The sequence below is a fragment of the Eptesicus fuscus genome, chromosome 13 (assembly GCF_027574615.1).
Source record: "Eptesicus fuscus isolate TK198812 chromosome 13, DD_ASM_mEF_20220401, whole genome shotgun sequence".
Classification (NCBI taxonomy): domain Eukaryota; kingdom Metazoa; phylum Chordata; class Mammalia; order Chiroptera; family Vespertilionidae; genus Eptesicus; species Eptesicus fuscus.
Window position 1 is genome coordinate 12,890,479 of NC_072485.1, and position 495,654 is coordinate 13,386,132.

Below are 495,654 nucleotides of genomic sequence, written 5' to 3' on the forward strand. Positions count from 1 at the left end.
AAAGATTTGCTGTCTCCAGCTGAGGATCCAACGTTAACTGATGGGTTTCCAAAGCGTGAGAACGAGCATAGTTAACATGCATGTCGTTCTCTGGGAAAAGGTACAGGAAAGCAGTGCGATGTAATTGCTGCAGGCCCAAGGTTTGCATGCCCGATGCTTCAATCCATCTTAAGGACAGTCTGGAATCCAGGCATCTTTTTTTTTTTTTTTTTTAATCCTCACCCGAGGATATTTTTCCATTGATTTTTAGAGAGAGTGGACGAGAGAGGGAAAGACAGAGAGAAATATCTATGTCAGAGAAACGCATCGATTAGTTGCCTTGTGCAAGAGCCCAACCAGGGCCCGGCTGGGGAGGAGCCTGCAACCGAGGTATGTGCCCTTGATCAGAATTGAACCTGGGACCCTTTGGTCTGCAGGCCGACGCTCTATCCACTGAGCCAAACCGGCTAGGGCAGGCTTGTTTTATTGTTAAGGAAAGGGAGTAAGGATGAGGTAAGGGATGGTTGCCGGCTTTAGATAGGTAGGCTTCCAGAGGGATCCTAGGAAGAGTGGGTAATGTCTCAATCCTTCCCTCCCCCCAACCCCCAGCCCCCATTGGTTCTTGGTCCATTGACTCCCGCTGATCTGAGTCTGTTAATGTCTCCCCCCAACCCACCCCACCCCCCATTGGGCTCAGGCTGCCTGTCGCTGTGTCCAATAATGAAGGCAGGGGAGAATCATATAAGGTGTTTATTGAGAAGGCTAGCCAACCAAGAAGACAGGGCGCTGACAAGCATTCAAACCCTGTCTTCCAGCAAGGTGCAGGGGACAGGATTATAAAGGGGAAGGGGCTGGGGTGAGGCTGGGAATGGACATAAGCTATTGTCTTTAGTCATCAGTGATGATGTGATGTTGATGAGATGATGTGTTGACTCCTGGTGGGTCGGTCTGACCCTGCTTATCGGTTCTGGATTCACAGCTGAGTCACCTCCTTAATCGCTTCTCATAGGCCTTGAAAAGGAAACTTTAAGAAAAACTTAGTCCCCTATCTTACCTAATAATAGACAAACATGTAAATTGACCGTACCTCCGCTACACCACCAGCCAATCAGGAGTGATATGCAAATTAACCAAACAAAGATGGCGGTTAATTTGCATACTAAGCCGCTGAGTGATGGTGGCAGGATGCTTGCGTCATCGCCATTGCGATGACGCAGGCGTTCCGCCCCACCCCCGGTTCTCAGGGCCTCTGGCAGCGTGGGAAGGAGGGCCCAGAGTGGAAAGAGGCGGCTCCCAGAGCGAAAATAGGCGGCTCCAGGGCCTGAGTGGAAAGGGGCTGGGCTGGATTGGAAAGGCGGTGCCAGCAGCCAGGGAAAGGAAAGCCCATTCCAGCACGAATCTTCGTGCATCGGGCTTCTAGTTTATGTATAAGAAACTTAGCCCCCTACTCACTTAAGTATATGTGTTCTAAGATTTAAAATAGTATGATTACTTTTCAGATTAATTCAGGTGCTCTAGCTATCAGGTTATAGGTCCCCCCTATCAAGTCCAGTTATGGGATTCCTGTGAATCTTTGAAAAAGGGTCGTTACTTTGTGCAGGCCATCAGAGAGAGCAAGCATTTCATTCTGTTACATATGATATTAGACCACTCCAGCTGCCCCACCCACTTTCTGTGCAATCATGGACAAAAAGTTCATTACTTTGTACTTTATTGTGGGGGTTCAGAGATAGTCACCCCAAGATGTGCCTCTGTGGTATGGGGATTGTTTTGAGCTAATGGAAACTTTAGCTGAGGGCTCAGGAGAAACTCCTGCCCTCCCTTGACTATCTGGGAGAACTTGAATGAGGGCCTCTGGGAGATCATCTGTAGGGCAGAACGAACTCTTATTTCCTAAACACCTGCTCTTCTTATTATGTTGTAATGCCTCTTTGAAGCCCCCAAAGCACCTTACCTCATCAGTCGCTCAGGATGTCTTAAATACATACCCATGTTCCCTTTCTGTCTTGAACTTCTCTTGCATGTGGGGGCTCTCTTTCATGTATTCGGGGTTCCCATATGTATGTCTTAAATTTCGTTATTTTCTCTTGTTAAATGGTTTCATGTCTGTTTGATTATTGGAACAGCCAGAGGAACTTCCAGGACAGAGGAAAATTTCTTCCTCCCCCACATTACCTCATCAGTGAAGGGGTAGATGATAGCATCTAATTCATGGAGTTTTTGTGAATATTAATCATTAATTGTTCAGTAAAGTTAGCTGCTAATATGTATTCTATTCCTCGTTTTCCTCCTTCTGCTGAAAACCAATTGCAAAATTACCTCATCACAAACTAAAAGCTAATTGGATTGCCTAAGAATATTTTTCACGACTTTCCCTTGTACTTTGTGGGTACAAGTGAGAGAACGGGCTCAGTGAAAGGAGAAGGCCCAGTTACACTTACACCAGTGACTCTGGAAGGTCAGAAGTGGTAGAGCCGGTCCCTGGCCGGTTAGTTCAGTTGGTTAGAGTGTGGCCAGGATAGATAGGCCAAGGTTGCAGGTCCCATTCTGGGTCAGGGCACCTATCAGAAACCAGTGCATGCATCAATAAGTTGAACAACAAAGCGATGTTTCTCTCTCTCTCTCCTTCCACTCTCTCTACAACAAATGAAAATTTTAAAAAGTTGTGTATCAGAAACTAACAGCGTGGTAAGTGTCTGCCTGGGCTCCCAGCTGGCTCTTCCAGCTCCTTGGAGCTTGCAGGTTCTGGCCAGCCCGGCGGCAGGCGGGGCTAGAGGGCTCGGGGACCGGCTGGCCCCGCCCTCCTCTGGCTGCCGGCCAATCGCCGCGGGCCCCGCGGGCCGAGGCTGCTATTGGTGGAGGGCTGGTCCGCGGGCGGCGGCGGGCGCCGGGCCAGCGGCGGGAGGCGGAGGGGCGCGGCGGGGCGCCTGCCGCACTCACCGGCCTGTGCCCTTGACGTCTCCGCTCCGCTCCGCTCGGCGACCATGGCTGTGCTGGCGGCCCTTCTGCGCGGCGGCGCCCGCGGGCGCAGCCCCCTGCTTCGGAGGCAGATGCAGGTGAGAGGGGCCGGGGCCCGGACCGGCGCGCCGTCTCCCGCCCCCGCCCCCGGCTGGGTGCTGCCCGCGGCCCGGGCGGGACGGAGCGGGGCCCGGAGGCCTGGGGACCCGCCTCGCCCGGAAGCCCCCGGTGCCGACGGCGCGCACGGCCCGGTACTGGCCCAAAGCGCGTTTCCGCTCCAGGGTTTCTTCCGTAATCGTAAGAATTGCTCAATGGTGTGTAGAAGGGGCCACAGAGTTTGGCAGGCGGACAGACGGGGCTGGCCCGGCCTTGCCTGACAGTATCCAAGGCCCATAAAACTATTTCCGAGCTTAAAAACAAAACAAACAAAAAAACAAACAAAAAAGACATGTCTGTATTATTATCAAGAGATTTTATTTTCATGCAGCAGGTGATCATTGGGCTCACAAGGTGCGAGGAACTAGGTGATAATGCAAAGATGCACCTACCCCGGGAACTGCAAAGGTTTCACCTTATCGGGGAAAGTAACGGGTGCTCAGAACTCGCGGACTGAATCGCACAGTTGCCCCTCGATAGCCGCAGGGGTTTGGTTCCAGGACCCCCGGCTCAGCCCCTTACAGAAAATGGCATACGTAGCATTTCCATATAACTGCAGTCCTCCCCATAGGCTTTGTCATCTCCAGTTACTTACCACCCCTAATACATGTAAATAGCTGTTACACTGTATTGCTTAGGGGGACGAGGTCTGTCCCTGTTTCGTATAGACGCAGCCGGCAGCCACTGCAGGTTAACTAAGCAGTGCCCCTCGGCCACAATGTAACAAGTTTGCCACATGTCTTCCATGGGCGGTTGGTTGAATCCCTCGATGCAGAGCCCCTGGATATGGAGGGCGGATGGTGCTTGACAATCAAGCTTACGTACGGACGGTGTCCGGACACACGTCTCTCCTCGGGCTGTTCAGGGAAGAGAGCATCCCTTTCCCCGTGTGTCCCAGCGAGGGAGTGCACCCTGCGGGGTCAGGGGCCGGCCGAGCCTCGGGAGTAGGTGGAGAGCGGCAGGGTGTGGTGGGGGAAGCGGGAGTTTTCCCAGTTTGGTTGGGGTGATAATACTTTGAAATCCAGTTGTGTTGGGAGAGTTTGCATTTGACCCAAGTCAGTGGGGACCGTTGATATTTATGTTTTTTTTGGTCATAACCAGAGGTCAGGGAAGACTGAAGTGGGGAGAAAACGACTATTTCAGGTGTCAAGTAACTGGAACTAGCGCGCTGGCAATGGGTGAGCCTTGTGCAAGGGATTGTGAAAAAATACGTGTAGAACTTGACACATACGGAGTGAGGGCGTGGAGCCAGGGGAAGAGGAAGAATCTGAAATTAATCCCAGGTGACTGAGCTAACTGAAAAGTCAGGAGGAGTAGGTTTCCAGGAAAAATGAGTTTTTCTGTTTCCTTCTTTTGTTTCTTTTTGGAAAGATTAGTGGTTTTCTTTAAAAAATGTATTTTATTGACTTTCCACAGAGAGGAAGGGATAGGGATAGAGAGTCAGAAACATCGATAGGAGAGAAACATTGATCAGCTGCCTCCTGCACACCTCCCACTGGGGATGTGCCCACAACCCAGGTACGTGCCCTTGACCAGAATCGAACCCGGGATCCTTCAGTCCGCAGGCCAACAGTCCATCCACTGAGCCAAACCAGCTAGGGCTGGAAAGATGAGTTTTTAATCAGCGTATTTGCTAGTTTCATGGAATGACTTGGGAAATCACAAAAATGTAATTAGGTTAACCTAGGTTTCAACCAGTGTTGAGCAGGTGAATTAGGTAGGTACTCTATGAAGAAAAAAAAAAAAAGCAAGAGTAGAACCTTCTTATAGTTTAAGAGTTTACAGCTAAACACAAATGTTGCTGATGAGGAAAATGAAGCCGTAGGTTGTATAGCATGTGACCTACTGTGTTCATTTTATTGAACTCGAGGAATTAGTTGTAGAGACAAACCTCGGAGATATTGCAGGCTTGGTTCCAGACCACCACAGTGAGTTGTAATCTTTTTGTTGATGGAGGGTCTTGCCTACAATTTGTATAAAAAAACACACAACATGAGGCACAATAGAGGAGGCATGGCCTTTTTGGTTACTTGAATTAAGTGGCCATTTACTAACCATGGCAATATGTTTGCTTTAACAGGAATTTCAATATTCGGTCTCATTCTGTGGGATGAACCCTGGCCTGCCTATACTTTTAGTGTCCTTACCTGTAAAATAAGAATAATAGTACCTACTGGCTGGTTCTAGTTCTAAAACAGCAATTTTCAACCTATGTGCTTCAAGAATTTTAAAACATGCAATACATGACTATTTAGTCAGGGGTACTGACCTCTTTTCCCTTAGATTGTCAAAAAAATGATAACAGCCAACACAACAATAGCTGTCTGGTGTGAATGTATCAAAATTATATCAATTGTTTTGTCATATCGGCAAAAACTGTATTTTTTGGTGTGTGGCAGAATTTTAGTAATTAGTTTATGTATGCCATGAGATGAGAAGGGTTGACAATCACTGCTCTTTTATATATTGATTTCACAGAGGAAGGGAAAGGGAGAAAGAGAGAAACATCAACGATGAGAATCATTGATCAGTTGCCTCCTGCACACCCCACACTGGGGATTAAGCCTGCAATCCCGGCATGTGCCCTGACCAGGAATCGAACTGTGACCTCCTGATTCATAGGTCGACACACTGAGCCACGCCAGCCGGGCAGAAAGTCACAGCTCTTAAGACATATTTCAGATCTCTCTGTTTGTATGCAACCCTTGTGTGACTAGCCACATAAACTCTTGCTGGGCACCTCCTTTTTCTACTGTCTGTCCCTCTACAGTCAGTTCTCTACACTGTGGTCAGAGTGACCTTTTTATAACAGGAAAGCCTGCAGTGGCTTCTCGTTGCACAGACCAGAAAACAGACTCCTCCTCATGGCCTGCTGGGTCCCTGCTTACTGATCCAGCCTGCGCTCGGCTCTGGCTGCGCGTTCCTGAGGATGTGGCTCTTGCCACACTACCCCGCCGCCTACACTGGGCACGTGCCAAGCTTGCTCCTAACCCAAGGCCTTTGTCCTAGTTCTCCCCTGTGCCTCCAACACTCTGTCCTAGATCTTCCCAAGGCTGACGCTTTCGTAGTCATTTCTCAGCTCCATGACATCTCCAGAGAGCTCTTCTTTCACCCTCCCGTGTAAAATAGGCCCTCATTACCCCATTTTGTGGCTTCATAATGTATTGACCCTGCCTGAAATGATTTTGAGTGGCTAGTAAGCATCAGACTTTGTTCAAATATTTGTATAGCATCTCCTGCCATCACTGGGATAGAAAATGAAATCAATCTCTTCTTGGAACTCACAGTCCTGTGGGGGCCTCAGGGTTACAAAATTATGTATTCCTGGAAAAATTAGGGTGTGCACAGGGCGCTGTGGCAGCTGGGATGGGAGTTCCTACCTCTGCCTGGCATGATCAGGTGAGGCCTGCAGAGTGGGTGGTACAGCTGAGCTGCCCTTGGAAGATGATTGTGCTATGATTTTGTCATTCATTCCTGAGGTATTGAATGCGTTAAGTGGGCCCAGTGCCCAGTGCCAGCGCTCTAGCAGTGAAGGAGAGACGGCCTTGCTCCCAGGAAGCTTGCATTAGGTTGAGAGAGAGAGACTAAAGATGTAAACCCCGTGTTTACACAGTGTGAGAGGTGCTTTGAAGAAAGTAAACATGTGGAAATAAGGGAGGCCAACTTTAAACAGGGTAGCTAGGGAGAACCGCTCTGGGGATGTGTCTTTTGAGCTGAGACCTAAAGAATGAAAATGAACCAGCCGTGAAGCTCGGGGGGAAAGGCTCTTACCGGCAGAGGCACATAGCAGAGATCTGGAGGTGGGAATGGGTTCAGAACCAGGCAGAGGCTGGTGCGCCTGGCATACAGCAAGAATGATGTGAGTTTGGAAAGAAAATCAGGAACCAGATCATACTGGGTCTTGTAAGATAAGGGGAAGAGTTTGGGTACTATTCCAAGGGCTATGGAAAGCCATCAGAGGATTTTAATTAGGGGAGTAATGTGACCCAATTTACATTTTAAAAACTGGATGAACTGGAAGGGAAGTTGGAAAGTAGGAAGCTAGGTAGAAGGTTATTATAGTAGCAAGAGGAGGTGGTTGGAACTAGATGGTGGTAGTGGGATGAAGCAAAGTGGAAGAATTGAGGTATATTTTGGACACAGTATCGACAGTACCTGTGATAGAGTATCTGGGTTTTAAGGAAAGATGAAAGGCGAGTCCTAAGATTTTGGCTTGAGCACCTAGATTAATTGTGATGCAATGTTGTGAGGTGGGAAATACTGGGGGAAAAACTAATTTCCTAGGCATGGAGATTGAGAGCCATGACTTGGTCATTAAATTGAAGCTATCAGGCCCAGCTGGTGGATTGAGCCACAAGCACCAAGAGGTCTCTGGTTCAATTCAGGGTCAGGGCACATGCCTGGGTTGCGGGCGCTATCCCTAGTAGGGAGTGTGCAGGAGGCAGCTGATCAATGTTTCTCTCTCTCTCTTCCTCTTTCCAAGGAAAAAACAACAACATCCAAAAAAAAAAAAACATTAAAAAAATTGAAGCTGTCAGATCAGCACTTGGATCCATGAGTCTGGAGGTCACTTGAGCGGGAAGGCTGGAAATAGAAGTTTGGAAATCATCAGGACGTTAGTGCCGTTTAAAGCCACGGGACTAGCTATGGTTAAGGAGACAGTGAAGCTGTAAAATTAAAAGGCCTAGAACAGAGCCCTGGGACGTTCCAGCACTGAGAGTTTGGGGGAGGGAGGAGGAGACAGCAAGGAGACAGGAAGTTAGGGAGGTCTGAGGGAAACGCTAGACTGAGTTAAGATAGAAGCTGAGGAAAGGGAGGGTTTGCATAGTGGATTACATATATCATCACCTCATTTCATTCTCAAAACAACCCATTTGAAAAAAGCAAGGAAAGCCCTGGCTCTTAACTACGGTGTGTTAGGGTTCTGGCCTGTGACTCGGGCTATGAAGGAATTCACAACTGAGAGAAGAGAGAGATTCACAGAGTTTCTTTTACTTTCCCAAAGGGAAAGGGCCATGTGCATACTAATCAATATAAAGGCAAAGAAATAAACCCTGGCCTGCTCTTTTAATGGCTGCTGTTGCCAGGTGACAAGGAAGGGAGGAGGATTTGGGGGCTGGAGTTGAGCAGATATCTGGGGGTTGTCTTTGAAAAGTTTGTTTTTAGTCCAGGCAGATGTCCTAGAGAGGTGTCTAGCAGGATCTTCACAAGCCTGTAAAACATTCTTAGAGCGAAAGTTACAAAGAGTTCAAAAAGGGACCAGCTTGGGTTTGAAAGGGAGGGAGTCGCGTCCTTCTACTAACTAGAAACTCTCTGGCCCCCGTTTCTGTGGAGGAGGGGTACGTAAGATGTAGCCTTGAAAGTAGCTTACCTTGTCTTGCCGTTTGAACAGAGGGGCTGTTTGAATCAGAGGAGTGAGCAACCTTGTAGTTTAATTACCAGGTGCTTTTTCATATATTGTGGAAGGCTACAGTGAAGAAAAGGAAAAGCCCACTTTTCCCCGCCTAGCACTGTGCATGATTCCCAAAGAAGAAAAGTGAACCCAGTGTTGCCGAGAGGTGATTATAGTGTTTATTGGATTTTGCTCAGAACCTTAATAGTAGAGCTAACAGCCAGATTGGAGGAGGTTGAACAGAACACAGGAGGTGAGGACAAGGAAACCGAACTTGTAAGTAACTTGTTGGAGAACTTACATTGTACAAGGGAGCTAAGAAATGAGGTGAGAGTTCAGTGGGAATGTGGCCTCAGGGAAATTTGTTTTTAGGTGGGAGGACCCAGAGCCTGTTGTATGCTTATGGTATGAACCAGTTGGACATCCTTAACGCTGCTGAGGAGGCGGGAGACGCTCCCGCCACCACTGCTGCACTGGCAGCCGTCAGCCTGGCTTGTGGCTGAGCGGAGCTCCCCCTGTGGGAGGGCATTGACCACCAGGGGGCAACTCCTGCGTTGAGCATTTGCCCCCTGGTGGTCAGTGCACGTCATAGCGACTGGTCGTTCCTGGGTGGTCCACGGTTAGGATCAATTTGCATAATACCCTTTTATTATATAGGATTGCGTTTTCTGGTGAAGTCAGATCCCATAGAGCTCTTTCCTTTTTTCCTTTTTTTTTTAATGCTCAGGTCTCTCTCTCCTTCCCTCTGTGTCATTTCTAGATTCCTGTCTTCAATGTCACTAATTCTTTCCTCCATCTGGTCAGCTGTTTCCTATGCTTACTACTTCACTCTTAATCTCCTGTGGTTGTCTCTTCTTATAACCACTATTTGTCAAATATACTTGTTTTTTGTCTATGCTTTTGTTTATCTGCAGTGAGGACAAAGCCTGTTTAATCTGAAAAGCTAAGTTCTTGGGTCAGTTTAAAGTTTTTAGATGTCTGTAGACTTATTACCTGGCGAGATATGTTTGGACATAACTATCAACAAGATTATGTTCTAAATATAAGTTGTCATGTTTGAATAGTTATTATGCTTTCTGACCTCAGAGGACAGAAAAATCTTTGTTCTTTGTCCTGTAAATTGTCCAATTTCAGATGAATTAGGTCTCTGAACTGTGACCTGCATTTTTAGAATTTGTTCTTATTGGCATTTGCTCCTAAGAACAGTGTGGGAAAAACTGAGATGTAGGGACAAGATAGTTATTCTTTTCTTTCTTAAAAAAGAATTTATCTGGTAATATAGATCATGTTTATGTAAGGTGTGTTTGCCTCACATAAATCAGAAACATTTGTTAGTAGTGGGTGGGGAGAAATAGCAAGTTTTACTTAAATATATTTTTAAGCAATGAGGATGTATTTAAATTTTTTTTATTGATTTGAGAGAGGAAGGGAGAGGGGGAGAGAGATAGAAACATCAATGAGAGAAACCTTGATCAGCTGCCTCCTGCATGCCCCTTCTGGGGATCGAGCCTGCATCCCATGCATGTGCCCTTGACCAGAATCGAAACCAGGACACTTCAGTCTGCAGGCTGACGCTCTATCCACTGAGTCAAACCGGCTATGGAAGGATAGTTTCTTGTAGTGTTTTAAAATTACTTAATTTAAAACTTAAAGACTTAACTTACACTATATCAGCAATTTTAAGATAGCATACATTTCCAGTGAACAGTTAATCAGAAGAGTATATTACAAAGTAGTAATTTTTTCTCAATGTAAAACTGATATGTTAACTAGAAAATTTGGAAATAAAAGTATAAAGAAGCAGAGAAATCACCATAATGTATATGAAATGATATAAATAAATATTTTATATCATAACATTATAAATATTTATATTACAGGAAATAAGATATGTGGAGCGAAGTTATGCATCAAAACCTACTTTGAATGTAAGTATAAATTTAAATTGTGCTTTAAAATGAAAGAATTTAAAGGAAATGTAGTTAGTAAAAAATGCATATTTTTATGATTTGTGTATATGGGAGGGTCAGCTTGGAATGATGCAATGGTTAGAAATAGCTAATTATTGAAATACTAACTTCCAACTTACCATAAAAGTTTTAATCTAGTGCCCTGCATAATTTCTGCTTCTTCCTTTTTGTCTACTGTAAAACCACCTTCTCTCAAAAGCCAGGCAGTATTCTTCCCTTCCTCTCGGGGACCCTCAATGTTGAATGTGACACATTGCAGAGGCCACTTGGAAGACAGTAGGAGAAGGGGCTGGACCAGGCTGGGTGTTAGGCAGGAAGGAGCATCACCTGATCACCGAGTGCTTTGTGAGGGAGTCCTCTCTCTGTTTCATGAGGGTCCCTAAAACGAATAGCCTTCCACCAAAATCTGGGGAACAATTCTTATTTATTAACTTGAATGGGAATGTGGAAGGCAAGCGTAAGGATAGAATTGGTACAATAGTGTTTTATAATTATTTAAGAGCTCTTGTCTACTTTTCCTTAAATTTCATATTAATATTATCTTAGTAATCATCTAAGAAACTGCGGCTCTGGCTCTGTCCCAGTTGTGGTGTGGCCCTGTCTAGTCTAGCATACAGATTCCTAGCCCAGAGTTCCCGTCAGCAAGGAAGCCCTTTGGTTAAGGTTATCATACAGTTAACAAGGATAAAGTTATCATTTCTTCAAGTTTGACTGAGGAGTAGAATTGAAATTTAAGCTTCTGGTTTTAAACCTCCTGTGGAGAACTGAGAAGGATCAATGCCTATTTTAAAGTAGGTTTGTTTTAAATTTTCAATTATGTCTTAAATCATTAAGTACCAGCATTAAACGGATTCGTTTTACTTCTGTTCACATATTGAGATTATTGCTCAGCAGTTGAGTGTCAACCCAGGAACCGAGAGGTTGCTGATTCAATTCCTGGTCAGGGCACGTGCCAGGATTGTGGGCTCGATCCCCAGTTTGGGGTGTGCAGGAGGCAGCCAATCAATGATGTTCCTCTCTCATCGATGATTCCTTCTCTCTAAAAATCAATAAAAACATATTATTTAAAAATTTTGATACTATTTTAATCTTTGATGATTAACTCAGAAAACTGTTTCTTGGATAATAATGTCTATGAATTATGTTTATTTAATAAAAGATGATTTGGGTAAGGTATTTAAATATAATAATTATTATCATCTCCTGTCTTACCAGGAAGTGGTCATAGCAAGTGCTACGAGAACACCCATTGGATCCTTTCTCAGCAGCCTTTCCTCCCTGCCAGCCACTAAGCTGGGCTCCATTGCCATTCAGGGAGCCATTGAAAAGGCAGGTCAGTGGTTGCTTTGCTCTTTGTGTCAAAGGGCAGTGATTCACTGGAACAAATATTTATTTTGGACATATGTAACACTTAGAAATGACTTAATGCCTGTATTTCTGAATTCCCTCGTAAAGAAGTTTTTGTACTATAGAGTTAGGAATGAAACTCAAAAACTGACAAGAAAAAGAAGCCATTCCTGCTATACAATGTCATGTACCTTACTAGGTAACCACTAATTATTCCATTGAATAAAATATGGAAATGCATTTTTGTTTTTTGTTTTGTGAAAAAGGAATACCAAAAGAAGAAGTGAAAGAAGCATACATGGGGAACGTTATACAAGGAGGTGAAGGACAAGCCCCTACACGGCAAGCAGTGCTGGGTGCAGGTACTAGGGATACATTCTGGCTTTCATACTTCAAGTGTTTCACATGGCAAATGGAGGTCATTTCAGCTTAAATAAAAAGTTAAATGCATAATATAATTTAACACTTACAGACTTGTATTGGAAGAAGTCATGTTGCATACTCTATTAATTTTAGTTCTACAATTGTGTTTGAAGAGTATCTTTGTTTTTCAAAATTATGACTTGTCTTTATTGGTTTTAGGCTTGCCTATTTCTACTCCGTGCACCACCATAAACAAAGTTTGTGCCTCAGGAATGAAAGCCATCATGATGGCCTCTCAGAATCTTATGTGTGGACATCAGGTAAGAAGGACCTTCTTTCCTATGTTATAATTAAAATAATACACAGCGCTAAAAGACACCAAAAATCTAAGCACATTCATGCTTTACAAGTGCTCCTAAGTATAGTTGCTGTGTTGTTTCAGACACTCAGGAATGTCTAATGTGCTAATTCCTTTAAAATAGAGGTTAAAATGATACCAAAGTGTCTTGTATTAAAAAGAAGTTTTCAGCCAAGATATTTTAGTCTTCAGATGACCCTTAGAGTCTTTCTCTGAGATTCTTGGTAACTTCAAACATCATAAATGTTATATTTACCAGAGTAAGGGATTTCGTCATACATGAGAAGAAGGTGCTGACCCTGGGAATCAAGTAGTTGATTGACCCAAGAATTGATGACTGATTTGTAGTTCCTGTGTACCCAGGTTCAGTTGTTAAATTGTACAGGTTTTCTATTGGCCTCTGGTGTAGATCTTCTCTTTACTTGGGATTAAGCAAGAGATAGCAGTATATGCTGTGGTGTGAGGCGACTAGACCTAAACCCATAGAAATAAGACTTCATTGGATCTAGCCCTTCTTTTTTCAGTTGAGGGAAGTGAGGTTGAGAGGACCATAGACACAAAGTTAGAGGGTTGGAGATAGAAAATGGGTGTCTCTATCCCTGCTTGGAGCATTCCAGCTGATCAGGGCATAACACACCAGGATAAAAATCAATTGAGATATTTGCAAATTGTTTCTTACATATACAAGAACCACAGTTCTGTGTGCCCTTGATGATATTCCTTCTTTGCTTTGTTTCCAATTGTAAGGCAAGCCAGAGAGAAAAAAATATAGTGATATCTGAGCTAATGTATCAGAGACTTCATAAGTTTTGTTTTTTTTATTATATTTTATTGATTTTTTTACAGAGAGGAAGAGAGAGGGATAGAGAGTTAGAAACATTGATGACAGAGAAACATCGATCAGCTGCCTCCTGCACACCCCCTACTGGGGATGTGCCCGCAACCAAGGTACATGCCCTTGACCGGAATCGAACCTGGGACCCTTGAGTCCGCAGGCCGACGCTCTATCCACTGAGCCAAACCGGTTTCGGCAGACTTCATAAGTTTTATGTGCACATGCTAAAACCTGACGGTATAGAAAAGTATAAAATGAAAAGTAAGCCTTTTTGTTCTCGCCCCTCTGAGTGTCTGACTTGTTTACCACTTGTGTATTCTGACACTTAAGAGCAAGTTGTTTAAACTCTGGGCCCCACTTAATGTCTTGGAGATCTTTCTGTATCAGCACATAAGGTAGTATTCTATTGAACTGAACAACTATATTTTATGGATCCTTATTGAATGAACACTTAGGCAGTCTCAAGCTCTTCACTATTTTACTTTATTTATTTAATGTTTTTATTGATTTGAGAGAGAGAGGAAAGGGGAGGGAGAGAGAGAAACATCGATGTGAGAGAAACATTGATTGGTTGCCTCCTGTATGCACCCGACTGGGGATCAAACTGGCAACGTGGGTATGTGCTCTGACCGGAAATCGAACCCATGACCTTTCGGTGTATGGGACTAAGCGCCAACCAACTGAGCCACACCGACCAGGGTAGTTCTTCACTATTTTAAATAAAGCAGTGAGTATCCCTATACATATATGTTTGTGATGTATACATACTTGAATCACCTCCACGGAGGCAGTTTAGTGTAGTGGTTAAAAACAAAATCTAGAGCCGGATTAATTCCAAATTCTACATCTGTCTCACATTAGCTGTGCAATTACTATGTGACATTCACTGGAAATTGGTCAATAAAACATTAAAAAATCGTCATGTGCAAGTCTGTTGGAAAAATTCCTAAGAGGAAAATTTTTGAATCAGAAGATGTTCAAATTTTGATATTTTCAAATGTTTTCCATAAAAGTTGAACCAGTTACAGTTTCTAAAGGTTGTGAGAGTTTGTTTGCCTTCATATAAGTTAACACTAACATTGCGTGTTACCGAACCCTTGTGAAAACAGTGGGTGAAAAATGGTCATGGGATTGTTTAGATGTTACAAAACTTAAAATGAAAAAGAGTTTTGTCTCAGTTGAGTTTTTATGGTTCTGTACCAAATGCTATTTGTACTACATTAAAATGCTTTCAGTTAGTTTGTTTAACTCATTTATGCATGTATAAAATGATCTGATTTATAGGAATATTAGAAATTGCCTTATTTTGAATAATTATGATTTTGGAAAATGATCAAGTTTATTTTATTTCCTTTTATTTCCTTTTCAATTATAGTTGATATTCAGTATTATTTTATAGTTATTTCAGGTACATGTATAATGGTTAGACATTTATATAATTTACAAAGTTATCCCCCCCAATAAGTCTAGTACCCATCTGGCACCATACATAGTTATTACAATATTATTGATTATATTCCTTATGCTGTACTTTATATCCCTGTCACTGTTCTGTAACTACCTGCTCGTACTCCTTAATCCTGTCACCTTTTTCACCTAGCTAACCCCCAAATTCCTTCCCATCTGGCAATCATCAGTTTGTTCTCTGCATCTGTGTCTATTTCTGTTTTGTTTGTTCATTTATTTTGTTCTTTAGATTCCACATATAAATGAAATCATATGGTATTTGTCTTTGTCTGACCTCCTTCACTTAGCATAATACCCTCTAGGTCTATCCATGTTGCAAATGGTAAGATTTCTTTCTTTTTTATGGCCTAGTAATATTCCATTGTATATATGCACTACATCTTTATGATGAATTTTATTTTATATTGAAGAATGATTGATGTTTTATTTTCTGTCTCTTACTGCCATCATCCCTAGAAAATACTCAGTATTTCAGGATAACTGAACTAATTGAAAAATTTCCTATTTCAAAATAGGTGAAGTATTTAGTTCTTTGATGTATAACTTGTTTCTCCTTATTTCTGTTTAAAGGCTATGAGAAAATAATGTTTGCTTTAATTAGCCCTTTAATGTAAATTGTTGATTTGTAGTAACAGGTTAATTGATTAATATTTATTAAACTTCTACTATATATGACAGGCATGAAGATAGATATGACAGGTTTTTTGGACTCAGAGGAGCTTAGTTAGTGAGAAGATTTGACGTATAACTATAGCTATAATACATTGTAATAGTACTAATAAAAGCTATACACAATGAATGGAAAACACGAAACAAAGAAGGGAAACTGTTCTAAGAAAGGCTAGAAATACGTGGTCAAGCAAAGCATGAAGTGGCCATTTTGATTAGTTTTAAAGGAAATGTACGTGTTTTTACATGCTTGTGGATGGTTCAGAGTGCAGAGGTGTTTGAATGCTCCTGGTGTCTTTGAAGACCTTTCAACAGTTCTGTGTGACCTGAAGTGCAGGTCCAGGCATGAGACTGGAGAGGGAGAGGCAGATTGCACATGGCCTTGGTAATGTGCCATGCTGGAGTCCCTTAAAGGAGTAGGATGATCAGACATACATTCTAGCCAAAACACTCAGGTGTGTGTGGAGGACACCTGGTGAGAGGAAAGGCTGCATGCCACATTATCAAGCAGATCCTCTGTTGATGAGGAACATCTCAATTGAGGAAATAATAGGATTAGTTCTGCAAACTGAGATTATTTCTAGTCTTTTAGAAGACATTAAATTTTAGCAGTTTAAAAAGAAAGAAGGATGGGAAGGTAGGAATTTCAGAAGATGGTCTTATATGAAAGATTCCTGGCATTTAAAAAAAAAGATTTTTAATTGATTTTTAGCGAGGAAGTGAGAGAAAGAGGGTGGGGGGAGAGAGAAACATTGATGTGAGAGATAAACATCGATCAGCTGCCTCCTGCATGCCCCCTGTCCCGGATAGAACCTGCAACCCTGGGCATGTACTCTAAGTCGGAACTGAACCAGCAACTTCCTGGTGCACGGGATAACACCCAACCAACTGAGCCACATTGGCCAGGGCGCTGGCATTCTTAACAATATCTGACTCCTTTTTAAAAAAATTGTTTCTTTTTTCACTTGCAGTTTACATTCAGTATGACTTTGCGTTATTTTTAGGTGTACAACACAATGGTTAGATAATCACATCCTTCACAGAGTGTTTCCCCGGTATTTCCAGTACCCACCAGGCACCATACATAGTTATCACAGTATTAGTGACTGTATTTCCTGTGCTGTACTTCACATCCCCATGAGTATTTGTAACTTCCAATCTGTACTTCTCAGTCGCTTCACCCTTTTTACCCAGTCACCCAAGCCCCCTCCCCTCTGGTAATCATCAGTCTGTTTTCTGTATCTGTGAATCTATTTATCTTTTGTTTGTTTCATATTGTTCTTTAGATTCTACATATAAGTGAAATCATATGGTATTTGACTTTGACTGACTTATTTTACTTAGCGTAATACTCTCTAGGTCCACCCATGCCATCACAAATGGTAAGGTTTCTTTCTTTTTAATGGCCAAGTAATATTCCATTGTACATACACACCACAGCCTTTCATCCACTTGCTTATTGATGTGCACTTGGGTTGCTTCCATATCTTGACTATTGTAAAATAGTGCTGCAATGAACATGGCAGGGGGTGGTGGTGGTCCATACATTCTTTCAAATTAGTGTGTTGGGTTTCTTCAGATATGTTCCCAGAAGTGGAATCACTGGGTCAGAAGGTAGTTCCATTTTTAAATTTTTTTGAGGATCCTCCATGTTTTCCACAGTATGGAGGGCCCTCAGTGGCTGTGCAAATCTGCATTCCCACCAACAGTGAATGAGGGTTTGCCAGCTATGGTCATTGTGGATTTATTGATGATAGCCATTCTGACTGTCATCAGAATTACTACATGTAAAGTGATAACTCATGTCTGAGGAGATATATCAGAAAAAACATTGCTGTGAGAAATGCCTGAGGTTTTACTGCCTATGTTTCCTTCTAGGAGTTTTATGGTTTTGAATCTTATATTTAAATCTTTTTACTTATTTTGAGTTTATTCTTGTGTATAGTGTCTGAAGGTGGTCTACTTTCATTTTTTTTGCATCTGTCCAATTTTCCCAATACCATTTATTGAATGGACTGTCCTTACCCCATTGTATGCCCTTGGCTCATTTTTCAATACAAAATGACCATTTAGGCATGAGTTTATTTCTAGGGTCTCTATTCTGTTCCATTCAGTTTTTGGCCTGTTTTTATGCTAGTGCTATGCTGTTTTGATTACTTTGGCCTTGTAGTATAGTTTAATGTCAGGTAGCATGATGCCCCCAACTTTGTTCTTTCCTAAGATTGCTGTGGCTGTTTGGGTCTTTTGTGGGTCCCTATACATTTTTGGATTATTTCTTTTATTTGTGTGAAATAGGCCATTGATATTTTTATAGGAATTGCATTCAATCGATAGACTGTTTTGGGTAGTATGGAAATTTTTTTGTTTTGCTGTTGTCCAAATGTTTTTTCTTAAAATACATTTTTATTGATTTCAGAGAGGAAAGGAGAGGGAAAGATAGGAACATAAATGATGAGAGAGAATCATTGATGGGCTGCCTCCTACACGCCTCACACTGGGGATTGAGCCTGCAACCCGGGCATGTGCCCTGACTGGGCATCAAACCATGCCTCCTGGTTCATGGGTTGATGCTCAACCACTGAGCCACGCCGGCCGGGCCAAACGTGTTCATTTTGATTTGAGGCGCTTTTCGTGCTGCTTCCTTCTGAAGGAACATCCTCTATGAGCCTTGCTTTTCCTCCTGGAGGCTCACAGAGGACTGTTTGTGCGTGGCTCAAGATGGTGGCGATTTTATAGCATTCTGGGCATTTCACATCCATGAAGTAGGAATTGGGGCTCTGCACTGGGCATGTGTTCTTGTGTTTCCTCTTATCTTCTGGAGAGGGATGAAGGAGATCCATTGTGAGAGGCATGTTGTTGTGGGGAAGTTGAAGCCGTCAGAAATTAGTATGGACATTTTAATGATGTTAATTTTTCCTATTCATAAACATGGTATAATGCTTCCATTTACTTGTATCTTCTTCAGTTTCTTTCTTCAGTGCCTTATTATTTCCAAATTCAGGTCTTTTACCTCCTTGAATAACTTAATTCCAGGGTATTTTACTTAAAATTTTTCTTTTTTTTCTTTTTCTTTTGTTATTTTATTTTTATGCAATTGTAAATGGGATTGTTTTTCTAAGTTTCCCTTTCTGATAGTTCATTATTGGTGTATAAAAGTGCCTCTGATTCCTGGACATTTATTTTGTATCCTGCTACTTTACTGAATTCATTTATCAGTTCTAGTAGTTTTTTTATGTAATCTTTAGGATTCTCTATACACACTATCATGTCATCTGCAAATAATGACAGTTTTTCTTCTTCCTTTCCAATTTGGATGCTTTATATTTCTTCTTCTTGTCTGATTGCTGTGACTAGAACTTACAGTATTATCTCTCTATATAAAACCCTAATATGCAAATAGACTGAACAGCGGAACAGCCAAACAACTGGTTGCTATGACATGCACTGACCACCAGGGGGAGTGCGCGGACTATGGTGGGCATTGGTAGCAGAGCACAGAACATGGCAGGTGTTGGCCACAGCGGGTTGGTGGAACAGGTGGGCAGAGGGTGTCAGACCAAGCCGGGGCGCCAGTTGCTGTCATTGGGGCGAGCCTGTGGTGGTTACTGAAAATTCTTTGCTCCTGCGCGTCGTGGTCCTGCACGGCGCTTGCACCTGCTGCTGGTGCTGGCCCCGCTCACACCCATTGCCAGCACTTGGTGCCAGCGCCGATCGCCGTCAGTGGGTGAAAGTGGCGGCTGCTGGCCCTGATCGCCACTGAGGGCTTCTCCACCTCCCCCCTGCTCCTGAGGGGCGATTGAGGCAGCAGCCACCGCTCACACCCACTGATGGCGCCGGCCCCAATCACTCCGCACTGTCAGTGGGTGCGAGTGGGGCCTGTGCCGTCAGCGCATGGGAGCAGCGGCAGCGGGAGCAGGGCTGCCTGCAGGCAAGGTACTGGGGGCCGCGGTGGGAGGGGCCAGGCAGGGGTGCGGAGGATGGGCCGAGACCCGCCCCTGTGCCCACCGCAGCCTCACGGCCCACAGTTCCTTTCAAGTTGCACAAATTCGTGCACTGGGCCCCTAGTGTTGAATAAGAATGGTGAAGCTAGAACATCTGTCTTGTTCTTTTTTAAAAAGTATATTTTTATTGATTTCAGAGAGGAATGGAGGGAGAGATAGAAACATCAATGATGAGAGAGAACATAGATCAGCTGCCTCCTGCACACCCCACACTGGGGATCGAGCCCACAACCCGGTCATGTGCCCTGACTGGGAATCAAACCCTGACCTCCTGGTTCATAGGTTGATGCTCAACCATTGAACCATGCTGGCCAGGCTCTGTCTTGTTCTTAATCTTAAGGTAAAAACTTTTAGATTTTGCCCATTCAGTATGATGTTGGCAGTGAGTGTCATATATGGCCTTTATTATGTTGAGCTATGTTCCTTTTATTCCCACTTTGCTGAGAGTGTTTATTATCACAAATGGGTGTTGGATTATATTGTTTTTGTCTGCATCTATTGAAATGATCATGATTTTTATCCTTCATTTTGTTTCTGTAGTGTGTCACATTAATTGCTTTGTGGCTGTTGTACCAACCTGCATCCCAGGAATAAATCCCACTTAGTTATGGTGTATGATCTTTTTAATGTATTGCTGGATTCAGTTGGCTGATATTTTGTCAAGGATTTTTGCAACTGTGTTCATCAGGGTTATTGGCCTATAATTTTCTTTGTAGCAACTTTATCATTTCAGATATTGTATTCATTTCTGATGGGGTCTTTTTATTGTTTTTTATGTCCTTTTTTTATGCTGTAGAAGTTCTCACTAAGTTCTCTCAGCATCCTTATAGCCATTCTTTTTGAACTCTAGATCTGGCAGATTGCTTGCTTCCATTTCATGTACTTCTTTTTATGAAGATTTATCCTGTTCTTTTTGGGGGCATGCTGCCTCTCAGTCTCAGCAGGGTGGCCTCATGAGTAGGTGTTCTGTGGCACCCCGTGGCACAATCTCCTTGATCACTAAGCTAGGAGCTCTCCCTTGTGTGGGTCTTCAGGGTGAGGCCAGCGGAGTTTAGATTTAGCCATGTGAAGAGAGAGCTCTGTGCCAGTTAGGCTTGTGAGGGCAAACTGGCCCCTGCCCTAGAGCCACACAATTCAGTCTCTGGCATCTGGAGTCCTCCTGGACCTCTGTACCACGTTCACAGGCAGCTGAATTCTCTACAGAGCGTGAGCTCGGCAGGGCAGGACCACTGGGAATTGAGAGGATGGGGCTATTGCATTGATACTATGTGGAGGGGAGTGCTTTACCCAAGAAAGATGGTGTCTGTGGGCGAGGGACTCAATACAGGGATCCTGGTCATTGTCCCCTTATCTCTGTCCTCGAAGCCACACTACTCATTTTCTCCAAACATGAGTCTAGTTCACGCCGAGCTGCCCTTCCTCCACTGGAGCCCAGGGGGTGTGGCTGAGAAAAAGATTTTGTGCCCTGGCCCTTTAATAGGGCACTTGGGTTTCTAGCTGACTCCTGTCTCTCCCTGTTGACAGAATCCCTGTTGATTTTCACAGCCAGATATTATGTGGGCTCTGCTTCTTGACTCTTGATTCTGGGTGGTGGAGCATGGCATGCTCCTCCGGGGAGACTTTTACAACTGAGATCTATCCCTGAGGATTCTCAGCTGCCTCCCGTGAGAATGGGGTCAGACCTTTTTGTGTCTCCATCCTTCCTCCCAGTATCGGTGTGGCTTCACTAGTTACCAGTTATAGGACTTCACTAGTCTTCAGTTGGTTATTCAGGCAGACTGCTCTATATTTTAGTTGCAATTGCAGTTTAGTTCTGGAAGATGAGTGTAACGTTCACCTACTCTTTGCCATCAGATCCCGACTCTAACCTTAATTATCATTACACATTGTAGACCATTTCCTTTCTTCAGGGTTAAGAGGGTACTTCTTGTATTCACTGTGTAAAAAGTGTTTAATAAAATCCATGTAAATTACTTGTTTATTGTAGTTGTGTAAAGGGTATAATGGATTTGCACTTACGTATATTGACATTGGTTTTTTTTGTGTGTGTGTGCTGCTGATCAGGATGTCATGGTCGCAGGTGGGATGGAGAGCATGTCCAATGTTCCCTACGTGATGAACAGAGGAGCAACTCCATATGGTGGGGTAAAGCTTGAAGATTTGATTGTAAAAGATGGGCTAACTGATGTCTACAACAAAATTCATATGGTAATTATTGCTTTAAAAAAATATATATGTATATTTTGATTTCAGAGGAAGGGAGAGATAGAAACATCAGTGATGAGAGAGAATCATTGATTGGCTGCCTCCTGTATGCCTCTTACTGGGAATTGAACCATGACCTCCTGGTTCATGGGTCGACACTCAACCACTGAGCCACGACGGCTGGGCTTAAATTATATGTATTTTAGAAATTGAATTGAAGGATGGGCTCTATAAATGTCTATTTTAGCCATTCATTTGAAGAAAATATTTTTCTATGCTCATCGCATCAGCTTGGCTCAACTATTGAGTAAATTGCTGCACACTGGAGTAGGGCATTTTCTGATTTCTAATAATGGGTTCTATAACTATTTAATTATTTGCCTTCAAAATAGCAACAGCTGAGCTAATTCAAGTAGTTGGAGATGAGACATGAGTGAAAAGTTACCTAGTACAGAAGAGTATATTTTAAAAAAACTGCCTTTTTATGTTATGCAAAGATAATGTATATTTTATAAGGTATACAAAGTTAATTAGTTTTTTTAAAAAATTCCAACTTTTATCAGGGTAACTGTGCTGAGAATACTGCAAAAAAGATGAATATTTCACGAGATGAACAGGATACTTACGCTATTAACTCCTACACCAGAAGTAAAGCAGCATGGGAAGCTGGGAAGTTTGGAAATGAAGTTATTCCTGTCACAATTACAGTAAAAGGTAGAGCGATAATGTTCCAAATACATGTTAATTTTTAGTAGACTTTACATATTGCAAATTTTTTATGTTTAAGTTTTAGTACTTTGGTTTTGTTAATTTTCACCTGGGGATATTTTTTCCATTGATTTTTAGAGAGATTGTAAGGGAGGGGGAGAAACAGAGAGAGAAACAATGATATGAGAGACACACATTGACTGGTTGCCTCCCACACGAGCCCAACCAGATTGAGCCTGCAACCAAAGTATGTGCCTTACCCAGAATGGAATCGCCATCCTTCAGTCCGTGGCTGACGCTCTATTTCTGAGCCAAAGTGGCTAGGACTAAATTGAGTACATTTTAATCTTTTTCATTTCAACTGAGGATTTTAACCTTTCTGCTTAATTAAGGGAAATGTTGCCATTTCAGATAGTTAAACCCAATTTAATATAGGTTTCATTAAAATTTGCTCAGGCTTCCTAAGTTTCTGCCTTTATTCATAGCTCAAAGAGAGCTCCTGACCAACTCCAGAATAAATCCACAGTAAAGGTTCATTTACCTGGTTTGGGTTACATTTCCATCCCAGGAATGATTACTGTGCCCAGCACGATGGACTATTAGGGCTTATCCAGCCTAGGGCAGGCATCTACCCCTGGGGCCAGGAGAATGGGATCCGTGATTACAGGAGGTGGGGAGACAGGAGAACAGGATGTGTCTGAACAGAAGATTTAAAGTGCGTTAAGCTGCGTAATAACTTGTAAGACACTAACAGATTACAGATGGTAGATTGTACAATAGAATTTACTCAGACGGTTTAAGGTATGCTGGCATACAAAGGGAGGCACAGACTACCAGGCACCTAATTGTTGTCTTGATTGGTGATAACTTAAAAGATGTTTGTTTTAGGCAAACCAGATGTAGTGGTAAAAGAAGATGAAGAATATAAACGTGTTGATTTTAGCAAAGTTCCAAAGCTGAAGACAGTTTTCCAGAAAGAAAACGGTTAGTATTAAGAAATGAAGCATAGAAAAAATGGGAGTATTAATACTATATCTAGTCTTGGAATTGCCTAAGGATTTTTAAAAAGTAATTCTAGGAACTATTTAACATTTTCAATACATCAGGCTCAAGTGAAATTAAGAAAACATATATTTATCCAAAGTATATTTAAAATTGCATAACAGTTAATGCCTTTAATAGATAAATCCTAGGAAAGAGATTAGTAAACCGGCATTTGCCCAGTGCCATCATGCATGTGTTTCAGAGCTAGCTCTGAATAAAATGTTATAAAAAAATAACATAAAAAAAGCATTCTTACATTATAATTGTCATAGTTATGTATATGTTTCCAAAGGGCAGGAGCTATCTCTCTGTATTTGTAATTTTCCATGCATCTAGCAACATAGGCAGTACTAGGTAGGAATTTATTTAATTGAACCAAGTGAACTCAGTGTGAAGGAATGTTTTGACTTCGTGCGCATTGATGCCTTCAGGCACAGTCACCGCTGCCAACGCCAGCACGCTGAATGATGGAGCAGCCGCTGTGGTTCTGATGACTGCAGATGCAGCCAAGAGACTCAATGTCAAACCACTGGCAAGAATAGCAGGTAGAGAATGTTCTGAACTTGTTTATTCCTAAACCTCTGCAGGCCATTCCTGAAACTGAGTTTCCTTGTCAGTAATACATAATATTGAAGCCATTTGTAGCTACATAGGTTGTGCTTTGTGACGGATATAACTAGTACCTATTTTAACAGGGATAGAAGCTCCCTTAATATTTTTATTATAATTTTCTTTATATAATAGTAAGCTTTAACAATCTTTTCCTATCCTAGAAAATGAGTGGAAAAATACAGGGTGCATGTTTTATTTTTTTTAAATGTATTTTATTGATTTTTTACAGAGAGGAAAGGAGAGGGATAGTTAGAAACATCGATGAGAGAGAACCATTGATCAGCTGCCTCCTGCACACTCCCTACTGGGGATGTGCCCGCAACCAAGGTACATGCCCTTCACCGTAATCGAACCTGGGACCTTTCAGTCCGCAGGCTGACGCTCTATCCACTGAGCCAAACCGGTTTCGGCAAGGGTGCATGTTTTATTTTACCCGGGCACGATAGGGAACGGTAGCCAGGTAAAATCCCATATACATAAAAAGAACATGGGATGAAGAGTCTAGAAATATGAAGTCTAGATGTTCTTCCATTTATTATTATTTCTGGGCTTGGCATACCCTAGGTTTCCTTACGCCTGTCTTCAGCTGTAAAATCTGCCTTGCCTTCCTCATAAGGAGTTAAACAGAAATTTTGTTACTTTATAAAAACCTTGTGACTAAATTTATTCTTAGTTTAGATCATAGTTTCTTAACCTCAGCACTATTGATATTTTACAATAAATAATTCTTTGTTTTTTGGGTTTGTTCTGTGAATTGCAGGATGTTTGATTTTTGGCCTCTACTACTAGTTACTATAATAAGTGGCATTGTACCCGTTAGGACAACTAAAAATATCTCTAGTTAACACCAATGTCCCTGGAGGCAAACTTCCCCTAATCCTCCCACTTGTGAAAATCAATGGCTTATAAAGTGTAGAATGGAACAAATACATTTACATTTATTTCAAGGGATAGGACATTTGCATTTTTGCATATTATACAGGGTGTCCCAAAAAATGTATGCACACTTTAAAAGCTGATAGATCAATTTTGAAAATGAAATGTATTTTAATAAGCACTACCTTTATAATTATTCTAAGTATGTGTATACATTTTTGGGGGGACACCCTATATATAACAGTTGTTAGACCTTTGGGTGCATATAAAAAAGATTTTAAAAGCTTTTTATTTTTTTTATAAAGCATTTGCTGACGCTGCTGTAGAACCTATTGATTTTCCAATTGCACCTGCATATGCTGTACCTAAGGTAAGAACATACTCCATTCTGCCAAAGGGAACGAAATAAACTGATGAATAAAATAGAACCAGAGCCATTCAGAGGGAAGGAGGGAGCGGGGGTGGGAAGAGAGTAACCAAAGAACATATATGCACACATGCATTACCCACGGACACAGACCACAGGGTCGTGAAGGCCTGGGGTGGGGAGGGATGCCGGTGAAGGGAGGCAAAAAGGAGGTCATCTGTAACACTCTCAACAATAAAGATTTAAAAACCCATGGAGCTACCAAATGACCCAAGAATTCCAGTCCTATGTATACCAGTATACCCAGAGAATTAAAAAAAAAAAAAAAAAAAAGGCAAGGGTGCCTGAGGCAGGCTAGAAGCTGAGAGCTAGAGAAGTGGTTCACACCTGGGTGCCATGTTTTGTCTCCTGCTGCTGGAATAGAGGAAGCTGCTTGAACTCCACAGCTCAGAAAGTTATCTGAGCCCAAATGGAGGAAGAGAGAATAGTTTCTTGTTAATTTTACTGTTGCTCACAACATAAAAACGTCTAAAGAAAAAGGGCACTAGCAATATTTTACAAAGATAATCATTACCATCACAACACTTTCCTGCCTATGAGGAACTACCAAACAAGAGATATTTACATTTAAAAAGAGTTCAAACAGGTAAAATAATTTAAATAAATAATTCACAGTAAAGTAACAATAGCTCTGAATATCTGTGCTCCAGATAACTCCACAGCAACTTTTATAAAGCTGAAAAATAATAACAGTAGACATTAATATACCTTTCATTTGATAGACCAAGCTTCTCTCTCCAAAATAGAAATTGAGATAGTGCAAATAAAATCTTTTGATTGCAATGCAATAAGTTGAGACATTAAAACCAGAAAATAAAAGGTCTATTCTTCCTGGAAACTAACAAACTACATATTTAAGTATCTCTTGCATCAAGGGAAATACAAACTGAATTTCTGGTTAAGATGGCGGACTAGGTAAATACTGTGCACACCTTATCCCATGACCACATCAAAATTACAACTAAATTACAGAACCACCATCACTGAGAACCACCTGCAGCCTAAGCAAACATATAACTCCTGTAACCGGAAGAAGCCACGTCAAGACTGTTGGAGGAGTGGAGACAACGAGTGGGCAGGTCCTATACCCATGGTGTAGCAATTAAGAGTTGGGAGGGATATCTCAGCTGTGGCGGTCCCCTCTGAGGAATAAAGGGTCCCAGCCCACAAGCTCCAGTGCCAGGAAGAAGAGGTCCTCATAACACCTGGCTGTGACCATCAGTGGGGATTGGGGCTAAGTGAGAAAGAGGCTGCTGCGGTCCCATGTGTTCCTCTTAACAGGGCCCGTGTGTGGACTCGCTTGCCGACACTCTCTCTGGGCTCCAGTAAAGGGAGACAGATGGGGAAGAACGAAACTGACTAGCTTCAGGGGCAGGGCTCTGCATGGAAGTATTGGCAGGCAGGCCCTAAATTGAACTCTCCATTAACCTGGTTAACACTGTTGGCCCTTTCCCCTCCTCCCCTCAACTCATGCAGCTAGTCTGAATCTCTTCCAGCAGGTTTTCCATCTAAGTGCCTTACCTTGGCTTGTGCTGTGGACTTTCCTAAAAAATGACAAAGGTTCACAATACTGAAACAAGCATCATGTGGCTTCAATGTTCCCTGTAACTCTTGTTAAATAGCCCCAAGCCTGGCACAAGCAATGATTGGTGTCAACTTGACATTGTAACGTCCGTCAGGTGGCCACAAATCTGGCATGAAGTGGCAGAGTTGGCTATAATTAAGCAGCTACAGCACAAGGGGCAGTTGGCCTCAGCTCAGTGTTGTGTCCACCAAAAGTCCCATGCCTGGCACTGGAGGCAGCCAGCCCTAGTTTGCAGGATAGCCTCTCCCAAGTACCTTCAAGCCCAGCAGAAGTGGCGTTCAACCAGAGGTCACCTTGTAGCTCCTACCAGGCAGCACCAAGCCAGGAACAAAGGATGGCTGACCCTGACATCACCAAAGCCCCTCCAAGGGCCTCTAGAACCAACATACCTGGTGGCCAGCTTCAGACTATGCAAGAGCATCACCCAACCAGCTCCACAAATGACACACCGAAGGGCAGACTTCGCTGGCACCAAAGCCCGATTAAAGTGACTCCTGTGATCATGGCAAGCCCTCAATGAGGATCATCTCCACCTACTGACAAGCCAATAGCAAATAAGGCTCAACTGCAATAGGAGGGCACATACAGCTCCCACAAAGGACATCCATAGAGCTACCAGCTTAGGAGACTGGGCCCCACATGGAGCTACTCTGTGAAGACCAGGAGATGTACTAGTTCTACCTAATACATAGAAATATATAGCCCAAATGAGGAGACAAAAGGAACATCCCAAATGAAAGAACAGGTTAATCCTCCAGAGAAAGAACTAAATGAAATGGTGACAAGCAATGTACCAGGTACAGAATTCAAAACACTGGTTATAAGGATGCTCAATTAGCTTAGGGGAAAATTAGATGAAGTCAGTGAGAACTTCAAAGATACAGAAAGCATAAAAGTGAACCAGTCAGAAGTGAAGAACCCCAATGACAATGCACAGAACATCCAGACAGAAGACTGATAGGGAAATAGTTGCCTTAAATGACACATTAGAACAGAAGGATGTAATTAATATTTTAAAGATAAGTCACCCCAAAGCAGTAGAATATAAATTCTTCTGGAGTGCACATGGAACATTTTATAGAATAGACCACAAGTTAGGCTACAAAACAAGTGTCAATACATTTAAGATTGAAATGTCAAGCATACTTTCTTTTCACAATGGTATGAAACTAGAAATCAGTTATAATAAAACGGAAAACACAGACATGTGGAGGCTAAATAACATGCTACTGAACAATGAATGAGTGAACAATAGATCAATCTATGGGACACAACCAAAGCAGTTCTGAGAGGGAAATTAACAGCAGTAGAGGCTTGCCTCAAGAATCAGGAAAATAAAAGCCCTGGCTCGTGTGGTTCAGTTGGTTTAGAGCATCTTCCCGTCCACTGAAAGGTGGTGGGTTTGATTCTCAGGGCACATACCCAGGTTGCAGGTTCAATCCCCAGTTGGGGCATGTACAGAAGGCAACCAAACAACGTTTCTCCCGCTTTCTCTCTGAAATCAATAAAAAGCATATCCTCGTGTGAGGATTTAAAAAAATCAAACAATCTAACGTTATAACTAAAGGAACTAGGAAAAGTACAACAAAGCCCAAAGTGAGTAGAAGACATTAATAAATATCACAGTGGAAATAAATGAAATAGTCTAGAAAAACGATACAAAAGATCAATAAAACCAAGGGCCAGTTCTTTGAAAAGATAATTGAAAAATAAAATGAAATATATGGGAAATAAAACCAGAATTGCAGAATTTCAAGAAAACAAGTTTTTTTTTTTAAATTTCTGTATTGATTAAGGTGTTACATATGTGTCCTTATTCCCTCATTACCTCCCCCCAAACCCCCCACTCACGCCCTCAACCCCCTGTAGTCTGTGTCCATTGGTTAGGCCAGTGGTCGGCAAACTGCAGCTCGCGAGCCACATGCGGCTCTTTGGCCCCTTGAGTGTGGCTCTTCCACAAAAGTGTGGCTCTTCTACCACGTGCGGGCGCGCATGTACAGCGGGAATGAAACTTCGTGGTCCATGCGCAGAAGTCGGTTTTCAACTCTCAAAAGAAATTTCAATTGTTGTACTGTTGATATTTGGCTCTGTTGACTAATGAGTTTGCCGACCACTGGGTTAGACTTATATGCATGCACACAAGTCCTTTGGTTGATCTCTTCCCCTTACCCCCATCCTCCCCTACCTTCCCTCTGAGGTTTGACAGTCTGATTGATGTAAGAAAATAAGTTTTGGCCCCGGCTGGTTTGGCTCAGTGGATATATCCTACCTAATAATAGACAAATATGGAAATTGACCGTACCTTCGCTATGCCCCTGATTGGCCAGGAGGCACAGGGGGGCGGGACTCGGGGTGGCCGATTGGGCCGGCGGGACACTGAGCTCGCATCGCCAGCGGCGGCACAGAAAGGACCTCTGGGGCAGCGAGCTCACGTCCCGCTGTGGACCATCAAAAGCGGGGGAGCTGGGTGCCTGTTTGCTCAGGCACCAGGCCTTTCAGACGCCTCCGCCGTGCCGGAGGCTTCTGAAAGGCCTGGTGCACCAGTGGACAGATACCCAGCTCCCCCGCGATCGAAAGCAAAAGCGTGGGAGCTGGGTGCCTGGTGCACCAGTGGACAGGCACCCAGCTCCCCCCCTACACGTGCATGATTCAATCATGCACTGGGCCTCTAGTATATATATAAAAAGAAAACAAGTTTTGATTGTTAATTACTTGAACATAATATGTAAAAAATTTTTAGGTTCTTAAAGCTGCAGGATTGAAAAAAGATGATATTGCAATGTGGGAAGTAAATGAAGCCTTTAGTCTGGTTGTACTAGCAAACATTAAGATGCTGGAGATTGACCCTCAAAAAGTGAATATCAATGGAGGAGCTGTTTCTCTGGGACATCCAATTGGGTAGGTAAAATCATAAAGAAAAATCTCTAAGTAGGTTAATGGATGCCTTTGTGTTTCTATCTAAACGTGTTTCATGATAACTCCTATCACTCTGTGTTAAACAGATTTCTTTCCTACCCTTCATAAGGCAAACCCATTTGTGATAGACTGAACATTGAGCACAGATCTGTACCATTTGTTGCTTGAAAATGAGTATTTTATTTAGAAGACTTAAGATTAAAGTCTATGCTTGGGCCTTTAGAAAAACCGTAACCATTATTAAAACAAGTCTCCCAAGTTTAAGAAAAGTAACAAAATTCAGCTATGATGAATGGTAATAAACTTTTAAAGAATTCAGAACAGAACTTTTGGATACTTATACATTGTACTGCTTCATTAAAGAATAAAAATGCTTTCTTACTCCTAGGATGTCTGGAGCCAGGATTGTCACTCACTTGGTTCATGCCTTGAAGCAGGGAGAATACGGTCTTGCCAGTATCTGCAATGGAGGCGGCGGGGCTTCTGCCATACTGATCCAGAAGCTGTAAGACGACCCGTCACCAGGGTGGCTGACTTCCGTGGATCGGCGTATACTCCAAAGAATGTTTCCTTTTTTATTATTTTCTATTTTAACTTTTTCTAAATAAGATGAAAAGATCAAATCCCAAAACATTTTGAAATTATAAATAAATTTTTTCTTCTGCTTTAAATTTTTGTTAATCTTCAGAAGTTTCCTATTTTTGTTATAAAGCTCTATTTGAAATGCTAGTGTGCAAACTTAGTGGCTTACAAGTAGACAGGGGCTTCTATTTTAGAGAATCATTTGTTTTTGAGGATGTTAAAGCGTGTCATCGTAGCTAATTTAGATTTAGCAGACTCTAATGTGAAAGTGGCTATATTGGGCAAACTAGCAGGGCCTCATAGCATTAGTTAAGAAGCCACAAACAGTGGGTGCAATATTGTTAGAAAAGGAAAACTCATGTGCTCAGGTCTAGAATAGGTATAATTTCTCATAAGCTCAGCATTCAGGATTTGGGGTAGGGTCACACTGAGAAAATACTGAGGTTTGAGCTCTTAATAACTACAGAAGCACAGAGAATGGGAAAGTAGAAACCGTTTAATTGAATTGATTTATGAAAGGAGATTGACACTTTCAATATGCCACAATCCTTGTTCCTTATTTTAGAGGGAGGGAGGGAGGGAGAGGGAGAGGGGGGAGAGAGAGAGAGAGAGAGAGAGAGAGAGAGAGAGAGAGAGAGAGAGAGAGAGAGAGAAACACTGGGGTGAGAGAAACATCAATCGGTTGCCTCCTGTACAAGTCCTGACCGAGGCTCAAACCTGCAACCGGGGCATGTGCCCTGACCAGGAGTCAAACCTGCCACCTTCTGGTGTGAGACGACACTCTAAGAAACTGAGCCACACTGGGCAGGGCACAATGCTTGTTAATAAGCAGGATAAAATGCAAGTATCTCAAGTTGCATTTCATTTGGGGGAAAAAACCCACACTGTAGGCAGGAGCTATACACACCCTCAGCTGCAGCTGAGAAGGGACACCTCCAACTCAAGTTGAGATCAACAGTATTGGGAGAGGGGAGGGACAGAAAAGGTCATGTATACACATATCTCTTGGTAAATAATTCACTGTAGATCCTTACCTTTGAAGAATAAGAATTATCTGAGAAAAATGAAATATTGTTTTATTGACAAAGAACTTTCAAAAAAGATCTGTATAATAATTGCTAACTTTTATGGCTTTGTGCTAAGTACTGTCCTAGAAGCTTTATTTGTATGAACTTCTTTGATAATAGATAATAACGGGACCTACCCTCACAAAAACTAAAGAGGGTAGGTCCCATTATTATCTATGATCATACCAGACAGGTAAGGAAACTGAAGCATGGGATGGTAAGTAAATTCCAAATACCTGGTAAGTAGCTGAGGTGGGTTCACATTCAAGCACTCCTGCTCCAGGGCCTATGGAACGCACTGTGCTTAGCTTCTCAGTACTCTCAGTCAGTATCTGCCCTAACTGTAATTGGAGCTAGGAAAATACATGAAAAAAAGGAAACCCATAATATATTAGAACACTTCATTGAAGACAAGCAGAATTAACACTGCATCCAAAAGCCAGTGATCTTAAAATATCTGAAAAACTCTTGACAATTTTGGGGAAAAATAAAGAGAGGAAATGGAAAAAGATACAGAATCAACAAGTAAATGGTATTTCTTAAAGATAAATAAGCCCTAACCGGTTTGGCTCAGTGGATAGAGCGTCGGCCTCTGGACTCAAGGGTCCCAGGTTCGATTCCGGTCAAGGGCATGTACCTTGAATGCAGGCACATCCCCAGTAGGAGGTGTGCAGGAGTCAGCTGATCAATGTTTCTAACTCTCTATTCCTCTCCCTTACTCTCTGTAAAAAAATCAATAAAATATATTTTAAAAATATAAAAATAAAAAAAATAAGAATGGTATTCTGAAGCAATAATCTAATCTAATAATAGACAAATATGCAAATTGACCGCACCTTCGCTACACCTAAACCACGCCCACCAGCCAAGCCACACACACCAAACAATCAGGATGAGTATGCAAATTACCCCAACAAAGATGGCGGCTAATTTGTATATCAAGACAGCGTCCAAAGAAGCCAAGAGCTGCAGAAGGGAGTAAAGCTTCGAAGAAGCAAGCAAGTGGGGGGGGCGGGGGGGAGGAGAAGGGAGGGGCGGAGGCGGGGCCGGGGGCAAAGGGAAACGCGGGCGGGCCGGAGGAGAAGGCGGGGTGGAGACAAGGGCGGGGCGGAGGCGGGGCCGGGGGCGAACGGAAAAGCGGGCGGGCTGGAGGAGAAGGCGGGGCGGGTGACAAGGGCGGGGCGGAGGCGGGGCCGGGGGCGAACGGAAAAGCGGGCGGGCTGGAGGAGAAGGCGGGGCGGGTGACAAGGGCGGGGCGGAGGCGGGGCCGGGGGCGAACGGAAAAGCGGGCGGCCTGGAGGAGAAGGCGGGGCGGGTGACAAGGGCGGGGCGGAGGCGGGGCCGGGGGCGAACGGAAAAGCGGGCGGCCTGGAGGAGAAGGCGGGGCGGGTGACAAGGGCGGAGCAGAGGTGGGGTAGAGTGCAGCAGGAAATCCTATTGCAGGATTTTTCCTGCAACGGGAAAGCTAGTCTCTATATAAAACCCTAATATGCAAAAAGACGAAATGGCAGAACCGATCAAACGGTTGCTATGATGTGCGTTGACCACCAGGGGGCGCACGCGGAACATGGTGGGCATTGGCTGCAGTGGGATGGTTGAGCAGGTGAGCAGGGGCACCAGACCAATGCGGGGCGCCGGTCGCTGTCATCAGGGCGAGCCTCTGGTGGTTACTGAAAATTCTTAGCTCCCACGCGCCGCAGTCCCTCTGGGCGCTCGCACCTGCTGCTGGCGTTGGCCCCACTTGCACATGCTGCTGGCGCTGGAGCTGCCACTCGCACCCACAGCCAGTGCCTGGTGCTGAGCCTGATCACCCCTCAGGGCTTCTTTACCTGCCCCTGCTCCTGAGGGGTAATCGGGGTCGGCAGGTGCCTCTCGCACCCGCTGTCAGCAACAGCCCCGCACGCACCCGCTGCAGGCGCCCAGCACACGCAGCACTGGTCCCGATCACATGGCGTCGTCCAAGGATGCAAATGTGGCTGCCGGCCCTGATTGCTCCTGAGGGCTTCTCCACCTCACCCTACTCCTGAGGGGTGATCGAGACAGCAGCCGCCACTCTCACCTGCTTACAGTGCCAATCGCTCCGTGCCATCAGCAGGTGTGAGCAGGGCCAGCACCATCAGCATGTGGGAGCAGTGGCAGCAGGAGCAGGGCTGCCTGCAGACAGGGGACCGTGGACCGTGGCGGGAGGGGCCAGGCTGGGGCGCAGAGGATGGGCTGAGACCTGCCCCTGTGCCTACCACAGCCTCGTGGCCCACAGTTCCTTTCAAGGTGCACGAATTTGTGCACTGGGCCCCTAGTTATAATATAGTTTTTTAAAAAATGTTTTTATTGATTTTAGAGAGAGAGGGAGAGGGATAGAGAAACATCAATATGAGAGACAAGAACTGATTGGCTGCCTCCCACACGCACCCCAACTGGGGATTGAACCTGCAACCTCAGTATATACCCAAACTGGTGATCTTTTGGTTTATGGGATAATGGTCAACTAACTGAGCCACCTGGCTAGGACAATTGCAATATACTTTCTTTTTTTTTTTTTTTCTTTTTTTTTTTTTTAATGAATCTTTATTGTTCAGATTACAATTGTTTCTCCTTTTTCCCCACATATCTCCCCACCACCCAGTTCCCACCCCCCTCTGCCCTTATCTCTCCCCCTCCCCCCCACTGTCCTTATCCATAGGTGTATGATTTTTGTCCAGTCTCTTCCCATACTCCCCACACAGACACCCCTTTCCGCCTGAGAATTATCAATCCACTCCCATTCTAGGCTTCTGATTCTATTAAGTTCACCAGTTTATTCTGTTCCTCAGATTTTTAATTCACTTGACTTTTAGATTCACTTGTTGATAGATATGTATTTGTTGTTCATAATTTTTATCTTTCTTCTTCTTTTTCCTCTTTTTAAAGAATACCTTTCAGCATTTCATATAATGCTGGTTTGGTGGTGATGAACTCCTTTAGCTTTTTCTTATCTGTGAAGCTCTTTATCTGCCCTTCTATTCTGAATGATAACTTTGCTGGGTAGAGTAGTCTTGGTTGTAGGTTCCTGCTATTCATCACTTTGAATATTTCTTGCCACTCCCGTCTGGCCTGCATGGTTTCTGTTGAGAAATTAGCTGATAATCGTATGGGAGCTCCCTTGTAGGTAACTAACTGTTTTTCTCTTGCTGCTTGTAAGATTCTCTCTTTGTCTTTTGCTCTTGGCATTTTAATTATGATGTGTCTTGGTGTGGTCCTCTTTGGATTCCTTTTGTTTGGGGTTCTGTGCGCTTCCTGGACTTGTAAGTCTATTTCTTTCATCAGGTGGGGGAAGTTTTCGTTCATTATTTCTTCAAATAGGTTTTCAGCATCTTGCTCTCTCTCTTCTTCTGGTACCCCCATAATTCTGATGTTGGTTCGCTTGAAGTTGTCCCAGAGGCTTCTTACACTATCTTCAACTTTCTGAATTCTCTTCTCTTCATGCTTCTCTGGAGGAGTGTCCTTGGCCTCTTTGTATTCCAAATCTTTGAGTTGATTCTTGCAATCCTCTAGTCTGCTTTTGGGTCTCTGTATAATATTTTTTATCTCAGTCAGTGTATGTTTAATTTCTAGTTGGTCCTCATGGAATTTATCGGCCTTTTCCATGAAATTCTTGAAAAACCTTATAACCGTGGTTTTGAACTCTATGTCCAGTCGCTTGTTCTCCTCCATTTCTTTGGTTTGGGATCTGTTTCCTAGCCTTCTCATTTTCGCTGCTTCCCTGAGTTGGTAGGGTAGCTTTGTGTACTAGGTGTCCTATTGGTTCAACGGGTCAGCCTCCCAGTTACTTGAGGTGGACACTCTTGGTGTACCCTTGTGTACTGTGTGTCCCCCAGCAGGAGCTACAGCAAGGGCTAGTTTTCTCCTCCTTTGCTTGGGCGGATTTGGAGCAGTCTGACTAGAGCTACAGTTAATTTGGTTGAGCTGTTACAGAACAGGCCATTTATATGCAAAAGCCGCTGTGTGGAGCCTGGGCGGGTTTGTAGAATGTGCGGGGCGGGGCCTCAGGGCTGGGCGGGGTCTCAGGGCGTCACTAGGCTGGGGCGTGGCCAACGGCGATGGCTGCCTTCAGCCCTCTCTGCCTTTCCACGTTTCCAAGTCCCTGCGCCCCGCGCTCCAGCGCAGTAAACAATGATTGCTGGGCGCACCTCTGCAAAAAAGTCACTCTCACTTTCCGACCCGATGGCAGAGAGTCCAGCTTCTCCCCGTAGGTGTCTGGGTCCCCCGAATGTCCCCAGAAACTGGATTTCAGAGTGATCGGGAGCTTGTCTCCCTGCGGGTTGAAGAAAAGCCGCGCACCCAGCAGCCCGCCGCCGGCCCGATTCGCGTGCCTCCGTACCTCAGCTTTTCAGCGTTTGTGCTCCTTTCTCTTCTTAGCTGTAAATCTTCCACTCAGCCAGCTTTCCCGTGGTTCTGGGTGGTAGATGTTTTGTCTTTTAGTTGTATTTTTGAAATTGTTGTGTGAGGCAGCAGATTAGTTGTTTAACTATGCCGCCATCTTGGTTCCTCCCCCGCAATATACTTTAAAAAAGTTATTTGTTTTAGTACTAAGGAGGCAGGTGTTGAAGGTCTTATTTCATTAGCAAAATTAACAGAATCATACTAAGACAATCTGGAGGAAACAGTGAAAAAAAATAATTCTTCAAACGTCTAGGTAGAAAAATGTGTAGCCTGTTCTTAATTCCATTATGGTAAATGCCGGAAGACAAGGAACAAACATCTGCATAATATTTTTAACGGACACCTAGCTGGTTTGGCTCAGTGGATAGAGGGTCTGTCCCAGGTTTGATTCCAGTCAAGGATGCATACCTCGGTTGCAGGCTTGATCCCTAGCTCTGGTTGGAGCTGGTGTGGGAGGCAACCAATCGATGTGTCTCTCTCACACCCATGTTTCTCTCTCTGTTTCTCCTCCTCCCTTCCACTCTCTAAAAATCAATGGAAAATATCCTTGGGTGAGGATTAACAACAACATATACATATTAATGGAATCTATAATAATAAAAGCATAATGTGCTAATTAGACTGGACATCCTTCTGGACAACTTTCCAGATGAAGCTGGGGCTGTGAGGGAAGCCCGGGTCCCGGGTGCCTGCTGGTGGCTGGAGGTAAGCCCGGGTCCCGGATGCCAGAGGGAAGCCAGTGCCGGCAGCCGGGGGAAGGAAGGCCTACTCTTGCACAAATTTCGTGCATCGGGCCACTAGTAAAGTAATAAAAGCCACTAGAAGGTGTGTGGGCACACAATAGTTTAGAAATATAGCACTGTGATGTTTCCTCAAATAACGATGAAAAAAATAATCCAAATTAAGAAATTAGGAATGTGAAACTTTAAAAGTTTTTAAATGGTTAAGGACTGGTTGGAGATGAAGGTTAGTGGTAAAATAGGAATAAACATTTTACAGTTGGCTGAACAATTGGGGTTTAGGGGGCCGATTTCCTGTGCAGTCAAAAATCTGCATATAGCCTGACTGGTGTGGCTCAGTGGTTGAGTGTCAACCTATGAACCATGAGGTCATGGTTCAATTCCCAGTCAGGGTACATCTCTAGGTTGTGGGCTTGGTCTCCAGTAAGGGTGTTGGTGCAGGAGGCAGCTGATCAATGATTCCTTCTCATTATTGATGTTTCTATCTCTCCCTCTTCCTTCCTCTCTGAAATCAACAAAAATATATTTTAAGAAAATCTGCATATAACTCGATTCCCCAAGAAATAAGTTGTCCTTCAGTATCTGCGGGGGATTGGTTCCAGGACCCCCTGTGGCTACAAAAAACCAGAGACGTTCAAGTGCCTTATATAAAACTAGAGGCCCGGTGCACGAAATTCGTGCACGGAAGGGGGGGTCCCCTCAGTCCAGCCTGCACCCTCTCCAATCTGGGATCCCTCTCACAATCCTAGACTGCTGGTTCCTAATTGCTCACCTGCCTGCCTGCCTGGTCACCCCTAACTGCCCCCCCTCCCGCTGGCCTGATTGTCCCTCACTGCCTCTGTGTGCTGGCCTGGTTGCCCCCAACTTTCCCCCGCTGCCAGCCAGGTCACCCCCAACTGTCCCCTCCCAGCCGACCTGGTCGCTCCTAACTGCCCCCCCTACCCCCCGCCGGCCTGGTCACCCCCAACTGCACCACCCCCACCAGCCTGGTTGCCCCTAACTGCCCCCACCCCGCCGGCCTGGTCGCCCCTAACTGCCCACATGCTGACCTGGTCACCCCTCACTGCCCCACCCCTGCTGGCCTAATCACCCCAAATGCCCTCCATGCCAGTCTGGTTGCTCCCAACAGCACCGCCCTGCCACCTGGTTGCCCCCAACTGCCCCCCTGCCCGCTGGCCTGGTCGCCCCCAACTGCCACCCCCTGCTGGCCTGGTTGCCCCCATGCAGCCTGCTTGTTCAGTCGTTTGGTGTCCCTCACTAACTCACCTGCTGGCCTGGTTGTAGGCAGCCATCTTGTGAGGGCATGAGGGTCAATTTGCATATTACCTCTTTATTATAAAAGATGGCATAGACCAATGCATACAGGTGGCCTTTCATATCCACAGACTCCCAGTACAGGTATTTACTGAAAAATATCTGTGTATAAGTGAGCCAACACAACTCAAACTCATGTTGTTCAAGGTCAACTGTATATGCTAAATAAGGGCAAATGACCATATAAATAAAAAAGAGTTCTACATTTTAAATTACTATAGAAGGTAAGAGTTGAAAAGGCCAGTTATCTATACTAATAAAAGTCTATGTGGTTGTCACGCCCTCACGCCGGGATGCCCTTACTCCATGATGCCTTCATGCCATAACAATCCATCACCAGAAGGCTGCGTGTGCAGCAGGCGCGCACAGGTGGGTAGGGACATGACGCAGCGTGCGTGGTGTGGAGGTGGGTCCCGTGGCTCTGCGTGGAGCCGGTTCCCAGCGACCTCTTTGGGACAATCCATTGAGGAGCCCCAGATGGGTGGGCGGGGCCTGCAATGATCGTGGGGCTCCTGCACTGTGAGAGGGCACAGGCCAGGCTGGGGAACCCCCACCCCCAGTGCACGATTTTCAGGCACTGGGCCTCAAGTAAAGTAAAAAGAGAAGTAACTTCTAAATTTATTAAAAGGAAGAAAGTGTTAAAATAGGACAAGCACTATTCTGTATAAAGAAAAGATTATTCAAAGTAAAATTATACAGAATCCAATAACAAGTAGAAGGGCACAGAAATAATTTTTTATGGAGGATGACAGGAAAATTTAGCACACAATTAGGAATTGACTGTGATCCGCCCTTAAGAACAGGGACGTCAGCAGATGCCACCTCTGCCTTCTGACTTATGCCCACTACAAATCAATATTTTCTAGAAGGATCTTGTACACGTCTGGCACCTCAACTTTTGTAGGTGCTACTCAAAGATCAGGCCCTTGGATCACCCGGCTTTGATAGCCAACAAGGCTTGCACTCTTGGGTCCAACAAAAACTAAAGCAAAGCAGGTATTAATGGGCACATAACCCCCCATGGCCCACTGCCATCTGCCCGGAAGGGCCCTAAGTATATTCTTTCCCAGCTCCGGCCTCATGTTAGTTTCTAATCAGCCTGCATCTAGGTATTCACTGCAATCCTCCCTTTTAGGACACTGGTTTTTGGCACATCTTCAACTATTGGGAGCAACTAAAAACAAAGAAGGCAGCAAGGACAGTTGCAACAGTTTAAGAGGCAGTAAGGAGCTCTGGCAGGCTGTGTCCTACACAAGATCATTCTGTTAGGACTGGGAGAGGTGGCTCTTTCATCTAGTGCAGAGAAACCAACCCAGAGAGTATAGGAAAATGAAGAAACAGAGGAATATGTTCCAAACAAAATAACAAAAAACATTCCAGAAACAGACCTTAATTAAAAAGAGACAAGTGATTTACCTAATAAAAAAATCAAATTGATGGTCATAAAGATGCTCAACAAGGTTAAGAGAATAAATGCATAAAGTGAGAATTTTAAAAGAGAAAGAAAATATAAGTATCCCATAGAATTGAAGAAGACAGTAATTACACTAGAAAAGTCAACAGAGGGGTTCAACATCACAAGTTAAGATGGCTAGAGGCTTTATGTGACACAATCAAGTGGGCAAATATATGCATTACTGGGGTCCCAGAAGGAGAAGAGAGAAAGGGGCGAAAAGTTTATTCAAAGAAATCATGGCAAGAAAACTTTTATAATCTGGGAAATTAAACAAAAAACCACACAAGGAAGCCCAAAGAGTTAAAAAAAAAAGGGGGGGGGGAAGAGCAGGGGATGCAGAGAGCCCCACACTGAGACACATTGTAATTAATTGTCAAAATAAAAGATAAGGAGAGAATCTTCAAAGCAGCAAGAGACACTTTGTTATGTACAAGGGAACCACAGTTAAGACAATAAGCAGATTTTTCAGCAGAAACTTTACAGATCAGATGGAGTGGCATGATATATTCTAAGAGTTGAAAGAAAAAACTTCCAACTAAAAAATTTTTACCAGCAAAGCTGTCCTTCAGAATTGAAGGAATGACAATTTACAGACAAGCAAGAGCTGAAGTTCATCATTAGTATACTGGCCTTGTAAGAAATGCTAAAGAGACTTCTTCAACCTGAAACAAATGGACACTAGTTAGTAACAAGAAAACATTTAAAAGTGTTCTCACTGCTACAGATAAATTCAGAATGTTCTAATGCAATGGTAGTGTACAGGAAATCACTTATAACTCTAATATATAGGTTAAAATACAAAATATTAAAAAGATGTAACTTCAAAAGTTAATAGGTATACAAGGTGGAAAATATGTAAATTGTGACATCAAAAACAAAATGTTGGGGGAGAAGAGTAAAAGTGTAGACCTGTAGTATGCATTAAATTACAGAGCTGAAAATACTTGTAAACACGAGGTATTTTATGTCAGCATGGTAGACACAAAGCAAAAACCTACAGTAGATACACATGAGATAAAGAGAATCTAAGCACAGCGTTACAAGAAAACATCAAATTACCATGGAAGACAGTAAGAGATAAAGAAATAAATGATAAAACAGCTAGAGGACAACTATGTACTGGTAAGTCCATATCTATCAATAACTATAAGTATAAATGAACGAAATTCTCTAATCAAAAGACAAAGAGTTGCCTGCCTAGCATTGCACAATGGTTGAACATCAACCTATGAACCAGGACATCACAGTTCAATTCTTGGTTGGGGCACATGCCCAGTTGCGGGCTCGATCAGTTTACCACTGTTAACATGTTCTATCCATTGTTGAAATGAGATATTTGTTTCTTATTAAAGTCTTATCCTTAAAGTCTATTTTGTACAAGTGCTTTCTGTTGCTTTCCATGCATGAAATATCTTTTTCTGTTCCTTTACTTTCAGTTTGCATGTGTCCTTAAAGCTTAAGTCTCTTGTAGGCAGCATCAATTTGGTTCTTTTCTTATACATTTGGTAACTCTTTGTGTTTTATATATAGTATTTTATATATGTTTATTGTCATATATATATATATATACTGATTTTAGAGATGGAGGGAGAGATAGAAACATCAGTGATGAGAGAGAATCATTGATTGGCTGCCTCCTGCACACCCCCTATTGGGAATGGAGTCTGTAACCCAGGCATGTGCCCTGACCAGGAATCTAACTGTGACCTCCTGGTTCACAGATCAACGCTCAACCACTAAGCCTTGCCAGTTCAGCTAAATTTTCACTTTTCACTATACATTTCATTTCCTTTTTGTTAAATTTTCATTTACATTTTATGTCCTTTTTGTTTTTAAACAAATAAATTTATTATAAAACGCTTTGTTTTTCAAACAGCCTTCTGGAATGAATTAAGTTCGAGAACTGAGGTTCCACTATATATCTTGACAGAAATGAAAATATATCAAAAGTTATGGGGAAGCTCATAGTGATAAAATCCTACATTAAGAATGATGCCCTAGCACAGTGGTTCTCAACCTTTTTAATGCCACAACCCTTTAATACAGTTCCTCATGTTGTGGTGACCCCAAACCATAAAATTATTTTCGTTGCTACTTCATAACTGTAATTTTGCTACTGTTAATGAATCGTAATGTAAATATCTGTGTTTTCTGATGGTCTTAGGCTTTACAGCAGCGGTTCTCAGCCTGTGGATAGCAACCCACAGGTTGAGAACCACTATCAGGGTCGCCTAAGACCATCGGAAAACACAGATATTTACATTACGATTCATTAACAGTAGCAAAATTACAGTTATGAAGTAGCAACGAAAATAATTTTATGGTTGGGGGTCACCACAACATGAGGAACTGTATTAAAGGGTCGCGGCATTAAAAGGTTGAGAAACACTGTTTTAAAAGGGGAAAAAAAAAAGAAGTTAAATGTGAAAAAATAGGAAATAGAAATTAGCCAATCAAAAAAGCATATAGTCGTTACCTTGGTTGTGTAGCTCAGTTGCTTGGGTGTAGTCCAGTGCACCAAAAAAGGTGGTCAGTTCGATTCCTGGTCAGGCATATGTGGGCTCGATTCCTATTAAGGGTGTGTAGGAGGCAGCCAACTGATGTTGCTCTCTCACATCTATGTCTCCCCCAACCGCCCACTTCTTTTCTCTTTGAAATCAATAAAAACCTTTTTTTAAAAAAGGAAGAAAAACATGCCCTGCCAGGTGTCACTCAGTGGTTAGAGCATTGTGGTTTGATTCCCAGTCAAGGACATGCATCTGGGTTGTAGGTCTGATCCCTGCCCAGATTGGGGCATATGTGGGAGGCAACCAATTGACGCATCTCTCTCCCGCTCCCTCCTTCTCCCTGCCCTTCCACTCTCTCTAAAAATCAATGGGAAAAATATCCTCAGGTGAGGATTAACAACAAAAAAATCCCAAAAAACAACAACAAAAAAGAAAAGTATGCAATTGTCAAATATGAGGTGATTTTGTCAGAAAAAAAATTAATCACATCTAATTTAAAGAGAATAAAAGTAAATATTAGAGGGAAAAATATTTAATTCAGAAAAAGCTAAAAGCCTGACTAGACCAATCAGCCGGGAGGAAATTAGGGGTAAAAAACGGAGTTTCTTCTGCAAAAGCCTCCAGGCCTAGATGACTTATTGGTGTTTTAGTTCCAAGGAACAGTTATTTCCCATTCTAAATAAACTGCTGCAGAAAACAGAAATAAGAAACGGTGTAAGCTAGAATAGCAGCTAGATGTTAGAGTGCTTATTATGTTCCAGACGTTGACCTAAATGCTTTACATATATTCTTACTTAAATATTGCATTGATATTAAAGCAGATACTATTTATCATTCCAAAATTAAGATAAACTAGAAAGAGATGGAAAGCATAAGCTTAAAACCAATCTCATTGGAAGGAAACATTTAAATAAAATGTTGACAATCCAAATTTAGTTATATTTGAAAAATCATTAAGATTACAAAGTATACATTAGGATTATTAATATAAAAACAAATTCATAGGTTTAATAAAAAACATTTTAACTGTTAGAAAAGAACCTAATTAAGTTGAACAGATACTCCTAATGTAAATTCTTAAAACACTATAAATAAAAGCCATCACACTTAACATTCTCCCTAAAATGAGAAAACCTACTTTATTATTAGTTGTATTAGGAATGTTAATCAGTGTAGTAAGAAGAAATAAATTTGGAAAATAATTATTTAAAGGTATTCTAGCCTTAGTAAGCAAAAACTAACCATGAAGAAAACCATTTTCTCTAAGAATTTCTCACTAAGGGGCACAAATATAAAATATGAAGTAAACAGATTTCCTATAGTAATGACCATGGCATGTTACTGGCACATCTTTAAAACATAGACTAATGCAGTGATGGCGAACCTATGACATGCGTAGCCATTTCTGATGACACGCGGCCGCTGAGGCGGCCGCATGCTGAGGATGAAACATTTGCTGCTCCTGAGGATGAAACATTTGCGAAATAATGTTTTTTCCTCAAAGTGACACAGTACCCGAGTTATGCTCAGTTTTTTGGCGAAGTTTGACACACCAAGCTCAAAAGGTTGCCCATCACTGGACTAATGGAACAGACTAGAGTCCAGAAGCACACACACACTTATCAGCTGATGACCATGGTAACAGTGCAATGTAATTGGAAAAGAATAGTTGTTTTTTCAGTAAATGTTGCTGGTTTAATTGGATATCTATATGGAGAATCAATTCCAGATAGATAATCAATGAAAATATAAAAGGTTAAACAATAAAACTTTAAGAAAGTATTTAGACATCTACTATCCATCTGAAAAGGGACTTGTGTGTAGAATACAGAAAGAAAGCCTACATATCAGTGATTAAAGGCATACAATCCAATGCAAAATGAGCAAAAACACCAACAGATACTTCACAAAGGGAGATAATACAAATGGCCAATAAGCATTTGAAATGCTGTTCAAGTTTATCAGGAACAACCAAAGCAAAACCACAATGTGAATGAAACTAGACCATCTCCTTACACCCTACACCAGAATAAACTCAAAATGGATTAAAGACTTAAATGTAAGTTGTGAAATCATAAAAATTCCAGAAAACATAGGCAGTAAAATCTCAGACATTTCTCATGGCAATATTTTTTCCCCTGATAAAACGGGACTATATCAAACTAAAAAGCTTCTGCACATCAAAGAAACCATCAACAAAATGAAAAGACAACCCACTAAATGGGAGAATATATTCACCAATGATACATCTGATAAGGGGTTAATTTCTAAAATTTATACAGAACTTATACAACTCAACACTGAGAAAACAAACTAACTGAAAAATGGGCAAAGGACCTGAATAGACAGTTCTCCAAAGAGGACAAAAAGATGGCCGATAGATATATGAAAAGATGCTCAATGTCACTTATCATTAGAGAAATATAAATTAAAACCACTATGAGATATCACCTCATGCCTGTCAGAATGGCTACCATCAATAAATCAACAAATGCTAGTGAGAATGTGGAGAAGAGGGAACCCTGGTGCACTGTTGGTGGCAATGCAGATTGGGGCAGCTACTGTGGAAAATAGTATGGAGTATCCTCAAAAAATAAAAAATGGAACCGCCTTATTATCCAACAATTCCACTCTGGGAATATATCTGAAGGAACCCAAAACACTGGTTTGAAAGAATATAAGAACCCATATGTTCATTGCAGCATTATTTACAACCAGAGGCCCGATGCATAAAATTCGTGCAAGGGGCTTGGTCCTAAAAGACCCAGCTGCCTCAGCCCTGGCAGCCCCGGCTTCATCCAGAATATTATCCGGAAGGCCTGGCCTGCACCCTCTCAAATCAGACATCCCTCTCACAATGTGGGACCGCTGGATCCTAACAGCTCACCTGCCTGCCTGACTGCCCCTAACCCCTCTGCCTGCTTGCCTGATCGCCCCTAACTGCTCTCCCCTGCCGGCCTGATCTCACCCCCAACTGCCCTCTCCTGCCAGCCCGATCTTACCCTCAACTGCCATTCCCTGCCAGCCTGATCTCACCCGCAACTGCCCTCCCCTGCTGGGCTGATCTTGCCCCAACAGCCCTCCCCTTACGGCCTGATCACCCCTAACTGCCTCTGCCTCAGCACCCACCACCATGGCTTTGTCCAGAAGGAAGTCGGACGTCCAGAAGATGGCCGGTTGACCCGGCCTAATTAGCACATTACTTTTTAAAAAATAATATATTTTATTGATTTTTTTACAGAGAGGAGGGAGAGGGATAGGGAGCTAGAAACATTGATGAGAGAGAAACATCGATCAGCCGCTTCCTGCACACCCCCTACAGGGGATGTTCCCGCAACCAAGGTACATGCGCTTGGCCGGAATCGAACCCGGGACTCTTCAGTCCGCAGGCCGATGCTCCATCCACCGAGCCAAACCGATTTTGGCGCACATTACTCTTTTATTAGTATAGATTATATAGGATAGGATTGCTTAAGTGGGGGGAGGGCGAGCCTTTTTCAGCAGGAGGAGATGCTCTTGGCAGACAAAAATACATAATCCCATATGCACTATACTGCCAAACAAGTCTTTAAAAAATTGAACTGCTTTCTTACACCTTACACCAAGCAGCTGTTGCCCTTAAAACCCCTCCTCAGCCCCCACCTTAGGTTCTGCCTATGCAGTTCACCCAGATTAGGTTTTGATTGGTCAGTTTCTTTGCCAGTCAGCATCAAAAACACTGCCTCCTAGGCAGCCATTGGCTCCTCACATTTCACTCAGATTTGGTTCTGACTGGTCGGTTTCTATGCTAGTCAGCGTCTCCAGGCCTGATCAGAAAGGCAGGGCTGACCAGCAGCCCCCACAGAGGCCCAGAGAGAAAGAGAGACGCGGTTGCTGGCGAAGCCGAGAGAAAGAAAGAGGCAATGGCTCATCAACAGCTGCCACGGAGGCTGCGGATCAGACCCTGCCTCTCTCTGGGCCTGATCTGCAGCCCCCTTGGCAGTTAGTGCTGGATTGCCGCGCCCGCAGCGGTGGCAGTCAGTGCTGGGTCGCCATGGCAACCCAGCACTGACTGCAGGACTGACTTTCGGTGTTCAGTCGAGCATTTGGTTGTTACAGACCCTGGGTTTTTACATATATCAGGATAGCCAAGATTTGGAAGCAGCCCGATAAGTGGATACAAAAGCTGTGGTACATTTACACAATGGAATACTACCTGGCCATAAAAAAGGGAAAACTTACCTTTTGCAACAGCATGGATGGATTCTGGTGAGTACTATGCTATGTGAAATAAGCCACTCAGAATCTAATGAACAAAATAAACTAACAAATAAAACAGAAATAGACTAATAGAAACAGAGAACAGACTGACAACTGTCAGAAGGGAGGGGTATTTGGGGGCTTGGGTGAAAATGGGGAAGGGATTATTAAGTTTAAAAAATTAAATAAATACACATACAGGACAACAGTATGGGGACTGCTAGAGGGAAAGGGGATGGAGAGGTGGAAGATGGTAAGGGAGCATAACTGGTGGTGGAGTCTTGACTTTGGGTGGTGAGTGCACAACGCAATATGCAGGTGATGTGTTATAGAATTATATACTTGAAACCTGTATGGATTTATTAACCTATGTCACCACAATAAATTCAATTAAAATAAAAGCATAAAAAAGCCTTTTACAATGGGATACCAATACTTCAAAATGGGTTGAAGATAATATCAAGTATTAACAATGATATAGAACAACTGGAGCTCTCCTTATAGTTTGATAGTATGATTTGGCACAGCCACTGTTGAAAAATGAAAAAGCTAAATAAGGTTGAATATATCAACCCTAGGACCCAGCAACTCCTCTCCTAATTATATATCCAACTGAAAAGTGTAATACATTCACTAAAAGTATGTACAAAAATATTCAGAGAGGTTCTATTCATAATAGCCCCAAACTGGAAATAACCTAAATGTTCAACTATAAAATGGATTATGCATGGTATAATACAAAGTAAACACAATGAAAAGTACACACCATTGAGGATAAGATAGAATTATACACATGACATCTCATTATGTTCAGCAAAAGAAGTTATGAAAGATTGACTATATACTACAGAAATCCATGGTTAAAGAAGAAAACAAAGGTGAAACTATGGTGCTAGAAGTCAGGAAAAGTTATCCCCGAGGCTAGCAGTTACGCAAAGGAAGTGTGAGGGGATTCCAGGGTACTGGAAATGTTCCATACCTGATCTGGGTGGTCAAGTGGATGTGTATACTTTTAGAAAATTCATTGAACTGTTTGAACTTAATAGTTGGTGCACTTGTTCTATGTTATGCTTCCATAAAAATTTTACATTAACAAAAAAAGCAATAACCAGTTAAAACAATGTAATAAAGAGGTCCCGAAAAATAGCAACAAACAAAATACCCAGTTAAGCAAGACATTTATGAGAAGATAAATAACTTTAAAACTATTAGATAGTAGAGGCCCGGTGCATGAAATTCGTGCCCTCCGTAGTCCGGGAAGTCCTCGGGGGAAGTCCAATGGATGGCTTAGGCCCGCTCCCCATAAGCCGGCAGTTGGACATCCTTAGCACTGCCGCCACCACTGCTGTGCTTGCCAGCCATGAGCCCAGCTTCTGGCTGAGGCGCATCACAGCAACTGGTCATCGTGCTGTTTGGCTGATTTGCATATTAGCCTTTTATTATATCGGATACCATATTGTCATTACCATTTTCTTTCAGTACCAGGTATTATAGGGTTAATGTACTTCAAATGAATATTCCAATAGAATTTTAATTGAAATAATACAGGTGATTTTAAAGTTAATCAGGAGGCATAAAAGGGGTGAGCACTTAAAAAATAAGAAGCCACAATGAATACAAAACCATAATGATTTAATCAGTATCACAGAAAACTTGTATGACATAGTATATAGTGTATGTATATAAACTTAATACAGCCCCAAATTTGATTTTATACCTTTATGGTTAGCTGGGTTTCATAAATCAGATATTTAGGATTTAGAAACCGGTGATAATACAGCTGAATATACTTCATAAGCATCCTATGGAGGAAATGACAATTTGCTAGTAGGAATATAAATTAATTTTCTGGAAGAGTTTGGCAAAATGATTGAGATCATTTTGATTTGGTAATTCCACTGCACTCATTTTGATTTGGTAATTCCACTGTCTAAAATGTCTCCTATGGAAGTAACTGATAACCAAAACAAAATTTATTTACTGGTAAAAGTACGTTCACTACTTTTTAATAAATAATGTAATTTCAAGAAGCTGGACCTGAGGCTGAAAGATAGTAGCTTGAGAAATGGATCACTGCAGAATATATAGTAACTAGAGGCCCAGTGCATGAAAATTCATGCACTGGAGGGGGGGGGCTCAGTTCAACCTGCCCCCTCTCACAGTCTGAGAGCCCTCAGGGGCAGGAGGCAACCTGGCAATCAGGGGAAGGTGACGCTCCCATCACACGTCTGCTGCTGCCACTGCCGGCAGCGCAAGCCTTGGGCCAGCCCTGGGCAGCTGAGGGCGGGTCCGGTTGCACCATGCGCCTGCTACCCCCCTCCCCCCGTGGGGTTGAAAGGACTGGGGGACTCCGGCAGGGCTGAGGGGACTGGGTGCCGCCAACTTTGTGATGGTCAATTTGCCCATTCCCTCTTTATTAGATAGGATGTGCCTTTGAAATTACTCCCATCAAAGTTAAATACAGGTCTCCCTAATAGTCCTAACATCTAGCCTGTGGATAAATGCTAATGGATGCTTTTCTCATGTACAGTTTCAACATCGGGGTTCCAACAATATCCAGGGCTAAAATAATCACAAATTTTAAATACAAGATTTTTCAGATTTAGCACACACTGACATCAACCACTAAGTAATGTCCTAAATTAGGAGTTTATCTTTACATGTAGTTGTGAAAGTAGCTACAAGTTTTTGTGGTATACTTTAATCCTAAAATGTCATCACTGGGATTTGACTGTTAAAAACAGGTTACCAGATAATAATACTACAATTTAGTCCAGCATGCTTGGACTTTGAAGGAAAAATGGGGATTATGTTTTTGATCTTGAACATAAATGAAAGCTCTAAATACAAGCTGTCTCTGGACATTTCTAGTGGCTGCTGGCCAGTGAACTAAGAATCTTGAACAAAGTGAACTTATTTTATTTGTACATGAATTTTTAGTGCTTAGCACATATACATACATATTAACTGAATGAAAAAAAAATCTGTAATTCTCAGCATTATGTAAACTTCTGAAAAAACATGCAAGAATTGACTTGCAAAGGAACGTAACCAAATACCTAAATAAGAATGACTGCCAATATGAAAGAATTCAAACTTTAAGTTAATGAAAATATTTATTCAAACCTAACTGTATTACAGTACCAAGTCGAGTTAAACAAACATCAACTGTATGATGTTCCTTAGGAATAGACTACTGCCACATCAGAAAATTTTTTACAACATAAATTTCTGCAGTGAGATTCAGCAATTAAGATGTGATTTCCACATGGAGAAATGTTGTACGGAGTAGAATAGATTTCACTTTTTAAAGGCCCAGTATAAAAAAAAAAAAAGTTGAGGAAAATGACCCTCTAACAGTACATACATCTGTAGAAAAAAAGCTTAATATACTGATATTTAACCAAACAGAAAGCACTTAAGAGAACATACTTTAATGTCTAGGCACAATTGGTCAGATACTAATTATAATTTCTATTCTCATTTAAATGTTTAAATCAAGCCATCAACTTAACTGATGTGTGTAAGTCTAATACAGAGAAGGCACCTCTCATTCTCCTTTTTGAAAGTAACTCTTTATAACATTTTAAGGAGCACAGAGACAATGCACTATATCTGAGTATAGATATAGTTATTTAACAGCCCATTTTAGGAGAATCTACATTAAAATATAAAACTATGATTTCTCTTCTTACACCTTATGATGGGCATGGCTTTCTAAGAGGATATCAGAAGATAATCCTTCACATAAGCTTTAAAATAGGATACAAGATTTAAATTAAGTGTGCATTGGTCACTACTACATAAGGAGTTCTAAGAATTAGTGCAATTCTTTAAATCCCCAGTATTTAGGGGAAAAGTATATACATCCCAAGAAATCTCAACCAGTACATAACCAAACCTTTTATGGCTCAATAGTCCACTTAAAGTTCTGTAAAACATTTTGAAAGTTATAAACAAAAGATCAGAACACTCATGTGGTTTAAAAAAATTCTCTCTTTAAAACAAAGAGACCAGAATGACCAGAAGAAGTATAAATTTCAGGAATATAATCTTTACTGCAATTATAAGAAGGGGTGATAAAATATTCACTGTAGAAAACCCCCCAAACTGTTATTTTCTGATTGCTTTACTACCATTGGAGGTGGTTATCACTTTTGTACTATTTAGTGGCTATGTCTTTATATGTCTCGTTGGACAATTACTGAAGGCAATTTATAAGGAAAAACATTATCTTCCCTCCCCCAACAGTGAGAAATTATTCCAGATAAATAAAAGCCTCAGAATTAGGTATCATAAGTAAAAAAACACAGTGTTAAGAACATTGGGTTGATTTAACCTCTATTTCAACAATGTTTACACAATATTTACAATATGCAATTGTCAAAGCTATACAGATTTGCAGAATGGCTTTACTTACATATCTGCAATTTTTCCCCCCCAAACAAAAATATAACAGGTAAATCTATTTACAAACTAGGAAGCTGCTTCAGAAACAGCATGATTTAGATATAAAGTGAAATTTCAGTATAATGAAAGTGCAGGTCAAGCTTTTAGTTTTTGTCAATATCTCATTCCCTACACTCACAGTTTAAGGGATACGAGTTTTAAACAGCTATTGTTCTTATATGTTCAGCATGTTTACTCATCATAATGCAAGGATAACAAAAATTTGTCCACATCCATTCCAGCTGGAAATGAACTGGGCAGCTTCTTTTTCTGTCAAAAAATAAATAAATAAATAAATAAATAAACAAATAAATGAAACAAATAAATAAAAAAGTAAAAAGAAAAAATAAACCTAAGTTAACATATTGAACTCAAACAAAGCCCCAAAACTTTCTTAAATTACTTAGAACATTTTATCGAGTTCTTCCATATACTAAAATTTTTGACAAATTTTTTTCAATTTAGAATTTTAGTTTTACAGAGAAGTAGAGCCAAATATAATAAAATCTGTCCTTTCCTCTCTCTTCCACTCACTCTAAAAATCAATGAAAAAATATACTGGGATTAGAATAATAAAATATTCCGATGGTTCTCCAACATTAGTTTAGGGCAAAAGACATTATACAAATCCAGAGTGTATAATTGCTGAATGAAATATGATACAACATAATTTTTATAAAGTGATCATTATTGCCAAACAATAAACCTTAGAAAGGTTTACTAAGATTTTAACACTATCAGGTACTTCTCAAGTTCCAAACATTTAATATATACCAGGCACTTTACAAACACTACATTTAGGTAAGGTAATGTGGTAACCTTTGGTTAATGATGAACCTGAGACTCAGGGAGCTATGGCCTTAATCATAATCACAGAAGCAATGAAAAGGAGATGCAGGATTCAAACCCAGGCTGGCATGGCAGCAAACCCTAGACTCTTTCCCTGATACATTTTAAACACCTTTCTTTCTATTCAATCCACTTACTAGATGGGTAAACAGATTAGAAACCAAAGAACTTATAATACTTACTAGGGGCCCGGTGCACAAAATTCATGCACGGGGTATGTGTGTGTGTCCCTCAGCCCAGCCTGCACCCTCTCCAACCTGGGACCCCACGAATGTTCAGTAAGGTAGCTATGGTAAAAAATGATGAGCTCTCTAATCTGAGCACTGAACAAAGGGCAAAGGTATAATTTTGAAATTAAGACTTTCAAACTTGCCTTGATTCTCTTCTTTTTCATTGGTACTGACGAATTTGAAAGATTTTTATTAGAAGTACGGGAGTTTCGCTCACGCTCATCTAATTCTTCAATTTTCCGCTTTTTTGTGGTGTTCCTTGCAGATGTTCTAAATTGTTGTGTATTGTCCTTTAGAGGAGTTGCTGAAGTAGTCCTAGAGATGGCTGCTCTGGAGAGAATCATTAATGTGTGCGCAGCCATGTTCACACTGTTTTCACTCCCTGCTTCACTGGCAGGGCTGCAGGCCGGCAGGTCAGGGGTGACAGGAGGGACCATTATCTTGGGTGTGCTACCGTCTTCAATGAGCCGCCTGCTAGAGGGGATCTTGATGCCATCGGTAGGTTCTTCTTTATGTTTTTCCCCTGCCCCTGCGCCAGGTGTCCGGGGCACGGACAGATGAGCACTGTCCACGAGCCTGTTTACTGGGCTATGACGCTGAGCATCCTGTAACATTTCTGTGGTATGTTTGCTTAGTGGGTTAATCAAAGAACTGGCAGATTTGGTTTGTTCCTGTTTTACATCCTTCACAGCTGCACCTACGGAAATGACATTTTTACTGTTTGAGGATGTGCCTTGTTTTTTGGTTAGTTCTTGCAGTGACGCTATAGTCTTCTCATTTCGTAAACCTCCATTTTGCTGCCCATTAGACAGTTTTAAAATTTCTGGATTTTTCTGTCTTTCCACATCATTGCATAATTCATTCTCCTTATTAGCTGTTGCTTTATGGAAAGATTCAAGTCCAGTTTCTGTTGATGAAACTTTCTTTTCTGACTGAGCTTCTTTTATGGTATGTCGGCCAATGGCAGTTTCTGATTTAGATAAAATCTTAGGCACAGGAGGTTTCTCTCTCTCTCTTTTGAGAGCATTATTAGAAGAGAGTTTTAAGGTAGAGGACAGCATGGGTGAGCCAAGATTAGGAAATGAAATGTCATTCCTTTCTTTGCTCTGGGACACCATCTTATGGTTTGTCCCTTGTGTATCTGCCACGGGAGCAGTGCTATCAAAACAGAGCACACGCCTGTGGCTTTCCAGAGGTTTGCTAGTTGGAACTACATTCTCTACTGAGAAGGGAATTGTGATTTCTTCGAGTTTTTTTCCATGATCTGTTGTCATATTCTTGTCAGAAACTTCAACTCTTAAAAAAAAGAAAAAAGTTACCTTTAGCAACTTATAAAGAAATCTTTTACATGTTAAATCTGTGCATTCAAATTATCTGATAGAAACTACTTTTATGCTCACCTTTGTGCATGACATCCAACTAAATGACTTGATGAATCCACCAAATTATTTACCTGCTTTCCTGGAATTATAAATGAGTTAATTAGAAAAGAAAAACATTCCTGAGAGAAAAAGTATATTCCTCTGAAAGAAAATGAAACAGATCACACTGTATCACACATCATGAGACAAAAATTTAAATGAAAGCTAATGTACAAATGAAAACTTTCCCACATTAAGTTTATAACATTACATTTTAATATATTTTATTGATTTTTTACAGAGAGGAAGAGAGAGGGATAGAGAGCCAGAAACATCGATGAGAGAGAAACATCGATCAGCTGCCTCCTGCACATCCCCCACTGGGGATGTGCCCGCAACCAATGTACATGCCCTTGACCGGAATCGAACCTGGGACCCTTCAGTCCCCAGGCCGACGCTCTATCCACTGAGCCAAACCGGTTTCGGCCCCACATTAAGTTTAAAAGCCAGCTTTGTAATATATATAATATGGTCACTCATCCATTTTAGAGCAAACAGAAATGCCTCGCTTCAACTTCAGGCAAATATTATGAATCCGTTTTTGGATTTATGAATTACAATGTTCACTTAACAGTACTACTAAACCCTAGCTTTTGGCTCAGTGGATAGAACATTGTCCTGCTGACCGAAGAGTCCCGGGTTTGATTCCGGTCAAGGGCACATACCTTGGTTACAGGCTCCTCTCCGGCCTGGGCCCTGGTTGGGGCTCGTGCAGAAGGCAACCAATCGATGTTTCTCTCACATCGATATTTCTCTCTGTCTTTTCCTCTCTCTTCCACTCTCTTTAAAAATCAATGAAAAAATATCCTGGGATGAGAATTAAAAAAGAAAAAAAAAAAAAAGAGTACTACGTAGATCTAGAAAGATACTTAAAGAAAGCAGTATGTTTTGCTTATTTTAAAAATGTGCCCATATAATTGTCATGTTTGTAAGCCTGTCACCTACAGTACATGTAGGTGTTAATAACCATATTTTGATTTCCATAAAGTTTATGTGAGAGAGCAGCAAGGCATGAAGCTAGAAGGAAAAGCAGAGATGAGACCATGAAGGGCTTTATGTATTAAAAAATTTTTTAAAAAATGTTTTTATTGATTTGAGAGAGAGAGATGGGAATAGAAAGGGAGAGAGATAGATCTCAATGAGAAAAAAATATCAATCGGTTGTCTCCTGCATGCACCCTGATCAGGGGTGGAACACACGTTATGTGCCCTGACTGTAAATCGAACCAGGAACCTTTAGGGGTACAGGAGGGCACCCAACCAACTGAGCCAACACTGGCCAGCCAAGGACCTTATGTATTATGCAAAAGGTTTCATAGAGAAACATTATGAGTTTTAAATAGGAAACATTCATGAAAAGATTTATGTTTTAGAGTCACTCTGGCAGTAGTATAGAAAATGAACTAAAGAAGAAAGAAAACTAGAAATAGGAATTGTACATATAATTAGACTAGAGGCCCGATGTATGATATTCATGCATGATTAGGCCTTCGCAGCCCCAGTTGACTTGGCTCTTGCAGCCCCGGCTTCATCCAGACGGTCTTTCCACTGTTCAGTCATTCGGTTGATTTGGATATTACACTTTCATTATTATAGATGGCTCTAAATATTCCAGGTAAGAGACAATGAGGATCTTAAGAGTCAGTAAAGGGAATTACATAGATATGAAGAATAAAGGAGCAATCAATGGTGATATTAACCAAGGGAGGAAAAGTAGGCAGAGGAGGTCTTTGAGGAAAAAGTGAGACCTGGATAGGCAGAGTGTGCAAGTCTCCAGTTATAGAAAGTTAGAGAGGGAGGAGCATCGTATAGTGGTGGTTCCAGAAGATATCAATAGTTGGAAGTAAAGAATTGAAAATGTCCAATGTATATACCAATATTAGGTCACTGGTGACCTCATTTTGAACAGTTTTAGTGGCAACATGAGAAAAGACAATAACATGGATAAAAAACCAAACAAACTGAGAGATAAGAGGGATTGAGAATAAAGGGTTGGCAGGTTGGACAAACCTAAGGAACTTTAAAGCCAGAGAGGGAAGGAGCCCAAAAAGAAAAGTTGAAGATATACAGAAGACTAGAGGCCCAGTGCACGAAATTCGTGGATGGGCAGGGTCCCTAGGGGCTGCCGTCTGGGACCCTGCTTCCCTGGCTGCTGGCTGGGGCCTTCCTTTGTTCTGTGCCACCCCCTGGTGATCAGCACATGTCATAGTGGTCGGTCGAACTCCCGAGGGGACACTTTGCATATTAGGCTTTTATATATAGAGATAATCTAGAGCATAAGTAGATTGTATTAACCTTATAAAGGAGATAATTATTCCTCTAAGAAAGAAAGGAAAAATGATTTTGGAAGTAGAACAGGTACATATTAAAATGGAGTTTACTACTGATAAGTGAGGAAAATAAGTGGCATTAAAGGGCCCAGTGCCACTTCTAAAGCAAAGCACAGAAGCCCCGGTGTGAGGGCAGAGATTACTAGTTGGTTAGATCCAGGGCTGGGGGTACCAAGTAGGTATGGTAGAAGAATGTAGATATGAAGGTTTTTAATTGTACTGAGAAAAATGATTGATGTGGTAGGGTCTAATCTGAATAGTGAAGAAGAAAAACTAGAATGGAACTGAGTGTTCAGGTAAAAGGTGAGGATTCAAACACCAGGAGCTATCATTGGTGGAAGACAGAGTCAGTGGATATATGGAAATGAGAGAAGTTATTGGTCTTTAAAAATTAGTGAAAAATTAAAGATGAAGCTATGGGAGAGGATGATTGAAGACTTAGAAATGGAAAAAGTCAGAATTCTGAGGGTTAGGTTGTTTGGCAGGTTATCTACATGGGCATATCATTACCATAAAGATGGAAAAGTTTTAGGTACAGAAGTCTGAGAACTAGGTGCAATATTCATCATGGCCCTGGATGCAAGTCTGGTTGTTATTTTGTAAATGGTATTTTTTGTTGAAAAAGTTGTAATTTTGTAATCAGCACCATCACACTTTTCCATTTATAAATTATATATTTTTCCATTTTTTAAAATTCATTTATCCCAGCATCATTAAGATATTCTCTTACATTTTCTTTTATGCTTAATTGTTTTGCTTTTCACTTTTAGGTCATTAATCATCTTGGGTTTCACCTTTGTATAAGATATAAGGGAGGGTTCCAATTTTTTCCCGTAATATACATAATATCCAATAAATTTCATTTATTAAACAATCCATCCTGTTCTGACTTCTGACTTCACCACATACAAGTTCCTATAAATACGTAGTCTCTTTTAAATTCTAGTTTGTTCCATTTATCTTTTTGTTTAAGTTGTTGTAAAAACTTTAAGCAAAGAATGGATGATCACCTGTTAGGAATGGTTTAAGTACTCAAAAAGAAAATACTGTAGTGTTGTTGCAAACAAATGAATATATAAACATAAAGCTGACATTAATGAATTTAAAAATGTACCTGTACAAGGCTTATTTCTTAGTCCCTGAGTTTTCTGAGACTTTGGAGGCACAGGGAATTGAGGGATACTTCTATTGCATACAGGTGCTGCCAAAGGCATGTGAAGGACCTATAAAAGAAGCCATTAGTTATAAACTATGTTTGAAAAAACATCAACGCACCACTTTTTGTTCATAGATCTTACCTGCTGAGGAGGAGCAGAAAATGTATTTGCATTCTGACCAACCACAGATACAGGTATCATTCCTACCATTCCTTGGAGTACAGGCTGGACTGGAGAAGCAATTATGATGGCAGATCCTAAAAAAACCAACAAAATTTAATAAAATAAGATTCTGTCTCATGACACCAAAATGATTACTAATTTGAAACAAACTCTCTAAAATTATAATCCCCCTTTCTTACAATTTTCTTTTCTTTTTATGAAATTAACTTAGGAACTAATAAATTAAGGAAAAGTGAATTTGAATATTAAAGTAGTGATGGCATTTAGTCAAGGTGAATATCATAAGCAAGCATAAGACTCTACAGCCAAGATATCATATTATATTTATAACTTTTTTCTTTTCTGCAGAAAAAAAGAAAACACAGCAAAAGCTTTGTTACAACCCAAAGCCAGAGCAGACCACATAATGTCCTCCCTCAGCCGTTTCCTCGTTGTTCCCATGCTTTCGGCACAGAGTCATCCACATGAAGAATAACCCTGTTTCCTAAGCTGGGGTTTAGTTTTAGCTCACCACTGGAATGCACCAGCCAACAGGGAAGTGGTCAGGTGCAGTGGCGGGTGGCTATATATTTATATCTAGATTCCTCTAGAAATAATAGTAAAACTTATTAGAAAATGGGTGGTGAAGGTTTCAAGTCTGAATCTTATACCAGATTACTAGGGTTCCAACTGAATATTAATAGCCCAATACTTGCTCACAACCCCAACCTATTATCTCAATGGTATTGGTCAAAAAAGTTCCAGTGTCTGTAATTGGGACGGTGAAGGACAATGCTTACATGGTCCTTAGACGTCAACAATAGAGCCTGTGGCTATCATAATTTAGCCCTGCCCTGTAAATGAATCTTTTCCTTATACACTTTCACTAACTGCTTCTCAGGATGATCTCACTTTCATGAATACCTACTTCAGCAACTCAAATATCTACCTACACTTGTGCTACTTAAGATTCCTTCCTTCCTTTTACTCCAAATACTACCTTACTTCTCTAAGTTTCATCTCAAGTTCCACATTCTCTACCTTTATCTTATTTTAAATAGCACTTGATACCAAGCCATTAGGCTTGGTACTTAATTGTTGGTGTTTAATCAAATGTTACTGTATGCCTATAAATGTAAAAGAGGGGGGAAAAGTAGGAACCAATAATTAAGGAAATGTAGATGAATGTATCATAAGCTCTACCTTCAAGAAACATAAAAAAATAATATGACAGGCATGTCAATCACCAACTACAGATAAAAAAGCATGTACTAATTGTCACAAGTCCTCTATAAACAAAGAAGTCTAAAGATAGGGATCAATTCTAAAAGGTGAAAGACAGTGAGAAATTACAAAGGGAGAAATTCAGGTTGTGTCTTAAAGTCTTTCCAAATAGATAATAAATTCCTTGAAAATTAAGACTATAATAGATCTATTTTTAAAAATTCACAGAACAATGGGTTTTAGTAGATATATAGCTATTTGATAAATTAATCTTTCTTTTCTCTTTTGTAGTTTAGCACATGGATTGGGAAATAGTTGTAAAAAAAAAGGAAAAACTGTAAACCATCAAATTCCATCGCTTAGCAGATAAAAAAAAGTTTAAATTAATTAGCTAAAGAGGAGGTATAATCACATACTTCAGAATCTTTTCTCATACTACCTATGACTTATTATCGCTTAGTCAATAACAATATACACAAGAGAAATTAGATCCTACTCCACAGAAGTAAACTTCAGTATGTTCTTAAAGTTAGTTAGTTACCTTGTGAAAAGTTGGGTGACACAGCTTGGTTGACAGCAAATACACTGTTTGACCTTGGTGGTGTCTGTAACTGGGACGGTGAAGGTTGGGCAGTCAAAGGTGCAGAATTTCCAGGCAACACCACAACACTCGACTGAGTTACAGTTGTTCCCAAGGCTGTTGGATCAGTCACGCAGGTAGCTATCAGAATGTTATTCGAACTGCCAAAAGTTGTGCTTGTAGCTGGCATCAATTGTATATATCCCCCATCCTTGGAAGCACATGGTGTAACATTGGCTGAAAAAGCAATGCTGTCTTCACTCTGAGTGTTGTTTACTGCAGAGTCTCCAGGTTTAAGCACTAAAAGGCTCTGTTCCATTGAGGCTGAATTCCCTGTTCCTTCAGCAGATGTGATAGCACCTACAGTTTCTTCTGAAGACAGACATTTAACTAATTCTGCATTTTTGGCAGGTGATTTAGCAGAGGACAAAATTATAGTTGGCACATTTTCTCCACTGATACTAGAAACAGCAGTGTTAAGTTCAGTCTCTGAGGACACAAAGGAATCATCACTAATGATAATTTTGAGAGAGACAATATTTGATGCATCTATCTCTGTTGAGTTGTTGCTAGCAGGTTTATCACTAGTATTTTGGGACTCAGGGCGAGACTCTACCACTGAAGAGCACACAGGTTCTGAAGGAAGAGAATGTCTTTCTTCTACAAGATTACCTTCTGGAGGCATCAATGCAACTTCCCCACAGTTTTCATTTTCATCTAATGAGAGAAAAACACTATTTCCATCTTCTTTTGCAGAAGATGAAGGTTCTTGTGAATCCAAAGCAACTTTATCAGACTTGGAGGGCTGATTTTCATGTCCTGTATGATCTAACTCAATACATGATGAATCATTAGATGGTTGTTTAATTGAAGATATTGAATCTCCAAGACCAATTTCTCCTTGTTCAGATACATTTAAAACTGAATTTTCAACAGACACAGATATACTTTGAAGTGAAGAATTATCTTGGCACTCTGAAAGTTGTGATGTCACTGGTAATACATCATCAATGTCAATTTTACTCTGATGAATTTCTCTAGACTCCAGTGCTTTGGAACCAGGGAAATTAGTTTTCAGTCTTCCTATATCATTAGAATTTTCACAAAATTGGCTTTTTTTAGATGGCTTTCCAGTTAATGGTATATTTTGGGATAAAAGTTGAGAATTTTTCCCAGAGAGAGTTAAGTTTTCATTTTTAGTTTCACCACCAAGGGAAACAAATGAAGTTACTGGTGTATCAGACTGATCTACTTGTAATCGAGATTCATTCGGCACATTTGGAGACAAAGAGTTCTTTTCAACTTCCATAGCCACGTCAGTTTCAGTGAACATTTGATTGGTGTGTAATTCACCACAATGCTGATTACATTTGGCATCAGAATTTACTCTTTGGTTAAAGTCATTTAAATTAGGCACAGACTCAAAGGTAATATCAAGGTTACACTTCTGTTCAGTAGGTACACCTGTTTTGAAGGTTTTTTTCTGGATGCTAGAACCTATCTGGGAAAAATGTCCCTGGGCTTCCTGTCTAAGCTCATCATGGTTGCTGCCATTCTTTAAAGCATTTGATGTGTCTTCATTTTGATAAGATGTACAAAGTGGGGGTTGACCAGATTGATCATCTGCAAAATATTAGCATAGTAGAAAGATATGGTGAGTATGTACAGCTTTTGAGGTAGTCATCTTTATATAAAACCTATTTAGCCAAATAAGTCACCAATCATTGACATACCAGTAAGCAGAAGTCTGATGTATCAAAAGTACTAAAAGGTACTTTTCTTATTATAGACTAGAGGCCTGGTGCTCAAAATTCATGCACTGGTGTGTGTGTGTGTGTGTGTGTGTGTGTGTCCCTCAGTCCAGCCTGCACCCTCTCCAATCTGGGACCCCTTGGACATCACTCTCACAATCGGGGACTGCTGACTCCCAACCACTCGATTGTCTTCCTGCCTGATCACCTCCTAACCACTCCCCTGCCAGCCTGATCGACGCCTAACTGCTCCCCTGCCGACCTGATTGCTCCCAACTGCCCTTCCCTGCCGGCCCAGACACCCACAACGACCCTCCCCTGCCGGCCCAATCGCCCCCAACTGCCCTCCTCTGCAGGCCTGGTCCCACCCCCCCCCAAATTCCCTCCCCTGCAGGCCTGGTCCCCCCAACTGCCCTCCCCTTCGGCCTGGTCACCCCAACTGCCCTCCCCTGCTGGCCTGATTGCCCACAACTGCCCTCCCAGGGCGGCCATCTTGTGCAAGGACATGACGGTTAATTTGCATATTAGTGTTATATTATATAGGAGGATGCCTTTTAAACAAGTGTCAAATTGTTTTCAACCTTCTCGGAAAATAGATGACAGACACAATGAAGGATAAAGTATACAGGTTTAAGAACATCAAATATTTACCAGCATATATAAAAAAAAAGAGGTCCAAACACACAGTTTTTTTCAAGACAGCTAACTTTTTAACTTCTACTATTTCTATTGACCTTATCTGATATATTCTTAAAGGTGAAATGGCGCCAAGCACATTTTGCACGATCAACATACAATGTTATTGTATATTGTTTGATATTCAACACACATTTATTGAAGATCAACCATATGATTGGTACTGGGAAACGAAGATGAATGACCTTGGAGAAATCAGTCTAGTAAGGAAAGCAAATACAGAACAGAAAGCTGTAATAAAACATGATAAAAACTGTGAAAGTATAGGAACAAAAGGCACCTCTTTTTGCTAGGGATGTGAACAAGTGTTATAAAGGAGGTATTATATCTTGAAAAATGTAGTGTGACAGCTGGAATAAGAGGAAAAGATACTTTAGAAAATAGCACAGTACTGAAAAACTGCATACAGTATTCACAGGTTAGGATAGAAAACAGTAACAATTAACAATATAAAAAATACAGGAAATGTTTATCAACAATCATGTAATTCTGTTAATGTGACACTGGTAAAATAATATTTGGTACAGAAAACACTTGTATCCTTATTGTGGGGAAACTAGTGGAGATTGCAGTCAGGCCAAATAAATTCACTAGTCAAGTTTCAATGAAGCAGGAAGACCATCTGAGAAAATAAATTTCAAACCTCATTTTGTGCATGGTAGAGCTTAATTGAAGCACGTTGTTTCACACATACTATATAGTGAGAAAGATATACCCCAACATAATTCAGGCGAAGAAGAAATGGAGGATTGGACTTGGGTGTAGGCAGAGGACTCAAAGAAGAAATGTAGTTTTGAGATTCTCCAAAATTAATTTTTGTAAGACATGATGCAAAACTAGGAAACCATCAGGGTTTTTAGGGGTAATAACATTTAAGAACACATGATCAGAAAGAAATGATTACTTTGGCGTAGCTTGTTGCAGACAGAAATGAATACAGGTGGTACTAAAGAGGTTAGCAAGAAGTGTGAGATGCCAGGATAATGTGAGAGAAACCAGGATAATGGTTATCTTTGAGGAACAGGGATGGAAAATATATTGATTGGGAAGCGACATGAAGAGAGGTTTTGGTGCTGCTGTGGTGTTTCATTTTTAATTTGAGAGATGGTTATATGGTATTTGCTGGACTGTAATTCAATAAGCTATATACATTTTTTACTGTGTAGTTCTGTACATGTGTTGTATTTCACCAAAGTACAATTTGAAGAAAACTGGCAAAAGATTTAAAATGAACATATTCACTATCTTCCCTCATTTAATAAGTAGTTACTGTGGGGCAATTATGTGTCATATTGGTACTCCATGGGAGGCAGATATACATACAAAGAATTGAGTTATAGACAAAGAGAAGTATTACCTCAAACCTCATAAAATCCTTAATTCAAGAAATAACATATACTTTCTGCTAAATAAGTGAGGTATACTGTAGATACTGAGCAGTCAGCTAAATTTGTTTACTAGCCTGAATGATTAATACCACACACCAACCTTGTATATTAGAGATGTGAATTTATGGCTCAAAAAATTGTATCAAATGTTATAGATTTTTGTTGAATTCGTCAACACCACTAATACCAATTTGTGCATGTCAAGAATCTATTGTATCATGGAAGAGTAAGTACTAAAAATTCATCTTTTAATCAAAGTACTAAAGTCTGGGGAGTAATTTTCTTTTTATATTTTTTTCTAACAAAGAGAGAATACTAGAAATACAAAAATGACCTACGTGGTAATTTGAACTTCCAAATTAGACAAGGGTTTTTGCTTTTGAAATTTTGAGACTGACATTTAGGGTTTGGATTGATGATATTAACAAAGTCAAATTCTTACCAGATTCTTCTGTTTTAAAAGAACCTTTAACTGTTAGATTAGTTTCATCTGCTAAGACTACATTGGGATTGGTTTCCATATGCTGACTGGAAATGCCTTGTGATAAATTTTTATTATTCTTTGTTTTACCTGTTAAAAAGGGAACAGGGAAACAATCGGTTACATGACTAAAATAAAAATAAGCATCAATTAATGAAGCTTGACAGTGGTCAAGCAAATGTTAGACATTGGTTTTGATTATGGTATTTTGGATGTTTTTAATATAGTGCCTTATATATAACTGACAAGTATAAAGATTTTTCCACCAGACAGGTAGTTCTTAAAACTTTAGCCTAGAATCACATGGGGGAGGGGGCCACAAATTTTGCATTTTTAACATATTCTCATATAATGCTGATATTGCTGGTTGAGAGACTACACTGAGAATTACTGCACTAGGCCATAAGGTTGAGGGAAATAGCCAACTTTTTGTATTCCTTCTGTATTATCCAACTGTGTTTGGTATAATGTATGTATAGTAGCAGACTTCAACACATTTGTGCTGCCTGGCAAAAATGCCCACAAAAAACCCAAAACTTTTAAAAAACTGTTCTGCATTTTTACAACTTAGCTCAAGTTTTTTAAAGAAAAACAAAACAAAAACTCCTTTCGTATCTGTATAATGTTTAATGAAAATAGGAACTTTTTTCAGATGCTCTGGGGAATGTTGCTTCACTTTGGTTAAGTTTCCAAAGAAACGGAGAAACTTTTTTCTTCTAACTGCCTTGAAAGAAACGGTCTTCTTACCATAGTCAAAGAGATCAAAGAGTGCCTGAAATGCTGGATCTGATTCTGTCTGTTCCAGTATATCTTGAATAGCTTCTTCAGACATATGGATTTCACTCTACCAAAAACAAAAAACAAATCCTCATTGAATTAATATAGTTTAATACTAGCAAAATAAGATATTCTCAAACATTAAATAAACATAGGAACTATACACATATATAAATACAAAATAAAATCAAGCTATAATTTGACATGTAATCCTATATAATAAAGAGCTAATATGCAAATGGTCATCACGCCCTTGCGCCGGGGGACCTGAGGCCGCATCTCCTGCCCCAGGGGACCTGAGGCTGTGCTCCCTCCCCACCCTGGCACCGGGCCAGGGGACCTGAGGCTGTGCCCCCTCCCCACCCTGGCACCGGGCCAGGGGACCTGAGGCTGTGCCCCCTCCCCACCCTGGCACCGGGCCGGGGGACCTGAGGCTGTGCCCCTTGCCCTGCGGGGCTTGACGAGGGTGGGGCCATCCGGGTCTGGGTCTCACGCGATTTTGAGGCGCACGTGGGTGGCCGGGGGCTTAACTCTGGGTTTGGCGGCGCGCCCCAGACTCTGATAGGAGGGAGGTTTTCATATACATTTTACTAATTTTCTTTCATCTCTGACACTTCTATTATAGAGAAAGGGCAAATAACAATATTAACATATTTCCTCTAGCCATAACCGGTTTGGCTCAATGGATAGAGCGTCGGCCTGCAGACTGAAAGGTCCTAGGTTCGATTCCGGTCAAGGGCATGTACCTTGGTTGTAGGCACATCCCCAGTAGGAGGTGTGCAGAGGCAGCTGATCGATGTTTCTAACTCTCTATCCCTCTCCCTTCCTCTCTGTAAAAAATCAATATAAAAAACAAAATAAAATATTTCCTCTAATTAATTCCCTTTTAATGTGCATGAATTTCGTGCACTGTGTCACTTATACTGTGTAAGTTTAAAGTGTACAGCATAATTACTTGACCTACTACATACAATGTAAAATGATTCCACAATAATTTAACATCCACCATCTTATATAGATTAAAATAAGTAAAAAATTATTATTACAGTAATTTGTATAGCCTAAGATATCTCCCTACCTCCAGGTCTTGTAAATATTTTTTAAATGCCTACTTCACCTATTTGTATAACTAGCTATTCATGCCTTAGTGAATTTGATGTATATACTATTCAGTTGGATATTATGTCTTGCTGTTCTTTTATTTATTATTATTTTTTATTGATTTCAGAGAGGAAAAGAGAGGGAGAGAGATAGAAACATCAATGACGACAGAGAATCATTGATAGGCTGCGTCCTGCACAACCCCTGCCCGTAACCTGGGCATGTGTCCTTGACCGAAGGCTGACACTCTATTCATTGAGTCAAATCAGTGAGGGCGTCTTGCAGTTTTTTAAAAAAGCTATCTAAACCTGGATATTTAACTTCTGACAGATACTGCACAGCATTACAAACAAACAATAGCAGAAGGTTGCATCATCACTTTAATATAACCTCTCACATATCTAACAGAGTGCCTTGATTACAGTACAGTAACCACCTGATTTTAAATGTTTGTGGAGAAAATATAAGGAAGGACTTTGAGATTATAAAAATTTAGAATAGACATGCATTTGTTAAACATTAAGATAGAAGCAGCGTTAAAAAGCAGTAATGATAAATAATGTAAAGGTTGCTTTATAAAAGCTTATCCTATTTTGTTAAATTTACTGAATTTCACCACGGGAGAATATAGGAAATGTATTTTTATGTATGTTTAAAAAAATTATTCAAAAGAAAAATAAAATTATTCTGAACAAAAAGAAAAAAAATTCAATGGTTTTTACCAGAATTCATCATCTGAAAGAAAACCCACTATAATGAATTTACTGAATTCATTTTGTGGGCATGGCAACAAACATGATTACATTGCCCAGCAGTCCAAGTAAAAGGATGTGCTATAGTCACAATCTCAGCTGCTCTTCAAAAAGGCTATTTTCTCATGGACGAAATCTTAAAATATATACTGTTAAATTGTTCCTTTACCAGCTTACTCACTTTCACCTCCACTGAATAGCAAGTGACTATTATCCCCATCTTCCTTTTCTTAGCAGTCTCACAAAATTACTCAGTAAATGTTCATTATACTTTGTTAAATATTACTTGAATCCATTTTATCTTTTTTTTACATTTTTATAGTTTACAGCGGTGCAGAGAAAATTAACTTATTACACACTGCTCAGCACTGCTGCTTATTGCACACAAACATACCCACTAATGAACCTTTGAGTATTAAATACTTAGAAATACATGACTGATTGTTGCATGGACATAGGAAGGGCTTTACTGATATCTGGAAGAGTTGATTAAAGTTATTCAATGGGTTTTATTACTTTTACCATTTAAATAAGGCAATTTTAATATATGTAAATCAAATCATCATACTATCTGCCTTAAACTTATACAGTAATGTATGTCAATTATTTTTTCAAAAAAACTGAAAATGAATCACTTAACAATGGGATATTTTCTGAGAAATGCACCATTAGTGGATTTTGTCATTGTGTGAACATCATATACTGGCACTTGCTGCCTCCCACAATCAAAATTACAACTAAAATAGACAACAGCCATCATTCAGAACTGCCTGAAATCAAACTGAGAAGATGTAGCCTACTACAGGGTATATGTTATAGCTTATTGCTCCTAGGCTACAAACCTGTATAGCATGCTATTATACTGAATGCTGTAGGCAATTTTAACACAAACATATTAAGTACTTGTGTATCTAAATGTATCTAAACTTAGAAAAGGTCCTGTAAGAATATGGTCTAAAAGGTTAAAAATGGTATACCTATACATAGCACTCAGTATGAATAGAGCTTGCAACACTGGAAATTGCTCTGGATAATCAGTGAGTGAATGTGAAGGCCTAATACATTCTTTACACTAATACAGACTTTATACATATTGTCCCACAAACCCTTCTCATGCCTCCTCCCAACAGGGTAAGCAACAGAACATCGAGCTGCCAATGCTGCTCTATGAACAGGGATGTGGGCTAGACTAATAGGAAATATAGCTGGGTAAAGCATAAATCACTCTAAGAGTGACTGTCAGGAGGAAGTGAGGTGGCCTGAGAATCAGCAGGAATAGACAGATATCAAGATGGCAAAATACAGGAACATAGGGGATAGTCAGGATGATGTGGTTTGGGCTATTGCATACTGGACCAGTGTTAAGATTAAGCAACTTTGTGGTAGCCATAAAAAAGTGAGGGTGTCCCCCAGCTGGCATGGCTTAGTGGTTGTGGGTCAACCTATGAACCGGGAGGTCACATTTCGATTCCTGGTTGGGGCACATGCCTGGGCTGTGGGCTTGATCACCAGTGTGGGTCGTGCAGGAGGCAGCTAATCAATGATTCTCTCTCATCATTGATGTTTCTATCTTTCTCTTCTTTCCTCTTTGAAATCAATAAAAAAATATTTTTGAAAAATGAGGGTATTTAACATGGACATGGTGTAGTACTAAGAACTCAGTATTTTGACTTTGGAAATTTGTTTTTCATTCCACTGGCACAAAGGTCACTCTCAGGCATTGAACTGATGAAAGAAATAAAACTTTTCTATGCTTTACAGCATTACAGCCTGAAAATATTCCCAAAGTACAGGGTCAGGCTGGTTCCATACTATCACAGAAAGCTTTTATTAAAGTGGCAGTGGCACGCAATAGCTGCTAAGGTAGCTCCTGTGGACCTGTGTCCTCGTACAAAGAACTTACAACAATGTCCTCTGGATAGATCTGGGAGGGCTGTAGTGCCCTCCGCATGCGTAGCACTGAGGACAGGCTCCTCTGTACTGAAACAGGCCAGTAGCTAACTGACTGGGATGTAACCTGTGCACTAAAAATTGAGGTGCCATGAGTGAGAAGGAATCTACAGATTGCCAAGTTCCACAGATGTTGCTGCTGTAAGAAAAAAAATTTCTTCTGAATCACATATCTTCCCATTTCTTACAGAAAATTCAGTTCCACTAGTAATCTTATTATGGAACCACCTTGGTATATGCGGTCCTCACTGACCAAAATACTATGTGGTAAATGACTATAATGCAATTTTGAATGATTATCAGAAAATTCACTAACAAATTTTTTTAAAATATATATTTTATTGATTTTTTACAGAGAGGGAGAAAGTTAGAAACATGGATGAGAGAGAAACATTATTCAGCTGCCTCCTGCATACCCCCTAGCGGGATGTGCCCGCAACCAAGGTACATGACCTTGACCAGAATTGAACCTGGGACCCTTGAGTCTGCAGGCTGTAGCTCTATCCACTGAGCCAAACTGGCTAGGGTCACTAACAAATTTTTAGGAACAGATTACATTCAGATAATAAAGAAAATCTATATCTTAATTATTTTAAATAATTATATATCTAATCTGTTGGCAATGGTTTTGAAATAAAACAAAAATATCATCTTTTTATATATATACTAGGGGCCCGGTGCACGAAATTCGTGCACAGGGGGTGGGGGGATGGGTGTGTCCCTCAGCCCAGCCTGCACCCTCTCCAAGCTGGGACCCCTCGGGGGATGTCCCTCTCACAATCCAGGACTGCTGGCTCCCAACGGCTTGCCTGCCTGCCTTCCTGATAGCCCCTAACCCAGTGATGGCGAACCTATGACACGTGTCAGCACTGACACGCGTAGCTGTGTCCATTTCTGATGACACGCAGCCGCATGCCGAGGATGAAACATTTGGTGCTCCTGAGGATGAAACATTTGTGACTAGAGTCTTGGAGTTAGTTTTTTCCTCAAAGTGACACACTACCCGAGTTATGCTCAGTTTTTTGGCGAAGTTTGACACACCAAGCTCAAAAGGTTGCCCATCACTGCCCTAACCGCTTTTGCCTGCCAGCCTGATCACACCGTAACCACTCTGCTGCCAGCCTGATTGATGCCCAACTGCTCCCCTGCCAGCCTGTTTGCCCCTAACTGCCCTCCTCTGCAGGCCTGGGTCCCCCCCCAACTGCCTTTCCCTGCAGGCCCGGTCACCCCCAACTTCCCTCCTCTGCCGACTTGGTCACCCCTAACTGCCCTCCCTTGCAGGCCTGGTCCCTCCCAACTGCCCTCCCCTGCTGGTCTGATCGCTCAAAACTGCCCTCCCTTGCAGGCCTGGTCCCTCTCAACTTCCCTCCCCTGCTGGCCATCTTGTGTCCACATGGGGGCAGCCATCTTGTGTGTTGGAGTGACAGAGGTCTGGTGCATGAGTGGGGGTTCCCTTGGGGCATGGGGCGGCCTGGGAGAGGGGCCTGTGGTGGTTTTCAGGCTGGCCATGCCCCCCCTGCGACCCAAGTGGGGACCCTGGTATTTGTGATTGATTTATCTTCTACAACTGAAACTTTGTAGCCTGAAGTAGAGCCATGCCTCCTGCTCGCTCCATGGCTGCCGCCATTTCTGTTGGAGTTTATTTACCTTCTATAATTGAAACTTTGTAGTCTTAAGTGGAGGCCTGGGCCGGCCAGGGCTGTAGAAACTTGGCTTCCTCCATTGCCGGGGGCAACCCTAGACTCCTGCTCTCTGCAGCTCCGTGGCTGCCGCCATTTCTGTTGGATTTTATTTATCTTCTATAATTGAAACTTTGTAGCCTTGAGTAGAGGCCTGGGCCCGCCAGGGTGTGTGGAAAGCTTAGCTTCCTCCATCATCAGGGAAAGCTAAGCCTCCCTCCTGCTCGCTCAGTGGCCGCCATCTTGGTTGGGGTTAATTTACATACTCTCTCTGATTGGCTGGTGGGCGTGGCTTGAGTGTAACAGAGTGATGGTTAATTTGCATATTACTCTTTTATTAGATAGGATAATTTTTTACTGATTTCAGAGAGAAGGGAGAGGGAGTTAGAAACATCATTGATGAGAATCATTGACTGGCTGCCTCCTGCATGGCCCCTATGGGGATTGAGGCCACAACCAGGCATGTGCCTTTGACCAGAATCAAACCTGGGATCCGTCACTCTGCAGGCTGACGCTCTAGCCACTGTGCCAAACTGGCTAGGGCCAAAATACCATTGTTTTTAACTATGAGTAAATGTATTTCATATACAGCCACCCTTACCCATACCTGAAGTCCCAGGAGTTCATCAATTGAAGTTTCAGGTTCAGCAGGGTTGCTATCTGTTTGCTTAGGTGCTTGAGCAATATTGTTGTCACTGTAATGCAGAAAGGAAAATTTTTTAGTATAGTTCCTAATTAGGCAAAAACAATTAGGCATTTTAAACATACAAAGCTTACCTAGTCAAAAACTTATTAATGTTCTCTGCAAGCTTTTCTTGAAGAGATTTGTTGCTTAATATTTTTTCTCGTGCATTTTCAATAACCAGTTGCTGGAAAAGGAAGTTAATCAGTATTAGCAAAAGGACAGATAGAATATTATGTTATTTATGAAAAATCAAACACACACACCAAAAATACAAAACAAAACAAAACAAAACCAATTAATGAAAGATGGATAGCTTTAATAAATCTAGGTGGAAAATCAGAAGTTACGGTGGCTCCCTCCATATTAATACCCAATACTACATTTTATACTTTATAAGTGTTTCCAGGTCCTTCACTAACTCCTTCTGCAGTGATTACAAAATAGTTAAAAACTCTAGTTTTTCATAAAGATTTTTAATAATCTGACTCCAATAAAATGCTCATTTTTGATATGTAATTCAACAACATTGTATTTATTGTTTCTTAAACATATAGCTGTTTCTTACTTGGTGCATTCGCGTAAGTCTATCTATTCTGAAGGAGTTGTCTCTTACTGTTAAACTTCACCACTCTCTATCCCAAGCAATTCAACTACACAGTCTTTGTAACTATATCAATATTTTAAAACTCAGGAATATCTTAAATTGCAAAGTTTGGGAAAGTCACTTACTTTTTCTACTGCAAATGCATTTGGATCCTGGAAATTCCATATTGTTGACTGAGGTCCAGACAAAGTGGTATTTTTCCTTTGTGATTCACTGAAACACATTTTAAAAGCTAGTCTTTCAAGCAGTATGATTTAACAGATTCAATGATAATTATACATACATACATAGTATGTACATCATGATAAAACATATTTTCTCGATTTGTGGTAGGAACAAAGAGCAGTAGAATGGAAAAGCATTATAGTCTTAAATTAAAAATAGACACATGAACTTGAAGTCTAGCATTACCACTTATTAGCTATATGGTCTATAGAAAGGTAGGTTATTACCATCTGATTCACTTTATAATGGGATAAGACCACCCTCTGGGTGGCCTGTGGGGATCAGGTTTTGGGGATCAGCCTGAAACCCACAATCCAACGCCGCCTACAGCTCCTACTTGCTGCTCCTGCTTATCCCAGCCCCACTGCGCCTGCTGCGGACTCGCGCCCAATCAGACCCGATTGGGAGAGGCTCATGCTGCTGTAGCAATGCTCACCAGCCGTTAGCCCTGTGTCTGGCACCCTCCTGAGGGGAGTGGCCTGCGGGATCGGGCTGAAACTGGCTCTCTGACATGCCCCAAGGGGTCCTGAATGTGAGGGGGCACAGGCCAGGCTGAGGGACCCCACTGGTGCACCATCGGGCTGGAGGAGGGACCATGGGAGGGAGACAGGGTGTGTCTGGCCCTGTCTTGACCAGTCCTGATCAGGGCCAATTGGGGCCGGGGAGGGACGTGGAAGGTTGGCTAGCTGGGGAGGGACCACGGGAGGGCTCCAGGGCACGTATGGCCCATCTCGCTCAGTCCTGATTGGCCGGACCCCAGTAGCAAGCTAACCTACTGGTAGGAGCGTCTGTCCCCTGGTGGTCAGTGCACGTCACAGTGAGTGGTTGAGCAGCCTTAGCATATCATTAGCATATTACGCTTTGATTGGTTGAACAGGTGACCGATCACCAGATGACCGGACACTTAGCATATTAGGTTTTTATTATATAGGATGCCACATGATTTCAGGGAGGTGACAATGTGAACTAAATGTTTTGAAATAGATATAACAGTAAATAGTTCCAAGAACTTAATCCAATCTTGTTATTTTATTTCTAATGTAAACTTGTCCTTTTAAAAAGCATTTTACCTTTTGCGTCTACCAGGAGACATCAAACTGGCATGAGTTTTCTTCTCCTGAGGACCAGGAATGATATTTAAAGCCTCTCCAGCTGTATTTCAAGAAAACATAAAGGAAATAAATTAGTTTTGTAAACTTGAATCAATGGAATAAGTACCATTACAAAAAATATATATATGCTAATTAACCTGGACACTGTAATCGGTTGACCGGAAAAAAGGAGGTTGAGTGCGCAGCGTCGGGGGCGGGGCAGCAGGGGCCTCCGCACGACTGCGCTGGGGGAAGGCCTGATCAGCAGTGGCTGCTTCAAGGGCTGGAAAGGGAGGCAGGGCCAGACTGGCAGCGGCCGTGGCTGCTGCGGGGCCCGGGGAGTGAGGCAGGGCCGGACTGGCGACTTGAGGGTGGGCGGTGCTGCGCGATTTCGAATCGTGTACTAGACTCCTAGTTTTATATATAATTCATTTAGTATACCGAGTATCTATTATGCACAAGGCACTGTAGAAAATATTAGGATGAATAAAATATAGTACCTATGGTTTAAGATTTTGCAATAAAACACAAAGTACAGTATAATTTCAAGAAAAGAAGAGCATGGCAGAATGAAAGAACTATAAAAGGTATAAACTAAGTGTATAATACAGTGTATACATGCTAAATGTTTTTACCCAGAGGTATAAAAGAGGTTGGAGAAAAGATGGAAACGAGGGAGAATGTAATGGATGGCAATGAATTTTAGCTGCACAGAAGAGAAAGAAGACTGATCTAGAAACAGAAAGCTGGCACCTCAATTCTAATCCCAACTCTGTTATTAACTAGCTTTTGCCCCTTAATATCATGTGTTTCAAAGTTTCAGATATACAACAAGCAAGTTGAACCCAGTAATTTTCAAGTTTATCACTAGCTTTAGGATTCAGCCAGGAGTATACAGCATTTCCAATATGTAGAGATGGAGGTGAACTGGAAAACACTCCTCATTCCAGAAGGGCAGGCCAGGATAAACAAAAATATAATGCAGTGGAAAAATATAATGTGTATTCCTTTTAGAACAGACATAAGAATCCTAGATTAAAATATCTCAGATTTAACAACATGCTATTTCATGGCAAATTTATCAAAAATCTTCCTTGCCTTTTTTGAGGCTATTAATTTTACACTATGAGTATAGAGATAATAATACATCATTTCATTTACACAATTTGATTAACCACAAAATTTATAAGCATAAAATTTAAACTTACTGGTCACAATGTCTTGAGATTGTGAATGGTTAACCACTACAAAATTTGACCTCAAAGGAACTGAAGTTTGGCCAATTGGCCGAATAACTTGTGTAGCTGTCAAAGGAGCAGTAGTAAACTGTCCTGAGAGGTATGGTAAAGTCAGCAGCTCTGAACTAACGGGAGCTGCTTGAGATGCAAGCCTCCTCTGCCGTTTGATTTCTGCAATTCCACTTCTCGTTCGGGCTGAAATACAGGAGAATTTAAAAAATTGACTCGATGTCAGATTAGTGTGGACATTTTAAGAAATCTACATGACACATACACTACTATTCAACATATTAGATCTATTGAAAAATAGCCTGTAAAAATATCAATTAAGTTTATGAGATGTCATAAGAAACTGAAATGAGTAAATTACAACTATAATCTAAGAGTATATTTCTTCTATAATTCATATTTATAACACTTCCAAAAATTAGAAAACAATCTTATGAAATGAGAACGAAAAGATGTAAATATATGTAAGAGCCAATGAGAAAAACAGGGAGTACAGTGTTTAAAATGCATATTTTTACAATAAAGGAAGATATTATTTCCTATTATGAGAAAAACTATACTTAGAAAAGCAGTAGTTTAAACAAAATATATACTTAGCACACGTGTAGTATTAATTAAAATGTTCTTCTGACAGAGTTTAAAATAATTCTGAACATTATTTTGATTTAAATTTGAATACCAACCTCTCTGATTGGCAGCAAACCCTGGGGAACCTTGCATGTTCCTAACAAATAAAACAAAGCAGTTAGACATTATTTTCTCTTGATTTAGCTGCAGTCAGAACTGAAGGAAATTATGAGTTAAAAGGCAATAGATCAAAAAATAAAATAAAAGGCAACATATCTTTTTCAGACAAAGAAGAAAAGCACATTTTTGTTTTTGGAGGGGGGGAAAGTCAAATCTTACTTGTTTTAGCAAAAAAAATAGTGGCATGTAAACACTCAAACACAATTTTAATCAAGTTTCTATCTAATGCAATATGCATTAGAAAGCCTTAACATTCCATTAAGAGTCCAATTTGACTTTAGGAACTCAATATATATGTAAAATTTTACAATTTCCAATTATCTATAATAATAATAAAAGCATAATATGCAAATCGACCGAACGACCAAATAGCAGAACGGCCATCCGGATGACCACGCTATGGCATGCACTGGCACCAGGGCAGCCAAGGCGAGTGTGATGCGATTGGTCAGAGGGCCCCGCCATTGCACCACGATAACACCACAGAGGGAGGCCCAGGCCACCCGGCTGGCAGCGTGTGGGTGGGGCCTCCCTTTGCAGGGCAATTGATCTGGGGGGCCCCACAATCGATCACCCCACAGGGGGAGGCCCAGGCCAGCCACGCAATTGCACCCCTCGCCTGTTGCCTGCAGAGGGAGGCGACCAGTGGCAGGGGAGGAGGGGCAGCACTGCACAAATGGCAAGCAGTGGCAGGGGCAGGGGCAGGAAATTCCCGATAGGCCCTGATCACCGGCCAGGCCTAGGGACCCTACCTGAGGGGTCCCAGATTGCGAGAGGGCGCAGCCTGGGCTGAGGGACAACCTGTCTCACCCCCCATGCATGAATTTTGTGCACCAGTCCTCTAGTTTCTTAGAACTATAGAGGTGCCTTCCTAGAGAAATTCTGACTTCACATATAACTACAGACATAAATACTTCAGAATCTCAAAGCTGATTTCAAAGGACACCCTGTTTATATCAAATTTATGACTATGAAATTATTTCATCTGTCGTCTAAAAAAAAAATCAAAGCAGACACATTAGAAAATTCAGAATACAAGCTGATTCTCCTTTTACCCTGATTTGGAGTTAAACAATCAGAGACACTGTACCATTGTCCTAGAATTCTGTCAGTAAGTTGCTACCAACAAAAGCCACTTATTGAATCAAATACAAATTTTTATTTATACAAACCAATCTTGGGAATGCCTGGCAAAGAGCCTTTCTTTCATATGTAACACTCAGTCAATAAAATATCTCAATAATTTATAAGTATTTATAGGTACTAATTAAATTGTGAATATCTTGGAAGATTACTGGCAAAGGAAGAAAATATAAGAATCAAGAAAGGGGATAAAGGTAAGACTAGCAAATAAGATGTGTTACAGTTAGATATAAAGCATTGGGAGTAATCCAGCAGTTTAAACTGAGGAAGGAAAATGAGGCCCTGCTGAATTTAAGCGGGCTATTCACTTGTAGCTCTGGGAGAATGGATAAGAAACTAAAGTTTTCATACTAGAGTCAATAGTTAAATAAGAGATTTTATAAAATTAAAACCAATGGGGTTGGCATTCCAAGGCCTTGATCTAGGTAGAAGGTAATTAGTACTATGTGAAATTCTCAAAACAGAAGATTTCAGAAGTACTATTACTCAAGTTGTTGCTTTACAAGGGGACATGGATGGGCATGGATTCCACTGAAGCATGGTGGTCCCTCCTTTGGAAAACTGCTGTTTGAAACTGCTGTTTGAACTACTCTGTTATTCTTAGACAGTCTCTTATTCTGTAGGTCAACTCTGTTATTTTTAGATAGTCTCTTATTCTGTAAAAGATAACTTAGTTTTTGAGCTTGAATAACAGAAAAGATAAACTTAATTGTCTGACCTTGCAAGCTAGCCCTCTAACATAAGGGGCTGATACGCTGATACTGATGCCAGATATCTGTATAGATATACCTACTCAAGGTTACAAGTTGTCTGTGTAGATATGACAGGTGTTTGTTAGATATGATATGTACTCAAGGTTATAAGCTGTCTGCAAAAATAACTTACACAAAGACCTAGAAGGGTATAAAAAGGGAATGCTCCTTCCTTTGGTTGTTCAGAATTTGACAGAGGTATTCTGCTCTGAACCTGTGCACAATAAATGACTCTTAATTGGCTTATTAAGGCGTCCTGTATCTAGCTTGCTGACTGACAAAACACCACCACAAATCAATTCTCTGAAAATGTAATGGAAATGCAACTGTATAGGAATTCACAGGGGACTGGGATTAGAAGATTTGTATTGACACCAGAGTGGGATCAGATCTGTATTCTGACCAGAGATCTGCCTATAAATTGCCATGGGAACTTGGAAGTGTTCATTAAACTTCTCTAAGTCTCAATTTCCTCTTTCTGAAGCATTTTATTGAAGTATGCAATTTATTTCAAATTATTCCAATCAAAGACACAGAAATAGCAATAACCTCTAGAGTAATTTCAAAATTAGATCAATGTTATATAAATGCCCCAGGTGGGTTATAAGAAGATTTTAAAAACTCAGTGATTCTTATATATGTTTGCATCCCAAAATCATTATGAAACAGGAATTTTTGGGGGTGAAAAAGACAGGTTTTAGGAAATTTTGGAAATTAAGGGGATCATGGCGGAAGCACAGGGCTTCAGAGCAGCAGAAGGTGTATTTCCATAGAATAGGAAAGCTGAAAAGCTGCAACAGGTACATTTCCATAGAATGAGGGAGCTGAGAACAGCAAATGGTCATATTTACAAAATAAAGGGAAGGAAGCCCTTCATCCAGAAGGAGAAAGCCAAAGGGAATAGGAAAACAATAAGGAAGGAGGGGGGGAGAACCTCATATGTCCCTTGTGAGGTTCAACCTTTGAGCCCAGGAATTACTATAGTAACCAGTCCAAGGGAATAGTGACCAATCAGAGAGGATATCAAGGCACCAGGATCTGTAGCCTTTATAAGCCACAGGGAAAAAGAACTCAGTGGGGACATCCCCCCCACCCCACCCCGGGAGTCCATTCTGTGGGACTCTTTCCCTCTCTCCATGTGGGAGTTTGTACTTGTTCTTCAATAAATCTCCACCTTTGCTATACTACTCTCTGTCCATGGATTCATTCTTTGACTCTGGCAGACAAAGAATCCGCGTTCCAGTCCAAAAATTCCGTTTCAATTATATACATTCTGATAAGCTTTACACAGAAGATTTTCATTACCTGATCTGAGAAAGTGTATGGTCTAACTTCTTCCACAGAGATGACATAATTGCTGGGACGTGATTTGATGTTTCTAAATCATAAGAGGAAAAGTTTCTTTAAAAAACCCAGTTGGAAAAAATATATCATTTAATTTGACTATACAGAGAAAATGAATAAAGAAAACTTAAACTTTTATTTCAGCTGTTGACATACTGGGAACTGAAGCTATAACGAGATGGCTTTCTTTTTCCTTAAGCCATCATATAAGATGCAATGAGTGAAAATGGACATTTGTGAAATCTTTGAAGCTTAATTTAGATTATTAATTTTATATCTCCTTTGAATTAAAGACAACTATTTTTTTTTAATCTTTATTGTTGAGAGAATTACAGATGTCCTCCTTTCACCCCCATGCCTTTACCTCCTTATTGTCTGTGTCCCTGGGCAATGCATATATGCATATAAGTTAATCTCTTTCTGGCCCACCTCCCCCCTTCCCTCTGAAAGGTGTCAGTCTGTTCCATGTTTCTATGCCTCTGGTTCTATTTTATTCGTCAGTTTATTTTGTTGACTTGATTCCACATTATAAGTGAGATCATATGATAAGGACAAACTATTTTTAAATCTCTGTTCTACCTGACATCATGTGACATTTGGAAGTGAATGAAAATAATTTGATTTATAATAAATAATTGTAAAGGTTATGCAAATTCCTATGAGTATGGAAATTAGTTTTCAACATCTAATATTTTCATGCCCAAATCACTGTGATTGCTCAGCAAGCCTTAAAAAAAGTCTTAACCAGTTACTATACTTGGAATCACAGGCAAATTCCTGAGAATTCATCTTTTATAGGATGTGCTCTAAAGCCACAATGATGGGAAACTCATAAGATGTTTAAAAATTTTCCCATATATTTATAAAAACACAAACCAGAGGAAGCTACTCAACATAAAAGTGGGATACAAACTCTTGTATTACAATCGCATATTGTTTCTGATGTCATTTACATTCTAAATATTCCTATACGGTAGTTAAGAAATTTGGGAAAAGAAAACTTTGGCAGAAAGATCAAGAAACCTTCTTGAAGAATTAGAAATGAAAGTCAGACCCTGAACTTCCAGAACTGTTATTACTTTCTGCAATTTCATTTTGTGATCCTGGAAAAGTTATCTGGCTTCCCTAACCTTCAGTTTTCTGATACTTGAAAACAGATTGACACAAATAATATCTCTTACTGAATTATTTATTTTCTTTTTAAATATATATATATTTTTGTTGATTTCAGAGAGAGAGACAGAAACATCATGATGAGAGAGTATCATTGATCAACTGACTCCTGACCACCCCCACTGGGGGGTTGAGCTCGCAACTCGGGCATGTGCCCTGATCAGTAATCGAACCATGACCTCCTAGTTCAGTGGTCGGCAAACTCATTAGTCAACACAGCCAAATATCAATAGTACAACGAATGAAATTTCTTTTGAGAGCCAAATTTTTTAAACTTAAACTTCTTCTAACGCCACTTCTTCAGAATAGACTCGCCCAGGCCGTGGTATTTTGTGGAAGAGCCACAACACTCAAGGAGCCAAAGAGCCGCATGTGGCTCGCGAGCCACAGTTTGCGGACCACTGTCGTAGTTCATAGGTCAATGCTCAACCACTGAGCCATGCAGGCTGGGCTTTCACTGAGTTATTTTAAGGACTAAAATAAAACTTTAGAAAGCACCTAGGCACAATGCTGCATACAGACAATACTCAATAAATGTTAACTTTATTTTCTTTTGATATGTTATTTTATGCTAATGAACTTTTTATTGCCAATTATTTTGTTAATGTTGTAAGCTACAGAAATAATAAATATTAGAGAATAAAATAAATAATTTTAACTTTCTGCCTAAAACATTAATTTAGGAAAGATTCTTTTATATTCTGATTAATAAAAGCCAGAATTTTATGACTGGTTCCTGTGTCCAGATTTACACTACAAACTTAAAATCAAAATATTAGTTTGAAATTTTATAACACGTAGCATATTCACCAGGGCAGATACCCAGAGTAGAGTCTTATTCTATAGCTTTTTAAAAAATTATTTTTTATTACATATGCTAACAGATTTGTAATTTATTTACCACTCAATATAAACACAAACTATTAATTATGCATTAACCAGTAAAATTTATCTCATTGTGACTGAGACAAGTTTTCTTATAGTTTTTATAAGGTGTTACTATCCTTCAAAAAGTATTTTTTGATAAGTACTGTGTAAAACAAATAAAAAAAATCCTTGAATGAGAATACTTACCTTTTGTTTTCATAGCTACATATTCATTCAAAATTGTTGTCAAGTTTTTTCCAAATAAGGACTGAAAAGGAAAAGATCAAGCATTACCAAAACCGTGTAATATGACCAATATTTCCCACCATTAAACATTTTGCTATATAAAAGTTAATAAAATATCTGGATTGCAGAGTAGCTGATGAGGAAGGTATAAAGAGCAGGTCATCTAAAATGAAAATAGTCACTCAAATTAGGGGTTGCAAAAAATCTAAGTGTAAAGAACCTTGTCTGTTTGAATAAGACAAAGTGATTGTTTCTTTAGGTAATATAGCCCCAAGGCATAAAAACAGTTTCAGCTGGGAGTTAGGGATCCAGCCTTAACTTTAGAAACAAGGACCCACTACTTTCTACCTTGCAAGCCATGTGGTCCTGCCAAAGAACAAAGCCAAAAATTGAGCATAAGAGATACCCTTCATCCTTTGCAATGATCAGTACCTTGTTATTTTCACTTGGATTATTTTATAAACTCAGCGTGCCCCCCTACCCCCATTTTCTACTACCACTAAAAAACAGAGGTTATGTAATAAAATAGGAATCAGAATTTTTGGAGCAGACAGTTCCAGTTTCAAGTTAAACACTTATTAGAAGTGTGACAAATCACCTTAATTCTCTAAGGCTTACTTTTATATATAAAAATTAACACATTAATTCTTAATTCATAGAATTTTTTGTTGTGAAGCTTGAGCATACATGTAACATAACTAGGACAATGGTCAATACATAATAGGTAACTCCTTTTTCCCCTCCTGACTGTTCACAGATTTTAAATTTCTTCTTCTGTCTTAAAGCCTGAGAAATTAGGGGAATTACTTAATACTACTAGTAAATTTTCATTATACCTTGCTTTATTTCTAGTAGCTAATCCTACCTTATAATAGAGAAACATGCAAATTGACCGCACCTCCGCTATGCCCTTGATTGGGCCTGCGAGAGGCTGGGGGCGGGACTCCGGGTGGCCTATCCGGCCGTTGAGAAGACCAAGATGGCGGCGCCCAATCCCCTTAGTTCCGGGGGTCCTGGGGGCGATGGCCACCCTGGGGGGCGTGGCTGGGCCGAGCCAGGCGCTCCCGGGGGTTCCGGGGCGATGGCCATCCTGGGGGGGGGGGGGGGGGGGGGGGCGTGGCAGCACTCGCCCAGCCCCTCCCAGGGTCCCTGGGAACATTGCAGGCATGTGGTTGCTGAGACATAGACCAGGCCTCTGGTCACAGATTCATAGCTTTTCGGAGACCTAGGGCAGGGATCTGCCTCATCTGCAGAGAGACAGAGGTTCTGCAGTGCCCCCAAGACGTGGGTGGGCCCAGCCAGGGATCAAGGGGCATGGAAGGACTCCTGGCAGAGGGGCAAGGACCCTCACCCCTGAGGCGGGGGTTGAGGGGTGGAGCCACCTCAGTGAAGGGGTGCTGCACTGCAGGGTACTGGACTGACTGACGTGATTCAGAGAAGCTCCCAGTGCTAATGGGCCTCGCTCAGGTGGCCTTCACACTTCAGAGGCAGTGACTACTGCTCCTGCCTTGACCCAAAAGCAAGCTCGCTACACCCTGCCCCATAGCAGAGCATGCCTAGGCAGTGAGTGGGAAGCCTTCCACCTGCTTCGGAGAAGGGGGGGGCAGTAAAGAATGGGGGGAGAGGAAAGAATGTGGAGCATCCGCAATGAAGAGGTGCTTGAGAAAGAGGCTGAGAAGCCTGACTGGAAGGTTTGTTCTGTTTGCTGGGCCGCTGCCCCTTAGAAAGCGCAAAGAGCATGGCTCTGAGGGCTTCCTGTGTGCTCTGAGGGCTTCCTGTGTGCTCTGAGGGCTTCCTGAGTCAAATTCCACAGCCAACTGGAATTGGCCTCAGTTTCCTGGTCTGTAAAATGGATGAAGCGTGTCCCAGTGCCTTCACTGAGCTTTGATGGCCAATTGAGATACTATATAAAGAAAATGAGGGAAGAAGTGAGAAAGAAAAGGAAGGACAAGAAACACAAAAGAAAGACTGAAAGGAACCTGTAAACCCATTGTTACTTAAATAGGGAATATAGTCAGTAGTGTTGTAATGATGGTATGATGCCAGGTGGGTACTAGAAATATCGGGGAACACTTTGTAAAGTATATGATTGTCTAACCACTATTCTGTAACTAATATAAAACCTGAAACCAATACAAAATAATGTTGAATGTAAAGAAATGAAAATTGGAGTGAAATTTTTATAAATTTCAAAGTTTAAATAAAAGCTGTAAAGGAAGGAAGGGGAGAATAAAAAGTGTTTTTCATTTTGCCACTTCATTAAAAAGACAGTTGTCTTTATATGGTGCTTTTATACTTTTCTAAGACATTATCTCATTTTAATTTCCGGGCAACTTAAAGACAAGATAAGTATTCCCTCCACTATTCAAAGAAAGGAAATCTTGGTGTCTGGTCCTAATGATTCAATCGTCAAGCCCTTATTATAAAGCAGGGTTAGTAAAATTTTCTGTGCAGGGTCATATCTATACTAATAAAAGCCTTGGGGGTGATCAGGCCAGCAGGGGAGGGTATTTGGGGGCAATCAGGCCCGCAGAGGAGCAGTTAGGGGTCAATCAGGCCAGCAAGGAAGCAGTTAGGGGGCAATCAGGCAGGTAGGTGAGCAGTTAGGAGCCAGCGGTCCCGGATTGTGAGAGGGATCCCATATTAGAGAGGGTGCAAGCTGGGCTGAGGGACACCCTCCCCAGTGCACGAATTTCGTGCACCGGGCCTCTAGTAATTAATAATTAATGGAGGAATGGCTGCTATAGACTTGAAGATTCCCAAGATGCATGTGCAGACACATCAAGAAGGTGGCCTTCCTATACGCCAGGAAGGCGGTCTTCACCAGAAAGGAAATCAGGGGCACCTTGATGTTAGACTTCTCAGTCTCCAGAAATTCGAGAAGTAAGGATCTGGGTGCTAGCTGTGCCTGTAATTAACTACTAGGGTATTATGGCAACTAGGCCCTCATAGCAGATAAAACTACACAAATACAGACACACCAAACCATATATACAAATACTATATATTTCTGCATATATTAAAGCAAACACTGATATCTGACTAAAATTCAACACCACAGGTTGTATTCTTCATTAAAAAAGTTTTAATACTGACATTATTGTAGATGTCTCCCATTTTCCCAGCCTTTGTGCACATCCTCCCACCCCACCTTTCCCTCCCATGGCCTTCACCACACTATTATCCATATCCATGGGGTATTGATACATGCCCTTTAGCAAATCCTTTCACCTCCTTTTTCCAGTTAGCCCACTCCCCTTCCCTCAGGCACCAGCCAGTCTGTTCCATGTACCCATGGTTCTGGTTTTATTTTATTCATACGTTTATGTTTTCATTAGATTCCACATATTAGTGAAATTATATGGTATTTATCTTTCTCTGACTGGCTTATTTCACATCACATAATACTCTCCAAGTTCATCGATGCTGTCGCAAAGGGTAAGCGTTCCTTCTTTTATATAGCTGCATAGTATTCCATTTTGTAAATGTCCCATAGTTTCTTTTTGTTTGTTTTTTTTAAAAATATATTTAATTGATTTTTTTACAGAGAGGAAGGGAGAAGTATAGAGAGTTAGAAACATCGATGAGAGAGAAACATAGATCAGCTGCCTCCTGCACACTCCCCACTGGGGATGTGCCCACAACCAAGGTACATGGCCTTGACCGGAATCGAACCTGGGACCCTTCAGTCTGCAGGCCGATGCTCTATCCACTGAGCCAAAACCGTTAGGGCTGTCCCATAGTTTTTTATGCGCTCATCTACTGATGGACACTTGGGCTGTTTCCAGATCTTGGCTATCTATAATAATCTAATCTAATAATAGACAAATATGCAAATTGACCATACCTCCGACACACCCAGAAGCCACGCCCACCATCCAATCAGAGCGAGTATGCAAATTAACCCAAACCAAGATGGCTACAGCCACAGAGAGCAAGGTTCCCTAGGTAACAGAGGAAGCCAAGCTTTCTGCCAGCCGTTGCAGGCTTAAGCCTCCACTCAAGCTACAAAGTTTCAATTATAGAAGGTAAACAAATTCAAACAAATGGCAGCAGAATGGAGCTTGAGAGAGCAGGCCAGGGTTGCCGCCAGCAACAGGGGTAGCAAAGCTTTCGGCACACCCTGGCCGGGCCCACCCGCTTAAGGCAACAAAGTTTCAATTATAACCCCAACACAAATGGATTCGGGCCTCGGAGGGAGCCCCAGGCTTGGCTCTGCTCCAGGCTACAAAGTTTCAGTTGTAGAAGGAAAATAAATTCCAGATACCAGGGACTCCACTTGCATCCCAGAGGGCGTGGCCCACCTGCAAACCACCACAGGCCCCTCGCTCAGGCCGCCCCATGCCCCAAGGGAACCCCACCCTGATCAGGGACACCCTTCAGGGCAAACCAGCTGGCCCCCACCCCTGTACCAGGCCTCTATCCTATCTAATAAAAGAGAACTATGCAGATTGATCATCACTGCAACACACAATACAGCTGCCCCCATGTGGTCAAAGATCCTGCCCCCATGTGGACACAAGATGGCCACCACAAGATGGCCAGCAGGAGAGGGCAGTTGGGAGGCACCCGGCCTGCAAGGGAGGGCAGTTGGGAGGCACCCTGCCTGCAAGGGAGGGCAGTTGAGAGGGACCAGGCTTTCAAGGGAGGGCAGTTGAGAGGGATCAGGCCTGCAAGGAAGGGCAGTTGGAGGTGATCAACCCTGCCGGAGAGGGCAGTTAGGGGTGACCAGGCCAGCAGAGGAGGGAAGTTGGGGGCAAACAGGCTGGCATGGGAGTGATTAGGGGGTGATCAGGCTGGCAGGCAGAAGCAGTTAGGGGCAATCAGGAAGGCAGGCAGGCAAGCAGTTGGGAGCCAGCAGTCCTGGATTATGAGAGGGATGTCCGACTGCCCGTTTAGGCCCGATCCCAGGGATCAGGGCCTAAACGGGCAGTCGGACATCCTTTGAGGGGTCCGAGATTGGAGAGGGTACAGGCTGGGCTGAGGGACAACCCCCCTCCGTGCACGAATTTCGTGCACCGGGCCTCTAGTAAAAGCATAATGTGCTAATTAGACCATACAGCCGAACAACCTGCCGGATGTCATTCCAGACATCCCTCTGGACGAAGCCGCAGCAGCAGGAGCTGAAGCAGAGGGGGTCTGAGGCGAGCAGTTGGGAGTGATCAGGCAGGGAGCCAAGTAGTTAGTGGTGATCAGGTAGGCAGGTGAGTGGTTAGGGGTGATCAGGCAGTCAGGCGAGCAGTTAGGGGCAATGAGGCAGGCAGGCAGGCGAGTGGTTAGGGGCGATGAGGCAGGCACAGTGGTTAGAGGGGATCAGGCAGGCAGGCAGGTGAGTGGTCAGGAGCCAGTGGTCCTGGATTGTGAGAGGGATGTTTGACTGCCGGTTTACGGGATCAGGCTTAAACCAGGAGTCGGACATTCCCCCGGATTGTAAGAGGGTGCAGGCCAGGATGAGAGATGACCCCCCCATGCACGAATTTTGTGCACCGGGCCTCTAGTCTACATTAATAAAAGAGAAAGATGCAAATTGACAGTATGCTGCGATGCCCACCAGCCAATCAGGAATATGCAAATTAACCTGACAAAGATGGCAGGTTAATTTGCATACATGGGCGCTGAGCTGCCTGGGTCCCGGGAACACCCTTGGGACCCAGGCCGCTCAGAGTCTATAGGTCCGCACGTAGGCCCTGAGCGGCCGGAGTCCCAGAATGCCCCCGGCCAGGAGTGGCCTACAGGTGCTGGCACCAAGCAGCCTGGCTCCCAGGACAAGCGGCTGGGGACGCCAAGTGGGCTGGGTCCCGGGACAAGCGGCCGGGGGCGCCACATGGCCGGTTGTGCGTTCGCCTGCGCCAAGTGGTTCGGATCTAGGTCCCCTAGCCCGGTGGACACAACACAGGAAATCCTCTGCACAAGGGCTGTAGAGGAAACACCTTTTCTTTTTTTAAAAAAAATGTATTTTATTGATTTTTTTAGAGTAGAGGGGAGAGGGATAGACTGTCAGAAACATTGATGAGAGGGAAACATCGATCAGCTGCCTGCTGCACACTCACCACTGGGGATGTGCCCCCAACCAAGGTACATGCCCTTAACAGGAATCAAACCTGGGACCCTTCAGTCTGAAGGCTGACACTCTATCCACTGAGCCAAACCAGTTCGAGCATAAACACCTTTTCTGATCACTCATTGGCTAAGCTCCCTGTACGCCGCCACTTGCAGTGTTCTTGATAACTTGGGTAATAAGAATCGAAGAAGCGGAAACCGGTTTGGCTCAGTGGATAGAGCGTAAAGCAGGAGCTGCCCCCTGGTAGTCAATGTGCTCCCACTGGGGGAGTGCTGCTCAGCCAGAAGCCCGGCTCACAGCTGGCAAGTGCAGCCACAGTGGCAGGAGCCTCTCCCACCTCTGGAGCAGCGCTAAGAATGTCCAACTGCCAAAACCGGTTTGGCTCAGTGGATAGAGCGTCGGCCTTCGGACTCAGAGGTCCCGGGTTCGATTCCGGTCAAGGGCATGTACCTTGGTTGCGGGCGCATCCCCAGTAGAGGGTGTGCAGGAGGCAGCTGATCAATGTTTCTCTCTCATCGATGTTTCTGGCTTTCTATCCCTCTCTCTTTCTCTCTGTAAAAAATCAATAAAAATAAAAGAATGTCCAACTGCTGGACATCTCCAGAGGGCTCCCAAATTTTGAGAGGATGCAGGCCAGGCTGAGGGGACGTCCCCCCCTGAAGTGCATTAATTTCGTGCACTGGGCCTCTAGTCCTATGTAATAAAAGCCTAATATGCTAAGTGTCCGGTCGACCATTCAACCAATCAAAGTGTAATATGCTAATGATATGCTAAGGCCACTCAACCACTCGCTATCACGTGCACTGACCACCAGGGGGCAGACATGCCGACCGGTAGTTAGCTTGCTGCTGGGGTTCGGCCAATTGGGTCTGAGTGAGGTGGGCCGGACATGACCTGGAGCCCTGCCAACCTCCCACGTCTGTCCCTGGCCCTGATCGTGCACCGGTGGGGTCCTTCGGCCTGGCCTGCGCCCTCTCGCAATCTGGGACTCCTCGAGGGATGTCGGAGAGCTGGTTTTGGCCCGATCCCGCAGGCCAGGCTGAGGGACACCACTGGTGCACGAATTCATGCACCAGGCGTCTAGTTGTGAATAACACTGCTATGAACAAATGGGTGCATATATTCTTTCTGATTGGTGTTTCATGATTCTTAGGATATATTCCCAGAAGTGAGATCACTGGGTCAAAATGCTGTTCCATTTTTAATTTCTGAGGAAATGCCATATCGTTTTCCACAGTGGCAGCACCAGTCTGCATCCCACCACAGGTTGTATTCTTTTTTTTTTTTTTAAATATATTTTATTGATTTTTTACAGAGAGGAAGGGAGAGGGATAGAGAGTTAGAAACATCATCGATCAGCTGCCTCCTGCACACCCCCCACTGGGGATGTGCCTGCAACCAAGGTACATGCCCTTGACTGGAATCGAACCTGAGACCTTTCAGTCCACAGGCCGATGCTCTATCCACTGAGCCAAACCGGTTTCGGCCACAGGTTGTATTCTTATCCTCACAGAACAAGAAACCGGGCTACAAAATATTTACTTGTTCAGAAGTGATAATTTAGAAAAACTCAGAAGTTATTTAATATTCATTTATGTTTGAATCAATAGTTGTTTTTAAAAAATACATTTTTATTGATTTCAGAGAAGAAGAGATGGAGAGATAGAAATATCAATGATTAGAATCATTGATCGGCTGCCTCCTGCACAATGGGAACCCAGCCCACAACCCAGGCAAGTGCCCTGACTGGGAATTGAACTGTGACCTCCAAGTTCATGGGTCAACACTCAACCACTGAGCCACACTGGCCAGGCAGTGTTACTTTTTTTTGTTCAGTAGTATTCCACTGCATGAATATACCTCTGTTTGTTTATTCATTTGTCACAAAGAACCTGACAGTTAAAAAAAAATTTTTTTTTAAATACTAACCATTCTAATAGGTAAGTATTGGTATCTCATTGGGATATGAATTTGTAGTTTCCTAATAACTAAAGATGTGAAGAATTTTTTCACTGATCATGAGGGGGCAGACGCTCAATGCAGGAGCTGCCCCCCTGGTGGTCAGTGCGCTCCCACAGGAGTTGCCTATTAGCATAGAAAGATTAACAAAGATTTGCTACAGAAACCAGAACTGCCAGCCCTTTGAAGATTCCCCAGCCCTTTTTGCATACCTGCAGGCCACTGCAAATCTCCAGCCTGCTTATATATTAATTTTGGCACTCCCTTTGGCTATTTCCCCATGTAACCCCAGCCCTTGCATATCACTAAGCCCTTTGAAGATCCCCAGTTCTTTTGCATATCTGTAACCTACTTTTGCCTACTTTTCCTTTATACTTATGCCTATATAAGCAGCTGACTTATGGTAGCCTGGGGAGCCGATTTTTGTGGATAACCTGTTGTTCTCCCATACTGCTGGCAGTATTGGAATAAACGCTCATATATGATTCAACCCTGTCTCTGTTTAATTGGCTCGAGTAGTGACAAGCAGTATGGACCCATTGTTTGTCCAGTTACAGTCAGAGAACTGATTTTCCACTGTAAGCCTCAGACAAGCCATAGTCAATCTAATTAGAAATGAAGTTATCAATTTGAAACTGATTTTCAAAGGCAAACTTTGTCATAAATGTGTGAAAAGAAGAGCTGGTATGCTTTGGGTCTTTCCAACTATGCATGAATACAAACTATCAAGTTTCTGCTAATTTTGATTTTGATGATGAGCTGAGTTTGATTGTGTGTATAGTCTCTTGTGTTGGTCAATGATGAAATAATTAAAAAAGAAATCACTTACCAATAAACAGGCTGGGATAAAACCTTCATCTGTACAGTGTTCTGCATATTCTTTTAAATGTGAACTTTCCAAAATAAAAGTCTGACAGGTAGAAGTGAGGTTTTCCTGTTGTAAGTAACCTAAATGAAAAATAAAAGTTTAGGTAATTTTAGTCAATTCTGCACTTAAGCTACAGGAACTGTCAACAAGGAAGACCACCCCCTACTGGATTTACGACTTAAAACCTGCAGAAGACCTGCTAGATCCAACATGGGGGGCTAATTTTACCTAAGGGTAACCCTTAGCCTCATTATACACTCACTAGAGGCCCGGGTGCATGAAAATTTGTGCACTGGGGGAGGGGGAAGGGGGGGGGCAGAGGGTTGGTCTCTCAGACCAGCTTGCGCACTCTCGCAGCCCGGGAGCCCTCGGGGGATGTCCACCTACCAGCTTAGGCCCGCTGCCCAAGGGCCCCAGGGGATTGGGACTAAGCTGGCAGTCAGGCATCCCTCTGGCAGCTCGGGATCCCTTGGGGGAGGTCCGACTGCGGCTTAGGCCCGCTCCCCTAAGCCGCAGTCAGACATCCTTAGCACTGCTTCGGAGGTGGGAGAGGCTACTGCCACCGCGGCTGCATTTGCCAGCTGTGAGCTGGGCTTCTGGTTGAGCGGCACTCCCGCTGTGGGAGTGCACTGACTACCAGGGGGCAGCTCCTGCATTGAGCATCTTCCCCCTGGTGGTCAGTGCGCATCATAGTGACCAGTGGTTCCCCTGTTAGGGTCAATTTGCATATTACCCTTTTATTATATAGGACTGTAATAAATCAGCATGCTAAACCACACATCATGCCTCCATTATTTGAAACTGAAAGCCCATATAAGGACACAATATGTCCACTGGAGCTCCTCTGAAAAGTCTCCATCCCTTTCCTGGGAAGATCCTGAATATTTCTCCCCCTTAGTGAATACCCTAAACCCCGATTAAATGAACCTCAATAAAGAAAGCAAATTTCTCTAAAGGGGACTGCTCTATCAATGGAGCAGCCCATTCTTTATCTCACTGCTTTACCAATAAACTTACTTTCACTTTAAACTCTATGCTGGCTCATTTTTAATTCTGTCTTGTCCAAAGTCAAGAACCCTCAGTGTGTCACAGACCCTATGTCCCCAAACCCCGGAATGCCTATATCATCTTGACTAGGTCAGTAGATGGTATAAAGTAACATACTAAATTATAAAAAATCTACATTCTCCCAATGTTGCTGTTTACTTGTATACTTTACCTATTTGTCTAATGGTTTAAGAAAAAAATGGAACAAAATAACTAACTTGCCATGAAAGGTAAGAAAGGCACTCTTTTTTGTTTTTGCCCCTTGGAAATCAAAGCATTAATTATTTCAACAAATGGCACAGATTACTGACATTCAAAGAACAGTATTATGAACCACTGCTTGGTAGTTTTGCACATATGAATAGTTTATTAGTCCCGACTAGCAGCCTATCCTTGTTCTTTTGTTTCTTAGAATTACTAAAGTTTAACTACACTAAGCACTAAAAATAATATAGTACAAAAAGAACACTGAAGACCAGGAAACTTGCTTCTTATTCTAGTCTGTTATAATAAACATTGCTATTTCAGGGGGAAAAATCACCTAAATCCTTGAGGACTCAAGATGCTTCATCTATAAGGCACCAATCAAGTTGACTTGTGGATCAAATCTGGTTAAATTACTCTTTTGTGTAAAGCTCTTCAATCACTTCCCATGACTTTCATTTTAAACTTCTACATTCTGAGTGGCTTCATTAGGAATCATGGCTTGAGAACCTTCAAAAACTCCTCTCAACCATAAAAGCATATGAGAACACTGGCACAAATTATCAAAATCAACTTTCACAGAACTCTCAAAAATAATCAGTGTTGTAAAAATCTGGGAGCATTTATTTTTTTAAAATGGCTAAATGTTACTAAGTATAGTGAACACAGTGGCATTTTAACTTGCTCTATTTCTATGCTCATTTCCCCAGCTTAGTAGTACACTTGAAAATAAACAAGCTGCCATCATTGTGAAAACCATCAGCCTCGCAGTCAGTGAAGGAAGTTTTCCAAAGTCTCATTCCCAGAAACTGCCATTATTTGACCTGTGTGACAACTCCCTGTAAAACCAACTTGCACAGCTTGTCTTTGAATTGAATCAGTGCTCATCCAGTGCAAACAATCTTCCCCTTGGGGGTGTTCGCTTAAAATTGCCAGAAGGAATTGTTTAACCCCACAGCTGCCTGTGACATAGAAGAAGGCTGGGACAAACAATAAGCTAAACAGAAGAGATGGGGAGTGAGAAGTCCTTAGAGGGTTCTGACAGCCTCTGACAAGGTCCTGGGTTAATAGGTCATGTGCAAGTGTAGGGCAGTGCATATATTCAGAAAAGACCTGACAAGGCTGTAAACTCTCAACTCTGACTGATCAAGTGAATATAAGGCAGATTTGTTAATTGTGTAGATGAATGTTGAAGTATGTTTCAAGTATACAAAGTCCTTGGCAAACAACAGGAAAGGTACTGACTCCAATCATTTAAGGAAATTAATGCCAAATCATACAAAATAAACTAAAAAAAATAAAGACTTTACAACAGAATTCGCTCAGGGAACTAAGCAAACAGCAAGCGCTAAAACAACAATAAAAAGTAATAAACATAAGGGAGGGAGAAAATTTTGATTGCAATAGTCACATTATTTAAAGTGGCCAATTGTTAACAAAAAATTATCAGACATCAGGGAAAACAAGAAAATATGGCTCATCTATGGCAGGCGGGTGCAGTTAATACACACTATCGTTAAGCCAGCCAGACCACTGGACTTAATCCCTCCCTCCCTCCCTCCCTCCCTCCCTCCCTCTCCTCATTCGAAGGTAAGGTATTTTTTTCCACAGAAATTTTAGAGTGGGGGGTGGGAGGGAGAGAGACAGATCAATGTGAGAGACACATTGATTGGCTGCCTTCCTGCATGTGGTGGGGCCCGGGATGGAACATGCTACCGAGGTATGTGCCTCCGACCAGGAATTGAACCCACAACCCTTCAGTCTGCAGGCCTGATGCTCTAATCACTGAGCAAAACCAGTCAGGGCTAGACTTAAGATTTTAATCAGTTATGTAAACTAACTTTGGAGAACGAAAGAAAACCAGGATTAAATATCTAATGGAAATTATAACAATGTCTCATCAAAAAGAAATAAAAGGTAGAAATTTTAAGAAAAAACAAGTAGCAATTCTAGAAGTGAAAAGTATAACTGAAATGAAATATTCACTAGAAGGGGCTCAACAGCAGATTTGAGAAGGCAGGTGAAAGAATCAATAAACTTTAACATAGACAAATGAGATCATCCAGTATGAGGAACAGAAACAAACAAGAAAAGACTAATGAAAAGGGAACAGTCACTGAGAGACCTGTGGGAGATAGTAAATGTACTACTATAAACATAATTGAAGTCCCAGAAGGAAAGCACAGCAAGAATATCTGAAGCAGCAGTATCCAAGAACATCCAAATTTTATGAAACACATTAATCTACTTATACAGGAAGCTCAACAAACTGCAAGTAGGATAACTCAAGAGAGGTCCAAACCAAGACACAGTCATAATTAAACTGTCAAAAAAACAAAGAGAATTTTGAAAGTAGAACGAGAAGCAGTTCATCACATATAAGGGATCCTCAATAAGATTAACAGCTGATTTTTTTTCATTAGATATCACAAAGGCCAGATGTAGTGAGATGACATATTCAAAGTGCTGATAGAAAAATAGTCAACCAAGAATTCTGTATCTAGCAAAACTCCTTCAAAATAAAGAAATTAAGATACCCCTAGACTAAAAAACAACAATAGAGAATTTCTTGCTATCAGACTTGCCCTATAAGTAATATTAAAGGGCCCTGGCTAGGTAGGGTTGATTAGAGTATTGCCCTGATATGCCAACGTTGTTAGTTCAATCCCCTTTTGGGGAACATACAAGAGTCAACCAATGAATGCATAAGTAAGTAACACAAAAAGTTGATGTTTCTCTCTCACTAAAATCAATTCTTTTTTTAAAAAAAGGAGTGTAAGAAATATTAAAGGAACTTAGTCCTTCAGGTTAAAATGACACTAGACAGTAAATCAAATTCACATTAAAAAATAATAAATACTGGTCAAGATAACTACATAGGTAAATATAAAACGGTAAAAATGATTTTTTTGTTTGTAACTTTTTTCTCCACTGATTTAAAAGACAACTGCAAACAGCAATAATTATAAATCTGGTTTGATGGGCATACAATATATAAAGAGGCAATTTATATGACCCTAACAGCAAAAAGGCGTGAGAAGAAAATGGCATCCTATAGGAGAAAAGTTTGTTTCTTGGTTATTTATTTATTGAGGGTGACACTGGTTAAAAAAATTATATAGGTTTTAGGTATACAATTCTATAATACAACATTTGCATATTGTATTGTGTTCACCACTCAAGTCAAGTCTCCGTTCATCAGCAAAGTTTTTATAATAGTATTGAAATTAAGCTGGTTCTAATCAAGAAAAGATCGATTTTGGGTTAAATTAATTTTAATCTCTAAGTAACTACTATAAAAATAACTCAAGAGATTTAAGATGGCAGCCAGCAGGACAGCAGTGTGGGAGAGAGTGTAAGAGACTGAGAGGGGAGTGTGTGGACATGTGGTGTGTGTGTGTGTGTGAATGAGGGACAATTAGATCCTGCAGGAGTCTCGGGGGCTGGCAGACCAGGTTCTCCTGGATGGGGAGCCCCTGCTACCGCTGCAAGCAATGCTGGGAAGTCATAGCTCTGGCACAGAAACCACTCAATCTTCAAGGGAGAACTGCCATGACTAGGAGCCCAGCCTCACTACCACCCAGACTGGCCTTGGACACTGTCCCAGACCCTGGAGCCAATCCGGCCAAAGACTTGCTACCTTATCTGCAGACATGCAAACCCCAGCCTCCCCGGCTGACGACTCCTGTGAGGCACAGAGTGCTCAACACTCCTGCCAAGCCCGCTGCTTCAGCTGCAGACCCTGAGCTATAGCACCTCGGCTCCTGGACCTCTCGGTAAGTCTCGGAGTGCACATTTCTCCTGCCAAACCCATGTTGCTTCAGCAACATCTCCAGGATGCCTGCCTTCCCGGACACAGGTTCCAGGATCTCTGCAGGGATTCATAGAGTGACGCCACCTGGGTAACAGTTAGACCACATCAGCCAGAGTCACACTACCTCAGTAGCCGGCCCTGGGATCCCCGCAACCCTGCCGTGGGCTCTGGGACCCCACAGTAAGATGCATGCCAATGAGACCTCAGGTAACCCCTTTCACAAGAGCCGGAACCACAAGCACATCCACAATAGCTGTCATGACCAGGCTGGGGGGGCGGGGGGGGGGGGGGTGTCACATTGTCGGACAACCTGTAAGGAGACTACATCCATAAATGAGAAACTAACATTTAAGACCCAACTACATCAGGAGAATCCAAATAACTCAAGTAGGGGGTTCCTCTAGAACACACAGCACAGGAGATCTGAAAGACCAGATACCTAGGACTACGGACCCCACCCCCCAAACAACAACAATAAAAACAAAACAAACGTGGGTGGCATAGCAGCTGGATCTAAGTTATAAAAACATATATAATGGCACAGCAAAAATGGGGAGACAAAGAAACAACCCCCAAAGGAAAGGAGGATATTACCATAAAGAAACTAAATGAAATGTAGGCAATTAATTTTTCAGAGAAGGAATTCAGAGTAACGGCTATAATGATGCTCAAACGTCTGTATGATAAATTCACACAACTCAATGAGAATTTTAAAGAGATGAATGAGAATTTCACCAACATGAATAAACATCAAGAGGAAATGAAGAATGACTTCCTACATAATAATAGCCTGATATGCTAAATGTCTGGTTGTCCGTTCAACTAATAAAAGCATAATATGCGAATGATATGCTAAGTCCACTCAACTGTTCGCCATGACGTGCACTGACCTCCAGGGGGCAGACGCTCTGACCGGTAGGTTAGCTTGCTGCTGGGGTTCGGCTGATTGGGAGTGAGCAAGATGGGCCGGACATGCCCTGGAGCCCTCCTGCGGTCCCTCCCAGGCCCTGATCGTGCATCGGTGAGGTCCCTTGGCCTGGCCTGCGCCCTCTCGCAATCCAGGATCCCTCAGGGTATGTCAGAGAGCCGGTTTCAGCCTGGTGGAAGAACGACTGGTTGCTATGATGTACACTGACAACCAGGGGGCAGACACTCAATGCAGGAGCTGCCCCCTGGAGGTCAGCGCACTCCCATGGGTGAAGCACCACTCAGCCAGAAGCTGTGCTCACGGCTGGCGAGCGCAGTGGTGGTGGCAGGAGCCTCTTCCGCCTCTGCAGCAGTGCTCAGCCGTCAGTTGGACATCCCCCAAGGACTCCTGGACTGTGAGAGGGCGCAGGCTGGGCTGAGGAATCCTCTCCCCTGAGTGCACAAGTTTCAATGAAAGCACAACCGGGCCTCTAGTAGCTGCAATAAAAAAAAAATAAAGGAAGGTTTCAACAGTAGACTAGAAGAAGCTGAGGACTAAATCAGTGAGGCAAACAGAAATGAAAAAATAAATAAATAAAAAGCTGGGGCAGAAATGCTTATATCTGACAAAATAGACCTCAAAGTGAAAGCCATAACAAGAGAGAAGGAAGGCCACTTCATAATACCAAAGGGATTGATACAGCAAGAGGATAAACAATGGTAAACGTATACGCACCCAATAAAGGAGTATCCAAATACATAAAAAAAGTTCTGGAAGAAATTAAGGGAGAGATCAACAGCAACACAATAATAATAGGTGACTTTAATACCCTATTGATGTCACTGGATAAATCCTCAAGACAAAAAAACAGCAAAGAAACAGTAATCCTAAATGACTCACTAGATGAGACAGAACTAATTGATATCTTCAGAACATTTCACCTCAAAACTACAGAATGTATATTCTTCCCAAGTGCACATGGAATATTTTCAAAGATAGACCACATGCTAGGACATAGACTAAGTCTCTACAAATTCTAGGAGACTGAAATCATATCAAGCATCTTCTTCAATCACAATGGCATGAAATTAGAAATCAACTATAATAAATACAATCATAAACAATCAAACATATGGAAACTAAGTAGCACGCTTTTAAACAACGAATGGGTTACCAAAGAGATCGAAGAAGAAATAAAAAGCCTCCTGGAAACAAATGACAATGAAAGCACAACTCAAAATCCATGGGACAGGGTTGCTTACTTTCACCACTCCTGTTCAACATAGTACCAGAGGTGCTAGCTGTAGCGATTAGACAAGAATAAAAGGTATCCAACTTAAAAAGGAGGAAGTAAAACTTTCACTATTCGCAGATGACATGATACTGTACACAGAAAACCGTAAAGACTCCATAAAAAAACTACTAGATTTAATAAGTGAATTTGGCAAAGTAGCAGGACACAAAATTAACACCCAAAAATCTATGGCATTTTTAGCTTATCTAATAAAAGAGTAATATGCAAATTGACCATCACACCAACACACAAGATGTCCACCCCCATGTGGACACAAGATGAATGCCTCAAAATGGCCAACAGGGGAGGGCAGTTGGGGACGACCAGGCTTGCAGGGGAGGGCAGTTGGGGGGGGGGGATCAGGTCTGAAGTGGAGGGCAGTTAGGGAGGGACCAGGTCTGAAGGAGAGGGTAGTTGGGGGGGGGGGGACCAGGCCAGCAGGGGAGGGCATTTGGGGGGGGGGACCAGGCCTGCAGGGGAGGGCAGTTAGGGTTGACCAGGCCAGGAGGGCAGGCCAGTTGGGGGCGACCAGGCTGGCAGGGGAGGACAATTGGGGGGGGGGGGCATGCCTACAGGGGAGGGCATTGGGGGCGGCCAGGCCAGCAGGGGAGAGCAGTTAGGGGTGACCAGGCCAGCAGGGGAGGGCAGCTGGGGCAGACCAGGTCTGAAGGGGAGGCAGTTGGGGGGGGGGGGGCCTGCAGGGGAGGGCAGTTGGGGGAGACCAGGCCTGCAGGGGAGGGCAGTTGGGGGCGACTAGGCCTGCAGGGGAGGGCAATTAGGGTTGACCGGGCCAGCAGGGAAAGCCAGTTAGGGGCGACCAGGCTGGCAGGGGAGGACAGTTGGGGGAGTACCATGCCTGCAGGGGAGGGCATTAGGGGCAGCCAGGCCAGCAGGGGAGGGCAGTTGGGGGTACCAGGCCTGCAGGGGAGGGCAGTTGGAGATGACTGGGACAGCAGGGGAGTGCAGTTAGGGGCAATTGGGCTGGCAGGGGACTGGTTAGGGGGTGATCAGGGTGGCAGGTGGAAGCCGTTAGGGGCAGACAGGCAGACAGGCAGACGAGTGGTTGGGAGTGAGCAGTCCTGGATTGTGAGAGGAATGTCCGACTGCCCGTTTAGGCCCGATCACACCAGGATTGGGCCTAAACTGGCAGTCGAACATCCCTTGAGGGGTCCAAGATTGGAGAGGGTGCAGGCTGGGCTGAGGGACACTCCCCCCCCCCCCACATGAATTTCGTGCACCAATAATGAATGCTCAGAAAGGGAACCCATACAACCTCATTTTCCAATGCAACAAAAAAATTTAGATACTTAGGAATAAACCCAACCAAGGAGATTAAAACACCAGTACTCGGAAAGCTACAGGATAGTGAAAGAAGAGATAGAGGAAGACGTATGTTAAGTGGAAGAATATACTGTGTTCATGGATTGGTAGAATCAACATCAGTAAAATGGCCACACTATCTAAAGCAATCTACAGTTTCAACGCAATCTTTATCAAAATACCAATGGCTTATTTCACAGACCTAAGAACAAATATTCCAAAAATTTTTATGGAATCAAAAAAGACCCTGAATAGCCACAGCAATCTTGAGAAAGAACAAAGTTGAAGGGATCACAATGCCAGATATCAAGCTATATTTCCAAGCCACTGTACTCAAAACAGCATGGTTCTGGCACAAGAACAGGCATATAGACAAATGGAACAGAACAGAGAACCCAGAAATCCACCCAAGCCATTATGCAGGATTAATATTTGACAAAGGCGGCAAGAGCATACAATGAAGTCAAGACACACTCTTCAATAAATGGTGTTGGGAAAATTGGACAGATACATGCAAAAAATGAAATTAGACCAGGGGTCCTCAAACTTTTTAAACAGGGGGCCAGTTCACTGTCCCTCAGACCGTTGGAGGGCTGGACCATAGTTTTAAAAAAACTATGAACAAATTCCTATGCACACTGCACATATCTTATTTTGAAGTAAAAAAACAAAATGGCAAAAACATGCGCATGTGGCCCATGGGCCGTAGTTTGAGGACGCCTGAATTAGACCCTCAACTTACACCATACACAAAAAATAAACTCAAAATGGATAAAAGACTTAAAATGTAAGATGTGAAACCATAAAAACCCGAAAAGAATCCATAGGCAGCAAAATAGTAGACATTTCTTGTAGCAGTATCTTTAAGGATACATCTCCTAGGACAATGGAAACTAAGGAGAAAATAAACAAATGGGACTACATCAAAATAAAAAACTTCTGCACAGCAAAAGAAACCATCAACAAAATAACAAGAGAGCCCACTGCATATATAGTTAGTGGCATGATAAAAATGGTACCACCACTTTGGAAAATCACTTGGTAAGTTCTTAAAAATATTAAACATAGAATCCTATATAGTAAAAGTCTAATATGCTAAGTGTCCAGTCATCGGTTCAACCAATCAAAGCATAATATGCTAATGATATGCTAAGGCCGCTCAACTGCTTGCTATGATTAGCACTGACCATCAGGGGGCAGACAGTCGAGACCAGTCTACCAGTCGCTATGACATGCACTGACCACCAGGGGGCAGACCCTCCAACCAGTAGGTTAGCTTGCTGCTGGGGTCCAGCCAATTGGGACTGAGCAAGACCTGCTGGACATGCCCTGGAGCCCTCCTGCAGTCCCTCCCCAGCTGGCCAACCTCCCACGTCCCTCTCTGGCTCCGATCATGCACCGGTGGGGTCCCTTGGCCAGCCGGTTTTGGCTCGATCCCACTCAATGCAGGAGCTTCCCCATGGTTGTCAGTGCGCTCCTACAGGGGTAGCGCCGTTCAGCCAGAAGCCAGGCTCATGACTGGCAAGCGCAGAGGCAGTGGTGGGAGCCTCTCCCGCCTCCATGGCAGTGGAACATCCCCTGAGGGCTCCTAGACTGCAAGAGGGCACAGGCCAGGTTGAGGGTCTCCCACCCCCCGAATTCACGAATTTTGTGCATTGGACCTCTAGTTATCTTATAAGCAAGCAAGTTCACTCTTTAGATATATATCCAAAAGCATTAAAATCATATGTCCAAACAAAACTTGTACATGAATGTTCATAATAGCATTTTTCATAATAGCCAAAAAAGTAGAAATGTCCATCAGTGAATGGAAAAACAAAATATGATATATCCAAACAATGAAACATTATTCAGGCATAAAAAGAAATTAAGTACATATACATGTTATAACATGGGTAAATCTTGAAAACACTAAGTTTAAGAAGTCAGACACAAAAGTTCACATATTGTATAATCCCATTTACATGAAATGTCCAGAAAAGGCAAAATCCCATAGAGACAGAGAGTAGATAAGTGGTTGCCAGAGGATAGCGGAAGGGGACAATTGGGTGTGACTATTAACAGGCACGGGATTTCTTTAGGGGTGATAGAAATGTTCTGGAATTAAGATAGTGTTGATGGCTGCAAAAAAATGTGAATATACTAAAAACAACTAAATTTTGCTCTTTGTGATATGTGAATTGTATCTTAATAAAAAAAAATAATCCTAACTTTTTAACATGTCATATGAGATTCTATTTGTTTTGCATCATAATTTCCTTTTTAGCTCTATATCTTGTTATTCCATCTTTTCCAGCAAAACTAGTCTTGCAATTCTGCAAATAACAAATGATGTTATTTCAAGGCCGCTACATACTTTATTCACTTTGGTTGAACAGCTTTATTTTTTTCCTAGTAGCTAATTTCCATTCATCCTTCAGGTGTAGTGTCACTATCACTTCCTCCAAAATTTTTTTTTTCTACCCTGTCATTATGTACCACACTCGTATGACCAGATACTAGATTCTCTTACACTTGCCTTTGTAGTATACTTATCTCAGTACTGGTAATAATAGTTAAGTATTTAACTACCTAAGTCCTCACTTAACGTTGACAAAAGGTTCTCTGTGATTTTAAGTAAAACAATGTATAATAAAACTAATTTTACTATAGGCTAATTGATATAAACAAGAATTAAGTTAATGATTTGGCATCCCATCAATGTTATAATGGAAAAACATTGAACAAATGAGTTATTCAAAGACCTGTTGTGCTAAAGCAATTATTCCTAAGGTTCATTCTAACTTTAAAATTGTAAGGTCCTATTCTTTTCACCCGAAACTATATATTGAACCAGGCCCTACAATTAAAAAAACAATCAGTGGGCCTACAAAATCATTATATATGAACATTATAAAAATACAAATAAAAAGGAAATTGTCACCTCATTTTAGGAAATTCCCTAGCTGGGATGTGGGAACCAACTCACCACTTCCTACTTATAGTTGATTAGTCAGTTTTCCAATCTCTTGCTAACTAATGCTATAGGGAGAAACAAACATACAACTAAAACACCAAAGACTTTGTCCTCTGGAATATAGGAAAGCACTTAGAAACCAGATAGCATTTAGAAACCTTTTTTTAAAATCTCAGATACTACTACTCTAATATCCCCCCATTGAAGATGTGAAATCATCTGACTTGTGAAATTAGATGGATCAATGATAAATTGCTATTTTCCTTGTGTGTTTATTTTTCACAAATAACTCAATATAAAATTTTATAAAACTATAGCCAGTTGAAAATAAATCGTTTTTAAAATGGTTCGCTTTCTGACAGTTATATTATTTGGAATAATTAAGTCAAATGCTACTAGGATTTCATGAATATAGAAATTTAAAATGTATAACCCTTTAGAGTCACCCTGAAATCAGGGCAGTTGGAGTTTTTCTTTATGTGCTTCAAGATTCAAATTGAAAACCCCAAACAAATAGTTTCTTTTCATGGTGGCGAGTTTCCAATGTACTAATCACCTCTGATGTTTTCATAACCACTTGGGAGTTGTAACAGGTGGTGGTATGAAATCTAATTCCTTAAAGTAGATACGATTTTCTCTAGACCAAGTATTCTCAAAAAGAATGACATAGCCCCAAGCCATTGAAAATAGGTACCAGGAAGAGAGTGGAACAAAGAAAATATTCTTTAATGCTTATTTACAGAAATACACGCAATACATAAGCAGTATATTTGAGACATTAAAATTTCACGAGGGCAGGCAATTAGGAAAAAAAAGTCTAAAAATATTCCTTAAGGCTGTAATCATGAAACAAAGGTTGAGAACACTTTGGAATGGATAGAATGTAGAAATATACAGTTAACCCTTCTCAGAAAATATGGTTATTTGTGCTAGCATACGCTGGGAAAGGAATCATGACCGATCATATAGTTTATGGTTTATCATAAGACATTACACTTTTGTATAGTATACACTTGAGAAAAGGCTGTTAAAAGGCTAGATTACTTCTATAACAACTGTTCATACGCCACTTTGGGCAAGCCAGAGTTTCCATTTTAGATTAGACTTGGTGTATTTAGCTTTACTTTTGCCCTAGAAGTTCTAAAATAATGTGGTAAGTAGTTGACCACATTCATGTTCATTTATCATTACACTAGAGGCCCAGTGCATGATTGAATCATGCACGTGTAGGGTCCCCTACACGCTTTCGCTTTCGATCACGGGGGAGCTGGGTGCCTGTCTGCTGGTGCACCAGGCCTTTCGGAAGCCTCCGCAGCACTGGAGGCTTCTGAAAGGCCTGGTGCCGGAGCAGACAGGCACCCAGCTCCCCCGCTTTTGATGGTCCGCGGCAGGACGTGAGCTCGCTGCCCCAGAGGCCCCTTCTGTTCCGCAGCACAGCCATGGCTCAGCGTCCTGCTGGCCCAATTGGCTACCCCGGCCACCCCAAGTCCCGCCCCCTGCGCCTCCCGCTGGCCCATTCGTGGGCGTAGCGGAGTGATGGTAATTTACATATTACCATTTTATTAGGTAGGATATATACTAGGAGCCCAGTGCGCGATTCGAAATCACGCGGTGCCACCCACCCTAGAGTCACCAGTCCAGGTTATGGTGTCCCGGTTAATTAGCATATTTTCTATTTTTATATGTGTGTGTGTGTGTATAGATACCTATATACACACATATATAACACACACACGTTAACTAGTTATTTGCCTACAAAAATGCTTAACTGAGAATTGTAAGCAATTCTCAATCATAATAATAGGGAAAATTTTAGGTACGAACTATTCTAAATCTCATATGTCACAGTAAAAATACAAACTGGATCAATTATCTCTTATTACAATAATATAAATAATTACTCTTCTACTAAAATTAGCTATTAATTATTGTTCCTCCTTATTTCTAAAGGTAACTTTAGAATAAAACAAGTGTATCTTTTGTATAAACTTAGTGGCAAAGATGTTCAAAATAAGTAAGAAAGTATGCCTGAACGTCCTTTCTTCTTAACACAATATTGTTTTCTGCCTGCTTTTCAGTGGAGGTAGTAATAAGCAACAAAATACACCGAAGGAGAATCATAACTGAGAAAGGAAAAGGAAAGGTAAAATTCTAACTATATATTAAGGGTATTCAAATTTTAGGAATTAGGATGCTGAGTCTGGTCTCTTCCTGTTTTAGAGAGGGAAACATAAAAAAGAGAGGTGCCTGCCCTGGCCCATGTGATTTGGTTGGTTGGGCATTACCCTGTGCACCAAAGGGTTGCTGGTTCGATTCTCAGTCAGGGCACATACCCAGGTTGTGAGCTTGATCCCTGGTAGGGGGCATGGAGGCAGCCAATCAATGTTTTGCTCACATCAATGTTTCTCTCTTTCCCTCTCCCTTCCTCTCTCTAAAAATCAATTTAAAAAAGAGGTGCCTGATGAAAGCAAATCTCTCTACCTGAAAATATCTCCTTCACAGTGGTTCAATGATCCTAAAAATATGTAAATAATTCATGGGAAGTCTTAACTTATGACACATTATATTGCTAGTTTCACCAATAACAAAATCTCGGTTAATAAACAAGTTATGATGAACTAGGACTCAGGTATACACAAATACAAAGCAAAGGTGGTTAAGACATTAGGACTTACTTCATGGGAGGATAGGGGTTAGAGGAAGTATTACCATTACCAGACTTGTGGAAAATTCTGCAACATTTCAAGAAAGAGGTGAATCTTGAAGGATGGCCGGCATATCCCAAAGAAACTGATAGAAAATATATATGAAGAGCATGTTTGGGGAACATGCCCAGTTTGGATGAAGCACAATGTATGTGACAGAACAGTTGGAGATACAACAGAAAAGACAGAATGAATAAGGATCATAAAAAGTTGTAAATGTCAGCAATGACAGTATTAGTATCTATACTAATAAAAGGGTAATATGCAAATTGGTCACGACGCCCTCATATTAACAACCGACGCCCTCACATTAACAACCGAACAGTAGGCTGCATGGGGTGACCAGGCTGGCAGGGGGGTTAGCGAGGGACAACCAAGCTACTGACCAGCAGGCTTTGTGGGGGAACCAGGCCGGCAAAGGGGTTAGCGAGGTAGGACCAAACGACTGACCAGCAGGCTGTGTGGGGCGACCAGTCCGGTGGGGGGGACAGTTGAGGGTGACCAGGTCGGCAGGGGGCCAGTTGGGGGTGACCAGGCTGGCAGAGGGGGGCAGTTGGGGGTGACCAGGCCAGGGGGGGGGGGGAGGGCAGTTAGGGGCAATCAGGCAGGTGAGCAGTTAGGAGCCAGCAGTCCCAGATTGTGAGAAGGAAACCGGCAGTCGGACATCCCCCGAGGGGTCCCAGATTGGAGAGGGTCTAGGCTGGGCTGAGGGGACACCCGCCCCGTGCACGAATTTCATGCACTGGGCCTCTAGTGATAAATAACAGTATGAATAAACATAATCTGAATAAATGACCAGTATTATTCAGTAGATGAAGGGGAATGTCCTGATCACAGTTATACTTTGTAAATATCTTTTAAATATCTGTGTCTTGGTGATATAAAGTTGAATAGGAACAGTGGCTCTTGACCTTTTGGGGAGGTGTGCCAGTCCCATTTCTGTCTGCCTTCGAATCTATTATTCCCCCTTTTTCTGTACTGCATAACAGGAAACCTGACCCCACACAGAATGTTTCCTAGGCTCCATGTCAGCTGGCTTCTGACTGGGTTCAATAAATGGAAAGCACTGGTACAACACTGAAGGGCTGTTGGAAGAAGCTACACTTTCTTCTCCCATTCCTTCTCTGCCTTGGCAGAATCTCCTCTTTGCGATTACTCCATCACCAGACAAGAATACCTTCCATCTTCCACATAGTGAACCCAGCTTCGGGGTTGCCTCATCTTTTCTTGTCCTGATAATCTTAGTGGTTTTCAGCTGTTGCTACCCTCTGAGCTGACTCACTTAACACATTGAGGACCAGTAGTTTTATTGCTAGCTTTACCCAGTGGCCAGATAAGTTTATTGAACGAGTACAAAAAACGTTTTACATAAATGTTAAAGGCACGCTTTAAAATTAAATACCCATTGCATTTTGAAGTTATTTATTACATGTTCTTAAAAACTAGTATCTTTTTAAAGTATGGTACTTTGTAAAACACTGTGTAATATGAAGCGAGAATTCTCATGAATTGTCCGCAATGTGTTAAGCTGCTCTTAGCTTTTCTACCACCCGTGTAACCAATTCCCTCATTAAATCCCCCCATCCTATCCTATACAATAAAGGCTGATATGCAAATCGACTGAACGGCAGAATGACCTGTCATTATGACGCACACTGACTACCAGGGTGCAGATGCTCAATGCAGGAGCTGCCCCCTGGTGGTCAGTGCGCTCCCACAGGGGAAGCGCTGCTCAGCCAGAAGCCGGGCTCATGGCTGCAAGTGCAGCAGTGGTGGCGGGAGCCTCTCCTGCCTCCTCAGCAGCGCTAAAGATGTCCGACTCCCAGGGGGAGTGGGACTAAGCTCCAGGACTGTGAGAGGGCACAGGCCGGGCTGAGGGATCCCCCACCCCAAGTGCACAATTTTGTGTACCAGGCCTCTATTGTCAAACTAGAGGCCCGGTGCACGAAATTCGTGCACTGGGGAGGGTGTCCCTCAGCCCAGCTTGCACCCTCTCTAATATGGGATCCCTCTCACAATCCGGGACCGCTGGCTCCTAACCGCTCACCTACCTGCCTGATTGCCCCCTAACTGCTTCCTTGCTGGCCTGATTGACCCCTAACTGCTCCTCTGCAGGCCTGATTGCCCCCAAATACCCTCCCCTGCTGGCCTGATCACCCCCAAGGCTTTTATTAGTATAGATATGACCCTGCACAGAAAATTTTACTAAACCTGCTTTACAATAAGGGCTTGACGATTGAATCATTAGGACCAGACACCAAGATTTCCTTTCTTTGAATAGTGGAGGGAATACTTATCTTGTCTGTAAGTTGCCCGGAAATTAAAATGAGATAATGACTTAGAAAAGTATAAAAGCACCATATAAAGACAACTGTCTTTTTAATGAAGTGGCAAAATGAAAAACACTTTTTATTCTCCCCTTCCTTCCTTTACAGCTTTTATTTAAACTTTGAAATTTATAAAAATTTCACTCCAATTTTCATTTCTTTACATTCAACATTATTTTGTATTGGTTTCAGGTTTTATATTAGTTACAGAATAGTGGTTAGACAATCATATACTTTACAAAGTGTTCCCCGATATTTCTAGTACCCACCTGGCATCATACCATCATTACAACACTACTGACTATATTCCCTATTTAAGTAACAATGGGTTTACAGGTTCCTTTCAGTCTTTCTTTTGTGTTTCTTGTCCTTCCTTTTCTTTCTCACTTCTTCCCTCATTTTCTTTATATAGTATCTCAATTGGCCATCAAAGCTCAGTGAAGGCACTGGGACACGCTTCATCCATTTTACAGACCAGGAAACTGAGGCCAATTCCAGTTGGCTGTGGAATTTGACTCAGGAAGCCCTCAGAGCACACAGGAAGCCCTCAGAGCACACAGGAAGCCCTCAGAGCCATGCTCTTTGCGCTTTCTAAGGGGCAGCGGCCCAGCAAACAGAACAAACCTTCCAGTCAGGCTTCTCAGCCTCTTTCTCAAGCACCTCTTCATTGCGGATGCTCCACATTCTTTTCTCTCCCCCCATTCTTTACTGCCTCCCCCTTCTCCGAAGCAGGTGGAAGGCTTCCCACTCACTGCCTAGGCATGCTCTGCTATGGGGCAGGGTGTAGCGAGCTTGCTTTTGGGTCAAGGCAGGAGCAGTAGTCACTGCCTCTGAAGTGTGAAGGCCACCTGAGCGAGGCCCATTAGCACTGGGAGCTTCTCTGAATCACGTCAGTCAGTCCAGTACCCTGCAGTGCAGCACCCCTTCACTGAGGTGGCTCCACCCCTCAACCCCCGCCTCAGGGGTGAGGGTCCTTGCCCCTCTGCCAGGAGTCCTTCCATGCCCCTTGATCCCTGGCTGGGCCCACCCACGTCTTGGGGGCACTGCAGAACCTCTGTCTCTCTGCAGATGAGGCAGATCCCTGCCCTAGGTCTCCGCAAAGCTATGAATCTGTGACCAGAGGCCTGGTCTATGTCTCAGCAACCACATGCCTGCAATGTTCCCAGGGACCCTGGGAGGGGCTGGGCGAGTGCTGCCACCCCCCCCCCCCCCCAGGATGGCCATCGCCCCGGAACCCCCGGGAGCGCCTGGCTCGGCCTGGCCACGCCCCCCAGGGTGGCCATCGCCCCCGGGACCCCCGGAACTAAGGGGATTGGGCGCCGCCATCTTGGTCTTCTCAACGGCCGGATAGGCCACCCGGAGTCCCGCCCCCAGCCTCTCGCAGGCCCAATCAAGGGCATAGCGGAGGTGCGGTCAATTTGCATGTTTCTCTATTATAAGGTAGGATACTCAGGCTGGTTTCAATTTTCCTGAATGGATGCTGACTCACACAGAAATGAACAAACATATTTAGGAATCTAAAGAAAGTTTTGGCCCAATGGTTGAGGTTTAACCTATGAACCAGGAGGTCATGATTGAATTCCTGGTCAGGGCACATGCCCAGGTTCCAGGCTCAATCCCCAGTAGGGAGTGTGCAGGAGGCAGCAAATCGATGATTCTCTCCTCATTGATGTTTCTCTCTCTCTCTCTCCCTCCCTGTCTGAAATAAGTAAAAGTATATTTGTTTTAAAAAAATAAAGTTTTGGACACTTCACCCATAAAACACGCTATCTGCACATAAACCTTTACAGATAGTTTGTGGGATCCCAGAACTTTTTAAGCCTGCCCATTAATCCCAGATTAAAAATACTGAATATGACATAAAGGTAACTTTCTAGAAAAAAAATTCTAGAGGGTATCCTGGCTTGTTTGGCTCAGTGGATAGAGTATCTGCCTGTGGACTGAAGGGTCTCAGGTTCAATTCCAGTCAAGGACACATACCTGGGTTGCAGGCTCGACCCCTAGCCTGGTCGATGCATGTGGGAGGCAACCAATTGATGTGTTTCTCTCACATCAATGTTTTTCTCTCAGCTTCTTCCCCTCCCTTCCACTTTCTCTGAGAATCAATGGAGGAATATACTAGGGGTGAGGATTAACAACCACAACAAATTCTAGAGGGGGATAATGGTAATAGTTACAGAACAACGTGAATGTAAATAAAGCCACAGAACTGTACACTTAAAAATCACTAAAATGGTTAAATTTTGCATGTTTTTTAAGGAAGAAAAAAAAAAAAAGGAAAGCAAACATACAGCTACCATAAAACAAGGTAAGGGTGTAACAGAAGTAACGTATAATGCTGTGGAAACATTTAAGAAGTACTAACTATACCTGCTGGACGAGGTTTCAGAGATTGCGTTTGACCAGAACAATGAATGTAAATACTTAGGAAGACAGGGGGAAGAGAATAAATACTGCAGGCAGAGGGAACAGAACGCACAGGAAAACGTGGAGAAACTGCAAGTAGTCTGTGTCCCTGAACCATAGGTCAGACGTTGAGAAGTTGAGATGCAGCAGAATCAGTTCCACAGAGCGCTTTGTATGACATGCTGATAAAAACAAACTGGTGATCCAGAGGCAATAAACAACATTTTGATGCATTTGGCTTGTGCAATAATTAAAGAATTTCCAGCAAGGCAACAGCTGGCTGTAACTGAGTAGCAAGAGCTGTTTAAATTTAGTAGTGAGGTACAAAAGTCACTGCTGTATGTTGAAAAATGAAAGTTAGCCCTAGCTGGTTTGGCTCAGTGGATAGAGCGTTGGCTCGTAGACTCAAGGTTCCCAGGTTTGATTCTGGTCAAGGGCACATGCCCGGGTGGCTGGCTCAATCCCCAGTAGGAAGTGTGCAAGAGGCAGCCGATCAATGATTCTCTCTCATTATTGATGTTTCTCTCTCTCTCTCTCTCCCTCTCCCTTCCTCTCTGAAATCAATAAAAATATATTAAAAAAAAGAAAAAGAAAAACAAAAGTTAGGTGAGCAAGTAGAGCAACTTAATAGAATTTATTGTTCTTTGAATAAATGTGACTTGTGAAAGGATGATGGAGCATTAGATAGAATGTGAGGTGGGGTGTAGTAAAGTGTTTAGTGTGTGTCTCTGTGTGTGTGTGTCTAAGGGTAAAAATCCTAATTATATGAACTCTAAAGGGAGACCTTCCTTCTCTCTATTCTTAGCATTTGGCAGTGTCAAAACATAGCAGACATCCAAAGATTTGCTGAAAGAACATTATAAAGGAAAAAGTCCAACATCAAGAGAGGGGCTGAAGATGGGGAGGGAGTACTGACAAGAGAAGAATCATGAGTGAATAATAAACCTGTTAATATTTTAAGTCACTAAGTTTTGTAACTGTAGGTCTTTACATGCTGATATGAGCTTCAAGATACATGGAAAAAAAGCAAGAGCAGTTAATGCGGGAAGATTTATTATATATTCTTTTGCACAACTTGAAATTTTTGGTAAGTGCACAGTTGTTTCAACTTTAATAGGAGGTGTAGTGCGAATGCTTTAGGCAGATTTTGTTTTGTAACAGTAAAGATGAATAGCAAGACTATCTGAGAAGCAATGACAAAAATCCAAGAGAAGTAGTAGGAGGCATATTGCTAGGATAGGTAGCAATCAAAATGGAATGTGAATGACAAAGAACTAGTTTAGGATAAGAAACAATGAAGACAGAAGGAGTCCATTGAAAAAAGTAGGAAGTCAAGCAGATCAGCTGGTTTGTGGAGAATAGAATCACAAGTTGGTGTGAATTATTCCAGTTAGAAAATCAAATTGCTTTTGTAAAACCAGTGGTTCTTAACTGAGAGTGATTTTTGCCCTACAGGGAAGGTACTGCCAATATCTGGTGACACTTTTTGTTGTCACAACTGGACAGAGGGTGAGTGGAGCCCTACAGGCATCTAAAGGATAGAGGCCTTGGATGCTGCTGAACATCCCACAATGCACAGGACAGTTCTCCATAAAGAATTATCTGGCCCAAAATGTCAACAATGCCAGGTCAAGAGATCCTGTTGAAGACTGTGGTTACTGGATTACCAAACTGCCCAAACTCAAAAATTCTTAAGTAAACACTGCATGGAGGGGAAAAAAATTATGTCAATGTGATCATAAACACTGTGAAAGTCTACTTTGGACTGGATTACAAGCAAGTCTAATATAACAATTACAAGACGGCTTTTTCTCAAACATACACGATATAGATGTGGGTTAACTATGGATACTCAATTCTGGTTAAGTGGGCAAAAGACTGGCCAAACATTTAACAAAGTATCAGTTTAAACTTGTCATTAAGTTAATTATAAAAAAAAAAAAAAGATGATGGAACCACTACTTTCTAATATTTCCTGCAAAATGCGTCTATCAAAAGCCCATGCATTTCTCTGGACAGAGATGGGTATTTTAAGAAGAAACAAGACAAATGGGTTTTCCTAATAAAACAACGGCAGTAACGACTGCAGGAAGCTTCATCACAGATGTTTACCCTTTACTTTCAGGGACGTCGAACAGGATTGCCTGTAAATCCCTGGCTCGTGTTTTGAGTTTAACGTGGCTCTCGTTCCCAGCAGTGCAATCCTCTTTAGTCTTTCGGGGTGCAAACAACAACAAGACCTGTTTCCCACATCACAGAACACCTTGACCACTGGCCCGAGGAACTGAAGCCTCCGCAAATGGAGGAAAAACGAACCAAGACTTAGAAAAGTCAACTGAAAGTCATTTCCCATGTGAAGTTTCTGGCTAGTTCCGTCCCCCCCCACCCCCCCCCCCAAAAAAAAAATGGATTGCTTCTGGTTTAAAATATGCAACTGGCATTTCAAACCTCTAGACGGGACGACTTACTGCGGTGGGTGGGTGGGGGGAGAGCACACACCATTCGGCCCAAACTCGCCGTGATAAAAGCGAGTTCCGAGAAGGGCGTCAGGAAGGAGGTCTTTCCACCAGGCTGGGTGGCTGGGGAAGTCATTTTTTTTTTTTTTTCCTATTTTGGTCCCAGCCCTGACCAGGGAAAGCGCACCCAAGGCTGAAAAACACGCAGCCTTCCGTCACGTCGACAACTCGCCCTCGGGGCCCCGGGGAGGTGCGCAGGCCCGCCCGGCCCGCGGACCCGGCCTCAGGTGTTCCACCCGCGCCCCCCCTGCGGCGCCCCTCGCCCCGCAGCCCCCGCGGAGAGGCGCCTCCGCACACAAAGAGGCGAGAACGGCCGAGCCTCCGTCTGGGCTGAAGAGGCGCCGCCGCCGGGCTGCAGGAGTCGGCGGGGAGGCGAAGCCCCGGAGCTTCCCCACCCTGGGACGAACCTTTGGCCCCAAAGGTCTTTCCGCCCGGCGGAGCGGGTCCCCTGGCCCTCCCTCCCGCGGCCGAGCTTACCCAATACCAGCCGGGCCACGTCCGAAGGTAACAACATACTCGAAGCCGCAGAAGGAACCGCAACGGGACACAAGGCTCGGGGAAAAGCCCACACAGCGACGGCCGCTGCGCCGCATCTCCCGGTTCCAGTGGCGGCACTGAACCCGCGGCAATGTGTCCCGCCTCTTTCGCTCCACGCCAGCCAATCGCTTTCGCGGGAGCAAGAAAGGCGCCGAAAAGAAACCCGCCTCCGTGCTCCTTGGAAATGTCGTCACTTCCTCCCTCTTAGTGGGAGGGGTTAGGGTGGAAGGGGGCGAGGAGGCGTGGCGCAGGCCCCGGAGCCCCAGCCCCCGGGCGGGCCCCCGAGGCCGGGGCGCACGCCATTGGCGGGCACGGCGCAGGCGCCTCCGCGGACGTGCCCGATGTTTTGGGGGAGCCAGGCCCGGCCGCGGAGGGCGAGGGATGCTGACGCGCATGGGCAGACGGGCTCGGGCGCCGCCGGACAGCCTCACTTCCTCGCAGGGCGAACGCTGCTGCGCTGTCACGCCGGGTTTGAACCGGAAGCGGGAATGGTGCGTGGATAGCGGACCGCAGCATCTGCGGCCGCGGGCTGAGGCGACTGCAGCGGCGATTTGGGCTGCAGCCGTCGTCCCCTCCAGAGATTGCCCTTTGGCCGTCGGAGTCCCGCGGGAGGGGCGCGGGAGCCGTGCTGTCGGGGAATTGAGTCGTCCGAGCCGCCGGCCCTGGGCCCGGGACGCGCAAGCTCGCGCCCTCCGGACGGCCCTCTCTGCAACCTCTTTCCCGGGCTCTCCGAGCCCCCAGCTGATTTAGCCTCCAACCTTCCTCTGAACGCCCCGAGGACCCCTCCTCCGCGTCCAGGTTTAACGAGATGACTTGCCTAATCAGCTTTCTCCCCCTCTCGTAATTAGTTGCGATCAGCGGGCCTCTGTTGAAGTGCAAACCGCAGTCGCGTGGCGAGGAGCCTGGGCTCTGGGATCACCCTGCTGGAGTCCACCCCCTGGCCGTCAGCTGTGGGACCACGCGCTCCTGGCTTCCTCCTGACCATCCTTTCCTGTGGTGAGCATTCAAGAGCGTTCGCTGCCGTTTTGACCCGGTGCAGATTAAGGAAAAAGGCTTAACAGTTCAGGATGAAAATGTGGCAGAAGAGTGCGGACGGTGGTAGAGGGGTGAATGAGGTTCTCTCTGGAAACAGCCCCGGACAATCCAGTTTGTGCCGAGACCGCCCCGGTGTTGAATTGCACTGGAGGGTGGTAGGAGCTTTCTGCACAGAAGGCAAAATGCGTGTAAAGGCACGAAGTGGAGGCGGTGCCTGAAGCTCAAAAGTAAGGTCTGGTATTAAATGGAATAAATGTGGGCATTTTCAACCTGTCGAGGTCATAGGAATGGATGAGATCACACTGGGTTAAAATCAGAGTGAGAAATCAGGAAATAAGCATGTTCTTTCGGGTGTGGGTGGAAGAAGAACCATCAAAATGGACTTATGAAACAGAAAGGATAATTGCTAACGGTAATTTATTGAGCATTTGCTTTGTTCCACACACTGTTGAACAGATACATGAATCCTTACAGTACCTCTTTGAAGTAGGGTCTAGTATGCATTGTTTTTTCATTTTATCATTGAGAAAACTGAGGTGAAGAGAGAGTAGCTAACTTGCCCAAGGTTCTACCACTTATAAATAGTAGCACCAGTACAGTCTGAGTACAAAGCCCACACTCTTGCCACTCGAAAAGAATGGCATCCCAAGGGCTGGATCATATTCAAGAGATGGGATTTGTCATCATTGTCCAATTCTGCAAAGAGATCAGCATTGGATTTGCCAATTCAGAGTCTGTTACTTAGGAAATAGAGATCATTTAGTTGCATGTTGGGAATGGAACCTAGGTTGTTCTGAATTAATGACTTGGTTGAATTCAGCTTTAAGTGATGACACTCTTATTGTAGCTCCTTACTCTCTGGTTCTTTTGGTTGCTTTTTCCATCTTGGGACCCTAAAATTTCTGTCCTCCAGCTCTTTCTGTGATTAGCACAAGTTCATTCAGATCTTGGCTTTATTGTAACATCCTCTGAGACATGTTCCCTAACAGTTTATAAAAAACTAGAGGCAAGAAAAAAAACCTAGAGGCCCGGTGCACAGATTCATGCGCTGGTGGGGTCCCTCTGTCTGGCCATCGGGATTGGGCCGAAACCGGCTCCCCGACATCCCCTGAGAGGTCCTGGATTGCGAGAGGGCACAAGCCAGGCTGAGGGACCCCACCGGTGCACGAATTTCGTGCACCTGGCCTCTAGTATGCATATAAGGTCTTTGGTTAATCTCTTCCCGCCTTCCCCCTCCCCCTTCCCTCTGAGATTCATCAGTCTGTTCCATGTTTCCATGCCTGTGGTTTCCGCTCCTGCACTGAGCGTCTGCCCCCTGGTGGTCAGTGTGCACCATAGCTACTGGTTGGATGGTCGAACGGTCAGCTGGTACTTAGGTTTTAATATCCTATATAATATGCAAATTAACCCTCACGCCCCCATATGGTCAAAGATGGCCACCACAAGATGGCCGTCAGGGGAGTGTAGCTGTGGGTGATCAGGCCAGCAGGGGAGGGCAGTTAGGGGCAACCAAGTTGGCAGGGGAGGGCAGTTAGGGGTGACCGGACTGGCAGGGAAGTGCAGTTGGGGGTGACCAGGTCGCGGCAGGTGAAGGTAGTTGGGGGGACCAGGCCTGCAGGGGAGGGCAGTTAGGGGTGACCGGGATGGCAGGGGAGGGGAGTTGGGGGTGACCAGGCCTGCAGGGGAGGGCAGTGGGGGGACCAGGCCTGGAGGGCAGTTGGGGGGGACCAGGCCTGCAGGGGAGGGCAGTTAGGGGTGCCCAGGCTGGCAGGGGAGGGCAGTTGGGGGGAGACTGGGCCTGCAGGGGAGGGCAGTTGGGGGTGACTGGGCCTGCAGGGGAGGGCAATTAGAGGTGACCAGGCCTGCAGGGGAGGGCAGTTAGGGTGGACCAGGCCTGCAGGGGAAGGCAGTTGGGGGTGACCAGGCCTGCAGGGAGGGCAGTTGGGGGCGACCAGGCCTCCAGGGAGAGCAGTTAGGGGCAACCAGGCTGGCAGGGTAGGGCAGTTAAGGGCGACCAGGCCGGCAGGGGAGGGCAGTTGGGGGTAATCGGGCTGGTAAGGGAGCAATTAGGCATTGATCAGACTGGCAGAGGAGTGGTTAGGGGGTGATCAGGCTGGCAGGCAGGTGAGCGGTTGGGAACCAGCAGTCCTGAATTGTGAGAGGGATGTCCCACATTGGAGAGGGTGCAGGCTGGGCTGAGGGACACTCCCTCCCATGCACGAATTTCGTGCTCCTGGCCTCTAGTATATAGATAATCCTCTATTATTGTATGTTTGTTTCCTTTGAGTCATATAACAATTTGGAATTTTGCATTGATTTATTAGTGTACTTGTTTATTGTCACTCTCTGCCACTAGTTATGACTCAGTGAGGGTAGGATTTGTGTCTATTTGGTTCATTATAAATCTAGATTCTCCTAATATAGTACCTTGGACACAGCAGTTGCCCAATAAATGTAGTTTCATGTATCAGTGAGTAACATTTCCTGTTTATGTAGATAATACTGAACTGTTTCTTTTTCTTAAAAGTAATCTTGAGAAAATGAAGAAGAGAAAAAACAAGTTCAGAAAAGCCACAGTTTAAAAAAGAAGTTTAGAGTTGCCTCTTCCTGGATGTGTCACATGTTTAGTAAACACATTTTTCTCCCCATTATAAATAACATCTTTAGTATATTTAGGAATAAAGGTGCCTACTTTTATGGTTCTTTGAATATTGCTAGTTTTATTTTTCTTACTGGCCAATCAAGAGCACTTTAAGATTGAGCAAGAAGGAGTAAGAGTCCTAGATACAACCATAGAGAATGGAAAAACAAAAATTACAGTCCTGTTCTGAACAAGTATATTATCAAATGAAAAATACTGTAAGTAAGTAACATCCTGTAACCCACAGCAGAGTAAAGGAGGTTGTAATGGTGTTGAAGGGGTCAGCATAACCCAGTGGTCGGCAAACCGTGGCTTGCGAGCCACATGCAGCTCTTTGGCCCCTTGAGTGTTCTAACGCCACTTCTTCAAAATAGACTCACCCAGGCTGAAAACCGACTTCTGCGCATGGGCCACGAAGTTTCAATCGCACTGTACGTGCGCGCCCGCACGTGGTATTTTGTGGAAGAGCCACACTCAAGGGGCCAAAGAGCTGCATGTGGCTCGCGAGCTGCGGTTTGCCGACCACTGGAATAACCAATGAATACTAACGGAGAAGGGGATTAGAGCTATCTGCCAGTGAACTAGGAAGTCATATTAGGTGGTTTACCTTCACTGCAAGTGTTTGAAGAAAGGACAATAACGTGTTAGGAGGGATTTCTTCCTTTGAAAGAAGATGGGACATGATGGCTCATTTCCTCCCACTTTTAAGATTCTGTGAGATTAAACATGGGCCGATAAACATACTTGATCCTGGAAGATTGAGTAGAACATACGTGGATGGATAGGAAAAGGATTTCCCCCATTTTTTTCTCTTGTGATATATATGTACGTGTAGATGTCATAGACATAATGTGTATGTTTTTCTTTGTTTATTAACTGTGTAACAGAAATGAGCCTTTTTTATAAAAAGACTCAAATACTGAAATATTTTTCTTACAAGGTATTTTGGAAGGTTGCCAAAGGAAAGTTTGATTACCGAAGGAGGGCGACTGCAGTGGTATTAAGGCACAGTAAAATATAGTTAACCTTTGACATTCGCAAAGGATATCGTTATGGCTTATAATTTCCATCATTTCCTTTTAAAACAAGAGTATTATTTTTCTCCTGTTTTTATGTATTAAATGAGAATCAGTTAAGATAGAAATGCTATGCAGGGCTTCCTAGCTCTGATAACCTTCTGCATATCAATCTCAAAGCATAAGCAATTTAAGTTTTTGGCTCAGCTATATGAGGTCATTACACATAAGAGAGGGTGCTTTTAAATAGTTCAGATGGTCAGTATTAAATCCTTAAATGCTCTTTTTCTTATTTTTTGCCTGGCTGTCTTCCATTCATTTTTGTGTTTCAGTTTAAATGTCGTGTTTCTTAGAAGAGGTCTCAGAAAAATAGAGTAAATTATACCTTTCATATTTTTATCTTGCGACTGCACACAAAGTGCACATTGCATGTTGAAGCTTTGTTGTGAAATATACTAAGAAAACCTCATTTAAGTATGGAAATGTTAAGAAAAACTATTTGCCCTTGATCACAATATGCCTCTAGTTGTAGAGTTAGCTCTAACTGTATGTTAATGCTACAGTCTGAAATAATTTTATGTATGTATTGTTTTTACAGACATTGATGTGTCTTCTGAAATCCTGAACCATGAGTCTAGCACTTAATGATCTGCTTATTTGCTGCCGTCAACTAGAACATGATAGAGCTACGGAACGAAGGGTAGGTAGTAAATTACTTAAATTTCGTCTTTGCTTGAAATAAGTGTGTGATTGGTAACTCATTATTGTGCTTTATTTTTCATTTTCAGAAAGAAGTTGAGAAATTTAAGCAACTGATTCGGGATCCTGAAACTGTTCAACATTTAGATCGGCATTCAGATTCCAAACAAGGGAAATACTTGAATTGGGATGCTGTTTTTAGGTATTTTATTCTAATTTTTGAAAATATATTTTTATTGATTTCAGAGAGGAAGGGAGAGAGAGAGAGAAACATTAATGATGAGAAAGAATCATCAGTCGGCTGCCTCCTGCATGGCCCCTACTGGGGATCGAGCCTGCAACCTGGGCATGTGCTCCGACCTGGAATTGAACTGTGACCTCCTGGTTCATAGGTCGATGCTCAACCACTGAGCCACACCAGCAAGGCTCTAATTTTTTTTACTGTATATGTTTTTTATTTTTATTTCTGTTGTGGTTTTTTTGGGGTCCATATTTATATTTTATTTATCTTTGTCTCCTGTAAAACATTTTGCCTTGCATATGAAGTTGGCGCTTAATATTTATCTAAAACACAATTTTAAAAAATATACATTATTATTGATTTCAGAGAGGAAGGGACAGGGAGAAAAAGAATCATTGATTGCTGCCTCCTGCCTCCCCCCTACTGGGGATGGAGCCCACAACCCGGACATGTGCCCTTGTCCGGAATAAAACCTGGGACCTTTCTGTCCGCAAGCTGACACTCTGTCCACTGAGCCAAACCAGCCAGGGCTGAAACATAATTTTTAATAGAAGTTTATATAGAGACAGAGTTAATTTTAAATCCTTTTTTCAGTAAAATGTCTTATGCATATCTCACTCAAGATTAGAGAGAATTCCTTTCATATCAGTTAGTTCATAAGACTATTTTAAATTAGAGAATAAGGTCAAGTTATGACAAGTGTGTTATTATTACTTTGACATCTTTAAATATTACGTTAAGTAACTGCTAGATGTTAAGTTATAATAGAAAAGAGAAAGGAATTTTAGAATAATTATATATGAATGCAGTTACACAAATAAAATTCAGGCATGTAATTGGAAAGCTATAATTGGTTGCTGGACTGGTGTGTCAGAGAATTTATGCATTAAGAATATTTTCAACTATTAAGTTCATTTATAACTAGAAATAGATTGTAAGACTTAGGAAAGATGAATAAAACGTTAAAGTATAATACTGAGAAACCTGAAATATTTATAGACAAGAGAAAGTATGATTATTTACTTGCTCTCTAGTGTTTAGAACAGATCATTTATTTTATTTTTTGCCTCTTATTTGGTATTAGATTGACTATCATAGATTTCAGTGTGGGTAACATGAAAAATGCATGCTCTTTTTGTTGTTACTTAGTTTATTTCAGATACCACAAATACAGTTACTATCTAAAGATGAATACTCTTTTGCATAAGCTGATCAGGCAGACCAAATACGCACCTGGCATGCCCAGTTAATCATGAATATCTTACAGAAAGGCTTTATTTAAATGCTAGAAACATATCCAACTGCTTAGGAACGACATAGATCATGCACAGAATAACAGAAATAGGTAAGAGAACTGAGAGCCCATAATATCACTGCAAGCTTTTCTTTTTTTTTTTTTTGTTCATACTTTCCCGAGGATATTTTTCCATTGATTTTTAGAGAGAATGGAAGGGAGTGGGAGAGACAGAGAGCGAGAAACATCAATGTGAGAGAGACACATCGGTTGGTTGCCTCCTGTACCCACCTATCAAGGGCTGGGGATTGAGCCTGCAACCTGAGGTATGTGTCTTTGTCCAGAATCGAACCCAGGATCCTTCAGTCTGAGGGCCAATGCTCTAACCACTGTGCAAAACCAGCAGTGTTTGACTATATTCTGTGCAGTGAGAAAACCTGAGGTCAGCACTGCAAGCTTTTAATCTGTATACACTGAATGGCCAGATTATTATGATCTCTGAACGCATAATAATCTGGCCACTCAGTGTATATTTTATATAATAAAAGGCTAATATGCAAATTGTCCCCTTGACCAAGAGTTGGACCAGCAGGCAGGCCGGCCAACCGCCCATGTCCCCTCCCCCTGGCCAGGCTGCTGGACCCCACCCATGCACGAATTCATGCACCGGGCCTCTAATATATAGATAGATAGATAGATAGATAGATAGATAGATAGATAGATAGATAGATAGATATAGATAGATAGATATAGATAGATAGATATATAGATAGATAGATAGATAGATAGATAGATAGATAGATAGATAGATCGGCCTCTAAAATATATATATAGATAGATAGATAGATAGATAGATATAGATATATATAGATCTATATATCTATATATACATATATGTATACATCTCTATATATAGATAGATAGATATAGATACAGATACAGATACAGATATAGATATAGATATAGATATACTGAGTGGCCAGATTATTATGCATTCAGAGATCATAATAATCTGGCCACTCAGTGTATATAAAAGGCTAATATGCTAAGTGTCCAACCGTCTGACCAGTAGTTATGACATGCACTAAACACCAGGGGCAGACGCTCAATGCAGGAGCTGCTGTGATGCATACAGAGAAACGGCACCGTGGATCTGGCGCCCACAAAGCAACAGTTGGCTTCCCCCAAGTGGGACACAGGCCTTGCCACCACCCCGGAGTGACAGCCCACCAAATCGCAGCCAATGCTGCCGAGACCTCATGGCACAAAATGCAGCTCACAGCCCAGCCCAGAAACAGTCATTGTGGGCGCCGAGTAATGACGTCACAGCAACGCCCGGCTTCCTCTCCCTAGCAGCGACTAGCCTTCTTGCAGTTTCTTCAGCCCAGGAACACGACTTGCTTTATAGCCAGGTGCAAACATTTCACACTTTAACCAAATGCCTGTGAAGCGTTTTCCCATGCCTCATCTCATTTGATCCTCACAGAAGTCCTGGAGTAGGTAGATAGGAGACTCAGTGGGGTCCTATTTTCTTTTCATTAGCTGTAAAACAGATTTATAAAGTTTAGAAACTTGACCTGAAAAGAAGTAAGAAATGGTGGACCTTGAAAATGACCTCAGGTTTTCTCACTGCACAGAATATAGTCAAACACTGCTACAGTTAAATATTTTACCCTTTGTCCTCCCTGTGTGATCTACAATAATAATCTGCTTCGTGTTGATATTTACTGCTGTGTTGCTGACAATTACCTGAAAGAGAAGTTGAGGTGCTTTACTGAGCTGGAAAAAGTTTAGCTACATCAGAAAGCGGGTCTAATTAAGCAAGTTCATTCTCTATATATAAAAGGCTAAGTTGACTTGTGCATGTGCGATACATATAAAGCTCTCGCTAGCGCCAATCGCATGCATGTGTTTCGATCTGTTATTGTTGATCATGAATTTCATTGACTTTTATAGAGAAAGGGCGAATAGCGATATTAAAATATTTCTTCTAATTAATTTCCTTTCAATGTGTATGAATCCATGCACTGGGCCTCTAGTGATAAAATAAGAAAGCAGGCATTAAATAAAACAATAGAAAATCATGGAGGTTAGAGATTAAGAAGAGACCAGATTCTAAATTGGTATTCTGGGGCTAAGGCATTGAAGAAGAAATTTATGTCATTTAGTTGGCACATTGATTGAAACTATGATTTATAAGATGTTCTTTATGATGGTATGAAGAACTTTTTGAAGCAATTATAATAATTTAAGTATTTAATTTAGAGTTTCTGAAATTCCTTTTTTTTTCCCCTGAAGATTTTTACAGAAATATATTCAGAAAGAAACAGAATGTCTGAAAACAACAAGACCAAATGTTTCTGCCTCAACACAAGCCACAAGGCAGAAAAAAATGCAAGAAATCAGTAGCTTGGTTAAATATTTCATCAAATGTGCAAATAAAAGTAAGTGCGATGATATTTATTATAAATAATTGGCTTCATAGGTGATTGTTGCATGAGTTTGGTCTGAATATGGTGAGATAAAAGTTGAGTGCTAACTCTTAATTTCTAGTACATATCATGATTTTTAATATTATAGGTTCAAATATTTGTAGGACTTTATGTAAGAATGAAATGATATCATCATCTCAGGGTTAAGAGGATTAAAAATTATTATTTCAACAGCTATTCTTCTTGGATTGCTTCTTTAAGATATTTGAAGTTAGCCTATATATTTCCCTTAAGTCTTCATTTCTGTGCTAAACAGACCTACTTCCTTCATTGCATGAGTATGACTTCCTTCTGAATATTCTTCAGTTTAATTCTACCTCTTTTAAAGTGTGGGACTCAATCTTATAGGTATGCTCTAATTGGTACAGAGTAGAGAAGGACTTGACATCTTTTGTTATATACCTTTACTAATGCTAAGATCACGGTAGATTTCTTAGTAATAAAAACTCACTCTTTTTAAAAATATACATGTCTTTATTGATTTCAAAGAGGGAAAGAGAGATAGAAATATTAATAATGAGAGAGAATCATTGATCAGCTGTCTCCTGCATGCCCCCCACTGGGGATCGAGCCCACAACCCGAGCATGTGTCCTGACCGTGAATTGAACTGTGACCTAGTTCATAGGTCAATGCTCTACAATTGAGCCACGCCAGCAGGGCAAAACGCACACTCTTAACTAACAGTGTACTTACTATTGATTAAAAAAAAAAAAAGCCCAAAATATTTTTTTGCTTATGAGCCACATCTCTCCCATTGAGCTTGTATAGTTGATATTCTGAATAGTTGATATTTTTGAACCAAAATGCAGGGTCCTAGTAGGCTTATGTAAGGAAAGGAGCTTTACACAATGATGAAAAACTAGAATCAGTATTTGTTTAGGGATTCTTGGGGTCAGACTTTGTTTACTTTTCATAGATAAGGACATGGCTTTATGATACCAAGTTTAGTTTAAGAATCGGAAAAGCCCAGCCTGGCCAGTGTGGCTCAGTTGGTTGGAAAGTGGTGTTTTTATTTAAGGTTTTCTTTTCCTTCAGGTTTGACTTTGTAACTTGAACATCTTTAATCTTGAAGCAAGAACCAAGGCATTATTATCACGTCATCTTACTTCTTTGTTTTTGCAAATGTTGGGAGGGTTGATGGGAATTTAAACACAGATCCAGTCTTTGCCAGACCTGCTTGGCATTGGTATACAAGGTACAGTGAAAGAATCAGAGATTAGGACAAAAGAGGCAGCTGGGAAGGAACCAGTAAGCAAATATTGTTCATTCCCTATGTAGGCATTTGTCAACTTCTGTACAAAGTATAGACATTCTAGAGAATAGAAAATCCCACTGTGAAAAATGTTAAGTTCCATGAGGTTCCTTAAAAAGCCTTTGCAGCCGAAACCGGTTTGGCTCAGTGGATAGAGCGTCGGCCTGTGGACTGAAAGGTCCCAGGTTCGATTCTGGTCAAGGGCATGTACCTTGGTTGTGGGCACATCCCCAGTAGGGGTTGTGCAGGAGGCAGCTGATCGATGATTCTCTATCATCGATGTTTCTAACTCTCTATCCCTCTCTCTTCCTCTCTGTAAAAAAGTCAATAAAATATATTAAAAAAAAAAAAAAAAGCCTTTGCAGCCAGCTTATTTGTCCTTTTGAGGTAGGTTCATTCAAAAAGAAAGTCAGCTTAATACATGTATATATGTACATATCCTATATAATAAAGAGGTAATATGCAAATTGAACCTCACGCCCTCACAAGATGGCTGAATACGACCAGGGCAGCAGGGGGGTTAGTGAGGGACGACTGAACAAGCAGGCTGCGTGGGGCGACCAGGCCGGCAGGAGGGTTAGTGAGGGATGACCAAACGACTGAACAAGCAGGTTGCGTGGGGCGATCAGGCAGGCGGGGGGGAGGCAGGGGCAACCAGGCTGGCTGAGGGGGGCTGTTGGGGGTGACCAGGCCAGCAGATGGGGGCAGTTGGGGGTGACCAGGTTGGCGGGGGGGGCAGTAAGGGGTGACCAGGCTGGTGGGGGGGGGCAGTTAGGAGCAACCAGGCCGGCAGGCAGGGGGCAGTAAGGGGTGACCAGGCCGGTGGGGGGCAGTTAGGGGAGACCAGTCAGGCAGGTGAGCAATTAGGAGCCAGTGGTCCAAGATTGTGAGAGGGATGTCCGATTGCTGGTTTAGGCCGCATCCCTGGGATCGGGCCTAAACTGGCAGTCGGACATCCCCCAAGGGGTTCCGGATTGGAGAGGGTGCCAGCTGGGCTGAGGGGATCCCCCCCCCCGCACCAATTTCGTGCACCGGGCCTCTAGTATACATATATATGTTTATTGATTTCTGAGAGGAAGGCAGAGGGAGAGTTAGAAACATCAATAATGAGAAAGAATCATTGATTGGCTGCCTCCTGCATGCCCCCTACTGGAGATCAATCCCGCAACCCAGGCATGTGCCCTTGACTGGAATCAAACCCAGGACCCTTCAGTCTACAGGCAAATGCTCTATCCACTGCTCTATCCCCTGAGCCAAACCAGGTAGGGCTGTCAGCTTAATTTTTGCAACACTTGTCAAATGTTGTAGAGGAAGGAAATACATTGGGATTAAGGCCATAGGGAATTATGATTTTACTAGTGGCCTGGTGCATGAAATTCGTGCACATTAAAAGGGGATTAGAGGAAATAATTTAATATTGCTATTTGCTCTTTATAATAGAAGTATCAGAGATGAAAGAAAATTAGTAAAATGTATATGAAAACCTTCCTCCTGTCAGAGTCTGGGCCGCACCACAGGACCCAGAGTCAAGTCCCCGCCTACCCACATGCGCCTCAAAATCACGTGAGACCCAGACCCGGCCGGACCCCGCCTTCATTGGGCTAGATTCAGACCTGGCCAGTCCCACCTTTGTCAAGCCCCACTGTGCAGGGGATGTAGCCTCAGGTCCCCTGGCCCGGTGCCAGGATGAGGGGCATGGCCTGAGGTCCCCCAGCCCAGACCGGGACGGGGGTCGTGCCTTGAGGTCCCCCGTCAAGCCCCGCCAGGTGGGGGACATGGCCTGAGTACCCCTGTCAAGCCCCGCTGGGTGGGAGGCATGGCCTGAGGTCCCCCGTCAAGCCCCACCGGGGGGGCGGGGGCGGGCGCAGCCTCAGGTCCCCCGGCCCGGCACTGGGAGGGGGGCACAGCCTCAGGTCCCCCATCAAGCCCCACCGGCAAGGGGGGTGCAGCCTCAGGTCCCCCGTCAAGCCCCGCTGGGCAGGGGGTGCGGCCTGAGTTCCCCTGACCCAGCACTGGGGGTGAACCTTGAGGTCTCCCGTCAAGCCCCGCTGAGTGGGGAGCACGGCCTGAGGTCCCCTGTCAAGCCCCGCCAGGCAGGGGGGTGCAGCCTCAGGTCCCATGTCAAGCCCCACCTGGTGGTGGGTGCTGCCTGAGGTCCCCCGGCCTGGCGCTGGGACAGGGGAGCAGCATGAGGTCCCCTAGCCCAGCACCAGGACAGAAAGTGCACCTTGAGGTCCCCCATCAAGTCCCACTAGGCAGGGGCCATGGCCTCAAGTCCCCTGGCCTGGCACTGGGGCGGGGGGGTGCAGTCTGAGGTCCTCCAGCCTGACGCTAGGGTGGGGGCGTGGCCTGAGGTCCCCTGTCAAGCCCCATGGGGGTTGGGGAGGGTGTAGCCTCAGGTCCCTGCTGATTGCTTGTTAAGACTCCTTTTGGGAACTTGGCCTCAGCTGTGGGTGCAGCCTTCTTTGTGACGGAGTGATGGTCAATTATTATATTCCCTCTTTATTAGATAGGATTCTGATACTAACTTATATAGTTACTAGAGGCCCAGTGCATGACATTTGTGCACTCGGGTCGGGGGAGGGTCTCTCAGCCCAGCCTGCTCCCTTTAGCAGTCGGGGGCCCTCGGGGGGATGTCTGACTGATGGCTTAGGCCCACTCCTCATGGGCCTAAGCTGCAGTCAGACATCCTTAGCGCTGCTGTGGAGGCGGGAGAGGCTCCTGCCACTGCTGCTGCACTCACCAGCGTTCAGCCCAGCTTGTGGCTGAGTGGTGCTCCCCCTGTGGGAGCACACTGACCACCAGGGGGCAGCTCCTGCGTTGATATCTGCCCCCTGGTGGTCAGTGCGCATCATAACGACCGGTTGTTCCACCGTTTGGTTGCTTTGCATATTGCCCTTTTATTATATAGGATTTAACATGTTTATTAACTGCTATTGGACAGTCACTGGGCTATATGTTGGGATATAGATATCAATTACTTTCCATAAAGATTAATCATATAACATGTTACAGATAAGAAACTGTTATCAGGACTCTAAGAGAGAGATTCACAGGGTATTACAACAAAGGAACATATGATTGTGCATTTGATTATTGTCCACGTGCCTAAAATAATGATGCAAACCTTACATAAAAATTATTTTCTAGTTATATCACTGTATATTAATTTAGCTTAGTCTAATACTTATGAATATGATAATTAATCTTATAAGCAAATTCAAAACTAGAATATATTCAGATATACATGTCTTGTGGAGCACACTCATAGCTTAGAAAATATTGTATGTAAATTTAAGATTGTTAACATTGAAATATGAAAAAATTTCAGTTGTGGCATCAATATGATTTGCTCAAAATAATTTTTTTTAATTAAAAAGCAAAATTATCATTAAAGGCTTTATTTTAGGAAGTACTCATCTATGGCAAACAGTGGAGATCTCTTAACCTACACATCTATTACAAATTAGTTTTATAAAAGGAAATAGTTTAGTATGCCTGCTGTAAATATGATTGATAAACCCAAGGCAGCAGACACATAAACTGCAGGTTTAATCCTGGTTGGGGCATGTAGGGGAGGCAACCTATTGCGCTTTCTTTCTCACATCGTTGTTTTTCTCTCTCTTGCTCTCTCGCTCTGGCTCTCCCCTTTCCTCTCTATTTAAAAAAAAATCAATAAAAAAAATATCCTGGCGCCAAAACCGGTTTGGCTTAGTGGATAGAGCGTCAGCCTCCGGACTGAAAGGTCCCGGGTTCGATTCCGGTCAAGGGCACGTACTTTGGTTGCGGGCACATCCCCCGTAGGGGGCGTGCAGGAGGCAGCTGATCGATGTTTCTCTATCATCGATGTTTCTAACTCTCTATCTCTCTCCCTTCCTCTCTGTAAAAAAATCAATAAAATATATTAAAAAAATATCCTGGGGTCATGATTAAAAACAACAACATTGTTCTGCACTGGTCTATTTGTCCTGATAAAATCTTCAGTCCTTCCAATACTATTAACCGAGCAATCACTGCATCAGTAGTGATAGTGGAGCACTGCTCCCTGCCATTGATTTTATATCACATCTGCTCTTCATATTCATACTGAAAATATGCATCCTGAAGTTTGCAGCAGAGGTGACAAAATCCATTACAGATGGGTCATCCTTGTCCCATATGAATCAGCTCCATCACCTTTTTCTGCTAAATGAACTCTCAAAGTCTCATTGCTCTTTGAAAAAGATGTGTATTGCTCTTTACATCTAGAACCTGCTGGTTTTTCAGACCTAATAGATTAATTTTGTTGATCTGATACATTGGTTTCTTCTTTGACTCTGTACTTCAGCCCAGTCCAGCAGAACTGGAGATTTCCTCTTTCCCCCATAGTTTGCCCATTGTCAAAAAATATCTGATACCAGCTTTAGAAAGCTTGGTAAAGCCCGGCCGGTGTGGCTCAGGGGTTGAGCATCGACCTAGGAACCAGGAGGTCACGGGTTCGATTCCCAGTCAGGGCACATGCCGGGTTGTGGGCTGGATCCCCATAAAAATAAATAAATAAATAAACAAACAAAAAATAAATAAATAAATAAAAAGCTTGGTAAAAAGTTTAACTGGCCTGGCCAGCATGGCTCAGTGGATGAACGTTGACCTATGAACCAGGAGATCACGGTTCAATTCCGGGTTAGGGCACATGCCCAGGTTGTCGGCTCGATCCCCAGTTCAGTGGCTGGGGAGGTGGGGGTGGTGCTGGAGGCAGCCAATAAATGATTCTCATCATTCATGTTTCTATCTCACCCTCTCCCTTCCTCTCTGAAATCATTAAAAAGATTGGAGGAAAAAAAAGTTTAACTGGATTATATTCAGTTGATTTAGCTCCTTCCTTTGTGGAAATAGGTTTAATGTCACCATCTTCATTCAATGCCCTGCTCTGGCTTCAGCTTCCATTGGTTCCCAGGAAGCTTCAGCGTCAGTATATAATATTTAATTGTTTTTCAAACAACTGGTTGAAAAACTACTTTGCCCAAATGATGCAAATAATAGGTTCTGAAGGTGTGTTATGAATTGTACAGCCAGGAAAAGTTTTCTGGGTTGGTTTGGGATGACATTCATAATACTCAGTTACACCCTTTTTGAGAGTGGTTACTTGCCCAAGATAACCAGCAGTTCCACTCTCAATAAGAGGGACATCAGGTGCCAGGCACATCCTATTAATATGGTCTCAGGCAGCTCTAAAGCATTCATAACCAATAGAAATTGTCAAAAATATTCCACATCATAGTTGGGCTTCATGTTGCTGTCATGATGGGCTGTGATATTAGCTTTCAGGTAATACTGCAGTACACTTTCTTTGGTAACTTGGACCTTTGATCTTCTAAACTAGAAGATCTTTTGAAATAAAAACTGCCAATTGAGATTGCTGACATCAGTAGTATCCATATCAATTATGTTGTTGTGGTAGAACTCGGTGAGCACAAGGTTTCAAGGAGTTCGCAGCTGATACTACCCAGGCAGCCCCTGTGACAGAGCCATGGCAGGACAACCAGGAGCATGATGGAAGCCTTAATTTTTAAATGTACTCTTCTTACCTTCAAGGGTACCCGCCCTGGCTGGTGTGGCTCAGTTGGTTAGAGTGTGGACCCTTCGGTGCACTGGTTGTGGTTTGAGTCCTGGTACGGGCACATACCTAGGTTGCGGTTTGATCTGTCCAGGCACATGCAACTGTATGTGGGAGGCAACAGATTGCTGTTTCACTCTCTCTCTTCTCTCTCCCCCTCTCTCTCTTTCCCTCTCCTTCTCTCTCCTTCTCTCTCTCTGACTCATCAATGAAAAACTTATCTTTTGAGTGAGGATTTAAAAAATATATATATATCCATTAATGCTGAATATTCAGGACCTCATAAATGAAACTATAAAAATTATAATCTTATATATTTATATGCCATAAATACTGTTACAGGTCTTGGAAGTAATTTTGCTTTTCAAAATAAATATTATCTTTATAATCTTGTTATTCTAATAAATTCACTTTTTTAAAGTACCAAGAAACTTTGGATCATTTTAGGTCTAATGCCAGAAATAGTCAATTATTAAAGATGGAATGAATGATTGTTAGGCTACATACTCTGTCTCTACTACTCAACTCTGCTCTTTTATTTCCAAAAACAGGTGGCTTGTAGAATTTTGCTCATGGACTATTGTTTGCTAATTTCTGCTCTATGAGAAGGAGATTAATTAATAGTAATTTCCCAAAAGGAATTATTTATATTTATATAGTTGCCATTCCAAGTATCCCTAATTAATTTTTCTGAAGATTTATATGTGTTTATTTATTTATTTTATTTTCAAATAGGAGCACCCAGGCTAAAATGTCAAGAACTCTTGAATTATATCATGGATACAGTGAAAGATTCATCTAATGGTGCCATTTATGGAGCCGATTGTAGCAATATATTGCTCAAGGACATTCTTTCAGTGAGAAAATACTGGTGTGAAATATCTCAGCAACAGTGGCTAGGTATGTTTTGAAGTTTGTTCTTAATGAATTTTTCCTTGTGAAATGATATTTCACCAAAAGAGTAGTCAGAGTCTTTCTGTATCTCTAAATGACCTCACAGTTTAACATTACTTTAATAAAATTAAATGATTACAGAATTTGACTCTAAGTTTGCATTTATTATGTGCTTCCTAAATTATTTTCACTGACAACATATTAGGTGTCTGCTATCAGAACTGGAATTATAGAATTGAAAGATGCCATTTCCTAGCCTCAAGGACTTGATAGACCAGTGGCAGAAAAAAACAAGTAAACCAAAATTACAATGCAATATGATAATATTTGGGTGCAGTGAGTTCACATATCAATGACACTTAAACTCAACCATGATTAAGGTAGAAAGAAGGAAACAAAAACAGAGGTATGTCATAAAAGTGAAAGCAAAAGAGTTTCAAGTTGAAAGGAGTGTGACATTTCAGATCTAGCACAAAATATCCCCCACCTAGTAAAATATCCACAAAAATCTACAGGGATCCTCTCCTTAGATTATCATTATGGATCCTCTCCTTAGATTATCATTATGGATCCTCAGCAGGAATACTGAAGTACAAGGGTATTAAAAGATTTGTGGAACCTCAAAAAAAAAATAACATATATATATATTGCTGAATCTCTCCATAAACTGCGCTTTGCATGAGACGTCCTCTAGATTTTTAAATTAGTTCAATCAATGCATCCTATAAATTGAATTATTTTTACAGAATATTTATACATTTATAATCCATGGCATAAGCAAAGGTTGCCACTGCCCCTCTAGGCATAGCCCCAATAATATGAACCAGATTGTTTATCTTACTTACGTCGAGGTAGGAAAATCTTATTTAATAGTCCTTAGGGGTCTGAGAAATAAAGGCAATTTAGTAGCAGAAATTCTGGATGTGCTGTAGTTCAGGCTGTAAAATAGATTCCTGTATACAATCTACATGAACTGCAGCTGCTCTGTGGCTTTTTGCATGCATACTGATCCATCTGCAATTTTATAATGTCTGTATTTGGAAAAATGTGACTACAAAATCCTCAAGTATTTACCAGGATGGGAGTTGTGGATGTAGGGGAAGTTCATGTACAATGTCTCTGAATTGTAAAATTAAAACAAATCAACAAAAAAAAAAAAGAAAGGAGTGTGACATTTCAGTGTTGTAGAAATGGTAAGACATAAAAGGATCCATTGGGTTGGCAATTAGCAGGACACTGAAAATGTAATGGAAATCAAAAGTGTTAGCATAGATTATGTAGGACACAGTGTGACTTATAAGATTAGTAGAGTGGGTGCCAGGGAGGAATCTAGTGCTGTTGACAATTTTTAGGTGAGAGGTACTGAGAGATCACAAAGGAAGGAAGTTATGGTCAGAGACGGAAAGATTTGAGTTTATTAATTTCAAATGTGGAACATTTCTGGGTCTAAATGGGTCATGGGTACCAGGAAGGAACCTCGTATGTTGACAGTTTGTTAAGTGAAAGGTAATAAATGACCACAAAGGAAGGAAGCTGTGGTCAGAGAACGAAACATTTGAGTTTATTGATTTCAAAGGTGGAAGCATTTCTGGGTCTGAATGGTTTAATGAAAAAGGAATTTAGCTCTATCAAGGTTACTTTAAGCTAGATGTCAAAGTTTTCCAGTACAATCACCACTGAAAATTTAAAAACTCAGTATTTTCATTGAAAAGTATTCAAGATAAATTGTGCTAACTAAATTAAAAAAAGACACTTATCTTTATTCTTTACTGTCAGTTTATCATTTCAAAATGAGATATGTGAACCATAAAATCATGACGTGGTCAGTGCCCTGTATTACACTCTTCTGTTCCCATATGAATAAAAGCCTGCTCAGCTGTTGCATTAATTTCTAAGGCATCATCTGATCCTTTGCTGTAGCTCTGAACACAAGGTTAGTTTTATCCCAAACATAGCCTTTAACAAAGCTTGTGGCAGTCTTTGGAGAAAATAGGCCAGTAATATCTAGCATGCTCCAACAAGTCTCTCACCAAAGTGGTCCACCCTAAGTATTTAGGATATTTGCAGATTTGAATTTTAGATTGTTACTTGTAACCATAGTTCTCACTAGGGAAAAAAAAAAAAAAAGGCAGCCCTTTTACTATGATTCCATCACTTAGAATATTCTCTGAAATCCTTTTTTATTTTTAAGCAAACTACTACCACTTGTAATAATCAGCCCTTTTGTTGAATTATTTTCCTAGTTAGCTCCCTTCTCTGAAACTTGCTTCTCTAAGGACAGTGGTCGGCAAACTCATTAGTCAACAGAGCCAAATATCAACAGTACAACGATTGAAATTTCTTTTGAGAGCCAAATTTTTTAAACTTAAACTTCTTCTAACGCCACTTCTTCAAAATAGACTTGCCCAGGCCATGGTATTTTGTGGAAGAGCCACACTCAAGGGGCCAAAGAGCCGCATGTGGCTCGCGAGCCGCAGTTTGCCGACCACTTTCTAAGGAGGATTCTGCTCAAGAAGTGATGTTTACATTCAAAATACATATTTGGTAGTAGTGGTAGTTGAAGCTATGGTTATGATGAGATTGTCAAGGGAGAGAGTTTAGAGTGAGATGAGAAGATGGCCTAGGACTGAGCCAACATTTCCATATAAATTTTGGAATCACCTTTTTTATTTCTACAAAAAAATACTGCTGGGGTTTTGATAGGGATTGCATGGAATGTATTGAACAATTTAGGAAGAAGAGACATCTTAATATCGAAGAGTCTTCCAGTCCATAAACATGATATATTTCTCCACTTATGTAGGTCTATTTTGATTTATGGATATCAATGTTATCATTACCAGTATATAGAATTTGTATATTTTTATTAGATTTATATTGCAGTAGTTTGTAAATTTTATTGTTTCTAAGAAAGTAGATCTTAAAAGTTCTCATCACAAGGAAAACATGTTGTAACTATGAGTGGTGATGGATATTAACTAGATTTACTGTGGTGATCATTTTGCAGAATACACCAATCATATTGTACACCTGAAATTAATATAATATGCCAATTATATCTCAAAAATATTAATCCTTTAAAAAAAAAGGAAAGATCTCAAGTCAATGATCTGAGCTTCTATCTCAAGAAACTAGAAAAACAAACAAACCCTGCCCGATTGGTGTGTTTCAGTGGTTGAGCATTGACCTGTGAACTAGGACATCATGGCTCAATTCCCTGGTTGCAGGCTTGATCCCCTCATAAGATGTGCAGAAATGTGAGATGCATTGAGACCTATCTCCCAACACAATGAAAAGCGAAGTTGCTAATGTAGGTTCTTCCCATAAAGAGATAATTAGAGCCCTGGCAGAGATGCTTTTTTTCCAGACTGTTGTTTTTTAGATATGTTTGTATAGTGAGCCTTGGGAGAAAGAGATGTTGATAGAGATGATTAATGGCTTTCTCCAGAGCGAAGGACAAGTTTGCTTAATATTATTATTATTATTTAAAGAGTTACACTTTATTTTTTTAAAATATATTTTTATTGCTTTCAGAGAGGAAGGGAAAGGGAGAGAGAGACAGAAACATCAATGATGAGAGAGAATCACTGATTGGCTGCCTTCTGCACCGCCAACCTCCCCCCCCCCCCCCCTCCCCCACCTCTCCTCTGGGATCGAGCCTGCAACCCAGGCCTGTGCCCTTGACCGGAATTGAACCTGGGACCCTTCAGTCTGCAGGCCGACACTCTAACCACTGAGCCAAACCAGATAGGGCAAGTTTGCTTAGTTATTATAAGCTTGGGGTTTCTCTCCATAGCTCAGTGTTTGTACCTGTTTCACCTGTCCCTCTTCACTTTGCTTTTGACATTGAGGAATTCATACAAAAATGAAGGTACCTACTATTATTTCTGTGAGAAATAAATTGTCTACTATTACTCCAATGGCATTAAAACAAAACAAAACAAAACTGGAATGTGCACTGTGTCAAGTGCTTTGTTAGGCCTAGATGAAGGAACATAGGGTTAGAGAAGTAGCTTATCTGAAGTCTGGCTCTCAAACGTGTTTCTGTTCTCTGCTGCTTAAGTTGTTCCTGTCTTGAATGCAACTTATATAAAATACAATTAAATATTGATGGAATGCTTTCACTGTATTTAAATAGTATAATTTAAATCTTTATTTTATGTGGAAATATTGAAACTTAAATTGTGACATTTAACTTAAATGATTTGATACTTTTCTTTTTACAAAGCATAACTAACACATTTTTGTTTTTTGGGTGTGTTTTTTTTTTTTTAAGAATTGTTTTTTGTGTACTTCAAGCTATATCTCAATCCTTCACAAGATGTTAACAGAGTGTTAGTAGCGAGAATCATTCATGCTGTGACTAAAGGATGCTGTTCACAAACTGATGGATTAAATTCCAAATTTTTGGATTGTTTTTCTAAGGCTATTCAGAATGCAAGGTAATTTAATCTCCTTTTGTATTTTATTGAAAATCCATTTGATCTTGAAAACTATGTTTTTGATTCAGTGACTAAAAATTCTACCAACTTTTAAAACTTGGCTCATTATAGTAGAACTGAATTCCCAAAGGAAGTACTAGTTAGGGCCAACACTTCCTGAATATCCAGTATACAGAACACGAAATGATGTTCCTAACTGAGACATCTTTCTAGCTTTTCTAATGGCAGGAAAGCTAAATGCCCTCTAAGTAGTTTTATTTTCCCATTTTTGAGAATAAGAATAAAATAAAATAGTATATTTTGGAAATATCAATATCTTATATTTGTGTGGTATTACCCACTTGAAACATTTTATAAGTGGTAGGTATTACAGATCAGTTTCGTGTAATTTTAGACAATGTTCCAGAACCAGGGAGATCTAACAGGAGTGATGCTTAGCACCAAGGAAGAACTTTTTTTGTTGCTATGTAGTGCTGCTGTGATGTGTGTGTGTGTGTGTGTGTGTGTGTGTGTGTGTGTGTGTGTGTGTGAATAGTTCTGAAACTAAGACTGTTATTATTTGAAAATTAGATACTGTTTTATTTCAGCATGCAACTTCATAACTGTCTTCAGTTTGTGTATTTTCCCCCCTGTTATACCAAGTTGAGTCTGTTTATTTTCTTTCACAGACAAGAACAGACCTCTGCAGGTTTAAATCATATCTTGGCAGCATTTGTTATCTTCCTCAAGGCTTCGGCTGTTAACTTTCGAATTAAAGTGTGTGAGTTAGGAGATGAAATTCTTCCTACCTTTCTTTATATTTGGACTCAACATAGACTTAATGATTCCTTAAAAGAAGTAATTATTGAATTATTTCAACTGCAAATTTATATTCATCATCCGAAGGGAGCCAAGACCCAAGAAAAAGGTATAAAGGAAGTTTTTGCTGTTTTGAATTTCCTTCTTCATTGAAACATAGAGGCTTAAGCATGAAATGGGTATTTGGTAGGAGGTAATGACCTACTTTTGGATTGCTGTGCTTACTGATGATATTAGTCATGATGATACTTTTTGCACACGTTTTTAGAATTTGGAGCTGTGGTAGAAAATCATATTTTGCCTTAACTATTTGTTTAGTATAATGCTAGATATTATGAGGAATACAAACAAATATGAGCTACTATTCCCTCTAGGAGTTAATTATGGAGCAATAATTAGTTGCTGAGAGGTATGACATAGACCAGTGGTTGGCAAACTGCAGCTCGCGAGCCACATGCGGCTCTTTGGCCCCTTGTGTGTGGCTCTTCCACAAAATACCACATGCGGGCGCACACATACAGTGCGATTGAAACTTTGTGGCCCAAGCGCAGAAGTCGGTTTTCGGCTCTCAAAAGCAATTTCAATCATTGTACTGTTGATATTTGGCTCTGTTGACTAATGAGTTTGCCGACCACTGACATAGACTAAGTGTAAAAGAATTTAGAGAAAGCATGGTCTTATTTACCCACACATTGCTTTTATTAGAAGATAAAATAGATAAATATGGACTGAAAATAGCCAATCAGGTTAGTCAGTTCCCAAGGAAGATTTATACTTATAGTCTTGAACCTCATAGTTATTCCAGGCCCCTGTTTACTTGGAAACCAGAAATGAATGACCCATGCACTCTTAATCCTTCACATTTGTCTTTTATCGAGAGAGTATTGCTTGGATGGTGTAGCTCCATTCAGTAGACAGGAACTTCATTGGGTGGACCTGGAACAGAATGAATTTTCTCATGCTCAGCCTTAGTTTGCCTTTGGGCTTGTACTAGCCCTTGGACCAATTCATCATGACTAGTTTAATGACCTTATTAAGATATCATGCTGCATTGAGTAATAGTCCCTAAAGTGAGGGAGAACTGCTGTAGCCACTTTTTAAAATCAAAAGTAGCTGTGTGTATTACATGAGTTCTAGTATGTATGGTTAGATATATTTTTAACCCATGAAACCACTGTGAGTCAAAGAATGGTAATTTTTCTTAGTTTATCATCTTTCACGTAGCTCTCACCAAGATGAAAGTCAGGTTTATTAGGAGATGGTGTGACATATTGAGGGTTTTAGTTAACTGCATATTAGGATGAATTAAAAATTGTCAGGATGATGAAGCTGCCAGAAATGCTACTGTAGTGTAAGGCTAAGTAAGTAGATTTCGTGTTTTCTGTTTTGTTTGTGGGAAGTAATAGCCCATTGTCCCCCATACTGGTCAGATCACAGTGGAAGTATTATGTTCATCAGATTTTGTAAAGTCAGCATTTTAAGGGTTAGCATTTTAAATTGGTGAGTAATAAGTTGACTGGAGTATATCTAAGGAAAGAGGACTGGGATGATGAGAATTGTGGATAACATGTTATTTGTACACTAGTTGAAGAGACTGGTAAGTTTCTCTTTTAGACATAGAGATAACTTGGTCCTCATACAAAAGAGAGAAATATCAACTGTATTTGTTTCAGGGGAGAGAAGAAATTAGAGAAAGTTTGCTTGAGATTTTGATTGAGTTGATTAGAGAAAGTTTAGATCAGAATATGGAAGAATTTTATAACAAATATAGTTAACTATGAAATGGACACAGCAATATGAAATAGATCTTGTCAAAGATATTGTCAGAGGAGGTATTAGTACTGAATAGAATGTTGGACCAGATGTCTTCCAATGTTGTTCTCACCTTAACAGATGAATAATTTTGTGGGAATTGGTGGTACAAATGGAATATATATATATAATTTTTTGAATTACAGGTGCTTATGAATCAAGAAAATGGAAAAGTATCTTATACAACTTATATGATCTGCTAGTTAATGAGATAAGTCATATAGGAAGCAGAGGGAAATATTCCTCAGGATCTCGTAACATTGCTGTCAAAGAAAACTTGATTGACTTGATGGCAGATGTTTGTCACCAGGTACAGTAGGTCTTGTCACATTTTAAAATTTCTTGTTAATTTTTTTTACTGGGCTTTTAAAATCTGTGTTCTGATAAAAAGCCTGTAAAATTGCTTTGTACACGTAACTACTCTTTCCAAATCACTATAAATATTTAGAATTGCCTTCTGACTTAAAAGGTAACTGTCCTGCATATTACAAATTTAGTGAAAAGTGATTATGAACTTTTTCATTCTTAATATATTATCTATAGGAAATAAGATTACCCTAACCCTAATATTTCTTTTTTGTTGTTGTTTTGTTTTTTTGTTCTACTGAGTTAGAAATCACAGGATAAAATTTTTTATTTTAAAGTGTACAATTTAGTGGCTTTAAGTATTTTTACTGTGCTTTATACCCATCACCTCTATTTAATTACAGAACATTTCCCCAAACAAACTTTTCACCTATTAGTGTCAGTCCTAATTCTCCACTTCTTCCAGTCCCTAGCAACATAACACTAATCTACTTTGTCTATCGATTTTTCCTAATTTGAACATTTCATGTAAGTACAATCATACATAAGTGGTTTTTTGTGACTGGCTTCTTTCACTTAGCATAATGTTTTCAAGTTTTAATCATATTTTACCTTGAATCAGTATTTCATTTTTAAAAATTGCTGAGCACTAACCGGTTTGGCTCAGTGGATATAGCGTCGGCCTGCGGACTCAAGGGTCCCAGGTTTGATTCCCATCAAGGGCATGTACCTTGGTTGTGGGCACATCCCCAGTGGGGGGTGTGCAGGAGGCAGCTGATTGATGTTTCTCTCTCATCGTTGTTTCTAACTCTCTGTCCCTCTCCCTTCCTCTCTGTAAAAAACCAATAAAATTATTTTAAAAATTAAAAAAAATTGCTGAGTAATATTCAATTGTGTGGCTGTTTTACATTTTGTTATCCATTCATTTGATAGCTTAATGTTTCTGAAGTAAAACTTTTTCCCTCAAGATTTGGTTAACATCCTGGATAATTTTACTTGTCATTATTTTCTTAATGCTAAATTTATGATTTAATTCCTTTGAAAAAAGAGGTTTTTGCTTTGCTTTTAAATATCTTGTTTTTTTTTTTTTTAGTAAATGTTACCAGGAAATAAAGCTAATACTCTTTTTGGTAATATTTGCTCTCTCGAGAGCCATGGCAGTCATGCAAAATTGTTTGTTACTTTATGACTTCCTTGTATCTTCATTTGAGGAGTGACATTGTTTTCTAATAGTTCATTAGAAATAGTTTAATAACAATATAAAAAAATAGATCTTTATTTTTTTATTTTACAGATTTTTAATGAAGATACCAGAACTTTGGAGATTTCTCAGTCTTATACTACCACACAAAGAGAATATAGTGTACCTTGCAAAAAGAGGAAAATAGAATTAGGCTGGGATGTAATAAAAGATCATCTTCAGAAGTCACAGAGTGATTTTGAACTTGTGCCTTGGTAAAATATAACTTTTTTTTCCCTCTTTCAGTGTCATTTTAGTCTCATTTAGTTTTTCTCACAAAGACCCCCTTTAATCTCATTAGCCAGTAGAATAATTTCCCTGGCCAGAACGAGGTCATTTGCTCCCAAACCATTCACTGACAAAGGGAGGATGATTGCCAGGACTTGTTGAGATCCACCACCATGGCTCATCTGCTGTTGCAGGGACAGGGCCACTTTTCTTAAGCATATTGCCATAGCAAGGAATAAGCGAGAATGGGTGCCTACTAGGCAATCACTGGTGTGTCTCATGGAATTCATTCAGTTGTATACCTCAGTACCAAAAGACTTAACATGCATAGCACCTTTTTGTAGAATTATATTAGGAAGAAGTTAAGGATGCCTTAGCCGGTTGGGCTCAGTGGATGGAATGTCAGTCTGGGGACTAAAGGGCCACAGGTTCGATTCCAGTCAAAGGCACGTATGTTGGTTGCAGGCTCCTCCCTGGCCTGGGCCCTAGTCGGGGCTTCTGCAGGAGGTCACCAATGGATGTGATGTGTTTCTCTCACATCGATGTTTCTCTCTGTCTTTCCCTCTCTCTTCCACTCTCCCTAAAAATCAATGGAAAAATATCCTCAGGTGAGGATTAACAACAACAACAAAAAAAGAAGAAGAAAGAAATTGAAGATAACATTCAGAAATGACATATTTGGACCTTATGCTGTGACAAAAGGCTATTTTTTTCTTATTTGCTATGTCCTTTAGTCTCATATAAATAATTAAATAATCAGTGGAATTCTGTGGGGAAAAAAGTTGGTCTGGTAGAAATCTTCAGAATTCATCCAGTTTAGCCTGTTTTGCTGTACTAAAGAGATAAGTGAAACTGAGAAAAGTTAAGCAGCCTGCCTAGGGACTGTTAGAAATTTGAAGATTATAGTCAAACTTTGATTAGTGTTCTTTTGATATTTACTATGTTGATGTAATGTTTAAACATAATTGACTTGTGCAGGGGAAAGCGTATTTATTTAGATATCTCTTGCTTAAGCTCATGTTTGTTTTATATAGTTGAGGGTGCCTCGTTCAGATTTGTTAATTTGTCCATTCAGTAAAGAGTTATTATTTGAACACCTGCTATGTGCAAAACATTAGAGATACAGAAGTGAATAAGATAAAGTTTCTATTCCTGAGTAGCACCCATTTTGGAGAACTCACAGCAAATATTTATTGAATTAACTGAATTAATGTCAAGGGAAAACAGTTTTTTGAGGTTTTGTTTGTTTTCCTGTTTTGAAGGAATATTATCGGTGGCTGAAGAACAGGGATGGGTGCAATAACGCAGGAGTATAATATTGCTAATTTAGTTTTTCTTTAAAGTTTTTGTGTAAGGGAAATATAGCTTACCCAGCTAGACAAAAAGCTGTCACTTCTTGACACTTTAGGAAGTAGGGCCTAATAAAAATTAAGAGCCAGGTTATTGTGAGAACAGTATGGAAAATACTGATGGTGATATTTTAATTAGGGTATTATAAATGGTACTATATATGTTTTTTAGCTTGTTAGTGGAATTGAGTAATTTTCAAGTAAATTATATATTTTTTTCAGGTTACAGATTGTAATTCAATTAATATCAAAATATCCTGCTTGTTTACCTAACTGTGAGCTGTCACCATTATTGATGATACTATACCAGCTTCTACCTCAACAGCGACGTGGGGAACGCACACCATATGTGTTACGATGCCTTATGGAAGTTGCATTGTGTCAAGGCAAGAAATCAAACCTAGAAAGCTCACAAAAGTCAGAGTTATTGAAACTCTGGATTAAAATTTGGTCTATTACGTTTCGCAATATAAGTTTTGAACAAATACAAGCTGAAAATTTTGGCTTACTTGGAGCCATAATTCAAGGGAGCTTAATTGAGATTGACAGAGAATTCTGGAAGTTATTTACTGGGTCAGCCTGCAGACCTTCATGGTAAGTTAACTATGCATTTTATCAGATTTTGTAATTTTCATATTTACATATTTTATTTATATATACACACACACAGGGGTGGGCAAACGTAGCAGTAGATTCACCTTTGTGAGTACGCAAACATAAGAGTTTATTTTTGTACTAGAGGCCCAGTGCACGGATTCGTGCGCTGGTGGGGTCCCTCAGCCTGGCCTGTGGGGATCAGGCCGAAACCAGCTCACCGACATCCTCCGAGGGGTCCCAGATTGCGAGAGGGTGGTTCTTGGATGACACACCCCGGAATCGGGCTTATCACCCGAGAATTGTAGCTGCCAAGTCACCGCAGCTTGGCAGCTCCTGTGTTGAGCATCTGCCCCCTGGTGGTCAGTGTGCATCATAGCTACCAGTCCGGACAGTTGCTTAGGCTTTTATATATACACTGAGTGGCCAGATTATTATGATCTCTGAAAGCGTAATAATCTCTGAACGCATAATAACCTGGCCACTCAGTGTGTGTTTGTGTTTGTGTGTGTGTGTGTGTATTAGAGGCCCAGTGCATGAATTCATGCATGGGTGGGGTCCGGCCAGCCTGGCCACGGGCAGGGGACATGGGCGGTTGGCCAGCCTGCCTGCTGGTCGAACTCCTGGTCGAGGGGACAATTTGCATATTAGCCTTTTATTATATAGGATATACACTGAGTGGCCAGATTATTATGCGTTCAGAGATCATAATAATCTGGCCACTCAGTGTATAGATAAATAGTATTATTTGTATTATTTCCATACGGACAACTGTAAACCTACTTTTGCCAACCTCTGTATACAGGGTGTCCCAAGAAAATGTATCTACACTTTAACAGCTGATAGCCCAGTTAGGGTTTCTTTCTTTTCAGATTTAACCCATTGGAATTAATAATTATTCAAAGTGTGTATACATTTTTTGGAATGTGCTGTATATTCATCTACCCCCTGATTTTTGAAATTTGTAATTGCAGTTAAAGATAGTTAAATTCTATTTCAGATGCTTTTATTGTTTGTCCAGGAAGTCTTAATAAATAAATAAATGTAAATTTAGTTTTAAATGTGGAGAGATTACTAAGGTCAGTTTTAAAGAATTAAATGCTTTAAATTTTTTTATGGGTAATTTGACAATTTACCACTTATTTGCTCAATATTCATAAACCTTATTGTTTTAGTAGTACTACATCATTAAAGAGGTTACTTATAACACTAATCATTCTTTGTTTTGTTACAGTCCTGTGATATCCTGTTTGACTTTGGCACTGACCACCTGTGTAGTTCCAGAAACAGTAAAAATGGGAATGGAGCAGAATATATGCGAAGGAAACAGAAGTTTTTCTTTAAAGGAATTGATAATGAAATGGCTCTTATTCTATCAGTTAGAAGATGACTTTGAAAACAGTACAGAGCTGCCCCCAATTCTTCACAGGTAGTTTGAGTTCATTGGTGTGCTGCTGTTCTTTGGTTTTGTTTAGTCAGGCTCCACCCATTACTGTTTGATGCTAGATGGCTTTATTTTACAGTGAGAGTGCAGGATTTCCCAGAGCTAGCCCAAATATTAAATACTCCCTTTGTTGTTACAGTTTTCTTTCTTTTTGCCTGGATCTTAGTCCATGTACTTTTACTTTATTTTTGTCACTCTACACAGTGAGAATAAGAGGGATGTGCCCAAAGAATATGCATATAACTCTCTGAGCACTTAGGTCTTCTTTTGTGATCTTCTGTAAATAGATCCACCTGAACATATATCCAACTCAGGTGTATCCTGGAATCATAATGAGAGTGTCTTCTGGGTGAAATATGTTAAATTAGTGGATGGATGAAATGAGAAAAAGGCAAAATGGGGCGTAAGCACTAGAATGGGGAGCAGCTTGCCCACGTAACCGTACCATAGTCAATAATTGGAACTGAATGATTGGAGGACAGACCTCTGGGTCCTAGTGCTTTAATTTCATAATTGTTTTATTTCAGAAATGAGCTTTACAGCTTTGCACATGATTTTGCTTCTAGAAAGTGTTAAAAATATTAGTAACATAAAATGTATGCTCCTTAAATTCTTTCAGATGTTAAGACATTCATTATAGATGAAATCAATTTTAATTTTGGATCCAAATTTTAGAGGTATATACTAAAGTCAGACATTGATGTTTAAGTTTAAAGAATACTTTAAATGGCTTTGGTGTTCTAAGTGAAGATTTTTATTTTCCTTTATAGTAATTTTCCTTATCTCGCACTGGGGAAAATTCTTGTGAGTCTCACTATGAAAAACTGTAAAGCTGCAATGAATTTTTTCCAGAGTGTGCCAGAATGGTATGTTATCTAATAGAGTTCTGTGTTTTTTTAAGTTATATCTTTAATTACATCTTAGAAATGTTGAACTAAATTGGTCAACTAAAAAATTGCAACTGTTAGCTAGGGAAATGTTTCTTATAATTTAGTGATGGCAATTTATGGTCCCTAATTTTAAATCTAGTTTACTATTTTTAGTATAACGTGACATTTGTCAATGGGAGAAATAGAATGTTATGATGGCCCTGGCTGGATGGCTCAGTTAATTGGAGTGTCGTCTATACACCAAAAAGTTGTGGGTTCAATTCCCAGTCAGGACACATTATATAGGTTGCATGTTTGGTACTCCATTGGGGAGCATGCAGGAGGCAACTGATATTTCTCTCTTTCTCCTTCCTTTCTAAAATTGGTGGAAATATCCTCAGGTGAGGATTTAAAAAAAAAAAAAAAAGAATGTTATGATGGGAAATTAAGACAAAATTTATGTGAAATGAGTTTTTTAAAGATATGACCCATTTTTATATGTTAAATAAAATCTGACTATGTTAGCCCTGGCCAGTGTCGCTCAGTTGGTTGGGCATTGTCCAATGCACCAAGAGGTTGCTGGTTTGATTTCGGTTGGGGCACATACCTAGGTTGTGAGTTCAATCCCTGGCGGGAGGTGGCTGATTAATGTTTTGTTCTCACATCAATGTTTCTCTCTGTCCCTCTCCCTAAAAATCAATTAAAAGAAAAATCTGACTATGTGACCTTCAAAAACAAATGATAAAAAAGGCAATGGTATTTGAAGAAAGAAAAAATAAATTTTAAAGCCTCATTTTAGTTGATGGACTCAAGGTTTTGTTTTGTGGTGTTTTTTTTTCACTATGACTGGCATGAAGATTTTTAATTTCCCTCAAGAGGGCTTAAGATGAAAAAAATTCTACATTTTGGAGCAATCAAAGCTTAAAAACGGGGAATGCTTTATAATGTTATTCATGTTTATATCTGGTGTTATTAATGTTTTCTTCTTAATCCTTTCTGAATTTTTCTTTGAGATTGAAATTTGTATTTGTTCTGTGAATGTTAGTAAAATTTGCTGTTGTTGAATAATGAAATTTGGTTCAAGTAGGTATCAAAGTCCAAAGAGGAGAATTTAAAAGAATAATCCAATACTTGCATAAATAGTCGTTGAATAAGTTAATGTTTTCATTTGTATGATATTGCTGTTATATGAAGACGAAATATTAGGTAGTTTAATTATAAATTAAGATCTTACTTTCTTGAAGTGAACAGCACCAAAAAGGGAAAGAAGAGCCTTCATTCTCAGCAGTTGAAGAACTATTTCTTCAGACAACTTTTGACAAGATGGATTTTTTAACTGTTGTGGAAAAATGTGCAATAAAAAAGCACCCATCTAGTAGAGGCTTTTCTGTCCACCCAAATCTCAAGGAATCACTGGATCGCTATCTTCTGGGATTGTCAGAACAGCTTCTAAATAACTATTCATCTGAGGTGAGATTTTTAAAAATAACTAAGGCCCATATTTCATTCCACTTTGCAGACTGTTTAGGAAGGAGAAATAGATAGGAAAGGCACTAAGAATGGTGAGAAGCTTCCTTTTAAAAGGAAAGTGACAATGCATGTCAGCTAATAGTGAAAACAGCATGAAAAAAGGAAAATCAAAGAATAATAATTTGATACTCTTTGTACCAGCAACTCTGGTAAACACCATACAAGTAGAATTGAGTGGGTTTATGGTTAATAATAATAATGGTTTTGAGTAGAGCAATTTGATGAAAAAGTGACTCAGTTTTGTGCAGGGAGGTGTTATAACAGAAAAGTATATAATTGAAACTGAATGTCACAATCCTTGCTAAAGCCTTTCTTAGATAATCTCAGCCATAATAATTCATCTTTTGATTTTCATAATACTTAACATTTCTATTTTGAAAGGATACTTAGCATCTTCCTTGTACCATAATTTGTGTATATACACAAATACCTCTTAAACCATGCTATAAGTTCCTTAAAGGGCATATATATGTTTTTATTAATTTTTGTACCTGCCACAAGCCTTGTTACATGGTAGATGATAAAGTATTTGTTGAATAAAATAAAAACTATAAGCTTCTCAAAGGAGTGAATTCATTAGCCAAGAATAGTGAGCTAAAGACCAGAGAAGGGACGCTGTTCCTGTTTCGTCTGCCTTACGTCAGTAACTTAGTTACTGACATTCTTCAGGATCACAGTTGTAACCACTTTCACTACAAAGTAATATGGTGTTCTGTGTTTTCCTCTAAAATGCCATTTCCCACAATATTGGAACAACAACAACAAAAACCCCTACTTTTTCTGTGTAACCTTTGCAAAATCATTACTGTATTTTCTGGCGTATAAGACAGCTTTTTAACCCAGGAAAATCTTCTATACGTCCAGTCGTCTTATAAGCCGGAAAATACGGTAATAATTTTATAAAATTGGCTAAACAGTACCTACTTTAAAAAAATATTTGTGTTAGTGTATGGAATCTATAAAGCTGAATAAGTCAAGGTTCTTGTCCTTCAGAAGCTCACAAGGTCATTTTAATATTTCTTTATGTGAATCTAATTTCTGTGTATGTTCTAAGAGTTACAGACACTTATTTGCCTATCAGTTTATTTTTTCCTTCCTCCCTCAAATACTTAAGGGCCTTTGTGTGCAGAGCTCTGTGCTACTTTAAGAGGAGATGTCTTACTTGGCATGATTACATACTTCCTCTGTTTTCTTGAGAATCCTGGTTATCACAACTCTGCAGGGATCTCTTAGATGTTTTTTAGAGATAACCAGAATTATGCCACTATTAACTCAATTTACTGTACTTAATGTTTTTTATTATGTACATAAATTTGTTCTTAAAAGAGACTAGAGGCCCAGTGCACAAATTTGTGCAGAGGGCTGATCGGGGCCAGGCCAGCGGGCGGGGGGGCGGGGGCACGCGGGGACGCAGGAGGTTGGCCGGCCAGGGGAAGGGGCCGTGGGTGGGGCCAGCCCAGGGGGAGGGGCCACAACCACGATCGGAGTGGGGGGTGATCAGGGGCCAGGCCAGCGGGGGGAGGGGCCACGGCAATTGTGGGGAGCCTATCGGGGTCCCAATCAGGGCTGTTGGCCGCCGCAGTGCACATCATAGCGACTGGTTGTTCCCGTCGTTCCGTCATTCTGGTCACTTGGCTTTTATATATATAGATAATCATAGTGTATTCAAATTACTTACGAACTATATGTTTTTATTTGTGTTTTACTTTTAAGACTTCAAATACAGAAACGCTTGTCCGGTGTTCAAGTCTTTTGGTGGGTGTTCTAGGTTGCTATTGTTATATGGGTGTAATAACTGAAGAAGAAGCATATAAATCAGAATTATTCCAGAAAGCCAAGGTAGGAGAATTTATGTAAGTTCTGGATTAATTGAATGAAATATATCCCTGGGAAAATTAGTATATATGTTTAGAAAACACAAATATTTACATAGGTTAACCATTTCCCTTGTATTTATACAGCCTGAGAAGAAATGATACTATGTGTCCTTCCTTGAGATGTGAAATTATTTTAAGCCCAAAATAAATACACTAATTGAAATATTACATTAAAATTTAATCTTAACAAAAATTCTTATTTTTACCTTACTTTAAAAAGTTTTTCCTGTGATCAGTTATTCTAAAGAATCCTTGACTAAGAGTATTAATCAAGTAGGCACTCAGCATGAAACTTATTTTCATCTCTGGGTACTACTGTCAGTTGTGTGATTTGTAAGAACGGGATAAAATATATCCTTTAAAAATTGTTAATATTTTTAAATTATGCTATAAATCAAGTATAACTTCTTAAATACTTAATTTTACCTTTAAGTAAAACTTTTAAAAGCAGTCACTAAACTCTAATTTTAACTGGAATTTGAATTTTTCTTTCTTTTATTTTTAATAGTCTCTAATGCAGTGTGCTGGAGAAAGTGTTACTCTGTTTAAAAATAAGACAAATGAGGAATCTAGGATTGTTTCATTGAGAAATATGATGCATCTATGTACAAGTTGCTTATGTAACTGTAAGAAGGTAAGATGTTCTTCCCGCTTGACAGGATAGCCTTCTTAGGGGATTGATAACTGGTTGGTGGTGTTATTATTTTTTGTTTTTTGGTCCACTTATAAATTTACACACTGATTTAAAATTAAATTGAATGGAAAATAAAAGGTAGTATCCAGAGGAATAAAGCAACAGATAATCAGAATTTCATCATTTCAGGAAGGTTTCAGAGATTATTTTACCACTGTTATATACTACATACATGACTTTTGATGCCAGTATATTTTCATCCTATATAATCCTATATAATAATCCTATATAATAAAAGGGGAATATGTAAATTGACCCTAACAGCAGAACAACTGTTCGCTGTGACGCACACTGACCACCAGGGGGCAGATGCTCAATGCAGGAGCTGCTCCTTGGTGGTCAGTGCGCTCCCACAGGGGAGCTCCACTCAGCCACAAGCCAGGCTGACAGCTGCGAGCACAGGGGCGGTAGCGGGAGCCTCTCTTGCCTCCTCAGCAGCACTAAGGATGTCCGACTGCGGCTTAGGCTGTCCATCAGTCAGACATCCCCTGAGGGCTCCCAGGGCTGCCAGAGGGATGTCTGACTGCCAGCTTAGGCCCAATCCCTGGGGAGCAGGCCTAAGCTGGCAGGTGGACATCCCCCAAGGGGTCCTGGACTGCGAGAGGGCGCAGGCCCGGCTGAGGGACCCCCCCACCCCGAGTGCGTGAATTTTCATTTAATTTAATAATAATGTGTTGACTGCTAGCTGTGTGATGTGCATACTACTATACGAGGGATAGTGGAGCACAGCAAAGATAAACAAGTCCAGCACATGTGTTACTCTCTTTTTGCCCATATAGTCCTATATAACGTTTGGTAGGAAGTGTGCTACTGTGTATAGTACTTGTTTTGTTTTGGAGCAGGTCTGGGGTAACTGAGCCAGTTCAGATTGTTGATAATAATTGGAAACATTTTGAAAGCTGATGTTAAGTACATGGCCATTTATCAATTATCAGCATGTATTTTTGGTTTTGTAATGTGCTATTTTATGTTTTGCTGTAAGTGGAGAAGGAGAGAAGTGGAAGAATAAAATGTAAGCTACAGTTATTGCTTGCTTATGTTTAGGGTCATTGGCTGGTATTTTACTTTAATGTTGTTTATGCACAGTGAAAGATATGTAGTTATTATTGTCTAAGAAAAGAGATTAGTATTTTTTGGAGTAATTTATAACTTCTTCCCAATAGTAAACTCTTTGTCTGTGCTTTTTATGTTAGAGAATTTTCAGTGTAAAGGAAAATTTACATTTCAGTCAAGATAGAGAAAATATTTGCCAAGAATAATTGTTTTTATTTCTTTGTTGCTTGGTTTTCTTGTTCGACTTCATTACAGCACAGTCCAAATAAGATTGCATCTAGCTTTTTCCTACGATTGTTAACATCAAAACTAATGAATGATATTGCTGATATTTGTACAAGTTTAGTAAGTATGCTTCTTGTTTTACTACCATATTTCATTGATTCTAAGATGCTTTTCCCCCCATTGAATTATCTCTTAAATGATGCATTTCACAGTATATGGCATCTTATGCTTTCTAAATGTGGAAATTAAAGTTATTTGTTTTGGGGTGGGTATATTTCATTGCTTCTTAATATCAGTACCTAGCACAGTGCTTGGCTTTTAGTTTCTTAATAAATTATAATAGACTGAACAATTGGGAACTAAGCATCGAGGCTCATATCTATTTCTGTGTAACATTGTACCAAAATTATAATAGTTCTCTATTCATAAATAAAAGCAAAAACCTTGCCAGAGCAGCACATAGTCTCATCATGGTATTTGTTTTTCTTCTTCTATACAAATGGACTCTGCGATGCATACTTTTTTAAAAATATATTTTTATTGATTTCAGAGAGGAAGGGAGAGGGAGAGAGAGATAGAAACATCAATGATGAGAGAGAATCATTGATTGGCTGCCTCCTGCCCGCCCCACACTGGGTATCGAGCCTGCAACCCGGGTATGTGCCCTTGGCCGGAATCGAACCTGGGATCCTTCAGTCCACAAGCCGATGCTCTATCCACTGAGCCAGATCCGTTAGGGCATACTTTTTTAACTGGAATAATACCTGGCACACAGAGTGGATATTCAAATATCTAATGAGTGAAAAAAGTACTCTATAACTGAATTAATTTCATTTAATAATAAATCTTGGTCACTTTTTCATGTCACTACTTAGTGTTACACCTTCCATTTTTTTAGCAGTAGCCTGATATTTTATTATATGGGTATGGTATATAGGTAGTTTTAACCCATCAGATCTTTTTTTAAAAATAATTTAAAATTTTTCAATTATATTTTATGCTACAATATTATGTTAGTTTCAGGTGTACAACCCAGTGATTAGATAGTTATATAACTTACAAATGATCACCCTGATAAATCTAATACCATCTGACACTGTACATAGTTATTATAATATTATTAACTATATTTTCTATGCTGTACTTTACATTTTCATGACTGTTGTATCACTACCAATTTGTATTTAATCCCTTCACCTTTGTCACCCATTTCCCCAATTCCCTCCCATCTGGCAACCGTCAAAATGTTCTCTGTATCTATGAGTCTGTTTCTGTTCAGGTTCATTTATTTTGTTCTTTAGATTCCACATGTAAGTGAAATCATACGGCATTTGTCCTTCTCTGTCTGGTTTATTTCACTAAGCACAATATTCTGCAGGTCCATCCATGCTGTTGCAGATGGCAAGATTTCATTCTTTTATTCAGTTTGAGTCATACTCCATCGTATACATGCACCACTTCTACTTCATTTATTCATCTTTTGATGGACACTTAGTTGACTTCCATATCTTAGTTATTGTAGATAATGCTGCAAGGAACATATGAATGCATATATCTTTTCATTTTAGTTTCTTTGGATAAGTACCAATAAGTGGAATTGCTGGGTATAGCCTTTGTTTATAGCCTTTGTTTTGAACTCTGTTTTGTCTGTTATAAGGATTGCAATCCTAGCTCTTTTGTTTGTTTTTATTTTTATAACATATTTTTTCCATCCCTATACTTTTAGTCTATATGTGTCTTTTGATGGAAGTTAGTCCTTTTTGTCTTTTGATTGGAGCATTTAATCCATTTGCATTCTAAAAATTAATTGTTAATAGATATGGAATCTTGGTTCTTGAACTTAATTCATTCCAGAAGGTGGTTCAAGAAGTGATTTATTCAAAAATCAAATCATTGTTCCCATCCTATATAATAAAAGCCTAGGTGACGTCACAAGATAGCTGCTGCAACGTCATCACAAGTGGCCACCACAAGATGGCCAACAGGGAAGGGCAGTTGTGGGCGATCAATCTGGCAGGGGAGGGCAGTTGGGGGTGACCAGGCCTGCAGGGGAGGGCAGTTGGGGGGGGGGCGGGGAACCAGGCCTGCAGGGGAGGGCAGTTGGGGGCAAGATCAGGCTGGCAGGGGAGGGAAATTGGGGGCGACCAGGCCGGCAGGGAAGGCAGTTGGGGGCAACCAGGCCTGAAGGGGAGGGCAGTTAGGGGTGACCAGGCCGGTAGGGGAGGGCAGTTGGGGGGGACTGGGCCTGCAGAGGAGGGCTATTGGGGGGAGGGGGACCAGGCCTTTAGGGGAGGGCAGTTGAGGGAGACCAGGCTGGCAGGGGAGGGCAGTTGGGGACCATCGGGCTGGCAGGGAAGGGCAGTTGGTGGCGATCGGGCCGTCAGGGGAGGGCAGTTGGGGGTGATCGGGCCAGCAGGGGAAGGCAGTTGGGGGCAATCAGGCCAGTAGGGGAGGGCAGTTAGGGGCGATAGGGCCGACAGGGGAGCAGTTAGGCGTCCATCAGGCTGGCAGGGGAGCGGTTAGGGGGCAACCAGGCAGGCAGGCAGGCAAGTGGTTAGGAGCTAGCAGTCACGGATTTTGAGAGGGATGTCCGACTGCCGGTTTAGATTGGGCCTAAACTGGCAGTTGGACATCCCCCAAGGGGTCGCAGATTGGAAAGGGTGCAGGCCGGGCTGAGGCATAAACACCCCTGCCCGTGCACGAATTTCATGCACCAGGCCTCTAGTTAGAAATAGCGTAAATTGAATTAATCCGTTTCAGACCCCTCAAATGATTCTCTTTTTTAGCCTTTCTTAGATACAGTATATGTCTAATGTACTGTTTAATCTACAAATAAACACTTCTTTCCTTAAATTTATCAAACCACTCCCTCTTAGCCTTAAACAAATCACTTTTAGCATTCGGTCCAGGGGTGTCTTTCAGGTCTGCATACAGCATCTTGGCTTGTCTGTATGTCACTGCCTCCAAGAAACGGCAGTCACTGGCTACCTGCTTTTCCTCTATCCAAATCAGCAACAGTTTTTCTGCCTCTTTAATTGTCTGTGATCATTGTTTCTTTCACACTTAGCAACATTAGCACTCTAGATGGCCTCTTTCTGTTTTAAAATTGTGCTAATCCTTGTTTTCTCCAGCAACAAAAGCATTCTCTTCTTTGTTTGCTGCCTGAAAGATTCCTTTTTGTCATGCTGAGGTATCAGCATGAAAGGGTTGTCAGGTAGAAAATCGAAACTTAACAATCGGGACATTTTTTCTGTGAATAACTTGGTCGAAAACCGAATTGTTTGAGATGGGAGATGTTCAAGAAATTAGGTTTGAGTGTACTTATTGCCACTTTATTACTCATATTTTTTATCTCTTTTTATTCTGGTTTGATGGTGATGAACTAACTTTTTTTAGTTCTGGAATCTCTTTATCTATCCTTCAATTCTAAATGGTAGCTTTCCTAGGTAGAGTAATCTTGGTAATAGGTCCTTGCTTTATCCCTTTGAATATTTTGAGCAAGTACTTCCGGCCTACAAAGTTTCTATTGAGAAATCAGATGACAGTCCTATGGGAGCTCTCTTGTAGCTAACTGCTTTCTTCTTTCTGTTTTTAAGATTCTCTCTTTTTCTTTAACCTTTGGCATTTTAATTATGATGTGTCTTGGTGTAGGCCTCTGAGCTCATCTTGTTTGGGGCTCTATATTTCCTTGACTTGTATGTCTATTTTCTTCATCAGGTTAGGAAAGTTTTTTGTTGTTATTTTTTCAAATAGGATTTCAATTCTTTGCTCTCTCTCTTCTTACGGGAGGCATCCCCATAATGTGAATGTTGGTACTCTTGATGTTGTCCCAGAGGCTCCTTAAACTGTCTACAATTTTTTGGATTCTTTTTCTTTTTCCATTTTGATTGGGTGTTTTTTGCTACTTTATCTTCCAGTTGCTGGTTTGCTACTCTGCTTCATCTACTCCATTGTTGATTCCCAGTAACCATTTCAGTTTGTGTGTCTTTCATCGGGTTCTTCTTTTTGTTTGCTATTTCCATTTTTATATTTCCTCTCTTTATTAAGTTCTCACTGAATTCATCTGCTCTTCCCCTAAGTTCATTGCGTATCCTTTAACCAGTGTTTTGAACTCTGCATCTGGTATTGCTTGTCTCCATTTGTTTAGTTCTTTTTCTGGAATGTTGTTCTATTGTTTCATTTGGGACATATTTATCTCCTCATTTTGGCTGCCTCCCTATGCTGGCTTCTATGTAGTAGGTAGAGCTGCTACATGTCCCAGTCTTGGTAGAGTGGTCTAATGTAGTAGGTGTCCTATGGGGCCTAGTGACACAGCCTCCCTGGTCATTTTAGCTGGGTACTTCAGGTGTGCCATGTCTTGGCTGTGTGAACCCTCCTGTTGTAGTTTAGCCTTGATTGTTGTTGGCACATCAATGGGAGGGATTTACCCCGAGGCCGATTGGCTGCAACTGGCCACGACTATAATGGAAAAGCTGTTACTAGGTGTACTGGTTAATAATGCGGATTTTGTAATCAAAGAAAACAATAATTTCAAGAGAAACATCAAAAGTGCTTTATTAAAAGTAATGTCCATCGCTAGCTACACATTTCCCCAACTTTTAGGTGATTTGTGGATACCATCCCAATAGAACTTTTCTTGTTTTGAGGCAAACCATTCAGAGACCCAATTTTCCACTTTGTGTGTTTATAAGTGTTGCTCAGAAAGTGCATGTGCCATCCATCGGAACAAGTGGTAATCTGAAGGAGCAAGGTCTGGTGAATGTAGAGGGTGGCTAATACTTCCCAGGCAAGATCTTTAAACGTGTCTTTAACTGGTTTTGAAGTGTCTGATGGTGCGCCGTCATGAAGCAAAATTACTTTGCCGTGTCTTCTGGCTCATTCTGGTTGTTTCACGATCAAAGCATGGTTCAAATTGATTATTTGTTGTCAGTAGCGATCAGTATTAACGGTTTCACCTGGTTTTAGAAGCTCATAATACACCACACCTTCCTGATCCCACCAAACATAGAGCATTGTCTTCTTTCCAAAGCGATTTGGCCTTGCAGTCGGATGTTGATGGTTGACCTGGATCAATCCATGATTTTGTGATTTGGGATTCTCAAAATAAATCCACTTTTCATCACCAGTCACAATTCGATGCAAAAAGATTTTCTTTCGTGCCTGCAATTGAAGCAACATTTTACTGATGACTTGATGGTTTTCCATTTGTCTCTCATTCAGTTGATGTGGCACCCATTTCCTTCCTTTAAAATCTTTCCCATTGCTTGTAAACAATTGGAAATTGTTTGCTGAGCAATGTTTAATCATTCTGCAAGTTGTTTTTGAGTTTGACCTGCAAATTCATCCAAAATTACAAATTGTTGGTCTTCAAACTTTTTCAGTTGACCTGGATGTTCTTTGTCTTTCACATCAAAATCATCACTTTTAAAACATTTAAACCAGCGTTCACAAGTATCTTGAGATGGAGCATGTTCACCATAATCTTCCCGAAGTATTCAGCAGCACTTTTCTTCAAAATAATGAATTATAACTTCCCGCAAATGCTCATTTTTAAGTGTAAAAATATCTATGATGTTAATACCTTCAGCAAATTTGACATAAGAAGTTTTGAAGTTTGTTGTCAATACAACAAAATAGCATACATATTAAATCGCATATATATCAACATATGTGTAACTCCATCTATTGAAAAAATCCACATTATTAATCAGTACACCTAGTATGTAGGGGCCAACCCCAGGGAGCAGGACTCTGGTGTTCGATGAGTTCTCACCTTGAGTGTGGCGCTGGTGGAAATGGTTGGATAGTGTTCTGGCATTATCTGACACTGTCCACCTGGTGTGCAGGCTCTGGAGTCCTCTGTGACAGTGGTCGGCAAACTCATTATTCAGTAGAGCGGCAAACCGCATTGGCTCGCGAGCTGCAGTTTGCCGACCACTGCTCTGGGAGGTGCAGACCAAAGTCAGTTTCCACCCATGCCCTGCTCAGAGCCACCCAGCATGAACTACAGAGTGATCTGCAGATGACTGCTACTTGTGGTGGGCTTGGATGTGAGGGGGAGAGCCCATGCTGTGAACAGGGGCCAGCTGTTACTCCTGCCAGGCCTGGGTCCATTAGCAGGAGGTATGAGGCATGCTGAGGCCAGATCCTGCTTGTTCAGGTAGGGTTTGTGAACTCTTGAGAGATTTTAGGAAAGTTCTCAGCAGAAGCCAAGACAGGCTGCATGTATGGAAAAGCTACTGGAAGTTGCTTAGAGGGGTTCACAAGTTGGGTAGAGCACTGTCTCAGGGACTCACCAGGATGGGGTAAACAGTCAGACTCAGATATGGTGCTTGCCTGTGGGCCTTGTTCCAAGTGGCGGGGTGGGGGTAGGGGGCTCAGAAAAGGAACAATGGTTTCTGCCAGCACTTCTGTCTGGGTACAAGCCACTCTTCCAGTCTTTGCCCCATATCCAGACAGTTAAGTTCCTTCCTGTATGTCCCTGATACCTTTTGAGCTGCTGCCCCAGTGCTGGAGCTCAGAGCAAGTGAATCTGAGTAACTTTCTGCAGTGGGGCCCTTTAAGAGGAACACCTGGGACTCCAGCAGCCCTCTGTCTCAACCATAATCCCTGGTGGTTTTCACAGCCAGAAATTATGGGGACTTCTCTTCTGGCACTGGAACCCTGGGCATGGGGGCCTGGTTTGGGGCTGGGAACCCTCACTCCTCAGGGGGATCTCCATAGCCAAAATATCCTCCTGGTTTTTAAAACATGGGTGTGAGACTAGCTCCCTCTATATTTCTACCTCTTCTATCAATGTGGTTTCTGTATATTTTTGTACACACTTTTGTTCAGCTAGATTTCAGGCAATTCTGAGTGATGGTTGTTCTGGAGTTTAGTTGTAATTTTGATGTGCTCCTTGGAGGATGTGAGTATTGCATTTATCTATACCTCTGCCTTGACTGGACTCCCAGTGGGTCAGGTCTTAATTAACATTTTAAGTAGTTTCTGTTTTTTTCTGTTACAAAGAATTCTGTGGTACAGGTTGTTTTGTCTACTTATATCTGTACCTATAAAGGATGAAGGAGATATTCTAGAAATGAAATTACTTGTTCAGAAGGAATGTGAATTTACATATTTTTGATGGGTATAATAATTGTCCTCAAAATAATCATATCAATTTATACTTTTTTCCATACTGTTATCAGTTTTGGGTAGTGTTAAAATTTCTTAGTTTAACAAATTTTTTGTAAAGATTGCATATTAGTCTGTTAGGTAGACATTACTATTTATATCCATTTTTCTGTTGTTGGACATTTAATAGAAATAATACTGCAGTGTTCATGCACATGAATCTTGAGCCGTATGATTAGGGGAAATTTAATTAATACATGCTTCGGAAAGAAGAACTTGAAAAAACGTATTTCTTTCTCTTTTGAAGGTCTCCTTTATAAAAAAGCCACTTGACTATGGACAAGTGGAAGATGACATTGATGAAAATGTAAAGGAGATGGAGAATCAGTCATCCATGAGTCTGTTTAATGATTACCCTGCTAGTAGTGTTAGTGATGCAAATGAATCTGGAGAGAGCCAGCTCACTATTGGTAAATATATATTTACTTTGCGGGATTTCTTTTATTTCTTCATATTGGTTTGACATTACAAAAATCCTCATAGATACCAATTGTATGCTCATTTTATTCCCTTTTGGTATAGTGATAGTCTATTAGGATTGTATTTTCTGTACCCTTTAGATTCTCCAATTTTAATGGAATTCATTAGTTTTCTATTCTTCATAAGGAAAATTAAAATAATCACTACAGAAAATCATATCATAGATTTTTTTGGAAAATCGAAAGCAGGAGAGCAATAAAATACCCATAATGCCATCCTTTTAAGCTTTTTCTGTTATTTCTGTATAGACCAGTGGTCTGCAAACTCATTAGTCAACAGAGTGGCAAACCGCTGGTATAGACCTTTGGAAAATTGTAATTGCATTGACATTCTTATGTCGTTTTTACACCTTGGTTTTTTTAACATTAATTATAAACATATTTTTCATTTAGCTGCTTGAATTGATGAGCATACTTTTTAGTGGCTTAATAGTATCCCAGTTAACATATATACCACAATTTACTTGACCATTATTTACTGTTAGAAGTTTAGATTTCTTTTCTATTTTCTTATAATTAATAGTACTGCACTGACTGTTTGTCCATAGAGATTTTTCCATAGATCATTTCTTGATGATAGAATCCTGGGTAACCTTTAATGAAGAATTTTGAAGCTTTTGGTTTTTAACTGATCTCACCATAATTTTGTTTATCATATACTTTTATCTTTTTTTTCTTGATAGAGGGGAAGCTATTTGAGCTAATAATGTTCTGTGTATGTGGCTGTTGTGCCCTGCTCTTAGTTTTAATAAGTGCTTTTTATTTTTAGGTGCCATGAATCCTTTAGCTGAGGAACATCTGTCAAAGCAAGATCTACTTTTTTTAGACATGCTCAAGTTCTTGTGCATAGGCGTAACCACTGCTCAGAACAGTCCTGTGTCATTTAGAGCAGTTGACATTCGGAGGAAATTGTTAATGTTAATTGATCCTAGTATACTAGACCTTACTAAATCTCTCCACCTACACATGGTGAGTAAAGTAAAATGAAGATTCTTTTCAGTTCTGTCTGGCATTGCTGCTGAATATAATAGACTGACATCAAAATCACATAGTACCTTTAAAGTGTTGAAATTGCTTTCTTGAGAAATGAATCTGAGACTAGTTATAAAATACACTTTTTCCTTTAAAGTGCTTTCCTTTACGTAGTTATAGAAACATTAAAACTTGGATTGACTTTAGGTAGATTTATTATCTTTAGGTATACTTAATTATAAGTTATTTTAAAATAGGCCAAGAAACACAGATTCTGAATGTAAAAGTAATCTACATATATAAGAGGCTAATATGCTAAGTGTCTGACCGTCTGACCGGTCACTATGATGTGCACTGACCACCAGTGGGCAGATACTCAACACAGGAGCTGCCGTGATGCGCACTGGCCATTTACAGAGAAACGGCAATGTGGACCTGGCGCCGACAAAGCAACACTCGGCTTCCCCAAAGTGGGACACAGGCCCCGCCACCACCCCAGAGCGACACCCCACCAAATTGCAGCCGACGCTGCCGAGACCCCATGGCACAAAATGTGGCCCTCAGCCCAGCCCAGAAACGGTGGCTGTGGGCGCCGGGTAATGATGTCATGTAGCAACTGCCTGGCTTCCTCTCCCTAGCGACTAGTCTCCTTGGATTTTCCTCAGCTGAAGAACTCAACTTGCTTTACAGCCAGGTGGAAACACTTTACACTTTAACCAAATGTCTGTGAAGCGTGGTTCCCATGCTTCATCTCATTTGATCCTCACAGAAGTACTGGAATAGGTAGATAGGAGACTCGGTGGAATCCTGTTTTCTTTTCATTAGTTGGAAAATGTAGATTTAGAAAGTTTAGAAACTTGACCTGACTGAGAAGAAGAAAGAAATGGTGGACCTTGAAAATGACTTCAGGTTTTCTCATTGCACAGAATATAGTCAAACACTGCTGCAGTTAAATATTTTACCCTTTGTTCTCCCTGTGTGATCTACAATAATAATCTGCTTAGTGTTGATATTTACTGCTGTGTTGCTGACAGTTACCTGAAAGAGAAGTTGGGGTGCTTCACTGGGCTGGAAAAAGTTTAGCTACATCAGAAAGCAGGTCTAATTAAGCAAGTTTATCTATATATAAAACTCTCGCTGGTGCCAATCGCACGCATGTGTTTCGATCTGTCATTGTCAATCGTGAATTTGGTTGACATTTTTATTATAAAGAAAGGGTGAGTAGCGATATTAAAATATTTCTAATTAATTTCCTTTCAGTGTGCACGAATTTGTGCACCGGGCCAATGGTACTTACATATCATTGCAATTGAAGTCTGACCTTAGTTTACATGTATTAAATTTTTTATTTAATTTCAAAGTGACCGTAAAGTTACAGATCTACAAGAACTTCATATTTCCTTCATAAGCTTCTACAGTCAACATTTTATCATATTTGCCTTGTCATTCTCTCTCTACTCACATATACCTTTTTTTCTGTATCCTTTTGAGATTAAGTTATAGAAGTGATGACCCTTATATTTTAGTGTGTATATCCTAAAAACAGTGATTCTCCTATAACTATGGTATAGCCATCCTATATAATAAAGAGGTAATATGCAAATTGACCATCACTGCAACACACAAGGTGGCTGCCCCCATGTGGTCAAAGATGGCCGCCCCCATGTGGACACAAGATGGCCAACACAAGATGGCCAGCAGGGGAGGGCAATTGTGGGCGATCAGGCCAGCAGGGGAGGGCAGTTGGGAGGGACCAGGCCTGCAAGGGAGGGTAGTTGGGGGCAATCAGGCCTGCAGAGGAGGGCAGTTGGGGGCAACCAGGCCTGCAGGGGAGGGCAGTTGGGGGTGACCAGGCCAGCAGGGGAGGGCAGTTGGGGGCGACCAGGCCTGCAGGGGAGGACAGTTAGGGGCAACCAGGTCTGCAGGGGAGCAGTTAGGCGTCGATCAGGCTGGCAGGGGAGTGGTTAGGGGGTTATCAGGCTGGCAGGCAGAAGTGGTTAGGGGCATTCAGGCAGGCAGGCAGGCAAGCGCTTGGGAGCCAGCAATCCTGGATTGTGAGAGGGATCCCAGATTGGAGAGGGTGTAGGCTGGGCTGCAGGACACACACACACACACACACACACACACCCTCTCCTTTCCCCTCCCCCTGTGCACAAATTTTGTGCACCAGGCCTCTAGTCAGGAATATAACATTGTATTAATGCATTTAATATTCAAGTCTGTTCAGTCTCTTTTAACCTGGAACAATTCCTTCGTCTTTCCTTATCTTTCATGACCTTTCTGTTTTTTAATAGTATAGCCACTTGTTCTGTAGAATTTTTCTCTTTGGGTTTATCTCATGTTTTCTCATGATTAGATTTAGACTTGAATGAGCACATTACAGAAGTAATCCCTCTCCTTCTCTACCCCCATCGGTCTATCCAACTACTGATCAGTATCTCCGATTTCAATGCAACATCATAGGATTTTTTTCCCCCCTTTGTATTTGTAGCTCCCTCTTCCAACAGTAAGAAACCTGGCTTCCCACTTAACCTCAATACATTTACTTGTTTACTCAATATTCTTACATGTAACCAATCTCCTGACCATGTGGGCTATCCCCTAGCCCTAGGCCTGGTGTCCATGTGGGGAGAGTCGCTAGCCCAGCAAATTGGCAAACATGTCAGATGATTTTCCCAGTTATAGCTGTGGGGAACATGCCAGATGATCCACTAGTTAGAACTTCTTGGAAATATGCAGTTTGAGTCCCTGTTAGAATTCCTGGTCAAATCTCCAGCCCTGACCAGTGGGGAAGGGCTGTGTTCTTTTCTTGAGGCTCTGATGTTTAAGGCACTTCAAGACAGTAACATTACATACGTGACTTTCATGTCAAATATTTAAAATGGTCCAATGTAATGTTCTTTTATAATATCTGAGAAGGAGTAAGAAACATTTTTCTACATATAGATGATAAAAAAAGTTCTGATTTTTTACTAGAGCCAGAAAATTATTTGGCAGCTCTCAGAAATAGTCATAGTACCATAGAGAGCTTTACCAGGTTGCTTTATGGGGAGATAAGTCAGAGTATTTGACTTCTTCCCTGCCCAAGATTATCTCTGATTTCCAATATTTATTAATAGGATAGTTTTTATCTTTCTTTTCTTTTTAATCCTCACTGAGGATATTTTTCCATTGATTTTTAGAGAGAGTGGAAGAGAGAAGGAAAGAGAGAGAAATATTGATGTGAGAGAAACACATCAATTGGTTGCCTCCTGCAGGTCCCTGACCAGGGCCCGGGACAGAAAGTAGCCTGCAACTGAGGTACGTGCCCTTGACTAGAATCTAACTTGGGACGCTTTGGTCTGCAGGATGCTCTATGCACTGAGCAAAACCGGCTAGGGCAATAGAATAGTTTTTAAACATTGATGTCTTATACCCAAGCATTATTTTGGGAAAGTAGAAACATAATATAGTTTTAGGTTCTTGTTCAGGCACTTAATCCAACAATTAATAACTGTCATTAATTGAATTCCTACAATAAACGTTAGATCTTTACATTCATTTCCTTTAATCCTGACAGTAATCTGGCTAGATAAGTGCTATATCCCCATTTTACAGGTGAGAGTACAAAGGCTCAGATGACAATGCAAGTTTTTTTTTAATGTTTTTATTGATTTTTAGAAAGAGAGGAAGGGAGAGGGATATAGAGATAGAAATATCGTTTATTGAGAATCATAGATTGGCTGCCTCCTGTAAGCCCCCTACTGGGAATCGAGCATGCAACCGGGGCATGTGCCCTGACTGGGAATCGAATCAGTGGCCTCTTGGTCAACTACTAAGCAACACTGGCTGGGTGACATTGCAAGTGTTTTAACCACACAAGTAATAAGTTGTGCTGGGATTTGAATCCTGCTCTGTTTGACCTCAAATGCTTTTTTTTTTTTTTTTACTATACTACCTTTTTAAAAAATTCACTAGTCTTGTGTGTGTGTGCATGTGTGTATGTATATATGAATTTATGGTTAAATATATACTTATTTAAGTAAGTGACATGTTTAAAAACAATTGATTTCTCACTCCCAACCCCCCACCCCCAACTATCTTAGTATCTAGTGCTTTTAAAGGAGCTTCCTGGAGAAGAATATCCTTTACCAATGGAAGATGTTGTTGAACTTCTGAAACCACTATCGTAAGCAATTAAAACCATGTTATACTCACTTAAAATTTATAAGCTAACTGATGTGTTCTGTTATGCTTATAAAGTTAAACTTTTTCCACCATAGCAAATTCTGTTCTTTATATCGCCGTGACCAAGATGTTTGTAAAACAGTTTTAAACCACATCATTTATATAGTGGGGAACCTGTGTCAAGGCAATATGGATTCTCAGAACACAAGGGATGCTCAAGGACAGCTTCTAACAGTTATTGAAGCATTCTGGTAGGTACAGATTATTCTGTGGAGTTCTTATTTATCTTTTGCTTCTTCTGATACAGATGTAACTTTTACATTTCTGCATTAGTGATTTCTTCTAATCCTTAATTGTAATTATATATTCTTTTAACAATGGTAAATGTAATTTGTGTTTTTTCCCCCCTTAATTTCTTGAAGAACCACATTGTATTTTTCTTAAGACTAGGCTTTCTAAAGTGTGTTTAGTATTTCCCTGCAAATTTGGAATCACTTAATAGTTTGACATGTATGGTGAATAAAGCAGAGTACAGCATGTCTAAATCAAGTGAATTGTTTTGTTCCTAAAATGAACAAATTGGCCTTATCAGTATCTGGTTATTTCATGTATATAATCTTAGTGTGAGACAACACCATGATACTTACAGAATAGCACATATATCTAATTTAGAGCTCTCCTATCATTTGACTGTAAAGGACTTCTGAATCAATATAGAAATGGTTTTTAAATTTTTGGTTTAACAACAAAGACTTAAAAATATTTCCCTTTAAATTAAGATTACTGTAACATGGTTAGCTGAAGTAAGATAGCCCCCAAATCAGACATAATCATATAAGTCTAATAATATACATTAAAATGAGTTATGTAAGCATTTCTTTTATATGGAATTCTTTTTGGAAGATGATAATATTGGCATGGCCACATAATGATTAAAGTTAGCATAGAAAGAAATTTTGGAAGTGATTTTTTTTTTTACTGTGCTTTTATTGGAATAATTATTTGACATTGAAACATTTTATTTCAGGCAATTAATCAAGGATGGGAAATGCACATCCTCTGTAAGAATGGCACTAGTAAAATGCCTGAAAACTTTGCTTGAGGTGAGTTACTCCACATTAAGTGTTAGAAACTTTTCCATAAAATTTAAAAACAGACTTTGTTTCTGTTCGTAATGGGTGATTTCTCTCTTAGTATTTCATATTTAACCTAAGTTGTTCTTTTCCCATAGGCTGATCCTTATTCAGAATGGGCTATTCTTAATTTAATGGGAAAAAGTTTTTCTGTAAATGAAGTATTTCCACAATTTCTTGCTGATAATGATCACCAAGTTCGCATGTTGGCTGCAGAATCAATCAATAGGTAACGAATCAAATATTTATGAAATGTCTAGAATGTTGCAGATATCAATGCAATGCTAGCATAGTCATGGGTTACTTCAGGCGTCCTCAAACTACGGCCCGCGGGCCACATGCGGGTGTTTTTTGCCGTGTTGTTTTTTTACTTCAAAATAAGATATGTGCAGTGTGCATAGGAATTTGTTCATAGTTTTTTTTAAACTATAGTCCGGCCCTCCAGCGGTCTGAGGGACAGTGAATTGGCCCCCTGTTGAAAAAATTTGAGGACCCTTGGGTTACTTGTTGCGATATTAAAATATAATTAAAATAGCTACCCACTTATGTCAATTATAATTGTTAAAAAAAAGCTAATAGTTATTGAGCATATACTGTATGCCTGGCTTTTATACACACACACACACACACACACACACACACACACACACACACACACACTAGAGGCCCAGTGCATGAAATTCATGCACTCAGAGCCGGGGCGGGGGCGGGGGTGTCCTTCAGACCAGCCTGTGCCCTCTTGCAGTCTGGGAGCCCTTGGGGGATTTCTGACTGATGGCTTAGGTGCAGTTGGCCATCCTTAGTGCTGCCGCGGAGTCAGGAGAGGCTCCCACCACCGCCGCTGTGCTAGCCAGCTGTGATTCTGGCTTCTGGCTGAGCGGCGTTCCCCCTGTGAGAGTGCACTGACCACCAGGGGACAGCTCCTGCGTTGAGTATCTGCCCCCTGGTGGTCAGTGCATGTCATAGTGACCGGTTGTTCCGCTGTTCGGTTGATTTGCATATTAGCCTTTTATTATATAGGATATTTTCATTGATTTCAGAGAGGAAGGGAGAGGAAGAGCAAGAGAGAGAGAGAGAAAGAGAGAGAGAGGGGGGGAGAAACATCAATGATGAGAGAGAATCATTGTTGCTTGCCTCCTGGGGATGGCGCCCGCAACCCAGGCATGCACCCTGACCAGGAATTGAACCATGATCTCCTGGTTCATAGGTTGATACTCAACTACTGAGCCACACCAGCCGGTCCTGGCTTTTATGTTTTCTCTTAATTCTAACAACTCTATCACTTAGATACCATTATTTTCTCCAATTTATAAATGAAAACTCTCTGGCTTAAAGAGGTAAAATAGCTTGATCAGTGTGACAGAGCTAGTAAGTGGTTGAGTTGAATGAGGTGTGTCTACTACCCAGGATATAAGATCCTGGATGGCATTGTTTTGTCTGTTGGTTTAGCACCTAAAACAATACTTGCTATGTGGTAGGTGTTTAATAATTTCTAAAAATCAATGGATATTTGAAAAAAATTACATTATACTTTAAAAACAGTTAAGCAGAAAATCATTTTGAGTAACTTTGCTGTTCACATGTAAGTGACCAATAATTAAAAATCACTGTAAAGAAATTGCTCCAGCAGTCACCTCAATATATGTGTTAGATAACCTAATGTGTCCATAGTTTGAATATGATGACAACAATGTTTGTATAAATAGAATTGTGTCTAACTCCTCAGGTTTGGGAGTCTTCAGTAAACCATAGTGCATTGTAAGGGTTGCTAATGAATGTGTGCTTTACTTCAAGTCTTAGAGGATAGAAAATATATACTGAATTAAAGCCCTGAAGTTATACTCAAAGAAACAAAAAAATTATAGTTGCCAGAAGGGAGGGGGGATGGATGAAAAAGGTGAAGGGGACTGAGAGGCAGTCTTCCGGCTATAAAATAAATAAGCCACGAAGGTATAGTTTACAGCTCAGGGAATATAGTCAATAATAATGTAATAAGTTTGCATGGTGACAGATCGTTACTAGCCTTAGTGTGATGATCACATTGTAAAGTATATAAATGTTGAGTCACTATGAAACTATTGTAATATTGTATGCAAACTATACTTTAATTAAAGCATTTTTTAAAAGAACTTAAAAAAAGATGAAGTTATAGAGGATCATAAGTTGAATGTAATAAAACAGTGTAGTAGTAGCATTGCATAATCTCTTAAGATTAAAAAATGTATAAATTCAAGAATGGCATGAACATAGCACTTGCTGATTTCTTATTTAGGTGTTTACTTGTTAGATATCTAATATTGGACATTCTAAAAGAAATTGGAGGAATCAGAGGAACACCAAAAAGTGTAAAAGTCTTGATACTAAAAGAGCATAAAGGACAAAATTGATTGAAGAGTTGTCCTTAAATATACTAGGATTTTTTGCAAATGGCACTGATCAACTGTTTTCCATAACATAAGAAAATATTTAAGTGGAACATCAAGACATTAAGCTATTCACTTTCAGGATGATTGAATATTAGAACAGGTTAACATACTAATAAGAGTTTGTGGCTCCTTCTAATTGGCATTAGACCAAAGGACAATTTTCCTTTTCTGGGTAGTTTGAGTTCAGGCCAATTCAGGTTTGGACAGTAAGCTAAAAGGTCTTTGAGACCCTCTTTGGTTCTAGGGGAAAATGGAAACTATGGTAAAGACTACTATTATTCAGCAATGGATCTTAACCTCTTTTAAGTGCACTCATATTTTCTTGTCTTTTGAAAGAAGACGTATTAGTATGTCTCACAGAGTGACTTATTTTTGTCCTGTAATATATACTATGTAATGGGAAGTAAGGTTTAAGGTAAAAAATTATTTCACTTTTTTTTTAAGGTTATTTCAGGATATGAAACAAGCAGGTTCTTCCACGTTATTGAAAGCACTTCCTTTGAAGCTTCAGCAAACAGCTTTTGAAAATGCGTACCTGAAAGCTCAGGAAGGAATGAGAGCAGTGGTAATTTCAGTAATGTGTATTTGCTATTATCGTATACTTTCTATAAACATACCATATATTACTTTACCAGCTTTGGCACAAGACAGTTTCTATCTAATAGTTTACAATATAAAGTTAGACTATAACAGCAAGGGTGGGAAAGGAGTGGGGGTTGTGGGAAACATCTGTAATGTCAACAATAAAAAAAAGTTAGACTAAAACAACTGTATGAACTAATTGAAATATTTGTATTTATTGGTCAGAATTAGTAGAATAATGTCAGTTTCCTTTGGTTCAACTTGTATGTAGCATTTTTGTTGAAAAACAATTTCCTGAATTTTCTAGGCGTATAAATGGTTTTCTTTTTTATTAAAAGAATTTTTTTGAAAGGGCTGGACAAAATCTAGTTCAGAGAACAGGTAACAATGGGAAGAAATGGATTGAGAAAAATGTTCTAAGAGGGAATATCAAATTACCATGGTGTCCTTTAGTGAACCTCTTGATTTTCATATTTCTCTGTAGAATAACGATTTTTTTTCTTAAAATGAAAATTGTCCTAGGCTTAGAATTTATTTATTTATGCCTTATTTTGTTTGTAAAAGCTATATGAGGCAGTTAATTAAATGACTATCTAATCTGTGATAGCACAAGACTGAAAAGGACAGTTGTGTAAAGAATGTGAATTTAGTAAAAGATTTCAATAGATTTGAAAAATGAGTGTAAATATAATAAAATTAATAGATATAATGTATATCATACATTTTAAAATCAGCCTGTCATGTGCCAAAAGGGAAAATATTGTCCTGACAACAATTCATTTAGAAAAAGACCCAAGAAGTTTTACATTTGAGAGCATACTATGAATCAACATTGTAACAGTCTTTCAAAAAAGTAAAGTCTGTCTTTGACATCATTAATAGACGCATACTGTAATGAACAGGTTGATAGAAAGAATTTGAACATTTTACTTTATTTTTTAAATATATTTTTATTGATTTCAGAGAGGAAGGGAGAGGGAGAGAGAGATAGAAACATCAATGATGAGAGATAATCATTGATTTGGCTGCTTCCTGCACGCCCCCTACTGGGGAGTGAGCCCACAACCTGAGCATGTGCCCTTGACTGGAATCCAACCTGGGACCCTTCGTCCACAGGTCGGTGCTCTATCCACTGAGCCAAACCGGCTAGGGCTCTTCTATACATTTGAGAGGGCAGCTAGCATGTTGAGTTTGGTTCTCAGTAAAAGTAAAGTAGACTTTTAATTAGGATGTCAGAAAGTCTGTCGATCCATTTCTTATAAGGAATAGGTGAAGTTGACTCATTGACCTCATAGCTGTTTTTGAGCATGTTGATTGCCATTTAGTAAAGGAATTAGGTCCTTACTTTTTCTTGTACCAAAACCCAGAGCTAGCATCAGAGAGTAATTTTTTTCTAAATGTGAAGAGAAACTTCTATCAAGTATAGCTAATCAAAAAATGTACATATTTGTAGGGATATTATAATTATTGAAGCGTATGTCATCTCTATCTAGTTGCATGTTTTGATTGTTCCTTTTGATAAAGATATAATATTTTAAAGAATATGAAGAGGTATATATTGTTGTAATGGTGATATACATCTTAGGAAGTATACTTGGTAGTTGAAGAGGAACTTTTAATCTCTCTCACCTACTTGCAATTTCTTTTTTTTTCTTTGATGTGCTTTATACATCACTGAAATGTTCAGCAGTTTTTTCCATAATATGTTATCAAAAGCAGTCTTTGCCACTAGAAATTCTGATATTTTCTCAAAATCTCTACTCTGACCTTCATCACTGTAGGATTTAAAACTGTTCATTGGCTGCTTAAATGTTGTCATAGTGTACTTTGATTTTATCCTCTTTGGTTTATTTGTAATGTTTAAATATTTATATTATTATTCTGAAAATTCTTTTAAAGTCCCACAGAGCTGAGAACCCTGAACTTTTGGATGAGATTTATAATAGAAAAGCTGTTTTACTGATGACGATAGCTGTGGTTTTATACTGTAGTCCTGTCTGTGAAAAGCAGGCTTTGTTTGCCCTATGCAAGTCTGTAAAAGATAATGGATTAGAACCTCACCTCATTAAAAAGGTACATGTGGATGAATATTTATTATTATAATCTTCCTTGGGTAATTTTTAAACAATTAAAAAAGTTAAACTAGAATTTTAAAGTGGCACTTACAAAAGACTTAGAGACAGTTTTATTTTTTAATAATGTGTTTTAAAATAGTGTATTTATTTGTATACTGTGTTATTTCTTGCATTCAGTTCAAGAACATTTCACAGGTATTCATTAAACTAACAAGGGTGAATGACCTGTTGTCATGCAGACCCTCTGGAATAGCATTTATTGACTTAAACACAGAGAAAACGGCAGTAGTGAGTGTTCTGCCTGGTTGATTCTGGGGCAGGACATTGGGATCTAGCAGAGTCAGGCATGAAATTTTAGAGCTTTTAAGTTGCATGATTAGGAAAGGAAGACCGGGGTCTAGCCTTGCAATTTTATCAGCACAGTGTTGTAGAATGTTCATTCCTGGCTTGTTCCACTACCTCAGCATTCATGGTTTGGGAAGTTCCAAGCCCTTCCAGAGTAGATTTTTATGTGATGAACCAGTGACAGCTCAGTAGCCTGCTGACAACCTGGTTTCTATGGGGCTTTGCAATAGGCCAACCCATGGGTAATCAGTCTTTGGTAAGTTAACCTTTTAACTTCTCAGGATTAAGATAGTTGCTTTTTTAAAAACAAACAAACAGACAATTGCATCACCTAGTTATTATTGTAAGTGGAATATAGTGTTTAGTATTTTCTCATGTGGGTTTAGGACTGAGAAGAAGAATTATTTTACTTTAGACCAGGGGTGGGGAACATCTGCCCCGTGGGCCATATAAGGCCCATGAAATCATTTGGTCTGGCCCTACCAAGACATTAGGAGTGAGTGAATTGATTGTTTGACCAAATATAGCAGGCTAATTTTTAAGTTGATAATTTTGTATGGATCGTGAATGATGTTATAAATATCCAAATGGCCCTTAGCAGTAAAAGGTTCCCCATTCCTGCTTTAGACTTTCCTTTGGAATATAATTAAATGTTTAAAATTTCAACATTTTCTGTTTTTATTAACATTTATTAAGAATTTGCTATGTGCCAGGCATGGTGCTAATTATATTAAGTATATTTTTCTTATTTAGTCTTGCTGAAGTGGATACTTTTATTATCCCCATCTTATAGATGAATAAATCAAGATAAAGAAAAGTTAAATGAATGCTTAAAGTTATACTGTTAGTAAATATTAACAAGGATTTAAATAACATTGCTTTGCTATTTTCTTAAAGCATTGACTTCTTTTTTATTTGTATAGGTTTTAGAAAAAATTTCTGAAACTTTTGGATATAGACGTTTAGAAGACTTCATGGCTTCTCACTTGGATTATCTGGTTTTGGAATGGCTAAATCTTCAAGATACAGAACACAGCTTATCTTCTTTTCCTTTTATTTTGTTAAACTACACAAACATTGGGGATTTCTATAGGTAGGTTTACATGTGAACTATGTTTAACTTAAAATTAGATGGTAATGTTTGGCAATCCCAGCCACACACCCCCCCTCCCACTTTCTAGCCCCCCATGCACAGATGTGAGAGGTTTATAGTATGAGAAGCAGGACAGCTTATTTTAATGAAAGTGTATTGAAGGGAATCCCTGGACTTTGGATCTGGTCCTAGCCATGCCAGTTACCAGCTATGTGACTAGACAAGCCATGTAACCATCTGTTGGGACTTGATTTTTTTAATCTGTAAAGTAAGGGATTTACACAAGAAGATCTTAATGTTCCTTTTAGCTTTAACATTTGGTAATCTTTTCTATGAAAAGGAAAGATAAACCAATAGTGACTGGTTATTTCTGCCTTGTTTTTGTTTTCTGTTGTTTGACTGTAGGACATTTAGTCATTATTTCTATTTTAATGTAAAAGTACTTATTTAGCTACTCTAACTGTAGAGAAGAAAATTTGAAGATGCAAAGGTTTGAAACAACTAAAGAGCAATGTGTACACAGGATGATGGGAAGGCTGTTCATTATTGTTTAGTGGTCCTCATTCATTCAGTTTGGCAATAATATTTACGTTTATTCTTTGAATTTATAAATTGCTTTCACATTTCATTTTACAATCATCTATATATATAAAAGCCTAATATGCAAAATGTCCCCTTGGGAGTTCAACCAACCGTGAGTTTGATCATTTGCTATGATGTGCGCTGACCACCAGAGGGCGGTGCAGAATGCAGGAAGGCCCTGGCCAGCAACATGCAGTCAGGAGAAGGGAGGCCCCAGCTGGCAGCCGGAAGGCCCCAATCGGCTCTGATCGCGAAACAGGCCTAGGGACCCTACCCATGCACAAATTTCGTGCATCAGGCCTCTAGTTTTATATAAATTGCTTATGCCAAAGAAGTAAACATAAATTCTAGTTTTTTTGATCATAGAATTAGGGTAGTATATTCTATTATCTCTGTTCTTTTTAATGTGACTAAAATGGACTTAACTTCATTTTTCCATTTATAAAATTATAGTAAGAATGCTTCAGCTAGATAAAATAATATTCTAATATTTATTTAAAGAATTTTATTATTTTAAGAACTATAATAAAAATTTTACTTTGAAAAGTTATATACAATATATATATTTTTAATTTTTTATGTTTTAGATCTTGTTATAAGGTTTTGATTCCACACCTGGTGATCAGAAGTGATTTTGATGAGGTGAAATCCATTGCTAATCACATTCAGGAAGATTGGAAGCATCTTCTAATAGACTGCTTTCCAAAGATTCTTGTCAATATTCTTCCTTACTTTGCCTATGAGAGTATAGGAGACAGTGGGATGGCACAGCAAAGAGAGACTGCTACCAAAGTTTATGATATGCTTAAAGATGAAAACTTACTAGGAAAACAGGTATGACTTCAACTTTTACTTCCATTTTATCCCCTAATTGATCTGAGATGTAACTTTAAAATTTTAAGGCTCTTTATGAAGTTAAATTTAATGTGGAAATCACTATCTAGCATAGACAGTCCATGAATTGTTGTAGTGTTCTCTCCTTTTGATTGGCTTTAAAAAATATGCTTTTATTGATATTTTTAGAGAAAGAGGTAGGGAGAGGGATATAAAGATAGAAACTTCTATTATAGATGAAACATTATCAATCAGCTGCCTCCTGCATGCCCCTACTGGGGATCGAACCCGAAACCTGGGCATGTGCCCTGACAGGGACTCAAACCAGTGACCTTTTGGTTCATGGTCAACGCTCAACAACTGAGCTACACCAGCTGGGTTTGATCGGCTTTTAAATGAAATGTTTTTAGTCAGAAATTTTAAAAAATAACTTTTAAATAATTTTATTTTTTTTTCTTTTTAAAATGTATTATAATTGGCAGTAATTATAAATGCAAGTTAAATTCAACCAGTACTGAACAATGTATAGGAAAATCTTCCTCATTTCTACTTTAATCTCATTAAACCCTTCACTTTTCAAAGAAAAATACAACCCCAAATTTCCATACCCTGCTCTTGCTTTTTTCCACAACTACCTTCTGATATATGGTATCATTGACTTAGGGATTATGTTCATTGTTTTCTATCAATCATCTCTACTATAAGTACTATGAAGGCATAATTTTCCTTTTTCTTTCTTGCTGATGAATCCTAACCACTTAGTATATATATAAAGTATTCATTGTTTGCTAAAGATGGACTCAAGTAAAAAAGGATCTAACTATTTTTGATTTATAGTATTTTACATAAATTCAAAATTATTTGAGGCAACTTATATTAAAACACATATACAGGGTGTGGCAAAAGTAGGGTTACCATTGTTCTTATGGAAAATAGTACAATAATTAAATAATAATACAAGAATAAACTGTTTTATGTACTCATAGCTATAAACCTACTTTTGCCCCACCCTGTATAATCTTTTTTTAAGGTAAAAGATGATTGGTCAGTTCAAAATTTTTTTCAATGTAAGTAAGGGTGACTAACCAAATTTGGTTAACATCTACACTAATAAAAGAAAAGCATGCAAATTGACTGTACCTTCATGACACCCACCAGCCAATCAGGAGTGAGTATGCAAATTAACCAACAAAGATGGCGGGTTAATTTGCATACGCAGGCACAGAGCGAAGACTGAAGGCTCTGGCCCGAGCAAAGACTGAAGACTGAAGACGACTGAAGACTGAAGAGGTTTGGCTTCTCCACTGCGGCCAGAGCAGAGAAGCTAAGCCTTGCTGCAGCCGGAGTGGAGAAGCCTAGCCTCGAGGCTTGGCTTCTCCGCTGTGGCCACAGCGAAGGCCTGGGTCCCGGGTACTGGAGGAAAACTGGTGCTGGCAGCCAGGGGAAGGAAGGCCTATTGCATGAATCTTTGTGCAATGGGCCTCTAATAAGAATTATAATAGGATGAACTTCAAGAGATTCTTTTTTTTTGGTTGCCCAGTTATCTATGTTGAACCAAGAAATGGAACAGCAAGATTCAAAGTTACTTAGGTAGACCATTGCCAGTCAGGTGGTTGTAAGTCTAGTCTGGTGACAAATGTGACAGTTGGAACAGAATGTTGAAACACCAGAGGTAATGGAATTTATGAGAAACACTCTGTCTCTACCCACTCTCACCCAATCTCCTAGCTTAGACTTCTGAGCAGGTCTGATCTTACTATTCTTTTTTTATGTATTCAGGCCAAATGATAGCAATTTTCAATCAGAATTAGTCTAGGAGGGAAAGTTATTACATTAAACCTTGATATCTTAGCTTCTTGGTAAAAGAAATATACTAAACTAGGGGCCCAGTGCACGATATTTGTGCACGGGGGGGGGGGGGCGTCCCTCAGCCCAACCTGCACCCTCTCCAATCTGGGAGCCCTCAGGGGATGTCCTACTGACGGCTTAGGCCTACTCCCCGTGGTTCTCTGCTCTCTACGGACCTGCTTGCCCTTAGCCGCCAGGGCCAGGGGCAAGCAGGGCCCTGCTGTCTGCTCACTCACTGCGGGGGACATTCCCGCCCCGCCCCCGGCCGCTTGCGTGTGTGCCGGCTCTTAGTGCCTCGGTCCTGGGGATGTTCCTGCCCCCGGCTGCTCTGTGCCTGCGTGCGTAGGCCTGGAGTGGCCAGAGGGTCGTTCTGGTTCCCCAGCCGCTCCGGGCCTATGCGCGGGCCTACAGGCTCAGAGCGGCCTGGCTCCCGAGGACACCTGTCCCTGGAACGCAGGCTTCTTGGCGTCAGCGTGTGTGTTCCCGCCCCGCCCCTGGCTGCTCCGTGCCTGTGCGTGTAGGCCCAGAGTGGCCGGGGGTTGTTCCAGGACCCAGGCTGCTCCGTGCTACGTGCGGGCCTACAGGCTCAGAGTGGCCTGGGGTCCCAAGGATGCCTGTCCCCGGGATGCAGGCCGCTTGGCGCCAGCGCGCATGCAAGCAGCCACCCCGCCCCCAGCCGCTCCATGCCTGCATATGCAAATTAACCCGCCATCTTTATTGGGTTAATTTGCATACTCCTGATTGGCTAGTGGGCGTTGTGGAGGTACAGTCAATTTGCATATTTCTCTTGTATTAGTGTAGATTCCTTTTAGTTTCAATTTAGCATGACGTCATCAGTTAATTTTTCTTAGTTTCTCTAATTTGTGCTTTATCTGAATCAGTCTTCTAGATTCTTTTTTTTTTTTTTGTCAGTAAGTGTTGGTACAACTATTATCAGTCTTTGCATCTTTTAAAACTATTAATTGTTGAATGGCTAAAATCTTTACCATGAGATTGTTTAGCTCCACTTAGACATCTGAACAATTTATATATAGTAAAGCTAAGATTACATATCTGGTTTATTAGAGAATCATGTGAAATTAGTGAAGTTAGTTGGGATCTTATGTGCAAGGAAATGTTCATTAATTTTTCCTCATTTTTTTGTAATTTTTTAAAATTGATTTTTAGACAGAGAAGAAGCGAAAGAGATAGAAACATTGATGAGAGAGAAACATCATTTGACTGCCTCCTGCACGCCCCCTACTTGGAATTGAGTCCCCAAACTACATGTGCCCTGACTGGAATTGAACCGGTACCTCTTGGTTCATGGGTTGATGCTCAGCCATTGAACCACACTGGCCAGGCTTCATCTGGTATTAATTAGATTGACCAATTTGTCTTTACTTATCATAAATACACTTTGAAATGAAGCTGTATTTTTAAAAGGGCTGAAACCTTGGAAATGATGACGTGGACAATTGATATGTAAGCCGGAGGGAAAGGCTAGGATTTTTACATTAGGTTTCTTGTCACATTAAAACATATTTCTGTTATATTAGGAAATACTTTCAAACCTCCCTGTGTATCAAATAAATCAACCATTTGCCCTGTTGTTTAAAGCACTATTATCTTTTATTTGGAGAGCTAATAAATTCATCTTCAAGACTTTCACAGTTTTCATACATTTGGCTGAGGTGGAAGGTAGCAGACCCATTTTTTATATGTAGAGAATTCATGCTCTTTGTAAGGCTACCTATAGTAGGAAGTGATTGACAGAGGGTTTGCTCCTGTTGGGTTTTAGTCTGTTGTTGATGATGAAGTGTAGGTAGCAACTAGCTTCAGCATTTGGGATATCAACCAAGGGAGAAGTCATGCAGGGAACAAAGAGTTGATTATTGCTGGACACTGAGACTTTTTACTAGTAAAGTTTTCTAAGTGAAATAGCATTCCCAAAAAAGAGTAAAATGCAGATTGAGGAGCAGTACATATTGGTGCGGAATTTAGTTGTCAAGGAAATGATTAGATTGAGCAATTTAATGTAGACCTGAAGCCTTCATCAATTACAATGGTTCTTTTAAAAAATATAATTTTTTATTGATTTGAGAGAGAGAAAGGGAGAGGGAGAGAGATAGAAACATCAATGATGAGAGAGAATCATCAATCGGCTGCCACCTGCACACCTCACCCTGAGGACTGAACCTGCCCAATCGGGACCTCCTGGTTCATAGGTCAACGCTCAACCACTGAGCCATGCCAGCTGGGCTAAAATGATTCTTTAAAATTAAAGGGTCATATTAAGGGAGTCTTGTTTGGTGTGGTTTCTTTACTTTCCTCTCAGTTTATAAATTGGCTGCATAGCAGAAAAAAATGGAGTTGGGTGTACGTCTTGCAGATAGACCTTTGGTCATCTATTTTCTTCTATGGTCACTCAATAATATTGGAAATGAGGCAATAACATGAGCCCCTGGAGCTGTCTTAAAGGTCATAGACATAAAAACTTATTTAATTTTATGTCCTTGCAGATCGACCACTTATTCATTACTAATTTGCCAGAGATTGTGGTAGAATTACTGATGACGTTACATGAACCTGGGACTACTGGTGCCAACCAAAGCACTGACCTCTGTGACTCTTCAGGGTATGGTCATATATTTTATTTTTAAATTTAATTTAATTTTTTCCATCATATATTTATCAGGGTATGGGTATTTTAGACTTAGAGAATTAGCTGCAACTTCAGAAGTTTATTGGCAAGTGTATTGGTTGACACCTTCAATTGTCTATTTCCGTTTTTAGGCACACACTCTGCTTTTAAATTATTTTTTTTAAATGACTTCCTTTGAATTGAATTAATTACCTATCTGCTTCTACTGTAGCCTTGCTGCAATAACTGTTTTTTCTAATTGACCTGTTTGCAAATTCAATGAGCTTTTTTCTTCAGTGTTTCTGTAGTATTTGAGCATTGTGCCATTGTTGTCTCTTCAAATTTTCTTCCTTATGACACTTTATGTTCTCCTCTCCTTATCTATGACTTGCGTTTTTAGATCACCTTTCCTTTATCACCCTTATTAGCTATCAGATTATTACTATGCTACAATTTAATTTGGATGTGTAAACCACTTGGTTGTACATGAATGTTAATTATTTTCCCGGTTTGATCTTGTAAATGGCTGGAAAGCATCCTTTATTTTTTTGGTATGCCCTATAGTGCTAGGCATGTGAAATAATAATACCACCTACCAAAGTACTTTAATATGTGTATATATATATATATATATATATATATATATATATATATATGCATATTTATATATATATGTATATATATAATAAAATTTCATGTGATACAGTGTTTGATTGCTGTCTCTTAAATAGTATTCCGTTTACAGTACTAGCATAGAGCTTTATTTCAGACCTGAAGTAGAATGAGTGACATTAAGCCTCCTTTGTGGGATCACCATTAACTTCATAAAAGATTTTTTTAAGCAAATCATTTAAAAACTGATTAAATCCTAGAAGGTAAAGGTATGTAGATACTCTGGTTGATGAATATAGACTGTGATATGTCATTTTATTAAAAGTAGTTTTTCAGTAGAGAAATAATTTTTTAATTTGAGGTTATTGTAATTAAATTTTTATTTTGGAATTTCACTGGTCTGTCAAGCAAGTCTATTTTTTCTTGATTATTTTGTTCTGAAAATGATTACTTTTTCCCTATAACTCTTAGGGATTTGGATCCTGCTCCTAATCCACCTCATTTTCCATCGCATGTGATTAAAGCAACATTTGCCTATATCAGCAGTTGCCATAAAACCAAGTTTAAAAGCATTTTAGAAATTCTTTCCAAAAGCCCTGTAAGTATACATTAGTAGTATAGTAACTGAGACAAGAATTCCTTCTTTTTCAGCCAGAAAATCTATATACGTACATCCTAAGGAGAAAAAAAGTAAACAAATGGAAAATTCAACTGAATAAATTAAGAAGAAAAACACTTATTTACAAGTTTATATCTTGATATTTTACTTGTCAGTATTAATTGAAATGTGTCACATATGAGGGCTGAATTTTTTTGTTACATTTTAGTCATATATTGGCTCAGAATTTTAAAAAAATATGCTATAATTTTAAAAAAATAATGCTTTTATGGATTTTAGAGAGAGGAAGGGATAGGAACATTAAAAATGAGAATCATTGATCAGCTGCCTTCTGCATGCCCCCTACTGGGGATCGAACCCTCATCCTGGGCATGTGCCCGGACTGGGAATCTAACCATGACCTTCTGGTCAATGTTCAACCACTGAGCCACACCAGCCGGGCAAATATGCTATTTAATTATAGTGTATGAAAATTAAATAAACTGACAATAGTTTTTATGTTTAAGACAGTAATTTTCTTTTTTTTTTTTTTTTTTTTTTTTTTTTTTAATATTTTTATTGAGGTATTATATGTGTACATATCTTACTATTACCCCCCCCCACCCCACACCCACACATGCCCTCCCCCCCCAGAGTTTTGCGTCCATTGTTTATGCTTATATGCATGCATACAAGTCCTTCGTTTGATTTCATAACTCCCCCACCTTTCCCAAACTTTCCCCCTGTACTTTGAAAGTCTGTTTGATGCTTTACTGTCTCTGTATCTATCTTTTTGTTCACCATTTTATAATGTTCTTTACTATCCCTAAATGAGTGAGATCATGTGGTATTTTTCTTTCATTGACTGGCTTATTTCACTTAGCATAATGTTCTCCAATTCCATCCAGGTTGCTGCAAATGATGAGAATTCCTTCTTTTTTATGGCAGCATAGTATTCCATTGTGTAGATGTACCACAGTTTTCCGATCCAGTCATCTGCTGATGGGCACCTAGGCTGTTTCCAAATCTTAGCTATTGTAAATTGTGCTGCTATGAACATAGTGGTGCATATATCCTTTCTGATTGGTGTTTCTAGTTTCTTCGGATATATTCCTAGGAGTGGGATTACTGGGTCAAATGGGAGATCCATTTTCAGTTTTTTGAGGAAACTCCATACTGTTCTCCACAGTGGCTGCACCAGTCTGCATTCCCACCAGCAGTGCACGAGGGTTCCTTTTTCTCCGCATCCTCGCCAACACTTGTTGTTTGTTGCTTTGTTGATGATAGCCATTCTGACAGGTGTGAGATGGTACCTCATTGTTGTTTTGATTTGCATCTCTCGGATAATAAGTGACTTTGAACATGTTTTCATGTGTCTCTTGGCCTTCCTTCTGTCTTCTTTTGAAAATATTCTGTTTAGGTCTGTTGCCCATTTTTTTATTGGATCATTTATCTTCCTCTTATTGAGTTGCATAAGCTGCCTGTAGATGTTGGAGATTAAACCTTTATCAGTGATAGCATTTGCAAATATGTTTTCCCATGCAGTGGGCTTTCTTGTTGTTTTGTTGATGGTTTCTTTTGCTGTAAAAAAGCTTTTTATTTTGATGTAGTCCCATTTGTTAATTTTCTCTTTAGCTTCCATTGCCCTAGGGGCAGTATCAGTGAAGAAGTTCTTGTGGCATATGTCTGAGATTTTGTTGCCTGTGGATTCCTCTAGTATTTTTATGGTTTCCCGTCTTATGTTTAAGTCCTGTATCCATTTTGAATTTATTTTTGTGTATGGTGTAAGTTGGTGATCTAGTTTCATTTTTTTGCATGTATCTGTCCAGTTTTCCCAACACCATTTATTGAAGAGACTGTCTTGACTCCATTGTATGTTCATGCCTCCTTTGTCAAATATTAATTGAGCATAGTGGTTTGGGTCGATATCTGGGTTCTCTATTCTGTTCCATTGATCAATATGTCTGTTCTTGTGCCAGTACCAGGCTGTTTTGAGAACAGTGGCTTTGTAATACAGCTTGAAATCAGGTATTGAGATCCCACCTACTTTATTCTTCTTTCTGAGGATTGCTGAGGCTATTCGGGGTCTTTTTTTATTCCAGATGAATTTTTGGAGAGTTCTTTCTAGGTCTTTGAAATATGCTGTTGGTATTTTGATGGGGAGTGCATTGAATCTGTAGATTGCTTTGGGTAGTATGGACATTTTAATGATGTTGATTCTACCAATCCAGGAACATGGTATGTTCTTCCATCTGTTTACTTCTTCCTCTATCTCTTTTTTCAGTGTCCTGTAGTTTTCTGCGTATAGGTCTTTTACCTCCTTAGTTAAGTTTATTCCTAGGTATCTTAATTTTTTTGGTGCGATGGTAAATGGGATTGCTTTTTTAGTCTCTCTTTCTGTAAGTTCATTATTGGTGTATAGAAAAGCCATAGATTTCTTGGCGTTAATTTTGTATCCCGCTACATTGCCGAATTCATTTATTAAGTCTATTAGTTTTTTGATGGAATCTTTTGGGTTTTTTATGTACAATATCATGTCATCTGCAAATAAGGACAGCTTCACTTCTTCTTTTCCAATTTGGATGCCTCTTATTTCTTCTTCTTGCCTAATTGCGATAGCTAATACTTCCAGTACTATGTCAAACAGGAGTGGTGAGAGTGGGCATCCCTGTCTTGTTCCTGTTCTTAGGGGAAATGGTTTTAGTTTTTGCCCATTGAGTATGATGTTTGCTGTGGGTTTATCATAAATAGCTTTTATTATGTTGAGGTATGAGCCTTCTATTCCCACCTTGTTGAGAGTTTTTATCAAGAAAGGGTGTTGGATTTTGTCAAATGCTTTTTCTGCATCTATTGATATGACTATGTGATTTTTATCTCTCAATTTGTTTATGTGATGTATCACGTTTATTGATTTGCGGATATTGTACCATCCTTGCATTCCTGGAATAAATCCTACTTGGTCATGGTGTATGATCTTTCTGATGTACTGCTGGAGCCGATTTGCTAGAATTTTGTTGAGGATTTTGGCATCAATGTTCATGAGGGATATTGGCCTGTAATTCTCTTTCATTGAGTTGTCTTTATCTGGTTTTGGTATTAGGGTGATGCTGGCTTCATAGAAGGAGCCTGGAAGTGTTCCTTCCTCTTGAATTTGTTGGAATAGTCTGAGGAGGATAGGTTTTAGTTCTTCCTTGAAAGTTTGATAAAACTCTCCTGTGAAGCCATCTGGCCCCGGGCTTTTGTTTGCTGGAAGCTTTTTGATGACTGCTTCAATTTCTTCCATAGTTACTGGCATGTTGAGCTGTTTAGAATCTTCCTGATTGAGTTTTGGAAGGTTGTATTTTTCTAGGAATATGTCGATTTCCTCTAGGTTGTCCAGTTTGTTGGAATAGAGTTGTTTGTAGTATTTTGTAACAATCCTTTGTATTTCGTCGGGGTCTGTTGTTATTTCACCTCTTTCATTTCTGATTTTGTTTATTTGGGTCCTCTCTCTTTGCTTCTTGGTGAGCCTGGCTAGAGGTCCATCAATCTTGTTTATCCTTTCAAAGAACCAGCTCTTGGTTTTGTTGATCTTTTGTATTGTTTCTTTGGTCTCTATGTCGTTTATCTCCGCTCTGATCTTTATTATTTCTTTCCTTCTGCTTACACTGGGCTTATCTTGTTGCTCTCTCTCTAACTCTTTGAGTTGTTGGGTTAGGTAATTTATTACCATTGTTTCTTGTTTTTTGAAGTAGGCTTGTAGAGCTATGAACTTCCCTCTCAGGACTGCTTTCATTGTGTCCCATAGATTTTGGATTGTTGTGTTTTCATTGTCGTTTGTTGCCATGATGTTTTTTATTTCTTCCTTGATGTCTTTGGTAACCCAGTCATGGTTTAATAACATGCTGTTTAGTCTCCAAGTGTTTGATTTCTTTGGGTTGTTTTTATTGTAGTTGATTTCCAGTTTTATGCCACTGTGATCTGAGAAGATACTTGATATGATTTCTATCTTCTTGAATTTGGAGAGACTTTGCCTATGTCCTAACATATGGTCTATCTTTGAAAATGACCCATGTGCACTTGAGAAGAATGTATATTCTGTGGCTTTGGGGTGAAATGTTCTGAAGATGTCGATTAATTCCATCTGTTCTAGTGAGTCATTTAGGATTGATGTTTCTTTGCTGATTTTTTGTTTAGAGGATTTGTCCAATGGTGATAGTGGGGTATTGAAGTCTCCTACTATGATTGTATTACTGTCAATCTCTCCTTTGATATCTTCCAGGAGTTTTTTAATGTATCTTGGTGCTCCTGTATTGGGTGCATATATGTTTACCAGAGTTATTTCTTCTTGTTGGATTTCTCCCTTAAGTATTATGAAGTGGCCTTCATTATCTCTTGTTATGTCCTTCACTTTGAGATCTAATTTGTCAGATATAAGTATTGCAACCCCAGCTTTTTTTTCATTTCCATTTGCCTGGAAAACCTTTTTCCATCCCTTTACTCTCAGTCTGTATGCATCCTTTTTTTTGAGGTGGGTTTCCTGTAGACAGCAGATATCTGGGTTTTGTTTTCTTATCCAGTCTGTTACCCTGTGTCTTTTGATTGGGGCATTCAATCCATTTACATTTAAAGTTATTATTGATAGGTACTTATTTGACGCCATTTTTATTCTATACCCCTGTGTACCTTCTTTGCTTCCTATTTCTTTCTTTCTTTTTTTTTTTTTACAGCAGACCCTTTAGCATTTCTTTCATTGCTGGTTTGGTGGTGATAAACTCCCTTAGTCCTTTTTTGTCTCTGAAGCTCCTGATTTCACCTTCAATTTTGATTGATAGCCTTGCTGGGTACAGTATTCTTGGATTTAGACCCTTCCTTTGCATGACTTGGTATATTTCATTCCATTCCCTTCTGGCCTGATGAGTTTCTGTTGAGAAATCAGTTGCTAGTCTGATGGGGGTTCCTTTGTATGTAACTGTCTGTCTCTCTCTTGCCGCTTGTAAGATTCTTACTTTGTCGTTGGTGTTTGCCAACTTAACTATAATGTGCCTTGGCGTCGGTCTTTTGGGGTTCATTTTGCTTGGAACTCTGTGAGCTTCTTGGATTTGTGTGGGTTTTTTCTTCCCTATATCAGGGAAGTTTTCTGTTATTATTTCTTCAAACAGGTTTTCTATTCCTTGCTCAGTTTCCTTTCCTTCTGGCACCCCTATTATCCTGATGTTGTTTTGTTTTGTATTGTCCCGAAGTTCCCTTACGCTCTCCTCAATCTTTCTAATTTTTGTTTCTAGAAGCTGTTGTAATTGGGTATTTTTTTCCATCTTGTCTTCTAGCTCACTTATGCGGTCCTCTGCTTCATCTAGTCTACTCTTGATGCTTTCTATTGAGTTCTTTACAGTAGCGATGTCATTTTTCATTTCTTCTTGGTTCTTCTTCATTTCTTCTTGGTTCTTACTCATATTGTCGAATTTGTCTTCCATCCTTTTCAGCCACTTTATGACCATTTCTCTGAATTCTTTCTCTGATAGGTTGTTTGCCTCTAAATCGTTTACTTCCTTTTCTGGTGATGCCTGCTTCTCTTTCCTGTTTGGGCTGTTTCTTTGTCTCCCCATGGTCTCTCTTCTCCGGATGTCTGGTTATATAGATTTCTCTCTCTGGCGTTGATTTAAAGGTATAAAATACAACACAACCAGGCACAACAGACAAGGCACTGAACAGAATTGTATTCACGATATTAATAACCTCCAATAAAGGTAACCACCAGAGAAAGACAAATTAGGGAATAGGAGTGGAAGAGGGAGAGTAAAAAGAAAGAACAACAACGAAGAAAAAAAAAAAAAAAACAACAAAGAGTGTGAATCTGAACTTGGGAAAAGAGCAGAAAGAAAGAAAAGAAAAAACAGAAAAGAAAAAGAAAAGAAAAAAAAAGTAAGAGAGACAAGAATGATACTAAGAGAGAAAAGGGGAACAAACTATATATATGGGGAGTAAACTCCACTAGAACAACCACTATTCCCAGCAAATTCCAGCAACACGAGCCTGGAGATTAATACAAACTGCAACAGCAGCTAATATCAAGTGAGGCAAGGGAAAACAAAAGTAAAAAACAAACAAAAACAAAGCAAACAAAAGAACCAACCAAACCAACAAAAAGAATAATCAAAACAATCTCATAAAAAAGCATAAAAATTCAATCTAATCAACATTCAAGCAAACAACAACAAAAGGCCCGAGAGAAAAATAATTTTTTAAAGGTAGCGTAGAGAGAGGTTTGTATGGATTTGGAGCAGGGGGTTGGGAATTAGATATATAAGTAGGGTGAAGTTTTAGCAGGGAGTAAACTGAAAAAGTAGGGAAAATCTAAAGCCAGAAAGGGTTAAGATAAACTGGGGACCAAAAGGGGAAAGGTTAGGAGGAGAGTGATGGCATAATTTTAGCTTTGAGATAGGGTAAAGCGATTGTAAGGGAAAGATGCAAATCGAATGTAGGACACTAATCCAAAAATAAAAGAAAGGGAAAATCTAATGACAGTAAAAAGAAAAAAAAGTAAAATAATAGTAATAATAGTGCTGATTGAAAATAAACATGTAATAATTAAAAAGGTGAAAATCAAGTGAGGAAAAAGAAAAAAAAATATTAGTTTCTTAAGTAAAAGATGCAAAAAATGAAAATAAAAAAATATGAGAATAAAAAAATTAAAAAATTGAAAAAAGAATTGAAAATTAAAAAATAGGAAGACTAAAATGTGCAGTAGCGGCTGTCATTCACTTCCTCTATTATTCTGTTTGGTACGCCTTTTTCCCAGTCTGGGCGGTATTTCAGTTCAGCTTCATTCCAGGGCTCCTCAGTGTTGGAAGCCAGTCCTGCTTTTTAAGCCAGCCCTGTCTTAATTTCTCGTATTTATTTTTGATTACACCAGAGACAATTAGCGTTTCAGCCCCTGGGTGGCAGTGTTTCTGAATTGACTTCCGGGCCTCTCTAGCTCTTTTTTCTTTTTCTTTTTTCCCCCTTCTATGGCACTCACTACCGGTTTGTGGAGGTCTGTGCCTCAGAGCTGCCTCTCTGATGGTCACACGCAGCTCTGGCCCCAGGTTCCGAAAAAACACCTTCCCCCTGCAGTCTTTCAGGGTTTCCACCTGGGTTTACCTCTGTATTGGGGTTAGCAATCAGAGTCGGAAAGAGCCCAGGTGTGCGGACCGTGGGTCTGTGCCCCAGACTAAGGAGCCTGCACTCCTTTGAAAATTCTTAGTCTGACCCTCCTCGTCAGATTAAAATGAGTTGCTTTCAAGAGGTCACTTCTGTTAGCAGCTCAGAAGACCCCCCTCCTCATTCACGGATCACGGCAGTTCCAACTGCCGCTGATTTTTCTAGGCACGGACCTCCCGGCTCCTGCTGGTCCTGCGGCTGCCGCACTTCCCTCACCCAGCGCTTCCCTCACCCACCGCGGGGATTAGAAACCGCAGCTTATTTCAGACAAAATCTGACCTTTCCGTGGTGCAGTGAAGAGTTTCTTTGAATCCGAGTGTTTGCGCTGATAGGGGACCGGTGGTCTGGTGCTCCCAGCAGTTCAGTGATTGCAGTTGTCGCAGAAAGTCAGGTTTCCACTAAAATCCTCCTTTCCTTGCAAGATGGCGAGGCGCCCGGCGAGCCCGCAGCTCCAGGAGGGGACCCAGCCCCTGTGGGTGCTGCGCGGTCAGAGGAACACTGCCCAGCACTCCCCCGCCTTCTCCTGGAGTTTAGCTGTCCCTTGGCTTGCCCACATACACTCCCTCTGCGAGCCTCTGCTGCTCCAACTCTCCGCCCCAGGAACAGACTCCAAACCCGACTCTATTCCGTCGCCATTTTTTTTCGCCCCAAGACAGTAATTTTCTTAATGTAATATTTTTCATTTGATATCAGAACCAAAACTAAATTCTGTAATTTATTTTGAGTACAAAATGTATTTATTATACCTGAGTATATGTGATTTGACAAGTTTTTACTAAAATGTATCTTTATTTTCTAGGATTCCTATCAGAAAATTCTTTTAGCCATATGTGAACAAGCCACAGAGACAAATAATGTTTATAAAAAGCATAGAATTCTTAAAATATATCACCTGTTTGTTGGTTTATTATTGAAAGATATAAAAACTGGCTTAGGAGGAGCTTGGGCCTTTGTTCTTCGAGATGTTATTTATACTTTGATTCACTATATCAACAAAAGGTAAATAATATATATAGACCAAGATTGAAATATTTTTCTACCCTGTTATCTTAATTGAAAATTTATATGCTGGTAAGAAGTAGACACCAGAGTATTGTTTCCTGAATTTAGATCTATCTGTTTGTTTTCTTTATAAATTTCACTACTACTTCTCCAAGTCTAGAAATCTTAAGTACTAATGGTCTTCAACCTTTTAAAATAAAAATTCTAATTTTAGATGGCTTGAAATATATATGTTACCATAGCAGTTCTGGTCACTAATTCCAATGTATGTGTGGGGGGTGAGGCTTGGAGGGGAGGTTTTTTTCACACATATCCAAGGAATTCTCCAGACCCAGCTGGGTGTCCTACAGTTCAACTCAATGTTGATGAGACAGTGTCAGATCCCAGAGGTTAAAGGCTCTCAGTTCTATAAGATTTCCTCCCCTTACCCCCCACCCCAATCACATGCCAGTGGCAAGTCCAGGTTATCATCTGTGCCTCTGACCACCTGGCTGTAGATTATAGGTTCTAATGACCCCACCTGCCTTGTGTCTGAGTAGTTTGCTCGATTGGCTCATAGAACTTGAGAAACCCATTTACTCACTAGATTACCTGTTTTTTATGAAAGAAGATATAACTCAGGATTAGCCAGTCAGATTTGATGCATAGCACTCCCATTAGTGCTGGGCCTGGGGCCAATTAGCAAGGGGCATGGGGCATGCTGAGCCAGATGTGTTTGTTTAGGGTTTGTGAACCTTTGAGAGATTTTAGGAAAGACTACAGGATGATGCAAGACAGGCCATTTGTATTGAAAAGCCACTGGAAGTGGCTTGGGTGGGCTGCAAGTTGGGTGGGTTAGGACCTCAGGCAATCACCCTGGGGGTGGGGGTTGGGGAGAGGACATTGATGGAGACTCAGCAAAGGAACAATGACCTCTGCCAGCACTTCTGTATGGGAGAAAACTGCCCCTTCAATCCTATCCCTTAAACCAGATAATTCAGTTCTTCCCAGTATGTCCCTGGCACCTTTAAGCGGGACTCCTGGGATTCCATCAGCCCTTTGTCTTACAGTCTCCACTGGTTTTCACAGTCACCAGTTTCGGGGACTTCTCTTGGCCAGGGGGACCTGGTGTGGGTCTGGAACTCTTTGCTCTTCTGCAGCGGAAATGTCCTTCCCGATTTTTAACCCCGATATGAGTGTGGGACCAGCTGGTTCCGGTCTCCATCCTTCCTACCTGTCTGAATGTGGTTTCATTTATAACCTTATTTGTAGGACTTCTGTTGAGTTAGAGTTCAGGCAGTTCTGAATAATGGTTGTTCTATAGTTTAGTTTTAATTTTTTAAAAATATGGTTTTATTGATTTTAGAGAGAGAGAAACATCAATTGGCTGCCTTTTGAATGTTACCAATGTAACGTTGGTATGTGCCCCAACCAGGAATCAAACCGTCGACTTCTCAATGCATGGAATGATGCTCAACCAACCAACTGAGGCACAGTGGCCAGGGCTAGTTTAGTTTTAATTTTGATGTGGTTGTGGGAGGATGCCAGTATCACTTTTTTGTATGCTGTCATCTTGACCCCATTTTAAAAAATTGTGTTATCTTTTTGTCATTGAGCTATAGCAGCTCTTTGTATAGTCAGTATATTGAACTCTTAATATGTGCTTTGCAAATATATTCTAGGTATGTAATCTTATGTGATTTGCAAGTAGTTTTTTTTCTTCCATCCTATATAAATTGTTTTGATATTACTAATGTTCTTAATTTTGATGAAGTTTACCAATTTTTTACTTTGTTCCATGTGCTTTTGGTATCTTACCTAATAATAGACAAACATGTAAATTGACCGTACCTCTGCTATGCCACCAGCCAATCAGGAGTGATATGCAAATTAACCCAACAAGGATGGAGATTAATTTGCATACACAGGCGCTGAGTGACGGGGATGGGTGGGATGCAGGCGTTCTGCCCCACCCCAGGTCTCTCAGGGCCTCTGGGCAGCGTGGGAAGGCAGGGCTGGAGCGGAAAGAGGCGGCTCCGGGGCCTGAGCGGAAAGGGGCTGGGCCGGAGTGGAAAGGCGGTGCTGGCAGCCAGGGAAAGGAAAGCCTATTCTAGCACGAATCTTCGTGCATCGAGCTTCTAGTTATATATAAGAATCCATTGCCAAATCCAAGGTCATGAAGACTTTCTCCTCTGTATTCTAAGGGTTTTATTGTTTGAGCTCTTATATTTAGTGCATTTTAATTTTTATATATGGTGTGAGCTAGGGGGTTCAACTTCATTCTTTCCATGTAGAAATCTAGTTGTTTCAGCACTCTTTGTTGAAGACAATATTCGTTTTAAACAAATGTTTTTATTGATTTCAGAGCAAGGAAGAGAGAGATAGAAACATCAATTGTGAGAGAGAAGCATTGATTGGCTGCCTCTTGCATGTCTCCTACTGGGGATCAAACCCAAAACCTGGGCATGTGCCCTGACCAGGAATAGAACCATGACCTCCTAGTTCATGGGTCAATGCTCAACCACTGAGCCACACTGGCCGGGCAAGAGACTATTCTTTCATCATTGAATGGAATTGGCACTTCGTTAAAAATCAGTTGGCCATTGATGTGTATGGGCTTATTTCTGGTTTCTCAGTTCTATTTCATTGGTCTGTCCTTTTGCCAATATCATGCTGTCTTGATTACTGTAGCTTTATAGTAAGTTTTGAAATCAGGAAGTGAGTCCTCCAATTTATTCTTTTTCAATATTGTTTCGGCTACTTTGGGTTCCTTTTAATTCCATGTGAATTTGATGGTCAGCTTTTTTATTTGTGTGAAAAAAAGTGATAAAATTTTTATTGAGATCACATTGAATATGTCCTTATTTAGATAGTATTAATATCTCAATAGTTTGTCTTCCAGTTAATGAACACAGAAAGTCATTCCATTTATTTGTGGACATTTTAAATTTCTTTCATATATTCTTTATAGTTTTTAGTGTACAAGTCTTTCATATCCTTGGTAAGTTTATTTCCAGTTATTTAGTTCTTTTAGATGCTATTGTAAATGGAATTGCCTTTTAATTTTCTTTATGGATTGTTGTTGCTGGTGTATAGAAACACAGCTGAGTTTTGTATGTTGATCTTATGACCTGCAACTTTGCTCAATTTGTTTGTTACCCTAGTAGATTTCTTGTGGAATTGTATGTGTGTGTGTGTGTGTGTGTGTGTGTGTGTGTATGTGTATACACACACACTCATACATGGAATCATGCCATCTGTGATATGGTTTTACTTCTTTCAGATTTTGATGCCTTTTACTAGTATTTCTTATTCTTGTCTAATTGCTCTGACTAGGAGTTTAGTGTATATTGAATAGCATTGGTGAAAATTGGCATCCTTGTTTTGTTCCTGATCTTAGTGGGAAAGCTTTCAATCCTTCAACATTGATTATGTTGTTATCTGTGTTTTTCATAGGTTACCTTCATTATGCTGAGGAAGTTCTTACCTATTTATGTTTTTCTCGGGGTTTTTATCATGAAAGGGAGTTAGATTTTTGTTAAATGCTTTTTCTGTGTTTATTGAGGTGATCAATAATTAATTTCATTTCATTAATGTATATTACATGGATTGCTTTTCTCATATTCACCTGCTCTTGCATTCCTGGAATAAATCCTACTTGCTCATCTTATATAATCCTTTTTATATGCTTCAGATTTAGTTTGCTAGTATTTTATTGAGAAGTTTTGCACCTATATTCATAAATATAGATATTGGATAAATATAGTTATTGGATATTATAATTTTCCTGTGGTGTCTTTATCCAGCTTGGTATCAGAGAAATGCTGGTCTCATCAAATGAATTGGGAAGAATTCTATTCTATTCTGTTTTGGAAGAGTTTGGGAAATATTGGCGTTAACTCTTCTTAAATGCTTGATAGTGTTCTTCTAGTCTTTTTTTTTTTTTTTTAATCTGTTTACTGGTAAATATTTTTTCTCAGCACTTGTGTTTTTCTTTGTGTATTTCATAAGTGTTGGTATGCTGTCTCTTCATTTTCCTTGGTCTCTAATCCCTTTCAGCATATTTAGGACCGTTGACTATTCTATTATCTCAATTTCCTCAGGAACTGTTTCAGTCACTATATACATTCCTATGAATGGGCCATACTTACCTAATTTCTTTCATAATTTCCTAATGCCTTGTGATTTTCTTCTTGAAAATGGGACATATTACTGTTATAATGTAACTGTGGAAATCAGATTTCCCCTTGTCCTGGGTTTGACTTTTTTTTGTTATTGTTGAAGGCTATAGTAGTCCATTTGCTTCCTGAGTTTATTCAACTATTTTTACAGAGAATGTATTCCTTGCTATGTGTGGTCACTGAAGACTGTTCTTAACTTGTGTTCAGGTAGTGTTTTGACGGAGATTTCCTTGAATACCTGGAACCAGAAAAAGAGAGAGAGAAACCTTTTGTCGTCTTTGTAGATCAGCAGATAGGACTCTCCCTCAGCCCTTAGCCAGGTTTCCACTGAGCCTAGGGATCAGCCCAATGTGAAAGCTTATGGTCTTCAAAGGTAGTTTTTGAGCAAGCATCTTACCCTGGGCATGTGTGTGGCTTCCTAAATTCCCAAAATATATGGGTGAATCTTAGTGCTCTAATTTCCCAAGGAAGCTCTCTCCCCAATTCTCCCTCCTAGGCAATCAGGCAGTCAGTTGTATGTGTCAACAATAACCTTTGGTCCTAGGCAGCTATGGGTGTGTTGGCTAGCTTAATGTTTTCAAGCAATGCCCACAGCTTTTCCAGCCTTCAAATATCTCTCAGACAGGTTTAGAACAGACATACACAGTAATATGTGAATGAGGTATGCTCTGCTTTCTCGAGAACTAAGGATCAGTGGAGAATGCAGTTTTCAAGACTGTGGCCAACCTGGGGAGGGGGTGGGACAGGGCAACTAAAATCACCACACAGCTTTGCTGCAGTTCTAAGGTTGCCTTTTTCTTGGTTAAGAGTTTGCTTGATTGCTATAAACCTTTGACTATTTACAAGAGTTCTAACAAAGTACTGATAATTCTTTTTTTGTAAATTTGCTGTTTGATACAAATGGCTTTTATTTTATACTACTAGAAGGCCGATGCACAAAGATTCGTGCTAGAATGGGCTTTCCTTTCCCTGGCTGCCGGCACCACCTTTCCACTCCAGCCCAGCCCCTTTCCGCTCAGGCCCCGGAACTGCCTCTTTCTGCTCAGGCCCCGCCTTCCCACACTGCCCAGAGGCCCTGAGAGACCGGGGGTGGGGCAGAACCCCTGGGTCGTCACCATGCGTCCCGCCCTGTCACTCTGCGCCCGTCATCTTTGTTGGGTTAATTTGCATATCACTCCTGATTGGCTGGTGGCGTAGCGGAGGTACAGTCAATTTACATGTTTGTCTATTATTAGGTAAGATTCTTGGATATCTTTTCATGACAAGCTTTAGAGCTTCTGTATTTTTTTTTAAACATATTTTATTGATTTTAGAGAGGACGGGAGAAAGAGAGAGAAACATCAATGATGGGAGAGAGTAATTGATGGGCTGCCTCCTGAATGCCTCCTACTGGGGATTGAGCCCACAACCCAGACATGTGCCCTTGACCAGAATCTAAACCCGGACCCTTCAGTCCTCAGTCTGATGCTCTATCCGCTGAGTCAAACCAGCTAGGGCACTGCTGCATTCCTTATTAAACTTTTTTTAAAATTTATTTTTAAATTACAGTTTATAGACAATATTACGTTAGTTTCACATAGTACAACGTAGTGATTAGACATTTATATATCTTATGATGTGATCATCCTGATAAATCTGGTACCTATCTGACACCATATAAAGGTAACGCAGTATTATTGACTGTATTTCCTATGCTGTACCTTACATCATCATGACTATTTTTATAATTGGAAATCTGTATTTCCTAATCTCTTTCACCTTTTTCATCCATTCCTCTATTACCCATTCCATCTGACCACCATCAATTTGTTCTCTGTATTTATGAGTTTGTTTCTGTTGGTGGGATTGTAAATTGGTGCAGCTACAATGGAAAACAGTATGGAGGTTCCTCAAAAAATTCAAAATAGAAATACCTTATGACCCAGCAATTCCATTTCTGAATATCTGAAAAAAATCCAAAACAGTAATTCGAAAAGATATATCCATCCCTATATTCATTACAGCATTATTTCCAATAGCCAAGATATAGAAGCAACCTAAGTGCCCATTAATAGATGACTAGACAAAGTCAGTGCGGTACACACACACACACACACACACACACACTGGAACCTTACTCAGCTGTAAAAAAGAATGAAATCTTGTCATTTGTGACAACATAGATGAACCTAGAGGGTATTATGCTAAGTGAAATAAGTCAGACAGAAGAAGTCAGCTATATGATTTCACTTATATGTGAAAGCTAACAAAATAAATGAACAAACAAAACAGAAACAAACTGATAGTTCTTGTTTTTCAGTGTCTCAGGAGAGATTGGAGCTGCCTATTCCACCATTTTGCTGATGCCACTTCTCTTTTTTGGTTTAAGGATTTGGATATGAAAGTGACTTTTATGTTCAAGCCATATCATAATTTGAGCTGCTGAATAAAAATGACAATAGAATGAGTTTATATCAAAGTTGCCTAGAACTTAACTGTTTTCCCCCCCATAATAGGCCTTCTCGTTTTATGGATGTGTCACTGCGTAGCTTCTCCCTTTGTTGTGACCTGTTGAGCCACGTTTGCCGCACCGCAGTGACTTGCTGTAAGGATGCTTTAGAAAATCATCTTCATGTTATTGTTGGTACACTGATACCCCTTGTGGATAGTCAGATGGAAATTCAGGAGCAGGTAATTTCATAAACCATTTTCAAAATGATATTTGAATTATATGTATAAATTATTCTTGAAAGGAGCTGAATGTTTCATGTTTACTTGGTATAATTCGTAATTTTAGTGAAAATATATATTTTTTAAATGATTGGAAAAACATTCTCAATTTATTTTTAAAACCATTTAATTACCGAACACCTTGTAATTTTTATTTAATAGTTTCTGTCTCTTGTGCTGAAGTGAAACTAAGGTCAGAAGTTTGCACCACTATGATGGTGTGTAAGGTATCCTGTATAATAAAGAGGTAATATGCAAATTGACCATCAGCCCAACACACAAGATGGCCACCCCCATGTGGACACAAGATGGCTGCCACAAAATGGCCAGCAGGGGAGGGCAGATGGGGGGGACCAGGCCTGCAGGGGAGAGCAGTTAGGGGCAACCAGGCCAACAGGGGAGGGCAGTTAGTGGCATCCAGGCCTGCAGGGGAGGGCAGTTGGGAGCGACCAGGCCTGCAGGGGAGGGCAGTTGGGGGTGACCAGGCTGGCAGGGAGGGCAGTTAGTGGCAATTGGGCCAGCAGGGGAGGGCTGTTAAGGGCTACCAGGCTGGCAAGGGAGGGAGGTTAGGGGTGACCAGGCCAGCAGGGGAGGGTAGTTAGGGGTGACCGGGCCATCAGGGGAAGGCAGTTGGGAGTGACCAGGTCTGCAGGGGAGGACAGTTAGCGGCGACCAGGCCAGCAGAGGAGGGCAGTTAGGGGTGACCAGGCCGGCAGGGAAGGGCAGTTAGGGGCACTTGGGCTGGCAGGGGAGCAGTTGGGCATTGATTAGGCTGGCAGGGGAGTGGTTAGAGGGTGATCAGGCAGGCAGGCAGGTGAGCAGTTGGGAGCCAGCAGTCCTGGATTGTGAGAGGGATGTCCGACTGCCCATTTAGGCCTGATCCCAGCAGGCCTAAACGGGCAGTTGGACATCCCTTGAGGGGTCCCAGATTAGAGAGGGTGTAGGCTGGACTGAGGGACACCCCCCTGCCCCCCAGTGCACAAATTTAGTGCACCGGGCCTCTAGTCCTATATAATAAAAGGCTAATATGCAAATCAACTGAATGGCGGAATGACCGGTCGCTATGACGTGCACTGACCACCAGGGAGCAAATGCTCAACACAGGAGCTGCCCCCTGGAGGTCAGTGCGCTCCCACAGGTCAGCGCCGCTCAGCCAGGAGCTGGGCTTACGACAGTTGGACATCACCTGAGGGCTTCCAGACTGCGAGATGGCGCAGGCCAGGCGGAGGGACCCCCCACAGGTGCATGAGTTTTGTGCACCGGGCCTCTAGTTACTTATATAAAACTAGGGGCCCGGTGCACGAAATTCATGCACTGGGGGGGGGGGGCGTTGGTCCCTCAGCCCAACCTGCACCCTCTCCAATCTGGGAGCCTTCAGGGGATGTCCTACTAATGGCTTAGGCCTGCTCTCCATAGTTCTCTGTTTTCTATGGACCTGCCTGCTTGATGCCACCACAGGCCCTGGTGTCTGCTCTCTGTGGGGTCCTGCTTGCCCTTCGCCGCTGGGGCCAGGGGCAAGCAGGGCCCTGGTATCTGCTCTCTGTGGGGGACTGCTTGCCCTTTGCTGCCATGGTTGGGGGCAAGCAGGGCCCTGCTGTCTGCTTGCTCACTGCAGGGGATGTTCCCGCCCCGCCCCTGGCCGCTTGCCCGCACACTGGGTCAGAGCATCTGGGTCCCGGTGATGTTCCTGCCCTGCCCCCGGCCACTGTGGGCCTATGCGTGGGCCTACAGGCTCAGAGTGGCCTGGCTCCCAAAGACGCTTGTCCCCGGGACGCAGTCCGAAGTGGCCAGGGGTCATTCCGGATGGACCTACAGGCTCAGAGTGGCCTGGCAAGAGGCCACCTCACCCCCAGCCGCTTGGCGCCTGCGTATGCAATTAACCCGCCATCTTTGTCGGTGGTGTTGTGAAGTGATGGTCAATTTGCATATTTCTCTTTTATTAGTGTAGACGTTTCTATAATATTGTCATTTTTATACCTCAGAGCCCATCCTGTAGAAATACTTTAATGGTTTGTTGAATTATTTGAAAGCATGGAAATAGCTGGGTTCCTTAGAAGTAATTAGAATATTTTATCTGAATTAGGTTAGCAAATTTGTTATTTCTTACAACGGGTTTGGTTATTTTACTTTAAAATATAATTAAGTCATTTGTCCCCTTTCATTTTTTCTTTTTAAATTATGTTTAGGTATTGGACTTGTTGAAATACTTAGTGATAGATAACAAGGACAATGAAAACCTCTATATGACCATTAAACTTTTAGATCCTTTTCCCGACCATGTTGTCTTTAAGGATTTGCGTATTACTCAACAGAAAATCAAATACAGTAGAGGACCCTTTTCACTCTTGGAGGTAATAATTATTCCACCATCTTACTATTTTATATTAGAAAGGATAGACAGTAGTACCTTTTGAAAACCTATAATGCTTTAAATGTGAAAAACTGAATGTTTTAAAAAAATTATGATAAAAATATAGCATGAGAACAAACCTCTAAAATAAAAAACTGAATCTTAATAGATCCTCTTGCATTGCAATGAAAATATAAATATCAAAGTTTTTTGGTAAACATTTAATTTAAATATTGAAGAGATATGATATAACATATGCTTGATTTTCATATGCATAAGCTCCATTAATATCTCAAAATTACTACCTGATTCTTTGAGAGACAATTCAATGTTTGAATTCAAGATATTAACTTTTTAAAGAGTTTTTCAAATTTTAGTTCTGTCTTAATCTTTATAAACTTCTAAAGCAGGGGTCCTCAAAGTTTTTAAACAGGGGGCCAGTTCACTGTCCCTCAGACCGTTGGAGGGCCGGACTATAGTTTAAAAAAAACTATGAACAAATTCCTATGCACACTGCACATATCTTATTTTGAAGTAAAAAAACAAAACGGCAAAAACACCCGCATGTGGCCCGCGGGCCATAGTTTGAGGACGCCTGTTCTAAAGTATGTCCAGATACATTTTTACTTATAAATCTTATTATAATTTAAAAATGATGCTCTGTATTTTGCTATATATCAATATGAAAATATAGGTAAATATATTAAGATCTAAAACTAGTTACAGTACTAAGTGAATAGAAATTTAAGCTTTCTTTTCCAATTGAGCATGCTATAATCTTGCAATCTATTATATCTTGAGGGAATCTATTAGAATTTAAATTAAAACATTGTAGGGTTTGAAATAGAGGAAATAATTTACTTCTAACTTGTTTGGTAGTAATAGTGAGATGAGTCAGTATCTATAAAAGGCACTTACTAATCTTTTTTTCAAGTTTTATTTCATAGACTTAACCAATACATGTCAAAAGCAATTCCATTTTTAACAAATTTTCTCTTTTAGGAAATTAACCACTTTCTCTCAGTAAGTGTTTATGATGCACTTCCATTGACAAGGCTTGAAGGATTGAAGGATCTTCGAAGACAGCTAGAACAACATAAAGATCAGATGATGGAGCTCATGAGAGCCTCTCAGGGTACTAATTTTAATGACATGTTTATTTGTAACTATTCCTTTTTGAAAGAATCTTTTATAAATTCTTACTGTTGGTTTAATTGCCGTGGAATTAGATTCTCATCATTTAGTTCAGACTTTCACCATTTCTCATCTATATTATAAAAACCCAATAGCCCTAACGCCAACCAAAGACCGGTCATCAGGAGGCTGAGTGTGTGGTGAGGCGCATGTGGGTGGGCAGGGACTTGACTCTGGGTCTCGCGGCACAGCGGGACTCGGAGTCTCACGGCACCGGTGGGACTCTGGGGCATCTCGCGGCGCGGCGAGGTCTGGGGTCCCAGGTCCCGTGCGATTTCGTGCGCTCGGTCACTAGTCTAACTATAAAAGACTTCTTAATGGTCTTCTCACCTTGAACTACTACTTTATCCATCCTCTAAACCTCTGCCAGAATGATTTCTTTAACCCAAACATGATCATGTTATTTAATTGCTTAAAAAAGGTTAACTTGCCCTAGCTGGTTTGGCTCAGTGGATAGATTGTCAGCCTGTGGACTGAATGGTCCCAGGTTCAATTCCAGTCAAGGGCGCATGCCTGGGTTGTGGGCTCGATCTCCAGTGGGGGTTGTGCAAGAGGCAGCCAATCAATGATTCCCTCATCATTGATGTTTCCATCTTTCTTTCCCTCTCTCTTCTTCTCTGAAATCAATAAAATATATATATGTCTGCCTAAAAGAGACATGAATTTTTTAGAGCCAGGCATACAATGTGTCTGCCTACTACAACTTCCTTTTTTGTCTAAAACTTATTTAAATAAAAGAAATTTGTCTCATTTTAAACATCATTTAAGTATGTATGTTACATGTATATGTATATATGTTTCTAGCTTTATTTTCCTTAAACATTTTAATATTAATTTAATTTGAGTTTGAGTTATTATACTATTGTACTTGGGGGAATCTTTTTCTACTTATGTTTTTTTTAATTTATCTTTATTGTTGAAAGTATTACAGATGTCCCCTTTTTTCCTTTCATTGATCCCTTCCTCCCCACTCCTGTCCCCTCCCCCACTATTGTCTTTGTCCATGGGTTATGCATATAGGCATATATGTTCTTTGGTTAATCTCTTTCCGCTCCCATTCCCTTCCCTCTGAGAATCCTTAATCTGTTGCATGCTTCCATGTCTCTGGTTTTATTTTGCTTGTCAGTTTATTTTGTTCATTAGATTCCATATATAAATGAGATCATGTGATATTTGTCTTTCTCTGACTGGCTTATTTCACTTAGTATAATACTCTCCAGGTCCCTTCGTGTTGTCTTGAAGGGTAAAAGGTTCTTCTTTTTATAGCTGCATAGTATTCCATTGTGTGTATGCACCACAGCTTTTTTTTTTTTTAATATATTTTATTGATTTTTTACAGAGAGGAAGGGAGAGGGATAGAGAGTTAGAAACATTGATGAGAGAGAAACATCGATCAGCTGCCTCCTGCACACTCCCCACTGGGGATGTGCCCACAACTAAGGTACATGCCCTTGACTGGAATCGAACCTGGGACCCTTGAGTCTGCAGGCTGACGCTCTATCCACTGAGCCAAACTGGTTAGGGCACACCACAGCTTTTTTATACACTCAACTATGGATGGGTACTTGGGTGTTTCCAGATCTTATTGTAAACTAGAGGCCTGGTGCACAAAATTCGTGCATGGGGGGGGGTGTGGGCGGGTATCCCTCAGCCCGGCCTGCAACGATGCCAGTGTCCCACACCCCAGCCGCCTGGGGGTGGAGTGGCCTCTTGCCAGGCCGCTCTGAGCCTGTAGGCCCATGCGGAATGACCCCTGGCCACTCCGGACTGTGTCCCGGGGACAGGCATCTTCGGGAGCCAGGCTACTCTGAGCCTGTAGGCCCATGCATAGGCCCACAGTGGCCGGGGGCAGGGCAGAAACAGTAGTTTAGTTTCATTCTTTTGCTTGTGGCTTTCCAATTTTCCCAGCCCCATTTATTGAAGAGCCTTTCTTTTCTCCATTGTATGTTTTTGGCTTCTTTGTCGAAAATTATTTGACCATATACATGTGGGTTTATTTTTGGGCTCTCAAATTCTATTTTATTGGTCTGTGTGTTTGTTTTTCTGCCAACATGCTGCTTTGAATATTGTTGCTTTGTAGTATACAGTAATTGGCAGTCAGGGAATGTGATATTCCAGCTTTTTTTTCTCAGGATTGCGTTGGCTATTCAGGGTATTTTGTGGGTTCATACAAATCTGATGATTTTCTGTTCTATTTCTTTAGAAAAAAAGACATTGGGATTTTGATGGGAATTGCATTAAATCTACATATTGCTTTGAGTAATATGGCCATTTTAACTATGTTGGTTATTCCAGTCCATGAACATGGAATATCTTTCTATATTGTTGTAGCTTTTTCAATGTCTTTTAATAATGCTTTGTAATTTTTAGTATTTAGGTGCTTCACACCCTTCAAATATTTTATTCCTAGGTATTTTATTATTTTGCAATTGCAAAAGGAATCTTTTTCCTTTCTTTTTCTGAAATGTCATTATTAGCATGTAAGAATGCAATGGATTTTTGTACATTTATTTTGTATCTTGCAACTTTACTGTATTGGTTTATTATTTCTAATAGCTTTTTTGGTGGAGTCATTAGGATTTTCCATATAAAGAATCATGTTATCTGTAAAAAGTGACAAGTTTACTTTTACATTCCCAATTTGGATGCTTTTTATTTCTTTCTCTTGCCTGATTTCTCTGGCTAGGACTTCCAGTACTGTGTTGAATATGAGTGATGAGAGTAGACATCCTTATCTTATTCCTGATCTTAGAGGAAAAGCTTTCAGTTTTTCACCATTGAGTATGATATTAACTAAGGGTTTATCATAGGAGGTCTTTATTATGTTGAGGTACTTTCTCTCTATATCCATTTTATTGTTTTAACTAGAGGCCCGGTGCACAAAATTTGTGCACGGGGGTGGGGGGGTGGGGGTGAGAGCCCGGCCTGCACCCTCTCTAATCTGGGACCACTTAGGGGATGTCTGACTGCTGGTTTTGGCCTGATCCTGTAAACCGGCAGTCGGACATCCCTCTCTCAATCCGGGACCTCTGGCTCCTAACTGCTCACCTGTCTGCCAGCCTGATCCCAACTGCTCTCCCCTGCCGGCCTGATCTCCCCTAACCGCCTCTGCCTCAGGCCCCGCCACCATGGCTTTGTCTGTCGGAAGATGTCAGGTCTAATTAGCATATTACCCTTTTATTAGTATAGATTGTAAATGGGTGTTGTGTCATGTCAGGTGCTTTTTCTGCATCTATTGATATGATCATATTATTTTTATCTTTTATTTTGTTAATTTGGTATATCACATTGATTTATTTGCATATGTTGAACCGTCCTTGTGCCTCTGAAATGAACCTCACTTCATCGTGATGTATTATGTTTTTAATGTATCATTGTATTTGATTTGCTAGGGTTTTGTTTAGGATTTTTGCATCTGTATTCATCTGAGATATTGGTCTGTATTTCTCTTTTTTGCGTAGGTTTTCCTTGCAAGGTTTTGGTAGTAGGGTTATCCTGACCTCATAAAATGAGTTAGGAAGCTTCTTCTTCAAATTTTTGGAAGAGTTTGAGAAGGATAGGGATCCAGTCTTCTTTGAATGTATCGTAGAATTCACTAGTGAAGCCATCTGGTCTTGGGCTTTTGACGTTTTGGGAGTTATTTCTTTAATTTTTTGTTGTTGTTGTTGTTGATTTCAGAGAGAGGAAGGGAGAAAGAGAGATAGAAATATCAATGATGATGGAGAATAATTGACCGGCTGCCTCTGCACACCCCCTATTGGGGATTGAGCCCACAACCCGGCATATGCCCTGATCAGTAATTGAACCTTGACGTCCTGGTTCATAGGTCAAATCTCAACCACGCTTTTTGGGAGGTTTTTGGTGGTGGTTTCAATTTCCTCATTGTTGATGGGTCTGTTTAGATTTTCCAGTTCTTCATGATTCAGTCTAGGAAGGTTATTTATTTATTCATTCTAGGAAGGTTCGAATTTATCATTTTTTCTAGGTTATTGAATTAGGTGTTATATCTAATAAAAGCCTAGGTGGCCCTCGTGCCCTCATGTCATCACAATATGGCCACCCCATGTCATCACAAGATGGCTGCCACAAGATGGCCGCTCCCCCACGTCGTCACAAAATGGCCAGCAGGGGAGGGCAGTTGGGAGCGATTGGGCCAGCAGGGGAGGGCAGTTGGGGGCGACCAGGCCTGCAGGGGAGGGCAGTTGGGGGCAACCAGGTTGGCAGGGGAGGGCAGTTGGGGGGCAGGGGAGGGCAGTTGGGGGTGACCAGGACAGCAGGGGAGCAGTTAGGCATCAATCAGGCTGGCAGGGGAGCGGATAGGGGGCGATCAGGCTGGCAGGCAGAAGCAGGTAGGGGCCGATCAGGCAGGCAGGCAAGTGGTTAGGAGCCGGCAGTCCTGGATTGTGAGAGGGATGTCTGACTGCCCGTTTAAACCGGCAGTCGGACATCCCCTAAGGGGTCCCAGATTGGAGAGGGTGCAGGCTGGGCTGAGGGACACCTCCCTCCCCCAGTGCATGAATTTCATGCACCAGACCTCTAGTTCTTTCATAATGTTCTTGAATGATCCTTTGTATATCTGTGGTATCTGTAGTAACTTCTCTTTCTTTTCTAATTTTATTTACTTATCTTTTCTCTATTGAGTATAGCCACATGTTTGCCAATTTTATTAATCTTTCAAAGAACCAGCTCTTTACATTAATTTTTTTGTGTAGTCCTTTAGCTCTCTATTTTATTTAATTCTGCTCTAATTTTATTATTTCCTTTCTTCTGCTTACTTTGGGCTGCTTTTCTTCTTCTTCTTCTAGTTCTTTAATATTCAATGTTAGGTTGTTTACTTGGGATTTTTCTTGTTTCTTGACATTGGACTGTAATGATATAAACCTCCCTCTTATTACCACATTTGCAGTATCCCAAAATTTGATATGTCATATTGTCATTCTCATTTGTCTTTCTATATCTTTTGATCTCACATTTTATTTCTTCTTTGACCCAGTCGGTTTTTCAGTAGCATGTTTTTTAACCTCCACATATTTGTATTTTTTTTTACTTCCTTTTTGCAGTTGATTTCTAATTTCAAAACATTGTGGTCAGAGAATAGTTTGGTTATCACAATATTTCTTGAAGTGCTCATGATTTAAAACCTTTTCAAAAAACTTGGTAAAAGTTTTCTAGTCAGGTAATTTAAATATATAAAATTTAATATCATAAAGAAAAGTGTTGTTTCCATTATAGTTTAATTTTTTTTCAAAACTGCTTCTAGGTAACCCACAAGATGGCGTAATGGTGAAACTGGTTGTCAGCTTGTTACAGTTATCTAAGATGGCATTAAATCACACTGGTGAAAGAGAAGTTTTAGGTAAACTATTTATTTGGCTGAATGACTGTGAGTCTTTTGTTTGAGTGGTCATCTTTATAATTTCCAAAATCAGTAAAAGTTTATCACTTGGGGTATTGGGGAAATGTAAGATGCTAGCTAAGGAATATTTCTATTTGGCTCAAGTGTCTCTAAGCTGCCCTCCTTTCATATTTTCTTCTTTAGACATTCATTTACTTTTTTTACTTTATTCATAAAGTAAAAGATATTTATTTACACATTTATAACTGTGAATTTGAAAATGTTTTGTAAATATTTAGGAAAGTCAGATATACCTATTTGTAGTGAAGTTGAAGATAAATTGATGTATATTATAAATGACTGGTACTTAATATCGTTTTTATATAAGTGAAATAAGAATGAGGATTTGGAGTGCTGGATTAAAGTCAAATATTAAAACCATATTCAAGGCCTTTACTATCACCATTTGGAGGAAACCTGATGTACGATAAATACCCAATATCACGCCTAGAGTATAGCTGTTTAGGTTTGGTGCTCACAGGAGGGAAAAGTCACATTAAAACCAGCTTGAAGTTCTCATGACGGCATTGCTTCCAAGAAGAAAAGTGGGAGGAATAATAGCTGTTTCAAACAGCTTACTATCTTTCAGTGGAGTCTTTTTTAACTTCTCATTGGGAGCCTAATATCTAGGGTACTTAACATTTTTTGATAAATGTTTAATTGAAATATATCTTGCATCAGTAAATTGTACAGATCATAAGCATGTAACTTGAAGAATTTTTACAAGCAGAACACACACCTGTGCATCTAGCACCCAGACTGAGAAACAGAACCTATCAGCATCCTAGAAGTTTTCTTTAACCAAGGAATTTACCTTTGTCCATAGTAGCACTGGCTCTGGGGATAAATCTCATTTACTGCAAGAACCATAAATGGCTTTCCTGTGTAGCATAAAATCTTTGTACCCATGACTAACATCATTCTTAATGTAAGAGATTGATAGTTTTCTCCCTCAAATCAGGAACGAGACAAGGTTGCCCACTTTTACCACTGCTATAGCCAGAGCAATTGGACAAGAAAGAGATAAAAATTATTCAAATTGGAGAGGAAGAAGTAAAATGGTGTCTGTTCACAGATGCCATAATCATATTTGCATATGATCCCAGAGAATCTACAAGAAAGCTACTATAATAGAGCTGATAAATGAATTTAGCAAAGTTCTAGGATACAAGGGCAACACACAAAATTTAGTAGTGTTTATGTACACCAGCAGTGAACAATCTAAAAAGGAAATTCTATTTCATTTATCATTTCATTTGTAATAGTGTCTAAAAATTAAATACGTGCAGATAAACTTAGTCAAGGAGATGGAAGACTTGTACACATTCTCTTTGTTAGAAGTCAGTCACTAAGCACAGCTCAACACTCAAATTAGGCTTTACCTTTTGAAAGGAGGACTTCCAGAGAATTTGTGAACATATTTTAATAAGTTCCACCATGACTGGCAAGGAGCATGAGGGAGTCCTCTGGCATGCAGAAAACGTTCTATCTTTATCTGGGTAGTGATAATACAGATGAGAAAAAATGAATTATGTGTGTGTGCATGCACGCATTTGTGTATGTGTGAGTTTTTTCTGAACTGAGTGTTTAAGGTTAGTGAACTTTATGTACTTAATATCAAAAAATTTTTAAGTTTTAAAGTCTGCTGATACTCTAGTGCAGTAGCTATGTTTAAACTTTCATCCTTGATATCTATATTCTGTTACTAGTCTATTTCTTGGATATGATTTTATGGGAGAAATTAGTGCCCACATGGGTGATATGCAAAGGAAGTGATATAATATTTTGTTGCTTCTTTAATTTATTCCAAATCTTTGAGAAACACTGAACTCTTGGAGGATGACAGAATAGCATTACATTTTGGAACTCGAGAAATTTTTGTTGTATGTATGATCTCTTAGCTGTAACTCTACTGAAATGTAATTTCTGTGTATAGAGGCTGTTGGGAGCTGCTTGGGAGAAGTGGGTCCTGTAAATTTTTCTACGATAGCTATACACCTTAGTAAAGATACACCTTATACTAAGGCCCTTGAGTTATTTGAAGATAAAGAACTTCAGTGGACCTTCGTAATGCTGACCTACCTGAATAACACACTGGTAGAAGATTGGTGAGTACTTAATGATACTTTATTTCTGATAGCATCTACTTAATCTGACATTCAAGGAGAATGATACTGTATCTTCACATAAATTAGCAGTTCCAATAACTTTAAAGTTTTCTCTTTTAAGTTGCCATACTTTTCTTTCAATCTCAAGTATTTTAATGAAAATTGTTGGATTTTAATTAATGCATGAAATTACTGAAGCTCTTTTAAGTACCGAGCATTTGATATGGTGAACTAGACAAGGTCCATGTGAAATTCTGGTGAGAGTAGACTAGATAAATAGATAATAAGAAAATTGCCAGGTGGTTCTACAGAGAACATTAAGATAGGGGAATGCAAAGTGGGATATTGGGATATTTGTCAAAATCAAAGGTATCACTCTTCTCAGCTAGACTATTTAGGGACTTTTAAAATAAGTTGTAGAGCCTGGCCAGCATGGCTTAATGGTTGGAGTGTCGACCCGAGCACTGAAGGGTCTCGGGTTTGATTCCCTGTCAAGGGCACGTACCTGGGTTGCAGCTTCCCCATCCTGGTTAACTCTCTCACCTCGATGTTTTTCTCTCCTCTCTCCCTCTCTTCCCTCCCTCCTCCCTTCAACTCTCTATAAAACAATGGAAAAAATACCCTCCAGTGAGGATTAACAAACAACAACAAAAATAGTAAGTTGTAGAGCAGAAATTTCATAACTCAAAAATTATTAAGCTAATCAAACAGGGTTTTCACCCATTTATTCTCTGCAAAACAAAATTGCAACGGATTTTTCAGCTTGCTGGTTATGAGATTACTTTTGCTTGCTTTCTTTGCCCCCCTTCCCATTTATATATTTGTTTATTTTTGGTATATTTGAGCACCTCATCACAATTTTTTGGGTGTGGATTCAAAGGATTTTAGCCCACAACTGGGGCATCTATCTAAGGTCAATGGGTATTTTGCATCTGTTTCCTTCCAAACCCTCCCCCTCCTTTTCTTGGGGAATAAATGATTGAAGAGATTTTCCATAGAAAAGTTGCAGGCATTAAGTGTTTGGTATGTTACACAGTAATTTGCAATTGTTTTTTTCAGAAAAGGTGTACACAGATATTGGTTTGACTTAAACCTGAGAGATCTAGGGAAGAGGTATAATTTGTTGTTCCTATCTTTCTTTTTTTAAAATATGTTTTTATTTTTAGAGAGAGAGGAAAGGGGGCGGGGAGAGAGAGAGAGAGAGAGAGAGAGAGAGAGAGAGAGAGAGAGAGAGAGAGAGAGAGAGAGAGAGAGAAAGAAACATCAGTTGGTTGCCTCCCATATGCAACCCCACCAGGGATTAAACCTGAAACTGGGTATGTGCCCTGACTGGGAATCGAAAAAGTGCATGGGATGACACTCAACCAACTGAGCCACACCGGCCAGGACCCTATCTTTTTGTAATAGGGAAAATATCATTACAGTTCTACAGAGGGGATGTTGACCAAGGAATTCCCAGAATAGCAGGTCATGGAAAGCTTTGCTGAGGAAATGTCATTTGCTGATATGAATGATCAGGAATCAGCTCTAAGATGTTTAGGGATAAAACATTCCAGGTGGGGAATACCTAGAGTGGAAATAAGCTTGGTGTGTTTGAGAAACAGAAAGAAACCTGGTGTGGAAGAAGATGGCATGAAATAAATTTAGAAAGGTACAACTAATTTCGATTAGAAATTTAGATTTTATTTGAAATATGTAAAGCCATGGAGTTATACATAAGCGAAGTACTGTCATGATGTTGCTTACATTTTTACTCTGACTTTTTTATGGCAAATGGATTGTGATAGGGCAAAAGTGGAAACAGAAAGCCCTATTTTGAAACTTTTAGTAGTCCAGAGGACAAATGATGGTGACTTGGATTAGGCTGGCAGTAATGGAGATGAGATGGGAAATGGATGGAGCCAGGGTATGCTTTTAACATAGAGCCAGCAGGACTTGCTGTTTAATTAGCTATGGAGATGTAGGGAAATAGAGAGCAGTGAAGGTTTAATTCAAGTTTATCATTTATGCTTCTATGTCTTAAATTAGAAACCTAAAAGGAATTAGGCCTTTACAGTATTGGGCACTATGACATTTTTTTGTCAGCTGTTATATTTTCAGTGCTCTTGTATTGCAGTCCTCCTTTTCCTTTTTTTTTTTTGCAAAAGAGAAGGCCCTTCACTGTTTTACTAGAGGTTTTAGATGCGTTACCTAATGATTCTCAGCTAGCTTCTGGTCAGAATAAGTGTGTATTTACCATTTGTTTAAAATTGTTCTAGACAATAATTTTATCATTTGGAGGGAAATAGCATTCTGCCTTATCCCAAATTATTTGTATTTCTTAGAGAAAATATTATCAAAATATTGTTTTCTCACGTGAATTACTATTGCCATTCTTATTGCTCATTTTTATTAGTTGGTGTTATTTTACTTATTTTTATGAATCCTTTTATACTTAGTAGTTATATTACAAACTTCATTGAAGAGAATGTAAGTTTACTGAAAGAATATTAAAAATCCTTTGGTAATTTTGGCTGTGATATAATATAATTTTATAGATGTAAAATTTACCAATAAATGTCAAATTGTCCTAATGATATAAATTTTAGATTTCAGTTTTTTCATTGGAGGTTGTTTAACATTTATCAAACCTAATAGTTGATATATGTTTTAGTCTTTTGAATTATATCTGTTTTTCAGTGTCAAAGTGCGATCAGCTACTGTTACCTGTTTGAAAAATATTTTAGCCACAAAGACTGGCCATAGTTTTTGGGAGATTTACAAGATGACCACTGATCCCATGCTGATCTACCTACACCCTTTCAGAACATCGAGGAAAAAGGTCTTTCAAATAATAAATGTTTACTGCGTACCCACTATACTAGAATAGGTTTTTTTTGCTATGGATAGGAATATCAAATTGCTTAAATGGTATTATACTAACATTTAACCTCTTTTAGAAATAATTCCAACTGAACTTCCCAAATCCAAAGGATTTATATTTTTAACTAGAGGCCCGGTGCACGAAATTCGTGCACGGAGGGGGGTTGTCCCTCAGCCCAGCCTGTACCCTCTCCAATATGGGACCCCTGGAGGGATGTCCGACTGCCCGTTTAGGCCCGATCCCAGGGATCCCTAAATGGGCAGTCGGACATCCCTCTCACAATCCAGGACTGCTGGCTCCCAACTGCTTGCCTGCCTGCCTTCCTGATTGCCCCTAACCGCTTCTGCCTGCCAGCCTGATCACCCCCTAACCACTCTGCTGCCAGCCTGTTTGCCCCCAACTTCCCTCCTCTGCCGGCCTGGTCACCCCTAACTGCCCTCTCCTGCAGGGTTGATCACCTCCAACTGCCCTCCCTTGCAGGCTTGGTCCCTCTCAACTGCCCTCCCTTGCAGGCAGGGTGCCTCCCAACTGCCCTCCCTTGCAGGCTGGGTGCCTCTCAACTGCCCTCCCCTGCTGGCCATCTTGTGGTGGCCATCTTGTGTCCACATGGGGGCAGGATCTTTGACCACATGGGGGCAGCTATATTGTGTGTTGCAGTGATGATCAATCTGCATATTACTCTTTTATTAGATAGGATAGAGGCCTGGTACAGGGGTGGGGGCCAGCTGGTTTGCCCTGAAGGGTGTCCCGGATCAGGGTGGGGGTTCCCTTGGGGCATGGGGCAGCCTAAGCAAGGGGCCTGTGGTGGTTTGCAGGCTGGCCACGCCCCCTGGCAACCCAAGCGGAGGCCCTGGTATCTGGAATTTATTTTCCTTCTACAATTGAAACTTTGTAGCCTGGAGCAGAGCCAAGCCTGGGGCTCCCTCCGAGGCCAGCAGCCATTTGTGTTGGGGTTATAATTGAAACTTTGTTGCCTTAAGCGGGTGTGCCCGGCCAGGGTGTGCGGAAAGCTTTGCTTCCCCTGTTGCCGGCAGCAACCCTGGCCTGCTCTCTCAAGCTCCATTCTGCCGCCATTTGTTTGAATTTGTTTACCTTCTATAATTGAAACTTTGTAGCTTGAGTGGAGGCTTAGGCCTGGCAAGGGCAGGCGGAAAGCTTGGCTTCCTCTGTTACCTAGGAAACCTTGCTCTCTGTGGCTGTAGCCATCTCGGTTTGGGTTAATTTGCATACTCGCTCTGATTGGATGGTGGGCGTGGCTTTGTGGGTGTGTCGGAGGTATGGTCAATTTGCATATTTGTCTATGATTAGATAGGATTATGTGGAAAAGCTTAGATATAGATGGGCTAGAGAGGTGATGATTGATTTGGGGGGATTAGGAGGAGTTCTTAGTGATAGGCCTTTTTTCTTAGGAGTAAAAACCCTAACTTTGATTTCATAAAAGCCATTGATCCTGGGTGTGGTTATTAGGTGATGAAATCAACAACCAAGTATTTATTTATTTCTATAGCAAGTTTTAAATAATACAGATCCCTAGTGAAATATAAGATGACCTATCAATGTCTTCCTTTTTCCATGTTGTTATCATAAGATTCCACCAAAAGTACTCTTCAAAGGATATTTAAAAACTCTTGCTTCTCCTTTAGTTTGAACATTCTCGTTTAATATTTGAAGTAGTGCCTTTTTGTTGTTGTTGTTATTGTTTTGTTTTTTAGTCTTCACCTGAGGATATGTTTTTACTGATTTTTAGAGAGAGAAACATTGATGTGAGAGAAACATCGATCAGTTGCCTCCCGTATGCACCCTGACCTGGAATCAAACCCACAACCTTTTGGTGTGTGGGATGATGGTCCAATCAACTGAGCCAGCCAGCTAGGGCTGAAATACTGCTTTTAACCTTTTGCACTCGGATGTCGAGATTAAAATTACTCTTTGAATGTATCAATAATTTGAAATATTAAAAAAATCCAAATAAATAAGTTTGTATGAAAAGAAACTCCAGTTTTTTATTCTACTGCCGCGCTTTGTAAAATCTGGAGTATTTAAAAAATTAAATCCCAAGTAGAATAAAGGAATCGAGAAAAAAGCAAGCGAGTGCAAAGGGTTAAATGTATCATAAATATAATTTCAGTAGTAGTGAAATTAACAGTAATATAAACTATTAATAAAACTAGCAATGTAACCTGTAAAACACTATAGTTAGAACATTTTATGTTCTTATTTTATTTTGAAATCAATTCTGTGTGGTAGATTTGGACCGGTTTCGTATGTAATACAGATGAGGCGAGAGTTTGTGATTCCTATAATATGCTACTGTGAACTTACTACTGTCTAGACCAGTAATTCTTTAAAAAATATATATATTTTTTTGTATTTATTTCAGAGAAGAGAGAGGGAGAGAGAGATTGAAACATCAACGAAGAGAGAGAATCATTGATTGGCTGCCTCCTGCACACCCCCTGCTGGAGATCAACCCTGCAGCCCAGGAATATGCCCTTGACTGGAATTGAACCCAGGACTCTATAGTCCACAGGTCGATGCTCTATACTGGGCCAGTGGTCGGCAAACTCATTAGTCAACAGAGCCAAATATCAACAGTACAACGATTGAAATTTCTTTTGAGAGCCAAATTTTTTAAACTTAAACTTCTTCCAACGCCACTTCTTCAAAATAGACTCGCCCAGGCCATGGTATTTTGTGGAAGAGCCACACTCAAGGGGCATATGGCTCGCAAGCCACAGTTTGCCGACCACGGCACTGGGCCAACCCAGCTAGGGCTAGACCTACCATACCAGTAATTCCCTACCATACCAGTCTGACTCTCATATAAACATAAATGTATTTTAAATTTAAAACGTAACCCTGGCCTCCAGATTTAGTTTTAACTATATTTAGTTTTACTTGGAAACAGGTTTGTTTATATTTAGATAATTGTTTTCCAATGTATTTCTGATTACCTTATTTATATTTTCTGATCATTTTCTTTCTAGTTTTTAGAAGTACCTAGACTTGACAAAGAAAGCCCTTTAGAGGGTTTGGATGATACCAGCTTGTGGATTCCTCAAAATGAAAATCATGATGTTTGGATAAAGACACTGACTTGTGCGTTTTTGGATAGTGGAAGCATAAAAAGTGAAATTCTTCAGTTACTAAAGCCACTGTGTGAGGTAAAAAGATTACTTGGTCTGACTTCATTCCTCTCTAACTTTGCTTTGTTTCATTTGCCTTTTTCTCTTAATAGCTCTCTTTGCTTGTCCCATTCCACTTAGCTTGTGTGTACATGTTTGTGGCCCATAGTAAATATCTCTAAAAAGGGGGCTGTGGAACAGCACATCCTCCTCAGGCAGCATCACCCACACTCAGCTGCTGCGAGCCCATCAAACAGGATTGTCTTTATTTAGCCACAGCTTTATGCAGTAGGTTTCAGCCGCGCGGTATACATTCTGGATGAGTTCTAAGGGGTGCCTCAAGTTCTTTGTTACTAAGGATCTTTGTTAAGATCCTGATGACTAAATATTTATATTAACCAAAGTCTGCTCTTTTTTTGTTTGTTTACTCCTAATAAGGTCATTGTCATTTAATTTTCTCTGAGGTGCTTTCTCGAATGAGAAAAAGGCAGTGGGTAGCAGTTAGCACTACTTTTTTATTTTTGAAGGTACTCTGCAATTTATTTCAATAGAGAGTACAGGTACGAACCAAATCAAACAAACGTTTGTTATATGCTTTTATCAAAACAGCGCTATGATGGTGCTCTAGGACTTTTAACAGCTATCTAATTTATAGTTCTGCCAACCAAGATGCAACAGAAATGTGAAAATAAACTCTGACTAGGTCAAACATCCACCAATCACAAATAACTGGTAGAGAAGTGAATATTTTGGTGAAAGCAGTTTAAAAAGCAGTCCTTGTTTCTTACAGTTAATAAATCATCACACCGTCTGCAGGACTGCACTGCACTCGTACCAGGTCGGCAGAGTGAGATCCGGTGCACACACACAGCTCACTTCTCATCACTGAACCTAAGATTTTTATAAAACTCTAACTTTGGCCAGAAGATAAAGTGCTCCAAATACACATTTATGTATACTTCAATTCCTGGTTCCTTAAATTCTGTTTCCAAAACTGGCATTTTGACTTTAGTTTAACAAGGAAATTGTTCATCTGCAATGTGTCTTATGTGTGTGGCATGTGATGAATATAAGAAGATGGTATCTTTGCAAAAATAAGGTTGAGTGCTGTTTTAATACACCAGACATATTAAAGCACTTTTCTACACTCTGGAGTATACCAAAAATAAGTACCCAAATTTTATACCCAGAAATTGGGGTTTATTAAAAAAATAAACATTTTAACATCGCTGTTGTAGCTCCTCACTGAGTGTAGCCAATGTGCAAAAATCAGATTTTCAACTTTTCTCATAAACGTTGATCTCCATTTTTCCTTACATCAAATTAGAGAACTTGCTGTTATTAGTAACACTTTTCAACTATGAAATTTTACTTACAGTAGTGACATAATTTCATTTGTAAGCAATATTCTGTTTCATTATATGCAAATGGTCTAGGCTGGAAATGAATAATTAACATTGTAACTAACCATATATGTTTTATATAGATATTCTAGGTTAGTTGGAATTTTTTTCTTAAAAAACACTCTCTGGTACACATGTTTTCTAGCAGTACATTGAGGTTATGGCATATTCATCTATCATTTTATTTAAAGCTTACATGCCAGTAACATGGAAAGAAATTGTAATATATTATTTTTACTTAACCTATTGACTGGATGTGTTTGGTTATTCTAGGTGAAAGCTGACTTTTGTCAGACCGTGCTTCCATACTTGATTCACGATATTTTACTTCAAGATGCAAATGAATCATGGAGAAATCTGCTTTCTATGCACATTCAGGGATTTTTCACTAACTGTTTCAGACACTCCTCACAAACGAACCGATCCATGACCCCTGCAAGTTTGGATTCAGGTATTCTGTTAAAACTCTCACATTTACATGTTAAGGTCTCGGTTCTAGAGAAAGACAGATTGGTTTGAATCTCATCAAGTGGCTTTGTAGGTGTAATTCCATAACCTCTAAACATCTATTTCTTCATCTATAGAATAGAGGTAACAATTGTAACAAGTTTTCAATGAGATAATGTATGTAAAACACCATGATAACACTTGATGGATAGTATTCCCTCAGTAAATTTTGGCTATTAATTAATTACAGAGCATTCGGTATATGTCAAGCACTGTGCTTAGCACTGGGAGTATAGATGTGAACAAGACACACCCTATATTCCAGCATTGGAGAAAGCAGACAAATGTGCAGCCAGGTATTATAGGGACTGTGTTGGACATGGGATGGAATTTTCATATTAAAGCTCTAATTGAACCACTTTTTTAAAAGCAGACTTTTTTTTATTATAAAATTATCTTTATTGTGGAAAATATAGAAAAATGAACATAAGTTTAAAAGATTACCCATAATGCTATAATCTAGGACAGTGGTTGGCAAACTGCGGCTCGCGAGCCACATGTGGCTCTTTGGCCCCTTGAGTGTGGCTCTTCCACAAAATACCACGGCCTGGGTGAGTATTTTGAAGTGGCGTTAGAAGAAGTTTAAGTTTAAAAAATTTGGCTCTCAAAAGAAATTTCAGTCATTGTACTGTTGATATTTGGCTCTGTTGACTAATGAGTTTGCCAACCACTGATCTAGGATAATAACAGTTAACATTTGGTATGTATCCTTCCAGCTTTTTAAAACAAAAATTGGGTTTTGCTTTATTTACTTTTATAACCTACATTTCCTTCCATGCTGTGTAAGTGCTTCTCATGCTAAGAGCTCATAGCAGGAGAAATTCCATCAGGAATTGGGTGCACATTACATAGATAGATAGATAGATAGATAGATAGATAGATAGATAGATAGATAGATATTGATATAGATATGTGTGTGTATATATATATATATATATATATATATATATATAGAGAGAGAGAGAGAGAGAGAGAGAGAGAGAGAGAGATTCATGCAAGTTGAGGGCTCATTATGGATCAGTTTTTCAAACTTAAATTTCAAAAAAAGAATTGCAAAGATCTATAATTTAACTTATCTTTAATATATTGTATTAGTGTATGGTAAATGCAACATAAAACTAGGTACAAAGTCACTTATTGTGCTTTAAGACCAATACAGTTATAAGAAAAGTATTAATATAATGTGATATTTGCTACAACTAACTTGCTCTTCCCCACCTTGACTAGTGACTTTGGCATAGTCATGATTACTCAGTTCTCCCAATTGTTTCTTTTACTTTTACTACCACAACTTTAATTTGACATGCCCGTGATGGCATTTACACTTCACTTTGCTCTGCTTATGTTTTATGTGTATGCTTTTCTTTTGGCTAACAGCAATTACATATCTATTTGAAACAATATAATTATAAACATAAGTATGGATGCCCATTCTGTGGTCCTACTGGATTATAAGTTGGTCATGTAAATGATCCAGAATATGCTTATATATTTTTTAGGCCATTGTAATGAAAGTCTTAAAATTTTCATGGACATTTCACAAACTGTTTAGATTATGTCTCCTTTTCTTAATTTGGGAAATGCAGGTATAAGTAACTCACAGTTACCATTAAGCATTTAAACTTTAAATATTATGTAATTTAAAACAGTATTAAAAACAATTTTATTTTCTACCAAGTTTAATATAACCACTGCCTTTGATAACCTGACCATTTATTATCATGGACATGGCCAAGCCTTTTTTTCCCCCCATGTTTATCATTTGTGCGTACATATTTATGCTAAAAGCATTCAAAGGCAAAATCAGCCAGTTTTATTTGATGTCTTTGTAGAGTTCCAGTATTTTCATTGCCTTAACTGAACATTTAAACTTGGCACATAAAATTCTATTACTGCCGAAACCGGTTTGGCTCAGTGGATAGAGCGTCGGTCTGCGGACTGAAAGGTCCCAGTTTTGATTCCGGTCAAGGGCATGTACATTGGTTGCGGGCACATCCCAGGTAGGGGGTGTGCAGGAGGCAGCTGGTCGATATTTCTCTCTCATCGATGTTTCTAGCTCTCTATCCCTCTCCCTTCCTCTCTGTAAAAAATCAATAAAATATATATTTTTAAAAAAATTCTATTACTGAAAAGGAAAGTAAATATGGATTTCTATCCAATTAAATGGTTTGTCTTTCCTGATATCACTGCCTTCACTTGAATGTCCCATGTGCATCTCATACATAACTGTCTGAAGATAAACTTTTCTTCGTTCTCTTCCCAGCCTACTTCTCTTCAGTGATGGCAGGCATGCACTTGCCCAAGCCAGAAATCTTTCTCACATCTCTCATCTGACTACGAAATCCTGCCAGTTCTGTTACAAATAACTTTAGTCCATCTATTTCTCTGTCCCAATGTCCTTACTGCTTTACATCTCTGTCGTTCAGCCATATTGAAAATCTTTTCCTAAATTCTCTAAGTTCTTTCTTGTTCCAGCCATCTCAGGTAGTATCACTACTGCCTGGAACCCTATCCCTTTCCTCTTCTGCTGGACCTTTACTCTTCTTTCAGATCTCACTTTTAAAAAATATATATTAATTTCAGAGAGGAAGGGAGAGGGAGAGAGAGAGAAAAACATCCATGATAAGAGAGAATCATTGATCGGCTGCCTCCTGCATGCCCCCCACTGGGGATCGAGCCCACAACCTGGACAAGTGCCCTTGACCGGAATTGAACCCCAGACCCTTCAGTCCCCAGGCCGACGCTCTGTCCACTGAGTCAAACTGGCTAGTGCCCAGATCTCACTTTTGTTGTGAAACTTTTCTCATTGAGATTGCCTTCCTTTCTATACTCCTCTACAGTATTCTAAACTTTTCCTATCATACGTAGTATTTATTGTATTTAGTATCTCTGTCCTGGCCAGTGTTTCTCAGAGCATCGGCCCGTGCACCAAAGGGTCTCTGGTTCGATTCTCAGTCAAGGGCACATACCTCAGTTGCAATTTAATCCTGGCCCGGTCTGGGCACGTGCAGGAGGCAGCCAATTGACATCTCTCACATCAGTGTTTCTCTCTCATTCTCTCTCTCTCCCCCTCTCCCTCTCTCTTCTCCTGCCTCCTTCCCTTCCACTCTCTGAAAGGCTATGGAAAAAATATCCTTAGCCCTGCTGGTGTGGCTCAGTGGTTGAGTGTCGACCTATGAACCAGGAGCTCATGGTTTGATTCCTGATGAGGGCACAAGCCCAGGTTGCGGGCTCAATCCCTAGTAGGGGGCGTGCAGGAGGCAGCCAATTGATGATTCTCATCATTGATATTTCTGTCTCTCTCCCTCTCCCTTCCTCTCTGAAATAATATGTGTGTGTGTGTGTGTGTGTGTGTGTATTTTGTTTTTAAGAAAAAATATCCTCAGGTGAGGATTAACGACAACAACAAAAAGAATCTCTCAGGCTAATTAGTGGGTTCTAGGTGGTCAGACTTAGTCTGACTTATTCATAGTTGTATACTGTACCTAGTACATAAAAGATCCTAGATAAATATTTGTTGAATCAATGAATTAATCCCCTTCAAAAATAAAATATAAATTACAATTAATTTCTCAGTTATATTAAGCACAATAGTTTCTTTTAAAAGAAAAAAGAATGCCATTAAATTCCATTTATTAATTCGTATTTATTAAGAAACAATTTTGTGCTAGGTTCTGCCCACAGAACCTTTAATAGTGTAGAGCAGTGGTTCCCAGTAAGGGGCACATGCCTCAGAGGGGGAAGTTTGGTTTTTAAGGGGGGCAATTCGAGAATGAGTTACTAACAGTGTATTTTTTGCATTTCTTACAATTCTAGGGGCTTCATATACAGTAAATAATGTGACATATTTATGCATTTCAGTTCTCTATTATATGTTTTGAAACTTTGCTATTTTTTCATATCACTTCTTTTTTTTTTTTTTTTTTTAGTGATTTCTTCCTCAGTACTTCAACTGTCCTTTCGTTCTTTTATTTTTCTCTTTCATGGATGCCATATTCTTTGGAAGCTTGTTTAGACCAAGTTAATGGCCTTGTAGGCTTCCTCCACATGAATAGGAGTTCACTTTTTGAATAATAAGAATTATATGTCATGGGGGCAAGGGAGGGCATCAGGATTTTAGAGATGCTTAGGAGGGGGCGGCATGGCCAAAAAAGGGTGGGAACCACTAGTGTTGCGGGAGACAGGTACACCAACCAAAGCAAGAATGTGCTTAAGCAGTCCGCCTGGGACTGAGAGGAGATGTTTTTGTTTGTTTGTCAGAGCCAGAGCACTTTTCCCGATGTTGCTTGGATAAAAGATCACAAAGAACAATGCTTGCTGTGGTGGACTACCTGAGGAGACAGAAGAGGTCAGTAATGAATGTTACTCCTTGAGTTTGGGGATTTGGAAGTGTAACTTGTTACTGTTGGCTGCATTTTAACATGATTATTTGAAGTGATGTGGCTGCAAGGTGCTGTATTTCATTTGTGTTATGCTTATATCTGTTGTAATAATTCATGTTTAGGGTAGTACTTTGGTTAAATCAGTGACAGGAACTCTGAATTCTAGTCCTAACTGTCATAAGAGTGTTATCTTTGCTAAATCATGTGTCCTTTTTGAGGCTTCAGTTTATTTCATCTACAAAGTGATGGGGAAGGAGTAAGTTATTTTCCAGGTTACTTTTAGTTGCATTACTTTTAACTTTTACTTTTCTTTTTTATAACTCATAAAAGTAACTACAGACATGTAAAAGTCTCCTTTATGTTCTTTTATTATAAGATATGTTTCTTTTGTCCATGGAAAAACAGTATCTACTAGGTGTTTTGTCACAAAAAAAGGATTTATTTTGTAAAAATGTAGGGTTGAAGGGTTGCATGCAGACATGGCAAACCACTTGTACACCCTGCACAGGTGCAAGATAGAGAGGTATTTATAGAAGGGAAGAAGGAAGTTAAGGGAGGGGTAGTTACCACCATCGAGCTTTATTGTACGCATAAAGTTCTTCCTGTAGGGTTCTTGCTATGGCATAGAGTGCAAGAACTCCTCTCACAAGCTTTAGCTCCTCCCATAGACCTCCCAGCCATAGTCTTTATCACTTTACCGTGTATCATGGTCCTCAAAATCAGTGGTTCTATACAGTAATATTCTGCAAATGGCAGTGTTTATTTTCTTGATTCTGATAAATTGTTTTACAATATAGTATCTTTGTTTTTAATTTTTAATTTTTTTTTTTTTTTTACTTCAGAGAGACAGAGAAAGGGAGAAAGAGAGAGAGAGAGAAACATTAATTTGTTGTTCCACCCATTTATTCATTGGTTGCCTCCTGTGTGTGCCCTGACCGGAGATTGAACCCGTAACCTTGGCGCATTAGGACCACAGTCTAACCAACTGAGCTAACCGGCCAGGGCTATCGTACCATATCTTTCTCCCTACTATTTCTCATGAGATTTTTAACAGTGAATACAGGAATTGCTGGAGTGATTCAGTCATCTGACTGATCTGTGCTGCTCCAGAGTTAACCTGAATTTGGAAGAAATAATGTAGTAGGCCTATAACTTAAGTAGGTAGGAATTGATGTCTCATGTGGTTATGGCAGTAGTTGATTAAGAATGGGAGGAAGATGTGGGAGAAAAGTGAAAAGTTATGTTTAACCTAAATGCATTTATTTATATCTTAAAAATTAATTCCTCTGGCCCTGGCTGGTGTAGTTTAGTGGTTGGAATGTCAGCACATGCACCAGAAGGTCTCTGGTTTGATTCCTGGTCAGGATGCAGGCTTGATCCCTGCCATACACACACACACACACACACACGCACACGCACACGCACACGCACACGCACGCGCGCGCATTTTTTTTTCTTCTCCCTCTCTCCCACTCCCCCCCCCCCTTTTCCACTCTCTCTAAAGATCAATGGAGAAAATATTAACAAAAAAAATAAAATAAATTCCTCTGTATCCTCCTCATACCATTTTACTCCCTTTTTTAGAAAGAAAAGTGTTGTGTTAGGCCTTTAAGTGTCTTCGTTTCTAGTGAGAAAGTTACTGATTCACCTGACTGCTTTGTAACAGATTCTATTCTGAGAAAACCCTTAAGAAGCTTTAACTATTGCCAGAAGCATCTCTTTTCTTGGTAGTGGGAGGCAGTTTCACCTTCGATTCATTAGTTCCAGGTTTATCATTGAAGTAGAATGGTGTTTACAATAGTAGGCCTTGGGAGAAGGTAAACACTCTTGATATTCAGTTTTAATTCTGAATAAGACTAAAGAAGATTCCTTGAGAGATTATGAATGAGACAGACTAAAGGGTAAGGGACCTGAGTTCAAGTCCAAGTCTGTTACTTTGAAGCTTTGTGATCTCTGAACTTAAAGTTCCTCAGAATAGTTATCATTAAATGTTGACTGTATAATAGGTGCTTTATTATTAGCCTTATAAGCATTATTTACTCATTGCAACTATTCTCGGAGATATATATTGTTCCCAGGTTTTACAAATGAGGAAACAGGCTTAAGCAGTTAAGTTGCTGGAGGTGAAAGTTTGGAGTAGGTGATCCAGCTGGATTGGAACCTAGCTGTATCGTACTCTAAAACCAGAGTTCTTAATCATGTCACATCTCTATAATGTTAGTTTAGAAAAAAGTAATATCAATGATCCTGTCCAGTTCTGGCCCACTGTTACCACAATGAAAGGTTTTGATTAAATAACTCAGACAAAAAAACTAAGGAGGAAATGAACTGCAAACAGGAAGGACATGTAACTGTGTCTTAGAAGAAATAAATATTTTATTAAATTAGCCATTTAAAAGATTTATGTATGTGTTATTATTCTGTGTAGCCTATTCTTAGCTTATGGTCCAAATAGCCCTTGGTGGAGAGGAAGTATGAACCCCAAGTTTGTATAGGATTATAGATCATAGCTTTCATCATATTTTCTAAGGGTGTCTGATCCAAAAAGATGGACACAGCCCTAACCGGTTTGGCTCAGTGGATAGAGCATCGGCCTGCGGACTGGAAGGTCCCGGATTCGATTCCGGTCAAGGGCATGTACCTTGGCTGCAGGCATATTCCCGGTAGGAGGTGTGCAGGAGGCAGCTGATCGATGTTTCTCTCTCACTGATGTTTCTAACTCTCTATCCCTCTCCCTTTCTCTCTGTGAAAAATCAATAAAATATATTAAAAAAACAAAACAAAAAGATGGACACATAGGGCTCCTCAGCCAGGTTACCTTAGTTGCTTATAGATACAGTCAACCCTTCATACCCATGGGTTCACATCTGCAAGTTCCACACCAACTGCAGATCAAAAATACTCAAAAAAAGAAATTTTACCTTGTTGCTGACCTGTCATATGTAGTTAGGCCATGATGGCTGCATCTGAACTGAACATGTGCAGACTTTTTTCTTTGTCATTATTCCATAATCAATACTGTATAGCAACGATTCATATAGCATTTGCATTGTGTTAGATATTTTAGTAATCTAGACATGATTTAAAGTATACGGGACTGCAAATACTGTGCCATGTTATATTAGGTTACGTGAACATCTGTGAATTTTGGTATCTGCCTGGGGTCCTGGAACCAGCCCCCACAAATACCAAGGGATGACTGCATATTGGGAAAATGTGGTTCTTGGTTAAACTAGTACTTGCTTCCATTGTATTTTCTATCAGTATACTTTTCTTTTAATGTTGAAGTTAAAGAAATGGACATGACTTCATTTAGATTTTTTCTTTAGATCTTCCTCAGGAACAGTGTTTGATGATGCTTTCTGGCTGGAGTTCAATTATCTCGAGGTTGCCAAGGTAGCTCAGTCTTGTGCTGCTCACTTTACAGCATTACTCTATGCAGAAATCTACGCAGATAAGAAAAACATGGAGGATCAAGAGAAAAGGTAATGGAATTTGCAAGTTTTGTTTTTCAAAATTAGTGTTGACTTTGTTTCAATAAAGCTTTATATTAAAGATTTATTTTGTTCTCACTTCCACATTTAAAAGATATTTTAGATAGAGGTTTTCTGTCTTTAAAAGAGAAATAATATTTTAAAAAGAAATAAGGAATTCTGTTCTGGAATCAATAGAGATGTTTATTATTTAAGAATTGTAAAAAATTATACAAAGAGCTACTGGGAGACAGAGACCATACTTTTTCCCATAGCAATGGCATTGGCAACTTAATATAAGTGAAAAATAAATATTTTTCAAATTGTTGAATGATTCCCTGATTTCAGTTAAATTAAGTTTACCACTATTCCCTCAGCTTAGTCAAGATCTATTTTACTTGTTGACGGTGAAGTAATGTAACTGATTTCTTTCTGTGACTACATCACTTTCATTGCTGTGTTTGTTACCTACCTAAATTTCTAACACTTCAATTTGCTTTTCCTCTAAGTTAGAACTCTCATAAGAATTTAATAAGTGTAGTCCTAGATAATAGTGAGAAACAAAACAGCCAAGAAAGTTCAGGAGTGAAAAATGTAGTTTATAATTCCACTTGTACTCAAGTTTATTCACTTGAAATAGCCTAGTGTTTATTTTTATAGTTAGCTTCACTTTTCCACCACAAAAATCACTTATATTAAAAAATTGACTAGAAGGGGTCAATGAGGGAAAAAAGGGGACATCTGTAATACTTTTAATAATAAAGATAAATTTTTTTAAATTGAAATAGCAAATATGTATAATGTTGATACATTTCTCATGCTTGCTACTTATAATTTCTACTTTTTAAAAATAAATCTTTACTGTTGAAAGTATTGCATATGTCTCTTTTATCCCCATTCCCTTTCCAACCCCTCTTCCCCTCCCCCAAGCTCTCACCACCCTACTGTCAGTGTCCATGGATTATGCACATATGCACATGAGTTCGTTGGTTGATCTCTCGCCCCCCTCTCTGCCCTCCCCTGCATACCCTCTGAGGTTTTACAGTCTGATCATATCTCTCTGTCTCTGGGTCTATTTTTGTTCATTAGTTTATGTTCATTAGATTCCACATATGAGTGAGATCATGTGATATTTATCTTTCTCTGACTGGCTTATTTCACCTAGCATAATGCTCTCTAGTTCCATCCATGTTGTTTCAAATGATAAGAGTTCTTTCCTTTTTTATAACTGTGTAATATTCCATTGTATAGATGTACCACAGCTTTTAAAAAATATATTTTATTGCTTTTTACAGAGAGGAAGGGAGAGGGATAGAGAGTTAGAAACATCAATCAGCTGCCTCCTACACACCCCCTACTGGGGATGTGCCCTCAACCAAGGTACATGCCCTTGATCAGAATCGAACCTGGGACCCTTTAGTGAGCAGGTGGATGCTCTATCCACTGAGCCAAACTGGTTAGGGCTGTACCACAGCTTTTTAATCCATTAATTTCCACTTTGGATTGCCATTAATCTGGAAGAAGCATGGTTTTTAAACTGTGAAAAAATCAGCAACCAGAATTCAGATCCTAGTCCAAACATAATTAATTTAACAGACTTGGGCTGATTTTTTTTTACCTCTCTGGTTTGGTATTTACTAGTAATTTCTACTTTCAAGTTGAAAATTGGAAAAAATCTACAATATGTAGATTATGTATACTAGTAATATGTAATTGATATGTTCACAGTCACTGTAGACTTCCTATTGAAAATAAGTATGTTGTCCTTTAAGTATGTATTGAGTAAGAAATTGATTATTGCCTATTCTTAAAATCTTAAAATTTTGAGTTAGGGCCTGCATACTTGGTAACAGTAATTATCCAAATGTGCTTCAGTAGTTTGGTTCCATAGAATGAATGGTATTTCTTACTAATCTGGAGTGTATAACTGAGCTCTTCTCTGAGTATAAATAAAAGCATCTTTAATATGAGGGTGGCTGATTATATAGAATGTGGCAACTTTTTGAAAAATTAATTGTCAAGCAGGAGTGCCTCGATTTTATTTTGGTTAACTTTAGGAAAATGTGCTTGACAGATAAATAGTGCTTGCTGTGTGCTTTCACAGTCTGGTTATGATTTTTTTTTTCCTGATGCCTGCTGGGTAGGGGAGGGCAAACAGAGATATGAGGTGTGTAAAATGTAGGGATTTCCAGTTTTGTTCAGTAGCTCAGGTGAACTGAGGCTTTGTAAATTTAAAGTGATCAGGGAAAGCATAACTGTGAGCAAAAAACAAATCAACAGTTTACAAACATTGTCAAGTCCAAGAAGTGAATTGCTCTCTTAAATTTTCTATTTGTTATTTAATATCAAAATACCTCCATGCTAGCTATTCCAAAAATACATATGAAGTTTTACTTACTTGTAACTTGCTCCTGAGGAAATATAAAATTTCAATATTTAGTGTCCATATTTTTTTTTAGAAGTCCAGACGTTTTAAAACAGGATTTAGACAATAGGTATTATTAGTTCACATCCTCAGTCACTTTAATGTTCCTGACAGAAGTCCTGGCAACTCCGTGTGCCTGGATGAATGACAGCCATAGACTAGAGTCATACTCTCTAATATCTTCCCTACTTTCCAGATTTCTTCTCTAAAAACTGACTTTTTCCTGTATGACTGCCAATAAGGAAATATATGCAGTATCTATGTATAAGGGTTATAAAGCAAAATAGAATGTTGTCAGCCCCATTATATTAATCAGTGGTCTCTGCCCCATCCCTCTGTGTTCCCTCCAAGATGCAAATGTTATCTTCTGTCTTGTGTTATCATTCGCTTAGATGATATTGTTATGTGAGTATGAGCTCATAAATATATTGCAGTTTTCCTTATTTTTGAGCTTTATAAGAAATTATGTGTACTTTTCTACAGCTTGTTTTTTCATTTAATATTTTTGTAAGATTTGTTTATGTTGTGTGTTGCTATAGTTCATCAATTTGTCACTGCCATATAGTGTACCAGTGGGAGAATATGCCACAGTTAATTTACCCATTCCCGTCACTGAGAGATATCTAAGTGTAGAATTACTAGGTTGTAGGTTATGTAAATTTTCAACCTTATAAGATAGTGCCAAGTTGTTTTTTCAAGTGGTTATACCAGTTTGCATGCTTCTCAGAAATGAATGTGGTTCGTGAGGAGAAGTGGATAAATAGGGGAGGCTTACATTTGAAGAAAGGAGCCAAAGTACAACTATTTCTAGTTAGGGTGGAAAAAGTAAAGAAGAAACTGGAATAAGTTTATAGGTAAATAATAGAGGTGCTGTCACATATGATAGTATTTTATAGGCACTGTGTAGGTAGCATGATTTTAGAATTGAAATTACTTATAGGACTGAATATCATGTATAAATGCATGGTTTAAAGCTAAGGCCTTAGAGCAGACAAATCTGAGTTCTAATCCTTATTACTACTTGTTAGGTTTATAATCTTGGGTGTAGGTTTCTCAACACAATATTATCAGACATCTTAATTTTTGCCCATTTGTCAGGTTTAAGTGGTGTTTTAGTGTGATCTTAATTTGTGTGCCTGTGATTATTAATGAGGTTGAACTTTAGGTAAAACTACTGGCAGAACAGTTGGGAACTGAATTGGGTGGCAGCTACTCTATTTTTAAACAGGCCTGTTTAAATAAATAAGCATTTTTGGCATGTCGCCTTCCCATACATAACATTGTCATTAAAATGTAATTCTCATTGAAAAATTAATATTCACAAATTTGTTTTTCATTCTAGGCCTAAGTGGTATAATGTTTTAAAATATAAATGGTTTACTATGTTTTATTTGTGACCATTATTAGTTTTTCCATCAAAGTCTATAGTCTGTGCATTCACAAGCATCTCGTTAAAGTAAGTGTTCTGTGACAAACAGAAATCTTGGATTTGAAGAGGGAAGCCAAAGCACAACCATTTCTAGCTTGAGTGAAAAAAGTAAAGAAGAAACTGGAATAAGTTTACAGGTAAATACTATAGGCCTACTATTTGTGATAATATTTATTTTATACTTCATATTATTGTTATAGAGACTGCATAGATATAATTTGATTTTCAAACTGAAGTTTGGACTGTCATGTACATAAATTCATGGTTTGAAGCTTGGAGTAGAAAATTTGAGTTCTAATCCTGACTCTACCACTAAATTGTATAATCTTGTACCTATTACTTAACCTTCCAACCTTGAGTTCCTTTATTGGAAAGATTGATGTAAAACCACCTATATCAGTGGTCAGCAAACTGCGGCTCACGAGCCACATGCGGCTCTTTGGCCCCTTGAGTGTGGCTCTTCCACAAAATACCACGTGTGGGCGCACACGTACAGTGTGATTGAAACTTCGTGGCCCATGCGCAGAAGTTGGTTTTCGGCTCTCAAAAGAAATTTCAATCGTTGTACTGTTGATATTTGGCTTTGTTGACTAATGAGTTTGCTGACCACTGACCTATATCATAGAGTGATACCATGTGTTTTTCATTTTCCTTATAGTACTTAACGTTTATAATTACATATTTATTGCTTTACTTATTTATTGTATGTTACATCTCAGGCCTTCAATACATTTCTTAATACCTACTCTTAAATTGGCCTAATCTTACTGAATTTCTGAGGTCAACTTGTTCCTCTAAAATGACATTTTCAATTTCTCTGATCTTTTCTGCTTTGCTTTTGTTTTAGCTTTAGCTTGCCTCCTACTTCTGGAGAAAACGGGTGACATAGACAGGAAACCCCACCACAACCTATTATCATAGAAATCTCCCTGCATCTGCTCCCATCATAGAGAAATGGTTTCTCCTCCTCCTGTCCGCAGACTAATCCTTCTTCCTGTGCTTTGTTTTTCAACAACTCTTTTTCAGAAAAATAATTTTTATTGTCCTGTGCCCTCTCTCAACATACCAAACCTTTCTTATTAAAATCATTTTCCTGCAAACTAATACAAAATCATTTTCCTAATCCGTGTGTGTGTGTGTGTGTGTGTGTGTGTGTGTGTGTGTGTGTGTGTATGTGTCCCTTTTTTTCTCCATCCCTTCACAGCAAACCTTTGTGAAAAAGTTCTCTATAGTTGGTGTCTCCTTTTCCTCTCTCCCACTCTCTCCACTGAATAGCGCTTGCTAATGGCACCTATAAACTTCATGTTACTAAGTCTGCTGGTCACCTTTCATTCAACATGTTTTTTAACATTTCATTAACACTTGGCACCATCAACCATGCCTTGTTTGAAATATGTTCTACTTACCTTTTTAAAATTCCATTCTCCTAATTTTTCTCCTTCCCTATTTGCTTCTTTATACTCTTATCCTCTTTTACTTAGTTTTTGGAATATTATTTGTGTACCAGGCACTGTGCTAGCCTTAAATACTAAATGTTTTAACACTGAGACTTGATTTCATGTTTATGAATAGAAACAGTTTAATTACAATTACACAATGATGCCAATATCAATGAATTTTTATTTAAGAAATATCCTTCAAAGCAAACACCTTTTAGGCAGTTAAATTGCTTTATTGATTTTCTATGCAATACAGTTTCTTCTTTTTCAATTCTTATTTCTATTTTATTGAGATGATTTTAAAAGAATTATTTTTTTCCTGTGTAAATATTACAGCAAAGATTTGAGTCATCAAACCATTTCTTTATCCATATCACATTTTACCAATTATAACAATGCAAATTTGAATTTGTTTGTGTGTTTTTTACTAAATTTCATTTTTAAGAATCAGACTTTGCTTCAGAACACAATTTCCCTATCTACAGTTTTAGCTATTGACAGGATTATTTGGTGTGTGTTTTTAATGATTATTTTTGCATGTATTAAAAGCCTAGTCAGTTGGGATTAATTTCTTACCTAATTCATTAAATTGTGAGCAACTCTTCTCAGGTATTAATTACATTGTCATTTGGTTATCTGGGATCTTTTTGTGTTCCTAATCTAAATCTTTAGTGTATATTTTAATACATTTTACTTTATAACATAGCATTTATAGTTGAGATTTACATGTTGGTAAATTTCCAATTTACTAAATTCATAAAGTGATAGTTTTCCTCTTCATTTTTTGTTGTTTCCATGTTTTTAGGATCTGCTCTTAGAAATCTACAGAAGTATAGGGGAGCCAGACAGTCTGTATGGCTGTGGCGGAGGGAAAATGCTACAACCCCTTACTAGGTATATTGCATTTATCTAGGTAATGGTATTGTAATTCTGTTCATAAAGGAGTTACATACATGTAAAACTCAAAGTATTTTTAAATCTTTATAGACTACGAACATATGAACATGAAGCAATGTGGGAGAAAGCCCTAGTAACATATGACCTTGAGACAGCAATCACTTCGCCAACCCGCCAGGCAGGAATCATTCAGGTATTTTTTTTTCCTGCTTTAGTAAAGCACTAAAAGTGTAGTGCTGAGATGATTTCAATGTGTCTGGAATATTTATGTAGCCCGATAAATTCTAGGTATAAGACTGAAAATTATGTGTTTTTTCAGGCATTGGGCTAAAAAGTCAGAGGGATGCACAGGTAAATAAGACAGGTCACTGACCTAAAAGATAGTGTTGATGATTGATAATCTTTTAATTTTTAAAAAAATATATTTTATTGATTTTTTTTTTACAGAGAGGAAGGGAGAGGGATAGAGAGTTAGAAACATCGATGAGAGAGAAACATCGATCAGCTGCCTCCTGCACGCCCCCACCTGGGGATGTGCCCGCAACCAAGGTACATGCCCTTGACCGGAATCGAACCCGGGACCCTTCAGTCCGCAGGCCGACGCTCTATCCACTGAGCCACACCGGTTTCGGCTGTTGATGATACTCTTGTTAGCTAATAGTAGAAGATATTTCTTGACTGTGTACAGCAAACATGTCAAACTCAAAGGCTAACATGGGCCAAATAAACAAGGTTTAAGTCTATGTGGGCCACAAAAAAACAAAAGCTTCTATTTTCATAGAAACATAGGTTTATTTCGATAGAGACATGCTGAATACAAAGAACTGAAATAAATGAATAATCATTAACATAAAATAATAGAACATTTTAATAAAAATTAATATTTTTTCTTGAACATTAACTTACCAGACACTGAATAACTGCACAAATAAGTGTAACACAAATAAACCTATTTTTCTTATTCTCCAAAATCGAAATATTTCCTGTTGCGCACACCAAACAAGTCAGTACAAGACTAATGACGTGGCAGTCAGCTGCTAAAATATTGACTGCTAGTATTAGTGGAGAGAAATGGTGCACCTGTGCATAAGGCACGTAAGGGAAATTAATGCAACACGATTATAGTAATCAGTCATTAGCCAACATTGTAGTTCGTTATTAATAATTATGCATAACAGGGTATTATTAAAATTAAGTTACAAAATTTTTATTAAAATGTTTCTTGCATACCGTTATATTGGCTGGGCCACAAAAATACTTGTTGTGGGCCGCATCGGCCCGTGGGCTGCGAGTTTGACATGCTTGGTGTACAAAGTGCTAGGTAGTGAATTAAGTCCACTTGGATAATCTCATGTGAACTATTTCTAATAGTTTGCATTAGAGCTGGTTCCAGAAGATATCATTTCTGTTACTGGTTACTATTCCTTAACCATTCTTCCATCAAATATTAGAGTCCTTTGAGCTCTATTTTTGTGTTTTGAGGGGAACATTTACTTCGTTACTTCGGAATTTTAAATGAAATATTGTGCACTACTAAACTTTTTTAGAAGTTATTTTGCATGTTTAATTGTTATAGTTTATTTCTCTAGTTTTCTGTTATCTTTGATTACTTACTTTTTTTTTTTTTTTAACTCTTGCTCAGGCCTTGCAGAATTTGGGACTTTGTCATATTCTTTCTGTCTACTTAAAAGGATTAGATGATGAAAATAAAGAGTGGTGTGCTGAACTACAGGAACTGCATTACCAAGCAGCATGGAGGAATATGCAATGGGACCACTGCATTTCTGTTAAGTAAGAAGAACGCTGACATTTTAAATCATCATTTCTCTATTTATAAACAATACACTTTTAAAATATTGCTCTATGAATATAACAGGATTTCTGTTTTTATGTTTTTGAGATCTTGCAAGCTGAAGATATGCCTACATGCTTAAATAAGATAGCAATAAGCAGTTGATGTACCTAGACTTGAATTTCACTCTCTTCCATTAGGGTAACTCTACCCCCACCCCCAAGTATATTTGAAAATAGAAATATAAAAAGTATTTTCTCATGAGAATCTTCTCACTTATATTTATAAATCCAAAGAAAATTATATCCATTTCCCTCTCCACTCCCTGCAGCAAACATTTTAGTTAATCAGATAGCACTTTTATTGACTGGATGGTATACAAAAAGACTGTTTACCTTTATTTATGAAATACTTTTTTATAAAAAAAACACTGCTAAATTACTAACACAGGACGATAATATTTGTAGGGTCACCTCATTTTCTGAATGAAAAGCCAAATACCTAATTAATAAACGATTTTGTATCTATGTTAAAAAGTCTATTGATGAGGTAAACAACAAAAAAATCATATTAACTGTAGGTTTAACTGACTTCATAGAAAATTTTTTTTTTTTACTATTGGGCATTTCTTTCCAATTGCAAACTGTTACATTACTATAAAGTTAGACATATACTTTCATATTTTTAAAACATTATAGTCTGTGAGCTTGTTCCTGCCTGCTTCTATAAAGTCACCATATACTGTGCTTTTTTTGCCTGCTCTATTTCAGCCACAAAGGTCTTTTCTATTTTTTCTTCAGGCCAAGCTGTTTCTACCTAAAGGCCTTACATGTATCTTCTTTTTCCCCATTACCATATGTGTGGCTTCTTGTCATTCAGATTTTAGTTTAATAATGTCACATCTCAGAGACACCTTTCTTGACTACCCATTCTAAAACAGTCATTCTGTTCTGTTACTCTGTTTTAATTCTCTGCATCTCCCTTGTCACTACCTGATATTTTTCTTATTTATTGTCCATCTTCTCCAAACTGGAACATAAACTCCATGAAAATGAATCTGATCTGACTTTGCATCTAAACCTGGTACCTAGTGCCTGGCACATAGTTGGTGTTTAATGAATAAAAAAGTGAAAATATAGCGTATTTAGAATTTCGCACAGTATGTGAGAAACATTTTTTCTGCTTGAAGAATTTAAATGACCAAATTTTTTGTATTTCTTAACCGAAATTTCTAGAAATGCTTTTTTAAATGGAGAAATCTCAATTTTAGTTTTAAAATTGTGTCTCTTGATGAAATTATTTATACATGCATATCTTAAGGTTCTGTTTTTAAATGTATTTTTTCTTTTATTTTTAAAATTATCTCACAGCAAAGGCATAGAAGGAACGAGTTACCACGAATCATTGTACAATGCTTTGCAGTCTCTGAGAGATAGAGAATTCTCCACATTTTATGAAAGCCTCAAATATGCCAGGTATTACAAAAAGAAAGTTATTATATTTTAACATTTAATGTCATGGCTTCTTTTCTGAAAACTTGACAAATAATTTCAATGTAAGGATTTGCACTGGTGAAGAGATAAGAGCTTGGTGGCTATAGTCAGGTTGTTTCTTTGTCATTTCTGCCCTCCTCTCAAAAAAAGTTCCCTGTGTAATAAAAACTCAAGTGAATTAGTGTTGAAACTCAAACAATGCAAATGGGGGATGGGGACAGCATCCAGGGTTTAGCTGTTTCCTACCTTTTGCACATCTGAAAAATAAGTGCTCAGATGAGTTTTATCTTCTGCAAGCAAGTTGTTATGTGAATTGAGGGTGGGCCTATCTTAATTGTTTCCTGTATCTTGAAAAAGTATTCTTTGTTTTTTCAATGTTATATGTTAGAGAATTCTTTAATGCTCATTTGTCAAATATATATTACAGTGCTTTTATTTTTGTTTTAAATGTAGAAGCATGCTCAGATGCTAGGTGCTTACATAAATTGTTACATTATTTTTCTTATTTAATACATTTTTCTTTGTTTATGTAGTTCAAATATGTTCTTTCCTTTGAAAAAATTCCCTTTGCGACGCCAAGGTCAATTTTTTTATGCTGAACTCTCAAAGATTTGTTGATTGCCACACCTCTTGATTTCTTTCTGGACCAGTTCACTGGGAGTTTTAATCTTATCTCCTTTAGTAGTTGTATGGAATATGCCTGTTTTAGTGTTTGTAAAATAAAGTCAATATTTCAGTCTTGTTATGGGGCACAAATGAGACATTGCACCTTAAAGTATTTACTATTACAGACTAAACAAGTGTAACGTTTTTTGTTTAACAATAGCTAGTTACCTATTAAATCCTGTATTTTGTTACAGAAATAATATTGTTACCGTTTAGGTGCTTATTATGTTCTAGACACTTGGGCTTTTTTATATATATATTGTCTAATGTTCAAAATAATTCTGGAGGAGAAAAGCTTAGATTCAGAGGAAACCAGTATGTGCCCAGTTTTCTAGCCATATGTGGCAGCACTGAGATTTGGATCTAGGTCTGTACAATTCAAACAAACTTATTTTGTTTTCACTGCATTGGGCCAGTGCTAGTAAATATTATTATCCTATCTAATAAAAGAGTAATATGCAAATTGACCATCACTCCAACACACAAGGTGGCTGCCCCCATGTGGAAACAAGATGACCGCCACAAGATGGCCTGCAGGGGAGGGCAGTTGTGGACGATCAGGCCAGCAGGGGAGGGCAGTTGGGGGGAACCAGGCCTGCAGGGGAGAGCAGTTAGAGGCAACCAGGCCTGCAGGGAGGGCAGTTGGGGGTGACCAGGCCTGCAGGGTAGGACAGTTGGGGAGGACCCAGGCCTGCAGGGGAGGGCAGTTGGGGGGAACCAGACCTGCAGGGGAGAGCAGTTAGAGGCAACCAGGCCTGCAGGGGAGGGCAGTTGGGGGGAACCAGGCCTGCAGGGGACAGCAGTTAGAGGCAACCAGGCCTGCAGGGGAGGGCAGTTGGGGGTGACCAGGTCTGTAGGGGAGGGCAGTTGGGAGTGACCAGGCCTGCAGGGGAGGGCTGTTGGGAGGGACAAGGCCTGCAGGGGAGGGCAGTTGGGAATGACCAGGCCTGCAGGGGAGGGCAGTTAGGGGTGACCAGGCCTGCAGGGAAGGACAGTTGGGGGGTACCCAGGCCTGCAGGGGAGGGCAGTTGGGGGGGACCAGGCCTGCAGAGGAGGGCAGTTGGGGGTGACCAGGCCAGCAGGGGAGGGGAGTTAGGGGTGAACAGACTGGCAAGGGAGGGCAGTTGGGGGTGACCAGGCCTGCAAGGGAGGATGGTTAGGGTGACCAGGCTGGCAGGGGAGGGCAGTTAGGGGTTACCAGGCCAGCAGTGGAGGGCAGTTAGGGGTAATTGGGTAGGCAGGGGATCAGTTAGGCACCGATCAGGCTGGCAGGGGAGTGGTTAGGGGATAATCAGGCTGGCAGGCAGAAGCAGGTGGTTAGGGGCAATCAGGCAGGCAGGCAGGTTAGCAGTTGGGAGCCAGCAGTCCTGGATTGTGAGAGGGATGTCCCAAATTGGAGAGGGTGCAGGCTGGGCTGAGGGACACCCCCCCACCCCATGCACCAATTTCGTGCACCAGGTCTGTAGTTATTAGATAAAAATTGAAGCCTAGGATGAGAACTTTTATCTTCCTGAAAACATCTTCCTAGTTTTGTAATTGTCTTGTCTGTTCTGCCACTAGAGTAAAAGAAGTAGAAGAGTTGTGTAGGGGCAGCCTGGAGTCTGTGTATTCACTCTACCCCACACTTAGCAGATTGCAGGCCATTGGAGAGCTCGAAAGCATTGGGGAGCTTTTCTCAAGGTATGTGACTCGTATGACTCTATGCCTCAACAGTGGCTTTTTTGTTTCCAGCTGTGACTTTAAGAAATAGAGACCAGCAGTAGGTTTGTTTCTTTCCTTTCATCAAGTTGTAAATTGATTAGTCTAGTGAACTCTACTCTTATTAAAATAAATATTTCAAAAATATTGAATGTAAAAATTCAAGTTTTTAAAATTTAGTATTATATGCTTTCCTCTTTACAGCGTTTTCTCTTTTCTACCCCAGGTAGAAGTGTTTCCTCATGTTTTTTGCTATAGCATATTATTCTCCATTCTGTGTAGCACTGCATTGACATTGGTGTCATTTTGTATATACTCTGCTATGCTTCATAGCAAAGCAGAGTATATACAAAAGCTCCTAAAAATGGGGCCCATTCTCTTGTTTGCTGGACCATTTTGTAGTTTTCTAAACTTTGATCCTTATTTGGATTATTTAGAAGTTCCATTCCTGTTACTGTAATAAACTCCTTTGTATTATATCTTAAGTTTAGACCCTGCATTATAGCACATTTTTCCCCATTTCTCTTGCTCACATCCTGTGATTCGGCTTTCAGGTCAGTCACGGAAAGGCCACCCTCTGAAGTATACAGTAAGTGGCGGAAGCACTCCCAGCTCCTCAAAGACAGTGATTTTAGTTTCCAGGAGCCTGTCATGGCTCTGCGCACAGTCCTCCTGGAGCTCTTGATGGAGAAGGAAATGGAGAACTCCCAAAGGGAATGTTTTCAGGACATTCTCACCAAGCACCTTGTGGAGCTCTCCGTACTAGCCCGAACTTTCAAGAACACCCAGGTAATTGAATTTAAAACTATGTCATCTCACTTCTTGACTGGTTTTTTATTACCTAGAAAATAGAAAGCGCCCTGACCGATTTGGCTCAGTGGATAGAGCGTCGGCCTGCGGACTGAAAGGTCCCAGGTTCGATTCCGGTCAAGGGCATGTACCTTGGTTGCGGGCACATCCCCAGTGGGGGGTGTGCAGGAGGCAGCTGATCGATGTTTCTCTCTCATCGATGTTTCTAACTCTCTATCCCTCTCCCTTCCTCTCTGTAAAAAGTCAGTAAAATATATTTAAAAAAAGAAAGGAACATAGAAAGCAATGTCATTGAGAGACAGAGATCACTTAAAATAGTGTATCGCACCCGGCTGGCGTGGCTCAGTGCTTGAGCGTTGACCTATGAACCAGGAGGTCACAGTTCGATTCCTGGTCAGGGCACATTCCCGGGTTGTGGGCTGGATCCCCAGTTGTGGGCATGCAGGAGGCAGCCAATCAATGATTCTCTCTCATCATTGATATTTCTAGCTCTCTCTCCCACTCCCTTTCTCTCTGAAATCAATAGAAATATATTTTATATATATATATATATATATATATATATATATATATATATATATATATATATATATAGTATAGCATAAGTGTTTAAGCTAAAGTTTCCATTTTGGAATTAGATCTGATTTTAAGCCTTGATCAAGGTACTTACCTTCTCTAAGCCTCAATTTCCTATTTATAAAATGAGAAGGTACCTACCAATTTAATGATTTTATGTACTGTGTATACCCATACATATATGTGAGAAAAACAGGCAGATGTGAGGGCTGGGAAAGGCTGGTGGAGATGTACCTAGGACAGTTCTGACAAGTAGTCAAGAACTCAATGAATCCTAGTAGGAATAATAGTGAAAGTATTTGTTCCCATATGTTCTTTTCATTTCAGCTCCCTGAAAGGGCAATATTCCAAATTAAACAATATAATTCAACTAGTTGTGGAGTTTCCGGGTGGCAGCTGGAGGAAGCGCAAGTATTCTGGGCAAAGCAGGAGCAGAGCCTGGCCCTGAGTATTCTCAAGCAAATGATCAAGAAGTTGGATGCCAGTCATTCAGAGGTTCACTCCTTTTTTATTGGCTGAATTAGTATTTTACTGTTATTAAAAAATTACTGTGCTTTAAATATTATTAATAAATTCACAGTTTTTAAAGCCTTGAAATTACTGCTATGAGTAAGAAATTGTAAAAAGAAGTCTGAAAAATTAATATTTGTAAAAGGGTTGAAAAAGTATTCATTTTTCCCACTTGAAATAATTGTATCAGTCTATCTTGTAGATTTATTTGATTTATTGCAATGCCTTTTCCTATAAGATTTAGGAAGGACATGTGGGAAACAAACATGAAGTTACTATAAATTTGAAATAACAAATAACTAAGAGAAAAATGCTTGAGAGAACAAAAGTTTTAAAATAAGCAAGTTGGACTAATTAGGTTGTCAATCCACATACTTTGAAAATATAATGTTAATGTTTTATCTACCATTTCCTATTAGTTATTGAAGATTTGGCTGCTCTAAAGCTTTATTTCCAGCACACAATGGACAAAAGTAGAGGCATTTGTAGGAATCATGATGTGTTAAAGGGTGTGGTCACAACAATGTCCTTCTGACATGCATCTGATTAGTGAATATCAACTTACTGCACTTCTGGTATTGAGCATTTGTATGGCATCTTCCAGTATCAGAAGATTCATTATTATGCCAGAGTACTGGGAGCCAATATGATATGATGTTTAAACTTTGTTTAATAATATGGGCCCTGGGGTAAGGCTGCCTGGAGTTACCTAACTTCTTTGTGCCTCAATTTTAGTTTCTACTCTGCAAATTAAGGATAATAACACTCATTTCATAGGATTAAATGAGTAAGTATACATAAAGCCCTTAGAAAGTGCCTGGCATATACAAGTACTCAATAACTGTAAGTTATTCCAATAATAGTAATAATAAAAAGTAGAGGGTGAATATTTCATAAACTTACATACTTGGATTATTAAAATAGTTGTGTGGTGAAAGCAGATAAAGAGAAACATTGTTAACCTGCTTTTTTTCCCTAAGAGGAAGATATTTTTGTATAGTTCTGATAATGCTTTTAAGATTTTAAGATTTTGCTTTTTATATGCAGGATGATCCCAACCTAAAACTTATATACACAGAATGTCTGAGGATTTGTGGCAACTGGTTAGCAGAAACTTGCTTAGAAAATCCTGCAGTCATCATGCAGACCTATCTAGAAAAGGTAAGGTTTTCTTACAACCATTAAGACAGTTGTTTAGCATGAATAAATCTTGACCTTTTTGTCAAGGCCAAATTTATTTCAAAAGCAATTAAAGTATGATTTCTATGTATTATATATTATTATTATTATTACTGCTGTAGCTCTCTGTAACTGTAGGGCAGAATGGGATAGAATATTGCAAAAGAAGGAGCATTTTTTTAAAAATTTGAATTCTTGCCCTAGCTGGTTTGGCTCAGTGGATAGAATGTCAGCCTGCGGACTGATGGGTCCCAGGTCTGATTCCAGCCAAGGGCACGAGCCTGGGTTGCGGGCTTGATCTCCAGTAGGGGGGTGTGCAGGAGGCAGCCAATCAATGATTCTCTCTCATCATTGATGTTTCTATCTCTCTATCCCTCTCCCTTCCTCTCTAAAATCAATTTTTAAAAATTTTTTAAAAATTTAAATTCTTTATTGTTGAAAGTATTACATGTCTCCTTTTTCTCCCAAGACGGAACATATTTGTAAAGTAAGCTCAAATATGTCTTCCTTTTCCTCCCACCAGCACCCACTCTTTCAACAAGTTGTTTCTGATAATTTCTCCATTTATTTATGTACAAAACTAGCTGATTAAGGAATGTGCAAGTCAGCCTGTGCTATTCATTTGTACTAGTAGTCCAACTACCCAGCAACTAGTACTAAGACTTCTGTACTCCAGCCCCTTTCAACCTTCCTGTTTCTCCCTCTTACTGCTTTAGTTTAGAGTTGTTTTGAAAAGTCAAGAAAGTAGTGTAGGTCATATGATTTAGCTGGTACATAAACAAGTTAAACTTTAGTGTAGGTATTTCTTTGACCTGTGTGATTCTTGAGATGCCTTGAGTATCTGTAAATGTAATATAAATGGATTGTGTTTTCTTGAAGGCAGTAGAAGTTGCTGGAAATTATGATGGAGAAAGCAGTGATGAGCTCAGAAATGAACAAATGAAGGCATTTCTCTCATTAGCACGGTTCTCAGATACTCAGTACCAGAGGATTGAAAACTACATGAAATCATCAGAATTTGAAAACAAACAAGCTCTCCTGAAAAGGGCCAAAGAGGAAGTGGGCCTTTTTAGGGAACATAATATTCAGACAAATGACAGGTAACTAACTAGGTGTCTACAAGTGATAAGATAAACAGGTATATAGTGACTATAGGTATACAGATACACAGAATTCATCTTCTGGTTCTAAGCTCATGATAAGAGTATATGGGTGTTAGCCTTTTGTTTTGCTGTTTTGGTTTGTTGGTATCCTATCAAATAAAAGAGTAATATGCAAATTGACCATCACTCCAGCACACAAGATGGCCGCCCCCATGTGGACACAAGATGGCCTGCAGGGGAGGGCAGTTGGGGGTTACCAGGCCAGCAGGGGAGGGCAGTTGGGAGGGACCAGGCCTGCAAGGGAGGGTAGTTGGGGGCGATCAGGCTTGCAGGGGAATGCCGTTAGGGGTGACCAGGCTGGCAAAGAAGGGCAGTTGGGGGCTATCAGGCCTGCAGGGGAGGGCAGTTGGGGACAACCAGGCCTTCAGGGGAGGGCAGTTGGGGGCAACCAGGCCTTCAGGGGAGGGCAGTTGGGAGTGACCAGGCCTGCAGGGGAGTGCCGTTAGGGGTGACCAGGCTGGCAAAGGAGGGCAGTTGGGGGCTATCAGGCCTGCAGGGGAGGGCAGTGGGGGGTCACCAGGCCTGCAGGGGAAGGCAGTTGGGGGGGACCAGGCCGGCAGGGGAGGACATTTAGGGGTGACCAGGCTGGCAGCAGAGGGCTGGTAAGTGTGACCAGGCCTGCAGGGGAGGGCAGTTGGGGGCAATCAGGCTGGCAGGGGAGCAGTTAGGCGTCGATCAGGCTGGCAGGAGAGTGGTTAGGGGGTGATCAGGCTGGCAGGCAGAAGCGGTTAGGGGCAATCAGGCAGGCAGGCAAGCGGTTGGGAGCCAGCAGTCCTGGATTGTGAGAAGGATGTCCCTCGAGGGGTCCCAGATTGGAGAGGGTGCAGTCTGCGCTGAGGGACATACACATCCTCCATGCATGAATTTCGTGCAACGGGCCTCTAGTCCTATATAATAAAACCCTAATATGCAAATTGACCAAACAGCAGAACGACTGGCAGAACGACCAGTCACTGTGACACACACTGACCACCAGGGGGCAGACGCTCAACACAGGAGCTGCCCCCAGCCTGCAGGCAGCACCAAGCCAGACAAGGCAGGTGCCAGCAGGGGCTCCCCAATCACCCCGCTGGTCACCTCTGCGGGGCGACCACCGGGGCATTCGAGGGGCCCCTGCTGGCAGTGCCAGGCCAGCCAAGGTGGATGCCATCGGGGGCCCCCGATCGCCCCGCTGATCTCCCCGCAGATCAGCCCTGATTGCCGGCCAGGCCTAGGGACCCTACCCATGCACGAATTTCATGCACCAGGCCTTTAGTTATAAATAAAAAGAGAGAGGTGTTGAAATTAAATACAAAAGATTACCTATTTTGATGTAATTAAATATATATATATATTATATTGATTTTTTACAGAGAGGAAGGGAGAGGGATAGAGAGCTATAAACATCGATGAGAGAGAAACATCGACCAGCTGCCTCCTGCACACCCCCTACTGGGGATGTGCCCGCAACCAATGCACATGCCCCTGACCGGAATCGAACCTAGGACCTTTCAGTCCGCAGGCCGACGCTCCATCCACTGAGCCAAACCAGTTTCGGCTGTAATTAAATATTTTATTCCAACTTGCCTTTGGTCTGTATATTTTAATGTAAGTAGAGAATAAAGTAAACTAAAATACCTTAGGTGGAGTCCACTCAGTTTTTGGTTAGCTATGATAGCTTTTGAATTGCACAAACTTACTTTAAGACAAAAAGTAAAAGAAAAAAGACAAAAAGTTTGTTTCCTTTATAACCCTTAGAATTTTGCCTTTTCTGATTTTTCATTTATGTTGTATATCATGTATGATTTTGTAGTTCTATACATTTGACGGCTTTTGTGTTTTATCTTAATTATTCAATGCAAGATACACAATAAAGGTTCAGCGAGAGCTGGAGCTGGATGAATGTGCACTCCGTGCACTGAAAGAGGATCGGAAACGTTTCTTATGTAAAGCTGTTGAAAATTACATCAGTTGCCTGCTAAGTGGAGAAGGGCATGATATGTGGATATTTCGTCTTTGTTCCCTCTGGCTTGAAAATTCTGGAGTTTCTGAAGTCAATGGTATGATGAAGGCAAGTTGTCTTTTCAACCTGATATTCTACCATGTGCTTGAAAAGATTAGTATCAGGGATTATGTAAACTTTGTATCCCTAGCACGTGGCTCGGTGCTCATAGTACACATAAGTTCAAGTATGCACAGGTATACTTAATTAGTTCTAATGATGCAATTTTGTATGGAGATGAGAGAATTTAGGTCAGTATTCTTCTATTTCTTTGTAACAACCACAGGAGTGTACCCAGAATACTAGGTTGAGGGATTTGGAAAGCAATTAAAAATGATGAGGTCACAGGTAGATTTCTTTGCCTGCTTTATGCTTTTCTAGAATTTTTACAGAGAATTCTTTTGTAAATAGAAAATAATTTTTAAGAAAGCATCGAGGCAGCAGTATTTCATAAGTTTTTATTTAAAAATCTTAGATTTTATTGATGGCACCTAACATTAAACTTATGTTAATTATATATAGGGTATCCCAAAAAATATGTACACACACTCTGAATAATTATAAAGGCAGTGTTTATTAAAATAAATTTCATTTTCAGAATTTTGCTCTCAGCTTTTTCAGGGGACACCCCAAAAGTTAAAATAAATTTCATTTTCAAAATTGAGCTCTTGGCTGTTAAAGTGTATATACATTTTGGGGGGGGGGGGGGGGGGGGGGACAGGTAATTTGAAGCTTAAAAGTAAAATGATTCTGCTGGATGAAAAGAATGGTAAGACTCATAATAGACACAACCAATCTCAGTTACTAGTGCACAAACCTGTTACTTTTAGCATCTAGAGCAGTGGTTCTCAACCTTTTTAATGCCGCGACCCTTTAATACAGTTTCTCATGTTGTGGTGACCCCAACCATAAAATTATTTTCGTTGCTACTTCATAACTGTAATTTTTCTACTGTTATGAATCGTAATGTAAATATCTGTGTTTTCCGATGGTCTTAGGCTCTACAGCAGCGCTCTCAATCTGTGGGTCGCTGTAGAGCCTGAGACCATCGGAAAACACAGATATTTACATTACGATTCATTAACAGTAGCAAAATTACAGTTATGAAGTAGCAACGAAAATAATTTTATGGTTGGGGTCACCACAACATGAGAAACTGTATTAGAGGGTCGCGGCATTAAAAAGGTTGAGAACCACTGTTATAGGGGATAATAATATCCCACTTTATTATACTCTGACTGCTCAGGAGTCCAGATCGCCATGGTCCTCAGATCCACAGTCGTCCTCCTTGGGTTCACTGGAATATAAGCAGTGCCGAGTATTTCAATTCTCAATACAATTTAATTTAGGATCAAATACGATGGATGAATCTAGAATGCCAATCAGAAAGACTGTCAGATAAGATAAATGATAAGGAAAAACTGTAGTGAAGTTTTATTAACAACCACTAGGTTATGCTAGTTGAAGAGCATTACCTTAAAGTAATTTATTTACTGAGATGTGAGACTATTTGAAATGCATTGTTTCTTAATTTTGTATTTTTTTTAATGATAGAGAGATGGAATGAAGATTCCATCATATAAGTTTTTGCCTCTTATGTACCAACTGGCTGCTAGAATGGGGACCAAGATGATGGGAGGCCTAGGATTTCATGAAGTCCTCAATAATGTAAGTAAACCTGAAAATCAAAACAACAATTGCTTTTTTTTCTTTTATATTATCATATACTATATCAAGTATGTATTGCTGTTCCATTCTAAGAAATGGAAACACAAAAAATTTTAGTCCTCTATTTATTGTGCTAAGGGCAAGAACAAAGATTTCCTTTTGTCTCCTCTCACTGCACATACATTACTCAGTTTCTCTCTCTTATCCTCATGTACCTTTGTCTCTCACACACACTTTACCCACTGCGGAATCCAGTACAGTAACACATATCTCAATGTTAAGCAAAATGAAAAGGGTTGTGGATTTTGTACTTTTTTGTTTGTTTTTATAAAACTAATAGTTCTTCATTTGTGACAGCTCATCTCTAGAATTTCAATGGATCACCCCCACCATACTTTGTTTATTATATTGGCCTTAGCAAATGCGAACAAAGATGAATCTTTGACAAAATCAGAGGCAGCAAGAAGGAGTAGAATAACTAAAAATGCACCTAAACAGAGCTCTCAGCTTGATGAGGTATTTGGATTAAACATATGTAACTTTTTGAATTGTGATATTCATATTTTCCCAGAATATTCTTTTCTTAAATCCCAGGGATTCTAAGAATGTGTGTTGTGACTAGATTTAGTTTGTAAATCCTTTGTTATTATGATGCCACTTAAAATTGGTTCGAAATTTCTGAATATTTCTCAAAGCATAGGAGATACCAGTAACATGTTACGTTTTTTCCTCACAGCAATGAGCAAATACAAACTAGATTTTGAAAGGCACCCACACCACTTACTCCTGAGATTATTATATCCTTTATGTATTTCATTCATAAGGGAACTGTTTTGTTTAAATCTGAGGGATTATAGTCCTTTCATTGCCTACATGTGTGCATACATTCTTTTTTTTCTTTTGTTATTATATTTGAAAAGTTGAAATGTCAGGTATTTTCTTATGCACTGTTTTTTGTTTGTTTTTTTATGAATAGGATCGAATTGAGGCTGCAACCAAAATTATACGTACTATCAGAAGCAGGAGACCCCAGATGGTCAGGAGTGTTGAGACACTTTGTGATGCTTATATTATATTAGCAAACTTCGATGCCACTCAGTGGAAGACTCAGAGAAGTATGTGTTTAAAAGAATGAGTGTTGCTTTCATGCTGTGTTATTCTCTGTAGAGATATGTTAATTATAGAGCCTAATGTGTAAATCTCTTTAAATCACAAACAATACTGTAATTACAGATACGAAGGTCCTGTTGATTGCAATTCACACATAATCCAAAACTTAATTTTTATCTAATAGCTTCAATACCCTTCACTTTTGCACTTAATATCTTTTGATGGAACTGATAATAGATGATCGAATTGAATTATTTGATTTCTCTGGGTAATCTTCTGTTGCAGAGAATTGTATACATCCTTTAAAATAACTGATAGCTAAGATTTTTTTAGGGTCAAAGGTTTTTAAAATTGTTAGATACTTACTGTGCCCTGGGCTTTAAAAATGAAAAAGCCTCCATTTCTTCCATAGAGTGCCTTGCATGTAATCCATCCTTCTTGCTATTCCTGTTCAAATAATTATAAGATGCTGTAATATTTGATTATATGCATTCACTTATAAGTATCTCTCTCCCCATACTTTATAATAATGATATTCCATTTTCTGTTTAGAATCATATCTTCACATTTAAATTCTTACTACTTTAAAATAAGAATGAGACTTCTCATTGTGTTCCTCTAAGCAAACAAAAAATACTGTCATGTCCTTTAGTCACTCTTTTTTTCTTTTTCTTTTTTTTTAATGTATTTTTATTGATTTCAGAGAGGGAGAGATAGAAACATCAATGATGAGAGAGAATCATTGATTAGCTGCCTCCAGCACACCCCCTACTGGGGATCGAGACTGCAACCCAGGCATGTGCCCTTGACTGGAATCAAACCCAGGACACTTCAGTCCACGGGCCGATGCTCTAGCCACTGAGCCAAACCAGCTAGGGCCCTTTAGTCACTTTTAATAGTATGGCAGGAATACATTAGGTAATTATCTTACATAATGACTTTAAAAATATGTCATTATCTCAAGGTGCTCAACCTGGCCCCTCGATCTGATTACCAGGGCCAGGTAACCAGCAAACGCATTTGTAAGCCATATTAAATTAACCATCGCTATGCTCTGACCCTGAGCTACATTGTGTCCCAAGCCCTTGGGACTTCATTTCTAAACCAGGGACTAAACCACGGATCAGCCAGAAGTCGGGGTCTGTGGCATTTGCTGGATTGTGCTTTACTGTCAGTACCGTTCCTCAATTTTCAGTTGCCACTAAAACCTCTTTATTTTAAATACAGAAGGCATAAAAATTCCAGCAGACCAGCCAATTACTAAACTTAAGGACTTAGAAGATGTTGTTGTTCCTACTATGGAAATTAAGGTAATTAACCATCAACTCTTTTACTTTATTAAACTAAATTCCTCTGTGTTAGGTTAAATCAGTGATGGGCAACCTTTTGAGCGTGGTGTGTCAAACTTCGCCAAAACACTGAGCATAACTCGGGTAGTGTGTCACTTTGAGGCAAAAACATTATTTCGCAAATGTTTCATCCTCAGGAGCAGCAAATGTTTCATCGCTAAGGCGGCCGCATGTCATCAGAAATGGCTACGCGTGTCAGTGCTGACACGCGTGTCATAGGTTCGCCATCACTGGGTTAAATCATTAGAAATTGTCTTTTTTGTAGATCAAAATTGGTTAAATACTAGCAATTTCATTTGTTTCAACCTATAGTTTTTTTCTTTATTAGATTCCCTGTGCTCAAGCCTTAAAATGCATAAAGGCATTTATGCTTTCTTTTCCTTTGCTTTCAGCTCCATAGCCCCCATCGTTCTTATGAAGAATGTCTATAGACTGTTATCTTCATTGGCCAGAAGAAGGAAAGATTCCATGTGCTTATGCCAAAATTAGTTTTTAACTTGGCAAGAAAGTTCCTAATTGTGTTACTGGTTTTTAAAGTTCTATATGCATTAGAATATATTGACTGTGATGTATTACAGTTTTAAGCAATGCATTATGTGTTGCAATATAAAATTGATTATAATGTACATGATACTTTTAGCTATGTCATAATGATCTTTTATTGCTGTAAGTACCCTTTGGTCAGGGATATTCTATCTAATAAAAGAGTAATATGCAAATTGACCATCACTCCAACACACAAGATGGCTGTCCCCATGTAGACACAAGATGGCCGCCACAAGATAGCCTGCAGAGGAGGGCAGTTGGGGGTGATTAGGCCTGCAAGGGAGGGCAATTAGGGGTGACCAGGCCAGCAGAGGAGGGCAGTTGGGGGTGACCAGGCCAGCAGGGGAGGGCAGTTGGGAGGGACCATGTCTGCAGGGGAGGGCAGTTGGGGGCAACCAGGCTAGCAGGGGTGGGCATTTAGGGGCAATCGGGCTGGCAGGGGAGCAGTTAGGCGTTGATCAGGCTGGCAGGGGAGTGGTTAGGGGGTGATCAGGCTGGCAGGCAGAAGCGGTTAGGGGCAATCAGGCAGGCAGGCAAGCAAGTGGTTGGGAGCCAGCAGTCCTGGATTGCTGGCAGTCGGACATCCCTCAAGGGGTCCCAGATTGGAAAGGGTGCAGGCTGGGCTGAGGGACACACACCCCCATGCACGAATTTCGTGCATCAGGCCTCTAGTATGTAATAATAAAGGTTATAGTTTAGAAAATGATCACTTTAGCTACATTGTAAATCTCTCCTTTGAGTTTGCAATTCAGTGGTTAGTACCTATAGTTATTTGATTTGAAGTGTAGCTGTTTATGTGGATTAACTAATACCTTCCCAACTATTCCATCAATATTATTTAGCTGAATAATTCCTGAAAATGCCATTCTTTGTAGTTACAATCTAGAGAACTCCTCTCCACACTTTTTTAAAATTTAGCTTATTATGATTTTATGAGTACTATTTCTCAGATGACTTAACATGTACAATCAGTGTTAAGACATGTTTTCAATAATTGTTCAATGACACTGTTCCAATTTTGTATACCCTACTTTTATTAAGATATAATTAGTGAGGTACTGTTATCTATGTCACTTTTTAAAGCCTTGTCAATGTCAAATATTCTCTTTCATTTAACAGAAAGTTGAAGTTATAGCTCCAGTTCTTAACCAACAGCATATCGTCATTCGTTCCTCTTTTTAGTATTAAAATTATTGATGATAATTCATTTTTCAAATAGTGTATCTGACCTATTGTCATTTTTATATTTTTTATTAGGTGGACCCCACAGGAGAATATAGAAATCTGGTGACGATACAGTCATTCAAAGCAGAATTTCGTTTAGCAGGAGGTGTAAATTTACCAAAAATAATCGATTGTGTGGGCTCTGATGGCAAGGAAAGGAGACAGCTTGTCAAGGTGAGGCTCCCCTTCTGTGGTGTGGTTCTTAGAGAGGTGATGAAAAGAGTCAAAGAAAACGCTGATATGTTCTTCCTGCTTTATTTACGTCTTTATTCTGAATAATTACAAGTAAGGGAAACTTACTGGTATAGAATAGAAATACATTATTTTTTAGAAACACAATGCTTTTCTCCATCTTTTTATGTGTCTCTGAAAGATCATCATTATTATAATGACTAGTAGCCCGTTTGCACGAAGATTCGTGCAATAGACCTTCATTCACCTGGCTGCCTGCACCAGTTTTCTGCCGGCACCGGGGACCCAGGCCTTGGCTGTGGCCACTGCCTTCTACCTTCTTTCAGGGTCCGGGCTTGGCCCTGGGCGGTGGCCTTGGGCTCAGCTGCACCCAGCGTCCCTGCGACCCGATTGCAGGAGCAGACCCCCAGGTCCGCTCGCTCCTGGCGCCCAAGGCCCGGAAAGCCCCGCGCGGCTTTCCGGTCCATGGGCTCCGCCGCACCGCACCCCAGCCGGGTCCCTGCTCCGATCGTAGCAGGCACCCGGCTGGCGCCCAAGGCCCGGAAAGCCCCGGGCGGCTTTCCGGTCCTTGGGCTCGGCCGCACCGCACCCCAGCCGGGTCCCTGCTCCGATCGCAGCAGGCACCCGGCTGGCGCCCAAGGCCCGGAAAGCCCCGGGCGGCTTTCCGGTCCTTGGGCTCGGCCGCACCGCACCCCAGCCGGGTCCCTGCAATCGGAGCAGGCGCCCGGAAAGCCACCGGCCCCAGCGTCCCTGTAACGGTTTCCTGGTGGGCGTGGTTGATGGGCGTGGCTTGGTTGGTGGGCGTGGCTTGGGCGTAGCGAAGGTGCGGTCAATTTGCATATTTGTCTATTATAAGGTAAGATTGTACATGTACAGACAGGATGAGGTTAACAATCAGCTTGCTTGTTATAGGAAAGATATTTTTGGGATTGTTATTTATATTCTTTTCTTTTTAATTTAAATTCTTTATTGTCTAAAGTATTACATGTATCTTCTTTTTCCCCCATTGACCTCTTCTCGGCCATTCTCACCCCCAAGCACATTCCCTCATACCCCTACTGTTTGTGTCCATGGGATATGCTCATATGCATGCATACAAGTCCTTTGGTAGAACTCTTACCCTCCCTCTCCCCTGCCTTCCCTCTGAGGTCGGACGGTCTGTTCGATGCTTCTATCTCTCTGGATCTATTTTTGTTCATCAGTTTATGTTGTTCATTATATTCCACAAATGTGAGATCATGTGATATCTTTCTCCGAGTGGCTTATTTCCCTTAGCATAATGCTTTCCAGGTCCATCCATGCTGTTCCAAATGGTAAGAGTTCCTTCTTTTTTATAGCAGCGTACATTGTGTAGATGTACCACTGTTTTTTAATCCACTCATCTGCTGATGGGCACTTAAGCTGTTTCTAAATCTTAACTATTGTAAATTGTTCTGCTATGAACATAGGGGTGCATATATCCTTTCTGATTGGTGTTTCTGATTTCTTGGGATATATTCCTAGAAGTGGGATTACTGGGTCAAATAGGAGTTCCATTTTTAGTTTTTTGAGGAAACTCCATACTGTTCTCCACAGTGGCTGCATCAGTCTGCATTTCCACCAGCAGTGCATGAGGGTTCCTTTTCTCCACATCCTCGCCAGCACTTGTAGTTTGTTGATTTGTTGATGATAGCCATTCTGACAGTTGTGAGATGGTACTTCATTGTCGTTTTGATTTGCATCTCTCGGATGATTAGTGACATTGAGAATGTTTTCATATGTCTCTTGGCCTTCTGTGTGTCCTCTTTCAAAAAGTGTCTATTTAGGTCCTTTGCCCATTTTTTGATTGGATTATTTATCTTCCTTTTTTAAGTTGTATGAGTTCCCTATAAATTTTGGAGATTAAACCCTTGTCGGATATAACATTGGCAAATATCTTCTCCCATGCAGTGGGCTTTCTTGTTGTTTTGTTGATGGTTTCTTTTGCTGTGCAGAAGCTTTTTATTTTGATGTACTGTAATCCCATTTATTTATTTTCTCCTTAGTTTCCATTGTCCTAGGAGTTGTATCAGTAAAGATATTGCTACAACAAATGTCTGATATTTTGCTGCCTGTGGATTCTTCTAAGATTTTTGTGGTTTTCCATACATTTAACTCCTTTATTCATTTTGAGTTTATTTTTGTTTATGGTGTAAGTTGGTGATCTAGTTGCATTTTTTGCATGTATCTGTCCAATTTTCCCAACACCATTTATTGAAGAAACTTTCTTGATTCCATTGTATGCTCTTGCCTCCTTTGTCAAATATTAATTGAGCATAATGGCTTGGGTCGATTTCTGGGTTCTCTGTTCGGTTCCATTGGTCTATATGTCTGTTCTTGTGCCGCTACCAGGCAGTTTTGAGAACAGTGGCTTTGTAATATAGCTTGATATCTGGTATTGCGATTCCTCAAACTTTGTTCTTCTTTCTCAGGATTGCTGTGGCTATTCGGGGTCTTTTTTTATTCCATATGTGTTTGTGGAGAGTTTGCTCTAGGTCTGTGAAATATGTCGTTGTTATTTGTTGTTTATATTCTTGATTAGTTCAAATTTAAGGTCCTTGCTTCAATATCCTGAGTCTGGCACTATGCTCAAGTGCTAGCAAATGTATCAGAAAGGATGGCAATTCTCCCTTAATCTGCTCAAAAGCTCTTTGAGCCTTGCTGAGGAGTGGCAGAGAGGGAATAGTTGCCCCACCCAGCTCTTTTGCAGCTTGCCCTCAGGTGGAGAAATTTCAGCTGGGTGGGGGCTTTTTTTTTTCTAAATTGCTCTGCCTACTCAGTGTTATAGCTTCTTCTAAATGAAAGCATAGCCTAGGTCTTAATTATTTAAGAGACCATTAAGAGGAGCACTGATGCTCAGATTGATTTCTGAGTGCCCTTCCGCTGTCCTCAGATGTCTCTTGGTATGACTTTATTGTAAAGAAAGTGAACTGTGCTTAGTTATTCATTTTTTTGAATATTCTGAAGGGCCGTGATGACCTGAGACAAGATGCTGTCATGCAGCAGGTTTTCCAGATGTGTAACACATTGCTGCAGAGAAACACTGAGACCAGGAAGAGGAAATTGACTATCTGCACATACAAGGTAACTCGTTTATACTTCTACTGCTTCACCAAAGTCATATTCAGACCAGGGGTCAGCAAATGTTTTCTGTGAAGGACCAGATAGTACTCATTTGAGATGTTATGGGCCACAAAAGGTCTCTGTCATTTATCCTTTATATTTTCTTTACAGCCCTTTTAACCTGAAACCCCATTCTTAGCTCACAGGCTATTCAAAGCAGTCTGCGGCTGGGATTTGTCCAAAGGCCATACATTGCCAATCTCTAATGTAGCCACATTGTTTTTTTGTTTGTTTGTTTTTCTCTTTTTAAAAGAACTCATTAATGTTAATTGCAGTGAGGTGCTTCTTAAAATCAGCTAAAGTATTTTTTCCTTATCTTCAACCAGTTGGCTTATTTCTGGTATAAAAGTACTCTTAAGAAGAAAAGTGCTGTTAAAAAGGAAATACTGCGCTGACCGGGTGGCTCAGGTGGTTAAAACATAGTCCCATATACCAAGAAGGTTGTGGGTTCAATCCCCAGTTGGGTCTCTATGGAAGGCAACTACTCAATGTTTCTCTCTCTCATCGATGTTTCTCCCTAACCCTTCCCCTCCCTCTCTCTCAAATCAATAAAAACATTTTTTAAGTACATACAAGGAAAACAGGGTTAATTTCTCTTCCAAATGGAACCAACTAAGTGTGGCTCAGTACAGGTGATGAAGGGGATCATAAACAGGATTGATTTCTCAAGGGAATCATGGAGACTCAGAGATGAGCAGGCTCTCAAGTAGAAGCAGCAGGCTAGAAAATCTTATTATTGAGCTGAAGTATATTTCTGGTTGCTTTCCTCCAAAGAACTTCGTCTCCTGTGGACAGAGAAATAGTAATACAACCTGGGAAAATGCTTCACCCTGACTGATAGTTTAATGATTGTCATATGCTATTTAATGCCCTTCCATAATTAAAAGGTATTTAATCTATAACTTTAGGTGGTTCCCCTTTCTCAGCGAAGTGGTGTTCTTGAATGGTGCACAGGAACTGTCCCTATTGGTGAATTTCTTGTTAACAATGAGAATGGTGCTCATAAAAGATACAGGCCAAATGATATCAGTGCCTATCAATGCCAGAAGAAAATGATGGTAAGTGACACCCAAATGTATGAGTTATTGCAGGATTGTTTAATAGTTTATTAAAGCTCATGGTTATCAAATATCCTATCTAATAAAGAGGGACTATGCTAATTGACTGTCACGCCCTCACAGATTGCAGCACCCACAGCAAATAAGGAGGGAATATGCTAATTGATTGCCACGCCCTCAAAATTGGTAGTGCCCACAGCCCAGTCGGCTCTGCACGCCTGCCTCCGGAGCCCCCCAGTCTCCTCAGCCCCCCCAGCCGCCCAGGGCAGCCTGAGGCACAGGCAAGCCTCTGATGGCAGCTGCCCAGCTGCCCAGGGCTGCCCGAGGCTCAAGTAACCAGGGCCGGCAGAGGCTTGCGCTGCTGGCAGTGGCAGCAGCAGAGTTGTGATGGGGCATCGCCTTCCACTGATCGCCGGGTCACCTCCCGCCCCTGAGGGCTCCCAGACTGTGAGAGGGGACAGGCTGGCCTGAGGGCCTCCCACCTCCAGTGCATGATTTTCATGCACTGGGCCTCCTGTAAAATATAAAATTTTTTAATTTCAGCAGGTAATGATACTAAGTAAAAGAAAGTAAGCTCACCAGAATAAAAGGTTGTATGAGTGGAAGAAAAGTTTTTAAACTGTAATGTCAACCCTTGTCTGATGAGAAATTTTATATTTTTCAATGTATGCTAATTCTTAACAAAACACTAAAGCAAAACAAACATTATGAAATAATTTTTATCTGAAACTAATATAGAGAGCTTCTAAGACATTTGCTACATTACACTGGTCATTTGGTTTGGCATTCAGTCTCAGCAGTATTTATTAAATGCCTCTGTACCAGGTGAGCTTTCACAAATCTGAAATGTCACAGATGTTATGACTAATCATCATTGTACTCATCCCATTGAAAGATGAGAAGGCATGCAAAGAATTTCACTTGCCCAAGGTCAATGAGCTAATAAATGGTGGAGCAAGGATTTGAACCTTGTCTCTACAACCCTAAAACCCACTTCTCCTTTCATTGTTCAGGGTACAGAGGGTACAGAGCAGGACATAGGAGGAAGTGGTTAGTTCTCCCTGGGGTGGGGGACGGAGAGAATCCGATTCAAGAAAGGCATCATAGAGGAGATGGTGTTTGAGGCAAGTTTTGTATATGAATTTGTCTTCAAGCAGAAGGAGATACAAGCAAAGAGAAGGAGGTGTGAACATGCAGTTAAAGACAGCACAGCCTTGGTCTTTGAGGAGGAGCAGATAGAATATTGAATCAGTAGTCATTAGTCAAAAAATAGAGGGTTGCATTATATGCTAAGAAATGTGCACTTTGTGCTGTAGGCAATAGAGAACCCTTGAGAAGAATGTTAATATCAAATTTGCATTTTAGAAAGATAGCTCTGGCCCAGCCTGCGTGGCTCAATGGTTGAGCATGGACCCATGAACTAAGAGGTCTTTAGTTCAGTTCCTAGTCAGGGCATATGTCTGGGTTGAGGGCTTGATTGCCAGTGGGGGCAGCCATTGATGTTTCTTTCTCTCATCAATGTTTCTCTCTCTATTCCTCTCCCTTCCTCTCTAAAAATCAATAAAAACATTTAAAAAAAAGAAAGAAAGATAACTCTGACAGCACTGTGGGTTATATTTTCAAAAATTCCGACTAAAGGCATGAGGCAGGGGATCTAAACTAAGATTCATAAACAGTGGGAATGGAGAATAGGGGGTACATATGAGAAGTATTAAGTAGGCAGAACAGGTAGGATTTGGTTGCTGATTAGAAGGGGGATTGGTGAAAAAGTAATCAGTGGCACCCAGTTTTCTGGTTGGGGTGTTGGGGTGAACAGAGAGGCCATGTACTGTGTAAAAAATGGAGGAAGTGGCTGAGCTTTGCCACAGTTGAGAAGGTAGCTGAGTTTGGATTTGGAAGTGATCCCAGTGAAGATGTTGAGTGGGCAGTTGGAGAAGCACATCATGCTGGAGCTTAATGGAGGTGTCCCTGCCAAAGGTGGAGATTTGGAAGTCATCAGCCCGTAGGTGAGAGTTAGGCCCAGTGAAGTAGACAAGCCATGCTTCAGGAAGGTAAGTTAGAAGTCGTGTCTGAGACTTGTCAGCTGCTTTGCCATCCATCAGTGATCCATTCTTCCTCCTTTTTGTTTCCTATCCCACTCCTAGTACCTAGTGCCATGACACCACTTAAGATTGTCTGGAACTACCTTTGTCATTTTTGTTTACTTTCACGTAGATTACAGGATCATGCAAGTTAGAATTTACCTAAAACAAAGACAGTCACTGTTGGTGTGCCTCCTTCCACTAATATTAACATGAAAACCCTAAAGGTATTAGAACTTGTTATTAATTGCTTCCCTGACCAGTGTGTTAGCTTCTTGTGAGTAGAGATAACTTATCTTTTTATTGCCTCTATGTCTATCATACTATTTTCCATATAGACACTCTTAGTGGGCTTAAATTACTTGAACACAATATTGAGAAAATAATTTTATATTTGATCTATTTAAAGGATGTGCAAAAGAAGTCTTATGAAGAGAAATATGAAACATTCATGGATATTTGTCAGAATTTTCAACCAGTGTTCCGTTATTTCTGCATGGAAAAATTCTTGGACCCAGCTGTTTGGTTTGAGAAACGATTGGCCTATACTCGCAGTGTGGCTACTTCTTCTATTGGTAATCTTACACATTTTAGTCAATTCACACTTCCCACATTCTTAATTGCAGGGGATGATGTTATTGATAGTGGTTGTCAACTAAATTGTCTTCATCTTTAGATCATTGAGTTTTTTGTTCATCCTGATTTTTTTTTTTACAGAGAGTGGAAGGGAGGGGGAGAAGGACACACACACACACACACGCACACACGCACGCACGCACATTGATCAGTTGCCTCCAGTATGTGGGATCAAACCCGCAACACAGGTATGCTCAGTGGTTGGAGTGTCACTCGTGCATCGGCGGGAATCGAACCTGCGACCCTCCGATGCACGAGCGACACTCCAACCACTGAGCCATGCCAGCCAGGACTCATCCTGATTTTTTTTAATTAATTTTTTTTATTGATTTCAGAGAAGAAGGGAGAGGGAGAGAGAGATAAAAACATCAGTGATGAGAGAGACTCATTGATTGGCTGCATGCCCCCCGACTGGGGATCAAGCCCTAGCTCTTCTCAGCTTTTGCAGGAGAGAATTCTCCTGCTCCCAGGTAGGGAAACAAGATGGTTATTCCTTTTTGTTTAATAGTGAATATGGTTTATTTTCTCTTCCTGAATTCACTGTGTTATTTTCTTTGGAAAATAACAAAATGCATGATAACTGCATGTAAGTTATTCCCTTTAATTATTAGTGTTCTTTGTGCAGAACCTCTATAATACCATAATATTATCACCCAATGGTTGATTCTGTTTAATAAGATTTTGTTTTTAGAATAGAAATAATGATATATATTTAAATATTCAGTGTCCAATGTGTACTTTGACTTTGTTTTGCTTTTTCCATTTGTAAAAAAATTGGAAAAGCTAGATAGGGCAATTAACAAAATCATAGAGTATGCGGGCTATCAGAGATCTTTTATCTTTTAATCCACTGGTTTTTAACTGACGACCACTTCCTCCATCACTAAGGGACCATTTCCCAAGAAGGCAGGGTATATATGTTTTTTAAAAATTGTAGGTAATTATGAAATTCTCTTCTTTTCTACATTGAGAATCATTCATCTGATTCAACTAATTTAGGTTTTAAACAAGGAAGTAGGCCCTGTTAATGACAGAGTGAGCCATCCTAACTGCCTATGTGGTATTTTTTCTGTAACAACCTAGTATCTTTCTGTAGGTTAAAAGGCATTATAAGGCATGTCATAATCTGTCTTAAAAATAGAAATCAGGTTTTGGTTTGGGTTTTTTTTGGTATATACCTGATGAAATGAATTAATGATTAATTTGTTTTAAATATAACCAAGCAGAAGAAAGTTTCACTGAAGAATGAAAAATTTACTCATAAATTACTCAATAAATATTTGAATGCATATGCACTTGGCCCTGGTAAATAAATAATGGTCTCAACTTTAACCACTCCAATGTCAAAGTACTAATATTTTAAAATGTGTGCTGTATTAGTAAAGGGGAAACTTTTTAGCAAGTTATCTAGGGTTTATAAAATTCAGTATAAACAAAAATAGCTGGTGAGATTTGACTTCAATTCAAAATGGCCAGCTATGAACATGATTTCCTTTAAGTAGGCTAAAAAGCCCAAGCTGCTTAAAATTATGTAGTCAGTGATAATAGTTGAAATTATGACTAAATATGTTATTAGAAATAGATGATGTCAGTGATTTCAGGTTTGTTTTTTCCCCCCAGTTGGTTACATACTTGGACTTGGTGATAGACATGTACAGAATATCTTGATAAATGAGCAATCAGCAGAACTTGTACATATAGATTTAGGTAAGTCATAAAATATATGTATTTTTATTTTGTTTAATAACTATTTAGTCATCAAGAAATGTTATTTTCCTTCCAAGAAGATGTACATGTTATAGGAATGGGGAGACAGTCAGTGTGTCAGAGTAGAGCCTGCATGTAATCAAGTAGCTTGAGAGAGAGATTGCTACGAGGCTGTAAAAAGCCAAGCCAAGAAGTTTCAACTTTAATCCGTTAAATAATGGGAAGTAAATGAAGATATATTTAAGCAAGACGTGATTACATTTGATTTTTGGAAAGGTAATTTGGGAGCAGTATTTATTGGCTGCGGGAAGACAGGTTAGTTGGTATTATAGTCGTGTAGACAAGAGAGGTTGAAGATTTGGACTACATTTGTGAAGACCAGAGCATTGGTTTGGGGGACATTTTTGCAGTAACCTGCACCAGTAATATTAGAAGTGGGAACAGTGGGAGAGGGGGCTCCAGGGAAACTGAAGTTTCTAGTAAGGAGCAGAGCAGATTTTGTAAAGAATAAGGAAGCAGTAAGTTTAGTTTTGCAATTTCCAGATGGAGTAGGCAGTTTAATATATAGAAGAACAAAGAAGTTGAGCATAATGACGTAGAACTTCTAGCAAACAGATTTCAGGTGAAGTCAGTGGACTGGAGGAGGTTCTGAACTCATGCATCAGCCGTGATAAAGAAGACCAAGGATGGGGTCGTGAGGAATGCTGGTGTTGAAAAGACTGAGTCAGAAGTAAAACAGGAATAACTAATAAGTCATGGAAACTAGGAAAGGGGCATATCTGGAAGAAACATTTTTATGGAGGAAGAAGTGCTCAGTAGTGGCCGGTACAGAAAGGTCAAATAAGATGAATGCAGAAAAAAAGGCCTTTGTATTTAACAATCAGTCTTAGAGGCCTAGGAAGTAACCTTTGGATAGAATGGTTCAAGTGAGACTATAAAAAGGCAAGGATCGAATGAAAGTTGAAGATGTATAGACTAAGAATGTGGAATTGTCCCGCAAGAAGTTTAGAAGGGGAGGGGAGGGTGGGAGAAATTTGCCACAGAGATGAGATAGAGACACACATTCGCTCCCTTTTTTGGTTTGTTTTGATTGTGTTTTGTTTCCTTTTTTTAATATGAGAGAGGCATGAACATGTTAGATGTTTATAAAATACAGGAAAGAGACAAAATTTAAATAGCAAGGGAAATTATAAAGCACATGAGCGGTAGATTTGGCTTTACATTGGAGGCATGTGAGCTTTTCTGCTAAGAGGAGGAAAGGATGAGTGCTAATAGGAAAGTCGGAAGCTAGAGGGAAAGAAAGAATTTTAGGAAAATTATATTTGCTCTTCTGTTGTTTCTGAGAAATAGAAAGCATGTTTACTTGCTAAGAATTGGAGGGATGGTAATCAACCTTAAAAGAACAATAAAATTCTAAAACAGGTACCAAGAAAATGAGACCAAGAAATACAGAAAGGGAGAAGTAAGAAGACATGCAAAGCAGTTTAAGGGTCACTTTCCTAAGGTGATAATCCTAAATTTGTAGTGGAGCCAATAGTGTGTTCTTATGATTTCTTCCACCAATCCTGAACATCCCTGGAGTTGAAGTTTTAGTTTGAAATGGTAGGTGTGGTGGGGCAAGGAGATTTGAGGTACTGGTGAGAGTACTCAACCTTGTAGTCTATACTCTGGGCTGAGTAGGGAAGGAAGAGAGGTTAATAGACTAGAAATCTCAATGAGTTTGAAGACTATTAAATAAAATAAGTGTACAGAAGAAGAGGTCTTGATTAGAATGTAGAATTTAAGAATTCTAAGAAGGTGCAATTTTAAGAAATTAGAAATTCTACAGTGTAATCCATATAGATGGTTTTCTAAGAGAGAATAAAATTTAATTCCATTAGAAAGAGATCAAAGATATGATAAATATAAATTGATATATACACTGAGTGGCCAGATTATTATGATCTCTGAATGCATAATAACCTGGCCACTCAGTGTATATCCTATATAATAAAAGGCTAATATGCAAATTGTCCCCTCAACCAGGAGTTCAACCAGCAGGCAGGCCAGCCAACTGCCCATGTCCCCTCCCCCTGGCTAGGCTGGCTGGACCCCACCCATGCACGAATTCATTCACCGGGCCTCTAATACACACACACACACACACACACACACACACACACACTCTGAGTGGCCAGATTATTATGCGTTCAGAGATCATCATAATCTGGCCACTCAGTGTCTATCCTCTGCATTTTAAATTCTACGCGTAACTACTTCATTTTTAAAATCATCCTTGAATCTATATTTCTCTAATTATGTCAAGAAGTAGTAAATGTCTTTTTAACAGTGGTAGAGATGAGGAAGCCAGGCTGAGCAGAAATAGAGTGAACTACTGTGTGTTGTAGAATTGAGAGGATATAGGTGACAGATTATTTGGTGCCTCTACAAAGTTCATGTGCCAGTTGGGAGGAAAGTCAATTAGCTATGGAACCTCCTAACCTCACTGTGTTTTTCTCCTAGGGGTTGCTTTTGAGCAGGGTAAAATCCTTCCTACTCCTGAAAGAGTGCCTTTTAGACTCACCAGAGATATTGTGGATGGGATGGGCATTACTGGTGTTGAAGGTGTCTTCAGAAGGTAAATGATGTATGATGGGGCAGATGATTTTTGGTGTCAAAGTTATGTGGGTTATTGATTTCTATAGATTATAGAATTCATTGCTAGAATTACATGCCAGTGCTTTGCCAGCACTAAGGAAGAGACCCTGGGTGAAAATAGCAATTGTTTCCCCTTCTTACAGGTCACCTGGGACCTCACCCAATATATCAGACACACTGTCCTTCCTCACTTCTGGAAGCAGCCCACCTTTATCTTCAGTGCCTCTGTCTAGCTAACTCTCCTTTTAATGTTTGGAACTCCTCTCGGGTGCTCATCGGTGGACATATAATCGGTCCCAAAGGAGCTTATGAGCCAGTTCTAGTGCCTGCTAAAAGAAATGTGCAGTTCCCTATATTTTCCCAGCATACGTCTATGTACTCAGTTTTTAATGGGGCAGACTCCAATAATTACCACAGTAATGAATAACTGAAAGAAATATTTCATAGTATGGTAGTATTCTTACATTCACACATATATATTTTTTATTTTTTATTAAAGTATAATTGACATACAATATTTAATTAAGAGTAAGACATACGTATACCTTACTATGTGATCTCCAAGATAAATCTAAGAATTATTGCCATATAAAATTATTATGGTATTGACTATTCCCTGTGCTGTATATTACATCCCTATGGCTTGTTTATTTTATTTTACTTATTTTTTTACTTGTTTATTTTATAACTGGAAGTTTGTACCTCTCAATCCCCTTTACCTTCTCATCCATCCCCCACCTCCTCCGCTCTGACAGCCATCGTCTCTGTTCTCTGTCTCTGATTTGTCGATTTTGTTTTTTTAGAATCCACATATAAGTGAAATCGTAGGATATTTGTCTTTCTTTGTCTGACTTATTTCACTAGTATAATACCCTCTAGATCTACGTAACAGCTTTTGTTGCTGTTGCTTCTGGAGACACATCTAAAAAAATATTACTGGGGTTGATGTCAAAGAGTTTACTGCCTGTTTTCTTCTCTTCTAGGAGATTTTTTGTTTTAGGTCTTATATTTAAGTTTTTAAAATCCATTTTGAGTTTATTTTTATGTATGATATAAAAGAGTGATCCAGTTGTATTTTTTTTGCATTGTTGCAAATGGTAAGATTTCATTCTTTTTTATTGCTGAGTATTATTCCATTGTGTGTATATATAACATCCTCTTTATCCATTCATCTGTTGATGGACACCTAGTTGCTTCCATATCTTGGCTATTAAAATGCTGCAGTGAACATAGGAGTGCATATATCTTTTCAAATTAATGTTTTCTTTTTATTTCAATAAGTACTCAGAAGTGGAATAGCTGGGTTGTATAGTTGTGCTATTTTTAATTTTTTTAGGCACCTCCATACTGTTTTCCACAGTGGCTGCACCAATTTACAGTCCCACCAACAGTGCACAAGGGTTGCCTTTTTTCAACATCCTTGTCAACACTTGTTTGTTGACATTTGATATTAGCCATTCTGACTGGTGTGAGGTGGTATCTCATTGTGGTTTTGACTTGCATTTCCCTGATGGTTAGTGATGTTGAGCATCTTTTCATGTTTGTTGGCCCACTGAACAGGGTAGGGCTAAAGTAGGTTTAGAGTTGTGAGTATGCAAAACACAGATTTAATTTTTGTGTTATCATATATTAATATATTATTTTCCAGTGGGACAAAGATAGATTTATAATTGTAAATACACGAAAAGCTGTTTATATCTGTATTACTTATTGACTATTGTATTATTTTCCATACAAACAATTGTAAACCTACTTTTGTTCTGCTGTGTATGCCTTCTTTGGAGAAATGTCTGCTCAGGTACTCTGCCCATTTTTTAATTGGGTTGTTTGTTTTCTGATGTTGAGTTGTTTGATTTCTTCATATATTTTGGATATTAACCTCTTATCTGGTATATCATTAGGTTGTCTTTTCATTTTGTTGATGGTTTTCTTTGCTGTGCAAAAGCTTTTTAGTTCGATAATGCTTTTGTTGCTGCTGCCTGGAGAGACATCTCCAAAAAAATATTGCTAAGATTCATATCAAAGGATTTACTGCCTATGTTTTATTCTAGGAGTTTTATGGCTTTTAAGTCTTATATTTAAGTCTTTAATCCATTTTGAGTTTATTTTTGTATGTGGTATAAGTAAGTTGTCCAGTTTCATATTTTTGCATGTATCTGTTTCGTTTTCCCAACACCATTTATTGAAGAGATTGTCTTTTCCCCTCTGTGTATTCTTGCCTCCTTTGTCGTGGATTAAGTGACCATATAAGTGTGGGTTTCTTTCTGGGTTCTCTATTCTGTTCCATTTATATATATATATTTGTATTAATTTTAGAAACATCTACTGAAAGCCCACTCTGCCAAGTTCTATGCTCTTTGAGATATTAATTTGGAAATTATTAATAAGAATAATCTCAACATACTACAGATGGATTTGAAAACATTGGTGTATAACAAAACCCATATTTACAATGTGCTTGTAGATGCTGTGAGAAAACCATGGAGGTGATGAGAAACTCTAAGGAAACACTGTTAACCATTGTAGAGGTAAAGTATATTATAAGGAAGTCTTTATTTCTCTACCTGACAGGCTGTTAGCAAGTCACTGATTTGAGGATCAATGCCTCATGTGCACGTGGTGGAGTGATGCGGGCTGCAGGAGGGGAGGGGCTTGCACACTTAGGTGAATAGTGGTTTAGAATGGCTCCCGTTCCCTCCAGTTTCTTACTGTGTTACAGCCTAATAGTCATCTCTAGTCTTTATTACGTAAATCAGCACTTTTGTATCTTAGACTTCTCGTTTTGTATTGTTTTCAGAATGGATTCCATTGCAGGATTAAGAGAAATCATTAAGTTATCTCCCACCCCCAGGTTCAGAACCATTTAGTCTGGCAGATGGAGATCAGAGTCAGCATTGTTAGTGGAGGGGTGTGGCCGCAAGTGCCAACTGGCTTGCTGCCGGCCTCTCTTGTCTAACCTTGGGGCAGCCACTGAGTGGGAGGGGTTTGGCCTGCAGAGCATGCAGCCTCACCAGGCTCAGTGCCTCATGCTAAACAGGGCAGAAAGGGGAGGAAGTCGAGCGCGTTTCCAGTGCTCATGACCTTAGCTTTCCCCGGCGAGAGCTGTGCACCTAAGGCAGGCGTTCACCACCCGGTAGAGTATCTGCAGCAGAGACGAGTCTTTCCTCCTCCGGGAAGCTTGGGACGTGGAGCTTGGCCATGCCTCCCTCACATCCTTCAGCTTTTGTTCCGTTAACCTGGTGGTGCTGGGCCTGGCTGGACTTCAGCATCCCCTGTACTGCTTTTACTGAATATTGATGCTGACCAAATTCAAACCAAGCTTCTAGGCTTGGGGCAGGAACATTTGTATTTTTTAAAAACTCTACTGTGCAGCCAGGGTTGAGAATTAGTCCAATTCACTGGCATTAACCTTTGAGCCTGTCCTCAACAAGGGTGGGTGTGTCCTGTGTAGAGTGAAATTAACAGTCCGTTAGGGTGGTCCTGTGTCCTCCTTTATGAACCACGGGTCTCTTTATTGATCTTTGGAATGCTGGTGGCAATACGGATTTTTGCTACAAAGGGGATCCCAGTAGTATGTTGATAATTTAAATAAAAGGCTGTACCCAAGGCGAATGAAGATGCATTCTCTTTTCTTTCTTTCTTTCTTTTTTTTTTCTTTTCTTCCTTCCTTTCTTCCTTCCTTCTTTCTTCCTTCCTTCCTATCTTCCTTCCTTCTTTCTTTTTTTTAAATATGTTTTTATTAATTTCAGAGAGGAAGGGAGAGGGAGAAAGAGATAGAAACATCAATGATGAGAGAGAATCATGGATTGGCTGCCTCCTGCACGCCCTCTACTGGGGACTGAGCCCACAACTTGGGCATGTGCCTTGACCAGGAATCGAACTGGGACCTTCTGGTTCATAGGTCGATGCTCAACCACTGAGCCACACCAGCCGGGCTCCATGTATATCTTAAGATGTCAACCACTACACTAGACCTTGGATATTGAGGAGCTTTCAATAAATATACCTTTTTTCTCCCCTCAAAGTTGGAACTGAGAGAAAAAGCCTTAGAGTAGGACAGAGTTCAAAATGTCAGGTTATTACTGATAAAATTGTTGGAGAACATGGCCTACGAGTGAGATCCAAATAGGCTTGTTAGTGCTGTCCACCTCCCATGACCTAACCTGTCCCACCTGAGGGAGAACGGGGCTTGCAGAGTACATGCCCTTAACCAGGACAGGAGAGAGAAGGAAAGGAAGTGACTGGAAGTAAACTTAATAGATTAGTTTCACCCAGTAAGGAAACATGGGTCAAGGTATACCCCCACCAGGGAGGAAGAGTGACTCCAGAAAAGGATGAGAAGCCCGGAGCATCATGCTCATGTAGTTTCCTCCATAAGGAAACAAGGAGCCTGTGCAATAAGTGTGTCCCTCCTGCAGTTGACTACCATAGGACTGGCCTCTGTTATGTTTATAATACTGGTCATGCTGTTTCTGACCACACCATCCAAATGCACGTTGTTCTGATACGTCTGTTCTCTCTGTCTAGGTCCTCCTGTATGATCCTCTCTTTGACTGGACCATGAATCCTCTGAAAGCTTTGTATTTACAGCAGAGGCTGGAAGATGAATCTGAGCTGCACCCCACGCCCAATGCCGATGACCGAGAATGCAAACGAAACCTCGGGTGAGCGTATTTTAGGAAGGACCGATAGTTGTTCAGATCTTCCTGTTCCCAGGGCCTTGGAACTGTTCCACCTCATTAACACCTTTGTGTTTTTGTCATTAGTGAAATTGACCAGAGTTTCAACAAAGTAGCTGAGCGCGTCTTGATGAGACTACAAGAGAAACTAAAAGGAGTGGAGGAAGGAACTGTGCTCAGTGTGGGTGGACAAGTGAATTTGCTCATACAACAGGCCATGGACCCCAAAAACCTCAGCCGCCTTTTCCCAGGATGGAAAGCTTGGGTGTGATATTTGGCATATGAAATACCCTTGAATTCAACCTTCAGAGATTATATGTTGGCCTTTATTTTTGACCCACCTACGTACTTTGAATATACGGTATTAATATTAGCTAAGCAAACTACTTACTGTGTTTTTTAAAAGTGTTTCATACTCGCCTCAATCACCTAAAGATGCTTTGATGGTCTCAAGGAACATCTCTACTTGCACACTTTAGAAATAATTATCATTCATGCTCTACTTCTAGGCTAAACATTTATTTTTTTCTCCTCAAGTACATCCTTGTATCGTTTTCGGTAGAGTCACTGACTTACTTATGCTTTAGCCGAAAATGGAAGCAGAGGAATGCCGGAATATCACTGACAGTTTCTCCTGCCGTATATATTAGAACCACTGGTTTTAATTAACATTTGTTTCCCAGATATTACATAGGAATGAAAATTATTTGATATTAATATATGAAAGGAAGAAAAAAATTCAGAATTGTAACTATCTATATATCAGGGTAAAAACAACCTTAAAATAAGAAACCATGTTGGCAACAGTAGCATTTAATAGGTTTGGGTTTTTAGTAGCAAGATCACCCAGTGTTACTGAATAAAAAAAGTTGTATGGAGAAAAAATTTCAAGGACACATCTAGTATGATTACTATTATTTTAAAAAAATGTATATTGAACCTACTCATTCTGTTCTCTTTACCTTTTAAGCCCGTCTGTGTTTTTCATTACTTCATCTTTCTGTGATGCCTTCATATCTGTCTTCTAGTTCATGAATTGTCTTGTCAGCTATCTGTATAATCTCCTTTTAAAACTATTCTTTAGGTTTCTTCTTTCAAAACTTGCTTTTAATTTCTAGCTGTGTATCATTCTTCAGATCTGCCTGTTGCTTCATGATGTCCTTTTTAAAAAACTTTTCAGTTCCTTTTATGTCACTAATCACTTTAATTACACATCCCTATTTTATAGGCTAATAGCTCTATTAAGTCAAGTTCCTGTTGTTTGTGTGTGTTGAGCCTTATATTTGTAGACTGTTTACCCATGTATTTTGTAAGTTTGAAAAGTGAGCTTATTTTCAGCAAGGCTTTCTCGGTGGGGATCTTGAGTGACCTGCGTTAAGAATAATTCCTTCGAGATAAGTTTTGTGTCTTATGTCTTAGTCCCAGGACTGTTACTGACAAAGAACCACTGTATGTTCATTTCTTGGCTTCGGAGTTTCCAGACCTCAGAGTGTAAATACTGAGGAGACTCCCAGGCCAAGCCGGACACTTCCTCAGTGTCTCCTGTGCTGGTGGGCAGAATGTTTCCTGCCTCCCCTTCCCCGGGGCTGTCATCCTCACGTGTCCCTCCTTTGTGGTGGGCTGCAGGGGAGATGTGTTTAACTCCTACCCGCTGCTTTTTGCAAGTCCAAGGTTTCATCATTTCCCTTATAGACAGATGTTAAAGCAGAAACCCATAGGTTAGTGGGGTTGGCAGTGGAAACCATGTAGAGAAGCTACTAGAAAAGCTAATAATTATAGACTAAACAGTTTGTCCAGATCAAGGAGATCATAGCCAACCCACCATTCTTTGTGCTAGTCATACCACCCCAAAGTATCTCCCTAGTCAGTAGGTACATAAATCCATGGTTATTATAGTATACACTTAAAATATATACACTTAGAAATGCTAAAAATTTGAAATGGTCTAAAGCAAATAAATACAAAATGAAAAACTTTGAACTTGCTAAAGATTTAAGTAAGCTGGTCTTTAAAAATATAGAATATTAGTGTACTGGCTTGAAATATAAGAGATATAATGTCATTTCACATTTTAATTGCACCTTAATGAAATTATATATTTTATATAGATTTATTTTAGGACTATTGAATGTATTTCTTTACTGTTACCTGTTTTTGAATAAATAATTCTAAAACAAACAATGTGTGCTAAGACTCATTCATGTTCTACACATCTTCGAGTGTTCTGTGTGCAGGTGTGCTGGATCCTGGGGAAGCAGCAGTGAGCAAGGCAGGCACAGGCCACCCTCACAGAGCTCAGTCTGGGCCAGCCAGGTAGGCGCATCTCAGTCTAAACAGTCTGGGAGTACTTCTTAATTACGCCATGACGAAAGGCAAATGAATGTTCTTCAAATTGACACTTCTAAAGTCTAAAAGATGGGTACTAGAATATGACAAATATAAAGATCCTGGTATCTTAAATGTGAAGTTTGTATACCAGATGTTTCTTTTCTTTTTTTTTAATTGAATTTATTGGGGTGACATTGATTAATAAAACCAGGTGTACAGCTCTATTAACACATCATCTGCATAGTGAATTGTGCACTCACCACCCAAAATCAAGACTCAATCTGCCACCATTCACCTCCCCTCTCCCACCTTTCCCACCCCTCTTACCCTCTGGCAATCACCAGTCTGTGTCTACATTTTTTTCTTAATCCTGTCACATTTTTCACGCAGACCCCCAACCCTTCTTCCCTCTGACAGCTGTCAGTGTTCTCTGTGTCTGAGTCTGTTTCTATTTTGTTTGTTAGTTTATTTTGTTCATCAGATTCCACATAAAAGTGAAATCATATGGTACTGTCTTCCTCTAACTGGCTTATTTCACTTAGCATAATACTCTTTAGATCCATCCACGCTGTCATAAAAGGTAAGAGTGCCCCTTAAAAAAAAAAAAAATACATATATATATAATATATTATTATTATTATTTATTATTATTGATTTCAGAGAGGAAGGGTTGTTTGGTTTTATTTTTTGGTTAATCCTCATCCAAGGATATTTTTTGCATTGCTTTTTAGAGAGTGGAAGGGAGGGAAGGGGAGGGAGGGAGAGAGAGAGAGAGAAACATGGATGCGAGAGAGACACATTGATTGCCTCCTGCAGGCACCCCAACCCTCAGGGGATCCAACCAGCAACCTAGGTATGTGCCCTTGACTGGAAGCAAACCCGAGACCCTTTGGTGCTCAGGTCGACGCTCTAACCACTGAATGACATGGGCCAGGTCTAATTATTTTTTTATAGTCGGGGGTATAAGCCTCTGGTCTTTAGGATTGTAGACAGATTTTTAAAGATATGGTGTGATAAGTGTGATGGCGGGTAGCAGTAGAGGATGCTTAGACCTGGAGGGTGTGATGGATTCTTTCTTGACTCAACAGTCATCTCCAGTCCTCTACTCCTCCTACTGTGGAAGCCGAAAGACAAATTCTTGCTTTTCCAGCTTCTTCAGCTAAGGGAGTCCAGTGATCCCGTTTTGTTCAAGGATGTCTAAGGTGACTAGGGCTGGGGCTTCTAGTAAGCCTATTGCTTTCCTAATAAAAAGAGAATGTGCTATACTGTCTCCCCATTCCCCACTCTTTTTTTTAACGGGAAAAGAATTCTGCCTCACGTAATTGCTCAAGTAAAAGATGCTTCAAAAAGGAAGAAAAACAAGCTGAAGATTTTCGCACCTAAGTATATTTATTTGTGATGGTAAGAATATTATAGTTTTCAGAGTACCAAAAGTAATTTCTGTATTTTCTACCCAGTCCAATGTTTTATTTCTATTTACTCTTCCTTAATTGGGTAGGCTCTATGCCAAGAATATATGTCATTGTAGTCAGAATAACCTATCTCTTACTAGTAACTATAGCTAATGTAATCAGGGTGTGAAGGGCTATAGCTCAAAAAAGAAAAGAGTACATTTATGTTTCATAAGGGGAATTAGGTGTTAGTCTAGTCAAATTTGGTCCTTCAGAAGTATTTCCATCTGAAGTATTTTCTGATGTTCCCATGCCCTCTGATATTGCTGCATGGTCATATGTACTTTTCTGTTGTTGTTCAAACCTGGAACCTAGAGAGAGAGGAATGACAAATGTTTAGAAAGATGCCTGATGTGATAAGATATAGACTCATTCAATATACCAGGCTAAGGTCCATTCCACATTCCTTTCACGACTGTTAGAGCACCTATCTTTACTAGTATATCCTATTTAACTGAAGCCATAAATATCCCAAATTTTTTAATTCATCCTACTGTTCCCTACTATATTTCATTTTCTATCTCTACAAAAGGCTCTGAAGGACTTGGGTTTGAGTTTGATTTATTACTAATTAGCTGTGCAATTTGTGACAAGTTATTTAACCTAAGTCCCAGTGTCCTCATCTATAAAATGGGGCTAACAATAGCACATACCTAATCATTTTTGTGAGAATTAAGTGTAATGTGCATGTAAAGGACTTAGCATTCAGCGTGGCATTTAGTTAGTGCCCCATAATTCACTATTAGCTAACAGTTTTTTATTCACAAATGAACAGAAGCCTTTTCTCTCTCTAGAGCTGGTTTCCAAATATCAGGATAGATTACCTTGTTCTCTTGAAGAAGCGGCACACATTCTCTCCTCTTCCCCAGTGCCAACATCTCCAATGTCTCCCTTCTACTGACTTCAGCTATAACGCAAACCTCTACTACTTAATGTAAATTTCACTTGCTCTTGTGCTCCTTCCAATCATCATACTATATCTTTCCATCTTCCTGCCATTGGTACAGGCAGACCTCGTTTGGCGGCACTTCACTTTGTTATGCTTCACAGATACTGCTAGTTATTTATTTATTTATTTATTTATTTATTTATTGTTTAAAGTATTACATATTGTAGTACATATATCTCCTTTTTTTTCCCCATTGACCTTCCCCCAGCCTCCCCTACCCCATTGCATGCCCTCATCCCACTCCCCTCCCCCCAGTGTCTGTGTCCATTGGTTGTGCTTATATGCATGCATACAAGTCCTTTGGTTGATCTCTTTCCCCCCTCCCTAACACTCCCCAGCCTTCCCGCTGTAATTTGACAGTCTGTTCGATGCTTTACTGCCTCTGTATCTATCTTTTTGTTCATCAGGTTATAATGATCTTTATTTACCATAAATGAGTGAGATCATGTGGTATTTTTCTTTCTCTGACTGGCTTATTTCACTTAACATAATGCTTTCCAGATCCATCCATGCTGCTACAAATGGTAAGAATTCCTTCTTTTTTATAGCAGAGTAGTATTCCATTGTGTAGATGTACCATAGTGTTCTAATCCACTCATCTGCTGATGGGCATTTAGGCTGTTTCCAAATCTTAGCTATGGTGAATTGTGCTGCTATGAACATAGGGCTGAATATATCCTTTCTGATTGGTGTTTCTAGTTTCTTGGGATATATTCCTAGAAGTGGGATTATTGTCATATGGGAGTTCCATTTTTAGTTTTTTGAGGAAACTCCATACTGTTCTCCACAGTGGCTGCACCAGTCTGCATTCCCACCAGCAGTGCATGAGGGTTCCTTTTCTCCGCATCCTCACCAGCACTTGTAGTTTGTTGATTTGTTGATGATAGCCATTCTGACAGTTGTGAGATGGTACCACATTGTCGTTTTGATTTGCATCTCTCGGATAATTAGTGACTTTGAGCAGGTTTTCATATGTCTCTTGGCCTTCTGTGTGTCCTCTTTCAAAAAGATTCTATTTAGGTCCGTTGCCCATTTTTTTTTTTATTGAATCATTTTTTTCTTTTTATTCAGTTGTATAAGTTTCCTGTAGATATTGGAGATTAAACCTTTATCAGTGATAACATTTGCAAATATGTTCTCCCATGCAGTAGGCTTTCTTGTTGTTTTGTTGATGGTTTCTTTGGCTATGCAGAAGCTTTTTATTTTGATGTAGTCCAATTTGTTTATTTTCTCTTTAGTTTCCATTGCCCTAGGAGCGGTATCAGTGAAGAAATTGCTTCGGCATATGTCTGAGATTTCTCTGCCTATGCATTCCTCTAGTATTTTATGGTTTCGTCCTTTATCCATTTTGAGTTTATTTTTGTTTATGGTGTAAGTTGGTGGTCTGGTTTCTTTTTTTTGCATGTATCTGTCCAATTTTCCCAACACCATTTATTGAAGAGACTGTCTTGACTCTATTGTATGTTCATGCCTGCTCTGTCAAATATTAATTGAGCATAGTGATTTGGGTCGATCTCTGGGTCCTCTATTCTATTCCATTGGTCTATATGTCTGTCCTTGTGCCAGTACCAGGCTGTTTTGAGAACAGTGGCTTTGTAATAAAGCTTGATATCTGGTATTGAGATCCCACCTACTTTGTTCTTCTTTCTCGGGATTGCTGTGGCTATTCGGAGTCTTTTTTTATTCCAGATGAATTTTTGGAGAGTTCTTTCTAGGTCTGTGAAATATGCCGTTGGTATTTTAATGGAGAGTGCATTGAATCTATAGATTGCTTTGGGTAGTATGGACATTTTAATGATGTTGATTCTACCAATCCATGAACATGGTATGTTCTTCCATCTGTTTACGTCTTCCTCTATCTCTTTTTTCAGTGTCCTGTAGTTTTCCACTTTTGGTCTTTTACCTCCTTAGTTAAGTTTATTCCTAGGTATCTTAACCTTTTGCACTTGGATGTCGAGTGTGACTTGACACGGTTAGCATCAGTAGCAGCTCTTTTTATACTCTTTGAATGTATCAATAATTTGAAATATAAAAAAATCCAAATAAATAAGTTTGTATGAAAAGAAACTCCAGTTTTTTTATTCTACTGCCGCGCTTTGTAAAATCTGGGGTATTTAAAAAATTAAATCCTGAGTAGAATAAAGGAATCGAGAAAAAAGCGAGTGCAAAGGGTTAATTTTTTTGGTGTGATGGTAAATGGGATTGCTTTTTTAGTCTCTCTTTCTGTAAGTTCATTATTGGTGTATAGAAATGCCATAGATATCTTGGCATTAATTTTGTATCCTGCTACATTGCCGAATTCATTTATTAAGTCTAGTAGTTTTTTGATGGAGTCTTTCGGGTTTTTTATGTATGATATCATGTCATCTGCAAATAAGGATAGCTCTACTTCTTTCCCAATTTGGATGCCTTCTATTTCTTCTTCTTGTCTAATTGCAATGGCTAATACTTCCAGTAGTATGTCGAACAGGAGTGGTGAGAATGGGCATCCCTGTCTTGTTCCTGTTCTTAGGGGAAATGGTTTTAGTTTTTGCCCATTGAGTATGATTTTGGCTGTGGGTTTATCATATATGGCTTTTATTATGTTGAGGTATGATCCTTCTATTCCCACCTTGCTGAGAGTTTTTATCAAGAAAGGGTGTTGGATTTTATCAAATGTTCTTTTCTGCATCAATTGATATTACTATGTGATTTTTATCTCTCAATTTGTTTATGTGATGTATCACGTTTATTGATTTGCGGATATTGTACCATCCTTGCATCCCTGGGATAAATCCTACTTGGTCATGGTGTATGATCTTTCTGATGTACTGCTGGATCCGATTTGCTAGAATTTTGCTGAGGATTTTGGCATCTATGTTCATGAGGGATATTGGCCTGTAATTCTCTTTCATTGTGTTTTCTTTATCTGGTTTTGGTGTTAGGGTGATGCTGGCTTCATAGAATAAGCTAATGTATTCCTTCCTCTTGAATTTTTTGGAAGAGTCTGAGGAGGATAGGTTTTAGTTCTTCCTTGAATGTTTGGTAAAACTCCCCTATGAAGCTGTCTGGCCCCGGGCTTTTGTTTGCTGGAAGCTTTTTGATGACTACTTCAATTTCTTCCATAGTTATTGGCCTATTGAGATGTTTAGAATCTTCCTGATTGAGTTTTGGAAGGTTGTATTTTTCTAGGAATATGTCCATTTCCTCCAGGTTGTCCAGTTTGTTGGAATGGAGATGTTCATAGTATTTTTTAACAATCCTTTGTATTTCTGTGGGGTCTGTTGTTATTTCTCCTCTTTCATTTCTAATTTTTGTTTATTTGGGTCTTCTCTCTTTGCTTCTTGGTGAGCCTGACCAGAGGTTCATCAATCTTGTTTATCCTTTCAAAGAACAAGCTCTTAGTTTTGTTGATCTTTTGTATTATTTTGTTGTTGTTGTTCTCTGTGTCGTTTATCTCTGCTCTGATCTTTATTATTTCCTTCCTTCTGCTTACACTGGGATTTTCTTGTTGCTCTCTTTCTAACTCTTTGAGTTGTAGGGTTAGGTAATTTATTACCATTGTTTCTTGTTTTTTGCAGTAGGCTTGTAAAGCTATGAATTTCCCTCTCAAGACTGCTTTCGCTGTGTCCCATAGATTTTGGATTGTTGTGTTTTCATTGTCGTTTGTTGCCATGATGTTTTTTATTTCTTCTTTGATCTCTCTGGTAACCCAGTCATTGTTTAATAGCATGCTATTTAGTCTTTATGTGTTTGATTTTTTGGATTGTTTTTATTGTAGTTGATTTCCAGCTTTATGCCATTGTGATCTGAGAAAATGCTTGATATGATTTCTATCTTCTTGAATTTTAAGAGACTTTGCCTATGACCCAATATATGGTCTATCTCATGTGCACTTGAGAAGAATGTATATTCTGTGGCTTTGGGGTGAAATGTTCTGAAGATGTCAATTAATTCCATCAGGTCTAGGGAGTCATTTAGGATTGATGTTTCTTTGCTGATTTATTGTTTAGAGGATTTGTCCAATGGTGATAGTGGGGTATTAAAGTCTCCTACTATAATTGTATTGCTGTCAATTTCTCCCTTGATATCCTCCAGGAGTTTTTTTTTATGTATTTGGGTGCTCCTGTATTGGGTGTGTATATGTTTACCAGAGTTATTTCTTCTTGTTGGATTGCTCCCTTTAGTATTATTATGAAGTGGCCTTCCTTATCTCTTTTTATGTCCTTCACTTTGCGATCTAATTTGTCAGATATAAGTATTGCTACCCTAGCTTTTTTTTCATTTCCATTCGCCTGAAAAACCTTTTTCCATCCCTTCACCCTCAGTCTGTGTGGGTCTATTTTTCTGAGGTGGGTTTCTTGTAGACAGCAGATATATGGGTCATGTTTTCTTATCCAATCCGTTATCCTATGTCTTTTGATTGGGGCATTTAATCCATTTACATTTAAAGTTATTATTGATAGGTACTTGTTTGTCACCATTTTTATTCTTTACCCCTGTGTTCCTTCTTCAAGTCCTATTTCTTTCTTTTCTTTTCTTTTTTTTTTACAGCAGACCCTTTAGCATTTCTTGCATTGCTGGTTTGGTGGTAATAAATTCCCTTAGTCCTTTTTTGTCTGTGGAGCTCCTGATTTCACCCTCAATTTTGATTGATAGCCTTGCTGGGTACAGTATTTTTGGATTCAGAACCTTCCTTTGCATGACTTTGTATATTTCATTCCATTCCCTTCTGGCCTGATGTGTTTCTGTTGAGAAATCAGTTGCTAGTCTGATATGGGATCCTTTGTAGGTAACTGTCTCTCTCTGGCCGCTTTTAAGATTCTTACTTTGTTGTTGGTGTTTGCCAATTTAATTATAATGTGCCTTGGGATTCATTTTGCTTGGGACTCTGTGAGCTTCTTGGATTTGTGTGGGGTTTTTATTCCCTATATCAGGGAAGTTTTCTGTCATTATTTCTTCAAACAGGTTTTCTATTCCTTGCTCAGTTTCCATTCCTTCTGGTACCCCTATTATGTGGATGTTGTTTTGTTTCATATTGTCCCAAAGTTCCCTTAGGCTTTCCTCCTGCTTTTTAATTTTTTTTCTAGAAGCTGCTCTACTTGGGTATTTTTTCCTACCTTGTCTTCTAGCTCACTGATGTGGTCCTCTGTTTCTTCTAGTCTACTGTTGATGCTTTCTATTGAGTTTTTTACAGCAGCGATGTCATTTTTCATTTCTTCTTGGTTCTTCTTCATTTCCTCTTGGTTCTTTCACATATTGTCAAATTTGTCTTCCATTCTTTTCATCCACCTTATGACCATTTCTCTGAATTCTTTCTCTGACAGGTTGTTTGCCTCCAATTCGTTTACTTCCTTTTCTGGTGATGCCTGCTTTTTCTTTCATATACGGGCTGTTTCTTTGTCTCCCCATGATCTCTCTTCTCCAGGTGTCTGGTTATGTAGTTCTCACTCTCCTTTCCATGAGGAAGTGTAGAGCTCCTCTGAATCTGCATGCTTGCGCCACTTGGGGACCAGTGTTCTTGGGTTTGCAGCTGTTCAGTGGGTGCCATAGTTGTAGATTCCCCGGGCTTTTCAGGCTTCCAATAACATCCACTCTCCCCTTCAAGATAGTGTGGTCTCCCCCTATTTTGTCCTTTAAAATATGTATTATTTTTTCCTCATAAAGTAAATAACTGAAGGACTAGATAATGCAAGACATAGTGATAGGTCTGACACTCAAAGATAAATATTCTATCTCAAAGTCTAGTTGCCTGTCCCCCTCATCCCACTACAGATATATCAAGTTGCTTCATTTTGGAGTGGGGGAGACCTTCTAATCAAGACTGGAAATCCAGGAGCTTTCAGTGAGGAGACGCAGAGCTCCTCTGAATCTGAGTGCTCTCATCACTTGGGGACTGGTGTTCCAGGGTTCGCTGCTGTTCACTGGGTGCCGGGGTTGTAGATACTGCTTTTTTTTTTTTTTTTAACAAATGGAAGGCAAGACCCTCCACCAGCAAAAAGATTATGATTCACTTTATTGCACTACTTGCATTATTGAGGTGGTCTGGAACTGATCCCACCATATTTCCAAGGTATGCCTGTAATATCTCTTTTTTAAATATATTTTGGAGGGAGGGAGATAGAAATATCAATGATGAGAAAGAATCATTGATTGGCTGCCTCCTACACACCTCCTACTGGGGATCGAGCCAGCAACCCGGGCATGTGCCCTTGACTGGAATCGAACCCGGGACCCTTCAGTCCACAGGCCAATGTTCTATCCACTGAACCAAACCAGCTAGGGCTGTAATCTCTTTTAACTCAGTATTTTATATTCTACTAGAGGCCCGATGCACAAAATTCATGCATGGGGTGGTCCCCTCAGCCCAGCCTGCACCCTCTCCAATCCGGGACCCCTTGGGGGATGTTCGACTGCCGTTTTAGGCCTGATCCCCAGCAGTTGAACATCCCTCTCACAATCCTGGACCACTGGCTCCTAATTGCTCACCTGCCTGCCAGCCTGGTCACCTCTAACTGCCCCCCACTGCCGGCCAGGTCACCCCCAACTGCCCCCTCTGCTGGCCTGGTTGCCCCCAACTGCCCCCCCCCCCTGCCCCCCCCCTGGCCTGGTTGCCCCATGCAGCCTGCTTGTTCAGTCGTTTGGTCCGTCCCTCATTAACCCCCCTGCTGGCCTGGTCATAGGCAGCTATCTTGTGAGGCCATGATGGCCAATTTGCATGTTACCTCTTTATTATATAGGATGCTCCCATTTTTGTACTTGTCATTCCTTTATGTTCTTTGATCTGTCATTGAAAACTTACTGTGTGCTACACATACTAGGGATTCAGTAGCAAACAGGACAACTCCCTGACCTTAAGTGAAGATAGTTCCCTCAAACTGTTCTGTAGAAGACCATCAACTCCATTAAACCCCCAAAGTGGAAACCACAGAGTATTTGAGGAACAGGCAAGAGGCCAATGATAGTGGGGTTGTGAGTGAGGGGGAGAGTGGGACATGATAAGAGTGGAAAGCTAAGCCAGAGCCAGAGCTATCCTAAAGTCGGGACTTGGTTCCAAGTGCAGCGAAAGCTATGAGAGGCAGCAGGGGTAGCCCTGGTTAAGAACATGGGTTCTGGAGCTGGCAGCCCTCACAGGTTCTTACTGTGAGACCTTGAGCAAGTAACCCATCTCTTTGCTTGCTCATCTGTAAAATTCAGATAATAGAACTCATTGGATTGAAGATCAAATGAGTTAATATTATAAAACACTTTAAGATAGCACTCCCACATGGTAATTGCTAAAGAAGAGTTCCTGTGTTCTAGTTGGGTTGGTTTACATTGTGAAAGATCACTGTCTGGTGTGTGGGGAATGGATTGGCGGGGGGTGAGTGGGGGGAGGGGGTAATCGGTTTGGAGGCTGTCACACAAGCCTGCAGAGGGATGAAAGCAACCTGGACTGTGGTGTGGTGGTAGCAATGAGCTGGACACGTGTGGATAGGTTAAGGCTAATTATACAGTATGAATCATGTACCAGGCACTAGTCTAAGCTCTTCACACATTTTTCCTTAGTACTTCACTGCTACCTATAAGCCTTGTACTATTGTTAATTTAATTTTACAGAAAAGGAAACTGAACTAGTAACTTGCCCAAGATCACACAGCCAGTAAGCAGTAGAGCCAAAAATCAACACCAGGCAGTCTGAACCAACTCTCCACAATTGTAACTTCTCCGCTTTACCGCCTCCCACAGATGACAGCAGGAGAGAACTCATATGCTCAGTCAATACAATAACCATGATTAGACTTGGCTATGTTAGATTGTTGATATTTCTGGGTTATGATGCTGTGCTTCTTCAACATGCTATCACTTTCAGCTGCTCTGTGTTGTGGACCACTGAGGGACAATAGTGGCATAGAACCTAAACATTACTTCTTATATTTTGAGGCATTTATTTAGCCAAGTGAAGTTTGCTCATTAAAACTTATTATTGAAACCATGAAGTATGCAACTTTAAAAAAGGATTCATGAATAACTCAAGAAGACCAGTTGCTTTTGAATTCCTTATAATTGGTTTTCTAAAAATGTATTCTGTGCTTTTAGATTTTTAATTTCCACAAATAAAAATACATTCATTTTCATAGAAACTCAGTATCATTTATAAAAAGAAATGTTATTTTTTGTGCTAATGATGCTATAAGAAGGAAAAGTAAAGGAGTTCTTTTCTGCTTAAAAATATACAGCTATTGGATTTTTCTAGCTACATTGAAAATGAAGTTTGGTTTCAAACTGGAAAAAAATTTAACCCTATATAAAATAAAAATTTTCCTTCTATTTCCAATTAACAGTCTTATTATAAGATAATGACTTGGCAAATTTATTTATGTCTACATACTGTGCAGGGTGTGGAAATGTTAGGTGCTAAGAAATGTGTACATGTGTGGAATGTATCATTTTTGTTCAGAAGAATTTCCCATAAAGTATTGCTAAAAATCACCTACTTTTGAAGTTAACTGAAGAGTCGCTTGTAGCAATTTCCTTCCAGTTGGCAACATACCTAAGCACATTATATAGACATTCATTAAATTAAATTGGTTTATTAGGAAGTAATCAATTGATTTATCAGTTCACGCTTAGGCTTCTCTACAATTCCACTTTCTTTGTGAAATTGTAATGACAACAAATTCACCGGTCTAAATGTTTCATCCTCATGATTTTCCCACCTCCAAGTAACTCTCATGCACCCAAGACAACCTCTAGGATGGAGAGTTGGAGGAGGTTTAAAAATGGTACCCACCATCTACCATGTTAGTGCCCTGGGTCCCCCTCAGCACACCTCTCCTCATCTTATCCTGTTCCATTCCTTTGAGATCATGTCTTCAGTTGAATGACTACTAAGATGTTAGTTAACTTCTAAATTAAAAGTATGGATAGAAAATTCTCTGGGAGGGAAAAAGAGGAAGCAACAAAAACAAAGATCTTTGTCCTTGGTTCTGGATTGCTAGACCTACTGTCTCTGACATGTTAACAGAAATTTAGTGCATGTGGTTTATGATGTTAGTAGAGCAACGTGCACTCTCTGCAGTGTGCTGTAAACATAAGAGGTCGCATTCACGTAGGGCACATGCAGCTGCCACCTCAGTTCCATAAACAGACTGAAATAGGGAAACCAGGGTAGCCTGAGAAGAGGTCAAATAGGGAAGGGCAAGGTCTGATGAGGGAACACTCCGAAAGGCAGGTTTCCTGCAACTGTTCCATTTCATTTTAGGCTCTGTGTCCCTTTTCTTCCAACTGCACCCCAGAAATCAGGTAAGAAACTGGTCCCAGGAGGTACTGAAAGTGAGCTGGCAGAGAATGTATGAGGAGGATTAGAATTGTCATGTAAAAAATGATTTTCCAAGTATTCATTTATTCCATGGAATTATTCTTATTAGCTTTGTGTTCTTGAAGTTTCTTGCTTTAGGAAGGTATATGTTATCCAAGAACATTTAAATATTATAAGTACTGTGTCTAAAGTCAGCTCCTTTTGTTACTCCTACCTCTTCTTGCTCCAAGAACTTTATTCTATGGCCTTAAATGGGATATTGCTGGGTCACTGTTACATAAAAAAATGCAAGAACCCCTTCCCAGGACCTCTGAGCAGACAGTTCAATCTGGATTGACCTTAAACTTAGGCAGACTTTCAGCGGTCGTTTAGGATCACTACGAAGAGCTGGGTGTCTATTATCCTGCTTCCTTGGATTTATATACTGAAATTTTTTTATTCCACCTTCAAGGACAGTCTTGGTTACAAACATATGCCCTATTTAACTAAGGCTGATCACTGGCCCAGATTTACCTGATATTAGGACAATTATTTAAAAAGAACTTCCCATAAGGAACATATGTAACTGATAAAAACAGTGATAAATAAAATCTAAGTTTTACAAATAGAAGCATCAGTCTGGTGATAGCATTACCATACTGCTCATATCATAGTGCTAATTTGTCTTTCTCACTAAGACATTTTTAAGATAGTAATTGTAGAATAATTACTATTCTACATGTGGAATCTATAATTACTATTCTACATGTGGAATATTAGCCACCATGCGGCATTGTGGGTGGCTCAGTGACGGTGATGTGGTGGTTTACATTCTAAGTGCCTGCAGCAACTCATCTCTAGATTCTGCAGAATTTGCAACAATACTCATCAGTGTCCAGTAAATATAAGAGTGAAGTTGGCTCTACGCATTCTTCCAAATTATAATAATACTAGAGGCCCAGTGCACGACATTCGTGCATGGGGGTGTGTGTCCCTCAGCCCAGCCTGCACCCTCTCCAATCTGGGATCCCTCTCACAATCCATGACTGCTGGCTCCCAACTGCTCACCTGCCTGCATTCCTAATTGCCCCTAACCACTTCTGCCTGCCAGACTGATCACCCCCTAACCACTCCCCTGCCAGCCTGATTGATGCCTAACTTCCCTCCTCTGCTGGCATGGTTACCCCTAACTGCCCTCCCCTGCTGGCTTGATTGCCCCTAACTGCCCTCCCTTGCAGGCCTGGTCCCTTCCAACTGCCCTCCCCTGCTGGCCTGATTGCTCACAACTGCCCTCCCTTGAAGGCCTGGTCCCTCCCAACTGCCCTCCTCTTTTGGACATCTTGTGGTGGCCATCTTGTGTCCACATGAGGGCAGCCATCTTTGACCACATGGGGGCAGCCATCTTGTGTGTTGGAGTGATGGTAAATTTGCATATTACTCTTTTATTAGATAGGATAGAGGACTGGTACACGGGTGGGGGCCAGCTGGTTTGCCCTGAAGGGTGTCCTGGATCGGGGTGGGGGTTCCCTTGGGGCATGGGGCAGCCTGGATGAGGTGCCTGTGGTGGTTTGCAGGCTGGCCATGCCCTCCGGCAACCCAAGTGGAGGCCCTGGTATCTGGGATTTATTTATCTTCTATAATTGAAACTTTGTAGCCTTGAGTGGAGGCCAAGGCAGGCCAGGGTGTGCGGAAAGCTTGGCTTCCTCCATGTCCAGGGAAACCCAAACCTCTGTAGCCACAGCCATCTTAGTTGGGTTAATTTGCATACTTGCTCCTGATTGGCTGGTGGGCGTGGCTTATGGGTGTTGCAGAGTGGTGGTTAATTTGCATATTGCTCTTTTATTAGATAGAATTATGCTCAGTTGATATTGTTGCAATACGTATCTGAAGATGCACATGGCCATCCGTTCTGACAAGGGCCTACCACAAAAGTCGCTGGGGAAAAACCTGGTTTGTATCACTCAATATCAGTGTTTAACACATTTATGTCATTCTAATGGCCTGACTATTGAAAACTGTCCACAGATTTTGAAGGATACTCTCCAAGGAATTAGTGGCTACCAATTCTCCTGAAGGAAAATGTCAGACTCTGGAATTCTCATCAAACAAGGTGAGTTAGGAACATCTAGATGACTGCAAAGATCTAACAGGAAAGTAGACTGTGGAGACCATAAATGCACTGGGAAGAAGGTGCTGGTTTATACCTAATGTCTGCAGTCGGCAGGGGGAAGATCTCTGCACAGTTTGGTGTTCGCCTCATAGTCAGCAGTGTAGAATTAGTAAGGCTACTGAAATAATCCCAAATTATCACACTGGATTCTATTTGAAATATTTGTTGTTCAGGGCTCAGTAGAAAAACTTGCTTTCTAAGAATTCAAAGTTGGTTCCAAATTATGATTGTGCCTAAGTGAGAGAATAAACTGCTAGAAATTGTAAATAATTTGGAGCATGAAGTATCTGCATTAAAAAGAAAGAAGTTTTCTGTTAGCCTTACCATGTCAAAGCTAGTTGTATTCATCTCATCCAACATAGAGTATATGATACAAAAAACCACTTCAAGTCTTACTGCTTTAATGTTTCTGTCCTTTCTTCCACAAAGAGACCATTAGAAATGTAATCTCCTACCAGAGACGGGTATGGCAGGTGGCTGAGTGGCCTGTTTATTTCTTCCCTTCACACTCAACGGCATTATTCTCATTGTATTCTAATAGTGATGGAATATAGGATATTAGGTATATATTTTGGGGCAATCTTTCATTAAAGCTTTCTGGTCTTTACTTGAATTAGCCAACAATATAAGGGAAAGGCTAATCAGGATTTCAAAAGCTTACCTGAGAAAATTCTCTATCCTGCCCTCAGAAACTCATTAATAATGATCCTCAGCTGCAACTCTTCCCCCCCTCCCCAAACCCCATCTTCTACCCAGCAACTTTTACCCTTAGGGGGGAAAAGTACAAGTATAGCATTACATAAAGTATGTGATTATCTAACCACTATGCTGTACACCTGAAACTAATACAAAATAATATTAAATGTATATACTTTGATTTTTTAAAAAGTTTATAAAGGTCTGGCCTGCATGGCTTGGTGATTGAGCATCGACCTGTGAGCCAGGAGGTCATGGTTTGATTCCCGGTCAGGGCAAATGCCCGGGTTGCTAGCTAGATCCACAGTGCGGGCAATGTGGAAAGCAGCCGATTGGTAATTCTCTCTCATCATTGATGTTTCTATCTCTCTCTCCCTCTCCCTTCCTCTCTGAAATCAATAAAAAATATATTTCAAAAAGTTTTAAAAGTACAGCATTACAGTTCCTTTCTTTTGATGTCATTTCTTGCATCATTATTATCGTCTGTGTTAATTCAGTGTCCCAAAAATCACAGATGTGCTGTTGGTAGGGAATCCCAATATTATGGTTTGGACAAAATATTGAATCATAACAATCTCTTTTTACTATTATTATATCTTAGAGCATCTATCTACTATGAATAGTTCTTCATTTCTTATCTTTCCCTTTTTATTTTCTAATATATCCTTCCTATATTCTTTCTTATTATTGTTTTCCTATTTTCTTATTCTTTCTTTTACTTCTTCTGTCATCTTTCCTTTTTTCATTATTCTCTTCTCTGATTCTTCTTCAATTCTCTTCTTCCTGTTTCTTATATGACATGTTGATTTTTTCTATCCCATTTTCTTATCTCTTTTCCTTTTTCTTATGTTTATACACAGCATCTTCATTTTAATTTTTCTGCCTTTCATCCATGCAATATTCACATTCATTATTGTAGCTAAGTAAATATTCAATATATTTAAATCTTTTTGAGATATAATTCACATGCCATAAAACTCACCCATTTAAAGTGTATAACCCAGTGGCTTTTAGTGTACTCAGTCAATTTCAGAACATTTTCATTTTTCCAAAAAGAAAATGTACCTCTTAGCTATCACCTCCCAATCCCCATAAGTCTCCCAGCCCTAGGCAACCACTAATCTACTTTCTGTCTCTATGGATTTGCCTATTTTGCACATTTCCTATAGATAGAATCATATAATACATGGTCCTTTATGATTGGATTCTTTCACTTATCAGGTTCATCAATATTGTGGCATGTATCAGCATTTCTTTTTATTGTAGAACTAGAGGCCCGGTGCATGAAATTCATGCATGGGGGGGTAGTGTCCCTCAGCCCAGCCTGCACCCCCTCCAATCTGGGACCCCTCGAGGGATGTCTGGCTGCCCTTTTAGGCCCGATCCCGGTAGGATCTGGCCTAAACAGGCAGTCGGACATCCCTCTCACAATCCAGGACTGCTGGCTCCCAACTGCTCACCTGCCTGCCTTCCTGATTGCCCCTAACCGCTTCTGCCTGCCAGCCTGATCACCCCCTAACCACTCCCTTGCCAGCCTGATTGATGCCTAACTGCTCCCCTACCAGCCTGTTTGCCCCTAACTGCCCTCCCCTGCAGGTCTGGTCACCCCTAACTGCCCTCGCCTGCAGGCCTGGTTCCCCCCCAACTGCTCTTCCCTGCAGGCCTGGGTCCCCCCCAACTGCCCTCCCCTGCTGGCCTAATCACCCACAACTGCCCTCCCTTGCAGGCCTGGTGCCTCCCAACTGCCCTCCTCTGCTGGCCATCTTGTGGTGGCCATCTTGTGTCCACATGGGGGCAGCCATCTTTGACTACATGGGGGCAGCCATCTTGTGTGTTGGAGTGATGGTCAATTTGCATATTACTCTTTTATTAGATAGGATAGAAGCCTGGTGCATGGGTGGGGGCCAGCTGGTTTGCCCTGAAGGGTGTCCCAGATCAGGGTGGTGGTTCCCTTGGGGCATGGGGCGGCCTAGGCGAGGGGCCTGTGGTGGTTTTCAGGCTGGCCACGACCCCCGGCGACCCAAGCGGAGGCCCTGGTATCTGGGATTTATTTATCTTCTATAATTGAAACTTTGTAGCCTTGAGTGGAGGCCTGGGCCTGCCAGGGTGTGCGGAAAGCTTGGCTTCCTCCATTGCCGAAGAAACCCAAGCCTCCTGTTCACTCAGTGGCTGCAGCCATCTAGGTTGGGTTAATTTGCATAGTTGCTCCTGATTGGCTAGTGGGTGTGGCTTGTAGGTGTAGCGGAGTGATGGTTAATTTGCATATTACTCTTTTATTAGATAGGATAATATTCCATTGTATGGATATGCCACATTTTATTTACCCATTCACCAGTTGATGAATATTTGCATTGTTTCTACTTTTTGGTTATATCATAAATAATGCTGCTATAAACATTTATATAAAAGTTTTGAGTGGACATGTGTTTTTATTTCTCTTGTGCATATATACTGAGGACTGCAATTGCTCAATTATATGACAAGTTCAAGTTTAACTATGAGAAACTGCCAGATTATTTTCCAATAAGGCTGCACCATTATACATTTCCACTGGCAGTATATAAGGGTTCTAATTTCTCCACCTCCTTGACAACGTGTTACTATCTATCTTTTTTATTACAGCTATCTTAGTGGGTCTGCAGTAGGATCTTATTGTGGTTTTAACTTGAAGTTCCCTGATAATTATATTAAATATTTTTAAATTTCCATCACACACCAAAAAATTCCTAAAAATTTAGTTTTCCAAGGGCCATAGTATGTCACTGAAAAAGAATAACTTTTTAATGTTTCACATGGGAAGATCAGGGACTATACATTAAGGAAATTCTTCATATTATTAATTGCATGTTCTTAGCCTTGTTTCTAAATCCCAAAGTAAGAAATAAAGCAGATTTAGACTAAGGCCTAAGAATAAAGTCTGACAATAAAGAACACTTGTCTAGTTTTCTTTTTTTCTATTTTTAGATCATCCCTTTTATATCTTTCTCCCTTATTTCTTCTTTCTTTCTAGACAAGCAATACATACTTATTGGGGGGGGGGAGATTATGTTTGTGATCCCCTAGATTCAACTTGGGAGTGGAAAATATTAGAAATAAAAATATGATGCCTGCCCTTGTTCCCCCAAAATAGCAACATGTATTTACTCATCGAAGTTCAGTGTATTTGTCCAATTCAGCACTTCATCCACTTCCCATTCCATCACAGAATCTATTCCACCATCTTCAATAGATTGCATTAGCCCCTTTGATGCTCTGTTAATTAAGCCTAGAGTTTTTAGATTTGTTGACTTAGCCTCCAGGTGTCCTGAATGGTACCTAAATAGAGGGAAGGAAGAGAGACAAAAACCCTTTGGAATAGGTGATTACTAGTAGATGCATTTAGTATATATTGTTGTAATACTATTTAAATATAAGCCATCTTTTTATCCTAATTAACTCAAATACCTCTAAACCAAGTTCTATGTGATGGAATCTTTTGGAAAAAACAAAGCAGCATAAGCAACTACACTAACCAGGAAAGCTTCATTTCAAAATTACCTCTTAGTAAGTTGGATTTTTATGATATTAAAAAAAACACACCAAGTTATTACATCACTCAATCATAGTATTATAGAATCAAAGGATCCTGGAGCCTAAATAATTGGCCAACTTGTTTATAGATAAGGAAATCCTGGAAGAGTTTAATAACTTTTAGGAGGTCACGTTGCTAATGTTAATAGGAAGAGGGAAGGAAAGAGAAAGAGAGGAATAAATGGAAGAGAGTTATCGACATCTTTTTTTGTGTCAGGTACTTCTCATACATCATCTTGTTTCATTCTCTTTAAAAAGACAGCCATTTGTGACAGCTATTTTTATTCCCATTTTACCCATGAGAAAATTGAGACTTAGAGAAATTAAGAAATTGTTCAAGATTATATATGCAATAAATATATATATCAGAGCCAGTATTTGAATCTGATTTTAAGCCCATACTTCTAAAGTACTGTTCTCTTGAAAAAACAAAAACAGAAGATGGCAGCATAGGTAAATGCCTTTACTCACCACCTCCCACAACCACATCAAAATTATAACTAAAATACAGAACCACCATCTTCCAGAACTGCTGGAAAACTGACTGAATAGAAGTCCTGCAACTAGAAAAGTGAAGAAGAAAGCACACTGAGACTGGTAGGAGGTGCAGAGGCACAGAACAGGCTGGTCTGTCACCAACATGTGCCACTCTTTTAAAAGGGAAGGAGATTGTCTCTGTGGAGGCTGCCTGGAGGAGCAAGGGGTCCCAGGTCCACATCAGATCCCAGCCCAGGGTCCCAGAGCTGGAAAAAGAAGTCCCTACGGGCAGTAAGAATTACGTGCTGTAAGAATCAGTGTGGATTGGGACTCAGTGACACAGAGGCTACTGGAGACCCAGTGTTCCTCCTAAAAGGCCAGCACCACCAAGTGAACTTACAAGGTCTTGCTTCCTCTGAGCTCCAGCACCAGAGCGAGGCTCTGATGGATACAGACACATAAGAGGAGGAACTAGATTTTCTGGCATCGGGCAGGAACTCAGGGGTGCCTTTCTTCCAGATGGAGGTGCTCACAGGGATCATTGTTCCTATGCTGGGACCTCCCCAGTTGCAGGGCTGACTGGCAGCCATTTCTGTTTGCTCTGCACTGGTGATTCCCTGAGACCCCACCTCATCCAATTTACAATTCCACCCAACCTGTGTGCAGTGGCTTTTGCATGTGAATGGCCTGTTCTTGCTCAGGCTAAAATCTCTCAAGCAAGCTGCAACTGGGTCAGGAGCCTCAAACCTCTCAATAAAAGGTTAAGACCTGGCACCAGCACCAGCCTGCATTGCTTCATAGCTGGGCCTCATCTAGGCACTTCCAAACCCAATACAAAGAGGAGGAATCTGAATATATCTCTGTAGCTCCTGCTGGGTGGCCCCAGGCAGTGGCTGACTTTGCACCTCCCTGGGAACCCAAGAGCCAGTACACTCAGTGGTCAGCATCAGACAATATCAAATTATAACTCTACATATCCATAAGTGACACATTCAAGGGACAGACTCAGTGAGCACCAAAGCCCCACTGAAGCAAGTCCTGCTCCATAGGGGTGTCTCCTGCACAGCCACTCTCCCACTGTAGTCGCAGCTGGTCTTCATAGCCAATTGGCCTGGAGGTCAATTCTCCCAGTGACACCGATAACAGTCAAGTCTCAACTACAATAAGACTGTGCATACAGCCCACAAAAGGATGCACCTAGAGCTCACAGCTCAGGTGACTAGGGAAGCAGAGCCACTGGTCCCTGTAGAGCACCTATTACACAAGGCCACTCTACCAACTCAAGGAGACATAGCAGCTCTACCCAATACAAAGAAAAAACACAGGGAAGCAGCCAAAATGTGAACACAAAGAAACATGTCACAAATGGAAGAAATGGAAGAAAACAAACTACTGGATATAGAGTTCAAAACCACAGTTATAAAGTTACTCAAGAATCTTCTAGAAATCTCCAAAAAAAATGGAAAAGAACTAGTCAGAAATCAAGCATACACTGACTGAAATAAAGAATAATATACAGAGATTCAATGGTAGAATGGTGTACTCTGAGAATCAAATCAACGATTTGAAATGTGAGGAAGCAAAAACACACCCAACCAGAAGAGCAAAAAGAAAAAAATAATAAAAAATATTAAGACAGTGTAAGGAGCCTCTGATACAACTTCAAGCATACCAACATTCACATTATGGGGGTGCCAGAAGAAGAGAGAGAGCAGGATATTGAAAACCTATTTCAAGAAATAATGACAGAAAATTTACCCTACCTGTTAAAAGAAATAGACTTATAAGTCCAGCAAGCACAGAGAGTCCCAAACAAGAGGAACCTGAAGAGGACCACACCAAGACACATTATAATTAAAATGCCAAAGGCTAAAGACAAAGAGAGAATCTTAAAAGAAGCCAGAGAAAAGCAGTTAGTTACCTACAAGGGTATGTCCATATGACTATCAGCTTATTTTTCAACAGAAACTATGCAGGCCAGAATGGAGTGGCAAGAAATATTCAAGTGATGAATTGCAAGGACCTACAACCAAGATTACTCTACCCAGCAAAGCTATCATTTAGAATTAAGGTCAGATAAAGAGCTTCACAGACAAGAAAAAGCTAAAGGAGTTCATCACCACCAAATCAGTATTATATGAAATGTTGAAGGATATTCTTGAAGAAGAAGAAGAAGAAGATGAAGAAGAAGAAGAAGAAGAAGAAGAAGATCACAAATATGAACAACAAAATGGCAACAAATACATGCCTATCAAGAACTGAATCTAAATGTCAAAATAAACGAGTAAGAAATTTAATGATTAGAATAAACTGGTGAATAAAATAGAATCAGAGTTCTGAAAATGGAAATGGAACATACTGATGATTCTCAGAGGGAAGGGGGGGAAGGGGGCAGGAAGAGATTAAACAAAGATCCTGTATACATATATGCATGACCTATGGACACAGACAATAGGATGGCAAAGGCCTGGGGTAGGGTGGGAACTGGGTGGAGGGGGACAATGGGGGGGAAAAAGAAGGACATTGTAATAATCTCAACAATAAAGATTTTTTAAAAATAAATTACTGTTCTCTTATATTAGTCTGAGCACATAAATTAATGCATCCCACAAACATGAACTGAGTGAATAGACAGAAGTAAGTTGTCCTTACTAATATTACTAGAATATAACATGTTTATTGTTTTTCATTTTAAGATCTACATTGGAAGAGTAAATACCTATAAAATATTTACAACAACCACTGGAACATAGTAAATATTCAATAAAAGAAGACTTACACAATCCTGGATGGCAATAGATATGACAGTGAGAAGATATACCCCTGACCTCATAAAGTTATTTCTTTGTCAGACTTTAAATGGATAATGATCTATGAAAGTTAATGCATTTTATAGAAGCAGAAACATGTCTCTTGATTTAAATTGATTAGCAAGAGTAAAAATTTAAGAAAGTATGATTTCATCATTTTTTTAGAGTTCTTCATTTGCTTATTCATTTAATAGATAGTTATTGAGTATCTACCATTTGTAAAGCAATCTGTACAAAGGTGAAATTCCCTCATGGAACTTTCAATCTTCCAATTCCATGCTCTCTTCCCTGAATATAATAGGCACTTAGTAGACATTTACTAAATGAAAGACTAAGTAAATGATGGTACCAACTGGCCCATATTTATTAACTGATACTCATGCCACAACAAAAATGCATTTAGAAATCAGAAACTTCTGTAAGGCTGGGGGTGAATGCATTTTTTATGAGTCTCTCCATGTTTTAACTTCTCATATATCCAGACACTTAAGATTAAATTTAAAAACCAGGGTGATATCCTTTTTCCTTTTAATTATTAGTCTTCTTAATTGACTTTCTAGAGAGGAAGGGAGAAAGATGTGCCTCCCGCACATCCCCAACTAGGACCAAACCCACAAACCCAGGTATGGGTCCTGACTGGGAACTTTTCAGTGTAAGGGATGATGCCCCAACCAACGGAGCTACACTGGCCAGAGCATCCCTTTATTACTTTAAACTAGAGGCCCGGTGCATGAATTTGTGCATGGGTGGGGTCCCTAGGCCTGGCCGGCGATCAGGGCTGATCAGGGACAGGTCGATAGGGGCCTGCCAGCTCGGGGAAGGACAGAGTACCGGAGGTTGGCTGCTGGCCCCGAGGAGGGAGCTGGACCTTGGCCCCCCTGGGAAAGAGGTTGTGTCCACTGCCACCCACCCCTGCTTCTCCGTCCCACCCCAGAGCCAAAAGACCCTGGTGGGGTTGGGAGAGGAGGCGCTGGTCGCCGGACTAGGCGCAGAAGGAACGGCTGCCAGCTGCTGCCACTGCCGGCTGGCTATGGGAGGTTGACTGTGGGAGCACACTTACCACCAGGGGCAGCTCCTGTGTTGGGCATCTGCCCCCTTGTTGTCAGTGCGTGTCATAGTGACTGGTCAACCGGTCATTCCAGTCGTTCTGGTCATTCAATAGTAACAGTCGCTTAGGCTTTATATATATAGATGACACCTTTTATCTCTGGAAATGTATTTTGCTTTGAAATGTACTTTGTCAAATATTAATATAGTCACTCCAGCTTTCTTTTGATTACTGTTAGCATGATCCTTTTTCATGCTTTTACTTTGAATCTATTTCTAATTAATATTTAATGTTAATTCTTGTATTCAATATACAGACCATTTATATTTAACTAGAGGCCCAATGCATGAAATTCGTGCTCTCTCGCATTACAGGAGCCCTGGGGGGATGTCCGACTGCCAGCTTAGGCCTTCCCCCTGGGGGGAACAGGCTTAAGCCGGCAGTCGGACATCCTTAGCGCTGCCGTGGAGGCAGGAGAGGCTCCCACCACTGCTGCTGCGCTTGCCAGCCATGAGCCCGGCTTCTGGCTGAGTGGTGCTCCCCCTAGGGGAGCACACTGACCACCAAGGGGCAGCTCCTGCATTGAGCATCTGCCCCCCTGGTGGTCAGTGTGTATCATAGCGACTGGTCATTCTGTTGTTTGGTTAATTTGCATATTATATTAGCCTTTTATTATATAGAATATGATGGTTTGGTTAGCTTTAATCTACATCATGCTATTTGTTTTCTATTTGTTCTGTATGTTCTTCATTTCCTTTCCTCTTTTTTCAGCCTTCTCTTGGATTAACTGAATTTTTAAAATTATTCTATTATATCTCCATTATTAGCTTATTAGGCTTCCATCTTTGTTGTTATTGCTGATTTTATGGTTGCTTTAGTGTTTGTAGTATACATATTTAATTATCATAGTCTACCTTTAAGCAATAGTATATAACTTCATATGTAGTATAAGGAACTTGTAACAATATATTTCCATTTCATCTCTCCCAACCTTTGTGGTATTATCATTCATCTTACTTCTGCTCTGTTATAAATTAATAAATACCATAGTACATTGGCATTGTTTCTGTTTTAAATAGCAAATTACCTTTAAATTTTTTGAACTTTATTTAGCAACTGTGTCATGTTTATATTACAGTCACTTTTGTAACTATTTACTTGTATGGTCAGAAAAAATAAGCAATTATAATTTTTGAAATGAAGATTTTCAATATAAGAGAAAAGGAGTACAATTGTGGAATCAAGAATTTAAGTAGACCTTCATTGGCAATATCAATATTAACTTATTTCTTCGCAATAAAAATTTGGCTCAGTGGTTGAGCATCGACCTATCAACCAGGAGGTCAAGGTTCAATTCTCGGTCAGGGCACATGCCTGGGTTGAGGGCTCAATCCCCAGTGTGAGGTATGCAGGAGGCAGCCAATCAATGATTCTCTCTCGTTATTGATGTTTCTATCTCCCTCACCCTTCCTCTCTGAAATCAATAAAAATATTTTCAAAATTTTACAAGATTTATCACCTTAACTATTTTTAAGTGTACAGTCTAGTAGTTACTTAATTACCTTTTAAGAAGATTTGATTTGTAAGAAAAAAGTGCTTTGTATTTATTTACATAGTTACCATTTTTGGTATTCTTCATTTTTGTAAAGATCTATATTTCTACCTAGAATCATTTTCTTCTGCTTGAACTTAATATTTTTTGTGCTGGTCTGCGTGATGAGAGAATTTAGCTTTTGTTTGTCTGAAAAGTTTTCCTTTCATATTCATTTTTAAAATATAATTTTGGTGGGTCTGGTGCTATTGATTAATCTCCTCACTTGGAATCTATTTTCCTGTCTCTTTGTATGCCTGGTAATTGATTACTATGTGGTAGACATTGTGAATTTTATGTGATTTCAGGTACTGAAGGTTTTTGTATTCTTTTCAATATTCTGGGCTTTGGTTTGTTATGCAGTCAAGTAAACTTGGAAACATTTGATTTTTTGATACTTGCTTTTAACATGTGTTACATAGGTCCAGAATGACTTTTATTACAATCCACACAGTCTGTCTCTTAGGGCAGAAAGAAGGGTTGAGTCTACGGCCATACCACCCTGAACGCGCCCAATCTCGTCTGATCTTGGAAGCTAAGCAGGGTCGGGCCTGGTTAGTACTTGGATGGGAGAAAGAAGGGTTGAGTGGGACTAGGGAGCCAAATGAAAGTTATCTATAATAATAAAAGCATAATATCCAAATCGATCAAACGACTGAACAGCAGAATGACCGTCTGGACGACCATCCGGAAGATCACACTATGACATGAACTGGCGCGAGGCCAGCCAAGGCAGGTGTGATGCGATTAGTTGGGAGGCCCCGCCATTGCCTCACAATAGCCGCCGCATATTGGTGGTGCCGTGGCAGGTGGGTGGGGCCTCCCTCTGCTAGGTGATCGATTGCAGGGCTCCCGGACTGCGAGAGGGCGCGGCCAGGCTGAGGGACCCCCCTGATTGTACAAATTTTGTGCACCGGGCCTCTAGTCCTATATAATAAAAGACTAATATGCCACACAAACCACCAGGGGGCAGACATTCAATGCAGTAGCTGCCCCCTGGTGGCCAGTGCACTCCCACAGGGGGAGCACCACTCAGCTATGACCTCTGAGCTGGGCTCATGGCTGGCGAGTGCAGCGGTGGTGGCAGGAGCCTCTTCTGTCTCCGGGGCAGCGCTAATGATGTCTGACCGATGGCTTAGGCCTGCTCCCTAGGGGCTCCTGGACTGCAAGAGGGTGAAGGCAAGGCTGAGGGATGAATTTCATATGCACAAATTTTGGGCATCGGGCCTCTAGTTGATATATAAAAGTAAATGCTTATTTTCATATCTGATATTCCAATAGAATGTGATTTCCTTAAGGTCCAAGACAGCATATCTTTTCCTATTTACTTCCTGAAGCTCAACCATGTCTGGCACATAATAGGCATTTATTAATGTTTGCTTTCTATGTATTTTTAAAAATATAACTGTAACCTTAAATTTTCTTTTAAAAATGACACTCTCCTTAGCCCCTATTAATGGACTGCAGCTAGCCTGATGCTGGATTGGACCTGGCCCAACATGGAAAGGAAACTCTAGATACTGGTTTTGCTTCTAGCTCTATTGAAACCCCAACCCGGCTGGTGTGGCTCAATTGGTGGAGCATCGTCCCATGCACCAAGAGGTCGCCAGTTTGATTCCAGTAGGGGCACAAGCCCAGATTGCAGGCTTGATCCCCAAGGGGAGTGTGCAGGGGGTAATCTATCAATGTTTCTACCTCTCTCTTCCTCTCCCTTCTCTCTAAAAAAATCAATAAAAAAACATTTTTTTAAAAAGAAAAAAATCCCAGCTACACTTCCTCTGTAGGGAAATTGGACTTTGGAAACTCAGTGGTGTAATTCCATGGAAATAAAGCTTTCTACCATATTGAAAAATAAATGCATAATATAATTATTTTAGTAATAATAGCAAAAAGTTAAAATCTTAAAATACTATATACTTTTTAGTAAGTCTTTCATCAACTTACATTTGCCTCATCCATTCTATTTTTCTAATTTTTCTCTTTTTTTCTATATCTTGTCTTCTTTTTAGTTTAGAGAAATGAAATTTGGTTTCCTTTTTGTCTTCTATAATTACATCTTCAGTAGACACCAAAAACTATTGAGAAATAAAACAAGAATATACAAAATGTTGAAATACTGATTGTGAGGTTATCTGACTATAGACAATAACTTCTGTGTGCTCAATATGAATATGCCAAGATAGAAATAGAGGGTAAGATAAACCCTTGAAAGGTATTTCTAATGTAGTGATGGGTGAATAGCACAGGAAGCCTTTAGAGACACATGCCACAGAAAGACTGACCAGGTACTAGTGTACTGAGGTACTTAATAAGTATTTGTTGAATGAATAGACATATTCTAAGTGTTTTAGTTTCTCACAAGAACAGACCTGACCTATTCTTAGTGCTGGTTGCTTTTGAAGACCCTAATTCTAAGGGAGTATAGGCAGGCTCCAAGAACACAGAAGTCTCACCTTTATGTCCTGAGAGTATGTAGTTTCCCTTGTATGACACTATATCCTAACTGGTAGTCTATTTTCCTACTTCTGATTCATTCCTCTTCATCCACCACACACACATTAAATAATGAGGAGAGTTTGCTATTCCCAACATTCTGTATTTGCCACTATTAAAGCACATTTTTATTGCATTATATTGAAATATCCTATTTACTAAATGTCTCCAAACTAAAAGGCAAACTGCTTGAGGAGAGCAATTATTCTTATTTACGACTAGAGCAATTATTCTTATTTACTACTAAATTATTCTTATTTACTATTACAGTGTATGAAATTCGTGCATAGGGGTGTGTGTCCCTCAACCCAGCCTGCACCCAATCTGGTGGAATCAGGCCTAAACGGGCAGTTGGACATCCCTCTCACAATCCAGGACTGCTGGCTCCCAACTGCTTGCCTGCCTGCCAGCCTGATCACCCCCTAACCATTCCCCTACCAGTCTGATCGATGCCTAACGGCTCCCCTGCCAGCCCGATTGCCCCTAACTGCCCTCCCCTGCCGGCCTGGTCACCCCCAACTGCCCTCCCCTGCTGGCCCAGTTGCCCCTAACTGCCCTCCCCTGCTGGCCTGATTGCCCTAACTGCCCACTCCTGCCAGCCTGATCACCCCAACTGCCCTCCCTTGCAGGCCTGGTCCCCCCCAACTGCCCTCCCCTGCAGGTCTGGTCACCCACAACTTCCCTCCTCTGCCGGCCCAGTCACCCCTAACTGCCCTCCCCTGCTGGCCTGATAGCCCACAACTACCCTCCTCTGCCGGCCATCTTGTGTCTACATGGGGGTGGCCATCTTGTGTGTTGGAGTGATGGTCAACTTGCATATTACCTCTTTATTATATAGGATTATTATATAGGTTTATATCCTTAGCATTTGGTACAATGCCTGACACATGGTTGGTATGCAATCAAGTTTGTTGAATAAATGCATACTTTGATCATTTTCACTTTTCATATTTAGTATATTCAACATACTACATTATATCATCTGAGGACTGAAGATTTGATGAAGATATTTGAGGCAATATAAACAGACATCTAGAGCTACAGAACCAGATCACGTTAACCTGTAAAATGTAACCTTACAAATATGCTTAGGTAGAAATTATTTTCACAAAGGAGATTAAACATGGGTGTCTATAGAAAAGTTCCTGAATCACATATAGCATTAGGATCTATGTATATTTAAAATCACTCTGTTCAATTAATATGAATACATGTTAAGTTTCCCAACACCATGAAAATTCAAATGATTCTCCACCAGTCTCTGCTATTAATAGCTCTATAAGATAAAATGTTATAATTGTTCTCAAGAACTCCCACTTCTAGTCCAAGTTATTAATACAGAGTCAACATCTTCACATTTTCTTTGATATCAAAATGGTAAACTGCTGAGTACCAGGGAGTACCTAAAGATGGCTTCAATCAAAATTACTAAAAGTAGAAATAAATGTATAAAAAAATAGATATAGATATATTCTTGTATCTTGAAGTATCATTAGTAACCCCAGAGTAGTAACTAAGCAATTTTTATCAACTAAATTACTAGGAATTACTATTTAAAAATAATTTAAAATTAATTTTTAAAAAGATAAATTGGTTTACAAATATTAAAGATTCAAAATTATTAATATTTCTTTTTTCTTACTCTATCAGAAACAAGCCTCCAGCCATTGTTCTCTATACGATGATACCAGCCTCTACGATCCTGTTTCTGAAGATTATCACTTCTAATATGAGATGCATATTTTGCTGCAAGTTTTGTGTAATCTCTAGGGCTATTAGCACACAGATCTTCAACATGTCTTTCAGTAAAAATTTTATAGTATATGTCAGGCGGAAATTTAACCTGTAGATGGAAAAGTACAAAGGACCGTTGCAATCTAACAACAAAATGGTTTACATTTTAAAAATTACATCATTAAAATTAAATATAAATGTACTTTAAAACTACAAGTAAGGCCCTGGCCGGTTTGGCTCAGTGGATGGAGTGTTGGCCTGCAGACTGAGGGGTCCCGGGTTCGATTCCGGTCAGGGGCGCTGCCAGGGTTGTGGGCTCGATCCCCAGTGGAAGGCGTGCAGGAGGCAGCTGATCAGTGGTTCTCTCTCATCATTGATATTTCTCTCTCTCTCTCCCTCTTCCTTCCTCTCTGAAATCAATAAAAATATATTTTAATAAAATTACGAGTAAGAATTCATCCATACTTACACCACCAAATCTGAACCGTACATGAATGCCAGCTGCAGCATCTAGAAGCTCTGCCTATAAAAAACATTACTTTTTAACATTCTGTATATACCAATTCACTACTTCTCACTCTATCATGTTAATAGTTGCTTAATATTGATTTTTTATAAAATAAGGCAAGTGACTAAACCTTAATTATTTTTAAATTAGAAGATATTTTAATTTCTTATAGTTATCTAAGAGTAAAACACCTTACATAATAACTAGAAAAATAATATGAAACTATGCTTCCTTTCTATGCAATATATAAGTATAAAAGTCAAATTATTTGTTACTCATAAAACTGAAGTTTAAATAAGTCCTCAGGTAAATTCAGAGAAAAAAATGTGATTGGTCAATCAGATGACGTTTCCTAACTAGCTTTTATTAAATAAAAAAAAATCCATGTTTAAATTTCTTAAGAATTGTATATAATTGGTCTTCTAAATTTTACTGCCTGGACCAAATGGAAAATAGAGAAAAAAATATTTGGTCTTCTATTAGAAGACAGTTCCACCTGTCTCATAATAATATTAAATTAGATGAGAAAATAGATGCTACCCTAAATTGTTCAGTCCATAAAGCCTAAAAAACAACACTAGTTTTACATAATTTTCTTCTGAGTAAAAATTATACATACTATGCACATATGTAGTCATACTTCAAATATGAATAAAGATGTTTTATAACAGGATCTCAAAGTATATATTCATGAAATTTATACATTTATGTATGAATATATATATCTTTTTCCCACTAAAGTAGGCAAATCATAAGTGCATAGCTTCCTCTTCTAATCAGCTAGGGTGAGGGGCTGATCACATCAATCCAATCAGAGATTGGGCTGGGTCAAGTCTGAATTGTAGTTTTAGTAATCCGTATCTAATTTGTTAACTTCTAATTTTTCCCTGTTTCTCAAGATATGAGGCTGACATCTATCTCCTCAACCATGAAAGACTATGGGAAACTCACTTACACCCTTTGGAAGATTTGAGCTTAATTCTTTATTCTTCTACCATCTACAGACTCAAATGGGTGGGGGCGGGGGGAGCAGTTGACTGTGTATTTGAGGAAGTTCCCTTCTCTCTACTAAGATTTTGTTTCTTAAGTTTATGAGAGATTTCATTTAGTGTAACAGTGTTATTTAAAGTGGACTTAGATTAGTTGTAAATTGGTTCACTACAAACTCTAAGGCAACCAAAAAAAAAAAGAGTTAAAAATAAGTATAATTTATATATTAAGAGAGGAGAGAAAATATAACCATATAAAATGCTCAAATAACCAGAGAAGGGGGGAGAGAGAGAGAGAGAGAGGAAAGGAAGGAAGGAAGAAAGGAAGGAAGGAAGGAAGGAAGGAAGGAAGGAAGGAAGGAAGGAAGGAAGGAAGGGAGAGAGGGAGGGAGGGAGGGAGGAGGGAGGGAGGGAAAGAGAGAGAGAGAGAAAAGAGAGAAAGAGAGAAAGAAAGAAAGAACGAAAGAAAGAAAGAAAGAAAGAAAGAAAGAAAGAAAGGAAGGAAGGAAGGAAGGAAGGAAGGAAGGAAGGAAGGAAGGAAGGAAGGAAGGAAGGAAGGAAGGAAGGAACAAGGACAACAAATACCCTTAGGCAAAACTGTTAGGAAATGGTAGGTCCAACTATATCAATAATCACTTTAAATGTCAATGGTCTAAACCAGTGATGGCGAACCTATGACACGCGTGTCAGCACTGACACGCATAGCCATTTCTGATGACACGCGGCCGCATGCCGAGGATGAAACATTTGCTGCTTCTGAGGATGAAATATTTGCGACTGGAGTCTTGAAGTTAGTTTTTTCCTCAAAGTGACACACTACCCGAGTTATGCTCAGTTTTTTTGCGAAGTTTGACACACCAAGCTCAAAAGGTTGCCCATCACTGGTCTAAACATACCAATTAATAGACAGAAACTGTCAGAGTGGATGAAAAATAAGACCGAACTATATCACGTTAAATATAAAGGCAAACTGATTAAAAGCAAAGGGATAGAGAAAGATTTAGCACTTTAACACCAATAAATGAAAGCTGAGCAACTATATTAATTTCAGGCAAAGCTGAATTCAGAGCAAAGAAAATTATAAGAAATAAAGAGGAGTATAACATGATGATAAAGTGGTCAATTTTGTAAGAAGGCATAACAATCCCTAATGTATATACATATATGCCTAACAACAGAACATCAAAATATGTAAGGCAAAAACTGATAGAACTTCAAGGACAACTAGAGACATCAATATTATAGTTGGAGACTTCAAACCCCTCCATCAGTAATTGACAGAAAATCAATAAGGCCATAATTAAACAATGCAGCACCATCAATATCTGGAGTGACATTTATTGAACGCTTCATGCAACAATAGCAGAATATACATTCTTCTCAAGCTCACATGGAACATTTACCAAGATAGAGCACTTTCTGGGCCATAAAAACTCACCTTAACCAGGGTAAAAGAATAGAAATCATATCAAGTAAGTTCTCAGGACCCAGTGGAATTAAATTAGAAATCTTCCCTGGCTGGTATGGCTCATTTGGTTGAGTACTGTTCAATGAACCAAAAGGTGGCAGGTTCCATTACCAGACAGGGTACCTTCTGGGTTGCAGGCTTGATCCTCTGTGGGGCCAGGTTAGGGGGAGGAGGGTGCTGAGGGATGTGCAGGAAGCAGCCCATCAATGTTTCACTCTCGCATTGATGTTTCTCTCCCTTCTCTCCCTCTCTCTCCTCCCTTCCTCTCACTCTAAAATCTATAAAAACATATTTTAAAAAAATAAATGAAAATAAACTAGAAATTAGTTGCAGAAGGATAGATGTAAAGCTTCCAAACTTGGAAATTAAAAAATACACTTCTAAATAACAAATGGGTCAAATAAAAAGTATCAAGATTAAAATTTTAAATATTTTTAACTAAATGAAGTGAAAATACAACTTATCAAAATTTGTGAGATGCAGCAGAAATAGTGCTTAGAGGACAATTTATAGTACTGAATACATCCTATATAATAAAGAGGTAATAAGCAAATTGACCATCACTCCAACACACAAGATGGCTACCCCCATGTGGACACAAGATGGCCACCACAAGATGGCCAGCAGGGGAAGACAGTTGGAGGTGACCAGGCCTGCAGGGGAGGGCAGTTAAGGGTGACTGGGCTGGCAGAGGAGGGCAGTTGAGGATGACCAAGCCTGCAGGGGAGCACAGTTGGGGGTGACCAGGCCAGCAGGGAAGGACGGTTGTGGGGGGGACCAGGCCTGCAGGGGAGGGCAGCTGGGGGTGACCAGGCCTGCAGGGGAGGGCAGTTAAGGGTGACTGGGCTGGCAGAGGAGGGCAGTTGAGGATGACCAAGCCTGCAGGGGAGCACAGTTGGGGGTGACCAGGCCAGCAGGGAAGGACGGTTGCGGGGGGGACCAGGCCTGCAGGGGAGGACAGCTGGGGGCGACCAGGCTGGCAGGAAAGAGCAGTTTGGGGCGACCAGGCCTGCAGGGGAGGGCAGTTGAGGGTGATCAGGTTGGCAGGCAGAAGTGGTTAGGGGCAATTAGGCAGACAGGCGAGCGGTTGGGAGCCAGCAGTCCTGGATTTGAGAGGGATTTCCGACTGCCCATTTAGGCCCGGTCCCACTAGGATCGGGCCTAAACGGGCAGTCGAACATCCTTCGAGGGACCCCAGATTGGAGAGGGTGCAGGCTGGGCTGAGGGGACCCCCCCCCATGCACAAATTTTGTGCACCGGGCCTCTAGTATATTAGAAAACTACAAGGATCTGGAATCAGTAATCTAAGCTTCCACTTTAAGAAACTTGGAAAAGAAAACAAATTAAAAGTAACAGAAGAAATGGGGGGAAAAATAAAGCAGAAATCAATGAAATTAAAAACAGAAAATCAATAAAGAAAAGTAAAAAACTAAAAGCTGATTCTTTTTTAAAAATATATTTTATTGATTTTTTACAGAGAGGAAGGGAGAGGGATAGAGAGCTAGAAACATCGATGAGAGAGAAACATCGATCAGCCGCCTCCTGCACACCCCTCACAGGGGATGTGCCCGTAATCAAGGTACATGCCCTTGACCAGACGCTCGATCCACTGAGCCAAACCAGTTTCGGCTAAAAGCTGATTCTTTGAAAAGATCAATAAAATCAATAAGCTTCTGGCAGGCTGATTAAGAAAAAAGAGAAAAGAGATAAATTACTAATATCAGAAATGAAAGAAGGGCCATCACTACTGATTTCATAGGTATTAAAGGATAATAAATATTGGCCTGGCCAGCGTGGCTCAGTGGTTGAGCGTTGACCTATACTAGTAAATCAGGAGGTCACAGTTAAATTCCTGATCAGGGCATATGCCCAGGTTGTGGGCTTGCTCCCCAGTGGGTGTTCAGGAGGCAGCTGATCAATGATTCTCTCTCATAATTAATGTTTCTATCTCTCTCTCCCTCTCCCTTCCTTTCTGAATAATACAAAAAAGAATCCTATCTAATAAAGAGGGGATATGCAAATTGACCATCACTCCATCACAAAGATGGCAGTGCCCAGTCCTCTCAGCCCCGCTGGAGTCCCCCAGTCTTGGGTGGGGGGGTTGGCTGTGAGAGCAGGCAGCGTGAGCAGCCTGGCAGAATGCTTGCTTCATCGCTGCGGCCACAGAAGGCCTCTGGGCAGCAGGCATGGAGCATCCGGGGGTGGGGGGGAAGTTTGCGTCGTCGCCCCAGCGATGAGGCAAGCATTCCTCACCCAGCCACAGAGGGCCTCTGGCCAGGGAGGGAATGAGGCTGGCCAGGGAGGGCAGTTGGGGGCCATGAGGCCGGCCGGGGAGGGCAGTTGGGGGCCATGAGGCTGGCCGGGGAGGGCAGTTGTGGGCCATGAGGCTGGCCGGGGAGGGCAGTTGTGGGCCATGAGGCAGGCAGGGGAGGGCAGTTGGGGGCGATCAGGCCAGCAAGGGGGGGCAGTTGGGGGTGAGCAGGCTGGCGGGGGGGCAGCTGGGGGCGAGCAGGCTGGCAGGCAGAGTGGTTAGGGGCATTCAGGCAGGCAGGCAGGTGAGCAGTTAGGAGCCAACGGTCCCAGATTACAAGAGGGATGTCCCACTGCCAGTTTAGGGATGTCCCACAGAGACATCCCCTGGCAGTCAGACATCCCCCAAGGAGTCCCAGATTGGAGAGGGTGCATGCCGGGCTGAGGGACCCCGCCCCCTGCATGAATTTCATGCACCAGGCCACTAGTAATAAATATTATGAACAGCTCTATGCCCACATATTTGATAACCTATATAAAATGAATCAATTCTTTGAGAGAAACAATGTGCCAAAACTAACACAAGGAGAAATAGAAAATCTGAATACCGGTAGATTAATACCTATTTTAAAAATTGAATCAATAATTAGCCTTTCACAACAGAAAGCACCAGGCCCAAGTGATCACTGGTGAATTCTACCAGATAATTAAGGAAGAAATACTAATTCTCTACGATCTCTTCCAGGAAACACTTCCTAACACATTCTATGAAGCTAGCATTGCCTGAATACCAGAACTAGACAGATACATTACAAGAAAGGAAAACTATAGACCAACTAGAAGCCCGTTGCATGAAGTTTCGTGCAATAGACCTTCCTTCACCTGGCTGCCGGCACCAGTTTTCCGCCAGCAGCAGTTTTCCTCTGGCCACCTGCCGATCGGAGCACCTCCTGCCAGCACGATCGGCCACCTTTGAGAGGAACTCGGATCGGGAGGCGCTCGGATGGGCGGGTGGCCAGAGGAAAACTGCTGCTGGCGGAAAACTGGTGCTGGCAGCCATGCAATCAGCCACCCTGAGTTCCACCACCGGCGCCTTCTGCCGGCTCCATCGGTCCTCCAGCAGCGCCGGCCGTTGGGGCCTGCGGGAGGAATGGGGGGCGGGGACTCATCCCCGCTCATCCTGTCAGCCCAATTGGCGACCCCAAGTCCTGCCACCAGCCTGCCGCCGGCCCAATCGTGGGCGTAGCGGAGTGATGGTTATTTGCATACTTTCCTTTTATTAGGTAGGATATGTCTCATGAGCACAGATGTAAAAATCCTCAACAAAATATTAGCAAATCAAGTCCAACAATGAGTAAAAAGAATTATACAACATGACTGAGTGTGATTCATTCCAGGTACACCAGGCCATTATTACATTATATAAATAGGCTACAGAAGAAAAAATCATATGATTGTATCAACAGAATGAGCATTTGACAAAATCCAACACCAATTCATGACAAAAATCTTTGTCAAACTAGGAATGGAGGGATACTTCTTAAACTTGGTGAAGAACATTTACAACAAACTTACAGTAAACATCATACTTATTGGTGAGAAACTAAATACTTTTCTTCTAAGATCAGGAACAAGGCAAAGACATCCCCTCACTGCTCCTATTCAACATCATACTGGAAGTCCTGGCTTATGTAAGAATAATAAAAGAAAATAAATGTAGCAAAAAAAAAAAATTTTAAAACTGGTCTTTGTTCCCAGATAACATGATTGTCTATTATAAAAATCCCAAAGAACCCTGGCTTGTGTGGCTCAGTTGGTTGGGCATTGTCCCATGCACCAAAAGGTTGCCAGTTTGATTCCCAATCAAGGCACATGTTGAGGTTTTGGGTCCAATCCTTGGTGGGGCTGGGGTGGGAAGTGCAGGAGGTAGCTGATCAATGTTTTGCTCTCATTTCTGTTACTCTTTTTCTCCCTCTTCCTTTCTCTCTCTCTCTCTCTCAAAAAAAAAAAATTGCAATGAGTCAATGAAGACATTTCTGTAACTAATAAGCAATTATAATAATATTGGAGGATATCATGTTAACATACAAAAGTGAATTGCTTTCTTATATGCCAGCAATGAATAACTGAAATTTGAAATAAAAAACAGAATGCCATTTACATTAGCACCAAAAAAAGTAAATATTTAGGTATAAATCTAAAATTTATTTGAAAATCAATATGAGAAAAACTACAACACTGTAATGAAAGAAATAAAAGAAGATCTAAATGAAAGGAGAAATATTCCATGTACCTGAACTAGGAAAATTCAATACTGTCAAGATATCCATTCTTCACAACTTGATCTGTAGATTAATGCAATCCCAATCAAAATACCAATAAGTTATTTTATGAATGTGGACAAAATTATTCTAAATTTTATATAGAAAGGCAAAAGACTTAGAATATCCAACACAATATTAAAGGAGAACAAAATTGGAGGCTGATACTACCCAACTTAAAGACTTATTATGAAAGTTACAATAATCAAGACAATGTGGTGCTGTTGAAAGAATAAATAAATCAATGAAACAGCAGAGAAAGCTTTCCACATAAATACAGTCAAACTTATCTTTAGTTTGTTTTATTTTTCATTATTTATTGTGGAAAAATACACATAACATATATACATATAACAATTAATATCTTAACCATATACAGTTCAGTGGTATTAAATAAATTGTTGTGAAAATCGTTACCACCATTCATCTTATCTTTGACAATTCAATGGAGAAAGGATAATCTTCAACAAAAGTTGCTGAACATACATCCATGTGCAAAATTAAAAAAAACAACAACAAATCTAGACACAGATCTTGCACCTTTCACAAAAATCAACTGAAAATGGATCATAGACCTATATAAAATGCAAAACTATGAACTCCTAATGGATAACATAGGAGAAAATCTAGGTAACATTGGGTTTGGTGATGACTTTTTCTCCCCAAAATCCCCAAAATGGCTTTTATTGCATCTTTAATCTCATAAATAAGTCTGAGGAATTATCCAGCACCTTGCTGCTTCTGTAGCTAGACAACTTAGATCTTATTCATCAGCCTGCTGAACTGCTCCTTTTTCAGAAGCATAAATACTATCTGAAATTTTTCCTGATATCCTTGTTTTTAATTGTTGTAGCTGCTGAATCAAAGGAGCTGAATTTGATACAAGTTCAAGTCATTTCCTTCAAGAATAACTCAACTTTCTGGGTTTGGGATACTGAACACGCAACGCCTGACCTCATCTGAACCAAGTGAATGTATTTTTCGCCCAAGATATTTCTGATTTCAGCAAGACAATCATTCTCCTGAACAATGACGTTGATGGGGAAGTGAAGTGTAAATAGACCTCAGCTTGTAAGGGAAGCTCAGTGTAACACCCTTGAGCATGTTCTGTATATGACTGCAGATAGTGTGAATGGTGGCCAGTTCCTTCCTATTTGCCACCATTTGTCAACCAGGAGTCTCTTCTTTTTCTCTCTAAGGAGACTGAGTTCTACATTGATGACGTGATGGAAGTCCCTCTACAGGGTTCCCCTGGGTCCCTTTACATAACTGTGAATCCCTTCAGAGTGATGTCAACATTTTCTGGAATGTTGACAGTCTGGTTGCTGAGACAGGTCTTCATCCTCGCAGTAGATCTGGCAAAGAGATGGTGTTGACTTTTTAGATACAACACCAAAAGCATGAACGTGAAAGAAAAAATTTATAAGATGGAATTCATTAAAATGAATGCTCTGTGAATGACACTATTAAGAGAATGAAAAGAGAAGTATTTCCTGGGAAGAGAGAAAAATGCCAATTTTATATGATTTTCATAAGTCAAATATGAATATTGCAATCTCTTGTATACACATAAAAGAATGATTAACAACAGAAAATTAATCAGTCCAAAAGAAGTCAAGAAAGGATTTTTTAAAAATAACATAGAGCATTTGAGCATATAGTCAGTAAGTAGTAAAATATTAGCAATTACATTGAATGTGAATGGAGTAAATGCTCCAAGAAAAGACAATGAGTATCCTACTAGATTAAAAAAAAAAGTTAACTATCAATTACCTGCCTACAAAAGACACAGCTAAATACAAAGATTCAGAATGTTGAAAATAAAATGATTAGAAAGACGTACCATGAAAACAATAATGAAAAAAATAGTTGATGTGGCTACATTAATATCAGAGATCTTGGACTTTAAAGCAGATATTATTACTAGAGACATTTTGTAATGATGAAAAGGTTCTATTCACAAGAAAAACAAAATAACCCTAAGTTGATATTCACTCTACAGCATGGTCTCAAAATATATAAAGTATTAGGAAAATGACAAGTCTTTAATCACAGTGAAAGATCTTAACACACCTCTCTTAGTAACTGATAGTATAACTAGGCAAAAATAATCAGTAAGGATATGGATGATTTGATCAACATAGTTGACAAATTTGATCTAGTTGACATCTGTAGAGCACTATGCTCAACAACTACAGAGTACATATTCTTTTCAAGAACAAATAAAAATTTATAAAATTGAAAATAACAGAGGATTGAAATTACAGAGCAATTAAGATCAAGATTGATAATAAAGAGATGATGATTCAAAAATATTTGGAAAAAGATATAATTTCTAATAACCAAAAGAAATCAAATTAGAAATTTAAAAATCTTTTGAATTGAGTTTGATTAAAATATTTGACGTATCAAAACTTGTACACTGTCACTAAAGCCATGCATAGATAAAAATTTTTATATATATATGAAAAGGGCTGAAAATCAATAAACTAAGCATCCATTTCAAAAAGTTAAAAAGTAACAGCAAATACAACTCAAAGAAAATATAAAGAGACATATACTATACAGCAGAAAATGAAGTAGAAAATAAATGAACAATAGAAAGGAACAACAAAGCTGAAAGTTGGTTCTTTGAAAAGACTAATAACAGCCCATTGAGAAATCCCAATGAGATTCGTTAAGAAAGAGAAAGATATACATTCCCATGTTTATTGAAGCATTATTCACAATAGCCATGATATGAAAACAGCCTAAACAGGGATGTGGGGAGGTAGAAGAGGGTACGGGGGGATAAATGGTGATGGAAGGAGACTTGACTTGGGGTGGTGAACACACAATAAAATAGATAGATGATGTATTATAGAATTGTATACCTGAAACCTGTATAATTTTATTAACCAATGTTACCCCAATTAAATTCAATAAGAAAAGACAACCTAAGTACCAATCAAGGAATGAATAGATAAAAGAGATGTAATATGGTAATATGTGTGTCAGATACACACAAATGCACAATGCTATATTTTCTTAATCCGTCCTATATAATAAAGAGGTAGTATGCAAATTGACCACAACTCTAACACACAAGATGGCCGCCCCCATGTGGACACTAGATGGCCACCACAAGATGGCTGGCAGGGCAGGGTAATTGTTGGTGATCAGGCCAGCAGGGGAGGGCAGTTAGGGTAAGGTGACCAGATCATCCTGCCAAAAGCGGGACCATCTGGTCACCTTCAGTTAGGGGCAATTGGGCCTGCAGAGGAAGGCACTTGGGAGCAACCAGGTCTACAGGGGAGGGCAGTTAGGGGTGACCAGGCCTGCAGGGGAGGGCAGTTGGAGGTTTCAAGGCCTGCAGGGGAGGGCAGTTGGAGGTGACCAGGCCGGCAGGGGAGGGCAGTTAGGGGTGACCAGGTTGGCAAAGGAGGGAAGTTAGGGGTGACCTGGCAAGCAGGGGAGGGCAGTTAGGGGCAATTGGGCCAGCAGGGGAACAGTCAGGTGTCGTTCAGGCTGGCAGGGGAGTGGTTAGGGGATGATCAGGCTGGCAGGCAGAAGCAATTAGGGGCAATCAGGCAGGCAGGCAAGCTGTTGGGAGCCAGCGGCCCCGGTTTGTGAGAGCGATGTCCAACTGCTCGAGGGGTCCCAGATTGGAGAAGGTGCATGCTGGGCTGAGGGACACACACACACACACACACACACACACACACACACATACACACACACACACACACACCTACCTGTGCATGAATTTCATGCACCTGGCCTCTAATATATAAATAACACATAGATACAGACAACAGTGTAGGGATAGCCAGAGGGAAAGGGGGATTGGGGATAGGAGATAGGTGAAGGTGAACAAAGAGATGGAAAAATGGGGACGGAAAAAGACTTTGCCTTGGGCAACAGACAAACGATGCAGTGTGCCGATGATGTTTTACGACCACTGGGTGAAAAGGTGAAGAGATTAAAAAGTACAAATTGGTAGTTAGAGAATAGTCACAGAGATGTAAATTACAGTATAGGGAATATAGCAATAATATTGTAATAACTATGTATGGGACCATGTTGATACTTGAAATACCAGAGTTACTAACCTGTGAAGTACATGATTGCCTAACCACAATGCTATACATATGAAATTAATATAGAATAATACTTAATGTAAACTGTAATTGAAAAAAAAAAGACAGTATGACCAAAATGTGTGTATCCCAGGAATGCTAATTAGGATTAACATTCAAATAAAAGAAAAATATCTCAAAGCAGAAAAATATTTTATGAAGCTTAAAATTCATTTTTGGATTGAAAAACAAACAAACAAACACCTCTTTTAGCTCAATAAGAATAGAAGGAAACTTTTTTTTTTGCTTCCAAAAACGTTATTTATTTTGTTTTAATTGTTTTAAGTATTACAAATAGTAGTACATATGTCTCCTTTTTTCCCCCCGCATTGACGTTCCCTCGGCCTCCTCTATCCCCCGGCATATGCCCTCATCCCCCACCCCCATGTCTTGTGTCCATTGGTTATGTTTATATGCAGGCATACAAGTCCTTCAGTTGATCTCTTACCTCCCCCCACACCCTAGCCTTCCTGCTGTAATTTGACAGTCTATTTGATGCTTCTCTGCCTCTGTATCTATCTGTTTGTTCATCAGGTTATAATGCTCTTTATTATCCATAAATGAGTGAGATCATGTGGTATTTTTCTTTCACTGACTGGCTTATTTCACTTAGCAAAATGCTCTCCAGTTCCATCCATGCTGCTGCAAATGGTAAGAATTCCTTCTTTTTTACAGCAGCATAGTATTCCATTGTGTAGACGTAGCACAGTTTTCTAATCTACTCATCTGCTGGTGGGCATTTAGGCTGTTTCCAAATCTTAGCTATTGTAAATTGTGCTGCTATGAACATAGCGGTGCATATATCCTTTCTGATTGTTCTGTTTTCTTAGGATATATTCCTAGAAGTGGTATTACTGGGTCAAATGGCAGTTCCATTTTTAAATTTTTGAGGAAATGCCATGTTGTTTTCCACAATGGCTGCACCAGTTTGCATTCCCACCAACAGTGAAGAAGGGTTCCTTTTTCTCTGCATCCTCACCAGCACTTGCCATTTGTTGATTTGTTAATGACAGCCAATCTGACAGGTGTGAGGTGGTACCTCATTGTTGTTTTGATTTGCATCTCTCAGATGATTAGTGACTTTGAGCATGTTTTCATATGTCTCTTGGCTTTCTGAATGTCCTATTTCGAAAAGTGTCTATTTAGATCCTTTGCCCATTTTTTGATTGGAATGTTTATCTTCTTTTTGTTAAGTTGTATGAGTTCCCTGTAAATGTTGGAGATTAAAGCCTTATTGGAGATAACATTGGCAAATATGTTCTCCCATGCAGTGGGCTTTCTTGTTGTTTTGTTGATGGTTTCTTTTGCTGTGCAGAAGCTTTTTATTTTGATGTAATCCCATTTGTTTATTTTCTCCTTAGTTTCCATTGTCCTAGGAGCTGTATCGGTAAGATATTGCTATGACATATGTGTGATATTTTGCTGACTATGGATTCTTCTAAGATTTTTATGGTTTCCTGTCTTACGTTTAAGTCCTTTATCCATTTTAAGTTTATTTTTTATGTATGGTTGATCTAGTTTCATTTTTTTGCATGTATCTGTCAAATTTTCCCAACACCATTTATTAAATAGACTGTCTTGACTCCATTGTATGCTCTTGCCTCTTTGTCAAATATTAATTGAGCATAATGGTGTGGGTCAACTTCTGCGTTCTCTGTTTGGTTCCATTGGTCTATATGTCTGTTCTTGTGCCAGTACCAGACAGTTTTGAGAACCGTGGCTTGGTAATATAGCTTGATATCTGGTATTGTGATCCCTCCTACTTTGTTCTTCTTTCTCAGGATGGCTGTGGCTTTTTGGGGTCTTTTTTGTTCCAGATGAATTTTTGAAGAGTTTGTTCTAGATCTGTGAAATATGCCATTGGTACCTTAATGGGGATTGCATTAAATCTATAGATTGCTTTGGGTAGTATGGGCATTTTAATGATGTCGATTCTCACAATCCATGAACACAGTATATTCTTCCATTTGTTTATGTCTTCCTCTATCTCTTTTTTCAAAGTCCTGTAGTTTTTGGAGAACATAACCTTTACCTCCTTAGGTAAGTTTATTCCTAGGTATCCTAATTTTTTGGTGCAATGGTAAATGGGATTGTTTTTTTAGTTTCTCTTTCTGTGAGTTCATTATTGGTGTATAAAAAAGCCATAGATTTCTGGGTATTAATTTTGTATCCCACTACATTGCCAAATTCATTTATTAAGTCTAGTAGTTTCTTTGATGGAGTCTTTTTTTAAAATTTAATAAATCTTTATTGTTCAGATTTTTACAATTGTTCCTCTTTTTTTCCCCCCATAGCTTCCCTCCACCTGGTTCCCACCCCACCCTCTGCCCTTACCTCCCCCACACTGTCCTCATCCATAGGTGTACGATTTTTGTCCAGTCTCTTCCCACACACCCCACACCCCTTTCCTCTGTGGAATTGTCAGTCCACTCCCTTTCTATGCCCCTGATTCTATTATATTCACCAGTTTATTCTGTTCACCAGATTTTTTATTCACTTGATTTTTAGATTCACTTGTTGATAGACATGTATTTGTTGTTTATAATTTTTATCTTTACCTTTTTCTTCTTCTTCCTCTTCTTAAAGAATACCTTTTAGCATTTCATATAATACTGGTTTGGTGGTGGTGAACTCCTTTAGCTTTTTCTTATCGGTGAAACTCTTTATCTGACCTTCAATTCTGAATGATAACTTTGCTGGGTAGAGTAATCTTGGTTGTAGGTTCTTGCTATTTATCACTTTGAATATTTCTTGCCACTCTCAACTGGCCTGCATAGTTTCTGTTGAGAAATCCGCTGACAATCGTATGGGTGCTCCCTTGTAGGTAATTAACTGTTTTTTCTCTTGCTGCTTTTAAGATTCTCTCTTTGTCTTTTGCTCTTGGAATTTTAATTATGATGTGTCTTGGTGTGGCCCTCTTTGGATTCCTTTTGTTTGGGGTTCTGTGTGCTTCCTGGACTTGTAAGTCTATTTCTTTTACCAGGTGGGGTAAGTTTTCAGTCATTATTTCTTCAAATAGGTTTTCAGTATCTTGCTCTCTCTCTTCTTCTGGCACCCCCATAATTCTGATGTTGGTACTCTTGAAGTTGTCCAAGAGGCTCCTTACGCTATCTTCAAATTTTTGGATTCTTTTTTCTTTTTGCTTTTCCGGAGGAGTGTGTTTTGCTTCTTTGTATTTCATATCTTTGACTTGATTCTTGCGATTCTCTAGTCTGCTGTTAGGTCTCTGTATAATATTTTTTATTTCAGTCAGTGTATGTTTAATTTCTAGTTGTTTTTTTTTTCATATCCTTGAGGGTCTTGCTAAATTTATCAGCCTTTTCTAGGAAATTCTTGAAAAACCTTATAACCATGATTTTGAACTCTATATCCAGTCGTTTGCTTTCCTCCATTTCTTTCGTTTGTGATCTGTTACTTTGTCTCCGCATTTTCGCTGCTTCCCTGAGATGGCAGGGTAGCTTTGTGTGCTAGGTGTCCTATATGGCCCAGTGGCTCGGCCTCCCCAGTTACCTGAGGTGAACACTCTTGGTGCACCCCTTTGTGTACAGCCTTGTTGTAGTTAAGTTTTGATTGTTGTTGGTATTACTGGGAGGAATTGACCTCCAGGCCAATTGGCTGTGAGTATCAGCTGTGTCTATGCCGGGAGAACTCCTGTGCTGGAGACAGCCTTATGAGACACGACTTGCAAAATTGCAAAAGCTTCTGTGCTCAGCTTGGATGGGGCGGAGTCTCAGGGCATAGCAGACAGCAATGGCTTCCCGTCAGCCCTGCCCTATGAGCCCCCTGGTCTCAGTGTCCCTCAGTAATCACTGTAAGCACCTCTGAGAGAAAGCTGCCTTCGAGTTTCGCCCTCTGCCAAACAGTCCAGTTTCTCCCCGAATGAGTCTTGGTTCCCAGTAACTCACCCGGAACTGGAGTTCAGCACAGTTGGGAGCTTCCGTCTCCCTCCCGCTTAGAAAGCCTGCCGGGCACTCAGCCGCTTGTGCACTCAGCAGTCAGTCCTCTCTGTGAGCGCCTGCCTCTGGACCTCTGCCTTCCGCAGCTCCCCTGAGTCTCAGTGTGCTTTCTCTTTTCCTGACAGTCCAGTTTCTCCCCGAATGAGTTTGGGTTCCCAGAAACTTGCCCAGAACTGGAGTTCAGTGCAGTTGGGAGCTTCCATCTCCCTCCCGCTTTAGAAAGCCAGCCATGCACTCAGCCACTTGTTCACTAAGCTGCCTGTCCTCTCCACGCACTCGCACATTTCCATACCTCAGCCTTTTGCAGCTCCTCTGATTCTCAATGTGCTTTCCTCTTTCCTTCTAGTTGTAGAATTTCCACTCAGCCAGCTTTCCTGTGGTTCTGGATGGTGTCCAATTTGTCTTTTAGTTTTAGTTTTGATACTGTTGTGTGAGGCAGCAGTTTAGGTGTTTATCTATGCCACCATCTTGGTTTCTCCTGATGAAGTCTTTAGGGTTTTCTATGTACAGTATTATGTCATCTGTGAATAATGACAGTTTTACTTCTTCTTTTCCCATTTGAATATCTTTCATTTCTTCTTCTTGTCTGATTGCTATGGCTAGCACTTCCAGTACTATGTTGAACAGGAGTGGTGAAAGTGGGCATCCTTGTCTCATTCCTGTTCTTAGGTGAAATAGTTTTAGTTTTTGCCCATTGAGTATGATGTTGGCTGTGGGTTTGTCATATATGACCTATATCATGTTGAGATATGCTCCCTCTATCCCCACTTAGCTGAGAATTTTTATCAAAAATGGGTGTTGGATTTTGGTGAATGCTTTCTCTGCATCTATTGATATGATCATGTGATTTTTGTCTTTCAATTTGTTTATGTGATATACCAAGTGTATTGATTTGTGAATATTGTACCAGCCTTGCATTCCCGGAATAAACCCAACTTGGTCTTGGTGTATGATCTTTTTAATATATCGCTAGATGCTAATTGCTAATATTTAGTTGAGGATTTTATCATCTATGTTCATCAGGGATATTGGCCAGTAATTCTCTTTCTTTGTAGTGTCTTTATCTGGTATTGGAATTAGGATAATGGTGGTCTCAAAAAAAGAGTTTGGAAGTTGCTCCTTCCCCTTCGTTTTCTGAAATAGTTTGAGGAATATAGGTGTTAGTTCTTCTTTGAATGTTTGGTAAAACTCCCCTGTGAAGCTGTTCGGTCCTGGGCTTTTATTTGGTGGGAATTTTTTTATTACTGCTTCTATTTCATCAGTTGTTCTTGGCCTATTCAGGTTTTCTGATTCCTCCTGATTCAGTTTTGGGAGATTACATTTCTATAGGAATTTGTCTATTTCATCCACACTGTCCAGCTTGTTGGCATACAGTTGTTCAGAATATTTTCTTACAATCCTTTGTATTTATGTGTCAGTGGTTATAGTACTTCTCCACTTTCATTTCTGATTTATTTGTGTCCTCTCTCTTTGTTTCTTATGATTCTGGCTAATGGTTTATCAATTTTGTTTATCCTTTCAAAGAACCAACTCTTGGTTTCATTGATTTTTTGGTATTTATTTATTTATTTTTTAGTCTCTATGTTATTTATTTCTTCTCTAATCTTTATTATTTCTTTCCTTCTACTTACTCTGGGCTTTCCTTGTTGTTCTCTTTCTAGTTCTTTAAGTTGTAGAGTTAAATAGTTTATTGCTGATTTTTCTTGTTTGTTTGTTTTTAGGTATGCCTGTAGTGCTATGAATTTCCCTCTCAGGACTGCTTTTGCTGTATCCCAGAAATTTTGGGTTGTTGTGTGTTCATTTTCATTTTTTTCCAGAAACTTTTTTATTTCTTTCTTGATCTCATTGGTAACATATTCATTGTTTAATAATATGCTATTTTGCTTCTGTGTGTTTAAATGTTTTGGGGTGTTTTTACTGTAGTTGATATCTAATTTCATTCCACTGTGATCTGAGAAGATGCATGATATGATTTCAATCTTCTTGAACGTGTACAGACTATTTTTGTGCCTTAACATGTGGTCTATCGTTGTGATTGTTCCATGTGCACATGAGAAGAATGTATATTCTGTTGTGTTGGGGTGAAATGTTCTATAAATGTCAATTAAATCCACCCAATCCAGTGTGTCCTTTAGACTCTCTGTTTCTTTGTTAAGTTTCTGTCTGTAAGATCTACCCAGTGAAGTCAGAGGGGTGTTAAAGCCCCCTACCATGACTATATTGTTGTCAATCTCTCTGTTAAAGTCCTCTTGAAGTATATATATATATATATATATTCCTACGTTGGGTGCATATCTATTTACCAGGGTTATATTCTTTTGTTGGATTGATCCCTTTAGTATTATCTGGTGACCTTTGTTGTCTCTTGTGATAGCCTTCATTTTAAAGTCTATTCATCAGATATGAGTCTTGCTACTTGTGCTTTCTTTTTCTTTTCCATTTGCATGGAAATTTTTTTCCATCCCTTCACTCTCATGCTCTGTGTGTCTTTTGTTTTGAGGTGGGTCTCTTGTAGACAGAATATACTTGGGTCATGGTTTTGTATCCATTCAGCTACTCCACACCTTTTGATTGGAGCATTTAATCCATTTACATTTAGGGTTATTATTGATAGGTATTTATTTATTGCCATTTTAATTCTGTATGGCTAGGTTTCTCTCTCTGTTTCTTCTTTTCATTACAGCAGTCCCTTTAACATTTCTTGTAATCCTGGCTTGGTGGTGATGTACTCCTTAGCCATTTTTTGTCTCTTTGTTTGACCGTCTGTCTTGAATGGCAGCCTTGCTGGATATAGTAATCTTGGTCTCAGATCTTTGCTTTCCATTACCTTGAGTACTTCATGCCATTTTCTTCTGGCCTATAGAGTTTCTGATGAGAAATCAGGTGTCAGCCTTATGGTAACTTCTTTGTAGGTAAGTTTTCTTTTCTCTTGCTGCCTTTTAAGATTTTTCTCTTTGTTTTTAATTTTTGGCATTTTTAATTATGATGTGTCTGTGTGTGGGCCTGTTTGGGTTCTCCTTGCTTGGGGTTCTCTGTGCCTCTTGAACTTGTGTGATTTTTTCCTTTACCAGGTTAGGGAAATTTTCTGCCATTATTTCTTCAAACACATTCTCTATTCCTTTCTCCCTTTCTGCCTCTTCAGGCACACCGGCTATTCTAATATTGTTACATTTCACGTTGTTCCACATTGTTTTTTTTGTTTTTGGTTCTCTGATTGAATGATATTTTCAACTCTGTCTTCTAATGCACTGATTCAATCCTCAGCTTCCCCTAATCTGCTGAGTATTCCTTCCAATGAGTTCCTTATTTGTTTTATGTCATTCTTTATCTCAGACTTTTCTTTTTTTTATAGTTACTACTAGGGGCCCATTGTACGAATTTGTGCACCTTTAAAGGAACTGTGAGCCGTGAAGTTGCAGTGGGCACAGGGGCAGGTCTTGGCCCATCCTCCGCACCCCACCTGCCCCCTCCCACTGTGGGCCCCAGTCCCCTGTTTTCTGGCAACCCCTCTCCTGCCACCGCTGCTCCCATGTGCTGATGGCACTGGCCCCACTTGCACCCACTGAGGGCGTGAAGCGATTGGGGTCAGTGCCAGCTACGGATGCAAGCGGGGCTAGCGCCAGCAGCAAATGCAAGAGCCCAGCAAGACTGCGGTGCATAGGAGCAAAGAATTTTCAGTAACCACCAGAGGCTAGCCCTGATGACTGCACCAGTGCACATCTTGGTTTGGCGCCCCCGCTCACCTGCTCCACCATCCTGCCATGGCCGATGTGCACAGGGGTGCATGCTCTGCCACTACCCGGCATGTTTCGCATGCACCCCTGGTGGTCAGCACATGTCATAGCTACTGGTTGTGCAGTTGTTCCACCATTTGGTCTATTTGCATATTAGGGTTTTATATATATATAGATATCTTTTTTCATGCTGTTGAGCACCTTTACCATCATTACTCTGAACTTTGTTTCAGATAAATTTCTTATCTCTGCTTCATTTATCTCTTCTGCTGGAGAATTCTCTGGTTCTTTCATTTGGGGGTTCTTTGTCTCCTCATTTTGGCTTTCTGTTTGGATTTGTGACTATGAGTTAGGTAGATCCTCTACACCTCTCAATCTCTAGTGCAGGACAGTGTTAAAGGCTGTTTCTGACTAATTAGATCAGGCAAAGACTCAAAGCCTCCAGAGACTGTCTCCACCTACAGACTAATAGGATTCTGACTTGAATTTCCCCCAGGCAATCATCCTCAGGTGTGGTGAGAGTTTTTCAACAGGGTGGGGCAGTTGCTTCTGTCTGGCAGCTAATTGTTATTTTTAATCTCTTAAGTGGCCTCAGGGCAAGGTGTTTTCCAATAGGGTGTGTCAACTGTCTTCCTGCCAGGCAAGGCAAATGTCTATGTGGGAAAGATGTCCTCCGCTGCATGAGAGGATGACTCAGCCCAGGAAACTTGGGGTATCTACATTCTAAGCTCTATCCCGAGTCCCCAGTCCTGGCTTCTGCTCTCACAGCTCCAGTCCACTTCACCCTTCCTCTGCCAGAGCACAAGGTGGATAGCTCCACAGGGAATTTTGTGCATTGGCCCTTTAATAGGATGCCTGAATTTTCAGCTCTCACTCCCTGGCAGACAGCATCCCATTGCTTTTCACAGCCAGATGTTATGTGGGTACCCTTCTCAGTTTTGGTGCTCTCTGCTGGGGGGCCCAGCTTGGGGATTAGGTCCCAGAGTTCTCAGTGGCACCACACACACACAAACACACACACACACACACACACACACACACACACACACACACACACATACACACAGCTGAGATATCTCTTTGGGACTTCAGTTGCTGTCTGTGGGTGCCTTGCCAGCTCTTTCGCACCTCTGCCCCCTCCTACCAGTCTCTATGCGGTCTCCACTTTTGGTTCTCGGGAATCAGGGTTCTCTCCTGTGAGTTTTCTCTTGATTATTCAGGAAGTTTTTCTGTATTTTAGTGTAATTCCAGTTTGTTCCTGGGAGCATGTACATCTAAAGTTTTCTAATTACCATTTATAGCTGCATGAAAATGGAAGCTATAAAGCTAACAAATGATATGCAACTCCTCTATACAGAAAACAATACAGCATTATTGAGAGAAAGTACAGAAGAGCTTAATAACGTTGCAGATTGGGGTTTCTGGAATAAGATGCTGATATAAAATTTGTGTGTCACATATTTATTAGGGATAAACACCTATGAAAGCCAGGGGAAGGAAGGATTTGAACTGCAATGCAGACCCCTCAACACCTGGGCCAATCTTACAGGGAGCTCTAGAGTGAATATTGCCCAACAGAGTTATTCTACCTCAGACTGGTCTTTATATTCCCTTCCTCATTCCCTGCCCTCTCTCCTTCCCCCATACTGCTCTGTCACTGGATGTAGGCTTCCCTAGAAATAGTTGACCTTGGGTAACAGTTCTCTGCAGGTGAAATAAAGCTGAAGATGCTCACAGCTGGGGGCTGTCTGTTGGTGGCACTCCCTATGACTGGGTAAAATCCTGTTATAAAGAAGAATCTGGGCAGCACATCTCCATGTTTCCCACACACATGAGTTGCAGCTCTCAATACTAAAATGTCAGTTTTCCTCAAATTGATCTAAATATTCCATGCAATACAATAAAAATCCCAATATTTTTAAATTTTAAAATTATAGTAAGACACACAACAAAAATTTACTATTAGTGGTATTTGCAATATAGTTCAGCCAATGTCTATTTCAAGAATATTTTCTCTTTTTTAATTGATTTTTTTATAAAGAGAGGAAAAGAGAAGGAGAGAGGGAGAAACATTGATGTGAAAATGAAATATTAATCAGTTGTTTCCTGCATGCCCCATACTGGGGTTTGAGCATGCAACCTAGGGCCTGACCAGGAATTAAACACTCAACATTTTGATGTACAGGATGCCCAACTAACTGAGCCACAGTAGCCAAGGCAGGAAAGAAAGCTTTTCATTATTTTCCCCAATAGTATAAGCAGGAGTTAAAGTGTCTAAAACTGAAAGAAGCAACATCTCACTGGTTCCATTTTTCCCCATGGAACTTCCCATTGGTAGGGAGTCAGGTGCATCAGTGAATATGTGAGTGTCCTCTCACTGTTGAGGGTGTCCAGAACAAAAGGCTCTGGCTGTTTAATGGACTCTGAAGTGTGCCTGTATGTGTGGTGAGGGTGAGGGTGGGGTGGTATTGATGAAGGAAGGTCAGAGTGGACTGAGTCAGAATAGGGAAAATGTCTTCTCCTATAAGAAGGTATCTGCAGAGTTACCTGAAGACCTCTGCCCAAGGCTTCAGAAAAAGAGACCTAGGAATGAAGATACTTGGGTAGCAATGTAAATTCCAAAAAGCAGGCCCCACCAGGGGGCCTGAGTCCTTTAGTGCATCTCCCTTCAGAGGCTATAATACTTTGGCTGTGCTCCAAGTATGGTTTCTTTCCCCTGGGAAGCCAGTTAGTCTTTGTAACTGCCTGGAATCAGGCCTGAAAAGTCACATAGGATTTTAACCAGGAGCTGAACTCCTCAAAAAGATGCTCAACTTAATTAGTAATCAGGGAAATGCAAATTTTAAAACTGACAATATTAAGTGCTGGTGAGGGTGTAGAGCACCAAGAATTCCAAAGATCTCTGATAGTGAATATAAATTAGTACAATAACTTTGGAAAACAGTTTGGCATATCTTGTCACCAAGCAATTCCATTTCCAGGTGGAGTAGAAATCAAAAGAAATTCTTGCATATGTGCACAAGGAGACATAAATAAGAATATTCTCTGAAACAATCTTTATAATAGCCTCAATTTGAAAAAAAATCCAAATGTCAATCAACTGTAGGATGAGTAAATAGCAATATATTAATAAAACAGAGTACTTCCATTATTTTTAACAAAGTGAATGAAATTTAGCTACATAAAGATAATGTTGAATGAACAAAGCTAGATACAGAAGTATACTATAGGATCCTATTTATATATAGTTTAAAAATAAAAAACTAATGTACAATATTAGGATTCAAAATAGTGGTTACTATTCTTTTGGAAGAAAGGAAGTTGGCAGTGAATTGCAGAGCACCTGAAGGCACTGGTTTGAAGTATGATGGTTATACTTTATATATTTATGTATAATGAATTTTTTAGATGTGTACAATACTTCATTAAAAATGTTTGTAAAAGGAACAAATATAATCACATTCAATTTACAAAGTATCCACACAATTTTAAGAGGGGAAAATGCTGTATCAATAAATAATGTCCTCAATGGTAAGATATGTACACATATAATACCTTAATAAAAAAATGAAAATAAATAAATAAATAAATAAAGTCCTTACCTCTCTAGGATTAATGCATCTTATTATCTGACGTGGTTCCCCTTGTCTTCTTATATTAATCAGACTTTTAAAGTATTTGAAAATAGTGATATTCTAAAGGTTCAAACATAAAATTTTATGGTCAAAACTGGGCAAAAGGAGTAAAAACTATAAAATAGATTTTATAAATGTAAACTAGATTTTAGATATATGATCCACTCAGGGTTTCCTTTGACAAGCCATGCAATGTTGGTATTATTCCCACAACAAGTTTTAGCCTTAAGTATGTAATTGTATTACTAACAGCTATAAATAAAATATCTAGAACTTTGGTTGGGTCACTTCCGTATACTCCAGAGTAATCTGGGAGAAAGACAAAATACAAGCTAGTGATTAAGAACATTGACTCTGGCATACTATTGTCTAGGTTCAACTGTTAGTACTTGCTAGCTGTGTGACCCTGGACAAATTGCTTAACCTCAGCTTATCTAAAACATGAGAATGATAGTAACTATCTACAGGTTGGTGAAAAATGAATCTGTTAATATTTGTAATGCACTTAGAACAACAGTTGGCACAAGAAAGTACTCAATAAATATTATCTATTATTATCATTACAGAATCCTCTTCATTCCTGTTAAGTAATTCCACTGATTTACAAATCCTGTCTATTTTTTATGTTGGCACAAATTTAGTCAAACAATTCCTAAAAAATCTTCAATTTTTGAAAACTGTTTCTTTGGTAACGCACTCCTCATATCCTATCCCCTCAAAAACCCCTAATAACTCTTGGTAAACTGCCCCCCTCTTAGTCTGCTTATGTTAAGTCAAATCAAATAAATTCAAACTGAAGCAAATCCATAGCACCAATACGATAATTTGAAGCCCCATTTCAACTGCCTGTGGAAGAAGGTGCAGTCACTATCAACATAGATAATATTATTTCTGCAAGGAAGATATAATTTCCTTAAAGTAAAACCCAAAATTGAGTATCGAAAAATTATGATGGTTTAAAATCTGGATAGTATCTTCTAAATATGTAGAGCACTGTATCAAATCACCCCAAACTTAAAGCAACAACTATTTTCTGTGGGTTGACAAGGAACTTCTACTGGTTTTACATATGTGCCTATAGTCAGCTGCCAGATCACCTGGAGCTGAGTGATTAATATGACCTCACATAAATATCTGGGTCTTCTGCTTGGAATGTTGGAACATCTGTGTTGGCTGGGACTCTATCTCCACATATACTTTCAGTTTGAGTTTTTTCACTGCGTGGAGTTTCAAAGTACCAAAGAGAGAAAAAGTAGAAGTTGCAAGACTTCTTAAGGCCTTGTCTTGTAAGTCATACAACATCAGTTGTTCTGCATTTTATTGGTCAAAGTCAAGACCTAGCAGATCTCAAGAGGTGAAGTTCAAAGTGTGACCTATAGGAAATTCCATATAGATATTGGCCTCGCTCAAGGGTGGCCCTGAAGGACAGGCATGAAGATAAATCCTTCCATAGGACAGAATCTCAAGCATCATACATGGTTGTAGATTGTGCCTATAAGGAAAGATGATCAGAGGTACAGATGGGCAGTGACTGATGGTTTGACTGGATGGTCAGGAATTTGGAAAGAACGTGGTTAGAAAATTGGTGACAAGAAGGTCTGGAGAAAAGGTCAAACCACCCACCCCCAAATGCACACCAAGTGAGGATATATTTGTGTCCATATAGATGCTCACCGAAAGCAATCTCAGCAAAGAGACTCTTAACAATCATATAGGCAAAGTGACTAGTTCTTTCGATTCAGCCAGCCTTTTCCCCCAGCCACTGCTCTCCTTGCTCATGAACAAAGTGGCCATGCAGCAAAGTTGGAAGTCATTCATAGGCTCAGATACTGTCCACTGCTGAGTGGCCACTTTGCCAAAACAGAGACCAACACTGAGCCCTTGATATGGCATTGTTCCTTGGGTTAATTAGCCAGCTTCCTGTGGCACACTGATTAGGTGAAACATTTCCATTATGGAAGGGGAACAACTTTATACTCACTGGAAGTGACACTTTACCCTTCTGTGTACACACCATCTGTATACATTCAATATGGTTCATTCACTGTCATAATATTGCACATAACATTACTTCTGAGCACAGAAATTGCTTCACAGCAAATGTAGTACATCAATGGGCCCATGCACATGAAATTCACTGATATGAACTTGTTCCCCATCACACTAAACTAGCGATTTTCAACGAGTATGCACAAGCATTTTTGGGTCACAAGCATTTTTATCCCTTCACTCTCATCCTCTGTGTGTCTTTTGTTTTGAGGTGGGTCTCTTTAGACAGCATATACTTGGGTCATGGTTTTGTATCCATGATTTCTGGATACATGTTTTGTAGCTACTCTACACCTTTTGATTGGAGCATTTGATGGAGCATTTAATGCATTTACATTTAGGGTTATTATTGATAGGTATTTATTTATTGCCATTTTAATTCTGTATGGCTAGGTTTCTCTGTTTCCTCTTCTAATTAGAGCAGTCCCTTTAGCATTTCTTGTAATCCTGGCTTGGTGGTGGTGTACTCCTTTAGCCTTTTTTTGTCTCTTTGTTTGACCGTCTGTTTTGAATGATAGCCTTGCTGGATATAGTAATCTTGGTCTCAGATCTTTGCTTTCCATTATCTTGAGTACTTCATGCCATTCCCTTCTGGCCCATAGAGTTTCTGATGAGAAATCAGGTGTCAGCCTTATGGTAACTTCTTTGTAGGTAACAGTTTTCTTTTCTCTTGCTGCCTTTAAGATTTTCTCATTGTTTTTAATTTTTGGCATTTTAATTATGATGTGTCTGGGTGTAGGCCTGTTTGGGTTCTTCTTGCTTGGGGTTCTCTGTGCCTCCAGAACTTGTGTGACTTTTTCCTTTATCAGGTTGGGAAGTTTTCTGCCATTATTTCTTCAAACACATTCTCTATTCCTTTCTCCCTTTCTGCCTCTTCAGGCACACCGGCTATTCTAATATTATTACATTTCACGTTGTTCCACAGCCCCCTTAAGCTGTCCTCCTGTTTTTAAATTTTTTTTTTCTGTTTGGTTTTCTGATTGAGTGATATTTTCAATTCTGTCTTCTAATTCACTGATTCAATCCTCAGCTTTCCCTAATCTGCTGTGTATTCCTTCCAATGTGTTCTTTGTTTTATGTCATTCTTTATCTCAGACTGTTCTTTTTTTCATAGCCACTATATCTTTTTTCATGCTGTTGAGCACCTTTACCATCATTACTCTGAATTTTCTTTCAATTAAATTAAAAAAATATATATTGTTTTATTGATTTTTTTACAGAGAGGAAGGGAGAGAGATAAAGAGTTAGAAACATTGATGAGAGAGAAACATCGATCAGCTGCCTCCTGCATACCTCCTACTGGGGATGTGCCCGCAACCAAGGTACATGCCCTTGACTGGAATCGAACCTGGGACCTTTCAGTCCACAGTCTGGCTCTCTATCCACTGAGCCAAACCAGGTAGGGCTCAGATAAATTTCTTATCTCAGCTTCATTTATCTCTTCTTCTGGAGAATTCTCTAGTTCTTTCATTTGGGGGTAGTTTGTCTCCTCATTTTGGCTTTCTGTTGGGTTTGTGACTGTGTATTAAGTAGATCCTCTACATCTCTCAATCTCTAGTGCAGGATAGTGTTAAAGGCTGTTTCTGACTAATTAGATCAGGCAAAGACTCAAAGCCTCCAGAGACTGTCTCCACCTACAGACTAATAGGATTCTGACTTGAATTTCCCCCAGGCAATCATCCTCAGGTGTGGCGAGAGTTTTTACAAGGTGGGGCAGTTGCTTCTGTCTGGCAGCTAATTGTTATTTTTAATCTCTTAAGTGGCCTCAGGGCAAGGTGTTTTCCAATAGGGTGTGTCAACTGTCTTCCTGCCAGGCAAGGCAAATGTCTATGTGGGAAAGATGTCCTCCACTGCATGAGAGAATGACTCAGCCCAGGAAACTTGGGGTGTCTACCTTCTGAGCTCTATCCCCTGAGTCCCCAGTCCTGGCTTCTGCTCTCACAGCTCCAGTCCACTTCATTCTTCCTCTGCCAGAGCACAAGGTGGGTAGCTCCACAGGGAATTTTGTGCATTGGCCCTTTAATAGGATGCCTGAATTTTCAGCTCTCACTCCCTGGCAGACAGCATCCCATTGCTTTTCACAGCCAGATGTTATGTGGGTACCCTTCTCAGTTTTGGTGCTCTCTGCTGGGGGGCCCAGCTTGGGGATTAGGTCCCAGAGTTCTCAGTGGCACCCCCCCCCCCCACACACACACACACAGAGCTGAGATATCTCTTTGGGACTTCAGTTGCTATCTGTGGGTGCCTCACCAGCTCTTTCGCACCGCTGTCCCCTCCTACCAGTCTCTATGCGGTCTCCACTTTTGGTCCTCAGGTACCAGGGTTCTCTCCTGTGAGTTTTCCATTGATTATTCAGGAAGTTTTTCTGTATTTTAGTGTAATTCCAGTTTGTTCCTTGGAGTATGTCCATGCAGCATCCATTTACTCTGCCACCATTGTTTAATCCTCAGTACCATACTGCAAGCATTTTTTGAATAATGAAATACCTGACTATTTAGTTAGGGGCACTGACAACTTTTCCCCTTAGGTTGTCAAATAAAGAAATGACAACAGCCAACACAACAATAGCCATCCAGTGCGAATGGAATCAAAATTATAACGTTTTCTTTTTTTTTATGTGTCAGATTGGCCAAAAAAATGTATCTTTTGGTGTACTGCAGAATTTTAATAATTAATTTATGTGTGCCATAAGATGAAAATGTTTGAAAAGCGATGCCCTAAACCAACTGTCTGTAAGAATGGTGGAATAGAATTTTAGAGACTCAGTTACAGTTAAGAGATCCAGTAATAACACTTTTCAGATTAGGGTGATGTCCTCTATGTCATATTATCATCTGAATAAATAATGAGCATATGATGTTATTTTGCTCAGAGCCAACATTTATGATTCTAAGAATCAAGCGGTAGAAATGAAAGTGGCTCCCTCTCAATATTACTTCTAATGATCCACTAGTGAAAATTTTGCTTCCTCTCCTTATACATTTGGGCTGTACGGCTATAAAAGTCTTAGCACTGTGGAAGGAATGCTTACACCAAGGTACACACCAATACTTAAGTCTATATGATCTTGTAATTCAATGAACTTCTTTAAGAGGATCATTCAGACAGTTCAGAGATCTCCATTTCTTTAGGGTTAGTTATTGAAGCTTTATTAGTATCTTTTTGTGGTGCCATATATTCATAATATATATATTCAATAAATGACTTGTATTAAGGATATATGAAAAACTGTTCCAAGTGAATATTGACAATATAGTAGTAGAGGTGATGGAAATTGGGGGTTAGAATATTAGAGGAGTTTATGTGAAGAAAAGGGTAGGGATATTTATATCTTCATTATATATAAGTTGTCAAATAATGCTATATTAGCATGATGGAACAAGAAATAAATGTTTAAATATTTTTTAAAGCAATAACGTAACAAACAGAGGAACTGAAAAAATAACAATTTATGATACCAGGAGGGGAGATAATAAGTAGGGTTGTAAAAGGTAAGAAATTCTCTATCTTTTCAAGTAACTTCTAAAGTTGACAAATAAAAAATCCTATATATTGAAAAGCTAATATGCAAATAGACTGAACAGCAGAACAACCGGAACAACTGAACAACTGGTCGCTATGACATGTGCTGACGACCAGGAAGCATGTGCAGGACATGGTGGACGTTGGTTGTGGTGGGATGGTGGACTAGGTGAGTGGGGGCGCCAGACCAAGGTGGGGCGCCGGTCGCTGTCATTGGGACAAGCCTCTGGTGGTTACTAAAAATTCTTTGCTACCGCACACCATGGTCCCGCCAGGCACTGGCACCCACTGCCAGCACCAGCCAGCCCTGCTCCTGCCTGCAGCCGGTGCTGCCACTTGCACCTGCTGCCACTGCCCAGTACCCGTCAAGATCCCTTGGAGTCATCAGCCCTTATCACCCCTGAGGGCTTCTCCACCTCCTCCTGCTCCTGAGGAGCAATCGGGGTAGCAGCCGCCACTCGCACCCACTGACAGCACTGGCCCCAATCGCTCTGTGCCGTCAGTGGGTGCAAGCGGGGCTGGCACCATCAGTATGTGGGAGCTGCGGCAGCGGGAGTGGGGCTGCTGGCAGACAGGAGACCAGGGGCCGCAGTGGGAGGGGCCAGGCAGGGGCATGGAGGATGGGCCAAAACCCGCCCCTGTGCCCACCGCAGCCTTTCAGCCCACAGTTCCTTTCAAGGTGTACGAATTCATGCACTGGGCCCCTAGTAATTACATAAACCTATTACTTAAAAGCATGGAACTAACTACTAGAAGATCCAAAAAGTAGTTTAGGTGGTTGCTTTTCGGGATGAAGGTGGAAAGAGTGAAGTGACATAAAAGACTTGCTTTTTAGTATGCATCTACATTATTTTATTTATGTTAAAGAAAGACACATTACTTTGATAAAAATATTTAAAATGATAGAAAAAATCTATATTTACATTACTATCACTATGCAAATTATTCACTTACTAGAGGCCCAGTGCATGAAAATTCATGCACTGGAGCGGGGGTCCCTCAGCCCGGCCTGCCCCCTCTCACAGTCCGGGAGCCCTCAGGGGCGGGAGGTGACCAGGTGATCAGGGGAAGGCAATGCCCCCATCACACCTCTACTGCTGCCACTGCCAGCAGCACAAGCCTCAGCAGGCCCTGGTTACCTGAGCCTCAGGTGGCCCTGGGCGACTGGGCAGCCGACATCCAAGGCTTCCCTGCGCCTCAGGCATCAGCTGGGCAGCCAACATCTTAGGCTTGCCTGTGCTTTGGGCTGGCCCTGGGCAGCTGGGGGGCTGAGTGGACTGGGGGAAGCCAGAGGCAGGTGCGCGGAGAGGCCGGGTCAGCCTGGGTCGGGCCTGGCTGTGCATGCGCCTGTCGCCCAGGCAGGGCTGAGGGGACTGGGCGCCGCCATCTTGTGGCTGTGGGTGCCTCCATCTTTGAGGGCGTGGCAGTGAATTAGCATATTCCCTCCTTATTGTCTGTGGGTGCCACCATCTTTGTGAGGGCACAATGGTCAATTAGCATATTCCCTCTTTATTAGATAGGATAAGGCCATATCAAGCAGGCAGAGTGCTGCTGCTATCAGAAAAAGAAGAGTGAAGTCATTTTAGCTCTTGCCTCTCACCTAACCAGGTAAATCAACTTGGAATATTCCTTTCTGGATAAGAAGACCAGCTCTACCCATATTAAAGAATGATAAGGAACTAATACATTAACCCAGATATGGTGTATTATTGAACTTTAAGTCCTCAAGAGTAGGTATTCAATTAATATTTAATGAGTGAATGTACCCCTAACACCTGTTCACAAACCTGATTCCAGAGTCAATAAATAAGTTTTTAGGGATGAAAGCCAAATGAGCCAATTAGTGATACTTTCATTGATAGTAACTATTATCAAAGTGCCTGGCCCAGATCAGCAACTCCATAAATATTTGTGAGGCTAATAAGATAATTAATATTAACTTTTTGAAACTTTAAAAACAATCTGCCTTTAAAGCAACTCTAAATATACTAAAAACTACTGAAATGTAAACAGGTGAACCTTATGATATCTAAATTATTTAGCAATAAAGCTGCAAACAAACAAAAAACTCACAAGAAACCTTTTCCAGGCCTTCTGAATGACTCTGGCAGCTTTATCACTCTTTGCAAAGTCCTCTTCTTGTACCAAAGACATTTAAAGTCCTAAAAAAGAAATAAGCAAAATGGGTATATTTAAAATTATATATTCCATTATGAAACTGTCACTAGAATTCAGTGAAAATTAAATAGAAATTTGTATGAATGAATGAATGCCATATATTAAATTTACAGTAGCAATATGGTTCTGAGATGCTTTATCATAGTCCAAACTGAGTAAATTTTGCTATTTTAAGATATACTCTTTCTAGCTAGCAGGTGGAGAAGGAACAAAGTGTAGTTTATCTGTGTACTTCAGGATACTTCAGGGAAAAATATGTAAATTGCATTCCCTACTTAACATCTCATTACTTTTTAAATTCAAAATTATTCATATTACTTCTGAGATTTATTTACTTTAAAATTATTATATAATATGATACATCTCAGATGGCAAACCTATCTTCTATATTTACCTCATTTAATAATAGAAACAGTGACAGTGTCCTTAAAAATTATTAAAACTGATTATTACACTATTCACAAAGAAGAATAAATAGTACATAAATACATTCTTAGAGAAAAAATTTCCAACAATATAAAACTGTAGAATAAAAAATCCTCCATTTCTTCTAGCCCAGTCCTTTCTTGAAAGATTATCTTTCTCTGTTAATAGATGTGTGATTCTCCAGCTCTTTTTATATATATATAAATTTAAACAATGTATATGTATATATGCACATGGTTATACAGTCTATATTTTATATATATATATGTATATACATGCATCATACAGGATTATTTGTTTGCATTAATGTGATAAAACTGTACGTATTTTCCGCTTTCTTTACCTAACAATATATGTTGGAGACTTTTCCAAATTAATACATATAGATCCTACTCATTCTTTTTTGTAGTTGCACAGCATTCCTAAGTATGGGTATGCCATAATTTAATTATTCTTTATTACTGGACAACAGATTGTTTCGATATTTGCTGTTACAATTACAAAGTGAATAAACTTATACATCTATTTGTATACCTGTGCAACTATTTTTGTTAGATTTTTAGAAGTGAAATTGCTATGACATATATATTTTGCATTGCCTTTTCTGGAAGGGGTACCAGAAACTGTTAACAGTGTTTGTCTCTGGGGAGGGACCCGGGGACTAAGGGGATTTGGGTTTAGGGATGAATACAAGATTTTATTTCAATACTAGAGGCCTGGTGCATGAAAATTTGTACACTTGAGGGGGGTGTCCCTCAGCCGGGCCTGTGCCCTCTCGCAGTCCAGGGCTTCTCGGGGGATGTTCACCTGCTGGCTTAGGCCTGCTCCCCAGGGGATCAGGCCTAGGCTGGCAGTCAGACATCCCTCTGGCAGCCCAGGAGCCCTTGGGGGATGTCCGACTGACTGCTTAGGCCCGCTCCCCTAAGCCACAGTCAGACATCTTTAGTTCTGCTGCGGAGGCAGGAGAGGTTCCTGCCACCACCGCTACACTTGCAGCCGTCAGCCTGGCTTGTGGCTGAGCAGAGCTCCCTGTGGGAGCACACTGACTGGTGGTCAGTGCATGTCAGAGCAACCAGTCATTCCTGGTTGTTCCACCATTAGGGTCAATTTGCATATTACCCTTTTATTATATAGGCTCCTCTTTTATATTGTGTAATTTTGTTTTCACAATGTGCATATAGTTCTGATATATATAACTTCATAAAAGAGTATGCAAATTAAAATTTTGACACAAAGTGTCCTAAAAATTGTTGATTAATTTGCACTTATAAACATCCTATGATAGTGCTTAATTTCTAGATTTTTACAAAAGTGAAAAACTAAACATAAATGAAACATTAGGACTATTGTGAAACTTTTAATATTCTTTGCAATATTTAAATTGTGAGTTTTATTCCTGTTATTGTGCTTAGAGATTGAAGTGTACATGTGTGTAAGATAGCACAAGACAGCATTAGTGGTAGTTCATGCAGATTGCATAATTTTTCCAAATATATCCTTAATGTTAAATTTAGAACTGAATTTTAAACATTCCATTTAATTCTGCAAACATGTCTGAATCAGTTTTATTGGGCACTTTGACTTAAATAATTTCACACACCTGCTTCCCGCTTCTCATGTGATGAAGGCTAAAGGTGGTCAGATGCTGACAAATCAGTATCCTTTTTATGTGTATTTACTGAAAATGTTTACTATCTATCTCGTCCCCCTACAATGTAAGTTCCCTTAGGCAGACTCTTTTCTTGCTTATTGCTATCCCCTCTATTTCTAGCAAAGAATAGGTGATCAATAAATAATATTTGCTTGCTGACTGAATAGGAGATATTAAATAAATGATATATTCATACAATAGAATCCTGTGAGAATACTAAAAGTGATGCTGTAAACATACACATTGACATGGAAAATGTTCCATATCATAATGTGCAATTTTTAAAGAAAAGTTTGTTAGAGAGCTATCTGTAATAAGCTATTTGTGTTAGCTTCTCCCTCCCCTATTCAAATATGCATGTGTGTGTATGAGTATGAATATCAATGTTAACAGTGGTAAATAATTAAGGAGAAATTTTAAATGTTTATTTTTTATTACTTATCTAATAAACATGTACTACTTGAATAATAATAAGAATTTTTTTCAAATTAGTTTATCACTAACAAGAGAACAATTCACGGTAGGCTTGACCTGAGAAGTGAAGTGGGGAGGGATAGAGCATAAAGGGTGGTGTGGATAGCTTGCAGGCAGATCTTTCAATTCTGCTGCTTTGAGTGTGGTATGCCAGTTTCTGAACTGCATGTTTCCTGATAAAGACATTGACAGTAGTTAGGAACTTTTACAGCAATTTGACAGTGTTGTGGCACACAAACATGTGATCAGTGGGCTTATAGTTTGTATATCTTTATTTTTTTTTTCTTTCTCTAGCAAATTCCTTTTTTAAAAAAAGATTTTTAAAATTTGATTTTTAGGGAGAGAGGAAGGGAGAGGGAGAAAGAGAGAAAGATGGATGTGAGGATGACACAATCATCTGCCTCCTGCACCCTCCCCACCAGGGATGGAGCTTGCAATCCAGGCTTGTGCCCTGACTAGGAATCAAACCCACAACCTTTTGGTGCACGGGATGACAACCAACCAACTGAGCCACACCAGCCAGGGCTCTAGTAATTAATGTTTATTTTATTTTACAAAAGGTCTGTAACACATTGAAAATAATTTTAAAAATTATTTTCACCATTGAAAATTGCTCTAAAGTGTAGTCTTGGGATTGGGCCCAGGGGTTACATTTATCTGGTTTAGTGTAATATCAATAGTATCTGCTTAAACTTCTAGAAACTGGAATCTGTACACCAATACCTGATACCCTTGTAACTCTAAAAATCATTTAAAACATCCTCGGGTGAGAGTAAAAAAAAACTTAGGAAGATGAGGGTAGAGGATGAATGTGTATATGTGTGTGTGTGTGTGTGTGTGTGTGTGTGTGTGTGTGTGTGTGCGCTGTCATGGTTTTGTGTGAGAGCTAATTTTCATTTCACATTGTAGGAAGTTACCAGAAATAGCTAATCTAAAAGAAATCAAGAATAAGTAGAATAACATGATATTTAAAATATGGAAGTGAAAAACAAAAGAAGAGCATGTGCAATAAGGAAGAAAAAATAGAGTAGTGGGATAAATGACAGGGGTATTTTAGCACAAGTAGTCAGGGAAGGTCTCTCTATGAGGAGACATTACCTTTTATGATGCAAACAGGCAATGATAGGAAAGTGATAGGTTTCCAGGCACAGGGAGCAGAAGATAAAAATGTCTCGAGATAAGGAGCTTGGTGTCTTCAAGTGGCTGAAAGAAAGAAAATTGTCATTGGAGCTTAGAGAAGAGGCAGAGGAGTGGAATATAAGGTAAAAAAAAAAAAAAAAAAAGTAGGCAGGAGCCAGACTACAATTATATGGGAAATTGACTCCCATGGTTTGGGTGGTGAACTGGAGCTGGCTTGCACTGGCTCAGTAGAATCAAATTTTCAATTTCAAAAATTTTGTGAGCTGGTTTTTAAACAGTCATTATTATTTAAAATATATTTTTATTTATTTCAGAGGAAAGCATAGGGACAGCAAGATAGAAACATCAATAATAAGACAGAATCATTGATCAGTTGCCTCCTGCACATCCCCCACTGGGGATCAAGCCCACAACTGGGGCTTGTGCTCTGACCAGGAATTGATCCATGATCTCCTGGTTCATAGGTCCATGCTCAAACTCTGAGCCACACCAGCCCGGCTAACCACAATCATTAAAATTAAATTGAACTTACAATTAAATTAAATAAAGGTAATAAATACTCAAAACTCCCAACTTACTAATTATTTTACTATTGAAGGGGATCAGAATATTCTACCCCAAAATATCCACTTTGGCATAAGGATTATTTGAGCTGAAGACAACTGAGAAACAGCAGATGTAATAAAAGCCCTCTACCCTGAGTTTAGCTGCCTAAAAGAAGGAGGTAATTTCCCTTTGTGAAGGTGTTGCCCGTTTCCTTTCCCATACCAGGAGGAAGAAAATAACCGTTGTCAATGGCACAAAGGTGGGTCTGCATAAACAAACCTTATAAGGTTATCAGGAGGCTCCAACCCTTTTCTTCTATTAGTTTACTCCCAAACTTCTCTTCCTACGTCTCCTCATTTCACAAACTTAGCTCCATTTGTTAACATGGTATACAATACTAACAGCCTCTTTGGGTTTTCACTTCCTTTTCTGTGTGCATGTAAAATTGAAATATTAACATCAAATAAAATTTTTATGCCCTTTCTTCTGTGAGTCTCTCTTTTGTCAGTTTAATTTGCAGGTTCCAATCACAGGACCTAAGAGAGTAGAGGAAACTTTTTTTTCCTCCCCATCACTATATTTTACTTCTACTTATTCTCTTGAGGTTATTGATGTTTATTGCAAGGTTGCTCAACAATGGCACTAATGGTAGTTGGAGCTGGATTCTTTGTTATGGGAGTTGTCCTATACGTGGTAGGAAGTTCAGCAGAATCTCTGGCCTCTGCCCACCAGATGCCAGTAGCTCAGATGTGACAACCAAACAAAAGTATCTCCAGACATTGCCAAACATCCTGTGGGGAGCAAAGGCACCCACAGTTAAGTATTACTTGGTCTCTGCATAGTATCCACTAGTATCTGCCTGTGGAAACACTATGACAGTGCACTGCTGCACATCTCTTCCCAATTGCTGAGGCCATGGTCCTAGCTTGAAATTGGCCAGGGTAGGAATATTTACATCACAGGAATTGACCAACACCACAAACCAGGGCTCGATTTACTGTTTTGTTGATTGTCTAAATTTAAGAAAATAGTGGTGAAAATGTTAATGCACACTAACTTGTATGTCACCATGACATTATGAATAGTACAAAATATTGATGAAATATCTTCCAGTATTCAAAAATTTCTGATTCAGAAATGTCACTCACATTACTAAGAAATAATTAAATTTTAGATATTTCAAGAAAAAGAGTATGCTCAGTTGTGTCAAATGCTGCTGGAGGGTCAAGTAAATTGAGAATAAATTAGATTTGTCCAGATAAACTTGCTGCTGACCTTCTAGTGGAGTAGCAAGGTAGAAAGCCTGGGGTGTGTTGAGGAAGTGAGAAAGCTGAGGATAGTAATGACTAGAGGCCCGGTGCACGAAATTATTGCCCTTGGGGGAATGTCCGAATGATGCCTTAGGCCCGCTCCCCATGGCAGTCAGACATTCTTAGCACTGCTGCAGAGATGGGAGAGGCTCCTGCCACCACCACTGCGCTCACCAGCCCTGAGCCTGGCTCAGGGCTTCTGGCTGAGCGGCGCTCCCCCTGTGGGTGTGCACTGACCACCAGGGGGCAGCTACTGCCTTGAGAGTCTACCCCAAGTATGCATCAAAGCCACCGGTCAGTCGATTTGCATATTAGCCTTTTTTATTATATAAGGATTCTCTGGAGGGAGCAGAGATATGGAGTGATGGCTAGTTGGTAGGAATGAATTCAAGGGATTATTATTATTTTTAAAATCCTTACCTGAGGATATTTTTCCCACTGATTTTACTTAAGAGAGGAGGGAGGGAAGAAGGAGTAAAAAGAGAGAGAAACAGGATGTGAGAGAGAGACATCCATTGGTTGCCTCCCTCGCCACCAGCTTGCAACTGAGGTCTGTGCCCTTGACCGGGAATCAAACCCGCAGGCCGGATGTTCTAATCACTGAGCACCTGGCCAGGGCTCAAGGGATTATTATTTTTTTAATATGGGAGATATTAACACATGTTAAGATGTTGTTGGGTATGATCCAGTAGTGAGAGAGAAATTAAGTGTGAAAGAGAGAGATAAATTTAAGGGTAAAAGTCTTTTGAGTACGTTTAAGAGGACAAGGTCCAGGGATAAAAAAGGGGAGTAAGGACAGTTGATGGCCTTAGATTAAAAAAAATAAATAATACCAATGTCATAAGGTTATCAGGAGGCTCCAAAGAAATTAACCAATGTGAGACCACTTCATAAATCCTAAGATACTAAAAAGTACTATCAAACTACTGTTCAGGTAATAAAAGATTTTACTTGCAGATTCTGAGATAAAGTGTTTTTCTCTATCCCAAATCAATCACTTTTATGACACATCCTGGCTCCGCTGACCTCTTCAAGCTTCACGAGAAAAAGCCTACAAGATAAATCTCTAGATTCTCCGTTCCATTTACTTTAGAAAGCTGGAAAACAGTATTAAGATTCATACGCCGGGATTAGAACCTATATGATAGATCCTCCCTTCCCCCAACTGATGGACGGAGTATGACGTAACCTGTACCTGCAGCATAGACATTCCTGAGCACCTAACCAGGCACCTTATATGGACTGTACATTGCACCACCAATCAGCACCTGCCAAATACCCTAAGCCCCCATTCCTAAGTCCCTAGGTGCCTAATCATGTGCCTTACAGGAAACCACCAATCAGCGAGTGCTGAGTGCCCTAAGCCCCGTCCCTTCCCTTTCCTCCCCTCAGAAGGGTGTTCACCCTGGCACGTGTGCTCTTTCTCCTTTGGAAGGCAGCCCGGCAGGGGTCTTCTCCTCCAACAAAGCCTGGGTCCCGGTTCTCCGGCCCTCTGTCTCATCCTTCACTACACTTCCCATTTTGTTTCTCCTACTGTTTTATTGACGTTTCGTGATCTTTACCGGCTTTGTAGTTTCGCTTTTCCTTTTTCCCTGTGATCCTATACCAACGGCAGATGAAGGAACACATCTACTAAACTACTCCCTTAAAAACGCCTTTCCCCTTTCCATCTCTAAATAACTAAATGGAAAGCGAAACACCATTTCAGGGGTCGAACAGGAAAAGAGTGCAGGAAACATGTGAGGTTGGTTAGCGAGTGTTTCCGCCTCCGCCCGAAGGTGGACAGCGCAGCGTGGCTGCAGAGGCGCGGGGGCGCGGGGGCGCGGAGCTGCGGGCGCGGGCGGGCGGCGGGGAGCTCGGTCACCCCAGCGCCGCAGGTGGCCCGGGGCGGCAGAGGGAGCGGGAGGGGTGGATGGTGGGCGAGGACTCGGCTGGAGGCCTAGTGGGCGCTACAGAGAAACGAAACGTTCTCCAGCGCAGGACAGAGCACGGGCCACAACAGCTCTTGGCCTTCAGGCCTTCGAGACGAAGGTGAACCCAGTCTCCAAAAAGGGGGGGTGGCAGGGCTGAGAGGGCGGGGACGCCATTCCCTTCACCTGCCAATCGCCGCTGGCCTGGGCTTGGCTTCTGGGCTCGGCTTCTGGCCTTGGTAACTGCGCAGACGGAAATGACGTATTCTAGTTCCGTTCCGTCTCCCCTCTTGGCCCCGCCCCCGCCCCGGCCCCGCCCCTCGCTCTTCGGCTTCCTCCACCCGCGAGTTCGGAACCCGAACCGCAGAACGTGCGCACGGTGGTTGGAGCTGTTAGAAGCCCTCAAGGCCCTCGTCTGTGGCTTTCAGGCAAAGGATTTTAGGAGGGAAACCAAAGTGATTTTCTGCGAAATTGGACTCAATATGTTATAAATTCCGGTCACTTCAACCAGGATTTTAAAGATGTTGGAGAAACACAATGAAATCTTTTCCATTTAATCAATTTTTTTCATTTGCAAATAAGAAAACTGGTCTTTCCAGTCATTTGACAGGTCTTGCCCAGGATCAAAGAATAAGTGACACACGACCGCAGTCCAATGCTACTTCTGAATGGAAGCTCTTTAGCTGGTTAACTCTAAAACAAGTTTTAAGTGAAAACAGGAGACCTCTTAAATGAATTTTCAGATAACCTTAAATGATACAAATACTGTACATCTAAAGCAAGTTTGAGTTGCTTGAAATCTAAATATCTCACACTTTGGCAATGCTTTAGCTTGTCAACGATTATTGCAATGTCAAATGCTCTTGTTCAGAAACTGCCCAGCTCTGGGAGGCGTCCGCGACCCCACACCGCCAACCCCTCCCAGAGGCAGCCCGGGGTGTCTGGCTGGGAGGCACCTGCGCCCCCATGCCACCAACCCCTCCCAGAGGCAGCCCGGGGTGTCTGGATAGGAGGCGCCCACGGACCCCACACTGCCATCCCCTCCTGGAGGCAGCCCGGGGTGTCTGGCTGGGAGGCGTCCTGACCCCACACTGCCAACGCCTCCCAGAGGCAGCCCGGGGTGTCTGGATAGGAGGCGCCCTGACCCCACACTACCAACGCCTCCCAGAGGCAGCCCGGGATGTTTGGATAGGAGGCGCCCAGGACCCCACGCTGCCATCCCCTCCCAGAGGCAGCTCGGGGTGTTTGGATAGGAGGCGCCCAGGACCCCACACTGCCATCCCCTCCCAGAGGCAGCACGGGGTGTCTGGATAGGAGGCGCCCAGGACCCCACACTGCCATCCCCTCCCAGAGGCAGCCCGGGGTGTCTGGATAGGAGGCGCCCAGGACCCCACACTGCCATCCCCTCCCAGAGGCAGCCCGGGGTGTCTGGATGGGAGGCGCCCTCAACCCCACCCCGCCAACCCCTCCCAGAGGCAGCCCTAGGTGTCTGGCTGGGAGGCACCCGCGCCCCCCAGGGAGCGAGTCAAGTACTGATGATTCTACCAAAGGAAAAGTTTAGAGAAAGAGAGGATAGAAAAGGAATAGAAGGAGAAAAGTAAGAAAGGACAAAAGATGAAACATCAAGAAAAAGAAAGAGAAGAAAAAAAGGAAGAAACAACCACAGGATATCACCTTTCCAAGTCTCATGAAATTCCTGTTTAAGGAGTTTATTTTATGACTCTTTTAGTTTGGGTTTACATTTTTACTGTTTTGTCAAGACCACAGCAGGTACACTGTCCAATATGGTTTTTTTAAATAAATTTTATTGATTTTTTATAGAGAGGAAGGGAAAAGGATAGAGGCTAGAAACATCTATGAGAGAGAAACATCGATCAGCTGCCTCCTGCAGTATGTGCCCCCAACCAAGGTACATGCCCTTAACCAGAATCAAACCCGGGACCCTGAGTCTGCAGGCCGACACTCCATCCACTGAGCCAAACCAGTTAGAGCTGTCCAATATGTTAAAGAAAAAACCCTATCTAATAAAGAGAGAATATGCAGGGGAGGGCATTTGGGGGTGACCGGGCTGTCAGGGGAGAACAGTTGGAGATGATCTGGCTGGCAGGGGAGCAGTTAGGCGTCAATCAGGCTGGCAGGGGAGTGGTTAGGGCAGTGATGGTGAACCTATGACACGTGTGTCAGCACTGACACACATAGCCATTTCTGATGACACGCGGCCACATGCCGAGGATGAAACATTTGCTGCTCCTGAGGATGAAACATTTGCGACTAGAGTCTTGGAGTTAGTTTTTTCCTCAAAGTGACACACTACCCGAGTTATGCTCAGTTTTTTGGTGAAGTTTGACACACTAAGCTCAAAAGGTTGCCCATCACTGGGTTAGGGGGTGATCAGGCTGGCAGGCAGAAGTGGTTAGGGGCAATCAGGCAGGCAGGCGAGCAGTTGGGAGCCAGCAGTCCCGGATTGTGAAAGGGATGTCTGACTGCCTCTTTAGGCCCAACAGGGATCCCAGATTGGAGACTGTGCAGGTTGGGCTGAGGGACACCCTCCCCCAGTGCACAAATTTCGTGCACCGGGCCTCTAGTCTTGTATAAAAAAACTGCTGTTTGAAACTCTCTGCTATTGTTAGATAGTCCCTAGTCCTGTAAACTCTGTCATTATACACTCTGTCACTTTAAGACAGTCTGTTATTCTGTAAAATGACTTTGTTTTTAGTTCAAATAATAGAAAAAGATATTAACTGTCTGACCTTGCAAGCTAGCCATCCAATGTAATAGACTAAAATAGACTAATACTGATAATAATTATGCCAAGTACAAACCCATTATGTATTCAAGGTTACAACAGTCTGTAACAATAACTCACACAGAGCCCCCTGTAATATCTGCAAACAAAGAGGCTCAAAAAGTTTAAATACGGGAGACTTCCTGTATGTGGTGCTCAGAGATTTGGAAAAGACACCTCCCTATGGGCCGCGCAATAAACGACTCCTAATTAATTGACTCATTACGGCAGCTTGTGTCTCATTTGCTGATTTACGATACAACAACAGGAGCTATGTATGTTATATGTAAAAATATAATCATGGAAGCATTATGTATACTTGTACTTAATTTTTTAATCTTGTAGAAACTATGTTTAAATTTGAATTTATTCAAAACTACAAAACTGCACAACATGGTTGAATGTACTTATGTTACTGAATTGTATTCTTAAATATGGTTAAAATGGTAAACTTATGTATATTTTACCAAATTTTTAAAAATTAAAATTAGAAAAGTACAAAACTAAGCCAGTAAATAATTAAGAAAAAATATTTTTAAATGTAAAAGAAAAAAGAAATAGAAAAATACATTTAAGGATCATTGCCTTGTTTATATATTACTTTTAAAATAAGTCCTGCGTGGGGACCAGGTGCAGACTGGAGGGGGCCAATGGGGGAGAAAGGGGGACATATGTAATACTTTCAACAATAAAAATTTTAAAAAATAAAAATAAAATAAGCCCTGCATGTGTGCTCTCCCTCCTGGGAGCATGCCAGTGCCTTTTCCTGCCCCCTTCCCTTCTCCCCCCCCCCCCCCCCCCCCAGGCATGCATCTCTTAAACTCTAAAGGATCCAGGAGACTTGCAACCAGAGCAGCAATGGACAGTGGCAGTTAGTCTGGGGAAAACCCCCTGAACCTGTCCCCAAGACCCCCTTTTCTCTGATTTCTTTAGATAGATATATAGATAGATAGATAGATAGATAGATATATAGATTTCAGAAGGGAAAGGAGAGGGAGAGAGAGATAGAAACATCAATGATGAGAGAGAACCATTGATTGGCTGCCTCCTACGGGGGATAGAACCTGCAACCCAGGCATGTGCCCTGACTGGGACTCCAATGATGACCTCCTGATTCATAGGTCAATGCTCAACCATTGAGCTCCCCAGGTCCGGCTCTCTGACTTCTTAATGAGGCAAAGCAGCCAAGCCTAGGCTCATTTCCCCACCTAATCCCTCTCCTGTTTTCCTAGGCCCTTCCTTATTTCACTGTCCCCAGCTTTAATAAATGTCCTCTAAAATTCAAAATAAAATAAAGTAAGCCCTACATATTTTTAAGAACATAACTGTCTGAATTACTATAAAAATAATTATAATAGTTACAATTCAAGCATGTATTATTTTGCCTCTAATTTGATCCAGAAGAATTCAGTAATTTCTTAGTAATAGGCTCAGACCTCTTTTAATTACTCTAATACATGTAAACATTTTTTTAGTTTTTTAAAAGAAAAAGTATCTTTCTTTCTTTTTTTCCAATCACATTGGGATTTTTGCCAGATAGTAACTCTTTTAAAAAAATAATTCTTTATTGTTGAAAGTATTACATATGTCCCCCTTTTTCCCTCATTGACTACCTCCAGCCCCCCCGCCCCCCCCCCCTCCAGACCCTCACCGCTTCATTGTCTGTGGCCATGGGCCATGCATACATGCATACAAGGTTCTTGGTTGATTATTCCCATCCTCCCCCGCCTTCCCTCTCAGATTCCTCACTCTGTTCCATGCTTCCATGTCTCTGGATCAACTCCATTCATCAGTTTATTTTGTTAATTAGATTCAACATATGAGTGAGATCATGTGATACTTTTCTTTCTCTAACTGACTTATTTCACTTAGGATGATACTCTCCAGGTCCCTCCATGCTATCTTAAAGGGTAAGAGATTCTTCTTTTTCACTGCTGCATAATTTCATAGTATAAATGCACCACAGCTTTTTTATCCACTCATCTACTGATGGGCACTTGGGCAGTTTCCAGATCTTAGCTATTGTAAATTGTGCTGCTGTTAACATAGGGGTGCATTCATTCTTTCTGTTTGCTGTTTTGTGTTTCTTGGGATATAATTCTAGAAGTGGGATCACTGGGTCAAATGCCAATTCCATATTTAATTTTTTGAGGAAACTCCATACTGTTTTCCATAATGACTACACCAGCCTGCATTCCCACCAGCAGTGTACTAGGGTTCCCTTTCTCCACATATTTGCCAGCACTTGTCATTTGTTGATTTGTTGATGGTAGCCATTGACAGGTATAAGATGATACCTCATTGTCATTTTAAATTGCATCCCTCTGGTGATCAGTGACTTTGAGCATTTTTTCATATATCTCTTGGCCATCTGTATGTCCTCTTTGGAGAAGTGTCTATTTAGGTCCTTTGCCCATTTTTTAATTGGATTGTTCGTCTTCCTTTTGTTAAGTTATATGAGTTCCTTACATATTTTGGATATTAACCCTTTATCAGATGTATCATTGCCAAATATGTTCTCCCATACAGTGGGCTTCCTTTTTGTTTTGCTGATGGTTTATTTTGCTGTGCAGAAACTTTTTATTTTGATGTAGTCCCATATGTTTATTTTCTCCTTAGTTTCCTTTGCCCTAGGAGATGTATTCATAAACATATTGCTATGAGAGATGTCTGAGATTTTGGTGCCTCTGGTTTCTTCTAGGATTTTTATGGTTTCACGACTTACATTTAAGTCTTTTATCCATTTTGAGTTTATTCTTGTGTATGGTGTAAGTTGGTGGTCTAGGCTCATTTTTTTTTTTTTTTGCATGTATCTGTCCAATTTTCCCAACACCATTTATTGAAGAGACAGTCTTGACTCCATTGTATGCTCTTGCCTCCTTTGTCAAATATTAATTGAAAAAAGAAATATTAATTAAACATAATGGCTTGGGTCGATTTCTGGGGTCTCTGTTCTGTTTCATTGATCTATATGCCTATTCTTGTGCCTGTTCTTGATTACAATGGTTTTGTAATATAACTTGAAATCTGGTATTGTCATTCCTCCAACTTTGTTCTTTCTCAAGATTGCTGTGGCTATTTGGGGGTCTTTTTTGGTTCCAAATAAAATTTTGGAGTAGTTGTTCTAGATCTGTGAAATATGCTTTTGGTATTTTAATAGGAATGGCATTGAATCTATAGATTGCCTTGAGTAGTATGGACATTTTAATGATGTTGATTCTACCAATCCATGAACACGGTATATTCTTCCACTTGTTTATATCTCCTTCTATCTCTTTTTTCAACGTTCTGTAGTTTTCTGAGTTCAGGCCTTTTGTCTTCTTGGTTAAGTTTATTCCGAAGTATTTTAATTTTTTTTTGTTGTTGCAATGGTAACAATGCTTGTTTGGTTTCTCTTTCTGAAAATTCATTATTGGTATAAAAAAAGCCATTGATTTTTGGGTGTTGATTTTGTATCATGCTACATTGCCAAATTTATTTATTAATCTAGTAGTTTTTTGGTGGAGTCTTTAGGGTTTTCTATGTACAATATCATGTCATCTGTGAATAATGAGAGTTTTACTTCCCTCTTTCTAATTTGGATGACTTTTTTTCTTCATCTTGTCTGATTGCTGTGGCTAGGACTTCTAGTACTATGTTGAATAAGAGTAGTGAAAGTGGACATCCCTGTCTTTGTTGTAGTGTACCCCATGAATTGCACAAAGGACACCCCAATCAAGAAGTCGAATTAAGGAGTCATTTATTCAAAAGCTGGTGGCTACAAGGGGGCATTAGCTCTCCAAATCTCGTAGCGCCTGAGTGAGAACAGTAGCCAGCTTATCAAGGCAAAAAGCACATCCTGCTAGACATTGGAATGTGGAATTATCTTGTGAAAGCAGTCTTACAGAATCAAAATTGAGCAAAGTTATCTATAGTAATCTATAGTAATCTCTAAAGGTTATCTATAGTTTCAGTTCCTGGAGCCACTGAGTCATCGGAAAGTATTCCCGGTGCCACTGAGTCAAGGAAAACAATTTTGTGGATCTGGTCCTCAGGCACAGACGAATAACCTTTGTGATGTGAGCTTCCAGGTCTCAATTTGTAAACTGAGGTAACTACCCTATTGTTTAAGCAAGCAGGTATGTACAGAAGCCAGAATAGCAGGGTTAAAATTCAAACAGCAGTTTTTACCCGAGATGAATGTTACTATGCTTCATTGCTTCATCTTGTTCATGTTCTTAGGGGAAATGCTTTTAGTTTTTGCCCATTGAATATGATGTTGGCTGTAGGTTTGTCATATATGGCCTATATCATGTTGAGATATGCTCCCTCTATTCCCACTTTGCTGAGAGTTTTATCAAAAATGGATGTTGGATTTTGTCAAATGCTTTTTCTGTGTCTATTGCTATGATAATGTGATTTTTGCATTTCAATTTGTTTACAAGATTTATCACATTCGTTGATTTGCGAATATTGTACCAGCCTTGCATGATCTTTTTAATATATTGCTGGATGCGATTTGCTAATTTTTTGTTGAGGATGTTAGCATCAATGTTCATCAGGGATATTATCCTATAATTCTCTTTCTTTGTAGTGCCTTTATCTGATTTTGGAATTAGGGTGATGTTGGCCTCATGGAAAGAATTTGGAAGTGTTCCTTCCTCTTGGATTTTTTGTAATAGTTTGAGGAGAATAGGTGTTAGTTCTTTAATTGTTTGGTAAAACTCCCCAAGGGAAGCTGTCCGGATCCAGGCTTTTGTTTGGTGGGAGTTTTTTTGATTACTACTTCTATTTCATTAGTTATTATGGGTCTATTCAGGTTTTTTGATTCTTCCTGATTCAGTTTTTGGAGAATGTATTTTTCTAGGAATTTGTCCATTTCATCCACATTTGTTCATAGTATTTCCTTACAATCCTTTGTATTTCTGTGGTGTCAGTGGCTACTTCTTCGCTTTTGTTTCTGATTTTATTTATTTGGGTCCTCTCTCTGTTTCTTGATGAGTTTGGCTAACAGTTCATCAATTTTGTTTATCCTTTCAAAGAGCCAGCTCTTGGTTTCATTGATTTTTTAATTTTATTTTATTTTTTTAGTTTCTATGTCATTTATTTCTGCTCTTATCTTTATTAATTCCTCCCTTCTACTTACTCTGGGTTTTTCTTGATGTTCTCTTTCTAGTTCTTTAAGTTGTAGGGTTAAGTGGTTTATTGTGAATTTTTCTTGTTTTTTGAGGTAGGCCTGTAGTGCTATGAACTTCCCTCTCAGGACTGCTTTTACTGTGTCCCAGAGATTTGGGGTTGTTGTATGTTCATTTTCATTTGTTTCCAGGAATTTTTTTATTTCTTTCTTGATCTTGTTGGTAACCCATTCATGGTTTAATAAGCTATTTAGTCTCCATGCGTTTGAATGCTTTTGGGTGTTTTAACTGTACTTGATTTCTAATTTCATTCCACTGTGATCTGAGAAGATGCTTGATATGATTTCAGTCTTCTTGAACTTGTAGAGACTTGTTTTGTGTCCTAACATGTGGTCTATCTTTGTGAATGATCCATGTGCACTTGAGAAAAATGTACATTCTGCAGCTTTGGGGTGAAATGTTCTATAAATGTCAACTAAATCCATCTGATCCAATGTGTACTTTAGAGTCACTGTTTTCTTTTTAAGTTTTTGTCTGGAAGATCTATCCAGTGAAGTCTGGGAGGTGTTAAAGTTCCCTATGACCTTGTTGTTGTTGATCTCTCCCTTAAAGTCCTCTAGAAGTTTTTTTTATGTATTTAGGTGCTCCTATGTTGGGTGCATATATGTTTACCAGGGTTATATCCTCTTACTGGATTGATCCCTTTAGTATTATGTAGTGACCTCTGTTGTCTCTTGTGATGGCCTTCATTTTGATGTTTATTTTATTGAATATGAGTATTGCTACTCCAGCTTTTTTTCTTTTCCATTTGCATGGGAAATTTTTTTCCATCCCTTCACTCTCATCCTGTGTGTGTCTTTTGTTCTGAGGTGGGTCTCTTGTAGACAGCATATAATTGGGTCATGTTTTTTTATATCCATTCAGCTACCTTATGCCTTTTGATTGAAGCATTTAATCCATTTACATTTATGGTTATTATTGATGAGTATTTACTTATTGCCATTTTAATTCTTTACACCTAGGTCTCTTTCTCTATTTCTTCTTCTCATTATAGCAGTCCCTTTAGCATTTCTTGTAATGCTGGCTGGTGGTGATGTACTCCTTTAGCCTTTTTTTTTTTTTTTTTTGGTCTGGGAAGCTCTTTATTGGGCTGTTTATTTTGAATGACAGCCTTTCTGGATATAGTAATCTTGGTTTCAGATCCATGCTTTCCATTATCTTGAGTACTTCATGCCATTCCCTTCTGGCCTATAGAGTTTCTGATGAGAAATCAGGTGTCAGCTTTATTGGGGTTCCTTTGTAGGTAACAGTTTTCTTTTCTCTTGTTGCCTTTAAAATTCTCTCTTTGTTTTTAATTTTGGGCATTTTAAGTATGATGTGTCTGGGTGTGGGCCTGTTTGGGTTCTCCTGCTTGTGGTTCTCTGTGCCTCCTGGACTTGTATAACTGTTTCCTTTGCCAGGTTGGGGAAGTTTTCTGCCATTATTTCTTCACACACATTCTCTATCCCCTTCTCCCTTTCTGCCTCTTCAGGCACACCTGCTATTCTAATATTGTTACATTTCATGTTGTCCCACAGTTCTCTTAAGCTGTCCTCCTGGTTCTTAATTGTTTTTACTTTTTGGTTTTCTGATTGAGTGATTTTTTTCAACCCTTTCTTCTAATGCACTGATTTGATCCTCAGCTTCCTCTAATTTGCTGTGTATTCCTTCCAGTGTGTTATCTGTGCTATATCATTCTTTATTTCTGTTTTCATAGTTACTATATCTTTTTTCATGCTGTTGAGCATCTTTGCCATCATTACTCTGAACTCTGTTTTAGATAAATTTCTTCTGTTTGTTTCATTTATCTCTTCTTCTAGAGGATTCTCTTATTCTTTCACTTGGGGGTTGTTTCTTTGTCTCCTCATTTTGGCTGCCCGTTTGGGTTTGTGACTATGTATTAGGTAGATCCTCTACACCTCTCAATCTCTAGTTCAGGACAGTGTCAAATGCTATTTCTGACTAATTAGATCAGGCAAAGAGGAGTTAGGGGCGATGAGGCAGGCAGGCAGAGTGGTTAGGGGCAATGAGGCTGGCAGGCAGGCAGGGGAGCGGTTAGGAGCCAGTGGTTCCGGATTGTGAGAGGGATGTCTGACTGCCAGTTTAGGCAGGGATTGGGCTAAACCAGCAATTGGACATCCCCCAAGGGGTCCTGGATTGCGAGAGGGTGCAGGCCGGGCTGAGAGACGCCCCAACCCATGCACAAATTTCGTGCACCAGGCCTCTAGTAAGTAATAATATAAGAATAAACTGTCGCCCTGGCTGGTTTGGCTCAGTGGATAGAGCATCAGCCTGCCGACTGAAGGGTCCCAGGTTCGATTCCAGTCAGGGGCATGTACTTTGGTTGCAGGCACATCCCCAGTAGGGGGTGTGCAAGAGGCAGCTGATCGATGTTTCTCTCTCATCGATGTTTCTAGCTCTCTATCCCTCTCCCTTCTTCTCTGAAAAAAAATCAATAAAATTAAATAAAAAAAGAATAAACTGTCTTGTACTCACAACTATAAACCTACTTTTGCCCATCCCTGTGTTATCTTTTCCTCTAGCATTAGATTTCTACTTATTAGGGATTGAGAGGTGGTGATAGACATTTTGGTCCATTTATTCATGAAGACTTAATGAAATTAAAGTTAGACCAACCCAGTTACAAATATCCCAGGTGGTTACAATCTCTTTAAAAAAAATACCTTTTTCAAAATTTTATTTACAAAATTTACTTTATTAAAAAAGTATATGTAATATATCCCATGATATAAAATTCTAAACATAGATTTAAAAACAGCATAATAGAAAATATAAATATCCATTTTTCCTATGTATATCTTTTGTGCATTTATTGTCTTTTGCTAGGTTTGCATTTGTCTTGATTTTACAGTCTGATTCACACTTACAGTAAAAACATTTTAAATATCACACAGGTATAAAGCAAAAAGTAAAAATTCCCTTTCTCTATCCCCTCCTCAGATATTAATGAATATCCTTTCAAACTTTCAACCACATGGATATATTTTTGTTTTGTTTATATAAATGGTTTCGCATTATACATGTTGTTCTGGAAAAAAACTTGCTTTTTTTTTTTTAAAACCCTGAACACTGTTATGGAAATCTTTCATAATAGTGCATTTAGAGCTACTTTATTCTTGCTTGTACTGTATTCTTTTATGTATCAATATCTATTTAGCCAATTCCCTAATGATGGCTATTTAAGATGTTTCCAACATTTTATTAATAAAAACAAGACTGCAACAAATGTTGATAGCTTATTTAGACAAATACAGTTGTTATATTCACTTGCATATTCTTACATCCCTTTCCTCCTTTTAAAGATCAGATATTTTTCATGAAAACCAAAGTATTAAAAATGACTAATGGAAATCATGGGTAATGTGTGAACTAAGAAGGAAAAATATCATGGTTTTAGTAATCCCATTTTTACCGAATTATATTCATGTCAACAAACCAGGAAGCCATTTAAACTCACTCTTTTTAAAGCCATGACTGAGTTGGTACTATGGAGGATTAAATGAAGGCTGCTTCCTTCCAGTGGAATTTTTCCAGGGGCTTCACTTAATTTCTTAAGCACATCCTTGTTGTTCCACAGCCAGAAGCTGCCTGGGTTATCTCAACTCAACTTTAACTGTTTGGCGGCAGGTGACATACATTTTAAAAACTTAAGATGTTTCTAACAAAATATCATTAGTCATCAAAAAGGACCTGGGTTTGGAGGACAGGGAGATAGGAGGGAGGGCAAACTTTCTATAATCTCAGCTTTGAGGAGCCCAAACTCCATGTACCATATATCAATGACACAGATTCATTAAGATCTGGTCTCCCTACAGCTTGCCCTTTACTTTATACCGTGCACTTGTGCATTTGGAAAACTTGAGTATTAGGGTTTTCCATGGATACTTGGCTTTGATTACATTGTTCCTAAATGTGGTTTTGCTCTTTTCTCGTTAAGAAAAATTCTTATTGATTTTCAAAAAAGAATAGATATGACTACTTTAAAGTGGTTACATTGTTTTCCAGATTAGGTAAATATTTCAATTAGGGGAGTAAATATTTTAAGATTGGGAGTGTGGATAGTTCTTGTTTTTTGGAGTGTGGTTCTTCAGCTAACTCAACCTTGAACTGGTATTACAAGGAGTGTGCAATGAACTTTTGGGCTGTAAGTCTTAAGTTTGGACCCTAAAGGCAGAGGAAATGTCCATTTGTTTAATCTTAGCAATGCAACCCAATGAAATGGAGGAGGGGTGCAGTGAGGAATGGATGCTTGCCTTTGTGAATCCCAAGATACCAGGCTTCTTGCAGCTTGTTGCAGAGGTTTTCAAATATCCCTTTAAAATATTAAAAAGAATTATAGATCCCCACCTGACTGCAGTTACCTTTATTCAATCCTATCTAATAAAGACGGAATATGCAAATTGACTGTCACTTTGTGACAAAGATGGCAGTGCCCACAGCCAATAAGGAGAGAATATGCAAATTGATGTGACAAAGATGGCGGCGGCCAGGCCAGGATGCTTGCATTCCGCCCCGCCTCAGCCACTCCGGGCCTCTGGGCAGCACATGAAGGCAAAGATGGCTCCAGGCCAGAGTGAAGGCAGAAGGCGGTGGCCAGAGTGGGTCCCAGCAGCCAGGGGAATGAAGGCCTATTCTTGCACGAATCTTTGTGCATTGGGCCTCTAGTATATAAATAATGAATGGTCCTATTGTGGGCATTTATCTATTTTAATAACTGTGATAAATTGGAAACTACTAGCTTAAGGCACTTTCTCCTTATTTTTATCTCAGGTTTTGGTAAAACTCAGCTAAAAAGTTATGAGTGAGCTTTTAAAAAATTATTCTCCACCACAGAATCCCAGCTACCATTCATAACAGAGTAATCCTCTTCTTCCTTATTCTTATCAGACTCAAGAGGAGGCTTACTATTACTGAATGTCAAAAGCAGCTTGTAGAAGGAGAAATTGTGTGGTGGGGGGGGGTAAAAAAAACAAAACCCTGCACAAATATTTTTCCTTCATAACTGGAAATGGAAGAGCAAAAGTGAACAATGGATTAAAAAAAACCAAACCAATAAATATGATGTACGCGTATTCCTAGAGAGTGATTTATATTTTGGCAAGCTGTGTTCTTCGTAGCTTAGATTCTGTCTGGATGCTTCCATTGAAGACGCAGCCGGCCTACAAAGGAGTGTAAATCCGGGCTGACTTAAAGTTCTTCTCTTGAAGGGCTCTTCCCCTGGCACTGGCAGATGGATGTGTTATCATCTGGCTGAGGAACAAGTTCCATCCCATCACGTATTTCGGGTTTGCTGGACTGGCGCTCAGCGTAATTCTGAAATGTGTTTTTGAAGGCAACGAAACGATTAGTCCACACTTCATTCCCCCTATTCCTTCCCAATCACACTGTCATTTCTAGTTGCTGCCAACCAAAGGTCTGATTTGGACTGGTTATTCCAGTCCTAATGTTCCATTTTTTCACTTTAGTTCTTGTAGGGGCTAGTGTAATATTTCATAATCTAACAAGGGACCCTAATCCACAATTTTATGTGTAGGCAGGAAGCCTCTACAAAAAGGATGGCATGCCAAGTGTTCTTGAAACAACAGTACCAATTAGCATTTATCCTCCACGGATCAGTGAATAATTAACTTTACTGAATATTCAAATTAGATGGTAAGCATCTCAAAATAAACTTGGTGCTTTCACCTATCTCTCCTTTAGGCCTGTAGTCATGCATGTTTTGTAAATGGTGACAGGCCTGTGAAATGTCCCTCCACTTTGGCCACTGACAAATATTCCTAAAAATTGCATATTTCCGTTCAGTGGTTTCAAGTACATTGAGCTGGACACTCCTGGTCCAGGGCCAAATCCAACAAAATACTGACGTGAACACATGACCTAATTAATACTGTAGGGAGGGAAACGCCTACCAGCCCAGCAAAGGGAACAGAACTCTTCTAAGGGAAAGGTTGTTTCTGGTAAACGGTGTAATTCATCCTTTAAATTTTTCTGTGATCATGCATGTTTGTACCCTATTCCACAGGCCCACTAACAGCCCCACCTCCCCACAAAGCATCTGGTATCAACAAGCATCTGAGGAAATTTACTTTTTTTTCTGCTCACAGGAAAAATAAGTTTAGGTTAAAAACAAGAACATATGTTCTTAATATTTTTCTTCCTGGCTAGATTTTAGTACACAAGAATTAATCCTTGGATTCCCAATAAACATTTGTACAGTACATCATTATTTAGCCCTAAGGTGTTAGTACTATTATAAGTATTTTTCATTTGTTTGTTTTATGTAGGAAGCTAAATATTTGCTTTCCATCCTATACTATGATAGCCAAAGCAGGACTCTTAAGTAGCAGGAAGAACAAGGAGGTGGACATTTTGAGTGGGAAGAGATGTTGATGACCTCTACTCTAACCCTCTAATTTTCTAGATGATGAATTCCCCTAAGGCAGTGGTCGGCAAACTCATTAGTCAACAGAGCCATATATCAACAGTACAACGACTGAAATTTCTTTTGAGAGCCTAATTTTTTAAACTTAAACTTCTTCTAATGCCACTTCTTCAAAAAAGACTCACCCAGGCCGTGGTATTTTGTGGAAGAGCCACACTCAAGGGGCCAAAGAGCTTCATGCGGCTCGAAAGCCGCAGTCTGCCGACCACGGCCCTAAGGCATTTAGTAAAAAAAGGAAAAAAAAAAACAAGGCACTGACAGACAAGATAGTAGGAGCTGTTCATCTATTTTTGTGAGGCTGTAAGCATAGTTTTTGTAATACTGAATGGAGATAAAATATGTTGGCTACCAAGAGACTTAGTACTCTTTCTCCTTTAGGCTGGTCCTCGGCTTAACCAGAGTCCACGAGCTCAATCTCAGAAGCCCCCCTTCTCTCCCCCTCCACCCGCCGCTCCCCCAAAAGCGAGGCACTCAGGCCAAGCATGACTCCGCAGGACAGATACCCTGCACTGACCTGCAGTACTCTGTAATAGTAGCAGTAAAGCCTGTGTGGCTGTAGCAAGTCCCTGGCAGTCAACTGCCCTTCTTTTGCAATCCTCTTGGCTTCTTCATCATTTTCCTGAGAGGTGTAAAAAGAAACAATGAATGAAAATCACTCCTGTGACCCACAGACAAAGCTAAAAGTGAGTGTGAGCTAGGACACATGTGGGGTTGGATATGAAGTGCATGGGAGAGATGGATCATGGTGAAACTATAACTTAAGAACGAGGCTATGGACATGGACAAAGTGCTCTCCTAGACATCGCTGATATGTGGAAATGATCGTGCATGTTTGTACCCCATTCCACAGGCCCACGAACAGCCCCTCCCTGCCCCCGCCCCACAAAGTGCAACACCCCACATGCAGCTTCTACTGTGACTACGTTGGTACTTCCCTAGATACCCAGGAAGTTTAGGGCTCATCATCTGTTCCCCCATTCTAGCCGTCTCTGTTTGATATTAAAATACAAGCTAGAATAGAATGAGTCAGTTTTCATGTTATAACATCTCTTAAAAGCTCCATTTAAATATGCAATCAGAGTCCCAAATTTCTTATTAAATGTTACCAATGAAAGACTATATTGCTGTTGTAATGAAAATTTAGTCACCAGTACCCACAGGCTGTCCCTTCAGTTGCAGGAAGAGTCAGCATTCCTGATTATATTTTGGGAAAATAGCTAATATTCTACCATGCTGCCCATAGGAAAAGCCATTTGCAAGTAATTCTGACTCTTTATAAAGGGTCACAATAATTATTCTGCCTCAGGCACCCAGCTATTTCCCTAACCAAATACTGCTTCTCAGAAACAGTAAAGTCTTATAATAAAAGGGTACATTTTTATAGTTTCATAATAAAACACAATCACTTTTTAATACTTTTCCTTTGAAAAATAATTCTTATTTTATGGGAGACTTGTGATTCTTGGGGTGTTGTATATCATGCCTTCATTATGACCCTGGGCCTTTTTCTGAGGGAAAAAAGGAGCAACATGTTGACTTAAATGTTTTCTTGTGCACAAAGCACTGTCACCTGGTCTTTTCTAGCTGTAACTTGCATTTGGAGTATTTTTGCTTGTGTAGTGTATATGCACAAATAGTGATTCCATGAGAAAGATATATATGCTATAAAACACTGGACTTCAAATATAAAAATCCTCAAAAATGTTGATAGAGGGCATACCAAGTGATAACGATACTGGTTCTTCAGCTATTTCAAGAGAACAAAAACTTCAGAAAATATTTCTTTGACTAAATTATGTCAAATTAAATTGTGTTATGAAGGAATTCCTGGAACTAATTCTGGTGAATTTGTTATTGCCTAAAGAAACTAAAATTCAGAAAGTGTACCTTGGCCCATTTAACTTTCTCTAGTAAATCAGCAAGATTTCTTTTAATTGGTACATAATGTTTCCAAGGCTGTAGTGCCATATAAAAATGTTCATAATATGGGGAGTCCTGCTTCAGAACCAGACTGTCACCCAGCATGAGATACGGATATCTGTAAGCAGCCACGGTCCCATCCACGTTCACTTGATACTTGTACTAAAAGATTAAAACAAACATAAACAAACATTTTAACATTTGCTTCACTTATGCTTCTCATCAACACTGTAATACTAAACATAAAGGAATTCATTTCCACTTCCTAACTTTATTGTTTAACAGGTTTATATTTTATTTTGTAACTCATATTTTCTGTGTTAAAATCATAAGCAGCCATTAGCAGGTCAATTTTAAGAAATACAATGCAGCCCAGCCGACATGGCTCTGTGGTTGAGGGTCGACCTATGAGATAGGAGGTCACGGTTAATTCCCCATCAGGGCACATGCCTGGGTTGTGGGCTCGATCCCCAGTGCGGGGCATGCAGGAGGAAGCCAACTGATGAAGTTTCTCTCTCATCATTGATGTTTCTATCGCTCTCCCTTCCTATTATAGAAGGTAAACAAATCAAACAAATGGCGGCAGAATGGAGAGAGCAGGCCAGGGTTGCCGCCGGCAACAGGGGAAGCAAAGCTTTCCTCACACCCTGGCCAGGCTCACCCACTTAAGGCTACAAAGTTTCAATTGTAGAAGGTGAATTAACTGCCACAAAAATGGCTGCCGCCATGGAGGGAGCTGCAGGCTTGGCTCTGCTCAAGGCTACAAAGTTTCAATTTAGAAGGAAAATAAATTCCAGATCCAGGGCCTCTGCTTGGGTTGCAAGGGGGTGTGGCCAGCCTGCAAACCACCACAGGCCCCTCGCTCAGGCCGCCCCACACCCCAAGGGAACCCCCACCTGATCCGGGACGCCCTTCAGGGCAAACCAGCTGGCCCCCAGTACCAGGCCTCTATCCTATAATAAAAGAGTAATGTGCAGATTGATCATCACTGCAACACACAATATAGCTGTCCCCATGTGGTCAATGATGTCTATATAATGAAGAATTCATATTTCTGTAACAAGGTAGGAAAACTATTCTCAAAGGTTTTATATTTACTAAACTGAATATTGATAACCATTTAAAATTTTACTTATACATTATTTTTTTTATTTTTTATACCCATGAAAAAGAAAGGCAATAGCCTGGCTGGTGTGGCTCAGTGGTTGACATTGACCCAAGAACCAAGAGATCACTGTTAGATTCCCAGTCAGGGCACATGCCCGGGTTGCGGGCTCGATCCCTAGTAGGGGGCATGCAGGAGGCAGCCGATTGCTGAAGTTTCTCTCTCATTGATGTTTCTATCTCTCTATCCCTCTTCCTTTTTCTCTCTATAAAAATCAATAAAAAAAAAAAACATATATTTTTAAAAAGGGGCCTGGCCGGTATGGCTCAATGGTTGAGCGTTGACCCATGAACCAGGAGGTCAGGACACATACCTGGGGTTCAGGCTCAATCCCCAGCAGGGGGCATGCAGAAGGCAGCTGATCAATGATTCTTTCTCATCATTGATGTGTGTGTGTGTGTCTCTCTCTCCCTTCCTCTCTCTGAAATCAATAAAAAAAAACATATATTTTTCTTTAAAAAGGAAGGCAGTATATCAAAGTTCAGTTTTAGAGTTGAGGATACAGGAACCTGGGGAAGTTCAAGGACTTGTGTGATATTGGTGACACAGTGCGTGCTCTGTTTTCATATCTGTTGGCTAAATAAACTTTGCTTTACATTTCAAAATCACTTTTCATGGACAGTAAACTTCATTTAATTATAATAATGTAAAGCAGGTATTAGCATCCCCCCCCCTTTTTTTTTATAAATGAGAAAACGAACCGGGCCAGCATGGTTCAGTGGTTGAGCATCGAGCTATGGGCCAAGAGGTCACGGTTTGATTCCCAGTCAGGGCACATGCCCAGTTGCAGGCTCTATCCCCAGTGTGGGGCGTGCAGGAGGCAGCCAATCCATGATTCTCTCTCATCATTGATGTTTCTATCTCTCTCTCCCTCTCCCTTCCTCTCTGACATGAATAAAAATATATATTTTTAAGTGAGAAAACTAATATTCAGAGAAATTTATAAACCTCTATTCTCTGAGTCCAAATACTTTGTTCTCATAATTATATGACACCGAGATGAACAGGATATACTCAGAAATTTAGTAAATAAATTTGTCTTAAGTAATCGATACTAAGGAGTTTACTAGCCAGTCAGGTTTTGTCACACTGTTCACACCTCTGTCTCCTCTGAACTCAGGACAATGCGCTGAGGGGCGAGGCAGCAGCACCTGTGTTCACAGGGCAGCGGCAGCAAGACATGAAGGCCCCACGGTTAGCGGCAGAGGCAGGACTCAACCTCAACTCTAGCTCCTATGTTACTAATATGGAATTTATACTTTATCAGATTACAAAGGCATTTGATACCATTTATGTAGAAGACATTTATATATCCAGTTTATTAAAAAACACACACACACACACACACACACACACACACACACACACACACAAAGAAATGCACCCAAACTCCAGGTTAATCCTTGTGCTATATTTTGAGTATTAAGTATAGTTCTGAGTAGTTTGGTAGACAAAATTAACAACAGGAAACCAGGAGTGTTGTAATTCCTATGCCTGGTAAGAAAGGGTGTGCCAGCTCACAGGACAGGAGAAACTGGCCCCAGCCCAGCTATTCACAAATTTATCCCTTCACACCCACCCAGGAAGAATTAAATGCATACCTTAAAGAAATCAAAGAAACCGATCAATTTAGCCTTTCCAAGCTCTTTTTCTTTCTCTTGGAAGAAGAAGTACCCCGTGATCCCCGCATCCAGCAGCTGTGGGTTTTCCTTGGCCAGCTGCACCAGCTGGAGCCGCTCCTCCCGGCTGTCCCTCCCTCTGAAGAACGCCTTCTCCGTCTTATTGATCCAGGAAGGCCCTAGAAGGTAGAGACCATATAAAAAAAAAAAAGGTTATATATTTAAAACTTTTATGTGGTAAACGTAATCATCTTTAATCTAACATTGTCATCTAAGATGTTAAAGCTCTTTTGTCATCACCACGTCTTCTAAAGCAGGGGTGGGGAACCATTTTCTGCCAGCGGCCACTGGGATATTATAACATCCTTCACAGGCCATACAAAATTATCAGCTTAAAAATGAGCCTGCTGTATTTGGTCAAACATTTAATTAACTCACCCCTAATGCCTTGGCAGGGCCAGATCACATGATTTTGTGGGCCTTATACCACCCTCTGGCTGGACGTTCCCCACACCTGTTCTAAAAGTAAATGCTATTTTCAAACATTATGGGATGAGAATGCTCTAATTTCATTTCTTTGTCTGCTAGGGAGAGCTCACTCAAATGTTGGAGTTTCTGTCGTGCAACATTAGAAAATCTACAAAATATTACTGGACCAAGTTCAAAGCAAAGAGAGATTCATCGACTTGGCCTGTTCACCAAGGCATTAGCTTCTTCCATCTTTTTTGTTTGTTTTTGTTAATCCTTACTTGAGGATATTTTTTCCATTGTTTTTTTTTAGAGAGTGGAAGGGAGGTAAGGAAGGGGAGAGAAAGAGGAGAGAGAGAGAGAGAGAGAAGAGAGAGAGAGAGAGAGAGAGAGAGAGAGAGAGAGAGAAGAGAGAAGAGAGAGAAGAAGGAGAGAGAAGAAGAAGAAGAAGAAGGAGAAGGAGAAGGAGAAGAAGGAGAAGGAGAAGGAGAAGGAGAAGGAGAAGGAAGGAGGAGGAGAGGAGGAAGGAGAAGGAGAAGGAGAAGGAGGAGAAGGAGGAGGAGAAGGAGGAGGAGGAGGAGGAGGGGGAGAAGGAGAAGGAGAAGAAGAGAAGAGAGAAACACTGATTTGAGAGAGACAGATCAATTGGTGGCCTCCCACACTCGCCCTAACTGGGACTGGGAATCGGACCTGCAACCTAGGTAAGTGTCCTTGACTGGGAATCGAACCCAAGACCCTTTGGCATGCAGGCCAATGCTCTAACTACCGAGTAACAGGGCACTTTTTCCATCTTCTGTGCTTCATAGTACAAAATGAGCCAGCTTTTGTCCGTAGATAAGGTGACCAGAACAAACTATGTAACTAAGTAACACCCACGCATCATTAATCCTTAGCTTGCTCAAAATTATGAGCACAGCACTTCTGAATACATGGAAGACTTTTGCTAATATGCTGTTATGTGTATATATATATATACATATACATATACACAGTTATACATATACACAGGTATACATATACTTATATTCTCTTTCCTGGTAGGGAAATATTCTGGAAGAATTAATTTAAATATATTTCTATTATTCTAAAGAGAGGTCATTAGTTAACACCTGTCAGTGTTCTAAGGGATAAATCATAAGACACAGAAATTGGAGAGGATCAAACTTACTACTATGTTAGCACACTTCTCAGAAATGCACTGTTATCAAATAAATGTAGGTCAGTTTTCCTTTCACATCATCTTTAGATGGTTTACAAGGAGTCTCTGGTCTCATCTATAAAATCAGTCCACCAATCCACAACAAACAGAAAGAGGCTATAAAGAGAGGGCAGGCTTTCTTCGACTAAGGGAGTTCAGTTTAATGAAAAGGTGTGTTGTGCCATAAACTTAAGGCCATTAAAAAGGGGAAAGGAATTCAGATTTTAAAGAATCAAGAGAAGCAGAAAGAGGAAAGGGAAGAATTTTTAGATACAGTATTGGAGGTAATAATATCCAAATTATACTGCCATCATATTCTCATACATGTAATTTTATACTTTTCAAAAGTATCTCTTACTTCATCTAGCAATATAAAGGCATTGGTGTCAGAATTCAGTGATAATTTTACCAAATATGTATGCTCAAATAGTAGTTATAAGTGACCAACTCAAAAGAGACTCAGCTCTGATAGGTTTGCACATTACTAGCCCAGCTCATGTACCTTTCATTTTTGGGTTAGAAGAATCCTAAAGAAACCTCTTTGGTGTATAGGGTGCTATTTCTCTTTTTTCTTGGTTATAAAATAAGAAAAATGGTTATTTAAATATATATACATATACTCTCCTTGACTAAACATCCCCTTCACCCTTTTTTATTTCTAAGCTTTTTCTTAGATAATGAACTTGAATTTACCTGTATTTCCCTGAATAGAGAGGAGATCATTTGTAACACCTCTCATTGCTTCAAGTGTGGAGTGAGTAATGTCATACGTCGGAAGGATAATATCTCGGGAATCCAGAGAGCCACACCATGAAATGATAGGTAAAGGGCCAGGCGTTTCATTGACTTTTCGGTGTTCCAAAGGCCAATCTCCAAGATTAATATAAAATTCTAAATCTGGGAGAAGGACCTAAATAAACAAAAAAATAAACATCAGTGCTGAGAAGACCTCCATGTTTGGTACTAAATGTTTTAGTTCTTTGGCTTTCTTAAATATCCTATCTAATAAAAGAGTAATATGCAAGTTGACCATCACTCCAACACACAAGATGGCTTCCCCCATGTGGTCAAAGATCCTGCCCCCATGTGGACACAAGATGGCCACCACAAGATGGCCAGCAGGGGAGGGCAGTTGGGAGGGATCAGGCCAGGAGGGGAGGGCAGTTGTGAGTGATCAGGCCAGCAGGGAAGGGCAATTGGGCACGATCAAGCCTGCAGGGGAAGGCAGTTAGGGGTGACCAGGCTAGCAGAGGAGGGAAGTTGGGGACGACTGGGCCTGTAGGGAAGGGCAGTTGGGGGGGACCCAAGCCTGCAGGGGAGAGCATTGGGGGGGACCAGGCCTGCAGGGGAGGGCAGTTAGGGGTGACCAGGCCTGCAGAGGAGGGCAATTAAGGGCAATCAGGCTGGCAGGGGAGCAGTTAGGCATCAATCAGGCTGGCAGGGGAGTGGTTAGGGGGTGATCAGGCTGGCAGGCAGAAGCGGTTAGGGGCAATCAGGAAGGCAGGCAGACGAACAGTGGGGAGCCAGCAGTCCTGGATTGTGAGAGGGATGTCCGACTGCCCATTTAAGCCCGATCCCATAGGATCCTACTGGAATCGGGCCTAAACAGGCAGTGGGACATCCTTTGAGGGGTCCCAGATTGGAGAGGGTGCAGGCTGGGCTGAGGGACACACACCCCAGTGCACGAATTTCATGCACCGGGCCTCTAGTTTCTGATAAAATGGAACATCTGAAAATGGAACACATGGGGGAAGCAGCAAAAGAGAAAAGAATGCCTCAGTCATCAGTAGTATCAGAGAATCAAGGATGAGGATAATACAGAGTCAATTCCCTTAACCAGGAGTCAGGTACCTCTGTTCAGGGGTGACATTTTAAATTGGTCTGTAGTAGAAGTTGAAATTGTACAGATGGGTATGAATGAGTGGCTTTCTTTCTGGCAGCTGCCTAAGTGAGAATCTACCAAGTTAGACTCAAGCCCTTGTTTTCCTTCTCTATCAAACCTCTTTATCGCATCTACCTTTGATTCTGGAATCTGCTACTCCATCTCCACCTCCGCGGCCAATGTCTTTATCATCTCCTGCCTACATTGTTCTGGTGCTAGACTCTCCCCACTCTATTATGTTTTCCACATTGCTGCCCAACTTTCTAAAACCAAAGTTAATGTTACTACCAGACTTAACAGAACCTTAAGCCTTCAGGACAAGGTCTAAGCTCTCTGGTTAGAACTCAAGGTCCTACTATTACCTTTGAGCCTCATCTTCTATCTGCTTATGTGCCAGTAAACTTTAGGCTACTCTCTGAATACCACCCACTTTAATATGTAATTCTCTTTGGCCGGAATGTTCTTCTCCTACTTCAGTGATGGGCAACCTTTTGAGCTTGGTGTGTCAAACTTCGGCAAAAAACTGAGCATAACTCGGGTAGTGTGTCACTTTGAAAAAAACACGTTATTTCATCCTCGGCATGCGGCCGCCTCAGCGGCCGCGTGTCATCAGAAATGGCTACATGTGTCAGTGCTGACACGCATGTCATAGGTTCGCCATCACTGTCCTACTTATTCACTTGGCACTCTCCTTTCTCATCCAGAGCTAGTGTTACCTCCACTATGACTCACCCTCCCAGGATTTTAACCTGGTACCTATTTTTCTCTCAGGCCTGTCATGTTGTGGTACAATTGTTAGTTTGTATTCACATCCTACCCTCACTTCCAAATCACAAAAACAAGTCCCACGAGAATGAGGAGCTCTAAGACCAGAGGTGAGACTCATTTATCTTAGATTTCTTCCCAGTCACTGGGCAAAGAACCTGGAACAAAACAGAAGGTCAAGGGATGTGACTATTCACCCTATTGCTTTTCTCATATCTATATATATAAAAGGCTAAGCGACTGTCCAACCGGTAGCTATGACATGCAATGACAACCAGGGGGCAGACACTCAACACAGGAGCTGCCAAGCTGCGGTGACTTGGGTTCTAGGGTGACGCACCCAGAATCAGAGAGAAGGGAGCCCAATTCTGGGATATATCACCCGAGAACTGCCCTCTCACAATCCAGGACCCTTCGGAGGATGTCGGAGAGCTGGTTTCGACCTGATCCCTGCCAAGTCAGGCCAAGGGACCTTATGTGCCAGAAGGACCCCGTGCTCACTCTGCAGACACCCTTTGAGCCACGGCGCCACCCCAGGTGCAGCCAGCTGGGGAGGGACCGCAGGAGGTTGGTTCCAGGGTGTGTCTGGCCTGTCTTGCCCAGTCCCGCCCTGCTGGCCACCTTCTAATTAATTTCCTTTCAATGTGCACGAATCCATGCACTGGGGCACAAGTAATTTATAAGCTCATTAATAAACCCCAGATCAGGAGTCCTCACTACAGAGCAGAGTTTCTCAATCTCAGCACTATGGACATTTAGTTGTGGGTAATTATTTGCTGGGGGGGGGGGGGGGGGGGCTGTCCTGTGCACTGTAGGATGTTTAGCAGCACCCCTAGCCTCTACCCACCAGATGCTAATAGCAACCCTCCAGTGGTGACAACAAAAAATGTCTCTAGACATTGTCAAATGTTCTCTGAGGGCAAAATTATTCCTAGTTAAGAACAACCTGCATACAAGATATGGGAAGATAGGGCAGGGTGTCTGGTGGCAGCCAGGAAGAAAGCACCACCTTTAGGATCAATTGCCCGTATGTTCATATTGTGGACTGGTGGGGAGAAGGGAGGCAACTGCTAGTCAAAATAAGAAATGATTGCAGCCACACATTCAGTATGCGTGGGAAATTATACAACTCATATCAAGAAAGTTGGCTTTCGGTTTAGAAAACTACCTCGATGGTCTTTCTGGGTGAGAAACGTCAAATTGCCCATCTTCACCTCTTACTCTACATGGTCAGGGAAATAGAACAAAAATCACTTTGAATTACTCTACTTAAGAGTTTTGCAAATGGGGAAAGAAGGGCTAAATAGAGGATTTGGAGCAGGAGGTGGTTGACTGAAAGTACAGGGATACCTATTTTTAAAGGTTTTTGTTTATTGATTGATTGATTGATTTTACTATGTATGGGTACAAAATAACCTTTCTCTGTGACTCCACCCTTCAACAAAATGTGCCATACACAGTATCTTTCAGAGGTGTTTAGGGTACAACAAGGAAGCTGTGTTCTAAATTCAAGTCATTCTGAGGTGACAAGAAGAAAACAGCTGCAGAAAGTGAAACCTGAACGGAAGGAATATTCAGCAGGAGTGGAGAACTTCCGGCAGTGGCCTGGAGGCTACAAATGTCTGAGAGTTCACAGAAACCTTGGGAGTACCCTGTGCCCTACTTGTTTGGGATGGAGGGTGAAGCCATTTAGTGTAAATAGACATGGAGAACTTACAGACACGCGGGCGGTGGACACCTCACGTGCACATTCCCAAGCCTGGAGTCCAGTTCCGTCCTTTGCCATTATTCTCCTAAGCATTTACATGTTACAACTAAGCACTTAAATTATACTGTTTTTAAAATCAATGAATTCGTTCTCGTACCTTTCTTGCCAGTGATAGCAAGATCTCATCCGAGAACATTTTGAAGTCCGTGTATTTCCCTAAAGGCCTCCGGTAGACGTGGTTATTGAGAACCGTGTAGTGGACAATGGCTCCCCTCTCTTCCCCAAACCGTTTTGGAACTTCGTGTAGCATCTGCTGGAGATTAATGCTGGGAAAGGAAGCAAAATCTTTGGCAATCTGTGGTTCTTTGGTTGGACAAGAAAGAGTTTGCTGCCAAGCCTGGGGATCCTCTTCTGGACACTCACAGTACTCGTGGTATATGGGTCCTAGGGAAGGCAAAACACGCACTTCATCAAGGAGCGCAAGGCAAGCCGTTGTTTCTGCCCCTGTTGTGAGCGTGGGATGACTTCTTGGTGAATTCTAAGATTATCAGGAAAAATCTGCCCTAAACACAACAGTGGTGAAAGTAGTTATGTCAGAGTCCTGCGCTCCTATTTTCTGTCTCCTTTTTGCATCCCCCCTAGATAACCTAGTATAGCACACCATCTCTCCCAATATACTAGTACTCTCGGCCAATTAGCTGGTAAATTCCTAGTGAGTTATAAATGGTTGATGGAGGTAATGCAACTTACCTTATGCGAAGAATGAAGAGTACTGGAAATGGAACTACCTAGCTAAATATACAATATTTATTATTATTATTATCACTTATATCTCTTTAAGTTACTCAGTTTTTCTTTCCTTCAAAATTTCAAGTTAAATTGAGCTTCCCTTAAAATTTCAAGTTACATTGAGCTTTACTTTGTGCCATATGGCTTCAAGGTCTTCATAACTCATTCTGAAAGGCATGAAATCTACACATGAGGCTGGTTCTAAATTATGTAATAATCACTTACCTTTCAAAATATAGGGAGACTGGGCAACATGTTCATCACCATAAAGGACCTCTATCTTCAGCCCTTCATTGACAGATTCATACATCCTATACCTGATCAAAAATGTTCCATCATTCCTGTCCAAAGGTTTTGGGACATGAATCCGGACTAACTCTTTAGGTGAAAGAGATTTGATTACTACTTTAAATTGTGCTTGACCTGAAAGAAAAAAATATATAAATAACTCTACTACTTCACAGTTGCTTTGTTGTAACAATTAGTGGATAGCTGTCTCTACACAGAAGCTTCTTATTTTTCTAATATCAATGCTAAAAAAAAATCATTTTAGTTTGAAAGATCCTTGAGGCCAGAAACTATTCTGGTTTATGTCTTCAAATCAGGGACCTGACTCAACATTGATTCATTAGTCATTCAAATAAAGATTTATTGAATGAACAAAATTAATTCATAAAAAAGCAAGGAAGAGATGAACTTTTTGCCTATTTGATCTTTTCTCTTTTGGGTAGGTAAAAGCCCAGGTAGTTAAAAATCTGTGAATCATAAAATAACAGAACTCGAAGGCAATCCAACTTTTCCTTTTAAGACATACACAAGCTTTCTTTGTAAACCATTATAATATGAAATAACCCTCATTTCTGAGGAAGTTTTCCTTTTGCTAACCCAAATTTCAAGCTATATGTCTAAGCCCATTTCTTTAAGTAGAGAGAGAGTATAGAGAGTTACACGACCATGCACAAATACACACATGTGCACACACACACACACACACACACACACTCACACACCTTTGTAACTACTAGAGTGTACTTCTCTAAGCTCGTTTCCTCAGGTTGAAATGAAACAGTTATGCAAGGATGATCTAATACCTCTTATAACTCCAAAATTTCTGTTCTACTTAGAAACCCCCCTTCTCTTTGGCAGGATATAGCTAACTTTGAGGCTTTGACATAAAGATGCTGTGATTCATGTTACTGTGGCCCAGGTATGAATGCTGAGACCTTTTTCTTCAGAGAGGGCAGAGGGTGTATTTGCATTCAGTGCAGATCTGATCCTCAGGAGCTTTAAGAATCAAGATCTGCCCTGGCTGGTTGCTCAGTGGTTAGGGCATTGGCCTGTGGACTGAAAGGTTGTGGGTTCGATTCCAGGTCAAGGGCATGTACCTCCGTTGCAGGTTCAATCCCCCAAGTAAAAAAAAACAATCAATAGATGTGTCTCTCTCATGTCAATGTTCCTCTCTCTCCCCTTCCTCTCCCTTTCACTCTCTCTAAATCAATGGAAAAAAATCCTCAAGTGAGAATTAAAAAAAAAAAAAAAAAGAATAAAGATCAATTAGTGTCCTAACCACAGTTAATCATATTTAAAAAGTGGTGAACCCTCTGAAATCCACAGCCTAACAAACAGTAAGTTGTGACCAAAGTATTCTTTCATCTCATATCCCTCATTATGAAATTAAGCATATTTAATACAGGGGTGGGAAAAAGTAGGTTTACAGTTGTTCATAACAAATAATACAGTAATTAGTAAATAATAAAAAATAAATTATATGTTTCACATACTCCCCACTGTAAACCAACTTTTGCCCTCCCTTGTATATATTTTTTAAATTACTGAAAAAGTTTGTATCTCCTCCTTTTAGTTTCTAAATGTAGCAAGTGATTTTTCTATTTTCTGTTGGTCTTCACCAGTTTTATTTTTTTCCTTCTGTGTCAGGAGAAATGTTTCTCAGTCTCTTCAATTTAGTCACAGTAATGTTGTATCTGACATCTTGCTATTAGATAATTAAGTACCAAGCACATACATTTTTAGATATTTGAAATAAATGTGACAAAATTATGACAGACATCTGCCAGAAGAAATGACCTATAATAGATAAATAGAGGGGGTGGTTGTAAAAGAAAGGTAATAATATAATGTGAAATTACTTAAAATGTTGGCTGGTTAGCTGAAATGCTTAACGAAACACATAAGCTACTGATCTGTGTTATTTCCCACTTAGTTCCAGAAAGGCAAGTAGACTGAAGACCAGGAAGGCAGAGCCTGGGGACCAGAGAGCCATTTCCATTATTCCTCCCAGACTAGAAACAGTACAGAAGTCTTCTTATCTCCTGACCAGATAGTCCTGCTCTCCATAAATTTATGATTTTAATAAACAAAACAAATATTAGACAAGCATAGTAGTGACTGTGTGATTTTTTTGGCTACTTTTGTAGGAATCTTTCATGCCTGTGTCATTGTTGGCATGAAACTAATGTTAGATTCAATGCAAAATAATAATGATCAAATAGAAATAAGCAATTCCAATCTCATAAAAGAGAAAATGAGAAGAAGTAATCGCAAATTGCTTCAAAAGGAAGGAATGTGGATTCTCATCTGCCTGTGGCTGATATAATGGAACAGAAATGAAGCTCAGCTTGAGTTTTTCTACTCCACAAATTCAAAAGCTAATAGATTGAGAATGCAGTGACTGTGTAAACAAAAAGAGGTTGGCAGTATCAAAGCCTTACATCATTAGAATCAGAAATTCTGAAGACTTTTGATTTGGAAAGAAATAAAAAACATTAAAAAAAAAATTCACTTAACCAGTCCATGAGCTTGAGGTTTTCACAATGCATTGCCTATCTTATTTATTTTCTACAAGAACTTGTAAGGTAGGTATTGTCACCGTCATTTTACAGACCAGGAAACCACGGCTTCCTTGAAGAAGTTAAGTAACTCACCCAAGGTCACATACATAGGAGTAACTGAGCCAACGTTTGAACACAGCCTGAATCCTTCTTCTTTCACAGCCCATCCTGAATCCCCCTGGTCACACTGTGTAATGTTAGCATACAGGTTCGCAGAATTCCAAGTTGGAGGAATAACCTCTGGCACTCCTGGCTGAATGGAGTTATCGCCAGCCCTCAACCCCCACCCCACTGTTTAGGAAGTCTATTAAGGGTCTCAGCAGCTGCAACAAAAGTGTTGAGCCACATGACCAAGGGAATAGAGTCCCAGAGGGCCAACTGGTTTTGCCTTGAGGCCACATGGAATCCTCCAAAAGTGTCTGGCTGACGGGCAACTATATTATGGTGATTTGATGAAAGGGAAAGCGCATTGAAGTAGGTATTCCACAGCTGGCTCTGACATTCAGTAGCTGTGGGGCCATGGGCAAGGCATGTTAGCGTCACTGATCCTCGGTTTCTTATATGTAAAGTGAAAAGACTATCTATCCTTCCCATATCACAAGACAATTTAGGAGAACAAATTAAATAGAGCAAGTTTAAAAAGTAAAGTGCTACACAACTAGGAGGTAAGACTATTTTATAGTGATGTCGTTACTGATGAAGGCAGGAGAGGACTGAGTGGAAAATGAATACAGTTGACCTTGGAACAACCTGAGCTTGAACGGCATGAGTCCACGTATACACGGATTTTTTTCAATAAATACACAATTGCCCTCCCTCCCCCCCACCCCCCATGGATGTGGAGGGCTAACTGTATGCATTGTTTTATGCCATTTTATATAAGGAATTTGAGCACCTGTGAAATTTGATATCTGTGAGTGTCCTGGAACCAATCCCCTGTGACATGGAAAAACACTATAGTTAAGTTTTGGGGTTGTCAAAAGTTATACATGGATTTTTGATTACACTGGAGGTCAGCACCCCTAACTCCCACCTTATTCACAGGTCAAGGGCACTTGTATCCTACCATCTCACATATTCTAACCACCCTCCCTCTACCCCTTCTTTCTCTTCTCCTATAATATTTACTGAGAATCTCTGCCAGGCACTGTGCTAGATGCTTGGAATATAAAAATATCAGTAGGTTCTGCCTACATTCACAATAGAAGGAAATATTCAGTTTAAGTCAGAGGTTAGTGAAATCAAGATATAGATAGGTCCTTTTCCCCGTCCAAGGTCGTAGACCCCCTAATTTCTGTCTGGGGACTCCAGTTTGAGATCTCCAGATTTAGACCATTCAAGTTCACAACATGTTTGCTATCTCTGTACTTGAAGATATGCCACATAACAATGGTATTCAGACACTATTAAATGAGAGCGATAATTACAGTAATAAAGGAATCTTGGTAAGTCATGTAAGACCATCTAGAGCTTGTGGAAATATTGCTTCTTTTCAAATAAGTTCTGGGAGAAGAAAAAATTTCAGAACTTACAAATGAATGATGGTGGCAGAAGATGTGAGAAACTGGTGGGTTTGTTTTTCAGACTATAGGACAGCCTTTTGAATGGAAGGTAGGAATCAAGTGGCATGAAAGGAAACAAGCAGAGTCTAAGGGAATGAAAGTGAGGTGGTCTGAAAAGACTTGGTGAAAGTCTTTTTTTTTCTTTCTTTCTTAAAACTTTTTCCTGACTAAACACAATATAACCATTTTGGGAGAAAATTTTCTTAGGAATTTCCTTACTCTCTTGCTATAACCACTGATGGCCTAATGAGTGAGGTACAGGTTAATTTACTGATTACAAAATTAGAATGAAACTACATAGTTTCTTTCCTATTCATCCCAGCCTTAACCAAATATAAGCATCCTATATCATAAAAGGCTAATATGCAAATAGACTGAATGATGGAACAACGGAACAATCGAACCAGTCGCTATGATGTGCGCTGACCACCAGGGGGCGTGCGTGGAACATGGTGGGCGTCGGCCACGGTGGGATGTGCGGGGGCGCCAGACCAAGGTGGGGCGCTGGTCACTGCCATCGGGGCAAGCCTCTGTTGGTTACTGAAAATTCTTTGCTCCTGCGCACCACGGTCCCACCCAGTGCTTGCACCTGCTGCCAGCACCAGCTCCGCTCACACCTGCTGCTGGTGCCGGCCCCACTCGCACCTGCAGCCAGTGCTGGAGCCACTGCTTGCACTGGCTGCTGGTGCCTGGCCCCAGTCTCGATCGCTCGGTGCCATCAGTGGGTGTGAGCAGCGGCTGCCAGCTCTGATTGCCACTGAGGGCTTCTCCACCTCCCCCTGCTCCTGAGGGGCAATTGGGACAGCAGCCGCTGCTCGCACCCACTGCTGGTGCCGGCCCCAATTGCTCGGCAGCAGCGGGAGCGGGGCTGCCAGCAGACAGGGGACAGGGAGCCGTGGTGGGAGGGGCTGGGCCGGGGCACAGAGGATGGGCTGAGACCTGCCCGGTGCCTACTGCAGCCTCGAGGCCCACAGTTCCTTTCAAGGTGCACGAATTTGTGCACTGGGCCCTTAGTTATTAAATAATCCAATATAATAAAAGGCTAATATGCAAAAAAACGGTGGAACAACTGGTTGCTATAACATACACTGACCACCAGGGGGCAGATGCTCAATGCAGAGCTTCCCCCTGGTGGTCAGTGCACTCCCACAAGGGGAGTGCCACTCAGCCAGAAGCCGGGCTCACAGCTGGTGAGTGCAGTGGCGGTGGCGGGAGCCCCTCCTTCCTCCGGGACATCCCCTGAGGGCTCCCGGACTGGACTGCGAGAGGGCACAGGTTGGGCTGAGGGCCCCTTTTCCCCAAGTGCACGGGCCTCTAGTCTTTTAATAAGTTACTTCAAATTTTTTTTAAAATGGTGAAAAAAAAGTAAAATAAATTTGGCCATCTTAACTGTTTTTTTAATCCTCACCTGAGGATATTTTTCCCACTGATTTTTAGAGAGAGTGGAAGGGAGGGAGGTAGAGGGAGAGAGAGGGAGGGAGGAAGGAGAGAGAGAGACATTAATGTAAGAGAGACACATTGATGGGTTGCCTCTAGTATATGCCCTGACCAGGGCCGGGGATCAAACCTGCAACCCAGATACGTGCCCTTAACCAGGAATTGACCTGAGACCTCCTCCTTGCGTGGGCCGATGCTCTAACCATTGAGCACACCAGCCAGAGTTTAACCAATTTGTTGATCCTCATCGGTGTGTATGTTTATTGATTTTAGAGAGAGAGAAAAGAGGGGGAATGGGAGAGAGAAACATCAGTTGGTTGCTCCTGTACTCGCCCTGGCTCGGGTGTTGAACTGGCAATCTAGGTATGTGCCCTGACCGGGAATCAAACCCACAACCTTTTGGTGTACCTAAGGATACTCCAACCAACGGAGCTACCCAGCCAGCGTAACCATTTAAGTGTATAGTTCAGTAGCATTAAATATATGCACATTGTTGTGCAATAAATCTCTAGACCTTTTTCAAACTGAAACTCTGTACCGATTCAACAACTTCCCGTTTCCCTCTTCCAACAGCCCTTTGGCAAAACATTACTTTTAATGGCTGTCAAATATCCCACCACATGCATATGTCATACTTTATTTAGCAATTACCTTATAGTTGGCTACTTAAACTTACAATAATAATAATAATAATAAACTTACTATAATAAACAATTATAATGCTGCAAGAATATCCTTGTATATAAAAATATTTGATTACATTCTGATCATTATCTCAGGACAGATACCTAGGAACCAGACCACCAGATTAAAGGGCAAAGGCATTTTTTGTAAGTGACATTTACAAATGACATTTTCTAACTGTTGAAAATCATTTTTTTTTTGATACATTAGGTTTGTAAAGGTTTAAGAATTGCTACATTTGGGCAATTACTTTCCAGAAATGCTTGACCAATTTGGGCTCCATTAGCAGAGGATGAAGGTCACTGAGTAACTCACTGCTCCCTTAACAGCTTTGAGTATTACTAACTTTTAGAAAACTGCCAATATTTTTAGAAGAAGAAATGGAATTTTTTTGAATTTACAGCTCTTTCATTAATAGTAAGATCAGCAGTATTTCATTTTGGATCATGTAATTTTTCTTTTTTTCATGTAGAAATTAATTTTTTTTAGTTTTCCACCTTCTTTTCTTTCCACCACCATATAGCAATATAAAATTAATTTTAGAAAATAAAGAAACTATCAGGAAGAAAAATACACCGCATAGCGAAAGTCTTTGAATCTGGGTTTAAGAATATTTTCTCCTGATTCTTAGGCCCACGGAAAGTCTTTCTGAAACTAAAATAAGTAGTCCTCGTTTTCCACTGGCAGTGGAAGGAGCGGCACTGGGTAATTCTGACTGATTCTTTGTTGGTCAAACAGGGTGCCAATTGGCTGAACATAAAGGAGACTTAAAGTAGCAAATCCTGACTGGTAACAACTTGAAACCAGCAGGACTAGTTGTAGTAAGTTGCAAAGGTAAGATGTGAAGGAGAACGTGGGAGGACAGCTGGGCACAGGGATTCAGGACAAGGTCCTCCCTCGGGAGTGGGAACACCTCCTGAGTTCTACCGAGTTTCTCTAATTCCTGCCATCTGCTTTCAAGAACTCAAACCTGTAGGAAAGCCAACACCTAGCATGCAAAACTGCCTTCTTTCTGCCTACCGATCTGGCCTGCGTTCCCTTTGTGTAGGAGGTAACAGTTTCTAAACCCATCCGGCCCCGGCCATGGAACCCCCGCGATTCGGGGGCCTGATGACTCAATACTTGAAGGCACTCCCTACGTGATGCAACAGTTCCCACTAGTCCGAGGTGGAAAGGCGGTCTCCGCGGGTGACTTACTCTGCCTTCATTAGCGCCTGGGGCCCCGCGCACTGGCAACGTCAGTCCCAGCGCTTTAATGGAGGAAGGACCCTCAGGGTTCATTCATTCATTCATTCATGCATGCATGCATGCATTCATTCATTCATTCCACTGCGACCCTCCCCGTTTTGAATCGCAAGGCGGAGCCGTGACCAGACCGAGGAAGGCGAGCGCCAGGGGAGTGGAGCCACGCAGGCGGCGGGCGGGCTCCCGAGGGGCGCGGTCGCGACGGGGGCGCGCGGCGGGGACGCGGCAGGGGAGCGGGCGGCGGGGCGAGGGAGGCCCGCGGCGGGACGCTACCTGCGGGCGAGCGAGTGAGGTTTTGGCCCTCGGCGCTGACGGCCTGCAGATAGAAATAGCGGACGGGCAGAACGACGCCCGCCTGCAGCCCGGGGCCCCACACCAGGCTCCGCGGCGCGCTCACCGGCGCCTCGGGGGCCCCCGCGGCCACGAGCAGGGCGAGCTGCAGCGGCAGCAGCAGGGCCCGCGGGAGGCGGCCCATGGTCCCGGGCCGCTGCGTCCAGCTCGGCGGCGGCGGCGGCGGCGGGGAGGGGCGGGGAGCGCCGCGAGCGGAGGCGGGCACAGGCGGGGCGGGGCGGGGCGCGCCCCGGGCGGGGCGGTGCCTGTGCCCCGCCATCCCGCCCCCGGCTCTCTCCCGGCGGCCACGTGGGGCCGCGGGGTGGTCGTCGGCCGTGTGCACTGAGGAGGGTCGGCGATGGACGGGTCCCCCTTCTCCCCAGCCTCCTTGGCCCCATGGAGAGCCGCGATCGTAGGTCTGGCAAAGAGAGACCGAGGATGAGAGTAGCACCCTTGATCGCCTGGGCACGCCGGGCCTCACCTCCTGTTGCTTGAAAATGTCAGCTGTTTAGAGGAAAATGGATTTTAAAGGAGGCAACCTCTGTGGTGACTGCCGAGGGTAGGCGGGGCAGGGAATGAAAGACCCGGCAGCGAAGAATTTTATATAGTAACTTTAGGGAAATGCCCTCAGACAGGGAATTTCACTGGTTGTGTCTGCATGTTTAAAGTTGAAAGCTTCCCTCTGCTCTAGCTAGCACTTAAATATGTGAAACATTTTGTTCACATTCTTCCAAAATCAAACTTTGAAAAATATTTTCCGGAGAAATTATCTGAGGGTTAGCTGGTACTGGATAATAAAATATATGGCCCGATAAATTATGTAACACACGTGGTGACACCCAGTTTTATTAAGAACATGTCAAAGAAGCCATATAATTGTATCTGAACACTCCTTTAGCAATACTGCATCTGCACCAACCTGTTTTCTTTCTTAATCCATATCTTTCAAAGCGCATCTCTTCACATCAACCGATGTCTCGGCCAGATTCTTTATCATAAATCAAATTGAATTTGCTCAACAAGCATTAATTCAATGTCGACTATGTTTTAGACATTATACTTTGACTTCAAAGCTCCTGTGGTTTAGTGGACAAGAAAAAGAGAGGCGGTGTAAACAGTGTAATGGGTGCTAAAATATGGGTGTCAGGAATTGCGTGGGGACTGGGATTTTAGCCTACCTGCAAGCTTATTGTTTCGTGGATACTGTCAGAAGACACAGACTCCGGGGTCAGAGGCAGAGAACTCCATTAGTCACTGCAGAGCAGCAGGCAGAGCTTCACGGTGGTTTGTGCTGGGTCCCCGTGACCCCTGTTATGGGCTGAACTGTACAGGGCGAGGGAGTCCCGCCGCTGGACGCTACCTGGTGGAATTATGGGCTGAACTGTATTCCTCCAAAATTCGTGTGTTGAAGCACTAACTCCCGAGCCTCAGAATTTAACTGTATTTGAAGTCAGGGCCTTCAAAGAGACGATTAATTTAAAACAGGCATTGGGGCAGGCCCTAATCTCATCTAATGGTGTCCTTATAAGAAGAGGAAATTTGGGCACACAGACCTCAGGAGAGTTTGGGCATAGACGAAAGACCATGTGAGGATGCAGTGAGAAGGCAGCCATCTGCAACCCAAGGAGAGAGGCCTCAGAAGAAACCAAACCTGTAGACGACTTGATCTTGGATTTCAGCCTCCAGAACTGTGAGAAAATAAATTCTGTCGTTTAAGCCACCCAGTCTGTAGTCTATGGTATTTTGTTATGGCAGCTCTAGAAAACTTATATACCGCACCCCCCCCCCCCCAACCCACCAGATCCAGTGGGGACAATGCAAAAGGCCTATCAAGGATGCCTGCATTGCAAGAGAAGCACATGGAATTTAGGGGATTACTGCTTTTAGAGTAAGGTGAATTAAGCCTGCTCTGTGTAGGTAAGGAGATGTTATCCTCCTTCAAGGTGGCTTGCTGCAAACACATGACAAATGGCAGGGGTAAAGAGTGGTCAAGGACATTCTTTTTAAAAATATATATATTTTTATTGATTTCAGAGAGGAAGGGAGAGAGAGAAACATCAATGATGAGAGAGAATCATTGATCGGCTGTCTCCTGCACACCCTACACTGGGGATCAAGCTTGCAACCCATGTATGTGCCCTGACCAGGAATCGAACCGTGACCTTCTGGTTCATAGGTTGACGCTCAACCACTGAGCCACGCTGGCTGGGCAGGACTTTCATTCTTGGCATACCCATCAAAAACATTCAGAGATGTTCAGGGCCCCTGGCAAATGGCCTCTCCCAATATTGGTGCATCATATGAAGGGCAGTTAACCTAATCTTGGTGGAATTCAGAGAGGCTTTCTGAAAGAGATCACGCCCAGGCTTAAACATGAAAATCATGTTGTGGGAAGAGGGGGAGAAGGTCTTTCCTGGCAATAGAAAAGTCATGCTCTACCCAGTTTTGCTCCAGTGGTTAGAGCATTGGGACTGAAAGGTCTTGGGTTCGATACCAGTCAAAGGCATGTACCTCAGTTGCAGGCTCCATCCGCAGCCCCTAGTGGGCAGAAGGCAACCAATCAATGTGTTTTTCTCAAATCAATGTTTCTCTCTCTCTCTCCTCCTCCCTTCCACTCTTTCTAAAAATCAATGGGGGAAAAATAATCTTGAAGTAAATTATACACTTCAAGAAGTTTCTACTCCCTTTGACATTCATCTCTATATTGAGCTCCAATCTCAGACACATAGAATTATGGTCTGTATTGCACTGGTGCCTGGAATCATCACATTAAAGCTATGTAAACTTCACAGCTTTTGATTGTCCACACACATCATAGCATTTCTACCCCTTTCTAGTAACTGCTTCTCTCTCTGTCTCTTTCTTTTTACCCACAATCCACAGTTAACAATGAGGCTTTATAAAACATCACCTTAACCCATGGATGGCCACAGTTGATTGGCCCATAGTTTGGAACCTGCCTCATGCTGGACTAATCAGAAGCTTTTCTTTGGGAGTTTAAAAATCAGAGTTAAGGGATTTCAATTTGTAATTGACATCTCTTAAATAGAGGCAATGTAAACGTTACCATTTTTTGGCCTTGTAGATGAAATGGAGGGGAAAACTTGGCGAGTTTTCTATATAGTGCACCATACAGGCTTGGTACAGTTCATAAGCGGCATCTCCACCCTTGGTTTTAGGGATAGCTCTGTTTCTCATGATAAATTCCTCTTTTGACATTCGAGAACTGTCTCATTTTCAATATCATTAATTAATAATAATAAAAAAACTTACATGGGCTTAGGCAAGCTTAGATCCCACAAAATGCATAAATATTTAATGACTTCAATAATATTTATTCAGCACGTAATTTGTCATGTATTTTGTAAGATACTGGGGATATAAACCTCTATTTATTACAGTTCCTAGAGTGAATTTTAATTGCTAGACAATTGGTTTAAATATTGCATTCAGAATCTCATAGTATAGGTGTAATTCCTCTTAAAACACAATTGCTGGAAGAACCAAGATGGTGGCATAAAACGCCTGTACTCACTGCCTCCCACAACCACATCAAAATTACAACTAAAATATGGAACAACCATCATCCAGAAGCACGGAAAGCTGGCTGAATGGAAGTCCTACACCTAGAGAAGTACTAAAGAAGAAAGCACACTGACACTGGTAGGAGGGACAGATGTGCGGAACAGGCTGGACTGGCACCCTTGTGTGCTGCTTTTTTAATTGGGAGGAAGATCATCTCTGTGGAGGCCACCCAGAGGAGCAAAGGGTCCCAGCTCCACACCAGACCCCCAGCCCAGGCTCCCAGAGCTGGGAAAAGAAGTCCCCATAACTACAGGCTGTTAAAACCAGTGCAGCCGAAACCGGTTTGGCTCGGTGGATAGAGCGTCAGCCTGCGGACTGAAAGGTCCCAGGTTCAATTCTGGTCAAAGGCACGTACCTTGGTTGTGGGCACATCCCCAATGGGAGGTGTGCAGGAGGCAGTTGATTGATGTTTCTCTCTCATCGATGTTTCTAACTCTCTATCCCTCTACCTTCCTCTCTGTAAAAAATCAATAAAATATTAAAAAAACAAACACACACACACACACAAAACCAGTGCAGATGGGAGCTCAGTGACACAGGGGTTGCTGGAGACCCAGAGGTTCCTCTTAAAGAGCCGGCACATGAACTGAACTTACAAGGTTCTGCTTCCTCTGAGCGCCAGTGCCAAAGTGATGCTCTGGGGGACACAGACACATACAGGGAGGAATTGGATTATCTGGCATTGGGGCAGGAACTTGAGAGTGGCTTTCTCCCAGATGAAGGTACTCACAGGGATCATTGTTCCTATGTTGGGACCTCCCTGGTCGCAGGGCTGACTGACAGTCATTTCTGTTTGCTTCACCCTGGTGATTCCCTGAGACCCTTCCCATCCAATTTACAACTCCACCCAACCTGTGTTCAGTGGCTTTTGCATATGAATGGCTTGTCCTTGCTCAGGCTTCAGACTTTGCTAAAATCTCTCAAACAAGCTGCAACTGGGTCAGGGAGTCCCAAACCTATCAATAAAAGGTCAAGGCCTGTCACCAGCACCAGCACCAGCCTGCCTTGCTTCACAGCTGGGTCTTCCTGGGCACTTCCAAACCCGATACAAATAAGAGGAATTTGCAAATCTCTGTAACTCCTGCTGGGTGGCCTCAGGCAGTGGCTGACTTTGTACCTCCCTGGAGACTCAAGAGCCACTGTACCCAGTGGTCAGTGTCAGACCATATCAGATTACAACTCTACACACCCATAAGCGACACACTCAAGGGGCAAACTCAGTGAGCACCAAAGCCCCACTGAAGCAAGTCCTGCTCCATAGGGGTGTCTTCTGCACAGGGGTGCTCCTAGAGCTCCCAGCTCAGGTAACTGGGGAGGCTAAACCACTGGGCCCTACAGGACATCTACTACACAAAGCCACTCTAGCAACTCAAGGAGATGTAGTAACTCTACCCAATACATAGAAACAAACACAGGGAAACAGCCAAAATGGGGAGACAAAGATACATGTCACAAATGGAAGAAATGGAAGAAAACAAACTATTGGATATAGAGTTCAAAACCACAGTTATAAGGTTACTCAAGAATTTTCTAGAAACCTCCAAGGGACTTAGTAAGACTTTCAAGGATCTTAATGAGAATGCCAGAAAAAAAATGGAAAAGGACCAGTTAAAATTAAGCATACACTAACTGAAATAAAGAATAATTTATAGGGATTCAACAGTAGAATGGTGGCTTCCAAGAATCAAATCAACTATTTGAAATGTGAGGAAGAAAACACAACAAAAAACAAAAAATAAAAAACAAAAAAACAAAAACAAAACAAAAAAAAAAACACCAACCAGAAGAGCAAAAAGAAAAAGGAATCCAAAAAGATGAAGATAGTGTAAGGAGACTCTGGGACAACTTCAAGCGTACCAACATCTGAATTATGAGGGTGCCAGAAGAAGAGCGAGAGCAAGATTTTGAAAACCTATTTAAAGAAATAATGACAGAAAACTTCCCCTACCTGGTTAAAGAAATAGACTTATTTAAAATAAAAAAAAAAGAAAGAAAAGAAATAGACTTATAAGTCCAAGAAGACAGAGAGTCCCAAACAAGAGGAACCCAAAGAGGACCACACCAAGACACATCATAATTAAAATGCCAAGGGCTAAAGATGAAGAGAGAATCTTAAAAGCAGCAAGAGGAAAGCAGTTAGTTACCTACAAGGGAGCACCCATATGACTGTCACCTGATTTCTCAACAGAAACTATGCAGGCCAGAAGGGAGTGGCAAGAAATATCCAAAGTGATGAATAGCAAGGACCTACAACCAAGATTACTCTACCCAGCAAAGCTATCATTTAGAATTGAAGGTCAGATAAAGAGCTTCACAGACAAGAAAAAGTTAAAGGAGTTCATCACCATCAAACCAGTATTATATGAAATTTTGAAGAATATTCTTTAAGAGTAAGAAGAAGAAAAGGAAGATAAGAACTATGAGTTACAAAATGGCAACAAATACATATCTATCAATAATTGAATCTAAATATCAAAATAAATGAATAAAAACTCTAATGATCAGAGTAAACTGGTGAATAAAATAGAATCAGAGGCATGGAAATGGAACAGACTGACTATTCTCAGAGGGAAGGGGGTGAGGGGGCAGGAAGAGATTAAACAAAGGTCTTATATGCATATATGCATTACCTATGGACACAGACAATAGGCCGGCAAAGGCCTGGGGCAGGGCAGGAACTGGGTAGAGGGGTGTAATTGGGGGGGGGGGGGGGGGAAGAGGGATATCTGTAATACTCTCAACAATAAAGATAAAAACAAACAAACAAAAACTTCCGAAAAACCCCACAACTGCTCATTGGTCCAGCCTGAGTCAGGCACTCATTCCTGAATCCACCAACTGTGCTCAGACTCTTAGGTTCATGTACAAACATTGATTATGTGGTGTTGGGGCTGTCAGTCAGAAAATGGAGTTCCCAGAGAAAAGAAAAAAGCATCTCCTGGATAGACAATTATATCAGTATCCACTATATACCTCCAAAACATCTTTAGACGTGCTTCTGAGTTAACTCTAGACTACAATGACAGCATAATCTGGAAAGGATGTTTGGGGAAGAAAGCTTAGAGGGAAAATTAATACTAGCATTTATTATTTTATTTTATTACTAGAGGCCCGATGCACGAAATTCCTGAAAGGGGCTCGGCCCTCACAGCCTTGGCAGCTTGCCTCGGCCCTCGCAGCCTTGGTGGCTTGCCTTGGCCCTTGCAGCCCAGGGTATGTCCAGAAGGACATCGGAAGGTTGTTCGGCTGTCCGGTCTAATTAGCATATTATGCTTTTATTATTATAGATTATTTTTTGTTAATCCTCACTTGAGGATATTTTTCTGTTGATTTTTTTTTTTTTTTTTTTAGAGAGAATGAAAGGGAGGAAGAGAGACACAGAGAGAGAAACATGGATGTGAGAGAGACACATGGATTGGTTGCCTCCCACATGCACCCTGACTGTGGCCGGGGATCAAGCCTGCAACCAAGGTACATGCCTTTGACAGAAATTGAACCTGGGACACTTTAGTCCATGGGCTGATACTCTATCCATTGAGCCAAACTGGCTAGGGCTATTTCATTTTTTTAAAATAGTTTATTGATTTTTAGAGCAAAAGAAAGGGAAAGGTAGAAAGAGAGAGAGAGAGGGAGAGATAGAGAGAGGGAGAGAGGGAGAGAGAAACATCAATGCAAGAGCACATCAATAGGCTGCCTCCTGCATGCCCTCTCCAGGGATTGGGCCCGCAACCCCAGCATGTACCCTTGACCTGGAATCGAACCAGCAACCTCTTGGTGCACAGGATGATATCCAACCAATTGAGCCATACCGGCCAGGGCAGCATTTATTTTATTAACACATTTCCTAAAAGTTTTCATCACAAGAGGGAAACCATTTTTTTTTTTTTTGTATCTGTATGAGATAATGGATGTTAACTAAATTTATTGCAATATATGTAAGTCATGTTATTATGTTGTATACTTTAAACTTATATCAGTGATGGGCAACCTTTTGAGCTTGGTGTGTCAAACTTTGCCAAAAAACTGAGCATAACTTGGGTAGTGTGTCACTTTGAGGAAAAAGCATTATTTCACAAAAGTTTCATCCTCGGCATGTGGCCGCCTCAGCGGCCGCATGTCATCAGAAATGGCTACGCGTGTCAGTGCTGACATGCATGTCATAGGTTCACCATCACTGACTTATATAGTGTTATATATCAATTATCCTATCTAATAAAGAGGGAATATGCTAATTGACCCTCATGCCATCGCAAAGATGGCGGCGCCCACAGCCAATAAGGAGGGCATGTGCTAATTGACTGACCTGCCCTCAAAGATGGCGGCACCCACAGCCAATAAGGAGGGAATATGCTAATTGACTGCTCCGCCCTCAGGGCCAGCCAAGGCTTGCGCTGCCAGCAGTGGCAGCAGCAGAGGTGTGATGGGGCATCGCCTTCCCTTGATTGCCAGGTCCCTCCTGCCCCTGAGGGCTCCCGGACTGTGAGAGGGGGCAGGCAGGGTTTTTTTTTTCCAAAAAAATAACATTCAATATTTTCCTGGATAGTAAACCTTTTAAAAAAATAATATTTAATTTTTTTATCTGTATACCCACTGAAATGTTAAAATTGGTGGTACAAGGGCTGGCAAAATAGCCATCTCAGACAGTGAGTAAAGAAAAATTGAATTTATTTAAGGAAAAGAGAATGGGAGGTGTGGATATTAAAAGGGAAGGGCTATACAGAGAAAAGGGGGCCTTGGGGACAGGTTCAGGAGGTTAGCCCAGATCAGCTGCTACTGCTCATTGCTGCCCCGGTTGCAAGTCTCATAGGGTCCCTTAGAGGTTGGGGGAAACGTGCCTGGGGGGGAATAGCATGGGTGTGCTCCTTGGAGGGAGAGTGTACACTGGGTCCTCTGTCCTGAGCACATTTATCTCTTTCTTTCAGGTGGAAATCCTAGGGGAGGTCTTAGGGGAGGCCCTTAATGGACTATTCATCAGCTTTCCAGGTGTGCTCTTTCAGGGTCGTGGTCTCCATTGATTGGTCAGTGCCAGGGCAGGGAGTCATTAGGCAATGCAGCTGGTCCTAAGGCAGCCAGGGTGTCACTTGCCTGGTTTTGCTGCTTTTCTGGACCTGGAGCTGAAATACAACTGAGGCCTAGATGTTATCTTTAGGGAGGAAAAGGTCAGGGGTCTAAATCACATGACCAGTGATATGCTAGGGGAGGACAGCTTACCCTGGGGGTGAGGTTCTTGTTTTCCTAGTTTTGCCCTCACTAGGCTTTCAGAGCATTCTTCCCTGGTGAGTTTCCATACCTGGCCCATTGTCCTTGCTCTGCTCATGTGTAACACCCACTGATATATTTGAAGTGCATAATATAATTATATACATATATTTCTTTTTAAAATCTTCATTGTTGAAAGTATTACATATGTCCCCCATTGACCTCTCCCATCTGCCACCACCCCCCATCCCAGGCTTTCACCCTCCCTATTATCTGTATATATATATATTTTGTGTATTTACATTTTTTGGGGGGTCTTGCTACCCTCCCTCTTTTTCCTGATGTTCTTGAACATACCTTCCAACAGCCCCCCACCTCCCACCTCTACCTACCCCGACTCCCTGCCACAAAGCAGCCTTGTATGTATCCCTCTGTATGTACACATGCATATGCAGGGGTGTTGTTAATAATTACAAAAATGAGATTTTGCTTTTCTCACTCAACAGTACTCATGCAAACTCTTCCAAGTCAACGTATTTCCAGTTTTTGCTATAATCGAACATTGTAGCAATAAACATTCTTCTGTGTAAGTCTATACATACTATTGCTTTTATTCCTATTGCTTTCTGCGGAAAATGAATATGTTGATTCAGTGTGCTGGCTCACTCAACTTCCTGATTCTGCATCTTCCGGGTCATAACAGAGACAAGAGCTCCATAGTAACTCAATTCTGTGGCATGGTTTTAGCTTAGTGTCTATTTCCTCAGCCCTGCCAATGTTGAGCAGGAATTAACATTGCATGTCTTATATTCCCATTGCAAAGACCTATTTATTTTTCATCATTGCTACTGGGCAGGAAGTCCCAGCTCCATGCAGCTCCCTCTTCCTCTGTAAATGTGGGAGCTCTCAGAGAAATGCCAGACTTTATTCCCTCCTCTTCTATTAGGCAACCAGGTACAATGATCTCATTTGTTGGGTGTCTGTTTGGGGGTACAAATAGAAGGAGAGGCCGCTGTTTCTTAAAACCACTCATATGGCTGATATTCAATAATCACCAAAAAGATGTGTTTGAATACTTTTGTACTGTGCCTCTTCCCTTTGTAGTTTTCCTGAAACTTTCACATTTAAAAAATCATCATTTGAGGATGGGAATAGAAACGAAGTCAAGCAGTGCATTTATTGAAATCATTTATTTCAACACAGGTATTGTTTTAAAGGTGCGCTTTGTCTCATTTCACATCTGGAGAACAGGTTTGAGAACAAGTATATAAAAGGATTATTTGACAACATTTTAACAAAAGTGCTTAAGGCTTATTTGTTTCAGGACACAGGAGTTCCCATTACAAAGAGCCCCTAAGTGGTAATACATCACAAACTTGCTTTGAGAATAAAATATTTACACATTTACACTGTACATCTAACTGGGGTATTCTGGAGCAGTACTACTATCATTAACAATAAACTCTTACCAATAAGGTCTCTTTAACCCGCTGGCATCCTTTTACGGATTTTCCAATTTGATTTCCATCTTCACCATCACCTAAATGGACTTTCTTTCATCACCTCCAATACAGGCACAAAGTTACCTCCCACAGTCACTTTTATTAGCTTATTATCAGTCAAAACCTTGTTAGGAGCAGTTGGAGTTTTATTAACATCAATGTATTTACAATGTAAGGGAATAAATTCTTTAGTGAAAAGTCTCTAAAAATTAAAATAACCTCATTAGGCCCTATTTTAAATGGACTTTACATTTAAAAATGTATGGTTTTAGAAGTCCATTATCTAAACAAGTTAATAATTTACCAGATACTTATTAGTATTGATTCCCTCCTGGATTATTCCATTTATAAGTATAAAAATTACTATTATAAATTACTACAGCTATACCAAAAATGAATATGAAAAAGCAGTAGTTTTGCCCTGACTGGTTTGGCTCAGTGGATAGAGCATCGGCCTGTGGACTGAAGGGTCCCAGGTTCGATTCCAGTCAAGGGCATGTACTTTGGTTGCGGGCACATCCCCAGTGGGGGGTGTGCAGGAGGCAGCTGATCAATGTTTCTCTCACATTGTTTCTAACTCTCTATCCCTCTCCCTTCCTCTCTGTAAAAAATCAATAAAATATATATTTTTTTTAAAAAAGAAGAAAAAGCAGTAGTTTTTATGTTAAAATACATAGAAATTTGCTGTACTTCTTTAACGAAGTGTTTTATAAAAGTATAAAACTATAGAAGGTGCTATTTTAATAAAATTTTCTGTGTTCTTGATTCTTAAGCCAAATCAACAGCAAACATTACAAATCGTGCAAGTGAGCGCTGACCATCAGTTACCCTTGAAACCAGATATAGTAGATTCCAGTGCAAAGAATGAGGGCCCCAAAGCAGGGCCCCAAGGTGTTTATCCTCACCTTAACTACCTATGTTAACAATGTTAAGTTTCAATGTTAATATAGCCTAAACTCAGTGAAAAATAAGCTTACTTCATCTCATCTTTTGTAGCATACATGTAGACTCAGGTATTTACTGAAATAGAACTCAAAAGCTGATCATTAAAAAAGGTAAAAAAATCAATATTAAAATATTAATTGAATATCTTTAAATTACATAGAAAATATAGGTCATGGTTTATGAAAACTTTACTTAAATAATCAGATAAATAGAAAAAGGGAAAGGTAGAATTTACAAACATTCATAACACAAAATATTAAATGTTATTTCTTACCATACAAGTTCAAATTAAAAAATATAGAATAGTTGATTTTAAATTCTATTATCAGTCTCTTTAAGATCAAGATTGGTCCGAGCCTGAAGTTTAAAACAATTTATAGATTTAAGGATTAGCTTTCATGTCAGTTACCACATCTTCATGAGTTTTGAGTTGCATGGGAACAACGTAAACTTGCCCTAGCATTTTGCTTCTAAGCCAGGCAATGATTAAGAAGATAATGATAATATAGCACTGTCTTGAATTTTATCAGTTCCAGATCTCCATACAGGTCACCGACACCTATCATTATCCTTAATTTATATGGATAAAACAGACTAGTGAGGAAGTAAGTATAAACCAAACAAGATGAAACCCACTCATGTTGACCTTCACAGTACTAAGATCAAGGGTGGCATGCTTTCTGTAGTTTTAGCAAATTATCTTTATTCTGATTAGGAGGAGAGAAATCCCCCCGAAGTTCTGCATGGCAACTAAAGAGTTAAGAAAGTCAGGTATTCAGAGCGTATGGGAAGTTATGTAGTCAGATAAATTACTGAAAGGATCGTAGTGACAAGCCCTTAGAAGCTCTGCCTTGGAATTTCCTAAGGGTTTGGTAAATGATCCCACAGGTCAGGGACTTGGCCAAGGCCACCACTGGAAAGTTATGACTAAAATGCCCCACATGGAAAGAAGTATTCTACCCTGCAATGAAGACATGGAAAAATATAGTCTGGAAATGGGAAAAACCAGTTGCTTAGAGAGCTGCAATGGGGATTTCTAAAGAAGGGTCACCACTTCTCTCCACCACTCAGTTATGTTTCTTTCCTAAGCAGAAATTCTGTGGCCAAGCCTTCTGCCCCCTCAGGTCCTTGACTTGATTAAAATTTAGCTCTTAAGCATTCAGCCAATTCTAACAAACAATTTCAAAGGAATTCTTACAAGTGTTGTTTGGCTTCCTAGGAATTCAGCTCCTCCTTATCTATCATCTCCACAAGCACTCAAGACATGTGCCTCCCTGGCTCCACTGTGGCTAGAATAGGACGGCCTTATAAAAATTCACTTTTTCTTTGTCAAAGAAAATAAACCCTAAGCCCTAAACCTCCTAAATGTTGATGAGCTAAACAGGATGATACTATTTACACCATTGTCGTCAACCCTACATTTTATTTAATGCCATGATGTGGGGTGTGGGCCAGAGGAGGGCAATAGAGAGTTTTGCAGTTGTACTAAGTAACTAGTAAGTCTTGTATGTGTTTGGGATATTGGCGTTTGCAAATCACAATGAAAGGTATTAAAAAAAAAATACGTCAGGGGGATAGTAGAGCAGAAAGCCAAAATTGAACAGTGAACTAGAGACTAAATTGGGTGTGGGGGAGGAAGGCTAAGGATATATATAGAGGAAGAAAATAGCAGAGAAACCCTCAAAATGAGAATTCATTGCTGTGGAATTCAGGAAGTAGAGGGGAAAAAAGAAAAAGAATTTGGGTTGCTTCAGAGCAGGTACTATCCAAATAGAATATATATATATATATATACATATTTGTATATATATATATATTCTTCCCATAGACACACACAATTATACTTTATTTCCACTATAAACTTTTGGAGAAAAGGTTATGCATTTTATTGGAAAAAGCCTCACAGTTCTGATTCTTTGTCATTTTCATCCAGGTAGTACTCATCATCTGTGGTTGTGTCAGTGTCACAGTCTGAGTCCACTGGATCCTCTTCATAGATATTAAGTGGTACATCTGGAGATAGGCCACCTTCTGGCATCACACTGCTAGGAGAATCTGAGCTCGATGACTCCATTGGGTTGGGAGGGTGAACTATATCATCTTTCAGGAAGCCAGGGTTCTTCAGAAAACTTGGTTTCCAGAGCCTTCCTTGTGTGAGTGACCTCTTTACATTCTCCAAGAAAGCCAACTGCTGTTCTTTCCCAAATATCCCGTAGTCAATAGGTCTGGATATAGAGGTTGCTGACTTGGGACCTGTTTCTGTCCTGCCACTCTGCAAAGCCCAGCTTCCATTTTCATCACGGGAGGAAAGTTCAGAAAAAGATTTGAATCTTCGACTGCACTCACTGTTGTTAGGGAATTCATTCCCAAGGGTCAGGCGGCTCAGGGCATTGTCAATCGACGTGCTTTCGGAAAAATGGCGCTCCCTGGCTTTCGGAGGATGACTTTTGCGTAGCAGATTGCCGTGCACATGGATATTTTTTAAACTCTTTGAACGATAGGGGTGTGGCTCAGGTTCCCACTCCTGAGATGCAGTGCTCCTTTGTTGTTGCTGACAAATGGCCAGAGGGATGCTTACTGTAGATTTCTCCGCAGGCTCCAATGGTAGATGAGGGGTCAGCTTCCTCGGATGGCTGGAGAAATCGGCTTCTCTGAGGCTGGTGAAGGTGGGTTGGGCCAGGGCTCCTGACTCTCTTTCCAAACTCTGAACTACTGTTACATCTTTAGAAGTCTCATTCTTTGGTGGTGATTCTGAGATATTTCTAAGCTCATTCTCACGTGGTTGTGAAATGCTGTTAGACTTCTGATTGCTTAAGGGTGTAGGAGCTTCTCTGTTGGATATTATAGTAATCTGGAAAGGGTCCTCAGAGTTCTTCACATCCATCCCATCATTATTCAACTTGTTTTCATCTCTAGAGTCTGTGGACTTTGGAGTAGGCTCAGGGGACAGTGGGTTGCAGTCTGGGGGGCCAAGAGACAAACCACCGAAGCCAGAGCAGGTCTCACTTTGGGGGAAGACAGTAGCTATATGTCTTCTGGGGCTTACATCTTTAGCTGGAAATTTTCTGCTTGCTTTGGACATGGTTGCCAATCTGTGTTTAACTGAAGATCTGCTTTTCCCTTTTTCTGGGTCATCCAAACTGGTTTTGTTTTTATTGCTTCCTGCAGGAAGTGAGAGTTGATCCCAGGCCAACCCCTGCGTTTCATCTTTAGCCTTCCCCTTCTTTGTCAGAGTTACCTCCTGACTTCTTTGAGGTAGTTCTCTGGGTTCCAACTGCAAACTGTCTAAATCTCGCTCACTTGAACAAGTCTCCTCATCAAGATGTAGTTTATGCAAAGCTGGGGTAAGAGCAAAGACTTGGCCTTCTGAGTCAGAAAGTGCTTTATCAGTCTCTTTTTGGAAATCTGCTCCTCTGGCTCTCCTAGGCTGCAATCCATCGGAGCGGTCATCTTTAGGGATGCCTGTGATGGCTTTCTGAAGACACTTTGCGCTTCCAGTAGATGGGATGGCTATACCACCACCTGCACACTCCCCAGAACTTCTGGTTTTCAGATTTTCGATGTTCCCTTCTGAATGGGCTGGAGGATTAGAAGGACCACTGTTAGCAGATTTAATGGAGTGCTGACAATTTTCAGATTTCTCTTCTGTACCTTTTTCCTCCTGAAGCATTGATGAAGTATGCAGGGTTTCACTTTGCAACTTTCCCCCCCTCTTTTTCTTGCTTTGTGAATCACGTAGAGGTGTTTTAGCTAAGTTATCTGGGGAAATCTCTTTAGTTTTAGATTCTCCTTTATGAAGAGAAACATCTGCCTCAATAGAAGCCATTTCCTGTAGTGTAGGTTCTGAGGGCCCAATAATTGGTAATTGTAAAACAGTCTCATTCTCAGTGTTGTGAGAAAGGCAATTGCTGTTTTCCTGAATAGAGCTGAACAGTGACGTTAGGTCTTCAGATGAAGTTGTTCCTGACTGCTCTTGTGTAGAATAATTTAGTTTCTCTTTTTCTAAAGTATTAGGGAATGTTTCAGATCCCACTTTAGTTGATTCTGTAAGTGAGTCAATATTTTCAGTATACTTTTGGAGGAGGCTACAGAACTTTTTGCTGTGTTTCCTTGGTAGAGTGTAATATATTGAAACTATCTCAAGACACTTGACATTCTCTTCATCACCAGAAAGAGAAAACATACTCGTAGTCTTAACTTTATGTAATGTTTCCCCACTTTTGCCCCCTGACATATCCGAAGAAAAAGGTAAAGGGTCTTCATTTGAAAGGGAAAATGTACTTGTCTTGGAGGCAGCAATTTTACCATCCTTTTCAATGCATTCATGACAGTGTTCCTTTTGGTGGTGTCTTTTGGTTAAAGAACAATCCCTAACAGATGAGTCACTTTCCAGAGGGTCAATGGTTTTCTCCCAGGGTCTTAGTGTGATAGCAGAAGCATCCATGTCTGTGACCAAGCATTTTTCTCTTTCATCTTTTCCAAGTGAGGCATGTGGTACCCCTAAAGGACATGACGCAGCCCTCTTGATGAGGAATGGAAAGGGTCCTTTTCTAATGCAAGCAGGTCCAGTGTTTGTCATCCCCTCTGTGGCTTCAGGCCCAGCTGAGGCCGAGTCTGAAACTACTTTGGAACGTCTGCTTTCTGACTCAGAAGAACTGGGGCTGAATTTGTTGGATGTGTCTCTTCCTATTGGACCGTCTACATTCGTTTCAGATTGGTGTGGAAGTGGCTTATTCCTAAAGGAAGGCACCATTATCTTACTTTCTGACTTCCTGCTACTAACGAGGGAACTGGCTGCCGTTCTTGGTAAGCTACAATAAGTTGTATGAAGCTCAGGAGCCTTGGAATCACTTGAATTCACCTTAGCGAGGCTACTGCTGCCACTTGTGGGTGCTGATTTACTTTCTGTTTTGCTCAACTGTTCAATATAGGATATACGCCGTCTTACTTTTCCTTTCCCCTTCCCAGCCCTGAAAGGAGGATGTGAATGGCGTTTGACACCAACCTCTTCATTGTGTATAGGCACAAAACCAGCATCACTGCATTCCTTTTCTGAAGGGCTCAAGGTAAACTGATTATTTGGATGCTTGCTATTATTGTCTTCATTTTCTTTATCTCCCAGAGACACATCTTTGCCTGAAAGACTTTTCCCAGAGAACACTGTAGTAGAAGGAACTATCAGAGCACCAAGGAAAAAATTATTTGATGGTGAAGAATCTGGCGCTGTACCTGACGGCAGACCTAAAGAATCACATGGGATATTGTGGCCAGCAATTGACCTGCTACCATTGGTAGAATGAGTTTTGGTACATTGTTCTTCCTTGGTATCTAAAACAGCAGACATTTCTGGTGACGGTGTATTTTGATCACCAGCAGATTCAGGGCTCCACTGGCTACTTTCAATAGAACTTGAAATATCTTCATTACTTCCTGTTAGCTCCTGGTGGCCACCTTCACTTGGGCTGGGAATCAATGATGGTATTCTGCTCTCCTGAATCAAAGGAAAGGAAGTTGCTGGGCCAAGTTTTCTGTTTTCGGTGTAACTCTTACCTTTCTTTGTTTCGTTGGCCTTACCGCTCTGTGATATATGAATTTCGGAGACATCTCTCCCAGAAATGACTTGGGGTGAGTTTTTTGAACTTTTTGTGGTAGATGCATTAAGAACAAATCCATTGGTTTTGGCTGAGACCTGGGAGAGGGGACTTTGAAAATCAGCTACAGGATTAGAGATTACTGTCTCTGAAACAGGTTGGGACATTTCACTGGTTGTGTTTGTCTGGTCCATCTTGTTCAGTTGTTTGTCTTTTTCCAAAATAGGTCCATTCAAATCTTGCTCATCATTCACTTCTGTGGCCAAGATATTGGGTTGGCTTTGAGTAAGAGGTGGAGAATCAACTGAATCGCTGTTGGTCACAGTGACTTCTGTGTAGCTTCTTATTAGAAGAGAGGCAGGCTTAATTTTCCGCCAAGTGACTGTGGGATTCTGAAAGTTGGGACCCTGACGATTCCCTTTGTCATCAGGAATTTTGGGGAAGGAACTTCTGAATGAGGATGCCAGAGTCGAAGCAGTTCCAAATGAGTAAGGTTCTTTGTTTTCATGTACTTCTACAGGAGAACTGTCCTGTTGACATTCTAACCCCCTAGATTTGATGTGATAGTTTGAACCAACCATGGAGCAAATATTTGGTGTGCCAAAATGAGCCCTCTGGTTTCCATTACCTTGTGACACCTCCATGCTCTCCAGTGTAGATGTATGAGGATCAAACTGCCAGGGATATGGCTCTTCTTGGTCTCTGGAAATACTTGTTCTGTAGCTAGGTGAAAATGATGCCCAGTGTTGGGAAGAAACATTATGGCCATGACCAGCTGAGGCACAATTTGCCTCAGGGGAAGTCATTTCAAAGTCTCTGTCAGAAGTGAAAGGTTTCCTACTTTGATGAAAGCCAGACCAGGGAGAATGTTCTTCCTGTTGGCCCCCGAAAGGACTTTGTCTAAATCTCTGATGCCTGCTTCGTCCAAAGGTATTGCTAAAAAAAGACCTCGCAAATGGGTTGTCTTGATGGTAGAATGGCATGTTCTCTGAGTTCTCAAATGGGTCAGGACTCACTGTGCTATCCATGGGGGAATTTAAACTTACATTTTGGTAAATATTCTGTGAACGATAAAATTCATATCTCCTATTCTCCTGAAAACACCTGGGATACATATACTGGTCAGCAGGGTCAATTTCCATTGGTGATGGTGCCCTCGGGAACTCTTCCTGGTTCGGCCTCTCTCTAGAAGAATCTGATCTATTCCATATGATGGATGATAAAGGAGTTCTCTTTGGGCTCTGCTGGTGGCTTGGTGGTATAAATCCACTCTTGTTCTGAGTAGTGGCTGGAAAATGTATGCTTCTTGTTGTGAAACACCCTGAAGCTGGGGAGGCTAATCGTTGCCTGCTGTCAAAACACAGAGAAGTGCTGCCAAAAGCATTCTTTTGCGCATAATCTTTTAAAACTCTGGGCTCCCTTGTTCTGTACATATCATAAATTGACCTTGTTCTAGGAGAAAAGGTTCTAAAACCTTCTCTAGGGGCTCCTGGTCTTAGGATGTCATAGATAGACATATTAGAAGTTTCATTAGAGCGGTTTTTGTGCCTTCCTGTGGTATTACCATGTCGGTTCCCACTGGAGTAAAAATGACTGAACTGTGTTCTTGACCCATAGTCGAGAGGCGTTCTTGTATTCACTGAGCTTGAAGACTGCTCCTGAGCCAGAGTGCTATCCAAGTCATCTAAAACTGAAAGGAGAATATGAGTGATATTTTGATATAACATTTTAGCCTAGTAATTTGAGTTGTTGGAGAAACATAATAATTTTATATTTATCATATTATCACAGATGTGATGACATTAGTTTTGATTATAATTTTACAATAGTCTGACTTTTACAAAGCTGTAATGAAAGTTTCTTTTTTCATACTTTTTCAAAGTTAATCTTCCATAATGCCTTAATGGACATTAAGCTACATTTTTTTAAGTGACAGGTTTTAATCGTGGCTTCTTTTAGTACTTCTTTTGTGTCACTAAGTAGCTAACGTATTACAGCTATGTTTACCTCAGAGGATTGTAATAGAAATGAGAATCTGTAAACAACATGTGATTTCTCAGTTCTATCATTAAGGAAACAGTATTACCACCAAAAGTTTAACGCCTAATTTATAAACATACTTACTTGGATGGATTTGAGCAACACATAAAATTTAAAAGTTCTATACAATATTGTTAAATGATTTGTTAATGGTAGATAGTTTTTCCTGGGAAAATTAAGACCTATTAGTACTCAATTACTGAAAAAATTTATTGATTTTAGAGAGAGAGGAAGGGAGAGAAAGAGAGAGAGACATCGATTTTTGTAGTTCCACTTATATATAAAGCCCATTAGCACTCCTTTAGGATAGCACTTTCTATGTGTCATGCACAATTCTAAGCACTTAATTTATTAACTCATTAAATCCACACCTAACCTTATAAGATTTGGTATTATTACTAGTATCATTTTAAAAATGAGGAAATGAGGCACAAAGAGATGAGGTAAGTTGCTAAGGTCACACAGCTAGTAAGTACATGGATACAGGCAATCTGTCTCCTGAGGCCATGCATGCAACCGCTGTGCAATGCTACCTCTGTGCCGTAAAAGTTCACTTTTCACTATTTCTTTTAATGAATTATAAAGATGATTTCACTATGAGCTCATAAAGTTACACGGTTGTGAATGGCCATTGTTGAACAATGTTTACCTTTCTCTCAGTAGCAAGGTGAGAGAATGGTGTCCAAATTAGGACCCGTGACCTCCTTCTCATGCCAAGGCCCTAGACCAACCCTAGACCAGTGCTCAGGCTTCCAAGGAACACATCTGTGCTCAGACCAGTCACAGGATATTTTCAGATGGTATCTCATTGAATTGTGTTTATTTAATCATATTTGACATCTTTTTCTCAATAAAAACCTGTTAGAATTTATTTATTTTTTTTTTAAATATATTTTATTGATTTTTACAGAGAGGAAGGGAGAGGGATAGAGAGTTAGAAACACCCATGAGAGAGAAACATCCATCGTTCAGCTGCCTCTTGCACACCCCCCCACTGGGGATGTGCCCGCAACCAAGGTACATGCCCTTGACTGGAATCGAACCTGGGACCCTTCAGCCCGCAGGCCGACGCTCTGACCACTGAGCCAAACCGGTTAGGGCTAAAAACCTGTTAGAATTTAAATAGGATCATAATCTACTAAAGTTTTAAGATTCCCTAAAGCCCACATTGTAGTAGATATACACTGAGTGGCCAGATTATTATGATCTCTGAATGCATAATAATCTGGCCACTCAGTATATATATCCTATATAATAAAGAGGTGATATGCAAATTGACCATCACTCCAACACACAAGATGGCCATGACCATGTGGTCAAAGATGGCCACCCCCATGTGGACACAAGATGGCCACCACAAGATGGCCTACAGGGGAGGGCAGTTGGGGGTGACCCAGGCCTGCAGGGGAGGACAGTTGCGGGGGACCCAGGCCTGCAGGGGAGGGCAGTTGGGGGGGACCAGGCCTGCAGGGGAGGGCAGTTGCGGGGACACCAGGTTGGCAGGGGAGGGCTGTTAGGGGCAACCAGGCCTGCAGGGGAGGGCAGTTGGGAGGGACCAGATCTGCAGGGGAGGGCAGTTGGGGGCAATCAGGCTGGCAAGGGAGGGAAGTTAGGGGCAATCGGGCTGGCAGGGGAGCAGTTAGGCGTCGATCAGGCTGGCAGGGGAGTGGTTAGGGGGTGATCAGGCTAGCAGGCAGAAGTGGTTAGGGGCAATCAGGCAGGCAGGCAGGCGAGCGGTTGGGAGCTAGCAGTCCTGGATTGTGAGAGGGGTCCCAGATTGGAGAGGGTGCAGGCTGGGCTGAGGGACCCCCCCCCATGCACGAATTTTGTGCATCAGCTCTAGTATATATATATATATATTAGAGGCCCAGTGAATGAATTCATGCATGGGTGGGGTCCAGCCAGCCTGGCCAGGAGGAGGGGACATGGGCGGTTGGCCGGCCTGCCTGCTGGTCGAACTCCTGGTAGAGGGGACAATTTGCATATTAGCCTTTTATTATATAGGATATACACTGAATGGCCAGATTATTCTGTGTTCAGAGATCATAATAATCTGGCCACTCAGTGTAATTTTACCATATCCATGTTACAATGACTATAAGTAGATGACACATTTATTGAAGAAATGTTCATTAAAGAAAATAAAATCTTTATGAGAAACAAGTTAGGGGATTATTTAAATTGCTAAGGCGTTTCTGGTTTACAGAAATCTTTCATTCTGAGTTACATAAAATGGTGCACTCTCCTTGATATTTAAAATTATTTGTTATCAACATATTTGATTTTAACTCTTCAATGATAGGGAAAGTGAGGCATATCAGTATCTGAGTGAATGTAAGTGGGTTGTACTTGTGACATGTCAATTAGGGCAGGTGCTGAAGGGGTTTTGGCCTCTGTTTTGGATTACCCTTTCCCTATATTATTTGTAAATTAGTGCTATTAAGTTTGCACAGCCAGTAGAAGAACTGATCTATAACTAAGGAATTAATGATCTATAACTAAGGAATTCCTCAGGGAATCATCTTGTCAATGTTTTAATGAAAAAAAAAATCTCATCTCTGAAATCATTTATCCCACATATCCACAAATAAAATAATCAAGCAATGCCAAACTATAAGGTGGGGCAAAAAAGGAAATACCCTGAAAACAACAACAACAAAAACCAAAACCAAAAACTATGTAATGAGTAACAATAATCTGCCTTTAAAATAATTATAATAAAATCTCCTTGATTGCTGTTCTCCCTTTCAAGCTGTTCATAGTTTTTCTTTCCTGAAATAAAGTCTTTTGCTGACTATAAAAGCAATATGTGGTTATAACAGAACATACAGGAAAGAATAACAAAAGAGGTAAAATCACCTGGAATCCTCCTCAGAGGTAACCACTCCTTATATGCCCATAGAATCCCAAATTAACAATGCTGTTTTACTAACTACTCTTGAGGTTAAAAAAAAATAAAAAATAAGTCCTGTTCTGCTTCTCCTCTTTATTTCCAGAGAGGCCAAGTCATTTTTCCATTTCATATACGGTAGCTCTCCTCTACCAGCAAAACCCTTTTCTGAAACAGAGATTTCCCTCTGGGTCTCTTTCCTCGGAAGCAAGTTCTCTGCCAGGAACCATGTTACTAAAAGGGGTCCCAAGGTTGCCAGTCAGCTGGGTGCCTCTCACCGACCACCTCACCTGTCCCAACTACAGGGCCAAGGTGATGTCACTGCCTGTGCAGATTGAATTTAGTTCTGCTGGGGGATGACTTCAGAGCTACTATTCCAATGGCCAGGCTTCTTTTGGTACTGAATGACCTATGTAAAGGGGAGCTATATTTATATAATAATAACATCCATGCGTGTGTTGTACTTTTGGAATCTGTTTCTTTATTGCTATCTATCATACAAGGTTAAATAACTGTTTAACAACAATTAGATTTCATCACAGTGCATTTAGGTAGGTCCTAATCAGTAACAATAAAAGTTTACTAAGAACAGTAAACTTTATAGATACATTTCCTAAAGGTGTATTTCCTTTTCAACTGAGGTTAAACATTAAACATTATTACCATTCCATAGATTTATCAGCCTTGGTCTGAGAATACTTGCTTTCGTTATATTTAAACTTAAGAGTCTTTAATACTTGTGTTAATAACATATAACAGCATCCTCTTTAAGTAAGGTTAACAAGAGGATTTCAAAAATAGAGTTTGATATGTTTTGAGGATTTTCATACACAATGTAATTATTTGCTTTAGTACTGGGAGTTGCAAAGATGACTTAATGCATAGACTTACCTCGGAAAAACTCCTTGTCCGGCACAGAAGTATCCCACGGAGGCACACTGCTTCCCTCCCTCATGCCTGCTGGCCTGGGGACAAACGCACTGCCCGCTGGTCGGTTTTCCAGAGGTGAATGGTATCGTTTTGCCTGCTAATTTAAAATAGAAAATGCAATATTATTTCTGGAACTTCTGTAGACAGAATACTCACATATTCACACAAACATATTCATTGCTTAAAAGTACCACTCTACACGTGCCCCTGGGTCTGGGAGAGGCCAAGCGTCCCTGGGTCCGGGTGAGACCATGTGTCCCTGGATCCGGGTGAGGCCTCGTACACCTAGGCCCGGATGAGGCCACGTGCCCCTGGGTCTGGGAGAGCCCAAGCGTCCCTGGGTCCGGGTGAGACCATGTGTCCCTAGATCCGGGTGAGGCCACGTGCCCCTTAGTCCGGGTGAAGCCGTGCCCCTGGGTTCGCCGAGACCAAACCAGAGGGAGTCGGACCTCCGTTACCACCATTTGTCCACCATCCAGAGCTGAGGGGTCAGTGCTGACATGTACAGATAAGGAACTGGTGGACATTGAAATTGGGTCTCAAAAGAACTGTTGGTCCAGAAAGAAACTCACTACAGACTGATCCATCTGCCTGTCAACATAACTATTATTGCTCGTCTCACATTCAGTTCTCATAAGTATATATCTAGTGACATATGATCTCGCTCATCTAGGGGAAATGATGAACAACATAGACTGAGGAACAAGAACAGAACCAGAAGCAAGGAGGCATCGATGGGACTATCGGGCCTCAGAGGGAGGATAGGGGAGGGTGGGGAGAGGGGGAGAGTTCAACCAAAGGACTTGTGTGCATGCATATGAGCCTATCCAACGGTTAAGTTCAACAGGGGGTTGGGGCATGCGTGGGGAGGGGGGGGGGAGGGGAATGGGGGGATGAGGACAAATATGTGACACCTTAATCAATAAAGAAATTAAAAAAAAAAAAAATAAAAATAAAAGTACCACTCTAAAGGACTGCCATCAGTTTTTCTAACATTTGTTCCTCAACTTAATAGTGTTTTGTTGTTTCTGTCATTTTCAAGTGATCACAAGCTTCTCCTTACCTATGTCAATTCTTTTTACCATGAGTCTTCAGGCAAGATAATGACTCTTTCTCTGCCAAAGACTCCGATAAACTTAAACAGCACTACACAAACCTTAGGGAAATTCCTCAAAAACAGGAAAGAAATTGAACTCTTTTAAGTTGGGAGTATTTTTTTTTTTAAGTATTACAAATAGTAGTACACATGTCTCCTTTTCCCCCTCATTGATCTTCCCCTGGCTTCCCCCCCTCCACCCCGCACATGCCCTCACCCCACCCCGCCAGTGTCTTGCGTCCATTGGTTAGGCTTATATGCATGTATACAAGTCCTATGGTTGATCTCTTATCTCCCCTCCCCCTTCCAACCCTCCCAGCCTTCCTCCTGTTGTTTGACAGTCTGTTCGATGCTTCTCTGCCTCTGTCTCCATGGCCCCAGTGGCTAGAATTTTAGATTTCTTAACACTACCTATTCTCTCAAGAGGTGGTTAGCTGAAGCTTGAAGTGGACCTTAAGATCTGTGAACTTCCCTTTTCTCCACATCCTTGTGCACTGCTGGTGGGAATGCGGATTGGTGCGGCCACTGTGGAAAACAGTATGGAGTTACCTCGAAAAATTAAAAATGGAACCCTGGCCAGTGTTGCTCAGTGGTTAAAGTGTTGGTTCTTGCACCGAAGGGTCACAAGTTTAATTCCTGGTCAAGGGCATGTACCTGGGTTTCAGGTCTGATCCCCAGCCCAGGTTGGGGTGTGTGTGGGAGGCAATCAATCGATGTGTCTCTCTCACATTGGTGTTCCTTTCTCTCTCTCTCTCCCTCTCCCTCTTTCCTCCCTCCCTCCCTCTCTCCCTTCCACACTCTCTCAAACCCAATGGGAAAATATCCTCAGGTGAGGATTAACAAAAAATAATAAAAATGGAGCTGCCTTGTGACTCAGTGATTACATTTCTGGGAATTTATCCAAAAGAACCCAAAACACTAATTTGAAAGGATATATGCAATGGTAAGATATGTACACATATAATACCTTAATAAAAAAAATTGAGAAAAAAAAAAGAAAGGATATATGTACCCCTATGTTCTTTTCAGTGTTATTTACAAAAGCCAAGATTTGTAGATGAGTGGATAAAACAGCTGTGATACATTTACACAATGGAATACTACTCTGCTGTAAAAAGGAAGAAAATGTTACCCTTTGCGACAGCACGGATGGAACTGGAGAGCATTATGCTAAGTGAAATAAGCCAGTCAGAGAAAGACAAGTACCATATATATGATTTCACTCATATGTGGAATCTAATGAACAAACTGAACTACCAAGCAAAATAGAGACAGACTCAGAGAAAGCTGGCAGACAGCTCTGGTGGTGGTGGTGGTGGTGGATCAGATGGGGGGAGGGAGGAGGGATTGAGCAAAAAAGAAAAAAGAGAACTCACGGACATGGACAACAGTGTGGTGATTTCTGGGGTGGGAGGTGGGGCAGGAGGGTGGGCGGAGGTGACAGAGGGCACAGAGGGTTCAAATGGTGACGGGAAAAAAAAAATTAAAAAAAAAATTTGTGAACTTGCCCAGGCCTGTGTATCTCAGTAGTTCTCACATCAATGTAGGGATGTTTCTTTCTCTCTCTCTCTCCCCATTCCTCTCTCTAAAAATCAATAAACTATTCTTCTTCTTTTTTTTAAAGAACTTGATGTATGTGGGAGGAAAAGTGCTTTTATCCAAAGAGTTCACGTAGAATGGCAGACCCTACCAGAAAGACACAAGATGCTGATTGGTAGTTTGGAAACACAGGTGCTGAAAAGTATGACCTTGTAAATTTTTTCAAAAATCATGGCTAGCTTTACGGGATTTAGCAGAATGATGTAGAGCTAAAGTTGTTTTCTTTACTAGCAAATGTTTATTTTGATTTCATTAAACCCATCACTGCCCTACTTTCAAGCTTAATTTGTCCTCATAACCTTAGGGGAATTATGCACTCCCACACCTTCACTTTCTTGTGCCAAAACTTCATTTGCATTTCCTCTGTCAAACTGGCTCTGTCACTCCTGACTCCACCTTAGCTAATCCTGCACCCACCCCTGAACCATTCCAGTGTCTTTGTTTTCAGTCCCCTCGGCTACCCAGTCCTTGCCTCTTGAATCCCTTTCCCAAGTTTCCCCTTTCCATTTGATGCTCATTATTACATTTCATCTCACTCCGAATGCCTAAGCACAAATCTTGAATCTTTCCAAAACTCTAACTTCTCTCCTTCTCCAGCACAGGTCTGTCCAGTTCTGAAGCTCAGGTTCCCTTAATCCCTACATTCCTCACAATCTAGTATTTTCACTCACGCCTGTTTTCTTTCTCAAGATCTAGGTCAGTTATTATAGAAGCCCTGCCCAAATTTCATTGACTTGTGGCATTCAGTTCTATGGGAAAGCCATAACTGAATGCAGACAAGGAAGATTTATTAATAAGAAATAATCCAATCATAACATGTCGGTCATTGCATATAATTTAACACACTAGTATAAAATTCAGAAGTAAACAAATGTTAGAAGCAAAACGTAACTAGTGAGATACCAACTGTAGGTAATAAAACCAGAAGCTAATCAATTGAGAAATCAGATCAGTTACAGCTAAATTCTTTTCTCTGTAAAATGCATCAAGACATTGTTCTCTTTTGTGCCCTTTCTACTGTCTCTCAAGTCTTCATTTGTGCTAATAACAATTAGTCATGCATCGTGTAAGTCCATTCTTCCCAAATCTGCAGTCTGGTAGTTGGTACAGACTAGGAACATCTGATTAAGAGAACAGCAAGCATCATTGTCTCTCGTACATTTTAAAAATATATATTTTTATTGATTTCAGAGAGGAAAGAAGAGGGAGAGATAGAAACATCAATGATGAGAGAGAATCATTAATCAGTTGCCCCCTGCACCCCCCACACTGGAGATCAAGCCTGCAACCCGGGCATGTGCCCTGACAAGGAATTGAACCATGACCTCCTGGTTCATATCCATAGGTTGTTGATGCTTAACCACTGAGGCATGCCGGCTGGGCATCTCAGCCATTTTAATACCCACATAAATTTCAGATTTCCTCTATGTAGACCAGAGTACACTCTTGTGGCCTCTGGATCACAACCCTTTATAATGAAAATACATATTAAAATGAAAATGTAGGAACTGAGGGCTCAGGTAAAAAGATGACCCCCTTCAAGCTGGGAAGGATTACTAGCACCTAGAGACCTTGCATATAACCTCCTTGGGCTATATGTCTGCCAGATCCTCTACTTCAAGACCAACTCTGCTCACCCAACATGTTAAGAATGCTTCTAACACAGAGAGATCTAAACTATATGAATAAGATAAAATATGGAGAATTTACTTACACTCAACTTTAATTCTGCAAGAATTTTTTTTCCAGTGACGAGACTTAAAAAAGTAACTGCTAGTCAGTGGTAGGTATCAGGCATAGAGAAGACTGAACTCTACCAGTGCCCTAGGGACCCCTTTTGCTTAAGCTGTACGTGAGATATTATTATTAGCCGCAACAGCAACTATACACTATTCTAGGCAATGTGCTTAGGGCTTCAGATGGATTACTTTATTTCATTATTTTAACAACTCTACGCAGTTGGTACTATTATTTTTCCCACTTTGAGAAAAGTGTGTTTGCAAGAAGTCAGGTTATTTGCTTCAGGTCATGGGTGGCGGGAAGGATTCGTTTTCAGGCTGTCGGATTATGGAGCCCAGGCTGAATCATCTCTCACTACTTTTTTTATTAGTTTACCAGTGTACTGTACCCTAGTGGTAGGCATCTTCTGAGGCCACGCACAGGTCTCAGAGCTGCTGGACAGCACCTGGAATTTCTCGATACCCAGAGCAGAGGTAACGACCTCCAGGCCCAAAGCACACGGATCCTGTCAGGGCTCAATTTTGGCCTCAGAATTCCCCACCCCCTCCCAAAATAATGTTCCATGCCATGAGGCTGCCATAAAAAAGAAAGTGTATGTTCCATTCCTGGCCTAGAAGATGAGGTTGAAACACCTCTATGCAGCAAAATTGTGCCCAAATCATTTTCCAGCTTTTGATTTAAGCCTTTCCCTCCGCCAACTCTCTTCAAGGGCCCTGTGCTCTGAGCGCACCACACAGTTCTCTAAACTGCTGCACACTTCTTCCTCAGCCTCCATGTCTCTGCTCCTGGCCTCCGCTCTTTCTCTTCTTCTACTGGAAAATATCAGCTCACCCTTCAGAGTCTAGTTCTTGGTCTCCGTGAGCCCTTCTCCAATTGTTCCAGGAAGAATGAACAACCACAGTATATTTGTATGCGCCTCTGGCATGATAGCTATTATGTCATAGCAAAGTCTTTTACATTCTCAGCAACTCTGATATTTGATAACATTACTCCTAAATTCATTTTGCAATACTTTCAAAATAACCTATCTCATTTGATCCTTAGATCAAATTTGTGAATGAGGTAAGGATTATCATTCCCATTTTGCAGATGAACAAACTGAGTCTTGGGTAAGTGATATGAATAATAATGGTAGCACTGGCTACTCACACTCACTGGATCTGATCCCTAACCCTGTTCTTTTCCACTCTGTTGCTTTTACTAATGTGCATATCTTCAATTAGATGGTAAACTCTCTGAAGACAGGAACTTTGCTTTAAACATTCCATTGCCCTCCATGCACACCATTATGGACTGATTTACAATATAACAAGGTAGAAAATTAATTTATAAAATTTCCAGTACACATTATTACAGAAATTGAGATGCTGAATATTTATAACATTAGGATTCAGAAAATCATGCCTGAGGTGAGAAAGTGTAATGGTTAAACACATGAGCTCCATAGAGATCCAAATCCTGGTTCTGCCCCTTAATAGCTGTATAACTTTGGGCAAGTTATCACACCTTTCTGTACCTTAGTTTTCTTTTTTTGGTAAAATGGGAAAAAATTATAACAACAGCAGCAGCAAAACCCCACCTCACAAGACGAAATAAATTAATATACTGAGTGGACATATTATTATGATCTCTGAATGCATAATAATCTGGCCACTCAGTGTATATCCTACATCCTACTATCCTATATAATAAAAGGCTAATATGCAAATTGTCCCCTCAACCAGGAGTTCGACCAGCAGGCAGACTGGCCAACTGCCCATGTCCCCTCCCCCTGGCCAGGCTGGCCGGACCCCACCCATGCACGAATTCATGCACTGGGCCTCTAACATGTATATGTGTGTGTGTGTATATATATATATATATATATACACACACACACACACACTGAGTGGCCAGATTATTATGCGTTCAGAGATCATAATAATCTGGTCACTTAGTGTAGTTGTAGAACAACTTGGAATGGTGTCCTGTGCTTAGTAAGATCGTATTGTTAGTCATTACTACTCTCCTGTGGTTTCAGAAGATTTCCTGGAGCACTAACAATGAGCTAGAAAAATGTCCCACAGGGGTAGAGGCTGGAGTCTCAAAATGCTGGCTTTTAGGATCTCAGTTACATTCTCAAACATGGTGAATCACATGTGAGCAACATGAGGCCTTTTAAGCAACCCCAATGCACTCTACTGATATTATTTGCAATTCTGACATGACGAGACAAACAAACCTGTCACAGAGAAACCTTAAACTATCTGAGAACTTCCTGGAGCAGACAAACCTGCAGAACAGCTGTTGGAGCAGAAGTCTAAGCTCACTGATGTTATCAAATGCCTTGGTAAAGTCAACAAAGTCATTTTTCAAGATGTTCCTGAATTTGTTCTGTGTCTGCTTTCTGGCAAAGGTCAAATTCACCAATGCACTCTGTGGCTTAAAACCACCACTCATTCATTTCTTCTTTCAATTTCTGAGTGCTCAGGTTGTGCCAGGCCTGGGCATACACAGGTGGGCAGACAGTCCTGGCTGCAAGGAGCCCACACTGGCCCAGAGTGGTAAGTCCATAGGATCCCAGAGCTGACATATTTCCTGACAGTAGGCCCCGCCAAAATTTGTTCATATTTGAGGAGTGATCAAGTGGCCAAGGCTTTATGTTCTGTTTCTATTCTCATTGATGGTGACTTGGATTTCTCACCTGTAAGGAGATGGAGCTCAACTGACAGCAATTGCTCTTTAAGGAACATTTGGCGATTTCTGGAGATATTTTAAAAAAAATAGTTTTGTTGATGATTTAGAAAGAGAGGAAGGGAGAGGAGAGAGAGAGAAACATTGATATGAGAGAGAAACATCCATCGGCTATCTCCTGCACGAGGGAATTGAGCCCAAAACCCGAGCATGTGCCCTGACTGGGAATTGGACTGGCAACCTTTTGGTGCACAGGACGATGCCCAATCAACTGAGCCACACTAGCCAGGGCTGGAGACATTTTGATTGTCACAATTGAGTGGAGAACCATGGACATCTAGTAGGTAGAAGCCAGGGATACTACTAAACATCCTACAATACACAGGACAACCCCCAACAGAGAATTATCCAGCCCCAAATGGCAATAGTAGGGAGGTTGAGAGAAACTCTGAGCTGCATGTCTCTTAATTTCTCTGTTTTCTCAAACGTTTCTTTTAAACCGAAGCAAAATGTTTAATAGCAGCTTCTCTTTTGAGTGGAAGGTTATCTAATAATGTAGTGCAATCCTATATAATAAAAGCCTAATATGCTAAGTGTCCAGTCAACTTGTTGGCTGTTCAACCAATCAAAGTGTAATATGCTAATGATATGCTAAGGCCACTCAACCGCTCACTATGACGTGCATTGACCACCAGGGGGCAGATGCTCCAACCTGTAGGTTAGCTTGCTGCTGGGGTCCGGCCGATGGGGACTGAGCGAGATGGGCCGGACACACCTTGGAGCCCACCCGTGGTGCCTCCCCGGCTGGCCAACCTCCCATGTCCCTCCCTGGCCCCGATCGTGCACTGGTGGGTCCCTTGGCCTGCCCTCTTGCAATCCAGGGGATGTCAGAGAGCCGGTTTCGGCCCAATCCCGCAGGCCAGGCCTCTAGTCTAAAAAATACCAGAATCCTCTTTGCACCATTCCTGCCAGGTTGCCAACCAAGTAATGGGAAGTTCATTACCTTAAACCTTAGCAAGAATCCCTCTAGCATCAACAGCCAACTTCCAGTTTCCTGGAGCCTTAAGGGGATAGGGCTTCTATGAATAAATAATGGAAACCTACATATCCTACAAAACCTTTGTTTTAGACAAGGGGTGGGGAACCTTTTTTCTGCCAAGGGCCATTTGGATATTTATTTATTTTTTTTTAAAAAAATATATTTTATTGATTTTTTACAGAGAGGAAGGAAGAGGGATAGAGAGCTAGAAACATCGATGAGAGAGAAACATCGACCAGCTGTCTCCTGCACACCCCCTACCGGAGATGTGCCCGCAGCCAAGGTACATGCCCTTGACCGGAATCGAACCTGGGACCTTTCAGTCCGAAGACCGACGCTCTATCCACTGAGCCAAACCGGTTTTGGCAACCATTTGGATATTTATAACATCATTCTGGGGCCATACAAAATTATCAACTTAAAAATGAGCCTGCTATATTTGGTCAAACATTTAATTAACTCACCCCTAATGGCTTGGCAGGGCCAGACCAAATGCTTTTGTGGGCCTTATACACCCTACAGGCTGGACGGTCCCTACCCAATTTTAGACAGTAGTTTTATTATTTTCTCCCTCCTACTTCTTATAAAAGTTATTAACTGGGTGGGATCAACAATCAGTGGTGCGAGTTGCATTATTTTCCCAGTTCTGACCTTTTATATCGACACGCTACGAGCAGGGAAAGGGTTCAATGCAGGCAGCAATCGAGAGTGCCAAAGAAAAAAATCTATTAATCGTCAGATTGGGTTTTCAAATCCTGAGAATTCCAAATTGGCTCTATGGTTTTATAACTTCTAGGCAGTTGCATTTCTTTTTACATTCCTCATCCTCATCGGCTTCCGAGGCCATGGCTCTCAGATGGGAGAGGTCAGTGAGCTTGAGCACTTCTCTCCAAGGAAGAGCGCGAACACAGAAGCGTCCTGGAGCAGGCTCTGCCTCTTAGGGAGCAAAGCTCTGTGCGTGCCCCCTCAGTCCACTGCTCCTCCGTTAAAGGAGAGTCTGCAGGGAGTGAGCACCCGGGGCTCATATGCAAACAGGGCTTGGGGGCTGACACAGCTGTAGGCATTATTAACGTCTGCCTGGGAGTTCCAGAGACCCAGCATTTCTAATCCTGACTCTACCACTGACCGGTGACCTTGAGCATGATCTTTACATTCTCTAAACCTCAGTTTTTTCATCTTTAAAATGGGGACTTGACACAGTTCCTCTGGGGGTTAACTGAAATGATCTTTGAGTATGGCAGCTGGTGCTGGTGTCCTGGTAGGGGCTCAAGCATATAAAGGAGAGAGACAGGGTTCAGTGTCATCCAGAAAGAAGGAATGAAGCAGCATTACTCTGAAGGAAAAGGGGGGCTCACTTTGTTTTTAAAGGGCTTCTGTTTATATGCATTCCTCACCAGAATTCTACCCCATGCTTTTTGCAAAAACAAACAAGCAAACAAACAAAAACAAGAGAGAGAGGTAAGAATACTAAGACCACAACGAATTGAAGAATACCTCTGCCTCCTCCTGCACTCTTAGGTCTCTTCCAAAATACTCATTCTTTCACCTCCAAACCACACGAGTTACACAGAAAGTCACAGGCATGTGTAGAACCAAAGTTAAGACCATGAACAAACAAGAAAGAGAAGACGTACAGCTTTTCAATCTTGTAAGCATAGGAGCACACAGCTAGTTTTCCACCTAAGCCCTTGGTGGAGAGTCATGTTGGGACAGTACCCTCCTCTGAGCTTGTTCGGGCCAAAGGCATCCCTCTGTTCAGTGGCTTCCTCTCGGAATACAAAAGATAATCTTACCCAAAAAAGATCCAGCCCAGACCCACCTAGGTTTGCAAAAGTGGCGGTGAGGCCTCTTGCCTCTTCCTCCGCCCACCGCTTTAGCCCTGTACGGGAGGGACACGTGGTAAAATATGGGAGATGCCACTGGTGGTGCGAGTGGACACCCAGTGGCCTCGCTCCTTCTTGGCAGAGCCTGCTGCGTGAGCATGTCAGAGCCAGAGCCGATGAAAAACCAACCACGCATGGAAAACTCTGAGCTCTCTAGGAGAAATCTAAGTTTCCTAAGTAATTTTAAAGTTGAGCCGAAGAGAATCCTATTTAAATAGGTAGCCAACCAGGGATTACATTAGTTCCGAATTCCTTTCGTTTCCAGTTACTTACCACAGCAGTTCCCCTCACAGGCACAGGAGGTCCCGCATGGCCGTCACACCTGTGGAAAGAATTTGAAATAATTTCTTTGAAGAAGCGCCTAACTTTTTACCGGGAGGAAAATCAACAGCCGTCTGCCATTATACCTTGTCATCTGGAGAAGATCTATTTCTACTGCTCTGTAGATTTCTTAGTTAGTGCATTGTTGAAAAAAGTTTCAGAAATCTTTTCCTATGATTGCTTAGGATGGATGCTTTTACATCTTTGCCACTCAGGGAGTCGAGAAGAAATTACATAATAGTGGGTTTGTATTTGAACACAGCATGAGACATAATAGCAACATGGTTACATTTGTTGAGTGCTTAGCATATGTGCAGGCAGTGCTCTCGCAGATGCTCATAGCCACTCATTTACATACATCATTCTCATGAAGCGGATACTATGTCTACTCCCCTTTCACAGGCCAGGAGATGGAGGTACAGAGAAGGTAGGAGACACTGCCCCAGCTCTATATCAGTGATTTTCAACCTTTTTCATCTCATGGCTCACGTAAACTAATTACTAGCATTCTGTGGTACACCAAAAATAGATTTTTGGCCGATCTGACAGAAAATAAGTATAATTTTGATTCATTCACACAGGACAGCTATTGTGTTGGCTGTTGTGGTTTAAAAAAATATTTTTTAAATTGATTTCAGAGAGGAAGGGAGAGGGAGAGATAGAAACATCAATGATGAGAGCGAATCATTAACAGGCTGCCTCCTGCATGCCCCCTACTGGGGGTTGAGTCCACAACCCAGGCATGTGCCCTGACTAGGAATCGAACCGTGACCTCCTGGTTCATAGGTTGACACTCAACCACTGAGCCACACCAGCCAGGCTGTTGTCATTTTTTATTTGACAATCTAAGGGAAAAGAGGTCAGTGCCCCTGACTAAATAGTCAGGTATTGCATGTTATAAAAATTCTTGGGGCACACTGGTTGAAAGTCACTGCTCTATATTAATAATATTTATAAGTTAAATACTGCTTTTACTTTAATTCTTCCTTTCGCTACAGCCTTACTGAGCCTGCCTGCCTCCTACCTGCTTGGCACTATTTTGAGTGCTTTGGAGGAGACACGGCCCACTGCCACAGGGACCCTGCTCTCCGGGAGCATTTACTAGTATAAGAGGGAAGATGAGATACCTAGGGAGCCCAAACACAAGCCAAGATGCGGTAAGGACATTAGAGAGATGTTAGTAAAATGCGTTGAAAATGCAGAGGGGCCAGGGAGCACTCTTCCTGGGATGAGCAGGGAAGGGCACAGGGAGAAGATGAGGGCTAAGCTGGTAGGAGAGGCAAAGGACAGCCGGAGCAAAGGCCTGCAGATGGGAAAGAGCAAGGGAGGCTGGGAATGGGCAACTAATTCAAATTTTCAGGAGCCAGGAGAACGTGCCAGATTGCTAAACCGTTTTCCAGAGCCCTGAGGGGCTGCAGCCTTCCCGTGCACCCACACAGCTCGACACGCTCCCCAGCTCCCCAGTCTGATTGAAAACGAGGGATGAAAATGAGGGCAGGGGGCAGGAGTCAGTGTCTGAGAGTGGCAGGTGGAGAAGGTGCGACTTTAGGGGATGCCTGGAGCACCACTGGGACACAGCGCCATGGAGGAGTTTCAGGATGCATGCTCCCTGAGGGTGTGCAAAACTGCGTGTGGTTGTGGATTTAGGCCGCAGGGGACAGGACTCAGCTGCCTTGGAGGCCCAGAGTCTCTGCACCCACTCCCAGGCCCTCCTAAAAGTTATGTTTCTGATGTGAATGGCTTCTGTTCACAGAGGAAATAAAAGCAACAGTGGTATCATGAAAGCTATGGTGGCAAAATCCTCTGGACTTAGTGATTTCAAGGGATACAAAGCTAGCTCATCTTCTGCACTTATTCTCAAATCCTACTGATGCCACGTCTTACATCCCCATTTCTCACTTACATCCCCATTTCTCTGACTCCACTCATTCTTGTATCAAACTCCCACAGTTTCTCTCCTGGACTCCTCGCCATCCTTTCTTTCCTATCACTAGAGAAATCTGTTTAAAAAATGCAAATATAATCTTGATAAGTATCAATTTCCTACTTATAATCTTTTTTTTAAAATATATTTTATTGATTTTTTACTGAGAGGAAGGGAGAGGGATAGAGAGCTAGAAACATCGATGAGATAGAAACATCGACCAGCTGCCTCCTGCACACCCCCTACCGGGGATGTGCCCGCAACCAAGGTACATGCCCTTGACCGGAATCGAACCTGGGACCTTTCAGTCCGCAGGCCGACGCTCTATCCACTGAGCCAAACCGGTTTCGGCAATTTCCTACTTATAATCTTAGGCTTTTTTTTTTTTTTTTCATCTGATGAGTCTCCTAGAAAGCCCCCATCCTTCTCTAGGTACCTGTATGCTAGACTTACTAAATGTATTCTTCCTCCATAAAATATTCTCTCTTGTCTCTATCCCTTTGCAGATACCCTTCAGAGATCCCCATTCAGTGGATATTTCTCCATTGACTTTTAGAGAGAGTGGAAGGGAGGGGGAAGAGAGAGAGAGAGAGAGAGAGAGAGAGAGAAACATTGATGTGAGAAAGACACATAGATCGATTGCCTCCTGCATGTGCACCGACCAGGGCATCAAGCCTGCAACCAAGGTATGTGCCCTTGACCGGAATCAAACCCAGGACCTTCAATCCATGGGCTGACGCTCTATCCACTGAGCCAAACCAGCTAGGGATCAAGAACATTCTTTTAAAAAAATATTCTTTCCTAACTAAAGCCCTGGGTCATTTCCCCCAAGTACTGGTGGGCACGCTCTGTTACCGCCCACGGGAGACCTCCACCTGGGTGAACACAGGCAGTTCAGACCCTGCGTGTCTCCTTCCACACCCACTCCATCCTGTCTCATGTCGTTGATTCAAACTCAGAAATCCCTCTCAAAACCATCCCCATCTCTACATCTCCCTGTCTTTTCCCTCATTAAGATATTTATCATCTTTTGCCTTGACTATTGCAATAGTCCCTTAACTGTTCTTCTGTCTCCAGGTTTTGCTCTAATCCAGTGGTTCTCAACCTTTCTAATGCCGTGACCCTTTAATACAGTTCCTCATGTTGTGGTGACCCCCAACCATAAAATTATTTTCGTTGCTACTTCATAACTGTAATTTTGCTACTGTTATGAATCGTAATGTAAATATCTGTGTTTTCCGATGGTCTTAGGCGACCCTGCTAGAGGTTCTCAACCTGTGGGTCGTGACCCACAGGTTGAGAACCGCTGCTGTAGAGCCTAAGACCATCGGAAAACACAGATGGGTGATTTATATCTGCTACATATGCATATATACATAAAATAAAGAAACATATATAACATATATATTAAGGAAAAGAATGGTATTATTTTAAAACGTGACTTATGGCTCCCCGCTGTCTACAGCATTAATCAAGTCCAAACTCCTTAGCACTGCACATGTGAGTCCCTGTGTTCTGGACTCTGCCATCCCCTCCCACCCCATTGCCTATCAGTCTCACCTTACACGGGGTCACTGAACTTCAGTGACCCAGATGATTGCCTTTTCCAGTCTCCGGATCTTTGCTGTGTCATTCTTTCTGCCTGGTGCAACATCCCAACTCTTAATTGCTTAGCTCAGTCCTCTGCGTCCTAAAATTGGCTCTCTTCTTCCAGGAAGCCCTCTGGACCCACCAGTCTGAGCTAAGTGCTTCTCCTATGTGTCCTCATGGCAGGAATGCCATGCATCCACCATAGCACTCACCCTATTCTACCATAGTCGTCAGTACACCGGGCTGCCACCCAGGTCGCAGGGAGGACAGAAGGTATCCCTGTGTGAATTCTAAAGGGCATCCCTTCCTCAAGATCCTTACTGTCATTTGCCAGAAAGCTGCCATAATAAACCCACGAATCCACGATGATCCTGCTGTGACTGGCACTTCCTGGAGAACATGATGTGGTGCACCTCCTGCCCAGCCAGATGCAGTAATCTGGTGATCCCTATTAGATGACAAAGTCCCCCAGGCAGAGACTGGCCTTATTTTTGGGACTTGATCTCTAACACTAAACATAGTATCTGATCCAGAGTAGGGCTTTGGTAAAAGCTTGATAAATGAGAGAGAAACTATCGCCTTGGCTGCTGGCCCCCACACCAAGAACTCTGATAGCCCTTAGCACAGAGGGAGGAGGAAGCTATGCTGCTATGGTTCCCAACCCTGAATGAACATCCAAACGTCCTGCAGAATTAAAAATAAACTATAACTAAAAATAAACATCCCTGCGCCCTACTTCAGACCTTCTTAATCAGCATCTGAAGGTTGGGGACTGATTATCTGTCATTATTTCTTTTTTATTTTTGTTAATCCTCACCTGAGGATATTTTTCCCACCCATTGCTTTTTCAGAGAGTGGAAGGGAGAGAGGGAGGGGGGAGAGAGAGAGCAACATCAATGTGAGAGAGACACATGGACTGGTTGCCTCCCGCATGCGCCCGACGGGGTGGGGTGGGGAGTGAACCTGCAACCCAGGTACATGCCCTTGACCAGGCAGACGCTCTTAAGCAGCCAGGGCCGCCTTTAATTTTAAATTGCTGATGAGATTATGTACTGATCAATCAGATCAACTGGGAACCGCTGGCCACCCAGGATGAAATCCAAGGCCACTCCGCTTGTCTTGCTTCTCCCTGCTGTCTCCACACCCGCTGTTCATCTGTGGACCCCACCCCTGGTGTGGAGCACTTCCAAAGAAGGAGCTCCTTACTCTCACTTCCTCAGTCTGGGTGTCTCAGACGTCTGTGCTCCCCGCAAGCACAGGCACTCCGCTGGGGACGGGGAAGAGAGCACAGTAGGGCATTTGTAGGGCACGAAAGAGAAAATAAAGGTACAAGCAACCAGAATCTAGGAACATACGAATCTGCCTTTAAATTTTTCCAAAATAGGACTTGAACTTTTTGCTTATATAAATGGAGGTTGCAGCTGGACTGCCGAAGCTGTGTACACCTATGGGTCAGGCAAATTTGGGCATGTCTGAGGAGTGGCTGGCTGGATCCACCAAAACTCTGCATCTCAAGGGGGGGCGGAAATGATCCTAAAGGAACAGGGTAGCAGGCATGCTTACACTCACTCCAGGAAAGCAGTTATCACTCGCTAAGGAGGGGGTGCTTACTATATGCCCAGCACTGTGATGGTCCTGGAAGGAAAGAAGTGATCTTAACCTTAATTGTACATGAGCCTATGAACTAATTCTCTTGTATTTGCACTTTGCCTAGCCCTTGGGATTACAACAGAGGAAAGAGTAGGGGGCCAAAGTCCATATCCCTAAGAGCACCATACCGGGCTGGTGGCTCATGGCTGCACAGCTCTGAGAATGTGTGTGGACATGAAGGCATGGCCCTCTTGAGGGAGCGACTTTGTTTGGAGTATGCTGGAGCGTGAAACAGGGAAGCACATACACCACCTACTCATGGTGGGGAGGGCCCCACGGCAACCCCTGGGGTCTGGAGTGAGAAAGGAACAGCTGTAGATGCTCCTGGCAGCCATACATTTGTAAGCTCCTGACATGCACTGTGGGTGACTTGCTGAACTCTGTGGAAGGAATCTGGGGGGCAATGGAGTGACGGAAACTTTGTGGTGGGGGATGAGCACTGTATGCCACAGGCACTAGGTTCCCCATAGCAAGACATGAGGAAATATGACTTACAAGGAAATGCTGGGGGAAAGATACATGTAAAACATGCAGACTTTTCTCAAATGTATTGGCTAGCAGTAAATAAAACATGAATGGAAAATACTTTCCTTTTTTCCTGGGGTTGGCGGTCACAGAGGGTGTTGTATGACCATTTCATATAGGATTACGATAATAATGGAATAATATGGGAAGTGCATGGATTTTGGAGGAGAAACTAGTGCTATTGGAAGCAGAAATGACAGAACTTTTTGCCTTCTTATCAATTCCTGAGGTCACTGTGTTCCCATGATTTCTCATGCACTGACAACAGGAAATCAAAGCTTCAAAATACCATTGCTTTTATTGGCTGGGCCTTTCTAGAAAGAACACGCATATCTGGTGAAATGATGAAGTCCACCCCCCATGGGGAGAGTTACCCACTATCCAGTGTCATTTCTCAGTAAAGCCATACCTTGAAAGAGGAAAAGAAATTTCTCTGATATGCAACCCTTTTAGGGCTGAGCAGAAGGCTGGATTCTGTCTAGAGGCTGGTTCTCCTGTGATTTGCAAAATCCTATAAACTGCTTTGCTGACTTGTTCTCCAGAGCAATGAGTGTGACAAAGTCAAACCTTGATGACTTCAGCAAGAAAAAACCGGCCGCGAATGCTGCACGTCCCTGGGGCCCTGTGCCAGTTCCTCGGCTGCACTCAGAGGCCAGGAGCAGCTCCCGAGCCAGAGCCTGTATTTTGGAGGTCGATGTTGCATTTAGAGAGATCAGAACTGCCAAAGAGAGTTCAGTTCTACTTAAGGGTAAAGAGCCCCTCGGAACTGATATTCCCACCATAGGTAAACACTTCCTTAACCGTACACATTCAGGATTTATATCCAAATAGTTTTTCCAACTGATTCTTAAAAATAAGAAGGACATATTTTTACATTTTTATCTCTGAAACCTCTTAGGATAAAAAACAGTGCTTTCATGACCTTTGCACCAGCATAACTAACAAATATTTATTCCCAATTATGTTTTGAAAGTAAAATATATTTAAAGATAAATTCTGAAAACTGCTAAGCACACACGTACACTTAAAAATGATGACATCTGTTTAATTTCTGCACGCTGTGCTACATGTTTCAGTTCATCTGGTTAAAAGAAAGCTACACGTCATTTCGGTATATGAGAAGGATGGTGGCTAAACAGACTTTTGCAAGAGTTTCAGTTTTCTTTTCAGTTCAGTGTATAACAAAGACACATGCCACCCAGAATGAAGATCATAGATCTTTTATCTTCTTTGATCCTTTTTTCCAGTAACTTGCAATCTGAGCTTGGAAATAACTTGTCCATAGAGCTAACAGGTTTTTCAACTTTTCCTGGCTTGCTAACGTTAGGTTGTTCAGCGATATATAACTCTGCCTCAAAAGAAAATCACTTAAAACACAGATTACATCACAAGTCCCAGCTACAATACACATTAGGATGATTTCTTTTCTCCTTAAAAGAAATGTTAGCTCCAAAAGAAATACTCCTCCATTTTAATTTCCCAAATGAGAGAATTACCGATGTTTCAAACAGTTTTTACAAAACAAAACAACAACAAATCAACTCACCTCTTTGAAAAGTATTTGCTTGTAAGTGACTCTGGTGGAGACAGTCACGTAAATCTACATCCTGTTCAGCTCTTTATTATTTCATCAAAGACAAAAGAGCCTCTGGTGAAAGCTAGGAGCAAGAGCCTTCCGTCCAACCCCAGAGGAGCGGACAGAACTGTCCCCTGAGTCCAGGAGCCTCATCACCCGCCAGCAGCTGCTGGCTGCCTATTGATTCTCTGCAAGAGTGACCTCTAACACCTTTTACCGAAGCACTGCAATCCACTCCTAATGGTTGGACGCACACACGGAACGCACCACGTGCCAAGCCAACACCTTAAGAGGGTGGGAAGCTCTTCAACCAGGAAGGCTTGCTGAAAATATGTAGCAGTCAGCTCAACTGCACAGAAGCAAGAAGTCTTGCTTGTTTTTCACAAAACAATCTGGCAATATGAGTCAAGTAGACCTGATTTAGACGGATCCAAACCAGGAACCCTCTGGGGCGGTGCCTCCACTGCTCCCGAAGCTTCCCCTCCTTCACCTGAAGTTTACATTCTGGGCAACGGCATCGCAACGGCTCTGATTGGCCCGGGTCTCTTTGGCCATCTCATTAATGCTCATTTCGTGCCCCGTCTTTCTCTGCCACCACAGACACACCTACTCCCCGAGGAAGAAGTCGTTTTGATTTGAATATATCTGCCGGACCGAGGCTTAGACCAGGCGTTTGGAGCAGTGGGAAAATTGTCAGTAATTAGTACCTGGGATGTGTGCAGCTGACTGGAAGTGGGATTTCAGGTGAGCCAAGTTTCATAAGGACTTTGTCCCTCTGCAAGCTAAGTCCTGTTTCCTGCGTTAGTATCTACATTTACATTCTGGGAGCAAACATTAGCTTTCAGAGCACACACAGGCTGCCGGCCTCCGGGATCAGGTAACTAATGAGCTGTCACATGACCTGAATTTGACTCACCCTTTCGGTCCCAGCGACTGAAGCTTTAAAGTGTCCTTCCTGGGTTTTCTGAAGGAGAACAGGGAAGCAAATGAGGATCTGAAGCTCAGCCGGGAGGAAACGGGTGTTGGGTCTCTTGGAGTAGGTGTGTTTTTAGATCTGGATGTTTGTAATTCCAGAGGACCTAAAAGAAAAATGTAAAAAATTCTGCATCATTAAAATACGTCCAGGTAAATGAATCTCATGGAACTAAGGCTTTATTCTCTCTTCCCTCCTCCCTCTCTCTGGAGTCTGGAGGTGCAGCAGGCATCTCCACATGAAGACCTCAGGACCCGGAGGGGAGTCCTGTGCCTCTGATGGTTCTGTCCAGTGGAGATCCATGTGCACTGCGGACTGCAGTGCCATGGATACCTTCCGGCACCAGCCCTGTGAATTTACTCAACCTGTCTTCCCCATGGCTATCTAAAACCCAAGGTGAGGTGGCCCTAGATGGTTTGGCTCAGTGGATAGAGCGTCGGCCTGTGGACTGAAGGGTCCCAGTTCAATTCCAGTCAAGGGCACATTCCTCCCTGGTCGGGGCTTGTGCAGGAGGCAACCAATCAATGGGTTTCTCTCACATCGATATCTGTCTTTCCCCCTCTCTTTCATTCTCTCTAAAAATCAATGGGAAAATGTCCTCCGGTGAGGATTAAATAAATAAAAAAATAAATAAAAAACTAAGGTTAGGTGTTGGGACCTCATTCAGTTCTCATGTGGCTCTTAACCACTCTGTCCTTCAGAAATTTTTATTTTAGTATTTTAAAACATCGTGATAGGTACAATGTAACTTTCACATCAAAGAGATGAAAGGGAAAGGAAATTAAGCCATTTAAAGTAAAGAATCTATCTCTCTCTATATTGCTACATATATGGTTTATATATACATATGCATGCAATATAAATATGTAGAATATATATGTATAGATAACATATAGCTTTACATATGAGTACTAAAAATTCTAAGGCAACATGGACACACACAAAGTCATTTATGCTCATTTAGTATACCATCTTTTGGGCATGCTGAGTTTATAAATATTAGAGGAATTCAAGGTAAGGAGAAAGTCACCACAGTATATGAAAGGTTCAGAGCTGGGATCGCGCACCTATGACATGAGGCTATAATGTATCAAAAGCGATTTTATTTCCGACACCTGGGTGCAGGTGGGCTGAGACCGAGAAAGGCATCAGGGAAGAGAGCAGGGAGAGAGAGGTTTTTATTCATTTTTGCTGGCTGCGGGCCGCTCTACTGACATAGGGTCTGGTCCGTCCTTGGTTCCTCCCATGCCAGGTGTCTTCTGGTTATCTGAGCTATGCTGTGCTCAAGGCTGCAAGCTTTCTGCAAGATATCTGCTAAGCACAATAAGGTTTTCTCTGCCTCGTTTCATTCTCTTTAACCCTTTCAGTATATATGGGGGTTAATCTAAATATCTGAAATGTGGGTCTTTTTAGATGTATTTGTTTATTATGGGAGTTACAAAATATTGTCAATATGTAAGTTTAGAATTATTGTTACATGTTTTCTGATGTTACTGTTAGTCACATATAAGCAAAAGTTGTCCATGTGACTATCAGTAGAAAGATACTTTATACTGTTATAGTACATATTTTATAACTTCTAATGCACTTTGTTATTCTCATTATAGTTCTGTGAAAGGTTTTATTATCCTTATATACAGGTTTTTAAAAAGTGATTGGTGAAGGTCAGTGACATGCTGGCAGTCACATAGTTAGACTGTCCACAGAAGATGTTCCTTGGAGCTCACAGGGTTTAAGTTACCAAAGTACCAGAAGGGTCGCAGCTCCTCTGCACCATCCCATCCTTCCCCACCTCTCCTCCGTCTCCTTCTCCTTCTGCATCATCACCACACTAACCTACGTGCTTGCTGTGATCCAGCCTAGTTCTTTATACATATAATTTTATTTAATTCTCACAACAACCCTGTGGGGTAAGAATTATCATACCCATTTAAAGATGAGAAAATCGAGGCTTATAGAGAATAAGTAACTTGAGTAGAATCACATGGATTCTGATAGAATAGAGAATATATGCAGGGTGGAGATTTGAATCCAGGGCTTTAAAAACTATTAATGTCTGTGTTCTTAACCACTATATTATACGTATTGCCTGATTCTAATAACAGACACCCCAGACATTATTGTACATTTTCAGTTTACTCTTTTCATTGTGTGTGTTATGACAGTTTTGTATGATATTATTTCAAAATAGTCCTAAAGATAAATGGGTTAAATTCAAGAGCCACTGAGCCATTATCTACAATACTGTGCCATAAGGAAAAAAAAAAAGAGATGTAAAATTTTTCTCACCATTTTCTGCCATCCCCTTCCTTAGCCTGTATGTAAGGGGTTGTTTTAACATTTGGCTAACATCTGTTTCATTGCAAAACTTTTTTCTTTGAATTTCTTCAAACCATTCACCAGTCACTCCTTGAAGCCATCTGATATCCCTCTTTGTCTTCTGGAGCTTGCTGAAATAAAGAAAAATATCAAATACACCTTTAAATTATTCACATCAAGGGTAAACTCATGTGAATGGGCTAAACTTTACCTAATGGAGACTCTACATAAACTATAAATCTGGGGGGAAATAGGCTGTAGTCAGAATTTCCTTTTCATGATTGTGTGTATGTAGGATATGTATTAGTTGTATTCTCCCAAATACACTAACAATCCTCATCCTATATAATAAAAGCCTAATATGCTAAGTGTCTGGTTGTCCAGTCAGCCACTCAACCAATCAAAGCATAATATGCTAATGATATGCTAAGGTTGCTCAACCGCTCACTATGATGTGCACTGACCACCAGGGGGCAGATGCTCTGACTGGTAGGTTAGCTCACTGCTGGGGTCCAGCCGATTGGGACTGAGCAAGATGGACCGGACACTCCCTGAAGCCCTCTCGCAGTCCCTCCCCAGCTGGCCAACCTCCCGCGTCCCTCCCCTGCTCCGATCTTGCATGGGGGGGGGGGTGTCCCTCGGCCTGGCCTGTGCCCTCTCTCAATCCAGGCTGAGGGATTACCCCCCCCCGAGTGCACGAATTTTGTGCACAAGGCCTCTAGTTTACAAATTAAAAAATAAGTTTTTGCTGGTAGTTAAAATAATCAAGTCCATGAGGACAACCTGTCTTGAACACTGTGCAAATGACTTAATATGCATTTGAATGACAGATTTTTTAATGATATATTGAAACTAGAATATTCTAGTTCTGATTACTCATTCATTCATTCATTCATGTTTATTGAGCAATATCCATGTACCAGTACCTGTGTAGGCAATGGGGATTCAACAATGAATACAACAGATAGGGTATTTACTTGCCCATCCAGTGGTCAAAGATAAAAGAAATTGCAGAAAAAAATTGTTGAATGTAAGTGGTCTTAGATAGTGGAATTCTTTAAACACAAAAACACAAAAGTAATGAATGAACACAGAGCTAATACTCGGGTAGTAAGAAGCAGTGTGATTTGAGATAGCTAGAAAAGGAAGCCCAAGCACAAATGTGTCTGTCCCCAACTTTCAGAATACCAGAACTGAAATTCTATCATTATTTCTTCCTTCTCCTCTACCGTATTCTGCTTAGTCCTCTTTCAAATGAAAAGCTACTCTAAGATTTAATTTAATCATTGGTTGTAATAGGTTTTTTGTTTATTTTTTGTTTTTAAATTACAGTTGGCATACAATATTATATTAGCTTCAGGTGTACAACCTCATGATTAGACATTTATACAACTTACAAAGTAGTGATCACCCTGGTAAATCTAGTACCCATCTGATACTATACATAGTTATTACAATATTATTGTCTATATTTCCTAAGCTGTACTTTACATCCCTGTGACTATTCTGTAACTGCCCATTTGTACTTCTAAATCCCTTCACCTTTTTCAACCAACCACTAACCCCTCTCCCATCTGGCAACCATCAAAATTTTCTCTATATTTGGCCCTAGCCGGTTTGGGTCAGTGGGTAGAGCAATTGGCCTGCGGACTCAAGGGTCCCAGGTTCGATTCTGGTCAAGGACATGTACCTTGGTTGCGGGCACATCCCCAGTAGGGGGTGTGCAGGAGGCAGCTGATAATGTTTCTCTCTCATCAGTTTCTAACTCTCTCTCCCTCTCCCTTCCTCTCTGTAAAAAAATCAATAAAATATATTTTAAAAAATATATTTTCTCTATATCTGTAAGTCTGTTTCTATTCTGCTTGTTCATTTATTTTGTTTTTTATATTTCACATATAAGTGAAATCATCTGGCATTTGTCTTTCTCTGTCTGATTTATTTCACTTAATATAATACCCTCTAAGCCCACCCATGTTGTTGCAGATAGCTACATTTCCTTTTTTTTTTTTTATGGCTGAGTCATATACCCCATTGTATATATTCACCACTCCTTTATCCATTCATCTGTTAATGGACACTTGGGTTGCTTCCATAGCTTGGCTATCCTATATAATAAAAGCCTCAGTGGCATCACACGCAACATCATCACAAGATGGCCACCACAAGATGGCCGCCCTCATGTCATCACAAGATGGCCACCACAACATGGCCAGCAGGGGAGGGCAGTTGTGAGTGATCAGGCCAGCAGGGGAGGGCACTTGGGGGCAAGATCAGGCCAACAGGGGGCTAGGGGCAATCAGGCTTGCAGGGGAGGGCAGTTGGGGGCAACCAGGCCTGCAGGGGAGGGCAGTTGGGTGCAACCAGGCCAGCAGGAGAGGGCAGTTGGGGGTGATCAGGCCAGCAGGGGAGGGCAGTTGGGGGCAATTGGGCCAGCAGGGGAGGGCAGTTGGGGGCAATCAGGCTGGCAGGGGAGCAGTTAGGCGTCAATCAGGCAGGCGAGTGGTTAGGAGCCAACAGTCCCGGATTGTGAGAGGGCAGTCAGACATCCCCCGAGGGGTCCCAGATTGGAGAGGGTGCAGGCCGGGCTGAGGGACACCTCCTCCCCACCCCCCCCCCCCATCCCGTGCATGAATTTCGTGCACCAGGCGTCTAGTTGTAAATAATGCTGCAGTAAGCATATAGGTGTATTTTTTTGATGTAGTGTTTTGGATTTCTTTGGATAAATACCCAGAAGTAGAATTGCTGGGTTCTTCTTGTCACTTCTTGTAATCTTTGTTTTAAAGTCTATTTTATCTGGCATCAGTATTGCTTCCCCAGCTTTTTTGTTTTATTTTGTTTTCATTTTCATGAAATATACACTGAGTGGCCAGATTATTATGATCTCTGAATGCATAATAATCTGGCCACTCAGTGTATATCCTATATAATAAAAGGCTAATATGCAAATTGTCCCCTCGACCAGGAGTTCGACCAGCAGTAAGGCTGGCCAACTGCCCATGTCCCCTCCCCCTGGCCAGGCTGGCTGAACCCCACCCATGCACGAATTCATGCACCGGGCCTCTAATACACACACACACACACACACACACACACACACACACACACACACACTGAGTGGCCGATTATTATGCATTCAGAGATCATAATAATCTGGCCACTCAGTGTATTTTTTCATCCATTTAGTTTCAGTTTGTGTGTGTCTTTCAATCTGAAGTGAGGGTCTTGCAGACAGCATATGTAAGGGGCTTGTTTTATTATCCATTCATTCACTGTATATCTTTTGATCGGAACATTTAATTCATTTGCATTTGAAGTAATTGTTGATAGAGATGTATTTATTGCCATCTTACTATTCATATTTTTGCTCCTTTTCTTCTTCTTTTCTTTTTCCTTTTTTTGGTGCCCCTGACTGGGAATTGAACACATGACCCTAGGGTTTGTGGGCTGACACTCTAACCACTGAGAAAAACCAGCCAGGGCTCTTTTTAAAAAATCCTCACTGGAGGATATGTGTTTGGGTTTTTTATTATTATTGATTTTCAGAGAGATAGAGATAGAGATAGAGATAGATAGATAGATAGGTAGATAGATAGATAGATAGATAGATAGATAGATAGATAGATAGAGATTGGTTGCCTCTTGTACATCCCCAGATGGGGGATTGATCCCACAATTTAGGTATGTGCCCTGACTGGGAACCGAACCTGCAACTTTTTGGTGTGTAGGACAACACTCCAACCAACTGAGCCACCAGGGCAGGGCTTTCTCCTTCTTCTTAAAGAAGACCCTTTAATAATTTTTGTAATACTGACTTGGTGGAGATGAACTCCTTTAGTTTTTTCGTGTCCGTGAAGCTGTTTTTTTGTTTAATCCTCACCCAAGGATATTTTTCCCAAGGTGATTTTTAGAGAGAGTGGAAGAGAGGGGGAGAGACAGAGAGAAACAACGATGTGAGAGAGACACATCAACTGTTTGCCTCCTGCATGTGCTCCAACAAGGGCTTGGGATCAAGCCTGCAACTGAGGTACGTACCCTTGACTGGAATCAAACCCAGGACCCTTCAGTCCACAGGTTAATGCTCTATCCAGCTAGGGCTGAAGCTCTTTACCTGACCTTCAATTCTAAATGATAGCTTTGCTGGGTCACCTTGGTTGCATGTCCTTGCTTTTCGTCACTTTGAATATTTTGAATCCCTTCTGGCCTGCAAAGCTTCTGCTAAGAAATGAGCTGACAGTCTTATAGGAGCTGCCTTGTAGGTAACTAACTGCTTTCCTCTTACTTTAGATTCTCTCTCTGTCTTTAACCTTTGGGTTTTAATTATGATGTGTCTTGCTGTGGGCCCCTTTGGGTCCATCTTGTTTGGAACTCTCTGTGCTTCCTGGACTTGTATTTCTTATTTCCTTCATCAAGTTAAGGAAGTTTTATGTCATTTTTTTTTTTCAATTGGTTTTCAATTTCTTGCTCTTTATCTTTACCTTCTGGCACCCACCTGATGCAAATGTTGATATGCTTAAAGTTGTCCCAGAGACTCCTTACACTATCCTCATTTTATTTTATTATTATTTTTTTCTGTTTTGATTGGGTGTTTTCTGCTTCCTTATTTGCCAAATCGCTGATTTAATTCCCTGCTTCTTCTAGTCTACTGCTAATTCCCTATAATTTAGTCTTCACTTCAGTATTCTTTATTTCTGACTAGTTCTTTTTATGGTTTTCATATCCTTTTTTATGCTATTGACATTCGCACTAAGTTCCTTGATAACCATTGGGACTTGTTTCTTTGTCTCATTTTGGCTGCTTCCCTGTGTTTGTTTCTATGTATTAGGTGGAGCTTCTGTGTCTCCTGAACTTGCTAGAGTGGCCTTATGTAGGGCCCATTGGTACAGCCTCCCTAGACACCAGAGCTGGGTGATGCTGGTGTGCCCTATGTATGCTGTGTGCATTGTCCTAGTGTAGTTTATCCTTGATTGCTGCTGGCACCTCAATGGGAGACATTCACCCCCCTCCCAGGTCAAATGGTTTTGAGGACTGGCTATGACTACAATGGAGGATTGGCTGTGCAGGGGCTGACTTCATGGAGCAGGACTCACTTAAGTGGGGCTTTGGTACCCATCATGTCCACCCTTTAAGTGTCTTGCTTGTGGCGATGATTGGGTGGTGTTTTGATGTTTTCTGAAGCTGTCCATGGGTGCACTGCCTCTGGTGCTTTTTGAGAGGTGAAGGCCAAGGTCAGCTGCCACTTATTCCCTACTTGGAGCAACCCAGCAGGAGTTACAAAACAATCTGCAGATGGTTGCTACTTGTGCTGGGCTTGCAGGTACCCAGTCCAGGCCAAGCTCCAAATCAAGGCTGGCTGCTGCTTGTGCCAGGCCTGGGACCAATTAGTGAGGGGTAGATGACATGCAGAGGCCAGATGCTGCTTGCTTGAGGGATTTTAGGAAAGTCTGAAGCATGAGCTAAGACAGGCCCTTTGTATGGAAAAGCCACAAGAAATGGCTTGGGTGGATCCAAATGTTGGCTGGGGCAAGGTCTCAGAGCATCACTAGGGCAAGGCAAATAGTGTTAGGTTGATGGAGACTTAGATATAGTGCCTACCTTCCGGCTTTGTTGGGGAGGACTCAGCAAAGGAACAATGGCCTCTGCCAGCACTTCTGTCTAGGATAAAGCTCCCCCTCCAGCCCTTGCCCTGATGCCATACAATCCAGTTACCCTCTGCATGTCTCTGGTGCCTTCAGAATGATGCCCTAGTCCTGGAGCTCAGAGGAAGTAAGTCCAAGTAAGTCTTTGCTTGGGCCCTTGAAGAGGAATACCTGGGACTCCAGCGCCTTCCTCTCACTCAGCCACAATCTCTTTGTGTGATTTTTCACAGCCAGAAGTTTTTGGGGACTTACTGGCACTCAAACCCTGGGCTGGGGGTTTTGATGTGGGACTGGAACCCTTCACTCCTTAGGGCAGTGATGGCGAACCTTTGACACGCGTGTCAGCACTGACACGCGTAGCCATTTCTGATGACACGCGGCCACATGCCGAGGATGAAACATTTGCTGCTCCTGAGGATGAAACATTTGCGACTAGAGTCTTGGAGTTAGTTTTTTTCCTCAAAGTGACACACTACCCGAGTTATGCTCAGTTTTTTGGCGAAGTTTGACACACCAAGCTCAAAAGTTTGCCCATCAGTGCCTTAGGGGGAACCTCTTCAGCCGAGAGAGACATCCCTTCCGATTGCCACACAAGGGTATGAAACCAGCCTGTTCTGACTCTCTGCCCCTCCTTTTAGTCTCGATGTGGCTTCTTTATATCCTTTGTTATAGGACTTCTGTTCAGCTAGATTTCAGGTGATTCTGAATGGTGGTTGTTCTGTTTAGTTGCAATTTTGATATTGTTGTGAGGGTTTCTGAGTACATTACCTGCACCACCATCTTGACCAGAACCTTATAATTGTTTTTAAAAAGCAGATCCTTATGTCCAGCCAGTGTTGCTCAGTGGTTAGGCATTGACCAATGAACCAGGAGGTTACAGTTCGATTCCCAGTCAGGGCACATGCGCAGGTGGTGGGCTCGATCCCAAGTTGGGGGCGTGCAAGAGGCATCTGATCAATAATTCTCTCACATCATTGATGTTTCTATCTCTCCCTCTCCCTTCCTCTCTGAAATTATACACTGAGTGGCCAGATTATTATGATCTCTGAACGCATAATAATCTGGCCACTCAGTGTGTGTGTGTGTGTGTGTGTGTGTGTGTGTACACTGAGTGGCCAAATTATTATGACCACCTTATGTTTGGAGGCAAATTAGCCGTACACTGCATCGTATGAGATATGGAAGCCGAAGGCCTGTTTGAACACCTTTGCTGTCTGCAGTTACCAAGATAAAATGTCTCCAATTCGCACAGGAACACAAGGATTGGACAGTTGAGCATTGGAAAAAAGTCATGTGGTCCGATGAATCATGTTTCCAGTTGCATCATGCAAATGGCAGAGTGAGAATTTCGCAGAAACAGCATGAAAGCATGCACCCCACATGCATGAGTACAACCTCCAACCTGGTGGGGGCAGTGTTATGGTTTGGGGCATGTTTTCCTGGCATGATTTGGGCCCTTTAATTCATGTGGAACAACGTCTAAATAGCACAACATACCTAAGTATCATTGCTGATCAAGTTCATCCTATCATGTTGATGGCATATCCCAATGGAGATGGCTTCTTCCAACAAGACCATGCGCCATGCCACGGTGCTCGTATTGTGCAGAAGTGGTTTTAAGAACATGAAGGAGACTTTACCTTGCTTAGGTGGCCCCCACCATCACCAGATCTCCATCCAATTGAGCATTTGTGGGACGAAGTTAAGAGAGCCATCAGGCAGCTGGTTCCACAACCATCAAATCTCACAGAACTGGACAGTGCTATTCATCAGGCATGGTGTCAGATTCCTCGCATCACCTTTCAGCATCTCTTGGAGTCAATGCCAAGAAGAATCGCCGCAGTATTGAAGGCAAAAGGTGACCCAACGAAGTACTGATTGGGTGGTCATAATAATCTGGCCACTCAGTGTATATATTAGAGGACCGGTGCATGAATTCGTGCATGGGTGGGGTCCGGCCAACCTGGCCAGGGGGAGGGGACATGGGCGGTTGGCCGGCCTGCCTGCTGGTCGAACTCCTGGTGGAGGGGACAATTTGCATATTAGCCCTTTATTATATAGGATATACACTGAGTGGCCAGATTGCTATGCGTTCAGAGATCATAATAATCTGGCCACTCAGTGTATATTTTAAGGTCATTTTGCTCTATTCCAGGAGGCCCTTAGAACTGTTTGGAAAAGGGAAGTGCTCAGTCCAGAGGGAGACAGCCCTGAGGCAAACAGAGCAGAAAGGGGAGTTTGAAGAACCTGACAATTGTCATGAAGCAGGCAGTTTGGCACAACACTGACGAGAAAGTCAGGCTTGCTGCTGGGTTCAAACTTGGGAAGTTCTGCTGTTCTGGAAAGAATTTCATGTGACTCTGCAGTGGTTGCCCTTTATCCAGGGTCCTCTGTGAAGCACACATTTTCAGGGACCTTGTACTACTAAGAAGGTGGTGTGCAGGACAGCTGCAGAGTGGCAAATTGGGAGTTAAAGGCAATGAACTGAGACAGTTGCAACTCAGGCTCCTGCTTGGGGCTATGATACTGTCATTTTATAAAATAATCGAGAAGGAAGCCAGAGGCCATCCTGCCCAGACTTGCATTTTGAAAAGCATTAGGCAACTATCATTAGGTCCAGCCCACATAATTTGCACTAGTGCTTCCCATTTTGCCATTGCCACCCCTCTGACAAAAGGTCACTCCTATCTTTATTGCTACTTCCCATACTAAAGTATCTTTCAAACCCCCACCCTTTTTGTTAATGTTTTAATTTATTTCAGAGAGAGAAAGGGAGAGGGAGAGAGAGATAGAAGCATCAGTGATGAAAGAGAATCATTGATCAGCTGCCTTCTGCATGCCCCGTACTGGGGATCGAGCCCACAACCCAGGCCTGTGCCCTGATGGGGAATCGGACTGTGACCTGGTTCATTGGCTGATGCTCAACCACGGAGCCACACCAGCCGGGCAATATCCCTCTTTTATGTTTTGTTACTGTGTCTTTTACCATGAAATTGCCTTACAGCCAATTAGTTGTGTGGTCAGAATATTTGCAGCGAAGATGTTTATGGCAGAAATGCTTACATTGAAAATGCAGGACAGTGTTTCACATGGCTGTAATAAATCTTACTCCACAGGTACTTGTGCAAGGCCTCCTACGGTGCAGATACAGACGTATAATGGTGAGCAGAGCAGTTTTGTTTTTTTTTTTAAATATGTTTTTATTGATTTTAAAGAGAGGAAGGGAGAGGGAGAGACGAGGGGGGAGAGAGAAACAGAGAGAAAGAGAGCCCTCGCCGATTTGGCTCAGTGAATGGAGCGTCGGCCTGGGGACTGAGGGGTCCTGGGTTTGATTCTGGTCAAGGGCACATGCCTGGGTTGCGGGCTCTATCCCTAGTGGGGGGCGTGCAGGAGGCAGCCTATCCACGATTCTCTCTCATCGTTGATGTTTCTATCTCCCTCTCCCTTCCTCTCTGAAATCAATAAAAAATATTAAAGAAAGAGAGAGAGAGAGAGAGAGAGAAAGAGAGAGGTCAAATGCGAGAAACGTTGATCGGCTGCTTCCCACACAACCCAACTGGGGATTGAGCCCTCAACATAGGTATGCGCCTTGACTCGGAATAGAACCTGCGACCCTTTTAATAGCATCTACTAAAAAGTAAATAGATGCTTAGGAGAGCATATAAGAAGGGGACCTGGTCTGAGGCAGCAGCAAAGATTTCCCTAAGAAGATGACAAATGGCCTGAGGGTTGAAGGATGAAGGATGAGGCAAAGGGTCATGGGCAGGAAGAGTTTTCTAAGCAGAAGAGTAGCAGCCGAGGAGCAAGTGGCCCAAGGAAGACACAAGGAACTGAAACGAGGCCAGCCTGGCTGAGGGTGGAGATGGAGAAGACAACTGAAGGGCGAGGAGGCGGCAGCTGGCTGCCAGGTCAGGCAGTGTTTGGGGTTGGGGTGAAAACTTGGCATTTGGTTCTGGAGCAATGAGAAAGCACTGAGGATGTGGCAGGGCTTGACACATCTGACTTGCATTTGGAGAGAAAATTCCAGTGGAGTACAGGAGAGATAAGACTGACCCCAAGTGTCCACCAAGCAGTGAAGTGACTTTGCAGGGTTAGGGATAGAAACATGTCTAGGAAGACTCCCAGATTTTTGATTTTCATAGGTGCATAGAAGATGCTATTCATAGACACAATGCTCATATAATTTAAAAAAACAAACCCCAACATTATAAACCCCTTTAACATTACTCATCTTTGGAGCAATCATTAAATATTTGCATAATATTCAAGCTGGTATATTTTCCATAATTTATGTATTATTGCTCTGGTGTGGAACATTGAGATTTCCCCCTTGTAAATACTGCTGTAATGAATGTCAGGAGCATTTTCTATTTTTTACAGTGCCTCTGACAGACACTGAAGTAGAATTATGGGTCAAAAAGTCAAAACATTTTTGTGGTTCTTCATACACATTACCAAATGCTTCTCAAAATGGCTGTTGCGTTATCACTCGTGCTAGCAATGTACAAGACTGTCATTAGGCATCCTTGGGAGACTCATATTATTATTTTGAGTATTTTTATTTTCTGAATTTAATACTTTCAAGGTATAATTGTGGGTGGCTATTTTTCTTTAAGAAAATTTTATTTTCTTTGCTTAACAAAATATGCCACATTTCTTTGATAAGTAGTAAGGTCTGAACACTTTCCTATGTTTGTTTACTAATTACATTTTGTGTTTAGCCAAAACCAGTTTGGCTCAGTGGATAGAGCGTCGATCTGCGGACTGAAAGGTCCCAGGTTCGATTCCGGTCAAGGGCATGTACATTGGTTGCGGGCACATCTCCGGTAGGGGGTGTGCAGGAGGCAGCTGGTCGATGTTTCTCTCTCATCGATGTTTCTAGCTCTCTATCCCTCTTCCTTCCTCTCTGTAAAAAATCAATAAAATATATTTTTTAAAAATTACATTTTGTGTTTTGTCAATTGTACCTTTTATCAATTTATGAATCCATGTCTCAGAGTTTTTCATTGGAATAAGGCATGATTAATAAAAATATGAACTAATTGCTCTAAATACTTCTCCCAGGTTTCTGACTTTCATCCTGATTAAATTTGAATGTTGGGTCATAGAAAACTCATTCTGCCTAGGCTAGAGTAGGTAAAACATAATTGATCTGTAGGTGTGCATATGCTAATATTTGTCTCATGAAAACCATGAGAAATAAAGACAGTAGTTACAAGCAGATACATAAAAGGGCAAGATTTTGGAGACATTCAACAGCTTTTAAAGATGAAATATTTCAATATTAATCCTGAGGAGCGTTGTCAGGAAAGTGGGGATCATGTACAGCCAGACAATTTAAGGGTAAAGTAGTAAAAAAAAAAAAAAAAATAGCACTGTGTTTACCTATTACCAATGAAGCAAAACATAAATAGTTCTAGCCTTTAAAGTAAGGATAACCCAGAAAGGGAAACCAGGAATGCCACAAACATCTAAACTCTTGGCGCACTTGTAACTCAGCTCCTTAGTCTTAGACACTCAAGAATCCTGTGTACTATAAAGTAGCTTGTACATTTATAACGGTTAAGTGAGCTTTTTGTAGTAAAAGGAGCATAATTGTAAAGCAGTGGTTTAGACTCATTCATTTACTTAGAAATAAAGTATCAAATTCGTTCAACACTAGCAAAAGAAATTCTGAACATAAAGTAGGGTGCCCTGAAATGTGGAGCTTAAGAAGCCAGTATTTTTAAGTCTCAGCTGGCTTTAGTCTGACAGAGATAACATTTGCTTACAAGTGGACATCAACCAAGCTCATTGCCACCCTGCATGGGACTCTTCCTCAACTACACTGGTTTGTTTTACAATTAGCCAGCCATTTAGAGCAGACAATCTACTTTATGCCCATGAGAAGAACCTCGGGGTTACAAATGGCATGCAGATAGCTAAATTACAAGAGCACAACTGGTTTGCTTCATCAGTCCAGCTTGACTCAACATTATCACGAGGACTGCTGACTACATACACTTGTAATTTGTCCTAGCCCCAGGCTGGTTAACTTGACTGAGTTAAGTCAGGTCTTCTCTTGCCGGGCCTTATCGTCTTGGCCCCTTACACAGGAATCTTAGCCTGCCGAGTGTGGCCTTGGATTCCATTCTAGCATCTCCCAAACGAGTCTGCCCTCTGAGGTTCCTCCTCCTGAGTTAGATTTGTTTCCTTTATTTTCCATTCTTGAGTAATAAATCAAATCCCCTTCTTTATTTTCCCCAACTGTGCACTTGCTGATCTTTGCTACTCACTTTTCTTTGCTCCCCTTTATTCTGAGCAGGTGTTTGTCCTCATATTTATTTCCATGACTAATCGATCATGTACTACCCATTTGCAATGTGAGCAGTAAGTGATAGTTGTCCCTTTATCTCCATTCTTTGACCCCACGTGTCTGCTTTCTGTGAATCAAATCCTAGCCCGTTCTTGAGTTGCCATCAGATAGTAGAAAGAGCGCTGGAGGAGGCCCAGGTTTATTTGGATGATCTGGGCCAAATATTTAACTTTCTTGGCTTTCTTTTCCTGGTTTGTAAAGGATGGTTAGATAAGTGGCATCCTGTTACAAAGCAGGCCTCCCTAATTCCTCTCTAAAGGCACTCTTTCTCGATGTGACTTTGTCACTGATCCTCGACCTTGAGCCTGGGCTGGCCTTGTGCTTGCTTAGACCAGCTGGAAGTGACAAAGTGAAACGCGAGGCCTTGCAGCCTCTGCTCTCTCCCTCCTGGAATCTGGATACTGCTGCATACGGAAGCTCGGGCTAGCTCCCTTGAGCATGAGGACCTGTTCAGAGGGAGGCCCCGTGAAAAGCACATCACCAACCACCAGACTGGTGAGATAATTATCAGAATTCCTTGAAGCTTTAGAATGGTTTGTTATGCACAATTTAAAAACATGAACAAAGATGAGATTATCTTAAAGATATCTTCTGGTCTAAAATGTTTGATCAAAAGACTCATCATTCCTACATCAGATTTAAATCATTAAGAAATCTTATAACACTAAAAAGGGCCTTAAAACATCAACCTCCCTGTCTTCAGGTGAAATAATAATAATAATAACAAATAATAACAGCAGATGCTATGCATGGAGTGCCTACTATCTCCAAGGAGTTTGAAATCTTTTTTGCTAATCCTCACAACACTGCGGAGGTACTGATGTCCACATTTACAGAGGGGGCACTCAACTCGGCAGACTGGATTTGTTGGGCTGGGACCGGAAATCACACTTCAATTCTAAAGCCCCCGGCCTCCTAATCTTCTATCTCGCCGCCTCTGGGTATTACTAACCCACTACTAAGCAATGCAATTGGTATAAGCTTAAAGTTACTTTTGCCAATTAAAAATATGGTAATGATCATTTAAAAACGATGGACAAATTTTGAAAGCAAGCAAGTCCCTGAAGCCCTAAGACGGGAATTGTATCTTCCATTTCCTCATCAGAAAAATCTCAAATATTTCTCAAAATAGTTCCCTTACCAGTTCCTCTTGCCAAGGGCATCAATTCCTCTTTTTTATGTTTTTCACCCCCCTTTTTTGGTCTCATCACTCACATTTTTCCCTCCATTTTCTTGGCTTTTGTACCCATAGTGTTCTTTCATAGCTGATCTTCCTGTACCTGAGCCATCTTATTACACCTTGTTCTGACTTCTAGGCAGTTAAGCATCTAGATCCCTATCAACCGTCTACTCTTGGTTTCAAGGACCTTTTGCCAAATAGTCTCCAAATCCCCTACCCTATGCTGGTTTTCCAGGTTCAGTCCTCAGTGAACCCTAGAACGAATTCTTCAGTTACACTGAGTCCTGGAAAAGTGGACTTGTTGCCTGAATTATAAGAGATCAAAGCAGCACCAAGTTTTCCTCCCATAGAGGAATTCAAACGCATTTTTGTTTCGTGTTGCCCAGCAGCCACAACACACAGAAAACCAGATGGTGTGCATGGGGCAGGAACTGTTTTCTGAGTCAGAGCTTAAACACTGGGTTAATGCCACAATGGAAGCTGGATACTCTGTCCACTGAAACACCTTTGCAAAACCCCGAAACCCCCAGGAGACTCAGGAAAGTGTCGCCCCTTTGTTTTTCTGCCCCAGAAAGGTGATACTTCCAGGTACAGATTTCTCAGGGCTCATCCTCTAGGGAAAGCTTTAGGACCACTGTTGGGAGTTCTCAGCCAGGGAGGGGCAGAGTAAAGAGAGCACAAGCCCTGGTCGGTGGCTGCCCCAGCAGCATTGCAGTCCAGGGCCTGGCCCCGCTACCTGCTGAACTTCTAACAAGACTGTTTTTTGAGAGCCTTTCCCTTGTCACCAGAACCTGTTCTTTGGTTCAGCTGGCAGCCAAGACTCAGGGAAGGGCAGGGATTAGAAAAGCAAGCAGGTTTCTGGGGAAAATGTGTTCTTTTGAGAGTAAAGTTAAACCATAGAAGGAAGCCTGGGGGAAGGGAAGCTCAGATAAAGAAAAGTGATTCTCTAAAGCAAGCAACAATGACAAAAACAACAGGTCTTTAGAACTCAAGGAGTAGCAGCAAAATAATGGCATGCAAGCCACACTGGATAATCAGCCCATTTCAACTCCTTGAATGGCTGTGGCTGAGGTTGCCCAATCTAGAATAAAAGACAATCTTTTCTATATTTTAAATCGAGAATTGTAACCTTCCTGGATATTTATCCTCACATGACACACAGTCACAACAGAGGGGGAATATAAACTGTCTCAGTAATACCGATGATGTGTAATTCCCATACTAGCTCAGTTCACAGCGAGTGATGTCTTACCAAGTCATCACCCTAAAGAAGGTGCTGTAGAGAGTCTGGCTGTCCATCCACTCTAAGGTCAAACTTAGAGTTTAAGGCCCGATTCTTCATGTAGCTATCAGGGCTTTTCTGTCTTTCTGGATTTATCTTACCTTTTTAAAACCCACTTATTCCTTTTACTCACGCCACCTGGGAAAGCTCCCAGGGTCACCTCTGTATTTACCAGATTATATTGAGTTACTCATCATGTACCTGTTTGAGCATCTGTATTTTAGCCTGAAGGGTCCCAGTCTTTCACATTGTTCTCAGGTGTCAATTGCCCTCTCACGACCTTTGCCTGTTCCTTCTCTCTGGCTCCTTCACATTCCAGATTCAAACAGTGCATTTACGGAAGATGGAGGTAAAATTTTGTGTTGTATCTAGTACCTTCATAATGCGGCTGAGTGCATGGGAACCCCGAATCCCACAACCGCACTGCGCTCCCTAGTGTGGAAATGGGGCCTGTCATTAAATGCTAAGCATATGTTTGTGACAGCCACTGCTTCCACATAAGTCATCTCATTTAATCACCACAGGGGAGGTGACATTATTATCCTCGTTTTACAGTAAGAGGAACTGAAACCAGGAAAGGTGGAACACCCTGTCTGTGGTTATAAAGCGGTGAGTGAAAGCGCTAGGCTTCTACCTGGCGTCTGACCCCTGCTCCCCACCCAGCGCGATCACAGGTGCTGAGTGACCACAGGTGTTATTTCCCAGATTCCGTCTCTGCACTTTGTTTTCATCCCAGCTGTCTTGCCACTAGTCTGTCAGCTCACTAAGCAGAGGACGGGACTTTCTGAAAACACAGCAAGCAGTCATGAAATATTTGTTGAATAAACCAACAAGTAAATACAAGAGAATTGAAAAATAGAGTTTTTAGCCTTTGCTTCCTACTTACTCCTCTTTATACATGTGCTCAGACATCTTCCATTGAAATTTGTAAGGCAAGAGTTAATGCAAATTGACAGCGATACTTACAATAGCCAAGACATGGAAGCAACCCTAGAGCCCATCAAAAGACAAGAGGGATAAAAAAGCTGTGGTACATTTACACAATGGAATGGTACTCAGCCACACACACACACACACACACACACACACACACACACACACACACACACACACACAGAAATCTTACCATTTGCAACAGCATGGATGGACCTTGGAGGGTATTATGCTAAGTGAAATAAGTCAGACAGAGAAAGACAAATACCATATGATTTCACTTATATGTGGAATCTGAAGAATAAAATAAATGAACAAACAAAAAAGAAACAGACTCATAGATATAGAGAACAAACTGATGGTTGCCAGAGGGAATAAGGGTTGAGGGCTGGGTTGAAAAAGGTGAAGGGGTTAAGAAGTACAAATTGGTAATTACAGAATAGTTATGGGGATGTAAGTACAATATAGGGAATATAGTCAATAATATTATAATAATTATGTATGGTGCCAGAGGGATACTTGAAATATTGGGGGAATCACTTTGTAAAGTACTTGATATTTAACCACTATCTGTACACCTAGAACTGATATAGAATAATATTGAATGTAAACTGTAATTGAAACATAAAAGATGTAACAGTGAAAAAAAAGAGTTAATGCAAATTGGGTGTTGGGTTCTACAAGTTTCAGGAAGGGCAGGGATTAGAAAATTCTGCTCGTAGCTGCAGAATTTGTAAGGCTGTCACTAGCACAACTGTACAGCAGGTTGAAGCCAATAAATTCTGATGCATAAAGTGAATGATCTTAATATTTTGGACTTGTCATTATAGTGTACATTAATTTGTATGCATATTTGTATATGTATATATTATTATGGTATGTTATAACACAGGGTGGGGCAAAAGTAGGTTTCTAGTTGTGAATATGCAAAACAGAGTTTATTCTTGCATTATTATTTATTCATTATTATATTACTTTCCAGAGGAACAGGTATATCATATATCATATCATATCATATCATATCATGTCATATCATATCATATCATATATCATTCATGATTTCTTTCCTAAGATAACTATACCCCAAAGGCTGACCATACCTTCTGTACTGCTAGTTGCGTAGTTAGGAAATAAGACAGAACTGTACACATACAGATCTAGTGCTTCTCTCCTTCATTTTTATCAATAAGAATGCAGCGCATGCTTTTTTCTTGTATTCAGGTAATTTAATGTTAATCTCTTATGTCCTGTCCTGCCAGGAGAAGAGGACAGAAAGGGGACAGCACAGGAGGCATTTAGGCAATTCCACAAGGTTGGAAGTGATGCCCCCATAGTTCATTCCAGGTCCAGGCTGAAAGGTCACATGACTCCATTGCCTGCACTGTAATTCAGATCCACTATTGTTCAAATTAATTCACCCTCTCTATCATGAAAATTTGAAGATGTTAGAAAACCAACCCAAATTCAACATTCTGGAAGTAGCCTTAACTTTAAGGAACTTAATGTTGCAAAGTGAGACTCCTTCCTTCCACGCCTACCCACATATCCTGACCAAATGTGTAAGCAAAGGAAGCTAGTTCTCAAATAGCTGTTCAGTCTTTGCTTCAGGACACAGAATCCTAAGAAAATGCCCCGTGGTTTCCTAAATGCCCTAGATTCCCATCAGGGATCACGGAGACTCACAAAGTCCATTACTGGCAAATCATTATCCACTGCAGGACTCACTGCCCAGGTCAGAGAACGTTTGATATGGATATCAGTTAAAGCTCATTGGATTACAGTTTGTAGTACATTTTCAAGAAGAGTTAACCCTCGGAGTAACCCTCATCCAAACGGTTGCTGCCTTTTCCAAGTCCTCTCTAGCACACCGACCTCACCATAGTTAGCTTGGTCTAAACTGCGTTTCTCCATCCACTGAGCTGACAAGCCAACGCCCCACTTCCTCAGAAGTTACTGCAGAATCACACATTAAAGGGCTTTACTTTGCCCATTTCCCTCTGAATCCTGATACTGTCAGAATTATTACTCTGCTGATCAGTTATTCCAATCGCACATGATGTTTTCATGTGGTGGTATCTCACCTAGAAGAGTGTATTAAGTTTTGTCTTTACATGCAGTTACACTTATTCACCCATACTCCTAAGAAGCACGCCTAGAATGATTCTATAATAGAATCAGTACCTGGGGTGAAATGAAATAATGCTAGTTGTACAAACGCATTGTCTTCTCCTAATTCTAGAATTTATTTATGGAATCTTAACATTTGTGTAAAAGTTATTTTACTGTTAATATTGTTATATGTTATTTGCTTTCAGATTTTAGTATCTAAATTCTTCTTTCTCAATAACAAACAAAATTTATGATCATTGTTCATAATGTATTAAATGCTTTATCATAAAATCTCAATGGGTCTTTGGACAAAACTCCTAAATGAAGCTCTGTTACACAATAAAAAATGATAATGTAACATTGGAGGCTGTTATGTACTTTAAATGAACATATCTCAGTGCATCAAGAAGCAGTATAGAATAATTGCAGTTAATCTGTAAACACCCAACCCATTTCTCAAAAATGGAAAGAAATGCCAGTGTAATGAAGTAGTAATGCCAGGTGCATTTTACAGAAGGAAAGTGGAAATGAAAAAAAACTGTTTACTTTGAATGGGTAGGTATATGGGTGTGGCATATTCTTTCTTAACAATGACCTTATATTTTAAAAGTCATTATCTATTTAGCTTTGAGTCACTTTGGTCTTATTTGAAAAAAATGTTTGTTTTCTTATTTATTTTTCAATTACTGTTTATATTTAATATTATTCTGTATTAGTTTCAGGTGTACAGCGTAGTGGGTAGACAATCATGTACTTTACAGAGTGGTCTCCTGGAAATTCAAGTACCCACCTGGACCCATTCATAATTACACAATATCATTGACTATATTCCCTACGCTGTAATTTACATTCCCATGACTGTATTGTAACTACCAATTTGTACTTCTCAATCCCTTCACCCTTTTGTTTTCTTTCAGGTAGGATAATGAATGACAAAGAAAAATAAATCTGAGTATCTGATTCCCCCCATCTTTTTGTTTTGTTTTAAATCATTCTGGTACCTCTATTCTCTTTACCGAATGCAAAACAGAACTCAGGCTACAGAAATAATGAATTAAGTATGGTGGTAGATCTGTCTGAGAGACATGGACCATTTTTCTAGCACACAGGCAGCCCATGAATTGTTGGGAGCGTGTGCCACCTATAGCAAAGCAGTCATAGGCAGTTGCTGTGCTTTGGGTCATAGGATCCAAAATCTTTTGCATTCCTAATCAGCCAAACCATGAATTTGTGCTTGAGCACAAAAGTAAATATGAGCAAAAATACTGCCCAAAAATTCTTTGATTATTAGAGAGGTTGAACATTCATTTGTTTATTGAATGTCATTTTTATGACTTAATCTCAACACCTTTGCTTATTATTTTAACCCAGGTGTCATTGCAAATATTACCTTTTTGACAATAAAAAAAAGAAATAAAAAGAAAATATTAGTTCTTTAAAACTCAAGGAAAAGGGCCAAAAGGATGGCAGAGTTGGCAACTCTTGGTATTTGCTTCAAAGGGCAACTTATAGACTGGTCTGTGCATCACTGAGCAGGGGCTCAGACTGGCTACTACAACATGCCATAGAGCAGTGCTGAATGCGTCTTCAGTGTCCTGTTTGCCTCGGTTTAGGTTGCAGTGCCAAGTACAAAGAGAGGTATATGTGGCTGAACTAAACAGACACTATCGTCCTGGACACTCTCTAATAATATCTTCATCTTTTCCCAGCCAATTGTCCCAACCTGGCATGGTTGCATAAAACCACTGTCTGAGCTTATGGGAGGGTGCTGGGCCTGGGTGGTGGGTGCAATCAGATGATGGATTCTAATCCCTTTGTTACTTGGGCTGATCAAATGACATCTTTGTGTCTCGTTTTCCTCATCTGTAAAACTCCATTCTTCATAACCAGACCCCATGCATACCTATCTGGATTGTTTCCCATTATCCTCTCATTTAAACCCTGGGTACCAACCATTCCAAACTCTGTGCCGTCACCTCTGGATGTTTTTCCAAGTTTCCCTTCTGTTTACAATGATCGTCCTTACACAATCTTTGCCCCATGACCTAACTCAGTGTAGGCGCTTAGCTAAAAGATTGAGAAATGTTTTTTGAGTAAAAAAAAAAAAAGAATTCAGTTCAACTATAATGAGTAAGAAAATTTGTAAGAATAATTTGAAGACACTAAGAAATTTAAGATGTAACAGTGGGAAAAATATGCACAAAATAGCTGTGATATAACACAGGACACGATAAGTCATTAAAAGGGGAGGTTTCTCTACTCACAACACTCTGACACCAGCTACCTGGAGTCAGGGCAGACCCCATAGGTTAAGGGCGCAGTCCCATAAAACTGACCCCACTATCAAGTCCAGTACTTCTGACTGACCAACTATAAATCTGGGGTTTCCACAACCCCCTCTTCAGGTTTAATAATTGGCTAGAACAGCTCACGGAACTCAGATAAAATAATAGTTTGAAATGAAAGTTTACTTACTATCACAAATTTATTACTAAGGATATTTGAAAGGATACAAATGGACAGCCAGATGAAGCGATATATAGGACAAGGTCCAGAAGGGTCCTGAGCACAGGCACTGTCCCCATGGAATTTGGGGTATGCTACCATCCTGACACACAGGCACATTCTTGTTCACCAACCCAGAAGCTCTCTGCACTTTGTTGTTTAGAGAGGCTTCATCATGCAGGCATGGTTGATTAAATCATTGGCCGCCTAACCGGAGGTTAGGGGGCGGGGCTAAAAGTTCCAACCCTGCGATCACGGGGTTGGTTCCTCTGGCAACCAACCCCCATCCTTCTAGAGTCACCTCCTTAGCATAAATTCAGGTGTAGTTGAAAGGGGCTTATTATGAAAAGATACTCTTCTGACCCCTACCACTCAGGAAGTTTCAGGGGGTTAAGAAGCTCTGTGCCAGGGAAGGGAACAAAGACCAAATACACACACACACACACACACACACACACACACACACACACACACACACATCTGTATATATATTTCTTATTATATCACTATCATATAATAGAAAACCAACTTTCTTGCTTTGGGAGCATAAAGAAGGATAAGATTAATTCTGGCTAAGGTCCGAGAAAGCATTCGCAAAGATGGGTCTCAAAGGACGGGTAGTATAACTGCAGAACCAGCTCAAAATGGTCCCATGTTGTTTAACAAGATACTGGGTTACTTTTCAGAGACCACAGACCAAAACCGCAAGTAATGCAGTCAAAGCATGCCCAGAGGAGAGAACTTTGACCTCCAAGCTGCACCTGGATCAGTCTTGTAACCCGTCCCACCCACCCCCGGAACCAAAGAACCGGGACAGAACCTGAACTTGAACACAGGAACCATTTCAGAAGCCAAGGGTCCCTTGTACAGGAAGATGGGTGCTGATGCCCCTTTACCATAAATGGCCAAGTTCCAAGGTCCTCCAATTAAAACTTGTCCCACAGCAATTCTGCATACCTGTTTCCCCTACCCCTGAGAACACCATTAATAAAGTCTAGTGAGCAAGATGGGTTTGAGACACCATTAGGTCTCCTACCCTCTTGGTTGGCTCCTTCTCAATCAATAAACCTTTCCTTACTCAAACTGACATGGAGTTTTGGCCTTTCGAAGCTTTGGGCACACGAACTTGGGTCCCCTAACAGAGGAATTAGACTTACTGAGTCTAAACCCATTAACGGGCAAAGTCTGAATCCACCACTGTTCTTCACCAGTGATACTCATTTTCCAGTGCATGATTTAATGATTTGGAAAGTAGATATGGGGTGTATGTATGGCGGGGTGGGGCATGGGGGGTGTAGGGGTGTGGGGGGGGGTGTGGTAGGGGAGGGTGTGTGTGTGTGAAGGCCATGATAGGCAGAGAGTAATCTGAGCAAAGGAAATGGAGAATGAAAATTGTTTTTGTTTTGAGGGAAGCAGAGTTTGCAACCCCCAAATATGCCTTCTATGGGATATTGATTGTTTTAAGCTGGTTATTTTTAAGAAATGAAAGACTCAGGAAAAACATTTGACATTTCCCTTAACCACCTAAAATAATTTAGATAGAGACCTTTTCCAGGAAGGGAGCTATCATGATATAAAACTATAGCTTAATACCAACTAGGTGGGATAAGCCCAGAAAACATTTGTTTGCCAAACATTTGCTTTTTATCTCCATATGAATTGCCTTCCTGCCCTTTGAAGTCCCAAACCACAACCTCCCCCTTCTTAACTCCTTGGCAAATAATACTCAATTTTCCCAAATTGTCCTCTGGCTCCATATTCTTAGGTATGTACATATATAATAATTTGGTTATTTTCCCCTGTTAATCTTTCTCATGTCAATTTGATTATTAGACCAACCAAAAGAACTTAGAAGGGTAGAAGGAAAACTATTTTTCCTCCCCACAGTTTTTTTCCCCCCCACTTTTTTTTATTGAGGTATTATATGTGTACATATCTTACCATTGTCCCCTCCACCCCACACTCATACATGCCCTCACCCCATAGCATTTTGTGTCCATTGGTTATGCTTATATGCATGCATACAAGTCCTTCGGTTGATCTCTTATCTCCCCCACCTCTCCCTAACCTTCCCCCTGTAATTTGACAGTCTGTTTGATGCTTTACTGTCTCTGTATCTATATTTTTGTTCATCAGTTCCCACAGTTTGTTTTTGTTTTGCTTAAGTCATCGTAAGAAGTTTTTATTTGCTGGCCTTGCATCAGGAGAAACTGTCAAAATTTACTCATGGAGGTCAACCGTTATCTATTAATATTTTCATTGCCATCCTGTGTCATTGGGCTATAAATAAGAATCCCTAAACTCTGAAATTCTCTCAATTTCTTGATAGATACACACAGATAGTACTGAGGAGAAGGTCAATGCTAAGATCATGAAAATCTTCTGGAGGTTTCCTACGCTCTCATGTAAAGAACAGGGCTTGGAGGGGGGAAGTGGCTTCATGCCTGTCACTCACACAAACACCAACACACTGGGAGATGGCTCCCTGATTCAGCAGATTCAACTAAAAACCCGAGGTGTGGAGAAAGTTACCACATAAGCCTTAAACACATAGTTAACTTCAATTTTATCAGACATTATTTCATGCTATGCTGCTACTTATCATTTACAGAATACAAAAAGAAAAACCAGTTAGACTAAATCTCATTCTCTTGTGCAAGGTTGTTAAAAATCAGTGGACGTTTAGTAGAAGCCACTGAAGGTGAACAGAGAGCCCTGGGCAGGGAGGGGAGGAATTCAGGTGGGATGGAATGCGCTAGCAAGCCAGCAGTTACCCACAATAGACAAACAAACCAACCTTTTTTTTTAAAATGACTTTAGTTCCCAATATCGACATAAATAGCCTTTCTGAATTGAAGATTTACATATTCCAGCTACTAATTAAAGTGCAATAACTGTGTTATGTAGAATAGGTTCAATGGAAGTGTTAACAAGTCATAACTGCAAGTCATTCTCCCTTTATTCACCTTCCACTCATCTACACCCAGTTACCCTTCAAGGCTAGCCTCTTTCTGAAGGCTTTCCTAATAACTTCAGCTCCTGTCCATCTTTTTTGTTTTCACTCCAAAAATCTACTGTCTTTCTATGCCACTCATCAGGGCACTTAGCCATGTGCACCTTATAACATTATTTCATTTTCTATGTCCTGTCCACCCAAATAGATTATCCATTTCTTGAGTTTTACACTTTGTATTTATCATAGTAGGTTGCATAGCCCATACAAAGAGTAGGTCCTCAAAATATTTGTCAAGTATCTCTTCTTTTAATAAAAATGAAAATATCACTAATCTCAATCCCCCAAAGATGCTGGGATTTATTTAAGTAAATTCCCATCATGATAAACTTGGAAAGGGGCATCTTTTTCATGTATCATCATGCCTGCTGGAGATAACATTTCTCAGCCTTGCTGCTTTGAACCCAGAGATGGGCATTCAATATATTCAAGCAAATTCTGGAATACCAGGTCCAGATGACCTGCCAAAGGCTTCATCTTGGTGCACAGCAGCTTACCTGGTAGGTGCTGGGTAGCCAACGGGAGAATGATGGCTTGTCCCCTCTCCTCAGTGACTCTGGACAAGCTTTCAAACCAAGGTGCCCAGCACCCCAAGCTGGTGGGCAGGGCACACCGAAGACAGAGAATCCCTCACTGGCTGAAGGGGAAACGCATTTCTACGGATCCCGGATCCCGGACTGATGAGGAGGGTGCTGCTGAAAAGCCGGCTTGCTGCTGCTTTACAGAGGTAAATAGCCACTTGAAGTACCTTGGGGCTTTTTTTGAAGGGGTGGGGGAGGGTATTTCAGCGATCAGTTGGTCTAAATTATTTTTGCTTAGAATAGGAGAGAGATACAGCTCCTGACAGAATTCCAAAGCTGACCGGGAGGAAATGAGACCAGGTGCAGTTGCATCTGGCTGGCTGGGCACCTGCTGCCTGGCAGGCTGTCCCCCTCCGCGTGTGCGGGTGGTGTCCCTGTGGGCCAATCAGGCCCTCTGCTGCTTTCAGCTTCTCCCCCGAAGCCCTCCCCCAGGCCATCTGGAGCTGGGAACACGTCTGAGCTGCCTTGCCAGGATTCTGCTTGGAAATGTAGCCTCTCCTCACTTCACCCCCAATCCTGCTCGCAGGCCTGAAACGACCTGTATTGCCAAGAAATAACCTTCATTGAGAGATAATGTATCTACATGTTTATATGTTGGTAGGAATTGGTGCCTTTAGTGTTCAGAAATATTACCTCACTCTGGACTCGCAAAGCGTAGAGTCCACTTGAATCCACCAGTTCCCGTGTAAACAGTAGCTCAAATGCCAAAGACGTCAAAGCTGGAAGCTGAGTTCATCTGCACGCTCCTTTCTCCCTCCTCCTCCAGCCAGTCAGCCACTAAGTCCTGCTAATTAAACTTTCCACATATTTCCTGAGTTGCTCCCCTTCACTTCATCTCTAGTCAAGGTTCCTAAACGCATCTTTCTTCGAACCCAGACTTAATCCTTTACCCAGAGCCATTTCACATTGTCACTGTTGCTCTAAGCATTTTGATGACTGGGCTTAGCTTCTAGTTTGCACCAGGCTCTCCCTGGTCAGTCATGGCCTCTCATTTTTGCATTCTACTGATACCCACTGCTGAAGGAGCCTCCAGCTCCACCTTCATCTTTCACATCTTGTGCCTTAGCTAACGCTGTTCGCTCCATTTGGAGTGCCCTTCCTATCTGTGTTTGCCCCACACCGCCTTCAAGACTCAGTTCAGGCACCATGCCCAGCAAGTCTTCCCTAACACCTGCCTCATCTAAGGTCAAATGGCCTCTGTATCCCCGTGTGCAACTATTTTATCGCCTGTTGCATTTTAGTGAGGATACTGTTTTTATTTATTTTTTTTTATTTTTTAAAAATATATATTTTATTGATTTTTTACAGAGAGGAAGGGATGAGGGATAGAGAGTTAGAAACATCGATGAGAGAGAAACATTGATCAGCTGCCTCTTGCACACCCCCTACTGGGGATGTGCCCGCAACCAAGGTACACGCCCTTGACCGGAATCGAACCTGGGACCCTTGAGTCCACAGGCCAACACTCTATCCATTGAGCCAAACCGGTTTCGGCAGGATACTGTTTTTAAATCTATCTCCCTCACTACGTTGAGAGATTGAAGAGAGCATTTTTGTATCTCTGATAATAGTGTAATTGGGTAACCAATGGGTCCGGGCTGCCTGTCACTACTTGAGCCAATTAAGCAGGAACAAGGTTGAATCATGTATGAGCGTTTATTCCAATAATGGTGGCAGTATGGGAGAGCCGCAGGTCATCCACAAAAATCTGCTCTGCCCCTCCCCATAAGCCAGCTGCCTATATTGGGTAGGAAGCAAAGATTATGTGGGAGAGTAAGAATTACAGGCATGGGAAAGTAGGCCCGGGATGATGGTTACGTGTCACAGGCAGTGCAGGCTGGGGCCGGGGGGTGGGTGCCTCCTGAACTAGATTGTTTCAGCCACAAGGTTGTTAATCTTTTCATAATGGTAGGCAGGTCTTGAGAAAGGAGGAGGGACTACATTCCGATGTTAGCTCCCATGTCCCAGGGCGTACAACTCTCGTCCCAGGGCGAGGTTAAGAGTGTGCTTTCTCAAATCAGAACAGAACAATCACAGTTAACAGAGCATGATGAATATTTCTTGTAATTGTAGCTAGTCCCCAATATTCTATTTCTGCCCCTAACATTAGGTTCATAGTAGAATCGCAGTATATCTGCTAAATAAGCGTTTGATGCCTAACATAAACATTGTTGAATCATAATATGAAAAAAAAAATCTATTCTGTGGGGCTCTGACCCAGACCTCTGACCCCTCATGCTGCGAGGCACTGTGTGCGGAGGGTCCTGAGGCAGTGGCAGGGTCCAGAGACAATTAATTGCCTTCATGCTGCAAATGGAGGAGCTTGTCATATTGATATCAATGTAATTAACCTAGTTCATTAATAACTGGAAAGGAGCCAAGAGAAGGCCAAACAATATAGGCATGTCATTTGGACAGCTTTGCCAGGAAGCTGCAGTTAACATTCCCCAGGGAGGCACTGGTCTGTTCCCTGCAGATCCTCGGGGGAAGGACTGGACAAGGGAAGAATAGACGCATGCTCAGTAAAGTCTGGGTGAAACAGGGAAGGTAAACTGTCCGTCCATCACACCTGGGAACAGGTCATTGGCCAGAGTAGGTGTGGCCACTGCAAGCACGGGAAGATTTGAGGTACTTGAGCTCCTAAACAGGGAGTTTTCTCTCTTGCCTCCTGGCATAGCGCCCATGACTCCCGGCCTGTGGGGCTCTCATGCTCTGCATTTGCCCACATGGCCCGGGGCCGTGTAGACCCTACACACAATGGACTAATGGCCTGCCACTCGCCTAGTGCCACACTGGACCGGGAAGGCTCAACACTGGCTTTCCTTCTAGCTCTACTGGATCCTCAGCTGCGCTTCTTCCAGGACTGGATTAAGGGAAATGGGACTTCACTAAAGGGATGCAACTCTGTGGCAATAAAGCTCTTTACCACAGCTCATCTCCCGTGGGGGCCTCTGGAAATGCTTATTCCAGCAGCACCCCACTCCCACTAGCAACGGAGAAAGACCACCTATGCATTTTCCCAATAATAGTATCTGGCAGCCGATTGACCGATGACTACCTGCCTCCCAGGAAGGAAGGCAGATCCAAGCCAAAGGAGTGCGGGGACCTGGCGTCCCTCCTCAAGAGACCCAGCCGCTCCAGGTGCAGAAGCTCCCGTCTTTAGGAGCCTGTGCCTGTAGCCCTCGGAGATGAGCTGAAAACAGAAAAGCATTTTAATCGCGTTACGATAAAACTAAATTGTTGTTTTGGAGCACTGTTTGGAAATTGTGGCTTTTATATCAGGTGTTAGTTGGTTTTTAGGCACATGCAAGCTGTTTATAATAATAATTTAAAAAATGACACTTATTGCCTGGCCAGCATGGCTCAGTAGTTGAAGGTTGACCTATGACCCAGGAGGCAGCCAATCGATGATTCTCATTATTGATGTTTCTATCTCCCTCCCTCCCGGAAATCAATAAAGATATATTTTAAAATAGATGATTTATATATATATATACATACATACATACATAGATAGATAGATAGATAGATATAGACACGTACCACTTTGTTCCTGTGAGCTCCCTCTCCTTAAGAGGCCAGAACAAGGTGTTATAAGTTGACACATGGGGACGTGAAAAAAAGCCGGGGAAGAAACTGGAGCCAGAGCTCAGTAAAACTGGGTGTGTAAGTGCTAGGCAGAACTAGGTGAGGGTGGGGCCAGTGTGGCTTTGAAGGTGGAGATAGCTACCCTGGAGGGAATATGTTACTCATAAACCTCTTTAAGAGTTTTGCCTGGATGGCAGTGGACAGACATGACCTAATTTATTGGCCTTTCCAGTTGTCCATGGAGCCAGTGCTATCGCATAACCCACAGCTGTAGCGCAGAGAGAGCAGAGGGGTGGCTAGATGCCCCCTCACATCCTCCCCGCGGGGAAGGCCACTGTCAGAAATGCCCTGCCCAGCTGAGCCCAGGGCTTTCTCTGTTCTGAGGAGCCAGCAGAGTTCTCACTTGGCCTTTGGTGATTCTGAGGGGAGTGCGAGCTCAAGTGCAAATGCAGTAATTCAGCCGGCAACCTAGACCTACCCTCTAACACGCATAGTCCATTTTTATGGACCTCACCAGCATCTGGAGGGAAGGAACAGAACCACACATAAAGTGCATGATGGCAATTTTTAAAACAGGCTGTAAAAAGTCCTGCAGTTTAAACGCCTAAAAATGAAAAACAAAACAAAAGGAAAAAAACTTGTTTTGCCATCTGGGCTCTGACACAATTTAAATAAAAATGCTGGCTGTCTAGGGGATTTAATTAAAACCTATAAAAATTTCCTCAGGCCATCTGGGAGCCTCTGAGGATCCTGTCTTCAGAGCTCCTCAGCCCCACCATCCTGTATCCCTGCCGGTATCCTGCCTGTATCTCTGCCTGTATCCCTGCTGGTATCCTGCCTCCCTCCTGCCTGTATCCCAGCAGCACCTCCAGGATGTTCACTGAGGGGCTGAGGAGCAGCAAGCCCCTTGCTGGCAGTGCGAACCTTTGCTAAATGGACAGCACTTGGGTCTCAGATCATGAGCTCATTTGGTGTGACCGTAGGCTGATGGAAATCACGGAGGGCCTCAGTCTGACCTCACACCGCTATTACTGCGATCACACTCACATGTTCTCTTCCTGTTATTTAACTCCCTTAAAGCTGAGGTACTAGCTTCCCTTTGAACCTACACATTTCCACACATGACCATTGCCCGTGTCTGGATTGCTTCACCTGTAGAGCCACAGGACATGCTGCACAAGCGCCACAGGGGACAGTTGGAGTCCTATGTTTTGTCCCATGTCCACACCTGGGTGTTACTATGGTCTTGAGGCTCTTTGGGAAAAGAGAAAAATACGGATAATATCTCATCCAGAGAAAATGAGGATAATAGTACAGACAGTCCTCGGGTTATGTCATTTCGTGGTTACGTCGCCATCTCCCATTTATTTATTAAAAAAAAGTTCTGTCATTTCGATGTATGTACATATGGGCTTTATGTTTTTTATTATTTATTTACCACAAGTAAAGGTCAGGAATTGTTATCTTTCTTTTAAATTTTTACTGTTTCACTTCATTACTGCTGTGTATGTGCTCCATGTGAGTGATGTAGGTGCTTATGTAGGTGGGTTCCGACTTACGGCAAAAATCACCTTACGTCGCACCATAGGAACAGATCTCTGACATAACCCGAGGACCTACTGTATTTGTTCTTTCTACCTTAAAAGATATGGGAGGGGGTCAAGTGAATGTAGAAGGCATATCCTATATAATAAAACCCTAATATGCAAATTGACCAAACAGTGGAATGACCAGCGGAACAACCAGTCGCTATGATGCGGACTGACCACCAGGGAGCAGATGCTCAATGCAGGAGCTGACCCCGGTGGTCAGTGTGCTCCCACAGGGGGAGCTCCGCTCAGCCAGAAGCCGGGCTCATGGCTGGCAAGTGCAGTGGTGGTGGTGGGAGCCTCTCCTGCCTCCACTGTAGGTAGGTGGTAAGGAGTGAGGGATCCTGGACTGTGAGAGCCCCAGACTGTGAGAGGGATGTCTGCCTGACTGCATAGGCCCGAGGGAATCGGGCCTAAGCAGGCAGGCGGACATCTCCTGAGGCATCCTGGACTGTGAGAGGGCGCAGGCCGGGCTGAGGGACCCTCCCCCCCCCAGTGCATGAATTTCATGCACCGGGCCTCCAGTATTTAAGAATTACATATATTTAAAAAGTCACTAGTCAAGTATTCCTGAAGAATCACAGAAACAGCAGAGAGAGAGAGACCTAATGCCTCTTTCTTGGCCAATTTGGATGGAAACCAGGCTGCTTTAGCCTTTCAGAACTCTCTGGGCTTCTATGTTGCCCCTCTTGAGCCATTTCCCATTTTCCCACATTTAACATAATCACTCAAACACCAGTGTGAATAACCCATGACTAGACTTGGGTTCAAGGAAATGAGTTCATAGACCAGGATCTAACCAGCTCATGGATGTTACAGCACTTGTGTTTATGTGTAAGCCACACTTAGTGGGCAGTAAAACAAAATAAAAACAATGAAAAGTAAAAAGCAATTCTTCCAGGGACAGAAGGTCCTTTTGATCCTATTGATACATGAACTGGCAAGCTCTCGGACTCTCCTTGTGGGTTCTTGTTCTACGAAGTTTGAAGAATAAAATTCGTGGACTAAAAGATTTTAAGCAAATGGTGGAAGTTTATTGTAAGCATATACAAACGCCCCTTGGGGAGGGGTTCCCAGGTGGGAAAAACCTAGTCCCCCAAGTCTCTTTGTTTAGGGGTTTAAAAATACTGGTAGCCTCTTTGTCTGAACATGACACTTTCTAATTGGTTCCTTCCTTAATTTATGTCCCCCGTGTTTTCCTAATTTGTCACTTTCCCCTTGTTCCTTACATGGTATCAGTTTCCAAGTTTTAAAGCTTCAGAGCCCACTCAGTGCTCCCCTCTCCTCTTGTAAGATAAACATTCTGGTTTGGAGCCATCTCCTCCCATCACATATGCATTCCTCTCCCATGGATCCCCCTTCCCTAAAACTGCCTTTCCTGTCTCCAAACTCCTTTCACTATCAAGCACTTTTAACCTTTTGCACTCGGATGTCGAGTGTGACTTGACACGGTTAGCATCGGTAGCAGCTCTTTTTATACTCTTTGAATGTATCAATAATTTGAAATATAAAAAAATCCAAATAAATAAACTTGTATGAAAAGAAACTCCAGTTTTTTTATTCTACTGCCGCGCTTTGTAAAATCTGGGGTATTTTTTAAATCCTGAGTAGAATAAAGGAATTGAGAAAAAAGCAAGCGAGTGCAAAGGGTTAAAGTGGGAAAGTACTAGAAACAAGGCATGACCCTCTTGACTGTTCTTTGCTAGGACTCCAGGCTTTCCCATCCCAAACAACAGAGTTTCCTGAGAAATCAACAGTGAAACTCATGGAAAGGCGAGGAGTGTGGGAAAGATGTGACAGGTGAAGTCAGTGCCCAGTGCCCAGGCAACCAAGATGGGATCTCTGCTGCACTTTAGAGTCTCCAGGGAGCTTATAAAAAATACCCATGCCTGCCCTGGTACTGAGCAGTGGTTAGAACATCAGCCCAGGTACCAAAGGGTCACGGGTTTGATTCCTTGTCTAGGGCACATACCTGGGTTGCAGGTTCATTCCTTGTCCTGAGACTGAAAAGTCCCGGCTTTGATTCCAGTCAAGGACATGTACCTCAGTTGTAGGCTCGATACCTGGCCTTGGTCGGGGCACAACCAATTGATGTGTCTCTCTCACATTGATGTTTCTCTCTCTCTCTTTCTGTCTCTCCCCCTCCCTTCCACTCTCTAAAAATCAATGGAAAACTATCCTTGGGTGAGGATAAACAACAACAACACAAAAAAACACACATAAACAAAAATAAATTTTAAAAAGCAATGGGAAAATATCCTCAGGTGCGGATTAACAAAAAAACCCCCTCCCCCCCCCAAAAAAGAAAAAAACCACCTATGCCCAACCCGATCACAGACCAATGAAGCCAGAGTGTCCAGTGGGCCTGGCATTGGTAGTTTCTTGAATTTCCCAGACAGTTGTCGTGTCAACCAGGGTTGAGAATCTCTGTGCTAGAGTCTGGGGGCCAAGACCTGCCATCACAAGAGGCAGGAAGATACAACAAATGGATCTTAGTGCACCGGTGGGCAGAGAGAGAGGAGAAGCAGAGCGAGTAGAGTGAAAGCAAGTGCAACCCCTTCCTGGACAGGTAAATCCCAGTGCCTGCCATGCCAACATGATATCACTCTTAGGTGAATTGGATGGCCGATAGCCCCTGCTGAGAAAACCCAGCACTAAGCTTTTCCCCGGGCAGTGCTACAGATTGGATGCCTGACTGGAGGGCGGCCCATCCACAGGTTGGCTAGAGATGCATCAGGTGACCTGGCGTGGACAGCCACGAGTTTCGGAATCTGGACCAGCTGATGTGGAATGAATGAGCCAGTTAAAGAATTCAGCATCATCATGAGAGGGAATCAAAGGCATCCTGGAAGGATGGTGCGGGCTGTGGCATGCAAGCAGAGTGGGTAGCTGGTCCCTAAAGCTATCTTGGTTCCCCAAGTCCTTCAAATTCCAGTTTCAGTCCACATGCAACCTTTCTGCAAAGCCCTTTCTACCACTGGTGCGCTGAGTGAGAGTCCTCCTCTCCACACAAAACCCCGACTCACCCGAGCACGACAGAGACTGCACAGCAGAACATCCAGGTGCGCAGAAGCAGTAGCACAAAGAAGGAAGAGCTGAACAGAGCAACTCCCAAAAGGTGCAGAAGCAAGAGAGAAGCCATAGAAGGGCACAGAGCGGGCATGAACAGCAGTGCAGGATAAGGGGAAGGAAAAGTCCCCTTTTGGGAATTTTCTGACAGGAAAGCAAAGCCTTAGCAATGTAAGGCAGTGAGAAAACGCAGAATCTAAAGGATGACAGGAAAAGACAACAGGGATGGAAAGGAGGAGGACAGCAGTTGTCTCTCCCCTGCTCTGCTCGGTGCTGCTGGGAGACAACCCTACAAGCTGCATTTCCCAGGCTCTCACTACAGGTGGGCTGCCTGCAGCCGATTTCACCCAGGCACCGTCCGGAGATTTGAGGGCGAGAAGAAGGGAAAAGTCAGACTGTTTCTCCTCCTTGCCCTGTCTCATGGAGGACTTCTGGGTAGTCAGTGATTGTCTCGCCTGTGGGCTTGGATAACACCACCTGCTCCCTTTTCCTTTCCAGCGGTGGTGTGCTAGAGCCGGCTTGTACTGACTCACCAGAGCAGGCTGGTAAATATTTAGGAATTTTGCAAGCTGGCTGTTAAACTGTTGCTAGCTTCAAATTGGCCCATGCTAAAATCAAGGCTTTTTCTCCGGGAGAGCCAGTTACCAGCGCAGCATTGCCTCCAGGCCTCCTGCTGCTGCCAATCTCTAGTTTTCTCACTCCCAGTTGGTTTCTCTGCCTCTTTTTATTACCATGTAACCTAGTCACTGCACTACATTCTGTTTTAAATAGCGAGTCGTTTCTGTTTTTATGGTGGGACCCTGATTACTATACCGACAATGAGCTCCTAAAGAGCGTTAATATGCTTTTATTGATTTCAGAGAGAGGAAGGGAGCGGGGGAGAGAGAAACATCAATGATGAGAATCATTGTTCAGCTGCCTCCTGCACTCCCCCTACGGGGAATTGAGCCCGCAACCTGAGCATGTGCCCTGACTGGGAATCAAACGTGACCTCCTGGTTTGTGAGTTGATGCTCAACCATTGAGCCACACCAGCTGGGCAGAAACAAACAAACCCACGCTGAGACTCTGTATCAGCGTTGGTTGCCTTCTAGAATCCATGCTCTCCAGGTGCCTCCTCCTTTCTAGTTTTGTTGTGGGCAACAAAGTGTTCATTCCCAGGGGCTGGATCATGATTGGTCTAAGCCTAGCATTTGAATCCTTCATTGCTCAATTCCCTTGCAATGAAGGGAAGCCTGAAGTCCTGGTTCTGGTCAATGAAATGTGAGGGGACATCTATTGGGATGGCATCTGGAGAAGCTATTACTTCAGTAATAACAGGGACAGAGGCAGTTGGCCTAATCCTGTCCCCTTTCTTCATGCCTTGAACATGGATGTGCTGTTTGGAGGCGTTGTAGACATCTTGCATTGCCAATACACCATGCTGACTGACATCCTAAACACTAAACCAGCCTGTAATTGCATACTTCCAGATGTCTTTTTATGTCAGGAAAGTTTATCCCCAATTTGTAGAAGCCATGGTTTGATCTGTTATTCGTGACAAGAAGCATCCCAAATACAAATCTTCAAACATAAACAGGCAAAGCTATGAACAGACAATTCGTAAATCATGAAATGTAAATGAGTAGTAAGCACATCAAAAAGTTCAAGGTCATTATAACCATTGTTAGAAATTAAATCAAGTATAAGAATCTTTTTTCTTTAACCTACAAAATTTACAAAGATTTTAAAAACATAATAAAACCATCAAGTGCTGAGAAGGGTGTGGCAAAATAGAGGCTTCCCACATTGCCAGACAAGGTGCCATTTGGTAGAACGTTTTTGGAAAGCAATTTGGTAACATGCAACAAGAACTTAGAAAATACTTACATTATAAACTAATCGTTTGACTTTGTGGAATTTATCCTAAGGAGACAATTTCAGTTGAATTAAGGATGTAAGCACAAAGGTTTGTTAGATTATTTAGCATACCAATAAAAAGCAAAAAAAAAAAAAAAAAATCAAGGTGGCTAAAATACTGGAATGGTTAATTAAATTATAAAATATATGCAAGAGAATAGTATGCAGCCACAAAATTATGCTATGAGTCCATTTGAAAAGGTTATTTTTATGTTAGATGTTACATAAATAAAAATATACACTGTATAAAGTGAATGTGGATGAAAATAGTTTAATGGTTCCTAAAAAGTTAAACACAGAATTACTGAATGTCACAGTAATTCCACTCCTGGGTATGTACCCAAAAGAAGCCCAAGCAATCCTTATAGATGAATGTTCATAGCATCACTATTCACAACAGCAAACAGGGGAAAACAACCCAAATGTTTACCAACAGAAGAATGGCTAAACAAACTGTGGTAGCTACATACATTGGAATATTATTCAGCCATAAAAAGAAAGGAATACTCCATGCTACAAGGTAGGTAAACCTCAAAAGCATTATACTAAGGAAAGCAGACACAAAAAGGTTCCATATCCATTTATATGAAACATCCAGAATAGGTAAATCCATAGAGACAGAAAGCAGATTGGTGGTCACCAGCAATTGAGGGGAGGTGGAAATGGAGAGTCACTATTTAATGGGTTTTATTTTAGGTTGATGAAAATGTTTCTAGCCTTGTGCCCCCTTATCCTAATACCACTTGTTAAAAGACTACCCTTAATTGAATTGCCTGTGTACCTTTGTAAAATAAAAATCAATTGGAGATATTTTTGGGGTCTATTTCTGGACTAAATTCTGTTCCATTAATTTATGTCTTTTCCTTCACAAATACTATGCTATCTTGACTTTATAGAAAGTCTTAAAATCAAGTAATATAATTCTTCCAATTTTATTCTTCTTTTTCAAAATTATTTTGCCAATTCAGTTCCTTTGTTTTTTTTCATAAAAATTTTAAATCAGATTTCTAATTGTTCATAGCTAGTATATAGAAACACAGTAGATTTTGGTATATTTATTTTGTATTCTACCACCTTGCTAAATTCACTTACTAGTTCTGGGATTTTCTTCTTTTTGGTAGATTTTCTTGGAGGATTGTCTTTCTTTCTTTTAAAAAAATTTTTTTTTCATTGATTTTAGAGAAGAAGGGAGAGGGAGAGAGAGATAGAAACATCAATGATGAGAGAGAATCATTGATCAGCTACCTCCTACACGCCCCACACTGGGGATCTAGCCAGCAACCTGGGCATGTGCACTGATCGGAAATTGAACCTTGACCTCCCTCCTGGTTCATAGGTTGATGCTCAACCACTGAGCCACACTGGGCAGGGACAGTGGCAGACGTATTTTCTTTGTAGACAATCACGTCATCTGTAAATAGGGACAGTTTATTTCTTCCTTTCTGATATGTATGCCTTTTATTTCTTTGCCTTGCCCAATACTTACTAAGATATTGAATATGATGTTGAATAGGATATTGTACATCCTATTCCTGATCTTAGGAGGAAAGCATTCAATCTTTCACCATTAGGTATGATGTTAGCTATAAGTTATTTTGTGGATGCATTTTATCAGGTTCTATTTCTTCCTTGCTGATAATTTGTAAAATTCATTTTAGAGAAAAGAAGGGAAAGGGGAGGGGGGTGAGAAGGAAAGGAGAGAGGGGAGAGAGAGAGAGAGAGAGAGAGAGAGAGAGAGAGAGAGAGAGAGAGAGAGAGAGAGAAAGAGAGAGAGAGAGAGAGAGAGAGAGAGAGAGAGAGAGAGAGAGAGAACAAGAGAGAAAACCATCAATGTGAGAGAAAAACGTTGATCAGTTGCACCCTCTCTTCTGAGGATCTAACCAGAAACCTGGCGGGCATGTGCCCTGACTGGGAATCAAACTGTTTGTTACACAGAACGATGCCCCAACCAACTGAGCCAAACTGAGCCACACCGGCCAGGGCCTTGCTGAGATTTTTAAAATAATAAATGCATGTTCAATTCTGTCAAATGCTTTTTTTTTTGTTGTTAATCCTCACCTGAGTATTATTTTTCCGTTGATATTTAGAGAGAGTGGAGGGAGGGGGAGAGACAGAGAGAGAAACATATCGATTGGTTGCCTCCTGCATGTGCCCTAACCAGGGCCAGGGATTGAGCCTGCAACTGATGTATGTGCCCTGTGCCCTTGACCGGAATCGAACACAGGACCCTTCAGTCTGTGGGCCAATGCTCTATCCACTGAGCCAAACCAGCAAAGGGCTGTCAAGTGCTTTTTTTGCATTAATTATTGTGATCATGTGTTTTTCTGCTTTATACTATTGATATAATGGTTTACAGTAATTTATTTTAAAATACTGAACCAGCCTTGCTCTTAAGGGTTAAATTGTATCCTCCAAAAATGTATATATATGGGAGTCCTAATTCCCAGTACCTCAGAATATGAATTTATTTGGAGACCGGGTCTTTCCAGAGGGAATCAACTTAAAACGAGGTCTTTAGGATGGGCTCTAATCCAATATGACTGATGTCCTCATAAAAAAGGGAAACTTTGGACACAGAGACAGACACCCACACAGGGAGAGTGTTATGTGAAGACTGGAGCTACGCTGCCACGGCCGAGGAACTACCAGAAGCTGGGAGACATGCCTGGAACAGTCTCTTCCCAAGTGTCTGCGAGGGAGGCTGGCCTCCCTGACTCCTAAGAACAGACCTGGAGAGCAGAGCAGAGCTTGCCAGGTGACCATCCCTCCCAACAGCCTGCTCCCCCCCTCCCCCCCCTCCACAGCCCTTGTCCTCCTTCACCTGCTGTGCAATGCGTTGTTCTAAAGTTGAGACCAAGGCTCATTTGATATAAACATAAAACACCCCATTTCTTGGGGGAGTTTGGTCATTGCAGCCCATTTTCCTCTTTCATTATTAGATTATTAGAAAGTCTAGCACAGTGGAATGAGGAAGCTGGCTCCTGTGATATGCTAAGGTGATATTTTAAGTCCGGCCTTTAAATAGCGCCGCTGGCAATGCCAATAAGGAAACATTCCTGAGAAGGAGAGGAGAGGAAGGTGAGCCTACGGCTCTCAAATATCACAGTCTGTGCAAATAACTAACTGCGGCAAAACAGACCCGAATCGCCTTAGCAAAGCTCGTAGCTAGCTGGTTCTCAGTTTTAAGGCCCAAGTATGCGAACAGGAGGAAAAATATTTCTGACTAACCTTAACCTGAACGTCTTTGTCCTTCATGTGGTTTCTCCAGATCTTTCATTTCCTTTGCACTCCCTCACAGAAGTTAAGGTCCATTCAATTAGGAACTGAGTCCGACTAAGCTTTCCATCCCTTACAGTCCTTGACCACAATCAGCGTACAGAAACCACCCTAGCCATGACTACATTAATATCACTAAAACATTAGCAAGAAAAGGGCAGCAAAACATTCAAGTATTTTTAAAAACAAATCTTACCTTATAATAGACAAATATGCAAATTGACCGCACCTTCACTACGCCCAAGCCATGCCCACCAACCAAGCCACGCCCATCAACCACGCTCACCAGGAAACCGTTGCAGGGACGCTGGGTGCGGCCAAGCCCAAGGCCGGGAAAGCCGCCCGAGGCTTTCCCAGCCTTGGGCGCCAGCGGGGAGCCTGCGCTGATCGAAGGAGACCCCTGGGGGTCGGCTCCTGCGATCGGGTCGCAGGGACGCTGGGTGTGGCGGAGCCCAAGGCCACCGCCCAGGGCCAAGCCCGGACCCTGAAAGAAGGCAGAAGGCGGTGGCCACAGCCAAGGCCTGGGTCCCCGGTGCCGGCAGAAAACTGGTGCAGGCAGCCAGGTGAATGAAGGTCTATTGCACGAATCTTCGTGCAAACGGGCTACTAGTTATTTTATAAGTATTTATGAAAGTTAAAAAGGCAAACATCTTGCATTTCTTTATTGTCAAAAGAAATGGTCAGCATTTAAAAAATTATGTCATGGTCAGTAGAAATAGCAAGAGTTTTGTAGTGAGAAGAGGTCAGGGTTGACTCTGTTTCAAGCTAGATAGGCAAAGTGAGGGTGATCACTTTAACTTCTTCATACTTCATTGTGGGAGGCAGTACGAGACAGGGATTAAGTGCTGACGGAGTTCACAGATCCAATACTTCCTGGCAGCTTTTAAAAAATTGATTGGCCAAGACCGGTTTGGCTCAGTGGATAGAGCGTCGGTCTGCGGACTGAAAGGTCCCAGGTTCGATTCCGGTCAAGGGCATGTACATTGGTTGCGGGCACATCCCCAGTGGGGGATGTGCAGGAGGCAGCTGATCGATGTTTCTCTCTCATTGATGTTTCTAGCTTTCTATCCCTCTCCCTTCCTCTCTGTAAAATATCAATAAAATATATTTTAAAAAAACAAAAAAAATAAAAAAATAAAAGATAAAAAAATTGATTGGAAAGAGAGGGATGGGGAGGGAGGGGGCGTGGGGGGGGGGGAGAAGAGAGAGTGAGAGAGAGAAACATTGAGTTGCTGTTCCACTTATTTATGCATTCACTGGCTGATACTTGTATGTGCCCTAACCAGGGATTAAACCCGCAACCTTGGCATCAGGATGACACTCTAACTAACTGAGCTACCCGGCCAGGGCTTCCTAGCAGTATTATCTCTCTCTCTCTTTATTTATTTATTTATTTATTTTTTAATCTCAATCAAGTTACTGATCCTCTCTAAGCTTCCTCTGTAGAATGGAGATTAAAAAAAATCCCTTAACTCAGTGGTTGGCAAACTGCGGCTCTCAAGCCACATGCGGCTCTTTGGCCCTTTGAGTGTGGCTCTTCCACAAAATACCACGTACCCTAATTAAGTTAATAACAATGTACCTACCTATATAGTTTAAGTTTAAAAAATTTGGCTCTCAAAAGAAATTTCAATCGTTGTACTGTTGATATCTGGCTCTGTTGACTAATGAGTTTGCCGACCACTGCCTTAACTCATTAGGCTGTTGTGAATTAAATGAGATAATGCACATGAAGAGTTTAACACAGAGCAAGTGCTCAACAAGTATTAGCTATTATTATTGCTGTCACTAGCTTTACAAAAAGATAAAAATACCTGCTTTATCAGATTACGATGAGGATAAAAGAAAATAGAAAAAAGCTAGGAGAGTTATAATGGCACAAAGCCTAACAAGGACACTCTCTCCAACCCTGGGATATAGAACTGTAATCTAGTAGTTCCATGTGGCCCTAACCGGTTTGGCTCAGTGGAGAGCGTCGACCTGCGGACTGAAGGGTCCCAGGTTCAATTCCGGTCAAGGGCATGTACCTTGGTTGCGGGCACATACCCAGTAGGGGGTGTGCAGGAGGCAGCTGATCGATGTTTCTCTCTCATCGATGTTTCTAACTCTCTATCCTTCTCCCTTTCTCTCTGTAAAAAATCAATAAAATATATTTTTAAAAATCTAGTAGTTCCATGTGTATTGCCCATGGAGACCAACCCACAGGAGTAAGTAGGCAGGAGAAGGTGTCTGAGAGAAAGATCTCCCCTTGGTTGAAAGGAATTGACTAAACTGGATATTACTGGAAAATGCAGACACCTCAGAGATCCAGGTTAGCCTCAGACCTGGTTACATTGGGTACACTCAAGCCTCCAGGGCACCCCTGTGAGTCCCAGGCAGTTCCCAGGGCCCCTGCCCCAGGCCACACAGGGCTACGGAGGAGAAGCTACATTGATATGAACACCTTCACCTTGCAGGATTTTGCCACCAACCACAGCACGAAGCCATCTGGGGCAGAATCCATTTCTGTTTTCTCTGCTGTATCCTCACAGGGTCTGGCATCTGATGTTTCCTGAAAGTCTGTCTCTTAGCCAGAGGCAGATTTCACAGGCTGGGAGAGGAGGGAGCAGGCGGGAAGCTTAGGAGAGACAGGAGACCTGTGCCTCTGGCTTCCAGTCTCTCTGGGATGCGGTAGCTTCCACCAGCGTCCACCCACGTCACCACTTTGATTGTGCAGTCCCTCTGAGGACTGCGTCACAGCTGAAGGACACTAGTGAAATCATTCACAAACAACTAAGTTCCGGGAAACCCTCCTGGGCTGCAATCCTGCCACTGAGCAAAGATAGGCCAAATCTAGACATGCCATTTTTCAACTTGACTACGCCAGGCTCTGGAACATCTTATACTTAAACGTTTTTGACATATTGATATCTCTTCTGTGAGCTGATATAATCTCTTGGTACTTTCCATATCAGTTACATTTATGGGATGTGGGTGGGTGGGTGAGAGTGGGGGTGACAGGCAGGTAGTTGTGTTTTCCAAAGACTTGTAGAAAGTAAGATACTTTTCAGAATCGATAAATAGTGATTCAGATTCTCAGCCATTTTTCTTCCCTGTGGCTAGAACCACAGACTGTGTAAGGCCGGAGAAGTCATGCCCAGGTGAATACCTCCAGGAAAAAATCCTTTCCACAATCCAACAAGAAGTGGAACTGTCAGGTTGGATTTTAAATGGCAATTTCTATCTCCTTAACTGGCTCTGAGAATATTTCTATAGCACGAATCTTACACTCACACAAGAGAATAAATGTAACACAGAGATTATAGTGCATTACAGGGTTCCAAGGAAGGAGAAATCTTGTGTGGTTGGGCAGAGGATATTTGAATTATACAGGAAGGCAAAACAGAGTCAGAAGTGGGGAGAGAAGTGAGGGGCTGCAGAAGCCCTTGACTTCAGCCAGTGCAGGTCATTCATTCCTCGAGTATTTCTTGGAGGCCTATTACATGCAAACACCTTGGTTGTCCCTGGTGTCCCCTGTCCTCTGAGCCATGAAATCCTATGCCCTCCCCTCATCTGCCTTCCCAGAGCCTCCAAGGTGGCATGTGCCCAGCACGAACCCCTCCCTGCCTGGCCTGCATGCCTCCTCTCCCTCGGGCCTGACTTTCCATCTTGGCACTGCTGGGCTTGAGCACGGGAGACAGGCTCTCCCAGCTGTCAGGGCGAGCCCATGCCTTTCGTAAACATTTACCGAATGGCCCTGGCCAGTGTGGCTCAGTTGGTTAAGCATCGCCCCATGCACTGAGAGATTGCCAGTTCAATTCCCGGTCAGGGCATATGCCCAGGTGGATTCAGTGTCTGGTCAGAGTGTGTGTCCCTGGACAGGGAGTGTGGGAGGCAACCGATAGGTATTTCTCTCTCTCTCTCTCTCTCTCTCTCTCTCTCTCTCTCTCTCTCTCCCTCTCCCTTCCTCTCTCTCTCAAATCAATAAAAACACATTAAAAAAAGAAAACATTTACTGAATGTTCACCATGTGCCAGAAGCTGCATCAAGCCCTCGAGATTCATCAAAAGGCACAGGTTTTTGCTCATTTTCTTCTAGTTGCTGAGCACATGCAGAGACGTCCTGAAGAAAGTGCAATGATAGCACAGGCTTTTTCACAAAACAATGCCACATTTGCATTTCCCCACAGTTTTTTTTTTGTTTTTTTTTAAAGATGAGTTTATTTAACAATTTGTTACTATTTTCATTTTTATTTTTATATGGGAGTGGAGGGTACTATAATATTCCAGGGCATGATGTCCCTTAAGCTCTCTCTCTCTCTTTTTTTTTTTTTTTTAATATATTTTATTGATTTTTTACAGAGAGGAAGGGAGAGAGACAGAGAGTTAGAAACATCGATGAGAGAGAAACATCGATCAGCCGCCTCCTGCACACCCCGCACTGGGGATGTGCCCGCAACCAAGGTACATGCCTCTGACCGGAATCGAACCCGGGACCCCTGAGTCCGCAGGCCAACGCTCTATCCACTGAGCCAAACCGGTTTCGGCATTTCCCCACAGTTTTATACACGATAAACTGGAGGTATCTAAACAACAACCAAGGTAGTCAGGAATATAGAACTGAAATATCACAGGGGTGAGATATAATTATCTCCTCACAATTGTCCTTTGTAATGACTGTGCTCTATTGGACATTTAGATTTGAAATTTCCAACTATATTGCTGCAATAAATATCTGAGACTATATTTCTTGTTTTACCTCTACTAAATTATTTCTTCAGGAAAAAATATGATATAGTGGAAAAATATAGGCTTTGGAGCCAGACAGATTTAGGCTCCAAATCTAGCTCTGCCACTTAGGAATTATGTGACCTTGGGCAAGTTAAGGAACTTGCTAAATTTCAGTTTCCCTTCTACACAAAGTCATTAATTAATAATACTCACCCCAAAGGATGGTCATGGGGATTATTCAATGCTGACGGGTAAAACAGTTTTGAGATTGAGCTGGGTTTAAATTCTGGCTCTGCCACTTAACTTGGACAAGATACTCAATCTTTGTAAGTGGTTTCCTTCTCTGTGAAATGAAAGTTAAAGTGTGTACCTAGTGAGGTTACTTGGAAGATTAATTAAATATAGATAGCATGCGTAGTACTGTGCCTACTATATAGTAAGAGACCAATAAATAGTTATTTTTATCATAGTAATTACTGTTATTATATAAGAAGGAAGCACTTAATAAATGTTGGTGTGGCCATCTTCTCCTCCCTAATCTCCTACTAATGAAAAATATCCAAGAATTGGATGAATGGGTCAAGGGTAAGACATTATGTATAGGTATCACCTTACAGTTCACCAAAAGGATTGTATTCAATTTACAATGCCACTAACAATATGCTGAGGCTATCCATTTCACTGCAACCCCACAATAATTTTTTATGTTATTTTTAAAGGTGCAACATGGTAGGTATCTTGTGGTTATTTCAATTTTCATTTCTTCATTACTGTGAGGGTGAATGTTTTTCTGTAGTGTTTTTGTTTACTGTTTGAATATCTTCTAGCATGAATGATTTGTTTCTACCTTTTGCCTACCATTTTGAATCTTGTTGTTTTTTTCTTAAAAATTTGAATAAACTTTATATATTAAAAAACATTATAATATTTAATGCAAATATTTTCCTAGGAAGCTGGAGCCAGATGAGGTCTGGGATCAATGAGGAGAGAACAGGGGGAAGTACATACTGTGTATTCAGGATCCTTTCTGAAATAGGGCTGTCTGTCATCTCTGCTTGAACTCAACTATTCTCACTCCTTTAACATTCATCTCTGGACATCTATGGCCCTGCATGACACTGTAGTTCTACAAAATGTTTTTTCTTGATTGTCTTGTAGACTCCGCAAGCCTAGCATAGCTATTGATAACTGAAATCATCAGCTGTCCCGCAACCAGCAAACTTCCCAAACTTCCTCATTTGGTCCCTTTTTATCCTAGCCATGAGATCTTGAGACTGTTTTTCAATATAGTAAAAAGGCCTCCCAGAGTCTCAAATAATAATCTTGAATTACAAGTCACATGTTCTGACTTTTGATTTGGAAAATATGATGATCATACATATCAAGAAAATAAGCAGAAGAGGCAGCCAAGTTGACATGTTATCTCAGGCCTTCTCTGCATGCCAGTACTTGCTATTAAAACTGATGTGCATGGGTCGGTAAGCAGAACAATCCCATTGAGACTGCTATCCAGGGACAAGTATTTGATAGTGGGATCCAGGAACTGGCCAGGGAAAAGAATGTACTAGATATAATTGCCTTGAGCATTTGGCCCAAGTGCCTACTTTCCTTAAATTTTTTATATTTAATATATTTATATATACATATACATATTTAATATAAAATATATTTTATATTTTTAAAATTTGGGGTAATTATTTTTAATTCTTTGATAGTTAACAGTATTAATTTTTTTAATTGATGTTCCAGTTAGGATATGAGTGCCATGAAATCAGAAAATGTGTTTTAGCCTTCCTGCTGAGGCCTTCCTGCTTAGCCCATAGCTTTTGCCACTTAAGTGTAGTTGCAGTTCTCACTAAAGTCAGCTGACATGACCACCAAAACCTGCTATAGAGTAAACACAAGCCAAGCATCAGGTCAACTATAGAAAGTCAAAATTCCGTTGAATCAAAATTAAAATAAATAATATTACTATTTCTTTAAAAGTATGTTTTTATTGATTTTAGAGAGATAGGAAGGGAGAGAGGGAGAAACATTGATGTGAGAGAGAAATATTGATTGGCTGCTTTCTGTATGCACCTATTGGGGATGGAGCCCAAAACCCAGGCATATTCCCTGACCAGGAATCCAGCCCATGACCTTTCAGTGCATAAGACAACACTCAACCAACTGAGCCACACGGGCCAGGGCAACGTTACTATTTCTAAGACTATATGGTTCATGAGAAGCCACCTTGGTAATATCCAAAATGGAAGCCCCCCTCCCTCCAGGTAGTTCCTAATTCTCCCCTCAATTTCCCCAAATACATAGCACTGGGTAACTTATCCTCTGCAGAGATAAGAAACACTTCCAAGAACACACACTGAGAGCAACAACACTTTCTTATTGCTTTCTGTTGAAGACAAACTGCATGCAGCTCTAAAGTTCTTTTCAAGGTTGGGTGTGCCTGTGTATAGTGCACGTCCATATGTGTAGGTACATGCACGTGGGTGTGTGGGTGTGGACAAACTGTGTTCATGAGGACACACTTAAACACTGTTTGAGGAAATGATGGGGTGTGTTTTTCAAAAGGCAGCGTATGATGGTGTGAAAAACACATCCTCAAACTTCAAAGATTCATTTATAAATAAATATTCATGTATCCCCACAGGAGCCAGTGGAAAAGAAAAGACGGGGCTTCAGGCCCAGGGTATTCTAATTGTTTCACAAAGACCAGCTAGGGTTTCCCTCCGGGAAGAGTATCTTTGGAGGTTTTTAACTGGGGGGTAGGGCAGATGGGCAGTGAGATCATTGGAAAGAGGTGGAAATCTAGAATTCACACCATCACCACCACCACCACCACCAAAAAACATCACTCACAAACAAAGCAGCTTTCCAAATCCCAACCGATGCCACCTGCTCTTTGGGCTGAGAGTGATGCCCTGAATTCCCTTCCACAGTCAACGGAGCGGGCTTTGGATGGTCTGCTCCAGAATTGGTGAGAACGTCGCTCACCGGTTCCAGGATTGAACCCCACACTTCCCCAACAGAAAAACTGGTTCATTTACCTCCCAGGTTGTAAACTCTTGATTTCAATCCCTCACCTGCAGCACCGCATAGAAAGGTCAAGGGTGAAATTCCACGGCAGCTTCCCCATAGCACCACCAGCAAGGAGCCCCACCCACTCCTAGCCTACTCGCGCATCCCAGTCCCAGCCCGGTTCACTCCGGACAGTTTGGCAACTTCCTGGAGCTCCAGCCCTTGGGGTGGGGAATCCTTTCGCCTCCAGTGAGAGGTCAGCTCTCCATGGCCTCGCTGACTGACTGTGTGGGGCGGAGAAAGGTGTTCCTGCGACCGAGAGAGTGTTGGGCGAGGAGCTGTGTAAGCGCCTGGGTGCGTGCGGGCCAGGATTCCGCTCCACGCGGCGCGGCGCGGCGCGGCGCCCTCGTCCCATTTCACCCGCGGGCCGGGCCCACGTCCTGACACAGACGGGAGGCCACCGAGCCAGGCGCGGCAGAGGGCGCATCAGCCTGGACCCCCAGCGGCGGGTCCCACCCACGGGTCCTGGCGGAGGTGGGGCAGCTGCGCTGGACCCACTCGGAGAGAAGCGCCCCAGAGTATACGCGCCAGCAAGGTGAGGGCAGGGGCGCTCCCCACCCCGCGGGACCCGAGCCCTTCTGGGATGCTGTGTGCAGAAAGAGCCCCAACCAGGCGCCCCAAAGTCCTGAAGGGGAAACCTCATTGCAGATTTCCCCCGGCCGGTGCGCCCCGGAGGGATGCTGCGCGTCCGAGGACCCCGGACAGGTGTCCCGGGAAAGCCGCGCGCCTCCCTCCCCCACGCCCGGGCGGCTGCTGGACGCAGGTCCCGGGAAAAGAGAAAGAATCTGCTTTGTACCTGATTCTGTCCTTCTCTGCCCTCTGCAGCTCCTCATTTCTTTCCAGCACCTGAAGGATCTTCCTGGCTTCTTCGTCATTTAGGAAACTAAAATCAAACCCCTGAGGAACGTTCGTCATGTTCCCTGTGTCGTGAGTTACCCTTAAGCTCCTTGGCGCCTCCTGTTACGGTGGCATTTTTCGAGATAGAGAAGACCTGATCCCATTAGCCACCAAGGCTGTCCCTTTGAAAAGCTAAAACCACAAACTCAGGGAACAGCCCACACCTACGGGGCTCATTTTGACACCACCTTCACGACAAGTTTGTCTCCGCCTATCCAACCGAGGTGCCAGATGAACGGCTAAAGGGAGAGAGGGAACCAATCCCGTTCCAAAGGGGCGGGCCCTTTCCCCTGCCCTCCCCTCCCCCCACCTCCTATCCTGTTTGCTAAACCAACAAACCTACTTACTTCTGCTCTTAAGTGAGGCTGAGGCTTAAGGGTTGGCGCCAAAGTATTTGTTTTGCCTGCTGCTGTTTGCTCTCAGAACTGGAGCTTGATTAATAGGAGGCCAAGGAAAGAGGTTCGCCACGAAGCTTCCTTTTCAATAAAGGGCCCACTGGGAGCAGAATTGCCTGTGGGCGCTTTAAAGGGGCTGAATGAAGATTAGTTACCCTATTTGAAAGACCGGAAAGGGCTGAACTCTTTATAAGTCTCTGTGAGCAGACCAGGCCCAAGGGCTGAATTTAAAGCATCCTTAGAAATAAAATTTTTTGACAAGCCTTTCATCCTTCAGACGATCTCCCCCCCCCCCGTCCCCCCCCACCCCCCGCCCAATCTGATTGCCCCACAAAAGTCACTTTCAGATTTTAGAAAAGAAACAACATAAAACTGTTTATGGTATTTTAGGAGAAAGCCCTGAGGTAACGAATAATAGGAAGCACCTGTTTGTAGCTTTCTGTAGGATTTGATCGTCTTTGCCCTGGCTGGTGTGGCTCAGTTGGTAGGGCGTCCTCCCATGCACCCCAGGTTTCTGGGCCTGATCCCTGTAGGGGACCTGCAGAAGTCAGCCGACCCATGTATCTCTCTCACATGGACTTCTCTCCCTCCTTCCCCCCTTCCCTCTCTCCCTCCCTCCTTTCACTCTAAAAATCAATTGAAAAAAAATATCCTCAGATGAGGATTAACAACAACAACAAAGTCCAAAAAGCATCAACCATTAAAAAGATTGAGAAATTTGCCCTCAATAAAAATTTTTAAAAAAAAATTTGATCATCTTAATAAGAGAAGTAATACAAGTGCCACTTTCAAACACCTAATCCTCTGACTAAAGCAACATGTAATCCTATGAAGCCACAGAAACAGGTTTTCTTAGAAAGTAGTATTCAAAGATATGATGGAACTTTCTAAACATATTCATACTGATGTTTTAAAATGATCAGGTCTTTTCCAGAAAATGTTGTTTCTTTTGCTTCACTTGCCACACAAAAATAAACGTGGTCAGGTCCATGTCCCTGCCCAGGGCCTCAGTTTGGTCACTTCTTAGGTAGTGGTGATGTCACAAAAAACGCGGTGTCAAAAATGGCTGCTTATGTTTTGGCCTCTGGGTCCTCCACTCACCTTGGGCATCATTGTTTAAGACATAGGTAGGCAGGTAGCCATTCAAATAATTTTCAGTGGGTGTTTGTTATTTCTCTGCAGCAGGAACCAATTCAGTTCACCAACGTAGTACAACACTCACATTCCTTTATAAGCAGCCTCTGTGTTAATGATGTTGGTTTAGGAATGTGCCTTCCCCCCCCCCTATTCATTAGTGTGTTCATTTATTCAGCATGCACGTAGGACTTTTTAATGTGAGCACTGGTAGACGTTTATCTTGTTCCTGTCCCTGGTGTATCAGTGGATTGATTTTAACTAATGTATACTGGTGCCTGCTGTTTGAAGGCATTGTACACTGTGAAGAAGTTAGTCCTTGTGTGTAGGAAGTTTATAGGGCAGTGGGGGAGATAACACAAAAAGCAAAATCACTACATTGCGAAGAAGAACACAATAGAGATATAAAGAAGGTTCTACTGGAGCACAGAAAGAAGCTAGTTCCAGCTGAGTGGGTCAGGGGGAGGACAGGGTATTTGGGTTGCAACAGCAAAGGTCAGCTTTCAACAGAAGAATGGAGGGTGCTGAGAGGAGATGTGTGAGTCAATCCCAGGCAAGGCAGCTTTACACTCCAGGAATCTTCTCATATTCTTTTAACTCCTCTGACTATTAGCCAAAGTAAACAAAAACTTGGAAGCTAGAAAATACAAGGACATATTCAGGAATTGGTAAGTGATCTGTTTTGGCTAGAGTATACATTGCCAATAGGGAAGATATTGCCCCTAATGAAGCAAAAATTGGTTCTTTGAGGGTAAAAACATCTTACTTTTAAATATAAACTATAGAATATAAACATGTGCTTAATGCACAAACAGATATACAGTAGTATATTGGTGGCATAAACATTTCATGAGGGGTATATTAAGAAAAAAATCCTTGGAAGTCTCCTTAGGGGGACAGTAATGAAAATGGGGTTGAAAAACACTGGGCTAGGGTATAGGGCATATGAAGAGTAAATAAGGCTGAGACCCAACTATGATTACTAGGCTAAGGAATCTGGACTCCAGGTGTAAGCAATAAGGCATCAACACAAGTTTTGAGGATGACAATGATATAGTTGAAATGGAGCATTGATGACTGTGGCAGTAAATATGAAGAGTAGAGAGAGGATGGTGGCAAGGACACCACTATGCTGGAAGGCTGATGTGGGAGAAAGGACAAAGAGGACCTGAACTAAAGCAGTGGAAGTGGGAATAGCAAAGAGGATTGGAGTGCAAAGATACTGGCTGGCTGGACTTGGTAACACATTTGACATGAGGGTTAAAGAAAGTCACAAAGATGATGCAGGTTTTTAAGAGACGTACCTGAAAGTATTCTATCTGATGACACAAGAAGCATATGGTTTGTAAAGAGATCGAGAGTTCAGTTTTAGACATAAAGAGATTGAGGTACCTGCAATTTATGGACACACTCAGCAAAAGTGAGAATGTGAGGCTGAAAATTCTTTTTTTTAATTTTAATTTTTATTATTATTATTATTTTTTTAATTTCTTTATTGATTAAGGTGTCACATATTTGTCCTCATCCCCCCATTCCCATCCCACACCCCTCCCCACGGATGCCCCAACCCCCTGTTGAACTTAACCATTGGTTAGGCTCATATGCATGCACACAAGTCCTTTGGTTGATCTCTCCCCCCTCCCCCCACCCTCCCCTATCCTCCCTCTGAGGCCCGATAGTCCGATCGATGCCTCCTTGTTTCCGGCTCTGTTCTCGTTCATCAGTCTATGTTGTTCATCATTTCCCCTAGATGAGCGAGATCATGTGTCACTAGAGATATACTTATAAGAACTGAATGTGAGACTAGCAATAATAGTTATGCTGACAGGCAAATGAATCATTCTGTAGTGAGTTTCTTTCTGGACCAACAGTTCTTTTGAGACCCAATTTCAATGTCCACCAGTTCCTTATGTGTACATGTCGGCACTGACCCCTCAGCTCTGGATGGTGGACAAATGGTGGTAATGCAGGTCCGACTCCCTCTGGTTTGGTCTCGGCCGGACCCAGGGGCACGGTTTCACCCGGACTCGGGCACGTGGCCTCACCCGGACCCAGGGGCACATGGCCTCTCCCAGACCCAGGGGTGTGTGGCCTCACCCAGACCTAGGTGCGCGGCCTCACCCGGACCCGGGACCCAGCCTCACCCGGATCCAGGGGCACACGGCCTCACCCGGACCCGGGATCCAGCTTCACCAGGACCCAGGGGCGCGTGGCCTCACCCGGACCCAGGGGCGCGTGGCCTCACCCGGGCCTGGGATCCAGCCTCACCCGGATCCAGGGGCACAAAGCCTCACCCGGACCCGGGATCCAGCTTCACCCAGACCCAGGGGCGCGTGGCCTCACCCGGGGCCGGGACCCAGCCTCACCCGAATGCAGGCTGAAAATTCTTAAAACAGGGATGGAGAAGTAGATCTGGAGAGTCATCTGCTAAAAGCCAAAACCCTGAGACTGGATAAGCTGGCCAGAGCAAAGGGTAGACAGGGCGCAGAGGCTGAGCTCAGACCCTTGAATGACCACATCAGACATCGTCATTGAGGCACACTTCAGCCCTTGGTTGTGGCACAGCAGGGCATCCAATTGAGAAATTTTAACATTGAGGTTTTATAATGAGAAATCTGCAAGGCATTGAGGCTTGCTCTAGAAACCATACAGAATAATTTCTGTGGGGCTATAAACATCATGCTTTTAAAGTAAAAATAATTCTCAAAGTGCTGTATGATGGGCTCTAAGCAGCTATTTTCCACCTTAGTATCTGGTAACCCTGGCAATCTCCTGCCCAGCCTCCCAGCTAAAGAGATACTCATCAGTTTTGTGGGGTTTTTTTTAGTAATAACAGCTGGATAGATAGCAACAATCTTTAGAAATCTCCCATAGTCTCCTGTTTCTCCAGTCTGTTGGCCAAATCCCCAATAGATGCCTTAGTTTTCCCCCTTCCCTGGCACTTCACTCAGCCAAGAGAAATGCTGATCACATACTTGGTTAAATATCTGAATTTTTGTCACCTAAAGTCACTTAAGCCCCTAGCAGGCCCTTGAAAATCATCTCTTTAGCATGGGGATGGGTTCCCTCCCACCCACACACATATCTTCTCTGGGGTGAGTTTGGGTGGTAGCTTTCAGTTAAACAAGCAAATACATGTCGGCTTGAATGTTAGATGTTGGCAGCAGGACTTAATTAATAAACAAGAGATGTGAAGGAGAGAGTTTGCACAGTTGTTCCTTTCACTGTTCTAATAGTAGTTCAGTGACTAGGTTTGCAAATCTAGACAGAAAACTCCCTTTTCGGTTTCCCTGAAGCTTCAGTCCTGAGTCCACAATTAGAGAATAGGTATTCCATGTAGAACAGCATCTTACACTCTCTGAACGTTAGTTTTTTGGTTTGTTTTTGTTTCCTGCAATAGAACCAGCCTTATAAGATTATTGTAAAAATTCACTGAGATGATGCAATAAACCAATTGACAAGATTGATGCTTATTAAATGTCACCTAATAATATTATTTGCACACAAAGCAGCCTACAATTTAAAAAGTAACATTTTCTTTGACTACTTGAGTTTGGAGAAAACTGGAAAATAAAACATAGGAGTCATACAGATGGAGATGAAAAATCTCAGCTTTATTATTGGTAAGTTAATGAAAGAATGTGACTTTGTTCTACAGCCAAATGGGCTCAATGGTCTCATCCCTCGCAAGTCTAGACCTTGGCGCAGATCACCAGAGGGAGATTTGGGTCTGGGGAGCAGATGTTAGTGGTGGTAGGAAGATGGTAGGGAGAATGCCACCAGTGCTTCAAGTTTCCTAATGGGTGGTCTCACTCATTCAAAAAGCATGAATCACGGAACTTCATACCCTTACTACCCTCCAATCAAATGGCTTACTCCTCTATCTACCCCAGAAGGAGCAAGTAAGGACCAGATAGAGAGGCTGGGAAGTTACTCTAGTCATGGAAGTACCTGCATAGAGAAGTAAGGGAATAGTTGCTCCCCCAAATAATGTCCATTATATAAAAAATCCATCTAATAATAGACAAATATGCAAATTGACCATACCTCCGACACACCCACAAGCCACGCCCACCATCCAATCAGAGCGAGTATGCAAATTAACCCAAACCAAGATGGCTACAGCCACAGGGAGCAAGGTTTCCTAGGTAACAGAGGAAGCCAAGCTTTCTGCCAGCCGTTGCAGGCCTAAGCCTCCACTCAAGCTACAAAGTTTCAATTATAGAAGGTAAACAAATTCAAACAAATGGCGGCAGAATGGAGGTTGAGAGAGCAGGCCAGGGTTGCCGCTGGCAACAGGGGAAGCAAAGCTTTCCACACACCCTGGCCGGGCCCACCCGCTTAAGGCAACAAAGTTTCAATTATAACCCCAACACAAATGAATGGCTGCCGGCCTCGGAGGGAGCCCCAGGCTTGGCTCTGCTCCAGGCTACAAAGTTTCAATTGTAGAAGGAAAATAAATTCCAGATACCAGGGCCTCTGCTTGCGTTGCCAGGGGGCGTGGCCGGCCTGCAAACCACCACAGGCCCCTCGCTCAGGCTGCCCCACGCCCCAAGGGAACCCCACCCTGATCAGGGACACCCTTCAGGGCAAAGCAGCTGGCCCCCACCCCTGTACCAGGCCTCTATCCTATCTAATAAAAGAGTACTATGCAGATTGATCATCACTGCAACACACAATATCACTGCCCCCATGTGGTCAAAGATCCTGCCCCCATGTGATCACAAGATGGCCACCACAAGATGGCCAGCAGGAGAGGGCAGTTGGGAGGCACCGGCCTGCAAGGGAGGGCAGTTGAGAAGGACCAGGCCTGCAAGGCAGGGCAGTTGGAAGTGATCAACCCTGCAGGAGAGGGCAGTTAGGGGTAGGGTAACCAGGCCGGCAGAGGAGGGAAGTTGGGGGCAATCAGGCTGGCAGGGGAGTGGTTATGGGGTGATCAGGCTGGCAGGCAGAAGCGGTTAGGGGCAATCAGGAAGCCAGCCAGGCAAGCAGTTGGGAGCCAGCAGTCCTGGATTGTGAGAGGAATGTCTGACTGCCCGTTTAGGCCCTATCCCTGGGATCAGGCCTAAACGGGCAGTCGGACATCCCTCAAGGGGTCCCAGATTGGAGAGGGTACAGGCTGGGCTGAGGGACAACCCCCCTCCGTGCACAAATTTCATGCACCGGGCCTCTAGTGTAAGAATATAAAGAAAAAAATGACCAATGATCTATAATCCACTATTTAAAAATATTTCTATTTAAATCCTTATGTAGCCCCCCTTTTCATAGATATCTAATATATTATTAAATAGTCTTTTACAACAACCCCTTACATGGCTGCACAGAACTCCCTAGGATAATGGCCCTTTGAGTAAGAGAAACACTGTGCAAGATTCATAAAGACTTTTGAAGTGTTTAAACAGGTCACTGAGCCCATCTGAAAGTATCATAGAAAGCAAGGGGGCCAGAGCTTCCTGTTCTTTCATGTCAGAATTCAACATGGATGAGGTTTAGATACCAAAATCTACCCGATAAAACCCAAAAATCCTGACTAAATCAGGGAACTGAGCAACACACATTTACTATTCATCCCAGTCCTAAACATTCAATTCCACCTCGCCTCCCAGCCTCCGCATAAGGGGCTTTCAGTGTTCCCGCTGTGCCGGAAGGATGGAGGAAGAAGGCGGTGGGGAAGGATGGAGGAAGAAGGCGGTGGGGAAGGATGGAGGAAGAAGGCGGTGGGGAAGGATGGAGGAAGAAGGCGGTGGGGAAGGATGGAGGAAGAAGGCGGTGGGGAAGGATGGAGGAAGAAGGCGGTGGGGAAGGATGGAGGAAGAAGGCGGTGGACCCTGAGGTTTGTACAAACACCCAAGACTCTGCTCCCAAACTCAAAAGAAGTCCACGTTTCTAGGGCAATATGTGAATTTGTTGTTAGCCTGAAAGCAACACCTGAAAAAACTAGGTCATTACACAGACAGACAAACACAATGTAGTTCTCCTGTGACTATAGATATGGGGGGAGGGCGGGGAGAGAAATCCTAAGAAAAAGGCTAGTAAATCGAAGATAGAAACACATTAAATGAGCCCAGCTGGTGTGGCTCCGTGTGTTTGAGCATCGACCATGAACCAAAAGGTCACTATTTCAATTCCTGGTCAGGGCACATGAGGTTATGCAGGAGGCAGCCCGTTGATGTTTCTTTCTTGTTGATGTTTCTACCTCTCTATCCCTCTCTCTCTAAAACAAATCAATTAAAAAGGAAATCTATGAAATGACTAAGTGCAGTTTTTCTAGAAATGCAAGCGTATTATAATATTAACATAGTGCACCTTAGTATTTCAAAGAAAGAATACTGTATGATCAAAAGTCCTTTGATAAATTTCAAGATTGCTTTTTGTTTGAACTAAACTGAATTTAAAACACTAAATCTTAGGATTAAAAGGATGCTTCCTTGGTGTGGTAAGTAATGTTCATCCCAGAGCCATAATTAGTGGTGAATTAATTAACTAAAAACAAATCAAAGATGCCTGGTATTACCTGTATTTTCTAACATTGTTTTGTTCTAGTTGATACATTAAAGGAAAGAAAAAGTAATGAGTGTAACTCTCAGAAAAGAAAGAATTGACTATAGGTGATGATTATCTACTTTTAAAAAAATCCCAAAGAAATCCATTTAAAAACTAGTAGAATAAAAAGAGAATACATATAAGTGACCAGTGCACTGATTCACTCACCCATTAATTATGGAATGTCTAGAATGTGTAGGGAAATGACCTAGACACTGTGTATACAGTGTTAACATAAAGATGTTCCTGCCCTAAAAAACATTACATTGAATGGGCTGAGGGGGAAAGAAAAAAAAGAAACAAATTAATAGAAATTTAGAGTGTGATAAGGGAACAAAAATCACAGTGGTGGCTGGGAGCGGTGGGGCGGGGTGGGGGTGGGGGTGGCATACTCCGTGAGATGATCAGGAAAGGCTCTGGCGAGGTGCCATTTGAGCTGAAACCTGCAGGCTAAGAAGTCAGGCATGAAGAACTGGGAAAATAAATGTACAGATGACCTCAAAGTGGCTTAAATTTGAGTAAAATGTGGGTAAAAATAGACTTGTATGCAATGTATAACGTCTTTTGAACTTATATTGTTTTTATGCAAGAAATCATCCATTGGGTCCCCCGCCCCAGGTAATATGGTTCAGTGGTTAAGGTCCCTTAGTATTTGTTCAACCTGCTGTGTGTCAGGCCCTGTGCCAGGTGCTGGGAGCACGGAGGTACAAAGACAAACAAGGTCTCTGTCCTCATGCAGTTTGCACTCCTGAGTGGAGAGACAGACAAGACCTAAGTGGATACATAAATAAAAGATTAACTAAGCATAGTAAGTGCTCTGAAGAAAATTAACAGGGTGATTTGACAGAGCGTGATTTTGGAGAAAAGGAGACAACTTTACATGGGGTGGCCAGAGGACCACCTTAAAGTGACATGAAGTCTAGAGCTGAGGGGCAATGCTTCAGCCTTGGTGAGAACCAGGAGAAGGGGTTTCCAAGCCGAGGCAAGTACAAAGATGCTGAGGCAGGGAAGACATTGACATACTCTGGGCTGATGTCTCTGGACCATGGCAAAAACGGGGCATAGGTGGAAGGAGGAGGGACCTAAAAGGAGGTTGGGGAGATAGGCATGGGCCTTACAACATGAAGCATTTAGGTCAGGGCAAGGGAGTTTAGATCTCATTCTAAGGGCATGGGCTGGGAGTCAGGAGTCCTGGGTTCAAGCTCTGGCTGTACAGTTTAGTAGATGTGTGACCCTGGATGGTCATATCACTTCCTTGTCTGTGAAATAAGAGTAATAGTAGTACCCACCTCATAAAGTTGTAGAATTAAATGTCATAATGTATGTGAAGTGCTTAGCACATAATAATTCTAATGAAATAATGTATAAATGAGAGAGAAAAGGGGAGATGGGAGAGAGAGAGAGGCTAGCTTCTGGGTCAGTTGGTTGGAGCATCACCCATACACCAAAAAGTTACAGGTTTGATTCCCGGTCAGGGCACATACCCAGGTTTTGGGTTTGATCCAGGTTGGGGTGTGTACAGGAGGCAATCGATTGATGTTTCTTTCTCTCTCTTCCTCCCCTCCCTGCTTCCTTTCTCTAAAATCAATTAAAAGCATATCTTCAGGTAAAGAAAAATAAAAAAACAAGTAACAGTATGATACCTAAGCAGTAAAAGAGAAAAAAAGGATATTTATAATCCTATCATCCTAATTCAGGGACTCTTTTCTATATTTGATTATCATCCTAAAGTCCTTGTCCCTATATGTGTGTATAGATATATTTAATGAAAACAATTGTGTATACACACATATTCATAACTCAATTACAATCACATTGTGTATAGTTTGATAAAGGCTCTTAATATTGTTACTGAAAGACCTCTATAGAAGATGATTTCACAATCTAGTGGGATCAAAAAATGATTTTGAAGGTTCTCTGAGAACTTTATTTTTATTTTTTTTTTTACTTTCAACAATAAAGATTTTATTTTATTTATACTTTTTAAAATTTCTTTATTGATTAAGGTGTCACATATTTATCCTCATCCCCCCATTCCCATCCCACACCCCTCCCCACGGATGCCCCAACCCCCTGTTGAACTTAACCGTTGGATAGGCTCATATGCATGCACACAAGTCCTTTGGTTGATCTCTCCCCCCTCCCCCCAACCTCCCCTATCCTCCCTCTGAGGCCCGATAGTCCGATCGATGCCTCCTTGTTTCTGGTTCTGTTCTTGTTCATCAGTCTATGTTGTTCATCATTTTCCCTAGATGAGCGAGATCATGTGTCACTAGAGATATACTTATAAGAACTGAATGTGAGACGAGCAATAATAGTTATGCTGACAGGCAAATGAATCAGTCTGTAGTGAGTTTCTTTCTGGACCAACAGTTCTTTAGAGACCCAATTTAAATGTCCACCAGTTCCTTATGTGTACATGTCAGCACTGACCCCTCAGCTCTGGATGGTGGACAAATGGTGGTAACGGAGGTCCGACTCCCTCTGGTTTGGTCTCGGCCGGACCCAGGGGCACGGCTTCACCCGGACTCAGGGGCACGTGGCCTCACCCAAATCCAGGGGCGCGTGTCCTCTCCCAGACCCAGGGGCGCGTGGCCTCACCCGGACCTAGGTGCGCGAGACCTCACCCGGATCCAGGGACACATGGCCTCACCCGGACCCGGGGGCGCGTGGCCTCTCCCAGACCCAGGGGCGCGTGGCCTCACCCGGAGCTAGGTGCGCGCGGCCTCACCCGGACCCGGGACCCATCCTCACCCGGATCCAGGGACACATGGCCTCACCTGGACCCGAGGGCGCGTGGCCTCTCCCAGACCCAGGGGCGCGTGGCCTCACCCAGACCCGGGACCCAGCCTCACCCGGATCCAGGGACACATGGCCTCACCTGGACCCGGGGGCGCGTGGCCTCTTCCAGACCCAGGGGCGCGTGGCCTCACCCGGACCTAGGTGCGAGAGGCCTCACCCGGATCCAGGGACACATGGCCTCACCTGGACCCAGGGGCGCGTGGCCTCTCCCAGACCCGGGGGCGCGTGGCCTCACACGGGCCTAGGTGCGCGAGGCCTCACCCGGATCCAGGGACACATGGCCTCACCCGGACCCAGGGGCGTGTGGCCTCACCCGGACCTGGGACCCAGCCTCACCCGGATCCAGGGACACATGGCCTCTCCCGGATCCAGGGGCGCGTGGCCTCACCCGGACCTAGGTACGCGAGGCCTCACCCGGATCCAGGGACACATGGCCTCACCTGGACCCGGGGGCGCGTGGCCCCTCCCAGACCCAGGGGCGCGTGGTCTCTCTGAGAACTTTAAAGTATTTTACGTAAATAAGATTATTGCTGTTTTTTATAAAACCTCAGTAACCAGTTCTGGTACTTCACAGTATTCATTCTTTAGAAATCCTTTCTTAGCGCAATTCTGCCTACTTCCAGTGTGGTTGCTTTTCCTTTCCTTTTCTTCTTCTTATTTCTAAAATATATTTTTATTGATTTCAGAGAGGAAGGGAGAGGGAAAGAGAGAAAAATCAATGACAGAGAATCATTGATCGGCTGCTTCCTGCACCATGCCACTCTCCCCCCGACCCTTGGGGATTGAGCCTGCAGCAACTGGGGGTTGAATGGTCACCTCCTGGTTCATGGGGCTCAACCACTGAACCACACTGGCTAGGTATGCTTGCTTTTTCTCTTAGAAAACAATGCCCTTTTTGGTATGTTTTTATTATACTTTTAAAGTATGTTTTTATTGATTTTTAGAGAGAGAAGGGAGAGGGATAGAGAGATAGAAACATCAATTGCCTACCTCCTGGTGCCCCCTATTGGGGATGATACCCACAACCCAGCCATGTGCCCTCACAGGGATCTCTTGATTCATAGATCGACACTCAACCACTGAGCCACATTGGCCAGGCAACATTCAATAACTCTCCTTTGAACACATGAAGTGACACCTGGAAAATCTCTCTTGTTTGTTGTTGGGGGATCTTCTCATCAGTAAAAAAAAAAAAAAAGCAGGGTAAGTGAGAGCACCCACAGTGATGATGAGATAGAGACTGATAACCACTGCCAACCTGAGAGACAGAATGCCATCCCTGCTCTCAGTAGATTTAAAAAAATATTTCAATAACTTCTTCAAAATCAAAGCCTTTTATTTGTTTCTTCCCAGAGAGCTTGATTTTACTCTTTGAGTCCAGGAGATTGCTACCTGGGTAATTTGGAAAGAAAGAGGGAGATGAGAAGAGACACTTCCCTATACCAGTACATCCCCTGTTGTATTGCGTGGACAGGAGAGGAGAGTAGGCCAGAAAGAGCAAAGGAAAATCTAATATGAAAACTGATCTCAGCTTCTCCCATGCTTTGAAAAAAATGGCCACTTGGCATGAAAGGAGAAAGATTGAAACCTACATCTTCCTTTCCCCATCCACTGGTGCACAGCGGCCTGTTTGCAATCTCTAATTAACTAAACCATTATGGTTAATTAACATATTGTTTACATCAAATCAAATCATGGCTCAGGCTAAACTGGAAGGTTTTTCCCTCAGTGTATTTAAAGAGAGTTTGTGAATTTTTTTAAATTTTTTTCTCTTTTTGATTAAAAAACCTAGATTTCAAACTAGATAAAGTTATCTCCTTAGTGTGACTACCACAGTACCAAGATTATATAGTTCTTCAAAACTTGTATTGTGAATTAAGCAGACAAATTTTTATTAAATAGAATCTGATAATTTCATTTCTTGTTTCTAAATTCATTACCAGGGCCATGGGGGTGGAAGACTTTAAGTATATTTAACTACTAATTATGGCCTCCTTAACTTAACCTTCATTACTTAATTGGGATATATTCTAAGTAAATTTTGGTCCTTCATTGCCTTTGCTAGGCATTTGTTCGGACACATGGGCATGCTTTAAATGGCACCTAAACCACGTAGATTTCAGGATGTGAGCCATCACCTTTGCTGTGATACCCAATTGTTTTTGTCTGGTTATACCAGTATTCGTTGTGTCACACAGTTATAGGTTTACTCTATGTTAAAACCTACCCCCCACTGTGAGGGTATTAGGAGGTAGGGCCTTTGGGAGGTGATTAGGTCATATGAATCAGGAAGTGATCCTCGCCAGACCCTGAATCTCCCATCACCTTGATCTTGGACTTCCCGCCTCCAGTAAATTTCTGTTGTTTATAAGCCACCTGGTCTACGATATTTTGTTATAGCAGCCCCAATGGGCTAAGACAGTTGGCAAGTGACAAATTGGATGACAAGTACAATGTTATCAAGTGCCTTCAAACAGGATCATGATACATAAGTTTCTACATATGAGCAGTTGAAAGAAGACAGAAAGTTGTTGCTGTGCATTAGGAAGCTAACTCCTCTAGCTAAGCCTGTGGATGAAAAAGAATTGCCTGCAATAGAGGGGCTCCCTTCAGTTAATGGAATAATCCTGCTGAAGGTAAAAATATGCATCTATGCTTGTGGTCCCTGAGTTTAAATATCTAATTTGAATGTAATTGAGCAGAAATGAATATTCTCAGACTAGAGTCACTTCTAAATCTTGCTAAATCCTATTCAACTAATTATTGTGTAGATAAAAGTATGCCAGTACTTTAATTAATTCTGTTATAATACCAATAATCAAATGATGGTATGTATCATATTAGACATTCTTCTAGTCAAGGGATTTACTGGGTAGATGGTTTTAAAAAATTAATAGCATACTTCAATTAATAGTCATATGGGAGAAAATTCAAACCATAAATACTATCCTCAAGACTGACTAAGAAAGGTCATGCAAACTTATGACTACATGAGGCGCAATCCAAGCTTATAAACAACAATTTAAATAATAGCAGGTGCCCTTCTACTTCAAGGCCCTTTTTTAAAACCTTAAATACTCAAATTCAATCAATATTTATTCCTCAAAGCTGTTTTCTCTAAGTATAAAATGTTTTTTAATTTCAAATATTTAATTATGATAAACAGCAAAACTATGGAGACTGATCTTTTTGCCTTAAGTGTAAATATTTGAATACAAAATAATAAATTCTTTACATCTTTTTCCTATTTGTTCTTAAGGCTGGTCCAGCTGCAATTACATAGTAAACATTTACTGTGCTTCCTCCCATGGCTTATCAATTGCTCGTTGAAACACTACTCTTTGCATGCCACATCCATTTTCAATGCATGCATGCATTCATTCATCCATCCATCCATCCATCCACCCATCTATCCATCCATTCATCCATCCATTCATCCATTCTGAATTATTTCATTAATTCCTTTGGGAGTTGTTTGTTCACTTATTCAGTCAACAAACATTTTTTTGAGCACCTGGCACATGCAAAACACTGATCTTTGCCTCTCTATTCTAGTTCCTCTTTTTAGTTTAATATCCTCCAATCCCTACTTTGGTCATTTCAAACTGTTATTTATCCCTATCTCCTACACTTCTCTTTTTGAAGAGTGTATTCTATATAAATCCATGTTACTCATCAAATTTCCAGGAAGGTTATCTGGGCTAGAAGAGTTTTATTCTGTGTAATTCACTGACTGTGGTCCTTGGACTCCCTCTGCACTAAAACTGTCTTTAACACAAAGTGGGTTGTAAGATATTAAAAACAAATAGAAACCCAGCACCTACTACTAGTATTGTGCAAATCATATATAATTTCCTAGGCTGGTTTAAAAATTATATTTCAATAGGTGTGATTTCCTTTAGGAGTGCTAAAATATTTTGGAACTAGATAGTAGTTGTACAACATTGTAGGTATACTAAATACCACTGAATTTTTCTATTTAAAATGATTAATATTATGTTATGTGAATTTCACTTCAATAAAATTTTTAAAAATTATATTTCACTGTATTTGTCTATGTTAATAAAATTATAAACCTCCCCATCTTCACCCTAGTAGTAAAGGAAATAGTCCAAATATGAACTCAATGTATCAAACATAATGTCATTATTAATTCAATCTTCTTAAAATGTAAAGCTTAAGTTTAGTCCAGCAGGACAGCATTGGGCCAAAGGAGTTGTAAACACATGCAAGGCATAGCCACTCTGTACTGGTTTATAGCCTGTTTGCTCCACATAACTCTGAATCCTGCAACAAATATGGTCTCCACCTGTGGGTGGAGAGAGCAGTTCCTAATAACACCTACTTACCATAAGGAGCAGGGCTTCCTTAAGGATTGAGCTGGAGGGAAGAAAGGCATTTTCTAGAAGAAGCAATATAGATTTCAGAAATTTAAGGAAAAAGTTGGCTGGGATTCTGGAATGATGTTGGGAAGCCGAACAAGACTATTATCCAATAAGTAACTAAATAAACATTTGAGATGTATCTAGAGGAAGATGTTCTGATGGTACTTGATCTGATTTAGGTTAATTTTTTAGAGGTAGGCATTTATTTTTGCTGTATTTAATTGGGGAAAGGGCTGAATGTCTTTGCTGATTAAAGAGAACCTATTTTCCTTCCTTTCAATTCATCCTTCCCTCATTACTCTCTCATCCTTAGTGATTTTCATATTTATGTTATGAATAGTATTACTAAAAATTTGAACTCAAAGGAAAAGATTTCCGGACCCCAATCCCTGTTCTATGAGCAGGTGTCCTGGTTTATAGATGAGAAGGTGGAACAGCAACAGGAATGTTGAGAAGGTGGCTTTTAAAGGAGAGGATACTGAAGAATGGTGGCCAGAAAACAGGTCTGGAAGGGCATGTGGAGGTCAAAGAGAATGCCAATAACTGAGGGTCCTGACACCCTAGGGTTAAAGAGAAGACGACAACACAAGTGGCCACCACCTCTGTTCAAGGAGGGATCCAAGTCATGAGAACAAAATCAGTTTTTGGTTAAAGGGGGAAGGAACACCAAAAAAAGCCTGTGAATGTATAGAATATTTTGGTAAAGTTAATAAGGGTTTCAGAGATCATGTACTGGTAGTGAACCAGACAGAGAGATAAAACTGAGTTGTATGGAGCTGAGTTGGAGTAGACTAACTTGGAAGGGACTAGGAGTAAAGAAGAGGCCAGCCCTAGCCAGTTTGGCTCAGTGGATAGAGCGTCTGCCTGTGGGGTCCCAGGTTTGATTCCAGTTAAGGGCATATACCTGGGTTGCAGATTCGATGCCCAGCAGGGGTCATGCAGGAAGCAGCCGATCAATGATTCTCTCATCATTGATGTTTTTATCTTTCTCTCCCTCTCCCTTTCTCTCTAAAATCAATAAAAATATATTTTTTTTAAAAAAAGAAGAAGAAGAGGTCAATGGACAGTAAGGATATTCTCCAAGAGCTAGATCACAGGGATTTGCATAGTGTTTCCTGGGAGAAGAGCATCAAACCAGTTATCCCCAAAGTTCCAGATGGAGCTGGAGTGTGATGGTGAAGCCCCTTGTAAGGGCGCTTCAAGGTAGAGAACATTTCACTGCTAATGAATTGTAGCTGTTATTTCCAAAATGAATTGGTCAAAGGAGCAGTGACTCCGCTGCTTGGATTTTTCTCGTCCTTCAAAGACTCAGTGTATGAGCAGCACTGGCCTGAAGTTTGCAGTGAAAGTAATGGAAAATATCTGCCTCAGTAAAGCACAGGCGAAACTGTTATTCTTCTAAAAATTAAAATGCATGATAAATTACAGCAGTGGTTTTCAACTGGGTGATTTTGGCACCTCTGGAGAACCTTTGGCAAGAGAGCAGCCCTCTAAGACAGACGGCTTTGAAAACTTTGCATAAGTACTGTCTCTACTGTCAAAGGTCAGTAGCAGCCCAATTCTCCTAGCTGCTGGGCAGGGGCTGCAGAAAACCATAAAGGACACCTTCCTTCTGTACTCAGCAAATGTACTCATTCTTCATTGGCACAACTGGGGCGAGGGGGTGCTCCTGGCACCTGCTGTAGAGGCCAGAGATGCTGCTGCAAGTCCTACAATGTACAGGCCAGCCCCTTACAACAAAGAATTATCTGGTCCCAAATGTCAATAGTGCCGAGGTTGAGAAACCCTGTATAGGAATGACTTGGATTGAGAGAACCTTTATTCTGAGACATGCTCCTCTCATTGCTAACTCTGGGTCCTCTGAAAAGCTACTCGGTTTCTCTGATGGATCAGAATGCACGAAGTTGTGCCCTAGCTGGTTTGGCTCAGTGGATAAAGCGTCGGCCTGGGGACTGAAGGGTCCCAGGTTCTATTCTGGTCAAGGGCACATGCCCAGGTTATGGGCTCGATCCCCAGTAGGGGGCGTGCAGGAGGCAGCCAATCAATGATTCTCTCTCATCATTGATGTTTCTATCTCTCTCTCTCCCTTTCTCTCTGAAATTAATAATAATTAAAATAATAAAAATATATATATATTTTAAAAAAGAATATACAAAGTTGCTTGCCATGACCATCGTATGGTGGACGTACGTGATAATGAATCATTCTGAAAGATGTGAATAGATTTGACTTTGGGTGGTGGGCAGATGGTGCAATATATAGATCTTGTATCATAGAAATCTACATCTGAAACCTATATGATCCTATTAACCAATGTCACCACAGTAAATTTAATTTAAAAAATCCTAATTGATCATTTTGACTTTCAGTATTGCTGGTTAGAAAAGAATATGGAATTTACAATCATAAAAGAGAAAAGTGTGGCTAGAAATGCAGATGTAATAATTCACCATGGGAGGCAGTGACTGACAGTGACTTACAGTCCCTTCCCACCCTATTCTGCGAGGTTGCCCCTTCCAAGGCCCACCACACCTTCCACCTGGAGAATCACAGCAGCCTTTGTGCTGGCCTTCCAGCCCCCACTCCGAGCTCCAAGTGGAAACTAGACTTCTTTTCCCAAAATATTGCTTTTAGCACATGACTTCCCTGATCAGAAATCTGTGAGATATTGACATCACCTTCTACATCAAGCATGTCAAACTCGTCGCCCGCGGGCTGCATGCCTCATTTATTTGGCCTGAGTTAGCCTTGGAGTTTGACATGCTTGTTCTACATGAATCCTCAAAAGCCCCTGCCTGCCTCTAAAGCCCCATCTTCACTTGACCCTGTTGTCCCTCCAGACCACTCCAGTCCGTTGGTTTCCTTGAGGTCCAGGCTTTTGCTCAGGTGCTTCCTCTGCTTGTGCTCCCTCATCTCCTCCACGGCTCTTATCTATTTCCTGCCCATCTTACGGCTTGGCTCCACTCTACTTCCTTTATAAAGCACCTGCTCCAACCCACCTTTTCCAAAAGCTTTTTGACTTATTAATCAGTCCCACACAATTTAATGCTAAATAATTCACTATTTATTCATATATTTTTTATTTGGTCTCTCTAATGAGATTATAAACATCTTGATTTTAAGACAGTTTCATACTAAACACTTAGCTCAAGATTTACTCTGCATATGAAGACTTTCCCCACTTCTTCCCACATGATTCATCCCTGCCTGCTGATACCCTCCCTCAAGCCTCGATTGACACATACAGACTTTTATCACAGCACCTAGAATTAATTCTTCACTGCACTTTTTGTTTGCACACCTCTCTCCCCTAGCTAGATGGCAAAGTCTGTGAAGCAGGAATCATATCTTAATTATTTGTATTTTAAACTCACACATTTGGCTCTAGGTTCAATTTTTTCATACCACTTATCGATTTTTTAAAAATATTTTTAAATTGATTTTGAGAGAGAGAGAGAGGAAGGGAGAAGTAGAGACAAAGGAAACATCCAAGCCAGGAATTGAACCAGAAACCTTTTGGTGCATGGGGCAACGCCCAACCCAGTGAGCCACAGCAGCCAGAACCCACTTATCGATTTTTAAAATTACAAACCGTTGAGAACATTTCCATTTACCCTCACAGACTACAAAAATCATAAATGATGGACTTTTCATTGTGGCCATCTAAGAGTCATCAAATTGAGGCTCAAGAGGAATAGACAAGATTAGGAGGTCTGAAAATACAGGTTCTCTGGAAATACTTTGAATCTGAGAATGAACAGAAGCTGTTCCAGGCAATAGATCAATACAACACAAATATAAAATATTGCTAATGAGAATATCACTACCAACATAAGGTTTTAGAAAAAGGGGGGGGGGGAAGTGCCTCATTTCTGTGTGTTCCCTTTACCATCTGCTTGTCACTCACATGCTTTGAAGAATTGGAAGAATGAAAAGATTCTAATTCTTGTATTCACAGTCAATGTAAACATTGAAAATAATAATTATTTCAAAAACGTACTTAGACCTATATTTATTTAATGTCATGTGGTTTTTAGTGTGGGAGAATATGAAGTTAATTGGAAAAGAACCCATCATATTTTTTCCTCATTTGATGTACAAAACCCTCTCCAAAAAAAAATTTTTGCTCTATACATATTTGGTAGAGTATAAACAATTGGAAACCATGTCTTTGCTGGTACTTACATCTGGGCAGCTGGAAATGGTGGTACGACTGGCATGGTGGCTCTAGAATGTGCTCATAATTGTCTTTGTTTTGTTTGGCTCATATATATATATGCTCTTCTAATTTGCATGTGTAATTACCTAAATGCCAAGCTATTACCCACTTTCCTCACACGGTGATTTACGCATGTGAGGAATCCCTCCCCTTTACTAATCTTCCATGCCTCCACCCACAGTTACAGCAAACAAGATCACATGTGTCTGCTAATTACCTTGTCTGAGATCAAATCTAGAGACATTTCTTTAGCCCTGGGACTCTGTCCTATTATTTTCCAGAGCTCTTCCCATGAACCAGTTTTTAAAATCTTGTCTTCATTGAACAAAATGGTGTCCTGGCATTTCTGGCAAATCATACATTTCTAGATGATCTGAGTACATTCTTAGATTTTAGTTCCTTTACTAACTAGTATTTTTGAAAGGATTATCTAAAAACTAGGATCAGCTGGGTTGCTTGTTAAAAATGCAAATTTCTGGGTCCATTCAGACTAACTGAAACAGAATCACTGGTGGTAACCAAGTATCTGCATTTGTAATTTAGTATTTTAACATAAAATTTACCATTATGACCATTTTAAGTGTACAGTTCATTGGCATTAAGTATATTCACATTTTTGCGCAACCATTACCACCTATTTCCAGAACTCTTTTCAGTTTACAAAACTAAAACCATATTCATTAAACAAATGACTCCCCCATTCGCCCAACCAACCTCAGCCCTGACAACCATCATTTTACTTTCTGTCTCTATGAATTTGACTACTCTAGGTACCTCACATACATGGAATCTCAGTATCTATTTTTTGTGTGTGTGACTAGCTTATTTCACTAGCAGAATGTCCTCAAGCTTCATCCATGTTGTAGCATGTGTCAGAATTTCTTTCTTTCTAAAGGTTGAATAATAGTCCATAAATGTATTCAAGGACTCTACATTTTAATAAGTGCTGTAAGGTAATACTTATACACAGTCAAGTTTGTAACCACAACTAGGTTTTTTGGCGTTCAAATTGCACTTCCCTAAAGTAAAGATTTGGAAGGTTCTGCTGGTCACCTATTAACACTGCAGTTCAAAAGAAAGGTGCTTTTGTGATGACTGAATTTCCAGCATGGGCATTCAGGACAAGCTAATGAAACTCTGGAAGTAGAGGAAGCTTCAAATACACCACTGTCATGCTTGGCTCTTCTGACATGTCCCTTTGCACACAGTGAAGGCGCATTTGCCGAGTCCAGAGGAGGAGTCCTCTATACTTTTCTGCAGCTCCTTCCCAGCAGCTAGGGGAACTGGGCCACCTACATCTGCTGGTAGAAGGAAGTGCTCAAGCAGAGACTGCAAAGACTTCTATCTTAGAGGCCTGCTCTCTGCGAGGGCCAGTTTCATCCTCAATGAGAGGACAGGGGTCGGGGGAGAGAAACTGAATGAGTGAGCCTAGGATGTGGGCTGAAATACATAACCTTTGCCCCTGAGAATTATTTCTGCTTGAATTAGTCTTCCACACACAGACTCCTTTTGGGACCTTGGTATCTCACAACAATCCATGATCTTTGATTTGTTAACATGGTTCTATGTAAGTGGTTCTTAAACAAGGGAAATTTTGCCTCCCAGGGGACATGGGCAATGTCTGGAGACATTTTTGATCATCACAACCTAAGGGTGAGGTGGGGATAGGAGAGGTGCTACTTATATCTAGTGGGTAGAAACCAGTGATGCTGTTAAACATCCTTCTCTGCACGGGACAGCCGCCCAAACAAAGAATTATTTAGTCCAAAATGTCAGTAGTGCAATATTGAAAAGCTTTGTCCTATCTGATGTCATCCTGCCTGATGTGGGCCTGGTCATTCTTCCCTGGCCCACTCCTACCCACTATCCTTTGCTAATTTTCCCTTAACATTTCCATTGCAAGCAGGTTTTTGGTTTGACCAATTTGCTCTGGTCCAGCTTTATTGTGGGACCTGCCTGACCAATTAGGACACATTATAGAGTTTATAAGAGAGCATGTGGTGTCTGAGCAGCGAAGGTATTGCTTTAATCCTCTGCAGAAAAGTGCAGACGCCCTAGTGGTTTGGCTCAGTGGAAAGCGTTGGCCTGCGAGCTAAAGGGTCCCACATTGGATTCTGGTCAAGGGCACATGCCAGGGTTGCAGGCTCGATTCCTCCCCAGTAGGGGACGTGCAGAAGGCAGCCAATCAATGATTCTCTCTCATCATTGATGTTTCTATCTCTCTCTCCCTTCCTCTCTGAAATCAATAAAAAATATATACTTAATAAAATTGAAAAAAAGAAAAAGTGCAGAGGATTTCTCTCCCTTTCCTTTCTGTTTTAGATTAACCTGATCTTCAGACCTCTCACTGCAGAACCGAGTAAAAGAACGAAGCTCAGTGCCATCACAGCGCTGTTGGCTTTTGCCTTCTAAAAGTCCCAAGTAATTCTTATGGCTAGTTTTCATTTACCCTTGAAAGAAGTTTTGATATTTCCTTTGACACACTCTTCGCCATTTGCCTGAAGTGGCTTTCTAAATGTAAACTGGAAATGGACCTGCAGGTCAAATGGCGGTAACGGGAGATGAGTGAGACCCAGGAGAGCAGAGGAGGTGAAATGCAAAAAGGAAAAAGAGGGTCATAATCTGGTGATTTTGCCATGATTTTAGGAGACCACAAGGCTTTTTGCTGTTTTGTTTTTTAATTTGGAGGGAAGGAGTAAGAGACTGGAATGAATCTCCTACTTGGCAATACTTGCTTTAGACTTGCAAAGTCCATCATGTGCAAAATGCCAATCCTCAAATAAGTCTACAATACATAAGGATCGAATAAGCTAACTCAGTATTGATGAGCATCCCAGGCACATGGTGAGGAGCCCAGGTCAGAAGTGGTGCAATTTTCTCATTTCCCTGTAATATAATAGCTACCATTTATTTATGTCATCTTATTAATCCTTTTTCTGTATTTTCATATTAATCCTCACTGTAGTTCTATGAAGATTAGTATTATCCAAATCTCACAATTCTAAGATGCTCCTTTTTTCACACTTAGCATCTTAGGATACACCAGATGGAGTGTGATGTCTCATAGCTACTGCCAGAAAGACAGCATGAAGACAGCCGTTGTCATTGCCTACTTGTGAGCAAACTGGGTTGTTCCTCTGGGGTCATGAAAGTGGCAGCATCAGGGCACGACTTGTAAAAAAAAAATCCTAGAAGCAATAGTGGAGGCATCTTTTGAGAAATAAGCATCGCCAATGCTCTCAATGGCAGAGAGGCCAGTATTGTGAGGAAAAATGGGGACACCAATGACTCTGAGTCCAAAGTGACTCAGAGGGGTGTCTCTACGTAAAATTTGAGGGATATATTAAGTAATTTATGTTGCTAAATTTTTCTTTTTATCTATGCACCAGGGTGATATGAGAATGATATGATTAAAATCTACCTAAATATTTTTAAAGGAGCTCTTTAAGTAAGTATGAAATAAAAATTCTACCTTATAAGAAAGCATTGTGTTTAATTGGCAATATACAGACTGTTAAGTTCAATGAAATATGCTATTCTCCTTTGCCTGGCAATAAAGAAAATGAGCCTTAAAGGTATTAAGTTTCTTGCCTAAGGTTATACAACTAATGAAGGAGCTAGGATGTGACCCTAAAGGTCTCCAAACCTTTTCTTATTCCCTACTGCACTGTATTGCTCCTTTACTGAGTCTTTTTCCCCCACAAGGGGAAGATTCTTTTCTTTTAATTATTTACTTACTAGAGGCCCGATGCACGAAAATTCGTGCAAGAGTAGGCTTTCCTTCCCCGGGCTGCTGGCACCGGCTTCCCTCTGGCACCCGGGACCCGGGCTGCTGGGACCCGGGCTTCCCTCCTCCTGTCACCCACGGGCACCGGGGACCTGGGCTGGCTTCCCTCCCACCTTGGCTTCATCAGGAAGGACATCCAAAATGAAGTCCGGTCTAATTAGCACATTACCCTTTTATTATTATAGATTGATTGATTTTAGAGAGAGAAATATTGATTTGTAGTTTCACTTATCCAGGCATTCATTGGTTGATTCTTGTATATGCCGAGATGGGGGATCAAATCCACAACCTTGGCGATTTGGGATGGCGCTCTAACGAACTGAGCTACCTGGACAGGGCGGCTGAGTCTTTCTTAAAAATCATAGACTTGTTTGTTTGTTTTCACTAACATTCCATGGCTCTGAAAACAGAACATTTACTTCTTTTTTTTTCTAAGTTCTTTTGCAATGTGATACATGAACTTGATAAATTTATTTATGACTTTTGACGTTGGAGAAGCAACATCTGACATTTTGTTTCCATTTTTACTAGAGCTTGTCAAAGCTGGCACTTTGAGTTCTTTTGACTATGAGTGTAGCTATTTCTTCCTAATACACAAAAAGCAATAACATATATCAACGTTTTATTATTAGGTACGATTGAACTAAAGTTACATTTGTCTGGAGAAGATTTAAATAATGCACATCTATTTCTTACATATAATTCCTTTATATTATAGTGTTTGGCATTAAATAGAAGTGCTGCTTCTTCTCCGGTAACCTCAGTCAGACATAAAGTTATCCCAGTTACTAACTCCATAGCTGGTACGTATGTATTAATGTTGCATTAGATTCCTCAACATGCTTGCTTCCATTGGCAATGGCACGATTTCTCCCTGTGCTCCAATTAGATGCACTAAAGATGCCCAGGACAATGAGCTCTTAAAGGAACATGGTAAAAAATTCGGAGTCCTTCAGGACTGTCATTCTCTGGCATTGACAGAGAAATATGGTTGGTCAATCAATCATTCCACCTTCATCAATTTCCCAGGTGTTTTTTTCAGATTTCATATATTTATTCAGAAAGTGATTCAACTACATAGGATGAAGCATTTTTAGCATTATGAAACACAATGTTTTGAAATAGTTTTCCCTACAATTCTGTTTATTACAATTTTTATAATCCTGAAGAGATTCTCTTATCTAAGGTTTTTCAGGCATGTAGCTATTTTGCATGATTAGTGATAAAGGTTGCAATGAAGTAGTGGTTATGATTAATAACCTCTTACAATCCAAAAACAACAGGGATTGGGGGGGACGGGTGGGCTAGAAGGGGTCACTGGGGGTAAAAGAGGACATATATAATACTTTCAACCACCAAGATTTAAAAATAAATAAATAAAAACACAGGGATTTTCTTTTCTGTACAGGCAGCTACGAGTTGTCAGGTAGTAACAGTCCATCTGAAAGAAGCTGGTCATCCTTTCCTTGATCAGTTAGTGTGTCCAGCTGAGAACCTGGATCGGACTTTACAAGAAGGGCAGCATCATAAGCCTTCCATTTACTTTGATCAATTCCAAAATATCCACTAAAGGGTTTTTTTTTGTTTTTTTTTTGCCCCAAGGACAGAGCACTGAATTGCAAATAGGAGCAAATGCTGATACAGATTTATACTTCCCAGGATTCTTTAAAGCAAAAATCAGAGCTCCATGGCTTCCCACAGAGTGGCCAAAAATAGACATCCTTTGGGGGTCCACTGGAAAATGGGCATTTATGAGTTGGGAAGCTCCTCCGTCACATATGAGTACATCCTGTACCTAGTGTTCCAAGGATCTCCAGTGGCATCCACATAAAACTCAGCACCAGTGCCAAAGTCCCAGCTCTTACCTTCTCCTTTATTTTTAAAAACTATATATTTTTATTGATTTCAGAGAAGAAGGGGGAGGAAGAGAGAGAGAGCGATACATCAATGGTGAGAGAGAATCATTGATCAGATACCTCCTCCACGCCCCCCACTGGGGATCGAGCCCACAACCCGGGCATGTGCCCTGACCGGGAATTGAACCGTAACCTTCTGGTTCATAGGTCAATACTCAACCATTGAGCCACCCTGGCTGGACTCACCTTCTCCTTTAATATTTCAGCCATGAGGGCTGGTATCTGGAACAATGACAACAAGGCCACTTGCTGAGGCAGCTTAATGATCACCAGATTTTGCTATTTAAAAAAAACAGACAGCCTATATAGTACAGGACATTTGCCTTTGGTGGTTTAAGTAGATAACAAATTTCATTTTGTAGTGCAGTCCAGCACTATTACTTTCTGCCGACCCCCAAGCACTTGATGTTGGAAATCTGTTTCAGTGCCATTCACTTCCTGTCCAGCTGCTGCTTGTCTTTTGTCTGCACCAAAGGGTACATGGTCTGCGAGAGGCAAGGGCTGGGAGAGAAGAAGCAGTCAGGGGTCTCAACATTTTCCCCAGTTTTACTGAGATATAATTGACATATAACGTATTATTTTAAGGTGTACAACATAATGATTTGATATGGGTATACTGTGAAATTATTATTCCACCTTTCACTGTTTTTTGTTTTTTTTAGAGAGAGAGATGGAAGGGAGGGAGGATGAGAGAGAGAGAGAGAGAGAGAGAGAGAGAGAGAGAGAGAAAAACGTCAATGTGAGAGAGACACATTGATTAGTGGTTGCCTCCCGGGTGAGCCTGCAACCAAGGTACCGGGAATGGAACCTGCAACCCTTTGGTCCACAGGCCAGCATTCTAACTACTGAGCAAACTGGCCAGGGCACAACCCCTCATTTTTTAGAAACATCCCAGGAACATAATCAGTTATTTAGTTATTATTTGAAGTAGCAGGCGGGTGTGGCTCAGTGGTTGAGCATTGACCTATGAACCAGGAGGTCATGGTGGTTCAATTCCCAGTCAGGGCACATGCCTGGGGTTGCCAGCTCGATCCCCAGTAGGGGCCTGCAGGAGGCAGCTAATCAATGATTCTCTCTTATCATTGATCTCTCTCTCTCTCTCTCTCTCTCTCTCTCCCTCTCCCTTCCACTCTGAAATCAATAAAATATTTTTTATAAAAGAAGTTTACAAGTTGTGTGAATTTCTGAACTAGTATTTCAAAAAAGTTGGGCTATTAATTCTTGTACATATTATTATCAGAATAAACTTTAAAAGCCTTTATAATTCCAGATTGAAAAATACTTTTTCAAAAAAGTTTAAACAAGTAACAAGAAGATTAAGGTGTTCATATATAGACTTTAACTATATACTTAGTAAAATTTTAAAAGTAACTGTAGGCCCGGCTGGCATGGCTCAGTGGTTGAGCATCAACCTATGAACCAGGAGATCATGGTTCGATTCCTGGTCAGGGCACATTCCTGGGTTGCCCTGATCAATCCCCAGGAGGAGGTGTGCAGGAGGCAGCCAATCAATGATTCTTTCTCATTATTGATACTTCTTTCTCTCTCCCTCTTCCTTTCTCTCTGAAATTAATAAAAACATATTTTTTTTTTTAAAAAAGCAACCATCGTCAAATTTTATTATAGTGCTAATGCTCAGCAAGACATACCAAATGAATTACTATTGTCCCCACCAGGCAACTTAAAACACATATAGCTAATTGTGCTGATGAGTTATGATTTTTAAGTTTCCATTTATAAAGCATATCAATCAGGCTCTGATGACTGAAGTAAAACTGGTAAAAACATTACAGCCACCAATGATGGGGGAAGGAATTGTGTTTCATGCTCTGTTCTTACTCTACATAGATCATTACAAAGCAGGAAGATTTGAGTCAAATGACCAGGGTACAACACAGTACTCTATTTCTGGGTCATATCTGTAGGGATGTGTATACAAGTGTTGTTTATTTGGCAACTGTCAAAATCAACAGGTGGCATGAGGAGCAGCAGCTCTGACAGAAGTGTTGACAATAGTGTCAAAGCAGTTCAAGAAGTTTATATGAAGGACCTACCATAAGCCCAGCATGTCAAAGTCGAGAAATGCATTCATTTATTCATGAGTCATTTATCAGTTGTATATTGGACACCATTGTGTGGGAGACACTTTGTGGGAAGTCAAAATTGCTAAGGATGCTGGTAGAGAAAGTTTAGTCGTGCCAAGGACTGTACAAAGAGGTTCAAAAGGCTCAAGAAAGGGAAGTGGCCTATTTCTTTCTTACCAAACACCAGGAGAAAAACTTTATCTATCACAATGACTTATTAATGGGGTTCTAAGCTTTTGTCCCTTTTTGCTACTAAGCATCTCTATTAATATTGTGATAATGCCTTGTCAGTTATATTGTTTAAGAGATAACAGAGCCCTAGCCAGTTTGGCTCAGTAGATAGAGCGTTGGCCCGCAGACTGAAAGGTCCGGGGTTCGATTCCGGTCAAGGGCACATGCCCAGGTTGCCAGCTAGATCTCCAGTAGAGGGTGTGTAGGAGGTGGCCGATCAATGATTGTCATCATTGATGTTTCTATCTCTCTCTCTCCCCTCTCCCTTCCTCTCTGAAATCAATAAAAAAATATTTTTTTTAAAAAGAGAGATAACAGATTTCATGTTCTCACAAGAGCAACAGTTATGCCAATTATGTGAGGAGAGGCTTTCCTAGGGGAAAAACTGTATTCTCCAGTCCTCACTTCAAATATCTATTCACAATAATTTAGGATGTGATATTTGAGTGAGTATTTGAGGGAAATAAATATAACTCCTAGGAATGCAAGCGAAAGACTTATGAAATTGAAGAAAATGTATATGATTCATTTTATTTCCTCCATAGACATAAAACTAAAACATATTTGTACATAAAGAGTGTTTAAATTTAAAAAAATCAAATGATCTGGGCCTTTTGTTTTTGTCTGTATGTAAGGTGTGCTGCCCATTATTTATGTAACTGAGGAGCAAAACAAACCTGGATACTCAAACTTAGAGCATGACTCTTATGACTCATAATTGCTGCTCGACTTGAAATCCTTTTGTCTAATGATTGCCTCGTTGGGATTATATGAATCATCGCCTTGCCTTGTGTGTGTTGACTGGAAGGAGACCTCCTGGTTTCTCCTGAGAGGTTGTTTCCCTTTTGCTGTGCTCAACAACACCATGACACTTGAGTAGGGTGATCACATTCCAGGGCACTGGATGGAGGCAGGAGAGAGAATTAGGGATAACATGATTCCATTCTATCCCTTAAATATTCCATGAACTCTGCACAGTATAATGCTAGTTATCGTGGTCCCTGGCCTTTAAGAATTTTCAACCTAGCAGAGGAGTAGAAAATGTTAGAGAACAGCTGAGTAAAATGGACAGGGTTGGAGGTTTATAACAAGCCATGCCAATTGCTTCAATGTCAGTCCTCTTAAAATAACATGAAGACTAACCTAAACCAAAATAGCCTCCCATTTTGGAATAGGAAATCATAAGATAGTTCCCAAGGCTGTCTTTTCTTTAACATCGAAATAAATGTGTAAGGTAAGAATAAGGACCATGAGGATATTACCAAGAGCTATTTTGGATGTATGAACTCTAGGATCCAGTGTATTATCCCCTCCCCACCATACACACACATTTTCTTGATCCTCAGTGTTCTCTTCCATAGGCAAGGCTTAGTGTGTTAACAGATACATTCCACTAAAATCATTACATGAGAATGAAAATAAGCCCTTCCTCTCCTTGCCCAGTGTCCTCCCTCTAGACACTCTGGGAGTATTGTTTGTTAATGGTGCATCATGTTTGAGGACAAAGGGAGAAGGAAGAAAGAGGAAAGAAGGGGAAGGGAAGGAAGATGACTAAGGTCTTGTCCATGGATATTTCAGTGGTTCAGAAAGAGGTGGAAGCTTTACCTGTTTACTAAGCCTTGTTAGCCTAAGAGATGCACATCCTGTCTGTGGATATGAAAAGCTGAGTCACCTTGAAAAGGTGCAGATGAGGCAAGCAAGGCCTTTCTTCTCTATCCTTTCTGTATTTTCTATTGACACCAGACATACACCAGGGAAGTCCTAGACAGGCTAAAAGTGCCTTTGGATTGTATTTGATTAGTGAACAGATAATGAATTTATGGCATAATTTTTGGAAAATTGAAAAATAAGCAAATTCAGTTGAAGCCAAAGCTACCCAAACCACTTAAGCAGGATGCTTTGAAAATGACCGTATGGATCTAACCTGTCAGAGACTCCTACAAGCTGTATCCTACCCCATCCATTTCCTCACCTTTTGTATGCTCCCCTGGCACAAGAAGGCTTAATTTTTGCTTTTAGTCTACATATATGTTAGACTTATAAATAAAATATAAAATCACAAGAGAACAGTTTTTTAAAATTCAGATGTGTTTGAATAGACAAAATAATATGACATTTGTTTAGAGAGTTAGAGGTGAAGTGGGGTGTATGTCTGTCTACATGCTCATATTTGGAATTTGTGATCCATTTTTTAAAATATTGATTTCAGAGAGGAAGGGAGAGGGAGAGAGAGATGGAAACATCAGTGATGACAGAGAATCATTGATAGGCTGCCTCCTGCACACCCGACTCTGGGGATCGAGCCCGCAACCTGGGCAGGTGCTCGACTGGAATCAAACCATGACCTCCTGGTTCATACCTAGGTTGACGCTCAACTACTGAGCCACGCTGGCAGGGCTGTGATCCGTTTTTTGAGGAGGAGCTCTTGAAAGTGTCTATGTACAAAGATGGAATTTTCCCATATATGACAACATGCCCTTTATAGTAGTTGCTATGTGATGATTTCGTTCAATTCTTCCACCATTTGGCTCTATTTGGACTACTTATAAAACTTTCACTCATTTATACATTAAGCTTGCACTTGATTTGAATCTATAATTCATGTATTACCTTTGCTTATTGTGTGTTTTTTTCTCTCATTGACCTATAACAGTCAAAGTCATTCATATCATTTTCATACAAGGAAGTGAAATCCTCAATGCATCCACTTTTCTATTAAACCAGTCTTTTTTTTTTTTAATCCTCATCTGAGGATATTTTTCCACTGATTTTTTTTTTTTTTTTTTACAGAGAGAGAGTGGAAAAGAGAGGCAAACACAGAGACAAATATAGATGTAAGAGAAATACATCGATTGGTTGCTTCCTGCATGCGCCCTGACCAGGGCTCGGACCGGGGAGAAGCCACCAACCAACGTATGTGCCCTTGGTCAGAATTGAACCTGGGACCTTTTGGTCTGCAGGCCGACACTCTATCCACTGAGCCAAACCAGCTAAGGCCAAAGTCTTGTTTTCTATGAAATGACCCCTAATTTTGAATTATCACTTCAAAAAAAAAAAAACTTTTAACTTTGGTAAAAGAATTAAACATGAGTACTACTTTGAACACACAGCTCACCATGCAGACATCAGGGTGGGCAGAGTTAATTTTCAGACTTAGAAATTAACTCTAATATTTAGGGATATGGACTTGAAACCTATGCGGGGATACTGAAAGGGATGTACCTCTGAAAGGACTAGAAAAACTCTCTCCACTGTCCCAGGGAGACTCAAAGGAAACTTGTCAATGCCTAAGAAGTCAAAGCCCCACGTTTACTTCAGGTGTGGATTTGGAGTCTGAAAATACCGAATTTATTCCATGTAAGATTTGAAACTTCTTCATGGTCCAGAAAATCTTGTCCTGCAACCCCACCCTACCCCACATCAAAAAGTGAATGTAGCCCTAGCTGGTTTGGATAGCTCGGCCTGGGGACTGAAGTGTCCCATTTTCAATTCCAGTTAAGGTTTCAGGCTCCTCCCCGGCCCAGGCCCTGGTTGGGGCTCATGCAGGAGGCAACCAATCTATGTGTTTCTCTCACATCGATGTTTCTCTCTATCTTTCCCTCTCTCTTCCACTCTCCTAAAAATCAATGGGAAAATATCCACAGGTGAGGATTTAAAAAAAGTGAATATAAAAGTTTGTCCCCATTGATGGTACCACTCAGCAGCCTGGCAAAAGCAAAAATCAAATATACAAAGAAGCTATTTCTATCTGTATAGAAAAAAATACCCACTGAAGATAAATCCACATTCTGAAAATTATAAAACAAAAGAGGAAACAATTTGCCATCTGTGAAAGTTATTGGATTTAATGAACAATAGATTTATACATTCTCCAAACATTCCTCCTTAAAACGTCAGCTTATAGCACTATAAAAAAATACATATCTTATAAAAATAACTTAAGAGATAAGAAAGAATAACAAGCATAGAAAAATGAGATACTATAAAAGGTAGGCTTAAAAAATAGAACTTCATGAAAGAAAAATTTAAAAATATAATTATAACTTAAAAACTTAATTTCCTAAATAGAGAATTCATGACCTGAAATACAGAACTAAGAGAACATACACCAAATGTGAATATCAAAGGGTTTAAGAAATGGAAAAAAATGAAAGAGAGTTTAAGAGACATGGAAGAAAGAAGGGAGATGTCCAGTATCTATCAATAGTTTACAAAGGAGCAAATGGAGAGTAAAAGAAAGGCAATATTTCAAAAGATAATGGTTGAGAATTTTCTTGAATTAATGAAAGACATGAATGTTCAGGATAAATAATTACATTACACCTAACATAAAAATAAAATATTAAAACAACAAGATATTTTTACAATCTTATATAATAAAAGCCTAATATGCTAAATGTCTGGTCAACTGGTCAGCCGTTCAACCAATCAAGGCGTAATATGCTAATGATATGCTAAGGCCACTCAACCACTCGCTATAATGTGCACTGACCACCAGGGGGCAGATAGTTGACCAGTCGACCAGTTGCTATAACGTGCATTGACCACCAGGGGGCAGACACTCTGACCAGTAGGTTAGCTTGCTGTTGGGGTCTGGCCAATCGGGACTGGGCAAGACTGGCCGGACATACCCTGGAGCCCTCCTCCGGTCCCTCCCTAGCTGGCCAACCTCCCGCATCTCACTCTGGCCCCAATCATGCGCTGATAGGGTCCCTTGACCTGGCCTGTGCCCTCTCACAATCCAGGACACTCGGGGGATGTTGGAGAGCCGGTTTTGGCCCGATCCCGCAGGCCAGGCCGAGGGACCCCATTGGTGCATGAATTCATGCACTGGGTCTCTAGTTTTTACTAAGAGAAAACATTAGTTAAAACGGCAATGGCCTTAAACAGGACTTATCAAGTTCAGAGTCAATGGAATAGAAATTTCAAAACTGTCAGCTTAGAATTCTATTTCTAACTAAATGATCATTCAACTGAAATGGTAAAATAAGGCAAAATAAGTGTGTTTTAAGACTATCTGAGGGGGGTAAGGCATGTGCTGGGGGGTGGGAGTGGATGGGGAGAGGTCGATGAGAGAAAAAGGAGACATATGTATTACTTTCAACAATAAATAATTTAAATTAAAAAATTAAAAATTAAAAAAGTCTTATCTGAGGAAATTTACCACTGACAGATTCTTCCTAAAAGAGCTACTAAAGGAATTACTCGAGGAAGAAGCCATTTGAAGGAAGAAGAAAAAACCAAGGAGGAGAGAGGATTGGGAAATCAATGAGAAGAAAGATACTGGTTTCTGACCTCTTGGCTCATTCTCTCCATCTCTTCTCCATCCCAGAGGGTTTCTGCTTCCCTTCCTAGTCTTGGAGTAGTAAGTTTACCATATCTTCCCCATTTAATGGATTTTCCTTCTAGTTTGTATCTTTTTTTCCTGGGGCACCATCTAGTTTAGCATGAATGATAGCAGGTTATTGAGGAACATGATTAATAAGGAAAACCAAAAATGACCTGATTAATATTTAAAAAAATATTATCCCTATAGTGTTTATATTATTTATTTGATTATCATTGAAATGAAAATATGAAATTTTAAAACCTTGCATCCAAGATCCCCAACGGTTCAAGGCCACCAACTTGGAAGACCTGTTTGACCAATTTGCCCTCTTAACTCACAGTTGTTCTAATTTATTCTTAGGAGCAGGTTCATTTTCATTGCTTGTCCCAATCAAATAAGCTGAAATATGCTCATTGTCTTGTAATAAAGTTTTGTATTTGAGGTGGGGCTTGTGCATTTGACATGTTCCCATGATGTAACTGGCATTGTTGTGAAAGGCAAACTTCTCCAAGAGTCAACACAATTGTGTCTAGCCTGCTTTCTGGGTGCAGGGTTTATATTGGCATGTAAGTCCACGGAGAGCTCAGTTTCCAAGCCCTTCCTGTTCAATTATATGACAAATAAAGATGTTCAAACAGTAGTCAAGTTATCCTATGGCTGAATAGCAACTTTTGCCCTTTAAGATCTGAGCAGCCCTCATTTGACTGGCTCTTTTAGTTTCATTTGAAAGGTTGAAGAAGTAAGATCTCACCTGCCAAATCTCTGCTTTCACAAAGCAGGAAAGGACATGGATTGAAACCTCAATGACATTTAAGATTCTGTGGTTTCACAGTCTACGCTCTGTTCAGTTCCTTCTTCTTTTAAGTTGCTTTTGTTTTGATACAGTGGGTGGGGAATTGGCAATTCAGCTTAATCCACAGTGAGTAATGAAATACTTCTGTCAGTACACAAAACTGGGAACACGGCTCAGCCAGATAAGCCTTGGAAGGCAAGCTAGCCAACCGACAGTACCTCAGTGTTTCTACAGAAGCTCGTCTCTAAAAGGCCACTTTTCACAACGTGGCATAGATTTCCTGGCCTGATCTGATAAAAACACATTCAATGAGATCCATGTCAGTCTTTCTATCTTATAAAAAATGAAGACAATTAAGCAAAGAGAAATTAGTAGCAGCAGTAGCATTGGTAGAGTGAGTCATCATCTATTGTATGGGTAATCTGCAAGGTCCCGGCTTTTCTCCAGGGGCCCTGCTTAGGTGGTGATAGAATGAGGTCGTGCAGAGAACCAGTCCACAAGGGGTCTCCTATGACATGCTGTGAAATGTGACCTTAATGCTGAGATGGTTGCAGGAATACATTAGGGGCTCTTTTTTCTTTTTAACTAAGTAACTTTGTCTTTAAAAGAGTGACATCGCTTATTATTTAAAATATTCAGCAATGGAGTTTTTATTAAAAAGTGGGCTGAATACACTTCTTTACCTTTACTCTCTGCTAAAATGCCATCAAAATTATAATAGAGATTTAACATGCCCCAAAATCGACAAAGACAAAGAAAACAGAAAAAAAGAATTGAGAACAAAACTTTAGAGGCTAAAAAGCAAATGGACTGGTGTTAACGGACTTAGCAGAACCAACAAAGGCAAAAAGCAAGTTGCTTCACACTGCAGAACTGCAGAAAGGGTGGTACCAGGTCCCCCTAAAATCAGCATATAGGTGAGGTTAAAATAAGATAGTTGAAAGTCTATGTAAGGAATAAATGAGACAATTATTAACTTCAGGGAAAAAGAGCAAGTTATACCAGGCAGGCAATAGTCATGGCTTAGCTATGAATTATGGTTACATGGACATTAATAAGGCAAACATAGAATATTAACCTAGCAAACTTATGTACCTAGTTAAAAGGGGAGCAGCTTAAAAGATCTAAATATTCTATTCACCTTCTATAGTAGAAAGTCAAGAGATAACATCTAAAACTGAAAATAAGAATTAGCTGTTTAAGCAGGTTTTTTTTGGGGAAAGCAACACATAGGTAAATACTAAAAGAAACAGCTGAAAGAGTTTAAAATGACTGCTCCTAGAGAGTGCAAAAAATTGGATACATATGTTTTCACAGCGCACCTTGTAGAACTCTGACTTTCACTACTATGATAGATATGTTTAACTTAGATAAGAAGTAATATTGTAATAATAAAAACAATAACCACATTAATCTCCTGGTTTATTGTGAGGATTAAAATAGTTATGACCCATCTGATAAGAGGTTAATATTCAAAATTTATAAAGAACTCATACCACTCAACAACACAAAAACAAACAATCCAATTAAAAAATGGGCAGAGAACATGAACAGACATTTCTCAAAAGAGAGCATACAGACGGCCAAGAGACATATGAAAAGATGCTCAATATCACTAGTTGTCAGAGAAATGCAAATTAAAACCATAATGACCTATCACCTCACACGTGTCAGAGTGGCTATTGTCAAAAAATCCACAAATGACAAGGGTTGACAAGGATGTGGAGAAAAGGGAACCCCCATGCACTGTTGGTGGGAATGCAGACGAGTGCAGCCACTATGGAAAGCAGTATGGAGTTTCCTTAAAAATTAAAAATGGAACTGCCTTACAACCCAGTAATTCCACTTCTGGGGATATAGCTAAAGGAACTCAAAACATGAATGTGAAAGAATTATATGCACCCCTATGTCCAGTGCAGTGTTATTTACAATAGTCAAGCTATGGAAGCAACCTAAATGCCCATCAATAGATAAGTGGATAAAAAAGCTGTGGTACATATATACAAAGGAATATTACTCGTCCATAAAAAAAAAAAGAATAAAATCCTACTATTTCTGGCAGCATGGATGAAACTAGAGGATTTATGCTCAATGAAAGAAGTCAGTCAAAGACAAATACCATATGATTTCACTTATATGTGGAATCTAAACTATAAAATAAATAAGCAAATGAAATTGAAACAGACTCATAGATACAGAGAGAGAACTGGTAGCTGCCAGAGGGGAGGAGGAATTGGGGAGTTGAGTGAAAGAGGTGAAGAGACTAAGAAAGCACAAACTGATAGTTACAAAATAGTCATGGGGAAGTAAGCCAAGTGTAGGAAATATATATTGTGATAACTATGTGTGGTGCCAGTTGGGGGCCTGGGAATATTGAGGAGAACACTATGTAAAGCATGTGATTATCTAACTGCTAATCTGTACACCAAAACCAATATAAAATGAAGTTAAGAAAAAAAATTTTAAAGACTAAGATATGACCTAGTCACCTTTTAAATATTAAATTCTTAAATTCTTTTTCATTAAATAGCTTAAAACCTAAAAAAAGAATAAGGTATGAAATTCTAATCCCAGAAGTTCTACCTCATAATAAGTGCTCAATACATGTTAGTTGTTTATTATTGTTGATATGAAATAATTTTAAATGTTAAGCAATAAAGAAAAGTACAAAGAAAAAGCAATGAACTAAAAATCCCAATATCTAATAATAAATAGTGTTAACATTGGGTGACCATTATTTTAAGCATCTTTCCATCTCTATATACAAATTGAGGAAATAGAGGGATGGATTAAAGTATAGATGGATAGATAAAAGTAATTTTATATGATCATGACATGTGTATTACTTTTTAAAACTTTGTAAAAAACATTTTAGCACTAGCTGGTTTGGCTAAGTGGATAGAGCGTCAACCTGTGGACCGAAGGGTCCCGGGTTCGATTCCAGTCAAGGGCACATACCTTGGTTGCAGGCTTCTCCCCAGCCTGGTCCCTGTCCGGGTGTGTGCAGGAGGCAACCAATCAATGTGTTTCTCTCACGTCAATGTTTCGCTCTGTCTTTCCCTCTCTCTTCCAGTCTCCCTAAAAATCAATGGAAAAATATCCTTGGGTGAGGATTAACAACAACAACAAACACACAAAACAATTTTAGATTTTTAGAAAAGTTGCAAAGATAGTACAGAGTTCCTGTATATCCTTTTTACCCAGGTTAACATTTTGCATGACCATGGTATATTTATTAAAACTAAGAAATTAAATATCTGTGCAATACTATTAATTAAACTCTGACTTTATCAGGATTGCCCAGTTTTTCCATTGATATCTTTTTTCTGTCTAGGATCCCGCACTGCATTCAGTCACTGTCTCCATAGCCTCCTTCAGTGACAGTTTCTTAATCTTTCTTTGTTTTTCATGTTGTTGATACTTTTGAAGAATACTGGTCAGATAATTTATAGAATACTCCTCAATTTGAATTTGTCTGATGTTTCCTCAAGATTAGAGCAGGGAATATGAATTTTGGGAAAGAATAGCCCTAAGGTGAAGGGTTTTTCTTACTGCATCCTATCAAGGTACATGATATCAAAATGACTTCTTATACTTGGGCCTTTAACCTTGATCACTTGGTTAAAAGGTGGTATTTACCAAATTATATGTTACCTTTTCAACAAAAGGTGTAAAAGCTTAATTTTATTAATTCAATAAAAGAAAATAAATAAGAAAAGTTCAAGAAATCATTGAACTTCAGATGAGTTTTTTTTTTTTTCAGTGAGAGAGAGTAACTTTGAAAGTTCACTGATGCCAAGTTGAGAGCTAACAGATCTTCCAATAAGCTCCATGATGCCATAGCAGAGGTGTGTGTGTACAGGGAGGTGGGGGAGGCGGGGGAGGACGGGAGTCAGGGCCTGGTTTATCGAAGGGAAATGGAGAGAGCTGCAGCCAGTGAGACCTGAGGGAAGTGGAATCACAAGGAGAGGATAAGCCAGCACTCCCAAGAGGGAGAGCTGAAAGAGTCATCTATGTTGACCACCTGACGACTGCAGCCCTATTTGGTCTCAGAACCATCTTTGTTAAGAATCCTATAGATCTAGTGTTAGAAAGAACACACATTCATAAGTACTGTGTGATAGGATAAGCAAATTTGAAGCTCCAGAAATGCAAATAGCATAGTTTACTTGAGATAAAGTAAAATTAGAAAGGACTACTCAAACAAAAAAAGAACAATGGACAACTTATGCCTGTGTTTCATATATTAACCTAGCATTATTTACAAAAGGAAAGTTCCCTATTTTAGATGCAAGGAAGAGGATGGCTGAATTGATCTGGTATTGATGATTTGCAGGATGGAAGTGATAGGATGACAAGGGAGAGAGGGGGTGTTATGGCAAAAGAATAGTTAAAATAATGTACCAAGATGTTGAGGCTGGATTGGGAAGTGAAGCTAGATGAAGACTATAGGGCCCAGGGCAGACCACCTCAAGATATCCCACATGACATGTTAATTATTTTGACTTAAAGTTATTTAAGGAATTGCTCATGCAAGAAAACCTGACTTCTCTGTCGAAGCAGAAGATACATTTCCCATGTGATATGTGCCCACCCTGTTCCTGAGGGGTGAAATAACCTTACCACAGGAGTTAGAAGAATCTATAAGCCTTTACTGCCCAGGCCAGTGTGGCTCAGTTGGTTGGAGCATTGTTCCGCATACCAAAGGGTGGCAGGTTTGATTTCCAATCAGAGCACATGCCCAGGTTACGGGTTGGGGTACATGGTAAGTTGTACCCCAACTCATCATGTTGAGGGAGGCAACTTACCGATGTTTCTCTTTCTCTCTCCCCCTTCCTCTCTCTAAAACCAATGTTAAAAATAAAGTAAAAAACAAGTTTTTACTAATTTACCACCAAGCCCAAACTTTATTCAGATTCCTCACTAACAAATATCCAAACTTTGCTTAGATTCCTTGCTAATGAGCACTAACTTTCTTTGTCCTGTCAACTTCTCATAATCTATTTTCTCATTGTCTAAAAAATATTAAAAGGTGTCTGATGTGGTCATTTCTTTGAGCCTCATTTTAGGACCTGAACATTATATTGCAATTTTCCCATGTGCACATATTAAATTGTTTTTTTCTCCTATTATTCTAGTCTTCTGTCCATTTTATTTTACCATGAGTCCAGCCATAAGAACTAAAGCAGAGTAGAAAGGGAGGAATTGCCCTCCTCCCCAACAAGGGTTACAAACTTGTTTTAAAAGGAAGAGATGAGGATAGAGATCTCTGTGCAGTTGACAAAAAGGAGTGGAAGGAAAAGTGGGATTGGGAAGGTGGAGGGTTAGAAACTGGAGCTGGAGAGAGAGACTGAAGTGAAGATTCTGGAAGTGATGACATTTAAGGTCTACAAACATTGGAGCTCCTGATAACTCACAGGAATTGTGTTTGTCGCTGGGGATTAGAATATGTATAAATAAGACTCAGTCCTTGTTCGTTAGTCCAAGAGAGAGAAGACAGACAGTCAACTGATCATTTCAAACAAAGAGGCAATGGCTACACAGATGTTGGCACAAAACAAGGTAGGGGTAGGAGCACTTGTAGATATACAGGAGTAGGAGAAGGCAGCAGCTCATAGGGAGGAAGGTCAGACAAGGTTTTCCATAAGATGCATTGTCTCATCAGAGTCTTAAAAGAAAACTAGAAATCAGACACAAAAGGAGCTACATGAGGAAAGGTCGGTTGCAACTTTCAACAACTCTGTGGCACCTGTTAAGCTCTCTGCTCCCTTGGGACTGCTGGTCCCAGTGCATAAATATCTCTCTCCCTTGCCTCAGAGGGATTCTTCCCAGCTCTGTCTCTCCCATCTGCAGGGTCATCTCTCCTGTTCCCCATCAAAAGCCCCTCTCACTTTGATCTCATCTCTGCTTTCTGCCTATCGTTTGGAGCTTCTTTGTTTCCAGTTTCACTCTCATCGGGGCTTCAAACTTTTCCCAGGCATCCCAGCTGGGCCAGTGTCTCACCCGACCTGGGAAGATAGGTCAGGCAACAAATACATTAGATAAGCACCCAACTGCTGAAACTTGGGGAAGAGGTAAAACTGGAGGAGGAGGGGCTTTATGTTTTAGGAAGGTCACTGCAGCTGCAATGTGGAGAGCGGATTCAAGGCAAGCAGGACCAGACATAGAGACACAGCTAGAAGGCTATTGCAATAAACACTAGATAACATGGGTATGAACAAGGACACTGGCGGTAGGGAAATGTTTTGGAGATAAAAATCAATAATCTCAGATGGATTTTATATGGGATTTGAAGAAAGGATAAAGCCAGGGTTCCAATTTGAATGATTGGGCAAAATGATAGCATCACCAACTAAACTGGAAATGCTAAGAAAAAAGATTTTTGGATAATGATCTTAGTTCAAGCTTGGTCACATTGAATCAGAAGTGTTTATGGGTCATCAAGGGCTATATCCAGAAGTCAGTGTTTATAACTTTCTAAAGTCAAAGGCTGGAAAAATGATTTGGAAGCCATCAACTAGTGAATGGGGTGGTCAAAGAAGAGCATGCAGAGAAGAGCTGTTTGGGGAAGACATCCTTATGGAAAGTAACACTTAGGAAATATTGCATAGGTACCACTTTCAGTCCACAAATTCAAATATGCAAGAAAAATGTGGCAAGATAATATTTCATGATACTTGACCCTCCTTTTCATTTCTTACACTCCATTCCCTTTCCCCTGCACAGGCAAGAACATTCTACATTTATATCTACATAAAAAGCAGGCACATCAGAACATAAAAGTAAGAGTCAAATTCTGAATTTTGAGTTTCCAAAGAAAATATCCGGACCTCAGACAAAAGATGTGCAAGAGGCCAGGAAGAGTCAAGGTCATTTCTCTCACTGCAAGTCCCTGGAATATCCCTGGGGCCAGTGAAAGGAGAGTAAAGAGGTAGGTAAGAGGGCTCAGGCCCCTGTGCCCCTCCCCCTGCCTGAGTAGGACCACTGACCCCAGCCGGGCTGTAGGGATCTGAGTCTGAAGAAGCCTGGGCTTACTTCCCCAGAGGAAAAGTAGCTGATTTATTTCTAAAACAGAAGTTGATTTAGCACTTTCAGGCATGATCTCCCCAAAGATATATTTGCTCACTTAACTGATAAACTCACAAACCTTGTGCTTTATGTCATCAAAGAAAAATGAAAATTTACATATAGTTGTCCAAAAACAATTTTTCCAGTGGCTTTATTATAGTGACTGTAAATATCACAAAAATTTCATTTTTATTCCCTATTTACTCTTTTTTATTTTACTTCATTTTTTGTTAATATAACATAAAATTTCCTTATTATGGCTGCTGGTTCAACTCAGAGGATATAGGGACAATATCTTTTTGTAAATAACTACTTCAAACTCTCTTTCTGGGAACAAGACCCTGCAGAATGAACATCTACACTAGCCCACAGGGATCGGGCCTAAACCGGCAGTTGGACATCCCCCAAGGGGTCCCCGATTGGAGAGGGTGCAGGCTGGGCTGAGGGAACCCCCCGCCCCCGTGCACGAATTTCATGCACCAAGCCACTAGTCACATTATAAATAGATCTTAATTGTTAAGAATAAGATTTTTTTGATGTGATCATAAATTGTTAAAAAGTCATCTGAATAGCAATCTAGCTACATATTTTTAAGAGCTTTAAAAGATACTCTGATCAACTTGAGCAATGATACCTTTTGGGAACCTTTTATAAGGATATAAGGAAAAGTACAAACATAGCTTAATATACAAACTTCTTCACTGTGATGTTACTTTTAATCTAATAAAATCAGAAACAATCAAAATGTACTTGGTTAAGTAATTTTTCATAAACCCATAAATGTAATTTATGTAGCTTTTAAAATTAAGTTTAAAAAGAAATTTTAAATACACTGGAAAACACTCAAGTAAGAAAAATCAGAATACAAAACCCACACGCTTTATGAAACTCAATGTTTTATTAATGCATAACAAAAATTAAAGAAATTTGCCAACATGTTAGGAGTGGTTAGCTGTCATGGACATGATAAAATTATGGATACTTTTTTCCCTTCTTCATTCTTTTCTGGGCTTTTTTATCTTTCTATATTCTTTTCATAATCAGAAAAACAAAATAAAAAATATATAAAAACCAAAGAATATTAAGTACTTACAGTTGCAGCAGCGAAGATGCATACAGACTGGTTATCTTGTCTGTAACTAATGATTGTCCTCAGGCCCCACTCGCAGGCTAGTAGATAAACCTCACTGAATGTCTGATCCTGTTCAAACTTATTCCAATTCTATGATTAAACAGTCCTTTAAGCTCTCATTTGGCTAAAAAGGCGAGGTTTTACAAAAAGCCTCTGTTACCTCCCTTTCCTTCCCTGGAATCTTAGGTAAGGGGAGTGGCTTCTGTGACTTAGTTGCAGGGAGTGGAGTTTTTAGGCTTGATGTCCTCTGCTGGTCCTGCTGGTTGGTATACCCAAGGTTTACTCTTTAGACTCAGCCTTCTTCTGAGGACATTGGTTTCCCCCCTTGCTTATTTGATATCCTCTCAGTTATTACCAGCTGGAGACTTCTGGGTTTCCAACTCAGGCACCAGGCCCCTGACTCCACCTATCTCTAGCATTGTTGTGGGAACACCTGTCCAATTATGGAGGCTATCTCTAATACTGTTGTGGGATCACCTAGTCCAGTGGTCGGCAAACTCATTAGTCAACAGAGCCAAATATCAACAGTACAACGATTAAAATTTATTTTGAGAGCCAAATTTTTTTAAACTTAAACTTCTTCTAACGCCACTTCTTCAAAATAGACTCACCCAGGCCGTGGTATTTTATGGAAGAGCCACACTCAAGGGGCCAAAGAGCCGCATGTGGCTCGCGAGCCGCAGTTTGCCGATCATGGCTATCTGTCCATATGCCTTTGTTTTCTTTACTGTATTGAATTGGCCCAATTTGACAAGAAGCTCTCTGTACAGAGATCTCTCAGAAACCAGACAGGGTAGCAGAAGATACAGCTCATTCTGTCCTTAGGTTTTGTAATAGTCAGCGTCCTCCAGAGAAACAGAACCAATAGGATACATAGAGTTACACTGAAAGAGATTTTTTAAAATAATATTTTTATTGATTTCAGAGAGGAAGGGAGAGGGAGAGAGAGGTAGAAACATCAACGATGAGAGAGAATCATTGATTGGCTGCCTCCTGCACACCCCACATGAGGATCGAGCCTGAAACTGGGGCGTGTGCCCTGATGGGGAATGGAACTATGACCTCCTGGTTCATATGTCGACACTCAACCACTGAGCCACACTGGGCAGGCTGAAAGAGATTTTTCTATGAGGGGTTGACTCATTCATTATGGAGGCTGAGCAGTTTGCCTACAAGCTGGAGGTCCAGGATAGCCAGTGGTGTAGTCCCCATCTAAACCTGAAGGCTTGAGGACTGGGGGAAGATGGTAGACGTCCCCGTCTGAATCCAAAAGCCTGAGAAGTAGGAATGGTGATGTCCAAGGGCAGCAGAAGAGGAATGTCCCAGCTCAAGCAGAGAGAAAATTTGCCATTTCTCTGCCTTTTAGTTCTATGTGGCCCTACCAGATTAGATGATGCCCACTTGCATTGATGAGAGTGATCTTTGCTCAATACACTGGCTCAAATCTTAATCTCTTAGAGAAACACCCTCACAGACACACCCAAAACAATGTGTTACCAGTTCTCTGGGCAGTCAATTAATCATTACAGGTTTATCCGAGGTTTAACATTGAAAGAGGAAAATGTGGACATCTCTCTTACTTTCTTATTTAATGGCTCTGTGGAGAGGTTACATATGATGCCAAATGAAATTTGTTGTAATTAGTTTTTTGACTAGTCTGTATTCAATGTCTGAAAGCATTCTCTCTGTGCTTGAAAGGGATGAGTATTGCTTAATTGTTGTGTGGAATGTTTTATACATATGTTTAGGTTAAACATCTTCATTGTGTTGTTAAAATCCACATACTTATTAATTTTGTTTCTATTTGACATGTAAATTACTGAGAGATTTATGTTAAAAATTTCCCATTTTGCTCATGGATTTACCAAATTTTTGCTTCAGATATTTTGAGATTGTTGGGACTAGGTACTACAAGTTTATAATTGTCACATTTTCTGAGAATTGGCCACTGAAGCTGATAGTCACCAAATTTCCCATTTTGTTTATGTGTTTAGCCAAGTATAATACTCCCAAGAGTGGATAAAGACTAGCTTACTTAAGTGTTTCCATTTTACTTAAAGGAAAATACTTCTTGACATTTTGCATATTAATAAAATTTTCCAAGTTATATTTAATGTAAAGTTATTTGGGACAATGATTTTTAGTGGACACTTTCATCATAATGACACTAATAACAAAAACAGATTCTAATGCTGTTGAGGGTGGTTGTACATTATACAGGCCCCCAATTCATTAACTTTGCAAGTAGGACAGCTTTTGTATTTGAGCAATATCATAGAAACATGAGATACGACATACCATTCATTGAGTAAATGAATCTCAACTAAGTCAAGATTTACTTATGAGTATAATAATAAAAACAGGTTAAGCCAAAGACTATTCTCTTCACTTACTGATTTTCACACGGATTTGGAAACCAGAAGAGATTCCTAATCCTGAATATTATATCTGCTTATTAAAATATAGATATTAAACCACTAAAATTGCAATAAAACTCCACAAAGCATCTAAATACTTCTTCTTTACATTGAATAAATAACTGCTTTATGCTGAAATTATAAGAAATCTTCAATGAATAAAGTTACTGTGCTCCTACTCTGTTTTGTATTGAGAGATACTAAGAAATAGAAAACAAGTAGTTAGTCAAGAAATTCAGAATAATGTTTGGAAAGAATGAGAAAGACAAGGAAAGAAAATGGATTTTAGAAGACCTTATTAGGATGCCAAATGATTGTTAAGGTAATTCTTTCATTCATTAAACAAATATTGATTGAGCATAGGAATTCAGTGCAGGGAGGATTGATGGAAAAATCATTTGCAGTGTGTTTTAGACAGGAGAATATATGGGGAGTAATCTAGCACACAAAATCAAGGAGGTAAGAAATGGAAAGCCCATTAAATTATAAACCATTACAAGTATACCCAAGGCATATTTTGGTTCTTGTGCTCGATGTTAGAGAGCATCATAATCACACAAGTGGTAAATATCATGAATATGATGCTTGGCAAACCCCAGCTGGATGTTTATAGGCATACACTACATACTTTGTTAACAATAAAATATGCATAGCTGTATAATGACCTCCAGTGGTAAATATCTGCTTGTTTAAAAACCAGATGCCTTCAAAACTATTTCCTCCTTTGCTACTGCATTGTTTTCTTTGATGACTGCCGAGTTGCTAATGATCTGAAGTCATTAAATTCAATATGTAATTTCACCAGAATATGAAGTACAAATAGGATTTCAAACACAGCAGTAACTCTCCTTCTATCTGCTAAGGATTTTTTATTCCACACTGATTCTTGTTGCTGATACAATTTTGAACTTGTTTTCTGTTTCCAGATCAGATGGTAGATGCCTGCTTCCAAACAAACTGGTTTGTTTCTACCATGAATGATTTGTGTTTGTGCTGAAAGAATCTTTACCAGCTAAATGGTCTGGCAGAAGCACGTATATATATTGATGGCCAAGCAAGAAATGCTTTCAGCCCAGCCAGTGTGGCTCAGTAGTTGTGTGACCCATGAACCAGGAGGTCACAGTTCGATTCCTGGTCAGGGCACATGCCCAGGTTGTGGGCTCAATTCCCAGTAGGGGGCAAGCAGGAGGTGGCTGATTGATGTTCATCGATGTTTCTATCTCTCTACCTCTTTCCCTTCCTCTCTCTCTAAAATCAATAAAAACTTTTTTTTTAAATGCTATTTTTAACTTACCAAGAGATTATGTTCAAAAGTTCATTAGTAAATCAATTGTTTACAAAACTAAATATATTTACATAGAAATATTATATTGTGTCTAGATTCTCTGGACAATCTTCAAAAGTCTGTTCATTCAATATTATAATTTTTCAATATAACTAGTTAACAGTAATGTTAACAAGGATGTCTGCTGTCACCTTCCTATTCTAAATTATCCTGGAGGTTTTAGTTGACATGATCAGGAAATCAGGAAGGAAAGATGGAAGGTAGAAAGGTCAGAAAGAAGGAAAAAAGATATAGTGCTGTAAAAGAAAAAACAAAATTATTGATATTGACATGTAAGAGCTTCCAAGAAAATCTACAAACTTTTAGAACTAATAAGAGTATTCAGCAGGGTTATTGGACACAAGATCAACATATACAAATCAAAAGGGAAAGATGCTCTTCATAACAGAATAAACCTTGTGAGGTGTCTTACAATGAGGTATAGAGAACAGTAATTAACACAGTTTAAAAAAAATATTTTGTGTTTATCACAGATATCAGGCTTTTATCACAAAATAACAACATCAGTGTTCAGAGGATAGGATAGTAATAACAGCAATAGCTGTGACAGCAACTACTAGTAATAGAAAATATTGCTGTGATCTGAACATGTGCCAAGAGCCTTTAGGCATTGTCTCTAACCCTCACAAAGCACCCAAGTATTAGAACCCTCATATTACATATGAGGAAAATGAGGTATAGAGTGATAAAGTCGCTCTTTTAGTTACATGGCCAATATAACCATGTTTGCCTTATCTTACAGTGAGATCTGGAGTGCAGTGATTAAAACAGAGGGCTCTGAGCTAGACTGGGCATGGCGTCTGGACTCCAGCTCTGTTATTTACCAGTCAGGTCTTGGTAGTTGTTGGCTTTCTAAATTGGACATACTGTATTAGTGTGATTCCAACCATAAATGTTTGTATTTATGCGGAGGCCATCCTTGCTAAGTCTCAGTTAAAGTGACCTTGGGTAGGTTACATTGCTACTTATTCTTTCATCCTTAAATAAGTTCACCTTTTGCTTCATAACTTGGAGAAGCTCCTTTTTGAGTTTCTTAGGTTCTCTCTCCCCCAGGATCTGTATGTCATTGACAGCTGTATAAAATGATCCTTTTCTTTTCAAATAAAGCATTTTTGTTCATCTTCAACATCTTAAGTTTCATCATATATAAATAGAGATCCTAATACAAACTTACCTGTTTTACTTTCAATGCTATCATTCATATTTCTCTTGTTTACAATATCTTTGAAGTAGGATGAGATTTATTCTTAGCTGTTAACCCTCATTTTCTTCCTCATATTCCAGGTCTTTGACCTCTTTTGTGTTCACTGGCCTTCAAGTACAAGCACTATTTGTTTAATCCACTTGTTATATGTGACTATTTCAAAGACCCTGAATTTGATGAGATGTTTAAGCTTGTCTTCATTTTTCTGGTTTATAGCAAAAAATACAAGATAGGTGAATCAAGATACTCACATTGACAATTAACTGTCATTTATGTAGCTTTCATAGGCTCCGTAGGTAAAAATGAGGCTGACTCAGTTGATGCTGCGTGCCAGGGCCCACAGACTATGAGGTGCCTACACAGCCCTGTCCACGCTGGGAGGCTGCCAGCCAAGATTTTTCAACTGTTACTCCTTTTCTCAGTGTTCCTCCTCCTCCTTTCTAGAGAGCATTCCCGGAGAAGAGATATTTGAAAGATAAAGAGAAGAGGGTATAGACAGAATAAAGGAAGCAAGGGAGAAGCTGAGTTTGTAGAGCTTCATGTTCCTTGGAAACTCTTGTGTATTGTTCTGTCTATGATACTGGGAGACTCAAACTCAGTCCCTTAGCTGCCTTGGCTCCAGGGAAGGCCCTAATGTAGCCTGCTGCAGGGCAAGGGAAACAGCTATACATGGCAGCACCGGCTTTCTGTTCAAGTTTCCTTTCTCTTTCTCAAACACACACACACACACACACACACACACACACACACACACACACAACAAAACAACACCAAAAAACAAAACACCAAAACCAAACCTAGCACCGCAACAACGAACTCTTCCTAACTTAATCAAACTCATTTCCCCAGCTTTCAAAAGAATGGAGATGAGCTCTTTAAAAAAATTATATACAGAAGGGCTCACATTAGACTTGGCCTTGGAAGTTAACCCTTTGCACTCGCTTGCTTTTTTCTCGATTCCTTTTTTCTACTTGGGATTTAATTTTTTAAATACCCCAGATTTTACAAAGCACGGCAGTAGAATAAAAAACTGGAGTTTCTTTTCATAAAAACTTATTTATTTGGATTTTTTTTATATTTCAAATTATTGATACAAAGAGTAATTTGCACTCGACATCCGAGTGCAAAAGGTTAATTTGATTGATTGGCCTCTGATTTCTACCACCTCATTTATTTGTAAACCCCAAGAAGTTGTTTCTAAGATTTCTATGAGACTCAGATAAGTTAAGTGCTTAGCTGATATCATGTAAACATTAAACATCAAACAAAAGAGGCCTATCATCTTCACCTGAAATTATATTAGTCCCTAATTCTTAGGAGAGCACTTTGGGTAAACTCTTATTTTCTACTAGAGGCCTGGTGCACGAATTCGTGCATGGGTGGGGTCCCCCGGGCTGGCTGGCAATCGGGGCCGATCAGGGCCGGCCAGGCGGGAGGTAGGGGTACCATGGGAGGTTGGCTGTGGGAGCTCATTGACCACCAGGGGCAGCTCCTGCATTGAGCATCTACTCCTTGGTGGTCAATGTGTGTCATAGTGACCAGTAGA

At 41.0% G+C, this 495,654-nt stretch overlaps 6 protein-coding genes, 1 non-coding gene and 3 pseudogenes across 13 annotated transcripts; 2 read left to right on the forward strand and 8 right to left on the reverse strand.

Annotated features, from left to right (window-relative positions):
- Nucleotides 1-2,827: 2,827 nt before the first annotated feature.
- Nucleotides 2,828-30,539, forward strand: ACAT1 (acetyl-CoA acetyltransferase 1). Its single transcript, XM_054725270.1, has 12 exons — nt 2,828-3,035; nt 10,366-10,413; nt 11,671-11,788; nt 12,069-12,164; nt 12,385-12,485; nt 21,560-21,703; nt 22,264-22,414; nt 23,297-23,392; nt 23,884-23,997; nt 25,246-25,310; nt 29,693-29,850; nt 30,257-30,539. The coding sequence occupies exons 1-12, from the start codon at nt 2,964-2,966 to the stop codon at nt 30,375-30,377; spliced, it is 1,284 nt and encodes a 427-aa protein (XP_054581245.1). The 5' UTR covers nt 2,828-2,963; the 3' UTR covers nt 30,378-30,539.
- On the reverse strand, nt 18,102-18,545 carry LOC129151103 (40S ribosomal protein S27-like; annotated as a pseudogene).
- A 17,264-nt stretch (nt 30,540-47,803) lies between the features above and the next one.
- Nucleotides 47,804-110,325, reverse strand: LOC103299224 (protein NPAT). The gene is made up of 18 exons (XM_008156074.3): nt 110,154-110,325; nt 88,142-88,260; nt 79,254-79,314; nt 76,968-77,040; nt 73,704-73,744; nt 72,982-73,206; nt 71,753-71,834; nt 70,583-70,670; nt 69,946-70,037; nt 69,776-69,863; nt 63,657-63,753; nt 62,871-62,999; nt 58,555-60,216; nt 56,769-56,884; nt 56,585-56,693; nt 53,121-53,181; nt 51,864-53,016; nt 47,804-50,911 (listed from the first exon to the last, which is right to left on the reverse strand). The coding sequence occupies exons 1-18, from the start codon at nt 110,188-110,190 to the stop codon at nt 50,834-50,836; spliced, it is 4,311 nt and encodes a 1,436-aa protein (XP_008154296.2). The 5' UTR covers nt 110,191-110,325; the 3' UTR covers nt 47,804-50,833.
- LOC114227921 (small nucleolar RNA SNORA65) lies at nt 57,240-57,369 on the reverse strand. The gene has a single exon (XR_003614015.1). It is a non-coding gene; the product is annotated as a small nucleolar RNA SNORA65 (small nucleolar RNA).
- Nucleotides 110,326-111,131: 806 nt separating the features above from the next.
- On the forward strand, nt 111,132-257,420 carry ATM (ATM serine/threonine kinase). Of its 2 annotated transcripts, XM_054724708.1 has the most exons (63): nt 111,132-111,209; nt 115,504-115,605; nt 115,694-115,806; nt 119,378-119,523; nt 127,156-127,320; nt 131,591-131,756; nt 132,425-132,663; nt 134,513-134,676; nt 135,967-136,127; nt 137,712-138,083; nt 139,318-139,512; nt 140,298-140,393; nt 141,641-141,866; nt 143,640-143,765; nt 144,312-144,437; nt 145,806-145,895; nt 153,196-153,358; nt 154,197-154,396; nt 158,485-158,567; nt 158,662-158,817; nt 159,594-159,669; nt 159,798-159,928; nt 162,570-162,690; nt 164,607-164,780; nt 166,051-166,220; nt 167,390-167,636; nt 171,986-172,101; nt 173,191-173,317; nt 181,296-181,495; nt 188,154-188,328; nt 190,554-190,718; nt 191,720-191,852; nt 197,172-197,267; nt 199,243-199,414; nt 202,094-202,235; nt 205,265-205,441; nt 207,079-207,256; nt 211,573-211,660; nt 215,024-215,179; nt 219,071-219,158; nt 221,266-221,354; nt 221,448-221,550; nt 223,000-223,148; nt 224,520-224,624; nt 226,869-226,988; nt 227,561-227,795; nt 228,720-228,887; nt 229,950-230,063; nt 230,961-231,181; nt 233,087-233,294; nt 234,780-234,893; nt 235,251-235,409; nt 235,870-236,008; nt 237,231-237,313; nt 239,156-239,296; nt 242,300-242,416; nt 243,364-243,513; nt 246,004-246,169; nt 247,851-247,937; nt 250,440-250,554; nt 253,039-253,102; nt 255,102-255,238; nt 255,341-257,420. In XM_054724708.1, the coding sequence occupies exons 2-63, from the start codon at nt 115,534-115,536 to the stop codon at nt 255,522-255,524; spliced, it is 9,159 nt and encodes a 3,052-aa protein (XP_054580683.1). In that variant the 5' UTR covers nt 111,132-111,209; nt 115,504-115,533; the 3' UTR covers nt 255,525-257,420. The 2 variants fall into 2 exon arrangements, with proteins under 2 accessions (XP_054580683.1, XP_054580682.1); XM_054724707.1 differs by lacking the exons at nt 131,591-131,756; nt 134,513-134,676; nt 135,967-136,127; ... (52 more) ...; nt 255,102-255,238; nt 255,341-257,420 and having other exon boundaries at nt 132,425-132,527.
- LOC129151104 (SUMO-activating enzyme subunit 2-like) lies at nt 120,604-126,110 on the reverse strand (annotated as a pseudogene).
- Nucleotides 257,421-258,959: 1,539 nt separating the features above from the next.
- Nucleotides 258,960-324,258, reverse strand: C13H11orf65 (chromosome 13 C11orf65 homolog). Of its 3 annotated transcripts, XM_028131981.2 has the most exons (10): nt 324,201-324,258; nt 320,207-320,311; nt 316,453-316,541; nt 308,776-308,868; nt 286,299-286,352; nt 285,738-285,938; nt 283,547-283,677; nt 275,251-275,421; nt 268,438-268,493; nt 258,960-259,343 (listed from the first exon to the last, which is right to left on the reverse strand). In XM_028131981.2, the coding sequence occupies exons 3-10, from the start codon at nt 316,531-316,533 to the stop codon at nt 259,195-259,197; spliced, it is 936 nt and encodes a 311-aa protein (XP_027987782.1). In that variant the 5' UTR covers nt 316,534-316,541; nt 320,207-320,311; nt 324,201-324,258; the 3' UTR covers nt 258,960-259,194. The 3 variants fall into 3 exon arrangements, with proteins under 3 accessions (XP_027987782.1, XP_008154313.1, XP_054581117.1); XM_008156091.3 differs by lacking the exon at nt 320,207-320,311 and having other exon boundaries at nt 324,201-324,247; XM_054725142.1 differs by lacking the exons at nt 308,776-308,868; nt 324,201-324,258.
- Nucleotides 324,259-334,544: 10,286 nt separating this feature from the next.
- On the reverse strand, nt 334,545-358,214 carry POGLUT3 (protein O-glucosyltransferase 3). 3 transcript variants are annotated; one of them, XM_054724734.1, is made up of 8 exons: nt 357,980-358,214; nt 350,155-350,352; nt 349,298-349,584; nt 345,479-345,695; nt 343,102-343,298; nt 340,303-340,497; nt 338,930-339,034; nt 334,545-337,286 (listed from the first exon to the last, which is right to left on the reverse strand). In XM_054724734.1, exons 1-8 carry the CDS (start codon nt 358,179-358,181, stop codon nt 337,161-337,163), a joined length of 1,527 nt encoding a protein of 508 aa, XP_054580709.1. In that variant the 5' UTR covers nt 358,182-358,214; the 3' UTR covers nt 334,545-337,160. The 3 variants fall into 3 exon arrangements, with proteins under 3 accessions (XP_054580709.1, XP_054580711.1, XP_054580710.1); XM_054724736.1 differs by having other exon boundaries at nt 358,104-358,135; XM_054724735.1 differs by lacking the exon at nt 357,980-358,214 and having other exon boundaries at nt 349,298-349,466; nt 350,155-350,215.
- Nucleotides 358,215-371,106: 12,892 nt separating this feature from the next.
- On the reverse strand, nt 371,107-447,528 carry EXPH5 (exophilin 5). 2 transcript variants are annotated; one of them, XM_054724732.1, is made up of 6 exons: nt 447,224-447,528; nt 401,597-401,757; nt 399,251-399,413; nt 391,022-391,070; nt 380,680-380,815; nt 371,107-376,548 (listed from the first exon to the last, which is right to left on the reverse strand). In XM_054724732.1, exons 1-6 carry the CDS (start codon nt 447,340-447,342, stop codon nt 371,168-371,170), a joined length of 6,009 nt encoding a protein of 2,002 aa, XP_054580707.1. In that variant the 5' UTR covers nt 447,343-447,528; the 3' UTR covers nt 371,107-371,167. The 2 variants fall into 2 exon arrangements, with proteins under 2 accessions (XP_054580707.1, XP_054580708.1); XM_054724733.1 differs by lacking the exons at nt 391,022-391,070; nt 399,251-399,413; nt 401,597-401,757; nt 447,224-447,528 and adding an exon at nt 384,775-384,798.
- A 24,264-nt stretch (nt 447,529-471,792) lies between these two features.
- LOC103299243 (S-formylglutathione hydrolase-like) lies at nt 471,793-481,674 on the reverse strand (annotated as a pseudogene).
- Between the last annotated feature and the right edge of the window lie 13,980 nt (nt 481,675-495,654).

Excerpts from the sequence above, each read along its gene's own strand:
- LOC103299224 (XM_008156074.3), bottom strand. The coding sequence starts at position 110,190 with ATGTTGTTACCTTCGGACGTGGCCCGGCTGGTATTGG. Across the intron at positions 63,000-63,656 it reads CTTTGATCTCTTTGACTATG|GTAAAACAAAGAATAATAAA; the intron begins GTAAGAAGACCG and ends CCTTTTTAACAG. Across the intron at positions 56,885-58,554 it reads GTCACCCAACTTTTCACAAG|GATCTGCCATCATAATTGCT; the intron begins GTAACTAACTAA and ends TGGTTTTTTTAG.
- ACAT1 (XM_054725270.1), top strand. The coding sequence starts at position 2,964 with ATGGCTGTGCTGGCGGCCCTTCTGCGCGGCGGCGCCCGCGGGCGCAGC. Across the intron at positions 12,165-12,384 it reads GCAAGCAGTGCTGGGTGCAG|GCTTGCCTATTTCTACTCCG; the intron begins GTACTAGGGATA and ends TATTGGTTTTAG. Across the intron at positions 25,311-29,692 it reads CTGCATATGCTGTACCTAAG|GTTCTTAAAGCTGCAGGATT; the intron begins GTAAGAACATAC and ends AAAAATTTTTAG.
- EXPH5 (XM_054724732.1), bottom strand. The coding sequence starts at position 447,342 with ATGACGAACGTTCCTCAGGGGTTTGATTTTAGTTTCCTAAATGACGAA. Across the intron at positions 401,758-447,223 it reads GCAGAGAAGGACAGAATCAG|CAAGCTCCAGAAGACAAAGA; the intron begins GTACAAAGCAGA and ends TCTTTATTTCAG. Across the intron at positions 391,071-399,250 it reads CAGTCGCTGGGACCGAAAGG|GTGTGACGGCCATGCGGGAC; the intron begins GTGAGTCAAATT and ends TTCTTTCCACAG.
- ATM (XM_054724708.1), top strand. The coding sequence starts at position 115,534 with ATGAGTCTAGCACTTAATGATCTGCTTATTTGCTGCCGTCAACTAGAA. Across the intron at positions 138,084-139,317 it reads TCAGCCTGCAGACCTTCATG|TCCTGTGATATCCTGTTTGA; the intron begins GTAAGTTAACTA and ends GTTTTGTTACAG. Across the intron at positions 224,625-226,868 it reads GAAAGCCTCAAATATGCCAG|AGTAAAAGAAGTAGAAGAGT; the intron begins GTATTACAAAAA and ends TTCTGCCACTAG.
- C13H11orf65 (XM_028131981.2), bottom strand. The coding sequence starts at position 316,533 with ATGTCTTTGGTACAAGAAGAGGACTTTGCAAAGAGTGATAAAGCTGCC. Across the intron at positions 308,869-316,452 it reads AGGCCTGGAAAAGGTTTCTT|AATATCACTATTTTCAAATA; the intron begins GTGAGTTTTTTG and ends TTGAACCTTTAG. Across the intron at positions 259,344-268,437 it reads CTCTTCAGTTAACTTCAAAA|GTTCCAGGTTTGAACAACAA; the intron begins GTAGGTGATTTT and ends CTCTCTCTCTAG.
- POGLUT3 (XM_054724734.1), bottom strand. The coding sequence starts at position 358,181 with ATGGGCCGCCTCCCGCGGGCCCTGCTGCTGCCGCTGCAGCTCGCCCTG. Across the intron at positions 345,696-349,297 it reads TGCTATCACTGGCAAGAAAG|GTCCTTCTCCCAGATTTAGA; the intron begins GTACGAGAACGA and ends TTGTTTATTTAG. Across the intron at positions 337,287-338,929 it reads ACTATTACAGAGTACTGCAG|AATTACGCTGAGCGCCAGTC; the intron begins GTCAGTGCAGGG and ends AACACATTTCAG.